The sequence below is a fragment of the Nematostella vectensis genome, chromosome 15, assembly GCF_932526225.1.
Source record: "Nematostella vectensis chromosome 15, jaNemVect1.1, whole genome shotgun sequence".
Classification (NCBI taxonomy): Eukaryota; Metazoa; Cnidaria; class Anthozoa; order Actiniaria; family Edwardsiidae; genus Nematostella; species Nematostella vectensis.
In genome coordinates, this window is record NC_064048.1 from 8,928,310 (window position 1) to 9,416,515 (window position 488,206).

The following is a 488,206-nucleotide window of genomic DNA, read 5'->3' on the forward strand; positions in this document are numbered from 1 at the left end:
CCACTTTGAAGTTTGGTGAAGTAGTCATGTTTCCCGGGAAAATGTTCAAAAAGCGAAAAATATTACAGTTTTTCTAATTATTTCTATAGCAATACAGAAAGAAAGAAAAAGAGCGTATAAAAGATATCAACACTGTTTGTGAAATTGTCATCGTTGCTCCCTAGATTGAAAGTACTCCGACTCTCATTCCATTCCACACTTTTGGTACGTATCTCGCGTACTTCTAGTAACACCAAAAAAAAAGGGTAAAACAGAATTCGTCCGCGCACATCTTTTTTATACTTAGTGATTGATTTTTGTTCGGCTTTTGTTTTTAATCGAACACCGCCTCTGTAATTATTTGCTACAAATAGACCTTTGCATTTCATGGTTAGTAAAATCGATGACACAAAACATTAAGTGGTTTTAAGGGGAGCTGCACATCACAAGATGCGTATTATCAGAACACGGAGCTAAACCTAACCGCCCCCAAAGGCACATTTCACTGTGTTTAGTCAATTTGAGGTTACAACGCTCCATGGGTAACAGCGAACGAACAAACCGAACGAACCAGACTTCTTAAAAATAATGTGTGGTTTGGTACAGATCACGCAATGTAATTGGCTGATTAGCGACTAATTGTTCTGTTTAACAATTACAAGCCGAAAGCTTGCCAAATATTGGCAAACGGTCATGCGAGAAGTCAATTGCTGGAAAATAAATGCACGCTGTTGCGCACAAATTAGCGCGCAGTTCTCATTCTACTTTAAAAATGCCTATTGATTATCAAATGTATTAAAACTAAACAATGCACACGCAAGTACACAAGTACAATCTAATACCGCATTCAAGCACTGAAACCAGTTTAAAGGTGGTTTAATTAAACTGGTTTAAATCTCAATCTCCCAAGAGTAGACCGAACCAAAAACAAAACTGAATAGACTGTGCTGTACATGTTACTAAGTGATCGTTTGGCTAGTAAGAATTCAACACCTTGTTTAACTAAACACAGTTTTGGTGTAATACAGCAGAAGACTTACACAAGTGCGCGAGTGAGTACGTATAAGTAGGTGAGTATATTCAAGGGCATAAGTAACATCGTTAGTGCAGGGAAAAGAGTCTATCATGAGAGCACACACACTCGAAGGGGCACTCGGCTTCTGGTATAAAACGCAAGTGAATAAGTGCCACGTGCGTTAAGTACTAACGCCTGCTTAAGTGAAGATTACTTCAGACTTTTTTACTTAGTTCACTTTTAACCATAGGACAGTCAAACGCTTGGCCAGTGTGCACTTCTTTGGAAGAAGTTCATAATCAAGTGTGTGCGATAAGCCTTGGAATTTTTGGAAGTAATTTGTCTGTGTTTCGGAACCCTCGTACCCTGGATTCCTGTTCAAAAGCTCAATACTTTCTTGCAAGAATATTTTGGCAAGAAAGCTCATTGTGGACATTGGTCCCGAAGGCTCTGTCGTACAAAGTGAAAGGAAATCGATGTCGTCTTAAAAAAAAAAGCCAATCATCTATCTTCATTATGGTCTAGGCCAGGTGGCCCGCACGATCTCTCTCCGAACCCTTTGGTCTGCTATTGCACGGATAATACTTGACCTTCTGAATTATCTGCCTAGCTCGGGCCATCAGCCTAATGATTGTACAGATGCTATTTCCACTACTGGCTACTGGCAACATCTGAAGTTCTGGTAATCCCCCCCCCCCCCTTCCCCACTCTCCCACCCTTAAACAATTTAAATATTACACAATCCGTCAAGCAAAAAAAGTTACCAACAGTGCGATGTGATCACCCTTCAGTCTAGGTACAAGGTTTTGCTTTAGTATTCTATAAATCAAAAGTGGTTTTGAGGGGAGCTTCTCTTCACACGACGCGTATTATCAGAACACGGAGCTAAACCTAACCGCCCCCAAAGGCACATTTCACTGTGTTTAGTCAATTTGAGGTAACAACGCTCCATGGGTAACAGCGAACGAACAAACCGAACGAACCAGACTTTTTTAAAATAATTTGTGGTTTGGTACTGATCACGCAATGTAATTGGCTGATTAGCGACTAATTGTTCTGTTTAACAATTACACGCCGAAAGCTTGCCAAATATTGGCAAACGGTCATGCGAGAATATAATTACCTGAAATAAATGCACTATTTCCGTCCATGAGCAATCAAGTCGGTAAAATAGTGAGACAAATGGCGTGCAAGCATACATAATTGATTACTGTGTTACTTCTAACAAATACAACACCACAAACTCCACGAGCACGTGCGTCACACTTATTCCCAAAAGACGTTAGCGTGAAAAAGACCCCGAGCTGTGCGTGGCGTAACCGTCTAAGACAGGCCTGGGATCCTGGTTATTGCCTCCCCATTAATGCGCGGGTACCTCAGGTTCCTTTGTGTTGTACAGTTCGTTAGATAGCGGTGATGGGGCCGAAATCTCCAGCTTAGCCGTAAAGCTTGAAGCTGCCATAAGGCGTTTCAGCGCATGTCTGGAAGTATGGTCTATTTTTTTTTTTATCACCTAAGCAAGTTCGACCTTCGGCCATGGCCACGATTTCTTTTTTTTTTTTTTTTTTCATGTTATCACTTGCTCTTTTTCTTCTTGTTATCATTTGTCAAAGGATTTTTACCCAACTGGAAAAAGCTGTTCCTTTCTGGAAACGGAATTGTGTTTTGCTGATTTTCATTTCTTTTCCGTAAATGTTTTAGAGGCGTTCATCATAAAAATCAACCCTCTTACTTTACAACGGCGCCAAGCTAAACGTGCATTGAAACAGTTTTAAAAGGGTTGATAAGTTTTTTTAGCAGCTTTTAAATTGTGATGGGTATTGATTGATTGACATAAAGGCGCTATTCCGAGCGGCTCAGTCATTTTTTTTTGTAGTGATGAAGAGGGGGAGGGGTGTTTGCAGTGATGAAGGGGGGAGGGGGGTGTTTGTAGTGATAAAGGGGGGGGGGGGATGGGGGTGTTTGTAGTGATGAAGGGGGGTGTTTGTAGTGATGAAGGGGGGTGTTTGTAGTGATGAAGGGGGGTGTTTGTAGTGATGAAGGGGGTGTTTGTAGTGATAAAGGGGGGTGTTTGTAGTGATGAAGGGGGTGTTTGTAGTGATGAAGGGGGTGTTTGTAGTGATGAAGGGGGTGTTTGTAGTGATAAAGGGGGGTGTTTGTAGTGATGAAGGGGGGTGTTTGTAGTGATGAAAGGGGGTGTTTGTAGTTATGAAGGGGGGTGTTTGTAGTGATGAAGGGGGTGTTTGTAGTGATGAAGGGGGTGTTTGTAGTGATGAAGGGGGGTGTTTGTAGTGATGAAGGGGGTGTTTGTAGTGATGAAGGGGGGTGTTTGTAGTGATGAAGGGGGGTGTTTGTAGTGATGAAGGGGGTGTTTGTAGTGATGAAGGGGGTGTTTGTAGTGATGAAGGGGGAGGTGTTTGTAGTGATGAAGGGGGGTGTTTGTAGTGATGAAGGGGGGTGTTTGTAGTGATGAAGGGGGGTGTTTGTAGTGATGGAAGGGGTGTTTGTAGTGATGAAGGGGGGTGTTTGTAGTGATGAAAGGGGTGTTTGTAGTGATGAAGGGGGGTGTTTGTAGTGATGAAAGGGGTGTTTGTAGTGATGAAGGGGGGTGTTTGTAGTGATGAAAGGGGTGTTTGTAGTGATGAAAGGGGGTGTTTGTAGTGATGAAGGGGGGGTGTTTGTAGTGATAAAAGGGGGTGTTTGTAGTGATGAAGGGGGTGTTTGTAGTGATGAAGGGGGGTGTTTGTAGTGATGAAGGGGGGTGTTTGTAGTGATGAAGGGGGTGTTTGTAGTGATGAAGGGGGTGTTTGTAGTGATGAAGGGGGAGGTGTTTGTAGTGATGGAGGGGGGTGTTTGTAGTGATGAAGGGGGTGTTTGTAGTGATGAAGGGGGGTGTTTGTAGTGGTGGAAGGGGTGTTTGTAGTGATGAAGGGGGGTGTTTGTAGTGATGAAAGGGGTGTTTGTAGTGATGAAGGGGGGTGTTTGTAGTGATGAAAGGGGTGTTTGTAGTGATGAAGGGGGGTGTTTGTAGTGATGAAAGGGGTGTTTGTAGTGATGAAAGGGGGTGTTTGTAGTGATGAAGGGGGGGTGTTTGTAGTGATAAAAGGGGGTGTTTGTAGTGATGAAGGGGGTGTTTGTAGTGATGAAGGGGGTGTTTGTAGTGATGAAGGGGGTGTTTGTAGTGATGAAGGGGGTGTTTGTAGTGATGAAGGGGGTGTTTGTAGTGATGAAGGGGGGTGTTTGTAGTGATGAAGGGGGAGGTGTTTGTAGTGATGGAAGGGGGTGTTTGTAGTGATGAAGGGGGTGTTTGTAGTGATGAAGGGGGTGTTTGTAGTGATGAAGGGGGTGTTTGTAGTGATGGAGGGGGGTGTTTGTAGTGATGGAAGGGGGTGTTTGTAGTGATGGAAGGGGGTGTTTGAGTGATGAAGGGGGTGTTTGTAGTGATAAAAAGGGGGTGTTTGTAGTGATGAAGGGGGTGTTTGTAGTGATAAAAGGGGGGTGTTTGTAGTGATGAAGGGGGGTGTTTGTAGTGATGAAGGGGGTGTTTGTAGTGATGAAGGGGGGTGTTTGTAGTGATGAAGGGGGTGTTTGTAGTTATGAAGGGGGGTGTCTGAAGTGATGAAGGGGGAGGTGTTTGCAGTGATGAAGGGGGTGTTTGTAGTGATGAAGGGGGTGTTTGTAGTGATGAAGGGGGGTGTCTGAAGTGATGAAGGGGGAGGTGTTTGCAGTGATGAAGGGGGTGTTTGTAGTGATGAAGGGGGTGTTTGTAGTGATGAAGGGGGTGTTTGTAGTGATGGAGGGGGGTGTTTGTAGTGATAGAAGGGGGTGTTTGTAGTGATGGAAGGGGGTGTTTGAGTGATGAAAGGGGTGTTTGTAGTGATAAAAGGGGGGTGTTTGTAGTGATGAAGGGGGTGTTTGTAGTGATAAAAGGGGGGTGTTTGTAGTGATGAAGGGGGTGTTTGTAGTGATGAAGGGGGTGTTTGTAGTGATGAAGGGGGGTGTTTGTAGTGATGGAAGGGGGTGTTTGTAGTGATGGAAGGGGGTGTTTGAGTGATGAAGGGGGTGTTTGTAGTGATAAAAGGGGGGTGTTTGTAGTGATGAAGGGGGTGTTTGTAGTGATGAAGGGGGTGTTTGTAGTGATGAAGGGGGGGTGTTTGTAGTGATGAAGGGGGTGTTTGTAGTGATGAAGGGGGGGTGTTTGTAGTGATGAAAGGGGTGTTTGTAGTGATGAAGGGGGGTGTTTGTAGTGATGAAAGGGGTGTTTGTAGTGATGAAGGGGGGTGTTTGTAGTGATGAAGGGGGAGGTGTTTGTAGTGATGAAGGGGGAGGTGTTTGTAGTGATAAAAGGGGGTGTTTGTAGTGATGAAGGGGGGTGTTTGTAGTGATGAAGGGGGGAAGGGGGTGTTTGTAGTGATAAAGGGGGGGGATGGGGGTGTTTGTAGTGATGAAGGGGGTGTTTGTAGTGATGAAGGGGGTGTTTGTAGTGATGAAGGGGGGTGTTTGTAGTGATGAAGGGGGTGTTTGTAGTGATTAAGGGGGGTGTTTGTAGTGATGAAGGGGGGTGTTTGTAGTGATGAAAAGGGGTGTTGTAGTGATGAAGGGGGTGTTTGTAGTGATAAAAGGGGGTGTTTGTAGTGATGAAGGGGGTGTTTGTAGTGATGAAGGGGGTGTTTGTAGTGATGAAGGGGGGTGTTTGAAGTGATGAAGGGGGTGTTTGTAGTGATGGAAGGGGGTGTTTGTAGTGATAAAAGGGGGTGTTTGTAGTGATGAAAGGGGGTGTTTGTAGTGATGAAGGGGGTGTTTGTAGTGATGAAGGGGGTGTTTGTAGTGATGGAAGGGGGTGTTTGTAGTGATAAAAGGGGGTGTTTGCAGTGATGAAGGGGGTGTTTGCAGTGATGAAGGGGGTGTTTGTAGTGATGGAAGGGGGTGTTTGTAGTGATAAAAGGGGGTGTTTGTAGTGATGAAGGGGGTGTTTGTAGTGATAAAAGGGGGTGTTTGCAGTGATGAAGGGGGTGTTTGTAGTGATGAAGGGGGTGTTTGTAGTGATGAAAGGGGGTGTTTGTAGTGATGAAAGGGGGTGTTTGTAGTGATAGTCACGGTCATCAAATAACAGTAAAGATTAACAACAGTATTAATAACTGCATCAAGTATTGCTGTGCGGTAGATTGCTGGATGGATGTAAAGAATGCCTGATGGATTGTGTGACGGCCGTAAGTGGTCTGCAGTGAACTGTGGGACGGATCTTTGAGGCTCGCCTTGGATTGTGGGACGGATCTTTGAGGCTCGCCGTGGATTGTGGGACGGATCTTTGAGCCTCGCCGTGGATTGTGGTAGGACTGTTATTGTTGCGGCTCGCGTGGGTTGTGGGACTCATCTTTGAGGCTCGCCGTGGAGTGTGGGACGGATCTTTGATGCTCGCCGTGGATTGTGGGACTGATCTTTGAGGCCGGATGTAAGACGAATACAATATAAAAAAAATCGCGCTGATGAGCGACGTGCAAAAAAAAAGTTCAAAAACGTTGGAATCTTTTGACTTCTGTTTTTTTTCGTCTGTTTCCCTTCTATTTTCTGTTTTCTTTGTCTGACTTCTCTATACTAAAAAAACGCTCTTGGCGACTCAAGTCAGGACCAAAGAGGCTTGAGAATACCCGTGAGAGACAGAACTGTAGCAGGCCATGAAAGATGGAGGGGGTGGGGGGGCACAATGCAAAAACCTTAGAAAATATTCGGGGGCACAGCCACGCCCCTACTGCTCATTTCCTTATAATTTTTAAAAATATTCGGGGGCACAGCCACGCCCCTACTGCTCATTTCCTTATAATTTTTAAAAACATTCGGGGAGCACAGCCTCGCCCCTACTGCTCATTTCCTTATAATTTTTGAAAATATTCGGGGGCACAGCCACGCCCCTACTGCTCATTTCCTTATAATTTTTGAAAATATTCGGGGGCACAGCCACGCCCCTACTGCTCATTTCCTTATAATTTTTAAAAACATTCGGGGAGCACAGCCTCGCCCCTACTGCTCATTTCCTTATAATTTTTGAAAATATTGGGGGGCACAGCCACGCCCCTACTGCTCATTTCCTTATAATTTTTGAAAATATTGGGGGAGCACAGTCACGCCCCTACTGCTCATTTCCTTATAATTTTTAAAAATATTGGGGGGCACAGCCACGCCCCTACTGCTCATTTCCTTATATTTTTTTAAAATATTGGGGGGCACAGCCACGCCCCTACTGCTCATTTCCTTATAATTTTTTAAAATATTGGGGGGGGGGGCACATGCGCCCAGTGCCACATCCGCTGTTACGGCCCTGAAAGGCATCCTTTGCCGGTTAGTGGCGCATGCGCGTCCCCTAGTGGCGCATGCGCGTCCCCTAGTGTCGCGTCTTTTAAATGCCACAGCTATTCAATCAGCTGGGTAGGGCATTAGCTACCTTGGCTACCAAGACAAAGTTTAAGAAAGTTGGCCAATTGGCATGCGGTAATCACACTAACTTCTTAAGAAGGAGCTTTCTGTTTTGCTATTTGCGTGTACTGTAGGATTTCTTTGCAACGTAGGTTGTGACTAGTGAAGTAGTTGTCAGATACGTTTATACGTTGTCAGTACGTTTCTCGCGTGCTTATTGGCTTGCCAAGATGGCCACGGTAGCGCGCGTCGCACTGTAAGGACAATCAGGAATTTAATACTGCGTCAACTAAGTGACAGTGTTTACAAAGTGATTTACATATTCCTATTCATGGAACTGTACAAACCGCGAAGCGCGCTTGAGTTTAGATATTTCGCTCTCACAAAGTATATTTCTAAGCCAAGCTGAAGGATAGTTATGTATACATTACTTTAATACTTTTACCTTATTTTTCTAATTTGAATTGGATTGAAGTTTTAGAATTGCTAATGACTAAAATTCACGAGAAGAGAAGAATTCAAGATAAGCACGCGTAAAGTTGGTACTGCTCGTTGGCTTTACTTCGGAATCTGAAGTAAACGAAATATCAATCAAAATGTCCTTGGCAAATTTGATTTGTCCTCTTATAAATAAAATATTCCTTCTAGGACGTTTGTTTGGTCTCAAGCGTGTCTGCCTTATCTTTTTATTTTATTTTAAATATAATGTTAAGATCCAAACTTAAAGACATGATAGAAATTCGTTTTTTCAAGAATCTTCTGAACGGAACATTACTGTATTATGTATTAATATTGATTGCTATCTTTTTATCTGCCCTTAGCGAAAAACACGTGTGATGTGCACTTTCTCAATCTAATAGCTGCTAATAAGACAAGACGAATGATTTATCACTTAGAAGGGTTTTGGGATTCCATACCCTTTCAAGCATTTAGAAAAAACAAACAATGGTAATATCAAATCGGGCAAAAACACGTCTTTTCCAGTCGTGAACAGATGTCGATATCATAAAAAAAAAACTCCAGAGCATTTTAATCATGATTTTTATGACCCAAACAGCTTTTTAAGAAGAGTCTGGATTACTTTGATGCTTAATTTTGTGCTCGAATGTGTACTTCAACAACTTGATTTAGTTGGAGCACAGAGAAATCATAAAGCAAGTACACTATCGAGAAATAAATTGTCCTCTCTGCTCAAATTATTCAAAACGCGAACGGACGGCTCTAGCGCAAAAAAAGATCTCGCCAAATACAATTTGTTCGAATCAGCTGAATCCATTCATATTTATCCAATACAAAACATTCCTTTTCTTTAGAGAAATTTGTTTCATCACGTTAACCCTACCTCGAGCCGGCTGCTTCGCTGTTATCAGTCATTCTTAGTCATTTTAGCGCTCAACTAGTTGATAACAGCCCCTTTAACCTATGTCATCGGCCGAATAATCAGATTTCTCTCATAGCAAGACCCTTTAAATTTCCTTTTGGAAAAGAAAACTATTTTAATTTACTAGTGAGCTTCCGGCAAAAAATGACTATATGCTTCTAAAAATCTGAACTTCCACTGATATAATAGACCGCACAATAAAACCACGCTGAAAAGAACTGAAATCCCCAAACTTCCTCTTTTGCTAATTCCCTCTAAGTATGCCTAACCAGGGTTTGTTGGTGGGGTATTGTGATAATCACCTTCTTAACTACAAGGAAAGGAGATAATTGGTATCTATTGCCCGGCATTATGGTTCATTACATCGCCTACGGTAAGACATATGGCGTTGTCTGTTTGATTTGTGAACTGTTCAAATAACGCAGTATAGCAAAAGTGCAGCGCAAAATTCCAAAGAGGCGTTCGTTGGGAAATGACAAAACCATTAACGTATAGCATCCTTTTCAGAGATTTCTTTCAAGAAAAGTCAATCAAATTAGACGTATAAGAACATTTCTTTCAATTATTTTTCCTTTCAGGGATGTGTCATTTGTACATCCACCTTTTTATTTTAACACAGGTTAACTTATGATTTTATCTATTCCTTAATAGAGCTTTCAGTGAGACTAAAGGATTTCCCCTCAAGCTAAATATCACAACATTCAACAAACGTAGTTCGTCTCCGAGCATTTTGTATAGTTATTATTTTTGTAGTTTTGTTCAAGACGGTTTGTTCAAGTTCTTATATTTTTCCGGTACATCTAATTTTCCATTAAATAAAATGCATTAAAATTTGAATTTCACCGAGTCAACCGTGTAATTAGATTGGATGGGCTACGACTTAACAAGAGAAATGGTTTAATTTAACTGTTTTAGCGCGCAAAACCGCTTTTTACCCTAATTGATAAGTGTAATCGATGTTCCCGCATGTCAAAGGTCTATTTGTATACCTGCATGACGCCAAAAGTCCAAACGAAGAATTTCCTCAAATACTCTAAAATGTTTACAAAACGAAATAACAAACACCAACATTCGATTCCCTGTCTTTTCTTTGAACGTTAAGTTTAATTCAATTTTTAAACGGCTCTCTATGTGGGCAAAGAAGCTATTAATTCTATACGCTTTTTATTGTTTAAGGGAACTGAGATTGGATAAATGCTTCTATCTGTTTCCAGTATAAGTTTTGTTCGAGAATTTAAAGTAAAACCTAAAACGGAAATACATATTAGCTGTCAACAACCGCCTTCCGTACGTCCACAAAAATAGTAAACAATATATTCCTATTGTTTACCGCCAATATATAAACCCCTGAACGTCATAGTGCACTTAACATTCGAGCTTGGCTTTGGGATAGACATCTGATAACTGCCGATAGAAAGATCTAAGAATCGGTGAGTAAAACTGTGTCATCAACAGCTCGCATGTATTACTTTCCATCCTCCTTGCATCTAAAAATGGCGATAGTTTCAAGTACTCTTACGTAAAAGAGAATTCGCAGGAGAACTTAGAATTTAGCAAAGTTAACATCACTTTTTGGCTGATTTTTTCGAGTGTATCCATTTGCTTATCTGTAAGTATAAGTTACAATAATCTTTTCAAGAATAAGAAAACATGTCGTTGACTTCCTTTTTTTTTCTTAACCATTCTCATATTCCAAACAGCTGTATTAAAAAAGCTTCCATGTAGGCCAGTCTCTTTTTGTTCCTTGGACCTAAATAATGGAAAAACTCCTACATAATATTGTTGATTTACCTATTGGTTTCGCCTCTTTACAAAGTGTTCGGTATTTAGTTTCTATTCATTAAACTTAAAAACCACTAAAAAAGAAAGCCGTCTAAAAAGTCATTCGAAGAGCATTCCTCTGATTTCTCTTTCTGAATTGAACTTAGCTAAATTAAGTCGAAAGCGTGATAATGTTAAGGTAGTTCACTCATCCTGCTAAGGGTCTTCCCGACAAAGGTACAATCTAAGAACGTACATTAAGGAGTTTGTTTTTACCAGATGTACGAATAAGTTTCACTTTTGGTTTGAACACTTTATTGCAGCACAGTTGACAATGAAATTCCCTTAAATGAAACAATTACATGTTTGAAAGGTTTCCGTTTACTTTGCAAGAAAGTTGCACACAATTTACCGAACGTTGTCTTTAAACGTCCACGTTCTTGTCAATATTTGGGTCAAATAATGTACAAGCTGTACTAATCGTATTTATTCTGTGATGCGCTATTTATTCTACAAACTAAATTTCTTTAAACGAAGCTGAATCCGCTAAATCCTTGAACCAAAAAAGAATAATTGTTGAAAGGGGGCCGGGTAACAGATTCGTTTAACTTAATTTGAAGTTTCCTTTGGCGCGACCGTGGCAATTGGAGTGAATTAAATCGCGTTCCCATATATGACCTTAGTAATTTTATCCCTTTCGCGTTGTTCTGAAAAAAAAAACTGTATTTCTGAGTATCATCGAATGCGGAATTGCAAACAATTTATGGATTGTGATGCCGCTTTTTTTTTTTATTTAATCTTTGAGTAGTTCGAGACAATTATGTTATTTTATTTCTTTCGCGTGGTTCTCAAAACTGTATGATTTTCATCGGATGCGAAGCTGCCAAAACTTTGAGGATTTTAATGCCGCTATTCAAGCTTTGAGTAGTTCGATACCATAAGGAAAGGAGGGAATGTGGGTAGAGAAATGTGGGAGCAACGAAACCACCACTTATAAATAGGAGCACATGAAAACAGGTTGTTCACACAGACGCCGACTTTACGAAAAGAGTGTGGGCTTTACACAGTGCGGTGTAAATGCATGAACACAGGTGGCGATTATGGTCGGCAAACATTCAGATGTACCCTCGGCGACGTGTTGATCCCAATTCGGAGCGTCTAGGTCGCGAGATTTTAAGTATTAACCGGACGATGCGTGGCGATATTACAAACCAGAAAATTCAACTGCGGTTGGTTTTTATTAAAACGTGGCATTTCAATGTCGTAGTGTGATCAGTTCTTGTTTGGTTATTTTTGACAGATAATTTTTTTTTATGAAAATGGTATGAATCTGCCGAAACTAGCAGACATCTAAAACCATTCTTCTCTTAATAATGATTCAGCGGGGGGTAAATTTATTAGAGAATAGATTGGCGGGCTCGCTAATTTCTAAGCCCGGAAGTGAGTTTCACCTTCTGCCCTTTTAATGGGAAGACCGTTTTTATAGATTGATAATTTGTATCACAGCTGTTTTTAGGTTTTAGTCCAAATTTAATGTGTTTTTTTTCGTCTTATTTATAGTTTAAAATCTCAGTAGTGATGCAATGCAAAATACTTTAAGCTGGTAATGCCGAAAAGAAGATTTTTGTTAACTTACTTCCAATATAAGTCGAATGTTTTATTAATAAAAACTTTTTAAAACACGGTCACTTGAATGGCATCTTTCCAAAGTTGATTGAGCCTTTAAGATATTTTCATGATATCTAAAAGGTATCAGGGAAAAGTTCCTCCATCGCTGCTTATCTGGAAAAACAATTTGATATTTATTCTAAATAAATGGAATGTAGTACAATGGATTGATTCGATGTGAATCTAACCCAGTGTTTCTTGTCAGGGATGTTAAAACTGCGCGCCTCTCACCCACAGCAAATCCTGTACGAGCCTGTTTTGTGGGAAGGGCCCTTTAAGAGACAATCTTAATTATTTGGTATGTCAAAAATCTCACGTTTCTGTTTCAGATAAAATGGAGTCCAAAAGGTTGCTAATCGTTCTTGTCGTGTGTTGCGCCCTCGTGTCGCTATACGTGGAGCCCAGCCAGGCTCAGGGGCTGAGATGGGGACGGGAGTTCGAGGAGGAGCACCCCAAGCTGAGCCCCCTGATGAAGGAGTATCTTAGGAGGCAAGAGGCCATGCAAAAGAAGAGAGGTAAGGGGGACATAATAGGATAGGGGAGGCACCCCAAGCTGCCCCCCCTCTGATGAAAAAAGTACCTTAGGAGGCAAGAGGCCACGCATAGAAGAAGAGAGGTAAGGGGGGCATAATATGGAAGGGTGGGCACCCCAAGCTGACGCCCCTGAAAAGGAGTACCTTAGAAGGCAAGAGGCCACGCAGAGAAAGATAGGTAAGGGGGACATAATAGGGTAGGGGGGGGGGGCACCCCAAGCTGACCCCCCTTATGAAGGAGTACCTTAGCAGGCAAGTAGCCATGCATAAGAATAGAGGTAAGGGGGGCATAATATGGAAGGGTGGGTACCCCAAGCTGACCCCCCTTATGAAGGAGTACCTTAGCAGGCAAGTAGCCATGCATAAGAATAGAGGTAAGGGGGGCATAATATGGAAGGGTGGGTACCCCAAGCTGACCCCCCTTATGAAGGAGTACCTTAGAAGGCAAGAGGCCACGCAGAGAAAGATAGGTAAGGGGGACATAATAGGGTAGGGGGGCACCCCAAGCTGACCCCCCTTATGAAGGAGTACCCTTAGCAGGCAAGTAGCCATGCAGAAGAAGAGAGGTAAGGGGGGCATAATATGGAAGGGTGGGCACCCCAAGCTGACCCCCCTGATAAAGGAGTACCTTAGAAGGCAAGAGGCCATGCAGAAGAAGAGAGGAAAGGGGTGGCTTGTGCTAGGATAAGGGGGGGCACATAAGCGGACTCCCCATCCTCCTGATAAGGGGTATCCAGCCGTGATAATGGTGTTGAATGTATGGTAATGGTTATCTTAATTTTTTTCCAGAATTTGCTGCAAAGAAAGCTGACTACTGAACTGGACGCGTAAGCCCTTGGAAATATATTCCATCTAAAAGCATTATATATACGATAGCAAGCTGTCGTATTTGCACTAAGATCACAATATGTACAGTATAGTATAGTGTTAGCATCGTAACGCGTAAGCAACTGTGTCAATACAGTTACAAAAGGCCAAAACATTTGAAACCATGTATGTGAAACAAGACAAATAAAACAGTATTATAAAGAAAATTTGTTTTTGACGTGACTCATCTCTTAGTCTCTCATTAATATACAAAAGTTGAAAACTAAAAAAGTTTATTTATTTATCAATCCTAACGTGAGTTTACTTATGATATGGTTCTCGCTTTTACTCCGTGGATCTTTTCATCCTGGATTCTTTCCCCGAGAGGCGGAAGGTTGGGAGGGGGGGGGGGGGGGGCGTTACAAAAGAAGACGGGGGTAATCTTCGTATCCTTTAGAGTCTAAAATTCTACCAAATGCTATTTCCTTTGGGGTGTTCGATCCTGAGATCTCTTACAGGGAGCTCTATAGGCATTTTAAAAAGTGTTTCTGTTAAGGAAAATAGATCATTCTACCCATAACAAAATGTAAGTTCTACGACCGAAAGGTACCATGGGTCTCAAATACAGGGAAATATGGGGAATACGTATCAATAATACGGTAATCCATTTAAGGCCATCAATATAATGACCCTGGCGGCGCCGGAGCTAATTTATAACGTTTATAATAAAACACCTTTCTGTCTTGAAACTGCCATTCCCCATTTGCCGTTTGCGCTGACTTTTTTTTTATTTAGCTGTATACCCTTTGAAAGAATTTCTTAAATAAGAAAAAAATCGGCGAAACAGAGTCATAGTAAAAAGACACTGGTTCTGAAAGTGATAGCCTTTGTGACACTGACAACAAATGACTGCAATCGTGAGAGATCGACATACCCTTCCTTCTCAATTACGGGTAAAAGAAGCTTTTATAAACGAAGGAGAAATATATATGACAAACACCCCCACCCGAAAGTTTGTAGCCACTTTAATGTTGAAATGCCTTCTGGCAATGATCAACTTTTGACAGCGATAGCAAATTAGTTATCTCAAGGGACATTAATATTTCCCGCAAATTTTAAACTTGAAAAAAAATCCATGAATTCAATCTTATGGCAAAACGATTCCATCTTTTGGGGGTGTAGAAATGCCCTCTTTATTATATCTTTTTAGAAACAATACTATACATTATAATTATGCTGTATGATAAAATGATAACAAAACCTATTTTAAGATAGCTCTTTCCAAAATGTACAGAGATATGCTTTTCAATATGTGAAAGAAAGACATAACCATGCAAATAATAATCTATTTTGAAATATGAGAATTCTTAGGTCTTTGTGAGGAAGTTCTTTGTCATTAATGTCACCGAGACGGCCACTGCAAGAAAGTTTGTCAACTCAAATATTTCTTCCTGCTCTTAAGGGGTCCTATAAAGTTTGATAATAGCAAAAGATTTGAGGGAGCGATCTTACAGTTAGCAGCAATATTTTTAGCTATTCTTTAAAGCGCTTTAAAGCATTTTTTACGATTACTGCAAGTTTAAATATTTTGCAAACAACAGATTCCTGCCGAACTGCTAACTGGATTCCATCATCTAAATTACATTTCGTGCATTTTGATTGATCAGCGCCTTGCCGGGGGGGGTGCGCGTTTGGAAGCCATTTCAGTGCGGCCAATGAAAAAGCTTCTCCAGGATTCTGAATGACAGAAGATAGAAGCCGATTAATCTGTCGAAAATTGCAGAAAATTGAAAAACGCAGTATCCAAAATAACCATCTAAAGAATTTCAAAACGACTTTCGATTGTTCATAGTTAACGATATTCTATCCACATCGAATGGACGGATTTTGATAGGAAATATACACTATATTTTAAATACTATTAGGCTTGAAAATTTCTCATCTATCCATTCTTATTTCTTGTTGAAGATGTTTAAGAAGTATTGCACCGAGTTGCAATTGGATGAGTGTGTAAGGAAGTACATTTTTGGCTGGAGGCTTTTCACATGTTTCTTTTACACAAAAAGGAAGGGGATGTCGATGTGTCATTTGTCATCAGTGTCATAGAGGCGGTCACTTGCAGATTACCTGTAACGTTACTCTGCTCTGTTTCGTAGATTCATTTTACGCTTATAGAAGAAGGAACGAAACATTTTTAGTCTTTTCATATTCAAGAACCAAAAGGTTTTCAAGTATCGTATTTTTAAACTGCCCCATCACTGCTTTTGGAACTAAAGGTCCCTTTTTTCTGGTTCCTACCGAGGCATGTTTTTATATAAATATTTTAAAATTCATTTTTTTAGTATATTAATTCTAGGAGTGGAGCTCCTCATGGGGCTACTTGTCAGGCTACACCTCCCCTTTAAGTAAACTTCTCGTTTTTTGTGTGTATTTTTTTCTATTGTGTTGTCTCCGAATTCAGTGTTGTAGTCAATAAAGTTGGAAGAAAATGTCTTTGCAAAATATAAAACAAGCATAAAAGATCCCTAGTTTAGTCTAGTCCTAGTATATAAAGCTTTTTAAACAAACTACTAAAAAATTGCACTAGCGTAACAAACGGTATCAAACTCAAGCCACTGTCTCATATTGGCAATGGTAGTTCCGTCACTTTGCCACGTACATTAATCCTTCGTTCCACAGTTGCCGACTTGTTATAGCATAGCGCTTTTCCATCTATCTGATAGGTTCAAGGGGTTATTTGACAGTTATCGACCACTTGATTACTCGTACACGCAAATCCTTAATATGCTAACAACCCTAATGACTGGAGTTTTTGTCTCATAAAAAGTATCTACATTTGTATGAAACATTTTCAAAAAAAACCATTTTCATAAAAAAATTTTGTTTAAGATATATCCACAAAAACCTTAAAAAAACAATATTAAAAAAAATCTTTAAAAACAAGACTTTAACAAAATTCATAAGACATATTTATTTATATGTTAGTACAAAAAGGTGGATATTGAAAAAGTTATAACATTCATTACAATTCATATTGTTTGAAAACGTTGGTCTTAAGTTATTTCAATGAGTTAAGTTATATTCCAAGACTTACATATTAAAAGTGTGTTCGTTGGCGTTCAGTTATATATTTTTTTGTTTTCCTTTAGTTTTAATCGATTTTTGTTTGTTTTTATAAAAACAATAGTTTTTATTTAAGCATTTTGTCTTCATTTTATTTGTACCTTATAATAATCTGCAAGATGGAAAAGGAGCGATCAATTTTTTTCCTTTTTATGTCTTCTTCATATTGAGTTAGCCTTAAAACATTATTGCATTATAAAAATTTAATCTAAAAAATACAGATAGAGAGAATCGTGGAATAGTAAAGGCAACTTAACATTTAACTACCTTAAGTTATTTGTATAATGGCTTCTCTCTTTAAAGCGTCAATAATGATGATACGGTATACCTGTCACATCAATTCATTAATGTTTTTTTTCTATTTTAATATCATAAAAGATTTTGCTCAAAACCACAAAAATTGCTTGTTTTCTGTTTTCTTTGAAGACGCATATCGTATATAACAAATGTTAACTCAATGAAAGATAAAATGCTTGATAATTATAAATTCGGTGATTATCTAGAAAGGAATCAACGTCAAACGTAGATCCGTCATCTTTCTGATAGTTATGGTGTGACCTCATTTAGGCTTTGTCGACGTGCGACGGGTAAAATCTTGCCTGAAGGAGGGGGAAAATACAAACATACGTACAATGCATTTAAATATTGCTCTCTTCTTTCTCTTTCTCTCACTCTCACTCTCTCTCTCTCTCTCTCTCTCTCTCTCTCTCTCTCTCTCTCTCTCTAGACGAAAGAGTGGAGTCTTCTGGTATTGGACTCGGGATCATTCTCTCTGTTATTAAAAAATGAGAAGGCAAAAAGTAACTGGTTGGATATTAAAAACACTCTTTTACTCATTTCATGCGCACTTAAGGATTTTATTTAAAAAAATTGATTACTTTTCGAGGAAGTCGTTCTCTTTTCAATGATTAGATCATTCATATTTACATATTTTCCTCTCTCGATGTTGTTTGCGCTTTTAATCATTCATAAACTAAACAATAACTACCTCATGGCCATAACGATATCTTCTTCTGCTTGGAAACATTAGATAAATAAACGCACCGCCTTTTTGTTTAGCTCTCAGTGACTCAATTACTAACAGACTTATCTCACGGTATCTCGAGACCCGGAGGCAAATACTGAGTGATAAACAACGTTAGTTCAACGCAACCTAAATTGAGGAAATGAAAGCCATAATATCCGACGGCAAAACACGGAAAATTGTACGAGAATTTTCATCGTCTTAAATACGTTGGTGCCAAGCCTGCCTGCCCCTGGCTTGCTTAAAACTCTCTATGAACGGATAATGCGATTAGCTAAGGGAAATACTCTTGTATTAATGTTATGTTAAGTGCAGGGATTGTCACCTGAGTCTTCGATGAGAGTCAAAATTGTCATAAAATCTAGAATTATACGGATTTGAATTGATGTAATGAGATAACGTTAATGAACAGTCGAAATAAACGTGATGCAAAATGAACAAGCGACCTGTTATTTCTAACTGCGAAGAGTAATCAAAAGCCACGCCCTTAAAAAAGGCTCCCCTATTTAAAGTACTACTTAACAGTTTTTGTGTAGCAAAGTAATTGCCGACGCTGTGCAAATATTCTCGCAAATATTGTTATCTGTGTATAGAGTGCAATGTGCCTCCAAGGCCCCGGGTGACATTGCCTGTGCAGTTGATGAGCGCTAGATCGTATCGCGCAGCCGAATAGGAGGTGCTTTATGACGATAATTGTATCGGTGTTGCTATATAACCCCCTGAGAGACTGCGGTCTGCACTTCAGTCTCACGAGATTCCTGACGCGTCTACAGCAGCCAAACTTACAACGTAAGTACAGGCCCGTGTTGGATATTTAGAAAATACTGCTAAAACAGTATGAGATACTATAAAGATACATAGTATAACCAGGGGCTCATCAGTATAACATACTATATAGATGTACAGTATAACATATTACATACACAGCCAAACTTACAAGGTAAGAACAGCTCCGACTTGGATATTTAGAAAATACTGTTTAAACAGTATAATATACTATATAGATACATATTATAACATACTATATCGATACACAGCCAAACTTACAAGGTAAGTAAAGCTCCGGCTTGGATATTTAGAAAATACTGTTTAAACAGTATGACCAAATATCTTAATACACAGCCAAACTTACAAGGTAAGTAAAGCTCCGGCTTGGATATTTAGAAAATACTGTTTAAACAGTATGACCAAATATCTTAATACACAGCCAAACTTACAAGGTAAGTAAAGCTCCGGCTTGGATATTTAGAAAATACTGTTTAAACGGTATGACCAAATATCTAGATATACAGCCAAACTTACAAGGGAGTAGAACACAATTTAGATATTAAGCAAATACCGTTAGAACGCTCGAAACCAAATATCTAGATACTCAGATTTTATTTCAAATATGTCGGATTCATACCTTCTCAGATATACTGCCATAGAAAATGATACTTAACCAAATTTTTGTCTTAGATAAGACTTCTTTAGGCAGCATTTTGGTGGTGGAGTCGCATTGCGGCTTTAATCCTCAGCTCCTGTTCATTTCATTTCATTTCTTTAATAATTAATTGTGTTTTTTTATTCTTTTTTTTTTAAGAAAGTGCTTTTCTGTTGCGTTAGGTACTCTTGCAATGGCACTCGCCAAGCAAATGCACAAAGCAAATAAAGATAAATATTACTACTTACTTTTCTCCACGGGAGTTCATTATTGCAATTTCTTTTTCTCTTGTCATCTTCTTTCTCATCCGTAAATCATCGCTAGTTTTTTTTACCCCTTTCTTCATTTTTCCCCAAAACAATAAAACATTGTTTAGCGCAGACCTCTTAATTACAATTTATTAAAAATAGTACAATTGAATGCAATATTGTAGAACATTCAATTAACAGAAGATCAAGTGACTTTTTGTTGCTTATATATCTTAATAAAATTAATAGGTTTTTGCACCCTGTTTTGATCTACGCTCAAGCGGAACCTTTTTTTTTTATTACATTTTAGAAAAACAAATTTAAAGCTTAAAAAACATCAATATATTCTACAATGATTTCCTCATGTTTCCTTTGCTTTCGTTAAGGCCGTGTATAAAAGGACACCCTACTTTTTTGCTGAGGGTTTGTTTCGTCTTTTCTAGACCACAGTTGATAAATGCGCAATTATCTCCCACACCTAACGAGTTACTAATGATGCTTCAATAAATCATCTGTTCTATTCCCATACACTAGCTTGTTAATATATCTAGAGATCTATGAGATGTGAATCCTTTGATCAAGGCCGCCTCTTCCCACATATCCTTCTACGAAATCATTTAGATATCAACAAATTCTTTTGGGTGCACCTCACAGCACAGTGTATAAAAGCAAGCGAATATATCATATCATGAGCTTAAAAGCAAAATCTCTCGCCTCTGTAACTTAAAGAGCGTTTATAATGAAACCCTTAATGTTAAAGTCTCTACCTATTCATTTGCTCAAGAGCATCCTTATTTGGAGATCTTCAAGATTTTAATCTTTCAATGACCAAGCCCAAATTTCTAAAGAAACTCTTCCAGCGCTAAGAGCTATACTATCTTTTAACAATGAATACATCAATTTTGGAAACATAGTTGTTCACTGAGCGTGCAAAGGCTCCTGTTCTTAGTAATCCGCTATTCACTGGGAATTCCATACTTGACTGCCACGACCTCTCTGTTTACGGCAAAGACCCCAAGCACCTTAGATCCGACGATTAACTTCGTTAAACGCCCCTGCACGACTTGCGTCATAACAAGTATGAACTAGACACCAAGAGAACATACGAATTATCTAGCTCAAAAATGAAAATGCTCTTATATTCTTTAAGTTGAAAAGCGGTCGTTTCAGCCATAGTCGGGCATACACCGCTGTTAATGATGGATCTTTGAGCGTGAACTTTTGGCATGTATTGGCTTTTTGTTGAAAGCCCATGCCTTGAGTTGGTGGTTTTGTAAGTTTCAAAAGAAATAAAAGGGCTACAAATTCATATCTCGATTAACAGTTTTTAGATAAACGTGGTGTCTTCTTCGAAAAAAATTTTACAGAGTCAATATTGTTAACGTATTCTTATGTTTCGCATTTCGTTTATACGCTACCTCATCTCGATCTTGCCTGCGAACTTGGGATTAATCTTGAAGACTGGGGATTAAGCGATTGACCATGCAGTTTATATTTGCCTTTTCTTGTCAATCACAACGCCAAAAAATGATGAAGCAGAGACTCATTTTTATTACACTTATTACACTGGTATTAATAAAGATCACAAATTGCAAGCTAGAAAGAAGTCTGGTGTAATTGTAGGCACTTAAAAAGTGATTGAATGGAAAGTTGTGGCAAGAAACCCCTCAACAAAAGTTTTTAAAGATGAAACGTAAGACATTTTTTTTCTTCTAAATGTCTTTTGATATGCAGCGCAAAAACCTTTTCCCAAATGAACATCTTTTAAAACGCAAAAAGGCTACACCCCCTGACAGCTATTGATTGATATCAAAAAAGCAGTATTGGATCGTTAACACCTAGACGGCTTTTCGCAGATTAACTCTCAGGATTTAGAATTTAAATGGTTTTCGCTAAAAAGGGAATCGCGGCCAATATCTGAATTTTGTAGCCTCTAACCAACATCGACAAACTATTTTTTTTGTATATGTTTCAAAAATAAAAAGTTACAAGTAGTTTAGATATCGCTCTTCTGTAGTCTTTAGTTTGGGCTAACGATGACAATAATAATGCGACCATTAATTTAACGAATCAATGATTAATAATAACAACGTGATGTGATGATGATGATGATTAATAAATGTGATGATGTAAATAATACTTCGACGTAATGGTAATGTGATGATGATATTGATGACAATGTGTTCATGATGACGATGATGTTATGATGATTTTGATGGTTATCTGTTTGATTGTAGCCAATCGAAGCAATGGAGTCCAAGAGATTACTTGTTATCCTGGTCGTCTGCTTCGCCCTCGTGGCGTTCGCCCCGTCTACCGAGGCCCAAGGTCTCAGGTGGGGAAGGGAGTACGACGAAAGCCCCGAAAAACTCGTGCCTATGATGAAGGAATACATCAGACGCCAAGAGGAACTCAAGAAGAAGAGAGGTAAGCTTTTTCAGGGCCGTAGCAGGGGTTGTCCCCCACCCCATGTTTTTTTTAAATTATAAGGAAATGACCAGTAGGGGTGTGGCCATGCCCCAAACTATTTTCCCAATGTTTTTGTATTTTGCCCCCCCCCCCTCCCCTAATATTTCAATGTCTGCTACGGCAATGTTTTTTAATTACAAGATATCCCTTCTTTTTACGGTGTTCGAGCACTCCATTGCAATGACATTGTCTCATTTTTTCGCAGAATTCTCGATGAACTAACTGGATAAGATGACAACACCATGGAAACCATGCATGGCGACACTTTGTGTGAATTATAATATCCGACGGTCTTTCGTCGTCGCTACATTAGTATCAGACATTTGAGCAGCATTTCGGGGGACTCATCTCGAAGCTGCTCGACTGTAGTATATAAACATGTAATAACGTACAATTGAAATAAATTGCAAGAACAAGCCAAGTGAAATGTTTTTTTTTTCAAGCTCGTACGGTCAACTTCTTAAATAGGAAACAACATACCATAATTTCGGAGTCCGCATTTTTTCGCTCTCTTCTTTGCACTAGAACTGTGTAAGTGTAGAATTTCCACGTAATCTTGTAGGAATTCTTGTTTACTACTACGTTTTTTTGGCCGCCATCTTGAAAATAAAAATAGACTCAAATCCACACGTTCTAGATTACCACAGGTTTCTTTCACTCTGGCCCACTTTTTACACCAAAGAACGTCGGCAGTTCATTTATAATGTCCATTGTAGATCGGGTAACTTCGCTAAGCTTGAATTTTTGCATAGAGGTTCCTTATGTTATGTAAACCAACATATCAAAAAGTGTTTTTTTTTCTAATGGATTCGTCTTCGAGATATGAGGCTTGAAGTACAATTTTCAGATGTCCAAAAGATAAATTCTCCTCGTTTTTAGGGAGAAGTCGGGCTGTGATCAGAAATTAAGCCAACTTTGCTCGCTAATATCTAAATTTCTTATCATCTAAATTTCTTTAAAATTTGGAATCGAGCTTCTGGTCAGAGAAATCCCTTGTATGCGGAATCTTGAGCTGATATATTGAGAATTGGAAAATCTCATGCCATTTTTTGCTCTGTCATTTGAAGGTTTTTGCAAGTATCACCTATTTCAAATAAGGTTGCACTCAAGAACGCATGAGTCGTAACCCGCGGTGGTTCATGGGTAGCGTATGTGTCCATAAGAATGTAAACAAGATTTCTAAAGCTTTTGAAACGTGTATTTATATTTTGTTTACGCTTATTTGCTTATTTCCTTGATTCCCATGAAGCACTGCGGGTTACAATACACAAATTCTCCGAGTGTAACCTTATTTGAAATAGGTGTATATTATATCGCCAGACGATGGGCTAACGCTCGAAACCTGAGCGATAACAGCTTTGTCATACCATTTAACACGGGCAGTTTGACTGGTATTTAATGAACACTCCTTAAACTGTTCACCAAACCTCAACGGTTTAAATAAAGCTCGAATTTGCGCTTGTTGTTTTTAGTGCGTATGTATTTTTTTTTCGACGCCCGGTGCTTTTTGGGACGGTCTGTGGACTTCATGACTGCAAAATTGCTTCCGTGTCAAGCCACGGAATTGCTTTCTCCAGTTGGCTACAGGTTGAGTTACTGCAGTTTTTAATTTACTGCGAGCTCTCGTCTATGATTTCCAACAGTTTAATCACCTCCTGACTTCCGTCATTAAAAAAGAAAAAGAAAAAAAACTTGATATGTACTGGAGCGTTTTCATTTGCCAGCACTGAAATGGTTTCCAATCAAATCAATCAAATAGTGCGTTAGTTTGAATGACGGATACCAGAAAGCGGGTTAGCAGTTGGAAATTGCCGACGAGAGTTCGCATAATTTTGAAAATCGCAGCAGTTGGTCGCTTTTGTGAATATATTATTGTGTTATTATCCACCGCTATTTTTAAAGGAATCATGGATATTATATGATTTCGCTATAAATGAGACCACTCCCCCGCCCTTATTTCCACTTATACCAGCTTGACGCAATTAAATTGCAGTTTTCGTTTATCAATAACTATATATACGATATATATTAAAAAACAATAACTTTTTGTGAAACCAACTCAGTCTGCTGTTATCAAAGGTTGTGCAAAGCGAAAATCTTTCCGTTTTGAACGCCATATATAAAATTAACCAGATAGAAGACCCTGGGAACGAGGTTGCAACTTGAAAGTAGTCAGAAGGAAGTAATGTGAACTTTACTATGTGGCTGGAAAAAATGACGTTATTGTTTTTTATCGTCGAGATCGATAAGCACTTTTCTCCGACACAATCGAGATTTTGGCGACAGTCCAGTAACAAAGAGGGGGAGAAATAAGAAAGACATGTTCCCAGAACGGCATTTGGCTGTTTTTTTCCTTGCACAAATATGAATAAATGAGATAAGAATATAAGATGAGTAAATGACAAAGATCGTATTAAACTGCTTTGGATTTGTTTGATGTACTCATCCGTCATCTATTGTACAATCTGTTTCAAATTCATTAGCGTATAAATAATCACGGAAATCGGTAAATCGCTTTTAACAATGAAAGATAAAGTGATCAATCATCACTTATGTTTGTATTGAATAAAATGTGTTTAAGCATTTCATTCGAAAATAATAATGACTTGAACTTGTAGGGTACTACAAAATTGACCTTGAAGACATTGTTTCTTTTCATAAGTGTTTTCTAGTGTTTAAAATAGCAAGCATTGTTTACCCGTTATATTACGCTAGGCACTTAATGAAGTGACTGTGCGTAGATAATTTGTTTTCAATCGCTTTGTCGGGATGCCGTCCTTGTATTGTGCCTGCGGTCCGTTACTGGCCATTAATGCCGAGGGTAAAGACACGTAACAAGTCGTTGGCTTACAGTGTATAATTACACGCTGTCAGTAAAATACGTCTTGCTTTATTTCTTATTCCTTTGATGTTAGTCCATAAAAAATATTGCCATGCTTTACCCCTAGATGCTTTTTCTTGTTTTTCATTTCCTTGATTTTCATTTAAAAAAATAATATCTTCTTGAATGATGTAACTTACAGACTAAAAAATTGTGTTTAACCATATCCCTTTCTTGTACCGCGCATTTCTATGTGTAGTATATTAGTACCATTTGTGTTTCTTTGTACATGCATTTTTTTTTTCATTTCCATACTGTAAGCTAACCTTTATCGTCAAATCCTTGTAAAATACGAAAATCATTAATCATCCGCACAAATAATAACAAAAAAGGATTCAAATTAAATTTCGGCGAGCCTTCACATGGGGGCACTTTCTGCCGCCAAAAAAAAAAAAAAACATAAGTACATAACAACTATTCTGACCCGTTTAAGAGTTCACTTAAAGGAGGTGTTATCCCACCGCATGTACTAACGGCAATATGATTTAGTCTTCATCACTAAATCATGGCTAACTGTACGTTATTTATTATAGACGATTTTAAGGCTAGTTGTGACTTTTTTCGAGACAGTTTTACCAGATATTTAGGCTTCCAGGTTTTTTCCCAAGGGCTCTTGGCAATTTAATGATTGCTTTTGGATCTCTGTTGAAGGGTGTGTGTATTTTTTGATTCGCTTGGAAGCTTCCTAGCTTCGTTTGGTAGAGAATTTCTGCCCCCTTCTTTAGAAAGTGACCTTACTCAACTAAACACACTAGAGGGTAAACTAAACGATCATGTCACGAACTACTCTGCTAAATCAAAGAACATATTTTATGTTTTTTTTTTGTTGAGTGTTGGGGCTTCTGGGCCTCGAGGCAGTGTGTGTGGGAGGGGAGGGGGTTTCTTATCAAATTCTCCCCATGCTCCTACGTCTAGGGTTGCCACAGGGGGAGTATTTACAGCGGACACAGAAATCTCTTTAAGTGGGCTGGTGTGGATGATAGAAAAATCAGTGTTGCGGATCTAGGGAAAGGGTTTAGAAGGTTTACCCCCCTTCCCTTGTGCTACCAGAAAATCATATATTAAAAAAAATCCCCCTCCCCCTTTATCACTGAGCCAATCCCCCCCCCCCCTCTTTAGCGAAAGGTTTAATTCGCCTCTGAAGATCCTTTAAGTTGAGCAACACCTATCAAGTAGACAGCATTAAACACGGCATCAAGAATATCCAGAAACTTACAAATCTAATTGCTAGATGAATTTTCAACATGATGATATGAAGAATACCTGAGGGCAACCTCAGTGTCACCACATGCAGGGCCAAATTGCACGAATGAAAATCGCGTTCTTTGACGAAAAACAAACTATTCAACGGTTAATCTACTAGACAATGTTTTATTTAGGTAATACAGGCGGCACAGAGGTTTTGTTATTAGAGTCGGAGTAATGCAATGTACCGACAAGGTTATTGTGTGATGATTTGATTAAAAAAAAGGATAAATGAAAAAAAACGAGACGTTGCGCTTTTTTTAAGTTATCATTGTTTTTGCGTTATGAAGATCCTACGCGGCATTTCTTTTAAGGGATATTGCATTTCGAGCAATTTTGTAATAACTGATTTTGAAGTGTCTATTACCAGATGGGAAGCAATTATTTCAAGTCCAACGATATCCAACAGACCCTCAAAACATATAATTTCAAATTGAGCAATTTCTTACCCTGTCTGTCATGTTTCTCTTTTTTTATTTAGCTGCTTTAAAACTAACATATTTAAGGAAAAGAGGTAAATCTGAATAAAATACTAGCTCACAAATCAGACACGGAGACATTATTCTTTTCGCCAAGCTTTTGCGCATTTAGAGTTTATCGTGTTAGCTTAGTGTGGGCATATCCTTTAAGGATCGATACACCGTGTATTGTAGGCCATACCGCTAATATGATGGTTATATAGAAGGTGTGAAGCGTCTAAGTAAGTGAAAGGAATGTCTTAAGTGATATTTTTAGACTACTCTGTGTTTTTTCTCGCCCCAATAAGACAAAGGCCAACAAGCGACTATCAAGGAGAAAATCGACGCTTTTATTACCCTGGGGTGTTTCTTTTGCAAATTATGAATTCATTCAAAGAAAAATTTCATTTGTTATTTCTTTCGGAACCAGATGGAAGATTTTTTCTTAGATATCAGAACCAATTTCTTCTACGAGTTGGCGAAAACTTTGGCTTCATTTCGGAAATCAGATGATAAAGATTTCCCAACGTCACGAAAATTAACGCGGAATGCCCAAATCAGCGTTTGGTATCTTTTTCAAAGACAGGTTTTTGTTTTGATTTATCGTTTGGGTTTATCACTTTTAGTCATGTCTATGACGAAATGTGTCGTTTTTTAGTTAAAACTCCTGATTCAAGGCAGGTTTTCCCGAAGGGATCTGTCGTAGTTTACTCAAAGCTGTCCCCCTTAAGAACCGATTCTTTGTTGTACTTGATACGATCTTAAGCCCCTTTAGCGAAAAGCTACCAATTACACTCCCTACCTTTAGGGTGGTTTATCAATGGTTAGTGAAATTTACACTACTTTCTAAGAGAGATAGACATATAAAATAGCCTATATTCTTCGTTAGTGATAAGAAACGCGAAAAAAAAATTCCTAAGCTAAGGATGAAAATTTATGGACTTCTAAACGTAGAATCGTTGGTGAGAACATAACGCTCACACCCCTTCCCCTTCACTTTGATTCCGGCTACGAGATTGCAAATGCATTATCCGAAGCATAAACATCGGTAAGAAAGGTTCTAATTTGTATTAGCAACTCGCGACAGATGTAGAGTGATTGACAGGCATATTCACTCGCAGGGGCGGAGCTAATGTTTCTATATATAGTGTCTAGATTGGGTCATGCTCACATTGAAGACTAAGCGTTGAATTGGACAGACTTGTAGTCTCATCTCTGTACTAACTGTAAGTATATTGCTTATTTTATATGTACTCGTGTTCAATAGCTCAAATCTACCAAGTGTATTGCTCATTCATTCATTTCTACGTGACAAGTTATGATGTAACTTCTTTCTCTTAAACTAAAGCAGTATAGGAAAAAAAAACTTTTTAAAGCTTCATTATAAACAAAGATTAACACGAAATACAATATTGTGTAGAGATGAAGCTAGCGAACTCAGTATTTCAACGTTATAGTTTTCAGTTTTTTTTTTGTCAGAAATATCCCCAAAAAGCGATTCATAGAAAGCCTTATTTTCTTCGTTTCTTATGTATTGATCCCGTGGTCGAACATTCTCCCTGACGCAATCAAATGGATATGTTTTACGCTCGATATGACAACTAAAAAGGAATCCACTTGAATGAATCGACACCAGAATCCACTTAAATCTACACAAGATCCACTTTGAGGTGATTCGTATTGTTCACATAAATTGATGCAATAAGAATGTAACTGCAGTGTAATTTAGTCGCGATTCCATCATTATTTAGAGCTTTTACAAATGTCATACATCGTTAATTCTTATAGCTCATTACAAATTGACCCAGAACATTTTGTTATGCTGAAATAAGTTTGATCTCTAGGCTTATTGTTAAATAATTACTTATCTAATTATATAGAAATACCGCAAAACAAATTACAGCTGAAGAGCTCTATAATATCCATAACATCACGAATGTTTACCTAACTTTCGGCGCCTTTGTTAAAATTGATTTTATAACATATACTCCAATGGCAATGATAGCTTGTCAAAATAATTTGGGCATCGATGGAAAATAAATTTTTCATAAAAAATATACAATTTGATGTTCAAGAATTCATTCAGTTATTCTACATTTTCTTTAGTAATTTGAAAAATAACACTTCGTACCATTTAAGTAAAAAACACATTTCGTGCCTTAAACAATTAAAGTCCCATATTTTCTAAAGAAAAAAACAGAAAGAATCTTTAAGTATTCTGCACCCGTTAAATTGCGAATCTTTTTAAAATTTTTTTGAAATCTTTTTAAAATGTATGGCCTGTTTATGGAAGTAATATTCCTCTTCTAATCTAACACTGTTTTTCTCTAGAACTGAAAATGTTTACTTTCTACACATCTTCTAATATTTATCCGTGAAATACGTGATAAGAGGCTTTTAAAATATAGTTCATGGATTCCCGAGAAGATTTTTCAAACTTAGAAATGGACTTCCCGTTTTTTTCTCACCTAAAAAATAAGTTCCTTTTAATTTATATCTCCAGCCATCAACGCCCTAGTAGAGATAAATCTCTTATCGTCCGATTCATTTAGCTGACATATGAATAGTGAGGATTTGTGCATCGACGACACATCTAATCGTAGAGTAACCCTGAAGCGAACAATCGCACCATAATGCCGCCCAAATGTAAAACAAGATCCATTAACAGAAAGTAAGAGCAAATTTAAAAATACTCCATTTAAAAATAAGAGTTAACAGAAAAGGAGAAGAAAATTCGCGTTTATGACACCCTGTTTAAAAATGCGAGTGAAATAAAAAACAATTATAAACTTGGTTTCACCAAATTGGGTAAGCCCTTGATTTGTAGAATTTTATAGGAACCTGTTCAAAAAAAAAAAAAAAAAACCCTGCATATTTCCCAAGGGCGCTAGGATAGGAGAGGGCAATCTCTTGAATACACACACAAACCTTTTCCGAAACAATGTACAGCAGATTATATATGAGAACGAAAACAAGCAAAAAGGAATTGTATTGTCGTAAATGATTTTCGACTTTTACAGGGAGCCGTCATATCAATTTAAATTTTCACCTTTTAGAAAGGAGCCAGTATATAGATTAATCAGGAAATCTGTTAAAATTACATTTTAGAAAGATCGAGTTCGCGGTATTGGTAAACATCCGACGATTAAAAGACTAGAGGATCATTTTATATGATAAGGGAGCTACCCTATATTCTCTCTATTACTGTCGTAGCCCTCCTATAATCATTTTACGTTACGGAATACACATATCTTCTAAATTATTGCAAGTGCTTCAAGAGTTTCTGTTTACCTATCAGTGCAATTGATTTAAATCAGATGTGACGTCACTAATCACCCGACGTCATACCAGACAAATGACGATCGCGCTTCGCTTCTATTTCGTGCTCTCTGTATATCGGTTACTTACGCATCTCAAGGCCGTAGCTAGCACGGAGTAGTGCCCCTAGAATAGCACAAGGACGTATATTAAGTGCTCTTTAAAGAGCTCTTGGAAGACAGTTTGTCGAAATAATTATCTAAAAGCAAAGTTTTTAATTCATTTACCAAATTCACCGAAAGTAACGCAATAGCTTTTCCAAATTAGCTATGGAGGAGCACGCTTGAACAAGATGCGCAACTAGGTCGTTAGCCCCTTAACTGAAAAAAAAGGTGGCCTCAAGCAGAATAAGTGTATTCATTATACAGAAAACTTTTGAGACCCATTTTGTAGTTTCATTGTGTAGTTCGGAGGTATGACCCCCAACCCCTCTGGGGGGGTATGAATATTTTCTGGAACTACACATTGCGTGGACTGACGAATGAAACTTTTGCAAATCTCATATCTAAACTCATCCATCTTATTAGGATTGAGAAAGATAATTGCAGGCAAATAGACGCCTGATGATTATTTAGCCTTGCAGTCATATTGTATATCGTTAAGACTTAACCTTTTTAGGAATAAAGATCACATACGATTTGATATACTTTGGAAGACAGGATTTGATGAATATTAGTTTGGCAGTCATTTTTGGTGCAAACAATCAAGTTGGAAGCCCACGAAATTAATCGACCAACGCAAAGAATAACATTAACAGCAACATTTTAAATAACTGAAACAGTTTTTTTCAAAGGAAACGGAATCGATCTTGAAAAATAAAGAAAAGATGGCAAAATATTACCATAAAATATGACATTGTTTTCATAGCCTCGCGACATCTAAGGTCGTAAAATAATTACCATAAAATGTGAAATTTCGCTTCCAAGCTTCGCGATACTAAGGTTTACATATGATTGTGAAGAAACAACGGAAATAAAAATGCCCCTATATATCTTACTTTTTAATTAATTTGTGTGGGGATTGTTCGTATCTGATAAAACTGAAGCGCGGGTTTTATTATGTTGGATGTGGGCTGTCACAAAAAAAAGGGCGGGGAAAAAGCCCGCGCTTTTATCGCATTCCGCACACGATGATGTAAGCGGCGGTTATCGAGGTTAAAATAACCAAGCTTAGTTTACATTTTCGCTTGCATCTAAACAATGCTTATAAAGAACCCTGGTCGACCACCCCTATATTATTGTCTTCATTCTCAGTCAAAATAACCATCTAAAACAAAATTTTTAACTCTTTTTCCCTAAATTTAATTGAAATAGCTTTCCCAAAATAACTACTCAAATCAGCCGATGTAAATGGGCACTTTCTCGTACTTTGTATTTTGCTTGGATGGCAAAATAGCGGTTAACGAAGGCCTTTTAAAGCACCGGTAAGAGTTTAGGTTTTCTGTGCAGCGCCCATAAAGTTCAAAACTCGATAAGTCTTTCAATATATCAGGTGGATGACATGATGAGTGAACCGCAAAGATTTGCGCGATTTTATCGTATTAAGCTATTTGAATTAACTTTTTTTGTACCCTTTGTATCCTTCCCTTTTCCTGGCGTCAGCGGGTAACAAATCAAAGATTCACACGTTTTTACCGCGTCACATCTTCACTAAATGTTATTAAAATAAATTTTGCATTGTTCTTGTTTATCCTTTCCTTTCCCCAACGCTCGGCGGGCGACAAATAATTGAAAAATCTACCAATCCTTCCAATCATTAAAATGATTAATAATCTCCCTTTCAAAAAGAAGCTTTTTTATCACGCAGACTGGTGAACGAGGCGAACAAGACACTAGGAACCGAACCTGCTATGGTAAACGTATGTCGCCTTGGTGTCTTTATGCTTTGAAAAACGTAAAATACTCTACATCCATGAAAAAATAAGAACATTCCTGGGATGCCATAAAATATTACTCTAAATGTGTTTACGCCAGATGAAGTCATTAGAGCTTGTGGCTTAGGTCTACATTACGTCAGTCCAATGAGACAAATGCTTGCCTATCCCTTTAATACTAACTAAGTATCGATCAATATAATTGGCAAAATTGATTAGCTCTTTTGTGTACAAAAGCGTAGGAGGGTATTATGGTATTATATCAGAATTCAATTACTAGATTTAATAGGTGAGCCTCTGTATGTAGGGTTAATAAAATGAGCCCAAGATATAGTCCCCACTCAAGAAACCGCTTGGAACAGTAAAAGGTTTAAAGGAATTCCTCTGGAAGTTTGTCTTCAGTTATCTTTTAAAAACAAGAAAAAAAGAAGGTAAAAAAGTAAAATAGCTTTCACATTATGCTGCAATTTGGGGTCGTCGAACCCTCTCAAAAGCGCACTTATTTCTATTGAGGGAACGATGGCATTTAATGATCACTATTGTTTAGATACTTTTTAAAGTATCTTTAAGGGGCAACAAAATAAAAAATGATTTAGCTGTTATATTTCGTAAACAAAATGCATTTATGTTCTTATTCGAAATAAAGAAAATAATGAATATGGTAGCTTAGTCTCGATAATTGGAAAACAACTTGTTTAATTGGCGGTTTCCACCAGAAAAATCCGGATATCATGTACTTTATGCTCATAGCATAGCTGATAAACTAAAATATTTTTTCCTCAAATTAATCAGGAAAATGGTCAGACCATCTTGACCATTTTTATTCAATACAGAACGCTGAATTTTCATCGTTTATTATAAGCCAGACAAGATATTATCTTATACGCATATAGTATTATTAAGGTCTTTGGCTATGGGATTAAACATCCAAAGGCATCAAGACATTAATTTTAACTCGAAAAACATGCGTAGTTACCGTTACAAGTTTGAAGGGGCAAGATCGCGTCAAAATCGACGCTATTTCCCGCTAAAATATCCAGCGAGGCCATAAAAAAAAACAGCAAGACAGCGTCCTGTGCGCCAAGTGAAGATAAATCGAAAATCACAACGCTAAGTTTAGCCTGCGAGCCGACCATTCGGGCTTATTCGGAAATGTTTTGTTTTCGAATATTGGAATTCTGTGGATCGCCCCAGCGTACCTCGGCCTTAACGCGCGCCACAGAATTCCAAATATTCGAAAACAAAACATTTCCGAATAAACCCGAATGGCCGGCTCGCAGGCTACGCTATGTTGGTCAACTGAACCAGACAACAGCAAGTACAACCTCTAGCCGTTAAAAGCTGAGCGCAGCTGAGCTGGGACCAACGCACGATATACATTTAAACAGCTTTTAAAACCACAGCCGCGCAAATGGTTGTGGTATTTATCGAACACCAAATAAAGGTTTATTAAAAACCTGCCTTTTCAAAGGTAGAATATAAGTGAGGGTAGAAATCGATTTTTTATTATTTACGTACTTTCTTGCCAAAGATTAACCTCCGAGCTGGTACTGTGTCGTCACCAAGAATATGTTCACATCATAAAAATAGACCACTTTTGATATAATATCTTGATTACAGGTTTAACAGCGAGGCTGAAGCCGTTTGTATTATTTTTGCGTCGCTTTAAATACAGTGCTAAGAACAGCCTATTTCGAAATCATAAGAAATGAAGCCTGATTTCACCAGACGCCATACTCCATTTCCGCTCCCATTGTGTTCAATCTTTCGATCTCTATTTCCTTCAACTCCTCCTCCCTCCCCCTCCTTTACTCCTCCCTGTCATTCAAAGGACATTTTGCTTACAACGAAGTCCTTCCCCCTTCCCGTCCTTGTTGACGGTCATAGTGCTTTCAGTGTAAACGTTTTCCTCCTCAGACTAATAGCGATAATCGCAAAAAAGCCCCCCTCCCTACCCCCTCCCTGTTCTCGAGATAATAGTTCTTATAATGTACGCTTTCCCCTTCTCAGACTTATCCTAGCTATGGACGCCAAGAAAGTTCTACTCATTGCTGTCATTTCCTGCGTTCTCCTATCTGTCTGCATCGAGCAAACCACAGCCCAAGGGGGACTCCGGTGGGGAAGAGAGTTCGAGAACGAATTCCAACAATGGAAGGATGCTCATTACCCGAGTCGCGAAGAGAGACGAAGCTTCCAGAAGAAACGATGTAAGTAAAAAATGGAGAATAGGCGACTTTTCTCGTCAAATTAATAACAGAAACTGCTGCGTCCGTCAAGTCAGTAAAAAAGACAAATAAAATTAATAAAATAAGCTGTCTGGTTGATTTGAGATCGCAGAATTAGACGCTTTTTGTTGTTGTTATTTTTGCCGCCAAAATCCGGAGCGCGCGAGAGTTTGACAACTAAAAGGTCACGTGATCTATTTAAGTGCAAGTCGCTTTTATAAGGGATCCAAATCCCCCTCCCCGTAATGCATTGCTTTGTTGCTTATCAAACCAAAAACAATCCAAATCCAAAGACACTTTTTAAGACTTTTAAAGAACTCTTTTCTTAGGCTGTAAACCAGTACACAGCTTATCAAAGGAGGAGTGAGTTGGACTTTTTTTAACACACCTAAGAACACGAAATACGACCTGGGCCAGCGTCTCGTCATCAGTGCTGAAGCAATTTTGTAACGCGGCTCAAAACATTTTTTTTTGTGAATAAGTCAAGGACTATTACAAATCTAAATCTGATATTGACTTCATGTTTCTTTTATTTTCAGCGTTTAAAATGGCATAACCACCTTGGAAGAGTTAATACCAGTCAGTGTTCACACGAGAAGAGAAACATATAATAACATTTATTTTGTAGAATAAACTAACTCCACCCAATAAAGTCGAATCATCTCAGCAACCGAACGTTCTATTTATTTTTCTATTTTTTTATATACTGCTTTTTCTTATTTACCTCTAAGTACTTGTCTTTTCTTGTACTGGTCTCGTCTTTGACTCTATCAGGACGGCCCTTAATGCACTCAATTGCTTGTACGTTATCCCTTGGCTGTAATCAATCGGCCAAGGTACAAGAAAAAGGCCATTCCATCTATAAGTATGCGCGCGCCATTACCTACCTCAACTACCGGCATGCAGCGCGCGCTTCGTTTGGTGTTGTAGGCTTGAAAAAGCGCTGCATTCTGGTAGTTGGGGTAGGTGTCTATGGTTATGCGCGCGCACTTATAGCTGGAATGGCCTATTACAGCAACAGCAATACAAAGTAGAACGGGTGGCGGGGTTAGGGGAGGGGGGGGGTGGGGTAGTTGCAATACGAGGGAACTTTGAATGAAAAGAGCGTGAGACGAAAAAGCTGGCAAAACTAGTTTATTTTTACCAAGTAGTACTCGCCACAGCACAAGGCGAGGAAGACAAATGTCGCGTAAACAAGCAATAGGGAGCAATACCGAAGATACTCAAGATACATTTAGAAGATACTGGGGCACAGATACGACCCCGCCGGACCCCACTGGGTCACCCCCATTACCCCGCCCCATGCTACGGCCCGGCTTCGTTGGACAGATGACAAAAATTGTCGTTTTTGCCAAACGCGGTCACTTCCATATAAGGAAACTAATATATTCCTTATATGGAAAAACTGCATGATTCTTGTCATTTTCAAGGTTGCCGTATCGCAGGTGCGTTATGACTTGTAATCAGAAGAGAAAAACATTGACTGTGACTATCTTTAGTCAATGGAGAAAGTATCTGAAAAGAAATTAAGAGTCCTCGGTACCAGTCCCTCAAAACGACAACGTTTTCTTCATATGATTAGTGTATCAAGCCTTTTAGTGATGTGATGTGTAAGTAATTACAAGCTCGTTGTAATTTCTGGTGCACAATCTTAGTGTGAGACACAGAAAAGAGAAATGATAAAATGTCATGTTGTTCTCATACCTTTTCTCTCATTGTTGGACAAATATTTAAAATTCTCGTGAGCATTATCAAAGCATTGTTTTTGGTAAGATAAAAGAACAGATATAATGTTTCATTTCTCAACTAGAAGAGATGAGAGAAAATAGTTTCTCGGAAAAAAATATTCTAGCATATTTATAACTGTTTATAGCACAAAAACAGGTTTATCCTATCAAAAAAAGTTATTCTTGCCTTTGTATTGGTTGAATAAACTGTACCGCTGACCTAAGTGCTTGCGTTACGATCGATATTTGGTTTTTGACCTCCATCCAATCATCTCTGACGTCATACATTGCGTCATAAATCCCAGGAAACACCGCGCTCCCGTAAAGGTTGTGCCTTTGCGGAGCATACAGCACGTGACGTGTATCTGGTCGCCCTGGCAATCCGTAGGGCCATATAAACGCACGTTCAAGCTTTGCCATTTGATCATTAAGTAGACGCAACTTCATAAAATCAGTTGTGTTATCCAATGTAGCTTTCGCTGATTCAAAGTTATCAGATGCATCTGCGAAGTTCTCGATTTCCTTGCCGATATAATCAAGCGTGATGTTTTGGGCGCTGAGCCTGTCTTGGAAGGTTTTCTGCAGCTGGCGGTAGCCTTTAGCTAGCGAGTCCTTGTATGACCTAGTTGAGAACGGAAGCAGCGGTGAGTCAGCGACTGCTGTCAGGAGCTTACCGCTAATCTTCGCCATGGTGAGATGAGACTTAAAGTAGGGGTCGTTGAATTTCTTCTGCAAATAAAACGTGTCATGGACGGAGTGGTAGACTGGGTACGGCCATGCACGACTGTCTTTGAAAGTGTAACTCATATCTAAACTTGGTATTCCTACTGACTGGACGAAAGTCGTATAATCAGACCCTGAGCCTAGTGTCTTGAAAGCTGGAATGGCGTGGTCATCGGAGGGGTAACTCATTGACCATTTGTCGTAGACGGACATGGAGCGGGTGTTGTAGTCTCGAACGAGACGGGTTTCGTTGAAGGCCATTTCTTGTAGAAGTGGATTTCCTGAAGAAAAAGGAAACAGTAGATCCTATTATAATCATCATGTTACCGTAACTGTTATCAGCGATATCATATCAATTGTTATCGCCACTAAGATCACTAAACTAGTACTAGCACCAACAATCACCATTACAACAAAACAAGACATATCTATTTCTTAAAGTAGGTTACGCCCTAAATATTAGTACCATTCACTGCAAATTAGCGTCATCACAAATTAGGTCTTGGATTTACGACGCCATTACTACATCACTCATGCTCTACTAACAACTTTCAAATTAGCAACTCGAATTTCTAGCATTCTGCTGATATAATTCGTTGTCCAAATTCTTAAAACCACACGAATGAAAACCTTTACCAGCAGTATTGAGGCTGTAATTGGTCGTGGCAACTATATTTATTTATTTTTCTTTTATTTATTTAGAGGCGTACCACTGTAGAAATCTTTATATCTCAAATTTGCATCCTTTTGTTGCTCTTGATACGCTCTTTAACATTACCTGCAGCGTTGAAGCTGTAATTTCCAGCCACTCCGCTATCAATATTGATATACGCGACCGCACGATCGGTCAGCATTTTCTCGTTCTCGTTGACCCATTCCGCTGACCCTATAAGACCATACTCCTCGACAGCCCAGCTGCAAAGCATGATGGTACGACGTGGTCTCCATTTTTTGTTCTTCAACAGATAGCCAAGACCACGTGACAACTGATAAATAACAACACAACATGTCTGAGTTCTTGCAATATATAACTTTGCTTGTCTGCCCCGAAAAAAGCGAATAATTTTAGTTTCCGGATGGGTCTTTTGTCAAAGTTGCACTCGCGATTTAAAGAATGTCGGTCAACCACTCCTTTGCTATTATAAATTATAGAAAATAAAACGGTTTATTCGAAAGGAGATTTTAAAATAAAAATCTACGTATAAAGTCTGATACGTTATCAGGTTATTGACGATATCTCATTGAAATATCTTGGTTACTTGCTTGAATCAGCCGATGGATATGGATGCTTTTCGTGGGACTCGCCATTGAGCGGGAACATAAAATGGCGGCCTGATTGGCCCTATTCAAGGTGCAAAAATCGCAGAAGATTCCGCCCAACAAAATTTGCTTGTGTCCTTATAATAAGGATTGACATCTGTACCTCCATCATAACCGCCGACCCACTCGATGAGTCCACTCCGCCGAACACCCAAGCATCCCGATGGTTTCCGTACAATACAATCCTGTCGGGCTCCTCTTGGCCTGTGATCGTACCGATGACGTTATACCCCGGACGAGTGACGAACTCGTTATTTACTATCAGCCTCGTTGTGGTGTTTGGGTCCGTGAATCCTGGGCCTAGCTTGTATTTGATTTGTAGACCGCCTTGCCAACTGTCTGGAGCATCTGGTCCTGTAGATTCCGAGAACAAAAGAAAAACCAAACGCAAGTCAAAAATGTGACTTAAGACAAAGGTACTCCTTATTTTTTGGGCTGTCTTTGTACAAAGAAGCAAACAAAGCTTGTTTATGCAAGCGCAACTTTTAAAACGTTTGCGCCCATTTACTTTTGCCCTTATCATTGCTGGTGAAATCAGGTTATGTGGGATGTTAGTAAATAAAAGCAGCTATGAGTTACCTTTCATCCGCTTCAAGAACTCCAAGGCATCATTATAGGGCAAAGGCTGTGCAGGAATTGTTGGTAGGGCATTGGTATCATTCCTAGAGTTCCTATAGATCCCCTCAGTGGACGGCAGTAATGGGGTCAGCGGGTCGCCATAGTAATTATTCTTGAGAATACTGCCCCGCTGGGCCCCAGTCCCTGAGAGCCACCAAGTCTTGGGGAAGGTCTTGTCCATTCCTTCTGGTGCGACGTCGATGGGATCAGAGAAGAGGATCACTCCTATTGCCCCGCACTCAGCGGCGTGCTTTACCTGGTTAAACACGAGTAACAGGGCTGGATTTAGCTTTTTGCTGAGGAGGGGGGGAGGGGAGGGGGCTTAAGAGGAAGGCACGTGATTTCTTAGAGCAACACACCTGTTCGTTATACTTAAAAAAAAAAACAATCACGCCGCCATTTTATACTCCCGAGTTACACAAAGTATCCATTTCTAACGGCTAATTCGAGCGAGTAACCAAAATATTTTCAATCAAATATTGTCAATAAAGCAACAGACATTCGTAGATTGCTATTTTGAAGTTTCCTTGCGAATAAACTGTTTAATTTTCAATGATAATAAAATAGTGTTTGATCGACATTCTTAAATACCCCCACCAGAATAAAAGTTTATGTGCTTAGGGCTTGGTGTTAAATAACTAAGACACTACTCCATATGTGACTCCCCTAAAAATTTCTACCATTAAAAAGATATAATAACTTCTAACCTTATCACCACGGAATATTCTGCCGTATCTCATGATTGCTATCTTGCCCTTGCAGGACTGTTTGAGATCTTCAAATTTCTTGAAGTCCTCCGCCGTTCCATAGTTTACGTAAATTAGTTCCCCCATGACGTCACCGGGTGGAGAGTACGCAAGAAATGGTGGGAGTACGAGAGGGTCGTTCTCACTTGGTTCATCAGTCTAGGAAAACAGTCACACAGAAAAGTTTGGGTACGAGCTTCAATGAGTTTAGTACGAAGATCTTTCTATTCGGCTAATGCATACCCCGGGCTCCATGATTCAAAGTGCGCTTTTCCCTTCCCCTGTTAGATTTTGAAGTTTGTTTTACCCACCCATGGTTAAGTTTGAATGTCCACTTCACCCATTCCCTGTTAGGTTTTTAAAGTCTGCCTTACCCACCCGTTATTTCTGCCCCCTTCCCACCCCCCCCCCCCCTCTTTCATCTAGTCCAATACTCTGACAAGTTTATGCATAGCTTTGTTCCCTTCTATTGTTTTACCTCGCTCTCCGATACACCCCAGTGGCCACAATTGTTTCAGGCAATGCCATGCATAAATTTGTCAGAGTATTGGACGATCCTCCCCCCCCCCCCCCACTTCAAACTAGTCCAATAGTCTGACAAGTTTATGCATAGCTTTGTTCCCTTCTATTGTTTTACCTCGCTCTCCGATACACCCCAGTGGCCACAATTGTTTCAGGCAATGCCATGCATAAATTTGTCAGAGTATTGGACGATCCTCCCCCCCCCCCCCCCCCCCCCACTTCAAACTAGTCCAATACTCTGACAAGTTTATGCATAGCTTTGTTCCCTTCTATTGTTTAACCTCGCTCTCCGATACACCCCAGTGGCCACAATTGTTTCAGGCAATGCCATGCATAAATTTGTCAGAGTATTGGACGATCCCCCCCCTCCACGTCAAACTAGTCCAATACTCTGACAAGTTTATGCATAGCTTTGTTCCCTTCTATTGTTTTACTTCGCTCTCCGATACACCCCAGTGGCCACAATTGTTTCAGGCAATGCCATGCATAAATTTGTCAGAGTATTGGACGACCCTCTAATATTGTCCGTAACTTGATGTCAACCAAACTCAAAAGGTGATATTACCTTTTCAGGCCCCTGCACGTCTACCAGGACCTCCCCTGTACTATTGTCGATAATCTTGACGGCGTTCGGTTTGTCACGCGATGGCAATGATAACAAGACATCATAGCGAGGCATTTCAACCTTGTCGAACCCATAGCTTAGCCATTTGTCCCGGATATAGCACCCAAGCTTCTGGCTCTGTTCTCCGCCACCGATATGAGGACGCTTTGTGAAGTTTCTAGAAGAATCGAGAATATTATAAAGAAGAATGTGTGTCTTTATATCCTAACCGTTGCTAATGATCGCGCGTCGAACGTGCTTGACAGGGACTTAATTAAAAAATGCCGATCAACCACTCCTTTGTTATTGTTTTACAATTGAAAATACTGCAATTCATTTGCTAAAAAAACTGTAGGAAAATAACCATCTAAGATTACATTCTGATACTTTATTAATTATTTTCAATTGAAAGTTTCTCAGTTGCGTGAATTCGCCGACTGAACAAGATTCTTTGAGTCGTTTGGCATTGTGCGGGAGGGTAAAATGGCGGCGTGATTTGCCTTTTTTAGACGCAGCCTGTTACGCTTCGCCATTATTTGCCTTAGGACTCAGGGCTAAGGAATCCCATGAATCATTTCTACATAATCTGGGAACACCCGGTCTTAGAGAACATGCTAACGAATGCATGTTTTAACGCAACCAAAAGGTCTATATCTAAAACAAATCATATTCGCTACGTCAAAATTAGTAAAACTCCGAAGTTTCATAAGACAAGCCGAAAACCCGAATGAGATATGGCTTTTTTAACATTTATTTTCGTCTTTATTTTTTACACCGAAACGAGTCTGGACATCGATGGCCGATGCAATTCAAGCGTTATAACGGTGTAATTACGACACGTATTTCAGACTATACCCATGTGCTTCGTTGATTCATTAAAGGGTAATTTATCGAGAGAAGGGTATAACAGTAGCAAGATATCGAAGACAGACACCTCTTCAAATAATCACCTCTAGATATCAAAGATAAGTTGATATGATAATGTCTATATTACAAAACCCTTATACTAGCGGTAGTCATTCATGTGCGAAAGTCATATTTGAAAACTTCGATATACAATTGCTTAAAACATAGATGGCGAAAGATAATGTCTATGATGTCTGATGTTTTAAGCTAGAGGGCATAACAATAATCTTAGTTGAATAACATGAAACATAATTGACCCTTCTATATTTCGTCCATACCCCAATTCCAATGATTAGTATCTATACTCACTTCAAAAACACCTCAAGATTGGTTGGTGACATGATTTCAAGCATTTCCTGATGCAGTTTGACTTTCTCGGGCCAACTCATGCGTCGTCCATCGCTTTCCGCGTCCTTGTGCGCCCCTGACACCTGATGCTTCATCGAAAACCATCCTATAATCACCCCCACCAGAAACACAGCGACCACCACGAACAGTTTACACAGTAGAATCACGTTAACTCCGCTCGGTCTTGGAGCCGGAGCCGTTTGGGGACCGCCATTAGACGAAGAAACAGAGGAGCGACTTTGTCCAACATTACTGTCTACGTGAGGGCGATACATTCTTGTCCTCTCGTTGTCATCTGTGTCGTCTTCCATCCCCTGGTTAATTCCATCGGAATGCATACAACCCAAGCTGAGTTGCCCTTTTAAACTTTAAGAAGTATTGTGATATAGAGTTACCGTAACCTTGGAAAGGAATGAGTGAGGTAATGGGCGCATAGTACGGGGTTTAGGGTTCAATCAAGTATCGCCAATAATGTTTCAGTCTTCATAGATTGTTATTTTGAAGTTTCCTTGCAAATAAACATTCTTTAAATAGCGGCTTTCGTTTTGCGTAGGGTAATGAGGTATATAAGATCAGGGTTTTTAGGGGGTGAGGGATCGCAACTATCGTTTTGGGTAAGGTAATGAGGTATATAAGATCAGGGTTTTTAGAGGGGTGGGGGATCGCCGCTTTCGTTTTGGGTAGGGTAATGTGGTATATAAGATCAGGGTTTTTAGGGGGTGGGGGATCGCACCTTTCGTTTTAGGTAGGGTAATGCGGTATATAATATCAGGGTTTTTAGGGGGTGGGGGATCGCACCTTTCGTTTTGGGTAGGGTAATGAGGTATATAGGATCAGGGTTTTTAGGGGGTGGGAGATCGCACCTTTCGTTTTAGGTAGGGTAATGTGGTGTATAAGATCAGGGTTTTTAGGGGGTGGGGGATCGCAGCTTCCGTTTTGGGTAAGATGATGAGGTATATAAGATCAGCGTTTTTAGGGGGTGAGGGATCGCCGCTTTCGTTTTGGGTAGGGTAATGTGGTATATAAGATCAGGGTTTTTAGGGGGTGGGGGATCGCAACTTTCGTTTTGGGTAGGGTAATGTGGTATATAAGATCAGGGTTTTTAAGGGGTGGGGGATCGCAACTTTCGTTTTAGGTAGGGTAATGTGGTATATAAGATCAGGGTTTTAAAGGGATGGGGGATCGCACCTTTCGTTTTGGGTAGGGTAATGTGGTATATAAGATCAGGGTTTTTAGGGGGTGGGGGATCGCACCTTTCGTTTTGGGTAGGGTAATGTGGTATATAAGATCAGGGTTTTTAGGGGGTGGGGATCTCACCTTTCGTTTTGGGTAGTGTATTGTGGTATATAAGATCAGGGTTTTTAGGGGGTGGGGGAGGGGGTCAGGGATCAAAATTATGTTGGTGGGATTTTCAGAATCTCGGGATCACGACAAATTTCTAAGCATCAAGGACCATTTAGCCCAAAATGTACGCGATCATGATCAGACTTATTTGGGATCAGGGATTACGATTTCACCTGATTTTTGGATCTTGAAACGTTTTTAGCCCTGGGATCGGTATCACTTGAAAATAAGCCTTTAGTTACTACCCTGTTTTGTTTAGTTTAGCAACGGGCAGAACACAGCAGCGTATCTGGTTTATATTGCCGAGTGAGCCTTTTACAGGCTGGGTTTGAACACAAGTAGTCCGAATCACGGTGAGTGTAGAACATTATATAGGGTAGAAAACAGGTGGGCGAAACAGCTCATTGCTCGTAAAAGAGAAGACAATTTCTTAAAAAAAACACTGTTTTCGTTGCAAAAATATGAATGTTGAAATGTGAAGACAGTGATAGAAATAACGATAACAACATGAACGGTAATGATGATATAGATAATGATGATAATAATAATTTCGCTTTTGTTGATGATAATATTAGATGTTGTGATGAAAAATAGGGTAAATGAAAGAAAACACTATTACGTATTCGCTTTGTATTCTTTCATTATATTCTGAGTAAACAGCTGTTTATCAAAGGTGGCCAAATTTTTGCAATCGTTTGAGCAAGTGCTGGTAGTGTGGCACATATGTCAAAAGGGAGTAACTCAGTGCAAATACAGGCGGGTACAAGGTGCATATGACGCCACGTTTGTTTTTCAAAGCTAGTAAAACGTAAAGTGCTTTCATTGGTGGAGCAAAACGGAAAAAACTCTTCAAATTCTGATCATATTGTGAAGGACTAAATTCACTGAAACGACAGAATTGAAGTTCGCATTTGCCGAAAGATCAAGGATGTTGCTAAGGGTCGCAGTCCTAGTAGCGATCCTTGGGGTATCCATTGTTGAATGTGCATCTATTGACAAGGTTGGTCATTCCTGTTTCCTTGGGCCAATTACTATGACTAAGTTTCACTATTCAAGAGTTCTAAAGAATGGTTCCACGACGGGCTAAATTAGTTATCAGCAATAAGATAAAAAAACATCATTCATTGATCATTTTCCCATCTACTTTTTAGTTACAATATTCCTGGACGTTTTTGATGGTAGCGTCAAAAATAAAATAATGTTTAAGAATTCCTACTACACTCCTCGTGTTGATATTTGCACTTGAAAATACTATGGTCGAGTATCTAATGCTCGATAAACGTAGATTCTCATTTTAATATAATGGAAATATGGCTTTATATTATTCGGGGGCAAAAAATGCCAGTCGGTTTTGGCGCTCTTTTTACCAAATCTTTCTTCTAGAGGAAATAATCTTGAATCATTTTTGTTTGGAAAGTTCCCTTCTGAATCAATCAACTTAACCAAATAGAAAACAAGTTCTCGGTGTTCAAGGAACAAACTTAGACAACATAAACAAAACGTCAAATAAACAAAATTACTTTAATAAGTTAAGAAAACATAAACTAAACCTCTAGTACCTCGATTAAATTAAACTTTTATAACTGTCAATATTAAAGATGTGCAAGTACCTGTAAGTGTTCTTTAAAAAGCTTTGTCTTTCGTTTGCAGGTATCAAGTATTGCACTGAATCGAAATGGTAAGTCAAATGAAGCTTGGCCAAACAGAGACTTGCTTTCTTGGACCTTCCACTGCAAGGGGTAACACGTGATGCTCAAATCTTCCAGTTAAATCCTTATTACATGGACTCCCTCCAAAATAGCATTGTCAACCTACCTACAATGCAATGCGATCCATGATTCGCGATCCATGATTAACTGTGCTACAGTTTTGTAGGTAGCTATGTCAAGTGCGATTATCAATGCTAGTGAAAATCGATATACAGTCGAACCTCTATTAAGCGGCCCTCTATTGAGCGGTCACCCTCTATTCAACGGTCATTTACCAAAGTCCCGACTTCCCCCCCTTATGTTTACTGTAAATTTGACCTCTATTGAGCGGTCACCTCTATTAAGCGGACGCGGTCACCAAAGGAGGGTCCCAATTGGTTGATTTCATTGTTTTTCACCTCTATTAAACGGTCATCATCAATATTTGTCAGCATGACAACAGATAGTGCACGTCATATTTCGTCATATTTTTAACTGTCTAATCTAGTTACTATGGCTAATCGTCTTGTGAGACTTGTGTGGTCTTGTGCGGATCAGTCGCATCAAATTCCTCGATTACCAATTTCCGCTTTAGCCAGCTAGAAGAAAAATTGTCACCTTCAAATATGTATTCACAAGGAATCTCGCGTCCATAGCCACCACCTCTGTTCACCCAATTCCCTTTGACTACGACTTTCTCACAGTTCGTAGGTCTCTTGAGATATTTGGTAACCCACGTTGACATCAGTTTGGGAATATGCCTGATAACTTCGTAATCGTCAACTAGAGTATTCGGGTGACCGTCTCCATCCATCACCGTTTTGTCGGCTTTTTCTCTTACGATTGCAACAGCATTCGGATCCTTTATGTTAGTTGGTTAACGCAGTTTGTAAACATCTTCTAGTGCTGGTTCCCACTCAGTCATGTACTCATGGTATCCCCGAATGAATGCAACTGGGTCAGATTTGTGAGTTTTTGGGTACGGCAACGCACTGCGAGTTTTTGGTTCGACTTCCAAAATCGCGCAAACGCTTAATGACGGATATCGACGGAAACGACGCGTGTAACATCACCTTAACGCACTCATTTACTTTACATAACGCCAGCGAAAGTAGCTCATGCACATAGAATTGGGCAAAGCCACAGAGCCGTATAGGCAAAAAACAAAATGACTAGGCGGTTTCAAACAATTCTGAATCAAATTGGAATGCACCAGGCCCCGTCTGAGGGCTAACATGATTGTTACTGTTGTTTATTATAATAAAAAATTCTTACGTATAATTACAGCCCGATTTACGCTAATTTAGGGACGAAAATAGCGAAACCTCTATTAATCGGTCAACCTCTATTAAGCGGTCACTAAGCTAAGTCCCGAGGGTGACCGCTTAATAGAGGTTCGACTGTATATATATATATATATATATATATATATATAGTTCGCGTGTTTTTTTCCTACAAACCAAGATATATCCCGCTCTACACCTAGGTATTGAGCACTGTTATATGAACACCTGCACTCACGCATTATATATTTTTTAAGTCCGCAGCCTAGACAATTTTCGAAAGATGATTGGATGTCATACGGGCAACTCTGCATTTGATTACATCGACTATGGCTGTTGGTGTGGATTAGGGGGCAACGGGAGCCCTTTGGACGAAACGGACGAGTGAGTATTGGATTCAAAAGTCATTATTTCCAAGTATGATATTACTCGGTAATAACAATGATAGAGAGCGCGCAAAGCTTGTTACCCCCATGACGCGAGAAAGTACTGTATGATTCACATGGCTATACTTAGCCAACGAGTGCATCCTCGGGAATCAAGGGCTTTCATACGTAGGGTCATCTAGGGCCGCCCGCAAAGACTGCTTAGTCTCCAAGCTAGCCAATCAGTGTGGCGAGAAGTGTCATTTAAGAAAGCAGTCCAACCTTTGTATAAATACCATGGTATTTTAGGTGATATGCGACAAACCTTTTGGTGGCATATCATGAGTTCAATGAACATGCAGCCAGGCCTCCCCTTGCTGGCTTTCAAACTGCCTCGTACCCAGGCGCTTACTAGCGTGACCGGACTAAGCGTGCAGGGGTGGCATATTTTTCACTTGTTTTTACTGACTTGAGACGCCTGGGTACGGGGATGATATACCACCAAAAACTTTGTCGTGTATCACCATAAATACCATGGTATTTATACAGAAGATTGTGTCGAGTCAAACAAAAAGAGAGCTTAAATTGATAAAGATAGTTAGATTAAATGCCAGAAGTGTACACTCCACGGCTAACAGAGTATTGTATGTGACGATAGCTATCAAAGTACTTTCATCTCAACATTCACCCTGGATCTAAGTAATTACTGAAAATCCTAAATAGATTAATTCTATATCTCATGAACCAGGTGCTGCTATATCCATGACAAGTGTTATGACGATATAATCGCGAGAAGCACGTGCGGATATTCCTTCCAAGTTTACTTCCGGGACTACAAACACAGCTGCACTCGTTGTGGTAAAGGAAAAACTTTACGTTTGAAATAGCGGGGGAAGGGGAAGGATCATTAGAGCTAACAAGCTCTAAAGCCTGGTGTACACATGTTCCTAACTTATGTATTAATAGGACGTTTTTGAAAGTGCAAGGTTGCAACAAAGACAGGAGGAAAATATATCGATATCTTTTTGCCATTTCTAAAATTTCGATGTTTAAGGTCGGTTTAACCCTATACAACCATCAACGCCATCAACTTTTGCTTTTTCACTTATTCCCAGAGCTATAGCAGGACTCGGAATCTTTGGGGGGACAACCACAACTTCGGGGGCACAACCACGCCCTAACTGGTCATTTCTTTTCCTTTTTTTTTTTTTACATTTGGGGGCACATGCCGCCAGCGCCCCACCACCTGCTACGGCTCTGGGTTCACCATATTGAAGCATCTTCCATATGACATTACGTCCGTTTTATTTTTCAGAGCCGTTGAGCAGTTACCCAAGCGATGACTATTACAGAGAGTGCCGTGTAGACCTGTGCAAATGTGATAGCGAGGCGGCCAAATGCTTCAAACAAGCCAGGTTCAACCCAGACCTCGAGGATTATGACAACTCGAAGTGTAAAAACACCAAAGCCTAGAGACGGGCTTTCAGGCAAAGGATAACCGAACAGGACTTGACAATCTAACCTGGTAGTGCCGAGGACATCCCTGTGGAGCTGGACCGTAACAGGGCTCACAGCTTGTTTTTTTTTGTTTTTTTTGCAGGTTATTGAGGGCGAATTAAAAAGAAACTCGCAATAATGTGTTCTAAGTTTCCAAGAGTAAAAAAAAAATATTTTATAGCTAACAAGCTATAAACAAATGCACGAACGAGCCGTGTACTATGCATAGTGTTTCGGGGCTATTATCTCTTACCAAGAGCACCGAGTCAGGTGAATGCTGTTTGATTTACCCATGAATTGACCCCCTTCGGTAAACTGATCCCTTTCATGAAACTTCGGAAACGGTATAAATTGATCCCTTTCTTTGAAGTTCGGAGACGGTATAAATTGATCTCTTTCTTGGAACTTCGGAAACGGTATAAATTGATCCCTTTCTTTGAAGTTCGGAGACGGTATAAATTGATCTCTTTCTTGGAACTTCGGAGACGGTATAAATTGATCCCTTACTTGGAACTTCGAAGACGATATAAATTGATCCCTTTCTTGGAACTTCGAAAATGGGGGTAATTCCATCCCTATTTTGAAACTTTGGAGACGATATAAATTGATCCCTTTCTTGGAACTTCGAAAATGGGGTAATTCCATCCCTATTTTGAAACTTCGGAGACGATATAAATTGATCCCTTTCTTGGAACTTCGGAGACGATATAAATTGATCCCTTTTTTCTGGAACTTCAAAAATGGGGTAATTCCATCCCTATTTTGAAACTTCGGAGACGATATAAATTGATCCCTTTCTTGGAACTTCGAAAATGGGGTAATTCCATTCCTATTTTGAAACTTTGGAGACGATATAATTGATCCCTTGGAAGTGATAGGGGTAATTCCAATTCTAAATTTCACCGGACAGCGCTAAAGCGGCCCCAAATGCGCTCTAAATCGCTTAAACGTGGAAATAGTAGACAACTACAAGTACTACATCAAGTTGGATTGAATTACATTTTTATGGAAGAATACTTGCATAAAGTAACAGCTCCATATGTTCTCTCTATTAACGGTCAATGAGCCGGTCGGTTTCAATTAATCATTGACAGAGCCTGGGCTACCTTTGGTAATAGTTTAAGGAACACGAAAAAACAGCGGAAATTTGGGGTGATCAAACAATAAATAAAAAAAGCGAAAAGGTAAGTAAATAATGGTCAATGGTAAATATTTATTTGATATACTTGTGGGTGCCTGATCTTGTTGACATGTAAGCAACATTTCCTATTATTTTCGCTAAACATTATTTTGATAACACATAATTATCTTCTAACTAGGTTTTACATATTCATATACGTAAACCTAAAAACTCAATTGACAGATGCTTCTTATTCTTGGTTCCTTCGTTTTCATCCGTTTTGGGAGTAACAAATCTACTACTAGTGTTTACGTTTTCACTGTCACGTTTTGAGCAGAACAAGACTCGAGAGGCAAGAAATTGGAAGCCCACTCTAAAGTTCACATTAAAGAAGGTAAAGATAACGGGATTGAGAGAACTGTTTGCATAACAGAGAAAAATACTGACAAAAACAAAATTATCACTGCAAATAATGTTATTGTAATGGTAGGAACAGAAAATCCAGCCAACCCAATAGGGAAGAAAACAGATGTAAAAAACAGAAACTATCACTGCAACCATCTTTGCAACTCGAACACTGAGTCGCTCAATTCGTCTCTTTCGGAAGGATAACATTACACCCGGAGTTTTACGCCGCGAAAGCTTTACGGTGATCGCCGAGTACAGAAAAATTATTAGGATGAAAATGCCAAACAGCAAGATTAAGAAAAAAATGTACCAAATTTTCCAATGCGTAAAAAAACGCCGCACTTTACAAAATTGCTTATCTCCTTTACTAAATATGGCGCCGTAATAAAGTATAGGGATACAATAAAGCGCGGATACGATCCAAATAGTGCCAATTATTTTCAGCGACATGGACTTGGTGATGAGCTTCCTATTAGGGTGAAAAACTGCTATGAATCTGTCGATGGCTATTGCAGCGAGGTGTAGCACGGTTACGTTCATAGAGAGTTTTTCACAAAAGTTTGCAAGTTTGCAAAGAACGGCGCCGGCGGTGTCAGGAATGATCCATTGTTCGTCATTCAGAACTCGGGTTATCCGCTCAGGCATACTTCCAATGGTCAGAACCAGGTCTGCAAAAGCCATCGAGATGATGAAGTGGTTGCTAACGGTCCGTAGTTTCCCATTAATGTTGATTTTGTACGCTAGTATTGTCATTGTGTTGCCGATGAAGGAGAATACGAAGATAAGGATGTATCCAAAAGTCTTGACTGCGATGACAGGCTCGGAGTCTGCCATTATCAACTTTTCAGGTCCGGAGTCGTAAACAAATGCCCTTTTTAAGTAATATGTAGTGAACTTCTCTGCACTTGGCAAAACAGATATTCTTCTTAGATAGCAAACCGTCTTGCTTTTTGCCGATAGCAATTATCCTTAGTCTAGGTATTATCGAATTTATGACTCAATTTGAAGACTTTCAGATTTGCAGGCAATGTGAAAATATCCAATAGTTTCAACTGGGTTTTCCAGAAAATAGCCAAATGAAACAGTTATTTTCTTTTAAGGATAAGGGCTTCGCTAACTTGACGACGCCCAACCTTCCCTTTTGTAAGCCCTTTTGAAGTTTACAATTTAATATCTACCATCAACAGCTGTTAAGGTGATTTCGCAGCAGGCGAACTTTCAGACGAAAAGGGTGCAATATTTTGTTGTGTTTCTTTCGTTACCGAAGGTTTTCCTTTCAGAGGACAAAGCACACCAGCATCGACACCCAAGTTGATGATGTCTGCATGTAAACTAATCAAGCTCCATCGTAGGGAGAACGTAAGAGCTTTATTTTTCCCGAATGACGCCCGCGTCTTTCTTTGCGTAAGTCACTAACAAGCTTCCGTTATACGATAACCGCATCGATGTATAAGAAAATATTGTTCCAGAGCTAGCGCAACCCTTCCAGTGTTTTCCCCTATTGTGCAGGGATAAAAAGGGCAATTCTAGTAAGTTCTGCCTTTGGCGTGACCTTCAGGATCTTTTAGCTCCTGGTGCTCTTTTGTTCTTATAATTTCTTTGATCGAAGCCGAATCAGATTTGCAATCTTTCCGCTGTAGGGAATTCTTCACTTGGCTACGAGTGCCTTGCAGGTGTGTGAAGAGCTAGATCGACCACAATGAACCGAACTGGCTCTTTGTCCTAAGAAACCTTTGCCTTTTTACGTATCTTTCTCTAAAACGGTGATATACCTTTTGTGCTTAAGCCCTTTTCTTTAAAGTATTTTGTATTTAGAGTACCTGTTATGCAAATATAATGGAGGTTTTTTTTTCTTTCTCGCATAAACAAGGGTACTTTAAATACAGAATGAATCCAAGGGCGCGTGGTTCCTCGAGCTCGCAGTGTGCGCCTGCTGAATGGGTTTTACTTGAAGTGCACTTCAGAAAAAGGAAGGCCAATGAATTCTTTTCCAAAAAAGATGCTCCCCGTCAGAGATCAAAGTTAATTCTTCCTCTTATTCTACTTGTGTAAATAATTTGCTCTTAAGTATTAATGAAACAAGCTGATAGCAATTCAGGGCTTATATTTGGTTGCTGTTTTTACACACATTTAAGCCTCGAAAATGTTTATAGCGGCGGATTTCGAAGAACAGACCTTTAAGCGTGGGATTTGCAGTTACTAAGTAATATATATACACCTATTTCAATAAACGTTGTCAGTGCAAACGCAAATAACCATTGTCAAATGCTAGTTCTTTTATCATAAAATACCACGAAACTTGTCGAATTTCTAATGACTGTAGGAACATGTGGATAATTTTTGCGATTATATTACTTATCATCTTTATTCTTACAAATAGTTATACCCATGAGGAGGGAATGGTCTTATAACAGCCATTTGCCATTTGCACTGTCAGCGTTTATTACACAAAGTAAATGCTCCCATAAATGAATTACAATTTACTAAAAATAGGTATATTTCGCCGGAAACTATACCGAAGCTAAATTGAATAGCGGTAATTTATTGTTGACAAAAGTTTCTCTTCAACGAAAAATATAAAAAAGCTGATAGTACAAAAGGACAGCAAAGAACGATCTAAACTTACATCTTCCCCTTAGAGTTTAAAGAAATAAAAGCACACACAAAACTAAACCGTAAGAGGGTTGGCGAGTAATTACCTGTCATACATTTAAAAATGTCAGTTAAGGCGTATAGAATAAATTTTATAAAAGGTTTTAAAGAGCTCAACAAAGTCAACTTGTAAACAGAACACTTTGGCTATGATAAGTCTTCTAAAATGATGCTTTCGTTTACCCACTTTTTTAGTATGTGCTTGTTTCGTATGGATTGGACCTGGGTTAGGTAAACATCTTATAAATAAATCAGATTCGATTAACGGTTAATCATTATATTAACTAAAAGGTCAATTCAAACTCTTAAGTTTGCTGGAAAAAAAAATTATTAACACAAACCGGAAAACACGTAAGACTGATTATTCCATAGTTTAGTCATTCTTACATCTTGATAAAATGCTTGTCAGTCATATCATCTCCTTCTAGGTTAATCAGTCATTCATTTTCTGCAAGATTCAAAAGATTATGCAAACCCAGAGGGGTTCCTCTTCTTCGAAAAGGACGAATGTAAATAAAAACAGCATCGATAATAACACAGACATTACTATAATAACAAAGAACGAGGGAAAACATTAAAAAATACCAAAAAATAACAATCAAAGAAATCGAAGAAAGCCGAATAAAGATATTATATTTACCATATATTTTTGATAATTTTTAGGTCATTATCGCACCGAGCTTAAGTTAATATTCCTGTGATTAACTAGAAAAAAAATGCTGCCACAAAGGTAGCTTAAGGTTTTATAATCACAATAACAAATTAGTTTACTTTCGGAGGCTATGGCGTTTAAAAGACATGCGATTTATCAAACCTTTAATTAATCATAACGTTTTCTGTTTGAGAATAGTAGCTGGGTACACACAGGTGACAAAGCCACGAGAAAATCATGAGATATTTAGATAGGTGATCAATAAAGCACGTATCACACTCACATCTATGGGATAGCATAGTATAAGTTCAGCAGTTTTCGTATAAGCGCCGGAGCGCTTATTTAATTTATCGTGAATACGCTTATTTGGGGGAGGCGCTTATTTCAAATTCCGTATTATACAAAAACCTCTTAAAACTGGAAAACTTTATTTTTAAATAGATCGGGTAAGAAAAAAGGGAAAAACAATTATATCTTTTAAAATAAATTCAGTGATAGCCATAAGGTTACAGTTGTCACAAAATACAAATATTTATGAATGGTACTTTTTTTTATTACGCATGCTTTCTATTTTTACAAACTTTTCCACACTATATATATTAAGTACGATTTTAATAAAGACGCATTGCTTGAGGAAAAAGCGTTCAAGAGACAACAAAGCACTGAAAGGTTTTAGACATCTATATCGAAATTTGATTCTTGAGATCCATTTTAAAATTTAAGTAACCTTTTAAATGGAATACACAGTTGGGTTTCTTAGGTTTTTTTTTTTTCCTATTGGAGTCCACATCTCAACTGCTTCTTATCAATAAAAGAGTCCCTGTTAGCTTTCATTTTATCAGCCTAACAAGCACTCAGGGCAAAAAAGCATCACATCACTTATTTGGGAAAGCTATTGTTTTATTTTCGATCGAATTTGGTAAAGAAGGCACAAGGTTTTATTTTTAGACTACTACTTTTAGATATCTTCTCAAAATTTACAAATGTTTTACCGTCCGGAGGACGAACATGCACTTTACACCTTTTACATAAAAAAATCGAATTATCTAATCTGCCTGCGATAAACAAGAAAACAAATCATTTATATGTGATATAATAATGACCAAATGTAATACATACATAATTCAAAACAAAGTAATAACTTAATTTAATATATTTCAATATAATTTAAACTCTAATATAATTTAAAATATCAAATAGTATAAATTAACAAATCTGTGTGATCTGTAAGTTTTATCTTTTTTATTATTTAAATTGTCTCGATAAACTATTTTATTTGTGACATATTTATTCTTTTTATAAACGCTTTAGCGTATCCGAAAATTGTAATTCGATGTGAGTGTTGGATATAATACCTTATAAAACAAGAAAGAAAAAATATCTTACATTCACGAGTTCTCCTCCTATGACATCCGAGATAAAAAAAGGAATTCAATTGTATGTATGCGTCTTTGTTGCTGAAAGTTACAAATTTCAAATTCATTCACACTGTTTAGCCATGACTTAATTTGTAAACCTTAACCGATTAATGACTTCCCTACTGAAAACGTTTTTGGAAGTGCACGATTTGGTAAAACTAAGTTGCAAAGACTAACACTAAATACCTTTAGCTTCTAAAAACACTCGGAATCCAGCACTCCCCAGGGAGGATTACTGCTAATCCACGTAAAAATCATCCCCACTCGAGCTTTGATGACCAAGGAAGTCAGCGTAGAAATCCTTAAACGCTTTTCTGCAATTGATATAAAAGGTTTACATAAGAGCTTTGTCACGCAAAACGGACGTGTGTCAGAATGAGCGAGTGAGCCTGAGTGTTAGCAGGAATTCATCATCGTATTCAATGCAAATACATGCAAATGAATAGAGTCGATTGTTTCATCTTCATTTGCATGCATTTGCATTGAATACGGCTCATGGATAATACGACGTTTGAACTTAGGGAGCGGTCATTTATTACTGGGGGGGGTGCGGGCCGGCAATTTTGCAAAACCCTGGGCTCGAAAATTATGCCCCCCCCTCAAATCCAAGCCCAAGAATTGTGACCCCCCTAGACCGGGTGCCCAAAAATGTGCACCCCCCACTACCACCTCCACATTTTTATATTCAATAATTATATCTCTTTAAAACCACAGAGACTTGATATGCATACCGAGTGTAACTGAATATAACCTTTACTAGAATATAGATCAGCTAGCATGGCATTTTTGTCCTTTTTTATTTAAGTATGAATCTTCACTTTCGCTAGTTTAAAAGTGGCACAGAGATGAACAACAAATACCGGTGTCGCTAGAAAACGACTACGTCGTCGACGACATTAACAAAGACATTCTAGGTTTCGCAACATTTTAAAGTATCCGTTTTGTTCAATATATTATAACAGGCAGCTTTGTCTGTCAACCATGAGAGGGATTCTCAAAATTTATTTATATAAAGACAAGATTGGTATCTGAACAATACGGAACTAGATATACAATAGTAGGAAACATTGTGAACTGAATAAAATTTACATATTAACAATGACTCTCTTGATCAATATTATATTAAACCAGACTTAAATTTGGCACCCAAAAAATGTGACCCCCGTAAATCGGCGCACCCCCCCACCCCCCCCCCCCCCGAAAAATCCGCTTTTTTGAAGTCTATACTAACATACCCAATAGAGTAGGCCACAGGTTCGGTGGAGAACTCAGACATGAACACGTGACATGCAAATCGAGGTTCCTCTGGGTGTTTTGTGATGAACGCAAAGTATCTAGACGAGAAAGATTGCATTCAGTTATGAGTACTTGTAGAAAGTCACGGCGAATCAAAGATGTACTTATAATATTTAAGTAATAGCTTTGTTTTATTAGTTTATCTCTTTATTTATACTGTATATATAAAAAAGGATACCTTAACGGGCATCATACCTTGTGTTATTAGGATGGCAGCCACAAAAGGTGACGTTCTTCAGGAAGAAGAATAACTTTGTTTCGGACAGGCCCTAGGAATAAAAATACGTTGAATTCTTCTCTGAAAATGCAGTCCATCATTGCTAGCGCATAAATTACCGTCGAATCCGTTGTATCGCGACGCTGCATTTTCAAAACATCGATTTGTTTTTGTCTTTTGGGATTTTCTGTTCCGCCAGTCAAACTATTCTAAGCCAATCAGATTCTTGCCATCTCTCGCCTAGTGCAGTTGCCTGGCTTTCTGTCGCGACACTGTCTGGTTTTCGTCCAAAGGGAAGCCAGGGAAGTGCACAAAGCGAGATTCTGATTGGCTCAGAATGGTTTTACTGACGGAACAGAAAACCAAAACAAATCGTGCTTTGAAAACACGGGTCGCGATACAACGGATTCGACAGTAAGACAAGAAATCAAAAACAAATTTTGGGGGGCAAACTCGCGCGCGCTTCGGCTTTTTGCGCCAAAATAACAACAACGAAAAGCAACTCATTCAGAACTCACAAATGAGCCGGACCGTTTCTATGCCAGAAAGGGCTACTTTTTGAAAGATGCTCTCTATTTTTGAAGAGCGGGCTTATAAGTGAAAATGTATCAGGATGAAGGGGGCTGAATTACATAAGAATGTACGAGAAAGTCCCCCACCGATGTGCACGGAAACTGTATTTCGGGTTGAGTTTTCCAGTCTAAAAGTCACCAGATTCTTTAGTGCAAGTCGCATTTTCCTGGCTTAGAAGGAGGGATTGAACACGATGCTGCATGTGAGGCTGATGCGAGCATTTTATTGTTGCATCGAATGGAGAACTCTCGATCTTTCTTACCTTTTGATCTTTGTCGAATAGCTTTCCCAACTTGGTCCTGCTGGCAGACTTCTTAGGGCTTTGGGCCTTCAAAGAAGCAGATACTTTCAATTTCAATGCATTTATTTCTTTTTATATACATTACGATAATACAGCGATAATGACGATGCACCAAAACAGGTTCGACATTAGTGCCCGGGGCGGGGGGGGGGGGGGGGGGGGGGGGGGAGAGTTCTTCCCATGTCGACCTGATAGGGATGCTCGTCGTATTTTTTTAGGGTTCAAAATCGGGCCTCAGGTTTATTTTAGGGGGTATCCGAGACAAAATGGGCTTTTCTTTTAGAAATGGTAGTTTTTAGGGCTTCTGCGGTATTTTTTAGGGTAGCAATTTTTTAGGGGTGTTTTTCGAATTTCCCGACAAGCATCCATATCACTTTTACCCTGAAGACCACCCCCCCCCCGAGCGTTAGTGCCTTTAAAATTTCTAGCAATCAAGACTTGACAAACTATAATCAAAAGGGAATAAACTACTAAAAAAACTACCACCCAGGCACTACTGTTTACCTTGTTTACTGTACAAGCATGTGTGAATGGGGGTACACAAAGGGGTACCAAACTCTGACCACTAACTTTGAATCACTTAGTTTACTGTCATTTTAAACACATATGGTGCTGTGCTCAAGAGGCGCCACGTATCGCATGGGAGCTCCAATATGACCAGGTGATATAAATACCTCTTTTGCCCCCCACCCCATGTGCTGTGTTGTACCACACTTAATTTCCTCACATTACCCCTGTAATGTAGTCTGTCACTATCTTGTGATTTTTACCTCTTCTGTCCCGTGTTGTACCACACTTTATCTCTTTCACGCAGACCGAAACATTGTAAGTGTGGAGACCCCTGTAATCTAGTATTTACCTCTTCTGCCCCCTCTGTGCCGTGTTGTACCACACTTATCCCCTTCACGCTGACCTCTACTGTACAGAATGGTGGAGAACTCTGTGTGACAGAGAGCCGTCTTTGCTTCACAATCTGAAAGTACACACAAATATTTTAAATATTTTCATAAATTAGGGAGTGTTTATTACATAAATACCCTGAGGGGGAGAGGTGAATATTTTGGGGAAACAGCCACGCCTCTACTGGTCATTTTCTTATTTTTTTTTTTTCAAAAAAACCTGGTGGTTGGGTAGGGTCGGTGTGTGTGTGTGTGGGGGGGGGGGGGGGGGAGGTGGGGCATAGGGCCATTAGCTTGGACAAACATACCTCTTTCATGGCTGTGCACAGGACATCGTTTCCTTTATAATACTTGACCTCAACTGAGCCAAGAAACCTGGAAATAAAATTGCATTAGTCTTTTCTATTTAAAAAACAAAACAAAATGAAAATAGATGTTGATTGTCTTAGATGATTCTGTACTCAAAATTTGGACGTTTTCCACTATATTTTAGGGTCTTGGAGCCCAGTAATACCTTACCCAAGCCAAACATCCCTTTTCCGTTGCTAGGTGGCTCATTTGCATCACCCAGCAACATGGATAGAGGTGTTTCCATTCGACCTCCAGATCTGGAAGTCAAACTATGAATGGCTGATTTTGGGAAAGGGTTCAAGCAAGTTCAAGGAAAATGTTGCTCAATGGCAACATGTGACAGAGGTTTCAAGTTCTCAGAATCTCTTTATTCTCAGCTTTAACGCTTCAATGTAGAGTGGCATGACAATCTTTAAACGTGTGCTGTCTTTAAACAATCTTTGAACAGCTTATTACATATTACATTTTGCATCTCATGAAATCATACATATATTTTGTAGACATACTGTGCAATTCGATGTGACGTTGTAAAAGGTTTAACTGAGGAGTAGATCAACCTTACAGTAGACCCACGAAACAGACCTTTATTAAACATTTTTACCTGGATGAAATGAGTTGTTCATCGCTTAACTTTATATTTAAACATACATTGTACAGCATTTGTTTAGATCTTCAAAACGTCCCCATTGTAAAGATTCCTTGACTCTAGATATTAGATTCACATATCTAAACAATATTGTGTTAAACAACAAATATAATTGAATGTATTTTATATCAAACCCTAATCACAATTCTTTCTTGTCGCATTCAATAATAGAACTTACATTGGTTTGGATGTTGTTTTTTAAGTAATTGTGTATTTGAGAGTTTTTGAATTACTCAGTGAAATATATATTTTTCTTTTAATTGTTAAATAACTTTTCATCATGCAAATGTATTATATGACAAAGGAAATTCCCCAATCATAACAAGAGAAACCAAGCTGTAATAATTTGTAAGTGAATGTTGAAATGCAACACTAGTTAAACTTGAGACTTATGAAGCCATAACGTTTTGGTATTAATGGGTTCTGCTAGCAATAAGTAAGTGTTAAATACCAAGGACGGAGGCAGTTTGCCATATACAGTGAACTACCAACACCCGAGGTATTTAACTGGCTTATTACATGATCTATACCTAGTAAATAACAATTTAAACTAGGGGAAAAGAGACAAAACTCAATGATAGTTGACTTTTTTTTGAAAAAACAAAAACAAACAAGGTTCAGGTTATTAAGGACCTGCAAGAAAACCCAGGAGAGTTGGTGGTTGATTGCACAAATTTGAAAAGCTCATTAGATCAATACTGTTCACAATCAAAATAAACATTTAGACAGAGCAGGGCTTCTCCATGCACCAACTCCCAATTCCCAAAGGTGGAGTCGAATTGCAAAATTTTTTCAGAACTCAGAGTTTCAGTGTGAACACGCGCAACTCATTTTGATAACGCCAAATATCTATGTTCAAGAACTGTACTGTCGACGACAATGGAACGGAGCAGAATGGAACGGAAGCAGAAAGAGTGAGTAGACTGGTGGAAAGATTTTCCAAAATTACACATAAAAATTTGGCTGAACTTATTGTTGAATTTCCAGGATTACAAACGCAAATTTTTCTTTCATGACAATTGATGCAGTGTTAATAATCAGTCGTTCTTGGTATCAAATCTGTGGCGAAAAAGTGGTATTTTTTTGCTCATTTCTACTCAAGGTTTAATATGATGGTCCTTTATTAGTATTCACAGTTAGTATTCTAGCTATTAACCTCATTCATATTTAATGAAACTTTTACCCTGCTGATACATCAAGCTCTCCCCATTCTTAAAGATTGTAAATTATTCATTGGTATTTTAGTGAAATAAAGGACTTGCAAGAACAATGGAAAAGGTGTCAATCATGTAATAAGGGCGCATATATGCATATCAAGAAGACCATACAATCATCTCATTGATATTGGCAGCTTGTATCGGTGTTAATTAGGGTTTGAAGTCAATAACATTTGCAATACATGACAGGCTAAAATATAATTCTTTAACTGAAAAGAAAGAACTCCCTAACAAACAGTGGCCACTCAGAGTTGAGTTGAAATTCCCCATTAGCAGGGAGTCAAAACTAATTAGAAGTAACTGAAAGCTGCCTTATAAGTAACTTTTGAAGTGACATGTGACCTTTTGTATAAGAATAAATTAGGTGTTACCTTAAGTGAAACTGGTTGTGATTAGAGGAGCTGGAAGTACTGAATGTTGAAAAAGAATCTGAAGTAAAACATCAAAATACACCTGTTTACAAACTAAAACTTTTAATACATCTCTATAATAAGGCACCCTCAGGGTTAAGACCACTGGTTCTCTGCACCCTGAGGGACTGAAGCTAGCTACATAACATAATATGATAATTCATAGGGATGTAAAACTACTACAGGACTTAAATTATTCTTGTTTTTTCACAACATTCAGTTTTATAATGCATTACCCAAAAAAGTGAATGCAAAAAAAAAAAGATTTCATTCACAGGTTCACCCATAACCATAACTTGTTTTAGTTGTATTTAATGAAACAACACGTAAGATAAGAAATGAGTGAAAAATTGTATGTGGACAAGCCTGATTCTCTGGATGGAACTTCTGAAAATCTGAAGCAGTTATTTGTGCTTCATAGGATACTCATATAGTCCCAGGCCTGATTGGAACACCTCTAAAGACATCCAAATATGACCAGACCCAATGAGCCTTGATCCTTAGAAGTGTATCACAAAACACTGAGTCAACACAGCTCCCCAAATCTATATTTAGTTATATTATGTTTTATCATCATCATAAATTCTTTGTCATTTTTATTTTACCTTGTCGTTTTCTTTGTGAGTTTAGAATACTTGCTACATATCGAGACGGAAACACCCCGCACTGCCCAGTCCGCAAATTCGTCCCTTCGCACCACAAATCTTCACAGGTTTGATACACCATCATTGGATCACCTTCATCAAGGTTGATTTCATCGTTATGGCGCATAATAAACTTGTGGGTTGCAACGTGAGTTTGTTTCAACTGTCCCGTTGGGCTCAACCCTGACTCATCAGTGGAACTATGTGACCCTGATGAGCAAGCAGATATATCAGAGACCCCATCTGAATTAGGATCACCTCCTCTCTGGCATCGATAGTTTTTCATTTCACTCTGCACTTGAGAGTTATGATTCTTAGGGATATTCTTTCGAGGGTCTCGGTTTACCGGTTGTTTTGACATGGCAACAGTCCCATTTCCTCTTGAAAAAGGTAGCCGACATCGCCTGAGTATCCCCGGGCTGTGCGAGTAACTTACGATTCTTTGATTGGAATTATTCGCTTGTCTCGAACCATGATGTCTCACTTCCTGTTCGCTAGCTGGGAAAAGCCCTACGCTTTCTAAATCATCCGGTTCGTTATAAATGTCATGAACTAAAGTATTTATTCCGTGCGTAATTTGTCCAAGGTCCTCTCTATACTCTTCGTTATTTGGATATCCAGACGTATAATCCTGTTGTTCTTGTGATTGTCTCCTCCGCGTAGACTTTGGGGTTGCAGCTGCTCCATTAGAATTCAACATTTCGCGAGGATTTCACCAAGATCCATGTCAAAACTCAACACATTACAAAACGGTCGGGAAATAGTACGAAGATAGCTCCTTTTCTCGCGTGAAACTGCGAGAAACTTAAACATACATCAATTTAAGTTCTTAAAACAAACCCCAGCAAGTATTAGCACCAAGGAATGAATAAATAAAATGATTGTGAAGCTTTCAGAGCGATTCAAGTGTCGCCGAGAGAAGTATCAAATTTCGCAGGACACCTAACCTCAAATCCAAGAGCTTTCAGTTTATGTGAGTTTTTCCAGTCACTTCCATTCAGAATGTTTCGTCATTTGAGACCGAAAGTTGTATGATTAAAAAAAGAATAGCCTGGCGATTTAAAGTCAAAATAATAAGAACAAAAGAAAGCGTTTGACGTCTGTTTTGAAAACAGAATGAAAATAAAGACATGTGCGCGAGTGTGAGCTTTCAAGTCTGGGGGGAGGAGGTGGGGAGGAGCTGTTCTATTGTTTTAACCCGATTTTCGTATTTCCCTCCATTTACGATTTGATCTTCTGTATAGAAAAAATACTATTTTGTTCTTTGGAAATCCTTTGCACACAGACAAAATCAATGACCTAAGAGACATGTTTAAAAAGCCTAATGTTAAAATATTGTTGGGCTCCCTGTGTACAGGTACCATGACTCTCCCTCCCTTCCCTAGCAAGACAAAAAATTATCATGCTTCTTGTGTGAGGGAATGGTGAGAGGAAAATATATTCCATTTTTTTAAAAACATAGCAAAAAAGACATGCGATAGACGTTATCGTAATCAAATCTGATTCAGAGCTATTAGTTGAAATATGCATTCTTGTTTGCCTTACCTAATGTCAGGGGAACATGTTTTCCTGCTAATATATTTCTTTTGTATAAAAATTCATTACGACCCCTCCCCCCAAAGTAATGAAAGGTCGGTCACGTTGTTGGCAACGGGCAAACAAGCGTTATATGCTAACGAACTACTAAAGTATCAGAACAAACGACAATAAAATCTCTTAATAGAGGAAAATGAGGTGCGAAACATGCCGGCTCTTACAGAAATACAGCGTCCACAGTCTCAATTATCACAGAAACGAGGATATAGACTTACTTTGAGCGAATCCGCGAGGAAAAAGCAACAAGAAAACACAAGCTTGCAAGAAAAATGCACATTTGACAACAAAGTAAACACTTCGGTGGTAAGAACTTCAGCAAACTTTTATTAATTGAGATCTAAGTGTTTAAAGATCGTCCCCTTAGAACCATTAGGAACATGAAATGTTATTTGATTCTAAATTCCCCTTCTGGTTTCCAAGATTAGATCTGTTGTTGATGAGAAGAGCCTGACTTCACGATATTTTTTTTACCGCCGCATTCTTCCTAGCTAGTCTTGAATGAGTTAATATTTGTCCTAATTCTTAGACGCTTTCGTTGCGAATCCACATGTTTAGTGTCTTTCGCTATATATTCATTGGAGTCAGTTAACACAACCGCACGCTTTGGTTTGCGAATATAGACTCCAATGAATATATAGCGAAAGACACTAAATTCATTATCAATAACGTCATCTCTGTTATATGATACTTAAGTAGAGTGTGTTAATACACTACATCCCTCCCCTTTTAGATAAGAAAATCTAAACAAACCGCAAGAACGACCACTAGTGGTTGACAATGTAGTCAGCAAACTTGGCTGGTGGCTTCCGCACTCGTACGCTCCGTCTGACTTCAGGTGCGGAAGTTTCAGTCGCCATAGTAACCTTATCTGGCCCTGTATGCTCTGTTTCCGGTTCAGGCTCTGAAACTTCTACTTCAGTATCGGGTTCTGCTACTTGTACTTTCTTCGCGAACGGAACATTCCGCCTAACAGTACTTTCATTCTCCTTTGATTGCGCTATCATGTCTGGACCATTAAGGTTGATTACCTTGTACTTTTCTGGTCGGAAATTCGGTTGTAATTTACCTTTTGTCTCATTCCGCATTACTACTATATCTCCTTCCTGAATGTTGCTATCCGCCGCCTTCTTGTCTGCATAGTCTTTCATCTTTAGCTTATACTCCATATCTCTTTCTCTTGCCACTTCTGGAATGGCAGCAGCTGAATAATCTAACTGTGGTAGCGCTTATTCCTCATTTCTCTTCGGAACATCAAAGAAAAGGGAGTGCACCTAGTACTTGTATGCAGAGTTGACCTGTATGCTACTAGGAACTTCCTAAACTCTTTCTGAAGATCCTTTTACTCTACTGTGGCTATTTTAAGTATCTTCTCTATGATTCTGTTAGTCCTCTCTATGAGACCATTTGCCTGTGGCCACAACAGAGTAGTTGACACCCACTTGATGCCATTGCTTTTAAGGTATGCCTCAAACTCTACCGAAGTGAACTGTGGCGCATTGTCTGACCTAAGGGCTTCTGGGTAACCAAATCTCGTAAAAATGGCATCCAGAAAATCTATAACTGCCCCTGTCTTAGTAGATCTGAGCAATGCTGCCTCAAAGTACCTACTGAAGTAATCAATTATCACTATAACGTAACAACCATCTGGAAGTGGGCCTAACAAGTCTGTACTACAAAACTTCCAGGGTGATGTTGGCATCTCTGTTGTTGCTATGGGAACTGGTCTGTCATAACTAGACACTAGCTGGCATGACTGACATGATTTACACAGTTTCTCTATGTCCTTATCAATGCCTACCCACCACACTGTGCTTCTTAGACGTTGTTTACACTTGACAATACCCTGGTGTCCCTCATGAGCTAGCCTTAAAACTCTATCTTGTAAACTAGGTGGAATGAATATCCTTTTTCCTCTCAAGATTACACCGTCACTCTCACTGAGCTCTGATCTGACTGCTTTGATGCTTGTTGAACATTTCTCCCATCTTCCTGTCCTAATTGCTTCCTTGACTACTTGTACAACCTCACATTCATCTGAACTGGCCTTGATTTCATGCCATGACATAGCTTCCGGCACTGCCTCCTGAACAATTATAGAAATATACTCCCTAGTATCATCTCCTACAGGAAACTCTACATTGCCTCTGCAGCTCAACCTAGACATCGGGTCGGCAATATTAGACTCGCCTGGCCTATAAACTATCCTAAACTTATAAGGTACTAATCGTAAACTCCACCTTTCTAATCTAGGTGTCGACTTAGAATTAGCATTGTTAAAGATGTGTGTAAGTGGCTATGATCCGTGACTAACGTGAACTGTATACCTAACAGATACAATCTGAAATGCTCACACGCCCACACTAAAGCCAAAGCTTCTCTCTCCGTCTGTGAATATCTACTCTCCACATCTGACAAACTACGGTGTCCATAAGCAACTACCTTTTCAGTTCCTCCCTGCTTCTGTATCAAAACTGCCCCAAGCCCTACAGGACTAGCACCCGCCACTACGAGAGTTTCTGCCTGCCTATCAAAATAAGCTAAGGTCTCGCTGGCACTCATCACACGCTTGATAGTCTGAAAACTATCTTCTTGTCTGGGGGTCCACTCAAAGGTCACTGACTTCCTAGTAAGTTCCCTTAAAGGCGAGAAAAGTGTTGCTAAATCTGGGATATACCTGCCTACATACTTAACTAAGCCTAAGAATCCACGTAGCTCTGTTACATTAACTGGCGCTCTAGCATTGACTATGGACTCCACTTTGCCTGGGTCTGCAGCTATCCCTTTGTCAGAAATTACGTGTCCTAAAAACGTAACCCGAAGATAAACCAAACCGACACTTCTCCGGATTAAGGGTTAACCCGCTCTCTGTTAATCTTTCCATAACACTAGTTAGTCTTTTCTTGTGTTCAGCCTGATCTTTACCAAATACCATTATGTCATCTGCCAAGTTTAACACTCCTGGCAATCCAACTAACACCTTCTGCACTGTATACTGATATACCTCTGGTGCACTGCAAATTCCCACACCTAACCTCTTCATGCGAAATAATCCTACATGGGATATGAAAGTGGTTACGTCTCGCGATTCCTCCTCTAATTCTAACTGAAAAAATCCTTGGTTAAGGTTTAACTTTGAGAAAACTGTAGCACCATTAAGCTCAACTAGCATTTCCTGCATAGTCGGAATCGGATACCTTTCGCTGGTTAACTGCCTGGTTAACCTTCCTCAAATCAATGCCACATCCTAATTTCCTCATTTGCCTCAGGAATTACCACAATAGGGCTTACCCATCTCGATGCTACACCTTCCACTGGTTCGATTATGTCTTCCTCTTGTAGTCTTTTCAGGAGATCCGCCACCTTGTCTCGATAACCGAATGGCAATCGTCTTACTGGCTGAGCAACCGGTTCCACCTTATCGTCAATGTGTAACTTAACCTTATTTCCCTTTAGTTTGCCCACCCGTGAAAAGCACTCTGGAAATTTAGACTTCATTTCCGAACCTAGGCTAGTGTTACATTGATGTTCTTGTTTTGAAACTGAATTTACATGTAATAATTGTAGCTTCTTAGCAGTATTATGACTAATCAAATTGCTAACTGATGCATTGCCATCAAAAACATAAAATGTTGCAACACATTTCCGGCTAAAGATACTAACTTCCGTTTCAAATTCGCCTTTCAGCTTAAGCGCGTCCTCTTGATCAAAAGCATACAATTTCTTGCTGGTTTTCCTAAGCGAAACATTACTCTTAATTTCCTCGTAAAGCTTACTTGAAACAATATTCGCCGCTGCCCCGGAATCAATAATAGACGGAAAACTCTTTCCCTCGACTATCGCCTGACACATAGGAGTCTCCCTGAGTTGCCTAATCTCCTCATCTACAGAAAATAAATGGGTCACCCCCACTGTCCTTATCTGCTGACTCTTCCGTTATCTGGTGTTGAATTCCACCGCGCACGTCCTCGTCCGCGCACGTCCTCGTCCACGCACAGCATGAGATTTCAACTCTCCTCCTTTGCAAAATTTCGACTTTGCAAAATGTCCTACGACTCAACAGTTGTTGCATTTCTTTCCCAATACTTTACAGACCTTGTCGCTGGACCGGTGCCCTTTTCCTCCGCAGCGATAGCACTCTACTTCGGACTTTACGTTGGAAATTCCACTTTGCTGTTCGATTGGGGGGGTGTCGACTTTTCCTCCACGTGCTGAATCTTCAAACAGCAAAAACGTGTTTGCCAACTGAATCGCCTGGGCCAAAGTTAGATCGTTCCCCTTCTTCAAAAGTTTCCGCTCTATGCCACTGTGGTTTAAACCAGATATAAACTGTTCAACGAGGTTCTCGTTTAAAGTCTCTCCGGTAAACCCGCAATGTCGGATTGTATTCCGCAATCTTACCTCGAAAGCCGCCACACTTTCGTTTTCTTCCCTCTTTACTGCACGGAATTTCGTCCTCTCAAGTCGCGTATTCCGCACGGAACCATAATGCTCCATTAACTTTTCCTTGAGGACTTTGAATTCCACCGTTTTAAGTACTTCGGGCGACACTAGATCCCTCAGTGTTTCATACTGCCCCCCAGTTAGTCCGCAAAGGAGAAGCGCAACCTTGCTTTCCTCTGGAGTCTTCATCAAATCCCAATAACATTCCAACCGCTCCATATAGCTATCGATGTCACCAACTCCTGTATAAGTTGGGACAGGGACGCCCTGTGCCATCTGCTGGGCCATGATCCCGAATCGCTCGTCGCCAATTAGTGTCTTTCGTCATTTAGTGTCTAACGTCATCTCTGTTATATGATACTTAAGTAAAGTGTGCTAATACACTACAACATGTAATAAAGTTTAGCAGTTCCGTAAACCCAAACCTATACTGCACAGAATCGTGACAGAGGTTTGAAAATTAATTTAGCGCATTGACCCCTCAACCGGCCTGTACCGGCTTTGGGAAGTACCCACAACCCAAAAAATTCATAGATGCAAAATTAACACAACAAGATGAAGATACTCAGGCATCAGTATAAGGGATAAATGGTCTTGAAGATATTCATCCAACCAAGGTGTTGGCAACTTCTCTTAAGCCAAATAATAGCACCGGTTCTTTGACAAATTTCAAATCGAACAAGGAAAGAAAAGCAGAATCACCCCTCTCAATAAAACGCCCAAAATACCACACAAGGGAAAGAGGTCAGCAAACACAGCTCAAGACACAAATAGATACCTTGATTCTGATCCTCCAGGTTCATTTCCATGGCCTCAAAACACAATGTCCACTCCTTGAAGGCTTGTAAAACCACGAAGATGCCTTTACGGATTGCAAAGCATTCTGGGAGATCCAAGGAAAAATTCACGATCTCTTGATTTTCTGCCGCTGTGTCTAAATACAGACAATTAGTCAATATTACAAAGCATATTGTTAACGCCACCCACAATTAAGCTTTATTCATAAGCTATTAGCTGTGTTTCGATTAAGCCTCTTAGACTTTTAGTGAAAGCTTAAACTACAATAGCATTCTTTTTTGGTTATCATGTTTATAGGTAAATCATGGAGTAGATAAGAAGTTTCTGTTTAAGTTAGTGCATTGCATATGAAATATATTTCTATTAATTTTTAAGGAGGACCATAGGAGAATCTTATTTCAAGACAGAGTACAACACCATAGAAGCCAGGACTATTTTAGAGATGCCATTCATAGTCGAAGCTATAGCAGTTGTGCAGGTCCGTCACCTTTACCTGCACCAACTGCATGCCCCACCCACACCCATCCCTTAGATGGAAGCCATCGCTTGCCAAGGTGGATTTCAGCTTTGGGCCTGTGGCTTACAACAAAGCAGGTATGTGAACTTGAAAACTTAAAAAGAGGGAGGAGTTAGTAGACAGATTGATTGACTGACCAACAGCTGAATAGACAGATAGAGCTGTTGTGCAGCCAGGGATAAGGCAAGGGTCATTATTTTATGGGCGGGGGCTGTTATGTTTGGGGCGAGGGTTGCAATTTTTTGAGTGCCGATTTTGGGGAGGGCCTCAATTTTTAATAAGGGTTTAGGGGAGGGCCTTATTTTTTGAACAGGTATTCTGATCAATTCCGGAGCCTCCTAATTGTCTGGAATTTACATATGAAGAAAACGTTGTCGAAAACGTTGTCGTTCTGGAAGTCTGGTACATAGGAAACATAGTTTCTTTTCAGAGACTTTCTCCATTGACTAAAGATGGCCACTATCACTGTTTTCTCTCTTAACTACATATCGTAAAGTTTACGAAGCACCTGCATTACGGCGACCTTAAAATGACAAGAATCGTGCAGTTTTTCCAAAAAAGAAATATATTATATAGTTTCCTTATATGGAAGTGACCACGTTTGGAAAAAAAGGACAATTTTTTTGCTAAATATTCTTGATATGAAAAAATTTTCTAGGGAGAACCCCAGACAGCCTAAAAATGCAATAAGTAAATATGATGGTCCTGTTGCCTGCACTTTCATGACTTCTGTTTGGCTGCAATTCTATTTGTTTTATCTTTTAAGGTTTGATTTTTCAAATTTCCATTCATGTCGCCGCCACTTACTTTTCAGATTGGTACGAAAATACTCAATATATTATTACCTAATTTTTTTTAGGAATAATGACAATAATGACAAACATTTCATGGTGGAGTATGCCCCCGGACCACTTGATATGGGCTTGAAATCAACACTGCTCTTAACTTGAGGATGTTAAAAGGCCGGCTCTGCTGCTCTGCTTATTATTATTATTTTTTAAACATGGCACCGTAGCTGCACTGCTGTAGAGTGCTTATACAAACATAATCAAGACGAAGTCAATGGATTTTGAATCTTTTTGTTCTGGGGGAGGGCCTAAATTTTTGGTTGCCTTTTTAGGGGAAGGTTGCCATTTTTGGGCTTTAAAGTGGGGGAGGGTCAAAATTTTTGAACCAGAAAAAAATTCAATTTAGCAGCCCCCCCCCCCCGATAAATAATGACCCTTCCCTTACATGCAAAGGGGTGTACAGGCGTAGTTATTGTATTGAAAATTGTCTAGTATTTAGGCCTTTTTTATCAATAAAATACCTCTTATTTTTAGAGTTTCATTGTCTCTTACTGTAGCTACTGTATACCCTTGTGGGTGAATGGACATATGGACTGAATGTTCATATTATTCCACATTATTCTTATAGGGTGTATTTTATATTTAAAATTTCGTTATTCCCTTTTCATCAGAAAGCTTTATTCTACCAGAGCTTCACCCGACATCTTGAGCTATTAGATCCTTCCAAACGAAATGCCTTGGTAAGTCCTACACTGCGTTTTCAAGTATATTTTACTGATAAAATGGGCCATGACCAGCATTAATTGCCCTTAGTGCTGTTCCTTATTATTCTCCTTTATGTTTAAAAAAAACATCTGGCCCCAATATAGGCTCCCACCCAAGGTATCTGAGTAGGCTGAGTTTCCCCTTAATCTAATGTAGTGGACCATTTTTTTCTTAATAATCCCTATAATGACTTCCAGTAACTGCAATATTCTTTGGAAGAATGGCGCTACAGTACTTTCTTGTCGAGTGGGTTGGTTGTTCAGAATCCCCAGAGTCCTCATCTGTCTTCAGGCTTGCATAGATAGGGGAAAGAGGCTGAGACACACAAGCCCCTTGAAATTAACGTTTTATATACAAGTTCTTCCTTACGTACAAACTGTATCCTAAAATTTTGATTTGCTGTGAATAGGACCCACTCCCTCATGTGTCCCGATGTTGTCATGCACGCACACTATCAGCACTCCAAAGACAGCGAAGACGACTCAAACTTGAAGAAGAATACAAAACACAAGAGGTAGGGCTCACTTCTCTGCAGCCACCTGTGTTATCTGGGTAGAGAGGAAGGCGGGGACAGGAAGGAGTGGTGTTTGAGATACACATCTGAACAACACTTTGCTACAAAGGAGACTAGTAAAACCTAGCCTGAGTATCGGCGGGACAACTAATTATCTTGTTTCTAAAGGTTATATTCTATCCTTTTTGTAACCTCCATCAGGCAGTCGAAATCAAACACAGGATTTTAAGGCCGGGGGGGGGGGGGGGGAGAGGGGGTTTCGTATACCTATAATGCGAACCATTTTCCCTTAGGTAGCTCGCAGCGGTACTCAATTTTCCAAAGCGGACCTTTCAGTCCAGTAGGGGTTCTTCCGAACCCCCCCTGGCTACAGGCCTGATCAACGTTATCCTTTTGTGGCAAAAGTGACAGGAATAGGTGGCAGCCGATAAATATAATTTACATTGTTATGGAAAATGTCAAATCTTTCAGCGTTTTATTCGTCTTCTTGAGCGATTTGCAAAAATCACTGAGACCTGGGAGCGAATCAAGAACCAATCAGAGGCGCTTGGAATGGAACACCAAAATCGCCTCAACAACTTCAAGAAGTTTAAAGGTAAGTCTTGTATTGTGTGCCACTTGAGAAGGTTGTGACATCAGAGAAGGTGTGATTTTCAAATGGGTAGGGTGAGGGAGGGGGAATATTGTTGGCTGTTAGGTTGTATTTCCCTTACTTATGATGAACAAAATCAGGCTTCGTCACGAAAAAGGCCACACACGACAGAATGATGGGCGATGACGTGGGTTTCTAAGACAGCGTCCCTAGAATGTTACATAATCAATATTACAAAATAATCAAATAATACGTTATTGTTAAAACTCTTTTTAGATAACTACAAAGACCCAGCGGAGATTCTACGCAAGAAGCGTGAGGAAAGGGAGCGACAGGAGAAAGAAAGACGTAAAGCCCTGAAAATCGAACGAGAAAAGGAACAGGAGAGGCAAGGGATAATCTTACCAGAAATTATATATTCTGATTACGATGAAGAGATGCGTGAATTACTAGCCGCCATGACGGAATCTTCGGAGTCAGTTACTGAGAATGAACTTGAAAGTATTGACAATACGGGTCTGATGGTGCCTGAGGTCAGCAAGGAGGAAACAGAAAAGCCGCCAAGCTCAAGCCCTCAACCTGTGCATGAAGATGTGACTAAAGACACTCCAAGATCGCCTTCAGTAGAGGTAGTGCGTCAGTCTTCACTTTCATTCCTATCGCTCGTTTAAAATGAGGCTATTCTTTAGTACAGCAAAAGCCAATTTCTAAAAGGCTTACCAGCGGACTTTGAGGTCTAGTGTATTTGAAAACTAACGTTACAGTAAATCGATTAAAGGATGCGTGTCGTTTATTTCAAAGTGCGTCAAGTTCAACACAAAGTGTATAGACAAAACTAATCTTTGTTATTGTTTAAAATTGAAAATACAACGGTTTTATTTCTCAAGGAAACTTCAAAATAATAATGAATGTAGTCTGATAAGTTATTCACGATATTTGGTTAAAAATATCTTAGTTGGTTACTCGCTTGAATTAGTTGATGGAAATTGGTGCTTTGTGTGACTCCTCATTGGCAGGAATCGGCTCTATTAGTTGTTTTGCTTGGTGTAACGTTTATTTCCTGTTTTGGAAAGGAGGAGACGGTAGAGGAACCACCCTCCATAGACGAACCGACTCCTGTTGCGGAGAGTCCACAGGAGGACGAGCTACCCAATGAGTCGGATGAAAGCCTTAAGTCACAGTCAAGTCAGTACTTAGCCCCTCCCACACTAGCGGCGCTAAACACAGGGGATGATATGACGCTAGCAAATGGACGAATGTCGCCTGATGAAACAGGTAATAGGGAGCTTTTAGAGTGATCTTCAAACTGCGCTTAGCCATCATTATATTTTCCCAGAAGCGAGGCAAATCACGTATTTTTAGAAAGGCAAGGCTGACAGGAAGGACGTTTTTTTTTATCAGAGTGTTTCCGTGCCGTTTTTAGCTTCCTTTTTATCCTGTCAGGGTCAAGACAAAAACCGAGTTTATTCTACATGAAGGTCGATTCTCAATTTAGTGCTGTTATCCGGATGGGGCGCACTCAACCAAATAATATAATCAAAAGATTAATGATAAATTAATCAATGATCACAAGATAATTATCGATGATTTGTATTGTAAAAAAATATGACAAAAACGTTGTCCAAATGATTGTCTAGTTGATGCCTTATTGGTGATGATACTGTCAAGTGGTTTTGGTAATAAATTGTGAGGCCAGTCCTTACCGCGTGGGAGTGTTCCTGTCCTAGCACTCTAATGCTAATTATATATTTTAATAAAGATGATTGTATTTAATCTAGTTGGTATCATGTCCGGTAAAGCACCTGTCCCACTTGGGCTGTCCAATGGGGTGATTCCGGACACTGGCATCCGGGTTTCGTCCGTACAAGATCGTTACCACACTGGTGGCCAGGCACGGTTAGGTAACTTAAAGCACGGTAAACAGGGCGGGGCATGGTGTCCCAAAAAGAGCGACGCCAAGCAGTACATGGAGGTGGACCTAGGAGGCACCGCTACCATTATGCAGGTAAATGTACAGTTAGAAGCTAACTCATCATCACGGTCATCGCCATCGTCATCATCGTCGTCGTGATCATCATCAGCATCATCATCATCATCATCATCAACAACAACATAAACTCCATCACCATAATCATTATCATCGATATTATCCTCAACAACATTACCAGACATAATCGACATTACAATCATCATCATTATCGACAACAACAACAACAACACCATAATCATTATCATCAACAACAAGATCACAAACAACATCACATCACTTTTATCTTCGTTACTATCATCTTCAACAGCTCTATCATCTTCAATGTCATCATCATTATCATCATCAACAGCAAACATCATCATCATTCAATACTATCGTCATCACCATAATAATAAGCACAAACAACCATCACGATTGTCGTCATATCATAGTCATCAACAGCAATAACATCTTCATCATCAGTATCATCGTCATCGTCATAATTGTCATCAACAGCAACATCATCTACAACAGTATCAACATCAGCATTGTCATCACCATCCCCATTGTATTCGTAGTTGTTGTGGGACTGTTAGCATTGTTTTTTGTGGTTGTTTTCGTGGCTAATGTCCTTGTACCTAATGTACCTTGACCTATTTAGCGTTTGTCCTAGTTTACCTAGTGCTTACAACCTTTTGTTATTTCCTTTTATAGGTTGCGACTCAGGGCTATCCAGGAGACGAGAACGTTGCTCCAAAAGACATGCGATGGGTGAAGAGCTTCACCCTCTCATACAGTGATGACGGCAAGAAGTGGACACCGTACACCGAAAGCGGCAAAGTCAAGGTGAATACGACATCAGCATCTTTGGGATAGATATTTCAGGGGCGTGTCAGGCTGTGGTCCAACACTAATTCGCTGGCTTTGGTTTGAAAATTGCAATTATTGTTCTCTTCGCTTATCTGGTGGCCTCTAGACCCATCTATAAACGTTTTCCATGTATTTACTCTGAACAGTGTATTATAGCCGAATTCTTTGTTGCGCGACCGCGAGAAATTCTTAACTCATTTCTCGTCTGGAAATAGCACGTAGTCAATCATACCACGTGACCAATTAATTCTCTAACTGTGTGCAGTCAAATTGCTTATGACGCCATCGGTTGGTTTAGACGGCTGATTGACTACGCGCTATTCCCAAACGAGACAAGGAGTTCGAATTCGCCGAGTTCGCGCAACAACGACTTTGGCTATAATCACCTAACTATTTGACTATTCAATTCAGTCTATGAGTCAATGCTTCTTGGACGCTCCCATTCCACCCCGCCCTCCTGACAAGCGCCTGGCTGCTGGGCACAGCAATGTTTTGTTGGTTGCTTTCCATATGTATGCTTTGAGGTGCTCCAACATTTCTTTAGTTTTGTGGGCCAATCCAGTAATGTTGGACAAGACCGGCGCTGTATGCACGACGATGTATAGCATGATTGTTTTGTGTGTACGCAATGAGATAAACTGGTTTGGAATATTAAACTGAAGTAATATTAAAATATTAAAACGATACTTCTTTATTTGAAAATTAAAGAATTAGTTTTAAATCTTAAAACAGGTTCTTGAAAACGCCATCAACACTTCGTTGCAAACGTGATATAATAAGGTATGGATTAACTGAGAAATTATAAATCCAAAAGCTACGAATGGTAACGTTCCGATTCTAAACTAAGAAGTAAGATAACTGGCAAATAAATGAGTGGTTGTGTTAACAGGCTATCAACCAAATCCCTAACACAAATAAATCATGAAAATATACACAAATAAAAAATGAAAAGTTATCCAGCAAATTGTTCTCTTAATTCGAATTAGCGTATTCAAACTAATTTTCATTTCCCTAGGGCTTTCCTTTGGCAAAAGCATTAAATTGAATATTGAACTAACATATTTTGCAAAAGCATTATATAGAATTTTGAACTTTAAGAATATTAAATTTTGAACTAAAGAATATTGAATACTGTATTTGAATACTGTATTGAAAAAATTACATATTGAACTAAATTTTCACAGAAATAAAGTTACTCGAAGTTAACATAAATAAATAAAATAAAATCAGGTCAGGTCAGGAAACAAACGACAACAAGTAGCAAAAACAGAATTCTTATTAATAGGATCCCACCACAAGCTAAGAACCCTTCCTTGCAAACCTTCTATTTCTATTGATAACAAGGAACTAAAACAAGTTCAGCAAAGTAGGGTTCTTGGTGTGGAAATTGACGAACACCTAAATTGGGATCAGCACATTGATTCTCTTGCTAAAAAAGTCAGTTCTGGTATAGGAGCCATGAAACGAATTTCTGAATTTGCTAATCAAAATACATTAGTCTCTATTTATAATGCAATCATCCAACCACACCTTAACTACTGTAGCGAGGTGTGGGATACTCTTGGGCAATGTAACACAATCCGTCTTCAAAAATTGCAAAATAGGGCGGCAAGGGTGATCACAAACAGGTCAAATGACACCCCTGCCACAGAGGCTCTAGCTGAATTGGGCTGGCAAAATTTAGAGACCCAGCGAGCAAAGACAAAAGCCAAACAAATGTTTAAAGTTTTGCATGATATGGCTCCAAACTGTCTCACGGACCTTTTCAGCTTAAAGAAAAATATTACAAATTACAATCTCAGAGGCTCCTCCACCTCGCTACAGCTGCCACTCCCAAAAACTGAATTTATGAAAAAAAGTTTCAGCTATGATGGAGCTAAATTATGGAATTCCCTCCCAGAGGCTAGTCGAGATTGTACAAGTTTATCATCATTTGTCAGAGAATTAGAGGCTCACACTTTTATCTAAACAAATAATTAGTTTAGCGTATTTATAGTATTATATACCCACATAGATCAAGTTTTTTTTTTCTTTCGTTATTTATTTAAATACTTTTACTTATAGTTATATTTCTAATTATTATAGATATATATATATATATTTTTCCACACGCCCCTTGTGGAAATCAGCTGTTGTTGACGGGGCAAGCGTGTCTTAAATAAAGTCTATCTAAAAAAAAAAAAAAACAAGTTTTATCTGAGTAACAGTCAGAAACACAGAGCAAAAAAAAATTTATTTTTTGAATACACTCTAATAAAACGTTACCATTTTTAGGTTTTCGAAGGTAATACCGATAACAATATTGTTGTGCTTCGAAGTCTGTCTGAACCAGTTGAGGCGAGATTTGTCCGATTCCAACCCAAGACGTGGAGGAATACAATAGCCATGCGAGCAGAGGTGTACGGAAACTTCGCAGGTACCATGGCTGGCTATTCTCAACTTATTATGGCTTAGATAACCCTCATGTTTGTTCGTCTCATTTGTCTTTTGAGAATATTGGCATTCCCTTTCCACTACCAGAAATACCAAAACGACAAGGAAATACACATATAAGACAAAGAATGGTTGTTTAGTCCCCACTTATTATGGATATTTTTACACAAAAAACCCTTTGAACTCCAATTGTTTGCGCGTCTCGTTTGTTTTTTGGGAATATTGACATTCCCTCATAGACCTTGTTTTGCATCTTTATCATTATACTTCTCTTCCTTCCACAGAAGAGTGTCCCAAAACCCCTAGCGAGCCTTCTGATTCTCCTGGACCTATGTCACCAGAACCAGAAATTATGACGCCAACACCGGAACCTTCTCCTAAACATCGATCACCTAGTCCAAAACTAACCAAGACCCCCACCCCGCCCAGCTGGAGCCTGACCCCCTTGCATGACGAGGTCGACGAGGAAGAGGAAGGCAGCTTTGTGCAGTTCCGGTGCAGCCCCCAGAGAATGACCCCTTTGGATGTGTGGGAGGAGGAGAAAGTAGATGGGGTGGTGCTGTTAGAGCAACGTACGTATCCCCACAGGGGGGGGATGGGTAAAAAATGGGTAAAAATTAGCAGTTATAATATTACTTACTTATTTTTGGATTGAGGAATGTCTAGAAGTTTTTTATCGTTTAGGCTTTGATCGTGTGTTCACAAGTTTCCATATCGTTATCGTGCTCATATGCAATAATGCATCGCCATTATTCACTATCATCTGTCATCATCAACACCTTTGCCCCTTTTTGCTTCCTAATAAGTCTTCGAATCTCGAATAGCGTAGATTTTTTTCTTCTAGTCGTACTTTCTCTACTTATTTGACCGCTTCCTCATGTTATTTTTCCATGTTCTCCAACAGAAAAAAGTATTCGTATCAAGGGAGAAAAGGTTAGTTTTCGAAATAATCAGATTTTTTGTCGTAGAGAAAATATTACCACTTTGATCATTGATATATGTATGTTTTTCATTTATCCCAGCATTTACCTAAATTAAGACATAAACACAAAAAGCCCAAACCAAAGAAAGAAAAGAAGAAAAAGCACAAGAAAAAGCACAAGACCAAGCTCCCTGATATTAATACTGGTTTGGTGGACCGTAAAGAGGAATCGGAAGAAGAGGACGAGACGGGAACACCAGAGCCAGAGGAAGAAGAGGAAGGTTTGAGGCTTCCTACACCACCGCTACCAGAAATACCAAAACGACCAGGTAATATACCAATATAACACCCCTACAAGGGATACCAAACCGATTAGATAATATACCAATACAACACCCTTACAAGGGATACCAAACCGATTAGATAATATAACAATACAACACCCTTACAAGGGATACCAAACCGATTAGATAATATACCAATACAACACCCTTACAAGGGATACCAAACCGATTAGATAATATACCAATACAACACCCTTACAAGGGATACCAAACCGATTAGATAATATACCAATACAACACCCTTACAAGGGATACCAAACCGATTAGATAATATACCAATACAACACCCTTACAAGGGATACCAAACCGATTAGATAATATACCAATACAACACCCTTACAAGGGATACCAAACCGATTAGATAATATACCAATACAACACCCTTACAAGGGATACCAAACCGATTAGGTAATATACCAATACTACACCCCTACAAGGGATACCAAACCGATTAGATAATATACCAATACAACACCCTTACAAGGGATACCAAACCGATTAGATAATATACCAATACAACACCCTTACAAGGGATACCAAACCGATTAGATAATATACCAATACAACACCCTTACAAGGGATACCAAACCGATTAGGTAATATACCAATACAACACCCTTACAAGGGATACCAAACCGATTAGGTAATAACACCCTTACAAGGGATACCAAACCGATTAGGTAATAACACCCTTACAAGGGATACCAAACCGATTAGATAATATACCAATACAACACCCTTACAAGGGATACCAAACCGATTAGATAATATACCAATACAACACCCTTACAAGGGATACCAAACCGATTAGGTAATAACACCCTTACAAGGGATACCAAACCGATTAGATAATATACCAATACAACACCCTTACAAGGGATACCAAACCGATTAGGTAATATACCAATACAACACCCTTACAAGGGATACCAAACCGATTAGATAATATACCAATACAACACCCTTACAAGGGATACCAAACCGATTAGATAATATACCAATAAAATACCCCTACAAGGGATACCAAACCGATTAGGTAATTTACCAATACAACACCTTTACAAGGGATACCAAACCGATTAGATAATATACCAATACAACACCCTTACAAGGGATACCAAACCGATTAGGTAATATACCAATACAACACCCCTACAAGGGATACCAAACCGATTAGATAATATACCAATACAACACTCTTACAAGGGATACCAAACCGATTAGATAATATACCAATACAACACCCTTACAAGGGATACCAAACCGATTAGGTAATATACCAATACAACACCCTTACAAGGGATACCAAACCGATTAGGTAATAACACCCTTACAAGGGATACCAAACCGATTAGGTAATAACACCCTTACAAGGGATACCAAACCGATTAGATAATATACCAATACAACACCCTTACAAGGGATACCAAACCGATTAGATAATATACCAATACAACACCCTTACAAGGGATACCAAACCAATTAGGTAATAACACCCTTACAAGGGATACCAAACCGATTAGATAATATACCAATACAACACCCTTACAAGGGATACCAAACCGATTAGGTAATATACCAATACAACACCCTTACAAGGGATACCAAACCGATTAGATAATATACCAATACAACACCCTTACAAGGGATACCAAACCGATTAGATAATATACCAATACAACACCCTTACAAGGGATACCAAACCGATTAGGTAATATACCAATACAACACCCTTACAAGGGATGCCAAACCGATTAGATAATATACCAATACAACACCCTTACAAGGGATACCAAACCGGTTAGATAATAAACCAATACAACACCCTTACAAGGGATACCAAACCGATTAGATAATATACCAATACAACACCCTTACAAGGGATACCAACCGATTAGATAATATACCAATACAACACCCCTACAAGGGATACCAAACCGATTAGATAATATACCAATACAACACCCTTACAAGGGATATCAACCGATTAGATAATATACCAATACTACACCCTTACAAGGGATACCAAACCGATTAGATAATATACCAATACAACACCCTTACAAGGGATACCGAACCGATTAGATAATATACCAATAAAATACCCCTACAAGGGATACCAAACCGATTAGGTAATTTACCAATACAACACCTTTACAAGGGATACCAAACCGATTAGATAATATACCAATACAACACCCTTACAAGGGATACCAAACCGATTAGGTAATATACCAATACAACACCCCTACAAGGGATACCAAACCGATTAGATAATATACCAATACAACACTCTTACAAGGGATACCAAACCGATTAGGTAATTTACCAATACAACACCCTTACAAGGGATACCAAACCGATTAGATAGTATACCAATACAACACCCTTACAAGCGATACCAAACCGATTAGATAATATAACAATACAACACCCTTACAAGGGATACCAAACCGATTAGATAATATACCAATACAACACCCTTACAAGGGATACCAAACCGATTAGATAATATACCAATACAACACCCTTACAAGGGATACCAAACCGATTAGATAATATACCAATACAACACCCTTACAAGGGATACCAAACCGATTAGATAATATACCAATACAACACCCTTACAAGGGATACCAAACCGATTAGATAATATACCAATACAACACCATTACAAGGGATACCAAACCGATTAGATAATATACCAATACAACACCCTTACAAGGGATACCAAACCGATTAGGTAATATACCAATACAACACCCTTACAAGGGATACCAACCCGATTAGAGAATATACCAATACAACACCCTTACAAGGGATACCAAACCGATAAGGTAATATACCAATACAACACCCTTACAAGGGATACCAAACCGATTAGGTAATAACACCCTTACAAGGGATACCAAACCGATTAGATAATATACCAATACAACACCCTTACAAGGGATACCAAACCGATTAGATAATATACCAATACAACACCCTTACAAGGGATACCAAACCAATTAGGTAATAACACCCTTACAAGGGATACCAAACCGATTAGATAATATACCAATACAACACCCTTACAAGGGATACCAAACCGATTAGGTAATATACCAATACAACACCCTTACAAGGGATACCAAACCGATTAGATAATATACCAATACAACACCCTTACAAGGGATACCAAACCGATTAGATAATATACCAATACAACACCCTTACAAGGGATACCAAACCGATTAGGTAATATACCAATACAACACCCTTACAAGGGATGCCAAACCGATTAGATAATATACCAATACAACACCCTTACAAGGGATACCAAACCGGTTAGATAATAAACCAATACAACACCCTTACAAGGGATACCAAACCGATTAGATAATATACCAATACAACACCCTTACAAGGGATACCAACCGATTAGATAATATACCAATACAACACCCCTACAAGGGATACCAAACCGATTAGATAATATACCAATACAACACCCTTACAAGGGATATCAACCGATTAGATAATATACCAATACTACACCCTTACAAGGGATACCAAACCGATTAGATAATATACCAATACAACACCCTTACAAGGGATACCGAACCGATTAGATAATATACCAATAAAATACCCCTACAAGGGATACCAAACCGATTAGGTAATTTACCAATACAACACCTTTACAAGGGATACCAAACCGATTAGATAATATACCAATACAACACCCTTACAAGGGATACCAAACCGATTAGGTAATATACCAATACAACACCCCTACAAGGGATACCAAACCGATTAGATAATATACCAATACAACACTCTTACAAGGGATACCAAACCGATTAGGTAATTTACCAATACAACACCCTTACAAGGGATACCAAACCGATTAGATAGTATACCAATACAACACCCTTACAAGCGATACCAAACCGATTAGATAATATAACAATACAACACCCTTACAAGGGATACCAAACCGATTAGATAATATACCAATACAACACCCTTACAAGGGATACCAAACCGATTAGATAATATACCAATACAACACCCTTACAAGGGATACCAAACCGATTAGATAATATACCAATACAACACCCTTACAAGGGATACCAAACCGATTAGATAATATACCAATACAACACCCTTACAAGGGATACCAAACCGATTAGATAATATACCAATACAACACCATTACAAGGGATACCAAACCGATTAGATAATATACCAATACAACACCCTTACAAGGGATACCAAACCGATTAGGTAATATACCAATACAACACCCTTACAAGGGATACCAACCCGATTAGAGAATATACCAATACAACACCCTTACAAGGGATACCAAACCGATAAGGTAATATACCAATACAACACCCTTACAAGGGATACCAAACCGATTAGGTAATAACACCCTTACAAGGGATAACCGATTAGATAATATACCAATACAACACCCTTACAAGGGATACCAAACCGATTAGATAATATACCAATACAACACCCTTACAAGGGATACCAAACCGATTAGGTAATATACCAATACAACACCCTTACAAGGGATGCCAAACCGATTAGATAATATACCAATACAACACCCTTACAAGGGATACCAAACCGGTTAGATAATAAACCAATACAACACCCTTACAAGGGATACCAAACCGATTAGATAATATACCAATACAACACCCTTACAAGGGATACCAACCGATTAGATAATATACCAATACAACACCCCTACAAGGGATACCAAACCGATTAGATAATATACCAATACAACACCCTTACAAGGGATATCAACCGATTAGATAATATACCAATACTACACCCTTACAAGGGATACCAAACCGATTAGATAATATACCAATACAACACCCTTACAAGGGATACCGAACCGATTAGATAATATACCAATAAAATACCCCTACAAGGGATACCAAACCGATTAGGTAATTTACCAATACAACACCCTTACAAGGGATACCAAACCGATTAGGTAATATACCAATACAACACCCCTACAAGGGATACCAAACCGATTAGATAATATACCAATACAACACCCTTACAAGGGATACCGAACCGATTAGGTAATATACCAATACAACACCCCTACAAGGGATACCAAACCGATTAGGTAATATACCAATACAACACCCTTACAAGGGATACCAAACCGAGTAGGTAATATACCAATACAACACCCTTACAAGGGATACCAAACCGATTAGATAATATACCAATACAACACCCTTACAAGGGATACCAAACCGATTAGGTAATATACCAATACAACACCCCTACAAGGGATACCAAACCGATTAGATAATATACCAATACAACACCCCTACAAGGGATACCAAACCGATTAGATAATATACCAATACAACACTCTTACAAGGGATACCAAACCGATTAGGTAATATACCAATACAACACCCTTACAAGGGATACCAAACCGATTAGGTAATATACCAATACTACACCCCTACAAGGGATACCAAACCGATTAGATAATATACCAATACAACACCCTTACAAGGGATACCAAACCGATTAGATAATGTACCAATACAACACCCTTACAAGGGATACCAAACCGATTAGGTAATATACCAATACAACACCCTTACAAGGGATACCAAACCGATTAGATATTATAACAATACAACACCCTTACAAGGGATACCAAACCGATTAGGTAATATACCAATACAACACCCTTACAAGGGATACTAAACCGATTAGGTAATATACCAATACAACACCCTTACAAGGGATACCAACCGATTAGATAATATACCAATACAACACCCCTACAAGGGATACCAAACCGATTAGATAATATAACAATACAACACCCTTACAAGGGATACCAAACCGATTAGATAATATACCAATACAACACCCCTACAAGGGATTCCAAACTGATTAGGTAATATACCAATACAACACCCTTACAAGGGATACCAAACCGATTAGGTAATTTACCAATACAACACCCTTACAAGGGATACCAAACCGATTAGATAATATACCAATACAACACCCTTACAAGGGATACCAAACCGATTAGATAATATACCAATACAACACCCTTACAAGGGATACCAAACCGATTAGATAATATACAAATACAACACCCTTACAAGGGATACCAAACCGATTAGGTAATATACCAATACAACACCCTTACAAGGGATACCAAACCGATTAGGTAATATACCAATACAACACCCTTACAAGGGATACCAAACCGATTAGATAATATACCAACACAACACCCTTACAAGGGATACCAAACCGATTAGATAATCTACCAATACAACACCCCTACAAGGGATACCAAACCGATTAAATAATATACCAATACAACATCCTTACAAGGGATACCGAACCGATTAGATAATTTACCAATACAACACCCTTACAACGGATACCAAACCGATTAGATAATATACCAATACAACACCCTTACAAGGGATACCAAACCGATTAGGTAATATACCAATACAACACCCTTACAAGGGATACCAAACCGATTAGATAATATACCAATACAACACCCTTACAAGGGATACCAAACCGATTAGATAATATACCAATACAACACCCCTACAAGGGATACCAAACCGATTAGATAATATACCAATACTACACCCTTACAAGGGATACCAAACCGATTAGATAATATACCAATACAACACCCCTACAAGGGATACCAAACCGATTAGATAATATACCAATACAACACCCTTACAAGGGATACCAACCGATTAGATAATATACCAATACTACACCCTTACAAGGGATACCAAACCGATTAGATAATATACCAATACAACACCCTTACAAGGGATACCAACCGATTAGATAATATACCAATACTACACCCTTACAAGGGATACCAAACCGATTAGATAATATACCAATACAACACCCTTACAAGGGATACCGAACCGATTAGATAATATACCAATAAAATACCCCTACAAGGGATACCAAACTGATTAGGTAATTTACCAATACAACACCCTTACAAGGGATACCAAACCGATTAGATAAAATACCAATACAACACCCCTACAAGGGATACCAAACCGATTAGATAATATACCAATACAACACCCTTACAAGGGATACCAAACCAATTAGGTAATATACCAATACAACACCCTTACAAGGGATACCAAACCGATTAGATAATTTACCAGTACAACACCCCTACAAGGGATACCAAACCGATTAGATAATTTACCAATACAACACCCTTACAAGGGATACCAAACCGATTAGGTAATATACCAATACAACACCCTTACAAGGGATACCAAACCGATTAGATAATATACCAATACAATACCCCTACAAGGGATACCAAACCGATTAGATAATATACCAATACAACACCCCTACAAGAGATACCAAACCGACCAGGTAATATACCAATACAACACCCTTACAAGGGATACCAAACCGATTAGATAATATACCAATACAACACCTTAAACAAAAAAACACCACTACCAGAAATACACGAAACAACCAGGTAATACTAGTACACCGACGCTACCAAGAATACCAAAACAACTGTATAATATAGAAACACACACCACTACCTAACGCGAAATACGTTAGCACATCACCCTTCGTCAACGCCCAGCCAGCTTTCCGCATGTTCCTGAAATTTCTGGTTAATTTAAGATTCTAGAAGGGCGTTGATGTTGATATTCAGGCGATTACTTAGTTCGGGCGAATTAACCAATGGATAATTTTTTTTTTAAATCCAAGCGATTCCCCCTTAATTTCTCTCAGAACCATCAGTCCTTCCGCCGGTAAAAACCCGAAAAACAAGCATGTTCGCCGACAAACCGGAATCCCCAGATACGGCAGAGCGACGACGTCTCGCGCGTGCTCAAACAGACAATAGCATACGTAATGAGCTAAGGCGGCAGGAGCTCGCCGAGGAGAGAAGGAGAAAGCTTACACTGCTAGCAGAGGAGAGGAAAACGCGTGGATTAATTGATACGGACAAGGATGGGTCAGACTTCGGGCGCTATGCGTTTGATCAAGGTACAGTGATATAAAGGATATACAAGCTTCATATGAGCACCTCATGTAAAAAAGATGCCCCGGCTTAAATGTTCCACCAAATGTTCCACTAAGGCCCTCGCAGACCGTTGAGGCAGACGCTCGTGAAAATTTGTCACATGTGAAACAAACAAGGCAGCTTGTCGATTACCATGTGTGACGCTGGCGTGGGCTTCGTTTGAGGCTCATTCATATCCTCAACTTTCGATTCTAGTTTCTCGTAAACGCAGGTTCGACATGCAACTGCATTAAGCAAGTACTTTTGCTAAGGCCTATTTTAGCCATAGCGTCGGGTAAAAGTTTAGAAGGGGCGCGGCTTGGGCTCAAATGTTGAAAAGGAATAAATTCTTTAGTTTTCAAATTATCTTAATAAAAATACTCTCGAATTGACTATCTGAAATTTATTCTTGTGCAACACTGGTCCTCTTGCCCCTCTCACTCAAGTTGCCTTAGGGTGTGGACTTAGCAGGGGGCGTAAATTCGGGGATGGATCTTTGTAGGCAAGAGTGCATTTATTTTTTCAAAGATTGCGAGGACAATTTTGGCGTAAAATAAAGATTCATCAATCGCGAAGTTTGACAGGTCAGTTTTAAGCCAAAAATTCGTGTGCTTCAAGCTGGAGTATTGTTAGGTGTTACTGTGAATTTAGAAAAAAATTCATCGCGCAGATTTCGGTATTTTTACTTTAATATAAAAAAATTGCTTCCATTTACCTTGCATGAAAAAAAATAATTTGATTTCAAACAAGTGTGAATCGGGATCTGACAAAGCCTATTTTAGCCATAGCGTCGGGTAATAGTTTAGAAGAGGCGCAGCTTGGGCTAAAATGTTGAAAAGGAATAAATTCTTTAGTTTTCAAATTATCTTAATAAAAATACTCTCGAATTGACTATCTGAAATTTATTCTTGTGCAACACTGGTCCTCTTGCCCCTCTTACTCAAGTTGCCTTAGGGTGTGGACTTAGCAGGGGGCGTAAATTCGGGGATGAATCTTTGTAGGCAAGAGTGCATTTATTTTTTCAAAGATTGCGAGGACAATTTTGGCGTAAAATAAAGATTCATCAATCGCGAAGTTTGACAGGTCAGTTTTAAGCCAAAAATTCGTGTGCTTCAAGCTGGAGTATTGGTAGGTGTTACTGTTAATTTAGAAAAAAATTCATCGCGCAGATTTCGATATTTTTATTTTAATATAAAACAATTGCTTCCATTTACCTTGCATGAAAAAAATAATTTGATTTCAAACAAGTGTGAATCTTGCGGGATCTGACAAAGCATAGATGTACTAATAAAATCTGAAACATTCACGAAAATCGAGCCGAAAATGAGTCTAATATAGGGAACTTAGTGAAAGCTGTTTAGCCAAAACAACCTCGGCGCGCCACCTTGAGCGCCTGCTTCCCTCCGGCAACATTGTATCACATGGTTACAGCCTCAGATGGGGCGCTAAGAGGATGGACTGAAGTCGAGAAAAAACAGAACGTTTCAGTACATTTGTAACAATGCGATATCGCTTTCTGTGAGTTCACCATGTTATGTATATTTTTTGTCCCTTGGTATATATTTATGTGTTCCTGACCGCGCTGTAATTCAGCATCTATTGCTGCAATAGCGTTGAAATAAACGATTAAAAAAGATTAAAAATTGTCTCCCCATTTGGTGTGGCTTCCCATGATGTATTTTTTTGCACTTTTTTCATTTGGTTTACACTGTTTCAGAATCCTTTTTGTCCAAGTACTGCATTCTAAACGAGAGCCAAACGAACTACTATCACAGAATATTCGAGAACGTAAGTACGGCTAGGTGTTTTCTCATATGACAAATATTTAAATGAAAGCCTTATCTATTCTAGTGCTTTCATACTCCCTTCTCCTAGTCTCCGGCGCTGCCGTTCTTAATGTTAGTCTGAAATTCATCCCCAACGACTTCAGATTGACACGAAAGACGGTTATGTAGGAAACTACCCTCCTAGCTGTGGCCAGGGTTTTGAACGAGTGTTTTGTTTGTCTACGTGGTTTGGTCTACGTGTCCTCAGTCAGTGTCATCATTTTTTTTTTTTTCATTAAGACCCCTGACAAAGTGGCAAGGGTCAAACAATCCTCAACTCTTGCTAAGCAGGGCCGTTTCCAGTCTGCTAACTGGATTCATGTTCAACATTTTTTAACTTTTCTTTGACATGACAGTTTGACGAGGATAACGATGGGTACCTATTTCCGGAGGAGCTGTTGGAAGCTCTTGAATGTGTCAACAAGAATCTACTGAGCGATTCCCATCTCAAGTACATTTACAGGGTAATTATCAAGATATTGCTTTTAAAACGCTCTTTTGTCCGATTTCCGGCAGAACGCCTAATTGCTTCCCGAAAAAAAATTAAGTTTCTTTTCTTTTTTTGGCCGTGGCCATAAAATATTTCCTTACAACAGTCAAGTCAGGTCTAATCGACTTTTGTAAACTTTCATAATTTCATAAGGTGGGGGGATCTGCTGTTTATATATTGAGTAACTAGTCTTAGAGCGCTGGAAGTATGGACAGTTCTAATGTATTTGCGGATTTAGGCTAAATTTCTATTTCAGTCATCACTAGCGCGAAAAATGTAAAAGACGATCCTACACATACACATAGTTTAATACAACTGGATAAAAGATACGGTGGAGCAAATTTGGATTTGTTCGTATAAATAACCGCTGGGAAGGAACATTTTTTTTCCTTTGTTTGTTTGTTTGTTTGAAAAGATCTGAAACTGGTCCAAAAAGTTATGCGGATCTCAAAAGGATAAAATTCCCCGTCTTTCGGATGATTTGATTTTATCCCGGTCAATTCGAGTCCAGCTTATATTTAATTCTCCATAATTGTTGCGATGTAGCGCAGTTGCTGTCGTTGACGTCGTGACTTCCAAGCGCATGATCCAAGCGTGACTTCCACTTGGGTAGTCTTTACCGTCATGTCGGCGCCAAAAAGTACAAAAGTAAACGTTGGCTGTTTGAAAACTTAGCAATAACTTAGCGCTTAAATCGGTATAGAAATGTTTCAGAAATGTATATTATAGCTATTTCCTTGTGTATTGCATAAAATTTACAATCGCCTAAACCAGAAACTAGACAAAATATCATTATCAGACATTAGTCTAGGTTCCACACAAATTACAGAAGTTGCTGTAAATAAGAAACCATAATTATAAAGCCTTTTCATCGATTCTAGCTAATTTTACTCGGTAATTAGTTTTTTTTTTTATTATTTTAATTTTTAAGTAACCCCCTTAACCGTTTTTTATTATCTGCTTAGTATCTGATTAGTATCCGAGGGATTAGTATCTAGGATCACCGCGGTAGAGAAACGAAACAAAACTTTGCTCTGCATCAAGTTTGAGTTTGCCAAGACAGACAGAAACTTACATTGAAATGAATCCGTCTCGCTAGTGTCGGCACGCACGAACAAACATACAAATATGATTATAGTTTATTCAATGTTTGCTGTTGTTGTTTATATGAGGTTTACATAAAAAATACATACAGGTTGAGCTGTCCATACTTTTGGCCCCAGCGCTGTAAAAAAAGGTGGCATAATGATAAATGTAATTTAACGTTCATTCCAGGCCTTGGAACATTGCGACTGTAGTCTTGATTCCGGTGCCGACTTCAAGTTCTTCTCCGTAGTCGCCGCTTTTTCTCAGAGGATCGCAGCACTAGAGTAAGGAGTTAAAATTACTTCTTCGAAATTATACCACAGCATTAATATTTTATCGTTTATCATTTCAATGAAAACCAATGAGCAGTTATTGTAAAACACCAGAAATGTGTATGGAATGTTTGTCCCGACCAATCGCTTGTGAGATAATTAAACATTCAACTTGAACATGTCTCAACAATCCCCAGTGTCTGAATGGTCGTGTATGTTTAGTTATTCCATACATATTTTAGGCGCTCACGGTTGCGCGGTAACATTCTGAGAATAGAAAAAAAAAAAATTAAACCCCAAAGTATAGCCATAAATTTTGTATATCCATTGCTCATCTAAATAAATTTATGCAACTCAAGAACTCTTTCAACCAAAATGATTTTTTGGAACACATCCACAATACTCCGCGCCGCAAGAAAACCATGACGTCACAATGCCAAGGAGCCCTACCCTACCATACTACTTTCACCAAGTTTACATGGGCCCTTTCTTTTGCAGTGAATTTGCCAAGGTGCTGATATCCAAGTTAGACTTCAGAGAACTTGACTACAAACTCCAGCGGGCAAAGGTAAATTGAATGCATAACATTTAGATACAAGTCCCAGCATCTTCCCCCCCCCCCCACCCTCATTAAGTAAGTGTTATCTATTGTTGAACCATTTTTGGCCAGGTTTTCATGCCACTAAGATTATAGGTGTTTAGTATTAGTTGTAAGTAACCCTTTCCTACAAAACATTGTCCGTAATATCTCTTTAGGAGTGTAGCACACTCACAGGAACTAAACTTTCTCAAAAGCCCAGTAGGGTGTGTCAGATAAATTGCCAATGTTTGATAATTTATCTTTTTTTGGACTGAAATACATAATTCAGATTTATGATAATTACATCAAAATTGGCTTCTTGGCCTATAACAATAACACACTTAAAAACATTAAATTGTTACAACCTTATAGAATAGTTTTCATTAACACATGAAATAAAGTGTCAGGAAAACACAAAAGTCAGGAAAACACAAAAGAGAACAATGGAATAAGATCACAATAAAGCGTAACATGCTTAGGTGTAGTTCATGTGCTAATGAAAATCATTTTAATGGTCTTACATATAATGCTCTTTAAATGATAAAAAGTTTAAGGGGTTTTATAACCAATGATTTTTTTTTCTTTCTTCTAGTCTCTATTCAAGTGTTATGCAAGTGAGGACACAAAAACTATGTCCATGGAAGTCTTAATACTTGAACTCACTACGGGACGCTTAGGAAAGTCTGAAAAGAGACAAGTTTTGAAGATCCTTGGTCAGACCACCTACTTGGATTTTCTTGATTTCTTGACTTATGTCCCACTTTTTATTTACATACATGAACAAGTGCTGGCACACCCTCTCCATACTTAAATATAAACAAATTATAAATAATATAGTATAGTCCCTATCATGACCAGCATCCAAAAATTGTAACAATTTCTTAAATTAAATAATACCTGTGCCCCCCTCCCATTCAGAAAATTGGGCCATAGCATGGGGTGGGGGTACTGGGGGCATGTGCCCCCCCCCCCCCCCCCCCAAAAAAAAAAAAACAATCTAAAAAATATATGAGAGAATGACCAGTAGGGTGTGGCTGTGCCCCCCTTTTTTTTAGGCCTGCTACAACTTTGGTTTGTAGCTTAAATGACATATTGCACCCTTGCATAGGTGCTGCACTTTTGAGAGCTGAAGGGGACGCTTTTATAGACTGTTCTATTAAATTTTGTATTATATATTATTTAGATATTTAGAATAGTGACCACAAAATGTAAATAAAAAAATGAAATAAATTCACCATCTTTTTTTCTTTTTTACTCATTTATTAATTTTTAATCAGTGTTACAATGTAATTTTCTATATTAATAGCTGCATTGTTGAAGACTGGAAAGTTTTACTCACTGTTGTTTTAACATTAGAATTCTAATGCTTTTGTTATGTACAATACAATTTTATATAACCATACATTAGTAATGGTCTGAACAAAATTGTAACACAAAAACATTTCCAACCCTTCAGTTAACCCACAAGCCACATTATAATCTGAAGTTAATCTTCAATCATTAAATTATTATCTTCTTTATGTAGTATTATACTATCACATGTTTGACAATCAAGAGATACCTTATTATTAACTGCTGATTATATATGTTTTAATCACTCATCCTTGATTGCTGGTGTGTTGCGCTTCCAAATGGAGTAGTTGAGGCATGAAGCCAGGGATACCCAGGCCAGGTAGGGCACCATAAGCCCTGCGGCAAGCTTGCTGATTGGGTAGAATGTATAGATGCAGCCGGCAACAGTGCCCCACAAGAATAATATCTCCACAAATGCCTGATAAATAAAGCCCAGTAGTTGATTGATAATGATCCAACAATGTAGAGGTTATCTGCTGCCCTTCATTACTTTTGTTTATCCCTCATACCACTGTAAGCCACCTGGGACTTCATGTGATTTGTCTGTATGGTTTGGATGTTCTAACAGTCTGGTATTTTATGACCATGTCAATGAATTTTTCAGTTCTTTTCTGTATATGCTGATAGTCCATTTTGGTTTTTTCATCTATTGTGTCTGTCAGCCGATTTGTTTGATGTCTGTACATTTCTATCTGTAAATCTGTGACAATGACCAGACATACACAACAGATACATGTATGAAAATATAACATATATTTTTGTACATGTTTCTGCTGTGTATGTCTTGTTAATCTTTCTGTGTGTTTTCCTGTTACATATGCGCCTGTCTGTTTCCTCTCGTGTATTGCATAGTTAGCTTCTATAGTTTGAGTATAGGATAATGTAAGATAGGCAAATGCATTTCTATTATGACACTGTTTTAGATTTTATAGAAGTGCTTACAGCTCCCATCTTGTGTGCTCCAAAGAACAGGGGTGTCCACGCCCAGTTCAGCACTATCTGGGACCCATACAGGATAAGCGGCAGCTTGGTGGTGCTATTTATCCCACCACCTTCTTTCCACACCAAGTAGGATGAATACCCCATCGCTGTGTAGAGACTGGTCCACACAGGGCCAAATGCCCAGTTTGGTGGTCTCCACGATGGCTTGTCTAGATCTGTAAATTACAAACACTAACTATCTAAACATGTATTAGTGTGGAGCATTGGGTTGCTATGAAATAAGACCTCATTTACTATTTCCACTTAATAAAGGAAATACTTTTTTTCTTTTGAAAAATCACATCATATTTTTTTTAATGGTAAAATTGAATTTTCATTGCAGTTCTGTTTCTACTTATGATTAGCTAGTAAGTTCTCTGAAATGTATTTTCCTTTAACAGGACTTGAGATGGCTTTTGTTCTTTCCCATTTGCTTGTTCTTTATAAGAGGTAGTACCCTGATCCCTGACATGACATGCAGCTCAGTTAAAGCCGCATTGTCACCAGTTTACTTCTGCAGGTCCGATGGAAACCTCAACCGTTAAAAGACAAAAGAATCTATTAAAATCCGAGATATATAACAGGCCATCCGCTCTAAATTATCAATCACATCCTCAAAGAAACTTCCAATAAACACACTGCTTTCAATATTTTGAAATATTTTTCGTGTTTTCCATTAAGGAGATTGTTACGTAATCGACTGGAAGCAAACTGGTGACAATGCGGCTTTAAACTCACCCTTGTACCAAACCTTGACCTCATTTCTTGTGATTAGACCACCTGCAATGCCGCCAATGTGTGGGAACACACATGCACCCCCTATCTTGAGCCACGCTGGACAAGGCATTGCAGATACTGTAGTACAAGCAAATCTAGCTGTTTAACAGATGTGTCTTATAGAATAATTTCAGTAACACAAACTTTATCAATATTCAACATGGCAAAAAAAATGTTTTTTCGTGTGATGGGAAAAACGAGGGGCCGCTCATCAGTGGTCTATTGAAGTCTTGGGGCTCCGGTAACCAAGGAAGGGAAATATACATTATCTTGGACATTGTGTGGCTGAGAAAAGTTGGTGGTTGGAATAGGCAACACATTGGATACAATGCATATGCTGTTAAATAAAATCCCTTTGGTTGTTGTATAAAGTAAAAAAGGTCTCATTTTTAGTCCATCTCTCATCTAGTCATCAATGACGTCACAGTTTTGTCATGAACATGTCACTGAACTCAACTCTGTCTTCATCGTAGCAGATATAGGAAGAGGTTTTATAAGGGGGCTCTCTTGAGGTGCCCAGAAAAAAAATGTAATTTGCAAAAGATACAATATAGAATATTTGTCTTGGGTGCATGCCCCTATCCATTTGCAACAAAGGAGCCTGGGGCCTATGGAAGGCATAAACCAGAATAGCACTTGTGGATGCACAGCTTATAAATGAGATTGTCTGCTAAGATAGGAATTTGTGTCTATATAAGTCCAAAGCAAAATGTAATAGGAAAAAACAAAACAAAAACACCACCCCTGCACATTTTTATCGGGTCAGCCCCCCCCCCCCCCCCCCCACCCTTTTCAGCAAAATTAGCTAGATCCGCTCCTGCTGTTGTTGCATACTTTTTTAATCTTGATCACTGTGACATCATCTATGGATTATCAGAGGACAGAGTTGTAAACGCAATAAATATATCGCTTTTAGCACCATTCTCGCCCACAGGACTCTGCGTGGTTCCAAATCCAAGATGGCGGCCTTTATAAACGTCAAATATTCTGGATCAAATTTTGCAAAGATGGCAAAAAATATAAATCCCCCGCCTACAAGAAGACTAGCGACAAACAATTAATAACTTGAAACATTCATGTCGTTTTACAATTATTCTAAACAAAGACTAGAACAGAACTAGAGCATACACCTCTAAAATAAGCTTACTAACACTCAAATTTGGAATTGTATGTCATAGTTCAATCCATTTCTCTCATTCCTTCACACAGAAACGGCATGAGAGATATGCAATGGTACATGCATAGATGTCTGAATAGAATCGTAAATATACAACATATATCCAAAATCCGAATCTCAAAGGACTAGGAGGGCAAGCTACCAATTGCGAAAAAGAATGCGATTTTCTAGGTCATAAAATTGATTTATATCTTAGAATGCTGGGCATTTGTCTTTGAAAGCTTTAAACATTCAACAACACGACAAGCAAAGTAGTTTCTTACCGATAAAGTCCTTGTTCAATCGGTTGGAAATCAACAGATTTGCTAATCTTTGTGGTAACCCTGTGTCAGCTTTGGGCGTCAGTATATAGGAGTCTGGACGTAGGCCATCTCCCGGCAAAAAAATCGAAACTTTTTACTGTAATCTCCCGGGAATTGATCGAGAATTTCTTATACAGTTCTTGTATTTGAAGCACAATCTCTGGTTTTCGAGCTTTCAAGGTTGGAAATTAAGTTAAGTATACTTAAGCTTGAAAATCACACCTGAAAAGATGATTTAGGGACGGGGTAGGGGCTACTAAAAGGCTAGGTATTTTTTCAACCTCCTCCCTAAAAATATCCATTGTACAATAGGGTCGGCGTTATCTTTTTTACATTCAATAATCGCCCATACTCTTTTTTTTTGTTCTCGAGGGGCACTTCAAGTAGATGGGTATAATAGCGCCTTTTTTAGTATTTTAGTTTTAAATTTTTGCTTTCCTTTGGTTCTACTTGGCATATTAGCGCATTAAATGTTCTCTTTTGAAAGCAAAAACCTAGTCTCTAGCAATCTAGGGTCAGATCTAGCTTTTTCGCTAGAGAGGTGAGGGGGTTATTTCTTTTGTTACATATGGCTTTCTGGCAGCCCAATGGGGGTTTAGACCCCCTACACCCTCCCCCTAGATTGCTACTGAAACCCTTCATAAAGTTTGTGCTCCGCCTTGCATTAATAAGAGAGGCTGCTAAGCAACAAGCCACAATCTTGGTGAGCAAGAGGGGAGGGGGGGGGGGAGATTTTGACAATGGACCCCTTCAAATTTTAGAACCCCACCCCTTATGGTGTAAAAAGCTTTTGGATGTCTACCCTTTTTGTAAACCCAGGATTTTAAAGCATTCCCTTCTCCTCAGAGGCTTACAGAGCTTTTTAGAAACTAACAAATTGGGGGGGGGGGGGGGGGGTGGGAATGGCCCTGAGGATGCTATTGCACTGTGTTCATATTATTTTTATTTTTTATTTTTTAGACTTTTTAAATTTTTATAACAATAAGGAGTAGCAATGACAAGCATGATAGTGTATGGATGCATAATTAAGATACTTTCTTGATATTTCTTTGATTTGAATTTCATTTGAATTCATTAATTTCATTTTGACTTACATTATCAAAGCTTAAGAAATCATCTTTTACATGGGTTAAACTACCTAAATCAAAATAATCAAACTTATATCCTATGGGGGATAACCAAAGTTAGGGAGCAAGATCACTCATCCTTGATTGCTGGTGTGTTGCGCTTCCAAATGGAGTAGTTGAGGCATGAAGCCAAGGATACCCAGGCCAGGTAGGGCACCATAAGCCCTGCGGCAAGCTTGCTGATTGGGTAGAATGTATAGATGCAGCCGGCAACTGTGCCCCACATGAATAATATCTCCACAAATGCCTAGAAAATTAAAAAAAATATATGATCATAAGACAAAACTGTCAGTCTGTCTGTCAATCGGTCGGTCGGTCAGTCTGTCGTTCGGTCTGTCTGTCTGGTCTTGAAGGAGAGGTGCTGGTAAAATAATAAGTTATTAACAGTTCATTAGATACTACAAAAGTGCTTACAGCTCCCATCTTGTGTGCTCCAAAGAACAGGGGTGTCCACGCCCAGTTCAGCACTATCTGGGACCCATACAGGATAAGCGGCAGCTTGGTGGTGCTATTTATCCCACCACCCTCTCTCCACACCAAGTAGGATGAATACCCCATCGCTGTGTAGAGACTGGTCCACACAGGGCCAAATGCCCAGTTTGGTGGTCTCCACGATGGCTTATCTAGTCCTGCAAATTGTACAATTAATAATGACTATAGTTGGTGTGACTAGAAAATCTACAGGCAAGCTGTAGAATAACTTGGTGGTCTGCATAGGCGTGGCGAAATCAGGGAAATAAATCAAACCAAGTAAATGGTATGTTTTAAGAGAGTTGCGGTGTAATTGTAATTGTATATGCCATAACAATATGATTATACAGGCCAGTTATTAAAGATTATAAGTTGAACTCACCCTCGTACCATGTCTTGACCTCCTTTCTTGTGATCACACTACCTGCGATGCCGCCAATATGTGGGAACACACAGGCACCCCCTATCCTAAGCCAAGTCATAGGGCATGCCATTGCTGAAAGTATAAAAAATCATATAGTGCATGTTGCATCAAGGCAGAGCAACCTTTTCATTCAGAAATTATAAACTATAAAACATGGAGGGACTAACCACCCCCTGTTCCCCTGCCAATTGAAAAAAAAATGTATTTTTGACATAAAATTGCCGTTGCCTTAAAACAAGAGGTTTATATTTCCTGGCCATTACCCTCTGGGCTTGTGCCCGGCATTTCGAGCTGTAACAACTATTCCTCGGGCTAGTCAAGTCAGGCAATCGGGCTAGTCAGTGACCTTCGGCCTCATCAGACCTCATGAACTATATTCGGGCTCGAGAAATAACTATTAATGAGTCATTATTAATATGGTGAATGGTATTGACTAAAACGAAGTTTATATGAGCAAGGCGAAAGCTCGAAAAAGCGAACAAAAAACGAACAGCGGCGAAATATGTACAAGGACCTACGGAGTGATAGGTAAAATGAAAATCGTTTAAAGTTTAAACCCGTCCTAAAAACAGAACTACATGTTAAAAAGAGTGATTTCTTACCGATAAAATCTTTGTTTGCTGGAAATCAACAGGACGTCAGCCAGAATGCAGTGAAGCTGGCACTGGCTTGACGGGAGCCCTGTGGCGCAAAGTTCCAAATTTTCTCTTTGATCATCCACTGTATAAAACGACGACTAGGTTATAAAAAAGAGTAATTTCAGAATCATGATCATCTGATCTGATTTTCGAATTTGAATAAAAGTAAATTCAAACTGCAGATTCAATTTCAATGTGCGCCTTTTTGTGATAGTAACATATGTGTTTTTTCTATCTCTCCCCAGGTTTCACTCGGCCTTCAATTTTCGAGAATATTCAATGGCGGCGAAAGGAACTCAAAACAAATCATTTTCGCCTTCTCCTTTTTTGTTTCTTTAATGGCCGTGATATTTACCGAGAGTATATATGAACTGTGCGCCTTCTCTAGTTATACGGATTATTCCTGAAGATGGAAAAGCCGTTGACTGGGCCGTGAATCCGACGATTACATTCCGAGATGTCCTGGTATGATCTTAGTAGTCTCTCTCTTGTGTATACCGGCGGCATTAGATTTTTATTGCCTAGATACGTTTTCAATAACTTTAGCTCATTGATATAAATCTTATTGTACGATTTGGCTGAAATATATTTGTATTTATATTTTCACCTTTTTCGCCGTAGAATATGTATTATAGCGTGCCGAAATCAATCCTGTTTACAAATGAACGCCTAAATGTGCGGGAGCGTAGAACTTGTGTATATATTCTGCTTGTTAGTTGATATGTTGGTTGCCATTTTAAAAATTAACTTATTGGTTCGTGAAAACGCAAAAAATGGGCTATGATTCATGGTTGCTACCCCTTTTAACCCCTATGCCAGGCTATGGTATGCCTTAATAACCCTGAAATGCCTAGACTAGCCTTGTTCCTTGGCTTCTATTCGCTGAGCAGCTTGTCGGTTAATGACGTCACTTTTGATATGCTGCTAGCCCTGAAGCCTGGTAAAACACTTGAAATCAGCAAATCAACATGTCTATGGAGCTCCGTTGAGATGTCTTTGGCTTACAGTATGGGAAACTAGTATCCTTGCGTCTCAGCATAAAATCAGTCGAGTACAGTATGAATCCACACATATCTCACTACCGAGGTTATTTACTCAAGTAAGCCTGGTTTTGATAGATTCGCAAAGCACAAGAGTAAATTTAACATGATATTTTGCAACTCGGTCTGGAACCCACACAAAGTCTAATCCGTGAAGTATTTGTTGTTTACCACCACAGCCAGATTTTAGCGGTCTGATGATAGTTTCGAATATTTGCTTATACCAATCCGATAATAATATTTGAATTTGAACATTCATATGCTGATTTTCGACATTGAGAAAGATAAGTCCTATGTTTTACCAGTCGTCAGGGACAGCTTATCCCAGAGAAAGTTTGACAACAGAGGGCTGTCATAAGACGCTTGGGAACAAGGCTATACCTAGACTTGAAATATAAGGTGAAGGAGGAGGGGGGGGGCAGACATATACAATCCATTGACAATGGTTGTCATGGGCAAGCTTCACGATAAGTAACAAGCTACATGTTTGAAGCCCTCTGAAGCTCAAGGCAGCCTATGGAAAAGATATAAGAGTCAGGCCTGTATCTTTAAAGTGTTTTTATAACTGACCATACATAATCATTACTACTGTATTTCAGGAGGCTATATCTCAGGTGATGCCTCACGCAACAGCCACAGCATTTGACTGTAAGTCTTTTATCGTGCTATATTCTATAGTTACTTTTTATATCTACACTCATAATTCACACACTCTGATTGGTCTTTGGTCCGTGGGTTATAAGTTGATGCACACACACTTGGCATCAGCATATGCTCTCAAAAAACTAAAGATTGTAATGTGAAAAAATATGTAAATTATTGTGTAAAAACAAATAGTTCTCAATTTTTGTGCATCTTCCCAGAAAACTTCACATGACATATTGCATACTTTTCTGTTCCTATGAAGTCATCTGTGCATCTATTAGATACCATACGCACAAAAAAATGAGATCTATATTTGTTATTTATACTTCAGGGCCGTAGCCAGGATTTTGAGCGTGGGGTTCTTTTACCCATTTAACGGACCATTTTCTCTTTGGGCGAGTTTTTTTTCCTATCATTCTGGAATGAGAGTGGTTCGTAGAGAATGTTCAGAATAGCATTCAAGTCATTCTGCTACAGGTAGCGAATGGGTGGAAAATGGCCTTTCTGGGATTGGAACGTGGGATAAACGAACGCATGCTTTTTCTAATCTTATCATTCTCATTCTGGAATCATGAGTAAAAAAACACACCCTTAGATAACTTGCCCTAGCTTGCAGTGGTACTCAATTTTCCTTTATTAGAGCAAACCTTCTAGTCCAGTGGGGGTGGTTCTTCCGAACCCCCCAAACCTCCCCTGGCTACGGGCCTGTACCTATATATATACTATGTATAAAACCTTGAGATAGTGACGTTGTATTTATGCACTGTTTCTTTTGGGGTTCTGCAAGATAGACGTAGGCAATCTCATGTCTCCCTAACAAAAAAAGTCTTTAAGGGTGTACTGACATCTATTGCTAAGGAAAAGTGAATATAGCATAAAAGCCTTGTAGAAAGTCATGTGGGTCTGATATTTGCCAAGTTAACCACCGCAAGTGTGCTGACTATTATGAAGACGTTACCCTGTGACGTCATAATGTGACGTTTTAGATACAGATAAAAGCAAATATTTCAAGTAAAATTGCTCGAAAACAAATATTGAATACGTTTTATGAATCTTGATGGATGGGTGCATTAAGCCAAGCATGCGTTTTAGAAATGATTGAGTAATTGTTTTTTAATGATTTTTCAAAGGTCCTGAAATCCAGACCATTTGATATAATTTTGGTTTCTGTTAGATTAACGCTAAATCCATGCTTGGCTATATGAAGGAGAATTTAATAAAAAGGAATACATAAAAAATATTGCGTTTTGAAATAACTTGGCGACAAAAAAAGATTTTTTTTAGAAAACACAGAACCGGAAGTGAAACAAAGCCCGCGCATGCTCATTCGGCCTACTCCGACACACTGATATCTCACATGATGAAATTCATATGAAGTTTAAAATCAAATTCCAATAGTTTTTCGTGGTATTTACACTTCAAAGGAACGATATCCGTCATGTCATGATAAAAATAGAAAAAGAATTTTAAAATTCTGATACAGCGCGTGTTCAGTGTTTGCAGCGCTCACAGGTAGTGAAAATTGAAAACTTTGGCTTCAAAAACTTTGGCTTGACTAAATCTTCGCTGAATCTTTGTTTTTTCAAAATATGGAAAATATCATCATCCGAAAAGGCTGAATTCAACTTAAAAGTCAATTTTTGGGAACTTGAAACGCATATATTTTTATTTCTTTTACTTCAGGAAAGCTTGTGAATGACGAATTCCATGTTTTGCATATGCGCGCGCTCAACGCCACCAGCGTAGCAATGTCGTTACTGAGCAACACTAATGTCAGTACACCCTTAAGGGTATACCCTCTTGTTTGTGAGGCACAAGCCGATGCAAGTGTGCCTTATATGGAAAATTAGAGACACATATTTCTTCATTTATTAGAAAGTTTCGTGGTTGTTTTTTAGATGAGGATGAGGAAAAAGATCGCATCACAGTTAGGAGCGATGAGGAATTACAAGCAATGATTAATGGGGTATGTACTGGTGTTTTTTTATAAAATATTTTGGTAGGAAATGTATAGTATATCTGTGGTCAAAGGAAAAACTTTGGGATTAGGGCAGGTTTGCTCACCATGCTCTGATAAAAAGCTTAAGTTTTTGTTTAACAAACTTAAGGTGAAATTATTGAAAATTGTCTTTGTTGTGGTTTGAAATGCTTCTTGGTTTGAAATTGTTAAAACCAGTTTGAAAAAATTCAAACCAAAAAGCATTTCAAACCACAACAAATGTGGCATGGTTTGAATTTTTTTCAAACTGGTTTTAACAATTTCAAACCAAGAAGCATTTCAAACCACAACATCTTTCTTACACTATTTATTAAAATATTACTGTTAGCGTTTTACTTTGTGTGGCACTGTGTGTTTCTGTTGTCTGGGTTTCACACCTCATCTGTACAGCTTCTGGAATTACGCACTTGTGTGGAAGTGCATAATTTGGCTTTCTCTGCGTAATCCACAAATTTCCATGTTATCCCGCGTAATTTGGCTAAATTTTGAAAGACAAAACATTTAAGTGCACAGCTGATGTGTTCTTTAAGGGTTCTCACCTTTATTTATAATAAAAAAAGACAGATATTCTTTGTAAGAGTGCGATGTTTCAAACTGAATTTTGATAACAAATAAAATGGCGTTCTTTGCTAAACCGCGAAGGCCTAGAAGCCCTGTCTGTAGCAGCTAGAAAATGGTCACAAATAGAAACAGCTCCTACAGGAATACCAAACAGATCAACAATAGTGATAACCCCTTATTCTACATTCAAACCTCAACATGTATTATTCTTTCCAGTACTTCTGGTACTATTCAGAGAGGATGAAGCAAGGAGTTGGATTAGATCCCCTCCCTATCTACCCTAGAGGTACTGTGTTTCCAGCCGGCTCCTGTCTTATTGACATGCACATGTACATGGACATAAACACCTATGCATGGACACTTCATGGCCACCAATGCAGTCACATCTCTCTATCATGGGCACCAACACATTAACACCAACACATTAACACTTATCACTGCTACAGACACCTATTACTGAAAAAGTAACAGAAACCTGTATATCATGGACACCCACGCAACAACCATCACCTGTATTTCATGGACACCCACACATTAACAGAGACTTCAATATCATGGACATCCATGCAACTCTAGACACATGGACACTCATGTAACTCTAGACACCTCTATTTCATGGACACCCGTGCAACTCTAGACACCTCTATATCATGGACACCCATGCAACTAAACACACATACACCTCTATATCATGGACATCCATGCAACTCTAGACACATGGACACTCATGTAACTCTAGACACCTCTATATCATGGACACCCATGCAACTCTAGACACCTCTATATCATGGACACCCATGCAACTCTAGACACCTTTATATCATGGACACCCATGCAACTCCTGACACCTCTATATCATGGACACCCATGCAACTCTAGACACCTCTATATCATGGACACCCATGCAACTCTAGACACCTTTATATCATGGACACCCATGCAACTACAGACACCTCTATATCATGGACACCCATGCAACTAAACACACATACACCTCTATATCATGGACACCCATGCAACTCTAGACACCTCTATATCATGGACACCCATGCAACTCCTGACACCTCTATATCATGGACACCCATGCAACTCTAGACACCTCTATATCATGGACACCCATGCAACTCTAGACACCTTTATATCATGGACACCCATGCAACTACAGACACCTCTATATCATGGACACCCATGCAACTAAACACACATACACCTCTATATCATGGACACCCGTGTTACTCTAGACACCTCTATATCATGGACACCCATGCAACTCTAGACACCTCTATATCATGGACACCCATGCAACTCTAGACACCTCTATATCATGGACATCCATGCAACTCTAGACACCTTTATATCATGGACACCCATGCAACTACAGACACCTCTATATCATGGACACCCATGCAACTAAACACACATACACCTCTATATCATGGACACCCATGTAACTCTAGACACCTCTATATCATGGACACTCATGCAATTCTAGACACCTCTATGTCATGGACACCCGTGTTACTCTAGACACCTCTATATCATGGACACCCATGCAACTCTAGACACCTCTATATCATGGACACCCATGCAACTCTAGACACCTCTATATCATGGACACCCATGCAACTCTAGACACCTTTATATCATGGACACCCATGCAACTACAGACACCTCTATATCATGGACACCCATGCAACTAAACACACATACACCTCTATATCATGGACACCCATGTAACTCTAGACACCTCTATATCATGGACACTCATGCAATTCTAGACACCTCTATGTCATGGACACCCATGTAACTCTATACACCTCTATATCATGGACACCCATGCAACTCTAGACACCTTTATATCATGGACACCCATGCAACTACAGACACCTCTATATCATGGACACCCATGCAACTAAACACACATACACCTCTATATCATGGACACCCGTGTTACTCTAGACACCTCTATATCATGGACACCCATGCAACTCTAGACACCTCTATATCATGGACACCCATGCAACTCTAGACACCTCTATATCATGGACACCCATGCAACTCTAGACACCTTTATATCATGGACACCCATGCAACTACAGACACCTCTATATCATGGACACCCATGCAACTAAACACACATACACCTCTATATCATGGACACCCATGTAACTCTAGACACCTCTATATCATGGACACTCATGCAATTCTAGACACCTCTATGTCATGGACACTCATGTAACTCTATACACCTCTATATCATGGACACCCATGCAACTACACAGACACTTCTATATCATGGACACCCACGTAACTACACAGACACTTCTATATCATGGACACTCACACAACTCTAGACACCTCTATATCATGGACACCCATGCAACTACAGACTCTACTATATTATGGACACTCACAAAACTCTAGACACCTCTATATCATGGACACTAATGTAACTGTAGACACCTCTATATCATGGACACTCATGCAACTAAACACACATACACCTCTATATCATGGACACTCATGTAACTCTAGACACCTCTATATCATGGACACTCATGTAACTCTAGACACCTCTATATCATGGACACTCATGTAACTCTAGACACCTCTATATCATGGACACCCATGCAACTACACAGACACTTCAATTATGGACACTCACAAAACTCTAGACACCTCTATATCATGGACACACATGCATCTCTAGACACTTCAACATATATCTTGGACACTCCTTGTTAGCTCAAGCTGGCTACATTTGAGGCTCGGCTGGAACCAGAGAAGACTAATATGTGACACTTGACAACCATTCTAAAAGTGACCAGACAGTCTCCCCTACACTTGACAACCATTCTATGTGACCAGACAGTGTCCCCTGCACTAGACAACCATTCTATGTGACCAGACATTGTCCCCTACACTAGACAACCATTCTGTGTGACCAGACAGTGTCCCCTACACTAGACAACCATTCTAAGTGACCAGACAGTGTCCCCTACACTAGACAACCATTCTATGTGACCAGACAGTGTCCCCTACACTAGACAACCATTCTATGTGACCAGACAGTGTCCCCTACACTAGACAACTATTCTATGTGACCAGACATTGTCCCCTACACTAGACAACCATTCTATGTGACCAGACAGTGTCCCCTACACTAGACAACTATTCTATGTGACCAGACATTGTCCCCTACACTAGACAACCATTCTGTGTGACCAGACAGTGTCCCCTACACTAGACAACCATTCTCTGTGACCAGACAGTGTCCCCTACACTAGACAACCATTCTATGTGACCAGACAGTGTCCCCTGCACTAGACAACCATTCTATGTGACCAGACAGTGTCCCCTACACTAGACAACCATTCTATGCGACCAGACAGTGTCCCCTACACTAGACAACCATTGTATGTGACCAGACAGTGTCCGCTACACTAGACAACCATTGTATGTGACCAGACAGTGTCCCCTACACTAGACAACCATTCTATGTGACCAGACAGTGTCCCCTACACTAGACAACCATTCTAAAAGTGACCAGACAGTGTCCCCTACACTAGACAACTATTCTATGTGACCAGACAGTGTCCCCTACACTAGACAACCATTCTATGTGACCAGACAGTGTCCCCTACACTAGACAACCATTCTATGTGACCAGACAGTGTCCCCTGCACTAGACAACCATTCTATGTGACCAGACAGTGTCCCCTACACTAGACAACCATTCTATGTGACCAGACAGTGTCCCCTACACTAGACAACCATTCTAAGTGACCAGACAGTGTCCCCTACACTAGACAACCATTCTAAGTGACCAGACAGTGTCCCCTACACTAGACAACCATTCTATGTGACCAGACAGTGTCCCCTACACTTGACAACCATTCTAAAAGTGACCAGACAGTCTCCCCTACACTTGACAACCATTCTATGTGACCAGACAGTGTCCCCTACACTAGACAACCATTCTATGTGACCAGACAGTGTCCCCTACACTAGACAACCATTCTATGTGACCAGACAGTGTCCCCTACACTTGACAACCATTCTAAAAGTGACCAGACAGTCTCCCCTACACTTGACAAACATTCTATGTGACCAGACAGTGTCCCCTACACTAGACAACCATTCTATGTGACCAGACAGTGTCCCCTACACTAGACAACCATTCTAAAAGTGACCAGACAGTGTCCCCTACACTAGACAACTATTCTATGTGACCAGACAGTGTCCCCTACACTAGACAACCATTCTATGTGACCAGACAGTGTCCCCTACACTAGACAACCATTCTATGTGACCAGACAGTGTCCCTTAACACTTGACAACTATTCTATGTGACCAGACAGTGTCCCCTACACTAGACAACCATTCTATGTGACCAGACAGTGTCCCTTAACACTTGACAACTATTCTATGTGACCAGACAGTGTCCCCTACACTAGACAACCATTGTATGTGACCAGACAGTGTCCCCTACACTAGACAACCATTGTATGTGACCAGACAGTGTCCCCTACACTAGACAACCATTCTATGTGACCAGACAGTGTCCCTTAACACTTGACAACTATTCTATGTGACCAGACAGTGTCCCCTACACTAGACAACCATTCTAAGTGACCAGACAGTGTCCCCTACACTAGACAACCATTCTATGTGACCAGACAGTGTCCCTTAACACTTGACAACTATTCTATGTGACCAGACAGTGTCCCCTACACTAGACAACCATTCTAAGTGACCAGACAGTGTCCCCTACACTAGACAACTATTCTATGTGACCAGACAGTGTCCCCTACACTAGACAACCATTCTATGTGACCAGACAGTGTCCCTTAACACTTGACAACTATTCTATGTGACCAGACAGTGTCCCCTACACTAGAAAACCATTCTATGTGACCAGACAGTGTCACCTACACTAGACAACCATTCTATGTGACCAGACAGTGTCCCCTACACTAGACAACCATTCTATGTGACCAGACAGTGTCCCCTACACTAGACAACCATTCTATGTGACCAGACAGTGTCCCCTACACTTGACAACCATTCTAAAAGTGACCAGACAGTCTCCCCTACACTTGACAAACATTCTATGTGACCAGACAGTGTCCCCTACACTAGACAACCATTCTATGTGACCAGACAGTGTCCCCTACACTAGACAACCATTCTATGTGACCAGACAGTGTCCCCTACACTAGACAACCATTCTATGTGACCAGACAGTGTCCCTTAACACTTGACAACTATTCTATGTGACCAGACAGTGTCCCCTACACTAGACAACCATTCTATGTGACCAGACAGTGTCCCTTAACACTTGACAACTATTCTATGTGACCAGACAGTGTCCCCTACACTAGACAACCATTGTATGTGACCAGACAGTGTCCCCTACACTAGACAACCATTGTATGTGACCAGACAGTGTCCCCTACACTAGACAACCATTCTATGTGACCAGACAGTGTCCCTTAACACTTGACAACTATTCTATGTGACCAGACAGTGTCCCCTACACTAGACAACCATTCTAAGTGACCAGACAGTGTCCCCTACACTAGACAACCATTCTATGTGACCAGACAGTGTCCCTTAACAGTTGACAACTATTCTATGTGACCAGACAGTGTCCCCTACACTAGACAACCATTCTAAGTGACCAGACAGTGTCCCCTACACTAGACAACTATTCTATGTGACCAGACAGTGTCCCCTACACTAGACAACCATTCTATGTGTCCAGACAGTGTCCCCTACACTTGACAACCATTCTATGTGACCAGACAGTGTCCCCTGCACTAGAAAACCATTCTAAAAGTGACCAGACAGTGTCCCCTACACTAGACAACTATTCTATGTGACCAGACAGTGTCCCCTACACTAGACAACCATTCTATGTGACCAGACAGTGTCCCTTAACACTTGACAACTATTCTATGTGACCAGACAGTGTCCCCTACACTAGAAAACCATTCTATGTGACCAGACAGTGTCACCTACACTAGACAACCATTCTATGTGACCAGACAGTGTCCCCTACACTAGACAACCATTGTATGTGACCAGACAGTGTCCCCTACACTAGACAACCATTGTATGTGACCAGACAGTGTCCCCTACACTAGACAACCATTGTATGTGACCAGACAGTGTCCCCTACACTAGACAACCATTCTATGTGACCAGACAGTGTCCCTTAACACTTGACAACTATTCTATGTGACCAGACAGTGTCCCCTACACTAGACAACCATTCTAAGTGACCAGACAGTGTCCCCTACACTAGACAACTATTCTATGTGACCAGACAGTGTCCCCTACACTAGACAACCATTCTATGTGTCCAGACAGTGTCCCCTACACTTGACAACCATTCTATGTGACCAGACAGTGTCCCCTACACTAGACAACCATTCTATGTGACCAGACAGTGTCCCTTAACACTTGACAACCATTCTATGTGTCCAGACAGTGTCCCCTACACTAGACAACCATTCTATGTGACCAGACAGTGTCACCTACACTAGACAACCATTCTATGTGACCAGACAGTGTCCCCTACACTAGACAACTATTCTATGTGACCAGACAGTGTCCCCTACACTAGAAAACCATTCTATGTGACCAGACAGTGTCACCTACACTAGACAACCATTCTATGTGACCAGACAGTGTCCCCTACACTAGACAACCATTGTATGTGACCAGACAGTGTCCCCTACACTAGACAACCATTGTATGTGACCAGACAGTGTCCCCTACACTAGACAACCATTGTATGTGACCAGACAGTGTCCCCTACACTAGACAACCATTCTATGTGACCAGACAGTGTCCCTTAACACTTGACAACTATTCTATGTGACCAGACAGTGTCCCCTACACTAGACAACCATTCTAAGTGACCAGACAGTGTCCCCTACACTAGACAACTATTCTATGTGACCAGACAGTGTCCCCTACACTAGACAACCATTCTATGTGTCCAGACAGTGTCCCCTACACTTGACAACCATTCTATGTGACCAGACAGTGTCCCCTGCACTAGACAACCATTCTAAAAGTGACCAGACAGTGTCCCCTACACTAGACAACTATTCTATGTGACCAGACAGTGTCCCCTACACTAGACAACCATTCTATGTGACCAGACAGTGTCCCTTAACACTTGACAACTATTCTATGTGACCAGACAGTGTCCCCTACACTAGAAAACCATTCTATGTGACCAGACAGTGTCACCTACACTAGACAACCATTCTATGTGACCAGACAGTGTCCCCTACACTAGACAACCATTCTATGTGACCAGACAGTGTCCCCTACACTAGACAACCATTCTATGTGACCAGACAGTGTCCCCTACACTTGACAACCATTCTAAAAGTGACCAGACAGTCTCCCCTACACTTGACAAACATTCTATGTGACCAGACAGTGTCCCCTACACTAGACAACCATTCTATGTGACCAGACAGTGTCCCCTACACTAGACAACCATTCTATGTGACCAGACAGTGTCCCCTACACTAGACAACCATTCTATGTGACCAGACAGTGTCCCTTAACACTTGACAACTATTCTATGTGACCAGACAGTGTCCCCTACACTAGACAACCATTCTATGTGACCAGACAGTGTCCCTTAACACTTGACAACTATTCTATGTGACCAGACAGTGTCCCCTACACTAGACAACCATTGTATGTGACCAGACAGTGTCCCCTACACTAGACAACCATTGTATGTGACCAGACAGTGTCCCCTACACTAGACAACCATTCTATGTGACCAGACAGTGTCCCTTAACACTTGACAACTATTCTATGTGACCAGACAGTGTCCCCTACACTAGACAACCATTCTAAGTGACCAGACAGTGTCCCCTACACTAGACAACCATTCTATGTGACCAGACAGTGTCCCTTAACACTTGACAACTATTCTATGTGACCAGACAGTGTCCCCTACACTAGACAACCATTCTAAGTGACCAGACAGTGTCCCCTACACTAGACAACTATTCTATGTGACCAGACAGTGTCCCCTACACTAGACAACCATTCTATGTGTCCAGACAGTGTCCCCTACACTTGACAACCATTCTATGTGACCAGACAGTGTCCCCTGCACTAGAAAACCATTCTAAAAGTGACCAGACAGTGTCCCCTACACTAGACAACTATTCTATGTGACCAGACAGTGTCCCCTACACTAGACAACCATTCTATGTGACCAGACAGTGTCCCTTAACACTTGACAACTATTCTATGTGACCAGACAGTGTCCCCTACACTAGAAAACCATTCTATGTGACCAGACAGTGTCACCTACACTAGACAACCATTCTATGTGACCAGACAGTGTCCCCTACACTAGACAACCATTGTATGTGACCAGACAGTGTCCCCTACACTAGACAACCATTGTATGTGACCAGACAGTGTCCCCTACACTAGACAACCATTGTATGTGACCAGACAGTGTCCCCTACACTAGACAACCATTCTATGTGACCAGACAGTGTCCCTTAACACTTGACAACTATTCTATGTGACCAGACAGTGTCCCCTACACTAGACAACCATTCTAAGTGACCAGACAGTGTCCCCTACACTAGACAACTATTCTATGTGACCAGACAGTGTCCCCTACACTAGACAACCATTCTATGTGTCCAGACAGTGTCCCCTACACTTGACAACCATTCTATGTGACCAGACAGTGTCCCCTACACTAGACAACCATTCTATGTGACCAGACAGTGTCCCTTAACACTTGACAACCATTCTATGTGTCCAGACAGTGTCCCCTACACTAGACAACCATTCTATGTGACCAGACAGTGTCACCTACACTAGACAACCATTCTATGTGACCAGACAGTGTCCCCTACACTAGACAACTATTCTATGTGACCAGACAGTGTCCCCTACACTAGACAACCATTGTATGTAACCAGACAGTGTCCCCTACACTAGACAACCATTGTATGTGACCAGACAGTGTCCCCTACACTAGACAACCATTCTATGTGACCAGACAGTGTCCCCTACACTAGACAACCATTCTATGTGACCAGACAGTGTCCCCTACACTAGACAACCATTCTATGTGACCAGACGGTGTCCCCTACACTAGACTTCTAATGGGATGAAGGTATTTTGGGGGATTTATTTCCACTTGTTTTTATTATACTCAAAGTTATAATGCCCTTATGTTGATTTCAGCTGGACGAACATCGAGGAAAAGAAATATTTGTGGCCTAACTGTAAGACATTATTTGTATATATATATATATATATATATATATATATATATATATATATATATATATATATATATATATATATATATATATATATATATATATATATATATATTATATGTATTTTATATATAAATGTTATATTTATTATATATTATTTTTTCATTATTAAATCAGTTATGCTTTAGTTGTGAGATTATTATACCATCTGTGTTAAAGCCGATCTACAGTGGGTCTACTTGTATTAGTACATGCCTGTATCGTTACAAGTGCTCAAAACCCTCCTTACCTGAGGAAAAACCTAGATCCACCCTATTTTTGGAAGTTGCAAAGTTTAAGATTTTGCTACACAAAGGGACAAAAAGTATATAAATGCCACAGCAATTGCCTTGTAAACATTGACAACATTCTTGTTGGAATTTGATGATTATTTGGCATAATCTGTTCATAAATTTTGAAAATTATTAAGCAAAAACTCTTCTAGCTTTAAAAAAAATATATTCTTCCACACTTACCAGGTAGGCTAACATGCTGGTAATTACCAGGATTTTTCAAAATGACCCTCAGCTTCATAATAATGATTCCATCAATCCTTTAGTGTTCACCTGCTATAACTTTAACTGTATGCTTTTTAGGTAAATACAAGAGCTCCGCTATCACCATCAGGCCAGACCTCCATGCCAGCTCCCATGAACTCCCATCTACAACATCAACCAACAACTGCCCCCAGGTACAAGAGAATGTTTAAACTCAAATCTAAGCAATACCTATTCCAGGGGGAATTACTTAAGATTTAAACCCTTGGATATAGAAATTTGGCATGGTCAAAGGCAGTTTAAACCCTAAAAGATACCAACTACTGTTAGTTTCCACAAACAAGCAGGCTGGATACTGGAATGTAAAATAAGCTCAAGACATCAATATTTAGGGGATGCCTGTTTTGCCTCCACACAAACACTGGCCAAAAATTCGACCAAAGGTGTAGGTATGGATATTTTCAGGAGTCACATACTGTAAATACCACCTCTCACTTCTCACGCTATATATAATTTATGTAATGTTTGTCTGCTTACAGTGCCCAAGCAGTACCGACTAGGAAGGAGCATACAGATGTCCGTAGCATATTGGCAGGTGGCCAGGTAAGTTAGAAACTCCTCAAGACCATTCCTATTCCTCAATCCAGCTACATAATTTGGGAACCCTATCTACTAATTAATTATATTTCGGGCTTCCAATATTTTCCATCTAATTTTAACCATCTTGTTCTCATTTGGGGTTAGTTGGATATGTTTGCGATTTCATCTCTGACTTGTCTTACAGTTAAACCAGGAGCAGATCCAACACCTTGAGATTCTGGGGTATGGGAATGGTGGAACTGTGTACAAGTAAGTGCCAATATGTGTATTTTTTAGGGTTTTTTTTAGTATTGTGTAAATTCAAGCTTCATTGAAAATGCTGTTAATCTAACTACCACAGAAGGTCTACCATAGAAGGTCTCATAACAATTGGTAGTGAAGAGGGGGCCTGATACAAAGACATGGGGGACTGACACACTCCTAGTGATCATTACCATCTTATAATTAACACATTGACCCCTCAACCGGCCTGTACCGGCTTTGGGAAGTACCCACAACCCAAAAAATTCATTAATGCAAAATAAACACAACAAGATGAAGATACTCAGGCACCAGTCTAAGGGATAAATGGTCTTGAAGATATGCATCCAACCAAGGTGTTGGCAACTACTCTTAAACCAAATAATAGCACAGGTTCTTTGACAAATTTCAAATCGAACAAGGAAAGAAAAGCAGAATCACCCCTCTCAATAAAAAGCTCAAAATACCACACAAGGGAGAGAACAAACACAGCTCAAGACACAAAAATAGATACCTTTATTCTGATCCTCCAGGTTCATTTCCATGGCATCAAAACACAATGTCCACTCCTTAAAGGCTTGTAAAACCACGAAGATGCCTTTACGGATTGCAAAGCATTCTGGGAGATCCAGGGGGGGGGAGGGCCAGGCAACACTCCTCTCCCCAAAGTCAAATGAGGGTCATACAGACCCAGAATAGCAGTGTAAACAATTTTGGAATCAATTTGGTTTCAGAAAAGACAGCATTTAGGAGAGCTGTGGTGATTCATTAGAAAATTATTTTCTCATCCAGGCAAAGCCAAACAAGGAAAAATCATCATGAATCCACCTTTGCTTGCAAATAACCATAAGCAAAGCACTCAATTATGCCCCAAAAGACTTTATGATGTCCTGAGACACTCTCCTAATATGCTCATAGCTGTATTTTTGATGAAAAATACAAGCAACCATCAACTTGTGCTGGCTTCAGCACAACGACGAGGGATTAAAAGTGGGGACCGCAAAGCACTGTTGGAAAGCTTGGATACCGCTGACTAGGTGCAGCTGTGTTTGACTTTGATGGGCTGTATAAAATTCAGAATAGGGGGGGGGAGGTATCTGTTTTCAGTCTGTTTTTTTTTGTAAATTCAGCTCAAAAATAGCCAGGAGTCAATGGGTTAAAAAAGACTGCCCTGGTCCATTTTTTTCAAAAAAAGCAGTAGCCTGCTAGTCGGCTCGCCAGAAATTCAGGATCCCTTTCCCCTTCCACATTTATCCCAAAACGCCCAAAACGGAGAGCTGGCTTGTATGCTTAAAAAACAGTTTCAGATTATCAGGTTCTCGAATTTCCTCTATTGCCCAAAATAAATGATCACACCTTCAACATATGTAAATGAACAAATCTTCGCAGGTCATCGTTTTTAAAAAGTATGTATTGTTTCTCATCACAGGGCAATACACTTAACAACAAGGAGAATCATTGCAGTAAAGGTGAGTGGTTATGAACTTGTTTATACCCTGCATTTATTATTTTACCATCTTCTAATTCTTACTTCAGCAGGAAAAAAACAAAAATGTTTTTTTTTTCACATAAAGGGACTGTGCTAAACTTCCTTATAAGATAGTTCTTTAAAATATTTCTCAAGGGAAATTTAAAAAAGAAACCATCAAGTAACCACCCTGATCACTCATCATTTTAGTTTTTTGACAAATGTAACAAAAGTGCAATAATTTGCTGTAAAGCTGTTATCAAATGAAGATTAGAGTTGATGAGTGTCAATGAAAGTTCAGCTCTTTCTAGCGCTCACAGGGCTGTGATCAAATGCTCTTTTGAGAGTTGATAAGAGTGGTCAATTTGTAAAAAAAATTTGTGAAAAATTCTGACCGAAATACTTTAATGAACTCTCATTCATGCAACCGAATGGTGACAACACTCATCATCTCTCATGTTGAGTTTGAACATGTTTGAAGTACTGTAAATGAGAGTCAATGGAAGTGTGTGAGTGCATGGTTAAACGGTCATGAGAGCTGGTACTCTCATCAACTTCCATCTTGTTTGATAGGGGCTTAAAAACAATGTAATTTCAGACTTGAGTTGATTGATATTTCTGAGTCTTCTACTGATGGTTGTCTTTGTTGCCATTGACAGGTCATTCCGCTAGATGTTACACCAGAAGTGCAGAGACAAATCATATCGGAAATGGAAATTTCTTTCCAGGTAGAATACTTATTCTCTGAATTTTCTGGGTTAGGGATTTGGGGGAGATTTTGATAGAGTATCGATTATAAGAGTTATTGTTTTCCTCTTTACTTGAACGGTCACCAATATTTGCCAATAACCACTTGTGAAATATTGCAACTCACTAAGGCTCTTTTTTCGTCTGTTGCACGCTACCATTCGAGCCAATCAGAATGTAAGAATGAAGAACTTCATTACTAGGAGGATTCTTTTGCGGTCTGGGTTTGCACTGTAAGCATTACTTTGCCTCGCTGGTTGGCTTCTAGTGAAGTCCATGTCAATCAAATGCTATGTTCTCGCTTCCTCATTCAGGCCCGTAGCCAGGATTTTGAGCGGGGTGGTTCGTTTTTCCATTTAAGCGGACCAAATTTTGGGTATGCCCCTCCCCTCGCCTTCTTACATTAGGCAATCAATGCTTCAAATAAATTCAATCTTGTTTTAAAATGTTATTAATAGGGTGCTTTTGAACATATAGCGATAATAATAAAGATAATTATTCTAAAAAGATTTATCTAGTCATTTTAAAGACATAATGATGTGCACGGTATATCCAGCCAAACCTTACATTTTTTTGTTTGCTCTGAGTGGACCTTCGAGCTGGATGGGGGGTTCGTCCAAACCCCCCGAACCCCCCCTGGCTACATTGGTTTACTTCACTAAACACTGTAGTGCATGTCCCACTCCATGAGAATCTAATATCCCAAACTAATACTCTCGAGTGTTTTAAAACTATCTCTTAGTTATTATGAAAATAAACAAAATAATGAAAAAGTATATTAATGTCTTTATAATGTGACGAATGCTACCATGACCGCCACCACAAAGTTTTTGAGATGCTTAGAGAGTCAAGATGCTATGCTGATTTGCTGGTGAAGTTCATTTCGATCACAGATAGTAGCATCCTCTGCAGGCATCTCGAGTGTTTTTTTTTTTTTTTTGTACTTTTTCGGTATTTTTAAGAATTGGGCTACCTGTGGCGAGTTTAACCGGAAACCGAAAGAGCCGAAAGAAGGGGGGGGGGGAAATAAATAATCACAATGGATCCCTTTTTTGATCACGAAGCGAAATCGAAAAAAGCCCTTAACACTCGAGACACTCGAGTAAGTACGCAGCTGCTTTGTCTCCTATTATCTTTAAATGAGTTCTTTTGTCTCTATTCTTCTTGTCCTTTGTGTCGAGGTGCGGATATTGTTCATTTGCCCAATCAAATTGCAGCTTGTAAGAGCTGCGTACTGACCCACACCTGCGGCTTTATCCTTATTGGCAATCAAGGTGGCCAAGGTGGCAAGTGATATGATGTACTTTTGATTGAAACTCCAACATTTTGTTTGATTTGCTTGTAGTGTGCTTCTCCTTATATTATTGAGTTCTATGGTGCATTCTTTGTTGAAAATAGGTGAGTTTGATATATTATTGGTGTAAAAAATCTTTCCATATATGTTTATTCTGTAAAGTTATACTTCTCTTTGGTTTTCTTTTCAGAATATCAATGTGTACAGAATATATGGATGGTGAGTTCCTGGAGTGTTGATGCCCTCTCTAAGTGAGCTGTGGACTTGAAATTCACTTTTCCATTCCCTTTCATTGTTGTTACTGCTGCTGCTGTTAATAATGAATGATATATTTTTCGTTCATTTGTGTTGTTACCATGTTGTTGTTGTTTTGCTTCTGCTGATGATGTTGTTGATGCCAGGGCCGTAGCAGGTCTTGAAATATGGGGGGAAGGGCACAATACAGAAACATTAAGAAAATATCGGGGGCACAGCCACGCCCCTAATGGTCATGTCCTTACAATTTGTGGTATTGGGGGGGGGGACGTGCCCTGAGTGCCCCACCCCCCGCTACTGCCCTGGATGCAGCAGCTGCCAATGTTTGTACTATGAAACAATAAAATCCTAAGGCGTGAATACCTTTGTTACAAATGAAAAGATTTCTTTTTCGCGTCTGTGTCTGTTCCCATACAAAGTAACTAATATCCATGGCACTTCAGGAGGTAGAATGTTTGAACTGCCTCTGCAGCTGTGGAAAGAACGACCGTGTTACTTGTTCTTCCTGTATGCTAAGAATTTTTGTTAGCATACCTATGTAGCGCATACTAACACATGACTTTTACAAAGTCTTCCTGTCGGGGCTCTCGCGAACAGGTACAACGCTTTACAGCTTTATTTCGTATAGAATATAAAAGAGTAGCCTGGTGCTATCTGGATACTTAAAGGTGTGGAAAATTCCGAAATTTCCGTTTTCATTTGATTAAGCAACCGCTGCAAATTAAATAGACAAAGCCTGGGCGCGATGTCATCAGGCTTATATCAACTAGTAATTATGATAATATCGCTGGCTGCTGCTTCTGTTATCCTAAAAGTTCTCTGACGTTTGTCCATCCCGTTGCCAGGTGGCTCTCTAGATATGTACGGCAGCATACCGGAGCCGGTTCTCGGTAGAATCGCAGTCGCAGTAAGTTAAGCCAATCAAAAGTGTTAGCTATTAGTGGGGAAAATCTGAACAAGTCAATGAATGTGCCACTCATAAATGGTGGTTAGGACTGAAAGGGTCCAACATACGCTACCCATAATGCATTTTGACAGTAAATGCCTAAATATTTTATGTATAATTCTTTGGTTGCTTTATGTATGTTTTCTAGTAGAAATTCGTTATCCCTTTAGTGTGGTTAATATGAGTTTTTTTCGTCAAGGACTGAAAGGTCTAGCTCGTAAAAGAATAGAAGTATTACTGCCAGATACAAAAGAGAAAACGAGTAAAGGACATCCCCACAACACTCCCCCAATACTACTTTCAAATCGTCCAAATTCCTGGCTGAAAGCCTTTGTGAAGTAAATGAAGGACCTTGTATTTGTTATGGTTAGGTTGTCAAGGGGCTGGCATACCTTTGGGGACTCAAGATAATGCATAGAGGTAAGTTGTAAGGTACACTTGTTTTACCTGTATTTGGTGACGTCAATGTCCATAATTGCAACAGTCCCCTGACTCTGATGTTATATTCTCCAGATGTAAAGCCGTCCAACATACTTGTCAATACAAGAGGACAAGTCAAGCTTTGTGATTTTGGCGTCAGTCGCCAGGTAAACCCGGAAAAGAAGGAAATATAGGAAATGAACATTGCATGTGCTCTTTTGTTTACTACTCTATCGGGACAAAACCTTTTAGTGGACACGATTTAAAGGGAAATGGAACAACACAGATGTGCAACACAACACACAGATTGCACCGAATGTAATAATCCTTCCCCCTTTTTGTTTGGTAATTATCGGGTCATTTATCGATAGCCAATGTAAATGGATAAAAGCGTCTTGTTGTTTTGACACCATGAATTTGATTGTTTATTTTCTTGTTGTTTTACAGCTCGTGAATTCTATAGCTACTACATACGTGGGAACTAATGCTTACATGGCGGTAAGTGAAAGGATAGTGAATTGTCGGCTAAGGTCAGCTGTAGATGAATCAAACAGTAATACACTATGTTCTGACTGATTTTTAAGTAGAGATTCTACAACATTTACCTTAACCCTAGCCCTTATCCAGTGAGCCCATACTCTAGTCTACCTTCTTCTTTCCCTGGTAAGGGATTAGTATTGATTTCAGTTGTAACCCTTCTATGTTTTGTAACCTGACTGATTTTTAATTAGAGAGTCTACAACCTTTACCCTAACCCTAGCCCTTATCCAGTGAGCCCATACTCTAGTCTACCTTCTTCTTTCCCTGGTAAGGGATTAGTATTGATTTCAGTTGTAACCCTTCTATGTTTTGTAACCTGACTGATTTTTAAGTAGAGAGTCTACAACCTTTACCCTAACCCTAGCCCTTATCCAGTTAGCCCATACTCTAGTCTACCTTCTTCTTTCCCTGGTAAGAGATTAGTATTGATTTCAGTTGTAACCCTTCTATGTTTTGTAACCTGACTGATTTTTAAGTAGAGAGTCTACAACCTTTACCGTAACCCTAGCCCTTATCCAGTTGGCCCATAATTTAGTCTACCTTCATCTTTCCCTGGTAAAAGATCAGTATTAATTTTAGTTGAAACCCTTCTCTGATTTGTAAAAGAATTGTTCCTTTTGAACCAAACAATTGCTTTTCCTTTACTTCAAGCGTGCTGACCCAATACTATGTGTGCTTAATCTACATAAACTGACCTCCTGTTGCAGCCGGAGAGGATTCTGGGTGATGAGTACAGCATACTGTCCGAGGTCTGGAGCCTTGGAGTATCCCTATTAGAGGTACTTATTTATTTGGAAAACAAAACTTGCCCCTTTAATGATCAAATTCATTGTATTGCTATGACGAAATCAGTAAGAGGCTGATTTTTCGTTTTTTTCCATATTTTCCATACAAACATTATAAACATTACAAACCTAATATTTACAATAAATATTCCGTTAAACATTAGTTGCATGCTGCCAGTTCTTGCTGAAGCATTTGAAGTTTTCTAGATATGCTTAAAGTCTTTTTGATATTATCATGTAAAAAGCTAAAAAAAGCAAAAAATACTGGCCCAAACCGGCGCTATACAACTCTTACTTCAAAACTACTTCTCTGTCATACTTCGTTTTGCTTACCATTTAGTGGCATCGGATGTCCTCCTGTTTAAAAATTGTTTTTTTCTGTCTTTCAGATGGCGAGTGGTAGATTCCCGTATCTCAAGGTAAGCATCCAATTGGCCTCCTATTTCTTCTTTGGAAACCACTGTTTTCTAGTTGTGTCTATTGGACAACTCTACTCTCACAGCTCTTCTGTCTCTTCATGCCTGTTCTGACCCTACATGTCAATTCTTTCTTATTCATGTTTATCCTACCCCATCAGTCCATTTGTTTTTCCATTCACGGCCTTTCTTTATAGCCCTTCTTTCCCACATATCCCTTCTGTCCCTACATTACCCCCCTCCTCCCACATGTCCCCTTCTGTCCCTACATTACCCCCCTCCTCCCATACCCCCCCCCCTCTGTCCCTACATTACCCCCCCCCTCCTCCCATATTCCCCCTCTGTCCCTACATTACCCCCCTCCTCCCACATGTTCCCTCTGTCCCTACATTACCCCCCCCCCCCTCTTCCCATATTCCCCTTCTGTCCCTACATTACCCCCCCCTCCTCCCATATTCCCCTTCTGTCCCTACATTACCCCCCTCCTCCCATATTCCCCTTCTGTCCCTACATTACCCCCTCCTCCCATATTCCCCTTCTGTCCCTACATTACCCCCCCTCCTCCCATATTCCCCTTCTGTCCCTACATTACCCCCCCCCCCCCCCCCCCCTCCTCCCATATTCCCCTTCTGTTCATGTGAATCCTTCCTGCCCCTGCAGGCTTCGCTTTCAGGAGATATCTGAATCTGATGTCACAATTTGAATTGTTTTCTTTAACAGGGTAACCAAGGCCGCATGGACTCGTTACTGGTAAGATTTTGATGCATGGCAAGGTATAATGTTTGTTCTTGGGTGAAATAATTATCAATGTTTCCAGTTACAAGACTTAACAAATGTGTACACCTCCTTTGTTTGAATGTTTGTTTTTAATCTTAATGGGTTACTCCAAATTAGTTACAAGACATTCAATTTAGATATAAGTTGAAGGAGTACTGTTGAAGGGTACCCTTCAAAACACTTAAAAACACTTAAAAGCTAAAAATACCAGGGAGTCAGGTTGCAGAATTACTAGTACGGAGATAAACATAGATCCGATCCGACGCAACTTTGAACCAGAAGTCCCAGAAAACAATGTGTTGGTGCCATTGAAAAAATCGGAGACACTTGCGACCTGCTAGGATTATCAGTATCCCATAAGCTGATAGTGGATGGAGTACCAAATACAGTGCCTATGTGTCTTATCAGTATCCCATAAGCTGATAGGGGATGGAGTACCAAATACAGTGCCTATGTGTCTTATCAGTATCCCATTAGCTGATAGTGGATGGAGTACCAAATACAGTGCCTATGTGTCTTATCAGTATCCCATAAGCTGATAGTGGATGGAGTACCAAATACAGCGCCTATGTGTCTTATCAGTATCCCATAACCTAATAGGGGATGGAGTACCAAATACAGTGCCTATGTGTCTTATCAGTATCCAATAAGCTGATAGGGGATGGAGTACCAAATACAGTGCCTATGTGTATTATCAGTATCCAATAAGCTGATAGGGGATGGAGTACCACATACAGTGCCTATGTGTATTATCAGTATCCCATAAGCTGATAGGGGATGGAGTACCAAATACAGTGCCTATGTGTCTTATCAGTATCCCATAAGCTGATAAGGGATGGAGTACCAAATACAGTGCCTATGTGTCTTATCAGTATCCAATAAGCTGATAGGGGATGGAGTACCAAATACAGTGCCTATGTGTCTTATCAGTATCCCATAAGCTGATAGGGGATGGAGTACCAAATACAGTGCCTATGTGTCTTATCAGTATCCAATAAGCTGATAGGGGATGGAGTACCAAATACAGTGCCTATGTGTCTTATCAGTATCCCATAAGCTGATAGGGGATGGAGTACCAAATACAGTGCCTATGTGTCTTATCAGTATCCAATAAGCTGATAGGGGATGGAGTACCACATACAGTGCCTATGTGTATTATTCTGATATTTTTTGCTCTGTTTTTCCCCAGCCAATTGAACTGCTTCAATGCATAGTACACGAGGTATGTTAAAGAAATGCCAAATTATATTATAGCAATACAAGGGCTCTTACCCTGAATGTAATAGAATCGGATTCCTTTACTTTATGTCAATGTATTTTTGATGTTGCGTAAATCACGGGTTACATTTCACTTCTTCTGTTCCCAGGCCCCGCCGCGTCTACCTGACCATCTGTTTAGCCCGGTGTTTGTGGACTTTGTGGCTCAGTGGTGAGTAGCATCTTACACATGAAGTAAAATGATATGGCAACGATAGTAAGTGCCCTCTGATTGGCTGATTTTGCATCTTACTAAGTAAAGACCATGATGATATGGCTACGGTATTATGCGCGCTCTGATTGGCTGATTTAGTGTCTTACTAAGTAAAAACTATTATGATATGGCAACGATAGTACGTGCGCTCTGATTGGCTGATTTAGCATCCTACATATTATGAAGTCAAAACTAGTAAAACCATTTTATAAGATAACTTTGGCAACCCTCTTTCCTCAGTATGCAAAAAAGTCCGTCCACTCGCCTCACCCCTGAAGCTGTGCTGGTACGTGCCACTATAATATCAATATTATTTTTGCCGAAGTAACTGTTTTTTTATTGTTGTTGTTGTTGTTGTTGTTGTTCATCGCAAAAAAAGTCGTTAATATTTTCAACATTAATTACAATGCTAGCAGTCACAGTCACAAAAACTATGGATTTGAATGCAGTTCATTAACAAATGCCGAGAGGGCCTAAGAAAAGTTTTCCTTGCCAGATTTTCGTACTTTCAGTTTCAACTGAAATCGTATTAAAATACGATAAGCCGGCCATTGCTTGCAAACAATTAACGCGCAAACAAATCTGAGCCGACTGTTATATCTATGGGGAAAAAAAGCACACCTTTGTCAGGCACACCTTTGTTAATTCTGTCATACTGAATTGGAATAAAAATTTGAAGAACAATTCAAGAAAAAAAAAACTTCAAAAAACAAAGTTTTATACGGTATCTACTAATTTCGATCTTTAATAAAGAAATAACTCAAATCAGCCAATGGAAATGGGTATTTTCTCACACTTGGTATGTAGCTTGGATGACAAAATGGCGACTGACAGATACCCTTTTTGGAAGAGTGGGTCCATTTCGCCCGGAGTAAAATGTTCTCATTGTAAACGGGCGTTTTCAGCCAGAAAACAAGTTTATTACCTTGTGTGTGTTTAATTCTGCTTTGTATGATTGTCAAATAATGCTTTGTTTTCAGGATCACATCTTTATTCGGATGAGCGATGATGGAAATATTGATATGATATCCATGTGGGTTTGTCGCCGTCTGGAAGAGAAAAGAGCGGTAACAACCAACTTAGATAGTCCTTCATCAGAATAGCGGGATACCTGTGTTATCACGAGATCGCGTGGCGCAAAAATAGAACACAGAAATAGCTGCGGCTACACGCCAGAGACCGACCAACAAATTGGCTGATTCGTAAGTGCTGCGAATGTTTTGTTGCTGTTATTTTGCCCGCGAATTCGGCACGCAAAAATCACGTCATTTCAACTCGCTCATTGTTGTGAACCTTTCGTGAAAAGGTAATTCATATCCAACATAACGGGATTCCTGTGTCACGATCTCTCTCTGATGGGCACCTTTTGGTGTGAACCTTCTCGTGATCACATGTGACTATTTTTGTACATTTGATTGACAAGCCGTATGAGAAGCTAAAACAGACAGGGAGACCATAATCAGAGCAACGGTCTTCCTGTGCCCAGGACAAAGTTACTTATAAGAATCCTGTTGCCATCCAAGCGTTGAATTTGAATAAACTAAATTATACCTTCTTCTTCCTGAGAGGCCCACCTCCTTCGTACACGAAGATTCTTGTGAGATTCTTGATATACTTCCCTGTGTATTGATCGCTTTGGCTTGAAAGGGACAAACCCAAACAAAGGGCCTAGAGGGCTAAAGTTTTTTATTTATTTTTATGTTTTATCTTTTATTCATGACCCGCGGCCTAGTCCGAGGCGTTTTTACAGGGTTTCCTGACTACGGAGATGAACCGTGATGCAGCTTGGGGTTTGGAACACGCTTACCCATTCCTGTGACATTGCAACCCTTAATAACCACAGGAAACCAGTCGAGAACCGCGGGTAAGAACGCCTGGAACTAGGCTGCATGTATTTGTCTCCGTGATTCTGGAGCGGGGGTATTTCTTCGCCGTGAATCATAAAATTCTCCCAATGTTTGCAAATCATGGAAATGGTTTTACTCTATTGTTGGTTGCATAATATTAGATGGACCGTTTTTTTGGATAATGGGATTGTTTCCTACTTTATATTTTTTACCAAATTCGATAGAAAATATCGCATTGTCTTCCCAAAATCAGCCGATGGAAATGGATGCTTTTTCACACTTAGTACTTTGCTGGGATGACTAAACGGTGGCTGGCAGGGCTGTTTAAAAGGTTAATGCATATTGCAAATCTCGTGGCTGTTTTACGTCCTTTAATGGGTAATCGTGAGATTTATACATATTTTTTTGCATTTAGTAAAAACATGAGAGCTATGGTTCCTTTCTGTCGTAGAACGGCGAACGTATTATGTTTTATTAATCATTACATGGTGCTCTTTGCATTTTAAATGGATTTTATGAAACCGACTTAATAAGAAAAATTAACAAATCTATTATAAACAGCAGTGGACCTATAAAAAGGAAAATTATAGATGTATAAAAAGACAGAAGACGTAAGTTGTACCAAATCTACGCAATTTATCTATCATTCTTCATCAAAAAATACATTCACATAAAAAAAAACAGTACTACAACTAATTTCATACGTACTTAATTACTTTAGCCTTTTCGGGCTATAAAATGTTACTAATCACTAAGATTTAATTGCTTTTGGAAATTAGAGAACTCCTCCCGGGCAAAACAAGGTATTGTTTGCTTTTTGGTTCTTATATTTGTAGCGAAGGCGAGGAAACTCACAAAACATCTAGCTTGAGCTCGTATTTGAATTGAAAATAGACGGCTGTTGCAACGATAATGGAATACATTAAACCAAACATTTAAGAAGCTTTTTTCATTCACTTTATCGACTCTCCCATAGTGTTAAATTGCCAAATGGGAGGACTTCTTCATTTTAATTGGACGTGGAATGGCACTATAATGACCTCTTCGCTTTTAATGTTGTTTGGCAAGTGAATTATAACAGGGGATTTGAAGCAGGAGCATGTTAGAGCAAACCAACTAGTGGCTTCTTTGTGGTTTAACTCAGCTGTTTTGCATCGTTATACACAAGAGTGAGCGAAAGGTTGGTATTAAACGATTAGCAACCGATACATAAATTCCCGAAAACTAATCTTTTAACCAAGGTATAGAAGAAGTCAAGACCCGAAACCTACTTTTCCGAGGTCCCGGTGCCAAGAAGGAAAACCCGTTAGTTTGACCCTCGTTAATGGTCAAGATTGCGTTCGTATAAAAAACAAACAGAAATTGTCCATTCGCTTGCCTGTCAAACCTTTAAACTGTCTTATCTGTTTGAGAGAGAATCACAAAAGGCAGCAAAAGCACGTTTTCATGATAAGAAGGCTTACAGAAGAAGTCTTTAAAATTAAAGGGGATAATTGGCAAGCCTGGATCGACGAGCAAAAAGGCCAAAGACGGTATTAGAAGCAAGGAAGAAATTCCTGTGATGATCCCAATTTGTTGACCCAACAAGCGATTTGGAGACCTCAGCCAAACGGATTCATAGGAAAGGATCACAAATTACAGTGGTTGTGGTGCGAACACGGCCTTACTAGAAAAGCCATCCACAAACGACATGGCAGGACATGGACTAGGGGTAATTATTCCTTTGAGCATCTTAGCTGTTGCCATTGTCATTCTAAACATTGCCGTTTGTGTGTTTGTTTGCATCAATAAGGCCCTACGCACGCATACTAATGGGTTCATCGTCTCCCTCGCGATCAGCGATGTACTCGTGGGAGGTATATTGTTCCCACTGTATATGTGTAATCCTACAGCGGAGGCAACTGGCTATCTCGTGTCAGTCATTCTTCTATCAGGAGTGGCCAATCTGCTAGCCGTGACCTACGATCGTTACATTGCCATAGTCACGCCTCTTGGGTATCTATACAAAATATCCAAGTATTTTAAAAGGATTGTTTTCACGTCCTGGGCTCTCCCAATCGCTTACTCTCTACTGCCTCTCATTTGGCGAACCAATATCTACAGCAAAGAGCATAAAGTATACCTTCTAATATTGCAGCTGTTTGGCGTCGTGGTACCGTTTCTCCTTATCGTATTCGCTTACTGCAGGATTTTCTACACAGTCAGGAAAAGCCTCAAACTTAGAAAACGATTACCGCTCACAACGATGAACAACACACGAGGTGAACAAAGGCGAGTCTCGACCGACGCCCGAGTGGCGAAAGTGTTCGCGGTTGTGTCGGTGACGTTCTTGTTGTCCTGGCTACCGGTGATTTATATCACGACTGCTGATCTGATTGGCCGCCCGGACCTCATTCCGCTTGTTCTAGCGGATATCTCGTTCTTTACTATTGCACTCAGCTCTCTTTTGGATCCCTTAGTCTATTCATTCCTGAAGCCCGATTTTAGACGCGCGATCTTAGCGATTTGGCGAGGAAGGTCCGAACAACAATCGGAGAGAGTCGGATGCCATTCGGAAGTTGTGACAATGACACCATTGCGCCGGTTATAAGAGGCTTGGTAATGTCGTAGGGGATTTATAAATGACTTTTAACAAATTCGATCCTACACTGCCTCAAACCGGCCATGAAATGAACCGCGAAGAATTTTTGAATAAATACCTCCCCCGAATAAGCGCTCCAAGATAAGGTATAAAAATAGATGGTTTTTCAATTTAAAGCGTTATAGGGTCGAGCTAAGAAGTATCCAAGCACAAACACAACAAACTGATCCAGTGTTTTTAATAAAAATTATTTCTTCCAGCGCACCTCAGACCTTAACGATAGGTAGAACAAGCTTCATTAAAGAAAACAAGATTCCTTTGCTTTGTCATAAGTATTTTATATGAAAAATACCCAGAACAAAATAATTAACACTAGTGATTTCACTCTCATCAAAATGAAAAGTATTGCTGCAGATCTCGAAAACCGTGATCTTCCCAGAAAATGGTAGCCTAAATGGGTCTTAAAGAATTTTAAACAATAACAATTTGTACCAAGCCTACACATTAGTCTAATAATAATTACATAGACATACATTACAAAACGCTCAATTGATATTTTTGGGTTAAAAATCAGGTAGAGTTCACGCCATCTTGAATTTACAAGTTCCATTTGCAAGAAGACATATTAAAGAAGCGTTGCCAGTATTTTCCAAATCCATCATATTTCCCAGACAATTTCCTAATCAATAATTGGTCGATATCGAGAGTTCCATGATTTACAAAATCTATCACTTTACAAGAAAGTGCATTCCAAGATAATTTCTAGAGTAATCATTGGTCAAGATCGAGATTATCATAATTAGATGAAGGTGAAGCCGGCGACGGCGTAGGTGTTGTAGACTTTCTCGATGGCGACGATGTAAGCGGCCGTACGGATGTCTAGGCCTAGGTTGTACTCCTCTGCACAGCGCATGATTTGCTGAAAAAGAAAAAAGGGATTGTCGTGAAACATATTTTTTTTTTCCATGTTTGAGTTGTTCAAATACGTGGCATTGTACGATGGCTTAGCCATCTTGATTACTAAAAATACCATTTCAGGGACCATCCCACTAGCTTGAAGACGCGTAGAACGCTTTATTCAGAGGTGCCTATTTGGCAAAACTAATGGTTCTTTGAAAAGTCGTCGCTTCGAGTCCATTTTTTTTAACTGGCGTATTGTGGACATATTTATTTTGTGGGCATCCCAACTTCGATAGAAGATAGAAAGTCACTCGAAGCGCTACGCCAGAGAGCGACGACAAATAAAATATTTAAACAAAAGTAAGACTTTTCAGCAAAGGAAACTTTTTGACTGCTGCGTTAGCGTTGAATAAATAGTTTTTTTAATTTTTCCTCCAGAAGCCGGAGCGCGCGCGAGTTTGCTACCCAAACAGTCACGTGATCTCATAGCGCAAGTCCCCTATTTTTCCCCCAAGAGCCGCGGAGCGCGCGCGATTTTGCTACCCAAACAGTCACGTGATCTCTTAGCGCAAGTCCCCTATTTTTCCTCCAAGAGCCGCGGAGCGCGCGCGATTTGGCTATCCAAACAGTCACGTGATCTCTTAGTGCAAGTCGCCTATTTTTCCTCCAAAAGCCGCGGAGCGCGCGCGAGTTTGCTACCCAAACAGTCAGGTGATCTCTTAGCGCAAGTCCCCTATTTTTTCCTCCAAAAGCCGCGGAGCGCGCGCGAGTTTGCTACCCAAACAGTCACGTGATCTTAGCGCAAGTCCCCTATTTTTCCTCCAAGAACCGGAGCGCGCGCGAGTTTGCTACCCAAACAGTCACGTGATTTCCTCGTGTAAGTCGCGTATTGCACTCGAAGAGTCAAAACAGTACTAGCGCTCGTGTCAAGAAAAAGTATTCGCGTATGGACGGTATATTCCCGGGTGAACTCATTTTGGCAACACTACGTCATCAAACTTGTGTGTTGACCTACCTTGGCGGACCTCTCCATGGTGAATTCAAGTCCTGAATGGACGATGTCCCTCTCAGATGCTCCCTGATGGAAAAAGAACTTAGAATGAAACAGAAATAAACCAATCCAATTACAGAGCTTTAAAAGTTAATTTTCTAATCTGAATGCAATTTCAAGACTGGTTGCGATACACAAGCGAGTTATCAAACTCCTGTCATCAGTTTACTTCCGGAGAGCCGACGGAAAAATTAACCGTTAAGAGACAAAATAATCTATTAGAATTCGGGCTAGTTAACAAGCTATCGCTGCTTTTACGATGTTGAAATATTTTTCGTGTTTTCCGTCAAATCATCGGAGATCGTTCGGTAATCGAACGGAAGTAAACTGGTGATAATGCGGCTTTGTCATTTTTTCCTGATGAACAGGCATGTAACCGCAGCTTCGACTTCTTATAGACTAACACAGAACACGTGACCTCGACTCAAGTATTCATTGGTTCAGAACAAATTGAAAAAACAATGAGCAATTCTTCACAATTCATTTGGACGCAGATTGTGGCATAAAAACGTCGATGTTTACTTTCTTTTACGCCCTCCTGCTAATTAACATGCATGCTCGAGGATCCAGCGTGCTTTGCGAGCGCCCCCGAAGCGCTGGAACCACGAGCATGATCTACATGGCACGAAATTGAAAATAGAACAATCAAAATGAGTTGTTTATATCTACAGGAAATTTTGCTAGTTTTACTATTATATTTTGTTAATCTTTGATATAAATCCAAGAATCTAAGATTACACCTTTAAAAAAAATATGAACAATAATTCTACAGCCATTTAAGTCTGGATTTCTTTTTATTTGCGCTTATTTACATATTTATTTGATACCCATGGAGCACTTCGGGTTACAATACACAGATTCTCCGAGTGCAACCATATTTGAAATAGGTTTACGTACCGATATCTGTTCTTGGAATGCTTCGCTGGGTGTGATGGGGATGTGTGAGGATCCCCCAAAGTGCCTTTCTAAACTCTTCTGTACGCTCTCTGGAGAATACAAAAACATACATTCATATAAAAAAAAACTCTGGGCATGACTAGTTGAATCGCCTATTATCCTAAATAAAAACAACTCAATTTGTTAGCCTTGCGATTCATTATGAAATGAAAAAAATCATTTTTTCTTTTAAATGAAGTCGTTTTCAAGGACACATTTCATAGGGGAGGTAGCACCAACAAGTGTACTGTTCCAAATGCAAATGCATGCAAATGAATTGTTTTCATCTTCACTTGCATGCGTTTACATTTGGAGCGGAACGTGAAAAAAACGGCGTCCTTAAATTAGCCTACTTGTAGGCTTTGATAGTTTTTCCGGCACGAAAACCCCGAAAACACGAAGTTCGCATACCACTTCGTGTTTTCGGGGTTTTCGTGCCGGAAAAACTATCAAAGCCTGCAAGTAGGCTATCCTTAAACTGAGAAGCACTGCGGTAATGATACAGATTCTCCCGAGTGCAACGTTATTTAAAATAGATGAAGAATCATGGCGTATTAACAAAGGATTCTTTGAGCCTGTATTTCCCATCCACCCCCAACCCTCGCCCTCAACCCCCACCACCAAAAACGAAAAAAGGGTGGGGTTTCATTAGCGACATTAAGAAGTTCTGCGCCTACAAATACAGTACCTAATAGATGGTAGTTGGACTCTTTCTCGTATTTCCAAGTCAGGCGACCAAAGCTAACATGATTAATATTTTTGAGCCATTCGAAGTATGAGACAGTCACGCCGCCAGCGTTAAGGTAGAGATCCTGCAACAGAGAAAACCACCCAAACATTGGCATGATAGGCGGAGATGGGAAAGAGTGCTCGTGGGTAGCAAAAAAAAAAATAATAATAATAATAACACACACACAAGAGCAAGAATGGGACGTATAGCGAAGTGATATTAATATCTAGCCGTTCCGCTAACCTGAAGCATGTTCAAGATTTAAAGACCACAATGGCTGATATAAGCTATAAAGTTTGGTTGGCTTGGGACATGATAAGCCTTGGGAAAATGCGAATTTTGTTCCTTTTAGTTTTCAAGCATTTTAAAATATTCACTAGACAAACAACACCCCGCTATCTCACTCTCAAAGACACAGAACTGCACTCATACGTTCTAAACTTCTGCATCTACTAATCTTTCAAACAATGCATTTCAACATTCTGGTATTGGAAAGTTCTACGAAGAGACACCTTTTTCGGTTACTGCTTGCTTCTAAAAGAATTGACTAATATTTTTGGCATGAAAAACGTATGAAAAAGCAGAGAGCAGCTTACAGGGATGACGAGTTGCTTGTTGGCGATAAGAATCTGGTCAGCTTCAGGAGTCGTTGGGCCATTGGCACCTTCTGCGATGATCTACAAAAGAGATCATGTCATTGGAGCGGTATTAACCTACTTTATATCCATATTAATGCTAACCAATTCTTTACATAAGGGGCCGGCTATTTGACTTTTGAGGGGGTTTGACGTTTTCGGTTGCACAGGATATATATATCCTATATAGGATATATATAACCTATATATCCTGTTTTTTCAGAGCATTTGGCGCGCAAGAATTTTTTACCGATGCAGGATATTTTTTTTTTCGTCCACCAATTAGTGCAGTATATTTTTTTTTCGTCCACCAATTAGTGCAGGATATTTTTTTTTTCGTCCACCAATTAGTGCAGGATATTTTTTTTTCTAAATCATCCACGCCCTACCCTGGATGCCCTGAGCATCTTGTACATCTACTAGATAGATTCCCTTTTGTTCTGATATAGGCAGCGAGCTTGATATATTCATAACATAAATTTCAGTCGTACATGCGCCTTGTATACACTCTTTTATATATATTTTATATTTCTTTATTTATATAAAGACCTTTTTATAAGAATGTCCAGCCTGAGATTTCACCAAATTTTAAAAATAAATCAAGCCTCTAAATGTCCCAAAAATAAGAACGGCCTAGCCTCAACTGAAAATTCGACGTTCTTATAAAAAAAAGAGAGCATTACGTTTCCGGGTCATGACGGCTTTTTTATTACAGGAAGCCATTTCGCAGTTATGGCGCAGTCTGACCGCCAACCAATAAGAGAGCGTCAAAAAACACCAGGCGTAGAAAATACGAGAGATACACAAGCAAAGCACAGGAAAAATTCCAGCTTTGCTTTGTGTTTATATGCATTTTATTGGTGACAGTCCCTAGGAAGTTAATCGACTTTGTCGTTTTAGCTACCATAAGCCGAAAGCTGCGACAGATGCAGAATTGGAAGAAATTGAAGGTCTTGATTGACGTTCTTAAAAAAAAAACAGCCGTCGCTACTTGGAAACGAAAATAGAGAATAAGCTTGCTGTAGTACTGGCTGAAATGCAGGCTTTGTTTAGGTTCCATGGAAAATGAACTTTGACGTCGGGTCTGAATGTTTTTTTCACGTTATGTCTACATCAAGCCTGTGTCATACCTTTGCCTTTATTCTGTGCGCATTCTTCTTGGTGATTTGCTTTTCATTTGCGGCAGGAATAAGAATATCACATTCTGCCTCTAGTAGGTTTTCCTCAACCATCTGAAAACAAAAATGTCCAAAGTATATAAGTTGATGCACTTAAGACATCAAAGAAGAGTGTCCAACATGTAAACTTTGGAAATCAGGATTTTGCAAGACTCCCCGGCCACCGCCCCTTGAAAAGGGTACAAGACAAACCGCTTTGATACCTTTGATATTAGAGAGAATAAGAAAACTACCAAATGTTTTTACATTGAATAACCGTTCCTATTTTTTCCAATCACTGAAGTTGAGAAAGTACATGTTTTAGCTCTGGACGTTGCGTCAGGATTAAGGATTTTTAAATCAAATCGGGATAATTCCAACCATTAGCTTGCCCAGAGGTTTTTTATTATTCCTATGGTACTTAACCACGTTTTGTTTTCTATGATTTAGAGAATTAAAAATTTTGATTATGAATCACACGAACCTTAGCTCCAGGGTAGTTTGTAATCGTACCTTTTTCCTGTAAGAAAATTGAAATAATATGTTTATCAACATGTAACAATAAACAAGTGCCAATAAGCTTGTTTGTAAAGTATCACATCTATACTCTGAACTGCTACTGGGAAATAAACCAGCACAGGGTTGAACTGGTATTTTGTTATGCAAAACGAAGGATTGACGCTCCAAACGACAACGAAACTATTGTTTTCACGTAAACTAAGTTATTCATAATAACTAGTCAAGACTCTAGTCATAACTAAACTCTATTCATAAAATCTAGTTTTTCTACAGTATGCCTGTAGTTTTTCTAGTCATACCACCCAGTTATTCTACAGCTTGTCTGTAGTTTTTCTAGTATACCATCTAGTTATTCTACAGCTTGCCTGTAGTTTTTCTAGTCATAACATCTAGTTATTCTACAGCTTGCCTGTAGTTTTTCTAGTCATACCATCTAGTTATTCTACAGCTTTTTCTGTAGTCTTTCTAGTCATAACATCTAGTTATTCTACAGCTTGCCTGTAGCTTTTTTCTAGTCATAACATCTAGTTATTCTACAGCTTGTCTGTAGTCTTTCTAGTCATACCACCTAGTTATTCTACAGCTTGCCTGTAGTTTTTCTAGTCATAACATCTAGTTATTCTACAGCTTGTCTGTAGTTTTTCTAGTCATACCACCTAGTTATTCTACAGCTTGTCTGTAGTCTTTCTAGTCATAACATCTAGTTATTCTACAGCTTGCCTGTAGCTTTTTTCTAGTCATACCACCTAGTTATTCTACAGCTTGTCTGTAGTCTTTCTAGTCATACCATCTAGTTATTCTACAGCTTGCCTGTAGTTTTTCTAGTCATACCACCTAGTTATTCTACAGCTTCTCGGTAGTCTTTCTAGTCATACCATCTAGTTATTCTACAGCTTGCCTGTAGCTTTTTTCTAGTCATACCACCTAGTTATTCTACAGCTTGTCTGTAGTCTTTCTAGTCATACCACCTAGTTATTCTACAGCTTGTCTGTAGTTTTTCTAGTCATACCACCTAGTTATTCTACAGCTTGCCTGTAGTCTTTCTAGTCATACCACCTAGTTACTCTACAGCTTGCCTGTAGTTTTTCTGTCATACCACCTAGTTATTCTACAGCTTGCCTGTAGTTTTTCTAGTCATAACAATACACACACAAGACCTCCTCCCCAGGTTTGGAAATTGCCCCCGCACGGCTCTTGATTTTAATACCACGGGTTATTCCACCACACTAAATAAATAAGTTGAGCATACCAGTTTGTAGTCCTCAAGTTCTTTGGGATCAATGCCATCTGGGTTCCACAAGCTTCCATCCCGCTCAATGACCCCAATGCATTTTGCACCTGCTCGGTGAAGATACCGACAACTGTGCAGGCCCACATTACCGAATCCCTGGTTACATAAACATAGTGAATAACAATGTAGTTAGTACATCCCAAATAAATGTGTGGTTCCTGTAGCTGAACAGCTAACAAGCGTGAATATTGAACAAATATTGGACAAAAATTTAAGTCATTTGGAAAACATGATTTCGATACCCGCACACACTTATTGACTAACGCACTTTTGAACACACATTTTCCCATAAATTTAAAAAAAATATTTTTTTATTTCATTACAAAAAGTCCGCAAAACAACAAAGAGTGCAACAACAAAGGTCGTTAGATTTACTGATTTTAGTTATCATTTTTCTAGAATAATGATAAAATAATGATAAAACATGATTTTGATACCTGCGCACACTTTTTGACAAACGCACACATTTTGAAAGCACATTCGCTAAAGATTTTTAAAGTTCATTTAAGTACAAAAAGTCTGTAAAACAACAAAGAACGCAACGAAAGTCATGAGAATTGTTGATTTTAGTTTCCTTTTCTCTATAATAATGATAAAATACCGAAACCACTATAGTAAACAGAATATTGATACCCCCGCATCCTTATTGACTAACGCACACATTTTAAAAGCACATTTCCTTATACATTTTTAAAAGTTCTGCAAAACAACAAAGAGCGCAGCTAAAAGTCATAAAAATTACTGATTATAGTTATCCTTTCTCTGAAATAATGATTTAAAAATTACAATTATTTAGTAGATTGAATTTTGATACCCGTGTTTTGACCAACGCACACATTTTGAAAGAAAAATTGACAACAAAATTTACGACTTTTCAGGACCCATAGGAACCACATCATTTGTTGGGATAGAGAGGCACTTAGAACTGTTGACCCAAAGAAATTCACCTGGACAATAAATGTCTTTCCTTTCAATCCTGTCTCCAGGCCAACCATGTGGGCATATTTCTCTAAACAAAACGAAATATAAATAAGAAAATTGGGCTGATATAACATCCTATATATAGCTCTTTACAATGGTGAGTTCATTTGGGCAGATTGTTTGAGGTTCTCATCCTTGGAGCTCTTGATTGTAAATAGAAATATTTGGTCTAACAAATCTCCCTGTTCCACTTTTCCTGTGCTTTTGAGTCCTACCTGCCAAACTGACTTGGACAGACATTTTGTGAAGTACAGTAAATAAGTGAAAAAAAAAAAAAAAAAAGAAAGCCAATGCGGGTGAATACAGAGAATGTATGAACATTGTCTCAAAAATTAGTCTTGTGATGACAGCTATGTTGAGAATCAATGTCTAAGCCGGGGTTTATAGGTCTACAGGTTAAACACTTGATTAACATGGACAATAACCTCACCTGAGTCAAGGAAGTTCTGGATACCATGGAAAACTCCCTAAAACAATTAGTTAAAGTAAACTTATTATCACCTTAGCAATCACCCAAAATTAAAATCTAGCATACAGTAAATGGAGATTTAGCATTATAATTGTATCCCTACAGTTTTACTGTACATCACAGGCAAAAAATGAGTACAATCTTGAATGATAACTAAGGTATTTTAAAGCCATGGTAGAGGGGAATGTACCAGATTTATAAATAAAGGACAAACTGTATATTAATTAATATTAATTGAAAGCAGATTTGAGATTGAAATGTAAGAAGTTAATTAGATCCCACATGCCTTTGTCCTGTTTTCAATCAAATGCATGTCATACATGTACAAGTTACAGTATCAAACCTGTTGGTCATGTGCTAGGGATGACTGCACACCAGCCAAACTTTGGCCAAGCATTCTGCCAACAAAACTGTGGCAAAGGGGCTAAAAACCCGGGGGTTCTTCCCATGTCATTTTATAGGGGGTATTCCCAAAAAAAATAGGCTTTTCTCTTAGAATTAGTATTTTAGGGGCTTTTGGGGTATTTTTAGGATAGCAATTTTTGGTGCGTCGGTATTTTTAGGGTTTTTTTCTAATTTCCCGACGATCATCCCTATCACTTTTACCCTGAAGAGCACCTCCCCTCCCGTGCTAAAAACCACTATTTGTGATCAAAGGGCGTGCCCTCCCCCCCTGTGTCCCACCATATCAGGCTTTAATGTCTCCCAAGTCTGCTTACCCTTCCTGTAGCGGATACTCTGCCATGGATCCCACCCAAGTGGATTGGTTTACCAGTGACACAAGCGTAAGCGTTCATGTTACCGAACCCTGGCAAAGACAACATGCTCATGAATAGCCTGTTTAAAGCCGCATTGTCACCAGTTTACTTCTGGTCGATTATGTAAGAATCTCAGATAATTTTTAACGGGAAACACGAAAAATATTTCAAAATATAGAAAGCAGTATGTCTATTGGAAGTTTCTTTGAGGATGTGACTGCTAATTTAGAGCGGATGGCCTGTTAAATATTTCGGATTTGAATAGATTCTTTTGTCTTTTAACAGTTGAGGTTTCCGTCGGACCTCCGGAAGTAAACTGGTGACAATGCGGCTTTAATATAGTACTGAAATAATAACACTGAATGGTACTAAGTAGGACAAGACTATGTAAGAAGTGATAGGGAGCAATGCTATGTACACTCACCTAGAGTCATGTCGTAGGAATCCGCCATCCAGCTCATTTCCCTTTCGCCAGTTCCCATGTCAGGGGCGGGGACATCTAGACCAGGGCCGATGAAATGCTTTTTGGCCAACTCTACAGTGAACCTTCTTGTGATTTTCTCAAGTTCTGTTACCTAAGCAGATAGAGGAAGGATCAGTGTATAGGCCTGAAGAGTAAATTCATATAGAGGATAACAAAAGAGAACTATATTTACAATAATCTGAGTGTCAGGCCCTTTTATCATCCCCTATGAAGTATATACCCGGAAGCGATAAAAAGAGGACCTGATACAACTACTGTAAAATTTTCATGTTCGGATCCCAAATATTGGGACCACTGGGATTGACTAGAAAACAATGCTAATATAAAAGCGTGCTCTTATTGGCCCTTATCAGCATGTTCAAATATCTTGCCTAGGCCGGTCAATGCATGTTTTTATTTCTCATCGGTATAATTATAATTAACTAAGATCTACTAGCTTTATACATATATATGAAATACGGATGCCATAGAAGCTGCCTTAATACTGCGGATATCATTATTATTTCAAATAATAAAATTTGTTTAAGCCTGTATTAATTTGGTGATGTGTGGATCTGCAGTCATATACGTAAACCGTAAATCTCTTGCGCCGTGAACTATCCACAATTACAATTACCTCACCGGAGTTTGTCATTACTAAAATTATTACCCTTGTACATAACACCACTGTATTACAATTTTGCTTTACATAAATATTGTTTATAATTTGATTCGTGCATTTGATTATGCCACCACGCGAGTCATTGGGACAATTGACAGCCGACATATTTTGACAGCAGCCTGAAAAGGGGCGGCAGGCGTCGCGTCTAGTATTTGTGACAGGCGTACGTTTATTTTTCCTCTCCAACTTTTGAAAAATAAAATTGCCTGATAGTCAGGCTATATTTACAAAGGCACTCACAGAATGTTGGCTTGGGTCAATCTTGATTCCTCCCTTTGCACCACCAAAAGGCACATCTACCACAGCGCACTTAAATGTCATCAGCGTTGCTAAAGCTTGCACCTCATCAATGTCTACATCCTCACTGTAACGAATACCTTGGAATATGGAGAAGATTGGGTTTAGTAAAAGGCATTAGTCGTTAAGTAATGTGCTTCTGCTTTGTCTAGGCGGGGGAAGGGGGGGGGGGGGAGGGGGATCTCAGCCCAGTCTCAGGACAAACAGAAAACCTGCATACCCTGCGAACCTCTGAAGTTTCATAATTAAAAGAGTTAATGAGATTCTACTTGACAATACACCTAAATGTGAAATAATAAAATTGGAGCACCGTTCAGTATAGATAGCTAAAATTAATACCATGTCTATGATAGAGTAGGTATAAAATCCTTCCCTATCCAGCAACATGTCCTGATTATTATATATTGGGATACCCCTGGGTGTTTAACAAAGGAAAAGTAAACTATCTAATTCACCATTTAAAAAGCATCTAGTTCTTGTCACACTCACCTCCTTTACAAGGTGACCGATGGTGACTATGTTGGGCACGGTAGCCCTGGACAAGTTTGTATTCCCCATTATCAAGCTTGATAGGAAAGACAACTGATAGGACATCTTGACATGGCTTCATCACATCAAGGATTCCTTATAAAAGACATGAACACACTAAGTGGTCTTTATTTAGATTTAAAGTTTTCAAGTAGGCTCTCGCATAATTTTGATGACACTTTTATGAGGAATGCGTGACAAAGGATTTTTTCTCAAGAAAAAAGTTTTGGCGGTGACAACATATCCAATGGAGTTTTAGCAGAAAAAAACCTGGAAAAAGTATCTTCACATGGATCAAGATCCATCAAACTTGACACCTCCTCAAGGTAGGCTTATCTCTACCTGATGCAATCATGTGAGTGGCTTACTGGCACCCTACCTCACATGTGAATCAAGCCATGTAAAACAAAGCAGAAGAGAAACCCACTGGGCAACCTACCACAGGTGAACACTCCCTCAATATCTACATTTGCCACTGCTCAGGAAGTTTACATCACACCTCCTGGATTGTTTATGTAAAATCAAATGGCAAACAGAGATACATTTCCTTTTGTTTACGTCAATAATCAAGGTGGTTAGTAAACAAACAATACAACACATTTCAACCTGTACTGAAGACATTTGAGTAATACTGACCCATAAAAAAAAATTCCAGACATTACCAATAACCAAAACAAGAGATATTCTTGAAATAGACAGTGAATTAATAAAGGCTGGTACATACCAGCAAGCAGAAGGGTGCGAATCCGGATTTTCCGGTCTACGATTATTAATTAATTTTGGCAATAATAAATTCAGACGAGCCGATTTAACGCGTCTTTACTATAAGTGTACCAGTCGGGAGTAAGACAAAGAGAATTACGATGTAAGAGCAACAAAAACAAACTACCATCCGATATGAAAACTGGAGTGTCATCCAACTCGTTCGAATCGAGTAATCATATATTGTCACGTGGCAGATTTCACATAGTGATTTAATTTACATCTCGGCAGATTTCACACCTCCTAAACGCCAACAAACAACCGAGACCTACCCTTTATCCTGTGTTTTTTATCCTCAAACTTCTCGGGGATCTTGCCCGGAGGATCAGGTCGAGTTAAAAGCCTGTGTTCTACGTAAGTTCTTGCTTGATCGAAAAAACCGGCACACATTTCTGTAAACGACGGTTCCGTGTCGCTTTCGACTGCACTCGAACTCGAACACCGTAAAATGCCGGCATTTTGACTTCCACATGCGATTCTCCCACTCCTTGAGGTCGCGAGGCGAAGGACGGACTGCCCAGGTATTCGAAACATGGCGTTTGTGCAGATAAAGTGGCAGATTTTTGTGATCGTTTTATGTCAAGCACCAAGGTCAGAAGCGAATCTACAAAGCGAGTGACGCAGAATACTATAGTGTCCAGGCTCGCGCGATATTGGAGGCAGGAAGGGGGCGTGGTATTAATCCACAGGGAGCCCGAGACCAATAAGAAAAAAGCGAAGAAGGCATAAATATCTTATTCTTGGCTCCACAAATATAAAACCTAGGGCGCTTTTTTTTACTCGTGATCCCGGAATGAGAGTGATTAGAATTAGAAAAAGCATGCGTTTGTTTGTCCCGCGTTTCCATTCCGGAATGGAATTAGCCTCCTCGAATTATGGAATCATGGAATTATCCTCCCCACTCGAGCTCGAGTGGGGAGGATCTGGAACCGACACAGAGAGCGGCTGCAAAGAAAGCTAGAATGGAATGGAAGCCATTCCATCAATTCTGCTACCTGTAGCATAACGACTCAAATGTCATTCTGAACTCTCAACCGACCATTCCCATTCCAGAATGATAGGAAAAAACAGGTCCTTAGTAATTAGTAAAACGAAAATCCATTCATTCCCAGGCAATCCAGGGTTTTGAAATAGGGGCATAACTTTGTTACAAACATGCATTTTATCTTAAAATATATTTAATTATTTATCATTTTTCTTGTAGGTTAAAAAAAGCACACAGACCTCTATCACCCTCTTCTCTATCATTAATAGCATGGGGACATTGTGTGAACTATCACCCTCTTCTCTATCATTAATAGCATGGTGACATTGTGTGAACTATCACCCTCTTCTCTATCATTAATAGCATGGTGACATTGTGTGAACTATCACCCTCTTCTTTATCATTAATAGCATGGTGACATTGTGTGAACTATCACCCTCTTCTCTATCAATTATAGCATGGTGACATTGTGTGAAACGAATAATAAGATGGCAATGTGGTTATTAGAAATCACCTAGATAGATAGTCTTTTATATTAATTGATAACTACTAACAATATTGTTGAATTTCATAAACAATATGTTGTTTCGCATGCTATAACACTGCTATAATGAATTATACTTATAACTTAACATACTATATCGGTGGATCTAGCTGTGGACCAAGCCCCCCTTATCACCAGAAATCTGTAAAAAAGCCATACAAATTACCAATTATTAGGACACCTCTGCCTCTGTTAGAGGTTATATCTGTATCAGACCACTAGGTGATTCCTATTTTAATAAAAAAAATAAAATATATATATTAAGCATTTATGCTTCTAAATTGACAGTATGACTGTGTTATTGCATAATAATGCAAGATCAAGGCTTTTATGTCTTACATGTAGACCCTGCTTGTTAAGTTAGCACTCACTAATATGTAGACTTTGCTTCAAGGCTACTTTTTCTATCAGTTCGCAATCCTGATTGGGAGTGATTATAACAACTGAACAATAAACTGTTTTTGGTGTCCAAAATACAAAGCTGAGTCCCTGGCACTTGGGTTTGCACAAGACACCCACTGCTCCCTCCAGGCACAGAAAGTAAAGGATGACTGGGAGTAAGCTGTGAAATAGCATAACAATTTTTCTATCAAGCCAAGACAATTGATAAGAACACTAATCTCACCTATGGATAATATGTTGGATCACGGCAAACCAGACGAAATGTTAGTGTATCGAATATTACCTTTAATATGTGTACCGAATATATCTGTTATCAAGCCAATATATTGAATTTATTGTCATAGATTGATCTGGTTCCTTTTTAGCCGTGATTCATAACAGTTTACACGATTTTCCTCCCTCACCTCGATTACCCTTCTCTGAACTCATTATTGCGAGTGGGGAATAGGTGAAGCAAGATAAGGGAGGAAAACTGCCTAAATGGTTATAAATCATGGCTAAAATGCAACCAGACAACTTATTAAAGAAAATGGCTTTATTACAGATATATTTAAAGATAATATTCGATACACAAACATTTCGTCTGGTTTGCCCTGGGTTTCACACAAAATATTTATCAGCAGCCCTGCTTCCGACTGCATCTTTCAAATTATGCATAATCTTGTCGACAATTTCAAAGAGCGAAATTGTTTCTGGCTTCTTTCATTTAAAATTCTTTCAGAATTTTTATTAACCATACTGAAATATGATGCTGAATAAAATGATGAAGCACCAAATTCCGTTAGTCTAAATGGTGGAAGCCAAAAAAAACGGTTAGCAGTTGGAAATTATTGATTAGGGTTTACAGAACATTAAAATCAGGCTAATAAAATGAAGACTAGCAGTATTCAAACAGCAGTTTTCTTTAAAAGCATTTTCCTGGTACCCCTTTTTTTAATTGTCTGAGGCAGTCAAAGTGGGTAGCACTTAGTTGATTTTATCATAGGCTTCATAGCTTGCTGTGCTGTAGTCAGTGAAAGAGCGGAACATCCCCACTTCTGGAAAATCTTCAGAAATGGCTCTTGAATATCTAAAAGAGAGTAGACCACTAACTGTTGCTCCAATAAAAGCCATCAGTGCTCCAATACACACCAGAATGAAACGGTAATGAGAGTGTTCGTCCCCTTTGATGAGTCCCCCGGTGAAATAGAACACCTTATCTTCATGTGTGTACGTTAAAGCGATAATAAGACAGATAAACAACAAAGAAAGCACCATCGTCACCAGATTTGCCGCAAAGGTACCATACTTCAAAACACCTTTGCAGATAATTCGAGAGTACAGTTTGTCGACTTTACCACAGCATTTGCAGATCAGAAACAAACCAGTGGTAAGAAGTAATAATCCATTGACCAAAGCTGCTAGGAGAAGCACTAGGTACGGACATCGGCCGTTTTGATACGAGCTTCCAGGTGAGTCCAGGCTCCAAGACCAGCAATACTTTTCGTTCTTATCGGATTTGTGTGGATACTGTATTAGAACCGGGACAAAGCAAACTTCACAGAGGATAGAGGTGGTGCTAATTATCATGAACAGCGCTCTGGGATTGCAATTTCCCATCGGGGATACTTATTTTTAAAGAATTGTCTTGAGAAATGTCTGAACGAAGTGTCGATCTTTTTACTTTGGAGAACGAAACAGGAAGTACATGAAACACTCAATCCTGAGCCTCGTTTTGAAACTCGCCACAGGGATCACCTCCTAATAATCGCTAGATGGTTCAATTTCAGATGTTAGATGAGAGCAAGTAGGCGGCGACGAACGAATAAAAAGAAGGAAAAAAAGGCGAAAAAAAAAAAGAAAAAGAAAACGCCCATAAGAAAATACCTCCCAATTGCAATTATTTTGCAGCCCAAGACCTAAAACCTGTGATCCATAAAGCTACCACAAATTTTTGCCGTCATTATGGAACAGGAGTTGTGTAGCGTCACCTTACAAATAGTGGGCGCCTTATTCATAAAGGGGTGATTGATATACGATCTAGAGACTCCAAACTTCATATACATCCTTATCATGTCCTCGGTGGTTGTGTTTTGCAAGCTTACATTGAAATACGAGTAATCCCTGATGAAATATAAAACATTTTCCCGCGCTCACATGACATATGTGACGTCATGACGTTGAGTTCAGATGATGTTATCCTAGGACTATCCACCCCCCCCCCCCCCCCCCCCCTCACCCCTATAGGTAAGGTAATTTTGCCCTGGTCAATAGGGCTGGGTTTATAATTTCTGTTTTTGACGACGTCAACATTCCACAGATCACGCGACCAACTTGTTATATCCCCTTCCCCTCACATCTCTACATGACATATAACAAGTTTAGTTGTCATACCATGTTTCGGCGTCAAGGCTGCTTTAATTTATTGACGTCATCGATGACGTCACGTGACCATCTCATTGCACCCCACTTGAAACAAACATCACACCTACCAAGTTTTGTTGTCACACGATGTTTCTTTAATGAAATATTAATTTTTTTTATTTGATGACGTCAGCATATTTTTGCTTCTAGTGACGTCATTGATGACGCCACAATCACGTGACCATATTGGTGCATCCCCTTGACACCCTTTATGATACATACCAAGATTTGTTGTTATATGATTTTGTTCATGTTATATGGATATTTATGTTCTTAATGAAATCGGAATAGTTTTGCTTTTAGCGACGTCCTCGATGACGTCACACAACATTTTTATGCATCCCCCTTGACACCTACATGACACCTACAGAGTTTGGTTGTCATACGATATTTCCTTCGTGAAATATAAATATTTTTATTTTGATGACGTCAGCATATTTTTGCTTCTAGTTACGTCATCGATGACGTCAACAATCACGTGACCACAGTTTTGCAACCCCCTTGACACATACACGACACCTGCCAAGTTTAGTTGTCATACGATGCTTTTAAGGGACAGACGTGTAATACATCTCAATCTGTTAGACCCCAGAGAATGCTGCATTTCAACATCGTCCCCAGGGTCTTATGGGTAATTTTAAAAAATGGCGTCTAGCTAACGGACGCTATTTTAGCAGGGCTATTTTTAGCGGCGCGAAGCGCCGCGTGAAAGGAGACCCACACCTAAGAAAAAGTGGTATTTAAAACAAATATGGTAACAAATATTAGTAACCCATCGACTCGAGTTTTCGTGAAGCGATGTCCGTCAATAATTCTATTCAGGAACAGACATATAAAGTCATCAGCCGTATTTGTTATTGATTTTTGCACTTTATTATTTTTACAAAATTTGAGTACATGTTCTATCTACATTGGTACAACTACAAGGTATATGGAGCCTTCTTCGTAGAATTTGTTTACCTAAACCCTTATCAACAAAGTATATAAATATGTAAAAACTACTACTGCGACTACCCGCTTAGACTTTGTGAGCATCAGTACATGGATGCACTCTTCGGTTGGCAACTATACAAGTTTGTGGAGAACAGAATGTGAATATAGCGATAATTACCAAGCACTATGTACAGTCGAAGTCATAATACTTATATATCTTTATCTGGCTCGAGATGAGGCAGAGTTTCATAGATGTTATCCCAAAGGCCGAGGTATGAGTGTGCTTCTTTCAGAAAGTGCAATATACTTAACCCTTTCACTCCAAAAAAGCAATCTGAAAATAATACTACTCCATAGAGGACGTCAATAGATAAAATAAACAAAAATCAGTCCATTTTTATAAGAAACATTACTGGCAGAGACACAAAGAACTTTGATGCAGATAGAAATTAGAATTTTCAAATTCAGATTTTGGAGTGAAAAGGCCAAGAGACCGGCAAGTTCTCTGTTTAGATTTTCCTATTATATCGAGGCACCATCTTACAGTTTGGGGAGAGTGGATACTTTTTCCATGGCCTGATGTTTTTGCAGTGCGCAAAAAAGCCTTGTTAGGAATATCCAATAGAACGGCGGTCAGCTGGACTGATGGCCAGTTTCATTTTCTCGTTTAAGTCAATGTGGGTTTCGATTTTAGTTAAAACGTTTTTAATCATTCGTTAATGCCTCTAAGTAAAAAGAGTAGCAAACTAGTGTACACTGCCACATGGAAGACTCTGGAGGAACTGAAAAAATAAAGAGGTCAAGAGCCACAGCTCGCACATAACTGCAACATTGTAACTGAGAAGTAGAAATTGAACTCGCAATTGCATGTTTCTTGGTTAAAAAAGATAATATTCAAAGAACAAACTCACCTCAAATAAAAGTAAAATTTCAAAAACAAAAAAAAGGGAAAACCTCTAGAAAATATATTTTTTAGTTAAATGTTGCATAATTGGAAAGTCTTCCAAATGAATGAAAGGAAAGCAATTTCTTTCCCATTCAGGACATTAAACAGTCCCCAGCAATTGAGCCACATCACTGAGAGGAAAACAATGGCAAATTGTCGGCAATTTCTTCATAGGAAATTTCCCTTAATTACAAAACCATCCACTTTTCAGTTTCAATGTGGCAGTCTCTAATATGTAGCCTCGCAGATTTCAATGACAGCAGCAGTTATTATATCACTTTTATATTTATACTTGTCCTGTCGTCCCTCCGTTTTACATAGCTTATCTTTGTAAAGAGACTGTTATTACTACATTTACTTCCATAGAATAAATTCTTAAAACTATTTTTGCTTACTTACGGCCATTGCCATATAGGGACATCTATTGTTACCATATAAGGTGATTTATGATATTTTATGCATATATTATTGCATTACTTGGAATCCCCAAATATTGGGAAGCAGTGATATCAAGCGCCTAACGTAAGATGTGCAGCAAAGAGATTGAAATGTGTAATGTCAGCATTAGAAATGTGTTAAGAGTAAGGTGTTATGTACGAGAAGAGTGAGATATATCTGGTGAACCAGGAAGCCTTACAGGTATTTCTTAGATAAGATTGCACTAGAAATTCCACGATTCGTACTCGACAATGCTTCATGCGTAACAAATAAAAAATAAAACAAAATAAAAAAATTCAAATTTGAAAAACCGTAGTATTCTTGTTTACGTGTCTCTAAACATTCACACGGCTTCTAGAGTCCAACAGACCGTTTTCACGATGTTGCGCGCAGAGCGAAGGGGTATTTGACTGTAGCATTCCACGGCATTTTCTATGGCTTCGTCTGGAAACTCCACTTCATACTCCATTTTATATCAGCAGTGGCCTGCCAGTCTGTTGCATTTTAAATGCGCGCACAACATCGTGATAACGGTATATATCAACCTCATGCGTTACCCATGAACCATTGGGGGTTACGATACATGGATCCTCAGAGTGCAACATTATTTGAAATAGGTGTACGACCCCGGGCATGGTCACGTGACAGACCCGTAAGGTATAACAGCGTCATGACCACGTCACCACATATCACGTTACAAGTTTGAAGTAGCCAGGAGTGACATAAGGCTTCTCTGGTAACCCACTAGATATTGGGAAATACAATATCACAACCACCGAAATAGGATTATTGTTAGGGTTATATTCAGGGCGATTGTGATATAGTATCGATGAGCCCACTGGTCGTTTAGTGTCCATTAGACAACTAAGATTAATCTCTGATTAAACAAAATAGAACTTTTGAAGTTGAATCTTTTAAGAAAAAAAAATACGATCAAAGTATCCATCAGTTATGTATGTTATATATATATATATTAGCGTCGATGTTATTTTACAACTGTGTCCCTTAAAATCCCACATTATGAAACCTTATGAAGATGGAGAGTCGGTGTTAACAAGTTACTACGGATCTTTTAAGAAAATATAAATAAATAAAATCTGCAATCTCTACCTCTGTAATATATGTCGTCTATTATATATCTATCCCAATCTATTTGCGTTATGGGGGGTCTCCTAAAGTAAAAGATGTAAAAGCTTCTGCAGGATTCCACATAAAATGAGTCGTAAGAATGTGGCTTTACTAAAATGTAAAGACTTTTTTCAAGATTCCGCTCATGAAGAGGTTACCCAAAATACTAGCCATTGTATATATTCTTCGTCTATTTATATACCATCTCGTTGATGGACAGGTGTTAATCAAACATGGAAAGGAGGTCCTCGTTAGGTCCTGGCGTCAGATAGGAGAACAATTCCGATGGGTCGAGGTTTTCCGGTAAATCCTGAAGAGCAATAACATGCCAGTTAGATTCAATCACAGATAGGGAATATTGTATATCCTAATACTTTACCTTGTCAATTATTGCACATCTTTTAAGTTGACTTTAAAGTCAACTACCCTATTCTAGATTTTTCTCGCGAATCTTAAATTTCTCGAAAATGTTCTCGGCACATTCTCGCGAGTCTTTAATTTCGCGACCGTGGAGAAAAAATGTGTTTTTAGGGGATATAATTTCGCGAATTATATGACGTTCAAGTGTTTTTATTTTATTTTTTTCGTTTTTACGATAAAATGTCGGTTTTTTAGATCGCAAAAACGCGAATTAAGGTAATACCGGAGGTTATCGTTTAGGCTGGAAATCGCCTAAAAGTATATCCATACCAAAGATCGTACTAAAATATTCATCGTCGCCGATTTTCAAGAAATTCCGCCCTTTTATTATGCTCGAAAAAGCGAATTTAAAATCGGGTTTTTCGCGCGAATTCATGAAATGTGAGCTTCAAAACATTGAGCAAAGCACAACGGGGATTGGGAGTAACACCTAGTTCACACTTCATTATGTCCAGCAAACGTCAAAATACTTCAAGTTCATATGCAAATTTTCGTCATTCGCCTCGCCGTTCAAGTTTCACTCGAGCTTCTACAAGTATAGAACTCAAACCAAAGAAGGATTTTTGCTTTTATGGGTTCATTCGAGGCATTTCACAGACCTTTTAACTTCACCACTCTCTGAAATAAACCCAATAAACGATCGAACCCCGCATCTTCCCGCTAGGAAGCTCAGAGGACAAGACTTCCGAGCGTAGGTAGCTCTTCAGTTTGCGTGGTTCAAAGCGAAATCGTAGTCCAGCCAAAACACCACGAACTGACGAAGCGAATTGCAGAACCGCAATTCTATGTGTTGCTTTAATCTGTCCGTTTGTTTTCGATGTACAGTAATAAGAAGTCTTGTGTCACTCGATACATGTCTCATGCTGCGAACTGAGCAAACCATCCATTCACACCTCAAGTCAGTTTCCCGCCAAACAAAGCATGCTGTAGCTCGACCATATAAGGTTTATAGGACCATATAGAGCGAAAAATAAGGCTAGTTGTTTAAGTTTCACGGGCTCGCGAACATGCTGACACAACAGACTACGAACGAAGACGCAATTCTCGAAAGATTTCAGCGAAAAATCTTGCTTTAATCGCCTGAAGAAGCATCACAACACATTTGTAGCAAAGTTTGGTTCAAGCTATTTTACTAGCGTTTAAATATTTCTGCATGAAATTTTAAGACAAGCGAGAATACTGCAAAATCCAAATTCTCAACGGAGTGCGACATCATCAAACAAATTCTCTTCGAATGCGGGTTGATATTCGATTTTTTCCAATCATCATTCTTATTTCGCTCCCCAAAAAATTCAAATGAATATTTTGTGTCGCACTCCGGCTAGATTTTTTTTAAATAACTTAGGAAGGTGCTTACCAATTTTTATATCGATAGCTTGCATAGTCGCGGAGAAATTCGCCACGAAGTCGAAATTTGACAAGTTCGCCTGGCTCGCAGATTGCGGGTATCAGATTTCGCATTTTCCCACGGATTGACTCGAAAATATTTTTCCTATAAACCTGAATAACTTCTTAAACTTGTCCTGAAGTTTCAAAGGAATTCGGCTTTTTGTGTAGAAGATATCACAGCTTAAACTTGGTAAACAATTTCCGGGAAATAGCCTCCGGTAGTACCTTATAGCGTGCGCAAAATAAATTAAGCAGAATGAGGTATTTACAACAAGAAAACTAATTTTCTTTAAACGGATGCTGCACGAAAAGATAACAGAATACAGTGTAGAGTAATGTGTGGTATCCGGCAAGCACTTATGTAGCAACCCAAAGAAGCACATTTCATTTCTCCAAGGGGTTTTTACTCGACTTCACAAACTGTACATTTGCGTTGTGTCGAAAACTCGTTTTCACGTGTTGCTTATATATCTAACACGAATGCGCGTGGTGCTAAATATTCCGTAGGGGGTAGAGGTGTATACAATAAATGACAAACGATACATTTTACACTTACATCTAGTGTCCCTTCAACTTCATCTGATCCGCTGTCCCCGCCTAAAACTGACGGGTCGAAATAGTCATCTGGGAGATTTTCAGACGTTAGGTCGGGAGCATCATCCGGCACAGGGGCGTTCGCCGTACTGCTCGGAGGAGGGGGAACTGAGCCTGCCGCGGTGTTTGGGCACTGTTCGTTGCTGTTTGGTGTAGTTGTCGTGGTGTGGGGTGTTGAAGTGTGGCAGTTGGGTGTTGGGAGATGGGTCGAGACAGGTGAAGTATGGCTTGTGGCTGGACTATGGATTTTATCTGAAGGTATTAAAAAAAGATTATGGTTATCACTAACAGTAGATGAAAGGCTATACATAATTTTAACAGGTACCTAACACTACAAAATGCAATATCCAAGAAAACGTTCCATTACATGCACACTAAAGTCTGTCTTACTTGAGGAACACTGTTGTTTTGCTTTTGTTTTGAATGTTTCAAGCTCATTATTTTGGAAAATCTACGTTTCCATGTATCATTTTAAATGTTATAAATATAATAGAGCCGTTTTCATTGAAGGATAATTTGTATTTTACTGTGATTCACGCAGATTTAGTTCGCTTCTGAAATGAATACATATGCGGTTGATAGCCTAAATTTTGCAACTTCCTGACATTCTGCCACATGGAACGTTTTAAGATTCCAAACTTCATTGATTTTGAGTAATAGCTCTTTGAAGGTACGTTTCTGGAATATTTTATAAGTGTTCTTATTTAGACCCGTGATCGACGAGCTTTATAAACACACCTGGGACACTATAACAACAGGTGTTCATTTCTTGGGGTCACTTACCGGAGGGTTGGTTGCTTCCAGGTCCATGTTCCTGGGTGCCGCCTGATGACCCTGTGTTCATATCTGGGGTGCGACCAGGTGGGGTGGGAGTCCCATTGCCTGGGTGCGAGTGGGGCTGTCCTGAGTGTGGCGAAAAGTGCCCGCTCGAAGGTGTCCCGGCGTTCATTATAGGGAGCGAGTCTGGGGGTGATGGTCGGAGTTTCTTGGAAACAGGCGGGTTCTGACAGTCTTCATCTTTCGGCTCTTGCTTGACAGTGACTGGCTTCCATTGGCTGTTGGGGTCGATGGTCACTTCCTCTACTTCGCAACTACTGCAATATCGAAATGGATAACGAAGTGAGATGCCTTCTAGCAACTGACCCCACAAAGAGAAACCCTTAGCCAATGTTGTGCCAGCATATCTTTGTGATATGGTAAATAAAAAAAAATGCCCGGGATTTCTGATACCCTGTAACATTAAACTTTGGAAAGTTAGGTGATAGAGATCATCAATGTATAAGAAATATACACCTATAGGTATGTATTTTTGTTATTGTACTTTAAAATATTCTGCGAATTCTTGTCGACGATTTCCAACAGCTGTATACCCTTCTGGCTTTCGTCATTCAAAATCCTTGAAGTGTATTAATTGGCCAACACTAAAACGGATATAAATGACAACACATCTCTGTGAGGGACTGACCAATCCAATAGCACCAAATGTATCGTTATTGTGAATGACGGAAGCCAGAAACCATTTAAGCTAGCCAAAATGACGAGAGTACATCATATTGAATATGAAAGTTAAAAAGAACGTCCATCTAAAAGGTTTTCGTGTAAAATTTCCACTTGACCTTTGTTTTTACTTCACTGCCATATAAGTCATAAACAGTCAGAGCCGTAGCAGGCCACGTAAGATTGGGGGCACAATACATAAACATTTAAGAAAATATGCTTACCTGGATAGCGCTGTGAGGATCCCCCAGACGAATTGGTCAACCTCTAGACCCTCTAATAAAGCTGTTTTACTGTTAAGCAAATTCTACTATAAGAGCAATGCACTGGAACAATGTATAAGTTGAATGTTATTTTAGGGTCACTATAGAGGCCCAAATTACCCTGGGTATTCCACCCCCATGTGGACATTTAATAAACTATATTTTATCGCAGTTTTATGTCCCAGTTAGATGATGCAAATACACCTATTTCAATAAAAGTTGTCAGTGCAAATGGCAAATGGCGATTAGAATATGGATAAATCAAAACAATTATCCATTAAAGGTTACCAATGCTTGGCTCTGACATTGCTGGACTTTATCTAACACCTTTAATTTTACGAATAATAAGTACCCATAAGCCATTTACCATTTGCCATTCGCCATTTGCACTGACAACCTTTTGTGAAATAGGTATATACATACTTGCAGACAGGACATTTCCAACTGCCCCGTTCACAGTTCAGCCGCAGATAGGATTCGAGGTCGAAGCACTGCAATAGGGACATTAAAGCCATAAGTGACATGTTATATAGATAATAAAGGCTTGGCTTGAACTTTGAGTAATCCTTTTTTTTGCACACGTATCACTCTTTATTTCTCTTTTTAACAACCATTAAACAATTCACATTAAACATTACAACTTACAGTCTATTACAGTACTTGATGATAGTAGTTGTGGCGGGTTAGTGGTAATTATCATTAATGCGATGTTAAAGCCGCATTGTCAACAGTTTACTTCCGGTCGATTACGTAACAATATCCAATGATTTTTAACGGAAAACGCGAAAAATATTTCAAAATATTGAAAGCACTGTGTTTATTGAAAGTTTCTTTGAGGATGTGGTTGATAATTTAGAGCGGATGGCCTGTTAAATATCTCGGATTTTAATAGATTCTTTTGTCTTTTAACGGTTGAGGTTTCCGTCGGACCTCCGGAAGTAAACTGGTGAAAATGCGGCTTTATATATTCTGTTAATAACAATTACCAATAGCTTTCAACTGATATATCACTTTCTGGCCTCAGTCATTCATTCAAATTAACAAGATTTCATTGGTGCTTTCCGATTGATCAACGTCTTTGGGAGGGGTCGCGTGATGCGGAACCATTTCAGTGCTAACCAATAAAAACGCTTCAAGGATTCTAAATGAGGCCGGAAGGCGATTCATGTGTTGGAAATTCGGTAGTTAGCCGCTGATGATATAGTTCTGTGATGATAATATTCCACTCAAGTCAAGTACTCACCTGTATGTGTTTACAATCATGCCCTCGAGCCGGTAAGGAAATACGTCTAAAGGTGATTGGACACTTGAGAGACACTTTAATCGCTGTCTGTTCCACCCCGTCGTCGCTGCCATTAGTTGTAGGCGCAGTCGAACAGAGTGAGAAATTACGTTTCACTATAACAAAAATGAAACAACAATCATAACTACCTTATTCACGCTTGTTACTTTGTAACAAGTATATCCTTATGGTCAAACACAAACAAAACAAAACATAAAAGTCATGTACTAAACTCAAAGTAGCTCCGCAAAAAAAATAACTTGGATCAGCTATTACCTTTTGTAATGCAATGTTCCGCTGGAAGAAGTCGTTTTCGTAGTAGACTTTGTAACACAGAACTGACGGATGGACGATGAACGAGTTGAAGAACAAACAAGTGAGACTGAAACAGAAAATTTTTATGAATTAAAAGTTGTGTTAAAGATATACCTTTTTGTAGATTGCGATACATATAGAGGGATAGGCAGACAGACAATGAGTACGTAGGTAATAAAGGAACGTTATGTTATTCTATTAGCTGTGCTACAAGGTTATACAATAGACTACAAACAAATGGATTTTATCATAACAAATAACCTAAGTCCAACGAACCACGCACACCGCAACGAAGCCAAATAATGTGCTGGCCCGCCCTTATTAAATTTAATATACATACAGTAAGATAGTTACTGGAAGTAAAACACAGGGCTTGTGAGGCTACAAAACTGGATACTCACACAACAACAAGCCGTGACGGTGATTTGTATTGTATTCCGGCCCGGTTTACAAACTTGCTTGAGATGAAGAGGTTTGTGTGCAGTCTTATTCTCGCCCTGCGCAACATAAACAATTCATAGAATCTCTTGTAAGCAACAGCTGTAAAGCTAGTAGTCTTATGATAAGATGCTCTCACAAGAAGCTTAAGTGCACGTTGAGCCTAACCCAAACATTGCCTAAAACTCATTTCGAACAAATAAGATTGAAATACCTTGAATCGTGATTTGTTCAGCTTACCTTCCCTAGCCCTAACCTTACTTACCCACTCTAATCAGTGGAGAGATGGCATGGAGGCTTACTTACCCACTCTAATCAGTGGAGAGATGGCATGGAGGCTTACTTACCCGCTCTATTCAGTGGAGAGACGATGGCATGGAGGCTTACTTACCCGCTCTATTTAGTGGAGAGATGGCATGGAGGCTTACTTCCCGCTCTATTCAGTGGAGAGATGGCATGGAGGCTTACTTACCCGCTCTATTCAGTGAAGAGATGGCATGGAGGCCTACTTACCCGCTCTATTCAGTGGAGAGATGGCATGGAGGCTTATTTACTCGCTCTATTCAGTGGAGAGATGGCATGGAGGCTTACTTACCCGCTCTATTCGGTGGAGAGATGGCATGGAGGCCTACTTACCCGCTCTATTCAGTGGAGAGATGGCATGGAGGCTTACTTACCCACTCTAATCAGTGGAGAGATGGCATGGAGGCTTACTTACCCACTCTAATCAGTGGAGAGATGGCATGGAGGCTTACTTACCCACTCTATTCAGTGGAGAGATGACATGGAGGCTTATTTACCCGCTCTATTCAGTGGAGAGATGGCATGGAGGCTTACTACCCCGCTCTATTCAGTGGAGAGATGGCATGGACGCTTACTTACCCGCTCTATTCAGTGGAGAGATGACATGGAGGCTTACTTCCCCGCTCTATTCAGTGGAGAGATGGCATAGAGGCTTACTTCTCCGCTCTATTCAGTGGAGAGATGGCATGGAGGCTTACTTACCCGCTCTATTCAGTGGAGAGATGACATGGAGGCTTATTTACCCGCTCTATTCAGTGGAGAGATGGCATGGAGGCTTACTTACCCGCTCTATTCAGTGGAGAGATGGCATGGAGGCTTACTTCCCCGCTCTATTCAGTGGAGAGATGGCATAGAGGCTTACTTCTCCGCTCTATTCAGTGGAGAGATGACATGGAGGCTTATTTACCCGCTCTATTCAGTGGAGAGATGGCATAGAGGCTTACTTACCCGCTCTATTCAGTGGAGAGATGGCATGGAGGCTTACTTCCCCGCTCTATTCAGTGGAGAGATGGCATAGAGGCTTACTTCTCCGCTCTATTCAGTGGAGAGATGGCATGGAGGCTTACTTACCCGCTCTATTCAGTGGAGAGATGGCATGGAGGCTTACTTACCCGCTCTATTCAGTGGAGAGATGGCATGGAGGCTTACTTACCCGCTCTATTCAGTGGAGAGATGGCATAGAGGCTTACTTACCCGCTCTATTCAGTGGAGAGATGGCATGGAGGCTTACTTACCCGCTCTATTCAGTGGAGAGATGGCATGGAGGCTTATTTACTCGCTCTATTCAGTGGAGAGATGGCATGGAGGCTTACTTACCCGCTCTATTCGGTGGAGAGATGACATGGAGGCTTACTTACCCACTCTATTCAGTGGAGAGATGACATGGAGGCTTACTTCCCCGCTCTATTCAGTGGAGAGATGGCATGGAGGCTTACTTACCCACTCTATTCAGTGGAGAGATGGCATGGAGGCTTACTTCCCCGCTCTATTCAGTGGAGAGATGACATGGAGGCTTACTTCCCCGCTCTATTCAGTGGAGAGATGACATGGAGGCTTACTTCCCCGCTCTATTCAGTGGAGAGATGACATGGAGGCTTACTTACCCACTCTATTCAGTGGAGAGATGGCATGGAGGCTTACTTCCCCGCTCTATTCAGTGGAGAGATGACATGGAGGCTTACTTCCCCGCTCTATTCAGTGGAGAGATGACATGGAGGCTTATTCACCCGCTCTATTCAGTGGAGAGATGGCATGGAGGCTTACTTCCCCGCTCTATTCAGTGGAGAGATGGCATGGAGGCTTATTTACCCGCTCTATTCAGTGGAGAGATGACATGGAGGCTTACTTCCCCGCTCTATTCAGTGGAGAGATGACATGGAGGCTTATTTACCCGCTCTATTCAGTGGAGAGATGGCATGGAGGCTTACTTCTCCGCTCTATTTAGTGGAGAGATGGCATGGAGGCTTACTTCCCGCTCTATTCAGTGGAGAGATGGCATGGAGGCCTACTTACCCGCTCTATTCAGTGGAGAGATGGCATGGAGGCTTACTTACCCGCTCTATTCAGTGGAGAGATGGCATGGAGGCTTACTTACCCGCTCTATTCAGTGGAGAGATGGCATGGAGGCTTACTTCTCCGCTCTATTCAGTGGAGAGATGGCATGGAGGCTTACTTCCCCGCTCTATTCAGTGGAGAGATGGCATGGACGCTTACTTACCCACTCTATTCAGTGGAGAGATGACATGGAGGCTTACTTACCCGCTCTATTCAGTGGAGAGATGGCATGGAGGCTTACTTCTCCGCTCTATTCAGTGGAGAGATGGCATGGAGGCTTACTTACCCGCTCTATTCAGTGGAGAGATGGCATGGAGGCTTATTTACCCGCTCTATTCAGTGGAGAGATGGCATGGAGGCTTATTCACCCGCTTTATTCAGTGGAGAGATGACATGGAGGCTTATTTACCCACTCTATTCAGTGGAGAGATGGCATGGAGGCTTATTCACCCGCTCTATTCAGTGGAGAGATGGCATGGAGGCTTACTTCCCCGCTCTATTCAGTGGAGAGATGGCATGGAGGCTTACTTACCCGCTCTATTCAGTGGAGAGATGACATGGAGGCTTATTCACCCGCTCTATTCAGTGGAGAGATGGCATGGAGGCTTACTTCCCCGCTCTATTCAGTGGAGAGATGGCATGGAGGCTTACTTACCCACTCTATTCAGTGGAGAGATGGCATGGAGGCTTACTTACCCACTCTATTTAGTGGAGAGATGGCATGGAGGCTTACTTCCCCGCTCTATTCAGTGGAGAGATGGCATGGAGGCTTACTTCTCCGCTCTATTCAGTGGAGAGATGGCATGGAGGCTTACTTACCCACTCTATTTAGTGGAGAGATGGCATGGAGGCTTATTTACCCGCTCTATTCAGTGGAGAGATGGCATGGAGGCTTACTTACCCACTCTATTCAGTGGAGAGATGACATGGAGGCTTACTTACCCACTCTATTCAGTGGAGAGATGGCATGGAGGCTTACTTACCCGCTCTATTCAGTGGAGAGATGACATGGAGGCTTACTTCTCCGCTCTATTCAGTGGAGAGATGACATGGAGGCTTACTTCCCCGCTCTATTCAGTGGAGAGATGGCATGGAGGCTTACTTCTCCGCTCTATTCAGTGGAGAGATTGCATGGAGGCTTACTTACCCGCTCTATTTAGTGGAGAGATGGCATGGAGGCTTACTTACCCACTCTATTCAGTGGAGAGATGGCATGGAGGCTTACTTCTCCGATCTATTCAGTGGAGAGATGGCATGGAGGCTTACTTACCCACTCTATTCAGTGGAGAGATGGCATTGAGGCTTACTTACCCGCTCTATTCAGTGGAGAGATGACATGGAGGCTTACTTACCCGCTCTATTTAGTGGAGAGATGGCATGGAGGCTTACTTACCCGCTCTATTCAGTGGAGAGACGATGGCATGGAGGCTTACTTCTCCGCTCTATTCAGTGGAGAGATGGCATGGAGGCTTACTTACCCGCTCTATTCAGTGGAGAGATGGCATGGAGGCTTACTTACCCGCTCTATTCAGTGGAGAGATGACATGGAGGCTTATTCACCCGCTCTATTCAGTGGAGAGATGGCATGGAGGCTTACTTCCCCGCTCTATTCAGTGGAGAGATGGCATGGAGGCTTACTTACCCGCTCTATTCAGTGGAGAGATGGCATGGAGGCTTACTTACCCGCTCTATTCAGTGGAGAGATGACATGGAGGCTTATTCACCCGCTCTATTCAGTGGAGAGATGGCATGGAGGCTTACTTCCCCGCTCTATTCAGTGGAGAGATGGCATGGAGGCCTACTTACCCGCTCTATTCAGTGGAGAGATGGCATGGAGGCTTACTTCTCCGCTCTATTCAGTGGAGAGATGACATGGAGGCTTACTTACCCGCTCTATTTAGTGGAGAGATGGCATGGAGGCTTACTTACCCGCTCTATTCAGTGGAGAGACGATGGCATGGAGGCTTACTTCTCCGCTCTATTCAGTGGAGAGATGGCATGGAGGCTTACTTACCCGCTCTATTTAGTGGAGAGATGACATGGAGGCTTACTTACCCACTCTATTCAGTGGAGAGACGATGGCATGGAGGCTTACTTCTCCGCTCTATTCAGTGGAGAGATGGCATGGAGGCTTACTTACCCGCTCTATTCAGTGGAGAGATGACATGGAGGCTTACTTCTCCGCTCTATTCAGTGGAGAGATGACATGGAGGCTTACTTACCCGCTCTATTCAGTGGAGAGATGACATGGAGGCTTACTTACCCACTCTATTCAGTGGAGAGACGATGGCATGGAGGCTTACTTCTCCGCTCTATTCAGTGGAGAGATGGCATGGAGGCTTACTTCTCCGCTCTATTCAGTGGAGAGATGACATGGAGGCTTACTTCTCCGCTCTATTCAGTGGAGAGATGGCATGGAGGCTTACTTACCCGCTCTATTCAGTGGAGAGATGACATGGAGGCTTACTTACCCGCTCTATTCAGTGGAGAGATGACATGGAGGCTTACTTCTCCGCTCTATTCAGTGGAGAGATGACATGGAGGCTTACTTCCCCGCTCTATTCAGTGGAGAGATGACATGGAGGTTTACTTCTCCGCTCTATTCAGTGGAGAGATGACATGGAGGCTTACTTACCCACTCTATTCAGTGGAGAGATGGCATGGAGGCTTACTTCTCCGCTCTATTCAGTGGAGAGATGACATGGAGGCCTACTTACCCACTCTATTCAGTGGAGAGATGACATGGAGGCTTACTTACCCGCTCTATTCAGTGGAGAGATGGCATGGAGGCTTACTTACCCACTCTATTCAGTGGAGAGATGGCATGGAGGCTTACTTACCCGCTCTATTCAGTGGAGAGATGACATGGAGGCTTACTTACCCGCTCTATTCAGTGGAGAGATGACATGGAGGCTTACTTCTCCGCTCTATTCAGTGGAGAGATGACATGGAGGCTTACTTCCCCGCTCTATTCAGTGGAGAGATGACATGGAGGCTTACTTACCCGCTCTATTCAGTGGAGAGATGGCATGGAGGCTTACTTACCCACTCTATTCAGTGGAGAGATGGCATGGAGGCTTACTTACCCGCTCTATTCAGTGGAGAGATGACATGGAGGCTTACTTACCCGCTCTATTCAGTGGAGAGATGGCATGGAGGCTTACTTCTCCGCTCTATTCAGTGGAGAGATGACATGGAGGCTTACTTCCCCGCTCTATTCAGTGGAGAGATGACATGGAGGCTTACTTCCCCGCTCTATTCAGTGGAGAGATGACATGGAGGCTTACTTACCCGCTCTATTCAGTGGAGAGATGACATGGAGGCTTATTTACCCGCTCTATTCAGTGGAGAGATGACATGGAGGCTTATTTACCCGCTCTATTCAGTGGAGAGATGGCATGGAGGCTTACTTACCAGCTCTATTTAGTGGAGAGATGGCATGGAGGCTTACTTCCCCGCTCTATTCAGTGGAGAGATGGCATGGAGGCTTACTTCTCCGCTCTATTCAGTGGAGAGATGGCATGGAGGCTTATTTACCCGCTCTATTCAGTGGAGAGATGACATGGAGGCCTACTTACCCGCTCTATTCAGTGGAGAAATGGCATGGAGGCTTACTTACCCGCTCTATTCAGTGGAGAGATGGCATGGAGGCTTACTTACCCGCTCTATTCAGTGGAGAGATGGCATGGAGGCTTATTTACCCGCTCTATTCAGTGGAGAGATGACATGGAGGCCTACTTACCCGCTCTATTCAGTGGAGAAATGGCATGGAGGCTTACTTACCCGCTCTATTCAGTGGAGAGATGGCATGGAGGCTTACTTCTCCGCTCTATTCAGTGGAGAGATGGCATGGAGGCTTACTTACCCGCTCTATTCAGTGGAGAGATGGCATGGAGGCTTACTTACCCGCTCTATTCAGTGGAGAGATGGCATGGAGGCTTATTTACCCGCTCTATTCAGTGGAGAGATGACATGGAGGCCTACTTACCCGCTCTATTCAGTGGAGAAATGGCATGGAGGCTTACTTCCCCGCTCTATTCAGTGGAGAGATGGCATGGAGGCTTACTTCTCCGCTCTATTCAGTGGAGAGATGGCATGGAGGCTTATTTACCCGCTCTATTCAGTGGAGAGATGACATGGAGGCCTACTTACCCGCTCTATTCAGTGGAGAAATGGCATGGAGGCTTACTTACCCGCTCTATTCAGTGGAGAGATGGCATGGAGGCTTACTTACCCGCTCTATTCAGTGGAGAGATGGCATGGAGGCTTATTTACCCGCTCTATTCAGTGGAGAGATGACATGGAGGCCTACTTACCCGCTCTATTCAGTGGAGAAATGGCATGGAGGCTTACTTACCCGCTCTATTCAGTGGAGAGATGGCATGGAGGCTTACTTCTCCGCTCTATTCAGTGGAGAGATGGCATGGAGGCTTACTTACCCGCTCTATTCAGTGGAGAGATGGCATGGAGGCTTATTTACCCGCTCTATTCAGTGGAGAGATGGCATGGAGGCTTATTCACCCGCTTTATTCAGTGGAGAGATGACATGGAGGCTTATTTACCCACTCTATTCAGTGGAGAGATGGCATGGAGGCTTATTCACCCGCTCTATTCAGTGGAGAGATGGCATGGAGGCTTACTTCCCCGCTCTATTCAGTGGAGAGATGGCATGGAGGCTTACTTACCCGCTCTATTCAGTGGAGAGATGACATGGAGGCTTATTCACCCGCTCTATTCAGTGGAGAGATGGCATGGAGGCTTACTTCCCCGCTCTATTCAGTGGAGAGATGGCATGGAGGCTTACTTACCCACTCTATTCAGTGGAGAGATGGCATGGAGGCTTACTTACCCACTCTATTCAGTGGAGAGATGGCATGGAGGCTTACTTCTCCGCTCTATTCAGTGGATAGATGGCATGGAGGCTTACTTACCCGCTCTATTCAGTGGAGAGATGACATGGAGGCTTACTTACCCGCTCTATTTAGTGGAGAGATGGCATGGAGGCTTACTTACCCGCTCTATTCAGTGGAGAGACGATGGCATGGAGGCTTACTTCTCCGCTCTATTCAGTGGAGAGATGGCATGGAGGCTTACTTACCCGCTCTATTCAGTGGAGAGATGGCATGGAGGCTTACTTACCCGCTCTATTCAGTGGAGAGATGACATGGAGGCTTATTCACCCGCTCTATTCAGTGGAGAGATGGCATGGAGGCTTACTTCCCCGCTCTATTCAGTGGAGAGATGGCATGGAGGCTTATTTACCCGCTCTATTCAGTGGAGAGATGACATGGAGGCTTACTTACCCGCTCTATTCAGTGGAGAGATGGCATGGAGGCTTATTTACCCGCTCTATTCGGTGGAGAGATGACATGGAGGCTTACTTACCCGCTCTATTCAGTGGAGAGATGGCATGGAGGCTTACTTACCCGCTCTATTCAGTGGAGAGATGACATGGAGGCTTATTCACCCGCTCTATTCAGTGGAGAGATGGCATGGAGGCTTACTTCCCCGCTCTATTCAGTGGAGAGATGGCATGGAGGCTTATTTACCCGCTCTATTCAGTGGAGAGATGACATGGAGGCTTACTTACCCGCTCTATTCAGTGGAGAGATGGCATGGAGGCTTATTTACCCGCTCTATTCGGTGGAGAGATGACATGGAGGCTTACTTACCCGCTCTATTCAGTGGAGAGATGGCATGGAGGCTTACTTACCCGCTCTATTCAGTGGAGAGATGACATGGAGGCTTACTTACCCGCTCTATTCAGTGGAGAGATGGCATGGAGGCTTACTTACCCGCTCTATTCAGTGGAGAGATGGCATGGAGGCTTATTTACCCGCTCTATTCAGTGGAGAGATGACATGGAGGCTTACTTACCCGCTCTATTCAGTGGAGAGATGGCATGGAGGCTTACTTACCCGCTCTATTCGGTGGAGAGATGACATGGAGGCTTACTTACCCGCTCTATTCAGTGGAGAGATGGCATGGAGGCTTACTTACCCGCTCTATTCAGTGGAGAGATGACATGGAGGCTTATTCACCCGCTCTATTCAGTGGAGAGATGGCATGGAGGCTTACTTCCCCGCTCTATTCAGTGGAGAGATGGCATGGAGGCCTACTTACCCGCTCTATTCAGTGGAGAGATGGCATGGAGGCTTACTTCTCCGCTCTATTCAGTGGAGAGATGACATGGAGGCTTACTTACCCGCTCTATTTAGTGGAGAGATGGCATGGAGGCTTACTTACCCGCTCTATTCAGTGGAGAGACGATGGCATGGAGGCTTACTTCTCCGCTCTATTCAGTGGAGAGATGGCATGGAGGCTTACTTACCCGCTCTATTTAGTGGAGAGATGACATGGAGGCTTACTTACCCACTCTATTCAGTGGAGAGACGATGGCATGGAGGCTTACTTCTCCGCTCTATTCAGTGGAGAGATGGCATGGAGGCTTACTTCTCCGCTCTATTCAGTGGAGAGATGACATGGAGGCTTACTTACCCACTCTATTCAGTGGAGAGATGGCATGGAGGCTTACTTCTCCGCTCTATTCAGTGGAGAGATGACATGGAGGCCTACTTACCCACTCTATTCAGTGGAGAGATGACATGGAGGCTTACTTACCCGCTCTATTCAGTGGAGAGATGGCATGGAGGCTTACTTACCCACTCTATTCAGTGGAGAGATGGCATGGAGGCTTACTTACCCGCTCTATTCAGTGGAGAGATGACATGGAGGCTTACTTACCCGCTCTATTCAGTGGAGAGATGACATGGAGGCTTACTTCTCCGCTCTATTCAGTGGAGAGATGACATGGAGGCTTACTTCCCCGCTCTATTCAGTGGAGAGATGACATGGAGGCTTACTTACCCGCTCTATTCAGTGGAGAGATGGCATGGAGGCTTACTTACCCACTCTATTCAGTGGAGAGATGGCATGGAGGCTTACTTACCCGCTCTATTCAGTGGAGAGATGACATGGAGGCTTACTTACCCGCTCTATTCAGTGGAGAGATGACATGGAGGCTTATTTACCCGCTCTATTCAGTGGAGAGATGGCATGGAGGCTTACTTACCCGCTCTATTCAGTGGAGAGATGGCATGGAGGCTTACTTCTCCGCTCTATTCAGTGGAGAGATGGCATGGAGGCTTACTTCTCCGCTCTATTCAGTGGAGAGATGGCATGGAGGCTTACTTCTCCGCTCTATTCAGTGGAGAGATGGCATGGAGGCTTACTTACCCGCTCTATTCAGTGGAGAGATGACATGGAGGCTTACTTACCCGCTCTATTCAGTGGAGAGATGGCATGGAGGCTTACTTCTCCGCTCTATTCAGTGGAGAGATGGCATGGAGGCTTACTTCTCCGCTCTATTCAGTGGAGAGATGACATGGAGGCTTACTTACCCGCTCTATTCAGTGGAGAGATGGCATGGAGGCTTACTTCTCCGCTCTATTCAGTGGAGAGATGGCATGGAGGCTTACTTCCCCGCTCTATTCAGTGGAGAGATGACATGGAGGCTTACTTACCCGCTCTATTCAGTGGAGAGATGACATGGAGGCTTACTTACCCGCTCTATTCAGTGGAGAGATGGCATGGAGGCTTACTTCTCCGCTCTATTCAGTGGAGAGATGGCATGGAGGCTTACTTCCCCGCTCTATTCAGTGGAGAGATGGCATGGAGGCTTACTTACCCGCTCTATTCAGTGGAGAGATGACATGGAGGCTTACTTACCCGCTCTATTCAGTGGAGAGATGGCATGGAGGCTTACTTACCCGCTCTATTCAGTGGAGAGATGGCATGGAGGCTTACTTACCCACTCTATTCAGTGGAGAGATGACATGGAGGCTTACTTACCCACTCTATTCAGTGGAGAGATGACATGGAGGCTTACTTACCCGCTCTATTCAGTGGAGAGATGGCATGGAGGCTTACTTCTCCGCTCTATTCAGTGGAGAGATGGCATGGAGGCTTACTTACCCGCTCTATTCAGTGGAGAGATGGCATGGAGGCTTACTTACCCGCTCTATCAGCAGTGGAGAGATGGCAAGGAGTCCTACTTACCCGCTCTATTCAGTGGAGAGATGGCAAGGAGGCTTACTTACCCGCTCTATTCAGTGGAGAGATGACATGGAGGCTTACTTACCCGCTCTATTCAGTGGAGAGATGGCATGGAGGCTTATTTACCCGCTCTATTCAGTGGAGAGATGGCATGGAGGCCTACTTACCCGCTCTATCGGCAGCGGAGTAGCATTCACACTAACTGCCACTGACACTGGCCAATTGGTGTACATCTGCTTGTCTTCGTGGTGGTAACACTTGAACTGTAACTCCAAGTCGGGTCTGTATCAAAAGCAATTACTCAGTCAAAGACTGTGACAATGTATATAAAAACAATAGTAGTTTTTAAAGGACTAGCAATAACGCACAGGCGTAAACAGGATTGGCCAAGGGGGAGGGGTGCGGGTGCGCAATCATAGGTAAGACATGGAAAAATTTAGTATTTTAAGATTCCTTAATAAGAAATGGCCATCTTTTGGCCACCAAGGGGGGTGCGCACACCCCCCCCCCCCTGTGCACGCGTCTGATGTAGAGCAGTAAAGGGTAATAATTAAATCTCAATCAATAAAAATTAATCTATGGGCCAGCGCCAAAAGCTAATTTTTGTAGCCATAGACAATATGTACATCTTCCTGAACTGGCTGCTGTAATGAAGTGTGTCTTAAGAGGAAACATCCGTAAGACATCCTTATCAATAGCGGTAAAATCATGATACTCGAGAACATGTGAGATTCACAGTTTTGATTCTAAGAAGGGCCATATGTCTTCACAAGCTGAGTCATTGAAATATCTTAACAGTCAGTAAAGCAAAATTATTGTACTTCTACCAGTAGGGATGCCGATTTGGACAGTGGCCTGCATACGAAATGTCTTGTCACAGTACAACTTTCGTAGTCGAGCGTTGTAGCACACAACCTAATCGTGCTGTCTAAACCAGTCTTGAGTGCGAGCTTTAAGAAATATGCACATCTCACCTCATCATTAGAGTCTGATGAACTGATTCTCTTAGGTGGAACACGTGGTTGCTTACAGCAAGGTTGTGCTCCAGGCGGAATGGGGGCAAAACGATACCATCACGGACCGGGAACGTCAGCCGAATAACGTCATTTTCGTCTTAACATAAAACAAATTGGAATGCCTTAGAACTGAACTGCCACTGGGATAACATCAATTTGTGATACCAGACAAGTTTAAAACATTTAGTATCTAACATATGTATTCTAGTTTATTCTAAGTCTAAGTATTTGTTTTTATTTTCATTTTATGTCCGCAAAAAATGTTTCAAATTGCAGGAAAATTTAAACAATCAAACAAGAAAAAAAAACTCTCATAATCTGTTCGCTAATTCATGAAAGCATGGATAAATTAATTGATGCGATATTCCAAGTTCCGGGATTCCATATAATAAAGACCACTTACTTCGTATCCTAGGCTTGACATCTTCCATGGTCCCTTGTGGTGATGCTGTTGCTGCAGGAATTACTGACGTTGGGGGTTTCGTGTCATAGTTAAAACCACCCATCCCGTCAGTAATACTCATGTACGGACTGCCCATACCCACAGGCGTAGTAGGACCTGCTGTGGGCGGAGACATGGCTGCGGCCATCTGCATAGGCGGCTGTTGCGGGAATGGAGCAGCGCTCTTTCTTCTTCTATTCTTGGGCCCCGGTTGAGAGGTGGGGGTTCCTCCTTGCATGGGATGTGGGTACATGCTCATCTGATTGTTCTGAGGGACACCCCCCATTGCTGGGACCCCCATATTGGGTCCCATGTTATTCATTGGTCCGACTTGTGTAGGAGTGACTACTGGCCCACCTTGATTTAGCTGTGAGAATGGATTTTGGTTCATTGTGGCGGCTGGGGTGTAGGGAGGGGGAGGGGTGGGCTGCTGCTGGTAGCCGCTTTGCTGGTAACCTGCTGGCTGCATTTGGTAACCCATTTGCTGCAACAAGACCAACCCAACTTATCTCAGTACAGGAGTCCTTTGCTTTGACGTTCGTTTGTGACAAGGAACTTGACGAGATGGTGCAGTGCTCAACTCAAACTTTCCATTAGAGAGCTACATGGTTTTAACTTTTATAATGGCAAGTTGTCAATGATTGTCTTGAAATCCTTTTGAGGTCCTAGTCGATCATATAACTGAGCTTGGAAAGTCTTTTAGACAGCTTTGAGCTTTAAGTAATGTTTTGTTCAGCAAAGAGATAAAAATTGTGCAAAGACTTTCCTTGACAACATGTCACATTCCTTCATAAATGCATAGTGACTTGCTGTCAGAGGAGTGGGAGCGAGAACTGTCGACTGTACAAAGAAGTTTACCTGAAAGATACTACTGTAGTTCTATTTCGACAAAAACATATAGTAACACAATAACTCAATGTTATGCTTACCGGTCCTCCTTGATTGGGCATTTGGTTTGGCATTTGGTTCGGCATTTGGTTTGGCATTTGGTTTGGCATGTATGGCTGCTGTTGTTGCTTGTAATGCTGCTGCATTTGCGCTCTCTTCATCATGTATTCTTGAAGATACTGGTTTCGAGTCATCTGAGGCCGAGGCCCCTGAAAACAGTAGATGTCAGAACATTAGATACACAAATGTGGAAAGGTATCCTACACCAGTACGACTTACTAAGAGTCAATCGTACAGAAAGGTATCCTTACTAACAGTCAATCGTACACAAAGGTATCCTTACTAAGAGTCAATCGTACATAAAGGTATCCTTACTAACAGTCAATCGTACACAAAGGTATCCTTACTAACAGTCAATTGTACTGGGCGTACAGGGCTTAAATAGTTTTCTGAGCGTTTTTTATATAGAGAAGGAGTACTCAAGTTTGCAAAAGATTTGCTTTTTAAACATCATATCCAATTACTGTGCATAAACTCCTAGCAGAGTGTTGATCTTCGCAATAAGGGTAATTATTTAGTGAAAAGCGATGGAATCACTGCTGATAATGGTTTTGGGTGTGGATGTAAGTTTCCATCTGGCAGGGTTACCTTCATCATGTTTGGCGGCTGGTTGGGTTGCTGCATCTGGCTATGTGGCAGCGGCACCTGCTGATACTGCTCCGGAGAGTAACCAGGGTAGCTTGCACTTCGTTGGTATGGCGGAGGGGGGTGCTGTGGGTGGGGCACCTGCTGATTCTGGTTATACTGGTTTTGACCAGTTTGGTAGCCATACGGATCTAATGAGAAAGTAGAAAGTATATTAGTAAAGTAATGACATCCATTCTACAGATTTCCAAAATAGGAACAAACAAGACACAACTGATTGAGCTACTGTAATTAGGTGCGATTTTATTGACGTTTGTGCAGCATAACAACCTAGAACATAAACGCTATGATCCTAAAGTTTAGCAAGTCATTATCTCAGACAACAAACATGGCTTCAACAGCCACATATCTGAAAACCTATAATCATTTCACAGAAGTTAACAATGACCCCTAGATTTAAAGATGCTGAAAGGGTCATGTAATTTTTATCAATACAGGAACAAATCATAAACTAAAGCCCATCAGCGTCCACAAATTTCTAATTTGTTAGGGGTACATCTGGAACATGAAACCTACCCATTTGCTGTTCTTGTAGCGCAGCTGTTGCTGTTGCAGTGGCCGTTGCTGTAGCAGTAGCTGCAGCAGCAGCTACAGCTGCTGCAGCGGCGGCCGCTGCAGGATTAGCAGGAGCATTAGGGAATGGGGATGCATTAGGGGGGGCGTTGGGCTGTGATGGGTATTGATATGGCCCAGAATTTGGAGGGCCGTTTTGGTTAGCTGGAGAAGGGTAGCTATTCTGCCTCTGCATGTAAGGTCCATCTGTCATCATCCGCCGTTGTTGTGGGAAACCACCTAATCAAACACAGAGAATAAGAAACCTTTCGGTATGGACACAATTCCAAACAGACCATCCTAGGATGATTTTTCTAGGATACACATTGGAGTCAATTAGACATAAATACCAAAAAAACTAAATTACTAAACAACTATTTATTAGCTAAAGCCTGTTGAGAGAAAAGGAAGGAAACTGCTTCTTCTTGGCTTGCGTATGTTTCTTTTTTTTTACAAAAGTACCCTGAAAGATTCAGTGTCCTAGTACATTCTCTAACAGATAACAAAACTGAGCATCCCATAAGTCAAATCTATCATATCAAAATCCGAGCAGACGTAGCTTCAAGCAGTACCTAAAATGAACAAATCAATAACTTATACTCCATCCTATTTCCTTACCATATTGTTTTGTAGGATTGGCCGATGTTGTAGGGAAAGGATGCGTAACAGAGTTGACAGTGTTTGTTGTAGGGATGCCAGGAATCATTGAGTCATGAGTCATGTTTGGCATGCCGTTAGTTAGCGAAGACGTCACTCCCCAAACAGTGGTGACCACAGACAAGGCAGCTTGCTGTTGTGTGGTTTGCGGCCAAACAACTGTACCGGTGTCAGGACTGAAATCATAAGGCAAGATTATCTTTCCATGTTTTGTCAACAGAGTTTCTACACAAAAACGTTTTTTTCAGGGGGGGGGGGGGGGGTGGTATGTAGGGTCCACTTCTTACTACATGTAGTCATTAGAATAAATTGTTGGTGGCATATCAAAATGATTTCAGTTTGGCATTTACATCTAGAATTTCGAGTAAAAAAGTAGACTGCAAAAATTATGAACAAAAACCTGTAGGGTCAACAGTCGTCACAAATACATGCATAAACAAATCATAGATTGTATAAATCAATCTCTTTAATCTCTCAATAGCTATGTCATTACAAAGCTGTATGAATAGTAATCATTGTAATGGTTGTTCTCACCTATAACGTTTATTGAGTTTGAAGCTGTATTAGTCGTTTTATACGAATTATAATATAATCTAAGAGGGCGAAAAAGAAAAATTGATAACTTTAAATTTCCTGACGTTGCAGCGTATGCCATTAATATCAATACTGTACCAGTTTCACAGCAGTTAACTGCTTTAACTGTATACTAAATTATGTGATGGATTCAAATTTATAGCGGTATCCCCTTACCCAGCCCCCATGTGGTTCATGTCATTCATCTGTGGCGGCATTGCCTTCTGCATTGCAGGGTGGTACGATGTGTTTTTCTGATTTTCTGTGCGCTGTTTCTGATGCCGTAGCAGCAGGAGCCTGCCCAACTCTTCGCACCAAACAGACAGCATGCCTGCAAACGAGGCAACAGGGGTTAAGGCACTGGTATTTCATATCTGTTACTGTATACCAAGACATCTAATGACAACAAAACTCACCAGGCAACTGGGTTCATACAATTTAAAAAAATCTAATTTTAATGTGACTTACTTGCTGATTTTGGTGAAAACTTGTCCCTGTGCGCGGCACAGACAGCTAGAAGTCGATATCCTGAAAAAAGGACGAATTAATATCTGTCTTTGTTATTTGAGTAATAAAACAATATTTGTGTGCCCTCATTAGGCCATGAAAATCAAGGTGTTCGTTTGGGGGAGTTGAGGGCAGACCATTGGAGCATAGAGTAAGACTACAGGCCAAAATGGACAGAATCTTACAAAGAATGCCCTAGATAGAACAATAGGTGACTTGCGCTTAGAGATCACATGACCTTTTTGGGTTGTAAATTTAAAACAAAATGATAAAAAAAAAAATCAGAAATGACTGCGCCCCTCACCTCACCAGAGAACGACGAAGAAATAAAATCTTTAATAAAACTAAACCCTTTCTAAAAAAAACTGGTTGTTTTCGTAAGTGCTGAATAAGTTGCTTTTTGTTGCTGTTATTTTGCAGCTTAAAGGTTGAGTGTGTGTTAGTTTGCCACCCAGTCATGTGATCTCTTAGCGCAAGTCCCCTATTCAAAGATGCAGAGTCATTGAGGCTTGTTTTGCATGATGCAGTCCATACCGGGTCATAACATAGGACTTGGAATAATGGTGGGGAAAGGGGGGACAAGGGGGGCTCCACAATACAAAGACAGGGGGGGTGGGATGGGGGCACAAACCATCCATGCCCCTAATGATCATTTCCATATAATTTTAGATAAAATTGTGGCAGCACCCCCATAGGTCCCTTAAGGCTATATCCTACTATTCGGTATCTTTTTACGGCTCCATCACCCCAAAAAATTAATGTACAAAATACCTGCTGATTTGAAAAGAAGAAGGCAGGGTTTAGCAGACCTTGTAACTGTGTACCAGCTAAACAGCATGGATCATGGTTTACCTACCTAGATCTAAGTCATATCCTGGATTTGCTGCCACTCGGCTTACAACCTAATAAAAAACACAAGTTTCTTGTTACTATTTATTGTTATAAGTGTTTTTTGTTAATAATATGGCTTAACAAAAGATTCTTAAAGTAAAAGAGGCACCAAAATCCAAACTTTTTTTATTCTACTTGTTACTCAATCAAATTACTGACTTTTAGTTTTGCTATGTAACAAGAAGATTTCATTAAATTGAACAAGAACTTGTTGGCTTTATACATTCTGATTAATTCACAAAGAATTGCCAGCAAACACAGTTATGGATGGGCCAAGACCATATACAGCTTCACACTTACTGTTGAACAGTGCATGAGGTTGTCTTCAAACGGCCTCTGGAATGCCAACCGGTATGGATGGGCCAAGAACATAAACAGCTTAAAACTTACCGTTAAACAGTGCATGAGGCTGTCTTCAAATGGCCTCTGGAATGCCAACAGGTATGGATGGGCCAAGAACATAAACAGCTTAAAACTTACCGTTAAACAGTGCATGAGGCTGTCTTCAAACAGCCTCTGGAATGCCAACAGGTATGGATGGGCCAAGAACATAAACAGCTTAAAACTTACCGTTAAACAGTGCATGAGGCTGTCTTCAAACAGTCTCAGTCTCAGGTATGGATGGGCCAAGAACATAAACAGCTTAAAACTTACCGTTAAACAGTGCATGAGGCTGTCTTCAAACAGTCTCAGTCTCAGGTATGGATGGGCCAAGAACATAAACAGCTTAAAACTTACCGTTAAACAGTGCATGAGGCTGTCTTCAAACAGCCTCTGGAATGCCAACAGGTATGGATGGGCCAAGAACATAAACAGCTTAAAACTTACCGTTAAACAGTGCATGAGGCTGTCTTCAAACAGTCTCAGTCTCAGGTATGGATGGGCAAAGAACATAAACAGCTTAAAACTTACCGTTAAACAGTGCATGGGGTTGTCTTCAAACGGCCTCTGGAATGCCAACAGGTATGGATGGGCCAAGAACATAAACAGCTTAAAACTTACCGTTAAACAGTGCATGAGGCTGTCTTCAAACGGCCTCTGGAATGCCAACAGGTATGGATGGGCCAAGAACATATACAGCTTAAAACTTACCGTTAAACAGTGCATGAGGTTGTCTTTAAACAGCCTCTGGAATGCCAACAGGTATGGATGGGCAAAGAACATAAACAGCTAAAAACTTACCGTTAAACAGTGCATGAGGTTGTCTTCAAACGGCCTCTGGAATGCCAACCGGTATGGATGGGCCAAGAACATAAACAGCTTAAAACTTACCGTTAAACAGTGCATGAGGCTGTCTTCAAACGGCCTCTGGAATGCCAACAGGTATGGATGGGCCAAGAACATAAACAGCTTAAAACTTACCGTTAAACAGTGCATGAGGCTGTCTTCAAACGGCCTCTGGAATGCCAACAGGTATGGATGGGCCAAGAACATAAACAGCTTAAAACTTACCGTTAAACAGTGCATGAGGCTGTCTTCAAACAGTCTCAGGTATGGATGGGCAAAGAACATAAACAGCTTAAAACTTACCGTTAAACAGTGCATGAGGCTGTCTTCAAACGGCCTCTGGAATGCCAACAGGTATGGATGGGCCAAGAACATAAACAGCTAAAAACTTACCGTTAAACAGTGCATGAGGTTGTCTTTAAACAGCCTCTGGAATGCCAACAGGTATGGATGGGCAAAGAACATAAACAGCTAAAAACTTACCGTTAAACAGTGCATGAGGTTGTCTTCAAACGGCCTCTGGAATGCCAACCGGTATGGATGGGCCAAGAACATAAACAGCTTAAAACTTACCGTTAAACAGTGCATGAGGCTGTCTTCAAACAGTCTCAGTCTCAGGTATGGATGGGCAAAGAACATAAACAGCTTAAAACTTACCGTTAAACAGTGCATGGGGTTGTCTTCAAACGGCCTCTGGAATGCCAACAGGTATGGATGGGCCAAGAACATAAACAGCTTAAAACTTACCGTTAAACAGTGCATGGGGTTGTCTTCAAACGGCCTCTGGAATGCCAACAGGTATGGATGGGCCAAGAACATAAACAGCTTAAAACTTACCGTTAAACAGTGCATGAGGTTGTCTTCAAATGGCCTCTGGAATGCCCGTACATCTCCACACCACTCCAACAGCTCCCTGGCAGCAGTTTGAAAGCCTTGAGGAGATGACAAGTGGTTTTTGATGCAGTGCAGACGCTCGTTCGTCTGCTGGATGTGCCTTTCCATGCTAAGGGCCATTCCGGAACCTGAACATGAACCAATAATTACACATGCTTCCACTGTGTGGTATGCTAATGTGTTGGCAAGGACCCTGTACAATAGAATAATAGGCAGCTTGCAATCTTAAATCATGGGATTTGTTTAGTAATGTGATTTCTTGGTGCAAGTCACCTGTAAGAGTGACAAGTAAACACAGTCTATCTGATGAATTCCCCAAGAAGAAATAAAACGGGTGTTCTTAAAAAGAAATTTAACCTGAACTGATTCAAAACCTAGTGTTATCATCCATTCTAAGGGCAATTATGCAAAACACAAATAGTATACATTACCGTCAGATTGTATGAAAACATAATTATAACAATTATATAACCCATAACCATAAATGCATATATTTGCCAACAATAAATCAGCACATTTTCTCAATTTTTACTGATTCGACCATTTACTAGGGTTTCGTGTATATTGACTGATTTCAAACAATTTGACAAGATTGCCCTACAGATCAAGTAAACTGTATAATGGTATTAAGAGATAACTAAGTATTCATGCAGAATAGACATATATGTATAACATCTTGAGCAAATACAGAAAAAAATAATGGCAATTACCTTTTTTTAAGTGAAAAAAATTGATCCTTAATATTTTCAAAACATGCAATGGACTAATATGGTCTAAAAAGGGTTTTTTTTCTTTTGCTTTAAGTTAGAATAACTTGTTTCAAAAATTGGTTTTGTTTACTTGTCAGCCAGTTACCATGGAGAAAGAAAAAATAATAATGAAAAACAATGAGAATGAAACATAGAGGAACAAGGATGTTTCAACACATAACACATAAAATAATAAATAATAAAATAAAATCCTATTAAAATCAATCTAATAGTAAAGTGTTAGGTTTAGCCTTAAATTCAGTTTCATAACGTTTTATTAGTGAGTTTATATATGGTGAGTAGGCAAATGTTCAATGCTCAGTTTATATTCATCATTTTAATGACTAAATGACTTTATGGGTTGAATGAATAAGGAACAGGATAAAGTTATAAAACAAAATAAAAGTAAAGACAAATGACATTGCATGATAAACGATTTAACCAGGCCTCCATGTTTAAATAACCTCAATGGTTAAATAACCTTTGACAAGACAAACAGATTATACAATACAAAACACACATCAAGGTTGTTTAAAAAAGAAAGGGAATTGACATTACTATATGGAGCCAGCTGTTGATTTTCGGCTGAAGGCAGTTGTGTGGCAGTCGCAGTTCCATAGAAAAATCCATCGTCTAAATCTCCCAGAGCTTTATTGCCATAGTCTCCAATATTGGGGGGAAACTCCGCCATAGTGTACACAAGTGCATGTGCAACAAAATTGTAGTTCCCACTACCAGTGCAGCGTGCGAAGAAGTTTTACACTATATTGAAGAAAGCTATAGAGATAATGGAAAACACTAGGTTAGGTTTAATGTTTTATTGTATGTTCATTTATTATTAAATAGTTTACTATATTTGCAGGGGACTACTACATTTGCATTATGTTTGTTGATGTTTAAACTGAGGACACATTAACTGTGTTTTATAAGTAAGGCACTGAAATATCATTGAAATGTCACCATTTAGTGTAAAAGATCTGTTTGCAAAAATATTTGGGGCCTCTTTAGACAGCATCTTAATTATTTATAACATTCAGAGCTGGTTTCTGCTTGTGTGTGTATTCTAATTAGAATCTTAGGGACAGCTATTCAAGTCTCATATAAAAAGTCTACAGGGAATACCTGAGGAATTGAAAGGCAATAAGAAGTTAACAGTTATCATTAAATGTTCCCAAAGTGGGATTAATCTACCGGAGTTCATCATAATACAGAGATCAAGCTGGCCAAGTGGTGCATTGTTTAAAGGGTGATTTACAAAGGGAGCAATTAAAATGAGAGTCATAAATTATGTGTGTTTTGTCTTTAAAACATTTTCAGCTCATTAAAATGCAGGATGTATTTGAGGATAACCTTTTGGAGTTCATAAAAGTTATACTTGTGATGCGAGTTTGTGAATAAAAACCAAATATTTCATATACACGATACAGATGACCAAATCATAGCCTTTTAAAATATGAACTGCTTGTGGCTTGTTCCTTGGTGGTTTACCCAAAATTAGCTATACCTTAAAATAAAAAAAAATATTGCATGTCTATGATAAATAATATTCAGATGACAATAGCAAAACAGTTTATCATCTAATGATTACCATTTATAGAAATAAAAAAATAATAAAAACAAAGCTTGTGCTCACTTTAAACTCAGATTAATTTAACTCAGACATTTAAAAGATCAGGTGCAATTTAAATATGAACATATCAAGCTTGCATATAAAAGCACAAATTAAATAAGTTTCCATGGTAACAGGCACTCTCTGATTGGTTGGTTGGTTGAAAAAAGCAAACAGGTGCAAATGGGTGATAGCCATTTGACATCTCTGTGACAACTTCTGGCCAAACTCTGCCAACTAGAAACTCAATTAATGATTCCTGCTCCAATAATTCTATAATTTTGGTTACACAAAAACATCATAAAAGCTCCAAGATAGAATGATTTTTTTATTGCAGTTTACAAGGCAAGCAGAAGGTTTATAGCTAGAGGGGCTATTTTGATTGGCAAAAGTTGCACATTATTTCAAGTACCTTATGAGTCTTTTTCAACACAAAAACATAGAACAAAGACAAAGCATTTGCTTAAATTAATAAAGATTATCCTTAAAGTTATTCACGGTGATCACTAGTACAGCAACATATCTCTCATTATGCATCTATAAAAATTTCATACCCGTATATACAATCTTAATAAAAAGATGGCACATGTTTAAAGTAGATTACTGTATTTTATTCACAAGTATAATTTTGATATAGCTGTATTTGTTTCTAAGCTCTAGAAAAAGAGAATATAACACAGTAGATTATAAACAAATCTTAATACTAGATCTAGATACTTACCTGTAGGGGCTGGAGGTAGCAAACACAATCATTCTTTATTACTTATAAAAGAATATGTAGTTCCCAGGGAGTTTTGATATCTTGAATAGTTATTTCAAACTATAAGAGAGTTCATCCTAGCACAAGGTTGTTACCATGAATGAACACCACTTTTCAAAGTTGCCTCTTATCACCTGGTTATTGACATCATCATTTAAATGAATTAGCATGAAAAATTAAAATTATCAAGTCTTTATAATTCATACTTTAAACATGACCATAAATTAAAGATAATCTTTTCTGAAAGAAGCAGGTTGTAGAATGGGTAGAGGTATATAACCATGGAAAAAGGAGGAGACTACAAACCCAATCATTCTTGTAATAGATTCTGATTTTTAACTACAATTTATCAATAACTGGTTGCAAAAGATCACTATTTAAGAATCTAGAGTCTTTGTCACAAGAGAACATATATGAAATATTTCAAATCACAAAATGTCAATTAAAAGTCAAGCTACATATTTTGTAGCATTAGAAATCTTTGTGACAGGAAAAAAATATAGTGCAAATCTAAGATTACAAAGATTACTAAATTTACTTCAAGGTCCAGGTATTTTATGCATTGAATCCGAATCCTATTTGAGAATTCAATAAAATACTTTCTAGCGAGATATGTGTTTCATTACTTGGTTGTTTTGAATGTCTAATGCTTTAAAAAAAATGCAGTGTATATTCTTGGCTACCTTGAGAGGTGTTAATTGGATTAATGCATATTAAAACACCTGTTTAAAACTGTTTTATTATACACAGAGCAATGGCTTCCACCAGCTTTGTTGCAATGGTAGCTACATGCAATCTCGATTGCTGGTAAGCCAGTCCCTGTTCAGCACGCCTAGAAACAATGCAATGCTCATAAAACATTTTCTCAGAATGTGAAATAATAAATATCTTATTATTTCATTATTACTTTATCATTGTTTTGCTTGGATCCTAACTTTATAAGCATCAAACTTGTCAATCATTCTAAGGTCCTCAAACTTCTCTCATTTTTGTTTGTTTGCTTGTTTCTCTGGTTTTAATGTCCTTGAAGAAACATCATCACATAAAAACCCTTAAAGACATTTGAAACATTAGCCTGATTTAAGGGTTTCTATTTCATGAGGTGACATGGTTAAAAACTGTCTCTTAACATTTTGTGCAATCCACTGTTAAGTTGACTGAATGTTCTGGAAGTTTTACTACTGATCTAGCAACCAAATACATCTATGACCTCTTTGTATATGGCAACTATTAAAAATTTGGTCAAATCAAATAACTGTAGAACTGCTGATGCTACATACATTGACCGTTTGTGTTGAATGGTGTTGTGTCATTAAAGCTGCTGGGTGCAACATCTGACTTTCCAGCATTAAATCAATAATTCTTGTGGTGTTATTTTCTTTTGTTGTTGTTGCTTATGTGTGTGATAAATGATAAATTCAATGCTTTGTTCTTAATTACAGTGATGGGACTCCCTAGGATCCTCCCCTTGGCCATTCTTTGTAAATATCTAACTGGATTGTCAGCAGGCCCCTAAGGCCTCCTTATCCCTTCAACCAGAATAACACTCAATAGCTTCACACCCTTCTTATAAACAAGCTTTGTATGATTTCAATGCCATTCTCTTTGTTTTGATTTTGTTTTTTCATTTACTGGGAAAATACATGCTCAGAAACTGAAATCTAGAGTTATATAACTTATGTTATAAAACTGGTTTAAAACAGCTGGTATTAACTGTTTATAGCATTAGACGAGCTCCAAGAAAAATTCGCCTATCTAACCATTCTTTACAGTAGATGGGATTACAGGGTGCTAAGCAGAGTAGAATATGACTTGATAATCTGCACTCTAGTTTGCCAATCAGGAAACGAGAAAGGCAGTATTCCCTCAACACTTAGGGATCCTAATTATTATCTGTCATTGATCTAATTATTCAATGATTAGAAAGAGAGTGGCAACCTTGGAGTAGTGCCATCTGAGGATGTTTGAGGTCAATACCTGACACACGGGATGTACAAAGAAATCTATTTCTATTGATACTTAACCAATAGCTATACTCCCATAAAACACAAATACATAGGAAGTTGGTAGATAAGGATCAAAAGGGTGGTTTTGTTGAAGACATTGCTGGTTTTCAACAAAGTAGCAGTGATATCATTAGAAAAACAAGGGCAAGTGCTTTTACTCAAGCCAATGGAATCCCAAATATGCACCCACATATTTCAAGTATTTCAGCCATTAGCATGAAAACACTGACCATTTATAGATTAGAGCTTCTCCAGGTTCAGTTTTTCTTTAAGAGAATATATAACAAATAGGATTTTGCATATTATTAGAAATATGGACTTCCTTTGTCATATATCATTCCATAACTATGTTTTTTAGCATAGTAGACTTCTAAAGGTTATGTACACTGAGCCTTGTATATTGATTCCCCCAAATCAAATATCAGTATTGATAACAATATTGTCCGCAAAATAAGCTAGTAAATGAACAGTCAGCACAGATATAGATTCTGCAGATACAATCTGGGATCTAAAAAGGCTAATATTGCACTATCAGCTTCATCACTGAACAAGTTTTTACAAATGCAATATTACAATGCACTGAGGATAAGGGGAAAGGGGTTGTAACACAACATGGTGGTGATCATATGAAGCTGAGACAAAGAAACTTTGCTTCCCAGTGCTTATAGGTCAATCAAGGTATTTGGGCAAAGAAGACAATCTGTGGTGTCATCCCTAGATCTATTCTTTGATAACTTTGGGAATGTTATGAGCTGAGGTAGAGGAAAACATTCTCTTTTTGTTATCAGCTTCACTGGCAATAATTTATCATATCACTGTGATTCATTAAAATAGAAAAAACATATGACAGATATGTGTGTTTACTATTGCTCAAAACCTGCTCACTGAATACAAATGTTGAAATATTTATGGAATTGCTAGAAGAAACAGTATACATAGGTATAATATCACTTTCAAAATGCTGAGTCATAAAGATTGAGATATAAGAAACTAGAAACACATTATATTTTATTTGTGCTTGTGAAACGAGTAAAATAAATCAAGCCTGGAAATTTATTGGGAAAATTCTGATGAAAAAGATTGTTTAATATATTTTTACAGTATAAACAAAGATATCAGTGCTATACATGTATAAATGGTGGCCTTGTTATTCATGGGCGAATCGTGTTCCCTAATTCTCCGTCAATTAGTGGGCCATGCGACCGCTGAGTTGTCTGTAACTGTGTTGATATAACTCTTTGTAGCTCTCGCTGTGACCGCCATGAACAGGGAATCACTTATATTTACTCTAGATATTATAATACATAAACGATAGAAATCAAGCAGGTCCCCTGCAGTTAACGGGTTAGTTAACTCATGAGACAAAACAAAGGCTATTGGTATTTGAGACTCGATTATAAAGTAGTCCTAGTCCTATAGCGTATTAGCAAAATGACCGGTGAAACAGGCGCGTTTTAACAACACGGCGAATGGGCTTTTCCTTACAGGAAACAAGGGCTTTTAATTGCAGTGTTATTTCACGTTTCGGTGGTTCGATGCATGTCTAGGGACTGTTGGTTCTCGTGCGGTATAACAAGGTATCTGCGTAGAGTATTCTAAAAAAGCTGTTAAGTTCCTTGCTATTTATGTAACACGAAACCCGGATGGATTTCACTGCTACTCGTACTCATCATTATGCATCGAATCCGCTCCACACATAAATGCGTCGCAGATGTTTCGAAGCGTAGCGAAAACTTTCAAATAATTCCCTACGTGAGATTACCTATAGAAAATTCCACGGACGAAATTACTTTAGGCAGACACGCTAGCCATACATGAGTCGTAATTTCCGCGAAGGAGAACGAGAACTCTAGGAATCCCGGAGTATTTATTCTCGGCTTGGCGAAGCAAAATGTTGAAATGCAAATTAGACTATTCAATGTTGAGTGAGATTGAATTTAGCAGAATAGAACATCCGAGATCGCAAGGGAAAAAAGCAATCACGCAGCATGAAAAGTAGAGAGTTTATTATTTTGCTGAACCCGAGAATTCGATTGAATGTTCTATTCGGTTGAGAAGTCGATATTATTAAAACTAGAATTGGAACCGAACGATTTGCAGTGAAGCGTCTATTAGCATTAACATAAAAACAATGGTTACAGAAAAAATCCTGCCTTATTCAAAATAGTCAGACAATGAAGAAAACTCTGGTGTAAAACTAGCTTTTTACAAAGACTACAAGTAGTTTAAAATACCCTAAGGATATGCCAAGTAAAAGCTCTGGGAATCTCGAGAATCTGCGAATTTTCCTAAGATTTGTTTTCGGTATTCAAGCAAATTGAGCTGATAACTACAATATAGTCATTGGGAGTAAAACACAACGCTTAGGCATACACGTGTCTGCAAAAATGACAGTTAATATCATAGAAATTACAATTTACTGCCGGACACATATTTATTCGCGACGACATTTCCGAAACACGATTATTTTTTTCCAAATTTTATATAAGATGACAAGAGGGAGTGAGAGAGAGAGAACGCGCGGCTTGCTAATCTCACATAAAAGTATTATTCTAGACAAATATTATTGAACGATACTTATGAATAAATAGGGAAGCACTGGCATATTAAATCGGGGATTCTACAGTTTTGGGGCTCAGACGGTATAGTAGAAAGAGTTCAACGAAACCGCTAAATAGTGAACTCAGACAGGACCCAGCTATGTTTAACAGAATGTTCGAGCTATTGGACAGAGAAAGAAAATGCGTCCAAAAACAAAGCGATTTACTACTGTGATTTTGCTATCCTCAACTAATCTATATGAAGCCTAGATAGTATATTAGTTATATTTACTATTTTTGAGTTACTGAGGTCGAGTATAAAAGAATTCTCGTCAAACTGATATGAAATGGAAGTGATAACGCTGTGTTGTATTTTTTTTTTGACCCGCTAAAATCGCTCGGAACCGGTATAAGCTTTGGGCCGTGATTCACACAGCAAGGAAACAAAGTAGCCTGATAATTCTTATAGCGCGAGTCCAAACAGTTATAGCTAATTTAGGCTGGGTCGTTGGAGTAAGCACTTGCTTCTTAAGATAAGAATAAATGAACTGTATAGAAGACTCACTTTTTCATCACGTCATGAGCTGTGTTGAAGTCGGCAAGGGGCCATGGATGTCTTTGATAATCCCGTCCAAAGCTGCTAAAATTCACATCACTCTCAACTGAAAACCCTCTTGCATAGTCACAGTATACGAACTGAATCCTCTGTGCAAAAAAATTGAAAAAGATGCGCCGGTAAAGGGTAAAAATTCGTGAATTAGTGGCTAGTATTCTCGTAAGTCGTACTTCTCTATGAAGACAAAAGCCAAGTGGAGCTATTGTAAGCGACACACATGCACGGCACTTGATTGGTTTTCATTAATCAACCAATCAGCGTTCTCCTTACATGTACCTCTAGTGTCAATCACACGACCACAAACAACGGAGCCGCGGGTTTCTACTCTCAAAACATACCAATAAATCGTAAAAACGTATGATCTCTCGAGTTGTGAGTATAAAATATAACTGCACAGGATTTTCTTGTTGTTATAGGGAGCCTCTAGCGAAGTCGCAGTACGTTACGAGCTTTAAAGTTGCTTGCCTCCACAGCTGTACGCTTTGACGTCTCAAGTCTGGTTTCGTTTAAGTGCTGACAAGAAATCGTTGTTGAGCCTTTGTGATTTTTATTGATCAGCCTAAACTGATACCTGATTGGACAAGTCGGGGTTTGATTGGCGTAGGTTCGTGCTATGAGGGGGGTTTGCCTGCTCAAATTTCGTAAAAAAAATGCAAGGAAAACAACATTGAAATGTATAGCGCTAGAAGATGTACGGCAAAGGTCACGCACCAAAATCACTGAGTGCGTGACGAGGCAAATATTATATGACTTCGAAGTCAAGTTTAGATCCTATTACGTGAGGAGTTTTTCCTTATTTCAAGTATCACTTTTCCTTCCCCTTGCTATAGCTAGGGTAGGTGGCATACATAAGTACATCAAAACGTTTCAACCCCTTTTAGTAATGTGTAATATACTCTGGTTACGGAACGGAAACGGCCGTTCGCTTGTCCGTCACGTATTGTTAATAATTATTAGATAAATAGAAAGATAGATGCCTTTTTTAATGAGGGATTCAATTAATATCACAATGATAATGTACGCATGGCCCTCAACAGAAACAAATAAAATAAAAGCTATTTACAAATGCTGTTTACAGCAAAATCTTTGACGAAACTATTAACCATAACAATCCTTTGCTGATTTATAAACTTATTTACAGTGTTGTGATATATTCTCTTAGTTTTGCGGAGAAGGCGGTGATTGACTTGGCTTCTTTGATTTCTAGTGGCAATGCAACCCACCTTATTAGCGTTTGTGTTACGGGCTTTGTTTACTTCTTTACAGTATCTTACAAACTTTGCCATGAACAAAACACTTTGCCCAGTAAACCTATGGCCTAAGCCTTTTTTTAATGTAAAACTAATAAAAGGCAACTATTTAAGAAAAAGCAGCAAAGACCTTTTATCTTTCTTAAAAAAAAAGTTAACATCCACAAATTATGATTTCTTTTAAGAAAAAAAAATGACTTCCTGGACTATTTTATTATATGATATAACATTTAAATTCGTCATACAAACTTCCATCTTTAAAAGTACGTTAGAAGTAGGAATATAGCTAAACGTTTAAACGTGGGAATATTGCGGGGCGCTGGGGGGGGGGGGGGGGGGAGGGTGGGTGCCATTCAAGAGGGGGCGCTTATGTCCATCAAACTCATACCGGCTTTGTGTAAATAATTGCACCTTCATTCAAATGCAAGATCTGTTACACGTTCTAAGTTTTTTTAAAGCGCGTCTCTAAGACCCTTGAAATTATTTCCAACTGGATTTTTGTATCGGTGCAGTCCTTGGACATCATTGTCAGAGGAGCCACATCTTCACCGTTGGGGGTAGGAGGAGCAGACACGGTTGTGGGGGTTCGCAGTCGTAGAGTATACGAAAAAAGAGCCCACATTTTTGCGGCCAAGGGAGGGGGGGGTGCCCAGCCTCCCAATAGGTTGTTTGTTAATTTGCACCTTACATGGGCAACATATTCGAGGGGGGGGGGGGGTGCTTATTTGAAGAGGGACGCTAAAACAATGTTTACAATTGTGTTTTTGAGATGTATCTACAGGCAACATAAAAAGGCGCCCTGTAGTGGTCTCGATTGTGGCAGGTGTTATCGAAATAAAGAATATATCTAAAGTTAACGTGTGGCATATAGTTAAAAAGAAATGTTTTTGAAACTCTAACTGAAAACGTATTTGTTGGAATAATCGCCTGGTTTATTTTATTCCTGCCCGTGACGTGGCACTTACTCGTTCAATCGCTAGATAAGGTATTTCTTACAACGAACAGTATAACAAGCTTCCGAGGTCCAAATTTTATACCAGGTAGATCTGTTATTAGTCTTTTATGAAATTTATTGAGGCGCTTATTTGAGTGAGGCGCTTATTTGAGTGAGGCGCTTATTTGAGTGAGGCGCTTGTTCTATTGATGTTATTTTGCGACCAGAAGCCAGAGCGCGCGCGAGTTTGCAATCCAAAAAGTCACGTGATTTCTTAGCACAAGTCACCTATTCGGGTAAAATGGTGTTAGAAGTATCGCTAGCTAGTGTCCCTCTGATGTGAAGAGTTTGACTGTTAAAAATCAATAAAGAGATTTTTTTTAATAGATGGTCTTATAGATGGTACTTATCCGCCACGTTGCCTTCTGGGTAATTCAAGACGCCATATTAAAAACTAATCAGACGACCCTGAGCTTGCCATGAGTAGTAAGCTATCAGGTAAAACGACAGCTTCATGGTTATCGATTGGCGATGGTCGGACACCGAAGGGAGTCAGATTCAAGGCAGGGTTTCCTCGGACGTCCGAACGCCTCCGATCGAAATCCACCAACCAGCGCAGGTTTTTTTGGCGGGTCCAACCATCGCGTATTGAATTCCATGAAGCCGCCGTTTTACCAAACATTTTATCCGCCTTTCAATCACTTCCTTCTCTTACATATATTCATTTTGAGAGGATCTTAGATTACGTCACTTCCGCTTCTTATATTTTCTCCCTCTACTACTACCCTCTGAACTCACTCGAACGCAGCTCGAGTGTTTATATTGCTCTCACTATTTGATCATAAGGGCAGAAGGATAGCAAATGGGTAAAAGTTAAATAAATGGCACGTTGAATATTTGTCTGTTGTGACTTTTAGCTCTGTCGCAGAGAATGTTCCAAAGCTAGAGCAACAAACACAAGAGCGGAACCGCGCGTCTTGTCTGCTTCGTTCGTTTTGTGTGGGGTCAGACTTCGTATTTGAAAAAAAAAATTCCTTTTGTACAACCTAACAAAATAGATAAATAATAGAGCCCAAATGGCTGTCAAAAGAAAAAAAAATAGCTAACTTAAGAGATCTTCCGAGGTATAATTTTGGTAGATTTACAGTATGTGTTAACCCTTTCACTCCTGGGTACTTTGGAGCAAAATTGTAAAAAAAAAAAAAAAACAGACCCCCCCCCCCCCCCATTTCAAGTCCAACACACTACCAGTTAAGATGAGCTACCGCTGACCCAAGACGGTATGCCTTGAAGTTTCCAGCAATGCACTGCGGTGCCTTTTCTTTCTAGCGACGGCACTGCTACAGCCTGTTGCTTACAACAGTTTTGCTTGTAATTTGCTTAAAAATTACAGCTTTTTCACAACTGGAGAGTGCCTTAGGACATCATAAAGTCTATTTGGGCATAATTAATGCTGTGCTTATGGATGCTTGCACGCTGATTCAATAGGACAATTCCTTGTCTGGGCTTCACCAAGTGAGAAAGGAATTTTTCTAGTGAATGGCCTCATACTCTCCAATGTGGGCCATCTTTGCTACCCAACCTTATTAAAAAATTGTTTTCAGGCTTATTCTGGGTTACTGGACCTGGAAATGTTTTGTTTGGCTTCGGGGCAAAGAGACTTATAAAAAAACTGTTATGATTCTGGGGGAGAAGATTGCCCGCCTTTCTGTCAAGGTTTCCAAGACTCCCATGATGCAGTGCAGGCATGCAAAATAGGCTAAACATGGTGACTCGCTTCTAATGGAGGTTCTAGCATTGATTATTGTGACTGATTGCAGTAAAATGGGACCTGACGGAGCGCAATAAATGTATCTGTTTGTGACTTGATCTGTGTTTGCTTGTCTCTATTTGTAGTTCGGAATTTTGTGTCTTTTTTTGGTAAGAAATGTTTCTGAGTTTAAGCATTTGTTTACGAATTGGTCAGAAATCAAGGTTGATATTTTGACAAAAGAGTCAATTCTATTACATTGCTTGGATGCGCTTTTGAAGTTCGTCTATGACTTGAAGGAATCTATGAGTATGCGGGTCTGGTGATGTTTAGTTTGCATTTCTGACGTTTTGGAGTTAGGCCTATATTTTACAGGCGTCTCAGGGCGTAATAGTAATGAAATACTTAATATTCACATGAGCAATGTTAAAAGTTGTTTGCGAATATGTCCGCTTTCTAGGGTGAGTGGCCGCTTTTAGCATATGAACTTGCTGAGCTCTCGAAATATTGGGGGTATGGTACGGTAAACTGCCCTACTGGTCATTTCCTTATAATTTTGACCCACCCCGTTTGCCACTAAAAAAATATTATTTTATATGGCAAATCCCCTATTCTTCACCATTCCGATTTGGTAATTCTAATTAGTACAAAACCTAAATCTCACACTTTGTGTTCACATCTCCAGATTTCGCAGAAATCGCAGTAAAACCACAACATCTGCACCTGCTGAAATGTAACCAAAAATTGCGCATCTCTCGGTATCGAGATGTGACAAGTGACAAATGGACACCATTGCGTGACAGTGATGTGGTCACGGTGTCGTCACGCATGTCTAGACAAAAATAGACTTTGCGGTGGAACTGCCTTTGTGCGCAAGCGCAAGCGCTTAACACATTGACCCCTCAACCGGCCTCTACCGGCTTTGAGAAGTACCACAACCCCAAAAGTTCATAAATGCAAAATTAACACAACAAGATGAAGATACTCAGGCATCAGTCTAAGGGATAAATGGTCTTGAAGATATGCATTCAACCAAGGTGATAGCAACTACTCTTAAGCCAAATAATAGCACAGGTTTTTTGACAAAATTTCAAATCGAAAAAGGAAAGAAAAGCAGAATCACCCCCCTCAACAAAACGCTCAAATTACCACACAAGGGAGAGAGATCATTTATTCTGATCCTCCAGGTTCATTTCCATGGCCTCAAAACACAATGTCCACTCCTTGAAGGCTTGTAAAACCACTTGGATGCCATTACGAATTGCAAAGCATTCTGGGAGATCCAGGGGAAAATTCACGAGGGAGGGGCCAGTCAACACTTTTCTTCGTCAGATGGTTTTTTATAAGTCTTTTCACCCCGAAGCCAAACAAATCAATTCCAGGTCATACAGACCCAGTGTAAACAATTTTGGAATCAATTTTGGTTTCAGACAAGACAGCATTTAGGAGAGCTGTGGTGATTCATTAGAAAGTTATTTTGTCATCCAGGCAAAGCCAAACAAGAAAAAAAATCACCATGAATCCATAAGCACAGTACTCAATTATGCCCCAATAGACTTCATGATGTCCTTGGACATTCTCCCAATATGCCCATAGCTGTATTTTTGGTGAAAAATACAAGCAACCATCAACTTGTGCTCGCATCAGCACAGCGACAAGGGATAAGAGATGGGACCGCAGAACACCGCTGACTAGGTGCAGCGGTGTTTGACTTTGACGGGCTGTATAAAACTCAGAATAGGGGGAAGGTATGTTTTCAGTCTGTTTTTTTTGTAAATTCAGCTCAAAAATAGCCAGAAGTCAATGGGTTAAAATTGCGCGCATTTTATTATTTAATAATAAAGAAAATATAATGGGAGAAAAAAAACGACATTCCCAGAAAACTTGTTTCCAAGATAAGAATTCATTTTTTTATAAAATTCTATCGAAGGCGTGAGAAAAGGTGGAAAACATATGCTTACATGCGAATAAGCTTTGGTTGAAAACTAGGTGCTTCGGCTTATTTGTATAAGAGTAAAGAGTAAAGAAAATAAAGAAATTCTCGAAAGAATATGTCAAACGAAATCCGCCAAATTGAGTCGCGTGATTATTGTTTCTGTATAACGGAAAGCCATTTTGATAACATCTGACGTCTGAGCTTTGAATTCCAATAGAAATCTTATTGAATAATAAGCAATAAAGACACTGTTCGGAACTAAACAACAAAACGTCAAAGCCGTATAAAATGACTATTGTAATTTTTGAACGTTTAGGAATATTTTAAGCGAAGAACGCCGCCAGACAAACGTACTTTAAAAGATTGTTCGCCTAAACACGCGCTATCGGCACTTTCGAAATTTATTTCAAATTATTGAGGCAGTGATCAGGGTTTGTAGTTACTGTATTAATAGATTTGTTCAATGCGGGGTGTAAGAAAAAGAATATAATCGTTTGAAATAAATGCTTTTAGAAATGAACGTGCGCGCGCCCAGTCGCTTAGAATAGCATAAAAACAGGAATAATCAAAGAATATCCCCAATTGTAGCTTATTATTAGTAAAAACATGAACCGCAAAAGGGCTTCCAGCAAGATAAGCCACTATACATCGAGGACTGTTCCTGCATAATCAGTAAACAGAATATCCTAATGTAAATCAGTCGTTTATAAACGACTCCGGCATCCGAATTTTTACACGTAAATCTTGTGCTCATGCTTGGGTGCAGTGTAGGTTACATTATACCCAGTTTGCACTTCTCCTTACACTTGTCTGAAAATCTCCCTCTCAGTAATTATTCACACAACATTCAAACATAACCTTATATATATACTTACGAAAAATACTCCAAAATATTACTCACCGGAACCTGAAAATCCAGTTGTCTCCAAATCAATGTATTCTAAGTCCATATACACTGGCTTGGTCAAACCTTTAGAAAAAATAAATAAGATTTTGATGAGAAATACATCCCTCGTTGTAATTAATTCAAAAGTTAGGCTCTAGTCAATCCCCGACGGACGCATAAAAATTTTATGGAAAGAAACAATAAATAAATTTTGGATTTAAAATCTGCGACGAAAATCATTTTGCAATTTTGCCAATCAACATAGGAGAAACTCGATTTTATTGCAAGAAAAGCCGCGAGACCTGTCAATTTTAGCATTTCAAACTTGGGTTTAAAATTGTTGTAGATAGGTAAAGTGTGTATTAAGGCTGTCAAAATGACTTGAAAATGCTGGTCTTCTGCGCTACATCTTTAATCTTCAAATAAATCAACACTTGGCGAAAACTTTTTGTTTTCTTCGACAAAACGACACACGTCGCCCGTTTGGGCACGACTTTAGTGAAACAGCTTTTCTAAGCACAGCAATGATAACTAATGTTTGCAACGAAAACTGTTAATGATACCGAATATTCTTAAGGTAAATAAACCGAATTTCATCCTGCTGACGAAGTTAGCATATTTCATAATTAAAAATATTCTCTTGGCAACGTGCTAGACGAATTGAGCGAAAGAATTCTTTAAATTTGCCAATTACTTAAATATAATTCGAAACTGAATGGAAGTGGATGAGACCCGCGAAATCCAGACGTGGCGCGAATTTAAGCTGGAGAACTTCCCGCGAAAAGTAACCTGCTCTTTGTCGACACTCGCATCGTACCGCGTGCAGACCCCCAAAGGGAAACAACTTAGCAATTACACTATTGCAAAATAAACTCTAAGTAGGCAAGTTTACGGATTAATAAATAAGTGATATTGGTACAAACCAGTGTATTCGGCGAAGCTTTTTTTCGCAGCGGTTCGCTTACTGAAGCTGGTTTCTTTAACTGATATGTTACTATAGGGGCGGGAAATTTTTTGACATGGTGGTCAATGCGCTTGCGCGTTGGTCGTTTTGACTGACGTCTTGGGGTGTTTCTATGGGTACCAAATACAAGAGGAAAAATTTCGTACTGTGCTAAAAACAGAGTACGGTATAACAACTACATATCTATAAAATAAATATTGGTTTTGCATTGAAGGTTTAGACCACAATCTCTATGTTTTTTTGAATGAAAATTAAGAGAACAAGCTATAAATTAGGGAAATTAGATAAAGTAATATTAAGCAAAGAGCTAGGATATTTGTTATTATTTAATATTTCTAGTAATGATAGGGCTAAAGCAAAGGATCACTAGATCAACTCTTTATGTGTGAGAAATTGCGCTCCAAAAAACCTTGCATGTTCTTTGTTTATACTTTTTCAGAGGGACTCCAGTTGATATTTCACAAAAAAAATTACTGCAAACTCCCAAAATTATCTCTATCTCTATTCTAAAAATACTATTTCCAAGAGATGATCAATGTTTATGACCCAACCACCGCTATCCTGCAAGCGAAATGACTAAATATTCAAATTCGCAAAACAAAACATCTATAGCCTTTAGTCAAACGTCGGAAACAGTCGGAATTTTATCAAATTTGTCGCATCTTTTGAAGCACGTACAACACAATGTGGCCAAAGGCAGTGAACATTCTACAGAAATCTTCAGAAGAAAAAGCCTGAAATAAAAAAAATTAATGAACTGGAGAAGATGTTAATTGTTGACACTGTTGCATTATGGGAAACATACACAAAGATCTCAGGCTTTGAACAGGTGTTTTAGAGCATATTAGCGAAAAAATAGTACGGCCTTAAAACCTAGGTTTCTTCAATTTGAAACAAGGAAGCAAAGCGGGTTCTAGTGAGTGCAAACGTATTGGAAGTAGTTCATAGCGCTCCTACGCATATTGTGAAATGCTATAATTGCACGGTTATCACAGAGTCCCAGTCACGAAGTCAAACCTAATTATTTTAATACCTCAAGTTAGGAAAGAGCATTTATTTAAAATGGGTTGCTATTTTTGTTTTTATTGTTGATGATGCTTCTCAAAGTGATATATGTTTCTTATCTAATTTGAACAAAATGGATAATACTCATTAAATCGGTTTATCGTAATAAGGAACTCTATAGAACTGAACCATACAGAATACAGCATTTAGTCCTGGGTAGATATCCATTTCTTAATACTCCTTCCTATACATAGAAGAAGAAAAAAGAGGGAGGAAGCGCCTTCCACCCACTTTTCAGATCGGAAACAGGTGAAAGATTAGAGGAAACAAGTTGAGGAAACCTCTAGTTTAAGCTCCCCAGTGTAATCTATTGCCCTATACCCTGATCCTCTATGTACTCTGATCCCTTGTACCCAGACAACCTATATATACCCTGATCCCATATACCCTGATCCCCTATACTCTGATCCCCTGTACCCTGATCCCCTGTACTCTGATCCCCTGTACCATGATCCCCTATACCCCGATCCCCTGTACCCTGATCCCCTGTACCCTGATCCCCTGTACCCTGATCCCCTGTACCCTGATCCCCTATACCCTGATCCCCTATACCCAGCTCCCCTGTACCCTGCTCCCCTGTTCCCTGATCCCCTGTACCCTGATCCCCTGTACCCTGATCCCCTGTACCCTGATCCTCTGTACCCTGATCCCCTATACCCTGATCCCCTGTACCCTGATCCACTATACCCTGATCCCCTATACTCTGATCCCCTATACCCTGATCCCCTATACTCTGATCCCCTGTACCCTGATCCCCTGTACCCTGATCCCCTGTACCCTTATCCCCTATACCCTGATCCCCTATACTCTGATCCCCTGTACCCTGATCCCCTATACCCTGATCCCCTATACCCTGATCCCCTATACTCTGGTCCCCTGTACCCTGATCCCCTGTACTCTGATACCCTGATCCCCTGTACCCTGATCCCCTATACCCTGATGCACTGTACCCTGATGCCCTGTACCCTGATCCCCTGTACTCTGATACCCTGATCCCCTGTACCCTGATCCCCTATACTCTGATACCCTGATCCCCTCTACCTGGTCCCCTGTACCCTGATCCCCTGTACTCTGATCCCCTGTACCCTGATCCCTTGTACCCTGATCCCCTGTACCCTGATCCCCTATACACTGATCCCCTGTACCCTGATGCCCTATACCCTTATCCCCTGTACCCTGACCCCTGTACCCAGATCCCCTGTACCCTGATCCCCTGTACCCTGATCCCCTATACCCTGATCCCCTGTACCCTGACCCACTGTACACTGATCCCCTGTACCCTGATCCCCTGTACCCTGATCCCCTCTACCCTGATCCCCTCTACCCTGATCCCCTCTACCCTGATCCCCTCTACCCTAATGCCCTGTACCCTGATCCCCTGTACCCTGATCCCCTGTACCCTATGATTCCCTGTACCCTGTTCCCCTGTACCCTCATCCCCTGTACCCTGATCCCCTGTACCCTGATCCCCTGTAACCTGATTCCCTGTGCTCTGATCCCCTGTACCCTGATCCCCTGTACCCTGATCCCCTGTACCCTGATCCCCTGAACCCTGATCCCCTGTACCCTATAATTCCCTGTACCCTGTTCCCCTGTAACCTGATTCCCTGTGCTCTGATCCCCTGTACCCTGATCCCCTGTACCCTGATCCCCTGAACCCTGATCCCCTGTACCCTGATCCCCTGAACCCTGATCCCCTGTACCCTGATACCCTGTACCCTATGATCTCCTGTACCCTGATCCCCTGTACCCTGATGCCCTGGTCCCTGTACCCTGTACCCTGATCCCCTGTACCCTGATCCCCTATACCCTGATCCACTATACCCTGATCCCCTATACCCTGATCCCCTATACCCTTTGATCCCCTGTACCCTGATCCCCTGTACCCTGATCCCCTGTACCCTGATCCCCTGTACCCTGATCCCCTGTAATCTGATCCCCTGTACCCTGATCCCCTGTACCCTGATCCCCTGTACCCTGATCCTCTGTACCCTGATCCCCTATACCCTGATCCCCTGTACCCTGATGCCCTATACCCTTATCCCCTGTACCCTGATCCCCTATACTCTGATCCCCTGTACCCTGATCCCCTGTAACCTGATCCCCTGTACCCTGATCCCCTATACCCTGATCCCCTGTACCCTAATCCCCTGTACCCTGATCCCCTATACCCTGATCCCCTGTACCCTGATCCCCTGTACCCTGATCCCTTATGCCCTAATACCCTGTACCCTGATCCCCTATACCCTGATCCGCTCTACCATGATCCCCTGTACTCTGATCCCCTGTACCCTGATCCCCTTTACCCTGATCCCCTGTAACCTGATCCCCTGTGCTCTGATCCCCTGTAATCTGATCCCCTGTACCCTGATCCCCTGTACCCTGATCCCCTGTACCCTGATCCCCTATACCCTGATCCCCTATACCCTGCTCCCCTGTACCCTGCTCCCCTGTTCCCTGATCCCCTGTACCCTGATCCCCTGTACCCTGATCCCCTGTACCCTGATCCTCTGTACCCTGATCCCCTATACCCTGATCCCCTGTACCCTGATCCACTATACCCTGATCCCCTATACTCTGATCCCCTATACCCTGATCCCCTATACTCTGATCCCCTGTACCCTGATCCCCTATACCCTGATCCCCTATACCCTGATCCCCTATACTCTGGTCCCCTGTACCCTGATACCCTGATCCCCTATACCCTGATGCACTGTACCCTGATGCCCTGTACCCTGATCCCCTGTACTCTGATACCCTGATCCCCTGTACCCTGATCCCCTATACTCTGATACCCTGATCCCCTCTACCTGGTCCCCTGTACCCTGATCCCCTGTACTCTGATCCCCTGTACCCTGATCCCTTGTACCCTGATCCCCTGTACCCTGATCCCCTATACCCTGATCCCCTGTACCCTGATGCCCTATACCCTTATCCCCTGTACCCTGACCCCTGTACCCAGATCCCCTGTACCCTGATCCCCTGTACCCTGATCCCCTATACCCTGATCCCCTGTACCCTGACCCACTGTACACTGATCCCCTGTACCCTGATCCCCTGTACCCTGATCCCCTCTACCCTGATCCCCTCTACCCTGATCCCCTCTACCCTGATCCCCTCTACCCTAATGCCCTGTACCCTGATCCCCTGTACCCTGATCCCCTGTACCCTATGATTCCCTGTACCCTGCTCCCCTGTACCCTCATCCCCTGTACCCTGATCCCCTGTACCCTGATCCCCTGTAACCTGATTCCCTGTGCTCTGATCCCCTGTACCCTGATCCCCTGTACCCTGATCCCCTGTACCCTGATCCCCTGAACCCTGATCCCCTGTACCCTATAATTCCCTGTACCCTGTTCCCCTGTACCCTGATCCCCTGTACCCTGATCCCCCATACCTTGATCCCCTGTACCCTGATCCCCTGTACCCTGATCCCCTGTACCTTGATCCCCTGTACCCTGATCCCCTGTACCCTGATCCCCTGTACCCTGATCCCCTATACCCTGATCCCCTGTACCCTGATCCCCTGTACCCTATGATCCCCTGTACCCTGATCCTCTGTACCCTGATCCCCTGTACCCTATGATCCCCTGTACCCTGATCCCCTGTACCCTGATCCCCTGTACCCTGATCCTCTGTACCCTGATCCCCTATACCCTGATCCCCTGAACCCTGATCCCCTGTACCCTGATCCCCTGAACACTATGATCCCATGTACGCCATGATCCCCTGTATGCTATGATCCCCTGTACCCTGATCCCCTGTACCTTGATCCCCTATACCCGGATCCCCTGATCCCTGAACCCTGATCCCTGATCCCTGTACCCTATGATCCCCTTACCCTACCCGTACAAAGCAATTTTTTGCGACGTTTTGATGTCTGTGGATACCCTTTTACATTTCTAGTTCTCAAACAATCCAAAATATTAAACTAAAAATCAACACGATTCTTGGGTTTAGGCACAAAATAAGAATTAATAAATAAGTTATGAATGCGGCACCAAGGGTACGAAACCCTTTTTATGGGACATTTTTCAAATTCTTTATTAGCTGTTGTTATAAATGTTGCAGAAGAAGATTGATAAAAATGGGATCAAAGAAACAAGGATCAATTAATCGCAAAAAAAATAATGCAATATTGTGTGACAGTAAGTTTATCCGGAATTTCTGTCAGCGAACAAAAACGTCCGAAAAAACAGGTTTTTGACAAAAAAATGGCTGCCTGTTTTATTCGGGTTAAACGGTTTACAATAGATGATGCTGACGTAAAGGACATCCGTTGTGAACCGCCACACGCCATGGAATTGTTTCTATAGTGACTTTTTACATTTTTTGGGAGATCACGTGATACTTTGAGTAAGACTGCATGGCATTTCCTAAAAGGAAGTGAACAGGAAACGAGATATTTATAATGACTCCAAGTTAGCGCGCATTCGTAACTTTTCTCGCTCATAAACTTACTATTTCATCCTTCATGTGTCCTATTTATATCTCCTAAAGAAAAAGTGTACATATTTAGCATCATGTAGGCTTTGCCTCTTGTAAAAACCGTATTTACTAGCAACAGGTTGTTGTCTCAATGTGTCTAGTGTCATTGATTTCCGGTTGGTTTAGCACAAAAGATGTAAAACAAGCCAAGTCGTGTATGAGACAATCTATTAGTTTTAGCTTCCAAAGCTTAAAAACCTCGCTAAATTGATAAGCAAATATGGGTATAGAAAATAAGAGATTTGTTTAAATGAGTTCAACACATACTCTTCGATCGAAGCTACATAACAGATATAATATCTTCTTAGTGAAAAATAATCCCTCCCCTTGTCTAAGATTTCTAGATATTACTTACAATTTACAAAACAAAATCTGTGTATCAAACCCTACAGTCTTTAAAATGGTGAAATTGCAATAGTATCTAAAATATTATTTTGATACATGTAAATAAGTTTGTGCCGTGTCATTATTTTGATTACGCTCGAATTAGGCAATAACTCTGCGCTCATGGTCACTGTGATTTTAATATGTTAGGTAGTTTAGCTACAAGATAGTTCAGCTAGCGAGTTGAGTGGTGGTTTGCATTTGCAGTGTACAGAAGGGCGTATGGGGCGGGCGCCTTTGCCGCCCTGCGCGGCAAAACGAGCGCGAAAAGTTAAATTTGGTTATCGGACAGCGAGAGTGGGCGTAGAGGAGAGAGGTTTTGCTTTACAAGTACTCAAGGCTCGGCACTGACCATACACCAAATAACTTATAAACCATTCAAGGCTGAGGTTTGTAGAGTATTGATTTGATTTGAACACTGGGAATTTGTGTTTAATTGTTATGAATTCGATGACTGGGGTTGTAAAAAGAGTCGAACTGTGCGTTTGTTTATGTTAGTATCGCCCTTATATTGATAAATACTGACAACCCACAAACCAAATAGGTCCACAATCTGATGTAATTAGTACTTTTAAGCTGATATATCTATTTGGTTTGAAAGGTCTCGCAGATTTATTCGCAAAGTCAGACTATGAATTACTTTACCTCCATTATCTTTGGTCTGCCGATCGCTCATCTTGAGTTTAAAAACATTCAGCCTTGCTCCATTTAATCCATTACGCCAGAAAACAGCTTTCAACCCGTGGCTTTACTGAAGGAATTTACGATTCAGGTTCTTTGCAGTCGGTATCTCGTAAAAGATTAGCATTCGTTTGCGAAATCATATTGTTATGAGGTGAACAGCTTTTCAACCTGGCTTCCTGTTTGTGTCAGAAAATAGCAAAGGTTTCGCCATGCATGAACGGGCATGATTAAAATTTAACCAGCACTTCAATTATCTGTATCATCTAGATAATTCCATAAAACTACCAATTGGACGTTTCTCTGTACGTCTGAAAAAACCTAAAACGTAAACAAATGAACCTTTACGGATTTACTACAACATGTTTGTTGTGCTCCAAACCGATATAATTACGTGTAGTAAATCTGTAGATGAATAGACGTGTCGTGCGCTCTCACGACAGGGGTTTGTTCTGTATTTATGTATTCAAAATCTCTCAAAGTTTATAACGATGTAACGGCGATTTATTCGCTTCCACTCTAGATGGCGCTTTTTATTGAATAAAATCGCAGGCACGGCGCTTATATTGTATTATACAGTGGAACCTATGTAAATGTAAATATAACCAAGATTGTGTATTTTGCTTATATATTGCGCATCATTGCGAGACATGAGAAAACATGCACTACATCGTCATCGACCTCTACATTTATCATTATCATCATCAACATTGTCATTATCATCATCAGCAGCAGCAATTCATCATTATCGTTATCAACATCTTCATCATCAACAGAAATTCATCATTATCATCATCAGCAGCAATTTATCATTATCAACAGCAGCAGAAATTCATCATTATCATCATCAGCAGAAATTCATCATTTTTATCAGCAGCAGAAATTCATCATTATCATCATCATCAGAAATTCGTTATTATCATCATCAACAGAATTTCATTATTATAATCATCAACATTGAAATTATCATCATCAGCAGCAGCAGAAACAGCAATTCATCATTAACATCGTCGCGTCGTCATCATGAACATAAAGAACGATTCATTATTTTCACCACCTTTATTGATTTACAATTTCATCACTAGTGACAAACCACCATTTTTAGACAACCATCATGACCATAATAGTCATCACAGCTATTTCAGCCACACAATACCCTGCTTGCAGGCGTTTACCCATTTTTTTTTTTTTTCGCTGTGTTTACCTACGCGGTGTTTTCGCTATGCGCCGAGTCGTGGCCGTCATCTTGTTTTGTTCTGGCCGCGCGAAAGCTGTAACGAGCAGCTAGCGCAGCCAAAAACAAGATGGCGACCAAGACTCAGCGCATAGCGGAAACACCAGCAAGCAGGCTAGCCACACAACAACGGCTATCATCGTCATCATCATCATCATCATTATCATCAACATCATCATCATTACCATTATAACCTATAACAAAACCACTACAACAATAACCATTTTTTCGTCCTGTCGTACTGCCGGGAATATATCTAGAAGACAGCTCTTTTAATCTTGAATTTGAATAAAATAGCATAGTTTATACAGTTGCCATGGTAATACTCATGTGGCAGGAAGCCGCAGTGGAACGTAGCACGTCCGTTATGGAACATAGCGACATAACGACGTAAAGACATAACAACATAACGTCAGAAGAGAAAGAAACATGTTTTTATTCTCTTCTGTCGTTATGCCCGTATCGTATGTCGATGTTATGTTGTTATGTCGCGAATGTACACATAAGAACAGCGCGCGCCTAAGTCTTTATTTCGCTATTGTGCGCCGCGCTTTATTACCTGTGGTATTTTGAAGTATATCGCGTTGAAATACTTTCATGTTTTCGAGAACGAAAAACGCAAAAAGTCAGAGAGAGAGAGACGAGGCGCGTTAAATAGACGTGAAAATCTGTTATAGTAGTTAATCGTTGAAGTCCAACGAGACTTGGTTCATGGTTATGTAGACAATATAGTTCAAAACACCTTAACCTTCACCCCCAAATTAGGGGATGAATGACAGAATCGTAAACAAATATGAAATATCCAAAAAAAACCTCCGTTCAGTTTCCCTTTAAAGTTCGCTTACTTCGGTAAAAGGGTAGAAAGGGTAACAAAGAAATATCCCTCAATAAGAGAGAATTGTATGTTCTGTTTTGGAATTACCATTAATTATTCCGTTACGCGTTTCTCTACTTTTGAATTATCCAATCAGAAATGTTTAGTCTATGAAATGATAAACAAACGACAAAAACAATCCATAGAGATTATACAAACAGAGTTAAATTCTACCGAATAGTGCCTGGGAGCAAATACAACATAGTGTTGATTGTTATTGGAGGAATTTACAAACGCCCCTTAGATTTTGCGTCCAGTTATGCGAACGCCGACCTATTGAGCTATTTCCCTAAAATATTTATCATGATCAAGAGTGATTGAGGTCGATGACTCCAGGGTCAGTGCTTCATATCTCGAGTCACTGCGTTCACCTGTAACCGATTGTAAAATGGCTGGTGTGCTCATTGTTTTGCCTGTCGCTTTCTGAATAGCCTCTTTACCCACTGGTAAGCGCCACGTGATTTGATGACACAAGATTAAATCATTACGGAGAATTCTCTCAAACTGAAGTCATTGCGGCAACGCTAAACCACTACGGTTTTCGTCGCAGTATTTTGACTAGCGCTCGACGTGTTTAAATAACCAAGAAGGGCCGAAAGGTGTTTTATATTATGAGGGCCCTTTGCAGTTTGGGCTTGTGCCTGGCTGTTTTAATTCTCGGTGTTGCCGCGGAGGATCGAGAAAGGCGTGATGGGTACTCGGTCCACGAGAAGCCCCCAGAGCTTGTTGTCAACGCTGATACCGACGGAGTAAAGGTACAAGCTAAACCTTCCAAACTTCAAGTTATTGCTTATCCACATTTACAAGGCTTTCACCCTTATGAGCACACGGCAGTGTTGGGCCCTCATAGCCCTCCGCTGAACATTGGACCTAACGCACCCCCGGTCCATATTGGACCTCACGTACCAGCCGTACATCTCAGCCCACGGGTACCAAGTCTTCATTTTGGTACCAACGCACCCCTGCTTCACGTCAGGCCCCATGTGCCCTTCGTTCATATGACCCCGCCTCTGCACGCTGTTCATGCATTGACTGGCCCCCCGGTGCATGTAATGTCGCCATCTACCGTCTACCACCAACCGCCTATTGTTTTCCACCAGCCACACTTCGCTCACCCCGGTTATGGCTATGGAGGGTACTACGGTAAACGGTCTTTTATCCCGGAAGACAACGGACGATACAGAAGGGATTCTCCAGTCAGAGAGAAGCGCCAGTGGTACGGATGGCACCCATTCCCACACACCGTTAACGTTGGACCTCACACGCCTCCTATTCACGTAGGCCCTCATTACCCTCCTGTTCATATTGGTCCACATGTTCCCGCAGTACACATTGGCCCCCATGTCCCGGTGATTAACGTTCCCTCTCACGTGCCCGCGATACATGTACGACCACACGTTCCTGCAGTGCACCTCGGCCCTCCAATCCCGATCGTCAACGCGGGTAATCATTTCCCGGCCGTCCACGTGACGTCCCCACCCACCATCTACCACAGGCCGCCAATCGTTATTCACCAGCCTCATATCGTTCATCCATATGGATCATGGAAGAGGGCGATGATCCCCCACGAGGACGAAGAGGAAGAGGAGGACGCTGAGGACCACGAGGAGAACAACGAGAATGAGGACACGCCCAGTGATGAACAGGAAAAGGCCGAGGAGATCCAAGAGGACGAGCCAGAAGACAAACCCACCCAGAGGAAGATCACTCTCAGGTCTGTCATTGAAGGAAAGGCCAAACGACAGCTTTTTTCGAACGCTAATTCTGGACCTAACGGCGACTCGGTTATCTTCGTGCACCCCAAGAGCGGACACTCCCCAGACCAGGGTTTCGCTGACCCTGGCCTCAGCGAGAGCCTGGGCGATCTTGGCGGAAAATCCTTCGGCGGTGACAACTACAGTCCCTCATTCTCCGAGAATGGCAACTCTGAGATGAATGCTGGTGGCGACAGTCTGGCTGGAATCGCTGGTGGAAGCCTCGGAGGAGCTGATCTTGGTGGTGCAACCAACTCTTTCGCGGATAACGGAGGAATGAGCCTCGGGAACCTAGGTAGCCAAGGAATGGCAGGCATGAACGAGATGGGTGGAGGGTCGATGGGCGGAGCCTCTATGGCCGGAGGATCTATGGGTGGACTGGGAGGACTTGGTGGATTCGGAGGTGCGCAACAAGGAATGGGAGAGTCTATGAGGTCTGAAGTACCCAAGCATACGCGATCAGAGATTCCAATGGAATACCACGTGTATGTGTAAATTGCATGCTAGGCATGCGCATCTTATAGGTAAGTTGGACAGTACTTGTTAGCATCTTCAGGGTCAGTATCGAGGGTATGAGAATGTGAAGCATGTTGGCAATTCTCTCCTCTTCTTAGCCACTAAACAGAATTAGTATTTCTAGCAATTCAAAAGTGTTAAAGACAAACAGTGTCAAGCAAGATAGGACCAATGATTGGCCAGCTACTATTGACTCAACAAACCATTTATGTATTCATTATGAAATTGTCGATTTCTGTGACGAAAGTAATGTATTGCTAAAGATGATATGCTGATGACTGCCGAAAAAATAGTAAACGCGATGGCGATGACAACAACATCGATCGTCATCATTTACATTCTTCAGCCTCGACTGAGGTGTCCCACACAATGTTTCACCCAACCGTGCAGTCTTTCATTTTACTTGGCACAATCAACCGAGGGGTCTGCTGCTTGACTGTGAACTTCAAAACACTTAACAAGAACTTTTTCAGATCTTGTTTTCTTACAAAACACCTACCCAGACCTCTTTTCGCTGAAATAAAAAAACACTCACTTATCTTGCTTTTCCCCAGGAAAAAAACTCCCCCACATTATTTTTTCCCTGAAAAAGACACTCGCCCAGTTCACCTTTTCCTGAAACAACACGGACCCACCTTACTTTTTCCTGAAACAACACTCACCCATTTAACTTTTCCCTGAAACAACACGTACCACGTTACTTTTCCCTGGAAAACTCTGACTATCCTTACCTTTTCTTGCAGGTAGAGTGGCTTATGGGCATCAGTCCAGGGCATCCATGGATAATACCCACTCAACAACATCTGTACAAACTTTATCAGCGAAGCTATCCAAAGATCGATACCATAGCATTTCACATTGAAAGTTTTTTTTTTCCAGCGCAGGGTGTCTGACTCTAAACCTCGCTTTCTTGTTTTCCTCTTTTTGTAACACGTAAATTCTAATTACATTGGCCATAAAATTGGCAGTCTTCTCATATGGTTATTGATGATTTTGCAAATGATGGTTTACACATCTTTACCCGTTGCTATTCTTGGAATAGTTTACCCGTTGCTATTCTTGGAATAGTAGAAATGTATTCCACAATGTGCAACAAGAAGTTGTGGAACAACTATTGAATTCACAACGCTGTATTCTACGGCGAGGAAGATCAGAGATAAAAAGTGGAGTAGTAGAATATTCAGATTTCTAGATCACTTATATCTGATAACCTTTATTGGTAAATTATGTTGTTTACCTGAATAAAGCCAATTCGTGAAATTGCTTACGTTTTTTTATCTCCTCGTTCTATATTTGTTACTCGACAAAGAATCATTTATCACACGCATCTTGTCTTGTATTTATATGATTACTTCGCTATAAATGTGAAGTTCCACCTAGATCGGTACTTGGCTGAATTCTACTCTTCTCTAGTTTCCGTGACCAGAATGTGCGAGAGAAAAAAAAGGGCCCAGCCTCACACGTTGCTTTCTGTTTTCATCCAGAATTGGAACAAATTTTCTGAACAAATTTTGAAACACCATGCAAACATAAACTTTTAACTTCAACTTCAAGAGTTGTAACTTTCCCAATTGTTAGTGCTGTAAGCGGTTTTTTCGGGGGTTATGAGAGTTGGCTTAAAGGAGAACATCTCCCAGTCACTTTGTAAAACACTCGCAACATTTAATAAGATGTGTCGCTGTTTTAATGAATTTTTTTGGGGAAAAATGGGAGGCTCAGGTGCGAACAAAAACACACAAAATAAAAAGAAAAATATCGCTTTAATTAAGGTAGCCATAGTATTAGTGACACTTGCCAAAGAGGTGACTATTCATCCTGGTGGTTACGGGTCAACTTCATAGTCCTACTTACAGCTCTTGCTCTGTCTTAGCAGCAGTAGCGGATCTAGGGGGGATATTTTAGGGGGGTTACACCCCACCCCTCCTTTGGCTGCCCAAAGGGCACTTAGCCAAACCCCTTTTAGCGAAAAGCTAGCAAGCACCAGACACATCATTACAGACTTCCAAATGATTGTTTGCTTTCCTATTACTCGATTTTTTATAATTCTGCAAACTATTGTCAATCAATTACACTGCTAATAAACCGCTTTCTAAGCTTCCGTCGTTCAAACAAACGGTATAGGCGACCTTCACTAAGAAGTCACGTAACAATGAGTGGCAAATACAAGCCAAAATAAACAAAGAAATGGCTGCGCCCGCCACGCCAAAGAGCGACAAAAAGTGAAAGCTTTCAATGAAAATAAGTCGTCTATGTCAAAGAAACTTACTGGCTGATTCCTAAGCGCTGGATAAGTTGCTTTTGTTGTAGTGTTATTTTGCCGCTAAAAGCCGGATCGCGCGCGATTTTGCCACCCAAGAAGTCACGTTATTTTTTTAGTGCAAGTCGCGAATTACATTTGGCGCTTTTTTTATCGGTCAGCGCCTTGCGGAGAGGTGGTCATGACCAATGAAGATGCTTTAATAAGGAATATGAATGGCGGACCGTAGATGGCTACATAGCTGTAGGAACACTGCTGTAGGTCTTCCCATGACTGCAACAGACATTCAATAAGACATGACACTAAAGGTCTTATGACAAAGTCCATTTTGACGTAATTATTGAATGTTTTTGTCAAATTGAATGTTTTTTCTCAGACTGTCTATTGGAAACTTAACTTGTATAGTTTGTCTTGGCATGTTATCAAGTGAACTGTATGTGTCGTTCTGTCACGGGCAACAAAGTGTCGCTCAAATGAATCAAAAACCAAAGTGGGTGTCGACCGCGTTAATATACCACCGGTCAACCTTAGCTCCTACATTATTGATCCCTTGCCCATTAAGTCATTTTCAAGGGATTCTCTTTAAATCGCAGCTTTGGTTTTTTAACTCAATAACTATTCCTGAAAATTGTTATTTTCCTCACCCAGACGGGGATAGCTTCATGTTTTCTTAAGAACTAGTTAGTAGAAGTATGAAGGATAAAAGCCGTGGTTTGGGATGGATGTTAGTTGTAGCGGTTTTCTGTGGCGTTTCCTCAAGACCTTCTCCCGAGGGGACCATCACACAGACTGGTGAGCCTTCACATTTTCAAGTCGATGACAAAGCCGCAGAAATAGAGGTCAATGCTAACCCTGCCGGCGTCAAAGTCAATGCTAAACCAGCGTCTTTACAAGTCGTGGCCAAGCCAGGTGCTCCTGCAATACCGATATTCCATCCCTCAATACAACTAGCGCCGCATTACTCCCAGCCGCCAATTGTGCACCGCCAGCCGGCAATGTCTTACTTAGGGCCGCAATATCCGTTTTCGCCTTTTGGCGGATTTGACTCCGGGCTCCGTAGAAATCAGCTTGCGAAGCCAAGTTCTTATAGAACTGAAAACCAAAAGAGGTGGTATTTACAGCCGGTATCATCTTCAAATCAAAGGAATCCAGGAGCGAGTCGGCAAGGGTTTGTTAATCAGAAACAGTGGCTGCAAAACTCAAGGCCTTTTGTGCGAACTGGAGTGCCTTATACACCCGCGTATGGTAGAATGGACGGAGTAGCGAATACTAATAATAGAGCTGTTAATAACCCTTGGAGCAATAGGAGAGTTGTGATACCGCACGCTAGCCCTATGATGCTGCCAAAATATGCAAGCAGTATTCAGAGAGGTAAAGTAGCTAACATCCGCAACGTGATACCTATTGCTGCTGGAAATAACAACAAGAGAAGTGAAATAGCACGAGCCCCAACCGGACTGCCTGTTTACCCCGGCTATGCTAAACGCCAAGAGATTCCACATGTACATGCGCATGAAAAAACAGGAGGAACACCTTTAAAGAGCAATTTCAAATCAGGAATCCCAAGACCCAATAATCACCATACGAACAGCCGCAAAAGACAATTTATTCAAAGTGTACCACAGGGCTACCATACCCAAGATCTAGTTGGACTTTATGGAGGATATGGGTTTTCCCCGCGATATCCATCCTTGAGCCCATACGGAGCCTTGCCCTCGAGGTCGAGGATGCTACAGAGGGCGCCGTTGGCAAGAGGACTCATTCCTGGGTTTGCAGGATTTCAGGATGGTGGTCTCGGGGGGTTAGCCGGCTATGGTGGTCCACAGGGGGGTGGCTTCGGGGGACTGTCAGGATATGGTGGTTCCCAGGGGAGTAGCCTAGGGGGCTTGGCTGGTTTAACAGGGGGTAGTCTTGGGGGTCTTTCAGGCTATGGCGGTGTCTCCCCGTCGCTTTCTTCTTTAGCCTCAAAGATCGGTCTTAGTTCAATAACAGGATACAACGAACCTTCCAACACAAATCCACTATCCTACCCCCAACAATACAGCCCCTTGGGTCTCTCCTCAGTCGGAGGATACAGTCAGGGTGGGACGGGCGGACTTATAAGCCCATTCGGCGATCAGGGATTGCAGGGTCTCGGGGCACTCGGCGGCTCATCGGAGACTTCTCGAGGCTACACTCGCTCATTTGTTAGCAACCCGTACTCCGCGCTCGCCGGACTGGGTCTCAATCCCAGTGCCCTCTCGTCCAGTGACCAGTCGCCTTTGAGCAGTTTGTACAGCGGTCTTCTAGGACTGAAGCCATTACAGAGTAACAAAATGTCGCTGGCGCAGATGTACGGGGGCAGTCCTATGACGTCACTTGGTGGATATCAAGGGATGGGTGAGTTAGTTTACTGTCGCCATTAAGAGAAAAAAGTGTCAATGATGAAGCGTGTACCTAGGCTTACCCCCCACCCCCCTCAGGAAATCCTAGAGACACCTATTACTTATTAAGGTCGAAAGTCCCAAAAAGTCCCATTACCACATAAGGGGTTGGTCTAGTCATTGTAGAAATGAGAGCACAACGTCTCGGCTGCAACTGCTCTAGCACAAGACCATATGTTTAGAATATATGCCACGATTTCGTTTTCTCTCTTTTATTTGAGTTTCTTGTGACTGTTTGTTTTGCGTATCAGTTACCCAGCAGTCGCCGTACGCGTCGCCCTACATGGGGCTTGGGCTGGATGGTATGCGGAAGAAGTCCAAGGTTCCAGGATCGAAGGACAAGAAGAAGAGCAAGGTACCAGAGCCATCCAAGCGAACCAAGCGCCAACTTCTCCTTCCCGCTGAAGACCAAGGTGGTCTGGACCTTGGCGCATTACAGGGCTTGCAGGTAGAACACACAGCAATAAAGCAGCCCGCTCAGACAGAGCAAAAAAATGGCATGTTTCCCAAAATAAGGTCTAGTTAATTATTATTAGTTGATTACCTCAATGTGTTCTTTTATTCCCATTTTACTGCTTTTCCCATTGTTTTGTCTGTGATGCAACAATCCAATTAAAATCTTCTGGTGAAATCTTCTGAGAACTGCTACACGACCAACACCAAATGACGCAAATAATACCGCAATACACTTACTTCATATCGAGTTGCAATATATTTCATAATAGCCATGTCTCGGTAAAGTAAAAAGTGATTTATAATTGTATTGATGAAATCTATCTTGATGGCCACACGAAAAAGCTTACCTTAAATTTCTTCGAAGATGGCGGTTCAAATACCTATGCTGCATATATGTGATCTACAACACAAATAAGTTATTAATAGAGTATTCTTCTTAACTTTGGCTACCGATGACTCCTGTTATTCTAACTGGGATGTCCCCTTTTCAGGATGATCTCATCAACCAATACAAACGAGAGCTGATCCTCGGAAACTCCCTCCAGCCTAACCCGGCGAGTCCGATAGCAGACCTGCCTGTCCAGCAGCCCTTCATGTTACCCCAACTGCAAGGTCTGGAACAGTCCCTCGCGTCAACACAGCAATCGTCTAATCCCCTTCTCCAAAGATTAAACTTAGGTGCGCTGAATGCCAACTACATTTCTCCTTTGGATAATCCAAGAATGATGACGTCACCACAGTTGCCTCAACAACGAATGACGTCACCATTTATGCAGGAGCGGTTACCCATGCTGCGTTCTTCATATGTTTCCCCACCCATACGGCCTCGCTTCTCTTCTTTGAGAACCGCGCCGCCTTTAGCCCGTGGTGGTATCGGTCAGCAAGGCACGTTTGAAGATACGGCAAACGTAAGCCCCGAATATTTCAAAGAAGACTATAGAAGTCCAGTGGAATTCGAGCATCCACACTATAGACGGAAACCGCACAGGCACCCACTATTCCGGAGACGCCTTCATCGGCCACGTGACTATGACGACGACGAAGAAGAAGACGAAGAGGGAGACGAGGACGACGCGAGCTATTACCGAGAGCCTTACGGACACGAAAGTGTCTCGGTAGATGGATCGTACAGCGATAAAGAGGTCCCGAGCAACCGAGGTGAGACGTTGGTCGACTCGGATGACCTCGGCTTCGGTCCGATAACTGTCGAAGCCAATACGGCAGAGGGCGCTCGTAGGTCCCACAATCACGATATTAGCCGAAGTCGCATCGCGAAGCCGAGCACAGAGCGAAAGATGAGAGACAGACATAATGACATTCCATCAAGACCCCTTGAGACTTAAGTTAGTGGGTCGTTAAAGCATATAGAACTTGTGGATAGTAGCATAGTATTATATATTGGAGTTGATGGTATAATAGGGGATCCTGCTTTGATCACAGCGGCGTAGCCAGGATTTTTGACAAGAGGGGGCCCAAAAAGGACTTTCAAGGCATTTTCTCCTGTATTTTAGATAATGTCTCATACATTTACTGTATTTTTGGCTTCTAAAAGGTGGGGGGGGGAGGGGCGGGCCCCCTAGTTACGCCCTTGGCTACGCCTCTGGATGATGTTATCATTTCAGTCCTCATCAATGTAATAATTTCACGCACTCAATAGTTTACGAGTGGCACCACTAACTGAATTCGAAGTCACGATTAACTGCCGAAAGTTACAAACTTAATCACGACTAAGTACCGGGTGCTTCTCATAAAGAGTCCGATATATTCCGATTTTCAAATCGCATCGGAAGGAGCTGATCTAACTAAAGTTTCTTGAAAAAGTTATGTTTAATTATTTTTAGTTTTTGACAGGTTATTTTAGAGATCCGAGCAATACTTGGCCAAAAATATTTTTACTGAAAATGTTGACACCATAAATCTTTTCTTTGGTAGTATTTTGAAGGTCCTTATGAAAGAAATGAGCAGTATGTGTCCGACGTCAAAAAATATGGAGCAAATCAACGTCAAAGTCTTCTTGAGTGATGCAGAAATTATGTTGGTTAAAGAAATTTAAGGATAAATGAAATGTTCTGGTAAAGTTTTTACGGGATAAAATCAATGTCAAAGTCTCCTAAAGTGATGCAGAAATTGTCTTGGTAAAGAACTTTAAGGATAAATGAAATGTTCTGGTTAAGTTTTTACTTGGGATTCAATCAAAATTTGTCATTGAACGAAGCACTAACACTGCTTATTCGATAAATTCATACCTTTCAAAATACACCAAAGCCAAATGATTGTGTTTCTTACTTTTGATGGCTACTCGCTCTAAAATTGCTTGAAGTAAAAACAATCTTAGATTTCTTTTTCTAGTTCTAGCACGTCAACATCGACGGACCATTTGATGTATGCGGGTTCGTTAATTTCTTCAAAAAAAGTTCGACCAAGGAAAACTAAGCTAAAACTAGAGCAAGGTTTCAAGAAATTGAAATAAAGAAAACGAGCAGAGTACAAAAAATATGCACAGATCTCCGTATGAAATGGTGCATGTACGAATAACGGTGAGACCCTTTCATGTAACAGGTACTTGTGACGAGGCATCGAGCAGAGTACAAAAAATATGCACAGATCTCCGTATGAAATGGTGCATGTACGAATAACGGTGAGACCCTTTCATGTAACAGGTACTTGTGACGAGGCATAGGTCCAGTATCTCAGTATTATATTTGAAGTGATATGTGTGAATTATGTATAATTTGAAAAACCCACAAATATACTAAACAGCCGAAATATTTTTGTTTTATATTTATTTTCCCTTAAATGCTGGACGGGATCTGTCATTTGAGCTCACCGTCACCTCTTTTTTTTTTACATATTTCGTGGGCATTTTTGAAACTCGCTGCCTGGTTCTGCATTAACTCTGTACACTTTTGTCTACAGAATCATTTTTTCTTGTTATAGACTAAATTGTCGATTATGAACTTTTCCATAAACAATAAGCAGTTCTAGGGCAATCTATAAACAAATTTATCGTTGCTTTGAATAACGTTTTCCGAGTTTGTATATTTTGCACTGTCATTAAGTACCTCTATGTGCGTAAAATTGATTATTTAAAAGCATGGTCTATAATTGAAATACCGCGTGCGTTAACTATGATATTCCCCTGGGATCACACAGCAAACAAGTAGTTCAAAGATATGCTTGACTAGGAACAAGTCATTAGCACATTGTATAGCCCGTTACCATAACAAAGTTAGCACTCTAGTGTTGTCCAGTACTCGGGCTAGGGTGACCAAGCACCTCCTTTAGAAGAAGCCTTCCATGTACACAAGTCGTATAGATTTGGTGGACAAGTTTACTTCTTTTGGGTACTTTGTTTTAAAGCTTTGACGTCACTGAGATCTACAGAAAGCTTGAGACTAAGTTTACAGTCGTCAACTCTATATCTACATGAACAGGATTCTTGTAAAGTCAGTAACATTGAGAGACGGCAGGACCTGGTCTTGAAAATATTTTGTTTGGTAAGTTATTGTAATTTAAAGCCTGTCTCAAGTATCCCTAAGTCTGACATCGCGATGAGAACAGGATATCATTATAAATGATCGTCTCTTTTGACTCGAGCAGAGTGCTTGGGAAGTATTGACATAAGCAAGGTCAAGATTTCAGCGATATAAAAAGCGGGTGAATTCGGGTCCTGTATCACTCGAGTATTGGCCTTATTCCAGTTCGTACTTGTACGTTGCTGGCGTTTATGCGGTTATGGCAAGACACACGGACATTGGACAGAAAATTTGAATCGGAAGTTGAAATAATGAAGGACTGAGAACATTCAACAGGCAACAATCATATCAGAAACAAACTGTGAAGTTTTTTGTCTTATCCTTGATATGATAAACAAACTACGAATTCAAGGACATCAAAGCCAAAGTGGCAGGAAACATTAGAGGTAGGTTGCTAAATCGTTGATTGTAAAATAACACGCTCCCACTAAACAAATTGAAAAAGGCTCAGCTATTAGATTTATTATTATGAAGCTTGCATGACCTGAAGTAGAATCACCGATTTATTTGCTGTGCCGTGGAGGTATATAGCTTTGTAATAAACGCCTGCTTTGTTTTCTAGAGTGGCTTCGTATGCATTGTAAACGAGGCGTTAATAATAACAGCTCGCGGACAAGCTCATATATACAATTTGACACATTCTCACTCAAGCTTTTAGCAGCCTAGAGAAAAACAATTTTTTAAGGAAGAAAATTTAAAACTTTAAACAACTGAGATCATACCAAAGCTAGTAAACACGTTAAATACATGAATGGACCTAAATTATCATAAGGTACTGACGAGTGTTATATTTGAGCAGAACCCACAGTACAGTAGAGGAGGAGAACATGTCCAAACCTTATGACACCCCGTGGGAGTAATTTATCCCCACGGCGTGGAGTGACCTATCACATTTATTTTATACGAACTATTGATACCCCTATGCAGCTTTTTGGTCTTGTAACAATCGTTTGCCTTTTACACTGACAAAGTTTAAAAATTAAAATAGGGTTATTTTAAACAATTATTATTCTACTTTCTTACAGATAAAAAGGACTAAATATGCAGCGTCGAAAAGGCAGTCAGAATAGCCAGTACAGCGGCCAATCCAAGCCTCGGTCATGCGCGCATGCCGTGCGCTCTGCCTGTTCCAGTGCTTCTAACACCATCAAGAAGGTCGAGAACACAATTCAAGCGCTACAAGGGGATACGCTTGCGGACTTGGACGAGACCCTTTCAAACTCAAGCTCGCACTGGGACACCGACTTAGAGGACAGTAGCGAGGATGAAGACCTCCCGCTCAACGTCAAAAACGAGAAAGATTACAAAAAGATTTGTAACGACCTAGGGGTCATCCCCGTCTCACGCTTTGGCAAGGAGATTGGTGCAGAAGAGGTCAAAATAAACCACAGGTATCTCAGAGCTCTGGGAACGAAAGCTGTTGCTTCAATACTTAGGAGCACTGACTCGACCTCGAAGGTTCAAATGTCATTCAATGATTTAAGCGCGAAGGGATCTGTCTATATGGGTAAGGTGTTGGTCTCTAACAAGTCTCTCAAAGAACTTGACTTGGCTAATAACAACATAAGAAAAGAGGGCGTGTCCGCTATTTCTAACGCTTTAGTGGAAAATACGGTAATCCGACGGCTAGATCTGTCTGGGAATGGACTGACGGATAAGGATGCTAAAATTTTGGCGGATGCGATTGGGAATAACTCGACGTTGCGTTATTTAAATTTAAGTTATAATAAATTTGGGGAGAAAGCAGGAGAGGTTATAGGCGCCGCATTGAGTTATAACAATGGCATAACGGAACTTAACTTGAGCTGGAATCAGATCAGACGAAGGGGGGCTCAAGGCATTCACAGAAGCCTTCGGGTCAATGACACTCTGGAAATGCTGGATCTTTCCTGGAATGGATTCGATGATTTCGGGACGGAGGATCTGATGGAAGCTCTTGAGCACAATACAAGTCTTATAGTGCTAAACCTGAGCAACAACAGGCTTACGGATCGAGGGATACTAAACATAGCGAATGGACTTAACGGAAACACCACTCTAGAGGAGCTTAACCTGAACCGTAACCCTGCGTTGAATGGAGACAGGGGAGTCACCAAACTCGCCGAGAACATCAAGAAAAAGCAATGCGCTTTGATGAATCTTAAAATCGTCGACGTTCGAATCGGATCGGACTGCGTCAAGCTATTAAAACAATGTTTATCCGAAAATGAGATGTTGAATATTGATTATGGCTGCAAGAAAAAGGACACGTTCTCCTCCAAGAAGGCTGAGATCAACCCTTTCGAGTTCCTTAAGGAATATCTCGACAAGCATAAGATTCACTCCTCTGATCTGTTCAAGCGTCTGGACGAGAATGAACAGTTTAGGGATAGCCTCACCAGAGCTGAGTTTACCGAGGGAATGAAGCGGCTGAAAGTGATGAATGATTATTATCTGGATAAACTAGTCGAAATGTTGGATACAGATGGCGATGGTGAAATTGACTATAGTGAGTTCGTAAAAATGTCCTGATAAAATTCTAGCCACGTATTAGTGATACCAAACAATAGAAACTACCGGGTATGTATCCATTCTGCATTAGCTTTTAGTTGTCTATTTGACCACCAAAACACGGCCTGTAAAAAGCCAAGGGTCAAGACTCCCGCTCCAATCCCTCCAGGCCATGTCGGAGATAAGAATTGCTACATCCAATATTTTTTTTTTCTTTTGCGACTTTCTTCCCAAGAAACTTTATAAGCTAAAACATCTTTCACTTTTTTTGGCATAATTACGTTTGAAGTCAATTTACGTAAACTTTTCTAATTCTTAAATGGTAGGTATTTCACGTTTTCGGCAAGAAAAGATTTTGCAATTTTACCTAAACAAGGGGGTAGATTCTCGCGAAGTTTTTCTAAAGGTAGTACTTGGGCGTTGCACTGTAGGACTATTGTGTAAGTAAAGTAATAAAGCGTCAATAAAGTCTACTTCAACACTTTGTACGTTTTTCTTTTCCCTTCAATTTTAGCTCGCGATATTTGTCGTACAGTTGTATATATTCTCAAATGTCTTTCTACAGGATATTTAACCAATTGACCCCTCAACCGGCCTGTACCGGCTTTGGGAAGTACCCACAACCCAAAAAATTCATAAATGCAAAATAAACACAACGAGATGAAGATACTCAGGCATCAGTCTAAGGGATAAATGGTCTTGCAGATATGCATCCAACCAAGATGTTGGCATTTACTCTTAAGCCAAATAATAGCACAGGTTCTTTGACAAATCTCAAATCAAACAAGGGGGGGAAAGCAGAATCACCCCTCTCAATAAAACGCTCAAAATACCACACAAGGGAGAGAGATCAGCAAACACAGCTCAAGACACAAATAGATACCTTTATTCTGATCCTCCAGGTACATTTCCATGGCCTCAAAACACAATGTCCACCCCTTGAAGGCTTGTACAACCACGAAGATGTCTTTACGTATTGCAAAGCATTCTGGGAGATCCAGGGGAAAATTCACGAGGGGAGGGCCATTCAACACTCCTCTCCCCAAAGTCAGATGGTTTTTTATAAGTCTTTTCACCCCGAAGCCAAACAAATCAATTCCAGGTCATACAGACCCAGAATAGCAGTGTAAACAATTTTGCAATCAATTTGGTTTCAGAAAAGACAGCATTTAGGAGAGCTGTGGTGATTCATTAGAAAATTATTTTCTCATCCAGGCAAAGCCAAACAAGAAAAAATTATCATGAATCCACCTTTGCTTGCAAATATCCATAAGCAAAGCACTCAATTATGCCCCAAAAGACTTTATGATGTCCTGAGACACTCTCCTAATATGCTCATAGCTGTATTTTTGATGAAAAATACAAGCAACCATCAACTTGTGCTGGCTTCAGCACAAAGACGAGGGATTAAAAGTGGGGACCGCAAAGCACTGTTGGAAAGCTTGGATACCGCTGACTAGGTGCAGCTGTGTTTGACTTTGACGGGCTGTATAAAACTCAGAATAGTGGGGGGGGGGGGGGTATCTGTTTTTAGTCTATTTTTTGTAAATTCAGCTCAAAAATAGCCAGGAGTCAATGGGTTAAACCTTCGTCCAAAATACGCGAGCTACTATAAGGGCCAATATGATGCACTTTTTCCTTAACAGTTACTGTAATTATTTTTTTTTCCAGGGGTTATGGACATTTTCTGGAACTACTCTTTGGGATAAAAGTGGAACTTGTGACCAAAAGTATTCTCTTTGAATTGAAAAAAAGGTTGTTTTTTTCTTTATTAATATTTTTAATCCGTAAAATCATCGTAGAGATAGCTGATAAGCTTGTGCCAAAATTAGAATAAAAAACAAACCAACATGATATGAAACTTAATTGTCTCAGAAAAAAAAAATAAATCCAAACAAAACGCTTTGCCTAAACACCTGCTGGTTAAAAATATAGCAAAAGAAAAATAAAATAAGAAACCAATAAGGACCAATGATTTCTTTAATAAGAACCAAGGTTCATTTAGTGTTTTGTTGACAGCTTTAGATTTATTTTTACGAATCTGATGGATGTTAAGAGCGGTTTTTCAACTTTGAATAAATTAGCAAAATAGCAATTGACAATGTCTTGATTAATAAATGAACAGTTGACGCAAACAACAGAAAGTAAGACTGCGATATTGCAGATATATATATGTATTTGTGTGATTAGTCGCAATAAAAGATTTATTTGGAATCATTGCTTACACTTTACATTTTCAGAAAATTTGGATATATAATCAAAGACACACTTTTAATGAAACAGCTGGTAAAAAGAACAATGAAAATATAGTCCCAAATACAACTTTTGCTCTCTATCCATTTCAATATTTTCTTCGATTTGTTGCATGTTTAAGTTAAAGCACTGAACGAATATATTTTTTCGTGATTTAAAAAAAAAGCATGGTACCAAGGTAAAAAGTGCTCTTCCTATTCAATTTTAATTGGATGCGTCGCTGCCACCAGTGATGTATCGAGAACAAGTGAATCAATACCATAAACTAACAGGGAAATCCTCATGGATGGGGGCATAGCTCAGTGGTAGAGCATTCGACTGCAGATCGAGAGGTCACCGGTTCGATCCCGGTTGCCCCCTTTTTTTCCATATTCTTTTTAGTTTCCTATTTTAAGAGTTAAAAGCAATGATAGGATTATGTTGTGAAGACAAAGTAAATTTGACGCAAAATGGAATAGTCTATGGTTTCGGATTGCTTGCTTCCATTTTATTTCACCCATTTTAACATCGCGATCTTTTTTAACACGAGTTTTCGGCAACGGAAAACTAGACGGCGAATTGGTGGGAAATCGCACAAGACATTTTCCTGGAAATTTAGTTTGCTGGAGATAAGAATAATTATTTTAATGTGTTTCACAGTGTTCTACAACCGTAACCAATATTAAAATGATCCTAATAAATTAATACAGAATCAGACTCACAACTGTGGGGTCCATTTATAGAAGTTATAGGAAGTTATATGGAAGAGATATTGGGTCTAGAACATTGCTTCCAATCGCATACAAGACTGATATGCGGCGTTTAGAGAAAAATTTGAATAAGCGCCTTCCTCGAAAAAACGCCTCGCCTAAGAGAAAAGATATAGATAAACGCCTCCCCCGTATAAGCGCCTTGCCTAAGATGAAAGATATAAATAAACGCCTCCCCCGTATAAGCGCCTTGCCTAAGAGGAAAGATATAGATAAACGCCTCCCCCTGTATAAGCTCCTTGCCTAAGAGGAAAGATATAGATAAACGCCTCCCCTGTATAAGCGCCTTGCCTAAGAGGAAAGATATAGATAAGCGCCTCCCCCGTATCAGCGCCTTGCCTAAGAGGAAAGATACAGATAAGCGCCTCCCCCGTATAAGCGCCTTGCCTAATAGTAAGATATGAGTAAGGTTCTCGTCCGAATAAGCGCCTCCCCTAAAGGCGAACAAGCGCCTTTCTCAAATAAGCGCCTCGCCTAAGAATACAGATTATATGAGCGCCTCGCGTCTTCACTCCAGCTTCTATTAATTATTCTCCTTGTTTTATTATTGACATTTTTTGCATATCTGTTCCTTTTATTGGATATTTATATATTTACAGCAAAATTGCTAGTAAATATTTAGATATAATGTTTCTGCTCTCTACCGACGAGACATGCGTGTACCAGAATTATTGCGTTACAATGTTGCCTGATGGCTACGCTACATTTTTTTTACAATTGAAATGTAAGGGGTAAAAAAAGATTAGGGACCATATTATTGCCTCATTTCCCTTCTTTTATATTACCAGGGGTACACGGACCTTTCTTTCTATATTCCAGCTTTATATATATATATATATATATTTTATTTCATGATTTTATTTCCGCAATTGTAATCCGTTGGTCGTACTATTCCCCTCTCATTTAACTCCCCCCTTCGTTCATGTTACCTACTCCATGTTAAGAATCTCGGATCCCAAGCTATCAGAGCTGAGACTACTTGGCTTAGATAGCCTTCTAGGTGGGCGTGTCCCTCGACCCCAGTCCGCGTGTGGCCCCTGTAGGCCCAGTCCCTCGCAGCCGCCTCCACCTGTATTTGATACCTCATGCTCAGCCTTCATTTGCTCGTTAAATAAGAATTGATCTTCGAAGTAATTATCATCTTCTGGCTTTTTTAAATTTCCCTCATCCTCTCCACTCATTTTTGTTGAAGCGATATTTGACATTCTTGATAAAGAAGTGACAGACAAACCACGTGACTCGGAACTGAAAGTAAATGTACCAGAAGTTCGCGATGACGAACCGGAAGTCGTTTTATCAAGGGGACCGGAAGCTGTTGTGGTATTATTGTTCTGATCCTTGATTGGATAACAGGGCTCGAATATGGTATCGATGTCTGGGGTAATTTGAGATTCTGCTTCGTTCTTCTCCATAAGTGTTTCATCAGCTGTTCCTGAGAAAAAAAGGAACACCACATAAGCTCTATTCACATAATACTACATACCAATGAATGCCCGAAAGCATTAAAAAATATCTACATACCAGTGATCGCGGAAAAGCTGTGGTTTTATAAAACGTTAGGGTCCCGGCCTTATTTCAAAATGCGGCCTTCAAAGTCTTAGTCAAAGCACGGATCCATGCAAGTGAAAATTATGAGTGTACACAGGGCAATAAATTATTTAAACGGACATCAAAATATGGTATTTAATGTCCTAAAAAGAAATTGACGGAGCTCCCTGATATTATCTCCTCAATTTTCATCAATCATCATCATCACCTCTAATGCACCTTCATTGTAGTCAACAACAACAACGACAACAAAGTTTCGTTGTAATGATCTAGCTGGATGACAGGATGATGGACACTATGTTGTTTACGCACCTGGAAAGACGGTCGAGTTGCTTGTGAATGTCGCCATGGATGACATCCTCTTTAGCAACGGTTTCTGCTTAAGAACCCGAGCTTTTCTCTCTTTCTTTGCCTTTTTGGAGTCATGGAGTTTGGGAATCTAAAAGATATTAAAAAGCGTAAGATTATATTACAAGGTTTCCTTAAAAAGTTATAAAAAAATGATTGGTGTTACATAATCTGTAGTCTGGTTTGAGGCAATTTTTGATGTATTAGCATGGTAAACAACTATCAAAATTCAGGTTGCACACGGAGAACCTAGTATCCTAGCCCGCAGTGCTTCATGGGTATCAAAATAAATAAGCGCACAAATGAAAATAAATCCCAGAGGCGTAGCTAGGATTTTTAACAGCAGGGGGCCTAAAAGGCCCCTTCAAGGCATTTTCTCCTGAATTTTAGCAATGTCTCATACATTTACTGTATTTTTTGCAGCTAAAGGGGGGGCCTGGGCCACCCCCTGGCCACGCCCCTTGTAGGAGTTGTGGGCTTATCAAATAACTAAGCAAATGAGCGTGAATAAAAGCAAATCCAGGCTTCAAAAGCGGTGGAATTCTTGTCCATGTTCCGGTGAACATTCCTGTGGCTCTCTGATACCAGGGTTCAGCCATTTATACAGTAACCATGAAGCACTGCGGGTTACGATACATTGATTTGAAATATGCGCATTTGCATCGAGCTCACTCCGCTGACTTACCTTCATCGGCTTATGCAGGTTGATATAGTATTGGGCATCGGCGCCCGCGTACAGTGTAACTTTCCCCATATTATCCGGGATCTTCGTGGGGTCGCTCAGCCTTAATTTCAGGTTAAAGTCGACGAATGCGGTCTTCCCTATAAACGTGATCGTTCGCTCTTCCGAATGTTCAGTAACGTCACGGTCGGGCTCGAACCTCCCGCGGACAAGGAAGCGGACTCTGCCAAGTGGGACCGTGAGGTACTGGGAACAAACCTGTAAAATAAACAATCAGCTTTACAATTCACGTACACAAATTCGGTATAAAAAGTATATCCAGGGTGTGGCAAGTGGGTACATGTGCCCCCTCCCAATATTTTCAAAAATTATAAGGAAATGACCGGTAGGGGTTGGGCTCTGCCCCCGGATATTTTCTTAATGTTTCTATATTGTCCCACTAACCCAATCTGAAATATAATAAAACCACTATTTCTTAGTTTTCACAAGTCCAGGTTATAGTGATTTGTAACTAGAGTGACGTGTTTTAAATCGAAAAGTAGGTAGTCGACCAGATTTCCGTTGGAAAACTACTTAGGAACGGTGTCGAATGAAAAGTGTGGGGAACCACAAATGAAAAGGTCTGGCTGCCTGCGTGTAAAAGGCAGCACAGCTTCAACCCAAGCTAAAGTTAAGCCCGTTGACTTAAATAATGCACTCCCTTTGCATTGAGAGCTATAGCCCAGTAGCCCTGTTCAAGATTCACTGCATCAAACAAAGACATTTTACCTCAGCAATAAAACAGCTGTCTGGATTTCTTGATTGATGGGTGTCCATCAACGCTATCCTTAACACAAATTGCTTGCCAGGTTCTGCTATTTCCGTCACCAGTCCTCTGAGATTTGCAGTTACCATTAAAGGCGAGGTTGACAAGCACAGCTCGCGTGAGATTTGAGACGTCATTTCCGATATGATGCGCATATTTTTGCTTGGGAGACGTCTGACCAGTTTGTACAGGCCACCACTTGTGATGAGAAACGTCGCGATTCGATTCCCATGTGCGTCGAGCTCGATCTGTAACACAAACAAATTGCCTTCCCATCATGCCTTCCCATCATGTTCTTTATATTTCAGAGACTAGGTTGGGAAGAGGAGAAGGGTTGGCTTTCTCATCATGTTCTTTATATTTCAGGGCCTAGGTTGGGAAGAGGAGAAGGAGTGGCTTTCCCATCATGTTCTTTATATTTCAGGGCCTAGGTTAAGAAGATGAGAAGGGTTGGCTTTCCCATCATGTTCTTTATATTTCAGGGCCTAGGTTGGGAAGAGGAGAAGAGATGGCTTTCCCATCATGTTCTTTATATTTCAGGGCCTAGGTTGGGAAGAGGAGGAGAGGTGGCTTACCCATCATGTTCTTTATATTTCAGGGCCTAGGTTGGGAAGAGGACGAGAGGTGGCTTTCCCATCATGTTCTTTATATTTCAGAGACTAGGTTGAGAAGAGGAGGAGAGGTGGCTTTCCCATCATGTTCTTAATATTTCAGGGCCTAGGTTGGGAAGAGGAGGAGGGTTGGCTTTCCCATCATGTTCTTTATATTTCAGAGACTAGGTTGAGAAGAGGAGGAGAGGTGGCTTTCCCATCATGTTCTTTATATTTCAGGGACTAGGTTGAGAAGAGGAGAGGTGGCTTTCCCATCATGTTCTTTATATTTCAGGGCCTAGGTTGGGAAGAGGAGAAGGGTTGGCTTTCCCATCATGTTCTTTATATTTCAGGGCCTAGGTTGGGAAGAGGAGAAGGGGTGGCTTTCCCATCATGTTCTTTATATTTCAGGGCCTAGGTTGGGAAGAGGAGGAGAGGTGGCTTACCCATCATGTTCTTTATATTTCAGAGACTAGGTTGGGAAGAGGAGAAGGGTTGGCTTTCCCATCATGTTTTTTATATTTCAGAGACTAGGTTGGGAAGAGGAGGAGAGGTGGCTTTCCCATCATGTTCTTAATATTTCAGAGACTAGGTTGGGAAGAGGAGGAGAGGTGGCTTTCCCATCATGTTTTTTATATTTCAGGGCCTAGGTTGGGAAGAGGAGGAGAGGTGGCTTTCCCATCATGTTTTTTATATTTCAGAGCCTAGGTTGGGAAGAGGAGGAGAGGTGGCTTTCCCATCATGTTTTTTATATTTCAGGGCCTAGGTTGGGAAGAGGAGGAGAGGTGGCTTTCCCATCATGTTCTTTATATTTCAGGGCCTAGGTTGGGAAGAGGAGGAGAGGTGGCTTTCCCATCATGTTTTTTATATTTCAGGGCCTAGGTTGGGAAGAGGAGGAGAGGTGGCTTTCCCATCATGTTCTTTATATTTCAGGGCCTAGGTTGGGAAGAGGAGGAGAGGTGGCTTTCCCATCATGTTTTTTATATTTCAGAGCCTAGGTTGGGAAGAGGAGGAGAGGTGGCTTTCCCATCAAGTTCTTTATATTTCAGAGACTAGGTTAGGAAGAGGAGAAGGGTTGGCTTTCCCATCATGTTCTTTATATTTCAGAGACTAAGTTAGGAAGAGAAGGAGAGGTGGCTTTCCCATCATGTTCTTTATATTTCAGAGACTAGGTTGGGAAGAGGAGGAGAGGTGGCTTTCCCATCATGTTTTTTATATTTCAGAGACTAGGTTGGGAAGAGGAGAAGGGTTGGCTTTCCCATCATGTTCTTTATATTTCAGAGACTAGGTTGGGAAGAGGAGGAGAGGTGGCTTTCCCATCAAGTTCTTTATATTTCAGAGACTAGGTTAGGAAGAGGAGAAGGGTTGGCTTTCCCATCATGTTCTTTATATTTCAGAGACTAAGTTAGGAAGAGAAGGAGAGGTGGCTTTCCCATCATGTTCTTTATATTTCAGAGCCTAGGTTGGGAAGAGGAGAAGGGTTGGCTTTCCCATCTTGTTCTTTATATTTCAGGGCCTAGGTTGGGAAGAGAAGGAGAGGTCGCTTTCCCATCATGTCCTTTATATTTCAGAGACTAGGTTGGGAAGAGGAGAAGGGTTGGCTTTCCCATCATGTTCTTTATATTTCAGAGACTAGGTTGGGAAGAGGAGGAGAGGTGGCTTTCCCATCATGTTTTTTATATTTCAGAGCCTAGGTTGGGAAGAGGAGGAGAGGTGGCTTTCCCATCAAGTTCTTTATATTTCAGAGACTAGGTTAGGAAGAGGAGAAGGGTTGGCTTTCCCATCATGTTCTTTATATTTCAGAGACTAAGTTAGGAAGAGAAGGAGAGGTGGCTTTCCCATCATGTTCTTTATATTTCAGAGACTAGGTTGGGAAGAGGAGGAGAGGTGGCTTTCCCATCATGTTTTTTATATTTCAGAGACTAGGTTGGGAAGAGGAGAAGGGTTGGCTTTCCCATCATGTTCTTTATATTTCAGAGACTAGGTTGGGAAGAGGAGGAGAGGTGGCTTTCCCATCAAGTTCTTTATATTTCAGAGACTAGGTTAGGAAGAGGAGAAGGGTTGGCTTTCCCATCATGTTCTTTATATTTCAGAGACTAAGTTAGGAAGAGAAGGAGAGGTGGCTTTCCCATCATGTTCTTTATATTTCAGAGCCTAGGTTGGGAAGAGGAGAAGGGTTGGCTTTCCCATCTTGTTCTTTATATTTCAGGGCCTAGGTTGGGAAGAGAAGGAGAGGTCGCTTTCCCATCATGTCCTTTATATTTCAGAGACTAGGTTGGGAAGAGGAGAAGGGTTGGCTTTCCCATCATGTTCTTTATATTTCAGAGACTAGGTTGGGAAGAGGAGGAGAGGTGGCTTTCCCATCATGTTCTTTATATTTCAGAGACTAGGTTGGGAAGAGGAGGAGAGGTGGCTTACCCATCATGTTCTTTATATTTCAGAGCCTAGGTTGGGAAGAGGAGAAGGGTTGGCTTTCCCATCATGTTCTTTATATTTTAGAGACTAGGTTGGGAAGAGGAGGAGAGGTGGCTTTCCCATCACGTTTTTTATATTTCAGAGACTAGGTTAGGAAGAGGAGAAGGGTTGGCTTTCCCATCATGTTCTTTATATTTCAGAGACTAAGCTAGGAAGAGAAGGAGAGGTGGCTTTCCCATCATGTTCTTTATATTTCAGGGCCTAGGTTGGGAAAAGGAGGAGAGGTGGCTTTCCCATCAAGTTCTTTATATTTCAGAGACTAGGTTAGGAAGAGGAGAAGGGTTGGCTTTCCCATCATGTTCTTTATATTTCAGAGACTAAATTAGGAAGAGAAGGAGAGGTGGCTTTCCCATCATGTTCTTTATATTTCAGAGCCTAGGTTGGGAAGAGGAGAAGGGTTGGCTTTCCCATCTTGTTCTTTATATTTCAGGGCCTAGGTTGGGAAGAGAAGGAGAGGTCGCTTTCCCATCATGTCCTTTATATTTCAGAGACTAGGTTGGGAAGAGGAGAAGGGTTGGCTTTCCCATCATGTTCTTTATATTTCAGAGACTAAGCTAGGAAGAGAAGGAGAGGTGGCTTTCCCATCATGTTCTTTATATTTCAGAGACTAGGTTGGGAAGAGGAGAAGGGTTGGCTTTCCCATCTTGTTCTTTATATTTCAGGGCCTAGGTTGGGAAGAGAAGGAGAGGTGGCTTTCCCATCAAGTTCTTTATATTTCAGAGACTAGGTTAGGAAGAGGAGAAGGGTTGGCTTTCCCATCATGTTCTTTATATTTCAGAGACTAAGTTAGGAAGAGAAGGAGAGGTGGCTTTCCCATCATGTTCTTTATATTTCAGAGACTAGGTTAGGAAGAGGAGAAGGGTTGGCTTTCCCATCATGTTCTTTATATTTCAGAGACTAAATTAGGAAGAGAAGGAGAGGTGGCTTTCCCATCATGTTCTTTATATTTCAGAGACTAAATTAGGAAGAGAAGGAGAGGTGGCTTTCCCATCATGTTCTTTATATTTCAGAGCCTAGGTTGGGAAGAGGAGAAGGGTTGGCTTTCCCATCTTGTTCTTTATATTTCAGGGCCTAGGTTGGGAAGAGAAGGAGAGGTCGCTTTCCCATCATGTCCTTTATATTTCAGGGCCTAGGTTGGGAAGAGGAGGAGAGGTGGCTTTCCCATCATGTTTTTTATATTTCAGGGCCTAGGTTGGGAAGAGGAGGAGAGGTGGCTTTCCCATCATGTTCTTTATATTTCAGGGCCTAGGTTGGGAAGAGGAGGAGAGGTGGCTTTCCCATCATGTTTTTTATATTTCAGAGCCTAGGTTGGGAAGAGGAGGAGAGGTGGCTTTCCCATCAAGTTCTTTATATTTCAGAGACTAGGTTAGGAAGAGGAGAAGGGTTGGCTTTCCCATCATGTTCTTTATATTTCAGAGACTAAGTTAGGAAGAGAAGGAGAGGTGGCTTTCCCATCATGTTCTTTATATTTCAGAGACTAGGTTGGGAAGAGGAGGAGAGGTGGCTTTCCCATCATGTTTTTTATATTTCAGAGACTAGGTTGGGAAGAGGAGAAGGGTTGGCTTTCCCATCATGTTCTTTATATTTCAGAGACTAGGTTGGGAAGAGGAGGAGAGGTGGCTTTCCCATCAAGTTCTTTATATTTCAGAGACTAGGTTAGGAAGAGGAGAAGGGTTGGCTTTCCCATCATGTTCTTTATATTTCAGAGACTAAGTTAGGAAGAGAAGGAGAGGTGGCTTTCCCATCATGTTCTTTATATTTCAGAGCCTAGGTTGGGAAGAGGAGAAGGGTTGGCTTTCCCATCTTGTTCTTTATATTTCAGGGCCTAGGTTGGGAAGAGAAGGAGAGGTCGCTTTCCCATCATGTCCTTTATATTTCAGAGACTAGGTTGGGAAGAGGAGAAGGGTTGGCTTTCCCATCATGTTCTTTATATTTCAGAGACTAGGTTGGGAAGAGGAGGAGAGGTGGCTTTCCCATCATGTTTTTTATATTTCAGAGCCTAGGTTGGGAAGAGGAGGAGAGGTGGCTTTCCCATCAAGTTCTTTATATTTCAGAGACTAGGTTAGGAAGAGGAGAAGGGTTGGCTTTCCCATCATGTTCTTTATATTTCAGAGACTAAGTTAGGAAGAGAAGGAGAGGTGGCTTTCCCATCATGTTCTTTATATTTCAGAGACTAGGTTGGGAAGAGGAGGAGAGGTGGCTTTCCCATCATGTTTTTTATATTTCAGAGACTAGGTTGGGAAGAGGAGAAGGGTTGGCTTTCCCATCATGTTCTTTATATTTCAGAGACTAGGTTGGGAAGAGGAGGAGAGGTGGCTTTCCCATCAAGTTCTTTATATTTCAGAGACTAGGTTAGGAAGAGGAGAAGGGTTGGCTTTCCCATCATGTTCTTTATATTTCAGAGACTAAGTTAGGAAGAGAAGGAGAGGTGGCTTTCCCATCATGTTCTTTATATTTCAGAGCCTAGGTTGGGAAGAGGAGAAGGGTTGGCTTTCCCATCTTGTTCTTTATATTTCAGGGCCTAGGTTGGGAAGAGAAGGAGAGGTCGCTTTCCCATCATGTCCTTTATATTTCAGAGACTAGGTTGGGAAGAGGAGAAGGGTTGGCTTTCCCATCATGTTCTTTATATTTCAGAGACTAGGTTGGGAAGAGGAGGAGAGGTGGCTTTCCCATCATGTTCTTTATATTTCAGAGACTAGGTTGGGAAGAGGAGGAGAGGTGGCTTACCCATCATGTTCTTTATATTTCAGAGCCTAGGTTGGGAAGAGGAGAAGGGTTGGCTTTCCCATCATGTTCTTTATATTTTAGAGACTAGGTTGGGAAGAGGAGGAGAGGTGGCTTTCCCATCACGTTTTTTATATTTCAGAGACTAGGTTAGGAAGAGGAGAAGGGTTGGCTTTCCCATCATGTTCTTTATATTTCAGAGACTAAGCTAGGAAGAGAAGGAGAGGTGGCTTTCCCATCATGTTCTTTATATTTCAGGGCCTAGGTTGGGAAAAGGAGGAGAGGTGGCTTTCCCATCAAGTTCTTTATATTTCAGAGACTAGGTTAGGAAGAGGAGAAGGGTTGGCTTTCCCATCATGTTCTTTATATTTCAGAGACTAAATTAGGAAGAGAAGGAGAGGTGGCTTTCCCATCATGTTCTTTATATTTCAGAGCCTAGGTTGGGAAGAGGAGAAGGGTTGGCTTTCCCATCTTGTTCTTTATATTTCAGGGCCTAGGTTGGGAAGAGAAGGAGAGGTCGCTTTCCCATCATGTCCTTTATATTTCAGAGACTAGGTTGGGAAGAGGAGAAGGGTTGGCTTTCCCATCATGTTCTTTATATTTCAGAGACTAAGCTAGGAAGAGAAGGAGAGGTGGCTTTCCCATCATGTTCTTTATATTTCAGAGACTAGGTTAGGAAGAGGAGAAGGGTTGGCTTTCCCATCATGTTCTTTATATTTCAGAGACTAAATTAGGAAGAGAAGGAGAGGTGGCTTTCCCATCATGTCCTTTATATTTCAGAGACTAGGTTGGGAAGAGGAGAAGGGTTGGCTTTCCCATCATGTTCTTTATATTTCAGAGACTGGGTTGGGAAGAGAAGGAGAGGTCGCTTTCCCATCATGTCCTTTATATTTCAGAGACTAGGTTGGGAAGAGGAGAAGGGTTGGCTTTCCCATCATGTTCTTTATATTTCAGAGACTGGGTTGGGAAGAGAAGGAGAGGTGGCTTTCCCATCATGTTCTTTATATTTCAGAGACTAGGTTTGGAAGAGGAGGAGGGGTGGCTTTACCGAAAAAATTGCCTTCCCATCACGTTTTTTGGGGTGGGGAGAGCTGAACCGACAAAGGCAAGACACCGATGTTGCGACGAATCAAACGCCATGATTCTTTTGGTTCGTGCCAAATAGGATTGGTGTCAACTTCGACTGGTCACCAATTGAATGCGAGGCATTAAGTGCAATGTCTCAAATCGTAAGGCGAATCGTAATTTAAGTCAACAACCTGCGGCATGGCCGGAGCGCGACGTATGAATCGGGCAAGATGGCTTTAAATAAACCCCCGACCTTGAAAACGGCATCAACTGACCCACCCCTCCCTTATATTATTTCATCTTATTAGGCCGCGCGGCCATATTCTTCGCTCCAAACTCCACAGCTCACCTCGGGTGTACTATAGTGATGATTCCACACAACAGTCTCGTCGTCCAGCATTCGACTCTGCAGTACAACTAGACGCGAGGAGTCCATCTTAAAGATCTCTTCAAAAGTGCTGCCTAGCAACGGCAATGACAAGCGAACAGGTCTTCCAAACCGCTCATGTATCGGTCGTACCAAAACCACAGGGCTGCCGGTAACGTCCAGCGTATTTTCGTCGGCTCTGTGTTGTATAGGGATTTTTCGGCGAGTATTGGGAGATGTCGGACTTGCCATCGGAGAGTTGTACAAATCCTCGATGCAAACGACTTTGAGGGTGATTTTAGTCTCCCTTTCCACGCAGCCTTCTACAAATTGAATATTGAGTCCGTTGTAACCCTCGACTTTTACGATAAAAGATTCCCCAGGATTGATCCTTGTGGTACACTCGGGGCATTGGGTCAATATTAATGTATAATAACCCGAGTATTTACAAATTATCTTTGCTTCTGTCCTTGTGTCATTCATGACAAATCTCCGTGAATCCATTCTGCCCCATTTCAAATGTCGCACACCATTTTTAACTGTTATGATGTTGCTGAACATGCAGACAACCTGTCCAGCGGATTTCTTACTCACGCAGCTAGGCAACTTCAGCTGCAACTCGGCTGGGGGACTAAACTCGAATTCTTTCGGCCATACTTGGATGATGTCGTACACTCTAAGATCATTTCCCTCTAGGGATGGCTCAAAAGACGGGTTGTTGTTAACCCGCAGTTTTACTGATAATGGTTGGACATTACTGACAGCGTCCCGCGGGATCTTAAGCTTAATCCCGAGGAAGCTGTGCTCAAGGATGACGTCATCCGTCTTGTCGGGTGTCCCGGATGCCCATTTTGATATTCTTGTGCTACAAGCAAATGCAAAGTAAAATATCAACAAACGTGTTTATTTTGCACGTTGAAACATATGCTCGATGTCTGAGACTAGAGGTTCTTCAAACAGACAGTTAACCCGGCCCTCTCTTTCAGAGCTGTAGTTAGGCCTGGAATTATGGGGGGACACTAAAACTTAGAAGATATTAGGGGGACATCTCTTTTAAGGCGATGTTTTTAAGGATGAGAAGTCGTTCTTGGAAGCCTGAACAGAGTACCTTGAGAATGACAAAGCACTAATTGTGAGAAGAGTCCGTTTCCATCGGCTGGTTTGGAGAGGCTTGTTGTGGAATATTTAAGAAAAAAATGGGTGAATTAAGTGTATTTTGAGTCCGTTTCCATCGGCTAGTTTGGAGAGGCTTGTTGGGGGATATTTTCCAAAAAAAATGGGTGAATTAAGTGTTTTTTGAGTCCGTTTCCATCGGCTGGTTTGGAGACGCTTGTTGGGGGATATTTTCCCAAGAAAAAATGGGCGAATTTAAGTGTATTTTGAGTCCGTTTCCATCAGCTGTTTTGGAGAGGCTTGTTGGGGGGTATTTTCCAAAAAACAAAATTGGTAATTAAGTGTTTTTTTTAGTTTTTAGTTTTTTCTGCGTTATTGTCTTCCAAAGTAAACTAGAGGTATCATAACCAAACAAGAGCTGTTTGTGAGTTTAGAATATAGGGGCACTTAGGGATCTGGTGAGGGAGTATGCATTGGATTACACTTCCGATCAACTTTTCCTGCCAGCGGGAGTCTACTTGGCGTTTTTAATTCGCAGTATTAAGCGGTAGGTGTCATACGTGCCCATCATATGTGGGAGGCTTCCTGCTTTTAAACCCAACCTTTGAAAATCGATTCCAGAATCAACCGTTTAGTTGTGCACGTTTTTCTGCTCGTAATGAAGGGGGAACTCATTAGTAGAAATACGCTTCACTACAACAATCTTTTCTGATGGTAATTTTTATGTCGTAAACAGTAGGATGCCTACGCGACCCAATATCTAAATGTGAGTGTTGCCATTGGGAATAACAAATTGTTTGACGAAAATTCTTAGGAAAATTTTTGTGTTGTTATTGTTATTGATGAGAGTAGTTTTGCTTTGAGCGCAAACATGTTTTCTATGTTTTCCCGGTAGGTTTTTAATCGATTTTTGATAGTTTCCGTGGCTTTCGAGATTCGGAATAACATGCGCCATACTCACATCAAGGCGGTCTTGTTAGTCCGCTGTACTATTATTAATTGGGCACGTTTGACGTTTTTTACGCAAATTTTATCATTGCTAGAGGCGATCACCGGAAATAATCCGCTTAAGGTCGTTTATATTTTTTTTGTAAGAGGGCGACGTTTTGCTGTTTTGCTTTGCTGCACAAGTTTTGCTGTGCTATTGAGGACCCCTAGAAACTTTGAAAAAAAATTATGAAAGACTGTATGTAAAATTTGTGAACTTTGTGAAAGACTGTATATAAAAGTTCTTTGAAAACAACAAAGTTTATAAATGGCGTCATATATCTTGTCATGTAATAACCTGATGACGCGGATGAAAATCTCACGTGTTTCATTGGAATAAACTTCACTTCTTTACACGGCGTTTGTACTGAGCAGATGAATTTTTCACGCGATTTTGGGGTGGTCCCTCGCTCTTGGCGTACGTATATAATCAGGGAAATAAAAGGAAACAAGAAAATGATATGCTTTTTTTCTCTATGGAGAGTGTTTTTTGCTTTATGTTTTGAGTCATTGTTTTTTTTCCGATTATTTTTATTCAAGGGCTAGCAACTTTTCATTAAGTCACTTCTGCTAAGTAACATAAAATAAAGGTATTGAGCAAAAACAGAGTGGTACTATAAGACGATATCAGACTTTTTTTAATGCCGAAAAAAATTTGCTCTACTGATTTAGTTTGTTCATTTCAACCCTATGTGTATGCTTTTGAATTAAGCACATTTGTATCGCCTTTATCCCCAACGAACCTATTCTTTCGTTTTGTCTATCACTTTCTTACCCTATGGTTTAACTAAGATGTTGCATGCCGTCCATGCACTCACATCTCAAATGATCAAAGAAAGTTGTTTTACAATTGCTTATTCTCGCATAGTAAAGCTTGCTGTCTCCCATCAATAGAAAACATAAACAGAAAGTCCCTTCTGTAAAAAAGCTAACTTTTTAGAGAACGGCGAGTGGATTATTAGTCAATGATACGAAGAATATACAGTCCGGAGTTAAAATCTCGAGTATCTTCTCCCGTCTCCGGCGGTTGCTATGGAAATAAGCTGTGTGTCCTTTGTATAAACAATGTCCTTATTAAACGAATTGAGCTTTACTTTACTCATAAAAGAACAAACTTTACTTTTTGCTTCTCGATTCCCTACGAATAACAGCTCCATGGTAACAAAGTTTGAGTTGTTGTTATATAGTTGTAAACAACACAACGCAAAAAGTGAGCAAGTCGCAACGCTAAGTGAATGACTTATTAATGGCGACCATGCCAGTGATATTGTTATATAGCTGACTTGTTGTGCACATCTCAAAACACAATGCTTTTTTGGTAGATATATTACAAATCCAAACAAGCCTCTACTCACTTACATAAATTATCTACTAACGCATGGTGAATAGCTGGTACTAACCTCACTTCTGGCTTTCGCGTCTTTTCCTCTTCGTCGTCCATCATTATCTTTTGAATGTATTTTGATCGACGCTTCGTTTTGTTAACAGCCATCACATTAAAACTTTATTTGCAAACAAGTTCTCAGCTACAGAAAATAATTAAAGTTAATTGAACGGGTTCTATTGATAAACACACTAGATGTATTCTAAGCACGTAGGTTTATTCAGAAACTTGTCCGTTGGGAATACACTTAAGCACTTTGTCTATAAATGGCTTTTGATTTATCTACTAAAAGCCCATTTTGAATTGCATTAGCAACTAATTTTCTAACAGGTATCACGATTTAAAGAAGTTTCTAATGATAATATGTCGTTTTGAGAAATACCCTCGCGGAATCACTTAATTAAAATACATCGAAAACGTTTGTGAAGGTCTGTAATAGTTCCGTGACTGGAGTTTGAGCTTTCTTTTCTATACAAAATAAATGCCAATATGGATAGATAATAACACAGCAACTACACAAGATAATGAATAAGAAGATAGTGCATTTGTGATATAAAGCACTTCAAGCTGCTGATTGTCCCGATTCGCTTCCTTGTTGATGAGGTAAAAATTTATTAGGGTCTTTCGCTCCGTAAGCCAAACTCTTAAAATTCTCTATCATCGTCGTAAATATCTGTAATTAAATACTCTTTTAAATACTCCGGTTAAAACCGGTGCCAAGACATATTTAGGATTTAAGATGATTCAAAAATAAGGGCGAACTATGGGTGAGCGCAGGGTGAGCTTTTGAAGTCAATATTTTTTCAAAATCTTTAAGTTACGCTTAGGGCGCGTTTTTTTCCTATCATTCTGGAATGGAAACGGTTGATAGAATGGTCAGAATGGCACTCGATTCATTCTACTACAGGTAGCAGAATGGGTGGAATGGCCTTCACTCCATTCCGGAATGGGAACGCGGGATAAACGAACGCGCGATTTTTCTATTCTAATCATTCTCATTCCGGAGTAAAAAAAAAAAACGCGCCTAGACAAAACTTGTTCGTCTGGAGTGTGACTTTTAATAATTCATTAAAGACTTAAGGGGTACATCACAATGCAGTCTTTCAATAAAACTTAAAACCAAAAGGGAGAAAAAGAAGCAGAATTATCACGGGTTTTCGGGTTAGTTCGAGTCATTAGGGGTAAACTTACAGGAAATGTCATAAAACGATACCAGAGGAAATTTAGTTTTACGAGTTTCCGAAGGCTGGGGACTATATAACTTCATATCCCAGCTTTGCGCATGTGAAATTACACCACCCAGTTGCCTAAGACCTCCTCAAGTCTCAGGTGCTCCCTGTACCACCTTAAACCAGCGTTAGAAGAGTCATTATTTGTTAGCGCCGATTCTATCTCTTCGCATATTGCCATTCTACGCCCTGCTCGACTGTTGCGAAACTCGTTATAAAAGTACAGATCTAAAGAATGGGAAAAAATTTCAGGCGTCTGTGAATCTTCGATTTTAGCTTTATCCTCCTTTTCTTCTTTATTCTCGGTGACTTTTTCTTCTAAGCGTTTCTTTTCGAGACTCAAGCTGGTAAGAATTTCTGATAGGTCTTCATTGAATACACGGCTTGAAGAGATGTCTCTTCCCTCAAAATCCCTCACCATTTCCTTGCCTCTCGGTGAGGATACAGGAAGATTGGTAAGATGTTCTTCGTAAGTGCACATCTCGCGATCCAAAGTCTCACAATGAATGATGCTGTAAGCCTTTATACGGCGTTGTTTATTGCTTTGAATTGAGAATGGGCATCTTTTTAACGTTGTACTAACATCTGTAGGAGGTTTTGGAAGCCTCTCGGAAGAATTCCTCTCTCTGTAATCCAATGACAAGCGATTTGTCCTATTTAAGATTTTTTTCGGAATTCTCTCAGATGCAACATCCAATAGGTTCCTGCTGCTGTCGGCGAAGTGACAGGATTCAGAGGTTGGAGATGATCCACGTGTTTTCGTTTTCGGTAACCTCTCCTTTTCCATAGAGGCTTTTTTGCCGTAGACAAAAGAATTCCCCTTAGAAGATGGGTTTATGGAGTAACGCTTACTTGGACTTCTAGGGCTTCTTGGGGGCAAGTTATCGCCACTTAACTCTACTTGACAATATTCGGGATATGACGTATATGGATGGCTTTGCTGTAAAGGTACAAAGCTCCTGTTTGTAGCATTAAGCTGATCTTGAAACTCAAGAATCCCTCTCGGTTGAAGACCTTTATTTGATGGACTAATATAACTATGTCCTTGAGGTCTGAGTTCCGGTAAGGGTGTGGTTTTCGTGTTAGAGGAATCGTCACTTAGGAGAAACACAGGGGCAGAATACTTTCTTCTTGGGCTTCTTGGTGATGTCTTGTCCGGTTTTGGATCTACTACCCTGAGTTCTTGATCTAGGTTCTTATTCCGTGCAGCGGTGTGAGTCGAAAATGAGTCCCTCTTCCGTACTGGAGAGTTCATGCATATGTTCGACTCTGTTTTGTGTTCAGGTGCGTTGTTGAATGAAATCGGGGAAAGCCGTATTTTGCTGTTCCATGGACCGTCTTCAGCCGTCAAGAGTTCAGTTGACGGGTTCCGGGAGGGCAAAAGAGATGAAATCAAGCCATCCCCTTCACCGTGGTCCATCGTATGTTCACCTAGGGAAGAATCTGTTATTGCTCCAAGCTTGTCTCTATTTTTTGATGACATTTTAATAGGCGGGAGTCGGAAGAGTCCATTTTGCTTTTTCTTGTATTCTCTATCCGCTCGTCTTCCTTCATTTTCATTTAAATAATGTTCTTTAGAACACATGATCTTCAGTGCTCCTTAAATAATGATCCATATACTTGTAGCGACGAAAACCTTATACTGATTAGGTGAGAATTAAACTGCTCGCGCTCTTTATCTCTGTGACCCCTAAACTAGACGACCTTCACCTCCATTACACGACCAAAAGAGTACAAACAAGTCTCTCCAGATCTGAATTCAGTAAGCATACAGCCAATAAATAAGCGGAAAATCTTGAAAATATTGCGCGTGATCTCTTTGATGATGTTCTTTGTTCTGCCTGCATTAATCACACTGGCGATGTGATACACTCTTATTAGCCAATCAACGAAGACTTACGAACTCGTAATGTGTTATGTTCTGAGCTTTTCCACCTGTCTTAGAGGGTTAAACCAATAGCGCTCTTAAAAACAGCTTGTAATTTGCGTCCGTCCTGTTCTATTTTGTCTCTGAGTTAATTTCAGGTCCTCAACCATAACAAGTAGGTTCACTAGGTTTACAATTAACAATAAACAATATTTTTAGACTAAGGTTCTCATTCTGCTTTTCGTTTAATTTCTATTATTTCAAATTTGTTGCAATAAATTTTCCATTCTAGTGCGGATAAATAATGCTATTAAGATGCGAGCCACATTGACTCCTGCCTTGATGTACAGGAGTAATACTGAATCATTTCAATGGTGATGGTAGTACTGCACAGCCATTTCATTGGGCAAGCTAGCATTTCAAGGGTACATTAGAGCTAGAATTTCGGCTTATTAATCTTAAAATCTACATCTATTCTTAGTTTATTTTATTTTATTCATACCCGTGAAATCCTGGTCACATGGCCTCTTTCCATCGCTAGAGGCCGTGATGAAATACTCAAACGATATCGGTAATTGAGACGCATTTGTTATTTTCGGAATAAAATGTGATAACACGAAAGGAGCTTCGGCCCCAGTGCCTTGCTATGCCTAGTTATTAGAGTTTCGCATCCCATTGTCATTATTAAAACGTCATCTATATCGCGGGAACGCTTCGCCTGGGGAGGCTCAAGTCGTTCACTTAATGTTAAGAGCCATATAGGCTTCATGCTGTTAGATGAGAAATGGGTATTGCATTAAGCTATGGTGAACCGTATTATGTGATTCCAGAAGGATCCATTGCTCTTGTCAAGCCTACGCGTGCACCATTTTAGATAAAGTAAAATTAGAGCAACGGGCACATTTTCGAAAAATTTGTCTTTCACTTGACCTTACCAGTGCATAACGCGTCGTTTTTTCGGTGGTTGTTTTCCCCCAGTTTTCTTCTAGTCGATACATGAACATGTTTGTATATTTTTACATTAAACTTGTAATATGGTCTCCTATAAACTGGTACGCGTCACTCCTCACACCTTGTGTGTGTAGTTTATGTAGAATATAACAATAAACATTTACTGTGCGAAGGATCGCAGAGACTAAGCACAGAAGTGTTTTTTCTAATATGAGATATGAGGCTTGAAGTGCAATTTTCAAATGTTCAAAGTATGAATTCTCCTCGTTTTTAGGGAGAAGTCGGGCTCTGATCAGAAATAAAGCAACTTTGCTCGCTAATATTTAAATTTCATATCTTCTAAATTTCTTTAAAATTTGGAATTAAGCTTTTGGTCAGAGGAAATCCTTGTATGAGGAATCTTGGGCTTATATATTGAGAATTGGAAAATTTCATGCCATTTTTTTGCTCCTTCTACCATACCATTTGCATCGAAGGCGCGCTCTACCGCACCCATGAACCCACCTAGCTATGATCATGAAAAGAGAATCAAAATGGATATCTAAAGACTTTCAAAACATTTAAACAGCACCCACCTAGCTATCAAAATGGGTATCTAAAGACTTTCAAAACATTAAAACAGCACCAACCTAGCTATGATCTTGAAAGAGAATCAAAATGTGTATCTGAAGACTTTCAAAACAATAAAACAGCACCCGCATAGCTATGATCTTGAAGAGAGAATCAAACTTGGTATGTAAAGACTTTCAAAACAATAAAACAACACCCACCTAGCTATGATCTTGAAAAGAGAATCAAACTGGGTATGTAAAGACTTTCAAAACAATAAAACAGCTTTTTTAAATGAAATATTTTATTCGGATTGAATAACTCATGTCCCCGAACAATTTCACTGGTATTGTATTGTTCTGTGCTTCATACAAAAAATCACTCCATCTGATAAACTACTAAACTTTCTAGTAATATACTTCCCTTTGATTGGCGGGCAGTATAGTACTTGCATTGGAATGGGGCAGTTCCATGTGGGACTCTCAGATGAGGTACACAAATTGTCTAGCCAAGTCTGATTGTCAAAATGAAAGCCTTATTTATTCACATAATTGGAATTTCTATAGATACACATCTATTAGATTTAAAATTTGTTCTATAAGAACTTTTGGAACAACAAATAAACGTTCCGGTAAATGAGGAAAATATAGTGAAAAACAGGGGCATCTTTTGTACCGACAGCTAATGTCTTATGTCGTATAAATAGTCTTAGATGGGAAATGGAAATCGATGTTTTAGTCTTTGGTGAGATATCAATTGATTGTTTTCTCTGGTAACTAAAATTCTTCTAACGTTTTTCAACAGTGCGTCAAGATTTTACTACCCTATATCTTTTCATTTTCCTAGCTTGCTAGCCTTATCAGTTGTCATAGGAGACGCCCTTCCCTAAGTCCGTCCAAGGGCCAGTTGTATCCCATCATGCTTTGCGACCGGCATCTCTTTACTCTGTACCCAATTTCCTTGGGACAGTGTCACGTGTAAACACTTGCTCTCGCTAGTGTCCAGTCTTCTTAACGTAGCGCGGTCATGGTAATTTACAATGTCATTGTTTCTACAAAGAGAACAAAGAAATATATTAGTCTCACTTTTAGTAAAGAATAGCGAGTTATTGTTTTTATGTACACTTAATTAATTTATTACACTTCTTATTTGTCATGTTTTACAATTTTTCTTATGCTGGTTATTTTATAACAACCTTTTGCCCATGTTCATGCAAGTTCTAAGGCATGCTCACCTCCGCTAAATGTTCGCTACGTTCTAACTAAAGTCATCTACTTTGGTATATTCGACTTGGAGGTCTCCACGTTGATGCTAACAGAAGGCCTGTCCTCGTCGTCTCCCTGGTCCGCTGCCACCGGTGGAAATGGGCCTCCTGGTGGCGGTAAGGGTGGTGGCTGGACCGGCGCTTCCGGTTGCATGGGTAATCCAGGTGGAGGTAGGGGTAGCATTGGAGGCAGCATCATCGGTACCATTGGTGGCATCATCTGGGGTGGGAACATGTCTGGAGGAGGAAGCTGAGGGCCGAAGAAAGGGGGTTGCATTGGCGCAACAATAGGCCACCTTCTATCCGGAGACATAGCTGCATTCATTTGCGGCTGCGGAGGCGGCTGCTCTACATTTTGAGGAAAGTTCTGTGGACCGCGGGCTAACGGCATTACGTTTTGTTGTACAATTTGCTGTTGAGGTGCCGGTGGGCCTTGATCAAATAGCATTTCTTGTTGATTATTCTGTGCAGGCGCTGCATCGTTGAACTGGTATATCTGAGGGTTATCCTTCTGCTGTTGGTTGAGGTATGCGTCAAAGGGGATCTCCTGTGGTCTGCCTTGGTTTCCTTGCACTCCAGCAGGTGGATCCGTCACAACCTCCACCGGCTGTTTTCCATCGGAACTAAACTCAAACGGGTTCTCTGGTTTATTCGGTTTCTTTAACAGATTATCCAGAAGTCTAGTTGGCCCACGCCGTCTTTGAAGGATGTTCTTAAGAATGTTAACAAGCTGTCTCTTTGGCCTAACTGCCGGGGATGAAGCTTTAGGCACGGTAGACCGTACCTTTTGTTGATCACTCGGCCTGTCTGCGTTTCGAGTTGAAGAGTGAGGGACAGTTGACTTGGCCGTTTGGACGTTGATGTTGACGTGCTTTTGTGGCTGCCATCCTGGATATAGAGCATACGGAGACTGGACCTGAGAACCAAGGATGTTAAAGTTAGTTATAGAGTGTACAATAATCCTCGTTGATACATTCAAGAAGACTCTTGCAGGTTGTTCTTCAAAGTTGACAGGGATTTCTGCGTGAAGCTCTGAGTGAGATGTTTATTTTAAGAGTTTAAAGCATCCGCATTGAAAAACTATTTATCAGCAGCATGTACTATAGCATAGCTTTTTTAATTTTATTAAAACCAAATAACCTTTACAACACATTTTATTTTACAACGACATATTTGTTGAACTTATCAATCTGCGCATTTTTGGAAGCTTTTGCTTGTATACAAATGGTTATAAATCTATTGATGATATCACTTTTTACCTGAGCCTGCTGATATGCCAGCGGTAGCACCGGTTGCATCATAACGGCCGGCTGCCGAGGAATCATTGGTAACTGAGCCTGCGGTAATCCCTGCGGTTCCTGTGGCTGTGGAATGACTTGGTAACCCTGGCTACCTTCCAGAGGCTGCTGAACATACTGCTGCTGAGGCTGTAGAACTTGAGCCGGCTGCCCACCAACAAAGTTGTACAGCTGTCTCTTCACGGCCTTCGGCTTTTGCTCCTCCACTGAACGCTTGGGCTTCTCGCTGTCTTCCCTTTTCGGTACAGAAGATCTTCCCTTTGCTGCTTCAAGTTTGACTTCCATTGAATTTGGGGCAAGAGGGCTAAGCAGAGGAACTGTTCCAAACATCTGTCTCTTGGACCTTTCCTTAGAATTTTCTGGTTGTGTTACGATGTTCGATTTTGCAACCTGGATGTTGACACTCACATGATTAGGCTGGTGCAAAGTGTCACCGAGACCTACAACGTGGTTCACAGGCAAGAAAGGGTTTAAAGCGTACGGAGATTGAATCTGTTGTGCTTGTAGTTCCTGTTGAACCGGCTGCGAGTTCATGACGACTTGTTGAGGTGCTTCTTGAATGTTGGCAGTCTCTCCTTGGCTTCGTGGATTTCCATAAACATGCACTGGCTCGTTGCTATTTCCATCTTGAGAATTGAATGGGATGACGAATTGTCTCTTTCTTGGTTTATCTGCATCAATTTTTGTCTCTTTAGCTTGCTCCGACTTCTTCGATGCTCTCTCTTCTTTAGTCCCTTCACTCTCGCTTTTTTTTACGATATTATCTTTTCCTGATTCACTCTTTTTCGATACCTCAACATTGATGGATACGTGGTGTGGTTTGTGAACAGGATATCCTGCAAGCGGAACCATTGATGCAGGAGCTAAGGGTAGACTTGGCTGCACATTGTACAACTGCCGCTTGGTTTTTGCTGATTTATCTTCAGTTACATTGCTTGATTTCTGTGTAGTGTTATCGTGTCCAGATCCTTCAGGTAACTTGATCCCCTTTGGGAGCTCATTTATTCCGTAGATCTGCCTCTTTGACCTTGCTTTCTCATTGTCATCTGTGTTCGATTTCCTTGAGACCTGGACATTGACTGAGACACGTGGTCTTGGGTGGTAGCCTAGATGTGGCATAACAAGTGCCTGAACAGGAAGTGTATTTACGGGAAGTCCGCTTAACGGTGCCTGATAGAACTGCCTCTTTTTTGCTTCTTTATCTTTTGCCTTGGTCTTTCTCGAGGGGATCTTGTTTCTTTGCATTTGGAGCTCACTCAACAACATACCGTTCATCCCATGAGGGCTATTCTGTTTGTCGCTTTGATAAGAAGCTAGCTGTGGCACAATCATCCCGTTCTGTAGAATCTTTTGAGGTAAAACTTGCATTGTGGGAATCCTGTTTAGTATAGAAATCTTCTGTCGTTTACTGTTCTTGTCGCTGTTCTTTGTTTCCGGCGTTGCAACTGTCTGCTTCTTTGCGGTGTTAATGTTAACGTTTACACTGTGTTGTGGCTCAATGCCTGCTAATGGGACACCATTCGGAGAGAAAACGTTTTGTACTGGTAAATGTGGAGGTACTGCAAAGCCTCCTGGGAAAGTATTAGGCACAGGCCCTATTGGGTAGCCTCCAAAGGGCCCTATTGGTACGGGTGCTCCCGCGAAGGGGATCATAGGTCCAGGTTCTATTTGTGCTGGTCCAATAGACGCAGGTTGCATTGGATAAGATCTGGCTGGTGCCGAGGCCATAGAATATGGCCCAATTGGCTCCTGACCCTCGTTGAGCACCATTCTCTGCGCAGCAGCTGTTGCAGGCATTTCGCTAGCTCCGGTGATAATCTGATCTTGACCGTTATTGTTGCTGATCAGGTTTTGTCTCTGGACAGCATCTTGCATGGGGTTCTGCTCGGGGCGCGCCTCATTACCGTACATTTGAGCCTGGTCTTGCACCCTTTGCTCCATGCTCATGCTATTGAGTCCCCCAGGCCCGACCTCCTGCATATCTTCAAATCCGGTGTTTCCTCCTGCAAAACCTCTATTGCCATCCATCTGGAAGGATCCAGGCTCATCAGGATTCATTGTCATTGGTCCAGCACTTATATCATTGTTGGCTTCAAACTGCTTCTGAAATTCGTCCCTCTTTGTATTTTGTACCTGATTCTTCGACTTTCTGCTTTTATTAACAGCTCTTCTAATTCTTTTTATCTCGCCAACGCTTCCAGAGCCCTCACTTGTTTTATGTGCCAGAGGGATATTATACCGTCCCGTGATAAGTGGAGACATCGGAATATAGTTCAATAGTTGCCTTTTCTTTCGTGACTTTCCTTTCTTATCAGATTTGGGAATACTGGATTTGGCAGCTTGCACGTTTACCTTAACTCTTGGTCGCTTGCTCTGGAACAACGGGGAACCAGTGTAGTATGTGTACAGCGCGTTCAGGTATCTTTTGTATAACTCACTTTGCCGGTCCATTTCATCATTAGCTATGTCATCTCTCTGGCTCAGATCAGGTGACATTGCCATATAAGGATTATACATCCCCATTCCGCTAAAATCATTCATCATTGCTAACGCATATGGGTTGTACAATTGACCACCAGGCACCTGCCTCTTCTGTCTGCGTTTTAATGGTGATCTTGGAACCTTGGATCGCGCGGACTGCACATTGATATTCACACGTGGTCTGTGGGGCTCCATGAAAGGGTAATATTGATATGGCGAGATGAGTGGCTGGTGGTATGCATTGTAGGGTCCAAACTGCGGTGCTGGATGAGCGCCGAAGTGCGCAAGAGGAACCTGGGTAGCCAGGGGGCCCATTGCTGCGGGGTTAACTCCCGGAAACGTGCCAATCGCCGGGGCCTGTAAAAAAGGCGATATTTGCCTTCGTTTTCGTGAAACTTTTTGTTTAGGAATATTCGACTTTGCGGTTTCTACATGCACTCTCACCCTAGGCTGTGCTTTTGCGTATGGGTAAGGCGCTATATAAGGAGCATGCGGTACTAGGGGTAAAGCATAAGGAAAGCCTGTCTGTTGTTGAGGATAAAAAGATTGTGCTGCTTTTAGTACCTGATTGAGATCCATGCCACTTGCTTGGGCAGATTCAGGAGTAACACCAGGTTGTGCCTCGGTATTAAGGGCAGCCCCCATAGTACCATAAGGGTTAAGCCCAGGCATAAACACCTGGCGCTTGCCTCGTGGAGACCTCTCATCAACCTCACGCTTGGAGATATCGCGCTGGAAGCTGGACGGGACTCCGGGGATGGTGGATTTCTTCTGGAGATTTTCCACTATTGGGACCCTTGGATGGATGTCGTTGAATGGTGTAAGTTCTTCGTAGAGTGTATGGGATCCTAATATCTGTCTCTTGCGTCTTCTGTTTCCCTTGTCGTTGCTTTCATCATCAGCTTTATCGTCCTCTTTCTCCTTTGTGTCTTCCTTCTCGACATCTTCTGTACCCTTTCCCTTATGTGCTATATCAGAGCGATGTAACATCAAAGCACCTCGACCAAAGCCATGCCCATGACGTCCATAATGGTATCTATGGTAACCGCCTCCGTGGTAGCTGCCATGGTACGCTCCAAACGAATCACCGCCAAAGTCATGCAGATCATCGTACTGCTCGACGTGACTCGGGATTCCAATGTAGTTTGACTCGTGCGAGACGGTCGACCCTCTAGGTTCATAAGCCGCGGAGGGGTGCACCACGAACGTGTCATGAGAGTGAAGCACCGGTTGATGGACCGCTGGTGGCGGCTGGTGGAACACGATGGGAGGCTGGTGGTATACAACGGCTGGTCGATGTACTATAACAGGTGGTTGATGATAGATAATAGGGGGTCGGTGAAGTACAATAGGAGCCCTGTGTACGACAATGTCAGGTCTGTGGTACACCTCTGGAGGAGGGTGATAGATGATAGGTGGTCTGTTGACTACAATGTCATTTTTCTTGCTGGCCTTCTCTTCTTTGATTTTCTGTGCATGGTAGATTTTTGTTTTCTTTGACTTTGAAGACTTTTTACTTTTCTTATCCTTTTTCTTGTTATCTGTTTTTTCAACCTTTGACTTTCCGAAGCCTCCTACCGCATGGCCGTATCCATAACCCCACCCACCTCCGAAAAAGTGGGGCGCACCTACATAGGTCCCGGCGTGGGTTATATGACTGCTGAACGGTTCGAAGAATGGATGGCTGACGTAGGTATCATGTGAATGGATTATAGGCTGATGTACAAGAGGTGGAGGCTGGTGGACGACGACTGGAGGCTGATGGTACACAACAGCTGGTCTATGAACCACGACTGGAGCCTGGTGAAGCACAACGGATGGTCTATGAATGACAATGTCCGGTCTATGAAGGACTACATCAGGTCTATGGTAGACTTCCGGAGGTGGGTGGTAGATAATTGGGGGCCTGTTCATGACGACGACGTTTTTCTTAAGTCCTTTGTGGTGTTCTTTATGCTCAGCTAGTTTAGCCTTTTCATCTTCCTTATCCTCGACGGCTCGCCTGCTGCGTTTAACAGACGGCGCTTCTTTTTCAACTGGTTTCTTCTTGCCAACGGGTACTTTAGACTTTGAGAAGATGGGATTTGTAGTTTGCATCATCGGGGCGCGTGGATAGTTCTCTGGAGCGTATGGGCGATAAGGAGCTGGCCCATTAAACATGGGGCCAGGGGCATACGGTCCAGTGTCTGGTCCATAGCCGTGAAGCGGCCCAGGGCCTGCCGGTCCAAACCCATTAAATGGTCCAAAACGCGGTCCATATCCGTTAAATGGTCCTACCATCGGTCCATAATTGAATGGCCCGGGGCCGGATGGGAATTCTGGTCCATAACCGGCGCCAGGCGGGAAGACAGGACCTGGAATGAAACCAGCGCCAAGCGCGTTAGGGTACGAGTCTGCTGGGGGTACTGGTTCAGCATAGTGCATAGGATTATTTAAAGTATTTACTGGCCCGGAGAAAGGACCATTCATCATCCCATGACCAAGTCCCCAACCGTAGCCCCAACCGCCATTAAAAAAATGCGGTGCTCCGTTATACGTCATCGCGTGGTGTAAGCTTGACCATTGTGGCTCGAAGTATGGATGTGCCACGTAGCTATCATGAGAATGGTAGACCCGCTGGTTCACCATCGGTGATGGCTGGTGGAATACGACAGGCGGGGAATGGTAGATGATGGGTGGACGATGAACGACAACTGATGGTTGGTGGTATACTATAGAGGGCTGATGATACACCAGGTCCGGTCTGTGGACAATGACATTTGGACGGTCATAGATCTCTGGAGGAGGATGGTAGATCATCGGGGGTCTGTTGATGACGACTGTGTTTTTCTTGTTCACTTTCCTGGTTTCTGGATGCGCTGCTTTTGATTTCTTCTCAGGTTTATCCGAACGCTTTACTAAGAATTTTTGGAATCGGCGGAACGCTTTTTTCAAAGGTGGCATTTCTTTATCTGGGAGACTTCTTTTTGGTTTTGCACTCGTCTTAGATGTTGTATCTTTTGATTTATCCTCTGCTACATCGTCATCATCTTCATCCTCGTCATCATCATTATCATCATTATCATCGTCGTCATCTTCAGGTATCTTTTTGGACTCTTTCTTAAAAACTTTCCCTGAGCTCCCCTCAACCTTTGACTTTCCGAACGAGTGTCCAAACGAATGACCTGGATGGTAGCCGTAACCGTACCCCCAGCCTCCGTGGTAGAAGTGTGGAGCACCAACGTAGGTTCCAGCATGGGATACATGAGAGGTATGTGGCTCAAAGTAGCTATGAGCCAGGTATGTCTCGTGCGAGTGCATGATGGGCTGATGCACCATGGGAGGCGGTTGGTGGAAAACAAGAGGTGGCTGGTGGTAGACCACAGCAGGACGATGCACTACGACTGATGGTTGGTGAAAGACTACGGAGGGACGATGAATAACAATGTCTGGGCGATGCAGAATAACGTCTGGACGATGATAGACCTCTGGAGGAGGGTGATACACAACTGGGGGACGTCTCATCACAACAATATTCTTTTTTTTGCCTTTCTCGCTCTTCTTATGTGACTTTTTCTGTTTCTTGGCTTCTTTATCTGCACTGCGTTTAGTTTTAGGTTTCTCACTTGACTTGCTCTTTGCATCGCTCTTCTTCTCGACCTTCGACTTTCCGAAAGCTGGTCCAAATCCTGGAGCAGCTACGCCTTGACCATACCCATAACCCCATCCACCATTGAAGAAGTGAGGAGCGCCAACATACGTTGCAGCGTGGCTTACATGTGAAGCGTACGGCTCGTAAAACGGGTGACTGACGTATGTCTCGTGCGAATGCAATACTGGTTGGTGCACAAGCGGAGGAGGCTGGTGAAACATAACAGGAGGCTGGTGGTAGATGATCGGTGGTCTATGTACCACGACGGACGGCTGATGGTACACAATTGATGGCCTATGAACAACCAGATCAGGTCTATGAACGACAACATCTGGACGATCGTAGATCTCTGGTGGTGGATGGTAAATCATTGGAGGTCTTTGGACAATTACAGTGTTCTTCTTGTCACCTTTGTCCGATTTCTTAGCGGTGGAGTTGTTCCCTTCATTGACAGAGCGCTTGACCTTAGCTTTTTCTTTACCCTTCGAGTCTGATTTCTTGGCTGGTACTTTAGATTTCCCGAATGCAGGTCCCCATGGACCGTATCCGAAGCCACCCGGGTAATAATGCGGAGCCCCTACATACGTAGCAGCGTGTGAGATCGTTGAAGCGTATGGTTCGTGATACGCATGTGCTACATAGGTATCATGGGAATGCATGACGGGCTGGCGAACCATTGGTGGTGGCTGGTGGAACACAACTGGCGGTTGATGATACACAATAGGAGGTCTATGGACGACGACAGATGGCTGGTGATAAACGACTGACGGCCTGTGGATGACGTAATCAGGCTGATGAACGACCACATCCGGTCTATCGTATATTTCCGGTGGTGGGTGATAAATCATTGGTGGTCTATTTACAACGATGACGTTCTTGCGGTCACCTTTGTCGTGCTTTTTGTTCTTGTCCTTTGCTTCTCGCTTCACTTTCTTTAACTTTGTCTTCGCGATTTTCGCCTTTCCGAAAGCGTAACCATGGTGATACACAGGCATGTGATAGATGGGCGCAGGCATGACCACAGGTGGCCTGTGGTAGACGATAGGAGGCTTGTGAACAACCAAAGGAGCCTGGTGATAGACCACAGGGGGTCTCTGAACAATGACTGCCGGTTGTGGTACAATCACTGGTGGATTTGCGAACACATCTGGCGAAGGAGTGTAAACCAGTGGTGGCCTTGAGACAACAATATCCTGTTTGCGGAATCCTTGTTTTTCTTCGTTCTCTTCGACGTTACGCCTCGACCTCGATTTGTTATCTTTATTTCCAGCTTCAGGGTTATTTTTGCTGACCTTGGACTTAGCGTAGCCAGGCATAGGAGGCGCTAGAGGTGATTGCATGTACCCTTGACTTAAAGGGACCCCAACAATGGAACCCTGAGGTTCTAGAACTGACCCCACGGGCTGCGCAATTTCTGCGAAATGGGGAACCACGGCGTTAATGTCGTGGGACATCATTACAGGTGCCGATACGACTGGAGGTGGGTTGTGGAAGACAACAGGAGGCTGATTGTAGACTATTGTAGGGTGATGGACAACCGTCGGTGGCTGCTGGTATGCCAGGGGAGGCCTATGTAGTACAACGTCCGGTTGATGAACCACAATGTCCGGTCTCGGCACTACCTCAGGTGGAGGCTGATATACCACAGGAGGGCGGTGAATAACGACGAATTGCTTCTTGTGAGCGTGGTAATGAGGCATCATCGGGTTCATCAGAGTAAAATGCCCAAAATTTCTTTTAGAGCCGGATTTATCTTTGTGATAGTGCTTTGCTTCGCTTCTCTTCTTGGACTTTTTTGATTTCTTGGAAGCATTTTTCTCTACTGAAGACCTGCCGAAAGCTGGGGCAAAGCCTGGAACTTGTGGGTGAGCAATGGGACCTTGGTGTGGCGCTGCAGCGATATCAGCAGCTTGCTGCATCCCCCAGCCATATGCATTGCCACTAGAGGCGGGGTAGAAGTGAGGTGCACCGTTGTACGTTGCAACATGATGCACCTCACTTGAATGCGGCTCAAAGAACGCATGTGGAACATAAGCATCGATGGAATTCATAATCGGTTGCTTGTTCATTGGCGGTGGTTGGTGGAATACCACAGGAGGCTGGTGATAAACGATAGGGGGACGGTGGATGACGACTGATGCCTGGTGGTAAACGATAGATGGCTGATGATACACTAGATCTGGTCTGTGAACAATTACATCAGGACGGTCGTAGATCTCTGGCGGTGGGTGGTAGACCATGTCAGGGCGTTGTACCATCACAAGGTTTTTACGTTCTCCTTTTGCGTGCTTCTCCTTCTGCAACGTCTTAGGATTGTCCTCCTGGGCCCCACTCACTTCGGTGTCATCCCCACTTGATTCCAGATCTTTCTCATCAGTCGATCCCTCATCTTTCTCTTCCGACTCATATTTTTCTTTGGCTTCATCCTTTTCTTCTGGCTCTTCCTCTGGCTTTGTCACCTCCCCACGTTTGTGGAATAAACCCCCAAATCCCCCTATACCTTGTCCGCTATACCCAGGTACAGGGTAACGAGGCGAGAAAGACGGCAGGAAGTGATGTTCTGCTGTGTTCATACCAAACATTTCAGGGTAATTAGAAACGCCACCATGTGGGATACCAATATAGCGGCCTCCCTCGTGAACTACTGAATTAACATGCTGCGCAACAGCTGCTGGATGCATCACAAACGAATCATGCGAGTATAACATCGGTTGATTGACTGCTGGTGGTGGCTGGTGGAACACAATTGGTGGTTGATGGTAAACCACTGCTGGTCTGTGAACGACAACTGGAGGCTGGTGATATACTATAGGAGGCCTGTGGATCAGGATAGGGGCCCTATGGACCACAATTTCCGGTCGGTGGTAAACTTCCGGTGGAGGATGATAGATGATCGGTGGACGATTGACCACTACGTCTTTCTTTTTCGTTTCAGGGCTCCGTTTCTTCTTGTCATGCTTGTCGATCATTTTTGTATCTAAAATATTCATTGATTTTGATCAATCACTGACATTATAACTATACATAACTATGTTTGCTTTGTTTTTGCTGTATTGAGTCTAAGTTCAAACGCTTAGCTTAATCTATGCATTGTGTTAGATGATTTATCATTTTACGTACGGTTGTTGTGTTTATCTTAGCATTTATCTACTGACGAAACTAAGGTATTGAAATACGATAGACCAAAATCGACCAAAGTGCCTTCTTTCTAGTAAGAGGTTTACTTTGCAGCATCCTGGGACATCTGGGTGTTTATCAGAGAAATCGCGTCTCATGAAACGCGATTTTGTACTTTTTTTTGTTTTCCAGCCTTGAAAGCGATATTGTTTTCTTCTTTTTTTTTCCCTGTGGCCGAATCAAGGTCCGCGTTTGAACTTAGTTCTCAAATATTAGAATATGTCGTAAGATCATATCTACAAATATGTACATCATTAGTGGCAGAAAGTATCCATAGTAAGAGGGTATTAATAGTAGTCGAGTTGGCTAGGATATTTCAAGTAAAGGGAAACGAAGTTGAGAGAGTACGTTATGTGTTACTTCTTGGCACTATGCGTTTATGAACCCAACCAGAGGTTTCATGCAACAGTGTGAACTTTTCCATCTTGATGCATATGATAATTGAAAAGCCTTTGTGTCGAATCGTGGATTTTGTGTGGTATGTTAATGATACAATGTCTAATATATTGCAATAGTTTCCAACTCTCGCCAAGGATTTCCAGCATAAAAAATCGCCTTCTGGCTCCCGTTATTCAAAATATTTGACTTGGACTAACTGTTTGGGTGGCAAACTAGCGCGCGCTCAACCTTTTAGCGGCAAAATAACAGCAAAAAACAGTAACTTATTTAGCGCTTATGAAAATATACCAAAATTCTTTTTTCAGAAAGGGGTTACTTTCATTTAAAGATTTTATTTCTTCGTCGATCTCTGGTATGACGGGCGCAGTCATTTCTGATTTTTTGTTTGATAATTGTGTTTTGAATTTGGCACCCAAAAAGGTCACGTGATCTCTTAGCGCTAGTCCCCTATTAGCCAGCACTGAAAAAAGTTCACGCCACCTCTCCGCCAGGCGCTGGCCAATCAAAGCCGCGAATTTATTTTCGTAATTTGGGACGATGAAAATAAGAAAGCAGTTTAGTTGTTGCAAATTGTCACGCATGTAGAATATCAAAAATTGATATCTTTATGTAGTCGACTATGGTATACAAACATATTCTCGAAATGTCTTTGTTTTATATGAAAGATGAGTTGCTGTGAAATGACGTATGTCAAATGTTTTGAGTTTCCAAGTCGGCAACATACCAATTGTAGAGCATCTCACAAATGCGAGTTTATGTCGAATGTCGTGAGCCAAACATTTTATGATGCAAATCTAATGTCATTTGTCTCAACAATAATGCCCTATACCATAGATAGATTTTGCTTGTATGTTGTCAGTATAAAATAACACATCGCCTGGTAAAATGTAGATAATCCAGGATCACGTGACCCATTCCTTATCTAAAAAACGATTGCAATATCGAGTGTCGCAATACCGGGAGTCAAATATTGTATGTGTATGTCTAATTTCATGTGCTTTGGCTCTATTAAGATATGAGTATCGTATGTGTATCGTATGTCTAAACTCATGTGTCTTAAATCTCATGAAGTATGAGGCTATCCGTTAATGAGCACCCATCGTACCATTATTTGTCTTTCCGGGACTTCCCGGAATGCGGCTCTTGCCGAAGCACCCTCCCCCTCCACAGCCGCACTCGTTACAACGCATATGAACCATGTGGTGCGGGTAATGATGGATGACGTGATGAGAGTGACTTATCATCAGGTTTGGGCCGTAATGGTGTACGATGGCCGGGCGGTGAATCAACCATGGGTGGTGATGGATGAGGATGGGCATCCTGTGGATGATGAGTGGTGGGCGATGGACCATCAGGTCCGGTCTATGAACGATCAATGGCATCCGATGTATTAAGAGTGGTGGCCTACGAATTATTATGGGCATCCTGTGGACGAGTAGGGGAGGCCTGTGGAATATGAGCGGGTGTCGGTGGACTATGAGCGGTGGTCTGTGAAGGATGATTGGTGGACGGTGGATCAGGTGACTTGGTGGATGGAACAGGATTGGTGGACGATGCACAATGACAGTTGTCTTCTTTGCTGCGTTGGTATCACTGGACGAGTTCCTTGAAGTATTCCCTAACTTACTGTCTAAAGACTCAGTGTCACCGTTAGCTGTTTGGTTTAACTTACTGACTCGGTGCTCACCTAGTTTAGTTGCTGGTGCTGCGCTTTCCGGGTGATCAATCGGGTGTGGTTCGTGAAGCGCTCGGATAATCCTAGCGCCTGCCCCGATTGCCTCCTTGATGTCCTGCACTCCATATGACTCGTCAGTCGGCAGCGATTCGTGAAGTGCTCGGACAATCCTCTCACCGGCTCCTATCGATTCCTTGACGTTGCCTACTCCTTTAGTTACTTCCTCTATATAGGGCTGCCACGTGTCTTCGAATGATCTTGCAATTCTTTCCTTAGCTCCGATAGATTTTGCCGTGTTGCCGATTGAGTCCCGACGTTCACCCGACTTGGCTGGAACTCCTGACTTTGTGAATACCCCACGACCTATTCCCTCCATGTACGTCATCTCGTGTGGCACCCCGTTGTAAGCCCCCGCGTGACTGATGTGAGTAGAAAAGGGTACAACCGTTTGATGCGTGACGTAAGTATCATGCGAATGCATGATTGGTTGGTTCACAACTGGCGGCGGCTGGTGGAAAACAATCGATGGCTGATGGTAGACGATCGCCGGCCGATGCACAACGACTGGTGGCTGGTGGTAAATGATCGGTGCACGATAAAGCACGATTGGTGCCCGATGAACTATGATGTCTGGCCGATGATAGATCTCCGGTGGAGGGTGGTAAATAATAGGAGGTCTGTGAATCACAACAGAATTCTTCTTTGATCCCTTTTCCGTATGCTGAGCTTGAGCATCGCTTGATATCGTATCCTTCTTTGCACCTGATTCGGTTTTATCCTCACTTTTACGAAGTTTTGAGCCAACAGTGTCCTTTACAACTTCGAGTTCAAGATATCCCGATGCGCTTTCCTCACCGGAGCCAACGTCAACTTCGTCTCCACTCGTTTCATCATCAGGAGTCTCCTCTCCGCTTGCTTCTTCCTCGGCATGCTTGATACTACCCCTTGCTTCTGGTGTTACTTCTTCCGTCTTTTTGTGGGGGAGATCGGATTTTCCGTAAGCGAGTAGATGATCGTGATGACCGTGATAGTACACGTGCGGCGTGTGGAGGACAGTTCCCAGATTATGAAGCGTAGATCCGTACAGCTTCATCACTGGATGCTGTACCCACGTGTCATGCGCGTGCATCACGGGTTGATGTACCATAGGGAAGGGCTGGTGGAATACAAGCTCTGGTTGATGGTAGACGATGGCTGGTCTATGCACGATAACAGGCGGCTGATGGTATATGATGGGCGCTCTGTGAACCATGAGGGGCGCTCTGTGAACGACTATATCCGGTCTGTGGAATATTTCCGGTGGAGGATGGTAGATAATAGGCGGTCTTTTTATGATCACGTTATTTTTCTTATCTCCTTTCTTTGCTTTGGATTTCTTATGTTTTAGGTGATGTTTCTTGTGCGTGATATTATCTCTTGGCGCAGCATGCACGTCGCTGTCTTTTGTGGGGACCTTTGACTTGTAGTAAGGATGCTCGTGCCCAAGCCCAGCGTAACCGTGCACAGAGTAAGCGTGAGGCACGCCTATATAGGTGCTGTGGTGCGCAATATGCGTGGAGACTGGGACGGCTACGGGGTGTGTCACCCACGTGTCATGCGACTGAAGGAATGGCTGGCGCACAACTGGGGGTGGTTGATGGAAAACGATAGATGGTTGATGGTAGACGATGGCTGGTCTGTGTACAACAACAGGAGGTTGATGGTATATGATGGGAGCCCTATGGATCATAATAGGTGCTCGATGTACAACGATATCCGGTCGGTGATAAATCTCCGGTGGCGGGTGGTAAATAATTGGTGGTCTTCGGATAACAACGGAATTCTTTTTCTCGCCTTTCTCCGTCTTGGATTTCGTCTTTCTTAGTTTACTTTTTTTGGATTGTTTTTTCTCGTGATGAGATTTGCTCGTTGGAATCCCTGATCGTTTGTAGTGAACACCACCGGGGTGAAATAGCGGCGCTCCAAAATTCGACACCACGTTAGGTATACCTATATAATGTCCATAATCTCTTACAACAGATCCATGATGTGTCGCATAGAACGATGGGTGGACAGTGAATGAGTCATGCGAGAAAAGAAGCGGTTGACTGACGGCAGGTGGGGGTTGATGAAATACGATGGGGGGTTGATGGTACACGACGGCTGGCCTATGGACGATGACAGGGGGCTGATGGTAGATAATAGGTGGCCGGTGAATAACAAGAGGAGGTCGGTGTACAACGATATCCGGCCGGTGGTATATCTCTGGCGGAGGGTGGTATATTATCGGTGGTCTATTAACAACAACATCTTTCTTTTTCTTCTTGCTTGATTTAGTATACGACTGATCACTTTGGTCATCGTCATCATCATCATCATCATAGCGTTTGTGGATATCGAGATCATTGTCCAGGGTTGGGATAGGGTTCCAAACATGGTGTAAGTACTTGTCAAAATCACGCTGCGCGTCACGCTTCTCGACGTTGCGTGACTCAGTATGTGTGTCACGTCTTTCGACCTTGTGTGACTTTCTCTCGAGATATGTTAATCCCTCTTTTGCGCTTGCAGCATCAGCAATGTAGTCAAAACCATCATCGATGTCACGCTTTCTTCGGTCGGGTGACAGATCTGCGTCACGTTTTTCTACGTCATGTGATTCTTTATCTTCGTACTTCAAGTCCTGCTTTGCGCCTTCGTTAGACGTCACGAAATCGAACTGATCGTCCGTGTCACGCTTAACCTTAGGATGCCACAGGGATCCCTGATAATGCAGATAATCGAGATATCCTGTGTACAGATCGCGCTTGGGTCGCGACTCCTGGCTTTTCTTGTCTGCACTTGTATCATCTGCCGTTTGATTGGTGCGTGCATGGGGGACTTGCTCTTTCCTATAAGCACCGAACCCACCATGGAAACCGTGGTAACCATGGTAACCATGGAAACCATGATAGTCGCCGTACACATGTTCAGGTATCCCGATAAAGGTGCTGGCGTGTCCGATATGTGAGGTGGACTGGTACACCCTTGGTCTTGTGACGTAGGTGTCGTGCGAGTGCAAGATTGGCTGGTTCACTACTGGCGGTGGTTGATGGAATACTATAGGAGGTTGATGGTAAATGATGGCTGGTCTGTGAACAACTACTGGAGGCTGATGGTAAATAATAGCTGGTCTGTGTAGCATAATAGGCGCTCTGTGGACGACGATATCTGGCCTGTGATACACCTCCGGTGGAGGGTGATAAATAATGGGAGGCCTGTGGATAACAATAGAATTCTTGCGGCTGCCATTTTCGACTTTGTCTTTTTCTGCGTGTAGGGTAGGTACCCCGTGCTTTCGTGATTTCAGTTTTTTGGAACCCTTTTCTGAGGCTCTACGAGTTCGATTCTTGCTGCTGTCACGTGTTTTGTTCAGCACATTTTCCCCTTTTTTTACGTTCACGTGACTCTTCTTGTCGTCACTCTTTTCATGCTTGACTTTATGCTTCTTCGCGTGTTTTCTCTTGCTGATGGAGGTCTTCTTGACATGAGTCCTTGGTTCCGCACTGTTCACGTTCCGTATTCCGAGCGTTCTCGTAATGGCGGACTCTGCTGGGTTCTCTCCAATTGGGTTTAGTGCCATTTGCTGGAGCTCATTCATGGGTCCCATTTCACCAAATCCTTGACCTTCAACCCCAGCAAACGGGCTCGCTCCTCCAATTCCGCTCATTCCATTCATTCCACCCATTCCATCAAACGCTGCCATACTTGGCCCTCCACCCATTCCACCAAGTGCAGGCGTCCGTGCCATTCCACTCATCCCCAAAGATCCTGGATTTTCATTATTCATTACTCCTGGTGGGGGGTTTCCAAATAAATTAATAGGTGGTGGCTCAGGAGTTATGATGTTTTCTCGCATATAAGGCTGCATTCTTGGAATCATATATCTTGCCATCATTTCCTGGAATGAAGGGATAAAGTGTCTTCTGTATGGTTCTCGAAATCTAAACCTCGGGTAGTCATAAGGGTATTCCATTTGTGACCTCTCCTCTAGATCTTCGGGATATCTTTGGTGGTGATGATGGTGTCGGTGGTGGTGGAATGGGTACGGGTAGGGCTCGAATCCGGAGCGGCGGTAGAAAGGCGCGTCGTAGTCGTCATCGTAGCGGGGGAAGTCAGGGTAACGGCCATACATGGGGGCTGGCGGCGGGATCCAAGCCCTGTACAGTAAGCACACTTGTCAGTGATGAACCATAACCCAAAATGCATCAATGAGCTGCATTAACTATAACCCAACTCTAACTAAGGCCGGTAATCAGCTATAATAATATGATAAATAGAATGTAATTGCCAAAGCCATCGCCATCACGTCGACAAAACTATTACAACCGCCGTCTTCTTTAACATAGCCATAACTATTAGCACAGAGCCGTAGCAGGACATGTAAGATTGGGGGGGGGGGGGGGGAAGCACAATACAAAAACATTAGGAAAATATTGGGGAGGGGGACAGCCACGCCCCTTCTGGTCATTTCCTTATATTTTTTAAACTACTTTTTGGGGGGACGTGCCTCCAGTGCCCCACCCCCTGCTACGGCCCCATGCCCCACCCCCTGCTACGGCCCTGTAGCATCATCATAATCACCAAGTCTCCATCCCCATCTCTATCATAATCGCTATCATTACCATCGCCTCACCAATACAATTGCTATCATCATCGCCATCTTCGTCAACACTGCCATTATCAACATCATCATCGCCATGTTCGTCAACACTGCCGTCATCAACATTATCATCACCATCTTCGTTAACACTGCCATCATCAACATCACCATCTTCGTTAACACTGCCATCATCAACATCATCATCACCATCTTCGTTAACACTGCCATCATCATCATCATCATCGCCCGCCCCCACCATCGTTACCATCATCTCTTTCACCATGCCGTCACCGTCATTTTGACCAGCCCGTCATTGGCTATTCAAGACTGGGGCTTACCTGTAGTAGGCGTGGTAGGGATCCCTGTGGTGGTGCCTATGGTGGTATGCCATGCCTCGTCTGTAAGCGTCCATCCAGTGGTGATGGTGTCTATGGTGACGGCGGTAGAGTGGCGCTATGGGGACCACGGGGACGGGAGGGTGTGCCCCTGGGCGTGACACCACTTGCAGGGAAGCTGGCTTGGCCTTCACCTGGGTTTAGAGACACAAAATTCATATCAAGAAAATTTAGCCAAAAATTGTCGTTTTTGCCAAACGCGGTCACTTCCATATAGGGGAACTAATATATTCCTCATTTGGAAAAAATGCATGATTCTTGTCGTGTTTAAGGTTGCCGTACCGCAGGTGCTTCGTAAACTTATGGCTTGTAATCAAAGGAAAAAAAAAACAGTGACTGTGACCATCTTTGGTCAATGGAGAAAGTATCTGAAAAGAAACTAAGAGTCCTCGGTACCAGTCCCTCAAAACGACAACGTTTTCTTCATATGTTCAAATTGTTGGAATCGATAGGCCTTCGGTTAATCCCGTTGTTGTCACAGTAGAAATATTCATATATATATTCATATAAATATTCAGACTCTTGTAACTAGCAATATATAACTTTGGAATATATGATTTCTATCAGCTGTCTCTAGAACCAAACGGTATCAAGACTTTTTATTATTTATTCAAAGTAGAACGGCGTGAAATTGTACGACACGCTACATCGGGAAATGATATCACCAATAACAAAGGTACCAAAGTAAATTTTGAGTAAAAAAATTTTTTTACTCAGTTTTTGCTGTTGCGTTTCGTGAAAAATTATCACGAAATGGTTCACATTTGAATGTTGCATATCTGTGGGATACTGTCCCTTACTTCAATTCCCAATCATTTGTTACTTTTATAATCATAAATGTACACTTTTATAATGTGCTTACCCCAATGATTTTCTAATTTATCTAGGAAGCCTCCTCTTCTTTATTAGTCTGGTGCTAATCACTTGTATGACAATATTTGCCTTCGTACCATGGCAACAAGGGTGAAGGGGGAGGCAATGAATGGGAAGAGGGTGGGGTAGGGCAACATGAACGTATCGAGAAAGGCCGATAAGAGGGTAGGTGTGCGGGCTAGTGGCGAGAGTATCGAGTAACAAAGCAATAAACAGGAAAGAAAACAACTTAGGAGCAAGGAAACAAGTAAATATTACTTGCCTTGACTCCAGCAGAGTTTGCATTAATCTCCAAATCAGCCGATTTATCGTCCACCTGAAAATGCCCCACTTCCGGTTCCCTGCTTTCCTCCTCCTCCGTCTTCGAACGCTGGGAATAATCCTCGTCTTGGTAGAACTTGTGCGACGTCATAACTTCAGCTCCGCTATTCCCCAGCTGATCCTTTATAGGTCCCCCCTGACCAAGCATAGGTTTACCATTAATGGTATTACCCGAGATGGTAACGGAAGAGGGGCTTGCATCTGGCTTAGCAGCTGAGGAAGAGTTACCCTTTGAAGCATTTCCACCAAAAACCTTCGCAACAGCTTCCCCTTTAGTGGGCGTACTCGATCCGCCCGATCCTTCCGTCCCTGTAGTGACCTCTCCGCGCTTTACTCCAGTTACATCCACAGTCTTTGGTTGAACTGTTTCCGCATTAGATGTTTGCGTGGCAGCGCTCGTTTCTCCATTAGGAGTGTTAACCACGCTTTTACTTGTGCTACCCGTCGAGGGAGTATTGACTTCTGATCTCAACGTTTGGTCCGCGATCGCGGGTGTGTTCGGAGATTGCAACGCCTGTATCGGAGTCTCGATCCCATTACGTTTATCAGAAGTGTCCGTGAATACCTTAGACCCTTTCTGATCATCAAGAGGGTCCTCGGTCTCTGCGGGCATTCGTTTGAGTCTATACTTAGTCTCAACATTATCAAAGTCTATTACCTCCGTCAAATCCACCTCCCCAGGATCAAGACGGGTAGTTTGTCTAGAAGATTGTTTAGGATAAGGCTTGGCTTGTACCAGCAGCGCAGATTGTAAGAATACCGCGGCGGTCCATAGCGCAACCAACGCCAAAATAGTTGGCGATAAACGCCTTAACATAGTCGATTATTATAGAACCATGGGCGATGTCAAAATCTTAGAAAGCTTTGCAGCCCTTCTATCCGTTATTACATCACTCGAGTTCGCTAAAACTGAGAACCTGGAAGCGAAATAATGACATCACGAACTAAGAATGCCAAGAAAACTGGTTGAGCTCATTATGTCTCTAGCGTCAATACCCTAACCTGTTTTCTATAATTGGAGTTCAATGGAAATGCCGGTGTTGGATTGTTCGGATTGGCACATCTGGTGTCCTATTGGTGGTTCAGTCAAGTGCTTTTCGGGGTCGCGGTCAGAAAGCTAGTGGAATTCACGCTTCAATAGGGAGGTTTCCAACGTCGAGTTCAAAATGATGTCTTTTGTGGTCCAGGAGATTCCAAGCAAAGGTCAAACATCGCTTTGTTGGTCAGAGAGTGGCGAGAGAGTGCTAGCAAATGTTTGCGCAAACTAAAGACTGTTTGTGCAAGACTAAACATAGAAAAAAACTTGAAGACAAAGCAAGAGACTTTCTGACTTATCATTAAAGTTAACTTGTAACATATTAAAAAAAAAGGTATCGTGAAATTATAAATATTATAAAGATGTGTACGTTTGTATTGTATCAAAAACACTTTGGCAACACAAAGACAACAGAAATAAAACTCATAAATATTAGTTTATATTTCCCTTTCTTCTAGTTTATTTTTCCTCTAATTCTATCAATAATAAAACCGTTGACACCGTTTAATTAGACTGTTTGTGCAAGACTAAACATAGAAAAAAAACTTAAAGACAGAGCAAGAGACTTTCTGACTTATCATTAAAGTTAACTTGTATCATATTAAGTAAAAGGTATCGTGAAATTATAAATATTATAAATATTTGTACGTATGTACGTATTGTATCAAAAACACTTTGGCCTGAAGACAACAGAAATAAAACTCATAAATAGCATAAACATTTAATTCAAATAGCACATTTTGTAATTGTTCTTTAAAAGGGAGGCTCAGATATCTCTTTGATCAAAGCTCGCAAGCAATCAATCATTGACATGTTTGAACTACAACAGATATTATAAAAAAACAAACAAAGTGCCTTTTCCTTCATCTAGGTCAATTGTATCAAACGGTGTTAATCGGATGAATAACCATTAGTTTATATTTCCCTTTCTTGTAGTTTATTTTTTTCTTTCTAATTCTATCAATAATTAAACCGTTGACACCGTTATAGCGGGCGTCTAGATGAAGACCGCATGTGACTCCTATTAGAAACTTACTTTGACTGTCGGTCTAAGCGGTTTTTACTCACAAATAAAACGCGCGTACAAACCCTTCACTACCTTATGACAGCCTTGTAAAGAGGCGTTGTCGTAAGGAATTATTCCTCGCCCATCAATAATAGGATCTATCGGCCCATCTCACCACCTACTCTACCTCTTTCTTACACATACTCCTTTTTGCCACGAACTTTGTGCACTTGCAAGCCTTTCATTTTACCGTTACTACTCTTAAATGCTGACGATGAAGTATGTTACAGCTAAAAACGTTATTTCATCGTGTGTTCATTGGTGTTAATAGTCACACCTACAATGTAGACTGCAGAGAGATAAAGCAACGTTATATTGGAATGAATGTTGACAAATATGTACTTTTGTACATGTCCGAAGTCTGCGCAGCATATCAACCTCGTCAGCGGACAGTATTTTAGGACACCTTTAGTAAAAAACATGTTATCCATTTTTATTATATTCAGCAATTTCATAACGGATTTCTCACATCTTTTGTGGTTCCCGGGTAAAAGTTTTTAGAGGGCGGCTACTTTCACTTCTTTCATTTATTGCCTGAAAACAAATATCAAAGCTTTTTTCGATGCATATACAATCTGTTTTTGGTCCCTGGTTTCTCGACAAAGTGCTCCTGTGTACGGAATCTACCTCATTAAATAACTGTCTAGGGCTCTTCAGTAAAAGCTAATAAATCCCTTGTCTGATTATGAGCACCAAATAGACCACAAAAGGTCATACAAGCCTCTTGACATATTCCGGTGACTTGACACCCTTATTTGGATATAACCTGTTTACAAATCAACGTGCGAAGATTTAACAATAGAGCACCATTTTCACGGTCAAGAGCAGTCGAATGCAACGCTTCGGATAATAAGTATATTTTATAAGCAATATAGCAAATAATTGTCATATTTCCTAGCCCTCAAGCATTCGGTTTTATAAAAAAAAATACTCTTATTTTTTTTTAAATTTAGGTTTGTTTTTATCTAGGCGTAGTTTTGCTGATTGTTTAGGCTTGTGTGAAAGACAATGTTTCCATTATTTATGAGCCACGTTCGCTGAATTACAACAGAATTTCTAATCGTTTACGTAAACGTGGGAGTTTTTCGGTACTAGCCAGTACCGACGCAGACCGCAGCGAAGTCTTCGTCAACCGGTTCACCAAAATGCGGTGGACTCTACTTATTGCCTTGGTGTTTTTACTGGGCGTTTTACTAACAGAAGCAAAGCCTCTTTCTCCAGGAACAACGGAATCAAGTGATGAGGACGGAGACGAGTCATCAACGAAGGATAAGGCGGTAGACACAACAAAAGACGAAGATTCGAAATCGGGCGATGAGTCCGATTCTTCTGCGGACGACACCGAGGGCTCGGCGGATCAAGGTGAGAAACCAGACGACAAGACAGCACAAAAGCGACAGTTTGGCTTTGGCTGGGGAGGACATGGTCATGGTTTCGGCGGATGGGGACATGGTTGGGGCTTGGGGCATGGGGGGTACGGATATGGAGGATGGGGTCATGGTGATTTAGGTGGGGTCTGGGGGGGAGCGGGATGGCCAGGGGCGTGGTACAAATCAAAGGTCCCAAGCAGCGAAAATCCCCAAAAGAAACAGTGGGTAGCTAACGGTTATCATAGTGGTCTGGGTGTGGCTCATGGGGCTGGCTATAGTGACGGTCATTACGCCGGACACGAGTATGCAACCGGACACCACCCTTGGGGACCAGGTGCGGGATGGCCCGGATTTTGGTACAAGTCTTCTGTCCCTCGAGGCCCCATTAGAGCCAATAAAAGGCAATTTATCTCTGGGGGAGCACCCTGGGGGTTCGGTTACCCTGGTTACGCACATTATGGGCATCCTGGGTTTGGGGCGTGGCCCGGATGTGGTATGGGGGTCCCAGTTGGCTGTGGTGGTTGCCATGGATACAGGTCTGACATCACTGAAGCTGACGCAGGAAAGCGCAGTAAAATCGATGAGAAGAAAATCGAGAAGAGATGTGGTTGCTTTCCAGGCTGGGGTGGATTAGGTGTCATCGGGGGATGGGGTCCATACAGCCCATTAGGCGTAGGATGTGGAGGACTGTGGGGTCCTGGGTGGGGATATTTCGGCCCCTGGGGTTATGGAGCCCATTTAGGCTTTGGTTACGGAGGCAGTTGCGGATGTGGAGGCGGTTGTGGATGCGGATGCGGTTGCGGTTGCGGTTGCGGCTGCAGGTCTGATGTCCCATCCGCTGAAAAAGATAATGACCCTTCCTCCTCAGCCAAAGTCGAAAAGCGCGCTGCTGCAGAAGACGTGAGCGAAGATGACGATGAAAAGAAGGACGAAGATGAAGACGAAAAGAAAGACGAAGGCAAGGACGAGAAGAAACACGAAAAGGATTGCAATTGCAAACCAGAGTACGCAAAGGACGCCAAGGGCGAGAAAAAATGCTGCGGAGGATTCGGACTAGGCTTCGGAGGTTATGGTGGATACAATAGTTACGGCTTTGGGTACCCATACGGTGGACTGTATAGTTATGGCTACGGCCTCGGCTACCCTGGATACGCTGGGTACGGTTACGGACTCGGCCTTCCCTATTACGGAGGACTCGGATATTACGGTCTTGGGGCGGGATGTTGTTGCCGCAAATCCGAGGTTGCTCGTGGACCCACTAGAAAGAGGCGTGATGCTGACAGCAAAGACAGCAAGCGATGCTGTGGTGGAGGTGGCGGGGCTCCTCCAATCACCGGAGGATGTGGCGGCTGTGGCGGATGTAGTAGCTGTTGCGGTTGCGGTTGTGATGGCGGTTGCGGTTGCGGATGCGGGTGCGGATGCGGGTGCGGTGGTGGCTGTGGATGCGGTGATATTGGCGGGTGGAATCACGGCGGCTGTGGCGGCTGCGGACATGGTGGTGATTGGTTCGGCGGATGGGGTGACTGTGGGTGTGGCTGTGGGCATCACGGTGGATGGGGTGATGGCTGGGGACATGGTGGATGGGGTCATGGTCTAGGAGGATATGGAGGTTACGGTCACGGATGGGGTTACGGATACGGCGGCCATGGTGGCTGCTGTGGGGGATGTGGCGGAGACGGCTGGTATAAATCAAAAATCGCTAAGGATGCCAAAAAGGCAGACAAATCCGAAGAGAAACCAAAAGCTAAACGTGATGCCCCTGAGACCAAAACCGAAAAAGTCGCTGATGCACCAACAGCTGCAGACAAGAAAGAGAAAAGCGCTAAACGTTGCTGTGGCGGATGCGGTTACGGAGGCTGGGGCGGATATGGCGGTTTGGGCGGATACGGCGGCTTGGGCGGATACGGAGGCTTCCTAGGTCACGCTGGCTTCGGAGGCTGGGGCTTCCCTGGCGGATTTTTGGGGGGATACGGTGGCTATGCTCCTCTTGGGTGGGGCGGGTATGGATACGACGCATGGGGCCACCCTGGCGGCTGGGGCTGGGGCGGCGGCTGTGGCTGCTGCAAGTCTAAGGTCGCCAAGGGCGATAAAGATAAAAAGGGATCGAAGCGTTGCGGTTGCGGCTGCGGCGGTGGGTGCGGTTGCGGATGCGGGGACGGATACGGTTATGGCGGTTATGGCGGATATGGCGGATGTGGATACGGAGGATATGGCGGATACGGATTCCCCGGCGGCTGGGGTCATGGATTAGGATGGGGTGGTCCCGGTTTCGGATGGGGAGGTCCAGGATTCGGAGGTTGGGGACATGGCTGGGGGTACCCCGGATTCGGTGGATTCTACAAGTCAAAGATCCCACAGAAGGCGGCCGATGTAAAGGCTAGCACTCGTGGGGACATCCCTGAGGCCGCAGAGAAGAAGCAGACCATCCACTTAGGGTACGGCTACGCAAGTGGGGATAACTACAGACTTGGGTACGGACTCGGTGGAATGGGAGGACTGCAAGGTTACCATGGAAGCCTTGATGGTAAGCTTTTGGGATATCGCTGCTTGGGACCACTAGTATTTAGTTAATGAGCTGGTATATATCAAATTTTCCCTTTTATTGTTTTACTGAGAAATTGACTGCTTGAAGGCGGTAGATAATGTTTCTTGTCGGAAAACACGATCCATTAAATAATGGATCGGCCGCCCTTGGATTTTGTGGTACGCTCAATCCCACGGGCGAGCGGGATAACAAAGAATAAGAGGGAAGAGGGGGGAGGGGGGCAGAATGAGGTGTTCTTTCCACAACAAAGCATTATCTAATACCTACAAGCAGGCTAGATAAAAAATATCTTTAAATAGGCGCATGACCCACTGTTTTAAGACATGAACTTATTGTACTTATCATATATACTTTTTTTAATATATTTTCTTTGCCATTTTAAAGGAGATATGCTTATTATTTACGAATAATAATTTGTAGCTAACTTCGACTGTTCGGTCATACCTGGAAATATCAAACCTCGGGTTTGGCGCATCGACCTCGCAAAGCCTTAGTCGGTACGCCAAAGCCTCAGTTTGATATTTCCCGGCATGACCTCACTCTCGGTTAGTAAGTATTTATTTTTATTTATTTATTATTTTATTTATTTATAATTATTAATTATTTGTTAATAATTTGATCACGTGGTCTGTATTTTAGCGCACGAGCCAATGTCCGGACCAGCCTCGTTCCGAAGTGCCATTCCTAAGGGCTCGGACGACAAGACGGAGACTGGGGCCAAGCGATGGGGAGGCTGGGGAGGCCACGGTAAGGCAGCCTTCTTGGTCGTAAATGACATACACCTATCTCAATAAACGTTGTCAGTGCAAACTGCAAATGGCCCTGTCAAATGGCAGTTCTTCTATCCATGAAACTTGTCAAATTTCTACTGACTGTAGGAACATGTGGATAATTTCTGCGATAATACTACTTATCATCTTTATTCTTACAAATCATTATACCCATAAGGATTGAATGGTCTTATAGCAGCCATTTGCCAATTGTCATTGCCCATTTGTTGACAACGTTATTGAAATAGGTGTTTAACTTCAAGTCTTACGAACCAGGGACATCACAAGAGCGACAGCCAATCACTGTTGGCCGTCATCTAGCCGAAAGTTACCCCTTTTTTCCACATAAACAAATGATTGAAATGTCTAGGTTCTTCCCGTAATATATGCTAGAGTGTGAATACCTTACTACAAAGTACGAATCTTCGGTAAGGGGCTATATGTTGGAAAAGGAGAAGATTAAGTAGTCTGATGTTCCTTATGATCTTAGAGTACCGATATTAAAACCAACTCATACCTATATAACTAGACACTTGGAATATATCTTGGTCCTTTCTAAAGTAAGAACAACGATCTGGCAAAGGTCGCTCGATTTTCAAGGACTAAAATTTTCAATGAGCTTCCGCCAGCGCTGAAAAAATATTAAAACTTTATATGTATATTTAACGCTTTCTCTGGTGATTCTATGTTTCACATTTACATTGATATATAATGAATTTATGACTTGGTCAGTTATTGCTTGTTGAATCGGACCCCAAATATACCAGCAAATTGATCTGATCGCTTATTTAATGCCCAGGCTTGTAATGCTAAAAGAATGTCAAATTTTGTATCTGGTAAATATTCTAAATGGCTTGCGATATAGCCATCAAAGCGCACTCCCTGTAAGACAGTTATCACGGCAATTGGGTGAATTAAACAAATCAATTTTAAATTGCTTAAGGGTGCCATGTATAAACATTAATGAGTAAATATGACTTTACTGATACCTTTCTGAACCATTTCAATTCCCCTCACAGGTGGGTGGGGCGGACATGGTGGGTTCGGCGGACACGGCTGGGGAGGACATGGTGATGGCCATGGTTACGCGGCACCCTACGGACACCCTATCACGCACCCTGGATTCACTACAATCGGTTTCCCTGGACACGCCGTAGCAACCGCTGACGTTAAAACGAAAATTGCCACAAAAGGCAAACAGAAGCGACAGGTATAGAATGCTTGTTGATAGAATCAGATTTCCAAACTTTGTTGGTTGTAATTTTTAGTAGTTTTCACTGATATTCCTGTAAGCCACAGTTGAATAAAAAGATTACAAAAAACGCATGTAATGCAAAGTTTTGTGTTTTATATATTTAGCAGTAAAAGTCGCCCTTCCTAACTATAATAAGAATTACAAGCAAAAAAAAAAAAACATTACAAAAAACATTACCCCAGGCCTACCAGGAATTTTGGTGCTAAAGTACTACGAATATTCAGCCAATGAAAAACATACTTAACCAAATTTTCATGATCAAACCAAATTTAAAACAATTTATACCTATTTTCTGACCTTTTTTTTAAGGTTTCTATCAAGGGCTTACACTACCTATTATCTGTAAAGGGGCGGTTCTAATGACATTGCGCGCGCAACTAAACTGCTCAATTGAAGCTGATATTTACAATATACGACCAGAAGACTTTCAAATGTAAATAACGTCAAGATATGGAAGTTACGGTAGTTTTGTGACATATTTCGGATACGCGTGGAAACCACCATATGAGCCAGCCTTATTTCGAGTAATTTCTCCCGGGCTTATTTTGAGTATTAGCTCCCAGTCATTTCGAACGGCAGAATCGAGTTAATTCCCAGACGCATATCAATGGAGGGGAGCGCGAATATTCGGCCAATACCCACTCTTCACAATTACTTGGGTCCCCTAGACTCGTTCTTGTATTTTCTATTATTATATCAAATGCTGATGGCACAAACTTTACCCCCCCCCCCGCCTTTTTCAAGTTGCCTATCTAAACTATCCCCGAATGGTCCCACCATGAAATTGGTTAACATGCTCGACTGCCGCCTGAGCGTTTTCTTGCTTTTTCTTCTGATTTTAAGTCGATAGCAAATAACATCACCCCTTTTTACCAGCCAATGTAAAGGTCCCTTATTAGCCACCAGAACCAATGCTTTGTTCTCGAATAAAATTGGTGCGGCAGCATGCATTTTAAACGCCTTGCCTTTTATCTAGCGTCGAATGAGACAAGCAAGGTTCGTGAAAGAGCTCGAAGAAAAGTTAGCAATGTTATCAAAAGCAGTCAAAAGCGTGTATCGGAGAAAATTATATACAGCTATTAACCCTATAACTCCCCACCGAGCCCTTTCTATAGTCAATAAGAAAAGCTCCCAATATCAAAACCCTATTTCCCGAAATAAAGGTCACTCAAGTACTGTTTTTATACTCTAAGGTGACCACCTTCATTGAGTAGCAGTGGTCAACCTTTATCAATGATACTCAAATGTATCATATACCAGTACCGATGCAGGGTCTGTCCCCTAGCCAGGAAATCCATTATTGGATCTGAGAACCCTTTGAACTTTGGTGACGAAGTCATAATTAAAGTGAAAAGGTTACTGTTGAGAGTGGCCGAAAAGGCGCTTTATGACGGACACCAGGCACCTTAAATGCTCGAGAGAACAACAACAACAAAACAAGGTTCAATACATTCTACAAGAGATCAGTTCATTCCCGCTTTATAGCCGGCAAATTTACAGTGGATCATCAGAATCGCACATTTACTTTTCTCACAGATAATCTCCTCGCCATTCGCGGGTGCCGAAGGCTTTCCAGCCTACCCTGCGATTCCTGCTGCACCGCTAGGATTTGGGGCCGTTCACCCTCCGTTCCTCGGGGCGCCCTTTGAGCACGCGCCCATGTACGCCGCGCCATTAGTACACGCTCCTGTGCTTGCACCAGCGTTTGCACATGCGCCTATGGCGTACCCCGCTGCCTATCCTGCCGCAGTACCGGCGGCTTTGCCTGCCATTCCAGGAGGTAGGTCTTAGTATGTCACGCAACGGACATGTCACACAGGTTTTTTTCCTGATTTATCCTGGCTCAGTTTTGACGTCGTATTATCCTGGAGCCGTTTTCAATACAAATACATGCAAATGAAGATGAAACAATCGACTTAGTTCAATTTCACGCATTACATTGAATACGGCTCATGGATAAGACGACGTTTGAATTTAGCTTTAGTTATATAATATAAGATAAGGGTTGGTACCCTTCAAACAAGCCCCTCCCCCCACTCCCTATGGACAATACGTCGCTAATATCAAAATACCACTTCTCTTTTTCTCGACGATCGTTCAGATAGCATGTGCGCCTCAGGGAGGGATCCCCCACCCCTACCCCCTCAATTTTTTTCTTATTGGGAAAAATCAACAGCAAACAAATCTACACTTCTTTTCGCTACGCATCTCCTCTAAACAAATCCTGGCCACAGGCTTATAATCGTACCAGCTAATGCATGAGTCACATTTTGTCTCGCATACGTAAAAATATGAATATTCACTTCACCTCTCCAAAAGTATCTTCAATACACTTTAGCGAGTGTACATACACAGTCAATTAAATCAAATGGCGTATTATATTTTGTTTTCAGTCCACGCCTTCGGAGGATACGGCCTCGCAAGACCAGCGCTTCCCCAGTTTCAAGCGTTTGCTCCTGCTTTCGGCAAAAAGAGATCTTCAATTCCCAAGGAAAAGAACTAAACCTGCTCGTTAGGTAAGAAAGTGGGCGACATCCCTCATCATTATTATTATTTCCATTAGAATCAGTCAATATCATTATCAACGTTTACGTTATAACCTTCGTTTTCATCATCATCATCATCACAACCACCACCACCACCATCACCACCACCATCATCATCATCATCATCATCATCATCATCATCATCATCATCATCATCATCATCATCATCATCATCATCATCATCATCATCATCATCATCATCATCATCATCATCATCATCATCATCATCATCATCATCATCATCATCATCATCATCATCATCATCATCATCATCATCATCATCATCATCATCATCATCATCATCATCGCCGTCATCATCATCATCATCATCATCATCATCATCGCCGTCATCATCATCTCCGCCGTCATCATCATCTCCGCCGTCATCATATTTGTTGAAACCGTCATAATCGTAGTCGTCGTTTTCGTCGTCGTCCTCATCTCTATTCTATCATCACCATGACCATCATCATCACCCTCGGAACCATCACAACAATCATCGTATTACGTCACCACCACGAGGGCCCCCGAATGGTCCCCCGAAATTTCGATGTGCTCGCAGTTTTCGGCTAATGCTCGCATGCTCGCGCATTTTTTTCGCCTAAAAATGCTCGGTCTTGCATAAAAAACGGGGCGCTCGCAATCTCACAAATGCTCGTCAAAGACCATTCGGGGGCTCCTCCACGCCTCACTTTGGTCATCGGTTGCATTGTCATCAACAATAGCATTAGTTTGATAGCCCCTGCCGTTAAACTTATTCGTGATTTTTATCAGTACTATCGTTCTATGTTTAAATACCTATATTATAATCCTTGTTTTACAGGAGGCGGAGAAGGTATATCAAAGAATAACACGCTGGTTCCGGGAACGTAACATATCATATCAGAGCTTACTTTGCCATTGGTGACGTCATCGGCGACGTCATGAAATAAAACGATCTCAAAATATATGTACTTATTTAGATGCTGACATTTAGACCTCATTTTTATTATCACCAGTTTACTTCCGGTCTATTACGTAACAATCTCCAATGACTTTTAACGGAAAACGCGAAAAAAAATATTTAACCTTATTCAGACTTGGCTATTTTGAGCTGTCTGTGACTGGGGGGGGGGTGGCTAAAAGGCCCCCCCCCTCCGTATTTCATGAACCGCTTAGGCTATGACCATTAAACTTACAGACAATGATCACCAACATGCAAAGAATAGTCACGTCCTATTTTGGGTGTGGTCGAACAATTATGACCTCACAATGACGTCATAAAATCGATGTCTAGATATTCTTTCAAATATTACCTAAATTATCAGATATCGAGATCGTTTTATATCACTTATATACGTCAAAATCAAAGTTTTAACGGCTTTACAATGCAAAAATGCCATAAAAACCTTTTTCATCAATTTTTTGGAGGAATTTCCGCCATCTTGGATTCTTATGATTTTTGGAAAAGAAAAAAAATCTGTAATTATTACAAAAAAAGTATTTGCATGAATGTATTACTACTCATAGTAATGATAAATGCATAATATTAGCTTTTTAAGTGTCTTCTAGTAAATCTTCCAGTAAAAATTTACCCACCCCTCCTCCCAAATATCCGAGGTAAAAAAATTCTAGCGCTTTTGTGAAACTTATCACCTAAACAAACTTATAAAGTCAAAAGAGGCATTTAAATCTGGAAAACAGGACCAAAATAAAAAAAAACTATTTTTTAGTTTTTGGAAACCTATGTGTGAAAAAACATGATAACGTGGAACGTCAATGGCATCAAAACGTTCACAGACAGACTTTTTTTAGGAAAAGTCAACAAGTTTTAGCCTCTTAGCTTTTATGGTTCAGAAGTAATAGTGATTTTCCCGGAGGGGGGCCTAAAGAGCTCCCCCCCCCCCCCAGTCTGAATAGGGTTAAAAAGCAGTGTGTCTATTGGAAGTTTCTTTGAGAATGTAATTAATAATTTAGAACAAAAAATGGCCTGTTCAATAGCGCGGGTAGATTCCATTGTCTTTTAACGGCTAAGGATTCCGTCGGACCTCCGGAAGAAAACTGTTGACAATGCGGCTTTAAAACCATTGCCGGATTATGCTACAAGGATGTAGATTGTAATCCGTATGTTTACGTCAAACGCTGTCTTTTACCCTCGCTATATATTTGGCAAACATGAAAAGCTTTGTCGAGAAGGCTTTGTCAGAACTACACGGGTAATAGACTGTGTCAGAACTACACGGGTAATAGACTTTGTCAGAACTACACGGGTAATAGACTTTGTCAGAACTACACGGGTAATAGACTGTCTGTTAGAACTACACGGGACTGTGTTACTTTTGTTATTTGCCTGACGGGTGCCGAAGTGTAGTAGCGTCAAAGTTTTCTCTAAAAGGAAAAATGTATACTGTATACATTTACAACTTAAGGATTATGGTGAGGGCTAGTACGATTCCCATATAAGGATTTAGACAATTTAGAAAAAGCGACGTGCTTCACCTTTGTTGTCGTTCATTATTGAAAATACAGCGATTTTTTCGCAAAGATTAAGACTGGTATTTTATTGACGATATTTTATTTAAAATATCTTTGTTACTTGCAGGCGCGTACACAGGGGTAGCGCACCCCTTGGCGGCCAAAAAGTGGGTCATTTCTTATATTAAGAAATCTTCAAATAATATGATTTTTCCATATGATGCCTATGACTGCGCCCCCCCCCCCCCCCCCCAGCCAATCCTGGGTACATGCCTGGCTTGAATTAGCCGATGGAAATGAATGGTTTGTGGGACTCGCCATTGAGCGGGAGCATAAAATGGCGGCGTGATTGGCCTTCTTTAAGTCTTCCCCTTTCCCTTAGCTACCCATCCAGCCAATCCAAAAGGGCCCATGCGCAGTTTCAAAATTTACTACAGGCCCGTACCCAGGTTTTTTTCTTGAGGGGGGGGGGGGTCCGAAAAAAAGGACCTAATTCTTCGGGGGGGGGGGGGGGGGGATTTCTCTGATAAAAATCTGGACACCCCGAAAAACAAAAATAATTTTTTATGCCTTTGCAGTATTGCCACGGGATGTTTATTGTCGGATTTCGCTACCGTACAAATAGCACGTCTATTGCTTGAGAACCGAAAGTGGACATTCGGCCGTTGTGGGGGGTGCACTCCCCCTCCCCCTGGGTACGGGCCTGTACTATGTCATATCTCTTTACAAATGGCTGTCCACGGAGCAAAAAATGTATAGAAATATGGGAAATTGTGCGGCTCATTTTTTGGGATACTTTCGTGTCACCCCCCCCCCCCCTGTACAACGGCACAGTTTGCTTTTGTACAATCGATTGACAAAAGTTTGTCGTAAACGCTAACGCGTCTCAAAGCGGTGACTAATATACATATGCAGCTAGGCGCTTCAGTGGTTTTAACCCATGCTTATATGCGGGCTTGTCGTGTAGTCGCGAAGCCGGTTGACGGCAACCTTTTGTCAATCGACTGTAGTTCAAAGAAACTCCAAGCGTGTACCTCAGGGGTGCGCAAGGCGAATGCTCGTCAAAAATGGGTAACTATTAAAGGATCTTCAAATGCTCAGGAAATCCTGGGATACGCGCCTTACACTAATCTCCACGGAGCATCGCATGGTTGCGATTGTCAGCAAATCGGATCATATTGTTTCACGTGCACACATAAACGATAAACCACAGGAACAACGAGTGAGTGCAGCCTTTACAGCAAATGTAGTCCATTGTATGTCCAATGTAGTCAACAAATGAAAAAGAATCCTTATAGAATCAAGCTTTTCGTTGACAATATTTTATGGCGATCCAATATGGGCGCCAATAGTAAAATAAAGAAAATATTGAGATTCTTTTGAAGGCCCTCCTCAGAAGCCCTGTCAGAAGGTAATCCTTTTATTATTTTTTTATTTTTTTCCTACACAGCGCAAAAAGCTTTAGATACTCTAAACTATGCAATAAAACTCCCGTGGTCACAAGGGATTCCTGTGGTGCGCGCCCTCGCTGTACTACGTGTCTGTCTGTTGATGTCCCTACCGCTCCTGCTTGGTCGAGCGGATACATTGGCGGGCACTTTTGAACGCGCGTAACGGTAGCGATAATCTACCGATAATCTACCTTTTGACATTCCTCTTTCCTTTTTGAGAATAAGGGTTGTTTTGGTAGTGCGACGTTGAAACCTTAGAGCCCCCGGGACAGATCTCTGTGCTAGTTTCATTCGTTCTACAGTATGCAAATAAACTTTTATAATAAAGTGATGCGTTTCGGTCAAATTAGTCACCGTGGAACCGCATGCGTTGTTGTCAATTGTCAAATTTACACTGAATAGATATAGGTACGAATGTTTCAAGAGGTTCCGGTCCAACAAGAAGAGCTCCGCCCTAGTAAAGTCCTAGACACAATTTTTTCAGAATACGAGAGGACACATCGATGGGCCAGCCGGAAAAAGCGTAGTCCACCCTGGGACTCTCTTTGCGCTCGACATTCTGGCTCGCGTTAAAGAGGGTCCAGTATTTATTGCATGCGCATGCGTGAACATGTAGTAGTGTGTGTCCCAGACGTGCTGTTTTCCAGTGGCGTCATGTCGAGCCTATTGCGTTTTAAAATACAGCCCCCCCCCCCATCCGGCTTGAAGGTCCGCTCAGAGCAAATAAAAATATAATAACGTTTGGCTGGAGATATACCGTGCACATCAATATGTCTTTAAAATAACCATAAAAATCTTTTTATAATAATTATCTTTATTAATATCGCTATATGTTAAAAATAAATACAAGATTGATTGCCTAATGTTATAAGGTGTGGAGAGGGGTATACCGGAAATTTGGTCCTCTGAAATGGGAAAAAGAACCAGCCCGCTCTGGCTACGGGCCTGAATTATGATGCATTATAGAAAGGGTTTTTTATTGTGGGGAATCATCACTATTTATCCCTTTTTGACATTCTTCTTTCCTTTTCGAGAAGAGCCTATTTTTGAGAAAACGAGGGTTGTTTTGGTAGTGCGATTTTGAAAACTTTACAGTCCCCGAGACAGATCTCTTGCTGTGCTAGTTGCATTCGTTCTACGGTATGCAAAAATACATATGAAGTGATGCGTCTAGGTTAAATGAGTCACAGGTGAAACTGCATGTGTTCATAGTTGGTAGAGGGAAACCCGGCGAACTTCAAAGAGACATGTTATTGTATTCTTATTTTCGAGTTTACGTGACCATGACCGTACACACGTCGAGCGTACAGTGCAAGAGACTATATGGAGTAAACGAAGAATCGTTGTTTGCATCAATGCCACACCTCGAACCTTAGAAAAATCTTCAGTAATGATTTGACTTGTACAAAAGCTACTATACATGCCATGAAATCTCACCGAGTTTGCTTGATAGAGCTCTACTCACTTTAGCACCTCTTTTAACTTAAAAAATATACATGGATGTATAAAACTAACTTTCTAGGGCTGTAACCAGAGCTCGGGATAAAATGGCTATGAAACACGCAAAGTGATAAAAACAAAAAATAAAAGAAAGTGAATAAAAATGGCAAAGTTTCAAATAAAGCAATACACGATTTGTGCCCGAATACGCGTATTCATCAATCTCGTCCATATGTTTTCTTGTACTGTACTCTTGGTTTGTGCACGTCCGTGATCACATGACAGGGGGGTTCAACATCAGATAGCGCCTATTGTTTGTGTCTTTTGAAGTTCGTCTGGTTTCCTAACCATCTCTAGCCTGCGTAGCGGCTCAGGCTAAACCATCTCCCTCTACTAACTTTGATGGGTTGTCTTTTTTTGTCTAATCTTCACTAAATGGATATGGGTACAAAAGTTTCAAAGGGCTCACGTCCAAAAAGAACAACTCCGCCAATGGAAGGTCCGAGACACAATTCTCGCAGAATATGCGAGGACACATCGATGGGCCAGCCGGAATCAGCCGTGCCGTGAGTTTAAATGGTCACGCTTATTTACTTCAGCTTTCAGACGTTTTCCTCCTAACACATAAAACACTCAGTATTTGGACCTAGGGGGACAAGTAGGTATTATGCACAAAAATCTGAGAAAGAGGGTATCTACTGATCTTTTTTTGTTGGCGCAAATTAATGATTAATAACAAAGGTTTTCTAATGATACACGAATATGTACTTAAATTAAACAGGGACCCGCGGTATAAAAAGCGCAGACCTGGTCCAAGTTGTCATTCTCGCTAGACCAAGACTAGTACAGAACACCGTAAATATCGAAATAGCAGAGCTCTAGATTAACTTTGATCATTTGTAAGCTGAACAGAATGTTTTGCGTACACAAGGGCGAGCTTCTTGGAAGTGGTTCTCTACATCAACTACAACAAAATGTGTGATTGAAAAAAAAAAATTCAAAAACAACGCGCGCTCGTTTGAAATGACGCTATGCTTTAGTGCGCGCATGAAAATAACGAAACCTGAAAACATTTTTGCTTCAAAATACTTTCAAACTGTATTTCTTATATGTCCAGTCACCGGAAAGTATTGAAATTATAGTTCTTTTTTCATTATTAATATTTTAAGACACCAAACTGCACATAATCTTCATGAGTACAACTCTTACCTGGTACGAGTAAACTTGTTAAAAATGCAATGATCCGTAGTCTTTCAAGAGAGGTATAATTTTCAATTATGTAAAGCTAAGGCTAAAGGCGTACGTGCCGAACTTGAAGGGCTGTTTTCCAGTCGGCATACGTCGACCCTATTTCTTTTTTTTATGTGATGCATCTTAGAACGTGGTTTTATCATGGGGAATTATCACTATCTATCCCTTTTTGGCATTTCTCTTTCCTTTTCGAGGAAAGCCTATTTTTGAGAAAACGAGGGTTGTTTTGGTATTGCGATTTCGAAAACTTTAGAGCCCTCGAGATAGATCTCTCGCTGTGTTAGTGGCATTCGTATGCAAATAGACCTATAAAATAAAACGATGTGTTTCTGTTAAATTAGTTTCGTTGTTGTATGAATATTTCAAAAGGTTCAGGACCAAGAAAAAGAGCTCCGCCATCGGAATGTTGTAGACAAAGTTTTGCAGAATATAAGGAACACATCGATGAACCAGCAGAAATTATCTTTGTCGCGAATTAACCTGGTCACGCTCATTTTACTTCAGGTTTAAGACGTTTACCTCCTTACACATAAGATACTCGTTATTTGGCCCTTTGGGACGAAGTAGATATTATCGTTCGGAATTCAAAGGTTTTTTTTACGAGTCACACAAGAGTTCTAAGAAAGAGGGTATCTTTTTGTGGGTGCAAATTAATGGTTAATGACAAAAGTTTTCTAACGATACACGAATTATACTTTACATTAGGCCCCTAAACCTGGCCATACCCTTCATGAGTACAACTTTTAGCTGGTATGACTAACTTTGTTAAGAATGCTACGTTCCGTAATTTGTCAAGGGGTACAATTTTTATTTGCGCAAAGCTAAGACAAAAAGTCGAACAGAACTTGAAACAAATCAATTAATAAGGTGCGCGTCCCAGTCCCCAAGACAGATCTCTTGCTGTGCTAGTTGCATTCGTTCAAGGTATGCAAATAAACGGGATCCAATAGGCGTATAAAATGAAGTGATGCGTTTCGGTCAAATTACATAGTCACAGTGGAACTGCATGCTTTGTTGTATAAATATTTCAAAAGGTTCAAGTCCCAGAAGAAGAGCTCCGCCATCGGAAAGTCCTAGATACAATTTTCGCAGAATATAAGAGAGGAACACATCGATGAGCCAGCCGGAATTTCCCGTGCCGTGAGTTTACCTGGTCACGCTCTTTTTACTTCAGCTTTCAGACGTTAATCTCCTTACACATAAGATACTCGTTTTTAGGACCCTTGGGACGAAGTAGATATTGTCGGTCGGAATTGGAAGGTTTTCTTTATAAGTGACACAAGCCCTGGAAAGAGGGTATATTCTATTGTTGGCGCAAATTAATGGCTAATGACAAACGTTTTCTAACGATACAGGAATAGCCCAAAAACTTCGTCATGACCTTCATGAGTACAACTTTTAGCTGGCATAAGTAACTTCGTTAAGAATGCAATGATCCGTAATCTTTCAAGGGGTACAATTTTTAATTACGCAACGCTAAAAGGCACAAATGGAACGTCGAGCCTATTTCTTTTGTATTTATGAAGGTTTTATGAAGGAAATATAATTATCAATATTCATTCTTTTTCGATATTATCTCTTCCTTTCGGGAAGAATAGGGGTCGCAGTGATTTTATCGGTCTGAATTGAGAGGGTTTATTTTTATGAGTATATACATATAATTCGTAATTAGAGACTAGACTATTCATTTGCGCAAAGCTAAGGCTTAAGGCGTACGTGACCGAACTTGAATAAATCAATTTTAATAACTGCTGTGTTTCTCAGACGTGCTGTTTTCCAGTGGCGGCATACGTCGAGCCTATATTATTTTTATTTATGATGCATTTTAGAACGGGGTTTTATCATGGGGAATTATCACTATCAATCCCTTTTTGGCATTCCTCTTTCCTTTTCGAGAAGAGCTTATTTTTTGAGAATTAGGGTTGTTTTTTAGTAGTACGATTTTGAAAATTTTATTGTCCCAGTCCCAGACATATCTCTTGCTGTGCTAGCGCATTTTGTCTACCGGGTTCTACCGTATGCAAATAAACGATAAAATGAAGTGATGCGTTTCCGTCAGACTGGAACAGTATGCGTTGTTGTTTATTGTCAAATCTTCACTGAATTGATATGGGTACGAATATTTCAAGAGGTTCAGGTCGTAGAAGAAGCGCTCCGCCATCGGAAAGTCCTACACACAATTTTTGCAAAATTTGCGGGAGGGACTCACCAATGAGCCAGCCGGAATTATCCGTGCCGTGAGTTAAGCTGGTCACGCTTCTCTTACTCCTTTACTTCGGCTTTCAGACGTTACTTCCTAACACACAAGATACTCGTTATTTGCACCCTTAGGACGAATTATTGGTCGGAAGTGGGAGGGTTTTCTTTATAATTGACACACAAAGCTCTGAAGAAGTGGGTATCTTCTTTTGTGGGCGCAAATAAATGAGTAATGACAAAAGTTTTCTTACGATAGAGGGAATCATACCTTTAAAGAGGATGATTTAACACTGTTATAAAATGTTGCAATCCGTAAATTTAAGGGCTACAAGTTTTACTTGCGTAAAGATAAGAGTTTCAAAAGTAAGCCAAATTTACAAGGAACCTTCTGGAAATACATATTGTGTTGTTATTAGAGTCACCATAGCGATAATAACATGAACAATAATCTATCATAAGGTTTTTTGCGAAAATACACTATATGCGGTAAACTTTGCAACCTTGGAAATAGAGTTTTATAATATGACCAATAGGAAACCAAACATTAGCACGTACTCAGTAATGAAAGTAAGGGTATGTGAAAAAGTTTTAATTTGATGATTCCTTCAATAGGAAGGTTACCGTTTTTCAGGGGACCAACAGGTTAGGCGCTGACATTTATTTTTACGACCCCCACTCTTACCCATGTATTTCTACAATTGGTTCCAATATTGATTTTAATTTTGTGTATGTGATACTATTTCAGTCCTAGAATAAGGGCCCGGCGGTCTGAGGGGGAGGGGAGATGGGACCCTACTACAGATGAGGAATACCGCGATCGTAATCCTTTGCTGAAAGAAAATACAATTGCTGGTGAGTCTGCTTCACTTGCATGTAATTATATCTAACTTTTTCTTCATATATTCATTCAATTTTAGGTCAACGGGTCCAAAAAGTCAAGTGCTAGTGTTTGTACCATTGAATAGGCTAGGCCAGGTCTGATTGTCTGCCAAATGTGTCCAAAGTCCAGCCCGTCTGACACCATCTTTGTTTCCCAGATTGTGGGAGGGGAGGTGGGGGGGGAAGGGGAGGGGTGTAAAATGCCCTTTTTACTTAACAGTTGCTGTATTTATTTTTTCCAGGGGTGGGTTGGAAATTCCAGAGGGGTGGGGGGTCTTACCTCTGACCTCCTCAATGGGGGAGGGGGGGGGGTATGGGTATTTTCTGGAACTACACATTGCCTGCTTACTCTCCGGCTGAGCATTTGATTTCCCTATTTCCTGCTCTATGTTTGATATGCTTACTTGCCTGCTAAACATTTCTTTTGCCCTCTTTCCTGCTTATATAATAGAGACCTTAATTATACAAAAATGTAGAACGTCGTGGACGTTGGATTTACGCGCGCGTCGTCCCAACGCCCCAACTACGCTTTCAACTACGCGGCTCGCCCCCTGTTCACGTCGTTGACAACGTAGTTGGAACGGTTGCACGGCGCTCTCGCAAATCCAACATCCGCGGCGTTCTACAATTTTGTGTGCCCAAGGTTCCAAACGGGGTTTTCCTGCTTGCTGCTTTTAATTAAAATTCCCTGCTTAACATCGGATTTCCTTGCGTTCCTGCTTAGCATTCTTTCTGTGGCTTAAACCCTAATCACAGTAACAGCAATGCCTGGTACACACTAGTGACATACTAACATAAAACATAGGAACGCGCACTCTGTTAAGCACGACATAACGACATGGACATAATGACATCAAAGAAAAAAAAAAAATTCTCCTATGTCGTTATGTCCATGTCGTCATGTCAGGCTTATGTCGAAATATTTAACCATTCACACTTGAACATACGAAGATAAGAGTGCGCGCCTATGTCGTTATGTCACTAGTGTGCACCAGGCATATAAGCAACAATGCTAGCGCTTTATATTAAGAGTTGCTGTGTCAAAGTTCTTCAATAGTTCCTTGCCTTTTGCATTATGTATTCAGTTAAATGAGGACACCCTTCAGTAACAGACCCGGCGAAACCTAGATTTTCGTAGGGTTTCTTTAGGAACTCACCTGGTTCGAAATTTCCACCGGGTCAGCTAATTCTTATTTACCGCCGGTCACTGAACTTACTCGTCGAGTTATCAAAAAACTGTTCGGGTTGATTAAGAATTTCACCGGGTGCCGGGGAGGCTAAAAGCTCGTCGGGTAGGGCGAAAATTTCCGTCGGGTCGGGTATCGCCGGGATTGTTACAGAGGGGTGTGGCAGGCGAATCCAGCAATTCTGACCATGCTGAAACTCCTAACATTTGACGTTTGCTGTCACAGGCCTCCAGCTGCAACCGAAAGAAGTCGACTATCACTTGGAAATAAATCACAAGAACCACAATACAACCAAATATCCAAAACACCCTCGAAATCCCGAGTTGACTGAAAATGAAAATAAAAATGACATCGGAGGGCTGTTGATTGTCAGAAGAGGGCAGACATTTGACTTGACTATTTTGTTTGACCGCGCCTACGATCCCGAAAATGATCAGATAACTTTGGATCTAGCCACAGGTGACTCACTAGTATGGTTTAATAGTAATATACGATTTTCGAATATGTCAGTAGTACCAGGGGCGGATACAGGGAGGGGGGGTGGATTGTTTGGATATCCACCCCCCCCCCCCCCCCCTTTTTGAACAAAAGAACAAATTAAAAATCCACTTTGTTTGAAAAAAAAACTACGGAGAATGTAATGTCCATGTGCCATCGCCTGCTTGACTTTGCTGAAACGACAAATTCAGTTCAGCTTGAAGTATTGTTAGATCTATGTGACCTACCAAGAGCCACTGGATCAGTTATAAGCCGTCTATCCGGCCATTATCCACCCCCTTTTTTGAAATCCTGGATCCGCCCCTGGTTACGAAGAAGAGAGCGACCTTAAGCAAAGACGGCTAAGACAATGAGATGAAAGTGTTCCTATGACTTGCGCACAATTCTAGACTATTATCAATGGAAGAATCGTGCCCCCCCTCCTCTTGCTACGGTTCTGATGATGATGGTGGTGATGATGATGATGGCAGTATGTTGATTATATTGATTTTAAGGATTATGATGATGAAATAGAGAAGATAATGATAATGGTGATTACATTGATTATAATGATTATGATGATGAAATAGAGATAATGGTTATCGTGATTACATTGATTTGAATGATTTAGATGAGATAGGAGAAGATAATGATAGTGGTGATTACATTGATTATAATGATTATGATGATGAAATAGAGAAGATAAAGATAATTGTGATTACATTGATTAAAATGATTTAGATGAGATAGTATAAGATAATGATAGTGGTGATTACATTGATTATAATGATTACGATGAAATAGAGAAGATGATGACAAGGATAATGATAAGATGAACCTTATCAAAATACACTTTTCCCAGGGACTCGCCCAGACCAAAGCAAAGGCACTTTGCTGCGACTGAGGGACAGCACCGAGACAGCTCCGTGGTCATGGGGTATGCAAATCACACGCGTGGACGGTGACCGAGTGAGCATGCAAGTAACATCGCCAGCGGATGCTGCAATAGGGAGATATGAGCTTCTGGTGGAGACAGAACTGAAAGACCCAAAACCAGATGGCGAGCTGAAGCGCAAAAAGTTTAAAGACATCATCGTGCTTTTCAATGCTTGGTGCAAAGGTATGTAGTATTACTATTACATGAAAATCGCCAAATAATATCTTCACAAACCATCGTTTACGGCATTTATTTTTTATAAAAACGACGATAACAAGAGATCTTTAGCTGACGGGTAAAAAAAGATGTGGGCAAAAATCCTTTTTCCTTTTTGAATTTTATTTATGCCTGTTTCACCAGAGATGTACAGCAGCCTGCTCACAAGGCCTTACGTAACTGGCTAGATCACCTCATTATGTTCTATTGTATTGCCGTTCTACTGTTTTATCCCATTAGTTATTTGTCTGTGGTGCATCAATCCAATAGTCAGTCTGTGGTGCATAAATCCAATGATTGATGCACCACTGAGAGCTGCTTCACGACCCTGTTTCACACCATCTATATATTTTAAGTTTTCTTGTCTGGCAGATGATGCCGTCTACATGGAGGATCAGTCTCACAGAGAGGAGTATGTCCTAAACGACTACGGCCGCATTTGGGTTGGACATTGGTCGAATTCACGACCTTGGAAATTCGGACAAGTAAGAGGATTTTCTCTCGTTTTTTCGTAATGTGGTATAGACATTGCATGCAAAACCTTGATATTTCGGACAAGTAAGAGAGGATTTTCACTCGTTTTATCATATTGTGGTATAGACATTGCAGAGGAACCTTGATATTTTGGACAGGTTAGAGTGCCTTTTCACTTGTTTTATCATATTGTGGTATAGACATTGCAGAAGAACCTTGATATTTCAGACAAGTAAGAGAGGATTTTCACCCGTTTTATCATAATGTGGTATAGACATTGCTTGAAAAACCTTGATATTTCGAACAAGAAAGAGAGGATTTTCAACCGTTTTACCATAATGTGGTATAGACTTGTATGAAGAACCTTTGATATTTCGGACAGGTTAGAGTGCCTTTTCACTAGTTTTATCATAATGTCGTGTAGACTTGCATGAAGAATCTTGATATTTCGAACAAGTAAGAGAGGATTTTCGACCGTTTTATCATAATGTGGTTTAGACATTGCATGAAGAACCTTGATATTTCGGACAAGTAAGAGAGGATTTTCACCCGTTTTATCATAATGTGGTATAGACATTGCATGAAAAACCTTGATATTTCGAACAAGAAAGAGAGGATTTTCAACTGTTTTACCATAATGTGGTATAGACTTGTATGAAGAACCTTTGATATTTCGGACAGGTTAGAGTGCCTTATCACTAGTTTTATCATAATGTGGTTTATACATTGCATGAAGAATCTTGTTCTTTCGGACTGGTGTCGACAGACATTTCATTCAAGACCTTGGTAACACGACCACTCCTCGTACATAACAAGGCCCCGGGCTGGTTATTTTGGGTAAGCCCCTATTTTCTCCTATCGGATTTGCTAAAATACAAGCAAAAATATACGTTCTGACACCCAGGGGGCGGTGTTTTGGCCCGTTTAGGAGCTTTGAATGGCCATCGTAGCATGCTTGTAGGGTGGATATTGAAATTCATTGTGATTAAAACTGATTTTTAAGGCTGTTTTTCAATAGTACGCAAGCGTAAGCTCAACACAAGTGAGAATTGGTCAAACACAAACGCAAGAAAATCAAGTAGTTGCATTCTCTTGCGCTTACGTTCCAGTGAGAATCGGAAAATTACGTGCGCTGCGCACATCTCATTTGCATAGAGTTTCATTGCCTACAGCGTCACGCGTCACGCGTCACGCAAGTCGGACGGACGAGCTTTAATTTATTTTCATTGCTGTCACTTTTTTTGTTTTTTAGTTTGAAGCTGTGTCACTTGAAACCGCGCTTAAACTGCTTGACAATTTGAATGGTGACGCTCGCCGCATTCCAAAGGAAGTTTGCAGAAGAGTGTCACAGATGGTGAGTTCCTTGAGTTATATTAGAGCTAAGTTTTCCCCCAAATCACTTTAAATGGCGTCACGTCATCCTAATTACCCCCAGGAATCCCAGGTACCTCTGTTAAGCGTCCACTTTCAAAAGTCCTGAAATATTGGCCACTATTCTATACCTTGATGGCCACCGCCATCAGCTGAAAATAGCTTTGTTACTATTTTCACTTCTAAAGACAAATTTTGTGATGAAATTTCGAAATATCCATCTAAAACAAAATTAAACACCTTCCTTTACCAAATTCAATCGAGAATAGAATATTTTAGCTTCCCCGAATCAGCCTATAGAGGGGGATGTTTTCACATACTAAGTATTTCTCTTTTTCTCTATCGACACACGGAAATTTTCATGTTTAGGTGAACAGTAACGACGAGGACGGAGGCATTCTGGAAGGGAGATGGGCTGAAGAATACCCAGATGGCACATTTCCCTGGACATGGACAGGGAGTGTAAAAATCTTGGAAGAATATGCGCGAAAAAATTCCACAGTTAAATACGGGCAGTGCTGGGTCTTCTCGGGTGTTGTTACCACGTGTGAGTAAAGCGCCATAGTCCAGACGAGCGGGCGTTTTATTCATGCGCCTGGAATTTTTACTTGACACAGATACTAAAATATGTTCGAGCATAGCTTAGATAATAGCGTCGTGTCTCATTCTACAGTAGGTCGAGCGCTTGGTAATACCCCCTCTCCCCCTGATGAATGGGTAGCCTGTGTTATGCACTAATATCAATGTTTCATTTCTCTGTAGTGAGTCGAGCGCTTGGTAATACCCCCTCTCCCCCTGATGAATGGGCAGCCTGTGTTATGCACTAATATCAATGTTTCATTTTTATGTAGTGAGTCGCGCGCTTGGTATTCCAACTCGCAGCGTCACGAACTTCGATTCTGCTCACGATACGGATGGTAGTCTGACTATCGATACTCACTTTGATGAGGAGGGTGAACCAATAGCTCTCCTGAACAGTGATTCAAACTGGTTTGTGTTTTAATTCCCCTTCAGACGTGGGTTACAAAGGTGTTGTCAAGAGATCAACCATCTGATCCCTCACGGTCTTCCCGGTGACGCGTGTTCCATCTGATCCCTCGCGGTCTTCCCTATGACGCGTGTTTCCACAACTCTTTTCCAAAATTTCCGTCCCTGAATACACAATGGGGTGCGCGCGCATCCACGTGGCGGCCAAACCGTGTGCCATTTTTCATTAAGGAATCTTAAAATACTATGATTTTTCCGTATGAACCTACGACGGCGCACCCCTCTCAGCCAATCCTGGATACACAACATAAAAACATAAAAACATGAACATAAGCGTCTGCAATAGCGAGGTTTTCCAAAAGTCTATTTCCGCAGCTCTTGTGAGACGACTTACTGGACAATTTCTAAAGCCTTAAAAAAATTGAAATGATATCCAGGTGGGGCTATGTTGATCAGTGCATTTAACTTTGTTTATAGGAATTATCATGTGTGGAACGAGTCGTACTTTTCGAGACCTGACTTACCGGCCGCTGAATTTAGTGGATGGCAGGCTTACGATGCCACCCCACAGGAGCGCAGTGATGGTAAGTAAATCACTCTTCTTCTCCCTATGCGTTCCTTTAGTGTTCGGGGTTCTACTTGTACTTGAACTTCAGAAGGCCAATCACGCCGCCGTTTGATGCTCCCGCTCAAGCGAGTAACCAAGAAATTTCCTAACAAATATTGTCAATAACATATTACACTTCATTCGTAGATTGTTATTTTGAAGTTTCATTGCGAATAAACCGCTGCATTTCAATGATAAACAATAACAAAGAAGGGGGTGATCGACATTCTTTAATCCTCCTGCCGGAATGTAATTCAATCTACAGTAAAAGCGTTTCAAATGTTATATCTCTAAAGCATAAAATATAACTTAACGGCGATTTTTCCCCACAATGCTTAGTCATTTAGCCTATTTGAAAAGTGACACGTTGCTCTTTGTATTGATGTGTGTGACAGGGATATTTCGATGTGTGTGACAGGGATATTTCGATGTGTGTGACAGGGATATTTCGATGTGTGTGACAGGGATATTTCGATGTGTGTGACAGGGATATTTCGATATGTGTGACAGGGATATTTCGATGTGTGTGACAGGGATATTTCGATGTGTGTGACAGGGATATTTCGATGTGTATGACAGGGATATTTCGATATGTGTGACAGGGATATTTCGATGTGTGTGACAGGGATATTTCGATGTGTGTGACAGGGATATTTCGATGTGTGTGACAGGGATATTTCGATGTGTGTGACAGGGATATTTCGATGTGTGTGACAGGGATATTTCGATGTGTGTGACAGGGATATTTCGATATGTGTGACAGGGATATTTCGATGTGTGTGACAGGGATATTTCGATGTGTGTGACAGGGATATTTCGATGTGTGTGACAGGGATATTTCGATATGTGTGACAGAGATATTTCGATGTGTGTGACAGGGATATTTCGATGTGTGTGACAGGGATATTTCGATGTGTGTGACAGGGATATTTCGATGTGTGTGACAGGGATATTTCGATGTGTGTGACAGGGATATTTTGATGTGTGTGACAGGGATATTTCGATGCGGTCCTTGTCCCCTAACTGCTGTCAAGAACGGTGACGTGCACATACCGCACGATACAGGTTTTGTATTTGCGGAGGTGAATGGAGACAGATGTTATTGGATGGTATATGAAAATGGCCACAAGGAATTAATAAATGTCCAAAAAGAGGTTTTCGGCACGAACATCAGCACGAAGGCAGTTGGTAGCAACGAGAGGGAGGACATTACTGAGCTCTACAAGCACAAAGAGGGTAAGGGGGTTAGAGGGTGCTGAAACTCCCAGAAAAAAAATAATGATAATTCAAGGCCAGCTACGGGTATGTTGTAGTATATATTTTACGGTATCGCTCTTATATGTTATAACACTGCAATGTTATGCGTTATAGCATTTTTTGAAATGCTATGACACATTATATATTTTAAAATAAACAAATTATGTTTATCCTAACCCTATTCAGACCGGGTTTTTTGGGGCTTCCTCTGACCAGGTCGGGGGGGGGGGGGGGGGGGTGGTGCTCTTTCGGACCCCCATCCGCAATTTTTGAACCATTGGAGCTATTATCTATTATGACCCAAGTAAGTTATCATAATCAGTTTGTATTAAAAATGCGACCGATATTCTTCAAAATTGCCAGTGAACAGAAGTGAACAGAAACGGGCAATATTTCTGGATTTTTTTTTATATGTATTTCTGTATGTCATTTTTTTGATAATCTTGCAGTAGACATATATTATTAGTGACACTGTTTCTATGACAACAATATATGACACCTGTGACGTCATTGATTGGCATGGTACCCTTAATATAGCATAAGTTTGCGAATGGACTCTTAATTAAAGTAATAATTTAAAAGGATTTTGCCAAATTTAGTTGTTAGTTTAAAAAACAGTGTTTTTTTAGCTAATTCTGTGACATCAGCATACGCCATCTTGGATCCGCAATCTTGGATTTAATGAAAGTTATTTATTTTAATCAATAAAAACTGGATGGCAAAATCTGAAGCTTTTTGACAATATTTAATATTCGTTTTAAGTTGTATTAATGATTTCAGGTGGATATGAATGTTCTTTTTTTGCTATTTTTACAAGCACTATTTCGAGATGGTCAAAAATTGACAAAAAAAACACCACCCCTCCCCCTGAAATAGAGATGTAATTTTTTTTTGTGTTTTTGCAAAACTTTGTATAGAATGGTTGATATGACATGGAATTACGTTGAGGCGTTTTGCCTTATTTTCATGTCTCAAAACTTGGTTGCTATGGTTACCAGGGTACACACATCAAATTTTTGTTTACAACAAACTTCTCCCGGATAAATTTTAGGAAAAGTCATCAAATTTCAATGCTCTAGCCCTACTAGTTCAAAAGTTATTACAGATCAAAGGTGCTGGGGGCCTCAAAAGCTTCCCCCCCCCGGTCTGAATAGGGTTAAAACATCGCCATTATTTTCCTTTTGCATAAAACACTTTTATCTTGCCGGCCAAGTAGATCCAAAAAGCCCTAATAGTCGAAATACTGTTTTGTGTTTCAATAACCGCAGGGAGCCCAGAAGAGCGCAAAGCCGTTGAACGCGCCTTGAGGGCGCGAGGACAACATGATTATCCTTCTATTGTAAAACCCAAAGATGTCACCTTTAGCTATGAAGTGCAAAGTGATGTTGTTATTGGCAGTGACTTCTATGTCATAGTCAAAGCTAATAACAAGGGCAGTGAGAAACGATCTGTGGATATCTCCATAACGGTCAAGTCGGCAATGTACACGGGAAGAAATACGCATGACGTCGCCAAGCTCCTCCGTCAGCGCGTAGAGCTGGAGCCTAACCATCGTAAGGAAACGTTTGTTGATGCTCTCAAAATCTCCTTATATGGGCAGATGTATTACCTTATTAGAAGGGGCCTTACAACAGGTAACCCAGGCTCTATCAATAAGTAATTTGAACCGACCGGCTCATTGAACGTTGACAGAGAGAACATAAGGAACCGGTCGGTTCAAAATACTCATTGACAGAGCCTGGGCTACCTGTGGTCTTTCGCAACGACGACAGCGACGGCAAAAACAACATGTCACAAAATACAACAATCTTAAACAAGTTTCAATAAAATAAGCTCTATAGTTTTAAAGAAGAATGATCAGCCGAGAACCCTATTACTACCATAGCGAACAATGAATATCTATAACTCTTTATAGCCTACATGCCGGATAAAGAAATCCAACTGATTGTAAAGGCCCAGGACTACGTCACGCAAGATCGGATGCTAGATGACGAGTTCTTGATCTACTTCCACAGCGAAGTCCATCCCCCAAGTAACGATAGCGCTGACGCTAGTTCTACTTCTTATGCGCGTGGGCATATGGAGACAGTTGTTCTGACAATGCCGGAACTGCAACAAAAGGTATCATAACACAGGGAGCGTGTCCCCCAGCGGAGGCGTGGCCGTGCCTCACAATATTTTCTTAATGTCTCTTTATTGTGCCCCCCCCCCCCCCCCCTCCCAACAAAAATCTTTCGTGGCCTGCTACGGCTCTGTATTATTATAATTATAATTATATTATAATTATTATTATTATTATTATTATTATTATTATTATTATTATTATTATTATTATTATTATTATTATTGTTATTATTATTATTGTTATTATTATTGTTATTATTATTTTTAGCAGAATGAAGTGTATCATAAGGTGGATGAAGATTTCGAAGTGGAGTTCTTCTTCGTCAATCCCTTACCCATTCCGCTGACCGGCATCTGTTTCCAATTGGACTGCAAAGACCTTACACCAGGCGAGCTGACCAGGAAACTCGAGTAAGCACGTGATCTAACGCCATACCTACCACATTCTTTATTCTTAGTACAGAGTACAGCCAAATTCGTTGTTGCGCGACCTCGACCTCGACAATTTTCTTGTCTCGTTTAGGAATAGCGCGTTGTCTGACACACGCGGTTTCTCTGGTTTTGATTGTTTGGTTTGATTGAATGCGCGCTATTCCCAAGCGAAGAAAGGAATTCCGGGAGATCGCACAACTACGAATTTGGCTAGTACAAACAGCGTCGGTCGTTTTTCCATTCGCTGCAGCAGCGGATCTGGGGGGGGGGGGTGAGGGTTTAGGGATCTTAACCTCCCCCCCCCTTGTGCTACCAGAAAGCCAGATGGTATATTGACTAATGTGAGCGCTTTTTTGTGACATATTCCAGATCTCCTGTTCAGCCCAACGAGAAAGCCTCAATTCTCGTTACCTTCAAGAGCATCAAAAAAGGAACGAAGGAAGTAGACGTTACCGTCACAACCGATCAAATTTCGGAATTCGATAAATTATTCTATCAATTCATAAGGTCTTCTTAGCTCAAACAATACTTTAATTGTAACAAATGGCACAAATAACATATAATCTGGGTTTTCAAATTTAGCTATCGCCTCGTAGATTCGCATACAAAGTCACACAATAACACGACTAACAATTCTTAGAACGGCAAAGTTTAGACCAACACGTAAAATATGCACGGGCAAGCAAAATAGTACAAAGCTCGATCTCATTAGTGTGTCAATAATAGTCGAAATCCTAAGAAGGCGGAAAATGCTTTACAGCGATTTTCAATAAACTTCGAACTGGCAAACTGGTTAGGTTTCCAAACAACATTTGCTGCTTTTTGATTGGTTAGTGCCTTACATCAAGAGGCGCTAGAAGCCAATAAAAACTCTTCAAAGAGTGTGAATGACAGAGGCTATAATGTGATTGGACATTGTCCGTGAGAGCTCGCAGAATATTGTAACCGTTAGTAATCTTTTACATTCCAGTGTTCATCATGTGATAGATCGATAAATCTATCACTTTATTTAAGTAGTTCATAGCTGACAGCAAGAAGATACCAAGAGTTTTTAAAAATTGGATATCACAATGTTTTATACTGAGCACCTTGTGCAGTTGTTGTCGTTTTGCCATTCAGTGAAAATAGTTACTTAGCCAAGTTACAATGTACACAGTTACCCATGCAATAAAAGATAAAAACCCCACATACGTCTAATTTTCAGTTGAGGCTGAGCATTTTAAGGCTGAATATGTTCTTAACAATGTTCTTAAATTTTAGTGTATATAAAAATATAATACCCAATGAATTATTCGGAAGAGAATTACACTAATGATATCTATAGCAATAATAAGGTTGTTACTATGAGCACAATTTGATTCTGGATTTTAGAACACATCAGGACTAAAAATAAATTTCTACTATCTATGTGAGCCTCGGCATGTTCTTATCATGTTCTTAAAATTTGATGAAATCTCAAGCTGGACGTTCTTATAAAAAAAGGTTCTTATAAAAAAATAGTTTATGTGGTCAAACCCACTTGAATCGATTTCTTGGAAATATCGAAAAGTTAATTAGAAATTGGCACTCGATTTTCTAAGGAACCGATTCGGTGCTTCTACAGTTTTTCGGAATGTGCAAACTAGAAGATTATATTCGTGACAGATCAAACGATCGCACTCTTTGAAAAGGCTTCTAAACGGGATTCAATTTGAACGAATATTTTAAAACAATTAGAGGGCTTTAACCTGAAAAGCAAAATATGATATAGAAAATACTCTCCCTGCTAAAAACATATAAAATAATTTATGCTTTAGCACATTTCCAATGTTTTTATTTTCCTGTGAAAAAAATGATAAATAAAAAAGTCACTGTTACTCTTCTTTCCGGCTCGTTGTTTTTTCTGTAGTACCGCTGTGCATGTTACTCTAGGATTAGTTGCTGAAATTTATGGTAGAGGACTTTAACTCTAACTGTTTTTTGTTACTAGTGTCTGCTTGCTCATACCATGAAATCATCAGACAGGTCAAAGGCGAAAGGTTCAAGTGGGGCTAGATTCCTTGTAAATTTTCGGCAATTTCAGTTATCCCAATCTACTCAAAAGCTCGAGCTAAACCTGGAGATTTACAAGGCCTGAAGCCTTGCACCGCGGAGACACTGTGTTTAACAGAGGTCGGATGATAGAAAAATCGAATGAATGCAATGTAATAATAACTATTGTGATTTTGATTAGAGAATAGTCCAAAAGGCGGGTAGTTCGTTTCGCGTAATGCGTCTAAAGTGTGTGTAGGGATTAATTATTCACTACGAAACACATGCACAGTAGTTCGGTTAGACTCTCCGCTGCAAGTGACTCGGAAGGGTACAAAATGGGTGCTATTTCTGTTATAATTTTACTCTTTTTCGTTTCTTTTGGCTGTTGTACTCCGGAAATACCAAGGCAGTATGCGCGCCGATCGTACATGGTAGGTATTAGAGAGAGGAGCATATGGATAACTTAATTTAAAGTTATTGAAGGAAGGAGAAATATTGATACTCGTATACCATAATAATGGTCTTGTTATCTTATGGAGGAAACGAGCCGGTTTTGATGTGCAAGAAAACTATGTTTATCAATCAAATTTTTACAAAGGATGTTGGACTTGTGGCTCGATCCAGTCTCGCACTGTCTTGCATCACTTTTCTAAGTGGACTTTTCTTAAACAGACGTAGTGTGCTTTACATATAAGTATGCATTTCACGGTTTCATCAATCATTCCTTCGGCCTTAGTCAAGATGGCCCACATTGTCCCTCTCCACACACTGCGGTCTGTTTCCCAAGTTTCTCACGACGAGCCGCCCTGAGCCCTAGAGGGTCATACGCGAGACTTCCCCTTCTGTTGTACAGAAATAATGCCTGGCGAATATTAAAAGTGAAAATAGCGTCTTCGTAATTGTTTCTAAAGTCTATGAGTTTATTTTATTTCTGCCATTATATGAGAGGGGCGTAAGGGGGGCGGGGGGGGGGGAGGAGGTGGGTGTGCAAACCGCAAACCCGCACAGAAAAATGCACAGAAACCGCACAGGAAAACGCCAAAAACGCAAAACCGTCAAATTAAGTCAATAACCATAAACCGCGCAAGTAGAAAAACCGCAAAACCTTAAACCCTTACGCCCCCCTCATTAATTTGCTGTTGATTTTCCTCTACCATCAAATACAAAAGGGGAATTCAGCAAGAAATCATGTTTCAAAATATGCAACAAAAAGCTACTTATTTTAGCACTTACGAATAAAGTCCAAAAGTTTTTTTTTTATCGGAAAAGGTCACGTGATCTCTTTTTCGTTTCAATATTAATATTATTGAGCCATAAAAAGAAATTACTTTGAAAAAAAGCCTTTACGAGTCCTAAAACCCACTGTAGGAAATATCAAAATCAAATAGCTGAATGTAAGTCCTTATTTTTGCAGCATATGATCTCAGGCAAGCGTTTCGGGATACCATTTGGTCTGCCTGGTCTCTACGGTGGATTCGGTCCCGCCTTTCCATTTGCCGGTTACTCCCCGGGCAACTTTCCCGAGTATGGCCCGGACGGGTACGGCTGGGGAGACGACTACGGCGCAGATGGCGGGGGGGCGGGGCCTGGAGGATACGGCGGATATGGAGCGTGGGGTGGCGGTCATGAGGTAGGGGGATGGGCCCACCACGAAGGTTTTGGCGGATTTGGACCAGGATGGAACCAAGGAGGGTGTGGCGGGTGTGACTGTGACGAGGGATGCTGTGGCGGCGGGTTTGATCCCGCATCTGACTGGGTCATGTGTAAGTATGGGAGTCCTGTCTTACAGGGCCGTAGCAGGGGTGGAGCATTTGCCCCCCCCCCCCCCCCACATACACACACACAATATTTCCAAATTATAATTCTCGGCCTGTGGACTGAGACTTGATTTTTCTCTACTTTTTTGTCTGCTACGGCTCTGTCTAGAAATGCCGCTGTCTTAATTCTAATTAATTACTTGTTGCATTTCTAGTCGGTGAAAAGCCAGCGGATGCCCCATCTAAAGCTGGTGGTCCTATGAAGCCTAGCGGCGCGGGTCTAATGAAACCTGCTGCACCAGGTCTGATAAAAGCCGACAAGCCTGCTCCCCTGAAAGCTCAGTCAACAGTAGGAAAGCAATGGCTTCAAGCGGAACAAAAACTTGCAGCGCTCAAGCAGAAAGGAGTTGGAAAGATTGTGAATGACCCTTTAGTGTCTCAGGCTAACGAGAATAAAGTCAGTGACGCAGCGGGAATGTCTGCAAGACTTGAAGAGAAGCAAGCAACGGAGAGTAGCCAGCCCTCGAGCCTGGCTCAACAGACTCCTCAAGCAGCCAAACAGGCTCAACCGGTTCAACAAGATCAAGGTAACACGGCTCAGCAGAATCAGGCAATCCAAACGAATCATGAAAAACAAGTTCAGCTTACTGCACAGGATCAAAACAAACAGGCTCAACCGGTTACACAGGATCAAAACAAACAGGCTCAACCGGTTACACAGGATCAAAACAAACAGGCTCAACCGGTTACACAGGATCAAAACAAACAGGCTCAACCTGTTACACAGGATCAAAACAAGCAGCCCCATCACGCAGACTCTGGTATGCCAAAACACGAAATTCTCCGAAGGTCACAAAATTAAAACAGTCAAGCATTTGCATCTAGCGTCAGTTCTCTTGATAGAAAAATTAAAGGACTGAAGCAAGACAAGACTGAATCACTATTCTAAAACACCAAGCGTCGTCACTAATCACACTGAATCAGTTATTAGTTTCTTATGAATTAAGTAAATTCACCAAGGTTGTGATATTAAAGGCCGATCCTAGGCAAGTCAGCGGCTTTATTTCTTACTATGCCTAAACCGTGTAAAACACAAATAACCACCCAAAGTTAGCACCTTTGTATTGTCATATATTATGTATTAGCATTTGCTGGCGACCATCCTGACTTTCGAGCTTATAGCTGTATGAAATAAAAGCCCTTAATACTTTTCGTAAAATATATGTTCTGTTTTATTAAATAGATAAGTTTTTTCTAGAAGCATACATACCTAAAATTTTCTAACATTTGCCTCACCAGGTAATCACTTTATTCAACTGAGATTTGTAATCGTATGGCCTAAAACTGCCGATGACAGCCTTGTCACGGTGTCTTGTTAACCCAACTCTAACTAAAACTCTAAGAAAAATTATTTGTTCAAAAGTTTCATCCTTATAATATGATGGTAAGACCATAGAAATTCTAAAATGGCAACCCGATGCTGCTTCGAGTGTAGACTACACCTTGCAATAACCTGCTTCCATCTTGAATATATCAGTTAAATAAATGTCAAAGCCAATAGTCGTTAATACTAGGGCATGTATACAACGTTGTGTATACAAGGGCGCATATGCTAGGGCGTATATACTAGGGAGCTTATACTAGCGCGTAATATTAGGGCGCATATACTAGGGCGTATATACTAGGGCGCATATACTAGCGCGTATATATTAGGGCGCATATACTAGCGTGTATATACTAGAGCGCATCGCATATGCTAGTGCGTATTTACTACTGCGCATATACTAGGGCGTATATACTAGGGCGCATATACAAGGGAGTATATATTAGGACACATATAGTAGGGCGAATGGCGCATATACTATTGCGAATGGCGCATATACTAGGGTTCATATACTTGGGTGCAAATACCAGGATGTATATACTAGGGCGCACATACAAGAGCATATATACTAGCGCATATATAATAGGGCGCATATACTAGGGCGTTTATACTAGGGCGTATATAAACCTTTTACTGTTCATTGCCAGGATATTTACAATCATTTGAGGCAATATACGATCAATGACACGAATATACATTCATTTTCGACAAAAAGCGCTCATTTGCGTGAATACAAATTTCATAGACTAGGGCGCATATACCAGGCTGTATATACTAGGGCGTATATACTAGGGCGTAAAACAGTAGGGCGTATATACCCGAAAGTATAAACTAGGGCGTATATACAAACGCGTATTTACTAGCGCGTAAATACTTGGGCGTATAGACTAAGGGCGTATATACTAGGGCGTATATACCAGGGATTATATACTAGGGCGTATTTACCAGGGAATATATATACTAGGGTGTATATACTAAGGCGTATATACTAGGTTCAGTTCAGTTCAGTTCAATCTTTGTTTATCGAGGGTAACATATTTAACCGAATATACAGTTTTCTAACATATGGCCCTCGGATAGTAAGCATTGTCACTGGGGGTGGTCACTGCCAGAGGGTTTATTGCGTCCCCAGTGGTTCTTTTACGTCCCTTCGATTCGGGTTAGTGTAGTACAGCTTGAAGAGACGGGACATCCGGTTTAGTGTCCTTATCCGAGAAGACTGGAAACACGGGAGAATAACTTACTCACTTGTGACACAAATTCGAATCAAGGCAGGAACCTGGAAAAATCCCCAGTTTGAGCCAGGATTCGAACTTGGGCCTCAGCAGTGAGAGGCCGACGCACTAACACACTAGGCCACCCGTGCTTTCCATACTAGGGCGTATTTACCAGGGCGTATACTAGGGCGTATTTACAAGGGAGTATATACTAGGGCGTATACCAGGGCGTATTTACCAGGGAGTATATACTAGGGAGTATTTACCAGGGAGTATATACTAGGGCGTATTTACCAGGGAGTATACACTAGGGCGTATTTACCAGGGAGTATATACTAGGGCGTATTTACCAGGTAGTATATACTAGGGCGTATTTACCAGGGCGTATACACTAGGGCGTATTTACTAGGGAGTATATAATAGGGCGTATTTACCAGGGAGTATATACTAGGGCGTATTTACCAGGGAGTATACTAGGGCGTATTTACAAGGGAGTATATACTAGGGCGTATACCAGGGCGTATTTACCAGGGAGTATATACTAGGGAGTATTTACTAGGGAGTATATACTAGGCGTATTTTCCAGGTAGTATATACTAGGGCGTATTTACTAGGGAGTATATACTAGGGCGTATTTACCAGGTAGTATATACTAGGGAGTATTTACCAGGGAGTATATACTAGGGCGTATACCAGGGCGTATTTACCAGAGATTATATACTAGGGAGTATTTACCAGGGAGTATACACTAGGGCGTATTTACCAGGGAGTATATAATAGGGCGTATTTACCAGGGCGTATACACTAGGGCGTATTTACTAGGGAGTATATAACAGGGCGTATTTACCAGAGAGTATGTACTAGGGTGCATGTGCCGGAGCTTATAAGTGTATAACTCATATTTTTTCAGATCGTTTTTTTCAAAAGTGTTTCCATATAATCGCTCACGATCGCTTAATTTAAGCGATCGGACGATCGTGAGTGATCAAAATGTAACCAAAAGAATATAAGGTTATTTCTCTGTAGCTGTTCAATTACAGTAAACCCCCGAATTTAAGAATCAATTATTTATAATCAATTATTTATCTATTATTATTTTTTATTATCATATAAGAATCAAATAAGCCTAAACTGTCTCTTGCGCTTAGTAACATTTTAGGCTATTCAGGCTCTTGGATAATTTTTAGTATATGGAAATATGATAACAATAACTAATAAAGTTATATCAAAACAAGAGTTATATTGATATAATATAAAACTGGCCTTATATAATTCCATTGAGTAGCGATTTCAGATTCACTTCAAAAATTCCCTGTATCTCTTCTTTTCCTGCATTGAAACTCATATCTAAAATTAATTACCTTTTTTTCAAATTTTTAGATTTCTTATTATGTATTGTCATTGTTTACTTTGAAATTCAATGTCTAGACGGACAGAGCAATAGATGTTCATTATGTTATGTAAACCAACATATCAAAAAGTATTTTTTCTAATGGTCCGTCTTCGGGATATGGGGCTTAGGTGCAATTTTCAAATGTTCAAAGTATGAATTATCCTTGTTTTTAGGGAGAAGTCGGGCTCTGATCAGAAATTAAGCCAACTTTGCTCGCTATTATCTATTTCATTAAAATTTAAAATTAAGCTTTTTTAGTCAGAGGAACTCCTTGTATGCGGAATCTTGAACTTATATATTTAGAATTGGAAAATTTCATGCCATTTTTCCCTCTTTCGTCTAGACGCGCTTCAATGCTACTCTCCTTATTTCTACACATTCGCCAATCAGAATCATTCAAGGGTTTGATTATGCATAACGAGAGACTGCCGCGAGGTCAACTTCTTAGAAATATGCACTCGAAGCAAATATCAAAACACTGTGAACAGAATTGTCGTGTCAAGCTTTAAATACGAAAAGAAATAATCATTGGTGTGGATATTTTAAAAGGTATGATGAGTTTTTTCCATATATGAATACCCTAGTTTCTTTTTTTTAACTATTCTCGCAATAATCGTTTCAAGATCGTAGCACAGTTGATCCATTTGCTACACACTTTCGTTTAGGCTTGTGGTGTTTGCCACATTTACTTTTGACGTCCAAACCACGTGCATCGGATGAAGGTAACACAAAGAAGTGAAACGAAAATAATGGTATCAGACTGAATCAAATATAAGTTCATAAACACATCTTTACATTGCTCGCTCGATTCATCGTGTAGCAAGACCCGTGTTCTCTGTCGCTCAGTTCGACTGCTGCTACTAAGAAAGGAATATAGTGATGAATTTATTATCAATAAGCAAGAATAAGCTTTTCTTTGGCTTTTCGAGTACCGGTGTATCTTAGGTGGGATACAAAGCGCTTTTTTTTACATGATAAAGTATGTAAAGCTAAGGGGAGAGTTTAGTTTAACTAATTTTTTCTGGGTTGTGAATAGTTTAAGATAAATTAATTAACCTTATTAAAATTCAATATTTTGGACCGCGTTCCGGTCTTTTAATAATTTGATAGTTAAACTGCAAACTTGAAGATTATGAAAAAAAGACGGTTTTCGTTACTGACACGAGTGCAATTATGTATAATGCATCGACTCAGCATATTCTTATCTTACTTTAGAAAAGAAAACAATGGTTGACTTTCGTTCTGGGCAGAAGTGGACGGACTTGAGTCGGAAACTGGTTCAAAGTTTTGAAAATGATTTTAGTGACGATATAATTAAAAGGAGACAAGAATTTCAGAAGTTCCAAAAGTTAACAGCTGCTCTTTCAGGTGAGTCAAAGTTTGCTTTTAATTACAGTTTGAGGTCCTAGGCAGCGGAAGCAAAAAAATATTGTAGGGGCACAACTCAAATTGTGTTTATCTCCGACACCCCACCCCTCCCCTGTATCTCCTTCAAAGGGTACTCGATAGTTTCGTCGTTGACAACGTAAAAATACTTGATATATGTCATTTAACAGCTGGATGGTCAGTATCGTGAAATACCGTGATCGAGGTTTTGAAAATACTGACCGAATTATTTGATAAAACCTTTAAAGGAAAAAGTCGACAACAACGCAGATTTATGTTTTTTAAAACGATATTTCGGCAGGCCAATACCTGCCTTCTTCAGATTATTTACCTTACTGATAAACCTGACTTCAAGTTATAAACCTGACTGATAAACCTGACTTCAGGTTATAAACCTGAGGCTGGTATTGTATACTGTTGACGCAAACCACAAGGTCCGACACACAACCTTTTCGTTGTTTTGTTGTGTCCACAATGAAACATTGATAACAGCAGTGTTATATGGGAGATACCTTTGCAGAAAAAAAAAATCAATGTTATACATACACACACCTATTCCAAATAAGGTTGCATTCGGAGAGCCCATGTGACAATGGAGTAATTTCATTTGACAACTTGCGCAGATACATTTCAGGATCGTTCCTCTAGCAGTAAGTAAACCCCCTTTTGGTGAACTTTCAGGTTTGTTAGGGATGAAGGTGTTTTGGAGTGGAAGTATTGTGGAAGGTAGCATGATGGACCCAACGGCACGAGGTTTAGAAGCCGACGTGATGATTTCCCCAACAAACTTGATCCTTTCTCGAGATCAACAGAGGGAAATGTTCGAGTACATTTCTGAAGTACATGGATACGTAAGACTTCGAGTCACAGAGGACCTAGCATTACACCTGAGAGACGCCGTTTCGGAACTTAATGTTAGAAGAAACGTTGACAGTGGCGCAGTGTTTATCGTCTCTGACTTTGCATCTGGGGAATCAGATATAATATCAGAACTCCCCGATAATTTCTTCACAAGAGCGCTTTCTGACACTCTGCATTTCGATAGTCTCTTCACTTGTGTTTCCCCTCAAGGACCTGCCTGTAACCAAGTTGTCGAGGGTTTTGCACACATCTTTGAAGGGATCACCAGTCCTAAACAATTACTACAGAAATTTGCAATCAATGCTGGAAATAGATACATTTCAAAACTGACAAAGCAAGAAAAATATGGTGACAAATTGATGACCAGAGGAGAAACTCCAACAAAACAAAAAGCTTTTGACTATATTAGCTTGTCGAGAACGCAACCTAATTCTATCAGCTTGGACTCTGTCTTCTCGCTGGAATGTACAGGCTGGCCGGAGATCGCTTCAGAGTACTTCAACAGGGACAGAAACTGGCCACCCTTATCGACACTCAACAAGATACGCAACGACGGCTTCCATCTTGTGTACAAACCGCTGGACAAGGAATCCGCAGACTCGGTTGAGTGGCGAATCTCATTCTCCAAAGCAGAAGCTGCTCTCTTCAATTCCATGAGCCCTCTCATGATGCATTGCTACCGCATTTTTAAGACCATCTATTACTGCGAGCTGACATTGCCCAAGGTCCTTTGCTCATATTACATGAAGACGATCTTCCTGTGGGCGTGCGAGCGGCTCCCTGAAGATGTCTGGGACGAGTCTAACCTGGCGCAAGTGGTTTTGGGATTGCTTGACGAACTTGTGCATTGCCTGGTTACCAAGTCCTGCCCACATTACTTCATACCAGAATGCAATCTGCTTGAGCATGCGCATCAGGATTTCCTTCTTGATCTGGCGAGAAAGGTGCTGGAGATACGCACCCACCCTGACAGGTAACCTTGAAAACAACCGCTAGCTAGCTAACAAAACTGACCGACTAACTAGCATATTTGCAATTCTGTCCCTGTCAATTTTAAGAACATGGTTTATTTCGTATTGTTTTCTTCAGGTATCCCAAAAGTCCAACTAAGCCAGATGGCGAGAAGTCACACCAGGCCTCCTGGTCGAACGTGGAGGGAGATATTGAGCTGGACTAAATTTTATAATCACCAAAAAAGGCTTAAACACGAGGTTCAGCTATTAAAGCCCCTCCCACCCCCGGGCCCAAATTTGCAATCATAACCATAACACTGCCAAGCTAGCAGTCACAAAAAAACATATCTGTTTTAAAAGTTGTCATCCGTTTTTCCCCCGGTCTTCGCCTTATCGGGAGATTGTATAACATACTTAGAGGCTTTAATATTTAACTTGCTTTTGCAACCACTAAACGGTACACTCTTTTTTTATAATGACGTCTAATTTACAGTTGAGGCTGGGACATTTTAAGGCTGAATAAGTTCTTACGGTGTTCTTAAATTTTAGTGTATATAAGAATATAATATCCAATAAATTATTAGGAATAGAAATACACTAATGATCAATAGCAATAATAAGATTGTTACTCTGAGCACAATTTGATTCTGCATTATAGAACACAACAGGACTATAAAAGATTTTGTTTTCTGCTATCTGAGCCTTGGCATGTTCTTAGCATGTTCTTAAAATTTGGTGAAATCTCAGGCTGGACGTTCTTATAAAAAAAGGTTCTTATAAAAAAAAGAGTGTAACTATGTTAAATGATTTCGCCGCAACTTGCAGATAATCTTGTTTTTACTCGCCATACGTTTCATGACAGGGTCAAAAAAAATAAAAAATAATAAATAAAAAATAATCTATGCTCTGGCTTCTCGTGATTCCCACACGTACGATTCATATATGAGTACACCGATTGTTTCTCAGGATAAGCTTATTTGGAAATAGTTTATTCATCGAGAATAATCAGTCATGCTTCTTGTTTCTCTCATTCTTATATAATCTCAACATACATTAGGCTATAGAGTACAAGCTTAGATGGCTGATTGATAGCTAATCCCCAGCATAGAGACAATCTTGGGAAAACGAGAGACAATCACAGACGTTCGCGCTTCATTAGGGCAAAGGCTATAGGAATTTTTCCTTCCCGTATTTTCCCCGAAGACGTGAGCATAAAAAGTGTCATTTTGATGTAAATGGAACACATTGACAGATCTTGATATGTGTAAATGATAGGTGCAGCCTAAGGGATAATAGAGTTGTGACCATTACTAATTTAATAAATATGTTATCCTAAAATAATCTCCTAATCCGACATCTCATCCAAAACAAGAGAGTATGCTTATAACCCGAATCACTACTAAGTACTAGGCCCTGCTGACTCACAAGGATTAGAAAATTGCTTTTTAGCTCTAGCAATTATAGCAGACACACACAATTGAAAAAGCTCAACCAAAAAGGGGCTGGAAGATAACGCAAAATTTGAGATACTGAGTATTTGTCATTAAACGACCTTTAGATTAATGCATAGAATGGCTTATGAGAGTGTAGGACTTTTGTAAAAAAATTTTCCCTTGGGGAGACTTACTCACTATACAATTATTATGTAAATGATTACATGGCATTTCTGGAAAAAAGGTCCAAATATGGAGAGTAGATTTCCAGCTTGTCGTTGGAAAAAGTCTCATGTCCCGGATGTGCAGGAGGACCGGGAACATTTCAAAAACGCAAAAGCCTTTCTTTTAGTAAAACAATAAACAGATATCAGAACGATAATGATAAAACATCCCATTTAATTCGCTCTAATACACCCTAATGGTTTACGAATTGATTTTCCACGTCAGATCAACGCGGGCTAAAAAGGACCGCATTTGAGTTGTCTCTCAGTTGCTTTTCATGGAAGCCTTCGGGATATTTTACCAAAAGCGCTTCAATTTATCAGGTAACACGAAGCGGTCTCTGAGTAGAAAGTGCTTCAATTTATCAGGTAACACTAAGCAGTCTCTGAGTAGAAAGTGCTCCAATTTATCAGGTAACACGAAGCGGTCTTTGAGTAGAAAGGGCTTCAATTTATCAGGTAACACTAAGCGGTCTCTGAGTAGAAGCTTATGCATGCTTTATCTCTGATATCCATTGATGGAGCTTGTATGAAAAAGCTAACGGTCTGACTTTTTGGAAAGCTCGAAAACAGTCAATTTATGCTGAATAGCCAAAATACTCATCCAAGATTAAAAGTTTTTTTTTATTTATGTAATGCACAACTTTGAGTGAAAGTCTTAACTTAAGCAAGTGTACAGTAGGGTTAATAAAATACATTTACGAGTGTATAGTATTGGTGAAAAATAGGCCATGATCTACTCAGGCTTAACTAAAATCTAATTGCAAGAACAATGTGTCTATGATTTTAGTTATTTTTGCCAAAATAGATAGAACTTATTTGTGAACGATTTTGTCCTTTTTACAGGATTAAAATGGCTTCATTCAAGATCGTTTTTGTTTGTCTTGCGCTCCTTCTTGCTCTAGCTGCCGCTCGTAGTAATGACGAACAAGGAGATGAAGTCATGATAAAGAGTATCTCGAGTGTCTATGATAGGCCATGCCAACCGTGCTACCAAAGAAACCCGAGGGGGGCAGTGCATGAAAATCATCGGCTGCGAACAACGGGATGAAGTCATGAGAAAGAGTATCTCAAGTGTCTATGATAGGCCATGCCAACCGTGCTACCAAAGAAACCCGAGGGGGCAGTCCTCGGGTTTCTTTGGTAGCACGGTTGGCATGTTGGCAATCCTCGGCTGCGATGGATAGAATCATGGAAAGCATTCGGCCCTTTCAGTAACGTTATGTTATAATCTACAATATATCTAATTTGGTGTGAAAAGTTTTGATGAGATCATTTTTCTAATAACCTACGTGCAAAGGCTAATTTACTCAAGACGCGTAAAGGCTAATTTACTCGTGTTGCGCAAAGGCTAATTTACTCAAGGCGCGTAAATACTAATTTACTCGTGGCCCCCAAAGGCTAATTTATTCGGGAGGTACAAATGCTAATTCACTTAAAGCTCGCAAAGGCTAATTTACTCGTGACGTGCAAAGGCTAATTTACTCGGGGCGTGCAAAAGTTGAATTACTTCGTTTTAGCCTTTAATGGGTACATACACTCGTCTTTTCTCCTGGGTCCCCTCCCATAGTTTCTATTCTTTACAACAAAAACACTGGGTGTCACTTGACAGGGGTGGACCCTGGCCACGTGACCAGCTCTCACCAGGTTCTCTCCCCTTCTTACCCCTGGGGTATAAGAGGGGTGGACCCTGACCACGTGACCAGCTCTCACCAGGTTCTCTACCCCTCCTTGCCCCTGGGGTATAAGAGGGGTGGACCCTGACCACGTGACCAGCTCGCACCAGGTTCTCTCCCCTCCTTGCCCCTGGGGTATAAAAGAGGTGGACCCTGACCACGTGACCAGCTCTCACCAGGTTCTCTCCCCTCCTTGCCCCTGGGGTATAAGAGGGGTGGACCCTGACCACGTGACCAGCTCTCACCAGGTTCTCACCCCCTTCTTGCCCCTGGGGTATAAGAGGGGTGTACCCTGACCACGTGACCAGCTCTCACCAGGTTCTCTCCCCCTCCTTGCCCCTGGGGTATAAGAGGGGTGGACCCTGACCACGTGACCAGCTCTCACCAGGTTCTCCCCCCTTCTTACCCCTGTGGTATAAGAGGGGTGGGCCCTGGCCACGTGACCAGCTCTCACCAGGTTCTCTCCCCCTCCTTGCCCCTGGTGTATAAGGGGGTGGACCCTGGCCACGTGACCAGCTCTCACCAGGTTCTCTCCCCCTCCTTGCCTCTTGGGTATAAGAGGGGTGGACCCTGGCCACGTGACCAGCTCTCACCAGGTTCTCTCCCCTTCCCTGCCCCTGGGGTATAAGAGGGGTGGACCTTGACCACGTGACCAGCACGTGACCAGGGTCTCTCCCGGTCCTTGAGGAGAAAAAATGAACGACATAAGATACATATATTCTTTATAAAATAATATGTATTCTTTATAAAATAATAACATGGACTGCTCTTCTATCCCTAAAGATTACTCGATTCAAAACAAAACAAACGGTATATACTTCTGAACTTGTGTCCTGCTTTGGAGCCTCGCCTCTCTCTTGTTATACATTTTTTCAACGAATCTTATATATAGACGTCAGCTCTTCTTTGTAGACGTCGGCTTTGAAAACGTCAAATACTACATCGCTGCGGTAGCACAGTCTTGAATAGACTCCCTCTCTCTCTCTCTCTCTCTCTCTCTCTCTCTCTCTCTCTCTCTCTCTCTCTCTCTCTCTCTCTCGTACGCTATACACACTTTAAAAGCTAATTAATAATTAATAATTAATAGTAATTTATCATTACTATGAGCAGTAATTCATGCATGCAAATACTTTTTTCTGTAATCATTCAGTCCAGATTATATTTTGCAAAAATCATAAAAATCCATAAATGGCGGATCCAAAAAAAATCCTTACAAAAAATGATTATTAACGTTGTTTTATGGCCTTTTTGCATTGTAAAGCCGTAAAAAGGTTGATTTTGACATTTCTGAATGATGCAAGATGATTTTAACTAGTCCAGACCTGGGACTCTCTTTGCGCTCGTCATTCTGGCTCGCGTGAAAGAGGGTCCAGTTTTTATTGCATGCGCATGCGCAAAAGTACACCGCATATATGCGGTGTGGCCTGGTTGCTTAGTTCAAGATGGCTGCGAAAGGGACGAGCGAGAATTTATTTCAGAAATAATACGCTGATTTTGATCGTGGGTAAATACTTGATTGTCAATCTTTTCTGAGAACCGGACAGATGATAATTAGAGTCTGTAAATATATCAATCAAAGAGCTTTTCCGTTTTCGTTATTTTCACGCGCGCGCTTTAGGCAATAGCGTCATTTCAAACGAGCGCGCGCTTTTTTGGAATTTGATTTTCAATCACATTTTATCGCGTTTTTATAGAAAACAAATCCCAAGCAGTTCGCTGATATTCCTTCACATGTACAAAACTTTTTTTTTAACTTAGCGATGATCGATTTTCGGAGCTCTGCACTCGACAAGGTCTAGCGGGAATCGACCCTCCTTAGGTACGTCCGTTATTGCGCGCGCTCGTATTTCAACTTTTGCCGTGAAGATCGCTGATTGGTAGATGTTCGCGCATGCGCATGCAATAAATACTGGACCCTCTTTCACACGAGCCAGAATGTCGAGCGCAAAGAGAGTCCCAGGTCTGGACTAGATTTTAACCTGATATCTGATAATTTAGGCAATATTTGAAAGAATGGCTAAAAATCGTATTTATGACGTCATTGCGACGTTATTAATTGATTCCACCACACATAAAATAGGGCGTAACGATTCTTTGCATGCTGTTGATCATTGTCTGTAAGTTTGATGGTCATAGCCTTAGCGGTTCATGAAATACGGAGGGGGAGCCTTTTAGCCACCCCCCCCCCCCACCCCAGTCACAGAAAGCTGAAAAAAGCCCAGTCTGAATAGGGTTAATGAGAAAGTGAGAGGCTGAAACTATCACCCCAATACGTTGGCTCTTTTTGCGCGAACGTATGAATAAACGATGGGAAGTCGTTAGGTGCAATTCATTGTCGATAGATTTATCGTGAGGACGGTGGTGACAAGACATCTAGTGATATTAGGCTCGGCGGGGAAATGGCGTCGGAGATGAATCAATCACACGTAGCGGGTGTCAGCTGTAAAAACAAGCTTTGCTTTAAAGTCGACTCAAAAACAACTTTTCCCCACAAGCCTTGGATCTGTTTGTGAAATATTAATTGAATGATCATGGAGCCCCGGATTATTTGGGCGACATTGGTAAGTTTATTTTTTTAACATATTCGACAATTTTCAATGAAAAGAACTCGTTCGCGTGAGGAGTCAAATGCCTCTTATGATCTGTAAGTCACCAAGACAACTTAATCGCGTGGTCTATAGAGAAGTTTTTGTGTATTTTAGATCATTCAAATAAGCTGCAATAATTGTATGAACAGTTTTGTTTATTCTAATTGGTGTACAAGTGACAAGGATGAAGTGGAGAGGCCCGACGTTTTTTTTGTTGTTGTTGTGTTGTTGTATTTTGGGCTATTCAAGCTCTGTCACAACCCCCTTTTCCCGATTGTTTTTAAACTGCCAATTATCACTACTATCACTACTACATTGCATTTGTGACCGTTGGCTTGTTGGCTAGGGAAAACGTATCACACACCACACCATATAACGGCAAATTGCAACGAAGATGGCGACAGCAATGAGAGCGTGAACACTAATTCTTTTATCCTGAGCGTTCAAACCTAAACCAGTGTCGATGAATAAAATAGCTTCATAGTTCCAAAAAAAAAAGATTAGCCTAGAACCTGATTTCTATCATAACGAAAAATGAAATTCTGTTTTTTAACACACACGTCCCTATCCTCGCTAGACTATAAAGGGGGGTCTTGGGGGGTCTAATTACAGCTCAGTACCGCACAATATTTTCGAAAATATCGCATAATGCACAGAAGGACGAGGATTTTTTTAGTGCATGGTGTTCTGAATTCGATCATCCCTACTACATCGAAGGGGCACCCACTACCGCGATTGACATACAGTTAAAAAGATATCAAAAACCTAACATTTAACAAGAGTGAGGAAACTATATCATTCACAGCTAAAAAGAACGAGGAAAACACCAGCTTTTTAATAGTTACGAAATCTAACATCTGTTGATCATAAATGTCTTGTATTGGCCTGAAAGAGACACTTGACGTAATTCAAAATCTATGGGCTTTTCAATTTTGACACAATGTAAAACAATTATTTTCAATAAAAAAAAAGATACCTTGCGCTTAAAAGTAATGCACGGATGCATAATATTTCTAGGTTGGTTTAGTGAGTATTTTCGTGATTCGTGATTGGCCCTAATTAAATTCGTGAAAAGCCTAAAAATAAATTCGTGACTCGTGATCGAGTACTTTATCGTGATCCGTGATTGGGGTATTTTTACTTTCGTGACTCGTGATTTTGCATGGCTAACTTCGTGAAACGTGACCGTAGACGCCGAGAATAATTAAAACACGAATTCATGTAATGAGAGCGACTACAAAACAATGCTCAACTTGACAGGAGCTGTAGTTACAATCACTCCGCATCGATTGTAACGGTTTTTTTTTCGCCACGCGATTCATACATTTATACGTAGAAGCAACATCGAAATAATTATGTGTTTAGTTTAAGTGAGGAGTGAATCATCCGCAGCGTTCGTCAATGAAACAGATTTGTCGATTAAACTGCATTGGATGCCCTGAGTCTCCAAGTGATTGTATTTTACATCATATATTCATGAGTACAGCAAAAGAAAAAAAATCTGATTCGTGAAAGCTTCTTTTTTTGAATTCGTGATTCGAGAAAGCGTGAAAAATAACTTCGTGATTCGCGAAAGCGTGAAAAATAACTCCGTGATTCCCGAAAGCGTAAAAAATAACTTCGTGATTCGCGAAAGCGTGAAAAATAACTCCGTGATTCGCGAAAGCGTGAAAAATAACTTCGTGATTCGCGAAAGCGTGAAAAATAACTTCGTGATTCGCGAAAGTGTGAAAAATAACTTCGTGATTCGTGATGGGCACGCCGTCTTCAACACGCCCTCTATAGTGGATGAGCTATACCTCCACATAAATGCCTATCATACACATTAAAGAACCCATATCAGCCGCACCTTTGTTTTTGTTTTCAAGAAGAATCATTAAAAGAAATTTGAAAAAAAAGTGTATACCAATTTTGATCACAATAGCTACCTCAACTCATCAAATGCAAATAGATGCTTAGGCCTATATGGCTTATTTTTGCCATAAAAAAGATAATGAATTTTAGAGGATCGTAATTTTCTTGAGCTTTTAGGCTTTTTGCGGTCATATCAGGAACGATGGAGAACGGGTTATTAATAAATGAATAATGAAGCTATTGCAGAATCGTCTATACTCCCTATTTTCTTTATAGGCACTTGTATGGATCGTCAGCAACTCGGAAGGTAGGGCGTTTAGCTGTATTTCACACAGCCACAAACAAAGCCATCAAGATAGCCATGAATAAAGACACATTGACAACCCACTGACATAGCCTTCAAAGGCATAAAATTGCCACATACACAACCTACAAACATACAGCCATGAGAATACACATACAGCCATGAGAATACACATACAGCCATGAGAATACACAAAAACAGCCACAAATACAGCCATCGAAACAACCATAAACATATATCCTTACGCGTACACAGGGGGGTGCGCAGGGTGGGTGGGTGGGTGTCTTACTGCACTTCTTCCCCCCCTCCCCTCCTCTCTGCCAATCCTGGGCACGCACCTGATGTTTATCTATTTATTGAAATAGCTGGTTGACTGGAATTATATTGGCCAGAATATTATGTAGATTAATTTTAATTAATATAATAATTCAATGCAGTATTTAGAATAATTTATATCTGCGTATGCTATGTTTTTCCAGCGGCCATCTTCAAGTATCAGGTTCGTTTCTACACAAAGTCAATACAAAAAGACAGCGACTCAGCTGCAATTAGCATCAAGCTTTTTGGAAACAAATCAGACAGTTTGCTTGGAAAAGTGCTGAATTTTAAAGACAATCCGGACCTTGATTCCCTGTTGCTGGGCTTTGGAAAACTAGGGTAAGTAAGGGGGAGAAGGGGATCGCTTGAAAATATAGACAGTAAATAATCTTGCAGCCACACTACTCTAACTCCCAATCACCATATTTGGAACATGCTCTTAAGCGTACTTTTTATGACACAAGTGAATGATGATAACAAACTAGAATAAAAAGGAGCGTGAACAGGGGGGTGCGCAAGATGCGCGCGCACCTTCCCCCGCGCGCGCACCCCCCTTTGAAGACCAAAAAGTGAGTTATTTCTTATTAAGGAATCTTCATATACGATGCTTTTTCCAGGTGATACCTATGACTGCACACCACTCAGCCAATCCTGGGTACGCGCCTGGTCGTTGTTCTTATGTTTATACGATTCATTATCGAATATATGTTTTTCCAATGAACTGATTATTGTGCAAATACAACGTCCATTTCAATCTGCTGATAGAATTTAACATTTTTAGAGAGGTACCATAGCGAGTAAAATTGTTTGAAACATAGACTCCAAAAGCATTCGGATCACTTATACAATAACACCTATTTCAAATAAGGTTGAACTCAATAAATCACATGACCCGACCGCAAGTTGTTAGGAGGATATAGAATTCTTGTAAATGTGTCTATTAACATTTATATTGCTTTCAGGAATGAGATCTAAGCCATTGATACGTTACCCATGAACCAGTACTTGACGACATTTGACAATTAATCCCAACGGAACATACCTCTTACTGACCGAGTGCACGCCGCAATAGAACTTATTAACCAGCGTTTTCAGAAACATTTTTATCGCGCTGGCCGTTAATCAACCAACGCTACCTTAGATTTTGGATAATTTAACCTATAGCATTTAATTTGCCGTTTATCTTGTAGCACTGATGTTTACCTGATTGAGTTGGCTCCCACGTGGCTTGGGGAATTGAAAAGTGTTGCTGTCACGCAGACAGACACATCCAGAAAAATGATATGGCACCTGAGCAAGGTGAGATGTGATGGGTACAGATGGTAAATGATGTGGCACCTGAACAAGGTGAGATGTGATGGGTACAGATGATAAATGATATGGCACCTGAACAAGGTGAGATGTGATGGGTACAGATGATAAATGATGTGTCACCCGAGCAAGGTGAGATGTGATGGGTACAGATGATAAATGATATGGCACCTGAACAAGGTGAGATGTGATGGGTACAGATGATAAATGATGTGGCACCTGAGCAAGGTGAGATGTGATGGGTACAGATGATAAATGATATGGCACCTGAACAAAGTGAGTTGTGATGGGTACATATGGTAAATGATGTGGCACATGAACAAGGTGAGATGTGATGGTTACAGATGGTAAATGATTTGGCACCCGAGCAAGGTGAGATGTGATGGGTACAGATGATAAATGATGTCGCACCTGAGCAAGGTGAGATGTGATGGGTACAGATGATAAATGATGTGTCACCCGAGCAAGGTGAGATGTGATGTGTACAGATGATAAATGATATGGCACCTGAGCAAGGTGAGATGTGATGGGTACAGATGATAAATGATGTGGCACCTGAACAAGGTGAGATGTGATGGTTACAGATGATAAATGATGTGGCACCTGAACAAGGTGAGATGTGATGGGTACAGATGATAAATGATGTGGCACCTGAACAATGTGAGATGTGATGGTTACAGATGATAAATGATGTGGCACCCGAGTAAGGTGAGATGTGATGGGTACAGATGATAAATGATATGGCACCTGAACAAAGTGAGTTGTGATGGGTACATATTGTAAAGGATGTGGCACATGAACAAGGTGAGATGTGATGGTTACAGATGGTAAATGATTTGGCACCCGAGCAAGGTGAGATGTGATGGGTACAGATGATAAATGATGTGGCACCTGAACAAGGTGAGATGTGATGGGTACAGATGATAAATGATGTGGCACCCGAGCAAGGTGAGATGTGATGGGTACAGATGATAAATGATATGGCACCTGAACAATGTGAGATGTGATGGGTACAGATGATAAATGATATGGCACCTGAACAAAGTGAGTTGTGATGGGTACATATGGTAAATGATGTGGCACATGAACAAGGTGAGATGTGATGGGTACAGATGATTAATGATATGGCACCTGAGCAAGGTGAGATGTGACGGGTACAGATGATAAATGATATGGCACCTGAACAAAGTGAGATGTGACGGGTACAGATGATAAATGATATGGCACCTGAGCAAGGTGAGATGTGATGGATACATATGATAAATGATGTGGCACCTGAACAAAGTGAGATGTGACGGGTACAGATGATAAATGATATGGCACCTGAGCAAGGTGAGATGTGATGGGTACATATGGTAAATGATATGGCACCTGAACAAAGTGAGATGTGACAAGTACATATGGTAAATGATTTTGCACCCGAGCAAGGTGAGATTTGATGGGTACAGATGGTAAATGATATGACACGATAAATGATATGGCACCTGTGCAAGGTGAGATGTGATGGGTACATATGATAAATGATGTGGCACCTGAACAAGGTGAGATGTGATGGGTACAGATGATAAATGATGTGGCACCCGAGCAAGGTGAGATGTGATGGGTACAGATGATAAATAATGTGGCACCTGAACAAGGTGAGATGTGATGGTTACAGATGGTAAATGATGTGGCACCTGAACAAGGTGAGATGTGATGGGTACATATGGTAAATGATGTGGCACCTGAACAAAGTGAGATGTGATGGGTACAGATGATAAATAATGTGGCACCTGAACAAGGTGAGATGTGACGGGTACATATGGTAAATGATGTGGCACCTGAGCAAGGTGTGATGTGACGGGTACAGATGATAAATGATGTGGCACCTGAACAAGGTGAGATGTGATGGGTACAGATGGTAAATGATGTGGCACCCGAGCAAGGTGAGATGTGATGCGTACAGATGATAAATGATATGTCACCTGAACAAAGTGAGATGTGATGGGTACAGATGATAAATGATGTGGCACCTGAACAAAGTGAGATGTGATGGGTACAGATGATAAATGATGTGGCACCTGAACAAAGTGAGATGTGATGGGTACAGATGATAAATGATATGGCACCTGAGCAAGGTGAGATGTGACGGGTACAGATGATAAATGATGTGGCACCTGAACAAGGTGAGATGTGACGGGTACATATGGTAAATGATGTGGCACCTGAGCAAGGTGAGATGTGATGGGTACAGATGATAAATGATGTGGCACCTGAACAAGGTGAGATGTGACGGGTACATATGGTAAATGATGTGGCACATGAACAAGGTGAGATGTGATGGGTACAGATGATAAATGATGTGGCACCTGAACAAGGTGAGATGTGATGGGTACAGATGATAAATGATATTTCACCTGAACAAGGTGAGATGTGATGGGTACATATGGTAAATAAAAGTGATGGACGATGACGATAGCGATAGCGGGAAAGATGGTTTTGGTAATGATTTAGATATATGGAAATGATTTGTATCGATTGTACGACCCTCGATGCATTCTGAAACAAGTTAGCTTATGATCAATTTCCACCTTATTCGGACATCGATGAGTATTTTATCCGGCGGGTAAACTATTCTTTCAGATTCTGATCGTTGATTATGAGGACCATAGCTACTACGATTTTTTTGTGGACCACTTGTTCAACTCTTCATCAACCGTGGACGGCAGAGTCGACCACGAAGTTGCTCTCACTAGTAAGTCATCACTTGTAACTAGAATAGGCGAATTGCACTACGAGACCATGTGACTTTTTGAGAGACAAACAAACTAACACTAAAGAAAACACCAATAACCATAGTAATAATAATAATAATAATAATAATAATAATAATAATAATAATAATAATAATAATAATAATAATAATAATAATAATAATAATAATAATAATAATAAAACAATAATCTTCCCAGCTCCAAGAGCTCATGATAAACGGCTAAAGCAGTTCAAGTGGTTGTAAAATCGATCAAGTGACAGTAGCAGAAATAACACGCAGATGATGCCCCGCCCCTAGTCTCAAGTGCCCTGCTTTCGGCTCTGATAGCAACGAAGAATGTTAGGCAGGCTCGCTTGGATCTCAGAGATAGTATAAGCAGAGTTGGGTTAGGCAACATCAGGTTTCTGATAAAAATCTGACCACCCCCGAAAGAGCCGAAAAGGGATTTTTTTCATGCCATTGCAGTATCTCCATGGGACGTTCATTATCGGATTTGGCTACAATAAAATTTGAGTTTTTGATGATTATGACATACTAGAGTGATTAATTTATCTAATTCGCTAATAGCACGTCTAATGTGAACAAAAAGTGAACTTTTCGCCGTTGATGGGGGGGGGGGGGGGTACGAACGCACCCCCCTGGGAACTGGGCTGCGCTTAGAATAAAAAAAATACAAATTCTGGAGACTCTATTTTTACCACCATCCCTACAAATAATAATAAATATACATTAAATAATCAACATTTCCTATTCAACGTTCGCATAATTATGATAATCGCCTTACTACTTTATATACGGGAAATGTCACTTTTTTTTACAGGGAGATATGGAGGAAAGGATTCCCCACAATACAAAGGTTTGCATCCAGCATCACCGCGAAAACAATTGATAGTAATTTATTCATGTTTCTCTTTTCCTTTAGTTTTCATATCGTTCTTCTTAAAATCTAAATTTGCATCTTGTTTCACCAGGCTGTCTGGCCAAAAATTCAGACATTTGGTTCCACGAAGACGGCGTCTACAAAAAAGGAAAAGTACTAGACACATGTTCCACTAATGTCACTTTGCGGCTGGACAGCGGAGCTACAAGACATGTCTCTCGCAAGGAGATAATTCGCTCCAGTCCCCCTTTGCTTGTGAGTGATGACGCTTTGTACTTTGACACTCCCATCTCGCCCTCTGATAATTTCATCGTCTCCTGGAACTCCTCGACACAGTACTACTACGCAGCTGGGTATTACGGGACATATAGGTAAACTTCAATGACGATTATTAACAGAGGTAATAACTTTTTATTCTGGCGACGATCCCTTATCAATCAATGCTGTCGTTTTTCCTAAATGGTCTAAAAGAGCCTGGGGCGAGCGCGCTGGAGACCTGTGATATTCTAAAACGTTAGGGACTAGGCTCCATTTCAAAGATGGCTGCCAGCAAAATCGTAGTAAACATGAACTTCTGCAAGTTTACGTTGAAATTCTCGACTTACAAAGTTTTAGACTGATAAAAAAAAAACGAAAAAAATGATTGAAGCGGACTCCCAAATATGGTTTGTAATGCCTAATAAGGAAATGACCGAGCGAGCTAGAAAAACGACAGTTTTATTTTAAAACAAGATTGACTGATATGAGGAAAAATTCTGACCTGTTTACGAAAAATTCGCTAAGCACTGTCGCCTCAATTAACAGATATGTAGCTCATAGCTAGCGTACTAACTCTTGTTTACAGTTGTAGAAAGATCTGGGTCCGCACCTAGTATTTAAATGTTGAAATAACGGAATTTTTCGAATAAGCGCCCTTCTTTAGATAAGCGCCCCTCCCAAATAAGCCCGCTCCCTCCCTAAACAAGATCTCAACAAAATCACCAGGGTGTAAATCTTACTCTTTTATCATTTCTTACAGTCACATAACAACATATATACCGTCCACGGGTGATAGCTTTAGAGTTTTCTTTACCAAGTTTAAACTAAAGTTCATCCCTTCTGGCCAAATTGTTGAGCTTTATGCAGCACATATGCGATTCATCGACCCAAAGCCGCCTTCATTCTGCATGCAAGGTGAGTAAAATAAAGCGAGAGATGGGTTTGGGCATAAAATTGCGATGGGTATATCTCGTCATTTCACATTCTGTTTTGTTAAGACACATCTGCGTATGGGAAAAGTCGAGAAAAGTACTCCTTTTGCTACGCGGGGGGGGGGGGGGGGGGGGGGCTGACGCTCGAAACGTCCGCGAAACTCCTCTATTTTCGCATTATTTAGCTTTGAAAGACCCCCAAAAGAAGCTCACGCCTACGGATCGATGCACGAGACACAAAATAGTTTCCGAATTCTTTGTTGTTGTTTTTATATAATTTAATCAATCTAATGACATCATTTGGGTATCCCTTGGTGCTACGGAGAGCTTTGTTTTTTGGCGCTCAAGGCCTTTGTACTCTATTCCATTGTTTCGTTCTAAAGTCTTTGTTTTTTATTTTTGTTCCATTGTGGTTTTGGTGCTAGTGCTCAGTAACACCAAGAAACTACCCATCATTTTGTTTTCAGATGGTGAGAGTTGCCTAACAAATGAGCCAAATTTCATTACTTCCCTGTACGCATGTCACCAGCAGCGCCATCTACCTCACTCACTCGTCCTCGCAACTTATGAATCCTCAGACGAGATACGCTGCGGGATCCTTTGCTCAAGACATACCCAGTGCATGGGCTTCACCCTTTATGGTGGCCAGTCGTGTGATGATCAAAGTCTCACATTTTGTGAACTTAGAGGTTCTGTAGATAGAGATGGAGGGAGCCAGGATACTGGAGAAATCCGAGTCTGCCAACGAGTGGAATAAAACATTAAGCCAGAAGGTTTACCCTATGATAAAAGTCTCACATTTTGTGAGCTTAGAGGCTTTGTAGATAATGAGGGAGCAAGAGTGCTGGAGTATTGACTTTGCCAGTGTTTTAGATCATGGAATAGTCACTCAACTGCGTCTAGTTGCGTACGTTTTCGTTAGTATCTAATCCCTAGTCCCCCGAATTGTATGATCCCGGTGTGGGAAAGGGCGGCTGCAGCAAAAGCGGCGGGTGGTTGTAACTTATAAATAATCTAATCATCACTATATTCATAACTTTTCAATTGCATCTCTGTTTGATCGCATCATGGCATTATCAATATTTTTTTTCAGAGCATCAAACATACAATCAATCATTTTTTTATTGAAGTTATCATCAATTGCAAGTTTTTTTTTAAATCACAGGTCATCGAAGTAAATTATTGGACACAGATGCAAAATCGGTTAATATTCAATATTAACTAAGATTATTACAAAGTAATCTTTGAGATTTGTTATGAAATCCCACAACTAGTGAAACCCAATCTGCAATAAAGTCATAACCATTAACTTGTTACCATCACCTTTACCATACCACATGCATGCTTTTTGTTAGTGACCTTAGCAAAAATAATGCGATAATAGTCATATCCTTGAATACACAAATTTGGCAGGATCTATCATCATCATTGACAACCCCCCCATCGGTATCAACATCACCATAATTTTCAACATCCCTTTTCCAGCTCAACATTACCATCTTCTCCAGCATCATATCCACTATAATCACCCTAATACGATCCCTTTAAATACCACAATCACCACCACCAGGTACTTTTGCTTTTGGCAGCAGTCAAAAATTGTTCCAGCTCTATTCTTAACATGCGTATTTCATTAGCGAGGTTGTCATTTTGCTTTTGAAGATCAGCTATCTGTTGTGGTGTGACCAAGTTGTCGCTACGGTCAGCTGTACTATCACATTTGGGTCGCATCTGAAAGAGTGCACAACATCAGTATTAACATTATAATTTTAAAATCATCGTCATCATCATTGACATAATTAATACTATTATTATCATCATCATCACCATCATTATCACCACCACCACCACCACCATCATCATCATCACTTTGCTATGTTGATAAATCGACGATGAGATTTTTTTAACGGCAGAAACCGATCAGATAGTGTTGGTAGGTGTGTGTATAGGTGTTATGTGCCATTACTTTCGAAATTTGGTGGTGCCCCCCCTGACAATGGCCGAAAAACCTCCATGATGGTCGATTTATCCACAAGCCATAACCCCCCCCCTGGAAACCGGGGGGATCTAAAATTTTGATAAAAGGTAGCTCTGCCCTTACAAAACTATGGCACCAAGTCTTATTGATTTATTGAACACTCTCATATGAGAATATTGATGATGATGTATAGGACCCTATGGGAAGTGTATCCCTGAACTAGACTTGACTTTTTTTGTAAAAAAGCAAATTTTCGAAAAAAGAACCCTTGATTTATAGCTGAAGATGTAAAGCTATAGCAACCAAGTTTGAAGGGTGGTTGTAACTTGCAAAGATCTCTGTGTGCTGTGAAGCACAATTGTTGCGGTGCGCATGCGCAAGTCGAATTATCAACACACAAAAAATATTATTTTTTACAAGAAAAACTTTTTCTTTATGGACGATTTTATTCTTAAGAATAAAGAATGAACCACACTACCAGATACCGCTCAAATTAGATCAGTATCATCTTTAGTTTTTCAGATGATTTTCGTGGGTCACATGCTAATGTTGATAAATCGACTTGACGCTTTAACCAATAAACTTAGTTAAGTTACAAGGTGTGTATCAGTGCTAGGTCTTTAAAGGTAATTCCCCGACCTGACATCTAACCCCAATTTAAAACATTTTGGGTTTTCAACAACTAAAACATTATTAGCTGAAAATTGTGACTTTGTAACTATTCAATATCCGTTTTACAACACCATCAATACGTGACCGAATTCTTTGACAACTATAACTGTGCAGTAAAAAGATATGTGACTAGGGACGGCCTGTTAAGAGCATGAGGGTCTTGGGACAGGACGGTACATAACACATCCATACATGCATACATACATAGAATCGTGTCATTAAAAGTGCCTTAGTACTCTTTTCTGGTGATTTTAAAATTAACACTATCTTGTAACCACGGGCGAGGCCGGAGGTATTTCTTACGCGCTACACACTTTTTACAATTCATTTGCGTAAATGTTAAAGAATAATTCAGCAACTAGATATATAATCTGTAAGGATAATGAGTTTCTAAAAATTGGGAACACCTTTACTAGTCATAATACGGGAAAGTTATTCGTTACCAACCATGACCTGCACTCTAACAGTGCTCTCGTGTAAGGCGTGTAATTTCAAAATATAGGCTCTACTACGACTAAGTTTCAGATACGCTTTGATAACCAAAATAGTAGAATAGTTAACCACAAGAAAAGATCAGTGGCTGAGGCCGATAACCTGGTGTAGAGTACATTTCAACTCGAATGGACAAAGGTATCATTGGGGAACTAGCGGACTTGACGCACAACCCCTGTGTACGCGCCTGATTGATCAATCTATATTTATCACGAGTGTGGCAGCTTTATATTAAACAGAGTTTTGTTGCGGCTTTTAGAATGTATCCGTGCTAGGGGCTCAAAGAATCGTAGAAAAAATATCGGGAAAGATCTTTCTTTTAGATAAATGTTATATTGTGTACTGAGGCGTTGGATTAATTGCGCCTTCTATGTATTTGGGTGTGTAGTCTGAGAAGAATGTTTTGACCAACATTGCAGCTCTTTATGTGCCTGATGTGCCCGCGATAAGAATCACGGATAATTTTTATCGTCAGCGAATTAACGAATTCCCGGAAGATCTTTATTTAAACTTTTAATACCCTGCTACAACCTATGACACAATCGACCTGCCCTGTTTTACAAAATGCAACGAGGTGTTGACGTTGACTGGTGTAGCGCTGGGTGATAGACGTGATACTATATAGAGCGTTAAAAAGATATATACGGACAGACGCGTTTCGAGGCTCTTGCCTCTTCATCGTTGTCTAGTGCCAAACGTATCTGTCATATCTACCTTTCTAGCCCTCTTTACATTTCCCCGGTATCTTTATAGTTACTGAAGAGCTTCTCGAACCAGGGTTTCTTTAAACTCAAAATACTGCGGATTCTCGAAGACAACAAAACCTTTGAGTGACAATAGAGTAAGTTGTTGTTTACACAGCTAGAAATGGGATTTTTTAACTTAAATACTATATATAAAATTAGCTATCGAAATCGAATTTTGATAGTACTTTTACTGACAGGGCAGTTAAATTATATTTTACACAAACAAGCAGCTTGTAGTGGTCAAGAATGCTTCAAATAAACAGTCTGGTTTTTTTGCGAGTTTTATTGGCTTGTATGCTTTGTGTAACCAAAAACTGTTAATCGAATGTTTAGCTTTGGTCTTAAGTCTTGTGGTCAGCATATAAATGCGGAGCTTATTGTATCAGTTTCTTATTTCAGGAAGATTTATGATCGTTACCACATCATCATTCACCATCGTCACCATCGTCACCATCGTCACCATCGTCACCATCGTCACCATCCTCACCATCCTCACCATCCTCACCATCGTCACCATCGCCATCATCGTCATCATCGTCATCATCGTCATCATCGTCATCATCGTCCCTATCATCATCATCATCATCGTCATCATCGTCATCATCGTCATCATCGTCATCATCATCATCCTGGGTGGAGTGCCTGGGTGGCGACGTTGGCAGACCGTCGCTCTGTAGCACCTGCCCCTTTCACTAGTGGTATCCTGGATCGATTCCCGGTTCCGATGTGTATTTAGTTTGTTGGTTGTCGCCTTTGCACTCAGGGTTTATCTCTCCTGGTTTGTCGGGTTTCCCCACTCCATTTAAAAGGCAACAAATGCGACCCTAAATTTTTCTTCAGTGGTCAGCGGTGAATAGTATGGCGACTACCTTCAATTAGACCCTGTTCTATCAGTGTTCCCATCGCATGTTACCAAGGTGACAAATGTAGAAAACGTTGTCGTTTTGGGGGACTGGTACCGAGAAAACTGTCTTTTCAAGGACCTTCCCAATTGACTAAACATGGTCTAAATCATAGTTTCGCTCTTCAAATTAGAGTTTAGAAAGTCAAAAAAGTTCCGAGTGATGTGGCTCCCCTAAAAATGACAGTGAAATTTCGGATCAAATTTCAAGGCAGTCTTCATAAGTACTTCCTTAGTTTCCTTATAATATTCCTATAATATTATTTTATAAAATTCCTATATTTTTATATATTATAATTATTTCCACAAAGACGACATTTTTTGCCTAAATTTTCTTGATATGTAAATTTCGACAAAACCATTTAAAAATCACCTATAATAAATAAAGGTGATCATTAACAACACCTACGTCATCCCCAACAGCATCATCATAATCATCGTCATCATTATCCTTTAAATGTCTATTTATATTCCACACTTATTCAGGCTACCTTGACAATGACAGTGACGTCGGTTCCCATGGCAACATAGGGGTAGAAATCAGCATCGACCTTTAGGAAGCCTTTTCCGACCTCTCGTCCATTCAGGGTGAACACGACAGGCAGTGTGCCGTCGCTCTCGTTGAGTTTGTCGTAAGCGGCAAAGCATCCGATAAGATCTCCTCGGTTTGCCATGGCCGCTGTAAAAAATATAAAATTAATGGCAAAGAAAAGAAAAGAGGCTGATTTAAGAGCAAATCAGATATTTTTACTCCTATCAAAAGTTTTCAGATGCTATACTTTATTGCATAATATATATTGCCTAAAAGCGGAGCTCAAAACGACCAAATCTTAGCTTATTTTCGCTCAATAATTTGGCGACGTCAACGATGTCATAGATCAATCGACCAACTTGTTATGCCCTCTTTCCCCCACATCTACATGACAAATAACAAGTTTAGCTTTAATTTATTGACATGATCGATGACGTCACGTGACCATCTCATTGCACCCCACTTGAAACATACATCACATTTACCGAGTTTTGTTGGCACACGATGTATCTTTAATAAAATATATATATATTTTTGATGACGTCAGCATATTTTTGCTTCTAGTGGCGTCATTTATGACGTCACAATCACGTGACTTTATTGGTGCACCCCCCATGACACCTTCATGACACATACCAAGATTGGTTGTTATATGATGTTTTGTCATTGATGACGTCACGATCACCTGACCATATTGGAGCACCCCCCTTGACACCAACATGACACCTACCGAGTGTGGTTGTGAAATAATGTTTCTTTCAAGAGATACGAATGTTTTTGCTTTTAATCACGCTTTTTGCTTTAAGTCATCGGTGGATTTTATGCATCTTGTGGAAGGTAAGGGATGGAGAGGGGCGGGGCAGGGCTGGACAGTTCGTTTAAAGCTTTTGGCTATAGAAAGGGGTAAGGGGTAAAGAAATGAAATAGGCCAGTTGATTTCCTGCACCCAGCTGACTTTGCTATTTGCAATCCGTTTGTCGTATGCCTTTTGCCATAGTAAGCGTGCTATGATTGGTAAAAACAACCGCAATAGCTTTAGTTAGATGCTATCAGGGGACAGGTTGTTAAGATAATTTGCATCTATGTCTTTCTGGTCACATGATCGGTTACGCATTCCATGTGACGTTAACATACACGTAGTATTGTCAACAGAAAAATTAAACGTCATATCTGTTTAAACATCGCCACTCAAATTAGAAGAAATATATGTTCCATACCATCCTCAGCTCTCCCAAATTTGGGATCTTTGTAGTCAAATACTTTCCCATTACCCACGTGGTAACCGACCGTGTTGCTTTGCCAGCCTGGAAACAAGTGCAAGTTGTAGCCTCTGCTAACTAGCCCAACAGCAAGAGAGCGGTTTTCATCGCAATCTTGAATGAGGACCTATACGGCACAAAATTGATAAGAACTATAAGCACCACAAAAATAAAACGCCTCCTTTACAAAGCACTTGCGGTACACTCTTAAATGAGGACTATGAATATCAAATTAATAAAGCGAGCTGATCATTTATACCTCGAAACCAGGGAAATCGCGGGTGAGATGGCGATCGTATCTAGCGCCATGATGAACCTCTGGCTTTTCAAAGAGGGAGCATATACAAGAGTCTGGGCCGAGGTACATCAGCTGATTCCCGTCAATCCTCATTCCGACAGAGTCCCAGGCCTGAAAATACGCCTCGTGACGTTAATATAATGAATAGAAACTTTGCATGACTGTTCAAACAGTAAAAGCGTGAAAGATTAGTAAAACTAAATTGCACTATTTTGTACAATTACTAAATAGTGAATTTTCAATTTCCCTCACAAAATAGTGTGGCCGCTCAACCGGGACAGTGAGACAAAAGAAAACAAGAGAAAGCCAGACAAAGTTACGGTCCAACTATTTTACTAAATAGTGGCGTTTATTTTACTGGCGCTGCTGTATCAAATAATAGAAGTTGTGGTGTTTTGGTATAATCTATCTCTTGATACTAGAGCCTCTACTTCGCGGAATATGATAGTGGACTATAAAGAGCTTTACCGCTTTCCCTGATGGGAAGCCCATCGTCTCGGCTTTGTCCTCGCGGAAGACTTGTTTGGCGATGTGTCCGACCATTCGACTATTTTTCGCAGTCTCCTCGACAACCCGATCAATTTTGCTTCCATCTTAAGGCGGAAACAGAAATAACACTTATGAAAATCCATAATCGTACGAAGGGTGTCTTACCTTATTTGAAGGAGCGAGGAGCTCTTACAATACTTTCGGAGGGATGGGAATAATCTCTAGGAAGCCCTAATAAGTAGGTAAATTTACGTCGCATTTCTTGAAATTGCTCAAGCAGGCTTTTTCAGGCCTTTTTAAACTGGATTTATGCGCATAGTCTTGGAAATCCTGTTTGAACTGTAAAAATCTGACCTGTCATTGAAAAAGAATATCCGTAAACAGAGCTGTACGCAGAACGAAGGTCCTTTAGCAGGCGCTCGAATATCTGTGGAAACCAAACATGCAGTTCAAAATAAAATGTGCTCATATACTCTAGGTCCCTTCTCGTTTCTTTTCCTCTATACTCACAGGATCGACCTTTTCTAGTTTCTTCAGTTCAGACTGCAATGAAAGTGATATGGTAAGTTAAGGTACAGTACATATCATGCAGTGGAATCAGTATTACTTGCTGTAAAAAAACAAAACCAAGTAAAATCGATCTATAGGTTGCCTTTCTGTCAGCGGTAAGAGGCCTGATAATAGACTCCTTCAGTAAATCTAACACCACGATTCGAATCAGGGTAACGCGCGGTCCCTTGGTCCCGTGGTCCCTTGGTCCCGTGGTCCCTTGGTCCCGTGGTCCCGTGGTCCCTTGGTCCCTTGGTCCCTTGGTCCCTTGGTCCCTTGGTCCCTTGGTCCCTTGGTCCCTTGGTCCCTTGGTCCCTTGGTCCCTTGGTCCCTTGGTCCCTTGGTCCCTTGGTCCCTTGGTCCCTTGGTCCCTTGGTCCCTTGGTCCCTTGGTCTCTTGGTCCCTTGGTCCCTTGGTCCCTTGGTCCCTTGGTCCCTTGGTCCCTTGGTCCCTTGGTCCCTTGGTCCCTTGGTCCCGTAGTGCCGTGGTCCCGTGGTTCCGTGGTCCCTTGGTCTCGTGGTTGAGCAGAATCGCCAAAAACAGGGGGAGGAGTGTTCAAATTAAAACATGTCGGCCGATCAAAAGTTTGATCAAGTCATCCGCAATAACACCATCTACCGACTACAAGCAGACTACCTTTAAGTGTTGTTTTTAAGCAGTAATCGTATCGAGCGAATAAAACTTTCTTTCGAATCCATATTTTTTAAAAGTGTCTTTTATAAAGCTGTGTTCAATGCTATCGAAGGCCTTCTTGAAATCTGCTGGAAATAAAAGGGCTTTAATATTTTTATCTCGAAAGTAATGCATAATGTCGTATATAAGTCTTATTTGGTCTCCAATAAGGCGCCCCTTGACAAATGCCGCTTGATCCTCATCTATTAAAAATGGCAAAACTCTCACAAGCCTATTGCTTATTGCTTTACTACATATCTTTGCGTCTTCATTAATCAAACTAGTTCCGGCTTTTCAATAAAAGTGATTATTGCCTTTTTTTTAGTTGTTGTCAGTTCCCCTTATCAAAACAATCATTAAGACACGTTACTAGGTCTTCGCCTAACAAATTCCAGAATGCTATGTAAAATTACTTTGACATTCCGTCATTACCGGGAGTCTTGGATGGGCCTAATTGCGTTAGGCTATCATAGCATTCTTTGACGGTTAACAAGCCGTCACAGCTTGTCTATGCTCTTGTCCAGTAAGTCTTGGGGTGTTATTGGAAGGAAGGAGTTCAAAACATTCCTTTGGGTAAATACAATGCCTTATAGAAGGCTCACTGAGTCTACTCACCATCTCGGCTGTCCTACATGCCTTATAATCAACACGACAACACCTCTGTTGACAGGTCTTCCACAGGTAGCCCACCAGCAGTACAAACAGAGAGGCAATATTGAAGGGGACTGGGACTGGGTGATAACCGATGTAGGTTCTGATTGTGATCGCTTTCGTGTACGACCATTCGTACAATGAGTTATCCTAAAAAGGAATGAGCGCCGTTGGAAAACATTATACTTCGAAGTTGATTAAGGCTGGCGTGAGTTCGAGTTATCGAAGGTTCATGGGGTAAAGATGCAGAGAATGTTATTTTTTGTTTAAAATATTAAATTCAAGCGAAATTTGTTTTGGTTTGAGTTAGCGGTAGGTTCGTATTATTGGGAACCAACTTGTATGTCTAAGTGCGTATAATGAAGACATGGTAACAATAATCGTTCCCATACATTCCTTGTTAATTAGTTGTTTGCTTCGTACAGAAAGCCACCAACCCATCCACTGCCCTGTTAGCGGCTGATGATGGAATTTTTTCCGTCCCCCTCTTTGGGGATTTAGTTAACGAGGTTCCATTGCTACTTTAACTCCTTCCATTAGCGTCATTCATGTTAAGCACATCAACACCCTGCTACAAATTTAAAGCCTCCACTCCCGACATGATGGAAAAAACCCTGAACATGCGCACTTCTATTAGATTGAGAAAGAAGACACAATTTCTTGCAATGGTCATCGGTTCCTTGTATTCCGGAATTATTTTCAAAACACAAATAACGTGAGGCCGAAATGCACATACCCAGATTTTGGCTTTTTAAGATAATTTTTTTCCTTGAACATCCTTGCGCTATGTTTGAGCTTAGGAACGAAAAGCATTTTGTTTGATATTACTCACTAAGTACTTAGGGGAATTTTCCGCATTATTTGATGTAAAATGAGCTTATTGGAGAGGTAATTTCATGTTTTTCCGTCATGTCTCCCGACCCCTAAGCGTACCTCTACTTGTTGATAGGTGTTTGATAGAAGTGCAATCATCATATTCATAAGCATCAGCACGCCCATGATGAGGAATAATCCGTAAAGGACTCTGGCCAGCAATTCCGAGGAACCATCTGAGGATTCCAGAGATTCCAAGTCCACACGACCCAAAAGGGACCAGATCAAATGCCGCACGGCACCCCACCAACTGCAAAATACTATCTTAGTAGAAGATGATTTCACAAAGAGTGAATAGGGGGGGGGGGGGCTCAAGGGTATATGGCCAATCGCTAAAAAAGTAAAGAAATTGGTTTAAGACAAGGGCCATATTGTGGCTTTATGCCTGTAGAATACAAAATGGGTGCTTGGGTTACCTGTGGTCCACACAGCACCCAAATAGTATCATTAGCAAATTGTTCCACTCAAGAAACCGTTTTCAAAGTGTTCCTTTTTCGGTCATCTTTATCACGTTAACGTGTGGGCGATACCCGTATCCGCATAAAAAAGATTGCGTTAAACGGACACTTGGGGACGGGGTCTAAAGCAAGCAGATCACTGGTAGGTTTAATAAAACTGGGAATCAATTGCGTTTTTTTAGAATTACGTGTTTTTAGTTGCTCGTTGCTCTATTTTTAATCTAAGTTTTTTTTTTTAAATGCTCGCTGCTTGCTCGCAGATGACAAAATAAAAAGTCAAAGTGCTAAAGGCTCTTCACAGGTAACCCAAGCATTCGGTTTGTATTCTACATTCTAGTACGCAAGAGAATTTGAATGAAAAAAAAAAAAGAAAATTAAAGAAAATAGATTTCATAGTGGACTCACTTTATTCTTGTCTCTTGGGATCGCTCCTGAGTACTATGGGGCCATTTTACATACTCTTCCCCTTTCACCACCCATACACAAGACGAGTATGAATTTCTCACTTCGCTGACCTTGAGCGCTACTGTCACGATGCATGAACCGACCAGCCGCGCACCCAACTGACATTTCGGCTCGGTAGCCGCTCCTCAAAGCAAATATGTCTGCCCGCTCTAACCCGAACCAATCAAAACCACTTGATAAAATCTTACACACCCGCGCCCCCATGTGAGCCGTCGCTGGTTTTCCCATTTCCTGAGGTCGCTTCTGGATTGTCTGACTTGGTGGCTTCCATTAGGGCGCGGGTGCATAAAATGTCAGCGAAGTGAGAAATTCATGCCAAATTTTCCTATGCAAAAAAGGGATGGCGACTTAAGCTTCATTCGGCTGTTTAGCTTAACTTTAGAGCGTACTGCTTACCGATTTCGAGGTGATCTAATTCATTTTTTCGATATTTTTAGGGCCGAATTCTCGGAGACCTCGGGCTACAGAGAATTCTCTAGGGTGCAACCTTCTCTCTTTCTTCTTCATTCGTCTTGTGTATGGGTGGGGTAAGAGGAAGAGTAAGTAAAATGGCCCCATAGTACTCAGGAGCGATCCCAAAAGACAAGAATAAAGTGAGTCCACTATGACATCTGTTTTCTATAATTTTCATTTTTTTTTTCCATACAAATCCCAAGCATCTCAAGAAAATATAGCCAAAAACTGTCGATTTTGGCAAACGCGGTCACTTTCATATAAGGAAACTATTATATTCTTTATTTGGAAAAACTACATGATTCTTGTCATTTTTAAGGTTACCGTATCGCAGGTGCTTCGTAAACTTTATGACTTGTAATCAGAAAAGAAAAACAGTGACTGTGACCATCTTTAGTCAATGGAGAAGGTCTCTAAAGAGAAGCTAAGATTCCTCGTTTCACCAGATTCCAAAAACGACAACGTTTTCTTCATATGAGACAAAAAAAGTGAGTCCACTATGGAATCTGTTTCCTTTAATTTTTTTTCATACAAATTCTGTTGCGTACTAGAATGTAGGGAACAAACCGAGTGCTTGGGTTACCTGTGGATGACGCAGCATAAAATCGTGTAATTCGTGCATCACCAGTCAACAGCCCTTTAAATTCCCACGAACTTTTACTTTATAACACTAAAAAATATTATTCTTCGGGAGAAAAACGTGTCCCAGGTGAAAAGGAAATTGTAAAATAATTCCAAAGAGATGAACCACCAAACAATGAAGTAAAAATATTGCTTGGAACTTTGGTGCCAGTTTTTCAAACTGTTTTCTGCGCGCGCGCTGACGTGCACTGGAATGATGCAATGAGTGCGCGCGGTTGTGATTTTTTTTTATTCTTTTGCGTAGAAATAGAAATAGTTGTATAAAAGAAAACATTATTTTTGTGCCTTCATTGAGTTTAAAAAACCTCGGTGTTTGTTTGGGGAATTTTCGAGAAGGTGCGGACTCGTGCTCCATTGATCTGAATTCTCCCAAACAAAAACACATCGGTTTTCAAAACTCAAATACGCAAATAATAGGGCTCCAGGCATGAAGAGATTTAAGAAAATAAAACCACCAACAAAAGAAGGAACATTGTGCTACTATTAGAGAGGACCAAAACAACTGCTTCACGGCACTTCATCAACCAAAAAAAAATGAGACACACCTTATTCAAAACACGGTGTCAGTGCAAACAGGGAACGTCAAATGGAGAATGGGAGTTCCACGACCGAAAGGGCTCACGGGTACTAACTATTCTTAGGAACAACGTCATAAATTAGCTCCAGCGATGCCAGAACCATAAATAAATGGCCATTAGTAGATAATAGGACGAATTATACATATTTTTTCTGCATTTGGAAGAATTTTTTTTAGATCCATGGCCATCAGATCCATCCTTTTGGTCGTAAAACGGCTTTTTTCCACTTCCCATTTATCACCATGTGCACTGACAACGTTTTTGAAAAGGTGTATTAAGAATAGGGAAATAGGCTCAGCAAGATCAATGACAAAAGGCAAACCAACTGGTGCAGTTATCGGCGTACATCCTGAATGATTAGAAGGATGGATTTTAGTGACTAATAAAAAAAGCATAAATGATTCCAAAGAAAAAATAGGACTTATCGAGCTTAAAATAAGATGGGGTAGAATGAAACTTAAAAAGAAATAAACTAGAAGAAAATATTAAACGAAAGCGTAAAATATATTAAGTTAAATGCTTGAATGCATTGAAAGTTGGCATTATTGATGCTTCTTACCAATTTATTCCTGGCTCTCTGCAGAAGCTAGAAAATAAATAAATAAAAAACACTTTAAATTTCAATACTCTGAGGACTTAGGGTGTATTTTGAATGGGAGGGGGAGGGGGGAAGTTTATTTCAAGGGTGAGGGTAGGCAACACAGACAACACGCAAAGAATTACATATGTATCATCGGCGTAGCCAGGATTTTTAACAGGAGGGGGCCCAGAGGGTCATTTCAAGGCATTTTCTCCTGTCTTAAACATTAACTGCATTTTTGGCTGCTAGGAGGGGGGGGGGGGGGGCTGGAGGGGGCCCTGGGCCACCCCCTGGCTACGCCCCTGTGTATGCAGGTTTTAATTTGCGTTTTATAAATGTTAACCCTAAAAAGGATTTCAAGTTGGGAAAGCAAGAATGGGAAGGGGAGAGGAGGGAAGGAAGGGGGAGGGGGGTTTGCTGACTTCCAGTAACTGTCATCAAAGAGCATTACACTGCTTTTTGTACGAAGTTCATGTCGACATCGAACTTAACGGATACATCTTTTTTTCCTTTTTTAACTTGGCAATTATTTGGAATAACATCTTTAATGTAATTTATGTTTAAGATGTCTAACAAAATATGTCTTTGTATCTAGGTGTATCCAACCTAGATTGCATTGGTAGTTATGATGCTATTATTTCAGTCGAACTCTTTAGTTAGGAGGGTTAGAAAAATATTTTTATCGCTTCCCGACTATTCCTGCCTTTCTCAGGCCTGGCATGAGATCAATCCCCTTACCCATGCGAAGCATGAGAAGAGGGCGTCGCATATGATACCTCCACCATATAACTCTTTGTAATGGCCAAAGAGAAAGCCAGGGTTGCCGCCAAAAATTGCCCCAATATGGTGACAACAGCACCAATAATCTGGAAGAGCGCAATCTGGATTGCCCCGGTTGATTTCTTGGACTCCATCATGTGTCCAAACACCCTAAGCGTCAGCAACATGGCATTGAGTCCATACAAGTAGCCCGCCACGGCAAGCAAGCGGTTCTGGGATACATTGGCACCTGATACCCACGTGATAACCCTCAGAATCAGGATGTTGACGTAGGAGAGGAGGGTGAGAAGATCTAGAACATTCCAGCGATCGCTGGCATGAAAGAAAAATAAGATAATAAGTACTTTTATTATTGCGTCTAAATAGATTAAACCCACCTCAGATATTTTCGGAGTGGATCAACTCCCTTTGGACTAGTGACGTCAATCTTACCAGGCTTGGTCCAAATGAGTTGATGGACCTGTATACATGGAGTAAATATCAATCAAAGGGAGCATATAAGCATATAACTTGAAACATTGGTATGAATATTGGAGGATTAGAGGGTCATTAGACTCTTGAAAAGACATTTGAATTATTGTAAAAGTCAATCAATCTCTAAAAAATCCTCATTTCTATAACTCAGGCATATCATGGTTACCATGGTTACCTCGTTTAGAAGGCGACCAACAAAAAAAACTAGGATAAGCCACTCGACGACAGTGAAGGCCTGGGACGAGAGCTGCAGACAGACGAGGAAGTGGAACGCCAACAGCACGAGGTAGCTACACGTGTCACGTGCAAACACGAAATACGGGGTCGTGAAGTAATCCATGTAGCGATCTGACGCACAAACAGAACATGTTAGAACCCGTCTTCCTGGTTAATGATAATAAAAAAGATAGTAATATTTAACTATCATTGGATGAGGTTTTAGTGATATCCGGAATAATCAATGCCGAGACAAGTGCAAACATGAGAGGCTCAAGGCAGAGACTGATCTCATTTTGTGAGACATTGTTGATTCAGAATATCACTAATTAAAACCGAATTCAATAATTGTCTTATTATACTGATACAGTAAAAGACATTTTCTCGAAAACAAAATCCATTCCTGATTTGCACCAAGGCCGCCACTTCTCACAATCGAATCTTCGCGCCCTAAGTACAAGATGCATTGCGCGCGTAAAATGACTAACCTGCGATTCTCAAAATAAAGTGCGCGCCCTAAGCCAATCAAATTTAACATAGTGAAAACAATGACGGCCAATCTCGTCCCAGAGCCCTTCTTATTTGTGCGCATGCATCGCAAAACGATGGAAACTCCACATCGCTGCTGCTAAAATCTTGCAGCAAGACGATCACAGCGCATGCTCGGAAAATGGCGGACTCAATCAGTCTCGCTGAAGTTATCAGCTTAGCTTTAAAGCAGGGAACCTTGAAATTTTTAACCTAAAGATCAACAAAAATAACCAAACTGCTTGTGGTCGACAAGATGCGATGCATTAGGAGTGTTACCGACGGGTTTTTGGAAAATCTCTCATATCAGTCAATGGCTGTCGTTTTTCTAAAGCGCGCGGGAGACCTGTGATATTCTAAAACGTTAGGCACTAGCTCCATTTCCAAGATGGCTGCCATCAAAATTGTAGTAAACACGAATTCCTGCAAGTTAAAACGTGGAAATTCTCGACTTACAAAGCTCTAAAGCGATAAAAAAAGCGAAAAAATGATTGAAGCGGACTCATTACATAACAAATGTTATGTAATGCCTAGTAAGGAAATGACAGAGCGAGCTAGAATACCGACAGTTGTTAAAGCAAGATTGACTGATTTGTTGTATTTCAAATCCTTATGTCCATTTACCAAGTCAAAACCGAAAAATTGAAGTTACTTACTTTTATCGGGGTACTGGTAGTCCCATTTACTATATGTTTTAGCATTTAAATTTGTTCTTGTTTCTATTTTTGCCGCTTTGAAACAATGCAAAAAAAATTTCGCGGCTAGCTTTGCAACATTTTTTTCCGAATCGGGACAACTTCGGGAGTATCGGAAGTTATTCGGTACGTTTTTTATTGACCAATCAGCACCCTCCACTTTTTGGCCGTCAAGGGGGGGGGGGGGGGGGAGGGTAAGCGCGCAACCTGCGCACCCCCCTGTGTACGCGCCAGCAATGAATAATGGCGTAATAATGGCGAGAGTTATGAACGATTATTTAGTAAAAATACCGACGATGCGCAATAATGCTACATTCGCGACTCCATACAAAGCCTCGCTAAACATCATTCCAGGTAAGAGCGAAAGCACTGAGATATCACTCACCGAAATAGTCATGTCCATATATGCCTGAAGAAAAACAATGATTTTTTTTAGTTTATTGTCACTTGAATTGGTGAGGTACGAATGATAGAAGTGATACAAAAGATAGTATGAACTTACTTTTGTTGATTTTACCAACGTCTTCAATGTTTAAATCCGAAAAAAATAGGACATTTTCCTGACGAGTCGCTATGGCGTCCAAATCTTTAATATCAGAATGAATCCCGATGCCTATGGCAACCGTCGTGATGTGGTGAGAGGAGAACCCGTTTCTGATGTTGCTAAGCTCCACCTTGTATTTGTCATCCATCAACTTGTCATCCGTCAATAGAACTAGAACCTGTACAGTCAATGTTAATATTTGTTGTCATTGCCATTTCATTGTCTGTTTATCTCCACCATAGCGGTGGTGATGATAATTATAATCATAATAACAATGAATATTTATGCCTGAAGCCCTGCATGGTTCCAGAGCCTCAAACGTCTCTCTATTTAGTGGCTAGCCAGGTTTAGCCACTAAATAGAGTGACGTTGTAGGCTCTGGAACCAGGGTATGCATCTACGCTACTACGCGGTGGACACTTATAACTATACATGTACAATAACGGTACATGACAATTCAGCAAAGGTGAGGGCACAAATGCAGCCGAGCCAAGTGAGGAAGAGAAAGGTGGTAGAAGGGGCGGAAGGCGGGAAGACAGCTCGATGGAACTTTAGGATTACATTCGAGAACATATCAAGAAAATTTAGCCAAAAATCGTCGTTTTTCCCAGACGCGGTCACTTCCATATAAGTAAATTCATATTTTACTTATTTGGAAAACCTGCACGATTCTTGTCATTTTTAAGTCTGCCGTACAGCAGGTGCTTCGCAAACTGTATATTATAACTATACTATAAATTGTATTCAGAAGAGAAAACCAGTGACCGTGACCATTTTTATGGAATAGAGAAAGCCTGTGAAAGAAACTAAAATTCCTCGGTACCAGACCTCTAAAACGACAAAGGTTTCTTCATATGTTAACCAGAAAGGAGGGACGGTCGCGTGTTCCGTCCAAGTATTTGAGTGACGTCACGCTCGGCTGACAATCTATCCCCACGGGGTGGAACACAACTACCAATTACAAAGCGGGCTCCCAAGGCATAAAGCCATTCATTCCCTTTCGTGTAATAAATATAAAAATATGTCACCTTTTTGTCAGCTTGGGCTTTGGCGAGCGTCTCTTTAACAGTTGTTAGTGCAGATGTGAATTGAACTTTTCTTGAGGTTTCTAAGCAAAAAGTGAAAACATAGATCTGGTGAAATTAAATTTGCAAATTAGAAAGCCGTTGATATCCCAGAATGCTTTGCAGTCTGTAATTGCAGCAAAATGGTTTCAATGGCCTTCAAGCAACGGACATTTGACATTGTGTTTTGAGGCCATGGAAATGGACCTGGTATCAATTCTGCTGTTTTCCTTATTCGGTTTGAATTTTTTTTACGAACCTGAAATATTATTTGTCTAAAAAGCAGTTGCTATCACATTGATTACATGCATATCTATCAGACCATTTATCTCTTAGACTGATGCCTGAGTATTTTGATCTCGTTGTGCTATTTTTGCAATTTTGATTTTTCTTTTGGCTGTGGGTACTTTTCATGGCCAGTACAGGCCGTTTGAGGGGTCAATAGGTTAAAGTTTCTGGTACCAAGAAGGATGAAAAGAACATATACCCAAAGCTCAATTCAAATGTTTTTTGCCGCCTTAAATGCTGTTGTTCTTATCAAAAACTCTTGATTGATTGGTGAGGCATTAAAAGTACGCGATTACATTAAAACTATAATGATAATGATAACGATAACGATAACGATAACGATAATGATAACGATAACGATAACGATAACGATAACGATAACGATAACGATAACGATAACGATAACGATAACGATAACGATAACGATAACGATAATGATAATGATAATGATAATGATAATGATAATGATAATGTTAATGATAATGATAATGATAATGATAATGATAATGATAATGATAATAAATGATAATGATAATGATAAAAATCATGATGATGATAATAATCGATGATAAAAATACCACCCAAACATACCTGTGATTTCAGACTGCTTCAGACTTGTGGTATCGCGAGCAGGAAGATCGATACTTTCAACATCTTTTTCATTCAATGTCGGATAACGGACAGGATCTTGGTCAGCGGCTTGCAACACGGCGGCATGCGTTACGTTTTTGATAAGGTCGTTGTTTTGCATGATCTTCTTTGTGACTGCTTTCATCACTTGGAAACTATATCTAGGATATACATGGCGGCTGGTTGGTTTCCATAAATACAGTATGTGGTAAACTGAAAAAGTAAAGCAAAATACTTTTGGAAGACTTATACACAACAAATAAAATCCAATGCATACAACGCCAACGATAGCCAGCAAAAACAAACCAGGGCCGTAGCAGGGGGTGGGGTAATGGGGGCATGTGCCCCCCAATATTTTCAAAAATTATAAGAAAATGACCAGTAGGGGCGTGGCTGTGCCCCCCGTTGTTTACATAATGTTTCTGTATTGTGCCCCCCCCCCAATAATTCGAGGCTTGCTACGACTATGCAAACAAAATACACAAAAAGAAAGCATGGAATAAGTGTGAGGAAAAGAAACCGCAACCTTAAAACACATCTTTGATCCATATATCTAATCTCTTCCTCTGTTAGGGTCAGATTTTAAAGAAAGAAAAAAAAAAGAGTCCTACTAACCTTTGTTCCGCTTGATAAAATTCAAAATCTTATGAATAAGGTACATAACAGCAAAAACAAACGGAAATAACACCATGTCCAGCGGGATCAACATGTTAATCAGGACCCAGATCAGCCAATCATATGACAAGAAAGGAGCTTGACGCAAGCGTGAGAATCGCCCTATCCATTTCCTCATCAAGAGTGTGTAGATGACGGGATGAGAGACGAACTGAAATAATATATTTTCCAAATGTAAAATATGGGTGGAGAGAAGTAGGAGGGCGAGAAGGGGAGAGGAATAGAAATACATTATGAAATGAAGGAAGGAAGGAAAAAGTAAATGAAGATAGATAGTTAAAAAGGAAAGAGGGATGGTGGAATGAAGAGGAAATAAATAAGGAGAGGATGAAAGGTTGTAAATTAACCTTTTTTTGTTTGAATACCACGGCTTTGTCCACCACTCTACCAAAGTCATCTCCACCGAAGATCGCACGTTTCATATGGTCGCCCTTTAGTGGATCAATCAAGTGAACAGTAAAATCCTGAACAGAAATGTAGAGCTTCCGAAATTCATCGGCGCCAGGCCCATTCTCTTCAGCATACTCATGTAATTTATTGCTGACCTACAAACAAGAAGTGCATACGAGCTTGATATTTTCAGTAGTAACTCCATAGCCCTTACACTTGTGATCTTTGTTCACACTTCCTCTTATAATTTAAATATATGCACAACTACATATTTAGTCTTTTTGCATTGTATATCAAATTATGAAAACCAAATAAATTTCGATGAAGGATATGCCTAGCGCTCAAGGCAACGGTAAGTTTTTTGTTAAGTAGCAGAGGCGTAGCCAGGATTTTTAACAGGGGGGGGGGGGGGGCAAAAAGGCCCACACAAGACATTTTCTCCTGTATTTTAAAGTATCATACATTCACTTTACTTTTGGCTGGAAGGGGTGTGGCTCTCCCTGGCTACGCCCCTGAGTAGGCAACCTTCATATTGGGATATGCAATCTAAGTTATTTAGGCTTGTCTTACGCGCGTATCTATTCGGGGAAGCATCGACGTGTGGAAGCTAGATTAGGATCAATATAAATAAAGCAATTATTTTGGTCGCGTATATTTGTTTTGTATTGTATATTCTTTTGGGTTTATGTTTCTCTTTTCTCTCGAAAACCACTCCAATTAATTTCTTTTGTGTCATCTTCAAATTTGGTTTAAGGTAAAACTAACGTGCGAAGTAATAGCGCTAAGGCAATTCTTTAATTTCACGTATAATGGTGCACACTCTTGTGGTTACGAACACGGATACACTATCACGCGCACTGACCTCCATAGCCTTCTCCAGGCAGTTAGTCTGACAGCTACCCAGTCCATAAGGTGTGACGACGTCGCTGATTTTATCGATATCCTTGCTTGCTATGACTATATCAAGTTTTTTCTCGAACAAACCTGCAAATGTGAGAGGCACGGACGAATGAAAGACAGACAAATGAACAGATGGACAAACGAGTATTTTTACAGATTGCCCGTATATTCAAAAGACAGACGAAAGGACAGACATATGGACAGACCAACCAACAAACGCAAGGAGAGACAGACAGACATATGGGCAGACGGACAGACAGACGAAAAGGGAGACAGACAGATGGCAGACGGATAAATGACAAGGGTTTTAACCTACCTCTTTCCGCCCTTTCTTTCTCTTAAAATTAGAAGCTTAAAATTAGAACAATATAAAAATCTTTGTTAAAGACACACAATACGAATATACAAAAAGTAACTTACCTCAGCGTCTACTCGTGCCTCAATCTGTAATACAAAGACAATAATAAATCCCGGTAAGAAATGTTTTCACAAAATACCACGTGTGAGAAGGCATGAATTTCCATCGGCTGGTTGTAGAGTATTGCGATATTTCTGTCCATATGGGGTATGAATTAAGGTGTTATATCATTGTTTCAAGATTTCTTCACTTAATTCTTGTTACAAAATTGAGTAATATTGAGCAATATTAATGACTTTTTTGGGATATAATAGAAAATCTGGCGAAGAATACGAATATCGAGGTCTATTTGTCCCGTGCGGCGTTTATTTGTTGTGGCGTCTAAGCCAAAAGATACGCTATCTGAATACCATCCGTGGGTACTAGCCTGCTCCTTGTTTTCCTCATCCTCTCGGGCAATCTAAAGTGTAAACAAAAAGCGTCAACAATCAATGATATTATACTAATCATATTGATTTCGTGGCGGCGGCGGTGGTATTGTGATAATTATGGATGTTATGATGATGATTGTGTTGTGATTATAACGATGGTGTTGTAATGATGATGGTGTTGTGATGATGCAGTAATGATGATGGTGGTGTTGTGGCAAGGATAATGGTGCAGTGATGATGATAACAATGTTGTGATGATGAAGATAGTGGTGTTGTGATGATAGGAGAACGATGATGGTGATGCCGTGATGATAGGGGAACGATGATGGTGATGCCGTGATGATAGGGGAACGATGATGATGGTGGTGTTGTGATGATAGGGGAACGATGATAGTGATGCCGTGAGGATAGGGGAACGATGATGGTGATGCGGTGATGATGCGGGAACAAAGATGGTGATGCCGTGATGATAGGGGAACGATGATGGTGGTGTTGTGATGATAAGGGAACGATGATGGTGATGCCGTGATGATAGGGGAACGATGATGATGGTGGTGTTGTGATGATAGAAGAACGATGATGGTGATGCCGTGAGGATAGGGGAACGATGATGGTGATGCCGTGAGGATAGGGGAACGATGATGGTGGTGTTGCGATGATAGGGGAACGATGATGGTGATGCCGTGATGATAGGGGAACGATGATGGTGATGCCGTGATGATAGGGGAACGATGATGGTGATGCCGTGATGATAGGGGAACGATGATGGTGGTGCCGTGATGATAGGGGAACGATGATGGTGATGCGGTGATGATGCGGGAACGATGATGGTGATGCCGTGATGATAGGGGAACGATGATGGTGATGCCGTGATGATAGGGGAACGATGATGGTGATGCCGTGATGATAGGAGAACGATGATGGTGATGCCGTGATGATAGGGGAACGATGATGGTGATGCCGTGATGATAGGGGAACGATGATGGTGATGCCGTGATGATAGGGGAACGATTATGGTGATGCCGTGATGATAGGGGAACGATGATGGTGATGCCGTGATGATAGGGGAACGATATTGGTGATGCCGTGATGATAGGGGAACGATGATGGTGATGCCGTGATGATAGGAGAACGATGATGGTGATGCCGTGATGATAGGGGAACGATGCTGGTGATGCCGTGATGATAGGGGAACGATGATGGTGATGCCGTGATGATAGGGGAACGATGCTGGTGATGCCGTGATGATAGGGGAACGATGATGGTGATGCCGTGATGATAGGGGAACGATGATGGTGATGCCGTGATGATAGGGGAATTGTGATGTGTGATGATGGAAGTAATAGTGATGATAGCGATGTTGTTGATGTTGGTGGTAATTGCGAGACCATTTAACCAAGCGAAAATAGATATGTCGAAATTTCTTCACACTCTGTTAAAAAAAGGCAAAAGGTGCTTTTTTATTTCAAAACATTCAACGATTTGAGGAATTTTCGAAAATCTGGCGGAAAAATTTCCTTATTTATATTTATATTTCAAGACAAACAAGTTGCTTACCTTGATTGTTACACCCAATAATTCATCTTCCTACAAGAAATAAATAAAATGATAACACAAAAGGAACAGGGCTGTCATGGCAAAAATGAAAATAATGACGAATGAAAAAAAGAGAAGAGAAAAAAGAAAGCAAGGAAACAAACATATCTTCATAGTAAAATTCAACACAAGTACTGTAAAGACCTTCCCCTTTCATTTATTCGGTTGCATGGCAGTACCTCTCACTTTATCAGAATGCCCTCCCCCTCCCCCTCCCCCTCCCCCTCCCCCTCCCCCTCATTTATACCGTATAAATGGCGTTACCCATGAACCACTGCGGGTTACGATACATTGATTCGCGGGTGCAACCTTTGAAATAGGTGGAAATGGATAACGAATCCGGCTTCTTAGTCGCGGAGCGGAATATAGACGAGTCTCAAGTCCAGAGTCCAGTCAAGAGTCCAAGCTACATTGTAGTCCAGATTTTATTATTATGCCTCTGATATTTGTGAAATAAATATTTGATAATAATCTTCCAAAAATCGGTATCGGATACCTATCCCAGTCGACAGTACATTTATCAAGTAAATATGCTTCAGTAATCCCTAGGCATGAACGGCCGGCTATCAATTATTTTTCTTACTATACAATTATTTTCGGCTCAGAGCTCATTAATAGTTATATACCCGCTACACAAATAACAAATACACGATCTTCAAGGCAGGTATTACCATCATTTATTAGAATCGGAACACACGGCGATCTATTTATTTGTTTAAGAAGGCCGATCACGCCGCCAAGAATTGTCAATCAAATACCTTATCAGACTTCAATAACTTATCAGACTTCATTCGTATATTGCTATTTTGAAGTTTTATTGCAAATAAACCGTTGCATTTTCATGTATAAGCAATAACAAAGGGCGGTTGATCGACATTCTTTAAAAGTCTATTATAACGCCACATGTGCAGATCACAGTGATGTGAAGGCGGAATATGTGCATTAGAGTGGGCGAAAGCGGAAAGCGTTTTACTAAATTGTCAAAGCTACTATAAATTGAATAAAGACGCAGAAAAGTGCTTACACATTCTACACAATCAATAAGACTCAGCAATTAAATACTTGCTTTAACGGAGAAGCAATTTATATTTACTGACTTCACTCACGTATTTATTGAAAAAGACATTTTGAAATTCAGCATGTATGGGTATTAGTTTAAAAAGTATTCGAGATAATTGATGGGTAATATAAATATATATATTTTTCATTATTAGTCCCCAAGCACCGATAGTTTTTGAAAAGCTCAAATAACTCACCTGCAAGTCGCACTGTCTTGAAAATGGTTAGATGCGTTGTCGCAAGTGGAATACGGAATTTTCGTGTTTAGCTTCCCAAGCTGCGGGAGCTTCGCTTGAGCGGAGCCCACAAGAAAAATATGGTAGCAAATATTGGTAACCCATCAATCGAGTTTCGTGACGCCGTGATGTCTGTCTGTGTTGTCCTTTTTTCGTCCCCCCCCCCCCCCCCAAAAAAAAAGCAATAAAAAAAAAATAAAAACCCAAACTTGTTAGGCGTCATATATGTATAAGGGGTGCAAGGATTTGGTTGCTACGAACGACGTCATCGATGACGTCACTTAAACTATCCTCATCTTATTATTGAAACACCACAAGGCAACCAATATCGACACTACCACCGCATCGACATGACCAGCATCGCATCAACATGGCAACCATCGCATCGACATAACCACCATTGCATCGACATAACCACCATTGCATCGACATGAACACCATCGCATCGACACTTCCACTATCAATTACTATTCTGGTAAGAGGTTGGACTGGTTGACCTTCCACACCTTGTTATGCTCATAACGGGCAATTGTAACATCAGCTTCGGGAGTTAGGTCGTCCCATAGTGTTTTCCTTTTATCAGGCATATGTTATCAGCAGGTGTTAAAATTCTTTTCATATAAGTCCATATTCCTTCCTTGCCCTCGCCCCCCTTTGCTCATCCTTTTCGGATATTCTAATTTGTATTTATTCAATAAAGACATAACGTCTACTATCAAAATCAAGATTGATAATAGGATAAAAGAACTTCCGAGAGCAATAAAGAATTCTAAAGAAATAAAGTGAAGTACCGAGTTCAAGCTCAAACACAAAACAAAGACAAAAATGCTTGCTTCCCTTGCTCCTGGGAGCAAGAGTAGAAAAAAAAGGCAAAAAAAAAAAAAAAAAAAAAAAAAAAATTGGAAGACAAATTTTGAGAGGCTTTCATGTTTATGCTTCATTAAAAACTCAATTGAGAAATGGCAGCTTTCCATCTCATCCGATAAAAAATTTGTGCTTTTCAAAACTTCGTATTATGCTAAGTAAGCGCAACGAACGTAATTTTCCGATTCTCACTGGAACGAAGCGTAAGAGCAAGCGCAAGAGGACGCAACTGATTGATTTTGTTGCGCTTGCGCTAGTGTTTGACTTCTTACTTATGTTGCGCCTCCGTCCTAGTGAGAACTAGCCTTTGAAGCTGACTTTTTATCTGGGGAATAACAACCTGAAACAAAGCTCAGTCGTGTGAATGCATTTATTCAAGGTGAGAGGTGACAGTCACCAGACAAGGGAAGAAGACAATGCTTCTCACGTATCCATCCGGCAGCAAAATCACGAACAGTTAGTGATGATTCACTGATCACAAAACGTCCCACAAACTAGTCTTAAAACGGCACTGAAAGATGGGGTTATTCTACAAACTCTACGTTAAAGTTTCAGAAAAAAACACCATGGAGTTCCATCCCATATTCAGTTTATGTGAACACTAGGTTCTCACTAAAGTAAGGATTCCATTAGAATATCGAGCAATTTTTATCAATGGTCGTAAAAAAATCATGGACCAGGAAATAGTTTTGGTGTCTTAAAAACTGTGTCAATTACCATGTCATGCTTCCATTAAAATAACTTTATCCAAAGCTATTTAAATTGATTTTGAATTTTCCAAAAGGCACTTTTTAACAATGTTTTTCATGGCTGTGCAAACAGTATTGATTCAATTTTAACCCATATCCAAACTTGGTACATGATTTTGGCAATGGGCTGCGAGATGTTCTAATGGATTCTCTTTTAAAGATTTCTATGATATGCTTTCATCGTATGAATTGGCAAACCCAAGAAAAAAGTTGAGACCCTTGGACAAAGGCAAGGAAAACAACGTTCTTTTGTTCGAGATTTGAGAATTTAGCTAGGAATCGATTAAATTTGTGTATTTGTGCTGCTGGTCAGCGAAGAGGTATCAAACTGGGCTATAATCATTTAGTTGCTGTTTATACCTCTGCGCAGTAGAATTCAGAAAACAGAAAAAAATGTAATTGGATTGCTGGTCTTGATGTTAATCCACCAGCTTAAAATGCCAGTAAAACTCGAAGCAGAAAAGCAACAAGGCTGTCAGCTTGAAGGTAAGGTAATATCCGAGCTAGCTATGACAATGACTCCATTCTCGACCCCAGACCCTCCCGCTGTTTCGCATGAGAAAGCCTGTGGCCCGGCACCGGTAATCAACAACGATGCAGCTCGTCTAAAGTCTAATTTTCCCTCGTGTTTTTTTCTGGTTGTCTAATAGTTTGTCGTGACAAGTGCTTACGGTGAAACGCTATAAATCTCCATAAATAATAATTGACCATTCAACCCCTGAGGCCAACATAAACTATCTTTGCTAGCGATCACAACTTGAGCCCGCGTTCATCTTGGTCACCTCTTCTTATCCGGCAATTTGCGCGTTCTTGGAGTGCCTGTGGTTTTTGGTGTCGTTAGACCCTGGGAACTGCGTGTTGGCTGCATGTAACTGGGCACTGCGCCGGAAGTGCTAGCTTTGGCCGCGTCTTTGGCTCGGTTTGGGCTGTGCGACTCTCGCGAGGCTGGCATAGGACTGGGCATATTGACAGATTTCTTGGGAGTTTGCGAGGACTAAAAATCAAGCATAACGGACAGGTATAAGCATTATAAAGAGACGATACACAGGCTAAAGTAGTGCTTTAGCCTGCGTGCAGCCGGAAATAGTTCCATTATTAGTAGTGCTATAGCCTGCGTGCAGCCGGAAATAGTTCCATTATTAGTAGTGCTTTAGCCTGCGTGCAGCCGGAAATACTGCACGCAGGCTATGTTTTTATTTTGGCTTCAGTTTGCCTCTCAAAAAGTCACGTGATTTCTTAGTAAAAGACGTTTATTTGAGAAGTTATGGACTACACACGTGATGCTTTTGTCCTGCGAGCAGTGGCGTTTATACGAACTTGGGCTATTATTCCCGAACGACAACAGTTCCAAATTGACTTTTGAAATAAAGAGATGGACATAATCCAACAGCAAAATAGTCATCTCTGAATGCACAAGCTAGCAAGGGGACAGCTCTACTTGTCGACACTTTGTCAAATACCCCCCCCCCCCCCCCCAATTCAGCTCTCTGCTGTGTCCTCTACCAGACGTCTGTTGTTCTCGTTCTTCTTCCCCAAACATGCCGCTTAGTAGTTTACTTACACTAGTTTTCCTCGTGGTACTTGACGCGACGAGTGACTTTTTAGGTGTGGCAGCACTTCTTGTTCTGGTGGGGCTATTGGTAACTTTTTTATCTGTCTCCTGGGGTAAAAGGGCACAAATCGTTGATTACAGACCTTAACAGGTAACGAAAAATTCTTTAACCATCACCATCACCACCACCCCCACCATCACCACCACCCCCACCATCACCACTATCATCACCGACACCATCACCATCACTATCATCACCATCATCACCACCACCACCATCACCATCATCACCACCACCACCATCACCCATAATCACCACCATCACCACTATCATCACAATCAGCACTACAATCAGCACCAACATCAATGCCATAACCATCACCACCACCATCAGAACCACAATCACCATCCAGCATCACCATCACCATCATCACCCATAATCACCACCATCACCACTATCATCACAATCAGCACTACAATCAGCACCAACATCAATGCCATAACCATCACCACCACCATCAGAACCACAATCACCATCCAGCATCACCATCACCATCATCACCATCCAGCATCACCATCACCATCCAGCATCACCATCAACATCCAGCATCACCATCACCATGACTACCACCATCGCCATCGCCACCACCATCACCATCAGTGTCATCATCATCGTCATCATCATCATCATCATCATCATCATCATCATCATCATCATCATCATCATCATCATCATCATCATCATCATCATCATCATCATCATCATCATCACCATCACAATTATTATCATCATCACCATAAAAATAACTTCATGAACAAACATAAACATTCATCACTATAACAATGAGCATTATCAGCAGCAGTTTTAGCTCAAACCATCAACGTCACCATATTATCATCATTAACAGCACTAACATTACCATAGCCACTCCAATCGTTATCAGCCCCACATCTCTATCACAACCTCATACCTCTTTGTTGTCAGGGGGTGTTTCAGATGAGATGTAGCCATCTTCCATGCTATTATTATTACTCTCTCCTGAGCCATTTCCCTTGGAAAAGAGGTCAAACAAAGGGTCAATATATGTCAGATAATAAAGCTTTAGACCCAGTAATGAATTACCTGTTTTAATTCTTCTCTGTACATTTTCATCAGCTCTAAAACATTTGACGGCTCTGAAGCTTCAGAGTCACCCTGTAAGAAAGTCATGCAAAATCACTTTATCACTTTAAAAGCCTCTGGTAGCCACCGTTTTGTCTTCCTAGCAAAGTACAAGTGTGAGCAAGAATCCATTTCCATCAGATTATTTTGGGGAACCCATTACAATTATTTTCAATTTAATTTGGTATTTTTTGTTGGTCACAAGTTTGCACTTATACCTTATGTTCTTTGGTTAAATTTTAAAAGTATCAATGCAACAATCTACTTGATACTTCTTAGCCTTGAAAGGCCATCTAATGGGTGTTTACCGTGATCCATGGGTGAATGAGAACCTCCTTTGCCGTCCGCCGATGAGCAGGATCAACCTTAAGCATACCAAGTAACAGGTTCTTGGCTAAAATAAAATAGAATATCATCTATATTCAATCTAGAAACAGATTTCTAGAACAGTATTCACGCTAGTATTTTTTTACTTTCTTTGTTACAAATCTGGCTTGGTATCAATAACGAATGTTTCTGTTCTAGTCTCTAGACTTCTAAAACCTATAAAAAATGCTAAAAGCAAATATAAGTAACTCAACAAAATATAAATAAACGAGATGGTGGACAAGAGTAAAATTATACAAAACATATAATGTTAATATTTTCAGTTAACTTGATGCTCTAAGCACTGATGATGCTCGAATAATATGATACACTATTTCTAGGGAGCCCACAAAGGTTTACACGACCTTAAGCCTCTATCAAATCGAGATAAATAGTATTTGAGGGTTGATAAGAGTCTGTGAAAGTTCCACTCTTTTTAGCTTTCAAAGGGTTGCAATCAAACAGTATTTGGGATGTAATAGAGCTTTCCAGTATTTGAGAGTTGATGAAAGTAGTCATGTTAAAAAAAAGAGTCAGCATTGTCAATCATTTGACTGCAGAATTCATCACTGAACTGTAATTGCATGTTAAATTTCCTTTAAAGTGTACTGCTAATTAAAATACATTCATTCACTCTCATTTACACAATCAAACGGTGACAGCTCTCATCAACTCTCATGTTGAATTTGCATTTCAATGAGGGTCGATGAGTGCATGGTAAAAAGGTAATTGGGGTTGAAACTCCCACCAACTCTCATCTGCTATGCATTGCATACCTGATTCATGGCACACTTCCCAGCAAGGGTCTGAGAAGTCTACAATGCCTTTTTTGATTATTTCATACAGTTTCTCTTCGGTATCAGCCATAAATGGCGGTCTACCAGTGAATCTAAAAAAAGAAAAAAAATGAGAACTGACTGCAAATCAAGATAAAATTTAACTGCCAACAAAAAATGTGAGTTTTTGCTGGTTGCACACACGTTTGTCCAGTTTTGGAATGCTACTGCACAACCCAACCACAAGGTCATGACTATGTACATTTTTTTAGTTATGGATACACAAGAGCCCTCGGAATTTCACATTCTCATTGGATAAAAGCTTAAGTGCCTGCAATGTTTTGTTTGATGAGTGGAAAAATGAAAAAAAAAAAACATGTGAACTCAACATGAATGCTTGATGAAAATGTTTTAACCAAACATCTGAGATGTTGTTGAAGTCAATTAAGTATGTTTTATGGTTGGTTAAATGCACAAACATTTACATAAAACACAATACTTGTTAAACATGTTGAATGTTTAGCCAAGCCAACAAAAATGGAAGCAGCACAAGCAATAAGACAACAATAGTAACATTAAACAAGATCAGATGCATCTAAAGAAACAATCTTTATGGAAACAATGCAGACGTTTGTTTCGTTGATATATGTTGCGAAGGTCAATTAAGGTTACAGGGTGCCTTCAGCCTGTGGGACGCCGAAAAAGAAAGAAAGAATGTCGATACGCATGTTAGATTAAATTGAATAATATGCTCATGTTACCGTATATGTCATTGTAAAGCTTAATAAATGAGAAATACGATAATCCTTTTTGTTTCTAGGTTTGATGAAATGCCTTATTTTTTAACGGGTTTTAATCACGCACTTGTTTTTAGCTAATCACATCCCTTAAAAACCGTAATGTGTCTAAACTATCCGGCAGATCTTTACGTTTTATGGCTTAGTCAATCACCATATACACACCTGCAGTACCAAACTTTGTTCCTATGCAAATTTGAGTCAAAGTCAGATGACTTAATAATTTCCAGGTAACACAACACCGGAGGACATAAAATACGATCCGTAAAAAATCTCTCAAAAGCAGAACACAGTATCACTCTTGAATAAATAGCGTGTTGCCAAATGTTGCGGTCATAGCTCTATACTTTACACACATCAGGGTTTTCAGCTCTAGAGAAACAGATCGACCAATAAAAGGCGAAAACCAAGTCATTACGGGGAGTTTTGAATTTCGCCATGAGAAAAACAAGTGACAAGCAAGAATTCCTGCACACATGGGGAAGACAAGGAAAAGCCGCGCTCACACGAAACAAGAAAAACGAAGGCTGAGACCGATAGCAAATAAGGCAGGTTTTTTGCGATTTTGTGACATGTACTAGACGATTTTGGAAATGATGAGGCATTCTTCGCTGATAACCTTGAAGCAGGTTGTAGGGACAAACTAATACAAGAGAACCCAACAAGAAGATTGTCCTTATCCCTTTTAGAGAGGTATTTCATTTAGAAGTCTTCACCCTCATTTTACGCTTGAGACGACCCCTTGCATGCCGGATGTTAGGAACACAGGGTTCCAGTAATTGACAAGAGGGTTAAAGTTTTAAAACATCTTGATGCTTACACAAAGTCTTCAAGCAAAATTCGTTTTTTTCTTATTATATAGAGAAGATGATAAAAATCTAAACTTTTCTTTGCTATAATAAAGGTAATGTAGCAGGGAAGCAAAAATATTTTTTCTATAGAATTTTTTACTTCAAGGCACCCCGTAAGTTTAAGTGCCATATTTTGTGGATGGCTAAACATACAATGCATTTGAATCATTTGCAAACATGCATGAATGTTTAACCAGGTCAATGACAGCAATTCAACAAAAGCAACAAGAATGGAAGCAGCATCTAGGTTTGGACAACAATAGCAACAACAACAAAACAGCAGATGCAGATTTGATTAGGGACACAAAGAAGTATTGTTTAATGCATACTTACAGTGTATACATAATGACTCCTATACTCCAGATGTCACACTGCTGACTATACCCAAGGTCATCTATCACTTCAGGAGCTAGAGACAAAAGACAGAGAATCAGTACTGTAACATATACTGTAAGTCTCAGGGGCTAGACACCAAGGACAGAGAAAATCTGTAACATCCACTAGACATTAGAAGATAGATGGGACCCAACAACAAAGGGAATCACATAACATGGACCACAGAAGCTAAGGAGGGGGGGAGAGACCTTAGAGATCCTTGTAATGGTAAAAAAAGAATGGATGTGTCAGATATAGTACAAAGACAGAGCTCCTTACCCATGTACATAGGTGTCCCACAGACGCTCTGCATCATGGAGTCACTTCCAACCCCACCCTTGACTATGGACAAGCCAAAGTCTGTGATCTGAGATAAAATGAAACACATATAACAAAATGGCGACATGAAGGACATAAGAGAGGTATGGTTTAAAACATTTTCAATGCTTCCATAAAATCATAAAATTAGACTGGAAATATCCATCAAATCTTGAAAATGGTTAATGCTTTTTTTGCAGAATGACATAAAGAGGCATACTGACTGAAAGCTCAGACAATCTTTTATAGATCAGGGCATTTTTTGTTGATTATTTTGTATTGTATTTAGTGCTAATCAGTGAAAATCATGAGAATGCAGTATTTGGAGAGGGTGCTCACCTTAACATTTAGAAGCTCATTTCCAGTTGGATGACTGAGAAGAATATTCTCCAACTTCAGATCTCGGTGAACAATATCTACAAGAAATACTCTAAGTCAGTATCAATCATACAACTTCATATTGGCTTTATCACTTCAAACTTCATAATTCTTAAGCAAAAGGACGTATACAGTACGTACCCACTCAGAACCTAGCATTTAAGAAAATGTTACAGTACCCTAAAAATACCAATTTCAAACTAATTAGCCTAAAATTTTAATAAAAAATAATGCCACACACTACATGTATTCTACCTTACCTAGATCATGTAAGTATGCCACTGCACTGACAAGTTGCTTGATAACAGTCCATGTCTCCTGTACAGACAAAACATGAAGTTATTATAAAAACTCTAACTCCTGTCTAACTTAACAGCACATTGACCTTTCTCTACATGACTGTTCTTCAGAAAACATTTTTTTACCTTTTCGGTAAATCTTTTCTTCCTTTCTAACATCTTATCCAAACCACCAGCATCACAGAGCTCCATCACCAGGTACATCCGCTGCAAGACACCAACCAGTCCTAAAACTTTTTTCATGTGATCAAGCTAATGCTGTTAAATGCGTTAGTACATTTCATTGTTTTAGTTAAGTTTTTTTTATGGGGAGAGGGCTTAATAGAGTGAGGGGGGAATAATCTATTGGCTGTAAAGGAAAGGTTTAAAAGAATTTTTATTTATTTATTTATTTATTTTTTTTTGGTGGGGGGGGGTTAAAAAAGCTTTTACAGTAACCTAAGAACACCGAGTTGCGCTACAGACTCTAATACAATGCAGGCTCAGGCATTTGTTAGAGGGAATTGGGTAATGTTCCATTTTCAATTACAAAGCATGCAATCCAATGCAGCTATAAAAGATGACATGGAAAAATGCTCCAAAAAAGCTCATTTAACATAAAAAAAAGACAACGAATTCCTTTAAGTACTTAGAGAGTGTCATATTAATATCATATCACATCGTCCTGGTGCTCATAAATAACGTGAGGATAAATGTCTTAGATGTTTTATTGTATTATTGTATCTTAGAAGTTTAAGTATTGTACCTTAAAAGTATCACAAAGTATTGTACCTCAAAAGTATTATAAAGTATTACCTTATGATAAAGTATTTTACCTTAGAAATATAATAAAGTATTGTACCTTAGAATAAAGTATTTTACCTTAGAAGTATAATAATAACGTATTGTACCTTAGAAAAAGTATTGTACCTCAGAAGTATAATTAAGTATGGTACCTTAGAAGTTTCATAAATCTCCTCCAGATGGATAAGATGCTCATGGTAGATTTTCTTCATGATCATCACTTCCCGTTCAAGTAACTTCACAGCTGAGCTCCCAGCCTGGAAAAATGCAACAAAGAAATTCGAGCACAGATAATGGGATGGTTACCTTATCACACCTGTAGGTACATCTTTACCCTAGGCAATCCAGTCTTTGACCCTTCTCCCATATCTACAACATGTTTTTTAACAGCCCAATCACTGCATTTGACATTGAACATTATTTATCTTATAGATGGGGCTCTGCATGGGACCACCTTGTCTGTGTCCCGTTGCAACTTCTCTTTTGAGTTCACTTCTGTCTTATATGTTTTGCATTGTAGTGTCTTTATTTTTGTATTTAAGTAATTAACTGTTTTTGAGTCAAAGTTAAAAAAAGAAGACAAACTAGAAAGACAACACATTGAAAGTCAATATGCTTTAATGGAACATGATAGAAAAGCTCTACACTATACCATGATACCAAAATCATAAAACACTGTGTTTCTGTACACAATCTAAGCCACATTCAGGAACTTTGTCTTTTTTTGTATTGCAGTACTTGGATTAGTTACACTTATCTGGGACCTAAGATTCATGTTTTCAAAAAGAATGCAAAAGGGCACATGTAACCGGTATGTTTGCAGCACCCACAGATAACAGAAAATTTTAACTATGGTTTAAATTTTGATTTGTTGTGCTCTTTTTTTTGTTCATTTTCAGTTAACCACCCACTGAGAGATGATTCCAAAGTACACAAGGCCATGTTGATGTACAACACAATTAGTTGCTTAGTTCTAATCCAAGGCAATCACACTTTGTTCCTAACAGGGTCTTGTTTCAACAATTCCTTGATCCTCTGTGACATGAACAAATAACTGTATACCCCCAAAACCCACATGATTAGGAACAACCATGCAATACAAGCATGCAAAGGGTTCACTTAGAAGATGGGGTATTCAGAAAACTACTGTTGGAGCACCTCCACCCAAAACTTGGTTAATGGATAATTAGTTTTTTACTTCCTTGTGTCAAATCCTATTGTTTCCAGAGGTCTTGTTTCTTTAAAATGAGACATCAGTAGCTAATAACATATACAAGTTTTGTTTACTTATGAATGTTTAAAAATTCAAATCCAAAGAAAAAAAACAGTCACTTCTCTAAACACACAGTTATCTATCACTACTAAATTTATCAGGAAGTATGTGTGCAGCCGGAAATAGTTCCATTGCATGCAGGCTATTTATCAGGCTGTCAGAAATAATTAAAGAAATTGACTGATTTTGACAGGACACTGAATAATTGAGCCAAACACCCAATGTGTTTGGTTAAAAATTGGAGCTATATTTAGTAATGTGAATATCTCTCTAGATATTGAATAATTTGAACTTGACTTTTAACACATTGTCACTTGGATGCTGAGGAAGGAATATGTCACCAAGTTTAAATACATCTAGCAGTGGACACATCTAAAAAAACTTGCAAATATAACAGAGAAAATACACGAGCTATGTTTACATTAAACACATTTCCAGCACAAAACACACTGGTGGAAAATTAAGTGAAGACACACATTCCTAATATAGTGAGTGAAGTAAACCTTGGATAGAAACTTGGCAACAGAGTTTACTAGGTGAAAAACTCACTCCATTTTCACCTAAAAAACTGACATAATTTAATTAAATTTGGGCTAATCAGCTATTTCTTAATTATGTGAGTCTTTTGAAATTCATAATTGCGGCCAGAAAGTCAGACTTTTTGTGCGGCTTTGAACTTTGTAAATGGAAAATCAATAATAAATTCGATGTAATTACTCACTTTTTCTTTATTTACGGCCTTGATGGCCCATCTTGTGCCGGTTTCGATGTGTTTGGCTTCATTCACGACTCCAAAACTACCTCTTCCTAAGACTTGTCCGAATTCATAAACATCTTCAATTTGTTTCTCGTCTTCGATGCGAGTGTGTTTTATTGGGAGTTCTTTCTTGTTGGCTAGTAGGGCCATATTCTAGCCCTAGTATAACCTCCAATACCTCAGTTAAACGCCATATTTCAGATATCTCCCGACCTGAAATAAAAATTTCATTTTTATATTGTTTATACTGCATTTTTGGTGCAAATGCTGTGTGGGTGATTCATTTGGAAAGAATAACTCGATTTGTTTGCTGTTTATCCCCGTAACTTTGATAAATGAACATTATAATAAACCGCTAGACTAAACTAAAATATCATGACATCGCCTTAAAGTACAGGAAATAAGATCGAGACCTGGAAAGTATGGAAATACAAACTTGAAATTTTTTTCTCAAACGCCAGTTCACGATCTTGTTTTATACCGGTTCCAAGTTGACACAAAAATGCATCCTCACAAGCTCGTCCGCAAAATACCGAACTATGAACCAACATTATTATCGAGACCACAATAAAAACAACCAGATAGCTGAGAACGACTACTAATAGATGAATCCCGGAGTGCACTATTCATTCTATCGAGATAAAATCTAAAGAAAAACTTAAAATAAAGGCAACTTGCGAGACACCTTTGTCCCAGGTCGCCTTGAAAATGAACTTTTAGCTTAGCGACGTGGAAATCGAGGTTGCTCTTCTATTTAACTAAGTCGCTAGAATCAAAGAAACTGACAAAATACACCACCATTAAAGCAAAAAAAAAAAAAAAAAATGGCTAACTTACCACAGGCTTAATTTAAAAGACAGAAAAAGCTTAGGGAACTTTTGAAACTGCGCTAAGGAACTCGGGAAGTTGAAGAAATCAAGCGAGCGCCAACGACGACCACGCGAGAAACCGGTTGGTAAAAACAATAGAGATATACTTACCTTTTTGGTAAATTCATAATATTTAGGAGCCTGACTAATTGCTGTTTCATAATTGCCACCTCCTAGGTGATATGACGAGCAAAACAAGCCATGAATTCAAGATAATTCCATCCACGGTCGCCATCCAACTCAAAACTTTGCATAACTTTGACTGTCAAACCAACCGGCCGCGCGAGGAATGAGCTGGCCTGGGGACGGCCCCTCGCTAGGATGCCTGGACCACAGGAGGACCAGAGTAGTTACAGGTTATTTTTTGTATTCTTTTGCATAAATGCTCAACAAATAAAACTGGTTTCTATAGCAAAAGAAATTGCTTTTATTTTACTTTGTAGTCTTACAATGTTCTGAATAATTCTACATCTCCTAGAAACCATTGGCAACAATGCGGTTAATTACGTGTGTAGGTAGATTGTTCCAGAAAAAAACTTCAGCATCTAAAACCACGATTTACTTCACCGGGCATCTATTGTTGTTTAGTATGAATCTACTCACATACTATCACTAATCTCGCAATTTGATTGGCTCCCGTACTCACTATCTATTGAGCCATAGATAGTGAGTAGCGAAAAAGCCACTTGAAGCGAAAGAGAAAAAAAAAAACCTTGATTCAAATTTGAAAAAAAAATTGGTTCAAAATCTTTTCTAGTAAATGTATTTTCCATCCTTACAAAAAGACACTAAAAGTAACGAAGACTGCAGGGTTTTGAAGCTAAAGTTTTCAATTTTCGTTTATCTGCGCGCGCTGCAAACACCGGTTGCATGAGCTCGCGTACGCACTAGAAAACACGCCATTTCAAACGAGCGCGCGCTTTTTTGATTTTGTAAAAATACCGTTTTCGTTGTTTGTGTTATTACTGATAATTATTAAAATAGTCATTTATTTGAAGGAGTATGTGAGTAGATTTATACTAAAAGAATTAGACTACTCTTTCTCTATGAGTCAAATAGTCATAGAAAACTCGAACTCGCAACAGATCCCAATGTATTCCGTACGCCTCGGAGTCTGCCCTAAAGACGTCTTATTAAAGACGAAAATTTCGCAGAGTCGAATTCCAGTTTTTGGTGTATTTGGTACGAGATTATGACAGTTTGGGCTTTTTGATTCTATCCGTACGCCTCGGGTGATGCACAGTAGACGTCACAGCGTGACGTCGTGGAGAACGGCACGTAACTTTACCGACTGGAGTCCAGATCAAAACAAAAATATTCAAACTCTAATCATTTTAAAATACATCTTTCCCTTTTAAATGGATACTTTAAGATTGAAATGAGATGTTTTAGTTGAGGGATGCATTAAAAGCTGAGTGAAATTCACTATTACGAAACCTTGCGCGACCCAAGTCAGATCAGCGAACTTATACCTGGGAACACACCCTTACATCAACGCATCTAAAGTATGTACGCATCTAAAGTAAAAATATGCTATTTCGTATATGCGTTGTGCTTTCATTTGCTTTTATTGTCTTTACCGTCACAATGTACAATAAAACGGACATCAACATTTACAAACTTCAGAGAAAAGAGACAGAACAAGGAGGGAAGTATAGTAGAATAGGAGATTTGTGCTCGGTGGGCGTAGATCCCTATTTGTTCTGTTGCGTTAAGAATCAACTTCAAGCTCCATGGTACTCCTGAGGGACTCAGCTCTTAGCTTGACTATATCTAGGATATAGCATCGATCTTCTGTAAACCAAGAGACTGGGTCTACTGTCCAGTAAAATGATGAAGCGTTGGTTCTCTTCGAGCTCCCTGTGGAAAATCTCCCGAGAGGGACTGGGTTTACTGTGCGGCAATAGGATGTAGCGTTGGTTTCTCTTCAAGCTTATCGTATTCAAGGTGGAATTCTTTGGGGACCTTCCTCCACGCCTGACAGTCAAAGAAGTAATACGTCCCGCGTTCGTAATTGTTAGACTTGACCTGAGGTTCCACGCCTGGAGCACGTGTTAGCCACACCCTCTCTTCCTTGTGGTACCTCCAATCACGCGCGTACCTAAGAAAAGATAAGCGAAGCCTCGTAAAACAGCACTAGCATTTTTGGGATTAAATTAACAGACAATAAAAGTGCTGTAACAGTTGTCCTCATTAAAAAAACACCATTCACGCCGCCAGTTTACCCTCCCGCACAATACAGAGTCACTCAAAGAATCCAATCCCATCGGCTCATTTCAGCAAGTGAGTGATATACTTACAATCACAATATCATTAATAAGGTATTAGACCTTAATGATGAATAATTATCTTACTGTCCGTTATATCGCGACCCGCGTTTTAAAAACACGATTTGTTTTGATTTTCTGTTCCGTCAAAGCCATTCTGAGCCAATCAGAGTCTCGCTTTGTGCACTTCCCTGGCTATCCTCTGGACGAAAACCAGACAGTCTCGAGACAGAAAGCCAGGCAACTGCACTAGGCGAGAGATGGCAAGGATCTGATAGGCTTAGAATAATTTGACTGGCGGAACAGAAAATCCCAAAAGACAAAAACAAATCGATGTTTTGAAAATGCGGCGTCGCGATACAACGGATTCGACGGTAAGGTTTTCTTGCCTAAAGACCGTTGTAAATGATAACAAAGAAGTGGTTGCTCGAAATTCCGTCTACTTACAGTTCAGCAGCAGCTGCGAGTTGTAAGATGTCGCCGCCGTTCGTGTAGTACAGGTAGAACAGAAGGTCTTCGCCATATCTACTCAGCTTGATGGGTGCCAGCTACAAAACACAAAGCGTATCAATGAATGGCTGTCGATGCTCTTAAAACCTAAGCCGAGCACGAAGAAAGCCTGTGATAATCTTAAACTTTAGGGAGCGGGATCATAGTAAACACGAATTTCAATGGGCCGTTTTCCAGATAACGAGGGCCCTTGTTATTCTAGCGTGAAAGCGAGGATTGGCAGATCGGAGTTTGATTACACCCGCGTTGCAATATTCTGAAACTTTGTTAAAATCATGTACATGTAGTAAAGCTTGATAAGAATAAAATTGTTCCGTTTAACACTAATGTAAATCATAATGCATATCTGTTATCATTATATTATCATTTATGTATGTTTGTAATAATTTAATTATTTTCCGAGAGCCACATTTATATTATCTGTTTTGATATTAGGTGTCACTCTCAATAAAAAAAATGTCTTAATTATCTTCCCTCAAGTCAAAAATTTTTTAAGTGAAGACTCACCTTTTCTCGGATAAACGAGTTTATACGATACTCCGGGGGAACATGATAGTCTATAACAAAAACATATGGGTGCATAAGGGTGAGCTTCCTGACAATGCGACGCGCGCTAACGTGACCACCTTGACAGCGTTGCCAAGTAGGACAATAAAGAAAGATGGGAGAGACTCGATATCTGATGGGTATCAATGTCACTAGCCAACCAGCTTTGGAGAGCTTTGGAAAGCAATGCTTGTATACACATCAAGCACGATAGAAACCTCCCTAGTAATGATGTTCGTGTCAATCAAAACAATGAATAACGCATGCTAGTTCATAGATACGACGCGCGCACGATTATCCAATCAGAAAGCAGCAAATAGAAGCCAGCGAAGTGCAACCCAAATGTCCCACAAAAGTCCCACAAATTGTACATGTCGGATAGGATCAGTGAGTCCTGCCCGGAGTTATTTTAAATACAGACGTTTATAGGGGTTTTCCTGCGACTTGGAAAACAAAACACAGTAACATAACATGATGGAAACTTGTCTTGTTGTCCAAGATTGGTGAAAATCTTGTGAGAATGAAGCATAGAAATTGATAACTACGAGTTTGATTGTTGAATGGAAACGGGACGAATCCAGCTTAAAATACGAAAAATTGGAAATGATAAGATAAAGCGGTGCTCTTTACGGTAGGTACTAAGTGCTTATGTGTTTTCAAACATATTTTTGTCAACTTGCAGTGATTTAAGTGCAGGGAAAATCAGAAGAGAAAAGCCGAGTTCGCTGTTTACGACCGACTTCTAACAACAAGTTTTATCGGCAAACGTCAAGATTTACAGTAAAAATACAAACGACAGTCTCATTCCTATATGTAATTGAAGTAACCTAGGTAATTTCAAACACAAGTTTAATGGTACGACTTACACTGCTCTTGTAAGTGGTTTGTTTGCTTTTTGTTTTTCGTTTCTTCGTAGTACATTTTACGTGTTTTTCTACAATTGAGTCCCAACTCTACACTAAAAGCGGCCGGGCAAAGAAAACAGGGCTAGCACTTTCTACGCTGACCGGAGAGTGGTTATTTGCTTGTCCAGATTCGCAGAAAAATATCTCAAACCAATCTTTTTCGGCGTCGATTGCCGACTTTTTGTGGGACATTTGTGGGACCACATGGCTGTTATTGCACCATCTCTTTCCTGATTGGCTATTCGTGCGCGCGTGATTGACATGTCGGATCTATGAATTGGATGACATTTTCAAACTTGGTGACCACGGTAGGGCGCGTCGCATGGTAAACCTCGTATTGGTGACCATGGTAGCGCGCGTCGCATGGTAAACCTTGTCTTGGTGACAACGGTAGCGCGCGTCGCACTATAAAACAAGCCATACTCTGCTCGTGTTCCTACACAACCTGTTATGTACTCATTACACTATCGACACGTTAAAATAAAAACCCCTGTAATAAACCATGCGGTTACTCATTAAAGAAGTCCAATTTACACTCCCATACTATACAAAGTCACATAAAAATCCGTTTCCATCGTCTAATTCGAGCAAGTACCTGAGATGTTTCCAATCAAGTATCGTCAATAAATACATTAAATGCATGCCCCGGGTGTGAAAACTCATTTATTCACTCTCAGTCCGTAGACTGTCAATGGCTATTTAAGTTTTTCTTGCAAATGAACCGCTGCATTTTCAATTGTAAACAATAACAAAGGAGCGGTTGGTCGACATTCTTTAAATGTCATGAATGCATGGTTCTGGCATTTTCTTATCGTCTTTATTCGTACGTATTATCATTCTCAGCAGGGAGGGCAACCTTTCTAACCAATCCCTTGACGTCTTACCTATCTCGTGAGGTCTACAGGGGCTTTCAGCAAACGGCGAACCGAACGTATGATACAAGCTCCTAGAATACAAAAAAACGTGAGTCAACATCTTAACAACACCGTGGTCAAAACGTAGAATATGAACGAGCTTTAGATACGAGGTTAGATACGAGGTTAGATACGAGCTTTAGATACGAGGTTAGATACGCGCATCAACGGAAGGGGTTATCCCTCTTCTAAAGGGTCTATCCCGCGCCTGAAGGGTCTATCCCGCGCCTGAAGGGTCTATCCCGCGCCTGAAGGGTCTATCCCGCGCCTGAAGGGTTTGTCTCCCACCTGTAATGTTTTTACCTCTTGAGGTGATTATCCCGCACCTGCATGGTCTATCGCGTACCTGAAGGGTCTATCCCGTACCTGAATGGTCTATCCCGTACCTAAACGGTCTATCCCGCACCTGAATGGTCTATCCCGTACCTGAATGGTCTATCCCGCACCTGCATGGTCTATCGCGTACCTGAAGGGTCTATCCCGTACCTGAATGGTCTATCTCGTACCTGAATGGTCTATCCCGTACCTGAATGGTCTATCCCGCACCTGAATGGTCTATCCCGTACCTGAATGGTCTATCCCGCACCTGAATGGTCTATCCCGCACCTGAATGGTCTATCCCGCACCTGAACAGTCTATCCCGTACCTGAATGGTCTATCCCGTACCTGAATGGTCTATCCCGTATCTGAACGGACTATTACGCACCTGAAGGGTCTATCCCGCCCCTGGAGGGAATAGCCCATCCTAGATGTACTTACTCTGGTGAGTTGAGGTTCAATCCGAGAGTTGTCAGGTCACTGAAAAAAAAAATGACAAAATGATATGAAATAAAATGCAGTAATTAGGACTGATGGTGTCCCCTGTGAATGTGGTCTTCTATATGCAGAGGACTTGGTCCTTAATGTGAAGGTCTTCCCCCGGCTATACTGTATACACAGGAATCGGGCTCGCTAAAATATTCGAATAAATGTCGATAAGATAAGATAACATTATCCTATGAAATTAACACAAAACTTATGTTTATCCATACTTGGTAACACAAGAACTAACAATCGTTGATTTAAAAATACTCTCTCGTGTTAATTTTGTTGGCGTTGTGGTAACGTTAATAAGTAAGGGCATCCATTTCCTTTTCCTCTTCTCTCCTTCCCCATGCCCCTCCCCCACCGTCGGCCTTGTTCCGCCTCGTTCTTGCGTCTGTGACATCGACGCCCTTGGTACCCGTGGATGATGATTCAGGTCTTGATTGCGGGGCTGCTTACCTTCCCAGCGCCAGGGTGACAAGGTTCGGTTCAGTCTCTGCCGCCCGGATAAACGTTAGAAGCCCGATCATACCGAACTGGTCAGTCACCATGCCTTTTGGGATATTCGTTATCACTCCTGTGAACCAGAAAAGCGCTTGTAGTTATTGAATCATTTTAGCCTAAACCTGATGCTATTCTTAGGAATATTCGTAAGAATCCCACCTAGGAACAAGAAAAGCGCTTGTAGTTATTTAGTCATCTTAGCCTAACCCTAACTAGGGGGTTAATAACACTCGGGTGGGGACAAAGATGTTATTTTTCTATCTATGTTGCCAATTCTGATGCTTGTTTTTTGTTTTTTTTTGCCATTTACACGTGTAATTTTTGTTCATATGTTTCTTGCTCCAATGAAGGGCTAAAGCTTATCCGTCCCCTCCTCAAGTTCTAGAGATGATCACTTACCCGATGGACTAGTTTGGATTCCTCTCTGAGATTTCCCATTCATCTGTGCTGTTAGCTTTGGATCTAGTAGTCTACAAAGGAAATTAAAAGGGGGAAAACACTTACTTGAGGCTCAGTAAGGCAGACCTAGTTTCTGTAGACAAGAGCTTAAAGAGCCTTTTTCATAAACACCTTACAATAATCTTCCTACAAAATTCTCGAAATAACAATCTCAAAATAAAGTTTTATAATTTGATTTACCCAAATCAGCTAAAAAAATGGAAATGTACTCTTTCTCAGCTGACAGAGACTCTGACTTATATTTTTAAGGTATAAAACTTTGACTAACTGCCATCCTTTAGGGGTTGTTGATGGATTGTCCGATTTTGCTATCTCTTGGGGTATAAAATTCGGCCATCTGCCATCCCTTAAGGGGTGTTGAAGAATTTTTTCTGATTTTGCTATCTTTTTTGGCATAAAATTTGACCAACTGCTATTCCTTAGGGGATGTTTAACAATTGTTTTCCGATTTTGTTATCTTTTAGGGTATAAAATTCGAATTGCTATTCCTAAGGAGGGTGTTAAACGGGTTTTTTTCCTCCTAATTACGCTACCTCATAGGGTTAAAAATTCCTTCAACCACACCTAATTTGCTATCTTTTGGGGGTAAGAATTTCTGTTTACAAAGCCAAAAGTGCTATCCAATAGGGTTAAAATTGATTTTAGTGACAATCACCCCCATCCGTTTTTAATCAGAGTCCTGGGCATAAGACTCGGCTTATTCTAGCAAGTTACGAAGATACTTACAATCAAATATTGTTAATTAGGTATCAAACTAGAGTCTTTAATTGTTATTTAGTTTTCTTCTTTAGTTTCCTTGCAAATAAACTGAAAAGAAAAATACTTGACATACTTTGCTTCCCTGGCTGAATCCTTCAATGCCTGTTCGTAAGTGCTTCCAACCCGGTTATCTATAAAAAGTATGTGACAGTTATCAAGTGAAATCTGAGTTTACCATAAATGACCTAATAAAGGCCCCCTATCTAAAGAACGCCTTCCAACTAATGAACGCCTCCTCTAAGCATACAAGTTTGTATAATGCCTCCCTGTAAGCATACAAGTTTGTATAATGCCTGCCTCTATTAAACACCCCCTCCCCTGCTCCCCTACCTCCCGCTTAAAAAGAAATATTTCATTGTTCCCATAATATAAATCAATTTTATTGCCTTCTTGCTTAATCAAAGCGAGTAGCGTCTCGCCCAATGCCAAGAAACGCTTGCTACATAGGCCATAATTTAACGTTATCTTGACTGAAATTAAAAACTGATTGCACTTGGGTTTGTTTATTGTTAGTTTATATTGAACGCCCCTCTCTAATAAACGCCTCCTATCTATTGACCCCCCCTCGGACCATAGAAATTTAATAAACGCCGGGGCGTTTATTAAATAGTATATCCTCTGTCCCTTTTGAGGTACAGTAAAAACCTGACCCCAATCTTGTGAATCGTACCTGTGAGGGGGAAGATACTTGATGTAGAGCTTACTCCCTTGATAAGGAGAAAGAAGAATTTAGAATTACAGGAGAACACAAACACAGTAGGGAGAAAGGTTGGCGGGCTTTCTCCATAGAAATAGTGAGAAATAATTTGGTTATATGTAGTAAACAGAAATAGGGAGTAAGGGGTTAGCAAACTTACTCAATGGATAGTGAAAAAAAAAATACTTAAAAATAGTAAAACAGAAATAAGAATGAGGGGTTAGGAAGATTACATCATGAATATAATAAAATGATTTGATAATAGTAAAACAGAGGGTTAGGGGTTAGCAGGATTACTTCATGGATTTGTTTAGTTTGGGGTCTGACCTTCATTCAAAAGTGTTTAAGAGAGTTAATGATACTGTAAGTATTGCCAGGGAAACAGAAGAGGCTGGAGAAAGGGTTTGAGAAATCTGATGTTTTACCAAGGTATTGACCATTGACTTGGACAGATCTGCTTGACTTGAACTCTCGCTATTATCTGAAAATAAATGTGGCACAGTCAGCTATTTGGGCCTCTTCATATGTTTTATTATGTTGGCCTCTTCATATACAGTCAAACACACAAGTAATTGATTATACAGGTTTTTTGCCAGTCGAATTCTCTCTGCAGTTCATTATGTTTCACAAAGTGCTGATGAAGTTTATCTGAGAGAAACCAGCAACACATATGCCATGCTGATGAGTCCTAACAAAGACAATTGTCCATCGTTGCCGAACTGCATGGGTGCCAATGTCTGTATATGGATGTCTGGTGCCGATGTTCTTACCTTGTTTGAATGATGTGCCAGGAAGAGCGGGAAAGTCCTCATTCAGAATGGAGAAGTCTGGTTGTGGTTCAGCAGGTTTGGACACCACGCCGTACGACGGTCTACTTGGTGCCCCCCCTGGGCCCCCTGCACCCCCCTCCAAGTGCATCCTGTTGGTCAGGGTTGGGAACTCTGACAGGTCCAGGGCAGTTCCCCCTGGTGAACTGCTGTCCCCTGGTAATTTGATTACACAGATCAGGGTTAATTTGTTGTTTAGTTAAAATTAAAAAGTACTTTTCTAAATTTTTTTTGTCTCTGTTAGCTGATATTTTGTCATCATTTCAACAGGCTGAATGCTATTGCAATATTTTCAAAATAATTATGTAAAAGTACAAAAACTTGTTATCTATGATGACTATTTCAAGATTTCATCACATATACAGTATAGGTTATATTTCAGAGTCAAAGTCTAAGAATTATATTGAGATGCAAGTATCTCTTTCGCCCATGCTGTCAAAGACACTCAATGCACTCTTTAGATAATGTTTTTTTATCTCACAACAAACAACAAGACTTCTCTGATTTGAAACGTTGACCAAGCGTGTACCCAGGGTTCAGGTTGGCAGTCATAGCTTTCATAAGGATAGTATTTGATCATCCCATAATAAAAAATAACCCACTTTTTGTCAGCTTTTAATGAACACACACCGTGCACACCCCTCTGGGTACCACCTGTTCACAGAAGCACTTCGATCATCTAAGCTCAGACCATGACTAAGTTCGTTTACCTGAAAATGCCCCTCCTCTCCTGAAATCTCTGAAGACTTGGGCTGACTGGAATGGCTGTCTCCTACCCAGTGGTGGGGAGGGCATTCTTGACGGATCTTGTAGACCAACAAAACATAACTTATACGCAATGCATATATGTAATAACTGCACAGGGATAGGGGGGGGGGGGGGGGGGCTTCTTGACGGATATTGTAAACCAACAAAGCATCAGTAATAATGCATATAATAACTGCACAAGAGTGGGGAGGGAATTCTTGACTAAGCTTGTAAATCATCAAAGTGTCTATGTTATGATATGGTATGGCAGTAGAAAGAACAAGTCTGGCTGTGTCAGCATGGCCATCACCATTTATTCAGAGAGCAAGCTTGTGTAGATACCCACCAGTTGGCGTAAAGGCACTTGTCAATGACTGCAATCCAGAGCCCACAAGTCCCTGGAAAGACAACAAGAGATGATACCACACCCTTACTATGATCATCTGTTTTGTTTTCTGTGGATCTACCACACCCCTATCACTTTGCAATTTGTTTGCAATTTGCTCATATACGACACACCCCCATTCCCTCTGATTGAACTTTAGATGCATTAACCACACCCACCTCCTAATCTCTTTTATTGCACTTTGGAAGCATACCAAATCGCAATTTTCCTTATCGCATTTTGAATGTATACACCAAACACCTCTTCCCTCAGATAGCATTTTACATATAGATGCGTATACCACACCCCATGGTCATTTTTTCAAAAAAAATGCTAGCAGTGCATTTTGTGTTTTCAAATCTTCTAGAATGTGAATTGTGACAAAACAGCATCTCGAATTGATTTTAGTGGCATCTTTCAACTAATTACATGCCAATTTAAGTTTGGTGCCTATTATTGCTGGTGCGCATTCTCGTCTTTGCATACAACTAAGCACACACACACTTAATTTGGCATAGTTTCCTAAATGCCCAACCATCCTGTCAATCACAACTTGTATCTTCTGCTACAGGGATCGGATCATCAAACTATTTGGCCATGCCATGTAGCTAGGGATGACCTTTATGAAATTGTAATATTTGTTTACATTGCTGTTTCTATGGCAACAGAACGGTGAACCTGTAAAATTCACTAGTCGCGAAGTGCTGTTCGCTACAGGGAAATTTTTAACAAATAAGCTATAGGATATTGTACATCAGACCTTGTTCAACACTTAAAGGAAGTTTTATTAAAATCTATAAGAGGAATTCTGAGATATTGGTGTATTTTTATTTTCAGTCACTCTGTCATTTACCTACTTTGAAATTTGCCCCGAAAAAATCTATATGCAAGCAAGGATTTCTTTACCATTGTTATTTAGCTACCTCTTGTTTCTAATAGCCTACAATAAAATGAATACAAAGCAATCGGTTTTGTTGATCGTAAGTTTGATTTTCAAAATGAAGAAATTGAACTTTTTTGGTTTTTTAGCCGCCATGTAAAATTTTGCTGATTAATTTTTTTCGTCTTTTTTTAAGAATAAAATTAAGATAGCAGGTTACGCTAGCTGCGTAAGGAAGGGGCATCTCTGTGCAAGATTAACACAGGAAGAATGCGAAAAGTACAACGAAATGAAAGGAATTATATTCAAAGCGAAGCAACAAAACAAGCGCAAGGTCGGCGCTTGAAATGGTAGCTAAATAACAATGGTAAAAGCGTATGGGTTTTTTTGGGGGCGAATTTCAAAGTAGGTAAATAGAAGAGTCACTGAACAATGCTTGATGGTGGCTATTTACAACAATGTAAATAAGATTCACGTTATACTGTACAGGAATAGAAATATGCGCACATTTTCCTCTGTTTGTCTGTGTGCCAGCACATTGATTTCATGCACACTCGTCTTTTGTTCTTTTTAAAAATGAATAACATTTCTGTTTTTTCCACCAAAAAGAATATATCAACCAGAAATTGCTATGTAACTAAAGGGCACATTGTACTCACCTGGGTGGGTGGGGAGAGTAATAAAATAAATTTCGGAGCCTTTAATAGCTAAAATTATGCACGGTGACTCCCTATTTTTTAAGTCCAATTTCTTAAACATTTTATCAACTTAAAAACCGTCATGTTTTTTTAATTAAAAAAAAAACTTATGGTTACAGTTTTACATGTTTTGTATCAAATCCTCGTTGTTGAAATAAGCACAATATTTAATACATTTAATACATTTGTTTTATGGGAATTCTTTATATTTATGTGATTAGATGACAAGATCACACCTGGAATGTTTTTGAGTAAAAATCTTACAACTCTTGTGAAATATTTTATTTTAGATTTTACTGACACAGCAAAATGCGTGGTGACCCCTATTTTTTCTCAAACAATTTTGGTGGTCCAAGGGTAGTTTTACTGTACAAGATCTATATGATTTTGGGAAAACAAAAATACCTCCCAATTACTGTAGGGGGCACCGGCCTTAAGTCTCAACCAATATTTTTCTTTTTTTAGATAATCCCTGTCTTCCCCAACATACTGTACAGTATACCAAGATATGAAATACTCTATGCTTGCGCTTTTTCTCATAATGGCAGGCTTCTGCATGCTGTTATATTTTCATATTTGTGTTATGTATAGTTTGGGCATATGTGTGTCATATACCTGTGTACTGCTTGACGACTGACTTCTGACTAATGGAAAGCCAGGAAGTCCACCAGAATTACTACCAACACTGAAACCATAAACACCATATTAGCAATAAAAGCAATGGGGCATTCATCATCATGGGAGAAAGTGTTGCTCTAAAAAATGACGAGAACAGGGCGGGGAAAGGGGCAGGGGGTAGGGAGCAGAGGAAGTTGGGACCGCGTCCACCTAACCTGCTAAAGCTGTTGAATGCACGCTGCACTTGGGACTGTTGTTGTTGTTGTTGTAAGGTTGACTGGGAAGGAGGCATTCCCATCCCAGGAATGGGTGAGCTGCGCGAGGGACTGCCGACGCAAGGACAATGGTTATACATGTATATATTATTATATATTATTTCAGAGGAGAATTTTTAATGGGAGGGAGAGTGCTCAACTTAACAGTTGAGGTACAGTTACAATAGAAGTATTCGTGGCTGTAGCTTAGTGTGTTAAAGTGTTAAACTGTGCACTGACATTATTCACACCAATCTCTTTTCTGATGATTTCTAATGAAGGTCATACTTTAAAATTATAGAATGTCAATCACCCACTCTTTTGTTTTTGTGTATCATCGAAAAAACAACCAGTTTATTTGCGAGAAAATTTCAAAATAACAATCTGCAAATAAAGCCTAATGTGATATTGACGATATTTGAAAATTTCTTGCTTAAATTACTTACTTATTACTTGCTTAAATTAGCCGATCGAAATGGATGCTTTGTGTGACTCGCCATTGAGCGGCAGCATAAAATGGCGGCGTGATTGACCTTCTTTAAACCAATATTTTACACTCCTCGCTCAATATCAAGTTGCATAAAGCATGCACTTTCACCAACTCAAATGAGTAACAGGAGATACTTTCAATCACATTTTCTCGCTCAAGTACTGGACTTCAATCTTTGATGGTTGAATACATTAGTTTGTAAGACAGAAACCAGATAGCTGTTTAGTGGTTGAAAATTACTTATAAAAGTTGGCAGAAAATTGAAAATCACAGTAAAACCAGGATTCAGCCAATCCAGCTGAAGCTTAGACTCTCCCCATTACCAGACTTCTTTTTTCCTCTCCTGCTGTACACCATGCCAAGTTGCACATTGAGCAGTCACATGTAATAAGACTAATACCTGGAAATCGCAGATGGTATTGACACTGCTCTGGACGACTTGGGTAGTCCTGTCTGGCTGCCAATGTGCCCTGGACTAGGCATCTGCCCCATGCCCCCCCTTGGTCCCATGGACAGGATTCCACGGCTGAGAAACACAACAGATATTGCCATCACTCAATTTCCAAATTTAAAGATTGGTAATAAGACATGATATACCCTCCATGGTTTAAAAGATTGCTAAACTGTTAAACCCCTTCGTTTTCAAACATTATATTATTAATGAAATGATGTATAGTGTACTGTTTGTAGCCTTGTTGGACACAATTGGGGCCAATATACACCAACAGCATTGCAATGAGGTTGCAAACAGATTATAACCATGTGTACCAGTTGTTTCATGGGTATTTATAAGCAAATTAGGCACAAAAAAGGGCACATCCAGATTTCAGAAGTTGTAGTATTTTAGGTTTATGTGCCTAATAAAAATCCACATGCCTTTCAGCGACCAGGATGCAGCCAAATATGTAGCCATATTTATTTAAATCAAGATGATTTTCCACACATGTTTTATGGGACCATTATTAAGTTTTCTCTATATTGTACCTGGAATCAATAATAATAAATGCAGTGTGAATTAGTACCTTCCTTGCTGGGAGCTTGTGTTGGCCCCTGGTGCGGACACCATACTGTGAAGGGCAGATGATGACTGGACGCTTGGCATGCCAGATGAACTGCTTCCTTGCATTGAGCTGTTGTGAAGGGATGTCGCAGGCATGGATATGCTACGGCTGAACTGGTGCTAGGAAGACATAGCAATTAGTGATCCATAAGTCTTGAGTAATGTGCTTTCTGGTGCTAGAGGGACAAAAGCTATATATTTTGATAGGAGGTGATAAAAAACTCACTCTAAACCCAGCCTATTGAAAAGGAGAACATTACTACTGATTTATGTAGGCCTGTACTTGGTCTAATCATAGAACTGTTTGAAATCATGGGGAGTGATATATGATACAGCTGAAAAAAACTAAAAAAAGTCCTGATGCCCCCCTGGCCCCATGGGTTTCTACCCTCCACCCAGCCTAGGCACGAAGGGTGTCTACCCTACCCTCCCATGGTCCCAAAAGTGTCTACCACTTCCCCCCTGTTTTCAAGGATGTCTACCCCTCCGCTTGCCCCTGTTTTAAAGGGTGTCTACCCCTCTCCTGACCCCCCCCCCCATCCCCTTGTCCTAAAGGATTTCTCATCTTTTAGGTTTCAAATACCTGTACTGGCGGCATCCCTCTCTGGTTCCCAGGAGGCATCTGCATTGAACTACCAGGCGGCATACCTATAAATTACATTATAAATGATTTATATCCACACTCAATGCTGACACTGATGTGCTACCCTCACCAGTTCAATCAATGTCTTGGCTGTCAGTGAAAGATAGGTCCAAAATATAAGTACTGTTCTACTGTATTTCAGATAAGGTTTGTACAAAGGTAATGTGTCGACAGACGTACCAGCCTTGCACACTCATTGTTACATTAGCTTCTAATTAACTTGTTTAAAGGTTAAAGAAAATAGGTGTACTCTATGTGTGTCTACTCGACAACTGTAGGCATGACATGCCACTACCCCACGGATGACCAACACCTTAGCCAGTGCCAATGAAGGTTTTGATACTTACCAGAGCTGTGAAGGTTAGACCCATAGAAATTGGATTGGCTTTGACCAGGAGACCCCATGCCTATACAAAGAATTTAGAGAAAATGTATTGCAGAATTTCAACACCTCTAACTCAGGGGACATTTTCCTGAAAATATAGAACCTGTGGAGAAGTTGTGCCAACAATTAATGGCATATGTTGTCGATGCTACACAAACCTAACCCAAACTAAGACATCTTTTTACGTAACCATCCGTATAACCTTCCTAGATTCTGTACAAACCTTATGCTACAAAAACCTAACATTAACTAAGAGATCCCTCCTAGATTTTGTACAGTACAAACATAATGCTAACCAAGAGATCATTTTACCTGAAGATCCATATAGCCCTCCTAGATGCTGCTGTGAGGATGGGCCAAGCTGAAAACAAAATCATTCACAAATATTTCTTGTGTTTATCCATAAAACTTGTAATATTTTCTTTGTAATAATGACACTACAGTCAACACTCATCTTACAGACAGCCCAAAATTAGAAACAGCTTGTAATTACTTAAACAAAATCCTGACAAGATTAAGATACAGTAGCTGAAAAGTATATTCTACAATAAAAAACTTTCATAACTGTAGACGTTAGATGGATATCTCTGATTATTCCAATAATTTACTGTAAAAAGAAAATTGTACTGTTTGATTGACAAGACAGAAAACATTGCAAAGAGATTCTAGAAGTCGCAGTTTCTTAGAATGGCCATCAGTTTCTTACATTCTGGACAAAAGATACAAATTTCAATAACAGTTCACAAAAATTTGCATCAAAATTAAAAAAAAGCATTTTGATATTTTGTTTGCTGTTACTTACTAAGTAATTAAAGTAATTCTCAGCCTTATTAGTTCTGAAATGTGCTTATTTCAAACACTTCTTCCTTGTAAGTATGATGCACAGTTTAGCGGTACTTACCAGACTTGACTCTTTGTCAGATCTGTGATGTGGGAATCCAGACTGAGGGAAATACATCCCTGCGCTATTGAAATCGTCATCCATGTTTTCAAATCCAAATTTACTTTTTCTCATTGAACCAATTGTTGACATACTACGGTTCAGTATGTGAAATCAGGACAGTGCTCAAACCAGGCCACACCTCATCTACAAAGAAAGGAGAAGGAACCATTTTGACAGTATTTTACACTGCTTTGCCTGGTTTTTTTCCCTATTTTTTTTTTGGAAAGTAGGTGTTTTTTCTTTATTTTTTATTTTTTTTGGAAAGTAGGGTAGAATAAGGTAGGGGGTTGTATGATAGGTTTTAACAGTAAGATCATCTGATTTCTAAATTCTTTATAAAAACAGTGACAAACAAAAGAAAAGGGAAGCACTGACAGGATGCCCTAGTATGGTAATCGTGTATATTTTTTTAGAAAGAATTCCTAAAAATGATATTTTTGACAACAACTCAAACTGAGTGTCAGTTAAGGTAATGGTACCTATTATCGGACACTTTAGATTTACGCTAAAATATCTCGCGTACAAAACACAATTGAGTCTTAGGTTTTACAGCTAGAAATCACTGACTATTGAACATAATAATTCGACCAATTTAACAAAAATTCAATGGTTAATTTTAGGAGAAAACAAACGTTCGTAAGATGTGTTGTAAAGCCCTATTATCGGATACCTAGCCCTATTATCGGACACCCTAGCCCTATTATCGGACAGCAGATTTCTTCTAAAAAAACAACGGGAAAATCATGCTTCATTTTCATTAAAATACTGCAGACAATAATTGTTGACATATGTACTTTGCAAAACTCACGATAGTTTTTAGTTTAAGACTCTTTCTTCTTTGTAGCAAGCGATTCAAAACACATGCATCGCGCGTGTGGCAAACTGCACGGCGAAATGTGCGTTTGCTCATCGATCGCTCAAATTTACGTTGAATCGTTCGATGATTGCTCGACTGTCCAATAATAGGGCACCGAGGTTAGGTACGAACAATTCGAGCTACCCCGAAGTGTATACAGAAACAGAGGCCAAATGCGGTGCGTGAGAGAAAATTATTTCCAGTTTTGTGAAACAATAAACACTCGTAAAAAGCTTCGGAATACATGTTTTCTGAATGTTGTTTTTTCGACTCGATGGGTCATTTTTCGGCATGTTTTCCTATTGTTTGAGATATTTACAATTTTTTTCGAGTGTCCGATAATAGGGCACTGTCCGATAATAGGTACCACTACCTTAATGGGCGAATGAAGGTAGGGGTTTTGTTTTTATTTTGATTGCACTTCAAACCAAGCCTTCAGTCTATGAACACAAACAACGAGAAGGTAGCAATCACTTTGCATAAAAGTTCATATTATAGTTTTATAACAGCACATTTTAAATATATATCCAAGGGATAACATGGCCGAGTGCTTTTCGAGACAAAGCAAGTTGTCTCTCAACAAAGGTATAAATATTGCGCTCTAGAAAAGCCCTAAAGTCAATAAACTTTAGAGCAATGCATCAAAGGATAGCTAACCTTCACGGTTATTTAAAAGGCAACTTACCTTTGGCAGTGTTTCGGAAGAGTTAAACACAATAATTCGAACAAAAACACACAACTTTTTCTTCTAAGCCTCGAACGAGTCTATCAGTTTTCTCATACGCGTGCTTTCTACCGATGACCGCTGTGTTTACCACGGGCCTTTAGATACGCCAGGAACGCCTGTCGGTAATCGACACTCAGTGTCTGTTCCCCCGTCTGCTCCACGCAGAAAAGCTTAAACTTTTCACAGCGTTCGTATTTGTTTGTTGCCTGTATTTCAGGGCAATGATTGCAGCGCACCTGTTTCGACCAGCACGAGGCGCTTTATGCCTTGCGAATCGTTCAATTTCTACAAGCGCACGGATAAACTCGGAGAAGATCTACGAGCTCCGTACATACGCCATCAAGCCGAAGGATTTTAGTGAGTGTAGCCACTTATTCTAAAGAAATTTTAAGAAAAGACAAGAATGATTCAGTGCAACAAAGTTCCAATAACACTTTACAGAACAAACCAATTTTTGCCTTTGCTCGAATTTGTGTCGAGTCAAATGCTGCGTCACGATGCGTGTCAAAGGCTCTCCAAATGATAATATCTTGATTTTTTTACTAAATATTGATCGTTCAATCCATCTTAAAAAGTTTTGGATTGATATATATAATCTGTTTGCCCTATTTTTGCAAAATTGAAAAAAAATAAATGGGTATAATGAGGTGTCTTCGGGGTTCGTTCCAGACTGAACAATTATCCAGATAAGAAAAAGGTAACACAAGCAAATTAGGTAAAAAAAGGCATCCCAGATCACTATTTCATAAATCTAAAAGTCAAACTTTTTTGTTGCCAGATCCAATAATAAACGTCAGATGGAAATAATTCAATGGCATAAAAAATTCCTTACTTGTTTTTTAGGGGGTGGTCAGATTTATATGTTCTTTTGTCTGTATATATGTAGTTTTGAGAATCTGAATGGCTTATAATTTTAAATTTATTGGATTCACACTAATGTAAATACTTCACACGGTACCAATAAACTAATCTGTCTGTTCGTCTATCTGTCAGAAAGTCAGAAAACTCACCACCTCCCCCCCCCCCCCCCCCCGGAAAAATTTTCACACCCACACAAGAAAAATCTTGGGTAGGGACCTGGATTGGTGGTATCCAAATAGTCAATGATCATGGGCAGAGTTTGGCAGAGCCTGAAAGAAACGTAAGAAGTGTGATAATTACTCCTGTTCCTTATTTTTAGTTGACTACATGCGCCTCACCTATGACCATATTGGGTTGAGAACAAATCACTCCAAGTTGTGTGGATTTTGGGCAACAGAACTTGGAGGATTAAACCAAGCAGTACATATCTGGGAGTATGGTAGGTGATATGTTACAAGCAAAGAATAAATATTGAGGTTGTTGCCTTAAAAATATATTTTGTCCTAGAGTAAGGGTTACAGATCTTTGGGGGCATTATCCCCTACTCAGACAGGGGTTGAGTTCCCCCATCCACTCTTGCGGTGTTCTGCTGATACCACTACTATTCTTATGTTACAGATAACTTTGCACATCGGACAGAGGTACGGAAAGCACTCAGCCAGGATGAAAAGTGGCAAAGTCAATACATGGCTAAAATGATGCCGATGCTACAAAGACAGGTATGTTAGAGATGCTGACACAAATCTTCAAGTAGTATATACTTCATCTTTAATGACCCCATCCACCACAATAACCATGCCCAATATCCATAAATCATCAGTGTCAGATGTATATTGATAATGGGGGAAGGGAGGGTTTAAGGAGTTTCAATGAGGTTTATATTTATTTATTTATTTATTTTTATTTTTTTTTTTGGGGGGGGGGGGGTGGCTGAGCAAGCGTTTTAAAAAGGGAGGGGCTATGGCCAACCCCTTTGTCTTGGGGTAACTTTCAAGTCCTTATCAACAATATAAATTATGACAAATCATATCAATATGCCAATCATTTATTCCTTCATCACCGTCATTTACATACAATCCATGAAAATAATAGCTGAGACTTTTTGACCACTTGCAAAAAAAATACCATATCTTATTTTCCTGTGAAAAAGACAATTTCCCCCCTCCCCCCGAATTAATGTTGGCTGGGACGCAATGAAACAACATTGATTTGGGGGGATGGGGGTGGGGAATTTTGAAGAGATTGTATTGTCTGTTGATCTAAGAGCACCTTTTTCTAAAATGGGTGGGGATGTTGGTAGGGGATCTCAGCATTTTTGTCACGGATTGTATATATGGTATATCACAATTAGCTTATTGATTTATTCCACTTGCCTGCTCTTATTTGTGGTGATATTAAGAAAAAATGTTTTTTTTTATTAAAACATGAAAAAAATCAAGGTTTGCTGGAGACGTGCTCCTTACTTCTTTGCGCAAAACATTTCTTCAAATAAGAGCCACCTAAGCATAACTCAGCTTAAATTTATTTATAGGAGAACCTCATAATGAAAGCTGTCCCTTGGTATGAGATGCAAAAGTTCCAGTCCAGGGGAGGTTTGTTAAACTTTTATTCTTCATCTGCATGATAATTTTATTCAAATATGAGGATTGTTGGTTCCCAGGAAGCCAGAATATCTATAATGGAAACCCAGGGTTTTTTTTTCAGGATTTTCCCTGGTTTTTGGGCCAATACTTATATCTGTAACGGAAACCCAGAGTTTCTTTACCCAGGATTTTCCCTGAGGTTTTTGTACTTATATTCTAGGTATCCAGAAAATTCTGTGTGCTTTCAATATCAATTGTTTGTTCCAGGTATTTATGAGCTGCGTGCTTATACTTTAAAGACTGGTAAATCTGAGCAGTGGGCACACCGCTGGTTGCAGGGCCTGCCAGCTCGCTGCAAATACTCAGCTCCTGTTGGAGTCTGGATGTCTGAGATTGGAACTCTAAACCAGGGTAGGTGCCTTTTTTCAGGTGCTTTAATCATGTCTTATCTTTCATATGAGCCAGGAGTTATTTTGATTTTGGAATTAACTTCTCAGTAGTCTAGTTTTGGACATTGTTGTAGTTTTACTTCCGGTTAATTAGCATATCTTTCGCACATGCGCACCCGGATTGAGTTCCTCGTGTAGTCCGCCATGTTTTGTATTGTGTTAATAAAATAGGTGAATAAAAAGCCTTCAAGTCAACTTATTACATGGTGTCAGAAGCAAACTGAAGGAAAATCACTCTCAAACATACCAGGTCGGTATTTTACGAGAAATCTAGCAAGTTTACACAAGGAAAATGGCCGAACTCACTGGACTCACTAGCCCTCGTATGGACTGGAATGCAACCGATCTTCAACAAGCGCTAAAAAAGTTCAAGGCAACCGTCGAATTGTACTTTTCTGGCCCGCTTAAGTCCAAATCGGAGGAAGAAAAGGTCAGTTATCTGTTGATATGGACGGGAGAAGAAGGAATTGAATTAGTTTCTACGTGGTCGCTAACCTCAGACGAGAAGAAAAAGCTGTCAACTTACTGGGAGAAGTTTGAAGAATACGTCGCCCCCAAGAGCAATTTTCGCTTAGCACGATTTAAACTACGCACTCTGAAGCAAAAGGACGATGAACCAGTGGATTCATTTATAAAGAAAGTAAGATTGCTAGCCAGCGAATGCAGGTATGATAATGTAGACGAACACATTATTGACGCTCTAATTTTCGGGTCTCGCCGCCCACGTGTCCAGGCTAAACTCCTCGAGTTAGACAAAACTCTAACGCTCGCTAAGGCAATAGACATAGCCAGGACTGAGGAAGCCACTTCGGCTCAGTTACAAGATATTAGAGGCACAAACACTATACCTGTACACGCAACAACCCACAAAAGCCCTTCTTCACATCCCAAGACACACTCACGTGAAAATAAACAAATACAAACTTGTGGGAACTGTGGCACTAGCCATAATGTGACACAAAAATCCCTGTGCCCCGCAAACGGAACAAAATGCAGCAACTGTGGGAAACCAAACCACTGGGCCAAGGTTTGCCGTTCCACCAAACCCCAAGGTCCCACCCCGAGGGGAAGAGGCAGGCGGGGAAACCGGAACAAATCAAAGCAACAGATAAACACCCTCAGCAAAGAGTATGCTAGCACTGCACCTGAGCCCCTAGATTCCCCACAGTTATATTTTCACTCTCTGACCATTGATAGTATGTCTCGACAGATCACTCAAGCGCTCGTCAACATACAGGTTAACTCGAGTAACGGGACACTACCACTATTATGCAAGATTGACACTGGTGCTGAAGGAAATGTGATCCCATTAAGCAACTACAAGCACATCTATCCAGAGTCACTCTGCGACATAGACGGCAAGCCCCTCAGCTTAGCCCCATCAGATACAAGGATAACAGCATATGGAGGCCATGAAGTACAACACTACGGTACCTGCAACCTCACTTTACTACATAACGGTCAGTCCAGCCCTCATGAATTTCATGTTGTAAACACGACAGGACCTACAATCCTAGGACTACCCACATGTACTGCAATGAAGCTTGTAACCCTTAACCACAGTCTAAGCAAAGACCAGGCTGAGCCAGCCGAAATACGACCAGCTCAAGTACCCAAGGATGACCCTGAGGCAAAGGCAGCTCTACTAAGACAGTATGCTGACTGCTTCGAAGGCATCGGATGCTTCAGCGGAGAATTCCATATCACACTTGACCCTACAGTACCCGCTGTGGTTCACCCGCCACGACGAGTCCCTGAAGCACTTCAGGAGCCTCTGCGCAAGGAGTTGGAATCCCTCGTACAGCAAGGAATCATCACCAAGGTTGATGAACCCACTGACTGGGTCAACTCGCTAGTCTGTTCCACAAAGCGGAATGGCTCCATACGACTCTGCCTTGATCCAAAGGACCTCAACTGCGCCATCAAACGTCCACATCATCGTACACCCACTCTTGATGAAGTCTTATCAAAGCTAAGTGGATCCGAGTACTTCTCCATAGTTGACGCCCGCAGCGGTTATTGGAACATAAAGCTTGACCAGGAAAGCTCACTCTATACAACATTCAACTCTCCCCATGGAAGATTCAGGACATCAGGACATCTTCCAAAAGAAGGTCGATGAAACCTTTGGTGACTTACCTGGGGTGACAGGCATCACAGACGACATAATTGTTTACGGACGCAACCGTAAGGAGCATGACAATAACCTGAAAGCAGTAATGGAGCGTGCCCGTGAAACTGGTCTGAAGTTCAATGCTGACAAATGCAAAATTGCCAGCAAGGAACTTGTCTTCTTCGGACACACCCTAAGTGCAGATGGTATGAAACTTGACCCTGCTAAGGTTGAAGCCATCAACAACATGGATCCTTCAACGAGCCTCACAGATCTCCAAGTCTTCCTAGGTATGACGCAATACCTTAGCCGTTTCATACCCAACCTCGCTTCAACAGCAGCGGTCCTCTGGGACTTGACACGGAAAAGTAGTCAATTCCAGTGGTGCCCAGAACACCAGAAAGCTGTAGATGACATCAAGAAACTCATCACATCGCCAGCCTCGCTGCAGTATTTCGACAGCACCAAGCCTGTCGTAATCCAGGTGGATGCATCTCAACGTGGCCTCGGCGCGACACTCATCCAAGATAAAGGCCCTGTGGAGTACAGAAGTAAGCTACTCACTGAAACCGAGAGGAGGTACTCCAACATAGAAAGGGAAATGCTTGCAGTCGTCCATGGTCTCGAGAAATTCCACTACTACGCTTATGGACGCCACGTCCAGGTCCACACGGACCACAAGCCACTGGAGGCAATATTCAAAAAGCATCTGGCCAGCGCGCCACCCCGCATTGCCAGGATGATGCTGCGGATACAGAAATACGACATCGACATTCGATATGTCCCAGGGAAGGACATACCCCTGGCCGACGCCCTCTCACGACTTAACCCAAGTCCCGGTGACACCATCGCTGGACTTGATGTCTCTATACATGAGCTACACTTGCACCTCAATGCTAGCCCTACTAGGATAACGCAGATCCAAGAGGAGACGAGGAAGGACACAACACTTCACTCACTTCGTGCCGTCATCGCCCAAGGTTGGCCAAACAAAAGAGCTGAATGCCCTGAATTACTACACCCATACTGGAACTATCGTGACGAACTTACTGTCGCCGATGGATTGGTCCTGAAGGGTACCCGAATTGTAATTCCAAAGACCCTGCAACCAGATGTTCTACAGCAGCTACACTATGCACACCAGGGTGCGGAAAAATGCAAGCTCAGAGCCAAGGGATCAGTCTTTTGGGCGAACATCAATGCCGACATCGACAACATGGTCAAGAGTTGTGCTCCCTGTCAGCATAATCAGTCCATGAACACTAAAGAGCCGCTAATGCCTCATGATGTTCCACCAAGGCCCTGGCACACCGTAGCATCTGACTTGTTCTCCTGGAACGGTTCACCATACTTACTACTCTCTGATTACTACAGTAAGTTCCCAATTGTGCGCAAGCTAACTAACATCCAATCATCTACTGTCATCGCTCACCTCAAAGGAATATTTGAGGAACATGGCATACCAGACAAACTTGTCACAGGACATGACACCCAGTTTACGTCTGCTCTATTCAAGGTTTTCAGCAGCACCTATGGATTTATTCATACAACTACAAGCCCATACTACAAGGAGGCTAATGGCTTCATAGAGAGAAATGTGCAAACTGTCAAGGATCTCCTTCAAAAGTGCAAGGAATCAGGGCAAGACCCACATCTAGCCATGCTGTGCCTGAGAACAACCCCTTTGGGTCACACCCTGCCATCACCAGCAGAGTTGCTAAATTCCAGAATATATCAGTCTAACCTGCCAGCTACTTCCAGGCATGCACTACTGAACAAACCTGACTATGATGCCAATGTCAAGCTGCAAGCCAGACAAGACCGACAGAAATCATATTACGACAGGACTTCCAAGTGTCTACAGCCTGTCTACCCTCAGGACGCTGTCAGAGTCTTCAACCCCCTCAACTCCAAATGGGAGCCAGGAATAGTTCGAGCCGCTGCGCCAACCCCACGCTCGCACATTGTGGACATGGCCAATGGCAGTACTCTCACCAGAAACCGCAGACACATTCGTCCCACAGGTGAAAAACTAAGCTTGAATAATACCTCAGCTACTGATGACTACGAGCCTGTAGCAGAACCAGCACCTAACGGCAACCAACCCCCAACAGAGCCAAGGACGTCTACACCTGGTACCCCTGCGAAGTCCACACCTACCCAAAGTGGTCCACCATTACGCAGATCAACACGGACAGTGAAGCCCCCAGACAGACTGAACTTGTAGCATTTGCTACACAAACATTAGATATTGAACTATGTTATTATTAGTACTGCAAAGTTCTTTGTTTTTTTTTTACACCCCTAATTGGACACTACCAGTCACATTTGTACTCATGTAATTTTTCAGCTTTTCAGCTTAGTGAAGGGGATGTTGTAGTTTTACTTCCGGTTAATTAGCATATCTTTCGCACATGCGCACCCGGATTGAGTTCCTCGTGTAGTCCGCCATGTTTTGTATTGTGTTAATAAAATAGGTGAATAAAAAGCCTTCAAGTCAACTTATTACAGACATAAACTCTCGACTCTCTGAATGCACAAACAAGACGAACCAATTTCCTAACTGGCCTGTCATGTGTGATGTTTGTATACCAGAAATCTCCCAGTTTGGATAAAAGATAGTTCATCATGCATCTTTTGTTGTTCAAATAAAAAGTGTAATTTGTTTGGTTTTTCTTACTTTTGGAGGATAAGGGTGGGGGAGGGGAGGGTGTTTATTTGATATTTTGCAGCCTAGGGAGGTTTTAAAGCCGCATTGTAACCAGTTTACTTCCGGAGGGTCGACGGAAACCTCAACAGTTAGAGGACAAAAGAATCTATTAAAATTCGAGATATTAAACAGGCCATCCGCTCTAAATTATCAATCACATCCTCAGAAACTTTCAATAAACACAAATATTTTTCACAAACGTTAAAAATTATTGGAGATTGTTACGTAATCGACCGGAAGTAAACTGGTGACAATGCAGCTTTAATTCTAAGTAGGGAAGTGGGGCACTTATTAGAAGTTGGTGGCTAAAATTACTAGTGCAATAAATCAGAAGGAAAATGGAGTAAAAAAAGCGTAATTCATAAAAAGACTGAAAAGATGCATGGGTTCATTTCTACCCCTATTAGTTCCTTGTCTATGTCATAGATCTAACCATCTGCTTGTTTTTGCACTTTAGTTATTCATCTGTGGCAATATGACAGTGCTGATGAACGAGTACGCATCAGACAGGAAGCTTTCAAAGAAGAAGAATGGGCTGAAACAGGTTGGTAATTTTGTGGCTGACATAACATAGTACACAGATCGTAAGGAACTTATGACCCTATAACGTTTTTTCGTTTTAAAGCCCAATAGCAAAACAATATAAAGCAAAATCTCATCAACCAAATAGAGTGCCGAGTTCAAGTCTGTTCTTTTTTTTTCAGTGCGAGACTGTGGAGAGTTTGTTAAAAAGATGACATCAAAGATCCTGATCCCAACTAACTTTTCACCCTGGAAATAAACACCTGTTCACCAAGCCAGACTATGACAGGCAGAAGGAAAAAAAATCATATGTTGGAATAAATAGACATTTAAGGTATTTTAAAAGGGTACAACAACACATTAGTCCATGGAAGAAAATGGCGAATACAGTTCTAAGATAACAACTCTTTAATGGTTCCATTCTCTCTGAGTGTTTGTGCTTGTAATTCATTTTGTATTCCAAGAAATAAAATCAGGCTGTGTATATACTGTGTATATACTGTGTATATACTTCTCCTTTATTTATTAAATTTAATTTGTAATTCATATACAGTCATTTAGAAAGTCTTGGACTTCAGTGAGTTCCCTATTTTTGGCCTCCTTGTGAGCCCATCTCTGTTCTGCTAATTTGGGTGTGACTTTCCATCTGTCGTGATAAATAACTTTGCCACAAGCAGGACATTTCTTACCACCTAAACCAAATAAAATTTTAAATTAATATAAAAATTTTCTACTTTGGGTTTAGTACAATCTATTTGTTTTGCATGTCCGTTCTTTGTCCTTATAAATTTGTGAACTAGCCTGTTTGAACTATGTAAACCTGTTTGAACTATGTAAGCCTGTTTCGCTATATAGGTCCCCTGGTACTTAGTAAGTTAGATAATGGGTGCGAGTGTTCTATGGGATTTAGGGTACGAATTAAAAAAATTGGGCAAGTTCGTAGCACGAGAAGAAGACGAGGAGACGAGAAGAATACGATAAACCGTGGTATTCAGGTGTTATTTTTTTTGTTTCCATCGCTGAGATATGTTGAAATATTGGTGAATAACTTTGATATTAACAGTAAACACAATTAACATTGTATATTTGTCGTTCTTGTCTTGTGAAGCAGCTGAGGATTTTGAATAACAGGGACATTTCAGTGAGGTTTGTAGTTAGTAATATATTAGTAGTCATCTACTAAGTTGTAACTTTGTTTTGATTGTCTTCCTCCTGGAATACTAATTACTAAGTAGATAACCCATAATTACAAACTACATTCCCCACTAATTCCTTATTGTTCAATGCCCTCGCCTCTTGACACCTTAATTACTATGAGATTTAGGGGGTTGAAATGGTCGAGTGGCATTGATCATTTTCTAATTTGAGTTATAGACCTTTTCACGGTTAAAAATAGAATATTTAGGATGCATGTGGTTTTACACCAATGAGAGGCTTAAATGGGCATGATTTATGGGAATACTTTTAAATACCTGTACCTGTGAAAGGTGGTGTCTTCATGTACTTATCAAGGCAGCCGTAGTGGAACACGTGTGCACAGTACACACGCTCAACATAGAGAGCGTCATCTGGATCTGAGACACAGTCCTATAAAAATACAAGCATCAAGTTAAAGATACATAAACTTAGAATACCAAGAAATGTCCAGTGATGGGCCCCAAAAACCTCAGAGCGGTGTATGTGATAATATTCGGATATCTGGGGGGGGGGGGGGGGGGGGGGATTTACGTGTGCTTACTACAAATAGGGCATGGCTTGGAGCAGTATACTGTATGTGTTAATAACCAGGGGGGGGGGGGAATACTCTACCTTAGGAGGGTGGGCTTGTTACAAATAGGGCATGGCTTGGAGCAGTATACTGTATGTGTTTAATATCCAGGGGGGTAATACCCTACCTTAGGAGGGCGGGCTTGTTACAAAGAGGGCATGGCTTGGGGCTGTATACTGTATGTGATAATATCCAGGGGGGATAATACTCTACCCAGGTGGGCCTGAAGGCGGGATTGAAGTTATGCGGTGGCTAATATATGCAGCTACAGTAGGAGCTTCAGTGATTTTAACCCATGCTTACATGTGCGCTTGTTGCAAAGTCGCAAAGCCAGTTGACGACAACCTTATGTCAATCGATGGTATGTGATAATATCCAGGGGGTGGGGGGTTAATACTTTACCTTAGGTTCAGGTGGGAGGGCTGGCTTGGTACAAAGAGAGCATGGTTCGGTGGGGTACCGTCGTATGCAGTCCTTAACCAGAAAGTCACATACTAATCGCAGTGAGGGCTTGGGTTGAAATGGTGGGTGTCTGTTTTACAGTGGAATTCGAAAAACAGGTTAGAGAAATAAAATTGTACTTCTATGCAAAATGTGTATTGTTTCATTGAATCTTGTATGTGCAAAATGGATCTAACTGATTCGACTGGATTCATTTAAATTACTTTATATACAAATCCACCACTTTCTTAATTATTTATTATTATATTTTTTTTGGCTGTGATCCTTAGTTATTCCAAAATTCTATCATAGAATAAAGTGCACAATGACGCTTTTAAAAAAAATATTGAATGGGAGGAGAAGGGGGCAGGTTTTGCAAAAGCATCTCCACTTTTCTTGTTAGAACTTGCAGGTGAGAGAAAGAAAGCAGCTATGGAATACTCTTTTGATATCTCATGGGGAGATGCTACTAGGCTAAGAACCATCATTCTTAGTTTGTTAGGGATTATAGAATCTGGTACATTGAAACCTGGATTTTACGATAAACTCATGACGTTACATGACGTTCCTTTCTCCTGGTGGAACTACCTCGATCTCTATTGGATATAACAATATTCTCGATTTTACGATCTGTTGTCCCAAGAGTAATTTTGACCTCGATACAACAATATATTTACTGATTTTGTCTATCAACAAAGAAAAAAAACTCAAAACACCATTTTCACAGATTGTGTTAAATACAGATTACAGTCTTAAAACGAGTAAACTGTACCATGTACATTCTCACACAGAGTACAGTTGCAATATTATTTTGTAAAAGTTGATAATTAACCTAACCTAGCTACAACAATATTTTCAATGGATTTTCCTTCATATTGTAAAATTGAGGACCTCCTTGCGATGGTACCTTAATTTTACGATACATTTTCTTTCTCGTGAGGCATATCGTAAAATCCAGGTCCCACTTGAGCAGATATGAAAAAAACTCTTAATGACTTACTTGGGATTTTGTCGTACTGGTGGTTCCACAGCCTGCCGTGCCATGTCAGTCGCTTGGCCAATGAACACTCTCTCCAGAGATACCGGGAAATTAGAGTCTTTCAGCTCAACCCTGTAGAAAGCATATTTGGCTATGGCAGATGTATGACAATCAGCCCTTATCCCCCTCACAATTCCCTAGCAATTGCTTTTAAATAGAAAGACAATAAGAAATTAAAAAAAAAATGGCATGAATTTGTAAAATCCTTGTATCTATTCCAAGTGAACTTACAGAGTCTGGACTGAGTATAGATGTATATTTAGTACTGTTGTCCTATCTCAATTCTGGGCATTCCTTAACCTTACAGAGTCTAAACTGGGCGTGGTATATTAATTATTAGTCTTATCTAAGTTCTGGACATTCCTTACCTTACAGAGTCTGCTGGGTAGTTATCTGGGACTGACAACCTAAAGTCCATTTGATATCTATAAAAAAAAACAGACTTCTTTAGGGGAGACTACTAGGGCCTGGCTTTTAATACAGAGGGTGACTTTATTCTAAAAACCTTGGTCTAGAGGTATTTAGATTGAGTTGGTAGAGTCATTGGGCAATAAAACAACTGTTGCAAGATGTTTGACACTCAGTCTACAGTTATCCTGGATTGTTTTGATTGACATCCATTGATTTTTTTTTCTTTCATGAAGACAAATGTACCACTAAACATGGTTAGAACCCTTGTCAGCCACACTTTTGCTTTTGTTTTATAAAAAAGAATTGGAAGACAAATTATGAGTCAGAAGAACCTTTGAAATATCCACCTAAAATAAGTTCTATACCTTATTTACCAATTTCAATCGAAAATACTGCTACAGCTTTCTCAAATCATCAGATGGAAATGGATGCTTTCCAGCACTTGGTGGCCAACAGAGATCCTCCAATTGACACCCACCTGAGCCGCTGTATATGCAAACTAAGAACTCCAGCCTTCTGTTTGACCTTCAACTGGTCTACTTCATCAGACACCAGTTTTGTCTTGATATAACTGAGCTCATCACTACACACGATCAATGGGTTATCGTCCAGGAACTTGCGAACAAACCGCAGGATAATCAAGACCTAGGAAACATTTTCTTAGGCATTAAGGACCTAAAAATATATCAAATGCAATTCTTTTGATGGTTTAGATGATATAGCAGCTATTTCTATTTTTAGTTTTATAACAAACAGCAATTTATTATGATTCCACAACCAAATCTCTCCTCCTTTCATATTCAAATCATCTTATGGTACTTAAAAATCTGGCTGTTAAATAAACTCGAATCCTAGGATATGCGTCATTTGGTTATTCGATTTTGATCAAAATAATTTTTAGTCTTGAAATTCTAGATAACCTAAATCAACGTTTTTGCTTAGGGGTTCAAATTCATACTGATCACACCCATTTTGTTATCTCTTAGGGTTAAAAACCATTTTCTCAATGAGCACAGGCCTCCCCTGGGCACAGGCCTCCCCTGGGCACAGGCCTCCCCTGGGCAAAGGCCTCCCCTGGGCACAGGCATCCCCTGGGCACAGGCCTCCCCTGGGCACAGGCCTCCCCTGGGCACAGGCCTCCCCTGGGCACAGGCATCCCCTGGGCACAGGCCTCCCCTGGGCACAGGCATCCCCTGGGCACAGGCCTCCCCTGGGCACAGGCCTCCCCTGGGCACAGGCATCCCCTGGGCACAGGCCTCCCCTGGGCACAGGCATCCCCTGGGCACAGGCATCCCCTGGGCATCCCCTGGGCATAGGCATCCCCTGGGCACAGGCATCCCTTGGGCACAGGCATCCCCTCGGCACAGGCATCCCCTGGGCACAGGCCTCCCCTTGGCACAGGCCTCCCCTGGGCACAGGCATCCCCTGGGCACAGGCCTCCCCTGGGCACAGGCCTCCCCTGGGCACAGGCCTCCCCTGGGCACAGGCATCCCCTCGGCACAGGCCTCCCCTGGGCTCAGGCCTCCCCTGGGCACAGGCCTCCCCTGGGGACACCCCATCCACTTACCTGTTGTTTTCCTACGTGTTTTTTCATCTCTGAATCACAAAGCTCTGTCAGCTTGCTCAGTAACCGTGGCGGCAGTATACTGCTCTTAAGTTCTGTGAGGATCGCTGTGTTAGGGTACCCATCTGTGAACTGAAGCTGGACTGTCAGGGTTTTGTACTTTGTTTTCCTGTAAACAAATATTTGGGCAATTCCACATGAGAAGTGTAAAAAATGTTTTTTTTTTTTTTGAAAAGCAGCTTAGTTTGAAAAGAATTGCACTAAATCATACCTAAAATACTTTAATTTGTCAAAAAAACATAGAATTTGGGCCAGATGATTACCCGGGGGGGGGGGGGGGGGGGGGGGCTACCCTTGGGTCAAAATGTTCAAGACTTTTATGTAGCTCAAATTGGCATTATGAGCACACCATATTTTCACACAAATAACAATTTAGTCTGAAGGCCTAATTTCTCAGCAATTTAACTGAAGCTTTATCGCATAACCAACTTTTGTTTTACCACCAAAGATTTGGCTTAAACTCAATTATTTTTCAATCACAAGGGGACAAACCACAAAAATTGCCTTCTGAATGTAACGTCCGTAACAAAGAATTGCCCATTTACAAACACCTATCAGACTGAACAGTCTGAAAAAGCCACTTATTTGCCATTGGATTAACCTCCTTAAATCATCCACTAGATATGGATGCTTACTCACACTTGGTACTTTACAAGGAAGAAGAAACGGTGGCTGATTTAAACTACCTTTCTCCTCTAATGTGAACAATAATAGACATTCAAGGAATGGAGGTCACCACTCATCTAAGAGGGCGCCCCTGGCCAGTAGTCCCCTTTCTCATTTGTTTCTAACGGTTTGGTTCACATCTTAGGTAGGGGTCCCCAGGGTAAGATTTTTCTTTGTCATGGGTTGCGAAACTCTAGGTACTGGGGAAAACTTTTGTCCATTAAGTCTAGATAGCCGTATCTAAAGGTGGAGGAGGGGGCTATGTGTGACAAATCTCAGGCTGTTTCTCAATCTGGCTCTGTGACCACCACAGGGTTAGACCCACCCCCACACCCATCCCCCTAGGGACAGGGGAGGAAGGCAGAATTTTTATCCCTACCAAATAGATGCAATATCTTCATGATAATTAAAAGACAAGAAATCAACGTATGTCTACTTACTGTTAAAATTCTTAAAACCTTTCAGATCAATCTCAATATCAATCTAGCCAAAACAAAGCATAGATAAACTTTCAAATTCTGGAAAGGGAATTGAATTTGATTAAAATTTGAATTTTCTACAGATCTTTGAAAATTTTCCTGGCCGCGCGAAAGGGGATTGAATCAAGTGAATAATTTCAAGTTTTGGCGGGAAAATCTTAAACAACGTATTTTCCTTAAATCCGTTAAAATTCAGACACGGCAATACCACAAAATATTGGCTAATTGTTTTCTATTGCAATGCTACTCACAATAAAGCAAAGAATAATTTAAAGTTGAGAATTGTATGCGAAAAAAGAAAATATTGTTTTGTTGTAGGTTTCAAAAACAGGGCGCGCTCGTGAGAGTGTCGCCATTCTTGATTGCTAATGCAGTGCGCGCACAATGCAAAAACAATTCAAAGACTACAAAATATCTGCTAAATTTTGCAGATTTGTTTCCTGAAGTTAAATAATCATTTGACTACCGGGTTGAGATATAAAGATGGCGGTAAAAGTGGTAACCACACAATGTTCTTCAGCAATAACTACGAAGACATGAAGACGGGAACTGGTTTAGCGTGCGCATATGTTTTCTCATGGTTGACATCTCGATCTACGTCACAAATGACTGGACCCGGGCCTTTCAGTTCACGGCCTTTTTTCCCAAGGTTGACCAAAACACCTCAATATTACAGATTTGAGTTATTCGCGCGAGCGCGTGTTTTATACGGTCCATAAGAACCACATACCATTTGGAAGATGAAAATATAAAGAATTGACAAAGTCTATCAACTTTGAAAGGATATATGGACTTTAAGGTGGAAACAAGGTGTAATGGCAGGTTTTATTTATTTTTTGGTTCGCATTAAAATGAGCGAAAACTTGTTCACATCCCCAAAAGAAACCCAGAACAAATTGACAAACTAAAAGATCAAACAGTTTACCACTCCCTTGTGTAAGATAATAATTATTTAAGAGAGATTCAGAGAAATTTTAATGATCGTCCTAGCTTAGATTTTGCCAGATTCGCCACTATATAATACCAAAATCTACATTGAAACTCACGTAATGCGGACTTGTACACACGCCGGGTGAAAAGATATGATTTCCGCGCCTTCTATAGTGTCGGTGACTTCGTTTTTGGCCCGGCCGAGCTCAGATTCGATGAACTTCAGGCTTTCTGGCGATAAGGAGCCCGCCATCTTGGATTGGCTCGCTAACACGAGGGACTAGGAACTAGTTGGTAGGCAGAGTGATCAAGGGCGATAGGATAGGATAGTTTTTTAGTGATTGATTATATACAAGATGAAACTTCTCTTAGCCTGTTTTTGCAGGCGTTTAACCGGTGTTTTAGATATGTTTTTTTTCGCTATGCACCGAGTCTTGGCCGCCATATTGTTTTTTTTTTCTGCATGTGAGTATAGAATGACTACTGCTGGTCTGTGTAGTCGTGGAATCAGGTAGATAAATCAACATCAACACATTGCTTGTCTTTTGACCCCAAAAAGGCTTTCAGGAAGGACCGTTGACCGCGTCGGCCACTTACCGCTGTGGTACATATTCAAATCATGGATCTGGCCTGGTGATTTTTCCGAGCTCATGCCTTGATTCGGGTTTGCAGTGTTACAATTGAGTTAAGTCAAGAGACCACATCATGGGTCTCTTGGTTAAAAAAAAAACAAAAAAAAAAAACGCCAGACTATGTTTGCAAGATAATTGCACGCATTTATCACAAACTCCGAATTCTAAGTGTAAATACAATGGTTAAAATCACTTATCTCGATAGAAAAGTCACGGAAATTCCGCATCCCATGCGGAATAAATGCTAATCCCTAAATGCTTGTGTTAACTCGAATTCTTGTATCCCGAACGTTAAAAACACTACCGCATCTCTAAAAAAGTATTGTGGACTGCGGTAATATACCGGGTTAAATTTCGAAAAAAAAAATGTAACGTGCTGCGGATTTTAACAATATGGAGAGAGAGAGAGAGAGAGAGAGAGAGAGAGAGAGAGAGAGAGAGAGAGAGAGAGAGAGAGAGAGAGAGAGAGAGAGAGAGAGAGAGAGAGAGAGAGAGAGAGAGAGAGAGAGAGAGAGAGAGAGAGAGAGAGAGAGAGAGGAGAGAGAGAGAGAGAGAGAGAAAAGAGAGAGATCGCACTTGTTATTATTTCTTTTTATTTCTTGTTATTATTTCTTTTATTATTTTCTTTTATGAGTTTCATATGATATCAAAACAACGGTTCCCTAAACAAACGTCAGACAAAATGCGCCCGTGCGTTACGATGCCATGCCGACATAGTTTACATATTTTTTTAAATATAATAAGATTACAAAAGTAAGAAAAAATCGTACTTTACTTTTATTTTCCAGTGATAGTAAAAGCTCCCCTTTCCACCCATGTTCCCATTCACAATTCGCCGTGACACCGGTCTTGCACTCGGCACATGTTCGTCTTTCTTCAGAGAAGACCATGGCTTGATAAGAAGCGATCTATTCTGTTTCGCTGCGCTCAGCTGAATAAACTGATAAAAACCCGAATAGAGCATACCACTTCCTGTAGCCTTGCCTCAGCGAGTTAGGAATACATTCAACGAGCGCTTAGAGCTTTTGTAGCGCATCCATGGCAAACCCAGAATTTAAGTAGAATGTCAAAAACTGGATTTTATCAGAAAAAAAATATATTAGAAGTGCAAATATGCTGAGTCCGCTGTGCCTAAATCTTTTAGAAAGTTTTAAGTTTAAGTTTTAAAAAAATTATATCGAGTGCACAAGGGATATGCAAAAATGCCCGAATCAATGCAGACTCGTGTGTTACTATCTCACTTCTCTTAACTTGATTGGCAACATCAAGGCACAGCCTCTCTTTGGTTCGTATCATTTGCCCCTGGTTTGACGTGTGACTGGTCTGAATCGACTTAATCACCGACGAACTGGTCTGGCTAGTTATTTACTGGTCTGACAAGTAAATAACTGGTCTGACAAGTTCTTAAGTCAAGACACTGAGTAGGCCGGACACTGAGGTAGAAAATGATGCGATATAAATGGATCACGTTACCTCCTTCGGTTAAGACAAGTCAAAATTCTTACGCTGAAATGCGTCAAGCGACAAGCTTGGGTTCACACGAGGCGATCTTCTTATCACGTGACCAGCTTGGGGTTAGACGAGCCGAACCTATTATCACGTGACCACCTTGTGTTCACACGACGCGAATTTCTTATCACGTGACCACCTTAGGTTTAGACGAGCCGAACTTCTTACTGAACTCTGTGACTTTTATTTTATCTTCCAGAACGGCTCTGTTGAACGAAACCTTGGATTTCTGCGACTTCTCTTTCTTGTGTTTGTAAGGCGGGATGATTATATTATAAGAGTAGCTGTACGACCGGGATATCATGTGCTCGTGTATTGTATTCCTTAATTCTCTCGTAAACTGATACTTCTTCGCCAAGTTTTCGGCTCGCCTCTTTTTCTCATCGATACTCGCGGTAGATCGACCCGTGAACGGCCGATCATCCCATGATGACGTCAAATTTTCTGTTACGTCACGTGGCAGAAAATCATTGACCGATTGAACGGACCTCGTTTCCATGCGCGCCAGTTCCGGGAATGATTCTTCCTCGGACTCTTGGCGTTGTGATGACCGTGCTGTGAGGTCACTATGCGATCTTTTGGGCATTTGATCGACAGAACTCTCGGGTAGACTATCGAATAAGCTAAATCGCCGGGGTCTATTAGGCATAGATTTACTCAAAGGGCCAGCAGAACTGTAGCGCCTTTCAGACATGCCTGGGTCAACACATGGCATTCGTACCCACTCGTACCCATTCTCTCCTATCCCCGGGATGAACGACGGGCTAGAGCCCAGTCTACTCAAAGCATTAGTCGTTCTCTTCGCCCATGTAGTTTCTTCTGTGTTCGTTTCCTCGGCAACAGAGCTTAGTCGAGATGATATCCGATTTCCGGAGGTCTGTCCGGAACGGTTTTGTCCGGAGTCGCAATCTCCCATCGAGTCGTTATTGTTTGTCTCAGAAGGCTTTCGAGTAAGTCCCTTAAATCGTCTTCTCGCTTCTAGCACAGCTTTCATTTTTCTATCTTCCTCAGCACTTTCCTCCTTTTTCTCTTCCAGTCCAAGTTCCGATATTTCCTGTGCTATTTCCATTCTGAGTGCTTCTTCACCCAACTTGATTCGCTCCAGTCTCCCGGTCATTTTGATAATCCTGCTATGTTGCTTGTCTGCCTTGATGCTTTTCTTCTTAATTTTCGTGTGCATACTCTTCTTTGTTTTCTCTTTCTTTATTTCTTTCTTGACTGAAATTTGGTCTTTAATTTGCTCCAGTTTCGTCTGCATCTCGCTTGTTGTCCTTGCCAATCGTCGCCGATTCTCGAAAGGAGAATAATTCTCGCTCTCTTTATTCGCACTGTCTTCCTTTATAGATTTCTTCGTCTGCTTTAGTTCCTTCAATATTTTCTTTTTCTCATGCTTGAGTTTTTGCAATTCAGTTTTCTTCTTTTTTCTTTTCTTTGTGTGTAGTGTATTGGAATTCGTGCTCTCTGAAATTGTCTGCGATGTAATTGTTCTTGTTGAAGTTTCGTCTTCACTTCTTGACTCTGTAACATGCTGAATGCAAGCCGTTGGTACTTCATGCCCAATAGGGCTTTCCTCGTTCTCCTTGAATCTTACAGATTTTGCTGACATATCTGCTCTGAGTCCAGTGCTATAAAGGATATAGTTTATTCTTCCCAATTGAAACAGACGCAGATCCAACGGGTTTTGTTTCCTTGTTTCTATGGGGATTTCCAGCTTATAAATTATAACTCTTTTAGTCTGAATGGCTAGTACACGCCGCGCGCGTGAATTATTAACGATTTGACTCGTACAATATAGTAATGATTTATTAACATGCACTTTGAATCAGCAATTCTTCAACTAGCCAATCAAAAGACAACTTTGAGTGTCCAATTAATTGAGAGCGGGAAAACACAGGGCGGTTGTTACTATTCTTGTCAACAGTCATTAACATTTTTCATGTCTAGTATGAAACAAAAAAACGCCTCGAGAACATGCAAATTTATCTTATAATTTTTTTCTCCGTGTATATATATACAGACTATGTAAAGCTTTCTTGTTGTGTGCCAGTCCGAGAGGAATGTTTTCAATAAATTAAATTAATTGAAATAGGCATGTAACGATTCTTGAGTGTAAAATTCAAAGAGTGACAATAAAACAAATAGAATTCAATTATTTTAAACTAGTTTCGTGCAAAAAGTTCATGTTTGGAACCTTGAACTCTCTGCCAAGTCAAGATGTTGATTTTTACTTCGAAGCTCTAATTTATTTGACAACTCTTCAGAAAAGGCCTTTGTGTTAAGTAGTTTCATGCAAAAAGTTCAAGTCTGTAACCTTGGACTTTAAAATTAATCCACAGCTTTCTGTTTACAATAAAAGCAAAAAAGGGTTATGATACATAAGTATATAAATTTTCAACTATTCGTGCAAACTCGCAGAAAAAAATCATATAATCACGGCTTGTAAGATTTTCGAAAGATTTCTAACGATTATAAAACATGCGCGCAATAATGTGCTGCGCAGTTATTAGACACGACATCTCGATTACGGAGAGTTCTATGATTGGCTGAATTTCTCATGACTGGGATATAGAGGAAAGCTATAAAAGGATCACCTTGTTTCGATTTGCCTGCCTGACTGAGAAGGGAGAGCAAAGGCGAACGAAAGAAAAATACATCAATCTACTACCTTTTTGATGTAAGTAAAACCAAAACTATCCAACCATGCTAACTTGCATTTCCCAAACTTGAGTTTGAGGCAAAAATTTGTTTTACCAGAGACGTCCAGTATTTTTCTTTATTACACTCCTTTTCATATAAGAACGTCTAAGTTCCAGTTAAAGCTGGGCGTTTTTATTACTAGACATTTTCAGGATGGAAATTTTACTAACGATGTCTTAAATTTTATTGAATATAAACAAATTTATCCAATGAATTATTAGGAGAATTACATTATAAGAGAATTACATAAATGATCAATGGCAACAATATCTCAGGTTGTTTTATTGTGAACACAATTTTATTTTAGACTTACAAAACAATATTTGGTTGCTATCTTAGCATGGTCTGTTCTTGGTCTTAAAATTTGGTGCTATCTCAGGCTGAACATCCTTATAAAAAGGGTTCAAATTTATATATATATATATATATATATATATAAACGGCAGTGTACTGCCGTTTTTATTATTCTGCGAATTCTGGTTGACGATCTGCACCAGGGGAATGGCGGGAGTAAATTTGTGAAATTTAGAGTCTATGCATTCCCTTGGCATTTTTTTCCAAAATTTTAGCCATGGCTGTTTTGTATATAATTTAATAAGCACCATCTTTTTCGCCAGATTTGTCACAACTCTGATCAAGAATGAACCTTTTGCCGGTTCTTATGATGGTGACGATACTAGGCCTGGTCTCGGCCTCTAACCAAACTTCATGTCAGGTAAATTAGACAATGAAATAATTATGATGATGACTACGACGACGATGATGATGACGGTGGTGATGGTGACGGTGATAGTGATGGTAATGATTATGGTGATGATGATAATGACAATTTAAATACTGATATAAGGAATAGTAGTGTTTTATACTGATCTAATGCTTTATACTCATATATTGCGTTTTCACCCCGATGACTTTTTCTAACGCCATATTCAAGGGACCCCAAGCGCCTCAGTGTCTACCAGCGCTAGCACTGTACCTGCAGAAACAGGAAAATCTACTTCAAGCTGTCCAAAATGACCTAACAACCACCAAGAGCGAACTGACAACCACCAAAAACGACCTGGCAACCACTAAAAACGACCTGAGAGACACTAAGAAGGACCTAACAACCACTACGAACGACCTAGCGACAATAAAGAGCGCCCTGAAGACCACAAAAAACGACCTGGCGACTACTATGAACGCCCTAAAAACAACCCAAAACGACCTGGCGATCACCAAAAACGACCTGGCAAACACCAAGAACAACTTAGCGACCACCAAACAAGACTTAACATCTACCAAACACGATCTGGCAGCCACAAAAACTCAACTCCAACAAGCTATCGGTAGGTAGTGGTATAAAACAGGCGAAAATATTGCCCAATATCCATGACACCACCGCTGGGAAGCAACTAAAAGTATCTTCATGATACCCATTACTGCCCAACCCCCTTAACAAATCCTGGGCGCGCGCCTAATATATATAATTATGCTCCTTGTATTGCAGGCAAATGGCCGGCTGGTCAATACTGCATCCTAGCGAAAGGCCCATGTCCCGCGGGATTCACGCGATCTTCGGGTCACATGTTGGCTATCAACATGTACAGCCACACCCCTACTTACATCAAAACCGCGAGTTTTGGTGACAGTAAAATTGCGTGTCATGGGCCTTGCGGGAGGTACGGTAACTGGGTTGGTGAACTGCACATCACAGCCTGCTGCAAGTGATGCACTCCGTTAAAACAATAGCAACGAAGTAAATTTTGAATGATTATGATGATGATAAAAATATAATAATAATAATTATAATGATGATAATAATTATAATAATAACTGAAAATAATATGATTGAATCACAGGTTTACTTCAGGCTACATCACATATTGAGACATTGTAATAAAGTTATGCGAACATGGTAAATTTGTCAACTTTGAAAGTCTGCTGTAACCAACATGTGTTGTCACCCCCATGTAGGCCAGATATACTTGTTTTTGGATCCTTTGAGGTGACCACTACCGATCATAACTGATTTGTCTTTACTATGACTCCAAATTATCACCAAGACTCTACAGGTTTACCCCAATGTGCATATAAACCTAGTACAGGCATTAGTAGCAAACATATTTAACAGTATTGCAAAATCTCTGTTTACTGCTACTGTTCCCACCACACTATGAAAACAACAGCCATCCATAGGTATGTCATTTGCCATACATGATTAAGCAGAATGATCTAGTCATAATTCTGTAAAGAGCTCACTATTATTATTGAGAATATTGCCTTGATCACAATGAGTCTATGTCATAGGAATTTTGCTGAGTTACTTTTCATCCAGGTAGCCAGGATTTCCAGGAGGGGGGAAAGGGGTTGCACAGAGCAAATCTATAGATTTTTCAATAAAGGACCAAGATGTATAGATATCCAGGATAAAGAGGTCTACAAATGGGTGAAGAGACCGATCTTTACCCTCCCCGAAAAAAATCCAAAACCCTGGCTATGGGCCTGTATTTTTTTTTATGATAACAATTCTCATGTGATTCTTCTCATGCACTGGCCTCTTGGGAGAAAAAAAGGAGTGGTATACTCTCTTGCATAGATTCGAGAAACAGGCTAAATGTTTATGATAAATTGCAGTCTTGTTAGACAGCTCAAGCCTATAGCTGATCACTTATTTATCACTCATCAAATTGATAAACCTAATGCATCTAAGAAATCACAGTCTTGCGAGGGAGTTCAGGCCACTGTAGCTCATGCATGTCTTCCTGGTCATTACTGCCATGTTCTGGGTCCCGTTGTTTATTGATTTGATCACATGGTCCGTGGCAGTACCATAAGGCTATACACCAAGCTAAGAAAAGTATGGCAAATGCAATAGAAGATAGAATGGCTGCAGTTAGGCTATCCATGCCAAAGAATCAATCAATCACCTGAAAGTCAAATAACACAGGCAGAGTCAACAGCGGCCAAGCTTCATAACCAAGCTTCATAAAAGCATGTTGATCAACCATTCTTTTTTATTGTTTACAATTGAAAATCCAACAGTTTAATAACAAGAAGACTTCTAAATAACCATTTAACATACCTTTAATCAATTTTATAAAAGCACACAGAATTCTGATATGAAATATTAGGGCTGGAAGAAAATTGATAAAATTTTAGAAAAAAATACTATCATTAACTTCTTTCTTCTTGAATTCTTATATATATTTTCCCTTTTTTTCCTTTATTTTTTTCTTTGTATCTGCTCTAAAAAACAACACTAATTATCTCATAGTTCACATTTAAAGGGGATATTTCTCTCAACCCACTACTACCCCCTGCTCTGACATCCAAGCTTATTATGTATGCACCCAGGCCCGTAGCCAGGATTTTGAGTGGGGTGGTTCGTTTTTCCATTTGAGCAGCCCAAATTTCGGGTATACCCTTCTCCTCGCCTTATTACTTTAGGCAATCAAATCCTCCAATAAATTCAATCTTGTATCTAAAATGTTATTAATAGGGTGCTTCTTTTTAAAATAAGTATCTATCATGGCTATATGTTAAAAAAGACTTTTAAAGTTATCTACACATTGACGTGCACGGTATATCCATCCAGCCAACGTTTTTTTTTTTTTTTTCTCTGAGCGGACGTTCAAGCCAGGTGGGGGGGTGCGTGGTTCGTCCGAACCCCCCCTCGCCACAGGCCTGCTCTTGACCATTTTAATACACAATTCCTTTAGGAACGATATTACACCCCTAAAATACAAACCTGCTTGGTACTTGAATATTCTAGTTTTCTTGCTCTCTCGAGGTTTGTTGTTGTGGACTGGAAAAGTAAATTCCGGTCTAATCGCCAACGTAATTAGCATTTGACTTACAGCATTAGACAAAAAAAAATTCGCTCAAACATCAAATCTACCACGAAACACAAAAATGTAATTATTCCTTGCAGAGTGAAGAGATTAACTGTTCCGTTCATCAAATATATCGCTCTAGGGGTGATCAGTTCCAGCCTGATTTCCCGGGTTCTTTGGCAGGACAAAGTAGCTCAGAATAAAATACGTGCGGCAACAACACAATAGCTGCCTCGATAGGAGCTCACAAGTAGATTTATTCATCTCGCCATCTGCACTGCACTAGCCAATCACAAGCGGGGAATCTGACAGCTTGTCGCGGAGTTTTCAAGTATCGATGACATGACAAAGAGCTTAGCGATAGCCCAATGCGTGCTTTCCGGGTATCCTGTCGTTGACGTCCGAACAACCGATGAACAAATATCTCCTGGTGTTTTATACTGCAGTAATCCCCGGGAAACATTTAAAGCCACTCCAGTAGATAACCGCTCATCTGGCACGTCACACTGTCCACAGTGACAATATTATTATAGGGAGGGGGAAGGCAACAGTGGAACCTTTGTCCTCTGTGGGATTGGAAGAGGCAAGGGTGCACTTTTGTCCTCTGTGGGAGGGGGAGAGGCAAGAATGCACTTTTGTCCTCTGTGGGAGGGGAAGGGGCAAGGGTGCACTTTTGTCCTCTGTGGGAGGGGAAGAGGCAAGGGTGCACTTTTGTCCTCTGTGGGAGGGGAAGAGGCAAGGGTGCACTTTTGTCCTCTGTGGGAGGGGGAGAGGCAAGAGTGCACTTTTGTCCTTTGGGGGAGGTGGATAGGGCAACAGTCCTCTGTAGGAAGGGATAGGCAACACTTTTTTCCTCTATATAAATGAATTGTTTTAGCTCGTAGGTGGATACGACATAAAAAAAGATAATTTGAATTGAACTTTTTGTTCTCGGGGTAAGGTCCGCTTTCGCAGGCTCATAAGTATTGAATGAATGAGCATGTATCCAGGTTTGGGAGCAGCAGTGTTTGCTTCGTTTACTTCTACCCTTCTACTCCCGGGCCTTTAAGTGCATAGCCTTGAAACCAGCCACCGCCCCACTTATGTGTTTCTAAAATTAAATGACGCCCAGGGTGCTTAAACTAGCATTAAGAAAACAAATTGGTGTTTGCTCATTTAGACGCCGTGAGTTTCAATTAATTTCTTGCAATCCAAAATGTGGCGCATGTTTGAGGACGGTGTTTATTCGGGAGGACATCTACGTGGTTTTCAAATCCCGTGCAACAAAATGTAGTTGTTAAAATGTTATAGTCAAGCCAGAAAAAAAGAGAACAAAGACATTACAGTGTAATCGTGCTAAATAAACTAAATAGTATTTCACTAGTTTTTGTAAACCACTCTGCCTATCTAAGAGGAAGTCCCATGATCTTATCGTATATGGGCGGGCAGGAAACATGTCATGAAAATAGTGATTCGCAGCACAGACGCGTACCAAGGATTGGCTAAGAGTAGGGGGGGGGGGGGGGGGGTGTACGCAGTCATATGAAAAAGCATAGTATTTGAATATTCCTTAATAAGAAATTGGACCCACTTTTTGACCTACGAGGGGGGGGAGGGGTTCGCGCACCCCCCCCCCCCCCCCCCCCCCTGTGTGTACGCGCCTGAAGAATGAACACATGTTTGGTTCTTAGACGTTTGATCGTGGTTCCTCCCTCATTCTACGTAATACTTTTACTTGTACATCCATGAATAAGAAACTTGCAAACACTTACACAGATTCGTTTGAATCCGTATACGTATATAAAAATGACGTTACCCGGTACCTTTCAGCGTTTTCAAACGTTTGAATCCGTGTTAGTGTGGACGGCTGGATCCAGGCGAACACGAGTGTGGACGCGAATCAAGTAATGCGTTTTCGGATGTTACTAAAACGGGGAACGGGGAACAGGGATCTGGGAACGAGTGATCAGCGGTAGGGCACAGCGATGTAGCAACCTCACGTGCGTCTCTTTGGCTCTTCTCTCGTTAAAATGGATGGTAAAAGAAATCTCTGACTCTGTTTCTAAGAATTATGAATAATTCCTGCGCCCATTGAATCGAATCTAATGTATTTCTCTTATTTTAGATGTGATAGAGATCAAGTCAAGTGAAAGTTATGTTGAAAGGGATAATATGATAACAGTTTGCTTGGGTAGTTTAGTGCGAGCTAAAACCGCAATGGTAAACTTGAAAAGAGATTTATGGAAAGATATTTTGATGTTGAAAGCTGCTGTTTTCCTTTTACAAGTTCAACAATGTCTGAGCTTGAGTCTGAGCTTGAGCTGTAATAAAGTGTACAGAGGAGCAAATAAGATGGGGCCAGAAAAGTAATAACATTTTGCAATAGTCTAATTTAGTAAACAGTCAACTTGGTGTTAGAGAAAAGAAGGGTCGTGGTCACGGAAAACAGCAGCTTTCAACATCAATAATCATAAAAATACTGAAAACAGCACCTCAAATTTGTAAAGAGTGCTTTTCATCACTATGGAATGAGAATTTGAAGTCATGGCAATGTAGGATTGCAAAAATATCCACGGATTCAAAATATGTTTCCATAAATCTCTTTTCAAGTTTACCATTGCGATTTTAGCTTGCACTAAACTACCCAAGCAAAATGTTATCATATTATCCCTTTCAACATACTTTTCACTTGACTTGATCTCTATCACATCTAAAATAAGAGAAACGTATTAGATTCGATTCAATGGGCGCATGAATTATTCATAATTCTTAGAAACAGAGTCAGAGATTTCACTTACCATCCATTTTAACGAGAGAAGAGCCAAAGAGACGCACTTGAGGTTGCTACATCGCTGTGCCCTACCGCTGATCACTCGTTCCCAGATCCCTGTTCTTAGACGTTTGACCGTGGTTCCTCCCTCATTCTACGCGATACTTTTACTTGTACATCCATGAATGAGGGGCCGTCCACACTAACACGGATTCGTTTCAAAATAAGTATACTTTTTGATACGTTTAGGCCTTCCGTACTAGCACGGAGGTGGGATCCAGCGAATCCGGATACTTTTGAAAACGCTGTTGAAAGTGAATCTAAATGAATCCGTATACTTTGGTCCGTAGTGTGGACGGTAGAATCCGTATCAAAATGAAAACGATGGCGTCTATCGCAGGCGCGCTCTGCTTTGAGTACGCGCATATCATAAAGTGTGGACGACCCCTTAGTTGACCTCCAGTGAGCGCAAATGTGTACAGTACGTGTCAAAATTCAATCCCTCGTGACCATTGTTTATCCATAATAACTCCCCCGGACTGTTCCTTTCGCGCGAAGCTACTCGAAAATATTGATTATGATTCACAAGAATAACTCCAGCAGGATAGATATTTATTATCAAGATTATACGTTGGCTAATTTTGAAGAACCTATAATTATTATAAAGCCGGAACGCAAATCAAATCGTGTTTGTTTACAATCAGAACAACGGGCATTGATAATCGTCTTTGTTCTCAGGTAGCGTAGACCCAAAATAATTGCTAATGAAATCAATACATAAAACGTATTGACGGCTTCCTTAGGATCAATATCACAAAATCACAAAACTTGTTGGTGTTATGTTGTGGACGTGTTTTTTCTTTAAATTGCAAAAGAACAAAGTACACATAGCCTTGATAGCCTCATCGCGAATGGGCACAGGGCCCTTTGATTCTTTGTCGCTGGAGTATTGCGTATACCCAAACGCTTACAGACTTGTTAACGTTCCATTTCCAAGCCAAGAATGTCATGTCAAGTTTTTCAAGCTCGAGCTTGGCTTTGTTCTACCCCGCATTCCTTAGCGATACGCTCTCGAATGATATTTTATTTATGGAATATCGTCTTCGCATCAAACCACGATTCTCCATCTCGATCATTCTCTCCTGTAAGCCTTGTACGCTACGGATACTCTTTAAGCGCCACCAGAACGCAGACATCAATCCAAATCCAACAATAAACAGTCCTGCGGCAACAATGCGATATATCTTTCCTTTGTAGTAGATAAACTCAGTGCAATTGTTATTTTTCTTGCAGTTTTTGACATCGTGAAAAGCCAGCGACAAAAATATAAAGCAAAGTGTTATCAGTATCACACCAGCACAGATACACGAACCATTGACGATGAATTGCCTTCGATCTCTAGCGACATTGTGTTCCATACACCACCGTTAAGGTACTTCTAGCGTCGGTTAACCTGACAGGTTTAATCGTGCTAATTATGTAGAATATTTTCGAGTGATCCAAATCGCAAATGTAAGGTAAACGAGGACGCTTCCTTTGTGGTTGTTTTTTGATCTTGTTTACCACCATCAAGTATCTTCTTTGAGCACTAATAAACCTCGAAGTCACTGGTCTCACTTCCCGTCAAACCTGCACGATGGGTTTTTACTTTTAACTTGGAGTTTTGCAAAACGTCAAAAGTAGGGGTGCAACACTGATGTTTCCCCTTTTGACCCTATTGCGTTACCATATGGGAACTTAGCACAGGGGGAGGGGGACAAGCAGTATTGATGTTTCTCCTTTTGACCCCATTGCGTGACCATATGGGACCACTTAGCACAGGGGGAGGGGGACAAGCAGTATTGATGTTTCTCCTTTTGACCCCATTGCGTGACCATATGGTACCACTAAGCACAGGGGGAGGGGGACAAACAGTATTGATGTTTCTCCTTTTGACCCCATTGCGTGACCATATGGGACCACTAAGCACAGGGGGAGGGGGACAAACAGTATTGATGTTTCCCCTTTTGACCTCATTGCGTGACCATATGGGACCACTTAGCACAGGGGGAGGGGTAGAGGGGGACAAGCAGTATTGATGTTTCCCCTTTTGACCCCATTGCGTGACCATATGGGACCACTTAGCACAGGGGGAGGGGGACAAGCAGTATTGATGTTTCCCCTTTTGACCCCATTGCGCGACCATATGGGACCACTAAGCACAGGGGGAGGGGGACAAGCAGTATTGATGTTTCCCCTTTTGACCCCATTGCGCGACCATATGGGACCACTAAGCACAGGGGAAGGGGGACAAGCAGTATTGATGTTTCCCCTTTTGACCCCATTGCGCGACCATATGGGACCATGGCAGCCCAGAGAAATACAGAGAAAAGAGGTCTCTGCTAGCAGGGAATCCTTTCCTTGGATTGCTTGTTATTTTTAGACCAAAAATCCATTGATTGCGAATCCTAGACCCGCCCCTACCTTCTCGTAGCTGTTTTTTTAAGAACCTCTGGTTTCCAGGATAATCGAAGAACCGTCAAATCCGCGGCCCAAAAGGGACTTTCAAGGCATATTCTCTTGTATTTTAGGTAATGTCTCATACATTAAATGTATTTTTGGCTGATAAAAGGCTACGCCTTTGCAATTGCTATCGTTTCTCCGTTCTCTTATACATATGATTGCATGCGCACACCCACCACCCAACACTCAATACGGACCTGAAATTGTCATGCCAGAGTAAACCGGTATAAAGTTCCTTTAAGACTCGAGGTTTGGCACGTTTGAACATATTTTTATGTTTAACGAAATCCTTATTTAAGACCCATTTCCCGGCTGACGATAAATGGAAATGGCAGCACTTATCAAAATAGTTTACGGGAACAAATGACTGATTTAGCTCAATAGATATAGCTCTTCAATTTGATCCCGAGACTTCAAATGCTGCACGTGGTGAAACGGGAAAATATTAATAGAAATAAAACGTTCACCTGTTCGATCAAGCCGGTAGAAACTAAATGAGTTATATTTCAGTCAAACTGCAGATTATTTATGAACAATAAGAGCCACAATGAATTGTTGTCCAACAAAACACTTTTTATTGAGCTAAGTTTTTAGTTACTTCTTCATATGTATTCAGCTTTAGATCATTTCCTTAGAATGCTTGTAGCTTTGTTTAATCTGAAACGCGCAAGGTCATAAAAGATTAAAAGTTTGTGGGCCAAATGAAATTTTCTTTAATCAAGAGTCAGTCGTGTAGTAATACATCAAGTAAAAACGAACTTGATGTAAAACAATCAAAATGTAAATACAGACGCTAATTGAGTCCAACGCGACTTCAAAGAGAGCATACGATGCATATAGAACAGGCTTGAGTCAAAAAGGTAAACATAACATATAGCTCACGTTTACTTTTGTTGGCACATAACCTATATGAATTGAGAATACATACATAATGGACTTGCAATTGTAGTGAAATCCTGCTGAGTACCTACTAGCTGTCACAAAATATGCTAGGTTCGATTGTTATCGCTAATTGTAGTTTCTTTTTTAACCCGCTTGTAATTGCTGAATAATAGTCACCTGTTTATTTTTATAGCTTTAGAGATGCATCAGCTAACAAGGACTCTCCTTATCCGAAGTACAGTACTATTTGTGTACAGTTTGCTTAGTGCATGGCTCTTCTATGAACTAGAAAAAGAATCAGTTTCCAGCGCCGTAACAGCTGATCATATGATCGCTGGTATAAAGCGAGAGCTGAAGACGAAGTATAACATTAGTGAAAATGTAACCAGTAGACTTCTACAGACTGTGGTAGAGGCAGAGACCGTAAGAAGGAGATTGGACTGGACATTTGCACGCTCACTTTTCTTCGTCTTTACTTCACTCTCGACCATAGGTAAGACGCTTAAATAATAAAGACGTCCAAAAAGCTTTCAGGGTCCACTTTAAAACATTAGTCTGGGGTGAAGAATTTAGGAATTTGACAAATGTAAGTTTGTACGGCCTATAGATCTATAAAATGCTAAGCTAACTTTCATGGTTTATTACCAGTGATGATCGCTTTTTGTATCATTTCTTGCAAACATGCGGCATATCAGTTTTGTTTTTAATTTCTATGTCAGAATGTAAGATTCTTTTCATCCCAACATTATGAAATATCTTATCGTAGCTCAAATGAACATCTGACAGTATTCAATGCAGGATTTCTTATCAATTTCGGATTGAACCTTGTTATTTATTTTGTTTTGCCAGGTTATGGGAACATTACTCCTAAACGAGCCACATCTCAGATCATCTTCGTCCTGTTTTGCATTTTCGGGCTTCCTGTGATGATGTTGGCACTCAAAACAGCGGGAGACATCATCGCAGCTGGTCTTAAAACGGGCATTATTTTTACCGAAAGGCACGTATTCAACAACACAGAAATCAGCGACAGAGGTCTCAAAATTAAAACTGTCATTTTATCTATGATGGCATCCGTCGCCGCCCTTGGTACAATGGCTTGTGTACAGTCCTATGTGGACGGGTGGACGGTAATTGAGAGTTTCTATGCATGGGGGGTAACCTTCTCTACGATTGGTTTCGGAGACTATGTTCCATATCTAGCCTTTGACAAAACATTCCTTGCCCATCATGATAAATACGCTGCCATTACAACGACAGCTCTCATGGCGGCGACATTGTGCCCTTTTCTGTTCATGCTTTCGTTAGTCTCGTGTACGTTAAGCTCTATTTTAGACGCAGTCGAAGTTTTCAAACCTTTCTCTAGTTTGAAAGAGTCATGTAACTGCATCAGACCCAGGATCACTAGGGACAAGAGTGATATGAGCGATCCTACCCCTGCCAAACCACCCATTTGCGCGGAATCTATGTAAATGCATCCTTCCAACCGATGGATTTTTACCGAAACACCCTCTAAAATGGAATGAAGCAGACCTGCCAACCAATGTATTTGCGCAGAAACCATCCTAATGCAATCAATATACCTGCCAACCAATGGATTTGAACCGAAAACGTGAATGCAATCGTAGACTGAATGACATCAATAAACCTGCCAATCAATGGACAGGCGCAGAAACCATCTGATGAATGCAACCGCAGACCAACCAACTCCAACGCGTCGATTTGCTCAGAGCAACAGTAGACCAACCAACAACTCTAGGGGGAGGGGGGAACTGCCAACAGTAAACCCATCTTGTGCATATAGTTCAAGTTGGAAGAGGAGGTGGAGTATAACGATAGCTTCAATGCAGGCTTTTGCATCTGAAACATTTAATGCTCTAGAAACATATGAAAATATTTGTTTTTATTGCGGCATGTTTCGAGCACGCCGTGATAAGTAATATTAAAAATTGAATATCGCATTTGATTGAAATCAAAACTTAAATTAATTTAAATCAAATCAAAACTTAAATTTTACTTGCTCAGCAATCAAAATGTGATTCAGTATCAAAGTTGTGTGTAATAGCCTTTAAAACGCCTCACCATCACTACCAAAACCGAAAAGTGCGTCTGAATCAAACCAGTTAAGATCGCTCCCCATTTTCTTCTTGGGTGCAGTTGGTTTGAATGGGCTCTTTTTCTTTCCAGCAGCACTAGTAGCTTGCGTCGATTTTGCCTGGGGCACCACAAAAACAACAAGTTATATTCATCATATAGCAGTCAACGCAAAATATTTTGATAAAATAACTTGAAAAGGCGATAGAAGGTAGGGGACTCCAATAAAAACAGACGGGGATGATCTTCGGCAGAATCAATTTTAACCCTAAGAGATAACAATTTGAATGTGGTCAACACAAATTATTATCTCTAAAAGATAGCACTAAAAGATAGGAAAAATTGCTGTTGAAGCAATTTTTAGCTCTAGACACTAGAAATAAACACAACTTCAGTTTACCGAGACGTCACAATCGAACACATCTCTTTTTTATATACTTTTCCGATTGCACTCGATCTTTTACATTCGCACTATTGTCAGTCACGGCTACCTCCTTCCCCTTGTTAAACAGTTTCTAGCAGACTAGGCAAGATTGGCAGCTATGCCCATTAGAGCTATTGTCGGTCACGGCTACCTCCTTCCCCTTGTTAAACAGTTTCTAGCAGACTGGGTATTAGTAGAGAATGCACCGAATTAGCCTTGGATGTGCGTCTGTTGTTTGTCTGTTTACCTGTTTGACTATCTGGTTGTTTGTCAGTATACCTGTTTTCCCGTCTGATTGTTTGTCAGTATACCTGTTTGTCAGTGTAATTGTTTGTCTGCATACCTGTTTGACCGCCTGGTTGTTTGTCTGCATTCCTGTTTGACTATCTGGTTGTTTGTCAGTATACCTGTTTGTCAGTGTAATTGTTTGTCTGCATACCTGTTTGACCGCCTGGTTGTTCGTCTGCATTCCTGTTTGTCATTCTGCCTGACTGTCCTTTTTGTCTGTCTGTTTGACTGTCTTGCCTGTTTATCTGTCAAAATACCTGTCTGTCTATATACCTGTTTTTCGTCTAACTTTATGTTTGTATCTTGTTTGGCTGTCTATCCGCCCGCCCGTCCCGCTTTCTGTGTAACCTGTTTCCTTGTATGTCAGTCTTTCCATCCGCCCGTTTTTCGTCCTGTTTCATTGTTATTGCGCACACGTCTTGACTCTGCCCAGGTACTAAAGTCAAGCCGCTACAACTTGTCCCGACAGACAGAGGGCTTCGTCGTGAACCTGGTCTCAAATGACGCTAAACGGATGGAGAAGTTGGTGTTTTACCTCATGAATTTTTCTCAAGTCTTGTATGAAACTCTCTTTGCTGTTCCAATCATTGTCCTCCGTGTCGACTGGTAGGGATTAGCATGTTTCACTCTGTTCACTCTGATGATAATTCTAATTTATTTCCTATCCGGAGTGTTCTCGAGATATCGAAAAGAGCAGTTCAAGTTCACAGACAAGAGACTAACTGCAATGAATGAGATAATCTCAGGGAGTCTGGACGACACTGGAAAATGTACAAATGACTAAATGTCTCAAACGTCTTCCTGGTAAACTGGAGTACCGTCTGGGTTAGTCTGGCAGTGGGTTTAGTGTCCGAGAAAAGACAGCTGCTGTGTCTTGCAGGCGCATTTCTTCATAGGTCTTAGCTATTAGTACTTGACAAGGCCACAGTCAACGTGGATTACCGGACTGACCGGTTAGTGCAACAGGTTATACGGGATAAGTTTGCTGACGTCACTGTGCTGACCATCGCGCATCCAGTCAATACTATTAGGGACTATGACAAGGTGGTTGTCATGGATGCTGGTCGCGTGGTTGAGTACGGTGAGCCCGAGATACTTGCCAGGAAAAATGAAGGTTTCTTTGTACATCTGATAAAATGATAAAAAGGAAGCCTCAAGCCTATTAAAGCAAGATCTGACGTCTTGACAAAGGAGCACGAGTTCTCACTAAACGTGAGACCGATGAGCCGATTGACAGCGTTGGAAATGTTATGCTCCGAATACCTTTCGCATGAATAAAGTGCTCAAACTCTTCCAGAGCGTCGTAAACCAGCCAAAATCACCGCGATCTTGGGAGAAGACCATCGCATCTCGAATGGCAATAGCGACTCCTGATGGTTGTTGCACTAACCAGTTCGATGTGTAACTTTTCTTCCCTGGCCCATCTCATCTTTCCTGGAGAAACCCTCTCTTTTATGGAATTGGAATAAAAGGTTGCTAAAAGTAGACAATGACAACGTTCTTAAGACGATGTAGTCCGCCACAAAACTGTTTCGACGAAAAACGTTTCACCGACGTTTTTTTTTTTCAATAGAATAGTGTATTCTGCCATAAACATTGCACCTAATTTTTTAATAGAATGGTGTATTCCGCCGCAGAACTTACAATACCATTACGTAATCAGAGGTTATCTTTGCCAACACAAGATTAGTATTCCTCCGCAAATTAGGGGCTAACTCGGTTACACTAAACTACTATCCCTTAGCAAATGCAAACATACTGAGCAAAATAGACACTCATTCTAGATTTGACCCCACTTGTTAAGCAGTTGCTGTCACACGAGGCAAGAGTGGCAAAAATGCAATAAATGCACACCCCCCTCCCCTCATGAATCTCATGGATATCGAATAGAGGCTGTTTCATAATATATAATGAGTTGCTATTGATTTGAAATAGGGAATACCTCCAAACAAATACTGAAGGGAACACTTGTCTACAGTTTCATGTAAAGCTCTTTTACTAACCACTACCGCCATAATTATTCGAGCAATGCAAGCGATAATACGCTCTTACCGGTGATTTCTCATACAAAGAGTCTTCAGTATCAATGTCTGGAAACAGCTCCTTGAATTTTGATAACTCTTCGGATTCTTCTTCTTGTACTTTTAACTACATACGAAATATTTCATTAATAAGTACTACAATACAGTCGTTACTGTTGTTATGATGGTAAGAACTAGTTTAATTGCTGTTCCTTCTAGTTCTGATGTTGCTGCCGCCGATGTTTTGGCAAAAAAATGCCTAGTAGAGTCATAGTTGTTGTTTTCATTAGGCCCCACGCCTTTACCTTTTTCTGTTTTTGCTTTGTAAGCGGCTTGCCTCTGGGTACTGGTTTCAGGGACAGTGGCTTGGAGTTGACCTGTGGTCTTGCGGAAGGTGATGGCTGGCTCTTCCAGGAGGGTGGTTTGGGGGACTGTCGGACATTTGGCTTGACCACCGCACGAGTAGGTGTATTCTTTGTTATGTTCTCTTTACCAGCCTGTGCAACAAAGCCAAAACCTTTATCACATCCCCAACATTTGAGAGGAAAAAAAATTGTGCCAGGTTTAGGTACCGCCATAACATGACGGTTTCTGTGCCTTACTAAACTTTTCAGGTTTACCTTATCTTTACTTTTGACGACCGTCTCCTCGTCATCCGAAGACGACGTTGATGACACGGCATCATCTGAGCCTGCGAACACAACACGGCGTTTCTTCGGGTTTCCTGTGTGCTGCTTCAGGATACCTTTGACTGCAGGTGATGTGAGGGTGTGGGGCGTCAGGACTACTTGCGCCAGCGGTGTACGCGGGGTACGTGTGGTATTACGCCGCACAGACGGTTCTGGAGTCTTTGGAACCTGGTGCTAAACATAGACAATCGTCGCATAAGCTGAATGTACAATTCTGTCAAGAGTTTAATATTATAAATTTGACAGAGTTATATTATACCACAACCAATATTCTATCGATTACGTGTATTTATAACAAAATTTCTGTGGCGAATACCACAAAGAGTGCCCCAAAATCCAAACGCAATAATTTTAATTGGCTGCCTTACCTCTGAGGGTGCTGGTTTGATTTCACTTTCCTCGACATCACGTACTAATTCAGCTTTCTATGAACATACAAACATAAATTACATGCGATATTAGCATAGTACATGTTTGGTGAATTCTAAAGTTTACCCAATACCTTTCCTTTGAGTTGTTTTTCCAAATCCAAAATAGTCTTTGCTTTGATTTCCAAATCATTAGAGGTTTGCCTCTGTTGAGGAGATGATGTCAAAGATTCAACTTGATATAGTTATAGAAGCACCCTCTCTCTTCTCACACAAGAATAAATTGACATTTCTTTTCGTACCTGTTTTTCAGTGGCAGCGTCTAGCTCTTTCTGCAGTGCCACAATGGTTTCCTTCATTTCTTTCATCTTTGCTTCTTCTTGGTGGTGTGATTCCTCAGTCAGTTTCTGACGCATTGTTTCTAGGGTTCGGTCTTTTTGAGCCACTATCTTTTCATTCTCCACCTGGATTGGAAACAAACGTTTTAAAGAGTGTGCTTGTTAATGCACGGAAGGAAATACAGGGCGATTTCATTTCAGCCCTTATTGTTCTGAATTTGGTGTCATATCAAAACATTATATTTAAGACCTTATATTTCTGCAAAGTGTCACACAGTTCTGCCATCTGGTGCTCAAAAGTCTTCTGCGCTTCGTCCTTGTCTTCTACAGCACGTTTTGTTTCTTGTCTCAACTTTTCTAACTAAAAAGAAAAAAAAGAATTATGCATATTTATATTTTCATCCTGGGGAGACAGTGTCACGGGGAAATCGTTCATCTTGTATCTAGAGGGAGGGGTAGTGTTGATATCCAAGGAGGCTTTATTTTTTTTACAATAATAGCTGAAATTATATACCTCTTCCTTTAACTTGGTTGCTTCCGCCTCTTTGCCTTCGAGATCGTACTCCATTTTGTCTAGCTGCAATGAAAAGAAAACGAAAACGGAAAGTGTTAAAATAAAATACAAACCTCTAGTGATGCTCGTGGATGCAATCTTATAAAACCCACCCTTTCAGACAAATCCTCCATTGTTTGGTCTTTTTCCTTTAACGTATTTTGCATAGTTTCCAGCTGAGAAAAAACACAAGGTTAGTTAGCAAAAGGGTTAAAACACCGATGTACTTTTTTAAGCTGTACCTCAGTCTCTTTCTTGCTGAGCTGTTTTTCCTGCGCATTAACTTTTCCTTTCAAAGACTTGTTCTGAAAAAAAAAATAAAAAAATAAATAAAATAAAAACAACACGGTAGGAAGTAAGGTGAACACCAAAAAGAGAAAATTTGAGATCTGTACCTCATGCTAGACTAACCTCATGTTGGAGATCCTTGACTTGCTTTGTCTTGGCGGTCAGCTGGGTCTGTAAGCCCTTATTCTGCCACCAGAGTTTGATAATCATTAATATTACGATCTTTAAATATTTATATATTACGAGGAATTGAACCCCAACCCCCTTGATCTCCTAGAATAGCACATCAGAAAATCGCCACTTTTCTACAAACCTTGCTATCTAAGGATGTCGCTTGCTTTGTTTTCTGATCTAGTTCTTTCTTCAAGCTTTTTAGCTGAAAAGAAAATCAGATTATCATAAAAAATTCACCCTAGAAAAATAGAAATAAAATGAAATATCTCTATCTCCCTCTACCTTCGTCTTCTCTCCAATACTCTCGTCTCACACCTTCTTTGATAAGTCGTATTACAGTTTTACGATATATTGGATTGGTAATTTGGCATTTTATCTTACGCTGGTCTCTCCTTGCTCGATTGACGACGCTGCCATGTTACTCTGCTCCTCCAGATTCTTCTCTAAATCCTCGCTTTTCTCTCTATGTCCGGGAAAAGGAGAAAAACTATTATTTTATACCGAAAAACACAAGCTCAAAATGGATTTGAAACCATGTTTGACAAACTGCGAGCATCATTTTCAATCAGCGACAAAGTCCCGAAAAATTGGTAACTAAGAGCCTGCGTACTATACTGCTACTAGGGGTCACACCCATTGAGCGTCCACGGACGGTTAGTGTTGGCTTCTGCCGCAAAAAAAAAAGTTAGGTAAATCTTCCCCGCGCATGTGCCACGATTGTTCTTTACAAGATTGACTTACTTCAGTTCCTTGTGCTCTTTCTTTAAAGCTTCTAATTCACCTTGCTGGTGTTGCCTCTGCTCTTCGGCGTCCTGCAACATTAGTTGACATACCCCGTTAGCGCAGTTTGTATTAGAATGTCAGGAACAAGTTTCCACAAGATATACAGATAATGTAATAAAGGTAAGCTGTAAGGCAATCAAGATTTATCAAATCCCTAAAGCAGTTTAAACACATGGTATACCTTTAGCAATGAAGCAAGTTCGTCAGATTTCGTCTCAAGTTCATCTATTTTGTCACGATTCTCCTCTTCCGAACGCTACAACAATAGAGTATAACAACTCCACTTGGATATTTAAAAATGAAATAACGTCATAACGAAATGATAGAATACATCTCATTTGAAAGACTAGGTCTGTAGATAGGATTTTGAATTTGGAAAACACAAATGTATAAGAATATTAACCTTTTTGGGTTTAATGAAAGAGTTGGCACCACAATGTGCTTGAACACCTACCCTGGATATGTCTAGCGTGCTTCTCAGGTCTTGAGCTGCATCTCTGGGACGAAAGGAAGGATAAAATTACTGCGGTTTTCAACTCTTTGTCAAGAAAATTTCAACTGCTCATCCGGTTCCTGGCTTCACTCACTAGGCTAAAGGATTTTACATTTTGGTGCTTTTGACTGTTCATCATTTCAGAAGGCAATTTGAAGTAAGAAATCGTCGATAGTTCGAAAAATTGCTTATTACAGAACTTGCTATTGCTATTTTGATTTTGGAATTTTACTCACCTTTCGTGTTTCAATTGTGCTTTCAATTCCTCTAGATTCTTAGAGAGTTTTTCATCGCGCTCTGTGACATCAGCAAGTTTATTCACTAGATGGTTTATTTTCTTCTGATTGTCGAATACAAACATAAATTTTAGTTCATTATATCATTCTAACAAGAGGCTAAAACTGCAAAATACTGCTTGAAGTACGGTAAAAATACGAGGGAAAGTCGCGCAAAACAAGGTTTTTTTAAGTGACAATATATAGTTTGATCACAAATCATGGTAAAACGAGAGACTTGTAGAGAATTAAAAAAAAAACACGAGAATTTTTGCTTCTTTTACTTGAGTGACAAGCTCGTTTCGCCTTTTTTCCAGCTTGTCTATCAGACATCAAACAAACACCTGCATATGATGATAATGATGATGACATGATGGTGATTAGAACTAACTGTATACATACAAGACTACCTTTGTTATCAGCGTTACCTCTTTCTCTTTACAGCTTGAGGTGGTTTGCTGCTCTTTTTCTTTAAGAGTGGCCAGCTCGTCTCTCGTTTTTTCCAACTTGTCTGTCAGGCATTGAACTAACACCTGAAAATACAGAATGCACAACTTTTTATGTACCCTTAGACGGACACCTTACGGACATGGCAGGATATCTCAGCTATAAATTTATTGTTTGCATATGGAGGTCAAACTTCACCGCCAGCCAGACCTTTCGATTTTCCGAGATCGGCTATCTACGCCCTTAACCAGCTGTTAGAATTCATGTGACGTAAAATGACGTTTAAACAAACCAGCAATAGACGTTTCTCTGTTAATAAAGACTGCAAAACAAATGTCTGTTTTAAAGGGATTTATGAAATATTGCTTTTTATTTATTAACACTATCTATCAGAGATGAGAATTATCCTGGTTTGAAACGTTGACTAAACTCGTAAACGTGAGAGTTTTTCCCCTTAATTTTCCTGAATATAAAAGAATTATTCTCAAAACCCAGACCTGCAGCTCATCTCGCTTCTTCTCCATTTCATGTATCTTATGCTGCTTTGCCTTACTGTCAGCTTTCGCAGATGTCAGTTCTTCGCATGTTGTCTTCAGTTCGTCCTTGAAAAGCCCCTGAGAAGAGTGGAGCACAGTAACACCAAATTACAGACTTTTCGGTTTTTAAGGAATTCTAAATTAACATAAGGAGTGTTAATTACCTGTGGCGGGGGGGGGGGGGGGGGGGGGGTTAAAGGGTTTTTTTTTTTTCGATTCTTCTGTATTAAAATTCGACCCACCGCTATTCCTTAGGGGGTGTTTAACGTTTTTTTCGAAATCTGCTATCTCTTGGGGTACAAAATTCGGCTGCTAATCCTAAGGAGGTGTGAGGATTATTCAGTTCTTCTTCAGGGGGTATTTAACAGTCTTTTTCTTATCCTGGAAAAATTTCTTCTACCACGCGCAATTTGCTATCTCTTAGGGGTAAGAATTTCTGTTGACCACACCCAAAGTGCTATCCCTGAGGGTTAAAATTGATTTTGCCGGCGAAGATCCCCGTCTGTTTTTATCGGCTGTTGCTGTTATTATTGATAATATTGTTTGTTAATTTCGTTTCTTAACGCTATACATGAAGCAGTTCTTACCAAGTCTTTGAGAGCTTGTTGTAGAGCTGCTTCCACCTCTTCTTTATTCTTTTTCATAGACTCTAATTTATAGAAGAATAAAGAAGGGATTACTTTAAATGCTTCGAGTCCTGTTATTATAGCACTGTGTGTTATTACCAAAATCTTCTTGTAGCTTGTTCTTGTCACCAAGCGTGAAATCATATTTTTCCATTAACTCATTCAATCTGAAAAAAAAAAAATGGAAACGACGCATGCTCCATCGTTCCCCTGCTCAAGATTCGAGAATACTAAAATTGCTCAAGGTGCTCCCTCATATAAGCACTTAACCCCTATTCTCCGAGGAAAAAAATGAATAAGAGCAAGCGCCTCAGTTGAAAGTCTTGTTCTTGACTTTGATTTTAATGGCGACTGTACGTTAGAATATGAGTAACGAAAACTGACTTATCGACACAGCCTGTTTTCATTGAAGGCTTGGTTTGTAATGGTTCTGGGAAAATTCTAAATCATTTCACGTTGAACTATCTAGATATAAAAAAAGTGTTTAAAAAAAGCGGCTTCTCGCCTGGGACATTTAAAATAAATAAGCGCCATCATTCGGCCTTGGTTATTTAAATGATTGCAATTCTATTATAAAAGTTGATTTTTACTTTTGCTCCGTTTCTGCTGCTTCCTTCTCTAGGGCTTGTATTCGTTGTTCCAGCTCTGCAGTGTTTGTATTGTACATCTCTTCCATCTCTGCCAGTGCCTTTTGTTGCGTCAGGGATAAGTTCTCGAGCTCTGCGGCTTGTCCTTTGTAATGTTCAAGCTCTTTGTCAACCCCTTCTTTTGCAGTCTACCAACAAGGCAAAATACGTGTAATTCGCACTGTGTGATTTAGAAAATTGGTCATATACAGCCAAGGAAAGGTGATATATGTAACTAAATCCACCACCCCCGAGTTATTTTTTCCCTGCTAAAGCACACCCTCTCAGCAAACCTTGTTATCTCTTGAGCAGTTTTCAACAATGAAAACTTGCCCAATTTGAATCCATAGATATTCTTCTTAAAATAAGTTATACCAAAAGAAGAAATAGTGCAATTATTAACACCGCATTGTCACCGGTTTACTTTCGGAGGGCCCATGGAAACCTCGACCGTTAAGAATCGGCCATATTAAATTTTCAGTCATATCCTCAAAGAATTCTTAGACACACTGCTTTCACAATTCTGAATATTTTACGCGTTTTCCGTTAAAAATCATCAGAAATCGTTACGGAAGTAAACTGGTGACAATGCGGCTGTATAAGTGGGTGAAAAAGAACACCCCCCCCCCCCCCCCCAGTACACACACACATATTACACATCATTTAACTATTAAGAATGCATTATACAGTAGCGACCACCGCAGACGAAGGACATAAAACGCTTTTTTTTTGCTGCAATCTTCCACGCAAGCTTTTATGAAACCTCCAAGCGCAGGCTTTTGAAACCTTCAAGCGGCGTTTAACACAAAAACCCTCTACTTCCCGTTGCAGTCAGTCGTCCGGGAATACCTTGCCACGCTTCAGCATCTCTTCCGTGTTCTCCAAAGATACTTGCAAAGACGTACAGCTACTCTCCAACTTCTGAAGTCGATCCACCAGGATTTCTAGATGATCCAAAAGCAATTTGTGTTGGTTTTTATGACCATTCTTTTGGTAATTGCATTGACGGTTTTATTTGATTATAACGTTTTCCCATGGCTACAGCGGTTGACTTTGGGGTGTTCCTTGGCTCATTATTTTGTTGCGTTTCATTTTCGATGATAGAGTATTTCACAGATGCGATTTTCCTACCATTAGATAATTACGGAGCCCGGGAAGTACGTAGGTACTTAGTGTCTTTTACCTTTATCGTGTGCCATCTCAGCTATCTCACTCTCCTTTTTGGTTAAATCTATTTTCAGTGCAGTTATTTTCTCGTTGATATCTTCGTTTTCCCTCGTTAGAACTCTTATCTAAAATACAGAATAAGACAATAAAAATTAAGTAGGCAAACTGATTATCACCCTTTCACCAAAACTAACCTTTTCGTCTGCATTAACTAGTTTCTGTTCAAAGTTGCACATTTTCTCTCCATGCACTGTCTTTTCTGCGTTATCTGAAAAAAAATTCAAAACAACAGAATACCATCACCAATATTATATATCCCTCCAATTACCATTGCAAAGTAAGGTTGTAAGGTTGAGAAACAAAACAGAAAGAAACAGAATTTTGCACCCTGTTTTATAAAATATATGTTTGTGCACCCCACCCTTCCTGCCCTTCTGGCTACGCTACTTTGGTAGATCTTAAGCAGAAACTGTTCAAATTAGTTCAAATAATTCAGTAATCTGAAAATTGCCAACATTGTCTAGCTTACATTTCAACAATCATACTTACATCGCAGCTTCATGTCTTCATATTTTTTGGTATGTTCAATTTGCAGTTCTTGAAATTTCACAACCATTTCCTAGTAAATATTGAATTCATTTAAGTTGTTGTATTTTTGCAGTAATAAATCAGCAAAAATTATTTGCCATGGGACTCTCCAGAAAATTAGACAGGGTTGGTTGTCACATCTTTTAGGGTTTAAAATTTTGAACAACTGCCATCCCTTAGGGGGTGTAGGGGGTCTGATTTTGCCATCTCTTAGGGTATAAAACTATTGCTATTAAGGGGATTTTTAACGTTTTTTTTTCCCGAATTTGTTATCTCTTAGAGTAAAATATTCGACCAAGTGTGTTTAATGTTTTTTTCACGATTCTGCCATCTCTTAAGGTTAGAATATACTTTGACTACAACCAATTAGATATCTCTTAGGGGTAAGAATTTCTATTTGACCATAACGTCCCTTAGGATTAAAGGGTTCAAAATCAATATTGCTGACAATCACCACTGTCTTTTTTAATCGGTACCCCCCAGGGGTCACAGATCCTGTTACCTGATATTGCTCAATTCTCTGCTTCTCTACAAATCGTAACTCATCACGGTCTTCCTCCCCTATAAAAATCACAAATAAAGGTATTAGGCCTTTGATTGATTTTTTTATTATTTTTTTTTTTTGCAGTAGCCACATTTTTTGATGGAATTACATATTTTAATGTACGTAGGCTCACATGGTGATTCAAGATCATCATACTCAGAGAGAGGGAGAAAAAGAGTACTGTGCTTAGCTTGTTTACTGACCACCTTCAAATGCAGATTATTCATTCTCAAGTTACAAGGGACTTCGGTAAAGGCTCAAGACTGTGATTAATAGAAAGACTGGGCCATAAGCAGGCTTTGAAAAAAAGTGGGTGGGGGAGGAGAGTGGCCAAAGTAAAGTTATACTATGTAAGTTCATCTTTTGGCTTATAGGGGTGGTGTCTGACATGGCCAAAATCACAAACAAAGTTTTTAAAACAATAATTCTGGACTATTTCCAGAATTTTTTATTACTGGTGACAAACTGCAAGCTCTTTGAAATTTTCCAATAGCTAAAACAAAACACTGAAACTATTTTTCTGTTTAAGCAAAAGCATATAGCTACTGCTTACCTCTTAAAACATTGGCTTCCACACTAGCAACATGGTCTTTTAGTGCATTACACATATCTCGAGTTGCCACAATTCTATAGGGAAAAATTCCAGTTTTGTTAAACTGTGGAAACTATGGCAGCCGATGTCTACTTAATATTGATTGACGCAAGTTTAACCCCAAATAGGGAATTCCGTTATTTTTCTAGAATCCAACTTTGCTACCTTTTAGTGAATCAATTAAGATTTGGACTACATCTAGCTTGAGCCATTCTTAATAGTTAGCAGACCTATTAAAATAAATAATGGGTAATTTTTACAACCTTATGGATAGGATGAGCTAATGTGACTCCAAAGGTAATATGCTAGTAATCAACAGAGTTTTAAGCCTTATCGAGAGTCTATATGGAAAAGCCAAGAATCCGTCTAAATTCAACCAGTGTTCAGTAGTTACTTGTGTTCAACTTCTTCACGTTGAGCAAGTTCAGTTTGGAGTTTGGCGCTAAGATTTTCATTCTGCAACTGAAATGACGATAATTTGTTATAAATCCTTAATTTTGAACATTGTATATTTTTATTTAAAAAAATAAGCTTACCTGCAAATCAAGAATGGACTTTTTCTGTGCTTCAATTTTCACCGCAGCATCTTGAAGGTGTTTCTCCTGAAATTAAAAATCGATGTAAGTTAGAAAATGTTGATTATTATGTTTTTTATCACAAAAAAGGATTTGTTCGTGCATGCACACCTTTTCTTTAATTTCAAGCTCTGTCGACGTTTTCCATTTGCGAATCTTTTCTGCTTCTTCGTGGAGTTTTGAATGAAGAGACTGTAGTCGTTCCGGTGCTTGCTGTTTCTCTTTCTCTATTTCTGTGATGGGAAAATGGGAACAAATAATAATTACTTACTTAAAAGTACTTAACTTCTACTTAATGGAGCTCAAAACCAGTGTAAACCCTTTCACTATTAGCAATTTAACTTACCTCTTTCTCTTTGTCTGATCGGAGTTGCCTGCCGGAAAATACTATTTCCTTGCTGCTGTTGTTGTTGATTTGATCGAGAGTTGAAATGTTGCGGGCTTTGAGCTGCTCTGTTTGCATTAAAATTCAAAAAGGTCGTAGTTGGTGTTGTACTTGAGGTTTTGAAAAAGTGTTGCTGGTTATGTTGCTTCACTTGCAGTTGACTTTGCATCTTGTTTCCGCTTGTATAGCAGATAATCAAGTCATTGTTTTGGAAAGTCGCTGTTTTGTCCGTAACTTTTTTTTTGTTGGCAAAAAAATATATATATTTACGCGCGCGGCATTTGGTTTTGGCGCCAAAACTGCGACTCGTCCCAATCGGCCTCCATCAAAGCACAGGCATCCCAAGTTATGTTTTTTTTTAATTATCAGATCGTCGCGGGCAGGATGAATATCCTAGTCATACATAGAATACACAAGTTTTCTAAGGCCGTGTCTTTTTATCAAATAAAACGTAAGTAACTTAACCCCACCACACTCTCAATAGATAGTCGACAACGCTTGAAACTATCAACTTCAAAATCAAAATAAAGAAATCTCAGAATAACTGCGAGGGATAGTTTCCATCTTCTTTCATCTTTTGTGCAATTGATAATAAGAGAAAATATAATAATTCAGGCCCGTACCCAGGGGGGGGGGGGGGGCGCACCCACAACGGCCGAAAGTCCATTTTCGGTTCTCGATAGACGTGTTATTTGTAGACAAAAACTAATCCATAAGTCAGACTTTATTGTAGCCAAATCCGACAATAAACGTCCTTTAGAGATACTGCGAAGCCATAAGAAAACCCTATTTGTCCCCCCCCCCCCCCCCCCCCCACACACACACACACAGAAAAAATAGGCCCACTTTTCGGATTTCGCACCCCCCCCCCCCCCCCCCCCCCCCCCCCCAAGAAAAAACCTGCGTAACCTTTCGTTCCAGACTTCCGGTTATTGGGGGCCATCCCACGTGACTGGTATAATGATGACGTCTCCAAGGTTCGTGTGGCAGAACGAACCAAGATGGCGGAACCTCCGGTTAACACCAAGGACATCGCGGCCATTTTCAAGCGACTGAAACAACAGGCCGACAATAAAGTGAGTCCCTCAGACACGCAAATAGCGATTTTATGATGATATGGTGTTTTTCAATATTTCCATGCCTGTTTTATTGGTTTCTAGATGTGTTTCGATTGCGGCCATAAAAATCCAACATGGGCCTCTGTAACTTACGGGGTTTTCCTGTGTATCGATTGTTCCGCTGTTCATCGTTCTCTTGGCGTTCATTTGTCTTTCATTAGGTAAGTGTTACTCTGTGCCTAATTACTGGGTTTGATTCTATCACGATCACAAGAAAGGACGCTGGGCTATTAGTATTATAATGTTGGATGATCCACTCGAACGGATAAAGTAGACGTGTCTTATACTTATTATTGTTGAAGTCCATTCACGAAATTTGTATCGATAAATCTTTCTGATTTTTTGTTCTATAGGTCAATACAGTTAGACACTAACTGGACATGGCTTCAGCTAAGGGCTATGCAAGTTGGAGGAAATGCCAAAGCTGTAAGGAAACAAACTATGGTTGATTTATTATTTTTTATCCCCCGATTTTTTTTTAGATTTTTGCCACCAGTTGTGGGCTATGAGATTCACATTCACGTTGTTCCATTGGATTTCCGGTAAATCTTCCAAAATAATCTTTTGCTTCTTACTACCAGAGTCGTTTAAAAAATGGAATAATGAATATTAATCATAAATAATCTGTGATCAATTGCTTTAAAAATGTCGTCTAGCTCATAATGCCCTGTTTGCTAACTCAAAATTTATGGAACAAAAATAAAGATTTTTAACAAACTTCTTTGCAATCCCTTCTTTTCTGATTTTGCTTATGAATTTATGCCTTTTGCAATTAGAAAACTTTCAAGATTTAGGTGATTTCATGTAGAAATACAACAAACGCAAAAATAGTGTTTTAAAAAACGATTAAATTTTATGATCATTACAGGTTATCTTTCATGTAGTGTAGAGGTTAATTGGAAGGAAAGGGGGGGGGTAATGGTACTGCCTATCAGGCAAACACATTTCTGAATTAAGTTTCGTTTACAAATCAATAATAATTATTTTTGATTCTCTTTAATAGCTCATTTAATAATCCTGGTGAGAAAGTTTTGTATCTATAAAGCTTCAAAATTCCAAAGTTCCATGCATGTCTCCTTAGCAACGGGTGAATCCTTTATGCTTCTATGTTGGAACAATGCATGGTTGCTTTTTAAAATTGACCTGTTTGCCAATAGTATTCCCAAAAATGGTGTTGGGGGAATAAAGAAAGGTCAGTCGGCATGCAGTACTGCTAAGTCTTTTCTTAGTCAACTTTTGGACTCTCTTGTTATTTTTAGTTATTGGAAATTACTGTTGTATTATCAAAGTGTAGAACACATTTAGCATTTTCTTAGGAAATTATCTCTTTTTCAGAATGCTTTCTTTAGACAACACAGTGTGCAGACAGAGGATACTCATGCCAAATACAGAAGGTAAACAAACAAACAAACAAACAGGAATGCTGAAATATTCATGGAAAACATACAAAGATGTTGATAAGCACTAGTTCTGTGGTGTGGGATATTGTACTAATGGTCAATAAAAGAGTTGTGCAGTTTACACTAAGCCCTTTTAAATGTTGCACTATGTAAAAACGTTTTTATTAAAATTTTGATCCTCTATTACCATTTCAGCCGAGTTGCTCTGCTGTACCGGGAAAAAATTTCAACATTGGCCAACAAGGCTCAGAACATGTATGGCACTCAGGTGAGGCTGGTTTGTAAAACATAATGATTTTAATAACTTTTACTGTAAGTGGCCTTTGATGACATCATAGACAAATAATTTCCAGAGGATACATATCATGCTACATCTTTTGTTTATGAAATTATGATAATGAATGAGTGTCCTCAAATTTAAACATCTTATCCAAATGTATTTCTCTTTATCAGCTCCATCTTGACACAGTCCATGGGCCTAACTCACCAAACACACCAGAAGTACAGGAAAAGGACTTCTTCAAAGAGATAGAAGATGCCCCACCCTCTGCCATCCAAATACCAACTAATGGGAATGGCCGAAGCAGTCCTGGTAAGATTCATCATCGTCCTCATTATGCTATCATTATATATTGTCATCATCAAAACAGTCCTCATCATTAACATTACAAGCATAAAAAATATATAGTATTCTATCACCATACACAACCATCATCAATCCTCATGATTAAAGTGAGTTCAAATGTTTGATTTTGTCATCAGTGAATCATTTTCATGTGTTATGACACTGTATGGTATATCATTATTATGCCATTCAAATTTTTATTTTTACTTTGTCGTAATCTTTTTGGATATTCTTCCAGGAGGATCAGAATTAAAGAATTTAGAAGTTGATGTTGGAGCTCTTAGTATATCACCCCCCAAGAGACAAGGTATACTAGCATGCTATAATTTTCTTTTTTGAAGAATTATAATTTTAGATTGTGATAACCATAATAGATATGATTCATTGATATTCACGCTGAACCTGTTTTGGCCATGTTGTCTGGCTAAGGGGGTTCATACAGTATGTCATTTGGTGGTTCTTGTATCTCTATTATTATATACAGTATAATAATATATCTATATTATCTTAAATTGTCAAGGTGGCCATGGTAACATCACTGTAAAGCAATGCTTTCACTAATCCAATTTCAGCCAGTTAGAACTTTTTTTTTCCAGAGGCTAGAGTTCCCACCATTGGCACCAGGAAACCTGCTGCTTCCAAGAAGAAAGGGGTAAATATGGCAGTTGTTATTTCTAAGAAGAAAGGGGTAACTATGCCAGTTGTTATTTCTAAGAAGAAAGGGGTAACTATGCCAATTCTTACTTCTTAGAAAGAAGGAGTATTTATACCAATTGTTGCTTCTATGAAGAAAGTGGTAATATTTTTTACTTCTAAGAAGAAAGGGGTAATTATGTCAATTGTTGCTTCTAAGAAGAAAATATGCCAATTGTTGAAGTGTGTTCAATAAAACCGAGATCACCTTGAAATATATGTTGTATAGAGGTTTTAAAACTATTTCTTTATACCTCAGCTTGGAGCAAAGAAGGGACTTGGAGCTACCAAGGTTTGTAGAAATTTAGTTTTATGCTATATGTCAACTGCTATTTAGTCTTACATACATGTGTTTGAGAAAATAACCATAATTTATGGCCCAGGTGCAGGCGGACTTCAATGACATCGAATCCAAAGCTCAGGAAAATGACCGCCAGAGACAGGAGGTGTCCGTCCAGAAGAACCGAGAGGCAGAGGGGGAGCTTTTATCTTCCAATTTGGCATACAAACCTGTCAACATCAAGAAAGAAGAGGTGGGTACGAGATGCTTCATGTTAGATTGCTAGATTCTACAGTAGGGTTATCTTCAAATTTGGTATACAAACCTGTCAACATCAAGAAAGAAGAGGTGGGTATGAGATGCTTCATGTTAGATTGCTAGATTCTACAGTAAAGTGATTTTCAATTTGGCATACAAACCTGTCAACATCAAGAAAGAAGAGGTGGGTATGAGATGCTTCATGTTAGATTGCTAGATTCTACAGTAAAGTGATCTTCCAATTTGGTATACAAACCTGTCAATATTAAGAAAGAGCAGGTGGGTATTGAATACATCATGTCAAATTGCTAGACTCAACAGTAAAGTTATTTTTCAATTTGGTATACAAACCTGTCAACATCAAGAAAGAAGATGTGGGTATGAGATAAAATAGAAATGATCCTGGGAACTAAAATGTACACTAATGTTAATACAGTATCAATATTTTTCTAGAGAGGAAACATAAAAAGCCACATCACTTCATTCTAATTCCAAGGGGGTAACTTTGGGGACTCCTGGGGATCATTTCGAGTGCTGAAATCATTTCAGGACCCATACAGATTGATATTTGTTAATCATAATGCAGCCACCAAAACCAATTGATCTCTATCTCATGATTCATGATCCATGCTAATAGATGCAGATGTTACAGCTAAGAGTCTGTTTAGACTCATGGTCCCACTCCATGTACATTTTTTTCAGTTCTGTCAAAATTCACTTAACAAGATGTTTATTTTTGTGGCAGGAGATGCTAAGGAATGTTGACCCAATGAAGGCCGCTCAGCTAGAGAGACTGGGCATGGGTGTTGGTGGAAGGGCGGGACCCAAGGCACAGTCCACTGGGAGGAGCCACTCTGCTGCCGCCAGTATGGAAGTGGTCGAGCAAGAGACGCCAGCTAATAGCAAGTCATCATTTAGTGATAATTATGGGATGACGTCACAGACGGGCATGTTTGATAGGTAGGTATATCCATATGTATCTTTATCTTTGCTGTTCCATGATACAATATCTTAAATAGGGTGGAGTAGGAAGCTTGGTCATGGTTGCTACTAGGTTTCCATAACACCATAAAAACCAGGCTGGGCTACAGAAGTTGCTCACACAGTGTTTTAGCACACTTGTTGCAGCCATGATTCGTGTCTGAAAGCAAACTAGAGCATTATGATTTGGAGATTATGTGTGTTCAATAAGCCTTGGACGATTTAGTGTTACTAATTGCTTGTACAGTAGCTTAAAAATCGTGTTGCAGTCCTGATTTCATTGCTTACTTTTCTCCTGATCAATACCTCTACACAAGCCAGAGAATTTGAAATGTGACAAACTCTGTGTAATAGATATTGTCCCGACAAAATCAACACAACATCGAGGTTTACTTTCTACATATATTAACTGAAAACTCACCAAGCTGTATATGCTTCAGATTACAATGGTGCTAACAGCGACTCTCTATGACAGCTCTCTATCAAAATGAAAAATATATACTGTAGAAGATAATAATAAGAAAATGTGTATATTCTATGTACTGTATTCATTAGGCTTCTTTTGTTTTCAAAATTCTTATGATTAAACAAAATATGTACAATCCATGACAATAATAGCTGAGACTTTTTGACCACTTGCAAAAAAATACCACATCTTATTTTCCTGTGAAAAATCCCCCCCCCCCACTCCCCCTGATTCAACAACATTGATCTGGAGAGGGGGGGTGGGGAGATTTTGAAGAGATTGTATTGTCTGATTGTATTATCCATTTTCTAAAATAGGTGGGGATTTTGGTAAGGGATCTCAGCATTTTTGTCACGGATTGTAGTTACATATACATTATACTGTAAAATCACCTTACGGTACCTCTTACTCTACAGCTACCTCATGGATGGACCAAGCTTTACTGAACCTCCACCAAAGTGAGTACAACTACACTATTATAAAGCAGGAGGTCCTATGAACATTGTAGTTTTCAGATGTGTGTGCTGGGGGGGGGGGATGTCCTGGTACCCATGGTTACCTGGTACCCAAGTCTTTGGGCATACTCATGTGGTTAGGGTTAGGAACTTGGTTCCTGGGCCTTGTGTGAAAGTATACACCTTTTCCAGGGATCATTTAATTATGAAAGCTTACAGTATACCATATTTCAGTGCATAGGATATGTACAGTAGGGTGTGTGAATCGGAAGCCCAAACAATTCAACATTAATTCAAATAAATTAATCACTGAATTATATTACGCTTTTATCAGCTGTGTTCTAAGTGCTGTACAAATACTAATATGTATTAAAAAAATAACCATGTTGAAAATGAGGAACAGGACCTTCTGGTAAGTCAACAAATAAATTCTAATTGCCATATCCCAACCAAAAATCTAACCTGGTTTGGCAGAGATGGGAGGCTCAATAAGTTGATGTGCTAACACACTGGGCCATCTATGGATCCACCCTACTGTATACTGTATGCTGTAAGCACTATTCCTAGGTTTCTGAGGTCTTTGTTGCTTTGCAGGTATGATAGTCCATTTGGTGTTGAAGACCGATCATGGGAGATGGTCAGCAGGTAGGAATAATGTTTGAGTGTATTTACTGCCAACTCTTAACATAGCAGACACTTCAGTAGGAAAGAATAGACATCTGACATGAATCTGACATTATCCAGTCTACTTGTGTAATTAGGCTATGAACCCTGCTAAATCTTAATATTTATATCTCTATTTCTGAGAAGAAAACAACAATAGAATATTTTGGTGAGCTTTGTATATATTCATTGCTGCACTTTATTTGTTCTAGAGATGACTTTGGGTCAAGCTCTTCCTTAAGCTCAAAGCGATCAAGTCGAGATGAGGCCAGGTCCAAGAAAGATTACGGCCCTCCTTCATCATCAGGTAATAGAGACTTTAAAATATGAAAGACAGCAACAAGGCAAGGATGACTATTGTAGAATAATTGGATCTGTCTGATCGATTTCAATCATTATCTGCCAAAACATGAAATAAAATAACGTTTCAAGTATTGTAGTAAATGAATAGATGGGGCCCTCTTTGACTGATGATTATAAGACGTTTTAATGATAATCTTTTTTTTTCCTAGATGAGGCCCAACGCAAGTTTGGTAATGCCAAGTCCATATCATCTGCCCAATTCCATGGAGACAGGGACGATGTGAGTAAAAACTGTTTTTGCATCTTGCTCTTCCAATTGGTGGATCATAAGCATCTTGATATATTTTAGATACCTCTTGTCCAATGTTATGTTATTTAAGGCGGGGCCAATAAAACTGATCTTACTGTTTGGAAAATTATTCCAGTCACATGTTCTAATGATGGCTGTACAAATTTCTTGGACAGGGTTCTACTGTTGAACCCATATTTACCCCCAATGGTAGCCCTGTGGTACCTTCCGATATACAGCTTGAAGTGTGTAGGGTGGCCCTGTGGTACCATCCTTCTCATGTTATAGCCCCCAAGGTGTAGGGTGGCCCTGTGGTACCATCCTTCTCATGTTATAGCCCCCAAGGTGTAGGGTGGCCCTGTGGTACCATCCTTCCCATGTTATAGCCCCCAAGGTGTAGGGTGGCCCTGTGGTACCATCCTTCTCATGTTATAGCCCCCAATGTGTAGGGTGGCCCTGTAGTACCATCCTTCTCATGTTATAGCCCCCAAGAATGTAGGGTGGCCCTGTGGTACCATCCTTCTCATGTTATAACCCCCAAGAATGTAGGGTGGCCCTGTGGTACCATCCTTCTCATGTTATAGCCCCCAAGGTGTAGGGTGGCCCTGTGGTACCATCCTTCTCATGTTATAGCCCCCAAGGTGTAGGGTGGCCCTGTGGGACCATCCTTCTCATGTTATAGCCCCCAAGGATGTAGGGTGGCCCTGTGGTACCATCCTTCTCATGTTATAGCCCCCAAGATGTACGGTGGCCCTGTGGTACCATCCTTCTCATGCTATAGCCCCCAAGGTGTAGGGTGGCCCTGTGGTACCATCCTTCTCATGTTATAACCCCCAAGGTGTAGGGTGGCCCTGTGGTACCATCCTTCTCATGTTATAGCCCCCAAGGTGTAGGGTGGCCCTGTGGTACCATCCTTCCCATGTTATAGCCCCCAATGTGTAGGGTGGCCCTGTGGTACCATCCTTCTCATGTTATAGCCCCCAAGGTGTAGGGTGGCCCTGTGGTACTATCCTTCTCATGTTATAGCCCCCAATGTGTAGGGTGGCCCTGTGGTACCATCCTTCTCATGTTATAGCCCCCAAGGATGTAGGGTGGCCCTGTGGTACCATCCTTCTCATGTTATAGCCCCCAAGGTGTAGGGTGGCCCTGTGGTACCATCCTTCTCATGTTATAGCCCCCAATGTGTAGGGTGGCCCTGTGGTACTATCTTTCTCATGTTATAGCCCCCAAGGTGTAGGGTGGCCCTGTGGTACCATCCTTCTCATGTTATAACCCCCAAGGATGTAGGGTGGCCCTGTGGTACCATCCTTCTCATGTTATAGCCCCCAAGGTGTAGGGTGGCCCTGTGGTACCATTGACATTGCCAATATTAAATTAGAGTATCTCTGTGTGTATCCTACTCTCTTTACTGACTCTCTTTTATCAAATTTCAGGAAGGGTACGCAGTTAAGTCCAGGCTGGACCGCATGTCTGGATCCACAGGAATCTCAAGTGCAGATCTCTTTGATGAGAAAACATCACGGGGTTAATATCTTTTATGCACGTTTCCTGCAGTAGTTATGTGCTGCTTCATCTAGTCCCGTTTTTGTATTGTTAGGTTGCTACTTCATCTAAAGCCTGGTTTCCATATTGTTGCGTCTGTCGCTTCTGTCGTATTTGTCGCATGAACTTGCCCACCCACTGCGCAGGCACAACTCAATGCAACTCATACAACTACTGGTTTCCATGTGTCGTATCAGTCGCTCCTACTTTATCTGTTTACGCGCCATTTATGAGAAACATGAACGAGAAAGGCATTTTGGCTTGTTATCTACTTTAACGGGCTGTTGAACAGAGGAGAAGGGACAGGAGAACGCAGAACACGCAGATTCCGGGTACGAGCAATATACCGAAGAAGAGAGGAGCTCAGCCTGTTTATGTCCTTTATTTTCGTTCCGCCGTCGGCAGATATGTGGAATTGATCGGCCAACTTCTTCCAACAATTTTCTCTAACTTGTCTTTGGAAAATTTGTTATATAGTCATTCGAATCGCTGCAGAGCTTCCATAAACACAGAGCACGCATGTGTTTCTTCCTCCGCCGCCATGTTGGAAACGAAGTGTGTTCTGGGACATGTTTATGTTGTATTTGTCGCTTGCAATGGTGTCCATTAACAAAGTACGGTTGCATCACGCCCATTTCCTGTCGTATCTGTCGTATGGGATAGAACCAATTTTCAAGCGACAAGTCGTATCTGTCGTGTCGGGTCGCGTATGTCGCAGCAGGCTGTTGCGTCTAAAGTTTCCATATGGTCGTATCTGTCGTATGGAATTTTTTTCACACGACAGATACGACCGAAACGACAGACGCAACCACATGGAAACCAGGCTTTATATATTGTGTCTATTGTAATATAGTGCTTCTTTGAATCCTTTGTTGTTGTTGTCAGGGTGTGCTTCATCTAATATATTATCTTATGTTTATAGTAATATTGTGCTTCTTTGAATCCTTTGTTGTTGTTGTCAGGGCGTGCTTCATCTAATGATTACGCACAGATCAAGGAAGGCGTGGCTCGAGTCACTGGCAAGGTAACTTGACAATCCTCTCGCTTTCTTCTCTTGTTTGGGCGTATGCATAGGCAAGGGCCATGCAAGGCCGTATATGACAATGTAATTACATCTTTTTTTACCTTTTTGTGCCTATACCGCCCTAAACGTTTGTAATAAATGCGTTTGTAATAAATGGCATTGTAAAGACATATAACACTTAAATTGTTTTATCCACAGATATCAAGCATGGCCTCAGACGTTATAGGATCAATACAGGTACACTACCGATAGCCGTGTTATTGGGAGGGAAGGGTGGGGGATCATTATAGGTACACTACCGATAGCCGTGTTATTGGGAGGGAAGGGTGGGGGATCATTATAGTTACACTACCGATAGCCGTGTTATTGGGAGGGAAGGGTGGGGGATCATTATAGTTACACTACCGATAGCCGTGTTATTGGGAGGGAAGGGTGGGGGATCATTATAGTTACACTACCGATAGCCGTGTTATTGGGAGGGAAGGGTGGGGGATCATTATAGGTACACTACCGATAGCCGTGTTATTGGGAGGGAAGGGTGTGGGGGATCATTATAGTTACACTACCGATTGCCGTGTTAATGGGAGGGAAGGGTGGGGGATCATTATAGGTACACTACCGACAGCCGTGTTATTGGGAGGGGAGGGTGGGGGATCATTATAGTTACACTACCGACAGCCGTGTTATGGTGGGGGACATGCGCTAATTAGTTTCATAGTTCAAATAAATAATTAACCCCTCTAACTCCATTCCTTACTGTTTGATAAAACTGATAAACGCATTTTTCTGCAACCATTTTTTTTTTCTTGTTTCAGAATCGCTATAGTGGATCTAGTTGAATGAATACAGTATTCTAACACTATTTGATACAATGACAAATGTTTTATGAGTGAATCTGGACATCACAGTCAGAGGATGAAGTCTAGCTTCGAACCTCCTCAGAGTCGCAATCATAAGGCATACCTTTACCATTCATAGTAGGTGTAATTGGGCCATCCTCAATTATAAAGATTATATATTTATACTCGGTACAAGCATGGTTTTATTCTCTCTAACGCTGAGCAGGTTCAGCTTCCATCAATCAAACATCTACCCTCTTCGGCCAACACGTTGTAAGGTTGATGGAGGCTGAGACTTTTATTAAACGCTTGGTATCTTCATTTCTAGAACTCCTTTAATACTCAAGTCTTCTGTATCGCTTTCTTTCTTAGAATACCATTCATTTTGTAGCAATTTTCAAAAATAATAATGGTAGACTTGAATTAATAAGGGGTTTCACACCTTCGTTGTCTCAGGCAAGTGTTTCTCCAACGTAAAAAAATATGATAAAAATTGAACCTTAATTCACCTAGCTCTTTTGTCAGCCGCCATTTTGTTATCCTAGCAAAGCACCAAGTGTGAGAAAGTATCCATTTCCATCGGCCGATATGGAGCAAACGTTGTATTATTTTCAATTGAATTTTGAGAATAAAGTGTTAAACTTTGCTCTTAAATCGTTATTTCGAGATTATTTCGCATGATTTGTCTTCCAATATTGAAAGAAAACAGTAACAAAGGTATGGCTGACAGTGGCTCTTTAAGGGAAGCGCAAACACATTTGTCTGTCGCCCGGATATGAGTACCATATAGTAGATATCCCCTTTGGCGACAAGGTTACAATTATGACGATCTCTAGGGAGCGGAATCATTAGTTTTTAAACAGAAAATTGTAATTGATGTCAATAAATTCTAATTGAAATATTATGCTGTCAGAGTTATAAGTCTAAAATAAAAGTCGCTGATAAATGAAGCTATGGTAGGGGGTGGGTGCAGCTTTACGCTTTGTTTGGGTCGAATCGGTGTAGCATTTTCCACAGACTCGTGGGAACTGTTTTTTTGTCTGTGTATGTTGTGGCCAACCCTGCTTTCACGATGTTGCGCGGGCGTCCAAAATGCCACAGATTGGCGGGCCACCGCTAATTAAAAACGGCGTATGAAGTGGAGTTTACAGACGAAGCCATAGAAAATGCAGTCGGGATGCTATAGTCAAATACCCTTTCGCTCTGTGGCATTTAGGATGCGCGCGCAGCATTGTGAAAACTTAGATAGTTTCAATCAAATATCGTCAGTAAAGTATCAGACTCGTGGAGGATTATTTTAGCTTACTTATTTTATGTTTTTTTTTTATATATTATATTTGACTTCATAAACAACCTAACAAAAACGGAACACAGACCGGGGAGCCACTTCAGACTGGGCCAATTACAGTGGTCCCCTTACATTAGAAAGTCCATCTGTATAATAACTCATCAACATGCGTCTGAACGAGAAGTGTGACATTTTCAAATGAACCACTGTATTTTCAGGTCAGGAACGTGTTTTAACACGATTCAATTGATGTTTCAATTGACCATAAGGGATCGGCTTAATTTTTGGCGGTGGGTACTTTGTAGCCTGATTTTGGGGGCCTGGGAGAAAGGTAGGACCCAGGCCCCGGCGGAAAATCAGGCTCGTTATTTTAGTTCCACTTATAATTTGTCTACGCCTAATTTTGGTTGAAAATAATAACAAAGGTGTGGGAGACAAGGGCTCTTTAGGCAGAAATTGTCTCTGATATTTTGCTTTTCTGAGTGCTTTTATCGGTTAAGACATGTCAATTCCGAATCTGGCTATTTTAAGTAACCACCACCCCACCACTGCGCGTGAGCATTTTTACTCACCCTACCCCCGCGCTTTGACATTTACATCTTGTTGTTTGCCGCTGTTTTGTGACTTGAAACCGAAAAAAACACCCTATTTGCAATAATACCATCGAAAATGTCATTCTAGCAACAAGGATACAGGCAGTTGCGGTTTATTAAGGGGATGTAGTACTTCGAGGATTGCAAGATTTCGAAAACGAGACTTCAAAATCAAGAGCGGAAACCTCGTGCTTCAAACACCGTTTTCGCTCTAACTTGCTGCTTTTCGTGGTTTCTCAACATTCATTATCTTCCTAATGGTCAAACGAAATCTGTAAGCTAGACATTAGATATGATATTGATTTTTGTGAATATTCCGGTGAAATGAGGAGGAATCCAGGAAAAATACATTTCATAAAAGTTATCCTTGTAGCGAGGGAATGCATTTTTGTGATGATCAAAGCCAGCAAGCTGAAGTATCTGAGCTTTTGTAATAGTGAGAAAATAAAGAGGGAGATATACTGTACTTCTTTGATATTGTTATTATTATATGTTATATTATTATGTTGTTATTATACAAGCTGGAGTCGGGATTTGAATCAAACGCGGTATCACAGCCATTTTATCGCTCGTCGGTTTTTCTTTCTTCTTCACTTGACTTCGCCGCTCAGACAAACAAAACAGTCAAACTATTTAGCTTTCTGTGAGTATATTTGCCAATCTTGCTTACTTAAGTTAGACTTGTTTTCTTCTTCCGAGTTATTTTACATGATCTCTTTTCATTCCTATCGAGTTGGCAAAACAACAACACGCAACCCGCGGGGAGTAGGACAAATTAAAAGGAGCAAATCCTCACGCGCAGTGGTGGGGTGGTGGTTACTAAAAATAGCCAGATTCGGAATCGACATGGCGCGCGGGTAATACCAAAGTGTCCCTCTCTTATCTTATGCTCTCTTGAAATAAATAAATAATAAAAGTAGTGTGAAAATTGCATGAGTGTTGGTAGGGTGAGATCGTGTAAAAGTTGTATCGATTTTAGGCACACAATGTTTTGTGCACTTTTTTTTTCGTGAATTGTCGCGAGTTTGTTCAGATGTATGAGCTGTTTATTTGCCCTTTTTTCTGATCAAACGTCACTTGGAATACATTTTACATACTCCATTATACGCCTAGGTAACGGAAAGAAACAAAAAGTCAAAAGGTAAAAAAAGAATGTATTTTTACTAAGGATGTTTTTAATAAACAACCTTAATACCTCAATTTGTTTCCTTTTGCAAAGACTAGAATTTTTTTTTTTGAACCGGCGATAAAACAGATAATAAAATTCCTCGGACTTAACAAATAATGAAATATGCGGATATCAATAAAGCAAAATTTGCTAGTTCTTGCTGCAAATACTTGATAATACAACACCATTAATTAATTAAATGCTAGTCATAAATTGATGCAGTTCTTGCTGTGTTTTACTCTCAATAATACCCTTGAAAGAAATTAGTCGATCTCGAACTGAGTTCTTATTAGAATAGTATGTTCTTAGCTAATATTCAAGTGCGAAATCGAAGACCCAGGGCAACCAGCTATGTGAATCTTAATAGTTTCTTCCTAAAAAGTAAATGTTTCAACTTTTTCATCCTAAACCGGACAATGTAAAAGTTGATTCAGAGTACCATTTATATTGAAATGACGATTGAACACTTTAGAAAAGGCGGCAGTTAAGAAGATTCAAGTTATTCAAAACAGCTGCTGTTCAAACAAAAGGTCTTTTCAGCTTATCGCGAAATCAAGGATTTTTAGCAATGAGAGCATGTCCTTAGAATAAGATGACAAAAAGCGGAAAAGGGGGACTTTCATAGTGAGAGGCTACTTTTCATCAGTAAAGCTCTTTTTTTTTTATTGACTCGGGGTTATTGCTTTCCTTTTAGAGATGGAGAACACCCCATGCGGCTAAAATAAGTTTCAACTCATCGTTTCTGTTGCAAGAAGGAAATTGTAGAGCTCATCCGTGTATTCTAGGGTAGTTTTAATGTCGCCGGAAGCTTAAACTTAATAACATTTAAGAGAAGTTTTGGCTAAAACTAATATAGATATTGATTACAGCTTGGATTATGAATTAGAATAAACTAAAAAAAAAGAGGTCGTCAAACACGATGCTTAACTTGCTTTTTATGGAGAAATACTTGTTAATTTCTTGCTTGCGATTCAATGAAAGTGTCTTTTGTGTGTTAAAGCGAGGTGCCTTATCAGCTCACATAAATTGTTCCGGTTTTGGCACCGAATGTGTTGGAAGAATAAAAGAATCGATAACTTTATTCAGTTCTTCTCTGTTCGATTATGCTACTAACTTCGCTTTTTATGTAAACAAAAAAAAAAAAATGGTAAAAGCTTATATAAAAAATACATCATAATGAATCAAAGGTAACATACTAAAATGCTCCGGTACTCTAAACACCTTTCAGTGATGCTATTTGTGTCCATAAATCAGCCTTAAATTAAATCTTTTCGTGTTTTGGCGGAGGTGTCCTTTATTTCTTATGCTAGATGTTCATAACAACAACGCCTTTTGCTGAACTTCTTTTGAAGTTTCTTTGACTGTTAGAGTTCTAAATGCGGTGGTTATCGGTCGAAATATCGCTTTATCTCGAGTTATTAGAGGAGCCGCTCAAAGGTGATTTTAGTAAAAAAAAGATAACGTAAAATAAAGACAAAATTTTTGTTGAATAATTGTAGGCTTTATCAAAAAGATTATCCATTTTATACAAAGGAAAGGCACCGAAAAATAAGCTAGATGAATACCAACCGCTTTCATAAACCGTCCATTCTGAAGTTCTAAAATTCCAACTTTTATTTGTCAACAAAAAAGGAAAAATTTATTTGGCTCATTTGTATTGCCATTACTCTTTTTTACGCGCTTAGTCGAAACAACATATTTCTTGATAGCTGAGGATTCATCTATAGAATTGCGGTTGCAAAATGTGATGTTTCGATAGTCTGGACGAGAAAAATCCTGTGTAACAAATATTAAAAAAAGTTAAACAGTATAAAGTTTTAATGTCGCCGTTATTTTTTTATTAACAGTTTTGTCTTTGAGTATTATAATATTTTTTTTCTAGATTTCATACCGGAATTGCCTGTTGATAAGATTGAGTGAAAGATGATAATTTCTAGTAAGTATATGTCAAATTGTCCTTTTGAAACATTTTGAATATTTTTTGTCTCTCCCTGCAAAAGACAGGTGGCCTGCTAGGTAGAATATAATTAAAAAGCTTTCTACAAACTTGCTTTTGATAACGATATTAAAACAAGAATTATTCTCACTAATTATGCCTAAATTCCGTGCCGTAAAAAGAAAAGAATCATTCCCACAAATGGATGCATTTACTAAATAATTCATAACCATGGCATACCGCTTTGCGGATCTTTGCTCTAAAAGAATACAGAATCTTGCAATTTAAAACAACCCTCCCTAAAATAACTTCTACAATAAATAGAATGAATCGAAACTACTCATATGAATTTATTCATTCAACCATTATTGTGTTTATTTTAAAATCATTTCTAGTTACACGGTAAAAACTACATGGAAAAAATATTAGCATATTTAAAGTTAGCACAAGGCAATGTTAATATTTAATATGCTTTGAGTTTTTTTTTCTTTTCTTTTCGTATCTCTAACTCTGCAATGTCATTACCACGCGTTCGAGGGCATGTTTTGTAAAACCGCCTACAATATTAAATATCCCCTAGAAAAATATATTTTGTATTAATTTTTGTCACCTAGATAACCCCCAAACCACGCTTGTATATATGATCTGTAACTCCCCTTTTAGCTTGTATTTTTAAGTGTTCATATGTATGAGTCTTGATAATCGCCACTGTTACATTATGATCGTGTTATATCTAGTTTTACGTAGTATTTCCTCAAACACAAACATCCCACGCTAAAATGTTCATAAGTTTTTCCGGTGTGTCTAGCAACTCCGCAGGACAAATAGGATTTTGTAATTCTAAGTACGCAGCAAACTCAGAAAATGACTCTAAAACATCGAGTTCAATCGACACACCAGCAGGTCCACTGTTAAATCCTCGTGACTGATTATAACTCGCTGAATACACCGCCTGCGTAGTGATGTTCTTAGTATTGTTCAGCGAATCGTTGCTCCTAAAAGCGGGCAATACAGGTTTTTCCTTCCGTGATCCGCGGTTCCCCTTTTCGATCTGTTGCGCTATTGAAATTTTATCTTTCCCTTCCTCGCTCCCTTCGCATCCAAACGGCGGACTTTTTATCCCTGGAGTGCTTGTTGTATTAACTTGTTCCCACTGTACATTACTGCTCTGATTTTCTGGATAATCGATGTGCCGAAGTCTCGTAGTGCTACTAAACTGGTACGCCATTTCAATATTCCACCAGTAAACTCGGTGGCAGAAATAAATAGCGACACTTTCTTTTAAATGGCTTACTTTTCCAGATAATGGACGAATGTTATTGTGGTGGAAATAATCGGGTCGGTCTTGAAACCTTTGGTATTTTGTTTGCTGCTGATTTCTTACACTTCTAGAAGCAAGCAATCCTGAACTTCGAGATTCACTCCGCGCGTCTCACGGTTTGTAGTTCTTGTGAAAGTTCCCGCTCTTTTCTTAAAAGCCCTCGCGCCTCCTTACATACACTTACTACTTGATTGAAATAAAACGTTAACGCAGCCGAGTTAATACTGTTCTTGATGTCAAGGCGTCACAGAAGTTTCGATTTTCAGTCGCTTGGTGCTCGTTGTCTGTATTGGCGAAGTGACTCACTCGGTCTAGAACTCTCCGTTTTATGTGTTTCGCTGTGTGAATAGCTTAGTATATCCCCATATGCTATCCTGGGAGAAGCTATATTCATTCTAACCCATTATAGTCAAACATCTGTAGAACCAAACACTGTGATTGGCCGCTTAATGATAACAATATGTCAATTGTTCGTAAACAATTATCGTCAGATATTTGTCAATTCTTCACAAACCTGACTAGAATTTCACTCTGTGGTTAAATAAATTCACCACTTGTTCAACAGACGTATTCAGCAATAAATGCAACGTGCTTATGAAAAAGGGCTTTTTCTTACGCCAGGTTAACATGTTTTCAGTTAAAGGATTCTGTCTGGCATAACTTTATTGCAATTTAACACGCATTATTCAAAGTTGATTTAACAATTCTATCTCGGTTGCTACTAACTGGCCCCTAAGTAGACTTAAATAAAATTTCTACCAGAAAATAATGACTTAGCTATTGAGGTTACCAATGATATTAGAGAAACGATAAGATTTAGAGCTTCTATTCGCGAGTTGCGTTTGAATCGTATATTGATGTTGTTATCTGTCAAAAGATTAAAAAGAGTTAGAATTATTTTCTCCGACACCTGCTCTCTGGTGAGGTACATAGCAGAAATGATTATTCAAACTCACAGACACCTCTTGTTTTTTTTATAAAACTAGCACTTATTTTAGAGACAAAGGTCATTTTAGTTTAAAGGTAGCTTTCTAACTCAGTGGGTTTAGTGATTTTTTTTCTACGGTGCTTAAAGATTAGTTCGCTAAAGTTTATGTTTTGTTGAAAAGAACAGCTTTTGGCCTTTATTAAAAGCTTTTGTAGGAAAACAAATGGTAAATATAGTTAGATAGGAAACATCCCTAAATCAGTGAGTGTCTGAAAAGCTATTTGCTTTTTCGGTTTGATTTTCTGCGAAGCATTTAGGTTAGGGTGTGTGTCGTTTGGTCGTGAAAAGAACAGATAAGAAGCGATGCGTGCGTGCGCGGCCTTTGTTGCAAGTGTAAAATTTTTGGCCTTTTTGTAAAGGCGGTCTAGTTGTTCTCACGACCTTTTTACAGCTGTTTCAGTTGTCTTTAAGGGCTCCTTGTCTGAAACACCTCGGCGCCGTTAAAAGCTAATCAGTTATCATAATTCGGATTGTGTAATATCCGTTAAATGGGGGTAACGTAATATGAAGGCTGTGTCTAAGCTCCTTAAAGGATGATTTCCTGATTGTGCAATATGAGTCAAAATTTCGCGTTTTTGTTTATAAAAACACCGTTTCTTGCACGAGGCAAAAACAACCATATTTTCCGTTTAAAAAAATTGGTTATCATAAATAATGAGAAGGCCTTTCTTTAGCGAATTCATTGTTATACCCTGTTTTGATTAAAATCCATATACACTATTTCATGGAATTCTAATTTCCGCAGTTTCTGCTTTTCGCAATTAGTTTAAAATTAGTTGATTGACTCAAAGTGCAGACCTTTGCCGCGTACCGATGATTGAAATTGTTGACAAAGCTTGAGCTATAAAAAGACGCTATTAGTTTGCAGCGTGACTTCAATTTTTGAATGATATTATGGAGAATTCATTTAAAGGCCCTGTCACATGTACACATTTATGTTAGCCCCGCAAAAAAAAACAATAAATCAAATCGCACGCGCCATGTGACAGGTTACGTTTTTACCGCAACTTCTATTTGTATTTGATGCGAAAATTAGCGCATTCTATTTTTCATGCGACTGAATGATTTACAGAAGGAGCACAAATATAAAAAAATAGAACAAATGCTACAACTTGCATTTTTTTCTCTTTTTTTTTCCTTTCATCGTTTGCCCTTCCCTATGTAAAAAGCATCGGGGAAGTTATCTAATCTTAATCTTTGAAACGGTTACACCATAGATAGGTCTTAACCAATGTTGTATCGTTTGCCCTTCACTATGTATAAAGTATCGGGGAAGTTATCTAATCTTAATCTTTGAAACGGTTACACCATAGATAGGTCTTAACCAATGTTGTATCGTTTGCCCTTCCCTATGTATAAAGTATCGGGGAAGTTATCTTATCTTAATCTTTGAAACGGTTACACCATAGATAGGTCTTAACCAATGTTGTATCGTTTGCCCTTCCCTATGTATAAAGTATCGGGGAAGTTATCTAATCTTAATCTTTGAAACGGTTACACCATAGATAGGTCTTAACCAATGTTGTATCGTTTGCCCTTCCCTATGTATAAAGTATCGGGGAAGTTATCTAATCTTAATCTTTGAAACGGTTACACGATCGATAGGTCTTAACCAATGTTGTATCGTTTGCCCTTCCCTATGTAAAAAAGTATCGGGGAAGTTATCTAATCTTAATCTTTGAAACGGTTATACCATCGATAGGTCTTAACCAATGTTGTATCGTTTGCCCTTCCCTATGTAAAAAGTATCGGGGAAGTTATCTAATCTTAATCTTTGAAACGGTTACACCATAGATAGGTCTTAACCAATGTTGTATCGTTTGCCCTTCCCTATGTATAAAGTATCGGGGAAGTTATTGCCGAACCAATACACATTTAGAAGAGGGGCTGGTTATGATTTGTTTTCAGGACCAGGAACATCCCCGCGTTAGATAGGCTTTTGTTCTTATGAAAATGAATACCTTTGTGTGTGTTTGATGAACCTGATCAGTTCCTCATCCCTGATTTGAAAATTAAGAGCATCGATAAAGATAAGAGAAAATACACTGGTTCAAGTTAATACAAGTAAAAACTATTGACTGTTTTCCGTTTTTCAAATTATGAAAAAAACAAAATTTTCCAATGGGAGAAGTAGAACTATTTGAGCTTTTTTTCTAGCCCCTCCTCCCCCAGTCCCCAAGATTGTATATTGCAATCGACTCGTGAAAGCCTAATTAAGGCCGATTCAGACAGCACGATTTAGTCGTATGCGACCTGCCTACGACATGTCTGATTTACAGTCTACGACTCGTGTCGTGCTGCGGGGATGTCGCATCGTGCTGACTAACTCGTGCTGTCTAACTCGTGCTGTCTAACTCGTGCTGACTAACTCGTGCTGTCTAACTCGTGCTGACTAACTCGTGCTGTTTAACTCGTGCTGACTAACTCGTGCTGTCTAACTCGTGCTGTCTAACTCGTGCTGACTAACTCGTGCTGTCTAACTCGTGCTGACTAAATCGTGCTGTCTAACTCGTGCTGACTAACTCGTGCTGTCTAACTCGTGCTGTCTAACTCGTTCTGACTAACTCGTGCTGGCTAACTCGTGCTGACTAACTCGTGCTGTCAAACTCGTGCTGACTAACTCGTGCTGACTAACTCGTGCTGTCTGACTCGTGCTGACTAACTCGTGCTGACTAACTCGTGCTGTCTAACTCGTGCTGTCTAACTCGTGCTGTCTGACTCGTGCTGACTAACTCGTGCTGTCTAAATCAGCCCTTATGGTACTAAGTGAGGCCTGCCAAGTACATACAATGGAGTAGTCATTAAAGGGAAAACAACTAGTTTACGAAGTCGATTTGTTGGGAGTTAATAATCAAACAGGCAACAGTACTTTAACAATAAAAGTGAATAATAAGATCAGTTTTCTATTGTTAAAATGATAACATGCACGCACAACAATTTTGTATCTTTTCTCAAAGTAGACAATTACGTTTATAATAAAAATTTCGATATCTCTTAATAGATAGAAACTTTATTAACATGTCAGAACCACCTAGCTGGGGAGAAAAACTCCAAACTAATACATAACTTCATAGATTAGAGGGGACAACTTCTTTAGATTACATGATCAGAACACAAGAATGTATATAATTAAACTCATTAAAGTTGATTCCGGTTAGAAAGATTAAACGTATCTTGGTCGTCATGGATACTAATATGTTTAAGGCTCCTTTAAATTTCCCAAGAGACCTTGACAATACAAACTTGTGTTGCCGGCCTCGTATTGATGTCGCACTGTAATCCAACATGACAATAACATGTGTTATTAAAATGTGCTTTCATTGTTTTTAACTGAAGAGGTCAATAAATTCTGTTTGCCAAAACTTTAAGAATCTTAATGACAACTGACTAAGGCACGACAGAATACAGACTTGACTATACTGCTGTACGACATGTTCGTGTGTGTGCTTTAAGTCTTTTGTGCAAGTTTTAAACTTAAACAAAGTTATTGGAAAGTTCTGTTTCTTTGGAAAAAGATATCGGATTTGAAGATAAGCAAATTGTCAAAAGTTTCGGGACACCATGGCTCGTAATGCTAAGAAAAGAAAGATAAAACGAAGAAACAAAAAACAGCAGCCGATAGACTTAATGAAAAAGAGACAAAATATATCTTCGGAAAAGGAAGACTGGTTAGAGAAACTTTCGAGAAATTTGTCGACGCTAAACCTAAAGGAACAAGCGAGAGAAAGCACCGACCACCGTCACTCGACTCCAGCGGGTAAGTTTGCCAGTCCTTTGCGCTCCCTAGCAAGCTCCAGATTAAGCACGACGAATGAGATATTTGAGTATGAGACAATCACAGTAACTGAGACGCACGAGGAGTGTGAACTCAGACAAAGACTTTTACAGGAGCGAATGACGACTCAGCAGAGCGATGGGCCACAAGGAAACTCTCTTCTCTCCAAGGACAACAAACTTGGTGTATTAAAACGAAGATGTAAGCTTGACTCTACGGAAGAACAGATGACATCTTCGAGATATTGCGGTCGAGCAATCTCTATGAACGACAATAGAATTCCTAAACATTTTTGTGATATACTTGGACCTGTTATGTGTAAGGATTGCATGGAACGAAGAGAAAAACAAGCGAGCCTTGAGGAAAATTTGGGAATTTTCCCAGAAATAAGAGTGTCACCATATATGCTGTGTGTTCCAACAGATAGCCGAGAGTCGAGTTCTGCGATGGTCTATAAGAGTTGTGACACGATACAAAGAAACCGAAGCTCACTCTCGTCGCCATTCAAAAACGAACAATTTCCCTGTAAGACAAGGGCAAACAGTGTTACAGAAAACGAAAGTATGTCCAGAAACTCTACAAGTTTATCATTTTATATACCAACCGCAAGAAACTGCACGGATCCGCCGTCTTTCCAGAGCACCGACAGGTCCCCGATCTTTCACCGAACAAACTCTCAACGTTCGAGCATTGTTCGGTTTCAACAAACCAGGGGTGCAGCAAAGCGAGCACTCTCCGAAGGTGAAATTAAACAAAACGGCCAAACACTAGAAGACTTTGAAGAAAGGCCAAAAACATGTTTACCCGCGAATGTATTCTCCAAAGCAATTAAAGCGAGGAAGGACTTTGATCGGCAAAACCGAGTAAAAAGCTCAGTGATCGAGAGACGCGGCAAGCTGATGGAACTACCCTACTGGAAGTTTTTGATACCCGAGCCCCCGAAACTTGAAGTGGACAAAATGAACGTCAGTATATTTACCCCTAAGGATATCCCCGGCATCAAAATATTCGATGAATCATTCTTTGACATCTGAAACACCGTGAAAATAAGATATCTATACATGCATTTTACTTTAGACAATGCAAATTTCATTTACAGCAACTACATAACAAGAAATATTGATGGTATTACAAAGTGCGTCAGGTATAACAAAGTGCGTCATGTATTACAAAGTGCGTTACGTATTACAAAGTGCGTCAGGTATTACAAAATGCGTCAGGTATTACAGAGTGCGTCAGGTATTACAAAGTCCGTCAGGTATTACAAAGTGCGTCAGGTATTACAAAGTGCGACACGTATTACAAAGTGCGTCACGTATTACAAAGTGCGTAACGTATTACAAAGTGCGTCAGGTATTACAAAGTGCATCACCTATTACAAAGTGCGTAACGTATTACAAAGTGCGTCAGGTATTACAAAGTGCATCACGTATTACAAAGTGCGTCACGTATTACAAAGTGCGTCACGTATTACAAAGTGCGTCACGTATTCCAAAGTGCGTCAGGTATTCCAAAGTGCGTCAGCTATTTCAAAGTGTGTCAGGTATTACAAAGTGTGTCAAGTATTACAAAGTGCGTCAGGTATTACAAAGTACGTCAAGTATTCCAAAGTGCGTCAGCTATTACAAATTGTGTCAGCTATTACAAAGTGCGTCACGTATTACAAAGTGCGTCAGGTATTCCAAAGTGCGTCGGGTATTACAAAGTGCGTCACGTATTACAAAGTGCGTCAGGTATTACAAAGTGCGTCAGGTATTACAAAGTGCGTCAGGTATTACAGATTGCGTCAGGTATTACAAAGTACGTCAGGTATTCCAAAGTGCGTCAGCTATTACAAATTGTGTCAGCTATTACAAAGTGCGTCAGGTATTACAAAATGCGTCAGGTATTACAGAGTGCGTCAGGTATTACAGAGTGCGTCAGGTATTACAGAGTGCGTCAGGTATTACAAAGTACGTCAGTTATTACAAAGTGCGTCACGTATTACAAAGTGCGTCACGTATTACAAAGTGCGTCACGTATTACAAAGTGCGTCATGTATTACAAAGTGCGTCAGGTCTTACAAAGTGCGTCAGGTATTCCAAGGTGCGTCAGGTATTACAAAGTGCGTCAGGTATTACAAAGTCTGCCAGGATTGACCAGGTACGTTAGGCATTAAAAAGTTCACCAGATATTAAAAAGGCCCTAGAAATTACATTCCCTAGTCAATACAAAGCATGTCAGCCAGATAACATGAATTGATCCAATCAATCTCATTTCAGGAGCCACGGATCCTGGTGCCAGCGGCAACGCCGACACAAGGGTGCGCGGGCTCATGGTACGAGATCGGGATTGGTCACACTGATGTCACAGGAAGACCGCATTATTTGCAGTAAAGCCCGGAAGCACGTTAACATTTACGCGCGAGACGTGTGCGTGCAGTTCTCAAACGTGTAGAAGCGCATTTAATAATCGATAGTTTTAAATTTTGTATTTTGAAAAGTCAACAGAGCAAAGATGTACATCGTCCACAAGCGTCTTGGAATTTTATTAAAAAAAAAAAGATGTTGACTTTTACCTTGGCAAAAACACAGAGTTACGTAATAAGTACTATTCCTGTAAACTCGAGGGAGAGATAAAATAAAACAGAAACACGTAGAGTAAACGCAGTTTACTTCATCGAAAATGTGCATTATACTTATGCAACACGTTTCTAGAGTAGGTAGGCATACTAAGGCAAAGTTTAAACACCATTCACCCGTATCAAATAAATGCAAATAAACGATGTCGATTCTTTCATCTTCATTTGAATGCACTTACAGTTGGGATAGTACATGGAAAGAACACGGCCTGGAAACATGAGAGGAACGGATAGGGTGAAGGCAGAAAGAACTGAAAAAAAAACAACAACACATCTGGATTGAGACTTGTAGTAAATGGCCTAAGAGTTATACTGTGAATATGTAAGCATTTTTTGTAACTACTTTCTAGAAATCTCATGATACATGGCTTAGAATGTTGTTGCAACTAGGTAAAGAAAACGAGAACCGATTTTGTTCTAGTTATCAGTAAAGTTCAAAGGATGAGATATCGTTTATGATGGCCCGTCTTATCAGATGTTAACTCCTTAAACGCAAAATTAAGAGTTCAAAGAAAGCGACTAAGAAGTATCTCCCGATAACTCACGCACAAATTATTCTTGATAAAAAATTATTCTGAATGTAATTCAAATTAAACATGTACTTCAATTTAACTGCTATGAATTGTTAAGCTAATTGCAAGCACAATTCAATTTTAACCTTGGAATTAAAACCAAAGAAAGATATACAAGCAGCAAAAATTTAATTTTGACCTTGGAATTGAAACCAAAGAAAAAAGGATACCAATAGCAGAATAACCAATTTGAGAAAAAAATGACAACGACAAAACAGGCAAAATTTAATTCTAACCCTTTTTAATGAACAAACTGCATGTGTCCATTATTTTCACTGTTTTCCTCTGCGTAGCCTAAATTGTCAGGTGCGTTGGAAAAGATAATTTCGCCACTTTTCTCTCAACAACAAATTAAAAGTTTTAATATGATCCAAAAAGGGCGAGCAGAAATTCCAATTGCCATTTGGGAGCTGTCGAGGGAGTAGAGGGAGCAAGCGACTGCAAAACCTTACCCTTGGCTGGAACTACTGCGCGACAAGAATAATGATTTGTTTTTGATATTGAGACATGCAGAAATGAAATGAAATATGGTATCCATAAAATGATATGTTATCTATAAACTTCATCAATAATTTTGATAGACATTTTTATGAGTTCTTTTTATACTCTTTTGAGAATGTTTGGATAGGTAAATATTAATTTTTGTGTTGAAGCGTTTTTTCATTAGCAACGACAATAAAAGTTTTTTGTGTTTGATTTGGAAACTTATTTCATAAAATAAATGAAACTCGATTATCTCCCCAAACATCGGCAGAGGTATCATGAAGGTGATAATTGGAAACCAAAAACGGATAAATATCTATTATTCACTATAAATAAGAGCGAAAAACTGCATCGAAATTATGTTTAAAAAAGAACAATATGGCAATATTTTTAAGGTATTGATCTACAGCATAGGTTTCTATTGTATAACTAAATCGAGAAGCAGTTTTTAATTTGGCGCTTTAATTTCCAATCCATCCCAAATAACTAAGTAAATATCGAAACCAGAAAGAAGGTCAAATACAATATGCATCTATCATCTCGGTTCCATAAAACACATAATTTGCACAATTCCGTATAAAAAGTTTTACACCTTGTTTTTTTTATCGCGGTTAAGTTTTAAAGAGAGCTCAATGTTTCCTTTTTTAAAAAAGGTGGTTGGTATTTCATTTACAGAAAATAGAAGAGATGGAAACAGGTGTCTCAAGTATGGATTAAATTCAACATTCTTATTGTACTCATTGCAAATATCAACATCATACACCTATTTCAAAAAAAAGTTGTCGGTACAAATGTCGAATGGCAAATGGTAAATCGCTACTAATTATTCGTAAAATTGAAAAGTGTTCAATAAAGTCCAGCAATGTCAGAGCCAAGCATTGGTAACCTTTAATGGATAATTATTTTGATTTATCCCTATCTTCGAGACGCATGGTTAATTTCGGTCGTAGAACCGCCATTTGACATTTGCACTGACAACCTTTATTGAAATAGGTGTACTTCACTAATTGTGATCACGATACTGCGGTCTTCAATATTTTACGAATTCTCGCCGACAATTTCCGACAGCCAAATCGCCTTGTGGCGTTTGTCATTCAAAATCCTTCAGAGCCTTTCCAAGGCTTCCATGAAGAGGCTAGAAGGATGGTTCCCATTCACGCCACCTCTTCTCAAGGCGCTGACCAACCAGAAAGCACCAATTGTAATTCCGTTAGTTTGAATGACAGGAGCCACAAAGTCGTTTATCAGTTAGAAAACGTCGACGAAAAATCACAGAATATGAAACATTGCTGTAACGCGCCTGTTTTGGTGGATGCAATGTTAATAGAAATAGATCATATCACACTAAATAGAATATAATGTTGCATTCGTACAAACATACGAAAAAAAGAAAATATTTATATCTATAAGTAGCAATATTTTCTATACTCAGAATACCATAAGAAGACCTCTTTTCCAGTGGTTCTCTCATTCAGAAGACCTTTTTTTTCCATTAATTCCCCCGTGGTCATTCCAGTGGGCGGATGTTTACAAGCAAATTTGATTGCTTGTTTACACAAAAAAATAACGTCTTCCATCTTGCAAAGTGAGAGACTAGAGAGCTAATCACTCTAACGACCTCGCACATCAAAATATCCATTGGGTATTTTTATAAAGCCGTCCGTTCTAAAGCATCAGGCCTCGAGCATTTTTATCTTGTCGAGTGCGCTCTTAGACAAATCGATCACAGCATTAGCAGAAGTCACATTTAATCTGGTTTGTCAGATGCGTTTTTTTCTCTGGTATTGACAGAGCCAACAAGTATGCTTCCGCGAGACATTTTGTTTTTATTGAAATGCTTTCAAGCAATGTGAATTTTGCATGAGCTGAGATAGCATGATATAAGAGCTAGACAAAAACCTGGTTTCCAGAAAACAATAATCCCGTTCTTTCACTTTTAAGTCAAGAGATAGATGAGAAAGAAAAGAAGTGTGGAGTTTGTCATTTATGTAGACATAGGCTCAATTATTCTGGATGTACAATGAAATGGCATTTTTATGAAACTGTGTATGAAAAAAATTAAAAGCTTTTGCGGGTATGACGAGAGCTGGTGAGGTACCTGCTTAAGTTATGATACAGGAAAGTTCTAATAATGGCATTCAGATGGCAGAGCTCTTTATTCCCGGCCATTTTGCCTGTCACAATGATTTCGCCGATGGCTTGCCTTTTTCGCGATTTATATCTGGCGAGGGCCCTATTTTACTATATCGTATCAAAAAGCGTAGATGAGATTATATGTTGCAGTCAAGTTGTTCTGTATTGAATATCCATCTAGACTCTGTCCAATAATTGACCATCCATCCATCCACAACACTGTCTTTTTCTTTCAGTTTCACCGAGTTTTGAGGTTTGTCATTACTTTATCAAATTCTAGTTTTAATTGTCAATGTGGATCCATTTTCCAGTCTCATTTCTTTAAGCTGGCAGCTAAGGTTTACTGAAAATGATCTAGGCCTTGCCTTCGCTCTAGGCCACCTACACGACATAATCTTGAAAATCTTGTAGAATGCACGTCTGTATGTTTTAAGTCTCCAGGCAAAAACATATGGGGTAACACTAGAGTTTGCCATGGCGAGATAATAGTTAAAATCCCTGGCCCAGTGGATGAAATAGCAGCTGCATTCACCACAGAAGCTGATTATATAGATGAGGGCTAGAGAAGGTAGGAAGCTAGCCATGAATACCCACAACATCACAAGAAACGCTGTTGTGACTTTCTTTTCGAAGGTAATAGTTCGCTTTTTCGCTTGATTTTCCTTGGAGGTGTCGTGGAAATCATCCCAGTTTTTTATTTGGGCTTTGAAGCTTTTGAAAACTTTCACATAAGTGAAAACAAGTACAGTGAATGCTGAAATAACTGCAGTATTGGCGAAGACGAATTGATACTTGAGGTATCCAACTTCGATATAAAGGATTGGAAATGAAAACGAGAACACCCATAAACAAAGAGAACCAAGTGCAGTTCGTTTCGGGTTCAATTTTGCTCGATATTTCATCGGGTGAGTAATGGCCAGGTAGCGATCAGCTGTCATAAAAGCCAAACTGAGAAGTGAAGCAGTACACGAAATAAAATAACAAATTCTTCGAGTGTTTCTTTTAACATCACTCTCGGGAATCCCGAAACCTTCCCGAATGTAGAAATCCACGGACATTGGCTCGACGATTATTCCGACCATAAAATCTGCCAGTGCTAGATTGGCGACAAGGAAGTTAAATGGAGATTGAAGGTTTTTGTTAGGATCAATCACCACTGCCAAAACAACCAATAGATTCCCAGCTATTGCAGAAATAGACAGTAGCATACAGATAGATGCAGACACAAAGCTCAACTCAGTCGGAGCTGAAATATTGATACAGGGATAAGCTCCTATAAGCGACATGTTCAACTGAGGACTGTAGACGATCGACAAAACGCTACACTGGTGAACGGAGCAATCGGTGCCGAAGATATACACCTCTCGAATGCACTGACCCGCGCGCGAGGCCTTTGGCCAGATTTAATTTTGTTCCTCATTCACACAACGGATGTTAACATAGTGGCTATACGTCACCGTCTTTTGCTACTAACCAATTAACTCATTGTACATTATTTTGCAATGTGGGTTTGTATTTGGGATTGTCTAAATTGTAAGTTGTGAGGCAGACGTCTCTCCAATCCGTTGGGAAGTGACGGAAGCGTAGGATAAATTGTTATATTCAGAAGGAACAGTTTTTTCTCATCTGTCGTGTACGATTGCTTTCAATATCACATCTCAAAATTGTAAAATCAACCACTTGAGAGATTGAGCCATATGCCGTTATTTGTCAGCGTTATTGAATAATATGCAGAAGATGCCATAAATATTTAATATCAGCGGTCATTATAAAAAATACTGTTAATGAAAGTTTTGGTGTGATGATTTTTTGCGCAAATTTTTGGCCAGCTTTTCGTTTTCGCAATCTTCACTTATTATTTACATTCAAAAATAGAATATAATTTATGTAATGAGGTCTCGAAATGGCCATCTAAAAACGACGGTTTTTACCTCCATACCTTATTTCACTCAAAGGTATCGCAAAGGCTTTTCCAAAAAAGCCGATAGAAATGGATGCTTCATCGTACTTTGTATTTTGCTAAGGATGACAAAATGGTTCCGCGTTAACCAAAAATATGGCCTCGTACAATATCCTCAGTGATAAAATTCGCGCATTGAAATAAAATAATAATAATAACAATAATAATGCAGCGCGAGAACATCTCTCATTACAAACTTCCAAACTTTATTTCTCTACGAATTGTTTTACTACCATTGGACTTCCATTGCTGAAGAGCGTTTCCATTTTTTGATCATCTGGTCGTCAGCACTACGGGTTGTGAGCGAGTGCGCACAATTTTTGTAGCTGGCAAGTAATAATATCAAAAAGTTATCTTAGGATAATAGCCTTCATACCGCGAAGCACCAGCATCGTTTAGTAAGCCTTTTATAAAAACTCATTTCTTATTCAATAGCCATTTATCAAATCCGGTGAACGGATCTGATCACAAATTGGATTTAACTTTCATATGCCGCTCTTTTACAAAATGGCTATTGTTAGATCGCCAAAAGGCAATAGCTTGTTTATTAAACAGTACATTTTAAAGATGATCAAAATTATTAGATAATTACGGTGACGTCGTTGCCCTGGGTACCCAAAGGTGGACTTATATACGATATCAAAATAAAGACCACATGTAACCATGCTTTAAGGCAAACAGAAATAGTATATTTTTCTATTATTTTTTTAGAAAAAGTATAAAGAAGAACTTGTGTTGAGTTAAAGAGGGAAACTAAATGCAAGCATTTGATTGGCGAGCCAATGCGCGAGCCATGCATTGGGCAAACTCCGTACCAAAGTTTTACAACATCAGGACATTTGCCTGTCAACAAAGCTGAAGGTTTATAATGCTATCGCCCTCCCGTCACTACTATACGGCTGCGAGACTTGGACCCTGTACCGTTGACAAGAAGCTGGACCAATTCCACACACGCTCTCTGCGGGCAATCATGCGCATACGCTGGCAGGACCGCATTACAAACATCGAAGTCCTAGACAGAGCTGACACCACAAGCATTGAAGCCAAGATACTCCAAGCCCAGCTTCGTTGGTCTGGCCACGTCATTCGCATGGAGGAGTCAAGAATTCCACGGCAGGTGTTTTACAGTGAGCTAGCGTCTGGTTACCGCAAGAAGGGTCGCCCAAAGAAGAGGTACAAAGACAACCTCAAATCCAACCTCAAATAGACAAGTCTCCTGCCTCGACAGCTCGAGGCGGCGGCGTCCAATAGAACCTGCTGGCGTGCCCTCACAAGTAATGCGGTGCAGTCCTTTGGGGGTGACCGTCGTAGTCGCCTTACGGCTGCACGTGACCGGCGTCACCGAGCTGCTTCTGCCTCTGTCCCGACAACTGGCGTCCCATGCCCCATCTGCAACCGCATCTGTGCATCGGACTTTGGTCTGCGTAGCCACATGCGTGTCCACAAATAAGATGAGATTCAACGTATCGTCTTCCTCGGCTCGAGAGACAACCAGGATGATGATGATGATTGTTAGATCGCCAAAAGGCACTAGCTTGTTTATTAAACAGTACATTTTAAAGATGATCAAAATTATTAGATAATTACGGTGACCTCGTTGCCCTGGGTACCCAAAGGTGGACTTATATACGATATCAAAATAAAGACCACATGTAACCATGCTTTAAGGCAAACAGAAATAGTATATGTTTCTATTATTTTCTTAGAAAAAGTATAAAGAAGAACTTGTGTTGAGTTAAAGAGGGAAACTAAATGCAAGCATTTGATTGGCCATGATAGTGCTATCAATTACATATCAGTACAACCCCACTTATTAAAGAAACAGCAACAAGTGCTGTAGTTTCACTTTGATGACAGTTGAACAAAGGGACATTTTTTGTGAGTTTTCAAGGATACATAGAATAATAAACTCCAATTTCAAAGTGTGATCCTATGGGAATCATGTATACAATTGAATTATAAAGCATAAGACATATCTCAATATGACATCTCAATACCTTCGTTTTTACCAGAGAATACTTGTCCATCTGTCTCAAATAAATTTATCATTCCTTGAGCTTTTTCACAGCAGTTATAAGGGCTTTCTTCAAGAATGTCTCACATCTCTCCGTTATCCCCAGCAGAAGTTGTCTGTGACCTGCAGCAAGCTGTTTATTTTTATTAATCACCTCCAGTAGCATCTTTGAAAACTTTAATGATTTAGAGAACCTTGCAGACTGGTTATCCAAGGTTTGAAGAAAAGAGCTATACAGCCCTTCCTCAAAGACTGGTTTTGACTCTAAAATCGCCTGAATAACGGTGAGGATTTCTTCCGACCAATTATATTTGGTATTTGGTGCACCTTCTTTTACAATGAAAGAAAGAAGATGTTGTGAGCTGACTGAGCAAAAGGCATCCTTTAATATTCGGCATATAGTTTCTGCTTGAAAGGTATTGAAACTAGGGTCTTTTATCAGGGGCGCAAAAACCGCCTCACAGAGTGGCTTGGGGTTTTTCTTAGCAAATGATATTACTGCAGTTATGAGAATCCTGGAGGCTGCTTGGTTTAGCTGTCTTAGCTGGGGTAGAATGCAACATCTTGCAAATGTACAAGTATTTGCAAAGCTTGGTTCCGACGGGAGAGACAAAAACATCTGACAGAGAATACAAAACACCTGTTCATTGATACACTCAATGTATGCATATCTACAAATAGTTTCCAATTTATCAGTTGGCAGCTCTAGAAAGGATTCCAAAGCATTCAATTCTTCATTGGCGCCAGTGTTGCCAGCATCAGACAATGTCAAGCACAGCTGTTTGAGAGCCTCTCCCTTCTCTTTGATGAAAGGTTCTACAGGGTCTGATGTAGTGTTCTCATCGATATCTAGAATTTCTGCATCATCTGGAGCAATCTTGATGATATCAGCTTTTGCGTCATCAAGTTTACGCTTTTTTATTGGGATTTCTGCATCAATAGCTTTTGTAACAGTTTTAGGTGAGTTTGATGTTGGTGACAGCAACTCAGATTCCTTGCTTTCAGAAGCATTTTCTCCATCATCTATCCTTGCATGTCTTATAGTATCACATGATTGAAAATCTGTTTGTATCTGGTCAATATAGTCTGCATTACTACTACTGCTAGCTGACAGAAGCGGTAATTTCGTATAGGATTCAATATCATCAATAGAAACTAAGTGAATATCCGCCATTTTATCAACACTGTCTCTGGTTTCGCGTATTCTATCACACAATTTATCAAGCTTACTTCGACTATGCTCCGTTGTAATTTGAGTAAAATAAACAGTATCTAGGATGCCTTTCTTTTGTTGCTCAGCTTGCTCGATCTTTACCCGAAGAACTCTTAATAATGTAGAGGTCCATATGTGTAAATCCTTCTCATTTACTAACAATTCCTCTACGAATGTCTTCAAAAATTCAGATGGAATTTTCTCAATGTTTTCTGTTATAAACGATAGCACATTTCGTTGTAGGTTCAGCGGGAGCAAGAAAAGCTTTGGTTTGAAGTTGATCTCATTATCCAAGACGACTGGATACTCTTGTTTTAAGTGCTTGAGAAAATCGCTCCAGAATGGTGGGATTTTGTCTTCGTACTTTGCAGCAGATATTTTCATCTCGAGCCAGAAAGCGGCGTTTGAGATCGGCTCAATATTTGAGTTTAACGCTCCGAAAACGCCTTGCCATTCTGTTGGGTAAGACGCAAGAAGTGATGATAAGAATTCAGATGAAGGAAAATCCGTTGTTCCTTTCTCTTTCGATAAATTCGAAACAGAAGCCATTCAGACCATCAAGTCAAATTTTGCCGCCATCTTGAGATATAGATAGCACAGTTGAGCCCCCGAAGTACGGCCAGCTGTATCTTTAGCACAGGGATCCCACGGGCCACAGGGAGCGGTTTTTAGCTACTAGGGACGGGAAGGGAGAAGCCATTTGATAAACCTTTGAACCTTTTTAAAATCTGCTATTCCGTAGGGTGTCTCAAGCTGCCAATACTTAGATGCTGCATTTTCGCTATAAAAACAACGCATTAACTTATTACTTGGTGTAACTAACCCAAATCTTTCATGGGACAAGCATAGCGTAGAGGTCGTCACGAAAGCATCCAAACGCATATTTTTTTCTGATTCAGCTGAAACGCGCTTTTTTACTCAATTCAGATACCGTTAGATTCTATATCACCTGCAATAGGTCTGTCTGCAATTACGCAGTGCCGGTATTTCACTCGTTCTTGCCCGAATAAATAATAACAAAAACAATATCAATAACAATGACAATAACAATGACAATGGCAATGACAATGACAATTAAGTCCCGATTTTTTTGCCACTTAAATTCAGTTAATGCATGATACCTCCATTAAGCGGACACCTCTATTAAGCGGACGCGGACACATTCCACGGTCCTGTCTTAAACAATCTCTGTATTTTTTACCTCTATTCAGAGGATACCGTGGTTACCTTTCTCGAGAATGCTTATAATAATTTCATGTAACCGGCCAAACGACATTAACGACATTAACGATACACTTTGCTTAGAAACTTTATTTTACAAAAAGTAAGCAAAATACGCTGAGACTTGTACAGCTCGAAGTGATGAAAAAATGGTCATTAATGCTGCTTGGTTCTTGAAAATAAACATGGCTGGAATCTCGAGGCCGCAACCGCCGCCTCTGTTTACACGCTTGCCAGTTATTTTAACTCACGCCGCGTTAGTTGATCGCTTCAAATATCTAGATAACCAAAGGGCCATAAGTCTTGGTGCATGCCCAACAACCTCCATATCTCTTGTCTCATTTGGTGAGAATAAGGTTTGTTTTTGCGACTTCTACCCCGCCGGGATCTTTTTGATTTTTTACGGACCACTGCTACAGCATTTGAATCTTCTTTGTTAAAAGGTTCACGTTTCAAATCGTACTCTTCGTCGATACTTGGCTCCCATATTTCTTTGTATTCGTGATACCCTCGGATGAATGACGGTACTTAAAACTCTTCATTATACATATTAGAGGGGATTTAAGATTACTGTACTCTGTCAAAGAAATACACTAACGTGCTTCAACAAACGACGTGTGTTGTCTTCATGGATCGCCCCCCTCACGCGGTTCCTGGCATTGTATTTATAGCAACAATAATGCCGCGTGCTATCTGAGCTGTCAAAAAGGTGTTTGCAAAATTCCCAACGCTGGATGGAATTTCATGTGAGGTCTAACTTGTTATTTCTAGCCATGGATAAGCAAAAATCGAACATGCATTTACTTGAATAGAAAAATTGGACATAGCAAACTTAAGAGAATCAGAACGGGAAAGTATGCCAATGTAAACGATGCTGTTTGGTATTGGTATCAAATGTGCCGTAACTCTAACATACCCATCTCTGGTACTATGATACAAGGGGAAGCGATGATCATTGCTGAAAGACTAGGTTTGAATGAATTCACAGGATCAAATGAATGGCTTGAGAAATTCAAGAGACAGCACAACATCGGTCAGATGGCGGTGTCAGGAGAGGAAGCTGGAGTGAACCCAGAGACGGTAGAAAGCTGGAAAGAAAGGGCCAGAGAAATCACTAGAGGGTGGGATGCTAAGAACGTTTGGAATATGAACGAAACTGAAATGAACTAGGCATGCGTTGTAGTGGCGGGAAAAAGTCAAAACAAAGGAACACTTGGGCACAAAGAGTTAATGCAGCGGGAGAGAAGGAACTTCCAATAGTTATAGGTCGGTCTGAGAACCCGCGCTGTTTTAAGAATCTACCGAACAAGCAGTATCCCTATACATGCAGGTATTTTGCAAACGACAAAGCATGGATAAGAACTGAAATTATGCAGGAAGTTCTGGCCAAGTTGAATCGGCGACTGAAGAGGGAAAATCGAAATATCATGCTGTTTATGGACAATGCCCCATGTCACCCGCCCTCATTGAAAAATACCTATTCCAATATCAAGATAATCTTTTTTCCGAAGAATACGACCTCGAAGACCCAGCCTTTAGATTCCGGCATTATTGCAAATTGGAAGATCCATTACAAAAAGCGAATGCTTCGATTTATCTGTAGCAAAGTTTCAGCTACAATAACTGCGACGGACATTGTGAAGTCAATCGACGTGCTCATGTCAATAGAGTGGGGTAAGCAGGCGTGGGTTGAAGTACAGGAAAGCTATATCATTAAGTGCTTTAAGAGCACTGGTCTTTACCCTGATACTGAACCTGTAGACGACGACCCGTTTGAGGGAGAAAACCTTGTACAGCATGAACAAATCGACACCATGTTAGCAACGCTAAGTGCTCCCTGCACCGCACAGGAATTTTTAGATATTGATGCTAACGAGCCAACTTGTCAGCTAGCTTTAGATCCAACCCGTGCAGACTGGAGAGACCAGGCCAGGGAGATCTATTTGATCAGGACGATATGACTTAGGGGGAAGATGAAACAAATAGTGATGACAATGAACCCGACGTACAGATAGTAGGGACAAAGGAGACGATCCTGACATTAGCAGAAGGTACATTGCATGGTGAACGTCTTCGTCAATTCGCCCAAGACAAAGGGCACGAGGAACTGTCTCTTCTTTTTGTTCGCGCAAATGAAATTCTGTATTCTTTACAATTAGCAGGACAAAAGAAGCAAACTACGGTAGATAGTTTTTTTTAAATAGGGATCGCAGTCTCTACCTTTTGACTTCATGATTTGTAACTTCGTGTACACTTCGCCATTGTTTTGTTTCAGGTGTTATACAGTACACCAAATGCTGTAGACAATCGCGTCTCAAGCAATATGAAAATTGCGCAAAAAATGTACGGAGACTGCTAGTTATGAACTCTAAGGTAGTTAAAGTCGATAAAAAATGTGTTTACTCTCGAATTTGATCGAAAAAAGTCGACCTCCATTAAGGGTGTTCGTTATATAGAGGTTCCACTGTATATATACAGTGTATATATATATATATATATATATATATATATATATATATATATATATATATATATATATATATATATATCCAATGCCATAATGTAAATAGTACAAACATAGCTCGCAACGCAAATAAGTTTTCCACTTATTCTTTTTTAAATGGTATATTTAATTTATAGTTACATTCTTATCATTATTACCCGTATACACAAGTCAGCCTAGTGGCTGTCATGCCATTGTCACGCTGAGAAACTGCACCTTATAACGCATGCCCATGCTGAAGTGTTTTCATTGTTTTGTTAACTTCTGGTCAGGATGAACGGACTTGCATGGATTTCCTTCGTTCTTTCAATGACCACCCTCATTTGTCAACTATTCATTGGAAAAATGTCGCAAGGCTCCCCTTCAGTTCGTTCATTTCAGCGTGAACCAGAAAGTTATTTAAACTCAACAAACAAAACGGCTTTTTTAGTTGATAAATTAAGCCAATGTTTGTTAAAATCTTTAAAAACAAAACCAGCAAGATCGTTTAACTTGGCAATTGAACGTAACGCAGATGGAAAGTATCTCTGTGAGGTTTTATTCTCGGACAGGTTCCTTGAAAGGGAGAAGTATGTACCAAGCAAGACGTTCGACCACTACGAAACCCCGGTGAGTAATGATGTCTTCTTAGACGGAGAAGGAGTTTTCGATATATCACATTCAGTTCGAGATCACGGCCATTCACTATATTCCTACTTTATCCGCTTTCCTAGGTGATAGATGACAGACAACTTTAAGTAGTACAACCAGCTCCAACCTACAAACTACAAACATTTTGAATGAGGTTTTCCCTGAAATTAGAGTTCGGATTTTTTTTTTTTCGACTCTAGTCTAGCCTTAAGAGAATAACTTAATACCAGAATTCGAAAGTCTTTTTCCATCAGCTTTTAAAAGTACAAAATTAATAAAAAAAAAGGCTATAATAGCTCTCGTTTCTTGGTTTTCTATGCATTTTCTAGCGTCTTACGTAAGTAAACTAGCTTCCATGTAAATTGTTAAAAACAAAGAAGAGAAAATGTAAAAAAAAAAACTAGAAATAATAGGATTGATAATTAGGACGTACTCCTCGCTACAAAAAGGGTGTGTGAAATCGAGCTCGATGTAAATGGTAGCTTTACTAACAATTAAAAAGAAGAAAAGAAAAGATAGAAAAAACTGAAAAATAAGGAAAAAAAAGTTGTTTTGTAAAAGCTAGTTCATGAATAATTCAAACTTTCCGTAAATTGATCAAAATAGTTCTGAATTATTATTTCAATGTTATTTCCATAGTGTCTCCTGATCTCAAATTGCGTGATCAAGATGTTGAAACAAATTTCATTTTAGGTGTAGTAAGTGTAACAATTTTACACGAAAAAAGGTTCAATGAATTAACAAACAAGAAACAGAGTTCCGTAAAATACTTTATTCCGTGCGCCCCCTGTTATTTAAACATTAATATCTCATCAGGGAATCGATAACAAAACAAGTTATAATCTTTTGCGAAAAATAACATAAGTCAATTATACCGTTTTGGGAACGCTGCCTCTAAAAGCGTTACCAGTTTACCGGGGGGCCGACGGATTCAACCGACAAGAGATGCATTTAACTTCGGCATGGATAACCGTCAGCACCGCTTAGCTTATTTCGACTAAAACGCAAAATGTTTAGGAAACAGTTGTTTAAAACTCATATCTTGCCTATATACAATTAAGGACCAAAAAGCCCAAAGCGTTTCATTTGAGAATCTGGGAATTTTCTTTTTCTGGAAATAGTTCAAAGCAGAGTTGGAATTTTCTTCTTTCTGTCTAATAAAAAAAGTGTCCGGATTGAGTAATTATAAATGGTTTAACATAGTCCCATAGACCTGAGATTGTTGTACGCGGCGTTTTTGTCGTCTTGGTGTGGCCGCTAGAATATGGGTGCTTATGCTTACACTGTAATGATATCAGTTATAATAATCTGTTAGATATTAATCACGCTCAGGTCTACATGTAATGCGAACCATAATCTCTCTCTCTCTCTCTCTCTCTCTCTCTCTCTCTCTCTCTCTCTCTCTCTCTCTCTCTCTCTCTCTCTCTCTCTCTCTCTCTCTCTCTCTCTCTCTCTCTCTCTCTCTCTCTCTCTCTCTCTCTCTCTCTCTCTCTCTCTCTCGCCAACACAAGCGCTCAGCGAGAACGATATGTACAGCCTCATTTTATCCATATATTGTATACTTGATTAAATACTGAAACGAAACCATTACATATACGGAAATCCGCTTTCTGAGTTTGAGCTCAGGCGACATCCAGACAAACAACCAACGAGCGAGCTCATTTTGTCGCTAAGGGTTGATAGAGATATATAGCGATTCATAGAACAGGGCGGTCTTTAGTGAGACTTTGCAAAGAGGTTCTCAAAAGTTTGCATCGATTTTGTTGTTAAAGGTAGAGATGGCATTTTTAACCATTTGCGCACGAAGCGCACTGAAATTTTAATAAATCTTGATACAAAACGGACATTTTGATGTCATTTAAAGTAAGCCATCCTCCTTTTATGCGAAAATATAATTCTGACCCCCTATCTTGGCAACATTTTAACTTGATATTAACTTGATGTTTCTTGATATACGAAGGATTTTTTCAACCAACGCGTTTCAAGTGGAAAATATGCAACCGACAACAAATTTATTGAACAGTTTAAAATCCCGTGCAACAAAATTATTGAACAGTTTAAAATCCCGTGCAAAATACTAGGTTATCCCCCGCATTCTTATAAATAGCGCTTAAGAATTTGAAACCACTAACCACCCCTCCCCCCTAAAACCACTACCCACCCCTCCCCCCTAAAACCATAACCCAAACTCCCCCCTTCAACTTTCGTCCCTCCCACTTATGGGACAACTCCGCCGCCCCTGCCAGGAGAATCTTATCAGAGTCTAGCAAATTTAAAACTCGAGTAATAAGTTTCTTAAAAAAGTATTAACTAATCTTAAAGTTAACTAATAAAAAAAGCAATGACAACAAAATAACAAGAAAACATCATTTTGCTTTCAGAGCGAATGCTTTAAAAAACCATGTCAACATGGAGGGATATGCAAGGCTCTTTTTGAAAAGAACGACTACGAGTGCATTTGTCTGCAGGGACATACCGGCAAGCGCTGCGAGAAAGGTGAGAGTGAAGACAAGTTTGAATTGCTAATTAACAGTCGCACTTTGCTATTTTTGCGTTTTAATTTTGTTGTGGAGCTCAATGAAAACATTATCAGGTGGCCGGGGGGGGGGGGGGGGGGGGGGTATGCATAGGTATCAAATGGGAAAAGCATAGTATCTGAAAATGCATTAATAAGAAATGACCACCCTGTGCCCCCCTCCCCTCCCCCCATCCCTGTGTACGCGCCTGAGGTGTGATCATCAACAACAGACATTTTTCGTTCTCGGAACTACAACTTTGAAACTTTGGCGATTTTCAGATTTTAAAAAAATTAAATACAGTAGGTTTTATATCAGATTTTTCCCCATGTCAAAAAAAGACTTTTCGGTAAACACGGAATAGAAAGTGGTGTATTCGGGAACACACTTCTTTTTCAACTCACATTGATGTGCATCCGCATCTTTGTGAAATTGTTACTAAAAAAAATTCGCCCGCCCCTCCACATTCATGTTACTCGCCGAGTTCCGCCGCTGTCCGCGAATAAGGCATCCAGGCCCGTACCCAGGTGGGGGGGGGGGGGGTGCAGGAGGGGCGAACGCACCCTCTTCAAGGGCATACAACGAGATATATGAAATGCGATGAACAAATGCAATGAACTAAAACAAGACATAAGTGGAGCTTCAGATTGGACACTTACCTGTTGTCTGGGAGCTCCCGGGGATCCGTCCGATTCTGTGAATTCCATTTCTTCTGTAACTTCTGCGGAACAGATCCTTTTTGTGCCCTTGAATCTATCTTGGAGGAGATATAATTGTGCTCGCGAGCAATTCACTTAACTTGCATATTAGTGATCAAAACATATAACAATTTTGGAAAGATAACGACTTTCTTCCATTTTAGAAATCAATAAGTGTGAGAGTAGTCCGTGTAAAAATGGAGGAAACTGCACTGATCAAGTCAACAATTATATATGCACCTGTCAGCCAGGATATACAGGGAGAAACTGCGAAAAAGGTGTGAAAATGTTTTTCTATTTAAAATCAATGAAAGTCTCATAACTGCTCTAAATTTATACTTTCTTAATTAATTCTAAAGATATTTGAGTAGTTTTTTTTTCTTTTTAGGGCGTTTAGAAATAGTTTTTGGTAATCCGGTGTAAATGTGATGGGTTTTTTTATTGTTGGTTCCTCTTGGCGCAATGCTCTAAACTATCATGCTTTACTTTTGTTTGGATAACTTTTAATAACTTTGTCGTTACTTTGCAGACATTCCTGAGATGTTGAAGCAAGGGGAATTAAATGTATGCGATCGTAGGGACAGGTTAGTGTCAGAGGCGGATCAAAGGGTTGGCCGAGCTGGCTTCGCTCCCCCCCTTATTTTAATATATATTGGTTGAAATTATCAAAGCATTGAAAGATATCAAGGAAGAAAACTGAATTTGGCCCCCCTCATTTGAAATAATAATAATAATAATAATCGTTTATTCATACTTTGTAGCATAAGCTAAATTACAGTATGTCGGCCGATGCACACTACACTTAACAATGTATAAATATATACTGGCATAACTACTGGAAACGAATTGTGATAAAGTTATTATACCTTTCAGTTACACCAACTCTTGTTTCTCCCCCTCCCCCCCCCCTTGTCACCTCTGGATCCACCCCGGGTACACTAGGTAGCCAACTGAGGTTGAGTCTCGGTTAACTGTACCCAGGTTGGCCCTGGTTGACTTTTCGTGCGGTTACACACGCTCAATCTAACTTAGTTGAGTTACAAACAGTGAAGAATAGAGTGTCCTTGTGTCACGGGTTACTCATCACTGATCATCATTCAAATACTTTGGCGGGATTTATTCTAGCTTGTTTTCAACATTGAACGCTGTTGTAAAGACTATATACAAGTTATTGAGCATACATTGAGTAACAATTTGTTTTCAAATATGGATTAAACAAATTTATGTTTGAAAACACGACACTAGCATTACCATCATAAGTCGAAGAATCGTTACGAAAAGCGACTTGGTTTAAGCAGAACACGCAATTTAACACCAGGCCTGTACCCAGGATTTTTCTTGGAGCGAACGCACCCCCTGCACCCCCCTGGATACGGGCCTTAACACCATTACACGTTATTATCTTTCCGCGCTTATTACTGCAACCTTTTGTTCGCCGGACTCTACTGCAGTAGAATTTCCTTCGTTCTCGATGACTTCTACTGACGTTTCCGGTCGCGGTTAACCTAAAAAACTAACCTCAGTTAGCCAATTACCGAACCTTTGCTGGAAGCTCTAGTAGTGTAAACACGGCAATAAACAACAACAATAACAGCAAAAGCGATAACGTACGGAAAACAAAATAAGACATTTACTGAAAATTAAAAAATTATATTGGAAAAATGCAAAATCCTCAGAGCTGCATAACATTTCAAAGAACTCCCCAACAAGTAAACTCAAGTCTCTTCACATAAAAATGGCCACCTTTGTGATTTAACATGTGTTTCTAGTGTAGACCAATACTGGTACTCATACTTGAAAACTTGTATTTTTTATCAGCTATACTGTTCAGAATATTCAGTCATACCGAACTTCGCGCGTCACCTATTACTATTATCAGTGTGGCATTTTGGGATTAGGCCGTTGTCAAGGCAGCACGTGAGTAACAATAAATAACAACAAAGCAACATCACCTCTCATTTAACCCTATTCAGACTGGGCTTTTTTGAGCTGTCTGTGACTGGGGGGGGGGGGGCTAAAAGGGCCCCCCCTCCGTATTTCATGAACCGCTTAGGTTATGACCATCAAACTTACAGACAATGAGCACCAGCATGCAAAGAAACGTCCCGCCCTATTTTGGGTGTGGTCGAATCAATTATGACGCCACAATGACGTCATAAATACGATGCCTTGCTATTCTTGCAAATATTGCCTAAATTATCAGATATCGGGTTGAAATCTTTTTGCATCATTCAGATATGTCAAAATCAACCTTTTAACGGCTTTACAATGCAAAAAGGCCATAAAAACGTTTATAATAATTTTTTGTAAGAATTTCCGCCATCTTGGATTCTTATGATTTTTTGCAAAAGCAAAAAAAATCTGGAATTATTACAGAAAAAAATATTTGCATGCATTTATTACTGCTCATAGTTGTAATAAATGATAAATGAATAATGTTAGCTTTTAAAGTGTAATCTAGTAAATCTAGTGACATTTTGAACAACAGCTTTGAGAGAGCAAAATTTACCCCCCTCCCCTCAAATATCCGAGGTAAAAAAATTCTAGCGCTTTTGTGAAACTTGTCAGCTAAACAAATTATAAAGTCAAAAGTGGTATTTAAATCTGAGAAACAGGGCTTAAAGAGCCCCCGCCCCCAGTCTGAATATGGTTAATCTGTATTCCCCTATGTCACATACACAAAGCATCTAGCAAAAGGAGTAGTTGATTGACATTCTTCCACTATTCAGCCACACCTTTGTTATTGTTTTCTTTCAATGTTGGAAGGCAAATTTTGTTAGAAAATTTCAGAATAACAATCTAAAAGCAAAGCTTTATACTTTATATAATTTTTTTTTTCATAGCAAGGAAATCAAGAAAGGATTGGCGTTTTTGTCAAACGCAGATACTTCTATATAAGAAAACTAATAATTTCTTTCCTTGGAATACTTACAAGCTCATTGTCATTGTTTTGGTTGGTCGTACCGCGGGGGTTTAGTTAACTAAATAAGTTGCTATCAGAAGAAAAGAAACAAGGCTTACTGCCTTTTTTAGTCAAAATGAGAAGGTATTTTGAAAGTTACGAAGTTTTCTCGAGGATTCTCTTTAAAGAAGTATTTTCATAATGAGTGAAAGGAGTAAGAAAGTTTTAAAGAAACGTCTGCCTCTTTGTAATTGTAAATCAATACTTTCATTACCAGTACGGTTTATGGAACCGCATACCGGACAGTCTACCAACTTAAATACGAAACCAAAATATTTTGCTGTCCCGGATGGAAACAGTTTAACATCTCATGCCCAATTGGTGAGTAAAAATCTGAGTAAAAACCTCCTTCCTCCTTGCTGTTGAGGCCACATTTGAAATAGCGGCAACATTTGTAATGAACTATCCATATCTCATGAAAGAAACATCGTATGACAACCAAACTTGATAGGTGTCATGTAGGTGTGAAAGAGGCGCAACGAGATGGTCACGTGATATGTGAAGTAATCGATTATGACCCTTGACGCTTTGTTGTCATCTACTAAGTTTGGTTGCCATACGCATATCAGTCAATCTTGTTTTAAAAACCGTCGTTTTTCTAGCTCCTCGGTCATTTCCTTATTAGGCCTTACATACCATATTTGGGAGTCCGCTTCAATCAATTTTATCTCTTTTTTATCGCTCTAGAGCTTTGTAAATCGATAATTTTCACGTAAACTTTTAGGAGTTCGTGTTTACTACGATTTTGCTGGCAGCCATCTAGGAATGGAGCCTAGTCCCTAACGTTTTAGAATATCACAGGTCTCCCGCTGGCTAGCCCCAGGCTCCTTTAGACCATTTAGAAAAACGACAGCCATTGCTTGATATGATGTTTCTTTTGTGAAATATATATATTTTTGATGATGTCATGGATGACGTCCCATATCACGTGGCCATCCAGTTGCCCCCCCTTTGACATTTACATGTATGTCATACGATGTTTCTTTCATGAGATATGGATAGTTTATTACAAGTGTGGCCTACCTTATTACAAATGTTGTCGTTATTACAAATGTGGCCTACCTTATTACAAATGTGGGAAGTTATTACAAATGTGGAAAGTTATTACAAATGCCTTAACACTCCCTCCTGTCATTATGCATTGACTTTCAGGCAACCTTGGCAAGGTTTATTGAACTACTTTGTCCACGGATTTGTTGTTAGAGGAAAAGGCAATAATTTTTTTTTGCTGTTTTCTTTTCAAAGCATGTAGCCAGTAGTTTCATATTTTACCTAAGTAACGATATTGAAAAAGACTACATTAAAACAGACGAATAAAAATTATTATTTTTCTTATCTAGAACACAATGATTGCGAAAGTTGTCCGTGTAAAAATGGAGGAAGCTGCACTGATAGGTTCAACGACTACACATGCAAGTGTCAGCCTGGATATACGGGAAAGAACTGCGAGATAGGTAATGTAATGTACTGTTGTAATGTTGTAAGTAATGGTAGCCGCCATTGATGCCCTGCTAATGAATGCTTCTGGGATAATAATACTCGGTCTATAAAAAGGATACTTAATGCCATTGAAGGACTAACGATACAACGAGTCAAAATGGTATGGTAAGTCAAAGACCGAAATGCAAGCGGTACATACTTAAGGGCGCGTTTTTTTTCTAGTGATTCCGGAATTAGAATGATTAGAATAGTAGAAGCGCGCGTTCGTTTACCCGGGTTCCCATTCCGGAATGGAATGATGGCCATTCCACCCATTCTGCTACCAGCAGAATGACTCGAATGCATTCTGAACATTCTCTTACTGTCGAATCCGTTATATCGCGACCTGCGTTTTCAAAACACGATTTGTTTTGGTTTTCTGTTCCGTCAGTAAAACTATTCTGAGCCAATCAGAGTCTCGCTTTGATAGCCACTTCCCTGGCTATCCTCTGAACGAAAACCAGACAGTGTCGCGACAGAAAGCCGGGCAACTTCACTAGGCGAGAGATGGCAAGAATCTGATTGGCTTAGAGTAATTTGACTGGCGGAACAATAAATCCCAAAAGACAAAAACAAATCGATGTTTTGAAAATGCGGCGTCGCGATACAACGGATTCGACAGTAAGACCATTCCCATTTCAGAATGATAGAGAAAAAAGCGCCCTAAGAAAGAGGTATTTATAAATAATCCACCTTTCTGCGCATGTACAATCAACCCTTTTTTCACATACGTTGTAACCATCATCATATCGAAAATCGTCTTTAAATTTGCAGACATTGATGAATGTGCCGGAAATCCGTGTAAGAACAAAGGAAAATGCATTGATCACGTGAACAACTACACGTGCAGGTGCCAAGCAGGTGTCTCAGGGAGGAACTGTGAAAAAGGTATTCAGGAGAAATCTTCAGTGTTTATGACACATAGGAAAGAAAAATGCTAGAGCTCTGCGCTACTTGACGGTTTGAGTGAGTCGCCATCTGCCCCGGGCAGGGCCTTTTATACCGCAGGCGCAGCCCCTGCGCGCCCCCGCACAACATGGGTATTTTACACCGCAGGTCCATCTTTAAAAAAGCGCGCGCTCCATTCATGTAGTTGAGATAGGTTTCTATGGTAATGCGCGCGCGAACTTATTGCTGGAATTAACTATCGATATGCTAGTTATACTTTATACTGCTCGAATCTTCAAAACCGAGATTTACAGAATGCAAAAAAAAAAACTCCTCACCTACGAAGGTAAAATTTCTCTACAAACGTCATCTGGGCAGTTTATGCAAATAGCAAAGTTAATTAAGAGTAGTCCATTAGGCTGAATGCAATCCATCTCTTAAGATGATCTTAAAAGGTCAAGATGCATGAATAACGATGTTTTTCGTGAGATGAGTTCTTAATGTGGAAAATAACTGAGTTATTTATATATCATTCTTGTAGTGCCAACAAGTTGTGCGTCCATCCGAGCCCTCGGTTTCACAATCAGCGGTGTCTATCGTATTTTGGCCTCAAGTGGATCGAGTGTTTCGACTTATGTTTACTGTGATATGATAACAGCGGATGGTGGTAAGCTAAACACTTTATGTTTACTGTGATATGACAACAGCGAATGGTGGTAAGCTAAACACTTTATGTTTACTGTGATATGATAACAGCGAATGGTGGTAAGCTAAACACTTTATGTTTACTGTGATATGATAACAGCGGATGGTGGTAAGCTAAACACTTTATGTTTACTGTGATATGATAACAGCGAATGATGGTAAGCTAAACACTTTATGTTTACTGTGATAAGATAACAGCGAATGGTGGTAAGCTAAACACTTTATGTTTACTGTGATATGACAACAGCGGATGATAGTAAGCTAAACGCTTACATCTCTTTTTTATAATTTTGTGTAGTTCTGTTATTTCTATATTGTACGAAACAAAGGTGAACAACGCGTTTCGATTAAAAATAATAAATACAAAAGTAAAATGAATAAATAAACATTATTCTAGGCTAAAAGGTGCAGAATAAACAATTCTTTGTCTTGTTTTTCATCTGCGTTTCTAATATTCGACAGAAGCTAGTTCCAGTCTCCTTGTGAACGCGGAAATAATCTTCTCAGCGGCGTAGCCAGGATTTTTAACAGGAGGGGGCACAAAAGGAACTTTCAAGGAATTTTCTTCTGTATTTTAAATAATGTCTCATACATTTACTGTATTTTTGGCTGCTAAAGGGGGGGCCCTAGGCCATCCCCCCCTGGTTACACCCCTGCTTCTTATACTGGTTTTTGTCCGCCCCTAAAACTTAAGTCAATCAATATCAATTTTTCAAAACCTGTCGGCTTTTGTGGTCGCATTGCCAGCTCCTTATTAGGACAATACTCACCATATTTGGGGGTCCACTTTTTATAAATGCGACGTGAGCTTGCAGGAATTAGTGTTTGCTACGCGAAAGCTAGCGATAGCTCTTGAAAGAGCACCACAGGTTTCCTGCACGCTCGCCAGGCTTCAGAGTTATCTTAAACCATAAAGTGAAAATTCCATACATTTTCTGTAGTGCAACAACAGACATTCGGGACCCCAAGTTGTCTTGGTCTAGAAGATGGGGATAACTCATCTGTCTATTTGTCTGTTTGTTTATTTGCCGAGCCAGAGTTGTACCTATCCCCCGAGAAAAATCGCTTCATGCGAACACACCCTAAGATACACTCTGTCATTGCACTTCATATTACTTTTAGGATGGACAATGGTTTTCAAGGTCGTGTCAGGGCAGTCTCCGCTGACCACTGTTTTGTGGGCCTCCAATCTAACACGTGACGCAGACAGTAACGCACTCTCCGTCACAAAGACAAACACAAGCCATTACAAGAGTATGATCGTCGAGGATTGGGATGCCTTTGGACCGAATGAGGTAAGAAGTCCGGCTATCTAAGGTTAAGGTAATTCCTCTGAAATTGAAGTTACGGTGAGATTTTCTTTATTCTTTTAAAATAAGATCTTCTATGGTGATTCAAGCAATATCGCGGGCCCTTGTACAGAACTGGGCAATGAAATTCAGAGGATTGATCTTAACTATGAATTTAGCGTTAGAAAAGGTTATGCTTAGGCAGGCTCGTAGCCGGGATTTTGAGCAGGGTGGGGGGTGGGGTTTGGGGGGACGGGGTTCATTGACCCATAAAGCGGGGCATTTTTTAAAAGGTAGCTTGTCCTACCTTGTAGTGGCGGTTAATTTCCTTAATTAGAGTGGACTTTCCACATTTCAGTCAATCTTGTTTTCAAAACTGTCGTTTTTCTAGCTCGCTCTTTCATTTCCTTATTAGGAATTACACACCATATTTGTGAATCTGCTTCAATCATTTTTGTCGCTTTTTTGTTTCTCTAGAACTTTGTAAATCTTGAGAAATCCGTGTTTGCTGGCAGCCATCTTGGAAATGGAGCCTAGTCCCTAACGTTTTAGAATATCACAGGTCTCCCGCGCGCTCGCCCCAGGCTCTTTTAGACAATTTAGAAAAACGACAGCCATTGATTGATATGGTCGAGAAGGGGGGTGCTCTTCAGGAACCCCGAACCCCCCTGACTACGGGCCTGATGCTACCGAAATATTAACAATGTATCCCTCAACAGGTGCTTGTAGGTGCGTATGTTGAGGGGTTCTCGGTGTTTCACATGATTTTCAACGCAAAGAAATCCGACAAGATGAGCTGGATGCAAAAAAGTCGAGTTCTTAGTTCGCCGTGGACCGACCCAGCTCTGAGTGTCGCGATTCTTGAGTTTACTCTGAAAGGGATCTGCCCTGACTACCCTGGAGTCTGTCAACAGTTTGATGTTCTTCAAAGCGGACGCAAAGATTGCAGCTTTATTGGTGATTTGAGCAATTCATTTGTAATACACACGCGAGCAGGGGGGTGTATAGGGAAAAACACAGGGTTGGGTTCAGTGGGGTACCACGAATCAATAAAGCTCAAATCAGTATCTTAGCTCTGATAGCAGGGTCTTGGTCCATCTAGAAACGTTTTCTATCCAAATACAAACATAAAATGAACCGTCTTCTTAAGAACCACGAGGGCCACACGAGGGCCGATGGCAGTCAGACTGAAATCAAAAGACAAACAGGAGGGACGTGCGGGCGGACTGTCAAATATAAAAAGGCAGACAGACTTAAGTAGGACTAGTCTGCTTGGCAGCCGCTTTGAGGCGTGCGTGACACACGTGACATGACGGATAAACCTGGAAAACGCGCAATTCCAGATTCCAGAGAAGACACAATTTCTTCAGTGGCTATAGGTTCCTGGCATTACGGACTGATTTTTAAAACACAAATAATGTGAGGCCGAAGTGCACATAACCAGATTTTGGCTTTTTAAAATAAATTTTCCTTCTTTTCCGTCATGTCGTGTCACGTGGAAAAGGCGTGCGTGACACTAAAAGCGGATGCCAAGCAGACTAACATAGAGCGGGTAGCGTAACTTCCGGAGGGCCGTGGGAAACCTCAACCAAGACAAAATAATCTATTTGATTCCGGGCTATTTAACAGGCCGTACGCACTAAATTATCAGTCAGATCCTCAAAGAAACTTTTAATAGACACACTGCTTTTACAATTGCGAAATTTTTTGTTATTTTTTTAAAATCATCAAATCGGAGATTGTTATGTAATCGACCGGATTACACTGGTGACAATACCGCTCTAATGACTATTAATTCATCGTTTTAATGAGTCGATCATTTCTTTTGTTCTTTTCAGCTAATCACAAGGGTATCGACGTGATGGCTGTTTATCTTCGTTGACTGCGGTGTCTCATCCACACTGGTAGAGAACCGCTACAAGGTCGTGCCTAGTTTACCAACCTATCCACCCATTTGACCAAAGACATTGGAAGAGATAGCCTCCTCCGCAGGAAACTCGTAAAGAAAAAAAAAGAAGTAAAAGAACGGGTTACCTGTGGTGAAATTACAGAGAAGGGAGACTAAGGAGAAGTAGAGAGGGGCGCCTCCGATTTCCCTGTTTTCTCACTTCCGTTTTTCTTTGGCCACAGGAAACGCAGTTTCCTTAGTAGTTTCCTTACATGGAAGTGACCGCGTTTGTCAAAAACGACAATTTTTGGCTAATTTTTCTAGATATGCGAATCGCTGTATGGAGAGTTTAGCTTTACCATGATCATAATAATAAATATAATAATAATAATGATTATGATGAGCGAGCACACCGTGCCAGTTGACCGCAGGTAGGTTTAGTTCAAGACATGCTATTGAAAAACATTCCATGCCCTATTTTATAGTTACCATGTAAAATCCTATTATTGTGGTTGTAATAAAAAGGGGTAGAGGCGATTAACATGAAAGCGAACCTTTTTATTTTGTTTTACGTCAAACATTCGTGTAATGAGAAACTTTTTAAACAACATTTTCTAGACGCATGTACGTAGCGTTGAGTTTCCATGGAAACGTCTACACCTACTCCCGAAAGCTGAGTGGACGTCTAGAGAGCGGTACCTATATCACTAAAGAGGAGACTGCCTCATGACAATATTACGGAGCCTTAAAAGTCGATCCGTAAAAAGTCGATCCATAGAAAGTCGAAACAAGCAAACTTGAACACGAACCAGTAAAATATAAACACGATTTTGCTAAAGAAATTGGCACGACCACATGCCCTTCTAGGGCTCCGTAGAATCTGTTATGGTGACCGTGCACAAACAATCATTTGTGTCTCGAATAAAGCACCAACAGCTCATTAATCAGCTTCCCTTCCTCGCCCCCGATCTTTACCTTAGTTATTGGAACACCGCTATTTATGCCTGAAAATGCCTGTAAATACAAAATAATTTCCTACTCGGCATAACATTTGAGTTGAGGTGGGCGGAGACCAGAAACACATTTTTTTGTCTATGTGGCCAAAAAAATATTACATTGGACACTAACCATCATTATTTCCATACTAAGCAAGATCGAAAATAATCCAGCTAAAACGGAATTTTAACTATAATTTTACAGAAACGTTACAGAAACAGTTTTCAACTTTGTGAAGTGATCCAATATTAACACATCGAGTGCTGTCTTTGGCGTCAAACGTAACCGATGAGACAACATGGGGGTGTCAATATTTCCGTGCTTCAGGCTATCATTACAAAGGCAAAGTCCATCTGACACAAGATAAGAAACATGTTGAAAGCTCACGCGTCTTTTTGAATAGTATTTTTGATGATTTTTAGACACGCAGTTCAATCATACTTAATTTTTTTATATATCATCGAATTTCACCAATCGGCTTGCAGAGTGTTTGCAGTCATTCTTTTTATATTTTTCGTTTTTATTGCACTTGTTTAAGGCGGTATGATACTAAAAAAACTACAAGTTTGAAGTAAATTGGCAAAAAAAAATTTCCAGTTGATTTAGCCTAGAAATTATTTCTGCTTTATTTGTGATTAGATGTATTTCAGGAAAAAAATTTTCATTCCTTTTTTTGCGATTTTCTGAAGGTCGTTCCCTGGTTGCCAGGGGCAACGCATTGTTTTGGCGTCCTTTTTCCAATGAAAACGGGCCATAGTAATCGGAAAAAAAATATTTCCATTGCATGGACTTCCTCGTTTTGGAACACAGTTATTCACACATTTTGCAAGTATTTACAATTTCTTCCAAGTTTCTCGATCGTTATACGTTTAATATCTTCTAAAGTCTCTAAATCTCATCATAAGAAGTCTATTATGCCTAAAAATCGAAGTGTTAGACGACCAAAGAGAAGATTCTCGGGCAATCAGCACACAAAATTGCAAGAAACGTTGCCGGAAATAGCCAAGAAAGACGATGTCGACGAGACACGTGTTGATGTCAACACGTCCTCTAGGCGATCTGTTTCGTCTAAAAAACTATCTAAAGACGTCCCAAAATTGAAGATAGGTGCTCAGAGGTCAAAGGAAGAGAAAGGAAGACAAGAAACAGCAGCAAGAAGGACCAAGATATTGTGCAGGATCATTTTAGTGCATTGATTTAGCTGCAGGTGTTGTAATTTATAAGGAATTATTTATTTCATAATTTAAAATGCATTTTTCTCAAAATATTAATTCCGTTAATGTATGGCTCAGCGTAACACTCACTAGTTCCTGTGTTTTTAATATTATTGCATGAAATTTGGCAGGAATAATTATTGATAGTGTAGTATTGTAATGAACCTCAAAAACCTTGAAATTTTTACAATGCTTAGTAATATGAAGGCTTTTTACCAAAGAATGCTGGTTAAAATTATAAGCTTTTTGTTTGTTTACTTGATAATTTTCCATTTATGTCAACTATATAGCAATTTTAGGTTCATTACATAGTTTGAGGTATTAGCAATGAATATCCTTAGTTTGGTTTGTGTTCCAATTATAGTTTCAGAGCTAGAGCTGTTACCGTAAGAGCATTAAAATCATGTATTTTGGGTGTGGCTTGGTTACCATAGCAACAGTAACTGCCAAAATTGGTATCGAATGATTAGTCTCAATGAGGTTAATGATATGTGAAATAATAAAACTGCTAAGTCTTTTGCTTAAAATTTTTGTTGTCTTTGTATCCTCTTGTATAGACATCTCCGATGGACTCGGCAGTAATGATTTAAGCGTGAGTCTTCAGCGGCGTAGCCAGGAGCAGGAGGGGGCCCAAAAGGGACTTTCAATGCATTTTCTCCTGTATTTTAGAAAATTACTCATACATTTACTGTATTTTTTGCTGCTTAAAGGGGGGCCTGGCCCTCCTAGGCCACCCCCCTGGCTACGCCCCTGGTCTTTCTTGAGTTTGATAACGCAAAAAAAGTGCAAAAATAGTGTTTTTGCTGAACCAGGGATATGAGTAGCCAGGGGCGGCATTAGCATGATTCCAGCGCATTTCTGGTATCAATGTTTGGATCAATTCAAGTCTATCCCAAGTTAAATAGAGCCAAGAGACCATGGTCTCTTTATAGAGCAGGACTACCAGGACCGGGTTTCTAGAAAAAAAGCAAGTTGATGCTAGCCCAGGAATGAATGCCCTTTTTATCCAATCAAATGTCAAGATAGCCGTATTTATCCCTGGGTTTAGCGCTAACCTGCTTTCTAGGAACCGGCCCCAGAACTCGACCCCCCTCCCCACAGTATATTGTCATAGAAATACCCCCCTCCCCAACCCCACCTTTCAAAAATTACAGTCCCTTTTTTTCTGGAAGGGAGGGATAAATCTTTTCTGTAATCACTTAATTCACAAAAATTATAATATTATTTGCTTTTAGAAAATGTGTGATACAAGTATGAATGTTCATGTTTTCTTGGTGTCAAAAAACACCATTCATTAGCCTTCACTACATGTTTACAATTGTTCCTTTTACAATTTAGTAGTAATCTAATCGATGAACAAGTAGATAGATTCTATCCCCTAGTTCATAATGTACTTCATTTTTAGGATATTTTTTACACTTTTTCAATGGCGACATTTTGTCACTTCTTTGCTTTCCCTTTTGCTGTCATCCACAACCGTCGAAGAATCCAAGGTCGCTGAAAAAGGACGGACAGGTCGGGACTCTGCAGGGAGAAAAGTCGATTTAGTGACATAAAGGAAAAAAGGGAAACTTTAAGACAAAAAATAAATCGTGCATAAAAAAAACTTTGCCATCATATCTAACACCCGTCCCTATGTAACGAACAAAGGTCGAGATGATTAATTCAAATGTTGCTCTCTATTGTTCAAATCATCTGCGATAAATTATCTATGTTCTTATCACTGCAATGCTTTCAGATTAGGAGAATTTCTCATTTGAACTGGAATATATTTCGTTGAAAAACAGGTGATCTGAGTTTCCGTGGGCGTATGCTAGAAATAGAATCTTCGTGCTAAATTTATCCTAACGAATATTTGGCTTTCAGCCTTGAATCCCACGCTTATTTACTTATCTTTGTTCGCGGTGATCATTTCTTCCCTTAGCTAACGCAGAAAAAAAGTGATGTAGTAAAGCAAAAAAAAAAAATATATAAAAATGACAATAAAATAAAAATAAAATAAAAATAACAGTCAACTTTTGATTCTGTAACAGAGAACATTTTAAAGTGATACTGAAATTCTTTGCGCCCTCAAGAGAGAGGATCAAATTCTTCAATTGAAAACAGATAGGTTTCAAAATGTACTACAGGACTAATGAGAAGACTCTCGCAAAAAGCTAGGAATCCTTTTTTCTTACCCATTATTGAGAAAGGCGTATCCTCCTCTTGTTCCGATGGACAGCTAGTTTCTTCACCAAGTTGTATTCTAGGCTCTATGTTCTCAGCGATCTTTTTGAGACATCTTTTCAATAGCCATAGGATCCCGAGCAAAGCAATGAACCCAAAAAGTTGAATGATGGCCATTTGGGATTTCGCATCATCCCTAAGCTCAGCCCTTAGATACATTGTCTGCTGTTCAATGGTTGAAAAGACGTGTGAGTCTACTGTCAGTAGTAAATCAGTGTATATATTATGAAGTTGCTGAGTCCAGCATTTTTTATGTATAGTATTCATAATTAAATGAGGTTATACGCCCCCTGGAGCTATTAAAACGCGTACTTTGTGACAAGAGCTGTTTAACAATCGGACGGAAACTTTACAGTTTACAGACTTTAAAGTTTTAATTGAATTTTGTCAAATGTTTAGCTAGTATAATTGTTGGGGGAGGGGGCAAAACCCTCAGCTGCTCAACACACACCGAGCTAAGAATATGGGTCATATGAGAGAGCTTCTGTGGCGCAGTTGGCAGAGCGTCGCTCTGTAGTGCCTGTGCCTCGCACCACAGGTTTCCCGGTCGCTCTGTAGTGCCTGTGCCTCTCACCACAGGTTCCCCGGTCGCTCTGTAGTGCCTGTGCCTTGCACCACAGGTTTCCCGGTCGCTCTGTAGTGCCTGTGCCTCTCACCACAGGTTTCCCGGTCGCTCTGTAGTGCCTGTGCCTCTCACCACAGGTTTCCCGGACGCTCGGTAGTGCCTGTGCCTCTCACCACTGGGTTCCCGGTCGCTCTGTAGTGCCTGTGCTTCTCACCACAGGTTTCCCGGTCGCTCTGTAGTGCCTGTGCCTCTCACCACTGGGTTCTGGGTTCGGTTCCCGGTTACTACGAGAGTTGAGTTATTTGGTCTCGGCTTTGCTTGCTTCGCTGTGATCGGTTACAGCGCAGCTGGGAGGTCCATACCCTTGACCACCCCTCTTGGTACGCACATGTTACCAGTACCTACATGTTACGAGTATACGCATGTAACCAGTACGCGCATGTTACGAGTACGCGAATGTTACGAGTATACGCATGTAACCAGTACCTACATGTTACGAGTATACGCATGTAACCAGTACGCGCATGTTACGAGTACGCGAATGTTACGAGTATACGCATGTAACCAGTACGCGCATGTAACCAGTACGCGCATGTTACGAGTATACGCATGTAACCAGTACGCGCATGTTACGAGTATACGCATGTAACCAGTACGCGCATGTTACGAGTATGCGCATGTTACGAGTACGCGAATGTTACGAGTACGCGCAGGTTACCAGTACGAGTATGCGCTTGTTACGATTACGCGCATGTTACGAGTAGCGCTTGTTACGATTACGCGCATGTTACGAGTACGCGTCTTTGAATAGCTCATTGCTGCTATCGCTTAAGGAACGCGTGCCGAAATCAGGAATGTATGTTTATTTGTCTAAAAAAAGGCGGGAAGTAATAATTGCTGCTTGTTTGGCAGATGTTTGTTACAAAGTTAAGGATTAGAAAAGCTTTTTCCGTCAAACAGTAAGATTTTAAACATTTACCACTTGTATCTGTAGCCTTTCATCTCTTTCCTTTTGTAATAAATTATCGCTTTGCTGTTATCATCAGTCAATTCAATCGATCCATTTGTTTGCCCCCATCTCCAATTATTTGTATTTAATCGAACCATTTGTTTAAGTTACTCATTGGTTCACCAATTCTAATTAAAAAGGTTATCAATTAGACATGCTTAACTTTGAAACATTACAAGATTTTAACTCTGCACAGTAAAATTCTTTTTTGTGACGGATATAAGGAAGAAATAAAACAAACAGGTAGAACGTGAGTGTTCTGATCTTGAACCAAATTTTGCCCAAGAATAACGAGGTATCAAACATCTTACTGAAGACACGCGTGACGACAATTATTATTTATTTATTTGTTTTAGCCTACACACACAAAAGCAAAGGATAACAGCTCAAAGGCAAAGCCAATCAAAAACAGTGCGAGTCAAAGTCGAGATTCCATGGTAAATATTTTATGACAAATTACGGAGGTAAAAAAATATTTGCCAGCGTTTGGTCAGCACTGCTCTCAAGAGTTTTGTTTAAGCGTACGAAAGGTAATTTTTTTTTTCAGTTTGTGGTCCAAAAATTTTGTTAGTTTATGTTTCGAATGAATTTATTTTAGCACGTTTGACTTTACATGTTAAGGGGTAGCGATGGGGTACCTCGAAATTTCGAAAGTCTCGCAAACATTTCGCAAAGTCTCGGACGATTTTATTCGCAAGTCTCGAAGTCTTGTTTTTTCTCACTTGATTTTTAAACGCGATCTCGGATTCTCGGATTTTGATCTGTTTTAGCTGAGCCATTTATTTTTGGTGTAAAGGGGAAATAGCAAAATGCATCAATTGCATAAAAAATAGTCAACAGGGAGAGGAAAAAGGAAGAAATGTCCTTGAAATTTTTGATAAACAAAATATAACAATAATGCAATAATTATATTCATTACTTTCTTATAATTTCACCTTTGTCTCTTAGACTTGTCCCCACCCAGGACCGGTGGGGACAATAAAAATTGGAAACAGCCTTCCATCATCTTGCAAAACCAATCAGGGGAATAGATAACAATATTTTGCAGATTAAATGAAGTTTAAGGCAAACTCTCTGTATACACGCATAAATCTTGGCGTGAATGAATATTAGTAGAACTCCTCTGGTTGCCTTTATCCATTTCTTGCCTTAATTTATTGCAAGAAAAAAAAACAGGCACTGAATTCCACATAATTGACAAGAACTATTTTCCTTCCTCCGTGCTTGCATTTTGTCGCCATTTCGGGGCCATTGTCGCCATTTTGGGGTATGGGAGTTGCACGGCTGACTTGGCGTGTGACACCACAGGATACTCCCCGATGACCACAAAAATCAAGTCGCATAGCTATACCATATTTCTATACCTATATACACATATATGTGCAAGGTGTTAGTGATGACTTAGATGTTATTTTTTTAGAATTTGCTTCCAAAGCAAATATGTTTTTCTACATTGCATTCATTTTGGAGTAGGCAACCAACAACAGGCCACTATATGGTTAAAAGTGTGTGCACCAAATATGTAATGCATGAAAAGAGATTTATTTGTGGATTTTAATTTCCACACTTATTTCTGAATAATCAGTCCAATTAATCGCCACTAATTAGATACATAAAAAGTACAGTAAATGGCATCTAAACTGACTACATTTTTGGGGATCTTTGGAATGCTGTAAAGGCCAACGCTTTTAAGAATATTGTTTGTATTAAAAAAATATTCTACTATGAAGGAACATAGTAATTGACCATTAGACTCTTGACAACTTTGACAGCCATAGTCACACAGGAATTGTGTATTTTAATGTACTGCATAATTTATATTATTAAATGATGGCTGGATCCATTTTGTTACTATAGGCTGTAATAAACTTTGATATTTTTAATCTTATTGAAAATCCATTCTAAAGATGAGGAGAGCAGGATCCTAGACCCCCAGCTCTCCTAAAACTACCTCAATCAGTCAACACAAAAAAGTGTTCAATGCGGGCTTTGCTTTTAGGCAGTGCCTAAATCTATATATTATGTTTTGTTTTCGAGTCTTGAGCCTTACGCTATGAACAGGAACTGTAGCTACCGTAGCAAGATTGTATTGTATTTATACTTATTCTTTTTGCAACTGATGTTTATGACAACCTCGAGCAAGTTATCCAAAAAAAAGCTCGGCGACCGGATAAGCTCAGGGCTCTGACTCCGAAAATTTGACATTCTTAAAAGCGGATCTCGGCGCCTTGGCAAGTCTCGGGTTCTCTTTCGAGAACTCGATAAACTTTTAACAACATTCGCTATTCTTCTGAGCTACTTGTTCCCGTCAGCCATATTTTGTATATTTGATGAATTACATCTACGAAAGTTGAAAAGTTTGGTGGCTTTTCGTCGGAATGCATTATTTCAGGAGATATTCTAATATCTATATAGTAGAACTTTCTTCTTTGTTACTTATGAAAATTCTGTTAGCTTTCACTAGCATTTTCCACTTCCTTTCTTGCTTGTTTTATTCATTAAGGTCCCGATTCTTCAATTGATAAAATAATAAAAGAGATTACTTCGAACACTGAAATCGCGTCTAAAAATCCGAGACTCCGAGACCGTGGTTAAAAAAACGAGGCTCCGAGACCCCTTATTTTTTGGAAAAAAACGAGACTTCGAGACTTGGGTAAAATGCCGAGATCCGAGACTTCGCAATTTTTTTTCGAGACTTTCCAAATTTCGAGGTACCCATTGCTACCCCTCTATCTATAGACCATCGCGATTTCTATTTTTTTTGTGCGAGGACATACACGTATTTGAATACACGTATTCAAAATAAACATTGTTTTGTGCAAATGGTGAATGGCAAATGGTAGTTATAAGACCAATTGCGGTTTGTAGCTATTAGTAAGGATTAGATAATGGACGCGAGTGTTGCCTTGATGCCTTCTTGTCAAACAACAGGAATCCTTCAAGATGTACTTGACTGACTTCAGCGCACTGCTGGCAATGCTCCTCTTCATAATGTACCGAACAGGACGGGGAGGCAGCCCTGTGACGTCACGGCCAGGCAGCAAGCTAATCAACCACGTGATCGCATCTTTCCAATCAAACTCCTTTATCCAGTGCATTCAAGCATGCATGGGGACGCCAGATTGCTACAGCTACAACCAGTACCCCGGAGCTGGTCTTTGCGAATTAAACAGCGCCACGCACTTATCCCATCCATGGGACGTGGTGAGCGACCCAGACGGGAGTTACATGATCTACAATCTACGCCCCTACAGATGTAGCTACTCGCTTTGTCAAGAAGACGAGATGTGCGAGGTCAAGCCTGATGGGATGACGTATACGTGTCGAGTGAAGCGCTGTGAGTTTGAGGGGATATGTTTATGCTGATTTTCACATCAAACAAAAAAAAGAAATAGATATTAATAAACAAGTGTTCCAGAAGATCGGAATCTAAAACCTTCAATAACCAGGGGCGGGGGACTCTCCATAAAAGTAGATGGGTTGATCTTTTAGGGTATAAACCTCTACTAAGTGCTATACCTTTGGGGGTCTCACGCTAGCGGATCATCACATCCTAATAACAACAGGTCATGAAGGTGGACGAAAAGAGAAATGTTCGTTGAAGTGCTCCTTTTGACCGTTGCAGCATAAATCAGGCGATAAGTGGGTTGACCGGTTAACAACGAAAAGAGAAATCCTCGTTGAAGTGCTCCTTTTGACCGTTGCAGCATAAATCAGGCGATAAGTGGGTTGACCAGTTAACAACGAAAAGAGAAATGCTCGTTGAAGTGCTCCTTTTGACTGTTGCAGCATAAATCAGGCGATAAGTGGGTTGACCAGTTAACAATTCTACTACATATAGAATCTAAAGGCCAGGCTAAACTAGGCGGCATGTCGAGCGCGACCATGTAGCGTGCGACATGTCTCCTAGTTTAGCCACCCAAAGAGACATGGTAGCGCCGCCAAATCTTGTAGCAGCGACAAAGAAATGTTTCTTCGATAGCTGAGAAGTGTCGCGCCTTACAAAGTTTGTCGCGCACTACATGTTTTTGGTGGTGGCTGAACTAGGAAACATTTAGGAGACATGTCGTGCGCTACATGTCGCGCCCGACATGTCGCCAGTTTAGCCAGGCCTTAATACATATATAATTTTGCTTATCTATTTACAGTTAACATATACGTGCGGTCTGAAACGTTTGATGACCCAAGCAGGTCGGAAAGTGGAAGTGAAAGCAGAATTACCGTTGATGGACAAGAATACTTCAATAATGTACGTAAAAAAATGGATAGCGTGCAACAGATACCTATCTTCAGTAATCTACTTTATTCCTAGACGCCTCGTAATAGGTGCTTTAGAAATTCGGGTATTCCTTGGTGTTACGGGGAGCTTTGTTTTTGGTGCTCAAGGCCTTTGTACTCTATTTCATTGTCTCGTTCTAAAGTCTTTGTTTTTGGCTTTTGTTCCATTGTGTTTTTGGTGCTAATGCTCCGTAACACCAAGAAACTGCCAGAAATTCACGTTTGCAAAAGTTCACGTAATTACAGTGCGCGTGCGTACAAACAACGAATTTAAATCGCTCCAATACCTATTTAATCATCGCTATTTTTCGTTCTGTTTCAAGAAACAGCTGTTGATAAGGCTATGTTTTCTTCAATAGTGCGTTATCGGCCACTCTAGAACTTTATTGCAGCATTTTGGTTTCTCTCTACGGAGATCTTCACACAGTGAAGTCAATTGACGAATGACAGCTTGCCTTAGGCAGGTCCCTTTTATAGTTCGCGTTCGTGTTTAAGAAAACGTTGTCGTTTTAGGGGCGGACCATTTGACTTTTGAGGGCGGTGGGGGGCGGGGGGTGATTTTGAAAAAAAAATCCTGCAAGCAACTGTTTGAGGAACAAAAATCCGTGCAACCCAACTCTGCGCCATTTTACATGCAAACAATTATGAAGTTATGAAGGCTGAAACCCAAAGTTGTGAAGAAGAGATGTCAAACGGTTTTAAGCAACATGATTAATATTGGTTGAATTCTAGCTACCAAAATGTCACTGTATTTTAATTATATTCGTGTTTGATGAATGACTCATTATAAGCGAACAGAAGGGAGGGGAAGTCGGAATTCGGAAACCGAGGTATCCATTTCCCAGATTTAAAGACTTTTTTTTATTATTGAGGTCGTAACGGGGGGGGGGGTTTCTGAAAATTTTGGGGTTCTGAAAGAGGGGGGGGCATATTCGAAAACATATTCGAAAACAACAACACCTAATAACAACGTATGATATGACAGAAGGCAAGCAGGTTTTCTCCACGCGAAAAAAGTACTGTTACAGCTCACTGAGACTTTTGTTCCATTCTTGCAGGCTGGACGAGGATGGACTATTGTTGTCTTCCACATGAATGGGACATTTCATTCAAAAAGTGGCCCATTCGACACTAGAGGTTCATCTTCTCACGCAAAAGCAATGGCCGAATACCTAACTAATCTCCCAAACAACACGCTGGTCATCGCTACTGTTGGAGGAAATGCCGACCTGGCCGGATTAGCCGAATCCGCCTTGAGGAGCATAGGGGCCCGAGATCCGGTAACTCCAGGGTATAGGGAAGCGTGGTGCATTGTGGGATACAAAGGAGGGAATCGGCCATGGATCCGACAGGAGCACTCGACATCTGACATCACGGAGATTAGCGTCACGGTGCCCTAGGAAGAACAATCACTCGACAACCGACATGACGTAGATCAGCGCCACGGTGCCCTAGGAAGAACAAGCACTTGACAACTGACATCACGGAGATCAGCGCCACGGTGCCCTAGGAAGAACAATCACTCGACAACCGACATCACGGAGATCAGCGTCACGGTGCCCTAGAAAGAACAATCACTCGACAACTGACATCACGGAAATTCGCGTCACGGTGCTCCAGGAAGAACAAGCAATCGACAACTGACATCACGGAGATCAGCGTCACGGTGCCCTAGAAAGAACAAGCACTCGACACTTGGCATCTCCGAGATCAGCGTCACGCCTGCATTTCGTTGCCTCCCGCTGAGGCAGAATTCGGAAGCAGCTGTTGGTCTACCTGTGGTTCCTGACTGCCGTGCCCAGGCTGCGCTTGTCACATAAGTCGTGGGTCGGACATATCAAGATTGACAGCAGTGCCATGGTAACGATCTAAGAGAAAAACAAATAGGGCAAAACACAGAGTATGTCATATGAACAAAAAACAGGGCAAAAGCACAGAGTATGTATGTATAAAAAATTAGGGGAAATGCACAGAGTATTGTGTATAAAAACATGGCAAAAGCACAGAGTATGTATGTATAAAAATATGGCAAAAGCACAGAGTATGTATGTATAAAAATATGGCAAAAGCACAGAGTATGTATGTATAAAAATATGGCAAAAGCACAGAGTATGTATGTATAAAAATATGGCAAAAGCACAGAGTATGTATGTATAAAAATAGGGCAAAACACAGAGTATGTCATATGAACAAAAAACAGGGCAAAAGCACAGAGTATGTATGTATAAAAATTAGGGGAAATGCACAGAGTATTGTGTATAAAAATATGGCAAAAGCACGAGTATGTATGTATAAAAATATGGCAAAAGCACAGAGTATGTATGTATAAAAATATGGCAAAAGCACAGAGTATGTATGTATAAAAATATGGCAAAAGCACAGAGTATGTATGTATAAAAATATGGCAAAAGCACAGAGTATGTATGTATAAAAATATGGCAAAAGCACAGAGTATGTATGTATAAAAATATGGCAAAAGCACAGAGTATGTATGTATAAAAATAGGGCAAAACACAGAGTATGTCATATGAACAAAAAACAGGGCAAAAGCACAGAGTATGTATGTATAAAAATTAGGGGAAATGCACAGAGTATTGTGTATAAAAATATGGCAAAAGCACGAGTATGTATGTATAAAAATATGGCAAAAGCACAGAGTATGTATGTATAAAAATATGGCAAAAGCACAGAGTATGTATGTATAAAAATATGGCAAAAGCACAGAGTATGTATGTATAAAAATATGGCAAAAGCACAGAGTATGTATGTATAAAAATATGGCAAAAGCACAGAGTATGTATGTACAAAAATATGGCAAAAGCACTGAGTATGTATGTATAAAATATGAACTAGTGCTGCTATCATCGATGTTACGGTCTTAGATTCACACTATCATTTTTCATTCAATGTACTATGAATTAAAATAAATGTTAAATTAAAGTTATTCTGTTTAGATTAATAGATTAATTTTCTTCACAATGTTAACGTCATCGGCGCATATGAATATGACTCCATTCTCTGAAATGCCAGATGGCAATATTGATTTCAAATACTTCCATTGAAAACTTCTTAAAGTATGGAATGTGTGATCCTTTTTTTGGGGAGAGGGGGGGGGTTCTCTCGAGGGACTAAACCTTTCTGCACCAAAAATTCCCCTTAAAAACCACACACAAGGCTGATATAGTAATGCAGTATTTTAGTAATGTAACTAGCTTTATTAAGGAAACAGTCAAGACATACCTTCAAATTATATTTTATTTTCCCGAAGGATCACGAGAGACCAATATCCTGGTTTACCTGTGTCTATCAAAATTTTATTCTACAGTGCAATCTGAGGGTCGCAGCACAGAAGGCACGTGCCCCCACCCCACCAATATCTTTAAAATTAAAAGAAAATGACCAGTATGGGCGTGGCTGTGCCCCCCAATATCTTCAAAAAGTTTCACCCCAAAATAATTCGAGCCCTGCCACGCCTTAGAATCTTGAGATTTAAATTTAGTTTTATTGCCTGTGACACCTGTGGTGTACGAGGAACGCCTGTCGAATTTTTCATTCAAGCAAAACTGCTCTCAACAAACTAGCAAACAAGCATCGTTCTTATTACACTTATTTTATGGAATGAAATGAGGTATTTCTTACAGCTTATGTTACCCCTGCTATATATCTTGTAACATCTATTTCTATATTCTGTTAACCAAAGGGGAAGGCCTTGAGAAGAAACTCGGGGAATAAGCTTATATGTGAATGTTAATTCCACCACCTGCGCTTTAACCTTTGGTATCTTGCCTACATTTGCTTTTCCACAGGCTAAAATTTGTAAACATAGAGATAGTTAGCAAGACATTTTAAGGTAACGTGATGTGTATTTATGTTTTTTCATGATGCACATTAGAAGTTTAGTTCTTCGTATATGCACGTCGGTGTCTGACACGTCGGGACGTGTTATGTAGTCCTGCGTAAATAAACAAAATAAAAGTTTGTCGAGGGATGAGGATGACTTTGTAAGACAGCGACTAAAGTCATGGTGCTTGATTGACTATGCCTTGTCTGTACAGCTATTGTCGGCACTGTCTGGAAAGTCTGGTGGACCACAGCTGCCAAGGCTGCAAACAATTAGGGGTACAGAAAAAGTTTAGTGTAATACAATGCTTGAAAGTGTATGACTGGTTTTGTCTGGGGCATAATTTTTATGTAGTTTGGCATTATAAAATTCAGTGAATCCATTTCATTACGTACTCCTCCCTCCACAAAAAATAATATTTCAATTTTTTTTCATTTAATGCAAGCTGCGTTCTTTAGTCAGAACAAAAGCTTGCTGAGGCACCATCCTATATTATACCTTTTATTTGGCCATATTTGCGGGGTTCTCACAATTCAGCATTCAAGCTGCGAGGAGAGTGATTAACTTTCTAAATTTCTGTCTTTTATTTTTTTATAGATTACTGTTGATGAAGCAGGAAAGGTAAGAAATAACAGCTTGAATGAGAAGAATTCACTTGATCAAGGTAGTAAATCCGCGATATCCATCACTTGTGAAACCTGTCAAGGAGATCACTCTGCTGGGAGATGCACCTATTGCTGTGAATTCATGTGTAAGTTCTGCATCAATTCCCACAAACGATGACTTCGTACAAAACAGCACAAGGTAATAGCGCTTAAAGAAGCAACAAGCTCTTCTGGTCGCCTGCTTGGACACTGTCCTTTCCATAAAGATGAGAGGCTCACTCTGTTTTGTGACGAGCTCATCTGCCGAGACTGTGTGATCAATTCCCATCAAGATCATAAGTATAACTTCACTAGCAACATCATCGATCGAGAGAAAGAAGTTACCAAAGCAAAGATAAAGGAGGTAAAAGACAAGGAGGCGGGTTTATCCCAAGCACAGGCAAATGTTTTGAACGAGAAGGCTCGATTAGAAGCGCAAAGAAAGTCGTTGAGAAAAGAAATTGATGAATTCGTTGATGATAAGCTGGAGGAGATACACAGAGTTCTGAAAGTTGACGTCATGTCTGATTATGAAAGCAAGCACAAGCAACTAACTGAACAAGAGGATCAGTTGTCTTCCGTTCTAGCAAACATACAAAGTCGTATGAAGTCTGCTGTTGAGATGTTCAGGAAGGGTACAGATTTTGATGTTTTATCCACAAAGAAGGAAGTCATACTGGCCCTTAATGCCATAGCAGAGAACCCATTGAATAGTGGCCCGAGTGAACTTGTTGGTGTGACGCCTGCTAAGCTTTATGTAGACAAGAGCTTCTGGTTATCTATGACAAACAGTATTCTAGTTTACAACAGTCAGGTTGTTACTCAACAATGTGAACTCATCATGGGGATGGGCGCTGAACCTAGTGTGGTGTATTCCACATTCGTGTCCAAGACTACTGAATTCAATGTTGCCGTTAATGACAATAAAAAACAAAGCTATAAGAGTCGAGTAGATGTTGAAGTCACTATCCAGAAGTCAACACCAAAGCCAACTGAAGTGATTCGGTGTCAACTAATGGGAGTGGGTTGTATAGTTTTACGTTCACGCCAACAGAAGATGGTGATTACAGTTTGTCTGTAACAGTGAATGGTGATCATATCAAAGGTAGCAAATTTAAATGGGCTGTGAAGCCGTATGAAGATCTGGTCATCTTGCGGGAAAAGCCTACGAAAAACGATTTACTGGCTTTAGCAGAGCACGTTTCTTGGAAACTGGAATTACTTGCAGATGAGTGGTTGGCGAATATCGGGGTAACGCATCACCTAGATGGGGGGCAGAGGGTCTGGGGGTGGTCACCTGGAAAGAAATATGTTGCCAATGAGGAACATACGAGCTCTATCAGATCTTGGAAGGGTGGTGACGTGTTCAATGTGTTCCTCAGCAGGGATACACAGGAAGCCGGGATGATCATCTGTAATGAGCGCACGCCAGAGAGAGATGTGTGTGAGGGTCTTGACTGTCCTGTTCAGTTCTACACGTATGGAAAATGGCGTCTTGTGTAGAGCACTATTAAGCGAATATCTGTATATGATACTGACAGCAAGATGGAATTGCCATCCGTTGACAATTCTAAAGACGGGATGATTTCACTTTATCGTCGTCATAATCACCGTCACTATCGCTCTTCATAAACTTATCATCACCACCCAAACAATCATCATCATTATAATCATCATAAAACATCATAGGCAATTTGATGATTAGCCTTATCATTAAAAGTACTTTGTTTAAGTATTTCATCTCTTTTATTTTTACTATTATTTTCAGTTTTAGGTATTTGCTTTTCGGCTTTGCGTCTTTAGTAAAGCGCTCGCATGTATTCTTGATATTTAGCAATTGCTTGATATGTATGTATTCTTGATTTGTAGCAACTGTTTGGGCAAAGTAAAGAATGAAAAATAAAAAGAAAAATAAAGTTCATTCATCATCATCAATGTCAACTCTTAAGGTTTCATCATAAAATGACTATACAATAATTTCCGTTATTCATTGTTTGTGAATACTAATACGGTACTAATACCGCAAAACTATAGCACGTTTTTTTTAATAGCTGGATTTAGATGTACGTCAAAAATGTCAATGTTTACTAAAATTGTTGGGCTCTCGAGAGCCAAAAGCGTCCCATATGTAGCACCTGCTCTATTATGAAGCAACTCTGCTATTATCAAACATTTATTACGATACTAACAATGGTGGACTAAATCCATTATCCCCCTCCCGCTTAAGACTTAAACTTGTAAGAATTTTATGAGAGTCAGGATCTACAAATCTTTCTTCCATTATTTTTCATTTAGATGCGAAGGGTATTCTAAATTTTCCTTCGCCTTTTCTTTGGTCATCAAGAACTTTTTTAAGCGTTTTTTTTTCTTTTTGCTGTGACGCAGGGGCATCCGCGGCAGAATATATGCGGGTATTTGGTTTGATTTTGGCTTGGGGTCATGTTTCGTAGCCTCACTTTGAAAAATGAGGCCGCGAGAGACTAGAACTAACATTTTGACAGACGAGCAATCGAACATTTACCCTGGTCCCAGAGCCTCGTGCGTCTCTCTATTTAGTGGCCGGCGAGGTTGAGACATCTCAACCTCGCTGGCAACTGAATAGAGAGACGCACGAGGCTCTGGAACCAGGGTATCGAACATTGTGTCATGTTTTGACATGGGACTCGTGATCTCTCGTACGGTTCTCGTGGTCAATAAATCAACAAGAGGAGTGCACAAGCAAGATTTTTAGAGAAAATTTCGGTAAGTTTGGAAAAATGTTCACTCGTCAGTTACTTGGGACGAGTTTTACCACAGCTTTCAAAGAGTGTCGAAGGGGAATTTTATAACAGTTTCAGACCGATTTTGCCGACACATTAGCCTGGTCGGAAGCGTACCATTCGTACCAACACACGTGCCATGGTCGCGTCTCCTGCATTGTAGCAGCTCTCAGAAGATTTCACCAGATTGGATTAATACACCACAGACAAAACAATAGAACGGGAATACAATAGAACAATGAGGTAATCCAGCCAATCCTGTTAGGCCTTACGAGCGGGCTGCTACATTACTGGCAGTCGATGGCGATCTCGACAAAATTTGGCAATAAACAAGCAAACAAGCATCGTAACTCAATGCCTAAATACTCTAGCTCACTTGTCTATGGACTGTACGGCGTTTGGGAAAACTTATCAGTTCAAAACAATGACCCAATGCCTTCTAGTAATTGATGAAGAGCATGCAACAAGTTTTAGCAAACCCAAGTGATGCTAAAAGGTGAAAAACACCTTGACAGAAAAGCTAATACTGTAAAACAATCGAAACAGATTATTAAATGGTTTTGTTCATAACTCCAGGCTGTTGTGTTGTTTTTAAAACTGACCAAATAGGTCGGGGAGGAAATCAAATTCCTACCAATCATGACTCTCGGGTAAAAGAATAAATACTAATATATTGCCAAACCCTCTAACAATTAGCCTACCTTACGTGTATTGGTATTTTTTAGCTAAGAAAAACTCAGCGCGATATGATAAGCTGCCGCCATCTTGGTGTTTGTTTCAAAATGACAGAAACAAGAGAGGAAGTAGCAGGGGTAAGACCACGGGCGCAAGGAATTCAACAATCCCAAATAAAATTTAAGATTGTGCCAGCTATTCAAATCTCGAAAACATCGCTAGCCATGTAGCGTTAGGAACAACTCTGAAGCAACTGTATATCACTGTCGCAGCATTTCCTTTTTTTAGAAACTTCTAGTTTAATTATATGTGATATATATTCAAATATATTACTTACTAACATTACTTGAAGCACGGGTGGCCTGCGCGTCGGCCTCTCACCGCTGTGGCCAAGATTCGAATCCTGGCTCAAACTGGGGATTTTTTTCCGGGTTAATGCCTTGATTCGTATCACAAGTGAGTTTAATTTATTCTCCCGTGTTTCCAGTCTTCTCGGATAAGGACACTAAACCGGAGGTCCCGTCTCTTCAAGGTGCACAACACTAACCTGAACCGAAGGGACGTAAAAGAACCACTGGGGACGCAATAAACCCTCTGGTAGTGACCACCCCCAGTGACAGTGCTTACTAACCGAGGGCCATATGTTAGAAAACTGTTATATTCGGTTAAATATGTTACCATCGATAAACAAAGATTAAACTGAAACTGAAACACTACAACCCCCCAGCCCTACCTTCCCTCCCAATCCCAACGGGCCAGGGTTATGCTTTTCATGATTCGTTCGCAGAAATTAAATCAAATTTAATTATGTCATTCAATCAATTAACTACAGTTTACTACAGTAAGTAAACTACGATACGAAAAGAATGCAAAAAACTCCTCTACATATGAAGAAAACGTTGTCGTTTTGAGGGACTGGTACCGAGGAATCTTAGTTTCTTTTCAGATACTTTCTCCATTGACCAGGGATGGTCACAGTCACTGTTTTTCTCTTCTGATTACAATTCAGATTCAAAAAGTTTACGAAGCACCTGCGGTACGGCAACTTTAAAAAAATTCCAAATGAGGAATATATTAGTTTCCTTATATGGAAGTGACCGTGTTTGTCAAAAACGACAATTTTTGGCTAAATTTTCTTGATATGCGGGGAGTAAAATGTTGCGAAAGAATTTTACCAAAATATGAATTCCGAGCTGCAATCATGTAAAAAAATGTTGACAATTTCTGTCTAATATTTTCTCCATTGGACTGCTATATTAACATTAGTGAATCTATCTTGGAGGAGATATAAATGTGCTCGCGAGCAATTCACTTAACTTGCATATTAGTGATCAAAACATATAAGAATTTTGGAAAGATAACGACTTTCTTCCAATTTTAGAAATCAATAAGTGTGAGAGTAGTCCGTGTAAAAATGGAGGAAACTGCACTGATCAAGTCAACAATTATATATGCACCTGTCAGCCAGGATATACAGGGAGAAACTGCGAAAAAGGTGTGAGAATGTTTTTCTATTTAAAATCAATGAAAGTCTCATAACTGCTCTAAATTTATAATTTCTTAATTGATTCTAAAGATATTTGAGTAGGTTTTTTTTCTTTTTAGGGCGTTTAGAAATAGTTTTTGGTAATCCGGTGTAAATGTGATGGTTTTTTTTATTGTTGGTTCCTCTTGGCGCAATGCTCTAAACTATCATGCTTTACTTTTGTTTGGATAACTTTTAATAACTTTGTCGTTACTTTGCAGACATTCCTGAGATGTTGAAGCAAGGGGAATTAAATGTATGCGATCGTAGGGACAGGTTAGTGTCAGAGGCGGATCAAAGGGTTGGCCGAGCTGGCTTCGCTCCCCCCCTTATTTTAATATATATTGGTTGAAATTATCAAAGCATTGAAAGATATCAAGGAAGAAAACTGAATTTGGCCCCCCTCATTTGAAACTCTTGTTTCTTCCCCCCCCCCCCCCTTGTCACTTCTGGATCCACCCTGGTTACACTAGGTAGCCAACTGAGGTTGAGTCTAGGTTAACTGTACCCAGGTTGGCCCTGGTTGACTTTTCGTGCGGTTACACACGCTCAATCTAACTTAGTTGAGTTACAAACAGTGAAGAATAGAGTGTCCTTGTGTCACGGGTTACTCATCACTGATCATCAATCAAATACTTTGGCGGGATTTATTCAAGCTTGTTTTCAACATTGAACGCTGTTGTAAAGACTATATACAAGTTATTGAGCATACATTGAGTAACAATTTGTTTTCAAATATGGATTAAACAAATTTATGTTTGAAAACACGACACTAGCATTACCATCATAAGTCGAAGAATCGTTACGAAAAGCGACTTGGTTTAAGCAGAACACGCAATTTAACACCAGGCCCGTACCCAGGATTTTTCTTGGAGCGAACGCACCCCCTGCACCCCCCTGGATACGGGCCTTAACACCATTACACGTTATTATCTTTCCGCGCTTATTACTGCAACCTTTTGTTCGCCGGACTCTACTGCAGTAGAATTTCCTTCGTTCTCGATGACTTCTACTGACGTTTCCGGTCGCGGTTAACCTAAAAAACTAACCTCAGTTAGCCAATTACCGAACCTTTGCTGGAAGCTCTAGTAGTGTAAACACGGCAATAAACAACAACAATAACAGCAAAAGCGATAACGTACGGAAAACAAAATAAGACATTTACTGAAAATTAAAAAATTATATTGGAAAAATGCAAAATCCTCAGAGCTGCATAACATTTCAAAGAACTCCCCAACAAGTAAACTCAAGTCTCTTCACATAAAAATGGCCACCTTTGTGATTTAACATGTGTTTCTAGTGTAGACCAATACTGGTACTCATACTTGAAAACTTGTATTTTTTATCAGCTATACTGTTCAGAATATTCAGTCATACCGAACTTCGCGCGTCACCTATTACTATTATCAGTGTGGCATTTTGGGATTAGGCCGTTGTCAAGGCAGCACGTGAGTAACAATAAATAACAACAAAGCAACATCACCTCTCATTTAACCCTATTCAGACTGGGCTTTTTTGAGCTGTCTGTGACTGGGGGGGGGGGGGGGGGGCTAAAAGGGCCCCCCCTCCGTATTTCATGAACCGCTTAGGTTATGACCATCAAACTTACAGACAATGAGCACCAGCATGCAAAGAAACGTCCCGCCCTATTTTGGGTGTGGTCGAATCAATTATGACGCCACAATGACGTCATAAATACGATGCCTTGCTATTCTTGCAAATATTGCCTAAATTATCAGATATCGGGTTGAAATCTTTTTGCATCATTCAGATATGTCAAAATCAACCTTTTAACGGCTTTACAATGCAAAAAGGCCATAAAAACGTTTATAATAATTTTTTGTAAGAATTTCCGCCATCTTGGATTCTTATGATTTTTTGCAAAAGCAAAAAAAATCTGGAATTATTACAGAAAAAAATATTTGCATGCATTTATTACTGCTCATAGTTGTAATAAATGATAAATGAATAATGTTAGCTTTTAAAGTGTAATCTAGTAAATCTAGTGACATTTTGAACAACAGCTTTGAGAGAGCAAAATTTACCCCCCTCCCCTCAAATATCCGAGGTAAAAAAATTCTAGCGCTTTTGTGAAACTTGTCAGCTAAACAAATTATAAAGTCAAAAGTGGTATTTAAATCTGAGAAACAGGGCTTAAAGAGCCCCCGCCCCCAGTCTGAATATGGTTAATCTGTATTCCCCTATGTCACATACACAAAGCATCTAGCAAAAGGAGTAGTTGATTGACATTCTTCCACTATTCAGCCACACCTTTGTTATTGTTTTCTTTCAATGTTGGAAGGCAAATTTTGTTAGAAAATTTCAGAATAACAATCTAAAAGCAAAGCTTTATACTTTATATAATTTTTTTTTTCATAGCAAGGAAATCAAGAAAGGATTGGCGTTTTTGTCAAACGCAGATACTTCTATATAAGAAAACTAATAATTTCTTTCCTTGGAATACTTACAAGCTCATTGTCATTGTTTTGGTTGGTCGTACCGCGGGGGTTTAGTTAACTAAATAAGTTGCTATCAGAAGAAAAGAAACAAGGCTTACTGCCTTTTTTAGTCAAAATGAGAAGGTATTTTGAAAGTTACGAAGTTTTCTCGAGGATTCTCTTTAAAGAAGTATTTTCATAATGAGTGAAAGGAGTAAGAAAGTTTTAAAGAAACGTCTGCCTCTTTGTAATTGTAAATCAATACTTTCATTACCAGTACGGTTTATGGAACCGCATACCGGACAGTCTACCAACTTAAATACGAAACCAAAATATTTTGCTGTCCCGGATGGAAACAGTTTAACATCTCATGCCCAATTGGTGAGTAAAAATCTGAGTAAAAACCTCCTTCCTCCTTGCTGTTGAGGCCACATTTGAAATAGCGGCAACATTTGTAATGAACTATCCATATCTCATGAAAGAAACATCGTATGACAACCAAACTTGATAGGTGTCATGTAGGTGTGAAAGAGGCGCAACGAGATGGTCACGTGATATGTGAAGTAATCGATTATGACCCTTGACGCTTTGTTGTCATCTACTAAGTTTGGTTGCCATACGCATATCAGTCAATCTTGTTTTAAAAACCGTCGTTTTTCTAGCTCCTCGGTCATTTCCTTATTAGGCCTTACATACCATATTTGGGAGTCCGCTTCAATCAATTTTATCTCTTTTTTATCGCTCTAGAGCTTTGTAAATCGATAATTTTCACGTAAACTTTTAGGAGTTCGTGTTTACTACGATTTTGCTGGCAGCCATCTAGGAATGGAGCCTAGTCCCTAACGTTTTAGAATATCACAGGTCTCCCGCTGGCTAGCCCCAGGCTCCTTTAGACCATTTAGAAAAACGACAGCCATTGCTTGATATGATGTTTCTTTTGTGAAATATATATATTTTTGATGATGTCATGGATGACGTCCCATATCACGTGGCCATCCAGTTGCCCCCCCTTTGACATTTACATGTATGTCATACGATGTTTCTTTCATGAGATATGGATAGTTTATTACAAGTGTGGCCTACCTTATTACAAATGTTGTCGTTATTACAAATGTGGCCTACCTTATTACAAATGTGGGAAGTTATTACAAATGTGGAAAGTTATTACAAATGCCTTAACACTCCCTCCTGTCATTATGCATTGACTTTCAGGCAACCTTGGCAAGGTTTATTGAACTACTTTGTCCACGGATTTGTTGTTAGAGGAAAAGGCAATAATTTTTTTTTGCTGTTTTCTTTTCAAAGCATGTAGCCAGTAGTTTCATATTTTACCTAAGTAACGATATTGAAAAAGACTACATTAAAACAGACGAATAAAAATTATTATTTTTCTTATCTAGAACACAATGATTGCGAAAGTTGTCCGTGTAAAAATGGAGGAAGCTGCACTGATAGGTTCAACGACTACACATGCAAGTGTCAGCCTGGATATACGGGAAAGAACTGCGAGATAGGTAATGTAATGTACTGTTGTAATGTTGTAAGTAATGGTAGCCGCCATTGATGCCCTGCTAATGAATGCTTCTGGGATAATAATACTCGGTCTATAAAAAGGATACTTAATGCCATTGAAGGACTAACGATACAACGAGTCAAAATGGTATGGTAAGTCAAAGACCGAAATGCAAGCGGTACATACTTAAGGGCGCGTTTTTTTTCTAGTGATTCCGGAATTAGAATGATTAGAATAGTAGAAGCGCGCGTTCGTTTACCCGGGTTCCCATTCCGGAATGGAATGATGGCCATTCCACCCATTCTGCTACCAGCAGAATGACTCGAATGCATTCTGAACATTCTCTTACTGTCGAATCCGTTATATCGCGACCTGCGTTTTCAAAACACGATTTGTTTTGGTTTTCTGTTCCGTCAGTAAAACTATTCTGAGCCAATCAGAGTCTCGCTTTGATAGCCACTTCCCTGGCTATCCTCTGAACGAAAACCAGACAGTGTCGCGACAGAAAGCCGGGCAACTTCACTAGGCGAGAGATGGCAAGAATCTGATTGGCTTAGAGTAATTTGACTGGCGGAACAATAAATCCCAAAAGACAAAAACAAATCGATGTTTTGAAAATGCGGCGTCGCGATACAACGGATTCGACAGTAAGACCATTCCCATTTCAGAATGATAGAGAAAAAAGCGCCCTAAGAAAGAGGTATTTATAAATAATCCACCTTTCTGCGCATGTACAATCAACCCTTTTTTCACATACGTTGTAACCATCATCATATCGAAAATCGTCTTTAAATTTGCAGACATTGATGAATGTGCCGGAAATCCGTGTAAGAACGAAGGAAAATGCATTGATCACGTGAACAACTACACGTGCAGGTGCCAAGCAGGTGTCTCAGGGAGGAACTGTGAAAAAGGTATTCAGGAGAAATCTTCAGTGTTTATGACACATAGGAAAGAAAAATGCTAGAGCTCTGCGCTACTTGACGGTTTGAGTGAGTCGCCATCTGCCCCGGGCAGGGCCTTTTATACCGCAGGCGCAGCCCCTGCGCGCCCCCGCACAACATGGGTATTTTACACCGCAGGTCCATCTTTAAAAAAGCGCGCGCTCCATTCATGTAGTTGAGATAGGTTTCTATGGTAATGCGCGCGCGAACTTATTGCTGGAATTAACTATCGATATGCTAGTTATACTTTATACTGCTCGAATCTTCAAAACCGAGATTTACAGAATGCAAAAAAAAAAAACTCCTCACCTACGAAGGTAAAATTTCTCTACAAACGTCATCTGGGCAGTTTATGCAAATAGCAAAGTTAATTAAGAGTAGTCCATTAGGCTGAATGCAATCCATCTCTTAAGATGATCTTAAAAGGTCAAGATGCATGAATAACGATGTTTTTCGTGAGATGAGTTCTTAATGTGGAAAATAACTGAGTTATTTATATATCATTCTTGTAGTGCCAACAAGTTGTGCGTCCATCCGAGCCCTCGGTTTCACAATCAGCGGTGTCTATCGTATTTTGGCCTCAAGTGGATCGAGTGTTTCGACTTATGTTTACTGTGATATGATAACAGCGGATGGTGGTAAGCTAAACACTTTATGTTTACTGTGATATGACAACAGCGAATGGTGGTAAGCTAAACACTTTATGTTTACTGTGATATGATAACAGCGAATGGTGGTAAGCTAAACACTTTATGTTTACTGTGATATGATAACAGCGGATGGTGGTAAGCTAAACACTTTATGTTTACTGTGATATGATAACAGCGAATGATGGTAAGCTAAACACTTTATGTTTACTGTGATAAGATAACAGCGAATGGTGGTAAGCTAAACACTTTATGTTTACTGTGATATGACAACAGCGGATGATAGTAAGCTAAACGCTTACATCTCTTTTTTATAATTTTGTGTAGTTCTGTTATTTCTATATTGTACGAAACAAAGGTGAACAACGCGTTTCGATTAAAAATAATAAATACAAAAGTAAAATGAATAAATAAACATTATTCTAGGCTAAAAGGTGCAGAATAAACAATTCTTTGTCTTGTTTTTCATCTGCGTTTCTAATATTCGACAGAAGCTAGTTCCAGTCTCCTTGTGAACGCGGAAATAATCTTCTCAGCGGCGTAGCCAGGATTTTTAACAGGAGGGGGCACAAAAGGAACTTTCAAGGAATTTTCTTCTGTATTTTAAATAATGTCTCATACATTTACTGTATTTTTGGCTGCTAAAGGGGGGGCCCTAGGCCATCCCCCCCTGGTTACACCCCTGCTTCTTATACTGGTTTTTGTCCGCCCCTAAAACTTAAGTCAATCAATATCAATTTTTCAAAACCTGTCGGCTTTTGTGGTCGCATTGCCAGCTCCTTATTAGGACAATACTCACCATATTTGGGGGTCCACTTTTTATAAATGCGACGTGAGCTTGCAGGAATTAGTGTTTGCTACGCGAAAGCTAGCGATAGCTCTTGAAAGAGCACCACAGGTTTCCTGCACGCTCGCCAGGCTTCAGAGTTATCTTAAACCATAAAGTGAAAATTCCATACATTTTCTGTAGTGCAACAACAGACATTCGGGACCCCAAGTTGTCTTGGTCTAGAAGATGGGGATAACTCATCTGTCTATTTGTCTGTTTGTTTATTTGCCGAGCCAGAGTTGTACCTATCCCCCGAGAAAAATCGCTTCATGCGAACACACCCTAAGATACACTCTGTCATTGCACTTCATATTACTTTTAGGATGGACAATGGTTTTCAAGGTCGTGTCAGGGCAGTCTCCGCTGACCACTGTTTTGTGGGCCTCCAATCTAACACGTGACGCAGACAGTAACGCACTCTCCGTCACAAAGACAAACACAAGCCATTACAAGAGTATGATCGTCGAGGATTGGGATGCCTTTGGACCGAATGAGGTAAGAAGTCCGGCTATCTAAGGTTAAGGTAATTCCTCTGAAATTGAAGTTACGGTGAGATTTTCTTTATTCTTTTAAAATAAGATCTTCTATGGTGATTCAAGCAATATCGCGGGCCCTTGTACAGAACTGGGCAATGAAATTCAGAGGATTGATCTTAACTATGAATTTAGCGTTAGAAAAGGTTATGCTTAGGCAGGCTCGTAGCCGGGATTTTGAGCAGGGTGGGGGGTGGGGTTTGGGGGGACGGGGTTCATTGACCCATAAAGCGGGGCATTTTTTAAAAGGTAGCTTGTCCTACCTTGTAGTGGCGGTTAATTTCCTTAATTAGAGTGGACTTTCCACATTTCAGTCAATCTTGTTTTCAAAACTGTCGTTTTTCTAGCTCGCTCTTTCATTTCCTTATTAGGAATTACACACCATATTTGTGAATCTGCTTCAATCATTTTTGTCGCTTTTTTGTTTCTCTAGAACTTTGTAAATCTTGAGAAATCCGTGTTTGCTGGCAGCCATCTTGGAAATGGAGCCTAGTCCCTAACGTTTTAGAATATCACAGGTCTCCCGCGCGCTCGCCCCAGGCTCTTTTAGACAATTTAGAAAAACGACAGCCATTGATTGATATGGTCGAGAAGGGGGGTGCTCTTCAGGAACCCCGAACCCCCCTGACTACGGGCCTGATGCTACCGAAATATTAACAATGTATCCCTCAACAGGTGCTTGTAGGTGCGTATGTTGAGGGGTTCTCGGTGTTTCACATGATTTTCAACGCAAAGAAATCCGACAAGATGAGCTGGATGCAAAAAAGTCGAGTTCTTAGTTCGCCGTGGACCGACCCAGCTCTGAGTGTCGCGATTCTTGAGTTTACTCTGAAAGGGATCTGCCCTGACTACCCTGGAGTCTGTCAACAGTTTGATGTTCTTCAAAGCGGACGCAAAGATTGCAGCTTTATTGGTGATTTGAGCAATTCATTTGTAATACACACGCGAGCAGGGGGGTGTATAGGGAAAAACACAGGGTTGGGTTCAGTGGGGTACCACGAATCAATAAAGCTCAAATCAGTATCTTAGCTCTGATAGCAGGGTCTTGGTCCATCTAGAAACGTTTTCTATCCAAATACAAACATAAAATGAACCGTCTTCTTAAGAACCACGAGGGCCACACGAGGGCCGATGGCAGTCAGACTGAAATCAAAAGACAAACAGGAGGGACGTGCGGGCGGACTGTCAAATATAAAAAGGCAGACAGACTTAAGTAGGACTAGTCTGCTTGGCAGCCGCTTTGAGGCGTGCGTGACACACGTGACATGACGGATAAACCTGGAAAACGCGCAATTCCAGATTCCAGAGAAGACACAATTTCTTCAGTGGCTATAGGTTCCTGGCATTACGGACTGATTTTTAAAACACAAATAATGTGAGGCCGAAGTGCACATAACCAGATTTTGGCTTTTTAAAATAAATTTTCCTTCTTTTCCGTCATGTCGTGTCACGTGGAAAAGGCGTGCGTGACACTAAAAGCGGATGCCAAGCAGACTAACATAGAGCGGGTAGCGTAACTTCCGGAGGGCCGTGGGAAACCTCAACCAAGACAAAATAATCTATTTGATTCCGGGCTATTTAACAGGCCGTACGCACTAAATTATCAGTCAGATCCTCAAAGAAACTTTTAATAGACACACTGCTTTTACAATTGCGAAATTTTTTGTTATTTTTTTAAAATCATCAAATCGGAGATTGTTATGTAATCGACCGGATTACACTGGTGACAATACCGCTCTAATGACTATTAATTCATCGTTTTAATGAGTCGATCATTTCTTTTGTTCTTTTCAGCTAATCACAAGGGTATCGACGTGATGGCTGTTTATCTTCGTTGACTGCGGTGTCTCATCCACACTGGTAGAGAACCGCTACAAGGTCGTGCTTAGTTTACCAACCTATCCACCCATTTGACCAAAGACATTGGAAGAGATAGCCTCCTCCGCAGGAAACTCGTAAAGAAAAAAAAAGAAGTAAAAGAACGGGTTACCTGTGGTGAAATTACAGAGAAGGGAGACTAAGGAGAAGTAGAGAGGGGCGCCTCCGATTTCCCTGTTTTCTCACTTCCGTTTTTCTTTGGCCACAGGAAACGCAGTTTCCTTAGTAGTTTCCTTACATGGAAGTGACCGCGTTTGTCAAAAACGACAATTTTTGGCTAATTTTTCTAGATATGCGAATCGCTGTATGGAGAGTTTAGCTTTACCATGATCATAATAATAAATATAATAATAATAATGATTATGATGAGCGAGCACACCGTGCCAGTTGACCGCAGGTAGGTTTAGTTCAAGACATGCTATTGAAAAACATTCCATGCCCTATTTTATAGTTACCATGTAAAATCCTATTATTGTGGTTGTAATAAAAAGGGGTAGAGGCGATTAACATGAAAGCGAACCTTTTTATTTTGTTTTACGTCAAACATTCGTGTAATGAGAAACTTTTTAAACAACATTTTCTAGACGCATGTACGTAGCGTTGAGTTTCCATGGAAACGTCTACACCTACTCCCGAAAGCTGAGTGGACGTCTAGAGAGCGGTACCTATATCACTAAAGAGGAGACTGCCTCATGACAATATTACGGAGCCTTAAAAGTCGATCCGTAAAAAGTCGATCCATAGAAAGTCGAAACAAGCAAACTTGAACACGAACCAGTAAAATATAAACACGATTTTGCTAAAGGAATTGGCACGACCACATGCCCTTCTAGGGCTCCGTAGAATCTGTTATGGTGACCGTGCACAAACAATCATTTGTGTCTCGAATAAAGCACCAACAGCTGATTAATCAGCTTCCCTTCCTCGCCCCCGATCTTTACCTTAGTTATTGGAACACCGCTATTTATGCCTGAAAATGCCTGTAAATACAAAATAATTTCCTACTCGGCATAACATTTGAGTTGAGGTGGGCGGAGACCAGAAACACATTTTTTTGTCTATGTGGCAAAAAAATATTACATTGGACACTAACCATCATTATTTCCATACTAAGCAAGGTCGAAAATAATCCAGCTAAAACGGAATTTTAACTATAATTTTACAGAAACGTTACAGAAACAGTTTTCAACTTTGTGAAGTGATCCAATATTAACACATCGAGTGCTGTCTTTGGCGTCAAACGTAACCGATGAGACAACATGGGGGTGTCAATATTTCCGTGCTTCAGGCTATCATTACAAAGGCAAAGTCCATCTGACACAAGATAAGAAACATGTTGAAAGCTCACGCGTCTTTTTGAATAGTATTTTTGATGATTTTTAGACACGCAGTTCAATCATACTTAATTTTTTTTATATATAATCAAATTTCACCAATCGGCTTGCAGAGTGTTTGCAGTCATTCTTTCTATATTTTTCGTTTTTATTGCACTTGTTTAATAGTCTTCTTTGTATCCTCTTGTATAGACATCTCCGATGGACTCGGCAGTAATGATTTAAGCGTGAGTCTTCAGCGGCGTAGCCAGGAGCAGAAGGGGGCCCAAAAGGGACTTTCAATGCATTTTCTCCTGTATTTTAGAAAATTACTCATACATTTACTGTATTTTTTGCTGCTTAAAGGGGCCCCCCATAGGCCACCCCCCTGGCTACGCCCCCGGTCTTTCTTGAGTTTGATAACGTGCAAAAAAAGTGTTTTTGCTGAACCAGGGATATGAGAAGACAGGGGCTGCATTAGCATGGTTCCAGCGCATTTCTGGTATCAATGTTTGGATCAAATCTATCAAGTCTATCCCAAGTTAAATAGAGCCAAGAGACCGAGACCGTTTCTAGAAAAAAAGCAAGTTGACGCTAGCCCAGGAATGAATGCCCTTTTTATCCAATCAAATGTCAAGATAGCCGTATTTATCCCTGGGTTTAGCGCTAACCTGTTTTCTAGGAACCTGCCCTAGAACTCGACCCCCCTCCCCACAGTATATTGGCATAGAAATACCCCCCCCCCCCCCAACCCCACCTTTCAAAAATTACAGTCTCCTTTTTTCTGGAAGGGAGGGATGAATCTTTTCTGTAATCACTTAATTCACAAAAATTATAATATTATTTGCTTTTAGAAAATGTGTGACACAAGTATGAATGTTCATGTTTTCTTGGTGTCAAAAACACCATTCATTAGCCTTCACTACATGTTCACAATTGTTTCTTTTACAATTTAGTAGTAATCGAATCGATGAACAAGTAGATAGATACTATCCCCTAGTTCATAATGTACTTCATTTTTAGAATATTTTTTACACTTTTCCAATGGCGACATTTTGTCACTTCTTTGCTTTCCCTTTTGCTGTCATCCACAACCGTCGAAGAATCCAAGGTCGCTGAAAAAGGACGGACAGGTCGGGACTCTGCAGGGAGAAAAGTCGATTTAGTGACAAAGGAAAAAAGGGAAACTTTAAGACAAAAAATAAATCGTGCATAAAAAAACTTTGCCATCATATCTAACACCCGTCCCTATGTAACGAACAATGGTCGAAATGATTAATTCAAATGTTGCTCTCTATTGTTCAAATCAACTGCGATAAATTATCTATGTTTTTATCACTGCAATGCTTTCAGATTAGGAGAATTTTTCATTTGAACTGGAATATCTTTCGTTGAAAAACAGGTGATCTGAGTTTCCGTGGGCGTATGCTAGAAATAGAATCTTCGTGCTAAATTTACCCTAACGAATATTTGGCTTTCAGCCTTGAATCCCACGCTTATTTACTTATCTTTGTTCGCGCTGATCATTTCTTCCCTTAGCTAACGCAGAAAAAAAGTGATGTAGTAAAGCAAAAAAAAAATAAAAAAATGACAATAAAATAAAAATAACAGTCAACTTTTGATTCTGTAACTGAGAACATTTTAATGTGATACTGAAATTCTTTGCGCCCTCAAGAGAGAGGATCAAATTCTTCAATTGAAGACAGATAGGTTTCAAAATGTACTACATGACTAATGAGAAGACTCTCGCAAAAAGCTAGGAATCCTTTTTTCTTACCCATTATTGAGAAAGGCGTATCCTCCTCTTGTTCCGATGGACAGCTAGTTTCTTCACCAAGTTGTATTCTAGGCTCTATGTTCTCAGCGATCTTTTTGAGACATCTTTTCAATAGCCATAGGATCCCGAGCAAAGCAATGAACCCAAAAAGTTGAATGATGGCCATTTGGGATTTCGCATCATCCCTAAGCTCAGCCCTTAGATACATTGTCTGCTGTTCAATGGTTGAAAAGACGTGTGAGTCTACTGTCAGTAGTAAATCAGTGTATATATTATGAAGTTGCTGAGTCCAGCATTTTTTATGTATAGTATAGTATTCATAATTAAATGAGGTTATACGCCCCCTGGAGCTATTAAAACGCGTACTTTGTGACAAGAGCTGTTTAACAATCGGACGGAAACTTTACAGTTTACAGACTTTAAAGTTTTAATTGAATTTTGTCAAATGTTTAGCTAGTATAATTGTTGGGGGAGGGGGCAAAACCCTCAGCTGCTCAACACACACCGAGCTAAGAATACGGGTCATATGAGAGAGCCTCTGTGGCGCAGTTGGCAGAGCGTCGCTCTGTAGTGCCTGTGCCTCGCACCACAGGTTTCCCGGTCGCTCTGTAGTGCCTGTGCCTCTCACCACAGGTTCCCCGGTCGCTCTCTAGTGCCTGTGCCTCGCACCACAGGTTTCCCGGTCGCTCTGTAGTGCCTGTGCCTCTCACCACAGGTTTCCCGGTCGCTCTGTAGTGCCTGTGCCTCTCACCACAGGTTTCCCGGACGCTCGGTAGTGCCTGTGCCTCTCACCACTGGGTTCCCGGTCGCTCTGTAGTGCCTGTGCTTCTCACCACAGGTTTCCCGGTCGCTCTGTAGTGCCTGTGCCTCTCACCACTGGGTTCTGGGTTCGATTCCCGGTTACGACGAGAGTTGAGTTAGTTGGTCTCGGCTTTGCTTGCTTCGCTGTGATCGGTTAAAGCGCAGCTGGGAGGTCCATACCCTTGACCGCCCCTCTTGGTACGCACATGTTACCAGTACCTACATGTTACGAGTACGCGCATGTTACGAGTATGCGCATGTTACGAGTACGCGAATGTTACGAGTACGCGCAGGTTACCAGTACGCGCATGGTACGAGTTTGCGCATGCTACTAGTACGAGAATGTTACGAGTACGCGAATTTTACGAGTATGCGCTTGTTACGAGTGCACGCATGTTACGAGTAGCGCTTGTTACGATTACGCGCATGTTACGAGTACGCGTCTTTGAATAGCTCATTGCTGCTATTGCTTGAGGAGCGCGTGCCGAAATCAGGGATGTATGTTTATTTGTCTAAATAAAGGCGGGAAGTAATAATTGCTGCTTGTTCGGCAGATGTTTGTTACAAAGTTAAGGATTAGAAAAGCTTTTTCCGTTAAACAGTAAGATTTTAAACATTTACCACTTGTATCTGTAGCCTTTCATCTCTTTCCTTTTGTAATAAATTATCGCTTTGCTGTTATCATCAGTCAATTCAATCGATCCATTTGTTTGCCCCCATCTCCAATTATTTGTATTTAATCGAACCATTTGTTTAAGTTACTCATTGGTTCACCAATTCTAATTAAAAAGGTTATCAATTAGACATGCTTAACTTTGAAACATTACAAGATTTTAACTCTGCACAGTAAAATTCTTTTTTGTGACGGATATAAGGAAGAAATAAAACAAACAGGTAGAACGTGAGTG

General features: G+C 40.4%; 41 protein-coding genes, 5 long non-coding RNA genes and 1 other non-coding gene across 74 annotated transcripts; 29 read left to right on the forward strand and 18 right to left on the reverse strand.

The window, feature by feature from the left end:
* The first annotated feature begins 18,338 nt into the window (after positions 1 to 18,338).
* Positions 18,339 to 22,258, forward strand: LOC116618336. 2 transcript variants are annotated; one of them, XM_032381866.2, is made up of 3 exons: positions 18,339 to 18,491; positions 21,611 to 21,800; positions 22,048 to 22,258. In XM_032381866.2, exons 1-3 carry the CDS (start codon positions 18,386 to 18,388, stop codon positions 22,070 to 22,072), a joined length of 321 nt encoding a protein of 106 aa, XP_032237757.1. In that variant the 5' UTR covers positions 18,339 to 18,385; the 3' UTR covers positions 22,073 to 22,258. The 2 variants fall into 2 exon arrangements, with proteins under 2 accessions (XP_032237757.1, XP_048578696.1); XM_048722739.1 differs by lacking the exon at positions 18,339 to 18,491 and adding an exon at positions 18,586 to 18,642.
* Positions 18,653 to 21,266, forward strand: LOC116618337. The gene is made up of 2 exons (XR_004296150.2): positions 18,653 to 18,752; positions 18,838 to 21,266. It is a non-coding gene; the product is annotated as an uncharacterized LOC116618337 (long non-coding RNA).
* Positions 22,259 to 27,527: 5,269 nt separating the features above from the next.
* LOC116618333 lies at positions 27,528 to 34,512 on the forward strand. Its single transcript, XR_004296148.2, has 3 exons — positions 27,528 to 27,652; positions 33,628 to 33,824; positions 34,382 to 34,512. It is a non-coding gene; the product is annotated as an uncharacterized LOC116618333 (long non-coding RNA).
* Positions 34,513 to 34,960: 448 nt separating this feature from the next.
* On the reverse strand, positions 34,961 to 41,924 carry LOC5512449 (glutamate carboxypeptidase 2). Its single transcript, XM_032381862.2, has 7 exons — positions 41,318 to 41,924; positions 40,064 to 40,280; positions 38,938 to 39,135; positions 38,192 to 38,486; positions 37,716 to 37,966; positions 37,071 to 37,278; positions 34,961 to 36,573 (listed from the first exon to the last, which is right to left on the reverse strand). Exons 1-7 carry the CDS (start codon positions 41,692 to 41,694, stop codon positions 35,747 to 35,749), a joined length of 2,373 nt encoding a protein of 790 aa, XP_032237753.2. The 5' UTR covers positions 41,695 to 41,924; the 3' UTR covers positions 34,961 to 35,746.
* Positions 41,925 to 43,489: 1,565 nt separating this feature from the next.
* LOC5512474 (phospholipase A2) lies at positions 43,490 to 47,741 on the forward strand. The gene is made up of 5 exons (XM_001632755.3): positions 43,490 to 43,700; positions 44,351 to 44,378; positions 45,929 to 46,055; positions 46,785 to 46,894; positions 47,352 to 47,741. Exons 1-5 carry the CDS (start codon positions 43,629 to 43,631, stop codon positions 47,507 to 47,509), a joined length of 495 nt encoding a protein of 164 aa, XP_001632805.2. The 5' UTR covers positions 43,490 to 43,628; the 3' UTR covers positions 47,510 to 47,741.
* A 5,509-nt stretch (positions 47,742 to 53,250) lies between these two features.
* On the reverse strand, positions 53,251 to 61,464 carry LOC5512472 (C-Jun-amino-terminal kinase-interacting protein 1). 2 transcript variants are annotated; one of them, XR_007306742.1, is made up of 9 exons: positions 60,299 to 61,464; positions 59,655 to 59,712; positions 57,378 to 57,444; positions 57,030 to 57,143; positions 56,132 to 56,197; positions 55,275 to 55,348; positions 55,019 to 55,117; positions 53,970 to 54,097; positions 53,251 to 53,420 (listed from the first exon to the last, which is right to left on the reverse strand). XR_007306742.1 is itself a non-coding variant. In XM_032381868.2 (8 exons), the coding sequence occupies exons 1-8, from the start codon at positions 61,035 to 61,037 to the stop codon at positions 54,022 to 54,024; spliced, it is 1,293 nt and encodes a 430-aa protein (XP_032237759.2). In that variant the 5' UTR covers positions 61,038 to 61,464; the 3' UTR covers positions 53,251 to 54,021. The 2 variants fall into 2 exon arrangements, 1 of the variants encoding a protein (XP_032237759.2); XM_032381868.2 differs by having other exon boundaries at positions 53,251 to 54,097.
* A 508-nt stretch (positions 61,465 to 61,972) lies between these two features.
* Positions 61,973 to 90,211, forward strand: LOC5512447. Its single transcript, XM_048722717.1, has 19 exons — positions 61,973 to 62,236; positions 67,547 to 67,765; positions 69,148 to 69,216; positions 69,651 to 69,755; positions 70,227 to 70,350; positions 70,624 to 70,976; positions 71,421 to 71,622; positions 72,126 to 72,352; positions 73,031 to 73,162; positions 75,461 to 75,602; positions 75,904 to 76,191; positions 76,524 to 76,552; positions 76,642 to 76,870; positions 84,713 to 84,970; positions 86,704 to 86,774; positions 87,169 to 87,276; positions 88,578 to 88,672; positions 89,159 to 89,228; positions 89,833 to 90,211. Exons 1-19 carry the CDS (start codon positions 62,081 to 62,083, stop codon positions 90,049 to 90,051), a joined length of 3,096 nt encoding a protein of 1,031 aa, XP_048578674.1. The 5' UTR covers positions 61,973 to 62,080; the 3' UTR covers positions 90,052 to 90,211.
* Positions 90,212 to 90,479: 268 nt separating this feature from the next.
* Positions 90,480 to 93,884, reverse strand: LOC5512446 (translocator protein). Of its 2 annotated transcripts, none has more exons than XM_032381885.2 (4): positions 93,792 to 93,884; positions 92,313 to 92,429; positions 91,536 to 91,750; positions 90,480 to 91,011 (listed from the first exon to the last, which is right to left on the reverse strand). In XM_032381885.2, exons 2-4 carry the CDS (start codon positions 92,419 to 92,421, stop codon positions 90,835 to 90,837), a joined length of 501 nt encoding a protein of 166 aa, XP_032237776.1. In that variant the 5' UTR covers positions 92,422 to 92,429; positions 93,792 to 93,884; the 3' UTR covers positions 90,480 to 90,834. The 2 variants fall into 2 exon arrangements, with proteins under 2 accessions (XP_032237776.1, XP_032237777.1); XM_032381886.2 differs by lacking the exon at positions 93,792 to 93,884 and adding an exon at positions 93,186 to 93,318.
* Positions 93,885 to 94,755: 871 nt separating this feature from the next.
* LOC116618344 (translocator protein) lies at positions 94,756 to 96,689 on the reverse strand. The gene is made up of 4 exons (XM_032381883.2): positions 96,455 to 96,689; positions 95,811 to 95,924; positions 95,372 to 95,586; positions 94,756 to 95,204 (listed from the first exon to the last, which is right to left on the reverse strand). The coding sequence occupies exons 2-4, from the start codon at positions 95,920 to 95,922 to the stop codon at positions 95,028 to 95,030; spliced, it is 504 nt and encodes a 167-aa protein (XP_032237774.1). The 5' UTR covers positions 95,923 to 95,924; positions 96,455 to 96,689; the 3' UTR covers positions 94,756 to 95,027.
* A 46-nt stretch (positions 96,690 to 96,735) lies between these two features.
* LOC5512445 (dual specificity mitogen-activated protein kinase kinase 5) lies at positions 96,736 to 122,078 on the forward strand. Its single transcript, XM_048722718.1, has 23 exons — positions 96,736 to 96,955; positions 98,130 to 98,178; positions 100,074 to 100,141; positions 100,952 to 101,021; positions 109,991 to 110,031; positions 110,664 to 110,758; positions 111,104 to 111,167; positions 111,349 to 111,413; positions 112,834 to 112,873; positions 113,532 to 113,600; positions 114,965 to 115,017; positions 115,104 to 115,132; positions 116,014 to 116,075; positions 116,486 to 116,534; positions 116,628 to 116,701; positions 116,982 to 117,032; positions 117,782 to 117,853; positions 118,249 to 118,278; positions 118,996 to 119,025; positions 120,242 to 120,274; positions 120,420 to 120,481; positions 120,764 to 120,809; positions 121,504 to 122,078. Exons 1-23 carry the CDS (start codon positions 96,857 to 96,859, stop codon positions 121,624 to 121,626), a joined length of 1,374 nt encoding a protein of 457 aa, XP_048578675.1. The 5' UTR covers positions 96,736 to 96,856; the 3' UTR covers positions 121,627 to 122,078.
* A 133-nt stretch (positions 122,079 to 122,211) lies between these two features.
* On the forward strand, positions 122,212 to 125,250 carry LOC125560665 (adenosine receptor A1-like). Its single transcript, XM_048722719.1, has one exon. It carries the CDS (start codon positions 124,061 to 124,063, stop codon positions 124,958 to 124,960), a length of 900 nt encoding a protein of 299 aa, XP_048578676.1. The 5' UTR covers positions 122,212 to 124,060; the 3' UTR covers positions 124,961 to 125,250.
* Positions 125,174 to 137,745, reverse strand: LOC5512469 (glutamate dehydrogenase, mitochondrial). Its single transcript, XM_032381880.2, has 15 exons — positions 137,383 to 137,745; positions 136,310 to 136,444; positions 135,764 to 135,900; positions 134,803 to 134,953; positions 134,340 to 134,428; positions 133,582 to 133,618; positions 133,118 to 133,179; positions 132,129 to 132,266; positions 130,845 to 130,880; positions 130,334 to 130,435; positions 129,165 to 129,245; positions 128,527 to 128,650; positions 127,800 to 127,888; positions 126,867 to 126,929; positions 125,174 to 125,870 (listed from the first exon to the last, which is right to left on the reverse strand). The coding sequence occupies exons 1-15, from the start codon at positions 137,642 to 137,644 to the stop codon at positions 125,751 to 125,753; spliced, it is 1,626 nt and encodes a 541-aa protein (XP_032237771.1). The 5' UTR covers positions 137,645 to 137,745; the 3' UTR covers positions 125,174 to 125,750.
* A 4,549-nt stretch (positions 137,746 to 142,294) lies between these two features.
* LOC5512444 (zinc finger MIZ domain-containing protein 1) lies at positions 142,295 to 192,663 on the reverse strand. Of its 9 annotated transcripts, XM_048722722.1 has the most exons (22): positions 185,812 to 185,833; positions 184,904 to 184,972; positions 171,160 to 171,378; positions 169,796 to 169,980; positions 167,697 to 167,742; positions 166,802 to 166,861; positions 166,511 to 166,664; positions 165,722 to 165,936; positions 165,068 to 165,343; positions 164,495 to 164,682; positions 163,888 to 164,055; positions 162,920 to 163,442; positions 162,475 to 162,613; positions 161,668 to 161,782; positions 151,051 to 151,146; positions 150,611 to 150,716; positions 150,296 to 150,450; positions 149,476 to 149,543; positions 149,014 to 149,082; positions 148,076 to 148,386; positions 147,255 to 147,544; positions 142,295 to 145,199 (listed from the first exon to the last, which is right to left on the reverse strand). In XM_048722722.1, the coding sequence occupies exons 3-22, from the start codon at positions 171,290 to 171,292 to the stop codon at positions 145,113 to 145,115; spliced, it is 3,384 nt and encodes a 1,127-aa protein (XP_048578679.1). In that variant the 5' UTR covers positions 171,293 to 171,378; positions 184,904 to 184,972; positions 185,812 to 185,833; the 3' UTR covers positions 142,295 to 145,112. The 9 variants fall into 9 exon arrangements, with proteins under 9 accessions (XP_048578679.1, XP_048578681.1, XP_048578682.1 ...); XM_048722724.1 differs by lacking the exons at positions 171,160 to 171,378; positions 185,812 to 185,833 and adding an exon at positions 192,435 to 192,663; XM_048722725.1 differs by lacking the exon at positions 171,160 to 171,378 and having other exon boundaries at positions 185,812 to 186,088.
* A 2,404-nt stretch (positions 192,664 to 195,067) lies between these two features.
* LOC5512467 lies at positions 195,068 to 198,108 on the forward strand. 2 transcript variants are annotated; one of them, XM_048722638.1, is made up of 3 exons: positions 195,068 to 195,333; positions 195,679 to 196,856; positions 197,592 to 198,108. In XM_048722638.1, the coding sequence occupies exons 1-2, from the start codon at positions 195,190 to 195,192 to the stop codon at positions 196,825 to 196,827; spliced, it is 1,293 nt and encodes a 430-aa protein (XP_048578595.1). In that variant the 5' UTR covers positions 195,068 to 195,189; the 3' UTR covers positions 196,828 to 196,856; positions 197,592 to 198,108. The 2 variants fall into 2 exon arrangements, with proteins under 2 accessions (XP_048578595.1, XP_001632800.2); XM_001632750.3 differs by having other exon boundaries at positions 195,068 to 196,856.
* Positions 198,109 to 199,549: 1,441 nt separating this feature from the next.
* LOC116618343 lies at positions 199,550 to 205,906 on the forward strand. Of its 3 annotated transcripts, none has more exons than XR_007306730.1 (4): positions 199,550 to 201,484; positions 201,780 to 201,976; positions 202,476 to 205,481; positions 205,585 to 205,906. XR_007306730.1 is itself a non-coding variant. In XM_032381879.2 (3 exons), the coding sequence occupies exons 1-3, from the start codon at positions 199,798 to 199,800 to the stop codon at positions 203,325 to 203,327; spliced, it is 2,736 nt and encodes a 911-aa protein (XP_032237770.2). In that variant the 5' UTR covers positions 199,550 to 199,797; the 3' UTR covers positions 203,328 to 205,906. The 3 variants fall into 3 exon arrangements, 1 of the variants encoding a protein (XP_032237770.2); XR_007306731.1 differs by having other exon boundaries at positions 202,476 to 204,543; positions 204,645 to 205,906; XM_032381879.2 differs by having other exon boundaries at positions 202,476 to 205,906.
* On the forward strand, positions 205,767 to 208,494 carry LOC5512466 (leucine-rich repeat-containing protein 74B). Its single transcript, XM_032381881.2, has 2 exons — positions 205,767 to 205,906; positions 206,546 to 208,494. The coding sequence occupies exon 2, from the start codon at positions 206,562 to 206,564 to the stop codon at positions 208,029 to 208,031; it is 1,470 nt and encodes a 489-aa protein (XP_032237772.2). The 5' UTR covers positions 205,767 to 205,906; positions 206,546 to 206,561; the 3' UTR covers positions 208,032 to 208,494.
* Positions 208,495 to 210,551: 2,057 nt separating this feature from the next.
* Positions 210,552 to 210,623, forward strand: Trnac-gca. Its single transcript has one exon. It is a non-coding gene; the product is annotated as a tRNA-Cys (tRNA).
* A 942-nt stretch (positions 210,624 to 211,565) lies between these two features.
* Positions 211,566 to 229,349, reverse strand: LOC5512465. Of its 2 annotated transcripts, none has more exons than XM_032381865.2 (6): positions 229,135 to 229,349; positions 221,602 to 222,484; positions 214,359 to 214,643; positions 213,594 to 213,848; positions 212,873 to 212,999; positions 211,566 to 212,444 (listed from the first exon to the last, which is right to left on the reverse strand). In XM_032381865.2, the coding sequence occupies exons 1-6, from the start codon at positions 229,140 to 229,142 to the stop codon at positions 211,942 to 211,944; spliced, it is 2,061 nt and encodes a 686-aa protein (XP_032237756.2). In that variant the 5' UTR covers positions 229,143 to 229,349; the 3' UTR covers positions 211,566 to 211,941. The 2 variants fall into 2 exon arrangements, with proteins under 2 accessions (XP_032237756.2, XP_001632770.2); XM_001632720.3 differs by lacking the exon at positions 229,135 to 229,349 and adding an exon at positions 225,120 to 225,354.
* Positions 229,350 to 230,048: 699 nt separating this feature from the next.
* LOC116618347 lies at positions 230,049 to 250,764 on the reverse strand. Of its 3 annotated transcripts, none has more exons than XM_032381893.2 (6): positions 249,773 to 250,764; positions 248,581 to 248,771; positions 243,637 to 247,799; positions 232,223 to 241,350; positions 231,748 to 231,879; positions 230,049 to 230,750 (listed from the first exon to the last, which is right to left on the reverse strand). In XM_032381893.2, the coding sequence occupies exons 1-6, from the start codon at positions 250,646 to 250,648 to the stop codon at positions 230,742 to 230,744; spliced, it is 14,499 nt and encodes a 4,832-aa protein (XP_032237784.2). In that variant the 5' UTR covers positions 250,649 to 250,764; the 3' UTR covers positions 230,049 to 230,741. The 3 variants fall into 3 exon arrangements, with proteins under 3 accessions (XP_032237784.2, XP_032237783.2, XP_032237782.2); XM_032381892.2 differs by lacking the exon at positions 230,049 to 230,750 and having other exon boundaries at positions 230,934 to 231,879; positions 232,223 to 235,099; positions 235,307 to 241,350; XM_032381891.2 differs by lacking the exon at positions 230,049 to 230,750 and having other exon boundaries at positions 230,934 to 231,879.
* A 2,009-nt stretch (positions 250,765 to 252,773) lies between these two features.
* LOC5512442 (elastin) lies at positions 252,774 to 261,950 on the forward strand. Of its 2 annotated transcripts, XM_048723043.1 has the most exons (7): positions 252,796 to 253,295; positions 254,172 to 255,827; positions 256,488 to 256,595; positions 257,638 to 257,828; positions 259,410 to 259,653; positions 260,267 to 260,389; positions 261,243 to 261,950. In XM_048723043.1, exons 1-6 carry the CDS (start codon positions 253,079 to 253,081, stop codon positions 260,374 to 260,376), a joined length of 2,526 nt encoding a protein of 841 aa, XP_048579000.1. In that variant the 5' UTR covers positions 252,796 to 253,078; the 3' UTR covers positions 260,377 to 260,389; positions 261,243 to 261,950. The 2 variants fall into 2 exon arrangements, with proteins under 2 accessions (XP_048578999.1, XP_048579000.1); XM_048723042.1 differs by having other exon boundaries at positions 252,774 to 255,827.
* Positions 261,951 to 265,598: 3,648 nt separating this feature from the next.
* On the forward strand, positions 265,599 to 281,348 carry LOC116618329 (protein-glutamine gamma-glutamyltransferase 4). Of its 4 annotated transcripts, none has more exons than XM_048722622.1 (14): positions 265,599 to 266,330; positions 269,960 to 270,066; positions 271,506 to 271,739; positions 272,620 to 272,877; positions 273,283 to 273,395; positions 274,637 to 274,738; positions 275,125 to 275,302; positions 275,607 to 275,745; positions 276,220 to 276,326; positions 277,343 to 277,585; positions 278,875 to 279,159; positions 279,522 to 279,727; positions 280,002 to 280,141; positions 280,532 to 281,348. In XM_048722622.1, exons 1-14 carry the CDS (start codon positions 266,200 to 266,202, stop codon positions 280,677 to 280,679), a joined length of 2,391 nt encoding a protein of 796 aa, XP_048578579.1. In that variant the 5' UTR covers positions 265,599 to 266,199; the 3' UTR covers positions 280,680 to 281,348. The 4 variants fall into 4 exon arrangements, with proteins under 4 accessions (XP_048578579.1, XP_048578577.1, XP_048578580.1 ...); XM_048722620.1 differs by having other exon boundaries at positions 265,601 to 266,330; positions 279,999 to 280,141; XM_048722623.1 differs by lacking the exon at positions 265,599 to 266,330 and adding an exon at positions 267,709 to 268,155 and having other exon boundaries at positions 279,999 to 280,141.
* An 884-nt stretch (positions 281,349 to 282,232) lies between these two features.
* Positions 282,233 to 285,151, forward strand: LOC125556753 (translation initiation factor IF-2-like). 3 transcript variants are annotated; one of them, XM_048722626.1, is made up of 4 exons: positions 282,233 to 282,606; positions 283,590 to 283,938; positions 284,148 to 284,668; positions 284,702 to 285,151. In XM_048722626.1, exons 1-4 carry the CDS (start codon positions 282,457 to 282,459, stop codon positions 284,792 to 284,794), a joined length of 1,113 nt encoding a protein of 370 aa, XP_048578583.1. In that variant the 5' UTR covers positions 282,233 to 282,456; the 3' UTR covers positions 284,795 to 285,151. The 3 variants fall into 3 exon arrangements, with proteins under 3 accessions (XP_048578583.1, XP_048578582.1, XP_048578581.1); XM_048722625.1 differs by having other exon boundaries at positions 284,148 to 284,587; positions 284,621 to 285,151; XM_048722624.1 differs by having other exon boundaries at positions 282,237 to 282,606; positions 284,148 to 285,151.
* A 3,175-nt stretch (positions 285,152 to 288,326) lies between these two features.
* Positions 288,327 to 293,650, forward strand: LOC5512462. 2 transcript variants are annotated; one of them, XM_032381870.2, is made up of 5 exons: positions 288,327 to 288,475; positions 288,592 to 288,648; positions 289,142 to 289,294; positions 289,994 to 291,146; positions 291,263 to 293,650. In XM_032381870.2, exons 3-5 carry the CDS (start codon positions 289,153 to 289,155, stop codon positions 291,348 to 291,350), a joined length of 1,383 nt encoding a protein of 460 aa, XP_032237761.2. In that variant the 5' UTR covers positions 288,327 to 288,475; positions 288,592 to 288,648; positions 289,142 to 289,152; the 3' UTR covers positions 291,351 to 293,650. The 2 variants fall into 2 exon arrangements, with proteins under 2 accessions (XP_032237761.2, XP_001632796.2); XM_001632746.3 differs by lacking the exon at positions 288,592 to 288,648.
* Positions 293,651 to 296,654: 3,004 nt separating this feature from the next.
* LOC116618323 lies at positions 296,655 to 306,968 on the forward strand. The gene is made up of 9 exons (XM_032381846.2): positions 296,655 to 297,020; positions 299,178 to 299,208; positions 299,685 to 299,862; positions 300,714 to 300,822; positions 303,457 to 303,568; positions 304,410 to 304,445; positions 304,561 to 304,840; positions 305,488 to 305,642; positions 306,127 to 306,968. The coding sequence occupies exons 1-9, from the start codon at positions 296,985 to 296,987 to the stop codon at positions 306,414 to 306,416; spliced, it is 1,227 nt and encodes a 408-aa protein (XP_032237737.2). The 5' UTR covers positions 296,655 to 296,984; the 3' UTR covers positions 306,417 to 306,968.
* On the reverse strand, positions 306,855 to 328,808 carry LOC116618328. The gene is made up of 25 exons (XM_048722411.1): positions 328,764 to 328,808; positions 328,478 to 328,507; positions 326,887 to 326,949; positions 326,552 to 326,575; positions 326,448 to 326,466; positions 326,094 to 326,215; positions 325,189 to 325,386; positions 324,782 to 324,992; positions 324,128 to 324,379; positions 323,213 to 323,292; positions 322,143 to 322,362; positions 322,026 to 322,049; positions 320,377 to 320,549; positions 320,105 to 320,187; positions 319,686 to 320,039; positions 318,927 to 318,953; positions 315,832 to 316,021; positions 314,863 to 315,048; positions 313,537 to 313,569; positions 313,381 to 313,453; positions 313,006 to 313,130; positions 312,499 to 312,648; positions 312,198 to 312,366; positions 310,940 to 311,127; positions 306,855 to 307,390 (listed from the first exon to the last, which is right to left on the reverse strand). Exons 1-25 carry the CDS (start codon positions 328,806 to 328,808, stop codon positions 307,217 to 307,219), a joined length of 3,213 nt encoding a protein of 1,070 aa, XP_048578368.1. The 3' UTR covers positions 306,855 to 307,216.
* A 2,219-nt stretch (positions 328,809 to 331,027) lies between these two features.
* LOC5512460 (serine/threonine-protein kinase 33) lies at positions 331,028 to 342,267 on the reverse strand. 2 transcript variants are annotated; one of them, XM_032381844.2, is made up of 14 exons: positions 342,092 to 342,267; positions 341,076 to 341,324; positions 339,234 to 339,338; positions 338,425 to 338,505; positions 338,260 to 338,317; positions 337,961 to 338,037; positions 337,583 to 337,670; positions 337,262 to 337,337; positions 335,281 to 335,393; positions 334,447 to 334,532; positions 334,100 to 334,171; positions 333,948 to 334,028; positions 332,986 to 333,084; positions 331,028 to 332,418 (listed from the first exon to the last, which is right to left on the reverse strand). In XM_032381844.2, the coding sequence occupies exons 2-14, from the start codon at positions 341,259 to 341,261 to the stop codon at positions 332,203 to 332,205; spliced, it is 1,338 nt and encodes a 445-aa protein (XP_032237735.2). In that variant the 5' UTR covers positions 341,262 to 341,324; positions 342,092 to 342,267; the 3' UTR covers positions 331,028 to 332,202. The 2 variants fall into 2 exon arrangements, with proteins under 2 accessions (XP_032237735.2, XP_032237736.2); XM_032381845.2 differs by lacking the exon at positions 342,092 to 342,267 and adding an exon at positions 341,949 to 342,054.
* Positions 342,268 to 343,525: 1,258 nt separating this feature from the next.
* Positions 343,526 to 359,941, reverse strand: LOC5512439 (CCR4-NOT transcription complex subunit 2). Its single transcript, XM_032381833.2, has 22 exons — positions 359,817 to 359,941; positions 358,234 to 358,419; positions 357,645 to 357,693; positions 357,295 to 357,354; positions 356,888 to 356,952; positions 356,267 to 356,424; positions 355,645 to 355,770; positions 354,716 to 354,826; positions 354,498 to 354,567; positions 352,266 to 352,317; positions 351,883 to 351,978; positions 351,116 to 351,328; positions 350,771 to 350,826; positions 350,319 to 350,355; positions 349,722 to 349,779; positions 348,830 to 348,900; positions 348,386 to 348,503; positions 347,882 to 347,920; positions 347,093 to 347,154; positions 345,265 to 345,314; positions 344,695 to 344,795; positions 343,526 to 344,081 (listed from the first exon to the last, which is right to left on the reverse strand). The coding sequence occupies exons 2-22, from the start codon at positions 358,363 to 358,365 to the stop codon at positions 343,871 to 343,873; spliced, it is 1,935 nt and encodes a 644-aa protein (XP_032237724.2). The 5' UTR covers positions 358,366 to 358,419; positions 359,817 to 359,941; the 3' UTR covers positions 343,526 to 343,870.
* Positions 359,942 to 359,969: 28 nt separating this feature from the next.
* Positions 359,970 to 368,602, forward strand: LOC5512438 (protein NipSnap homolog 3A). Its single transcript, XM_001632745.3, has 7 exons — positions 359,970 to 360,215; positions 361,039 to 361,158; positions 361,338 to 361,438; positions 362,251 to 362,311; positions 362,570 to 362,713; positions 368,032 to 368,118; positions 368,279 to 368,602. The coding sequence occupies exons 1-7, from the start codon at positions 360,080 to 360,082 to the stop codon at positions 368,353 to 368,355; spliced, it is 726 nt and encodes a 241-aa protein (XP_001632795.2). The 5' UTR covers positions 359,970 to 360,079; the 3' UTR covers positions 368,356 to 368,602.
* On the reverse strand, positions 368,581 to 375,739 carry LOC116618309. Its single transcript, XM_032381835.2, has 8 exons — positions 375,571 to 375,739; positions 373,323 to 373,488; positions 372,234 to 372,400; positions 371,713 to 371,769; positions 371,306 to 371,416; positions 370,267 to 370,396; positions 369,575 to 369,683; positions 368,581 to 368,788 (listed from the first exon to the last, which is right to left on the reverse strand). Exons 1-8 carry the CDS (start codon positions 375,705 to 375,707, stop codon positions 368,640 to 368,642), a joined length of 1,026 nt encoding a protein of 341 aa, XP_032237726.2. The 5' UTR covers positions 375,708 to 375,739; the 3' UTR covers positions 368,581 to 368,639.
* A 923-nt stretch (positions 375,740 to 376,662) lies between these two features.
* On the reverse strand, positions 376,663 to 379,399 carry LOC116618308. The gene has a single exon (XM_032381834.2). The coding sequence runs from the start codon at positions 379,199 to 379,201 to the stop codon at positions 377,723 to 377,725; it is 1,479 nt and encodes a 492-aa protein (XP_032237725.2). The 5' UTR covers positions 379,202 to 379,399; the 3' UTR covers positions 376,663 to 377,722.
* A 720-nt stretch (positions 379,400 to 380,119) lies between these two features.
* Positions 380,120 to 382,194, forward strand: LOC5512437 (UPF0612 protein C569.003). The gene is made up of 4 exons (XM_032381836.2): positions 380,120 to 380,269; positions 380,910 to 381,007; positions 381,227 to 381,620; positions 381,782 to 382,194. Exons 2-4 carry the CDS (start codon positions 380,933 to 380,935, stop codon positions 382,000 to 382,002), a joined length of 690 nt encoding a protein of 229 aa, XP_032237727.2. The 5' UTR covers positions 380,120 to 380,269; positions 380,910 to 380,932; the 3' UTR covers positions 382,003 to 382,194.
* On the reverse strand, positions 382,118 to 384,599 carry LOC116618311. Its single transcript, XR_004296139.2, has 2 exons — positions 384,023 to 384,599; positions 382,118 to 383,201 (listed from the first exon to the last, which is right to left on the reverse strand). It is a non-coding gene; the product is annotated as an uncharacterized LOC116618311 (long non-coding RNA).
* Positions 384,600 to 386,395: 1,796 nt separating this feature from the next.
* On the forward strand, positions 386,396 to 388,467 carry LOC125560692. Its single transcript, XR_007306786.1, has 2 exons — positions 386,396 to 387,337; positions 388,150 to 388,467. It is a non-coding gene; the product is annotated as an uncharacterized LOC125560692 (long non-coding RNA).
* A 775-nt stretch (positions 388,468 to 389,242) lies between these two features.
* LOC116618307 (potassium channel subfamily K member 15) lies at positions 389,243 to 392,201 on the forward strand. 2 transcript variants are annotated; one of them, XM_032381832.2, is made up of 3 exons: positions 389,243 to 389,426; positions 390,434 to 390,733; positions 391,090 to 392,201. In XM_032381832.2, exons 2-3 carry the CDS (start codon positions 390,442 to 390,444, stop codon positions 391,710 to 391,712), a joined length of 915 nt encoding a protein of 304 aa, XP_032237723.2. In that variant the 5' UTR covers positions 389,243 to 389,426; positions 390,434 to 390,441; the 3' UTR covers positions 391,713 to 392,201. The 2 variants fall into 2 exon arrangements, with proteins under 2 accessions (XP_032237723.2, XP_032237722.2); XM_032381831.2 differs by having other exon boundaries at positions 389,243 to 390,733.
* On the reverse strand, positions 392,127 to 405,384 carry LOC116618306 (synaptonemal complex protein 1). The gene is made up of 33 exons (XM_032381830.2): positions 405,076 to 405,384; positions 404,841 to 404,962; positions 404,691 to 404,756; positions 404,549 to 404,616; positions 404,116 to 404,189; positions 403,521 to 403,579; positions 402,980 to 403,049; positions 402,625 to 402,698; positions 402,447 to 402,555; positions 402,113 to 402,207; positions 401,228 to 401,412; positions 400,737 to 400,804; positions 400,599 to 400,660; positions 399,973 to 400,089; positions 399,457 to 399,561; positions 398,990 to 399,093; positions 398,715 to 398,757; positions 398,442 to 398,516; positions 398,219 to 398,289; positions 397,859 to 397,940; positions 397,617 to 397,679; positions 397,427 to 397,489; positions 397,258 to 397,320; positions 397,129 to 397,191; positions 396,977 to 397,039; positions 396,713 to 396,823; positions 396,427 to 396,588; positions 396,259 to 396,330; positions 396,125 to 396,181; positions 395,688 to 395,930; positions 395,373 to 395,564; positions 395,099 to 395,194; positions 392,127 to 392,455 (listed from the first exon to the last, which is right to left on the reverse strand). The coding sequence occupies exons 1-33, from the start codon at positions 405,281 to 405,283 to the stop codon at positions 392,309 to 392,311; spliced, it is 3,252 nt and encodes a 1,083-aa protein (XP_032237721.2). The 5' UTR covers positions 405,284 to 405,384; the 3' UTR covers positions 392,127 to 392,308.
* A 680-nt stretch (positions 405,385 to 406,064) lies between these two features.
* Positions 406,065 to 416,952, forward strand: LOC116618326 (ADP-ribosylation factor GTPase-activating protein 2). Its single transcript, XM_048722577.1, has 19 exons — positions 406,065 to 406,190; positions 406,275 to 406,393; positions 406,586 to 406,658; positions 407,568 to 407,626; positions 407,828 to 407,900; positions 408,086 to 408,224; positions 408,496 to 408,564; positions 408,854 to 408,909; positions 409,210 to 409,242; positions 409,334 to 409,483; positions 410,234 to 410,448; positions 411,352 to 411,393; positions 411,985 to 412,035; positions 412,266 to 412,360; positions 412,566 to 412,636; positions 414,079 to 414,169; positions 415,150 to 415,211; positions 415,410 to 415,448; positions 416,027 to 416,952. Exons 1-19 carry the CDS (start codon positions 406,116 to 406,118, stop codon positions 416,048 to 416,050), a joined length of 1,536 nt encoding a protein of 511 aa, XP_048578534.1. The 5' UTR covers positions 406,065 to 406,115; the 3' UTR covers positions 416,051 to 416,952.
* Positions 416,953 to 419,399: 2,447 nt separating this feature from the next.
* On the forward strand, positions 419,400 to 420,230 carry LOC125560640. The gene is made up of 2 exons (XR_007306711.1): positions 419,400 to 419,480; positions 419,572 to 420,230. It is a non-coding gene; the product is annotated as an uncharacterized LOC125560640 (long non-coding RNA).
* A 1,142-nt stretch (positions 420,231 to 421,372) lies between these two features.
* Positions 421,373 to 422,744, reverse strand: LOC5512429. Its single transcript, XM_001632713.3, has one exon. The coding sequence runs from the start codon at positions 422,261 to 422,263 to the stop codon at positions 421,790 to 421,792; it is 474 nt and encodes a 157-aa protein (XP_001632763.1). The 5' UTR covers positions 422,264 to 422,744; the 3' UTR covers positions 421,373 to 421,789.
* Positions 422,745 to 426,690: 3,946 nt separating this feature from the next.
* On the forward strand, positions 426,691 to 428,343 carry LOC116618325. The gene is made up of 2 exons (XM_048722578.1): positions 426,691 to 427,101; positions 427,543 to 428,343. The coding sequence occupies exons 1-2, from the start codon at positions 426,906 to 426,908 to the stop codon at positions 428,151 to 428,153; spliced, it is 807 nt and encodes a 268-aa protein (XP_048578535.1). The 5' UTR covers positions 426,691 to 426,905; the 3' UTR covers positions 428,154 to 428,343.
* Positions 428,344 to 432,145: 3,802 nt separating this feature from the next.
* Positions 432,146 to 434,631, reverse strand: LOC5512427 (melanocortin receptor 5). The gene has a single exon (XM_032381852.2). It carries the CDS (start codon positions 434,211 to 434,213, stop codon positions 433,197 to 433,199), a length of 1,017 nt encoding a protein of 338 aa, XP_032237743.1. The 5' UTR covers positions 434,214 to 434,631; the 3' UTR covers positions 432,146 to 433,196.
* Positions 434,632 to 435,755: 1,124 nt separating this feature from the next.
* Positions 435,756 to 436,470, forward strand: LOC125560641. 2 transcript variants are annotated; one of them, XM_048722580.1, is made up of 3 exons: positions 435,756 to 436,078; positions 436,137 to 436,199; positions 436,237 to 436,315. In XM_048722580.1, the coding sequence occupies exons 1-3, from the start codon at positions 435,756 to 435,758 to the stop codon at positions 436,313 to 436,315; spliced, it is 465 nt and encodes a 154-aa protein (XP_048578537.1). The 2 variants fall into 2 exon arrangements, with proteins under 2 accessions (XP_048578537.1, XP_048578536.1); XM_048722579.1 differs by having other exon boundaries at positions 436,137 to 436,470.
* Positions 436,471 to 436,640: 170 nt separating this feature from the next.
* On the reverse strand, positions 436,641 to 438,718 carry LOC5512430. Its single transcript, XM_001632711.3, has one exon. It carries the CDS (start codon positions 438,661 to 438,663, stop codon positions 436,933 to 436,935), a length of 1,731 nt encoding a protein of 576 aa, XP_001632761.2. The 5' UTR covers positions 438,664 to 438,718; the 3' UTR covers positions 436,641 to 436,932.
* Positions 438,719 to 440,507: 1,789 nt separating this feature from the next.
* Positions 440,508 to 441,296, forward strand: LOC116618327 (tigger transposable element-derived protein 6). The gene has a single exon (XM_032381855.2). The coding sequence runs from the start codon at positions 440,508 to 440,510 to the stop codon at positions 441,294 to 441,296; it is 789 nt and encodes a 262-aa protein (XP_032237746.2).
* Positions 441,297 to 442,056: 760 nt separating this feature from the next.
* Positions 442,057 to 446,367, forward strand: LOC125560684 (protein crumbs homolog 1-like). The gene is made up of 4 exons (XM_048722833.1): positions 442,057 to 442,447; positions 444,850 to 444,964; positions 445,847 to 445,960; positions 446,212 to 446,367. The coding sequence occupies exons 1-4, from the start codon at positions 442,112 to 442,114 to the stop codon at positions 446,340 to 446,342; spliced, it is 696 nt and encodes a 231-aa protein (XP_048578790.1). The 5' UTR covers positions 442,057 to 442,111; the 3' UTR covers positions 446,343 to 446,367.
* Positions 446,368 to 447,439: 1,072 nt separating this feature from the next.
* LOC125560611 (neurogenic locus notch homolog protein 1-like) lies at positions 447,440 to 455,441 on the forward strand. The gene is made up of 9 exons (XM_048722412.1): positions 447,440 to 447,450; positions 447,501 to 447,599; positions 448,862 to 448,965; positions 449,985 to 450,098; positions 450,898 to 451,011; positions 451,553 to 451,678; positions 452,839 to 453,011; positions 453,725 to 453,962; positions 454,844 to 455,441. Exons 1-9 carry the CDS (start codon positions 447,440 to 447,442, stop codon positions 454,885 to 454,887), a joined length of 1,023 nt encoding a protein of 340 aa, XP_048578369.1. The 3' UTR covers positions 454,888 to 455,441.
* Positions 455,442 to 461,373: 5,932 nt separating this feature from the next.
* Positions 461,374 to 471,169, forward strand: LOC5512434. The gene is made up of 7 exons (XM_048722413.1): positions 461,374 to 461,433; positions 463,835 to 464,240; positions 465,052 to 465,152; positions 466,240 to 466,461; positions 469,620 to 469,643; positions 469,806 to 470,694; positions 470,772 to 471,169. The coding sequence occupies exons 2-7, from the start codon at positions 463,847 to 463,849 to the stop codon at positions 471,167 to 471,169; spliced, it is 2,028 nt and encodes a 675-aa protein (XP_048578370.1). The 5' UTR covers positions 461,374 to 461,433; positions 463,835 to 463,846.
* A 2,738-nt stretch (positions 471,170 to 473,907) lies between these two features.
* Positions 473,908 to 483,921, forward strand: LOC5512417 (fibropellin-1). The gene is made up of 11 exons (XM_048722414.1): positions 473,908 to 473,941; positions 474,482 to 474,595; positions 474,847 to 474,901; positions 475,975 to 476,073; positions 477,341 to 477,444; positions 478,464 to 478,577; positions 479,377 to 479,490; positions 480,033 to 480,158; positions 481,319 to 481,491; positions 482,205 to 482,442; positions 483,324 to 483,921. The coding sequence occupies exons 1-11, from the start codon at positions 473,908 to 473,910 to the stop codon at positions 483,365 to 483,367; spliced, it is 1,215 nt and encodes a 404-aa protein (XP_048578371.1). The 3' UTR covers positions 483,368 to 483,921.
* Positions 483,922 to 488,206: the final 4,285 nt, after the last annotated feature.

Coding starts and splice junctions, on each gene's coding strand:
- LOC5512434 (XM_048722413.1), top strand. CDS start 463,847: ATGTACTTGACTGACTTCAGCGCACTGCTGGCAATGCTCCTCTTCATA. Junction 464,241..465,051: donor TACGTGTCGAGTGAAGCGCT/GTGAGTTTGAGG, acceptor ATCTATTTACAG/TTAACATATACGTGCGGTCT. Junction 466,462..469,619: donor GCATAGGGGCCCGAGATCCG/GTAACTCCAGGG, acceptor ATTTTTTTATAG/ATTACTGTTGATGAAGCAGG.
- LOC5512460 (XM_032381844.2), bottom strand. CDS start 341,261: ATGGCCCTACTAGCCAACAAGAAAGAACTCCCAATAAAACACACTCGC. Junction 339,339..341,075: donor AGGCCGTAAATAAAGAAAAA/GTGAGTAATTAC, acceptor GCATTTTTCCAG/GCTGGGAGCTCAGCTGTGAA. Junction 334,172..334,446: donor TCATTCACCCATGGATCACG/GTAAACACCCAT, acceptor ACTTTCTTACAG/GGTGACTCTGAAGCTTCAGA.
- LOC116618347 (XM_032381891.2), bottom strand. CDS start 250,648: ATGTTAAGGCGTTTATCGCCAACTATTTTGGCGTTGGTTGCGCTATGG. Junction 247,800..248,580: donor CCCTACCACGCCTACTACAG/GTAAGCCCCAGT, acceptor CTTACTGTACAG/GGCTTGGATCCCGCCGCCAG. Junction 241,351..243,636: donor AGCACCAGCAACTAAACTAG/GTGAGCACCGAG, acceptor TGAATATTTTAG/ATACAAAAATGATCGACAAG.
- LOC5512438 (XM_001632745.3), top strand. CDS start 360,080: ATGATTGCAGCGCACCTGTTTCGACCAGCACGAGGCGCTTTATGCCTT. Junction 361,439..362,250: donor TGCCGATGCTACAAAGACAG/GTATGTTAGAGA, acceptor ATTTATTTATAG/GAGAACCTCATAATGAAAGC. Junction 368,119..368,278: donor AGAAGAATGGGCTGAAACAG/GTTGGTAATTTT, acceptor TTTTTTTTTCAG/TGCGAGACTGTGGAGAGTTT.
- LOC116618326 (XM_048722577.1), top strand. CDS start 406,116: ATGGCGGAACCTCCGGTTAACACCAAGGACATCGCGGCCATTTTCAAG. Junction 408,910..409,209: donor CTGCTTCCAAGAAGAAAGGG/GTAAATATGGCA, acceptor TTTATACCTCAG/CTTGGAGCAAAGAAGGGACT. Junction 414,170..415,149: donor TGATGAGAAAACATCACGGG/GTTAATATCTTT, acceptor TGTTGTTGTCAG/GGCGTGCTTCATCTAATGAT.
- LOC5512466 (XM_032381881.2), top strand. CDS start 206,562: ATGCAGCGTCGAAAAGGCAGTCAGAATAGCCAGTACAGCGGCCAATCC.
- LOC5512447 (XM_048722717.1), top strand. CDS start 62,081: ATGCCGGCTCTTACAGAAATACAGCGTCCACAGTCTCAATTATCACAG. Junction 76,192..76,523: donor GGTGGTGCTGTTAGAGCAAC/GTACGTATCCCC, acceptor GTTCTCCAACAG/AAAAAAGTATTCGTATCAAG. Junction 76,871..84,712: donor AGAAATACCAAAACGACCAG/GTAATATACCAA, acceptor AATTTCTCTCAG/AACCATCAGTCCTTCCGCCG.
- LOC125560684 (XM_048722833.1), top strand. CDS start 442,112: ATGAACGGACTTGCATGGATTTCCTTCGTTCTTTCAATGACCACCCTC. Junction 442,448..444,849: donor TCGACCACTACGAAACCCCG/GTGAGTAATGAT, acceptor TTTTGCTTTCAG/AGCGAATGCTTTAAAAAACC. Junction 445,961..446,211: donor AGGGAGAAACTGCGAAAAAG/GTGTGAAAATGT, acceptor GTTACTTTGCAG/ACATTCCTGAGATGTTGAAG.
- LOC116618327 (XM_032381855.2), top strand. CDS start 440,508: ATGCGTTGTAGTGGCGGGAAAAAGTCAAAACAAAGGAACACTTGGGCA.
- LOC116618308 (XM_032381834.2), bottom strand. CDS start 379,201: ATGTCAGCAAAATCTGTAAGATTCAAGGAGAACGAGGAAAGCCCTATT.
- LOC5512467 (XM_001632750.3), top strand. CDS start 195,190: ATGAGGGCCCTTTGCAGTTTGGGCTTGTGCCTGGCTGTTTTAATTCTC.
- LOC125560641 (XM_048722579.1), top strand. CDS start 435,756: ATGCTATCGCCCTCCCGTCACTACTATACGGCTGCGAGACTTGGACCC. Junction 436,079..436,136: donor AGGTACAAAGACAACCTCAA/ATCCAACCTCAA, acceptor GCGGCGTCCAAT/AGAACCTGCTGGCGTGCCCT.
- LOC5512465 (XM_001632720.3), bottom strand. CDS start 225,211: ATGGCTGTTAACAAAACGAAGCGTCGATCAAAATACATTCAAAAGATA. Junction 214,644..221,601: donor ATCACTATAGTACACCCGAG/GTGAGCTGTGGA, acceptor TTTGTGTTACAG/ATCGAGCTCGACGCACATGG. Junction 212,445..212,872: donor CAACTCGACCGTCTTTCCAG/GTGCGTAAACAA, acceptor TTTTTTTCTCAG/GAACAGCTGATGAAACACTT.
- LOC116618344 (XM_032381883.2), bottom strand. CDS start 95,922: ATGGCATGCCCTATGACTTGGCTTAGGATAGGGGGTGCCTGTGTGTTC. Junction 95,587..95,810: donor GGTCAAGACATGGTACGAGG/GTGAGTTCAACT, acceptor TACAATTTGCAG/GACTAGATAAGCCATCGTGG. Junction 95,205..95,371: donor GAGCACACAAGATGGGAGCT/GTAAGCACTTTT, acceptor TTAATTTTCTAG/GCATTTGTGGAGATATTATT.
- LOC116618307 (XM_032381831.2), top strand. CDS start 390,442: ATGCATCAGCTAACAAGGACTCTCCTTATCCGAAGTACAGTACTATTT. Junction 390,734..391,089: donor TACTTCACTCTCGACCATAG/GTAAGACGCTTA, acceptor TTGTTTTGCCAG/GTTATGGGAACATTACTCCT.
- LOC116618325 (XM_048722578.1), top strand. CDS start 426,906: ATGGCTCGTAATGCTAAGAAAAGAAAGATAAAACGAAGAAACAAAAAA. Junction 427,102..427,542: donor CCGTCACTCGACTCCAGCGG/GTAAGTTTGCCA, acceptor GTGTTCCAACAG/ATAGCCGAGAGTCGAGTTCT.
- LOC5512442 (XM_048723042.1), top strand. CDS start 253,079: ATGCGGTGGACTCTACTTATTGCCTTGGTGTTTTTACTGGGCGTTTTA. Junction 256,596..257,637: donor GGGAGGCTGGGGAGGCCACG/GTAAGGCAGCCT, acceptor TTCCCCTCACAG/GTGGGTGGGGCGGACATGGT. Junction 257,829..259,409: donor AAGGCAAACAGAAGCGACAG/GTATAGAATGCT, acceptor CTTTTCTCACAG/ATAATCTCCTCGCCATTCGC.
- LOC125556753 (XM_048722624.1), top strand. CDS start 282,457: ATGCACAGTAGTTCGGTTAGACTCTCCGCTGCAAGTGACTCGGAAGGG. Junction 282,607..283,589: donor ATGCGCGCCGATCGTACATG/GTAGGTATTAGA, acceptor TTATTTTTGCAG/CATATGATCTCAGGCAAGCG. Junction 283,939..284,147: donor CGCATCTGACTGGGTCATGT/GTAAGTATGGGA, acceptor TTGCATTTCTAG/TCGGTGAAAAGCCAGCGGAT.
- LOC5512430 (XM_001632711.3), bottom strand. CDS start 438,663: ATGGCTTCTGTTTCGAATTTATCGAAAGAGAAAGGAACAACGGATTTT.
- LOC5512472 (XM_032381868.2), bottom strand. CDS start 61,037: ATGTTGAATTCTAATGGAGCAGCTGCAACCCCAAAGTCTACGCGGAGG. Junction 55,118..55,274: donor TGCCATCCTAATAACACAAG/GTATGATGCCCG, acceptor TTTCTCGTCTAG/ATACTTTGCGTTCATCACAA. Junction 54,098..55,018: donor CCTGTGGCCTACTCTATTGG/GTATGTTAGTAT, acceptor TATCAATTGCAG/AAAAGCGTTTAAGGATTTCT.
- LOC125560611 (XM_048722412.1), top strand. Junction 448,966..449,984: donor TAACATCTCATGCCCAATTG/GTGAGTAAAAAT, acceptor TTTCTTATCTAG/AACACAATGATTGCGAAAGT. Junction 450,099..450,897: donor GGGAAAGAACTGCGAGATAG/GTAATGTAATGT, acceptor TTAAATTTGCAG/ACATTGATGAATGTGCCGGA.
- LOC5512437 (XM_032381836.2), top strand. CDS start 380,933: ATGAACCTTTTGCCGGTTCTTATGATGGTGACGATACTAGGCCTGGTC. Junction 381,008..381,226: donor CTAACCAAACTTCATGTCAG/GTAAATTAGACA, acceptor GCCATATTCAAG/GGACCCCAAGCGCCTCAGTG. Junction 381,621..381,781: donor TCAACTCCAACAAGCTATCG/GTAGGTAGTGGT, acceptor CTTGTATTGCAG/GCAAATGGCCGGCTGGTCAA.
- LOC5512417 (XM_048722414.1), top strand. CDS start 473,908: ATGTCATTCAATCAATTAACTACAGTTTACTACA. Junction 473,942..474,481: donor ATTAACTACAGTTTACTACA/GTAAGTAAACTA, acceptor TTCCAATTTTAG/AAATCAATAAGTGTGAGAGT. Junction 474,596..474,846: donor AGGGAGAAACTGCGAAAAAG/GTGTGAGAATGT, acceptor GTTACTTTGCAG/ACATTCCTGAGATGTTGAAG.
- LOC5512445 (XM_048722718.1), top strand. CDS start 96,857: ATGAACTGTGCGCCTTCTCTAGTTATACGGATTATTCCTGAAGATGGA. Junction 100,142..100,951: donor TACAAGCAATGATTAATGGG/GTATGTACTGGT, acceptor TATTCTTTCCAG/TACTTCTGGTACTATTCAGA. Junction 117,033..117,781: donor GAACTAATGCTTACATGGCG/GTAAGTGAAAGG, acceptor CTCCTGTTGCAG/CCGGAGAGGATTCTGGGTGA.
- LOC5512429 (XM_001632713.3), bottom strand. CDS start 422,263: ATGGCGTACCAGTTTAGTAGCACTACGAGACTTCGGCACATCGATTAT.
- LOC116618309 (XM_032381835.2), bottom strand. CDS start 375,707: ATGGCGGGCTCCTTATCGCCAGAAAGCCTGAAGTTCATCGAATCTGAG. Junction 373,489..375,570: donor TGTGTACAAGTCCGCATTAC/GTGAGTTTCAAT, acceptor ATTTGTTTACAG/GAAAACAAAGTACAAAACCC. Junction 368,789..369,574: donor GAAGACACCACCTTTCACAG/GTACAGGTATTT, acceptor TATTTGGTTTAG/GTGGTAAGAAATGTCCTGCT.
- LOC116618343 (XM_032381879.2), top strand. CDS start 199,798: ATGAAGGATAAAAGCCGTGGTTTGGGATGGATGTTAGTTGTAGCGGTT. Junction 201,485..201,779: donor TGGTGGATATCAAGGGATGG/GTGAGTTAGTTT, acceptor TTTGCGTATCAG/TTACCCAGCAGTCGCCGTAC. Junction 201,977..202,475: donor GCGCATTACAGGGCTTGCAG/GTAGAACACACA, acceptor TCCCCTTTTCAG/GATGATCTCATCAACCAATA.
- LOC5512446 (XM_032381885.2), bottom strand. CDS start 92,421: ATGCCTTGTCCAGCGTGGCTCAAGATAGGGGGTGCATGTGTGTTCCCA. Junction 91,751..92,312: donor GGTCAAGGTTTGGTACAAGG/GTGAGTTTAAAG, acceptor TGTAATTTACAG/ATCTAGACAAGCCATCGTGG. Junction 91,012..91,535: donor GAGCACACAAGATGGGAGCT/GTAAGCACTTCT, acceptor TTTATTTATCAG/GCATTTGTGGAGATATTATT.
- LOC5512449 (XM_032381862.2), bottom strand. CDS start 41,694: ATGCATTCCGATGGAATTAACCAGGGGATGGAAGACGACACAGATGAC. Junction 39,136..40,063: donor ACGTGCAGGGGCCTGAAAAG/GTAATATCACCT, acceptor CTGTTTTCCTAG/ACTGATGAACCAAGTGAGAA. Junction 38,487..38,937: donor GAATATTCCGTGGTGATAAG/GTTAGAAGTTAT, acceptor GTGTTTAACCAG/GTAAAGCACGCCGCTGAGTG.
- LOC116618328 (XM_048722411.1), bottom strand. CDS start 328,808: ATGTATCGTAACCCGCAGTGGTTCATGGGTAACGCCATTTATACG. Junction 328,508..328,763: donor TGGGTAACGCCATTTATACG/GTATAAATGAGG, acceptor TATTTCTTGTAG/GAAGATGAATTATTGGGTGT. Junction 313,454..313,536: donor AACTAGAAAAGGTCGATCCT/GTGAGTATAGAG, acceptor TGGTTTCCACAG/ATATTCGAGCGCCTGCTAAA.
- LOC5512474 (XM_001632755.3), top strand. CDS start 43,629: ATGTTGCTAAGGGTCGCAGTCCTAGTAGCGATCCTTGGGGTATCCATT. Junction 44,379..45,928: donor TATTGCACTGAATCGAAATG/GTAAGTCAAATG, acceptor ATATTTTTTAAG/TCCGCAGCCTAGACAATTTT. Junction 46,895..47,351: donor ACACAGCTGCACTCGTTGTG/GTAAAGGAAAAA, acceptor TTTATTTTTCAG/AGCCGTTGAGCAGTTACCCA.
- LOC5512462 (XM_032381870.2), top strand. CDS start 289,153: ATGGTTGACTTTCGTTCTGGGCAGAAGTGGACGGACTTGAGTCGGAAA. Junction 289,295..289,993: donor GTTAACAGCTGCTCTTTCAG/GTGAGTCAAAGT, acceptor GTGAACTTTCAG/GTTTGTTAGGGATGAAGGTG. Junction 291,147..291,262: donor ATACGCACCCACCCTGACAG/GTAACCTTGAAA, acceptor TGTTTTCTTCAG/GTATCCCAAAAGTCCAACTA.
- LOC116618323 (XM_032381846.2), top strand. CDS start 296,985: ATGATCATGGAGCCCCGGATTATTTGGGCGACATTG. Junction 297,021..299,177: donor GGATTATTTGGGCGACATTG/GTAAGTTTATTT, acceptor TTTTCTTTATAG/GCACTTGTATGGATCGTCAG. Junction 299,209..299,684: donor GATCGTCAGCAACTCGGAAG/GTAGGGCGTTTA, acceptor ATGTTTTTCCAG/CGGCCATCTTCAAGTATCAG.
- LOC5512444 (XM_048722722.1), bottom strand. CDS start 171,292: ATGGCGGAGTTTCCCCCCAATATTGGAGACTATGGCAATAAAGCTCTG. Junction 165,937..166,510: donor ATGAACCACATGGGGGCTGG/GTAAGGGGATAC, acceptor TTATGATTTCAG/TCCTGACACCGGTACAGTTG. Junction 162,614..162,919: donor TGTCAAGCCTAGGATACGAA/GTAAGTGGTCTT, acceptor TTTTATGTTAAG/ACGAAAATGACGTTATTCGG.
- LOC116618306 (XM_032381830.2), bottom strand. CDS start 405,283: ATGCAAAGTCAACTGCAAGTGAAGCAACATAACCAGCAACACTTTTTC. Junction 404,757..404,840: donor AGCTTGAAATTAAAGAAAAG/GTGTGCATGCAC, acceptor TTTTAATTTCAG/GAGAAACACCTTCAAGATGC. Junction 396,589..396,712: donor ACACTTTGCAGAAATATAAG/GTCTTAAATATA, acceptor TTTCCAATCCAG/GTGGAGAATGAAAAGATAGT.
- LOC5512469 (XM_032381880.2), bottom strand. CDS start 137,644: ATGTTTCGAATACCTGGGCAGTCCGTCCTTCGCCTCGCGACCTCAAGG. Junction 133,180..133,581: donor CCAGAACTTCCTTGACTCAG/GTGAGGTTATTG, acceptor CGTTTTGTTTAG/AGAAATATGCCCACATGGTT. Junction 130,436..130,844: donor CAAACTACCCTGGAGCTAAG/GTTCGTGTGATT, acceptor TTTTGTTTTCAG/ATGGTTGAGGAAAACCTACT.
- LOC116618336 (XM_032381866.2), top strand. CDS start 18,386: ATGACGATAATTGTATCGGTGTTGCTATATAACCCCCTGAGAGACTGC. Junction 18,492..21,610: donor ACAGCAGCCAAACTTACAAC/GTAAGTACAGGC, acceptor GTTTGATTGTAG/CCAATCGAAGCAATGGAGTC. Junction 21,801..22,047: donor GGAACTCAAGAAGAAGAGAG/GTAAGCTTTTTC, acceptor ATTTTTTCGCAG/AATTCTCGATGAACTAACTG.
- LOC5512427 (XM_032381852.2), bottom strand. CDS start 434,213: ATGTCGCTTATAGGAGCTTATCCCTGTATCAATATTTCAGCTCCGACT.
- LOC125560665 (XM_048722719.1), top strand. CDS start 124,061: ATGGCAGGACATGGACTAGGGGTAATTATTCCTTTGAGCATCTTAGCT.
- LOC116618329 (XM_048722620.1), top strand. CDS start 266,200: ATGGATATGGGTACAAAAGTTTCAAAGGGCTCACGTCCAAAAAGAACA. Junction 272,878..273,282: donor TTTCAATGCTTGGTGCAAAG/GTATGTAGTATT, acceptor CTTGTCTGGCAG/ATGATGCCGTCTACATGGAG. Junction 275,746..276,219: donor CTGAACAGTGATTCAAACTG/GTTTGTGTTTTA, acceptor CTTTGTTTATAG/GAATTATCATGTGTGGAACG.
- LOC5512439 (XM_032381833.2), bottom strand. CDS start 358,365: ATGTCAACAATTGGTTCAATGAGAAAAAGTAAATTTGGATTTGAAAAC. Junction 356,953..357,294: donor GTCTAACCTTCACAGCTCTG/GTAAGTATCAAA, acceptor TGTAATTTATAG/GTATGCCGCCTGGTAGTTCA. Junction 354,827..355,644: donor ATACCATCTGCGATTTCCAG/GTATTAGTCTTA, acceptor TTGCGTCGGCAG/TCCCTCGCGCAGCTCACCCA.